At 43.7% G+C, this 520,710-nt stretch overlaps 45 protein-coding genes across 48 annotated transcripts; 24 read left to right on the top strand and 21 right to left on the bottom strand.

Moving 5' to 3' along the window:
- The first annotated feature begins 11,496 nt into the window (after positions 1-11,496).
- Positions 11,497-13,037, top strand: LOC126564880 (odorant receptor 43a-like). Its single transcript, XM_050222002.1, has 6 exons — positions 11,497-11,784; positions 11,845-12,362; positions 12,435-12,534; positions 12,595-12,684; positions 12,755-12,907; positions 12,987-13,037. The coding sequence occupies exons 1-6, from the start codon at positions 11,497-11,499 to the stop codon at positions 13,035-13,037; spliced, it is 1,200 nt and encodes a 399-aa protein (XP_050077959.1).
- Positions 13,038-23,144: 10,107 nt separating this feature from the next.
- LOC126564306 (wee1-like protein kinase) lies at positions 23,145-25,235 on the top strand. The gene is made up of 3 exons (XM_050221308.1): positions 23,145-24,763; positions 24,837-24,982; positions 25,075-25,235. The coding sequence occupies exons 1-3, from the start codon at positions 23,145-23,147 to the stop codon at positions 25,233-25,235; spliced, it is 1,926 nt and encodes a 641-aa protein (XP_050077265.1).
- Positions 25,236-27,585: 2,350 nt separating this feature from the next.
- Positions 27,586-31,177, bottom strand: LOC126564096 (cilia- and flagella-associated protein 251-like). The gene is made up of 14 exons (XM_050221025.1): positions 31,100-31,177; positions 30,879-31,034; positions 30,526-30,811; positions 29,918-30,466; positions 29,658-29,865; positions 29,455-29,594; positions 29,242-29,393; positions 29,037-29,171; positions 28,725-28,964; positions 28,453-28,661; positions 28,222-28,381; positions 28,090-28,164; positions 27,865-28,027; positions 27,586-27,797 (listed from the first exon to the last, which is right to left on the bottom strand). Exons 1-14 carry the CDS (start codon positions 31,175-31,177, stop codon positions 27,586-27,588), a joined length of 2,763 nt encoding a protein of 920 aa, XP_050076982.1.
- Positions 31,178-32,923: 1,746 nt separating this feature from the next.
- On the top strand, positions 32,924-34,756 carry LOC126564361 (uncharacterized). Its single transcript, XM_050221384.1, has one exon. It carries the CDS (start codon positions 32,924-32,926, stop codon positions 34,754-34,756), a length of 1,833 nt encoding a protein of 610 aa, XP_050077341.1.
- Positions 34,757-50,478: 15,722 nt separating this feature from the next.
- LOC126564124 (uncharacterized) lies at positions 50,479-57,503 on the bottom strand. The gene is made up of 3 exons (XM_050221061.1): positions 57,431-57,503; positions 52,993-53,121; positions 50,479-52,823 (listed from the first exon to the last, which is right to left on the bottom strand). The coding sequence occupies exons 2-3, from the start codon at positions 53,087-53,089 to the stop codon at positions 50,500-50,502; spliced, it is 2,421 nt and encodes an 806-aa protein (XP_050077018.1). The 5' UTR covers positions 53,090-53,121; positions 57,431-57,503; the 3' UTR covers positions 50,479-50,499.
- Positions 57,504-125,137: 67,634 nt separating this feature from the next.
- LOC126565249 (uncharacterized) lies at positions 125,138-126,011 on the bottom strand. The gene is made up of 2 exons (XM_050222408.1): positions 125,737-126,011; positions 125,138-125,669 (listed from the first exon to the last, which is right to left on the bottom strand). The coding sequence occupies exons 1-2, from the start codon at positions 126,009-126,011 to the stop codon at positions 125,138-125,140; spliced, it is 807 nt and encodes a 268-aa protein (XP_050078365.1).
- A 20,930-nt stretch (positions 126,012-146,941) lies between these two features.
- Positions 146,942-151,929, bottom strand: LOC126563790 (protein Gawky-like). The gene is made up of 7 exons (XM_050220530.1): positions 149,795-151,929; positions 149,325-149,723; positions 148,590-149,260; positions 148,379-148,520; positions 147,770-148,306; positions 147,326-147,701; positions 146,942-147,107 (listed from the first exon to the last, which is right to left on the bottom strand). The coding sequence occupies exons 1-7, from the start codon at positions 151,874-151,876 to the stop codon at positions 146,968-146,970; spliced, it is 4,347 nt and encodes a 1,448-aa protein (XP_050076487.1). The 5' UTR covers positions 151,877-151,929; the 3' UTR covers positions 146,942-146,967.
- Positions 151,930-166,267: 14,338 nt separating this feature from the next.
- LOC126563781 (protein Gawky-like) lies at positions 166,268-172,084 on the top strand. The gene is made up of 7 exons (XM_050220515.1): positions 166,268-169,312; positions 169,384-169,785; positions 169,924-170,540; positions 170,609-170,774; positions 170,843-171,337; positions 171,502-171,817; positions 171,894-172,084. The coding sequence occupies exons 1-7, from the start codon at positions 166,268-166,270 to the stop codon at positions 172,064-172,066; spliced, it is 5,214 nt and encodes a 1,737-aa protein (XP_050076472.1). The 3' UTR covers positions 172,067-172,084.
- A 990-nt stretch (positions 172,085-173,074) lies between these two features.
- On the bottom strand, positions 173,075-175,012 carry LOC126564624 (zinc finger protein 28-like). The gene is made up of 3 exons (XM_050221705.1): positions 174,896-175,012; positions 174,693-174,826; positions 173,075-174,296 (listed from the first exon to the last, which is right to left on the bottom strand). The coding sequence occupies exons 1-3, from the start codon at positions 175,010-175,012 to the stop codon at positions 173,075-173,077; spliced, it is 1,473 nt and encodes a 490-aa protein (XP_050077662.1).
- A 324-nt stretch (positions 175,013-175,336) lies between these two features.
- Positions 175,337-176,578, top strand: LOC126564941 (STE20-related kinase adapter protein alpha). Its single transcript, XM_050222068.1, has 3 exons — positions 175,337-176,187; positions 176,273-176,403; positions 176,486-176,578. The coding sequence occupies exons 1-3, from the start codon at positions 175,343-175,345 to the stop codon at positions 176,569-176,571; spliced, it is 1,062 nt and encodes a 353-aa protein (XP_050078025.1). The 5' UTR covers positions 175,337-175,342; the 3' UTR covers positions 176,572-176,578.
- Positions 176,579-177,691: 1,113 nt separating this feature from the next.
- LOC126565558 (myosin-2 essential light chain) lies at positions 177,692-184,868 on the bottom strand. Of its 2 annotated transcripts, XM_050222748.1 has the most exons (4): positions 184,712-184,868; positions 184,578-184,605; positions 177,855-178,183; positions 177,692-177,776 (listed from the first exon to the last, which is right to left on the bottom strand). In XM_050222748.1, the coding sequence occupies exons 1-4, from the start codon at positions 184,712-184,714 to the stop codon at positions 177,693-177,695; spliced, it is 444 nt and encodes a 147-aa protein (XP_050078705.1). In that variant the 5' UTR covers positions 184,715-184,868; the 3' UTR covers position 177,692. The 2 variants fall into 2 exon arrangements, with proteins under 2 accessions (XP_050078705.1, XP_050078704.1); XM_050222747.1 differs by lacking the exons at positions 184,578-184,605; positions 184,712-184,868 and adding an exon at positions 179,213-179,298.
- Positions 177,830-284,574, top strand: LOC126563791 (kinesin-like protein KIF21B). Of its 2 annotated transcripts, none has more exons than XM_050220532.1 (14): positions 177,830-177,839; positions 255,838-255,954; positions 271,961-272,099; positions 273,865-273,948; positions 274,024-274,260; positions 274,331-274,799; positions 274,885-275,087; positions 275,154-277,123; positions 277,943-278,437; positions 279,574-279,717; positions 280,757-280,901; positions 280,973-281,262; positions 281,332-281,973; positions 284,087-284,574. In XM_050220532.1, the coding sequence occupies exons 2-14, from the start codon at positions 255,911-255,913 to the stop codon at positions 284,157-284,159; spliced, it is 4,935 nt and encodes a 1,644-aa protein (XP_050076489.1). In that variant the 5' UTR covers positions 177,830-177,839; positions 255,838-255,910; the 3' UTR covers positions 284,160-284,574. The 2 variants fall into 2 exon arrangements, with proteins under 2 accessions (XP_050076489.1, XP_050076488.1); XM_050220531.1 differs by lacking the exon at positions 284,087-284,574 and adding an exon at positions 282,241-282,400.
- LOC126564676 (F-box/LRR-repeat protein 20) lies at positions 188,310-194,740 on the top strand. Its single transcript, XM_050221762.1, has 10 exons — positions 188,310-188,427; positions 192,511-192,618; positions 192,729-192,812; positions 192,901-193,173; positions 193,254-193,356; positions 193,659-193,744; positions 193,819-194,010; positions 194,090-194,191; positions 194,270-194,482; positions 194,556-194,740. The coding sequence occupies exons 1-10, from the start codon at positions 188,335-188,337 to the stop codon at positions 194,661-194,663; spliced, it is 1,362 nt and encodes a 453-aa protein (XP_050077719.1). The 5' UTR covers positions 188,310-188,334; the 3' UTR covers positions 194,664-194,740.
- LOC126564260 (DDB1- and CUL4-associated factor 11) lies at positions 198,526-201,526 on the bottom strand. Its single transcript, XM_050221258.1, has 8 exons — positions 201,298-201,526; positions 201,126-201,213; positions 200,244-200,697; positions 199,883-200,166; positions 199,576-199,810; positions 199,276-199,431; positions 199,093-199,199; positions 198,526-199,010 (listed from the first exon to the last, which is right to left on the bottom strand). The coding sequence occupies exons 1-8, from the start codon at positions 201,489-201,491 to the stop codon at positions 198,531-198,533; spliced, it is 1,998 nt and encodes a 665-aa protein (XP_050077215.1). The 5' UTR covers positions 201,492-201,526; the 3' UTR covers positions 198,526-198,530.
- LOC126563783 (protein Gawky-like) lies at positions 216,145-222,085 on the bottom strand. The gene is made up of 7 exons (XM_050220516.1): positions 219,005-222,085; positions 218,270-218,680; positions 217,632-218,194; positions 217,417-217,552; positions 216,813-217,319; positions 216,410-216,746; positions 216,145-216,324 (listed from the first exon to the last, which is right to left on the bottom strand). The coding sequence occupies exons 1-7, from the start codon at positions 222,068-222,070 to the stop codon at positions 216,170-216,172; spliced, it is 5,175 nt and encodes a 1,724-aa protein (XP_050076473.1). The 5' UTR covers positions 222,071-222,085; the 3' UTR covers positions 216,145-216,169.
- LOC126563765 (DNA-directed RNA polymerase II subunit RPB1) lies at positions 231,294-237,393 on the bottom strand. Its single transcript, XM_050220491.1, has 2 exons — positions 235,060-237,393; positions 231,294-234,611 (listed from the first exon to the last, which is right to left on the bottom strand). Exons 1-2 carry the CDS (start codon positions 237,373-237,375, stop codon positions 231,294-231,296), a joined length of 5,634 nt encoding a protein of 1,877 aa, XP_050076448.1. The 5' UTR covers positions 237,376-237,393.
- On the top strand, positions 238,262-239,794 carry LOC126564665 (uncharacterized protein C19orf47). The gene is made up of 3 exons (XM_050221752.1): positions 238,262-238,302; positions 238,381-238,710; positions 238,767-239,794. The coding sequence occupies exons 1-3, from the start codon at positions 238,284-238,286 to the stop codon at positions 239,792-239,794; spliced, it is 1,377 nt and encodes a 458-aa protein (XP_050077709.1). The 5' UTR covers positions 238,262-238,283.
- Positions 240,203-241,028, top strand: LOC126565329 (peroxisomal membrane protein 11A). The gene is made up of 3 exons (XM_050222500.1): positions 240,203-240,262; positions 240,324-240,436; positions 240,496-241,028. Exons 1-3 carry the CDS (start codon positions 240,207-240,209, stop codon positions 241,017-241,019), a joined length of 693 nt encoding a protein of 230 aa, XP_050078457.1. The 5' UTR covers positions 240,203-240,206; the 3' UTR covers positions 241,020-241,028.
- On the top strand, positions 241,434-242,239 carry LOC126565321 (ankyrin repeat domain-containing protein 49). Its single transcript, XM_050222488.1, has 2 exons — positions 241,434-241,645; positions 241,713-242,239. The coding sequence occupies exons 1-2, from the start codon at positions 241,453-241,455 to the stop codon at positions 242,222-242,224; spliced, it is 705 nt and encodes a 234-aa protein (XP_050078445.1). The 5' UTR covers positions 241,434-241,452; the 3' UTR covers positions 242,225-242,239.
- LOC126564494 (probable aminopeptidase NPEPL1) lies at positions 243,074-244,683 on the bottom strand. Its single transcript, XM_050221556.1, has one exon. It carries the CDS (start codon positions 244,657-244,659, stop codon positions 243,079-243,081), a length of 1,581 nt encoding a protein of 526 aa, XP_050077513.1. The 5' UTR covers positions 244,660-244,683; the 3' UTR covers positions 243,074-243,078.
- LOC126564716 (enolase) lies at positions 279,372-391,344 on the top strand. The gene is made up of 3 exons (XM_050221810.1): positions 279,372-279,377; positions 389,892-390,165; positions 390,308-391,344. The coding sequence occupies exons 2-3, from the start codon at positions 389,899-389,901 to the stop codon at positions 391,340-391,342; spliced, it is 1,302 nt and encodes a 433-aa protein (XP_050077767.1). The 5' UTR covers positions 279,372-279,377; positions 389,892-389,898; the 3' UTR covers positions 391,343-391,344.
- Positions 285,898-288,149, top strand: LOC126564215 (uncharacterized). Its single transcript, XM_050221195.1, has 2 exons — positions 285,898-286,471; positions 286,568-288,149. The coding sequence occupies exons 1-2, from the start codon at positions 285,945-285,947 to the stop codon at positions 288,147-288,149; spliced, it is 2,109 nt and encodes a 702-aa protein (XP_050077152.1). The 5' UTR covers positions 285,898-285,944.
- On the bottom strand, positions 288,725-289,920 carry LOC126565995 (ATP-sensitive inward rectifier potassium channel 8-like). Its single transcript, XM_050223195.1, has 2 exons — positions 289,762-289,920; positions 288,725-289,672 (listed from the first exon to the last, which is right to left on the bottom strand). The coding sequence occupies exons 1-2, from the start codon at positions 289,918-289,920 to the stop codon at positions 288,725-288,727; spliced, it is 1,107 nt and encodes a 368-aa protein (XP_050079152.1).
- On the bottom strand, positions 290,499-292,714 carry LOC126565994 (ATP-sensitive inward rectifier potassium channel 11-like). Its single transcript, XM_050223194.1, has 6 exons — positions 292,693-292,714; positions 292,411-292,629; positions 292,099-292,226; positions 291,826-292,025; positions 290,791-291,747; positions 290,499-290,723 (listed from the first exon to the last, which is right to left on the bottom strand). The coding sequence occupies exons 1-6, from the start codon at positions 292,701-292,703 to the stop codon at positions 290,499-290,501; spliced, it is 1,740 nt and encodes a 579-aa protein (XP_050079151.1). The 5' UTR covers positions 292,704-292,714.
- Positions 294,467-299,443, top strand: LOC126565799 (uncharacterized). Its single transcript, XM_050223009.1, has 8 exons — positions 294,467-294,714; positions 294,788-295,524; positions 295,608-295,866; positions 296,342-296,844; positions 296,992-297,861; positions 298,178-298,277; positions 298,493-298,642; positions 298,719-299,443. The coding sequence occupies exons 1-8, from the start codon at positions 294,489-294,491 to the stop codon at positions 299,441-299,443; spliced, it is 3,570 nt and encodes a 1,189-aa protein (XP_050078966.1). The 5' UTR covers positions 294,467-294,488.
- Positions 309,511-333,645, top strand: LOC126565629 (U8-agatoxin-Ao1a-like). Its single transcript, XM_050222825.1, has 4 exons — positions 309,511-309,673; positions 325,803-325,881; positions 328,315-328,501; positions 333,633-333,645. Exons 1-3 carry the CDS (start codon positions 309,544-309,546, stop codon positions 328,475-328,477), a joined length of 372 nt encoding a protein of 123 aa, XP_050078782.1. The 5' UTR covers positions 309,511-309,543; the 3' UTR covers positions 328,478-328,501; positions 333,633-333,645.
- Positions 337,153-338,032, bottom strand: LOC126565162 (achaete-scute complex protein T8-like). The gene has a single exon (XM_050222310.1). The coding sequence runs from the start codon at positions 338,030-338,032 to the stop codon at positions 337,163-337,165; it is 870 nt and encodes a 289-aa protein (XP_050078267.1). The 3' UTR covers positions 337,153-337,162.
- LOC126563862 (meiosis regulator and mRNA stability factor 1) lies at positions 345,502-350,462 on the top strand. Its single transcript, XM_050220641.1, has 10 exons — positions 345,502-345,700; positions 345,793-346,539; positions 346,615-347,290; positions 347,526-348,241; positions 348,309-348,749; positions 348,881-349,034; positions 349,100-349,213; positions 349,276-350,078; positions 350,194-350,280; positions 350,349-350,462. The coding sequence occupies exons 1-10, from the start codon at positions 345,542-345,544 to the stop codon at positions 350,460-350,462; spliced, it is 4,011 nt and encodes a 1,336-aa protein (XP_050076598.1). The 5' UTR covers positions 345,502-345,541.
- LOC126565993 (uncharacterized) lies at positions 355,896-357,273 on the bottom strand. Its single transcript, XM_050223193.1, has 2 exons — positions 356,103-357,273; positions 355,896-355,903 (listed from the first exon to the last, which is right to left on the bottom strand). The coding sequence occupies exons 1-2, from the start codon at positions 357,271-357,273 to the stop codon at positions 355,896-355,898; spliced, it is 1,179 nt and encodes a 392-aa protein (XP_050079150.1).
- On the bottom strand, positions 367,875-368,818 carry LOC126565089 (T-cell acute lymphocytic leukemia protein 1 homolog). The gene has a single exon (XM_050222228.1). It carries the CDS (start codon positions 368,814-368,816, stop codon positions 367,875-367,877), a length of 942 nt encoding a protein of 313 aa, XP_050078185.1. The 5' UTR covers positions 368,817-368,818.
- On the top strand, positions 377,481-379,945 carry LOC126564117 (probable ATP-dependent RNA helicase DDX23). The gene has a single exon (XM_050221051.1). The coding sequence runs from the start codon at positions 377,481-377,483 to the stop codon at positions 379,941-379,943; it is 2,463 nt and encodes an 820-aa protein (XP_050077008.1). The 3' UTR covers positions 379,944-379,945.
- On the top strand, positions 380,871-387,415 carry LOC126563845 (structural maintenance of chromosomes protein 4). Its single transcript, XM_050220620.1, has 4 exons — positions 380,871-382,897; positions 383,080-384,157; positions 386,262-386,861; positions 386,939-387,415. Exons 1-4 carry the CDS (start codon positions 380,871-380,873, stop codon positions 387,413-387,415), a joined length of 4,182 nt encoding a protein of 1,393 aa, XP_050076577.1.
- On the bottom strand, positions 385,197-385,843 carry LOC126565560 (plasminogen receptor (KT)). Its single transcript, XM_050222751.1, has 3 exons — positions 385,735-385,843; positions 385,401-385,641; positions 385,197-385,330 (listed from the first exon to the last, which is right to left on the bottom strand). Exons 1-3 carry the CDS (start codon positions 385,816-385,818, stop codon positions 385,197-385,199), a joined length of 459 nt encoding a protein of 152 aa, XP_050078708.1. The 5' UTR covers positions 385,819-385,843.
- Positions 391,345-392,422: 1,078 nt separating the features above from the next.
- On the top strand, positions 392,423-393,708 carry LOC126564875 (uncharacterized). Its single transcript, XM_050221997.1, has 3 exons — positions 392,423-392,593; positions 392,668-393,462; positions 393,536-393,708. Exons 1-3 carry the CDS (start codon positions 392,434-392,436, stop codon positions 393,706-393,708), a joined length of 1,128 nt encoding a protein of 375 aa, XP_050077954.1. The 5' UTR covers positions 392,423-392,433.
- Positions 393,709-394,376: 668 nt separating this feature from the next.
- LOC126565991 (insulin-like growth factor-binding protein complex acid labile subunit) lies at positions 394,377-395,647 on the bottom strand. Its single transcript, XM_050223192.1, has 2 exons — positions 395,641-395,647; positions 394,377-395,383 (listed from the first exon to the last, which is right to left on the bottom strand). The coding sequence occupies exons 1-2, from the start codon at positions 395,645-395,647 to the stop codon at positions 394,377-394,379; spliced, it is 1,014 nt and encodes a 337-aa protein (XP_050079149.1).
- A 216-nt stretch (positions 395,648-395,863) lies between these two features.
- On the bottom strand, positions 395,864-397,043 carry LOC126564900 (leucine-rich repeat and death domain-containing protein 1-like). The gene is made up of 2 exons (XM_050222025.1): positions 397,012-397,043; positions 395,864-396,950 (listed from the first exon to the last, which is right to left on the bottom strand). Exons 1-2 carry the CDS (start codon positions 397,041-397,043, stop codon positions 395,864-395,866), a joined length of 1,119 nt encoding a protein of 372 aa, XP_050077982.1.
- A 280-nt stretch (positions 397,044-397,323) lies between these two features.
- Positions 397,324-398,513, bottom strand: LOC126565990 (leucine-rich repeats and immunoglobulin-like domains protein 3; the record flags this gene model as incomplete). Its single annotated transcript, XM_050223191.1, has 2 exons — positions 397,324-398,389; positions 398,449-398,513. Coding segments are annotated over 2 exons (1,131 nt in total), but the record flags the coding sequence as incomplete, so codon positions are not given.
- A 1,107-nt stretch (positions 398,514-399,620) lies between these two features.
- On the top strand, positions 399,621-400,207 carry LOC126565532 (uncharacterized). Its single transcript, XM_050222718.1, has 2 exons — positions 399,621-399,665; positions 399,749-400,207. Exons 1-2 carry the CDS (start codon positions 399,621-399,623, stop codon positions 400,205-400,207), a joined length of 504 nt encoding a protein of 167 aa, XP_050078675.1.
- A 12,074-nt stretch (positions 400,208-412,281) lies between these two features.
- Positions 412,282-417,309, top strand: LOC126564513 (uncharacterized). The gene is made up of 5 exons (XM_050221579.1): positions 412,282-412,368; positions 415,023-415,166; positions 415,267-415,362; positions 415,447-415,547; positions 416,154-417,309. The coding sequence occupies exons 1-5, from the start codon at positions 412,306-412,308 to the stop codon at positions 417,301-417,303; spliced, it is 1,554 nt and encodes a 517-aa protein (XP_050077536.1). The 5' UTR covers positions 412,282-412,305; the 3' UTR covers positions 417,304-417,309.
- A 450-nt stretch (positions 417,310-417,759) lies between these two features.
- On the bottom strand, positions 417,760-420,886 carry LOC126564619 (PRKCA-binding protein). 2 transcript variants are annotated; one of them, XM_050221698.1, is made up of 4 exons: positions 420,791-420,886; positions 419,187-419,298; positions 418,759-419,120; positions 417,760-418,694 (listed from the first exon to the last, which is right to left on the bottom strand). In XM_050221698.1, the coding sequence occupies exons 1-4, from the start codon at positions 420,835-420,837 to the stop codon at positions 417,779-417,781; spliced, it is 1,437 nt and encodes a 478-aa protein (XP_050077655.1). In that variant the 5' UTR covers positions 420,838-420,886; the 3' UTR covers positions 417,760-417,778. The 2 variants fall into 2 exon arrangements, with proteins under 2 accessions (XP_050077655.1, XP_050077656.1); XM_050221699.1 differs by lacking the exon at positions 420,791-420,886 and adding an exon at positions 419,690-420,008.
- A 1,515-nt stretch (positions 420,887-422,401) lies between these two features.
- On the top strand, positions 422,402-426,923 carry LOC126563895 (WASH complex subunit 2; the record flags this gene model as incomplete). The annotated part of the gene is made up of 3 exons (XM_050220685.1): positions 422,402-422,530; positions 422,595-426,675; positions 426,748-426,923. Coding segments are annotated over 3 exons (4,386 nt in total), but the record flags the coding sequence as incomplete, so codon positions are not given.
- Positions 426,924-428,167: 1,244 nt separating this feature from the next.
- On the bottom strand, positions 428,168-429,877 carry LOC126564666 (tubulin gamma-1 chain). The gene is made up of 3 exons (XM_050221753.1): positions 429,642-429,877; positions 429,354-429,556; positions 428,168-429,289 (listed from the first exon to the last, which is right to left on the bottom strand). Exons 1-3 carry the CDS (start codon positions 429,688-429,690, stop codon positions 428,168-428,170), a joined length of 1,374 nt encoding a protein of 457 aa, XP_050077710.1. The 5' UTR covers positions 429,691-429,877.
- A 1,170-nt stretch (positions 429,878-431,047) lies between these two features.
- Positions 431,048-435,101, top strand: LOC126563899 (uncharacterized). The gene is given in 5 exon segments (XM_050220688.1): positions 431,048-433,675; positions 433,753-434,041; positions 434,119-434,446; positions 434,518-434,672; positions 434,736-435,101. Coding segments are annotated over 5 exon segments (3,741 nt in total). The 5' UTR covers positions 431,048-431,070; the 3' UTR covers positions 435,100-435,101.
- Positions 435,102-436,853: 1,752 nt separating this feature from the next.
- Positions 436,854-442,736, top strand: LOC126564280 (sodium-coupled monocarboxylate transporter 1-like). The gene is made up of 8 exons (XM_050221282.1): positions 436,854-436,908; positions 439,916-440,467; positions 440,535-440,586; positions 440,665-440,732; positions 440,814-440,968; positions 441,417-441,557; positions 441,628-442,606; positions 442,680-442,736. Exons 2-8 carry the CDS (start codon positions 439,916-439,918, stop codon positions 442,695-442,697), a joined length of 1,965 nt encoding a protein of 654 aa, XP_050077239.1. The 5' UTR covers positions 436,854-436,908; the 3' UTR covers positions 442,698-442,736.
- Positions 442,737-449,962: 7,226 nt separating this feature from the next.
- Positions 449,963-452,321, top strand: LOC126564319 (sodium-coupled monocarboxylate transporter 1-like). The gene is made up of 6 exons (XM_050221321.1): positions 449,963-450,494; positions 450,554-450,605; positions 450,677-450,744; positions 450,818-450,972; positions 451,158-451,298; positions 451,361-452,321. The coding sequence occupies exons 1-6, from the start codon at positions 449,976-449,978 to the stop codon at positions 452,319-452,321; spliced, it is 1,896 nt and encodes a 631-aa protein (XP_050077278.1). The 5' UTR covers positions 449,963-449,975.
- Positions 452,322-520,710: the final 68,389 nt, after the last annotated feature.

The raw sequence follows: 520,710 nt of genomic DNA, 5'->3' as shown, positions 1-520,710 counted from the left end.
AACCGGACTGATACAGCCGAACCGAACCTAGGCCCTTTTTTCTTCCGAGCTTCAAGCAAAGAGGAGACCAGTTTGTATTGATGCACGGGAACGGACGGCTGAAAATAGTTGCACCTGACATGCGCCACAACCGTCAAATGTAGCGCGGCTGCGTCCCAGCCACCGTTTTCCCGAGCTGTCAAAATGTACGTCCACGCAGGAGTGTGATGGTTTTGGAAAACGCCGGGAAAACAGATACCAAAACAAACCCGGCACTGCCTTCCCATTCGCGCCACCCGGTACGCTCCAGTTGCCTGGAAGCTGTCGACCGGGCGCGTCCATCCACGCGCAATCAGCTGGAAATGAAGAAAGCGGATTTTCCTCCGTGTTTTTTTTTTTCTTATTGCTACATTTTCTTTCCTTTCTGGGCCACGGATCATCGGGCTGCGGTGTGGGTAATTTTACGCTACCTGTCAAGCTGTGTTTTTCATAAACAATTTACCAGTTTTGCCTGGCCGACTGGCAACTACTGAAGTATAAAGAGAAATATTTCTTTCCGGAATTGTATTGGCAATAGCAAGTGGGATGTTACCGTCTTATTGGTTGTTGGTGGTGTCTGTTGCTGAGCTTCTGTACGAAATGAAAAGGAAAAGTGTTTGCCACACGTGTATTACCATCCAACGTATCACATTCTTAATTTGCATGGCAAGACGGATGCTTCTGTTTGGATCAGAAATTAATTTAAACAAATAAACACGTGCTGTTTATAGCTATTTTTGTTTATTTACTCATTGAAAAACTTCTGCTTTCATACGTCATTCTGTTATAATGTTTTGTTCTCTTGTTTTCTTTCTTTATAATGTTTTTAACCACCAGACGAATAAAAATATGTTCCTATATCTTTAGTATTTATTTTTGTTTTCATATGTTTTATGTTTATTTTCCCTGTTTTAAATTAAATTAAATTAAATTATTGTAATTAAGTGAATATAAATTTATCAAATTAATTCAACATATCAAATTGAATTTATTTGTTAAACTTTCTACATTTGAACTAAAATAACAAACCCTTGAATAGTTCTTTTACACTCAATGGAACTCAATACAATTAGCACCCCTATTCTGAGCACTCAGCCCGACTGTAGCTCAGTTTGCTCGAAGGGGAATTCTTTTTCTCCAACATTTATCCTCCTTCGACCGGAGTGGTATGCCAAATTCTCTCGCAACATGCTCCCTAAATCCAACCACCACAAGTCATCCACAGGACACAATTTTGCCCATTCTCTTTCTTTCTCACCGATAGTGGAATTTACTCAAAAGTAGGACAGAAATAATTTTACTACCGCTGCTACTACTGCTACTATCACTACAACTATCACATTTTTACTACCAACCGCTATATACCCAAGGAATTGCCTATTGGTTGCTTTAGACCAAGCGAACTTTGCAATTTCTTTTTCCCATCGTATCACTTCCATTACGGTCATCAAAACGGGAAATAAAACTAAAAGCTAGAGGAACAAAACTTGCTGGCCGTTTGCCGAATAATGCTTGAAGAGTTTGAAGCAGGCCACCCACCAAAAGTCCGGCAAAGAGCCGGTTAGGATATAGATACGAGCATAAGTAGGTGCCACTACCGCCATTGGTAATGCACCATTGTACACGGTCGATGGCACATGTATGCTGCAGTTGGGTTGTCACCTCTATGGCAGGCAGAGAAGAGCGAAACACAAAGCGGAAGGGAAATCCGATGGCAAGATTCATTGAATTGCAGATATGCATAAAAAGCTATAAATTTTTGCTCTAAGCATGACTCTAAGTCTACCGAGGTCGGTCTGGTCATTTTTTGGGGGAGTGTCAATTTCAGCCACACGCACCAGCAAAAATATTTTCTAATATTTTCTTTAAGATCCTAACATGGAATAAACAGCTACAGCAAATAGTTTAGAAACCTTGAGTTATATGTGTTCCTATAGAAAGAATGCGTTTTTTCTTGGCTCCACACTTCATCCTTCCATGGCGTAACTTTTCAACAATGACCACCGGCTTTCTGGCGCTATTCCGCTATTTCGGTCAGCTGACCTTCCAGCTTCGATGTACGCAAAGCTTAGATGCCTCACCGACCTCGTATGAGAAGGGTAGGAAATTAAAAGCTGCTTCTTAGTCCTAAACCCTCTTCGGGGATGACATCCGTTTCCATGGTGGCCATGGCCAGGATGACACGTAGCCATGCCCAGCCCCAATGCGGCATTCCGTCAGAACTCGCGATGAAAGACTTCCCGTTCCAACCCTGTTTTTTTTTTTCGATGACCCAAATTTAAAGTCAAATAAAAGCCGAGCGAAAAGCTTTTACTACCCATTACCCGGTGACCACAGTCAGTTCCGGTTTCTACTCCAAACTCAATTAAACGATGCATTGTGCATCGTCCAATTCGAACTGTTTAGGGTTCAACGGGATGGATTTGCGTTCCTTCCGATTAACGCAGGAGACCACGCACGAGCACGCTGACATGTACGGTCTGCTGGTGGGTTGTGTCCGTGTCTGATCACACACACGCACACGGTCTGAATAAAGCAACTTCACCGTGGTCACCGTGTCGCGTGCTTGGTTGTTGAAGCTGAGGTTTTCCAACCGAAACGTGACGTTCACCACGATTCGCGTCGCCCAAAACACACTCCGCCCGAGATTAGTCTGAGCATGGGGACGCGGAAACCTCAATATTTGGTTGCGAGGTAGTTTCAAACAAACTGTCAACTTTACCTGCCATTCGCTGGCAGGTTTTGTGTTCGTGGGGATCACACCGTGGCCATGGCTTGTCAAAGAAAGCTCCATACACCCAGGCTGCTGTATCGACGTTTTTGAGAAACTCGTTCGCACGTGGATTAACCAGTGGCCAAACACTGCTGTTTTAGGAGCAAAGTTTCAGGGAAAAGGGTGGGAAATTATCTTCCTGACAGCTTTCCGGTGCACCATAATTATAAATTTATTGAACTACCGTACTACGAGCGGAAAACTTTTAGCAACTGCACGCTTTTTAAAATTTTAGAGCAGATTTTTGTGCTTCATTAAATCGATTTTACATTATAAAGCCTGAATGCATGCAATTTGAGTGTTACGTACTGTTTTAAGCTCCCAAAAATGCATACTTTTAAGCATCAAACCAGTCTCTTTACTGTTTTAAACTGCTTTGTTGCCGTTTTTGTTTATCAAACTACACATTTGGTGTACATTTTTGCAGCAACTCGCATCGTCTGTATCATCGTTAATTTAAATCCAATTCCATTCCTTCGTAGAGTTGTATCTTCGTCCGAACTCATCAGCAACATTCCAAAATCTGTTTGCTCTTTCGATGATGGCTGTAAGTCATCACGATAGCCGTACCTGTGCGAGCGTTTGAACCTACCCTTCGCCATTCCGGCGGTCGGTGTGTCATCAATGCTGAAGCATAAGTCCGTACCGAGGGCCGGAGTAATATCATTGCAACCACCATACCAATGCCAAAAGTAACGTTTCCATCTCTAGACCCAGACATCAGACACAGTAACTATCTCTACGGGAATCGCTTTCATCCTTCCGGCGTCAAACTTGTCCCACTCTCTTTCTTGCCCTTCTCATGATCCGCAGTAGTAATGCATTTTGTGCATGTCCGGCTCGATTTTGTCCGAACATTTCACTTCCGAGGACATCACCTGTCAGAGCAGAGGCGCAGATGGTGAAGCGCAGCGGACCGTAAGTACAATTTACTGCCAGAACCAAGAACCAACTATCGATTATTGGACAGAGTTACTGCGATAGTAACCGGTCTTTCAGAAAAAAAAAACTGATCCACCACGACAAAAGCTGGTGGGGAAGAAGTGAAAAAAGAAACCGGGAAACTCCATACCGTTTTACTTCACCCGATGACATTCACAGCAGATGGTCGTGATAATTTGCATTCAGAAAAGCAATTCGTTCAATTATTTAATTGCCATCGATTTTTTGGCATTTCAGCTCCATCATACCGCTGCTATTTACTGCCGGATTTACAGCTTCATGCCGTCTTGCGTCCATCAGTGGGTTTGGGATGCAGCCTTTTTTTGAACCAGCAAAACCAAAAGAAGAAAGATTAAATATACATGGCGCATCGGATAAAAAAAAAGGCTCCACCCCACTCAAAACGTAAACATTTTCGAGTGCATAATAACATTACTTATTCACCACGTCGATTGGTTCTTCATAATATGGTTTCATCCTTTCGAATGAAATGGTTTCATCGAACTTTATGCACTCATTACGCTCCGAATCGGCGATCTATTCCTAGCGATAATGAATTACATTTTTATCGTTCTTTTGCAAAGAACACATCGGGATACATGTCATCGAATAAAGCGGTTTTTAATGAAGACTTTTTTGAACTAAATTATTTTTAGTATGGTAAAATGATTTAATATTTGGTCTTCTGCAGCCGTTCCAGAAAGAATGTAACACAACCTCCAGAAAACAAGCTCCATCTACATCACAATCAACACATTCTTCTAAGCATTAGAGTACATCTACGGCATTCGAGGAACTAAGGCTGTGTGTTTGATTTTTACCCCATATCGATTACTCGATACTCGATGTACATGTTCTGTCCTCTGTACACACACACACCATCTGTTCCGACTTGTATCGTGATTCTTTAATTTCCCACTCCAAACCGGTACGATCTTTTCAACGAATTCCGCTTGTTAACCACAGCTTTACCCTGGGTTTCCACCACTTCCCCCGCCCCTTCTTGACACTACACACCATTTCTAATTATGAAATATGCAAATAAACAAAAGGCATATTAAATTTCCAGCCAGAGAGTGAATCTTATTTATTCATCGACGCTGCTGCTGTAAAAGGAATGTGTGAGAGCATCACACCGCACCATGCGCCTCCATCGCGCAAGGGCGATCGCGAATAACGCTGCTGCACACCGCATCAAACATGTACACACCGGTGTTGTCCGTTGTCGACATTGAATCGGAAATCGGTGGACGCCAGGACGCGACTTCTCAACTCACTGCACTCGACACGTCTACTTTGTGCCCTTTTTAGTTCAGAATATTTGTTTCAGCCTACACAGACACACTTACGAACGCCACACACACACACACACACAAGGGAAAAACGATGATAAATTATTTATCGTACATTCCTTTTACGGACCCGACCGACTGGGCCAGTGGAAAAGCCTTGGTTTGGAAACAGAAACTGGAGAAAGACGGATTGTGCCACACAGTTGGTGTAGCCGTTCAACAGATTCATGTGTAAATTGATTCAAGGAAAGGTGGCGTACAAGGGTTTGAAATTAGAAACACTAACAGTTTATGGAAAATCTATAAAAAGCATATTTTAACATAACCCCATTTCTCCTTCAGCCTTCATTCCTCCTTTTCCTGAGCTTAATTATGTACTATAGACACAAATTTACTTATTTCAAGGCATTATTTTACGCATAACTTTTCATTCAGGCATGTCGATTTATTTGTCTAATTATTTATCCACCGTTTTATTGATTCACTTGATATTTTGTCTAGTAATTATATTTTATTTGATTTGGTTATGAATACTTTTTTGCTATAATTTTTCTATTGCATTGCCTTCTATCAAGTTCTTTTTTGTCTCTATAACTTGTATCTTGAAGAGTTTTTAGTATCATATTTCAGGCTTCTTTGACTCGATATTTCTTCCCTTGTCGACGTTGTATGTCACTTATTTTGATCTTTCTTTACTTATTGTTTTTGTTAATTGAAGGCTATTTCTATTTATTTCTTTCAGAAATCAGTCTCCAAAGGCATTAAAAATTTTGAATTTCTTACTCTTGTCTTCTGCACGTTTAACAGCTTAAAAAATCCACAACCCCACACCAACGCAATAAAGACTGTGAAGAACATTGTAAATCAACCGTCTACACATCCAATTAATCTCATTAAAAAATCTCACACGATAGCCAACAGAAGCAAAATAATTCAAAAAAAAACCTACAGAACATGCCACTTATTGCAGACTACAGACTAGACTATGTCATCGACTACCAGAAAAGAAAAAAGATCACACCGGGGACGAGTAAATGAATAAAGTTTGCATATTTCTTGTTCGTTAAATTGTTCCGACACACATACCCACCCACCCACACCCAGGATCCCAACACTCATCCAAAAAATGCCAGAATCCGGAGTTGTAATATGGGTGTCTGATGTGTAAATGTGCGAGGCCCCAGGGTGTCCGTTCGCAACCCATTTGTATCCGTTGTGCACACACGCACGCAGAAGTGCCATTTATCAGTCGCGACATTGTTTCGCTAGGACCCAACCCGAAGGAAGAGACCCCAGAAGAGACCGGCGCGATTGTCCTTCACGCAGCTCACAATCGGCAAAGATTAGCATTACAACATGCAAAACTTTGACACTGAAAGAGAGAGTGAGAGAGAGAGAGAGGGTGAGAGAGGCGGAATTGCAGGGGAGAAAAAGGGAATGAATCTATTTCACCCCCAACTCGTTCACTTTTCGCCTGACAGCCCCTTTCGAATCTGGTCAAAAGAGACTCCCGCTAGTCGTCTGCCTGCCGGCAAACGGCAAAGTTGAGTCATTTTCATCCCCAAAACCAGCAGTCCCACACACTTCACGTCACCGAATGTCCTATGCCGTTGGCCGCTGTTACTACTACTACGCTTTACCAAGTAAGTAGTAAAAGGGAGCGTAAAGCGAGAAAAAAAGTTCCGCTTTTCCGTGAAAAGCATCGCTGGTGTGTGCTGGCGCCCTCCGACGATGACGAGATCTTCGGAGGACAATTGCAGGCGAGTAGCATATTGAAATTGAATAAACAGTTTGCCCACTTTTGTTCACCTCACTTGACTACGCTCTAAAGCTGAAGCACACCGGGGCGGAGTTGATGCCAAATTTATGCCCTTCCAGGAAGCGATGGCTGTTGAAAATTTTCACAAAAAGGGCTTCATTTTCTTTTTCGCGTTATTAAATATCACTTTTCCTGGAAAGAAGATCACCGAAAGTGAATTCCTAAGAAATTCTTCCACACAAAACCGGCCCTGAAACAATGGTTCGATGAACTGATTAGGAAAAACTGCTGACGTTGCACACGGATGCCTTGCTGCTCATCAACATCGTCGTCATTATCAGCGCCATCACCATCATTATCGTCCGTCGTCGTCGTCGTCGTCGTCGTGTTGTTGTCAAGGAGGACACACCCGGCAAACGTTAATGGTGAAGCGTTTAATCTCTCCAAGCTCTCAGACCTATCAGAAGCCTACGATCGTTTGTTTTCCGCTTCCATCATCCACACGGTGATGGCACGTGTCACAGGGAATGTCCAATCGAAGGGTGCCAACTCATCTACATTCATATTGAGGACAGAGAGAGAAAGAAGCCTTCCGCCATGGGTCAGGCGACAAGGATGGAGGAAGCGTGAGAACTCCTCGAAAGCAAGAACACACGGAACCGCGGATAAAGACGACCGGACAATTCGAGCCATTCGGAGGTTTTCCTTGGAAATAAGATGCTACAAACCATCATCCTCCACTCCCATCGAACGCCTGTGTGTGTGCGTCCGTCTGTGTACGAAGGCCCGTAGTGCGTACCGCGAACCTTACCGAGAATACTCCGGCCAGCGAGAATTGTGCTGATCTTAAAAGGCGACACCAAGTCTGCCTACATTAGCCATATTATTGTATTATTCTTTATGTAACGCAACCATGCCCCACCTTCTCTCCATGTCCCCTCTCATCGCCTCGCCTACTCTCGAGACCATTGCGTAGCGAAAGTATTGCGTTCTCTTCGCCCTCCCTTCCCGAACCGGACGAAAGTGCTGACTGACTCTTGCAAGTCTTCCTAGTCCTAGTTCAGACGGAGCGAAAGTTTCCGCGCTCCGATCTTAATACAAAACCCATCCCCTACCGACCGACCGACCGACCGTCCTCGGATCGGCTCGACCTCGAACGGAATCTAAAATGCGCAACGAAATACGGAGCACCGAGCAGCGATATCATTAAGCACGAAAGGGCTTTGATTAGCCGTGAAGGCAGAGGCGACTTGCGGTGGAAACGTTGATGGTGGTGAGTGAGCCGGATGATGGAGGCAATATACCGAAACAGAGAAGTGTCGCCAATGACTTGAAGCTTTTCCCATTTCGTCCACAAAACGATGCTGACGGGAATGGGGAGGAAACGATGGGGGGAGGAGGGGATATAGTCGTTGGTTAACTTTCATCGTTTTCATCGGCGAAAAACGAAATAGACACGGGATTTACACAAATGAACAGTCCGAAATCGAAGGCTGTCGGTTGTATGCGTTTCAAACGAAGCTTCGATGAGGTTGAAATGATTCCATTGTAAACAGCGTCTGCCGAACGAAAGGTCTGTAGGTAGGTAATGTACTAGAGGGAAAAAGAGATGTGGTTTAAACATTGTTAAGCTTTTGATTCTTTTTTTTTTTGCCGTGAATGAAAATATTTGGAGTATAATTTTGACTTCTAGATTGTTTTTCCTCGAAAGAATTTATCTGTAAATATCTGAAGAGATAATTAGGTTCTACACTATATTGAATAGGAAATGCTTCCCAAAAGTCATTGAAATCATCTCCGGTGAGTACATAACATTCGTGGAGTTTTATAGTAGTTGGATAAACTGGCAGACATTTTGATGAATACCGAATAGGGCTCAGAAATCGGCTAGAGAGATATTTTGATGTATAAATCCATCAAGCTGCCAACAGAACGGTCACTCTCCGTTGGGTGAAAGAGGCGAAAATCGCCGAAATAAAAAGTCAACTGTGTGCCTAACATGACACAGAGCAAAGATACCAACGGTTCAGCTGTCAAGCTCACAATTTTCCAACGAATCTGAAGAAAGCTCTCGGATGCATCCAGTAGCGGATCAAACCTTCTAGAGATCTTAAGTAAAATTTAAGTTGAAGACTCCTAACTCAGCGAATCTGCTGACTGAGCAAGATTCGGAAGCCAAGGGAATACTTTAGATGAATTTATATACTCTATATTAAAGCTTATAACATGATCTGGACTACTTTCATTGACTTACTTTTAATCGACGCTGGATAGTCAGTCCTGCCTCGACTACCACAAAGCACATACCGTCATCGGAAATCACATTTAATCTCATCCGGGAAATGCTCTGGAAATTCAGATGAAGCCATCCTGAGATGATTTTTTGAAAACTCTCATTGATGTCAATCCCGATAAATTAAAGTCTTTACATCAAATTTGTTTACCGAAATCAGCACTGTTTAAATAACCGCAAATTATGCAAACACCTTCAATAAATCATTGAGACCGGTGGATTAGTCCTACCCCAAACAAAAAAGCCCAACTGATCTCTCTATCATAACTGGATGTTGTAAAAAAAACCTCCCCTCAGCGGTAAAGGCAACAGTTCACCTCAAAAAGAAAGGGGTCCATAACTCGTGTGGAGGTTAAATCACGCATCATCCACAAACACGTCACGTGCAGCAGAGCCGGAAAAGGAAGGGTGCAAAACACGCTGGTGTGAATTGTCTTCACGTGCAGTCAAACAACACCGAAACCCCTCGCAAACCAGGCCTCGACTGCAAAAACCAGTCCCATACGCCTCCCAGGAGGAGGGAGTACTGAGGCCTCATATTTTCTGGCCCGTAAAAATGTTTACGATCCTGACTCGTTTAATTGAATGTAAAATCTCTTAATAATATGTTTCGCGCTCACAAGCTCGTGTGCCTCGTGTGCCAAGGCCGGCCTGGTGGGTTTCAAATGGGGGAAAAAAACATGAAGTCTTAGGATCATCCAGTGTAACACACACACACACACAAAACTGGTTCTCTTACCCGCTTCGATTCGGGTTTGGTAATTGAATTATTTTTGCCATTTGCTTTTCACCGTGCGCCAACCTTCCAGTGCTTCGCCATTTGTTTGCAGCTTCGTAAGATCAAACAGCATCGCGATCGGTCGTAAATCTTTATAGCCTTAAAATCGCACCGCCATCGAAATCGCCCCGATTTCGATATCTTGGGGTTGGGAAAAGTAACAATCAATCGTGGTCGTGGTTGAGCCAAACAACAACGAAATAAGGGAATCTCTGACTTGCAATGCAACGATAGCAAATTAAAACAACACCAACTTAAAATGAATCCCTCCCCCCCCCCCCCCCCCTGTGTTCTGCACGGACGATTCCCTTAAAAGCCATTAATTTGCACCGCACCGAGAGGCCCAGCCATCCATCCATCCATCCATCCTTCGACCCGAGGCGAACAAAAAGGGGTAGAAAAAGGCATTTGTTTCACTGGTGAAAAACACTTATTCTACCAGAAAAAAAAGAACGGGCAGCTCGGGTTGGGTTGTAATTCAATTCCCAAGATTCCATTCCCGTTCTGGTAATGTCTATGGTTAAAAGTGAATTTATAAACTATAAATAACATCACAATTAAGCGCACAAAATATACCATTTTCCCATAACGGATCGGAAAACCAGAAGAGGAAGCCCTGGCCAGATGAGAACGACGAGCGCAACCATGATGCACCACAACCGTCCCAGCCATTCTGCCATTCGTCCAACCAACTCATCCAGGGCGTTAGTTACAGCCGATGATAAACGATCTACACGGTGAGTTCGTAATCGTGAAAATGCCATGAAAAATTGATTTCGATGTAAAACTCTTCTCCCCCAAGCGAACCGTTGCATCATTGCAAACGGTGCCCGGTGCCGGCCGGATGCTTTTTGTGCAACGAACACTGTGAAGCAATAATTGAAGCCGGTTTCGGGCAAAAAACCGGAGCTTTGCTGGGATATGCTTCTAAATGTAGTCAATTTTTCCACGATTCAAATTTGCATAACCTGCCGATCGGCAACCCGTGATCGTGATCATCAATTTTTGGAAGCATAACTAAGTGCTTCATTTAGCGGTATGTCGCGATCGTGATTGGCGATGCATCTTGTTCTTATCCTCTTGATTAGAATACGTACATAACATTTAGATCTCGAAGATAGCCTTAAAGTGCAGTGATTTCTCATAAAAATTGAAGCCTTGTTTGAAAGTAGTTCCATAAATCATATGTCCCCAGCAGAGTCCCTTCAATTATGAAGCTAGCTGCAGGCCATCAGTCACGAATGTATGAATATGAAGTGTTGGAATATTTTTTGAGAGCTTTGTTATCAGCACTGTATGAACCAATTGACAGAGCTAGAAGATTCTAGTTTGAGCTTTAGATAACTTTTGCCATTTTCAAGAAACTTGCCGGTAACGAAACAGCCAATCTAGACTAGAATTTCAAAGGAATTCATTGCAATTTCTATTCTCGCACATCGTGCATTATTTTACAGGTGTGTTATTCATTGCTTCAGTACAAAGCTTTGAAGCGTAGCAGCTGGAATCCCTTATGGAAGATTCATAATTAATTGCCATTTAATTATGAATCCTTTTCCCTTCTACAAACACAATTTCTGTTAAAATACCAACGCACTATCCATCTATCGTGTCAGTCTCATTAAATCCTTTCACCACACAGCAATGAAAATCTGGGAACGATATCTCAAGCGCCAGAGAGCTCTGTTCCGTTTAAGGTATCAATCACCGAAGCAACTCTTTGACAGTGCATGCGAACTGTTGATCAAGTGCTTTGCTGTGTGTGGAGGCGAACGGATGAAACCGGGATACACGCGACGCAATCCTAGGTTAATCTTTCTCGTCACCGATTTGATCCTGTACCTGTTTGTGAACCTCTACTCGATAGCGATCGTTTGGGGTTCGCTGATGGATGTGGTGTTTTGCTTCGTAACTTTGGGAATCGCCATTCAGGTGAGATGACTCTGCTTCACATCAAACCTCCTAATGTAGCTTGTCATCTTCAAATTATAGGGCCTCGCAAAGATTGAAGCGTTCACCTGTCCAGAGCTAAACGATCTTCACCTATACAATGTGGGTCGCTTTCAGCTGCCACCTCGCTTTCCGGAAGTGGAAGAAGCACTGTTTCACACAGCGGCGATGTGTAAGGTGTTTATTCGGATCCTAGCTGTGGCGTTTTCAATTGTTGCCATCGCCATCTATTCGTACGCCATCTTGATGCCCCTGGTGGAAGGGAAATTGTCGCTTGCCTTTGGATTCTATCTGCCCTTTATAGACTATCGGACACCGATCGGCTTTGCGATAAATTGGGTGTATCAGTTCATACAGGTTTCGGAGGGATGTATCGGACTGATGGCGTGTGATACTTGTTTGTTGTTTTTGATCGTAAATGCAACGGGCCAGATGGATCTTATCATCATCTATTTGCGACGGCTAACGGAGCTGATCGACAGTAATAATGCTGGTCAGAATGATGAGAAAATTGCTGATCTGATTGGAGACATCGTGGTGAAGCATTTGGAACACACGAAGTAATTTTAAGTGGAAACTTCAAAGATTATGAGATTTTTCTTTAAACTTCAATCCTCTTCTCCATTACGTAGATATGTCACAGACATGGACAAACTTTTGAAGAAACAGTTCTTCATTAACTTCAGTTGCATAATCTTCGAGCTTGTGGCATCGCTTGCGATCGTCGTTCGGGTATGGCTTTATTGAGTTGAGTTATATTTTTACCATCTAAAACATTCATTTATTCACCAGTTTCCATGGTATCCCGGGATGGCCATTGCTTTAATTTGCACCATACAGCTCTTCGTCAACTGCTCCCTGGGGACGTATCTTTCATCGAAGGTGAGTTCATTATTTTATTTATGCTTACTTTTATAATATCTGATTGAATTGCTTCATCCCCTTTCTCCAGAATGATAAACTAGTGGAAGAGATTTACAACGTGAACTGGTACGGTCTTTCAACAAAGCACCAGAAAACTCTGCAACAAGTACTGCTCACCTCGCAACATCCTGTTGTACTCTCGGACGGCTTTGCAGCCATTGATCTATACAATTTTGTGGAGGTTTAATGACATTAGTCCAAGCCCTTTTGTATTGAAAGTATTAATGATTAATTATGATTTCGTATATTTCTTCTTACAGATTTATAAGAAAATTTATTCCTACTTGATGGTTTTGCAGAACATGTCATAATTTAATTGACTCTTATTGTTATTTGTGACTGCTTTTGGCAACTTATTAGCAAACTGCTTTAAGTCGTACCAAATCTTAATATTAATTAAATTTCAAATTACGCAAATGATACACTTGAGGCAATTTATCAATTGTCTCTAACACTAAACTCAGCGCTAACGAGCAAGGCCAATCCCACGCCATTCAGCACAGTTAAACTGCTCTGAAAATAAAGAAAAAAAGCGAGAGCATGAAACAATAAGCATAACCAAACGGTTCACATGAATCATGCCACACCGAAAGCTGCATTTCCAACTCCAACAGCCACGACCCTTTTGTGCATCCAGGAAACAGGAGAAGAAACAGGAGGAAACACAATAAACAAACTTTAAAAACGAACAGCCGGAAAACACCAAAAGAAATCGCATCGCAAACGCCCCCCAGCAGAACTTTGCTCAACCCCGAGGGGGAATGTGAAATCATAATCTCGCTCCGGACGATTCTCAACGACCTGCGGGATCGGGATCGGCTGTTGGGCTTCACCCTGGGGAACGTGCTTCGGTCGATCCCGCCGTGGACCGATATGGGTTCACAATCAACAGTTTCCATCGTGCAACACTATGGGCATGATTATATGCTTAAAGTATTAGTTCATAATAAATTCGGCGAGCATAAATCGCGACCCCGAATTGAGGTTCCCGGTAACAGCCGTAGCAGCAGGAAATGAAGTGGGCGGCGGGAGTATAGGGTTGACCCACAAGTTGGCCCCTGCAATTAACATCAATGAATGGGAAATCATAATTTCGCCATTTTTCGCCACGCCACGCGTCACATTTCGCGCTTCGCTTCGCATTTTGCACCGCGTTTCGGTGTGGTGTCCCATTGTCGGAGATTAAAATTCGAGCTCAACTTTGCACAGCCTTTTTGACGAACGCGCTTTTCCGCCACAAAAAAAAATCCACACACACACACTTCCCTCGTTCCATTGTGGTTCCGGCATTTTCCTCGACGGGATGACGATAAATTAGCCATCTGCTGGCAGCGGAAAACGCGAACGCCGCCGAAAACGATTCGCGCGACTAATAATTATCCTATCCAGCTAAATCAAAAGCTGTTATCGCGCCGCTGTTCAAACGCGTGTGCGTCCCCCACCGATGAGCAGTTCAAAATTGGAAAATAATTTATGAATTAGACCACCCACCCCGCTAGACACCCCGCTTCAGCTGGATGTGATGCAGCGATGCATCCGATCACGATGTCCGCAGCTCGTGTGCTTCCGATTTTCTATGCATATCCACCGACAGTGGTGCTTTTATCCGGGAGGTGGTTCACATTAAACGGATGGTTTGTGAGGCTGATCCTGCTTGCTTTTTGCTTTAAAGTGGAATTCCCTATTCACGCTGAAAAGTGCTGACAACATGTATCTAAAACGCGAAGCACTGAAATAATATTGATAGTTAGGACCGTTCTGACTTTAAGTGATTGATTTTGCATCAAAGAAATAATTAATTTTGAAGACATTAATATCACGTCAGCTCGCTACATTTAAGGAAATGTATGATCTTACAGAAATACATGAGAAAGTATGAGTAATAACAAAGAGACAGAAAAAAATACAAATAGAAGTTAAAGTTGAAGAATAAAATGGATGTTATTTTACATAAAAGAAACTAGAATTTTTCAATTCAAACTTTGACAAAAAAATTTCTCAAACTAGTTCACCACAGACAAATTTACACATCAGCACCCTCTCAGCCCCGGAAACGATTTCACCAGGACGATTCTTCTCGGATAATAAATCGGTGCATAGAATGCACCATCCGGCACGGCCAAAACAAGAACACACGTACACACCCAGCGCGAAGACATAAAGTCAATCCACTGCCAACAGATATCAACCGCATCTCGGCAACGGTGGCCGGTGGTATTGTTGTTATCGGTGAGAACGACACTCGTGAGAATAATGAAGCAATTTTATGCAACAAACCATGGCGACACTCTGCCATCGTCCGCTTTGTGGTCAGATGGATCGTCCCACGACTACGTTGAACAACTGGTGTTGATGGTGACGCCGGGTCGGTATCAACTTCAACCCGGCAAACGGCACGGCTTCTATACTGTGCCGTCATGTGCCACCGATGAACACGAAGCCGAGGGTGACGACGAATCAACGAGCCCCGGGCGATTGTGCTTTGTGGTTATCCTTGGCTAGAACCGACGATCCCCAGGAAATCGTTAAGGAAAACCGCGACACTACGATTGCTTCTTGCGTGGTGGAAAAAGCCCGAAAATAGCTCTCAAGGTTAGTGTTTTGAAGGTTGCATTGTGGACCTTTTTTTGCGGAAATAGTTTGCTAGAATAGTTGTCCTGGAATCGCGCAAACCTTCACAATGAAGCTGAAATGATGGCGAGAAGCCGCGCTTCTTGGGCACTTCTTTTCCAACCAAACTTCCCTAATTAAATCAGCTCACCGATGACCCAATTCCCCAAACACCCAGGGATTAGTAAATTGACTTGCTTTTTGTTTACTGTCTGATCTGTTCGTCCTTACTTTCGGGCCATACGTTTTTGGGGAACGAAAGTGGGGGATCCATTACGTGGTTTTACGTGGAACATGGTGGAATCGCCATCAAAACTGCCTCACAGCATCACCAGAAAGTACGCGTGAACGGGGAAACTTTGCCATTTACTTTATTGATTATTTAGTGTCCATAAAACCGGAAGCGTCGCAGTTTTGCCAGTTGGATGATGCGGTGCCTCCCGCCCCGTAGTTAATCGCCGTCCTGATTCAAGAAGGACAATTTCTCGGGCGTGATAACATGACCGTGAGCTGGGCAATCGATCGTTCGCGTAAGACGTGGTTGATGGTCACACACTTAAACGGCCGATATCGACGCGTACATTGCACCATCAAGCTGCTTTATGATCGCCAAAAACTTTGGCCGAAAAAAGGGGTCCCACCAGCAAAGTGTTGGATGTAACTTTAATTTACTTTGGCCCGATTGGCGTGGTCGATATAATGGTTTTGTTTTGGGACAGTAAAACAGTTACCACTACCACGATCGGACGGGGATGGAATGGGTGCAAGAGAGATGTTTTACGATCGCCGGAAAAGTGATGGTCAGAATTTCTGCTTTTGAAGGGGACGTGGAAATGTGAGTAAACGGCTGTTTAATATCATTAGAGAGAGATTTAATCCGATGCTTTATATTGACACGTAGGCACATCGGAAGGTAGAGGTATAGGATGAGGAATTTATTTTGTGGTGGCTTACACGCACCACCACGAGGTCGGTCTAGCTTGGTCGTTGAAGGTAAATTTAAATTGGCAAAATCAGAATGAATTGAAAATTCTTCATACAAAGACTTTGAAAACACCCTGGATTTAAATTCTGGGGAGCCATGTAACAGACGACACCGACTGACACCAAAGTAAAGATAAATAAAATGATTAAAAGTTATATCGCAATCACACACAAAACCGAGCTATCGCTGTAATTCAATATCACAAGCAATTGATCAGCAATTTACGACACCGAGCAAATGGCGATCCCACCAAAAGACTGTTTACGTGTCCATGCACACCCATTAACCCGAAGCACCCTTACTTTGGGGAGAGACAGAACGCAGAAGAAGACCTCGTAATTGATGGCCGTTTGGTGAATTGTTGGCCATTTCAAGTCGCGCTTTTCTTTGTGTAAAATAGCAAACGAGCGACAGCGTGTAACGTCTCCGTCTGTGCAGTTTTCCGACATGTGGTGCGTTGCAGTGCGCAGAACTTCAGCCCGGTTGAGTAGTTACAATTTTAATGGTTTGTTTTGTTTCCATTTGGCCACCCCGCATGAAAACCGAACCCGAAAAATCGATACCCGATCACAGCGCAAAACATCTAATATGCGCCAGTGTGGCGTTAATATTAACGAACGCCGCAAAACTAGACGACCGACAAACTTCAAGTGTCACGACACTGGTCCATCGGTCCATCGCCACACCAGTGTGCCGTCAAACGAATTGCTTCTGTCTGGCCGTCTGGCAAACTGGCGTGTGTCTCGCCGGTAGTGCCGGTAGTGCTACGAGATGATAAGATAGACAGGGGGACAACCGCTACGACGGGATCGGACGATCAGGGGCTGCTGCTGCGGTCTCATAAATCGACGAGCATGAGCAGGGAATTAAATACGCTACGCGTTCCTTACGCATCGCTCGTATCACGTATCTTGCGTCTGGTGAGTTTTGATCAAATATTAGAGACGGTATTATGCATTTGAATTGCACAGCTCCTTGCTTTTGTCCAGGAAACGATTGATATTGCACTGTGATGCGTCATGCTGGAAATTCTTCTCCAATTCTTCGAAATTTGGAGATGATATTAACTGAACTGGGGTCCCCAAAACGGTGTACTACCATGACACACAAATGCTCGGCTTGGGAAATTCCACAGCTTTCGTACACTCGGCTCACTCAATTCCAGGAAGTGCAAGCTCGCTTTCCCCAGTAACATCAGTAACAGCAGTGTTACTGACAGCAGAGCCATCTCATGGCAGTGGGGATTGAAATTCTATCCTTTCCGGTAAAGCGAAAAAATGGACACTTGCCAAAAAGCCAACACAACTCGAAGGGACTCGTGTTGCGAATGGTGTTGTTTTATTTTCATTCCTTTTAATAGGGAACCTAGCTAGTCACCAGTCTCATTTTCCCTTGTCAGTAACTTTTCATAGCCGAGTATGGGAGCAGCAATAACAAAAACACAAAAAGTCAGGAATCCAAGAATTCCTCTATCTAGGACACTACTGCATTGTCCGGGCTGGATTCTTCCGGGGACGGGGTTTCCCCGAAAAAAAACCCCCCGCCAAGTAATCCTTTCGGGACGAACGGGAGGTTTTCTATAATTGAAACGCAACACCCTGGCAACAATTAATAGTTCGTCGAGCGCACTACTGACTATACCCTGTGCCGGTGTCATCAATCCGAGTGTCCGGATGTGGGAAAGTTTCTTGAGCGGGTTTTCCCGCAACAACAAAAAAAAAAAACATACTAAATCACTTAATGGAAATTGTGGGAAATTTGAGACGGGTTAATAGAGAGCTAGAAAGGATAGAGCAAATGCTTTGGCAAAGGATGAAAAGGTTCTTTAAGAAGAACAGATTTTGCCTTAAGGACAATAAAGTATTGCCACTGTTTTAGGTTTAAGTTCTTGGCCATAAATTACGAAAAGACTTCGATCTAATCTTCTACACACCTGCTATTGCTGTGTCCTTGGAATAACGCTTGCCAAAGGACCAAAAATGCACCAGACGCAAGGTTCTCTCTCGGTTCTGTTGGAGTAAACTTCAAACACCCCAGGAACGCATCCGGTGCATCGACACAAGCTGAAGGTGAATTACTTTAGCTGCCCATAAATAAGTCCATAATTTATCTCCCATTTGTGAAGCCCGAAAGCAGACCCGGGCCAATCTTCAATACTCCAAATAATACGATCGAACAGGCCGGAACATGTGATGTCGACACCACCTCAACCACCATCAGCCCCGGTGTGGAAGGCGATGTCTCTGTGGTCCTTTTTACCTTCTTCGGTCCCAATGGGGTGGTAAAGCGTTCCTGAGCAAATCTGTTTCGGAAGATGGATTTGCTTCGTGTTTAATTAATTATCCCGACCGTCTGGATCTCTGTGTTCGAGAGCATCGCAAACCCCAAAACAGGGAGGGCGACACAGTACGACATCGATATACATTTGGCATGTTAACAAACGACACTTACACAACTCTCCAGGTTCCAAGGGGTTGCTCGTCCTCTACCTGCTACTACCTTTCGGCCGATTATTCGGCTCACCTTCTGTTGAAATATTCATCCATTTCCCATGTTTTCTGCAGGTAAATAAAGGACCAGCCAGCCAACCCAAAAAAGGGTCTTCTTCTTGATTCTCCTTCGAATTGAGTCAAACTGGACAACAGCTTCTTCGTCTAATCCTTCGACTCGCTTGGGTCGGTTCCTTATGCAATTCTCTAGGCCTCCCTGCAACTCGCTCGCGTGTCGCGTTGGAGTGCGCGAACAATTAATCATTTTCCTTTAGCATCGTTTATAGGCCCATCTTTGTGGGTCCATAATTGTCTGCGTGCCTATGTGTGTGTGTGTGTGTGTGTTGCTCTTGTAATAATGGTAATTTGCGCGAAACATTTATCATTCTTCGGCCAAAAACTGCTTCTCTTTTCCTTTCCCAATTGTTAGAGAGCAAGGAATGCAAATATGGCAAAAAGAGCGAAACAAAACGACGAGTAGCGAACACGGTCGACAGTTCTTGTGTGCAATGCTTTCCCAACCCAAGTGTTATCTTTATCCCTTTTCGCGTTTTGTATTGTGTGCAAGGGTGCAAGGGACGGAAGCAAGGGTTCGATGGAACGAAAAAAAAGGGCAAAACCACTTTGTAGTCCCTATACATTCATGACCAGTTGTCGAGCGGGGTTTCGTTCCACGAGCCTCCAATCAATCTTTTCATCTCTGTTTCTGTTGCGTCCCAGTTTTTCTTTTCGTTTTCCCTTCGCATCCTTCGCAAAAAAAAAGGATGTCGAAAGGAACCGAGAGTACCAGAGCCACATACCGGCACTAGGCAGAGCGACGCAAACCCAAATTGTCATCGCCCATTAAGTGTCCAACAGTGCGCGCGTCCATGCGATTATCTTATGAGGTCGATGGTGAGTTATTGGTTTTTTGGTGCGAAAACAGTGTTAAAGGGAGTTAGGAGTTGAGAAGGGAGGGGAAAAGGAAGCAAGATTGAAATATGGTGAAAATTAGGTTGCATATTTCCCTAAGATATCAGTAAACCTCTTGGGAAAAGGTTTCGTTCCGAGGTTAAGCGGTTATGAATTTATCCGAAACTGGTTGGTCGTTGTCCATATGTTTAGCTATGATTTTGAGCGATGCTTTCCTCTTGTGCCAATTTTAATACACTATCGATGTTCAGTTAGTTGAAAAGTGATAGAACTTTTGTAATAAAGCTGTACAGAGGAGCTTTAGAGAAACAGCTTCAAAAAAACATTTTAAAAATAAATGAAAACAAAACACAAATGAAACGATGGATAAGAGAAAGAATAGATATTGTATTTTGTAATTAATAGAAAATGTAAATTGTAAAGAAAGGGAAAAAAAGAAATAGCACCTAATACTTCAAAATATAGACATCATATAAAAAGGAAAGGAAAGAAAAATTAAAAAGGAAACAAAAAATAAATCAGGAAAGCAAAAAGAAATTTTACAGATTATTTATTCAACTCCTGCGAAAAACTGAAAGATTGCACAAAAGGTAAAAATAAATTGGTAAAAATTACGTTTTAGTAAAAGTACGTTTAAGAAACAATAAGTGAAATGGAAAATCTTCGCCTGAGGCTGTAACGCCATTAAAAATTAACTAAGATTATAGGAGCATTTTGATACTTTTACAACAAATGTAAAGATTTTGTGATTACTCTATAAAAAGATTGAAATAATAAGAGAGGAATGGAAAGAATCGTCAAAATGAAGAAAGAACCTATAAAATAATTATGCTTTCAAGGTTTTGAAAAGTTACCTTCAATAAATTGTAATTCTAATCCGTTCAGTTGAGCCTTTATACAGCTTCTTCATTTCGTCCTCAACAACACCAGCTCCAGTTTGAATTGCATTCAAACGAAATACTAGCATCCTCCTATGCTCCGATGGCAGAAGAAGACGCAAGACACAGTACAAACTCCACCTTTCGCCACCAAAAACCGTCAAGATCAATATCAATTGCAAACGGTAGCGCAAAGTAGTTTGCCGTGTTCCAGTTCCAGTTTCCACGCTTCAACAGGCACTCCCAAACCTAACGTCCTTCCAGGCGCTCCCAAACCGAACGTCAACCAATCGTCCGGCAAGGATTCTCACTCTCACAGACACACTATTAGCTCCACCGCAGTGGCATTATGGTCGGGAGAAGGGAAAGTGGGAGAGCGGTTTATACAATTCCCACCAAGAAACAAGCCCCCATCCGTACTGGGAGGTGGAGGAGACAATCTTCTAAGTTCACCGAATGCATCGGCGGGCCCTTTCGTTGCTTCGTCCGACAGTCGAGCACGCCAGACAGGCACGATGATAAATAATATACCGCGCGCGCCTTTTTTTCCTTTTTTGGCAAATAGTCCCAGACGAAAAGAGATAAAATATTATAGAAATAGAACTAATGTGGCGCCGCGGTTCTTGTCTGTTTTGTACGAACACGGTTTTATCATCGTACTACTACTACTGCTACTACTACTACTACTACTTGTACTATGATTTGCTAGTGTACACTACACTACCTTTACTACTGGTACTGATGGCTGCTGATGCTGCCTACAGGATGGCCGTAGATTTCGGGACTCTGTTCTCTGTTGCAGTTGCATTCTGTGATTTGCATTTTGCGAGAATTTCGTTTCATTTTTACAGATTATTGACGATGGATCCTCATTTTACTTACCCATAAATGGTTTAATTCTCTAAGATCATGTTTTCATTCAAAATCTCAAACTAGCAAATAATCCTCCTATCAAACGATTCCTTCCGTAGGTGGACTTTTGCACCGTTGCCAATCGGTGTCATCTGCATCGCCTCCCAACGCCACCCGCCCCATCATACGAATGCGAATTTTCATTCGAATGTGACCGTATGGTAGATTTATGAACAACTTTTCCCATCCTCGCCGCCGGGTTCCGTGTTGCTTCCCGAACGATTGTGCCACGGGCCGAGGACGAGATAATCAGGAAACGTTGGAAACTTTATGCGCTTTTGATGTGTTGTTTGTCTGCACGCGCTCCAAACCGTTGATTGCGGTTTTACCTTTGAAGGCCACACGGTACCGCGTGTCTTTGTTGCCAGTGGATCACCGATATGTGCCAACGAGATGTGTTATTGCGATGCCTTTTTTGTGTGGAAGTTCTTGTTTTGCTCTTGGCACACGCACGCATCTTTGGTGCTCAAGGTCGTGGCAATATTGGCAAAGATTTGCATATCTGTAGAGCTTGTAGATATTTGGGGTACTTTTTTGTTTATCTTTATCTGCTTGTTTCATCAATCAAAAAAGCCAGATTTTAAATGATTTGAGGGTTGGAAATTATGCTAAAATTTGTTGTGTACAAAATTATTTCAATTTATTGAATTATTTTACAACCATTTAATGTGGAAATTTCAAATCTTCGCAAAATTTTAAATTTGCTTGACAAAAATTAACATCCGAAAACTTTCTTGCCGCACCGGAAACAAATTTTCGCCTTACGAACAAGCGAAATCAGGATAGTGATGGTATTTCATTTAAATATGCTGCAGGAAACTGTGCGGAAAGTTAAAGCGTTTGCTGCTTATTTGTGTATTTATTAAAACAATTCAGCTCACTAAAAATAATATACAATAATTCCTATAATTATCCATCATATATGAGAGTAAAAAAACCCTCTCGACAACCTTAACTCATGCTACACGACGCTAACACAAATAGTTTAATTTCAAAGAAAACTCTATCTCATTTCTCTAACAATCCGAACGAATCATGAAAATATGATGGCATTGCTATCAAATAACGTAACATAAATTGTTTTTATTCAAACAAAAACCGTTAAATCTACCGCTTTTCAAATTTGGTATTTGGGAACACTTCGTTCCACGCCGGAGCGGATTCGAATCGTTCCGTTATGCTCCATCCCTTAACACACCTCTATAAACGTACCATTTTCCTTACCCTTGTTCAAAAATACAAACGGCTTTTCATTAGTTGCTTGTATTTTGTGCATTGTTTGTTGATTCATACCATTTGTTCTATTGTAAGTGTTATAAAACCTATCCCGAAACCAAGTGCCATCCAGTTGTTACGTTATTAAGCAACGCAAAAGCCTGAAAAGAAAGGATTTTCAACGTAAACCATCCCGTGGCGTCGTGTACCTGCCTTCCAGCTGCTGGTGTTTTGGTGGCGACGGCGTTAACGACGCGTCATCTGCTATGTTTTGTCCCTGCGCAGGAATTCGCATCGCAGTTGTTGAGAATACGTTTTAGGAGAGAGTGAACGATTACGGATTCGGATTTTAGCACCCCGTTTGTGTGTGTCCCGTGTAAAGGGGAAGTGACAAAACCGGTATATTTGCGTTTCCCAATGGAAATCCACACGGAGAGCAGCGGCATCGAATCGTCGCCGGATATGAACATCAGTGCGGAACTTAGCAACCCGTCACCTCACCGTTCGGCAACCGTCATGCCAAGGAAGCTTTCGTTCTCGGGCAATTCGCCGGAACGCAATCCAGTGGATCCGGCGGCTCAAAAGCAACCGTCCCTATCACCACCGTATCGGAAGGTGCAAGCCCTCCGTCTGTTCGATACACCCGCAACACCAAAAACCATTCTACAAAAATCAACCAACACAATGTTCCGGCGGCAAGTGTTTGGCCCGGGAACGACCCTGTTTCCCGGGGCAAATAAGCCCAGCGCCGATGGGGACGTGCTGGCAAAACCGATGGACGGTGGGATGCCAATTTTCGTCACCGACAAACCGAAACCGATTCCGCTTCACCGACGTTACGACGTGGGGCTACCGCCGGCCAATGTGAATCCCTTCACACCGCCTGCTATGTTTATGCGAACGAAGAAACGCACCCGGCAGGAGGGCTCCGAAAGTGCCAAAGCTTGCATCGATGACGGGAGCAAGCACAAAAGCCACTTCCCGGCCATGTTTCCCATCAGTCGGCTTCCCAACAAGAGTCGGCTCCCGTTTGGCGGTCCGGTGACGCCGTTTGCATTGAGGCAGGCGAACGATTCCACCACAAACCATACGCTTAAGCTGTTCAATATGGTCGAGGATGAAAGTGGCGAGTTCCGGCAGGCACCGAAGCGGCTCGCCCTGCAAGACTCGAACATCTCCCGGTACAAGAAGGAGTTTATCGAGCTGGCACTGCTCGGTACGGGCGAATTCGGGCAAGTGTTTCAGTGTCTTAACCGGTTGGATGGATGTGTCTACGCGATCAAGAAGAGCATCCGGCCGGTCGCCGGGAGTTCGTTCGAGAAAACGGCCCTGAACGAAGTTTACGCGCACGCCGTGCTTGGAAAGCACGAGAATGTGGTCCGATACTATTCGGCCTGGGCCGAGAACGATCATATGCTGATCCAGAACGAGTTTTGTAACGGAGGCAGTCTGCAGACGGTATTGCAGGAGCGCTGTCTGAATGAATCGGAACTCCGCACGTTATTGTTGCACATTGCCGAAGGTCTTAAGTATATCCATTCGAACGATTTAGTTCACATGGATTTGAAGGCAGGCAACATTTTCCTGTCCAAAACTCCACTTCGTTCCGGATCGGCAATGCATGGCGTTTCCGCTGGCCAGGTTGTAGCCGAATGTCCTGACGACGGCTTTGAAGATGTGTACGATGATCTGGAGAACGAGTATTTGGTGACGTACAAAATCGGTGACCTAGGACACGTCACTTCCATCAACGATCCGCAGGTGGAGGAAGGCGATTGTCGCTATCTACCGAACGAGATACTGCAGGAAGATTATAATAATCTTCCGAAAGGGGACATCTTTTCGCTTGGCATCACACTGTACGAGGCGGCCGGTGGTGGTCCACTGCCGAAGAATGGTACCGGATGGCATCAGCTGCGGAGTGGTCAGTTTCCCGATCTGCCAAACATTGGGAAGGATTTCAACGATCTCATCAAGCAGATGATGCACCCAAACCCGGAGAAGCGTCCATCGTCTACAACGATCTTTAATCATCCGTAAGAGCACTAAAGCTTCAGCTTCTTTTCAGGGTTGCCAGTAATTAATGTCGTATTTACTTTATATCAACAGGGTACTATCTCCGGTTGATTCAAAAACCAAAGCTCAACTTTGTCTAGAGCTGAGCCTGGAGCGGCAGAAGAACGAAGTCCTGATGAGGAAGATCAAGGAACAGGCGAAACTGCTCAAGTCAATCGAACAACATTCCCTCACACCAGGTGCGAAACCCAAATCAATGTTAAATAACTCCAAACGCTTGTTCAATGATTCGAAATAAAAACTAATCAACAAACGACACTTTCATCTTCAGCTGCCACATCGGCCGTGCGTAAGACGCGTTCCTCAGCAACTTCCCGTGAAGCGGCCACCTCCGACCGTAAGCTACGTTCCTATTCGCACAAGAAGCGTACCACCAACCTTATCTCGAAGCGAAGAGGCATACGGGACAGCAGCAAATCGAAGGATTATTAGGATCCATCAGTCGAAGCCCGGAATGCTTGTGTGTCCTGCTATGTGTTTTTTTTTTTACATTCTAGTGCCTGTAGGAAAATTGTTCCTCACAAAGATATCCCAATGGTAATCCTTTTTGAACTCAACGCGTCCAGAGGGGCACAAGTCCAGAAGTAAAACGAGATAGAAGCAGCTCTAATTCCCGAATTGTGATCGAAATCAACACCACTTACCTTTTTTATGGCATATTCGCTTTTACTTTCCTTGTTTTTTTGCTCATTTTTAGAATAATTAATTTTTAATTCGTTTTTCTCCCTTTTTGTCTTGCGTTTAAAAAAACTAAATTTTTAATTTTCTTTTTGTGTAAAATTTCATTTTAAAATTTTGCTTTTTGTTTCGGCTTTCTATTGGCTTCTTTATTTTACTTTTGGCACCGACCTTGTCTCGTGTTTTGTTCATTACTCGTTTAAAATTTGTTTCGTTCCTCATTGGCCAGGTAATCTAACTACGATCGTGTGGCTTTTTAAAGCAAAGTGTTCCGATTATGTTTTTAAAAATTCACATCATGTTACAGCTCTACAATACTGTTGTAATGTTTAGGCAGTTAGGCAGAGAAGAAAATACGCTCATGATAGTGAAGCAGATCGAAAATGCGTTAGAATAAGAAGTGTTTAGAAGGAAGCGAATCGTTTTATACTGAATTTATACAACATTCTCGATATCTGTATTCGAATTTTATCCGAGGACAAAACAAGGCAAATTTAGCAGGAAAATAATGAATATAACTAATGAGAATAGGGACCGCGAGCGAGCGGATACCAAAAACCAAATGCAGAAAATGTAGCTCAAGTGTGTACAGAAGAAATTGTAAAGAAGATTTGTAAGCATGAACAGCAGAAGAAGAAAACTCAGTTGATCAGGAAACGAACAATATGTGATGATAAATCCGGACGTGATGAAGAAAATCAACGAACGAACAGACCGAAGTGTTGTTTGATGCGTGTAGCCTTATCGAATTTGGGAGAAAGGATGAGAATGGAGCTGTGTACGTAGTGTGAGAAGATGATATGGGAAGGCTTATAGACGCCTTTTCCACAACGAAACAAAACAAAAGCGAAACGAAAGGCTGTAAACTTGCCGTTGTTGTTGTTGATGTTGAACAAGAAACTCTAGGAACAAGAAAAAAAGAACCAATTGCATCGATCATATAGCAGATCCTTATTTGTGAGAGCCGTTGTTTAATTAAGAAGTGATAGATTGGTACCGGAAGCGTATAAAACGTAGTACGTAAGTGAACTTTATTGCGTTCCAGAACGTTGAGGATTACTGTTTTTCATATACCTCTATATACACACACCTACACGGATAGAATGTCCTGATATGCATCGAAAGCGAAGCGAAACAAGTCATAAGAAATTGTCCCCTGTTTGTGAACCAGGTGGACCAAAACAGGAGCGGCACAATAGATGCGTCGATGGAGGGAAAAAAACACCAAAATTCACCCAACAAACCCGTTTAAAGATCAGTGAAAATAATCAAGTTTAAAGTATGTGAAAATGAAAAGAATATTTGTGATTTTACTAAGTAAGCTAAATCCGGCCAGTTTTGACGCGATACGATCCACTTTTTCTTCCCCGAATCGATCCGGAGACGTATAAGGCGTATGGCCGCCGAGTTCGGAGCGGTTCGGGTAACAATAGGGATTGTTGTGCGCACCTGAAACATCAGTCCAACACAGCCGAGAAATATTCACGCTAGATATAATAGGAGCTAGATTATAGAGAGCTTTAAGGATGGAGAACCGTATAGGGTAGGAAGATGGCAACTAATAATCATGATATAGTCACCAACCCGAAAATAACTTCGCACAACTTCCATCCTTATAGGAGGACACTTAGAGAGCTGTAGGAAAAAGATCCAAGGTTTGCCATTTCATTCCAAAGCATCATCATTACAGACGACAGTGCACGGCAACGTTTCCTGATATCTGCTGAATGATGATATTTCATTAACGCCCGAGTGCCACTAGTTCTTCCTTGCTTTCCGTTTATAGCTGATGAGATCCAATATTTGCAAAATGATCCATCGATCGTAAGAAGATCGTTATCCTTATCTAACTTCTCCGCCCCGCGATACTCAACATTAATTTTTCTTCCTAGGAGCTCTGCTAGAACGTGCGCTATAGTTTAGGGGGTTTCCTTGTTGTAATATGTAGAGGATATGTTTAGCGAGCAAAGAAGAGCAAACAAATGTATACTGTATTAATTTTTCACACCTGTAATCGAATAAAGGATAATAAAACTGATACAAAACGAAATATTAGATGGCAGCAAACACTTACAGACATTGTTACATCCAAAACAAAAGGGATTCAGCAGAGCTTGTCAGCGAACTCGTCGATGCTGATACAGTTGGTGCAGTCTTCAGCAGTTCCACACTCTGGTACCGCATCATCATCCTGATTATCGGTTTCGAAAGCGGACGGGAAGAGAATTCTACAGTACGCTTCCGTTGTCTTCGGATCCATCGGCTCGCCCATACTAGCTAGAAGTGTAATGAGCCGTACCAGATCTACTTTCTCACCTGCGAAATCAAGATGAAGAATGTTACGAAGAAACCTTACATTAAGCTTCAAACAAGCTCTTCTAACCGGATGATGTAGTGGCCCCGATATACGTGACAGCTGTCCTAATATCCTCCGTGTTCGGTGGTCCACCGGTGGCGGTACGATGGTTCAGGAAAAGCTTCAACACCTCCTCAAACGTAAGAAAGTATGTTCCGGTAAGTTCCATCTCTTTGCGAAGGTTTTGTTCCTTGAGAAATAAACAGTTATATTTTTCTTGTGTCAGATCGACCCGAATCCAAATATCCTTACCTCGTACTCAGTCATGTGGAATCCAATGCTACGCATGTAGTTCGGTACGTCCTGGATGTTCATCGCATCGCGGAGCTATTAAGGGAAGCGCAGACATTAGGATTAAAAAGGCTAGATGAAACCTAAGCTCACCGTAAGTTCCGCATCGCCATCACTATTCTTTGGGGATATTTGATTGTAGAAGAACAGGCTCAGTATCTCACGGACATAGCACCCTTTCTTACCACCCGGAAGAAGCGTACAGAAAGGATCTAGGCCCGTTCCTGCATGCCTTATATTATCCAACAAAGGACTTGAATGTAAAAAGAAGAAATCGATTTAGAAGAAGATGAGCAACAGAATCTCTGGGCTAGCCTCAAATACCTAGTATTAATCTTCCACATGCTAACTGCATGATCGCCTTCCCCAAACGTAAAGGCACTCCGTACTGTCCAGGCAACTTGCAATCCTTTCAGCCGCTTTGGGTGTCCTCGAACAGCAAGATATTTGAACGGGTTCCCATCGATCGGAAGATGATGCAGATAGATGTTACTGTTGGTGATGAACAGGAAATAATCCTCTCCAGGAAGATGCTAAAGTAGTACATACAAATCTTTAGTGTCGTATATTTGAATAGTTTAAGGTTCCCTTCATACCCGGAGAAAGCGTGCTGGACCATCATGAAAAGGAGCTAAGAACGTTTGCAGTATCTCCAAGGTTCTGGCATGGAATATTTTGAACTTAAGCTGATCATTTGCTACCAAAATCTGGTTCCCGCCTGGTAGGATTAAAAGTGCTGTTGGAAATGCGGACTGCTCAATCCGTTTCCTGTTCACAATCGACAGGGCCTCTAGCTGTACCATCTCATCGGCATTAATCGTGTACTGTACCATATACTAAAAGTTGGAGTAAGAATTATGTGGAGATGTGGAAAAGCTAAACTCAGAGCTAAAAATTACTCTACTTACTCGATCCTCGCCGATGGAGATAAAGTCAGCCGCACCAAGGAACGCTAAATCTACTAATCTATGGCTTACGCATCGCCCTACTGACTGCCAATCATCCTTCACACGAGCGACAAGAGTGATCGTATTGCTTTCATCCTTATAAAGGAAAAGAAAATGGCACAAAGTTAACAGAATATTAGGCAATGATCACCGCGCAACCTCTTACCACACAAACGATATGCTTGCTGTCTTCCGAAAACAAAACCGACCGTAGCTTTTCGCTGGTAAACTGTAAAGGACCGCTACCAGCGAGGATCATCAAGTTCGGTTCCACCATCCAAAGGAATCCATTCTCGGCACCACCGGCCAAAAATGTTCCTGCAATTAGATTTTTTTTAAAGATGAATCCCCAAACGCATTGTACTGAGCTAATACTGACCACATGGTGAATAGGATAGAGTGGTGATGCGTCCCCGCCGAGTTCGCTGTATCGGTACGTCGAGCGCTAATCTCTTCGATTTCGTCTGAAAATCGTACACCACAAAGCGGCCATTTCCATCGCAGGTGCATAGCTCAGATCTGAAACAAGGGAAGGAACTTTGGAAGAATTTGTCGATCGTGTGAATAGTTGATTAAGAATACCTCGCAGAATGCACAGCAAAAGCCGTAATGATGCTCGGAGACTGTAGAAACAGTTCCTTGATTTTGTTATACACAATGTCGATGTCGTAGATCTTGCCCGACTTGGTAGCTGATACGAATCCGCGCACGATCACCGGTCGTGCCTCAAAGGAGACGTCCTTCGGAGCGATGTCCTCTATGTTTAATTCTACCTTCTTCTCGGTTGGTTCTAAAAGACCCACAAATTGAATTCTAGAATATTTTATCCCTCAAAGACTTACCCTCTTTTGATGGTTGATCATCTTCTTCGTCCGGATCTGATGCCGACTTCCATTGGTGTGATTTTACCAGCTCAAACGATAAAGTTCGAATCGGTTCCAGATCTTCTTGCTTGACCCAGTACAAAATTTTCATCGAGTTGTCGTAGAACCGTATCTCCCCATCATCATCACCGGTAACGATTTTCTCATCACACGACCGCACCACGTTGATTGAAGCGTACTTCAGGTGAAGATACTTGAGAAACTCTTTCCGCAAAACGCTTCCATCGGCTCCGTCAGAAAGCTTGCGATCATTGCTCCAGAGCACGGCCATACCCGCTCCAGTAACGGATACGGCTCGATCCGTATGCTCCACAAACACGGTATCGTTGTAATCTTGGAAACCATGCCTCTTTGGGACCTGAATGGTTAGTTTCTGCTCCTTACTGTCCCATGCACCGAATGCTACTCCACTCTCTAGTGTTACGACAAACTGATTGCGACAGCCACGATCCGGACAGAAATGAATGTTTTTGATGCGTCCTAGCCGTGTTGGGAGTGTGATGGTACCTGTAATATAGAACCAAGCAAGGTAGTACAATTCTTCAGCGATGCAGAAATAGTCATACCATCCGGGAAATCGTTTCCAACCGTCCAAGACCACAGCTTCAGTTGACTTCCCTGCTCGGTAGGTATTCCACCACCTGCTAGCAAAAACTTCCCATCACGGCTCAACGAAATGGCCCCAATTTCACCTTTCGACTTGAAAGGCTCAAATATGGTCCTTATAGCAATCGGAGGTAGATTGTTGTCTCCTCCAACTTGTCGGTCCCAAACGTTGATGGCGTACGAACAGTCGGAACTCACAACAAAACGTCCAGTTTCCTCACATCCGATCATGTTGACGACATTTTTCTACTCATAAAATGGGACCGAGATATAGAAAAGGAATTGAAAGCATAAGGAACACCTATTGACTTACGTGTCCAACAACTGGCATAATTTTTTCCCGTTCTCCATCGTAGCAGTAGAACAGAAGCGTGTTTCCTGATGCAAGCACAAGCTCCTTCCGGTCACGGGTTGTACTAACGTTAAGCAAAGGAACGCGGGGATTGAACCCAGACAGCCAGGTTATGTGCTAAAGTCGTGACGAATCGAAATCAGTACACGTTTTACGATTCCCAATTCAAAATTTTTGCTTACCAAAGGATGACAACGATGGTGAATGTTGTCTCCCGATTCGATATCCTCTTTCGGACTATATTCTACGAGTTCTCCCATTTTTGGTAAATTGCAAGAAGAAGTTTTCCGATGTTCCAAGTCGGAAAACTATAAACAAGGAAGCAACCTACATTCGGTTGCTATGATATCCATTCAAGTACTTGATTGTATTTGTCGACTCTTTTTAGTGTTGTCAGGGTAACTAGGAAAGCGTCGTAATAATGGCGCTTTCGCTCGTCTTATTGGCAATTTCTTAACTAGCTTCTCTATTAACTAAACCCAGCCATCTGAAGCATAAGAATAACTTAAAATATTTATTCTCACACCATTCTTCCTCATCGAAGCCTTTCTCGTAATGTTCACGGTCCATCAATAATCATACCGCGTTCGAACGCTGACCTCTGCCTCCAGTATTCGCAAAACGTTTCGGTTAATCAATTTCCGGTCAGTGACTCACGCGGACCGCGACACGATCCGAAAGGGGCGACGTGCGATCGATCGTTCGTGTTCAGCTGTTTCGCGCCGTGGCGACCCTGAAGAAGTGCGTAAAACTCTGACGATTGTGTTTCGTAACGATCGCGACCAGCTGTCCGCGACAATGCGTCGCCTTGCTCATCATCATCCGGACCATCATCTTCTGTATGGCGGTGATAATGTTTGCCGTATGACAGACACTCACGGTACAGGTCTACGGCTCTAGGCTTTTCTTCAGTTAGACAGATTTGTCCGTTTCCCCTTCCGATGGAAGGATTTTAGCATTAACGCGATGAATAAATGATCTCGCGTGACTGGCATTGACCTGAGCAGCTTTCGAGAAATATTTACATCGCGAGCCAAGAGGCAAGAGATTTACATATGACCGTATTGGTAATCGATTTGGGTTGGGTAGAACGACACGAGAGCAAAGATCTCGAGGGGTTATATGATGGCGATCGATCGGTATTTACTTATACAATTTGATTCTTTAAAAGATGCGCTTTCTATCTCAGCTGTTAGGGATGTCTAACAACGACTTTGAAGGCGGAATTGTCCAGTGTCATTATCATGCCATTTTAAACTAAATATACTTCCCGATACTGATACTGATATTAAGAGCAACCAAACCGTAAAACTTCACTACATCCCATCCATCTCATCTTGTTGTCATTTGCACAGCAGTGCGCCTGGTCTGAAATAGCCACAACGGTCGCAAAAGGTTACGCCAGGCCTTGCTAAAACAGTTGCACAACAAATTTGTCGCCTCGTGAAAAGCTGGAACAAACCGGAAAAACCTCGTCAAAACCCCAACCGACCAGTGTGCATTGGACTCGTACGCTCGGGTGGAAAAGTTTTCCACTCACCTGGCACAGTAACGTGACGACGAGCTGATGACGTAGATATTCCTGTGCAGTTCGCCAGCAAAGTTCGGAAGTACACAAGCGCATACAATGGACCCGTTCGCTTTTCGTAATGGCTGAATGTGGTGGAAAGCCCGAAAGGAACATGTGCCACTTGGCGCGGAACGTGACAGCGATAGGACGTCCTTAGCACAAGTGCGGCGCAGGTACCAGGTGTGCACAGTTTACGGGCTCTTTAGTGAGGAGATTTGTTTTGTTCAAATTTTCCCCGAGAGCGCGTCAGTATGGGGAAGTGTCCGTTGTAGGTTTTCTTCTGGTTGAGAGATTTTTTTAAGGCGTTTCATGTGTTAATTATCGTACCAAAATTAACCTGCGTCAGAATCCATGCAAAACGCAGCAACTAGATCTCAGCTAGCCATGGAAAAAAATCAAAGCTGCTGTCAAAGTCTTCCAAAAACCCTGTTGAATGATGTCGTCCAAAGGACATCACTGCTCCCTTCCGGCGGTTCTCCGATTGGGCGATTCTCTAACACATCTGCCCCCAATCCTTCCCGGCACAACGATTGCCGGCCGGTTTCTTCGCTACATCCGAACGCTCCTGCTCATCTCACCGGATCATCCTGAAACACATCTCTACTATCGCAGTCGATCGAAGATAGCGGCCGAAAATGCGAGACTCGTCCGGGACCTGCCACCCTTCATCGTGCACCCGTTCAGCAGCTTTCGCAAGTGCTGGGAAATGCTGATGTACTTCGTGTTGACACTGCACCTCATAACGCTTGCATTCGCGTTCGCATTCGCACCACATCTTCCGTACAAAATCCTGTGGAGGATGCAATTCTTCGACTGTGTGCTGTGTGCGATGCTTGGGATGGAGTTTGCCCTCAAGCTGATCACTGGATACGTTAGCCAGGGTGAAGTGGTACTGGAACCAAGTCGGATTGTACGTTACCGATTACGGTGGTGGAATGTGGTCAATCGGATGCTGCTGTTCGTACCGTACGTGCTACTGTTGGACGAGTTGGTGCGAGCCTTTTATCAGGACGCGGAGGCCGCATACCTATGCCTGGTAATCTACCTGTATCTGCTTTGCATCTGGCGCTTCCGATCCATCAACTGGTACTTCGGAACCGTTGCACGAAGTTTGTTTTGTTTGTCCGAAAAGCACATTCGTTACCTGGAACCGATTATGGACACGCTATATGTGCTGCACTGGACTTCCTGTCTGCTGTACATTGTGCCGATGTTGACACTGTCCCTTCTCGGTAACAATGAGTTCGAAGCTAGCTTCCTGGTGGATGTGCTCTGGAGCCATGATCAGCATCGAGACTCTGCGCTGTACCCAATAACTCACCGGGACCGTTTACCTCCAATCAGCGACGTTCGAGGATACATCCAGGAACGTCTACCAAAAAATTCCATTTGTGGAGATTTCTTGAACGCACGGGTAGCGGATGTCGAGCACAATGTGTCCGTGATCTACCGATATCTTCGAGCCGTGATGATCACGCTCAAGATAAGTTTACAGGGAGGCCACTCACTCTCCGTCACGCATCACTTCCTGCACGAATGGACCCAATCGCTTCTACTTCTCGGTGGTTGGATCTGGTCCACCTACATCCTACTTCTGCTTATCCGAACCATCATAACAGCGGACGCTAGCGAAACCCAGTACGATGAGATACTGAACGAAATCGATGCTTTCTGTCGCAGGATGCGTCTCGGGAACACTTTCAACCGGAAGATGAGTCGCCATTTCGCTTGCCACTATCGCATGCACTACTTCGACGTACGTCCAATTCGGATGCAAGCCTCAGACAATCTGCGTCGCACGGTACTGATGGAGATAGCATTTCAACCGTTCCTAGTCCGAAGTGATGTGTTCCGAGATCTTCCAGCGTATGTACTGCAGGACATTGCTGATGAGCTGAAGTTTGCGATATATCTGGAGCAGGACGCAATCATTACGGCAGGTAGTTCGGCGGAAACGATGTACTTTCTTGCGATCGGTACCGCTGCGGTGTATACGCCCGATGGAGTAGAGTTGGGTCATCTGATCGATGGTGCCAACTTTGGAGCGATCGCACTCTTTCGCGCAGATGCTCAGCGTACGGTGAGTGTGGTAGCATTGGAGGTTTGTGAAGTTTATCGGTTGGAAAGGGAACGCTTCCAGAAGCTGATCAAACCACACAGTTACCTTTTGGGACATGTGGTAAAGCAGGCAGAGAAGCGAATTGCGGAAAGGAATCTTTCGATTAATGAGTGTCCCGACGACCAGTATTACGATACCTTTTTTTACTGAGCTGTTAGGTGAGATCAGTGAGTTGAACAATAAAGAGATACAAAATAGAGGTATTAGTTCTACACCAAAAAAATGTTTTTGATGTTTAAAGTAGGCAGAATTAAGGATCAAGATAGTCTTCAGAAAGATTCTTCAGTTTGCAGCTGCTCAGGTGAATATATCGTTAAATTGGTATGCATTTACATAGTCCTTCCATTTAATCCCCCTATTTATAAACATCATTTAATTATTTTACTTCATCCTCTAAATTCTAGCTTCTTGTCTACAAACGCTCCATTACTGTCGATCGTTCAACTCATCAGTTTCTATGTTCACCGTCCAACGTCCGCTAGCGTGAATCTTACGCAACATTCACACGCCAAAACTGGACCGAAACCGTACAAACGCCACGGTAAGCCCCATCCAAGCTAAAAAAGCCGATCGTATTTCCGCATTTTGAATTGTAGATTGTGACGAAGCGAGCAACCTGCCCACCGGTGACTGGCGCTGAAGCCAACGACCGATGGTGATGTGTCCTTCGAAAGAAAAAAAGCACCAACACGCTTGTATCCTTGACCGAAGCCGATTCAACCGATTCCATTAAGTCATCACCATTCCCACACATGCTTGTACACATGAGTCTTAGGGGGTTTGCTAATTAACAATTCCATCATACGAGGTGGTTTGCGGGGTGCTTACAACGGTACGCCGACACAGGCTCCAACCGATTTGTTTGACAACTTCAGCGTACACAGAGGACACTGTCGTAATGCTCGGATGGTTGGTGGATGGTTTGTGGGACGGCGAAAGGAAGGCGAAAGGTTTTCTCACTGTTTGACATATTGTCGGCATTGGTCGGCATCGGTACGATGCAAAAGTCACGTTTTCCGGTGGTATGTCGAGCGATTACGGAAAACACCGCCATCCGAGAAAAACGGTGACATTTCTATTTGGTTCGCTTTGTTTTCCCCCCCCCCCGGCTGTTGTTGAGTTTGTGAGGGTTTGGAGAAGTTTTCCCGCTTCATCAATGTGTCACCGCGGTGCAACCGGCAACAGAAGGGTGCTCAACGTGATTTGGCGAGAGCGAACTTTTTGCCATGTTTTTTTCTCCTTAATGTCCTTTTTAAGGTTTCCATCCTACCTCTGGAACTGTGTGTTCATAGTTCCATTTTTTGTTCCGCAAAAAAATATGTTTTAATAAGAAATGTTAAGATAATTTTGAGTAGAGACGCACTGTAACGTACTGAAGAAGGGAAATTGATGATTGCATAATTTCAATCCTCCAGACTGACACTTCAATCGATCACATCAATAGCTCTGTCTGTGGGGCTTGTGCTTATTTGCAGCATGCCTGACACTCCGATAACGTCCGGACGACCTTCAACGATGGCAGGGCCTTAGATAGCTGTGGAATTTGTGAATGGTATTTTGAATGACCGCTCAGGCAAGTGGTATGCGATAATGAGAGATGATGCAACACACCGAATACTTGAATTTAATATTTCTCTTTTTAAGTTTCTACGCAAGAAAAATCAATACTCTTATGCTACGCTCCGGATGGCCTAGATTATCCAGTTTTTCCTTCGCTCAATTGCATGCCACTAACCCCATTTGCAATTTCCTTCCTGCTATGCACGTTATGCCACCAGTGCATCGCTTGCTTCGTGGCACACTGAGACCGCTGGTTACCGGTTGCAGATACATCCGTGTCCGTGTATCGGTCATGGGTTCAATTTCACTGCCCCATTCTCATGGGTAATGGTCGATTCGCGTCCTCTCTTTTCGACTGTCCTGCCAACAATCCTTTCGACGCCATCAACCACGGTCATGGCCGCCGCCGCCACCGGTGGTTGTTGTTGCTGTTGCAAAACCGGTTGTGGCCGAGAAATTGTGCTGACCGGACCGTGTGCGACACCATGATTACGGTTATGATGATGATGATAATAGCAACAATCGCCCGGTGCTGATGATGTTGGCGGTGCCCCAACAAACATGGTGACGGAAAACCTCCTGTTCGTACCATGAAGATGGCCATGACCTTCACACATTTGTGTGCACGAATGTGTCACCCGAGTGTGTGGCGTGTTTGATGGATGATTACATGTTCCGAGCGTGGGGAAAATGGAAAATTAGAACCCTTGCAACTCTTGCTCCTGGTAGCTGCTGCATACATTACATTCCAAAGAAAAGCGCAAGTAACGTAATAGCGTTACTTGTTGACAGTACCGTTGCCTTGGAGCACAGTACAGGTCCGTTGAGTTAAAACGACTCATCTGATTGCCTTCACCCTGACGTCTTGCATACCGACCGGAACATCTCCCATAGCGGAGAGAGGTTAAGAAATTCTTCGTATAAGAAGTTGACTGTTTACTTCCAGAGTTCCCCAGAGCTCCACAAACACACGCTGCGTATGTTTGATGTTTATCTAACAAAGTGCAACCCTTGCAAAACAAACCGTTACACTCAAGATGACCATCGTGTCCATACCACCTGTTGCAATTTCACGGAGGTCTCGACGTGGACGAGGACACAACGTTCAAGGGTTGTTTCGCTTTCGCAAGAATTACAGCGTAAATTGAACGATAGCTTCAACCTAATTCTTCTAGCAGAAAAGCCTCCGATCAGGCATATTACGATTGCTAACGCTTCAAATAATGCTTGTCAACTTCAATTTCGCAAACAATACTCAGCAATGTTGCGCAATATTCTTCAAAGAAGAAAACAACACTAGCAACTGCAGAGAAAGAGTGCAAATGTATGCAAGTATGCGCAATCGTTTATCGGTCATTAGCGTGCCCACTGCGTCACCGACGTTCGATTTTTCAATATTAAATAACAATTATCATCCCAAGCTACCGACGGACCACCTCGTGCTGTCGATAACGTAGCCGTGCCAGCCAACAGATAAGCCACCCGGTCGGTCCATCCATTAGTATTTGCTGCAGTAAGCCTTCCCGGTAGTTTTCCGTCCGTTCCCGTTGTTGCCCGGAAAGAAGCATTCTTCAATCCTTCGCTGCCACCAACCAGGGTGACAAGGGCGACAGCAAAACAGTGAGCAAAGCGAGGCAAATGCGAAGAAAAAATAAAACAATCATATTATGCAATAAGCACACATCGACTGATTAAATATACACCGCGTTACAGGGCATGGGGCAGTTTGAGGTTGGGTTGGATTTTTGTTTACATCGTACTTCCCGGTCGTGTACCCGTTCATAGTTGTAGTGTTGTGAGCTTGTGTTGTGACCGATTAAGCTGGTGCGATTGTGGCCAAAGATCAAGCATGTTGCCACGTGAGGATTGATGTGGAATTTGTTTTTGTCTATTGTAAAGTTTCCGTTGTTTGCAAAGTTGCTTTCAGACCGGCGAGATTATAGTTACGAGTTTGATTGGGTTAGAAACATCATTTAAATTAATACAATTACTAAATAAAACAGATTATTTATAGTTAACCAACGTGACAGACAGACATTGAGTACCTATGACTTCACCTCACCTGTTGAAAGATAACCGATTGTCATCATATTCTTATAGAATTCATACTCTTGAATATTGGCTCGAGGTTTATTGGAAAGCTGATTTGATTCTTTTGGAACAAAAAATAGTTTTTTTTAATAGAAAGCGTATAATTTACTGGTCAATTTAGAAAAGGTCTTTCGGAGATCTCACACGCACATGATTGTTGCTGAAGAGCTCATCAACTCTATTTAACTTAATGCAATTTTTATCGTAAATTAATATTCTGTTTTAATATTCTGTTCATAAGTTAATCAACAATCTCTCAGAAGAAAAAAAGAGACGAATGAATTAAAGTCTCTATAAACTCTGCCAAGTACAGGGTTTGAGTGATTCAAAATTAGAGCTCAATAAAATGAGTTCCCTTGCCGAAAGCTTATCTCAGTCATTAAGGAAGTCTTCGAGGATTTTTGAGACATGAAGTTCTATTTGTCTATTATACTTAGCAAATTTGAATAATTATGGTTCACAAAAAAAAATTTAATTCTAGAAGCATCCTATTTGGACATTCAAGATCAAAAGTTTATTTTCCCCTTTTTCTAAAAATCTTTCCAAAGCTAAGAAAATAGAACGCTAAATTTTATAGCCTTGTAAAAATAAAATGTTATCCCTTAAGCATGTTTTTATTAGCACAAGTCACCGACATCTGATGGCTTACGTCAACGTACTGATCTGTTTCTAACCCCAAAAAGGAGGAAGTTTCGGTCCGATTGATACCTCCAAAATGGAAACCAGTCAAGGACATCCAAGTTAGTGGGCGATTTTTATGTGATTCCACTAACAAATTGTTCGTTTAAAATTAGAGCTTGTGTATGTGTTTAATCCACATATTTTACATGTAAACTTTATTTGAATTAAATCTCTACATAAATGTTTGACACGATTTGTTCCAGTATTAATTTATCAGATTCGGTTTTATATCTCCTATGATAACCTTCCCAGATATGATTAATGGCAAACAAGCGAACTCATTCTATCGACCATCTGTGCAGTGAACTTTTTTTTTGCTGATAAATGCAATTTTCCTTCTCCTACTTTTTTTTTGCATCCTCCCCTGCTACATAATTTCCCATTTTACAATTTATCGCTTTGTACAACGCTTGCTAACTCTTATTATCGCACATTGGCTCGGATATTACACCGACCTCTCCCCCGCCCTCCTCGGCGATATAATACTAACCCCCCCTTTTTCGCGTTTTCCATTCGATCGAGCTATGCCATTTTCCTGTTTCTTCCCTCTTCTTCTCTCTCTCTCTCTATCTCTTTCCCTCCCTTGTTGATTCACATGCAACGAGAGAAAGTCAACAGTCAGCCATAATCGAGTACACAGGGTAAACGATGTCACGGTGGTTGAGTAAAAGGCTCCCCTTTTCTCTCTCCAACCACCAACAGAAGGATGGTTGATGGAGAAGCAGGGTAGTTTACTTCACAACCCTTCACACGGTCGCTCCCACGCCCCACGTGCATATCTTGGATCCGCCACGAGGAAAGTAGATCATTCCCGTCCCAAAGCGCGGGTTCAAGTTTCGGACGGTCGGACGGTCGGTCGGTTGGCTTCGTTTGCATGAATAAAATATATCTCGCGCACGACGCACGGTGTTCTACTTTCCCTCCCCAACATCCCCAAAAGGTGCAGAAGGGAAGCGGGAAAAGGGTGTAAATCGGATTTTTTTTTACTCATTGTTTGTTGCTGTACTTGGTGTATTTGTCTCCACTCCTATTGGCTTCTTCAATCCCTCATCGATGTGATATAAAATTTCATTAAATATTTAGGCCATTGCGAAGCGTATTTTCTCTCTCTCTCTCTCTCTCTCTCTCTCTTTGTCCCTTTATTTTCTCACCCTCTTCAACAGCCATTTTAGTTTTATTTAAGTGCTGCATTTTTTATTTTGTAACGACATTGTTGCATATCGAACTGCACCCAATTTAATTGGCTCTTGTATGTGAATGTTGCAGCCACGTTTGTTTGGTAATGCATCGAACTGTTTCAAAAGAAATAGTTTCACAGCATTAAAGAACCCTAAAATTAATTAATCCTATCGATTGGTGATATTAACAAGAATTATTTACGATCCTACTCAAACTCGCTTATCTTTGCCCTTTTAAAAACTCATCCCTGCTCATCCCATCAAGCTGATGCAATTAACCATCGCCCAAGCCACACATAAAGCGCCAACATCACCCACTATCATGCCCACCGGCATCTTCGCAGTGCAAACCCATCTTATCTTGCGATGTGCCGCGCGATCGAAACAGTTCGAAGCCGTACGCAACCATTCGTAACGTTGACAGCCACTACCGCAATCGGATGGAAGGGGTTTGCCATTGAAACAAATGTCAGTGGCCACCGCGGTCGAGTTCGAGGCTACTAAGTGCGAGTTCAAAACACGGAACAGGCAACACATACCATCCGTGGAGTGGGGATGTAGTAAAAACAGTCCGCCCGGCCGGTTTTTCAACGATCAGCGGGCGTCACGATCGAAACACTTTTAGCTTTGAGTGTAAAGCAGAAGGTGTTGGAGGAAGGATGAATGGAAGGGAGCGTTCAAAAGCACACCGAATTGTCCTACTCTTTGCGAGCAACACGTGGCTGAGTGGCTTTTTGAGTGGTCGCCGAAACGAACGAGTGCCGATCGTGAGTTCAAGTTCAAAGCGTAAAGTTGGATCTCACGTGGTAAGCTTTTCTCACAGCTCACACATCATAGTGTATTACATTCACATAGCTTAATTTGGTTTTAAACAGCTTCAAACATGTTAAACATTATTGAGCTGAACGTACTCCTTAGAGAATGGTATACTAAGTCTACTTCAAATAATCACTCAACAAACCAATTTATGTTTATAGCACTTATTTTAATTCCCCAACCGTTCCACAACGCGGCTTGACATTTATCCGGCGCTCAATGCAAGTCTGCAATGATCATAAAAATCATAAAATTAAATAGCCCGCTGATGACTGCTGGTGCTGGTGATTAACATTTATCCCGAGGTGTGTCATTTGCATCCGCTCCTTGAGTTGATAATCATACACGCTCCTCTTTCTTTCCTGCTCATTCTGCCCAACCTAAAAATGCTTCATTTCTGGGTTGGAATTTTTGCCGATAGTGTTCAGCATCGATAATCATACGTCTGTCGCGATTGGTGATTTTAATTTGCCCTCGTTGAAACGATAACTCGTCAATCTCTAGTGTAAAAACTGGAACCGAGAGCATTATTGATATAAATTATGCTCTTATGCACCGGGAGACTAGGTTTAAGTAGTGCTCTGCACGGTGTAGTATTCCTTGATACTGGATTTGTGAGTTAAAGGAAGGAATTATCAAAAAAAAGGTGAGATCTCTTCTCTAAAATTGGAGTTTATAGTTTCAGAACTTGAGATGAGATTAAGCAGCAATGTCTGACTTATTGGCCTTTGTTTTAATTACTAAATTTCGGTTCAAGACCAATACGTGGCATGTATCAATAGTAAATAAGTGTAATTCTTCCTTTAAAAGCCTTGAACCTTATGGATATCTCTGGAGTCTAGCTTATGATAACGGATTAGCACATTGACACTTTCCACGAGGCATTTTGATAGAGATCATTTGATCTAGACGAATCCCTTTGAACAAAAAACTTTAGAGAACGTTCATTGGACCAAGCTAGGAGGATCCTTGGAGCAGAACCCATAGACAACCATTTGAACGCGATCTATAATCGTAAAATACATCACATCCTATGAAACAGTATATAAGGGTCCTTAACGTCGTAAGTAACTTGGTATGAGGTTCAGGTTCATAATATTTTCTTCCCATTTTGCGGATGATTTGAACACCAAAAAAAACCTAATTTAATACACAGAAAACTTAGCTTAGAACCTCATGACACAACACCGAATTGTCTTTATTTAAACCCACCTTTCACCGTCGATGTCGGCCGCAAAGATGTGCTCGTACGTTGCAATTCGACCGACCGGATTGCACATTCTAACGGTACAATCGCGTCATTCATTTGCCACACGAAAATGCAACGCCACACGACAACAGACAAGATTAATTAGCCACCAAAATGCTGCAATACCGCCCTAGTTGTGTATTAACGCTCCATTCGTTAGCGTTTTCCTCATAAGCTTCTGCAGCACACACACACACACAACGGGGAAACTCTTTGCCATCCAGAGGAAAGACAGCGAAAGGGCAAATCGCGTGTCAGCAAAGTGGAAAAAAAGAATCGCCCGAACGACTGTGCCACAGTTTTGCACACAGGGTCTGTGCCATCACCGCGTACCAAGGTCTGGGTTGGGCAAAAGGAACTACACGGGGCCCAGGCAATCACTCCCGCTCCGCTCAACTGCGGCTTAACCTAGAAATCCGGACGACACAAACAACCCCACTGCTGCTAACCTTTCTCCACCCCCGTCCATTCTCCATTTCCACGGTCGAGTGCCTTCCCATGTCGGGGTGGTGCCATGGTCTCTGGCGCAGCTTTTTGAGGTCAACTTTTCTTTTCTCTCGCCCTCGGTTCCCTAATGCCCTCAATACGGCCCTCCGTGTGTATGTGTGTATACTTGACTTTTTTTTTTGTTTGCTGTTGCATCCACGCGTTGGTACCGGTGGAGTATGGGGACAGCATAATGACCGGCACACCAAACAGCGCAGCATAATGGAGAGCTCGACGAGACGACTATCGACGCGTTGCCATCTATCGCTCGCGTACTGCTGCATCGGCACATCGGTTGACTGGTTTTCTCTTCCGATGCACGACACAGTCAACCCTCGGGACGCGCACCGTGAATGGGGTCTCTGTGTTTTGTTGCTGTTGTTGTTGTGCCCGATGAGCATGATGCTACCCTGAATAGCAGCCTCCCAAACCAGCTGCCTACTGTGGGTCTGTACGCTAGCATAAACGACACAGACAGACGAGAATCCACTTTCCTGATCTCAGGGGCCAACGGATGGAACCTTTATGATTCACGAACAGTAACAGCAACAGCAGAAGCAGGCTGACAGGAAGTTGTGCATGCAGTAGTTGGAGCGCTGTGTACTCATTTGCTGGTTTATTTAAGTTTTTCTGTTATAATAGTATATATTCTTGACTTCAACTGAGTTTTTAGGATAGTCTTTAGGAAAAAAACAGCTAAGATCAGCGAAGAATAAAAAGGGATTTAAGTCGATTTAAGACGATACAATTCTGAATAGTCATATTTAGTGTCGTCTGTGATCGAGAGTTTTCCGAGGGAGATGAATACTACAAGTTCTTTGGACTACAATTTCTTGCGTCCTTAACTCAGTCAATCAGTCTCCCTTGAAAGAGAGAGAGAGAGAGAGAGAGAGAGAGAGAGAGAGAGTCTAGCACTTCCAAAAGACTTGCTTATCCGAAGGAATTTCAATTCTCAGCTAAGCAAATAGAGCCTTTTAAAGTTAATTGCTCCCTATTTACTTTCCTTTATCATCAACGATCGTCAGAAATCTCAATAATAACGCCTTTTCTTCTTAAATTGCCCTCAGTACAAAATATTACATCATGGCACACTTTCCCCTGTAGCTCGGAACGGACGAATCCGGGAAGGTGCGCACGATCACAGGCGCGCAGGCAGCGAAGCCCCCAATTCGAGAGCTCACTTTTCTTCCCGCTTAATCCTGGTTTGGCGTTTGTTTGGCTTTTGCCATTTCATAATTCGCTGCGCACCAACGCTACATTGTGGCGCATAATTAAGCCTTGTACTGCTCAGCCTAAGCGCACGTCATGGTCCGCCCTCCGTCGGCTTTTGTTGGCCGGATCATCTTTCCCTTCCGAAACGAACGTGCCTAACGAACCGCGAAGCAACGCGCGAATCTGCGTCATTGCGTATGAAAGCCGAATGAGGTTTTTAAAAGAAAAAAAAAAGAACTCGCTTACAATAGCAAAACTCGTGCAAAAAGCTGGTGAAGGAAGATAACAAAACACATTTGCTATAAACAGAGCAAAGCAGCAAAAGAATGAAAGAAAGTCACAAATGGTGCAGCAATAACGACAAAAAAAAAAAAACAGGCGAAAGAGAGAAAGAAAGTACAACATAAAAAACGACGGACAAAATGCTGGTGACTGGAGAAAGAACGAGTGAAAGAAGAAAGTATGTAGGTCAAACTTGCCACCCTTACTGTTCCTTTTTATAATTCCTCTATGCTCGTTTGCCTCGCTGTGTGCTGTAAAGAAAGCCACAACAAACATGGAGTAGTGAGAGAGAAAAAAGCGTTTGCAGTACGTGAAAGGCCAACCGTACCAATACAAAAGGGGGGCTATGGGGAGTTGGGAGGAAACAATAACAACAGCAACATCACATCATTCAAGCAGTGGTGGAAAACACTCGCCAAAGCAGATGATAAAATAGGTGAACAGCGAATGGAACAGAAGATGAGAACATCGGAAAAAATGCCCTCACAAAATGGCCAACCGAACAAACCTACATCGGAACGAGCCGAGTTTTCATCTCTCGCCTCCCCCCCCCCCCCCTTGACATTGGATGGAAAATCGTCCAATTTCACAATGGTGAAAGTATTATGGTGCATTGCGTAGCATGTGCGCACTTTCGCACGGATCGGGCCCGCTTTTGCCAGCTTTCCCAATTACCCGAGTGCCGATTACGTTGTCGTGGAGTCGATTTTCTTTTTCCCCTGTAGGGGGTATGGTCGCGGAAAATGTCTATCGTTATCGATTATCAAGTTGGAAAAGTGTTTGCTTATTATTTGACTGACGTATAATTGTTAAAGGTGAAAAACAAAGTTCTGTCATTAGCTTTGGAGTATTGAAGAGGTAAAGAAGGAAAGTAGAAAAGTGAGTGTTAAACTACAAAGAAAAAGTAAAATGTATGAAAATATATGGAAATCAAACAAGAACAAGCTTAAAAATTGAAAAAAAACTGACTAAAACCCAAGAACAAAAGTTGGCAAAAAGTATCGCAAAGTGAGATAAAAAATTTAAAATATGAAAAATCATTTAAACATTCAACTACAATAGTGCATATGACAAAAAAAATACAATTAATGAGGAAAATTGCATAAGCCATCAAACTACAACGTACTCAAGCTATAAAACCACTATAAAACAAGCTTCTTATAAAAATAAAAATAAAAAATTTAGATAAAAAATTTAAAATATGAAAAATCATTTAAACATTCAACTACAATAGTGCATATGACAAAAAAAATACAATTAATGAGGAAAATTGCATAAGCCATCAAACTACAACGTACTCAAGCTATAAAACCACTATAAAACAAGCTTCTTGTTGCCTTTCTTCCAAAGGATCACGCGCTTTCACGTGTAACACGATCGATCGATTATTTTGTAATTGTTATCACAGGTTTCTCTCATTATTACTTCACCAAAACTCCACACCCATCCCCCGGAGAGGGCTTGTTGGTGGATAAATACTTATTATTTCATCCAAAACGAACGGCAAGAAAAACTCGCATGGGAGAAAAGTAACACCTTCCACGGAGCTTAGTGAACGATCGTGATTAGTGAAGCGCAAAAAAAGGCCGTGCAATTTCTCCGGGCCGTTGAGGACTCCCCCAGCACGGGTGGGTTTTCCATCCATGCCTGCTCCCCCGTGTTTAGATCGAGAAAAGAAAGCACTACCACTACTATTACTACAACAACTGCTACACTATCATACTAACAGCTTCTTCTGCACAGTGAGGCACAGTTTGGATTCGAGCCACAGCTTAATGCTTGTCGTTCACTTAACCTAAATTTCCCTCCGCTTTCTAGTTTCTCTCACGAAAACGCATACACACCGGTGAAGGCTTTCTTTACCAAAGATCGTATGATCTTGCTGTGTGATAGTCGCTTTGACATTTGAACGGGTTAGACCGGGAAGTAAAGAAATAGCTGAGATAGAGAACCAATCAGGAATCAAAACTGTAATGCTGTACAGTAGAATCTTTACATAAAGATAACTTTTACAGTCAGGCTCAGGTCTTGTTGAACCTTACGCTACCGACTGCTCCATTCAACCAGAAAGACACGGTGCATCAAGACTTCCAACGGACAAGTGCCGATCCGAGAGAAGATCCTTAGCTTATTTACATACCATAATTTCCCCCGTAATAATCTTGTACACCCAAGCGAATGAACAAATTGTAATAAAACAAATTTATCGCCCACTATGCCATCACTCCATCGGGCAAATATTTCTCTCACAAAAGCGAAATGGTCCATCCCACCCGTAGCGGTCAACCACACACACCCGTACCCGTCCGTGTATCGGTAGCATAAGCATTAAACTGCCACAGGGAGGGAGAAAATGGGTCAACGGCACCGGACAAGGTCTTTGCCGATTCGCCAATCGTCCCTTCGCTTGTTTGTCGCTATTTTATGTTGCTCTCCCTTCAACGTTGCGGTGCTCCTAGTGGGGGCTTACGCCATCGCTTTCCGGTTGAGTGATTCGTGATGTGTGTGGGGATCGTTCCTGTTTGGGGTTGTATTCTGTTGCAGGGGTGTTTTTGCGTTGGCCCTGCTAAATTATAGCAACTTTAGGTTGTTGGTGTTGAGGCACCCTTGCCACCCTAGTGCTGCTGTGCTGCTTTGGGTGTGTTTAATGGTCTTTATTAACCCACTTTTGCAGAGTGACTAGTACAGGTACAAGTGAGGTTCATTACTCGCTAAAAGATTCAAAGATATTTCCTTCTACTGTTTGACACTTGGACTCGAAAGAGTCTATTCTACAATTTTATGGATAAAAGAAAGCCCGTATCACGCCGCACGCCTCTTTTTGCTCGCTTCTCAACAAACGTGTCCGCTACCACAGGAGGCATACTGCAAGGTGAAAAAGAAAGCGTTCGCTAAGCAAGATTCCCCGTGCCCCACAGCCTCTTATCGACGTCAGCGGACGGAGCTGTGTAAGTGGCCCGCCAAAGGAACGCACACGTTTTGCTCGATTGTAAGCAGCTCAAAGACGACACGCGCATCACCTTTCGTGCAATGTGACTGCGGCTAAGACGATGACGGTGCAACGTGATCGTGCCACCGTGGTTACAGATACGTACGATTGGCTTCATCCTTTGTAAAGCAAAACCTGCTAAAGGTGTTTTCATGTGCAATTTCTCAACTTCAAATTCAGCGTAGATAAGAGCAAACATTAGACGGTTTTGTTATATTTAGGAAACGTGAGTGTATTTCATACGTAAATTTGATACAAATTGTACAGTAAACATTCGCAATGTAAGAAGTACTGGTACGCCAACCAGTACTATATTATAGTAGCTTCTCTTCTTCCTCTCTATCTCTCCATTTTCTCCAACCTTCTCCTTCCGGTAGGTGTAAATGTGTAGTCAAAAAGAATTAAATGAACTCTACGAGCACTTCTGCTGCTACTGATCACGTTTAGTAATTTTTTAGTCACCGTTTTCCCCCATTTCTAACCTTTCTGTAGCTGTAGCTGTAGATGATTTGTTCGAAAGCTTTTATTTCGTCTTTTTGTGATTCTGTTTTGTATTCGTCCTTCGGTTTTCGGGAGAGTAGCTCACTCAGCTTGAGAAAAAGAGTCTTCAAAATGACCAGGAATTATTCCTTCTTTTTGGCGTTGTTTTTTACAAACAAACCGATTTTTGTGTAACGAAAATCACCCACCAGGTACAGTCAATGAATGGTGGAAAAATGCACATGAGAAAACTACTTTTTTGGACACTTTCAAAAGAAAGTAATAACATTTTTTTAACAACTAAATTATCAAAAAAAGGAAGAAACGAACGAAAGGCTCACAAATTGATTCCCAAACAACACAATCTACACAATTTCATTATGTTCAGTTCTCATTCAAATCGATTTCTTTACTATTTCAACTCCCCAGCTTCGTTGCTCAAGTTTTTCTCTACCAGATTTTTTAAATCTTATATTCTCGTTTTGATTGTTTTGTTATTTTTTATCATCATTCTTTTTATTGATTGGGCTTTTCCGGTTTTTGTATAAAAATAAAATAAATAAAAAAAAGAACAATTCTTCTCGTAGTCTTCACCTGCATTTGGAAGAGGGTACAATATAATATGAAGATACATGCTAAAACATAAACAAAACGCTTTGCATTGTCGTTTCCTTTCCTTGTTTATAATAAGCTCTTACGCATACATATATGTATATAAAAAACTGCACATAACCTAGCAAAAAAAGGGATAAACTTACTGCAAGAGTAATAGTCGCACGTACTAGCTTTAACTGTACCAGTTAACTCAAAGGACATAATATACTTGCGTTCACGTGGTGAAACTTTGTTTTCCAATAGAAAAAAAACATATTAATCAAATTAATAGCTGTTTTATATGTAGTGTAGTCATAATCTTATTACAGCGAAGCCCCTTCTCGAACGGGTACGCTACACAGTATACAAAACATTCTAGAAACAAGTAGAGGAAAACAAAACCTAGCAAATAGTAAATGTAAAAACCAAACAGTAGTACGATAACACTACACATACATTATATCACCGAGCAGTTGGTAAAAGAAAGTTCGAAAAAAAAAGAAATAAAAGATAGGAAAAAAAAGTGTCATTGGGAGTAATTATTATAATAATGCTTAAACGTAGTAAATAATAAAAGCACATAAAATACAAACAACACCGCAGAAAACGGTACGATTCAACCAAAAAACGGTGAACCCAACGCTCTTTCCATTGCTCTCTCCCTCTCTCTCTCTCTCTCTCTCTCTCTCTCTCTCTCTCTCTCTCCCTTTTCAAATACCTTGGCGGATGTACTTTTTTTAAATCTTACTCTTTATGTTTGTGTACTTGTTTTCTTTTTTTTATATATAAGTGTTTTTGTATGTGTGTGTGTGTGTTTTTTTTTATAAGTGTGTAAAAATATAGTTCCAAACCTACGATATCACATTTCCGAAAAAGTTTGCTCCTTCGGGTTCAGTTTTTTCTTCTTTACTTTGTTTTCTCCTTTCTTTTTTTCGTTCCCTTTTCTATTTCTGTTTGAGTTTTTCTTACTATTTTAATAGAATTAAAAGTTTTTTTCCATGTTTGATAAGTGTTCTTAAACTTGTATCTTTAAATCTCATCCAGTTTTTCTTTATACAGTTAATAGCTACGTACTCCACTTTTACGATAGGATCATCTTCTTTGAAGACAACAAAAACAAAAGAACATCGTCGTATCTCTGCTTGATTGTTTGTGTATGTGTGTGTATGTGTGTGTGTTTTTCCCTTGTAGAACCATTTCAATCAGCATATCTTTTGCACTTATATCTTACTTGGACTTGAGTGTTTTGTTTATGTTTTGTTGCACACATACTACACTCCTAATCCTTTCTGTAATACGCTATTATTTAAAATACACTTCATATTTCCTTGTTTGATATATATAATTTGTTTTCTCTCTTTATCTCTCTATTTATACAGCGTTTTCTTATAGCTTACCATGGATATAAATATGATTGATGTAGTTCGGTTTTCACATTTACAGTTCTGCTTTATAGTGTTATACACCCTGTGTATGTGTGTGTGTTTTCCTCCCTCTTTTTTCCTCTTCTGTACAACAAACCGCTGTGTCCTCTGTTTTTCTTCCACCTGTAAATCCACTGCTTTTGATTTTGATTCCCATTTCCCATCCACTTTGCCTACGTACTACTTCCAAATAAATACATCCACAAGCAGCGTACACGCAACCGCAACAACAGCAATGATGCGTAAAGTCTCGCATTCTCACATCACTGGTAGCTCCCAAAAGTGGCCCCTTCTCGTGCCAATGAAGCCTGCGGAGCATCGAGAAAAGGAGAAGAAGCGAATCGGTGCCGGACTCAGACTCACAGGCACACACGAAGCACGCTTTCTCCTCGAATCTCCACGGGGCAAAACCGCGGTTAGCTGCTTTTCTTCGCCTTTCTCTTTGGTCCGATGGGGAGGGGGGCACGCGTGTACAGATTGTCGTAACTTTCTCCATCCACGATACCGATCCACGGCCCGAGAAATTCCAACCGATCAACTAACCCACTAACATAAATGGCGGCTTCTTGCTTGCTTGCTTGCTTTTGGTCGGGTTTTCTCCACTTCATGCGCTGCCTGTGCGAGCTAACATCTCGTCACATCTGAAGATAGGAATGTCTTGCGGAGTTGCCTTGAGTGGATGGTTAGTTTAGGACCGACAACTTTGCTACGTTGTCACGCTACCTATACAGGAACTAGATCACACCCGCATCGACGACACATGGCTCCCCTTGCTTCAGTCCGCGTCATCGGTGGAGCCGTCGTCTTCGGGGTCGTCGCATCGTTCGCCCCAACTGTGGCGACGATGCTCGCTACTGAGCTGCCGCCGTTACGCCGAACCCACTTCCCGTCGTGTTCGAGATCATCATGTTCTTGATGGTGGCCACCTCGGACTCGAGCCGTGCCAGCTTCGACTGAAGGTGAATGTTTTCCTCCGCCTTTTTGCTGATCACAACCGACGCCGGGATGGAGGTGATCTTGCCGGCGGCTGCCGCAGCCACTGCTGCAGCGGCCGCTGCCATTGCCGCCGTACTCACGATCGCTCCACCGGATGATGCGCTACCACTGGAAGCGCTGGCAGACGGTGGCGAACCGGGTAGCGGTACCATCATCTTCTGTTCCGCCTTTGTAGGCCACTCGTTGGTGGAGATGCCCGAGTCACGCTCGTCCGATGAACCGTCACCATCGTCCCAGGCCGGCGAACTCGACCGATGACCGATCGGTTCCTGTTTGATGTTTTGCAGCGCTAGCAGAGCGGTTGCCGCATCCTTATCACCCAGGTGTGACTTGTGGCGCAGTTTCACCGGCAGACTGTTCGCATGTTCGTGCATTTCCCGTTCGCGTTCTGGTTCTTCCTCGCCTCCCGATGTGCTACCGGCACTGGCGGTCGAGGAAGCCGTTTGTGGTGGGCTTGAGTCGTACGGGGATGGTGCACGTCGGCTCAGATTGAGTACGTTCGCGGTCAGCAGTGCGCTCGTGATTTCAGTTCGCGGCGGTGACGCATACAGTGCACCTGCTCCACTAGCGTAGGCCGCCACCGCGGCAGCAGCAGCCGTCAGCGGATATCCACTTGCGGGAAGGGCAGAGCTCGCGTACGGAGAGCTTGCCCCCACGACAAAGTGTGGCGGATGGGCATGATGTGCGGGTATGTGGTGCGGGTGGTGGTGATGCGGATGGTGGGGCGGGTAGGGATGCGAGTGGGCATGTGCCGCAATCGGAACATGTGCTGGTGGCGATCCTGCCGGACTCGTACTCGAGATGATCGTCGGCGGTGACGTGGATGAGATCGGGGCGGAAGATGAGGTTGTGGTGGTGGTGGTGGGTGAACCGAAACGCGGTGCGGCTGACGGTGTCAACGTTGGAGATGGGGAACGCTCATCCCGATCCAGGTCACCGTTCGACACCAACACTCGCTGATGGAGATGGTGAGGATGTTGCTGCTGCTGTTGCTGTTGCTGCTGCTGCTGCTGCTGGTGGAGATGCAGCTGGTGTGGATGTGGTTGATGCTGAGGCTGATGGTGGTGTTGAGGGTGGTGATGGTGGGAAGGATGATGGTGATCGATCACCGACTCCCGGATCACTTCCCGCGAATGATGGCTGTAGTGGTGATGGTGCTGGGACGAAGAAGCCAACTGATGATGGTGCTGCTGCTGTTGCTGTGCCAACTGTTGCTGCAGATTGTGATGATCGTCCAGGTTACGTTCGATCAGCTCCAGTCGGATCTGGGAAGGGCTGCGACTGTTGCCACCTTCCAGCACCGACAACTTGCCACCGCCCTCCGTGCCTCGCTCGTACTCGATGATCGCACCGTTCCGGTAGATGGCATGGACCGGTGACAGATAGGCTGGTCCTCCGTTCGTGTGCTGGATAGCACCAACCGAAGATACCGTGGGCGATGAACCGGAAGCAGCAGGCGGTGGAGATTCCACGTTCGGATTCGGATGGATTACTGGTGCCTGCTGGGAGGAAGGAATCGACGGAGATGTCGTCGTTGTAGGGCCGCCATTCTGTACCACCGCCAACAGCGTCTGCTGAAGATGCGGCGTTCCATTGCTTGCCGGAGGACTGTGCGGCGATGAGGCACGTCCGTGTGATTGCGAGGGAGAGGTAGCCTGAGGTTGACGCGAGGGGCTGCGCGAAAGGGGGAATCCGATTGTGGAACCAGCCGGCGAAACCGACCGTCCCTGACCATTCGCCAGCTTGACGCGCTTGGTCGAGCTGAGCACTTGCTCGTTCGTGGGCAACGTGGCCATAATCTGATCGACGCTGACCAAATTCTCACCGCAGATGTTGTACTTGCTCTTGATCGCGTCCAGCTGCGCCTTCAGCACGTGGTTCTCTTTCGTCAGCTCGACGACACGCTGCTCCAGCACCATGTCGTTGAAGCGGCGCTTTTCGCGCGATCGCTTTGCCGCCTCGTTGTTGCGTCGCCGCCGGTCCCAGTAGCTGTCGTCCTTCTTGTTGTCCGGGATGAATTCGCGCTGCTTGCGCTGGGAGAACAGCTCCTTGCGCTTCAGATGGGCCGCCAGCTCGTAGCCGTTCTGCGGAAACTCAGACTCCGAGGAGGTGTGCGGGCTGGCACGGCCCGAGCTGTTGCTGTTGCTGCTGTTGTTGCTCATCAGTAAGGCACTGTGGGCTGCAGAGAGTGGAGGAAGGGAGAGAGAGAAAGGAACAAAACCAATCAGTCCCACAGCCACAAGGAAAACGGGAGTTGAAAATTAAGATTCAGAACACAGGACGAAGGGTGCTCCTTGTGTACTTAAACTTTTATTTGTTTAAAATAAGTAAAATGGCGGTACACTCACCAGGCATATTGGAATTGGAGTTGTGATTTTGGCCGGGTATTTCACCGTTCAGCGGCGAACCGTTCTGCTGGCGTGTTACAAAGTCCGCCACCATCATAATAATTTCGCTCGAACCTAGTTTTGGTGCATCTGCAAGAAAAACAAAAATAGACAACAACCATTAGTGATCGTAGTACAGCAAGATGGAAGGGAAGTACTTTGACAGCTCAATCAGAGATGAATATTTAATCAATTGACAGCTGTCAACTGGGATACGAATAATCGAATCAATAAAATATTTGCAACTCTGCTTACTCATGATCCGAGATGGAAGGGAGAGAAAGAGAGAAAAAAGACGATAAAGAATAAATCAACATTCCTTAACTAACCGCACTGACACGCAGTTTAGCTGTAAAAGCAAGCAAACAATAAACAACCTGCACACTTCACCGAGAGTCGGAGCGCACGTGAACGAAACATGTGACAACGTGCTTGTTACTGTGCTCGGGAATGTGAAGCAACAACACGATCACGCAACGCGCCCGTCATCAAGCCGCACTGTGTGGCTTCAGAGTTCCCCAGGGCCACGTGCGTTCGTAAGTCCAGAGTTCGTAACCCGCAAACTCGCACTGAGACTGTTATTGATTGCAATCGCCAATCTATTCGCCTCGTGAGCGATATTTAATGAACAGTGGTACGAGTTTTGGTAGCTCCTGGAATGGATATCCGGACATTCTGCATGCTATTGATGCGGATGCATTAGATGCACCAGAAGACGAATACGACCAAACTGATTCTTATCACCTGCTCTTACGCAACCGATGTCTCCCACGCGTAAAAACAATCGTACGATTATCAGGAACGCGCGTTCCTAAGCACAACAGGAAATGACGCAACATGGCGTTGTGACACGCCATACCTTCGAGGTGATGGCGTGCGGCGCACGTCAACGTCCTTCCAGGAGAGGGGCTCGCACAAACACGATTCATGAATCAAAATGTTATCAGCGCGTGAGGGTGACTCCCTATATCTTTGCCCGTTGACTAGATGGGGCATGGCTTCAGCATGGCTAGGGGTAGTATTGGTCGACTAACATGAGACACGCGGTTACTTCTGGTTGGGATTTTTGGGAGTGTGTTTTTTTATATTCTGTGTGTTTATCAGTAACATCATCACTATCGGCAAGGTTATTTTTACCAATTCTGCGTTTTTATTGCTGCGTCGAAAGCGAGAGAGACAGGGGGTGAAGAAGATAGTGTGAAGAAGGGCGAGAAGAATTCCCGCCACACGAAAGTAGTACGCAGATTGTGGACTCATATTTGCGTCGCTGATCATCAGAGCTTGTTGATCCAGACTGATGCATAATATGCGTCGCAATCTGGTTGTTTTGCTGTTGATTTGCTAGTCACAGGTTGCATAACCTATTGCTGTTCGCAAAGGGATTTCCGTGTTACCTTTTTCCAGGATATCGTCATTTGTTTCCCAATGATTGTTATGAGTGACTCATCCCATATTCTTAGTAGATACAGAAGCTTGTCGCGCATTAGCCTCAGTGAATCATACACAGAACGGTCGTGATAACAATAACTTGATATGGAACGATAAGGCCTGCCAGGACCAGAACGAATCGTTATACAACCTTACCTCATATTAGAACGAATGATGAAATCTTCGAACTCCTTTTACAGAGCAGCTCCATACAAGCAGCACGATCACCTAAATTACACAGGTATCTCACGTCCTGCTTTGCTCCGGGGCATGCTCCCAAAACGTTCTTTCCCAAACGTCAAAATTACGTCATTCGTAAATCGCGGCCTACTATTATACTACCAAACCGCCATTATCACGTGTGCGTGCGAGCGAGATGCTGCGCCATACTGCGGGTCAGGAATTATTTACCGTTTTCTCTCCGTTCACAACTCTCTCTCTCTCGCTCTCGCCCTTCCTGTTCTCATCGTCAACCTCAATCAAAGTGATGCTGCGCTTTACATCCCCCACCCCACCCAAAACATGCAAGCACAAGCACAAGTTCATCGCGCGTTCATCGTGATTAAATACATTCAAAATTTTAGAGCGTTTCACCGATCACTCGTGTGATCCGCGGTAGAGAAGAGGTGTTGATGTTATTTTATTTTTTTAAATTTATTTTCTCTCTGTTTTCCTTTCTGCTTGTTCTCTCTCTCTCTATCTAGCTCTCTCATACAAACACCCCTTCCTAGGTGGCGCTTGTTTTGGTTGGCATTGGTACGAGGTAAACCACCTTTAGCGTTCAAAAACACATGGAGGGGGAGGATTTTCTGTTCTCCCCGACACGAAGAGGGTTGGGGGGTTAGAATAATGATGGGGCGGGGAGTAGGAAGAGGATATGCCTGCTCGATCGATTCGCGCAAATGGCGTCGCTGACCGACCTTGATCGCGAGCGCGCGCGTGTCGTTTTGGAGCGTTTGCGACGTAGTAGGTAAAGGTGCTAAGCGGCACAGAGCGTGTGAGAGAGAAACCGAGGTCCAAAAAACAAACATCCTCTGAAAAATCAAAGCAGTAGAACAAGACATCGGTCGGTCAACAAAAAATTAACACCCTGGAACAGTGTGTGGCGTTTCAGTTTGGTAATTTTCTTCGCATTGTTAATCCCCCGGAGCCTCTAGACCACGCAATTTCTCCCTTCAATCCCTTCTCACTAGGAAGGGTTTAAGTGCAAGAGCACCAAACACGTCCGGACATGTTTCTAACAAAGCACCCCTAAACCTCGTCTGGTGGTCTTTTATACCACACAACCAAAACCTTCGCGAAAAATGTTTCGTCAGCAAAAATAATGAATCGCAAACAGACACACAAAAGTACACCAAAAAGGGATGATGAAATCGGTTGAAAATTGCTAACCCCCACTTAGCGCCAAACAAAAAGGGAAGATTGGTGGATGGGCCCCGTATCAAGGAATATCGCCATAAGTGAATATTTCACCTTGTTTTGCAATCTTGGCAAGCGAAAGCAAGAATTGTTGCCCTCCGCCCGTAAGGTGGAAAAACAGAATCGGCACGCTGTTGTCCCGGTAATCATCTAAGCCCGGTGTTATTCGCGTCCCATTTGGGGAACGTTCTACAATAAAGCCCCCACGAATCGACACGCTCTCGAAGTACATTGACCGGCCGATGAAGCACGGGAACCCGACCGATGACGTCAGATCCGCGATACATATGACTCTCTGTGAGTGAGTAACGCCCGAGAACTCTCTTTCCAATGTGGGGTGGGTGGGGGGAGGAGGTCGCTTCTACTTCTAGTTCTTCTCGCCCAAAGCACCCTGGGAAAGTGGTGCTTTATATTTCATCATCCCCAAACACACACATTCACACATGCACCCTATCGAAAGGCACAGGGGATGATCTAATAGTATGGCGTCAAATCGCCGTCCACACACATACCAAACAAAACGACACGAAAAGAAGGTCAGCCGCGAAGCACAGATGGGGAGCAAGGACGTGACCGACGTCGTGGTTCTAAATAAACCAACGCACGGCGTATGAGAGTGATACGGTCGAACGAGGTCAGAGTTCACGCCATGACGGTTTAGCGCGGGTTAAATGTGCGTCGTAAACAAAAAATAAAAGCAAGAATCTGTCAACTCATCGATCGGCCAACGGCCTCACTTTTGGGGGTGGGAGGGGGGGAGGAATATTGATAAGGCCAACCCACCCACTCACCCACACACACACACACCTGGCCACGATGATACGGTCGCTGCGATGTGTTGCGTTGGGGATAATAATAATCAACAGAATTTGGAACTACTAGATTTCTAGAACATTCGCCGGGCTTATGTCAGAAACCAGTTGGAGAGGAAATTTAAATTTTCCGTTAAACAAAACAACCCCCATACAAGGTGACATATGTGTTGCATCAAACTGCCTCACAACGAGCACACTAGATTAGTAAAGGCAGGGGTTGCCGTTCAACAACAGCAAAACACGGCCTTATCGTTCACAACCGTACGAAACACCGCCAAATTCCCGCGTTGAACGCGGGATCAATAAACGCATATACGCTACCAACCGTCTGCCATCGCTAGAACGCGTCGAATGCAAACAAACAAACACAAAAAAGGGCCACACAACGCACAACAGTACACAGTTAGAGCTGTTGTAATTCGACCTTCGGTTTTGTTGCGTGTCCCAATTTTTGTGGGTTCCGCGATAACGGAACACAGCGCGCGCGTTTTTGCTGCTTTGATTAGGTAATTCGATTTGTTTGTATTCACAGAGGGGAGGGGAAAAAGCGTCTCCAACTTTTAAGTATTTTCAAAGAAAAACTTCTAATTTTAAGGATAAAAATAGAAGACCCGCAGGTTGTAAATCATTTCCACACAACAAAGCACCGGACGTTAATAACCTCCTCCTGGATTTTGTATTTTCGTTTATCGTTTTTATGTACTTTTTAGTAGATAATCAACGGTAGGATAACTCACTCTTTTCGTCGAAGCGATGAACAGCAGCACTTCCGTTCGGTGCTGATAAAACTGGTCGGTTTTCGGTTGTTACTGCAGCCAATTGTTTCACCTTTGCCTGATTCACTTTTTGTTTGTTTTTACTTTTGCAATGCAACGTAAAATGCACTTGATTTTCTCACACGATTTAGGACACCTTCCGTTTTAGTTTCCTTCTTTTTTGTTTTGTGTTTTCGTAGATGCACTTTTCCGTAATTCCACAAAAAATACACACTTGCCTTTCTTGCTTTGGTTCGAAGGGCTCTTTTTTCTCCTTTTTACTAAATTCTTCACAACAAAAACTGCTTTCTTTCTCTTTCTCTCTCAAGATGGATTTTCACATTAATGCACGTTTCTTCATACACTTTTGCTCTGCCTTTTGCTTGCTTCTTTTGGTGCAATACTTTTATTGATTATTTCTTCACCAACCACACTTTCCACGGCACTTCCACCACTCGCCAAGTGTTGTTAATAAATGCGAACGATTGAAGGGGTGCTCTACTTTTACCACCTTCCAAGGGTGCTTTAATGCACGCCGCTTTTCATCCGCTGCTGCAACACACTTAAACACAGCACACTGGCACACGCAAACGATGCACTCACCGTGCAGTTCTGGATGCACTTGTTCGCTGCTGCAGACACGCGGCAACACACTTCTGGCACTTTTTTGTGCTCACGCGCGTCCCACGGTCACGGTCGGTTATGTTTGGTATGAACCTTCCGGTGCGGCCAAGGTCTAGACGAGCCCGTTTGCCGTATGCCCAACACTAGACTCTTCACGCTTCCTCTTTTGTTCCAGTAAATGTACTGCTCCACTTCTACTATTCACTCAAACACACATCAAGCTGGATCCCAAAACTGCTTCAAAAATACACTCCAATAAAATACGAAAAAGAGGCTTTTGTTTTCCCTCACTAATCACTCACTCAGCACACAAAATGCTCACTATCCTTCTTCTGCATGTATTACACTGTTTGAATTATTTGTTTCACACGGTGGACGCGAGCGCGAATAAAAATCACGCTATGTTTCCGTACTATTTCCCTTTTGCACACTCCGAGGTGTTTGGTTTTTTGAAACAGCGGCGGACCGTGTAATATTCCGGTGTCCGCGAGCGCGAGGTTTCGCGTCTGTTGCGGTTGCGAGTTTTCAAAAGAATGTTGCGTTTGAAGGAACAGACAGCACCTCGAAGCCGCGACCCAGTGCACGCGCTGCCGGTTCAGCATCGGGCGGCCGCCGGTGGTGAGTGTCGGTGCACGAACTCGCCAACTGTTGGGGTTGGCAGCAGCTTGCTAGCTGATGGAGTCACCTTTTACAGTACGTGCCTTTGTTGATAAAATATATATTAAAAAACGTTTGCAAAATAAGTGCTGCTATTTTTGTAACATTTTTACCACCCCTTATGTGCAAAAAATATTTTTTTTTATATACTTCGAACGAGTTTTACCTCAAATTAAACTCAGCAGAAATGTTAAAAATTATTGTCGATATGTTTCATTTTTAAATCTCTAATTTTTTCTCCATTTCAATCATATTACATCTTCAAAATTACTTTTTTCTCACTCTTCAACAAGCATCTCAACAAGCTGTGACGGACGACCAACCCTGCAAACAGCTTCGGGCACTCAAATCGTCTGGTTCGGGAAAAGGCACTCACCGATATTACATTGCAACGCCACCATTTGTTTATTTACAGATTGTTAGCAATCAATTCTTTCTCGCTTTTTCTACTTTGTTTGTCCAAGAAAGCATCATATTTAACGCGATTTTGCTTTACTTGTAATTGCTAACCGGTTACACTGCTGTCTTAAAATCGTAATTCCATCCCTCAAGATCTCAACACACTGCAGACGATGAGTTACCTTTTACCCCCTGTAAATGGAGCACTCTTTCTCACCCTCTGTTTGGCTTTGTCTCTTCCGCTGCACGCTATTTTCTTCTTGCCAACCCCTTATTCTACTGCGACTCGCGACGAGAAATTATGCCAGGTCAGTGATGGAAGATGGTAGTATGTGTGTCTGTGTGTGTGTGTGTGTGCAGAAGAGAGATAGCAAGCAGATGGTAAGGAGCAGGATGGGACGAAGAATGGCGTCTGCGAGAGAAACGGCGCGTTACCTTTTTGTGTTTATTTTCTCTGTGCAGTCCACCAGAAGGGACACGTAATAGTGTGTGCAACTTGGTGTGTGTCTGTGTGTCTGTGGGGGGGGGGGGGGGGGGGGAACGGAGGTCCACACCGAAAGGGACGATCTCGGCCAGACGGACGGATGGGTTCTCTTTGTTTTCAAACCCTCACACTCCCAGGGTCTTTACACCTCTGACCGCTTCTTCTGCCCGTTCGTGTGCCATACCGGAACGAAGGTTTCGCTTTCTTTATCGTTAGCTGCTGCTGCCGCCGCCGTGGTCGGAACCAAGAACTCGTCGTCGAAGTGAAGTTTTCTTATTCCTTGCTGCCTCCATGCCCTGACACGGACAACAAAGAACTCTGACTGCATCGTGCGAGGTTGGGTTAATATCGGTTGAAGGTGTTGGTTGGGGGCACAAGAGTGGTGAGTAAGCACTCTCGTTAGCACATTTCGCAGACGATACATTGCACTTACCAGAACGGTGTTATGTATTTTTTGCGGTGTGAGGCACTAAGTAAAGTAATGGGAAAATGAGAGGAAAAAAACTTGCAAAATCCTGCTACAAAGAAGGCATCGAAAAAATGGTGAACATTTCACTCGATGACTCACTCCGGTGCGCCTGAGTCCATCACAGTTTTGCATCACAAAATCCACGTGACACAGCTTCATTTTCCTCTGATTGTTAAATAAACATTGCCCTTTTCGGTCGACAGGACATTCCATTGCCATGCAACACTGGATCCGAAATGGTAATTCAATGAACGTTGCATCATCCCTCCCTTCCGCGGCAGGGATTCAATTTCCCTTCCGCGGCACAACCGTAACCTGCTGCTCCAGATAATCAAACGCACACGATGGACTGCAACGTGACACCCGAGCCGCTTTACACACTCATTAGCGCAATAATTGTGCTCCGAGGCTTGTACGTATGGCCGTGCACACTTCGGATGCTATTTCTGTACGCACTTCCGTTCGTCCTCCATACTGTGTCAGCCCGGTCGGCTCAGTCGGCCCGGTCGGGCTGATTAAAAGAAAGCCTTACACCGCACATTATCAGCGGGCGCGCGTAGGTGAAGGCTTCGTGTCATGGTGATGTGTCCCGGAAGGAAAGGAAATCAGCATGGATGCAGTGGATTGAATCGGTTCGTTTCTTTTGCCATTTCAGGAATTCGCCCCGCTCAACATTAATGCTGGAGGGTTACGGTTTTCTCCTTAATATATTAACTGAAAAAATCCTTGAACTTGACTCACAAGCACCAATGTAATCCCAATGTTTGCTGATAGCTGATAAGCTTTGTAGAAATAATTAAATACAAACGGAAAGCCTTAAAGTAAGATTATCATGATACCAAGAACAATTCAAATTTTATCTCGCTTGCACAATTTTTCAGCTAGACAAAGATTGCGTCAGTAAAAGTCCAAAAAACATCGTAGCATATTATAATAATAATTTTTTTCTGTCTTGTTCTTCCTTCATATTTGTCTGGCAGCACCATGCAGTGTGTAGCATTACTGTAAAACTAATTGTATTATTTTAAATCCAAGGAAAACCTCAAAAAGCATGGAACAGTGTTGGGGCGGTGCTCCTAAAAAATAGAGAAATAGAAGAAAAGAATAATTTTCAAACATGTACGAATGTTAAAAGAGTATTTCCATGCTTTTGTCATAATATTTTAGAAATCTTCTTTTTTCTTTTTTTCCGTCATCCTAAATTAAGTAAATAATTTTGGAATTCTTCTTCTTCGTCTGTTCTCCTTAGCTTACGACCTTCTTTGATCACGCCAGCCAGTCCTCACTACGGGGGGACGGTCCTATCGTTTGAAGGCCGGCGCCGTTGTCGCCTTACACCACCAGTCAGCCCCAATATTTTGGAATTATATATTTAAAAACGCAAGTGATCTTGTAATTGATGTGATGCGATGTTCTTCGATATAATTTTGAAGACGGTTAATATTAAGAAAAGAGCTACATAAAAACAAAACTTTGATTCATTTCCAAACACACCCAAGCGATCGTATAATTATGCCACCCACTGCGTTTGTTTTACCACTAGAACGCCACTTTCCGATGTAACTTACTGCTCTCGGTGTTTTTCCTTGCCAACATAAAATCTATTTCTTGCATCACCGACAAAAAACACACACACTTACAGAGAAACGAACAACCGTACACTCCAGCTAAGAGTTCTATTTTCAGCAAACTCTGCAGTACCGCACGCAGTGCAACACCGCAAATCGTATGCACGTGTTGCAGTGTTGCACAGCGCATACGTCTAATTCTATTGCTAATGTGAATTGTTACTGGTTTCCCCCCCGGTTGCTTGCGAGCGCATTCTTCAAGGAAGCCACTACTGGTGCAGAACCTAAACCCGCCATTGCCATTTCGCTGACAACGTTGCCCAATCTTACGCCAGTGGTGAGTGTATACGAAGGGAATAACAGTAATTCCAATCACGCGCACCTATCCTATCATTACTTTTTATCGAATTATCGTTCAAAAAACACGAAAAATCCTGTCTCAACACGCTTCTGGACCACTTATCTAATATAAACGCCATGCGTCTTATCATACACTAGACTTTAAACCCATTTTTTATTGCACAATATGTGAGCTATGGTGATCACATCAGTCGGCAATAATGTCAAATTGTGTGTTTAATTCGTCATTCAGTTGGAGTTCCTAAACCTTCAACGATCGCTGAGCGCTTCTTTATGTGACTCAAGTAAAGAACAAATTAGCATTACAAGAATTGATTAAGCTGTTCGCTCACGATGTTCTCGGCATGAGTGAGCGCGATTTCTAGCTTTGATCGAATTTTTCGGCAACAAATTATTTACCCTTGTAGCCTCGTCCGGGAATGAATCATGATTCATTCGCAAGTCAATTGATTTTTCAACCCCTGTGCCCCCCATGCATTAGAGACATTTGGATTGCGCTCGGAACCGTGATGAGTCAAGGGATTTTTTTACTTCAACAGACCAACCAGAAAACGAAATGGTTTTACCGAACGTTTTACCGAAGCATATGAATTTGGTTTGATAAAAATAGGTCAACGCCTTCCTGTGCAATGATTATTACTCTGTTTCGGTACTCGTGCGTGCGTGTGTGTGGGGTTGGTTAGTTTGATTACTTCTTAGTAAGAGGGTACGTAATAAAGCAGAAAATTAAACCCAAGAAGTGACCCGAGATTAAGTCTGTTTGTGCCAAACCGAACCGAAAAAAGATTGGACGCACAGCAAATAAAAAAGCGCGTAGGTTCTTGAGTGGAATGTACGAAAAAAGAAACAAACATATGAGCAATCAAACAAATTACCCAACTGGCACACTTTCAAGCAAACAAAATTAACGTTTAAAAAAACAGCTTTCAAAGATTGCGCAGTTAGAACAAGAAAAAAACACGCAAAATACTTGACACTTATGCAACACAACAAACAAATCCGGTAACCTTGACAAGAAAAAAATCCTCTGCGAGTTGGAAACATTAGCCGAAAAACAAACAAACAACGATCATCCTTGATTAGGCCCAAAACACAAACACACACAGATCACGAGCTGAAATTGATTCTCAAGGAAAACCAAACGGAGTGGCGCATGATCGTTCCTGGAATGAAGGCGCTGTTGCGTTTTTGCAAATTGAGCATCTTCATCCTGCACCAAGTGCAGTCCATTCGATCGCTTGCACGTGTGTGTGTGTGTGTGTTTGGATGGTGCAACTAACGGCAGTGACACTTGATGCGCCCCTCGTATGCACCTGAGCAGAGTCTCTCCGTACTTCGGCTCCATGTGATCGGTCGTTGGGTTTCTCGTAAACACTTGGAATCGCGGGACAGGGAGGGGGAAGCGGGAGGGGGGGGGATTGTTCGTAAGGGAGAGGATGACACGTGTGGACCACAGGAAAAGGTGATCGTAGACCGATCGCACCGAGAAATTGGTCGTATTTCGCAAAAAAAAACGGAATGAAAAAGTGTCTTCTTGCTACAAAAAAGAGGTACAGTGTAAGGTACAAGTTTTGCCACTCTCAAATTTTGAATAGATTTTATCAATAAAGGAATGAAAGAAGTACTCTCGTTGAACAAAAAAATCACCTAAAATACAAAATTATTAAAACAAAACCAACATCGGAAATAAGAAAATTAAACAATAGAAAATCGAGTTAAAATGAGTTTTGAACTCATAAAAACAAGAGAAAAACAAAAATCAATCAGTCAACCATTTGTAAAAATACAAAAGAAATGAAATTAAATGAATAAAATAAATGAAATAAATAGATTATTCAAGTAAGGAAAGTAATAGAAAACAAACAGCAAAAAAAGTAAAAAAAATTACTTAACAACGAATCCATGAACTATTTTTGTAATTGCAAAAGAACAAAATTCAACGAAAGAAAATAAATGAAATAAAAAAACACGTAAAAAGCAAAGATAATAAGAGAAAATGAACATTAAAATTAAATAGCTATCTGAGAATAAAATTACTTAAGAAACTGTGCTAAGAAAGAACTGTTAACTTAAGAAAAAAAAAACAGGAAATGAACTGAAAAAAACATTCAGCAATACGATCAGGTAAATTTCTTTGTTGCTAATCTTCTTTGCCGCACTGTTCTACTACGGCACCCCGGTAGAATGTTTTGCTGATTCCAATCGGCCACGAGTGCACGCGTTCGATGCAAATGTCCCATCCTAGACCGCTAGCTCGCTTCCTTACTCCCTCTCACCAACCTCCCCAACCTCTCGACTTCACCCATCCACGTGCTCGCATTTCCCACGAGATATGACTCAATAACGTGAGCGCGAGCATCCGGCCATCGCCCATCGCCCGTCGACTAGTACTATGTACGAGACCCCGGTTAGGTAATCTTCATAAACGCCACATGACCGCCACCCCTACCCTGCTTACCCACCGGGCATAGAATGACCGGCAATGTGCAGAACAGTGCTCGTGGCCTATTTTATTACATTCGCGTCATCGGAAAATCGGTGGCGTTTGGTACGAAAACGTGCCCCCTTCTCTCTCTATTTCTCTGTGTGCATGTGTGCGTGTGTGTGGTTGCATTCGGAATAAGAAATAAAATCGAACACCAACAATGTAACGGCGGCTACTGCGTGCCACTTTAGAAGTTTAAAACAAAACAAAGCACCGACGAAAAAAGCGGCACAAAACCCGATCGAAACTAAAGTGGTGCACAGGCGTTTCCTACATCGCAAATCGGAATTGCGGTTTGCAAAGTTGATTTTTTATTTTTTTGTTCGTTTATTTCCATACGTGGGCAGTCTTAAGAAATTAAACCCCGGCAAAAAGTGAGCAAAAGTTGGCTCCGTGATGGGTTGTGAGTGAGGTAACGGGCCGGACAATGGTTTGTGGCTGCGATTTAGGTTAGTAAAACAAGTTCCTCGGTTCTAGTGGAATGATGAAACGAATTCTCTTATTCTTATTACAACAAACACTTTGGAAAGGCGAATTATAACTATAAAATATGAGTTACACATTAGGAAAGCAAATTGGCGAGCCAAGACCACCAGAAAGCAGGTTGCGAACTTAAAGGGAAACAAACAGTATTAAGTAAGCAACAAAAAAAAAAGCTCCCGACCCTCCAGACAAACCGATAAACAAACTTGATTATTTAAATAACATCGAGCACCATTTATTACACCATTTGTCCGAACGGAGGCGGCCCCAAAAAAAGCGCTCTGCTAAATAGGGTGCCGACGATAAATTGCAACGATCTTACCAATTCTCATTGCCGGCAGGTAGGTGAGGATGGGTCTATAAGTATAACAAACGAACAGAAAACAAAAAATCACAATACATACAGACCCACACGAACAGTCCAAAATTACCAAATGGGCACACACCCTGGCGCAAACACACACACACACGCACAGCCAAAATAATGAAATATGTTAATTGAGCAAGAATTTTCGGACCCAAACACCGTTCTTTGGCACAGTTTTGTTCGTTCTGTTTGCCTTCTTCGATTGCTCAGAAGTGGCTCAGCCACAGGTTGAGGAGCACCGCTAGAACAGGTTAAGGACTTAAAAGCTTGGCAGGCTTGGGAGAACTAATAGAGGGGCGGTTCTTTTTTTTTGTACGAGTGAGTGTGAGACGAGCCATTAATGTTACGTAATTCACGCCGGGCTGATGTAATTCAGATGGAACTAGACGGTTGGCAAAGGGGTGACGATAAGGGCAAGAGCATAGCCATATGGACGACGACGAACGTGGAACACATTATCAAAAAGCTTCAAGGATCGATTGCGAAGAACTTTTGTGGGCTGACCTCATTCAAGATACAAGATGCAACAACGGTGGCGACACTGTTCGACTGTATTGTTTGTTATCGAGAGAGAGAGAGAGAGAGAGAGAGAGAGAGAGAGAGAGAGAGAGAGAGAGAGAGAGAGGTGGTGCGGAAATACAATTGGCGCAATGTGTTTTGATTTTGATGGTTTCGCAACTAAGAAAGTGTAACAGTTCTTGAGGGCCGCAATCGGAATCGGAGTGACCTCTTTGTTATAGCCGAAGGCCTTGCAATGTTCTTCTTCCGTGCGTTGTAAAAATGGTTCTGTTTTCGTTTATGTTCTTGTGTTGTTATTTTGCGTAATATGATTAGCGTGTGCCAAAATAAGAGCGAGGTGATAAAATTATCACATCGTTGCGAACACGAACAGTTGATCGGCCCCAGGGCTTGCTGTTGTTGAGTTATTTTTGAAGGTAAAAAAACCCTTCTCTTGATAGTCAGATTTTTACTGTGCTTTACTAATACTAAAGCTTCGCTGAATGTTACAATCGAAGTGTCAAAAATGGAGCTTTTGATAGCCCAGAAGTTGACAGCATTTTTGGCGCGAAAGGAATCTGATCAATTCCTTTCAATGATTGTTCAATCAATTACGTGACTGGTAAACCACAAGAGTAATGGGACTTTCCACAATCCTTTTCAAAATCTCAGCACGGCCTACAGGAACCTTTCATTGTACAAGCTCTCATGAAGACGCTCATATCAATGTTATATGCTGAAGAATCTAATCAATCCCCCTGAATGAATTCCCAATCGCAAAAGTGTTGGGACTTTCCACGCTCTCTTTCAATGGGGTGTAAAAAGGCGGTGACGACAACAGCAAGTACCCACTGCCGGAAGAAACCTCTTCGCTAAGGTTACGTTCGTCTGTGTATGTGTGACGTAACCCTGCGCTTTCTGACGGAACTGATATGGACCATACACAACTAGCACCACATCAGCAACAAGAAGTAATCGGCGCAAAAAAAAAAACCGGGGGATTTCTTCTACCCTTTCCCGCGAGACTGATAATCTGCCATCATTCGTAAAAGTATTCTTACTACGCGCGTACAGGAACGGGAACATGACCCGGTCCTCGGAACTGAAGCTGAAGAATGCTGCCACTTGAGTATGGGAAGTCAGGAGAGCGAAAATTGAGACGTAATCAGTGCAGCGTTCGTTCTGTACACTGCCAGTGCCAGTGCGTCATCGAAGAAATAGGCCACCGATGAGGCCTCGAGCAAGAAGCGAATCATGTGGGGACCGTTACGATCACCGGGTGGAGGCTAGCGGATGATAAGGATGATTACCTAACCGATCAGATTAGATGCGTTGTTGTTTTGACCGGATTTTAGAAACCACAGAGAGTAGACCATGAGCATGAGGTGGTTGTCTTACACGTGTTCTTCGGCTCTAGCCTTCATTGTTCCAATTCCGATCTTAAGGAGAATTATCTCTTTTTTATCTTCTTCTAATCTACTCTCGTTATGATGCATCAATCAAGACCATCACCCTCACATCACCAATTTTCCAAGAACTCCCCTGTTTGGCTTGACTAGCTCTTTCCAGGGGCGCGCATCGGTCTGACGCTTCCTGAACGTTCCCAGGCGCAGGCTAATTGAAGCAAGTGTATCGCGAGCAATATGGCGGCGAGATACTAATTGCCGGCGCATTGACCGATTCCTCGAACTCGTCGTCGAGCTCGTCTGCTTCCTTCACGCAACGCCAAAGTCGGACGGCGAATATTATTGAGCGAATATAAATGTCTGGCACTAAACTCATCCTCCTCCCACTAGTACACGACGCCATACGGTGTCATTCCCGGAACGCTCGGTAAGCAACGGTTCTCTTTGTTCTCCTGGGGGGTTAGTTTATGCTCTTCTTCTCCCTGCATGGCTGCGATGGACTAGAGTACACACAACCATTCTCAACCCCGTTTAAAGGAAAGACAACGAGACTTTCCTGACGGTTTCGTGGTTCGATCGTCGATTGAATAACATCATTAATAATCGCCGACGTGCACTAAACGTGCACGGGATGTATAGTGTCTACGGGGCTACGGATGCAGCCGAGTTCAAGATCCTCGCTCTAGGGCACGGCCAGCAAGCCTCGACGAGTCGACGAAAGCCAATTGTCAACCGGGTGCTGGGTGAAGGATGGAGTTGGAGGCTTATCTGCCTGTTCCTTCCGTCTGCTTGATGCAATCGTGCGTTATGATTTCATGGCGATGGGAAGATGATAGTGTGTAGATTCCTCGTATTTCGATGTTTTTTTTTCAGTTTTTATTGCTGCCACAATGTTGCATACAGCAATAGTAATTTAAAATACAAAAAGATTTCTCATTGCATCATAATTACGAATTCGGTAATTTAAGGACAAGTGTAAGCACATGAAAAATGGAACCACCTCATCATTCTCAAGGAAGCGAGATAAAGGTTTGCCGAGTCCTTCCCGGTTTTGTCACTTTGCATCTAGCGTGTGTGTGCACGATGGTCGAGCACCACGGTCAAGCGCTTTATCAGTGTTTATGTCTAGCCTTTCTCAGGGTAATTCATTTTATAGCTCCAGTCCAGCATCGTTAGCTGTCCTTTAGCAAATAACTCTGTTGAATAACATTTTATTGCCCGATTTGCACTGCTTCTTTCCTTTCTAGCTCGAGAGCCAACCAACTGAGAATAATAATACCGTTGGCACTTTATTCAGCCGGCCTCTTCATCATGCATGACACAGACTTCCGGCAGGACGTAAAAATGCACGATCACGAAGAGTTCTGTCACAGGCAGACTAAATTAGCAATCGAACAAAGAGTTGGATCCCCATCCGCTAGGTAGAAATGTGTTTGTTATTATAAGAAGCAACTTCATGCACTGCACTAGTCCCTTCGTTTGCTATACATTACTATTGGATTCCATCTTGTCTTGCGACACGATGACGCGTTATTTAATCGCGATCGAATGGTGACGATCGAAGTGTATGCAACGAAGGACACTGTGGGGCAGTTTCAGATGAAATAGATTCACCATCAACAGCGATGATGCTTACCAGATGTATCCCGTCCCGATATATATATATTGGCCACAGAGAGATCAATGAAGGTGATGAGGTCATATTGTGTTCTATTTTCCTGATGCAGCAGAGCACATGCACTGGGCTTATTTGTGCAAAGGGGTGAATATTTATGGCAATGGATTCTCCTTCTATCTCTTGATGATACAGTCATGCAGGTGGATTCCATGGAGGCGCCAGGTACTGTTCTAAATTCAAATGGTTAATTTTTAGAAAATATTTATCCCACTCTTTTCAATCATTTTATACATATTAATTATGTATTGACTGTTGACTGAGTTTCACCAAACATATACCAACAGAAAGAGCTTTAATCACTTCAGAAAGTGTCACAAAATTCCCATGTCGAAAAAGTATAACAATTTGACCTTCTTTTTTGGGTTCGAAACTATTCACTGTTCACCATCCAACTGTGACCTTTAGCTATGAATGCTGGATGCTCCACCGCCAACTACCAACCCCCCTCTAGATAAACAACCATTTCACCACCTTTTTAATTGTTTGGGCCTTTCTTCTGTTCTCATTCTTCCTAACCCTAAGCTGGTGTGTGTGTGTTTTTTTTTTCTCAACTTTCACCTGCCCGACTTTATGCGTTCGAACGAACGGTGTCAAGCCTGTGACCGCGCGAATGCAACGTTGGCCCGTTTTACTATTAGGAAACCCCTGGCTCGTCATCTCCGCCCCGGCCCCAGAGGGCAATTGTAGTTGTTTGCTTTTACAGTGCGTTCCGATGGGATTTGGACGAGGCTGGACGGGGCGAGAACCATCCCCGAAAGCAGCAGCAGCAGCAACAAAAAAAGGCAACTCTCTTGGCTTTCGCGACTTTCCGCGCAATGCCGAATACGGTTGGGATGAGATTTACCTACTTTCACCTACATCGTCGTGCGTTCGTGCGTCATCATCGACCGGGTGGCTCGAAGGGGAACCGTGATGAGTGGTAGTAGAATCACATCGATAGAGAAATTTTGGGCTGTGGGTTTTTTCTTTGCTTTGAATTGCTTTCGAGATGGCTAAAAGCATGCTCAGCGGTTCTTGTAATACAAAAATCCAACAGGACTTTTTTGCTTATTAACTGCTTTTTTCTAGCGCCGCATAAGTAGTTTATGGGATGACTGATCCATTCATGATATTATTGATTGCCTTTTTTATGGTTTTGTATGTCAACAGGATGTCTTTGCATTACGTCATTACATCCTTTACATATTCGACATTTTTTTACTTAATTTTTGTGTCTACTTTTAATAACTTTAAGATTGGTCAAATCTGTCCCATGATGATGCAATTTACTTCGCTACTTATAAGTTTCCTTGTCCAAACTTAAGTACAATCTTTCTTCACCACCTTTAACAGTAGTCGTCCAGAATTTCTACATCCCTCCCCCTTGAGGACTCCCCTATTTGGAGTATAAATTTAGCCCCAGGAAGAACAAAAACGCTTCAACTTTCGCCAAGTCACGTTGCCAGCAAATGCACCCGGGCACGTAATATTTTGTAGTATATTTTCAGTCCCAGGCCCTCCGAGTCCGAAGGCTGGCTGAAAATAGCCGTCCCGAACTTTGGAGCTTGGCTTGCCCGCTGGGATGCAGCTGAAAGCAGTCAACCCGTGTCGCGAAATGGGCTAACCACCCGCAGTGGTTAGCGGGCGACAAAATTGGCATAAGCGTGGCAGTACACGAGACGTGTGGTGTGGCCACGTGCTCATCCATGTAATAGTTTACAAGAAGGGAGGTGGGAACAACAAAAAAAAAACCCCACCTACTACATCCAGCGAGAGATGAGTGAGGATTTCATCCGGTGCTAAATAAAGATTAGCTTGCTCCTTCTCTAAAATGCCAACACAGGAGCAAGCACAGCAGCAGCAAGAAGCTCGCTAAAAGCCATAATCGAACTCGAGGGTAAGTTAATTATGTCATAACCTATATATTTGCCCATACCTTCTACTTTCACTATCCCACTTTTCTGCTGGTTAAAACACGTTCTACGAGCACACTCGTCATTCGTCGAATCATAAAAGCGCTCTGCCACCGTTTGATGAGCATTAGAAATTCCCGTTGTGTGTGTGTGTGTGTGTGGAATCCAACACTTCGGTCTTCGATCTGTGAAAGCTTAGAGCTAGGCAAACAAACGACCCTCATCACCGAATCCCGAGGGAACGCTCGAGCTTTCGATCACGCAACCCATGGGACGAAACCGGTATAGAACGCGGCTCACACACCCGAGCCCGGAAGAAGCCTAGCTGGAAGAGCAACCGACTGCTCTTCCAATCAATCCGGTGGAAAGTGTAACGTGATCGCGATTGCAGAGGCGGCGTGAGTTGACCTACTAAATCCGATCGTTGGCGTGCGTGTGTGACTTCGGTTGCGATGAGATTCGATTTCGAACGCACCGAGAAAGCAAGAGATACAGAGAGAAAGAGAGACTGATGATCGTGTGTTATAAAATTTCGATCCACATCGCTCCCCCCTATAGGGGGGGCCTACAATATCTAGCTGCCCGAGCATGAATTCTTGTAGCTCTTTGGGTCTTTATTTTTCGGGTGGATTTTCCTTTCCTTTTGTGGATGTGAAAGTGAAGCATAAATTATGTGAAAGCTATCGTTGGCATCTCCTTGATGATTTGCATATTTTTATGATAAGATACACTTTCGAAGGAAGAATATTATCGATAACAGGGCGTAAGAAGAATGTTGCCTATCTTTCGGTTGGCGCACTAACCGAAATAATTTAGTATTCAAATATTGAAATATATTTAAATATTTAAACTCTTAGGCAATTTTACAATATAAAAATTTGAAACACATCGTGCATAATCGTAACAGAAAAGCAGAAATAAAGCAAATTAACTCAACTCAAAACAAAAAACAAACGACTACAGGAAATAGGTTAACCACTTCTCACAGGAATCTCCCGCAGTATTGGTCGGCTATTCGTTACTCTTTCCGTTTCATCACCTTCGCTTGCATCTAATCGCACACCTGCTCACCGTGTGATGCTGGGCTGGGAAAATACAAAACTTCATCCCATGGAGAGTGAAGTGAAAACTCCCAGTGAGCGCAACAGTCGATGACGGATAAATGGAACACGAGCGTGATGCAAAGAAGACAGAAACAAACATAACCGAGATCTTATGGGTCGGTGGGCTGTATAAGGGGATGTATTGAATTGATGGACGACTGTACTTAACCTGGTTTGATTCACTTTTAAGCAACAAAAAGATGAGCTAAGCAAGGAAGTGCATGTAAGTGTAAGAAAATAAGATATTAATAATAGAAGCTCTTAGAATTAGAAAATAAATAAAACATGTTAGAATAACATAAGAAAGAAATGGAAATAAAGAAACAAAATATGAGTAAAATGAAAATAATTCATTTTCTAAGCTTGATTAATATGAAACTTATAAGCATTAAAAGAGAACATTTTCTAGAAGATCGGAAGCAAACAAAGTATTTACCAAAGGATAAGAGATCACAAAAGATAGGAATCAATTTGAGAAATTGGATTCTCAACTAAATATTGAGAAAAGCTTTACAAAAATTCAACAAAAAGCCACATGATAATAAAAAAGCAATAAAACAAGGATAATTTACAGTAAAACTTCTAAATACTTATAGAAAAAATGATTGAAAAATAAATAAAAAATAGAAGGGCGACTCGGTGGTATAGGAGACATTGGCGCCGGTCTTCACACAGTTGGACCGTGGTTCAAATCCTATCTACACCGTCACCTCGTACCGAGGACTGAATAACCTCACTATGTGGTATTCATTAGTTAAAGCAATACGGCCAGGCCGTGCTTACGAAAAAGAAACTTTAAACAAGACAAGATAAAAGGTTCAGAAATTTCTGGTATAACAAAAAGAAAATGAAAAATAAACCTTTTTGCCACGCATCAAGCAACATTTTTCCCTTACCCTCTCGTCAGTGGCATAATTTATGATCACACACACACCGGCACCTGAACTCGTACCCCCATAAAAGGGCACCCTGACGCTGCGCAGATAATTGTATCCTTGCGTTGGATGCTCCGTGTTACCCCGGTTTTCCCTCCATCACCACCAGGACAACAGCAAACAGGAAGCAATTAATCCGTTGACAGGTTTCGTAATGATCGCCGCTTCTCACTCAGGGAAAAACGCCGACCGAGAGAACATGGCCGAGGATGACATGAATACCGGCGACCTAAAATATCGAAACCGATCGTGTACCAAAGGGAAAATGATTGGAAAGTCGATGCGATTTTGGAAATGCGGTCAGTGTGCGGCCTGGCGGTGTTTTCCTTTCACTAGCTTCTTCACTTTTTTTCACCCACTTCCCACCATTTTCATTTTCTCGCACTTCTCGTGCGCGCGTGCGGGGTGATCTGATTCAGGAAGTAGTGGCCCCGTAGCCGTAGTGCTGCAACTGGATTTCATTATTATTCAACACACTGTGTGCACCCGGAGCTGCGTGTGTGTGTGTGTGTGTGTGTAGTTCATGCGGTGAAGTAAATCGGAAGATCTCCACTTTCGGATCCAAAACGGAGGGTGCTAACGCTCATAAAGGTGAAGAGCGAGAGCGTGTTCTACTTTCCACGGCTCACTCATCCAACCACCTCCCATTGGGCGTACCGGTGACCCACCCACAGGTGAGTTTACTGCGTTCGTACGTGCGTGCGTTCATCTGTGTCTGAGTGTGTGTGCACTTTCCATTTTATGCTACTTTCACCGGTCAAAAAAACAACAACAAAGCGAAAATCAGACGAAGCAACATCAAAACTCTGCATTTATGTTGGGAATAAGAGTATGTTGTTAGCAACTGACCAATATAAAACACAATGGTAGAAGAAATAGTCCATTCTGCTTCACAATCGGATCACAATGAATTTTCCTTAACAAACTTTCATGACTTCTAGATTACCTAGTTGCCGTGAATGGTAAAATTTTCCCGTTGAGATTCGATCCTCGGCCTTTTTGAGAACAACACCGATCACTGAGGCATCATTCCAAGGGAAAATTACAAACGCCTTCGGGTAAATTTGAGTATTTAAAGCTACTATTTCCTTGTGAAGAAACTTCCGGTTTACATTTAGAGCTAATCATTTTTAATTATCTTTTTAAACTAAAAAGGGCAAGAACTAACACGAAAACAACAAACGAGGTAATAAAATCAATTTCGATAACCATTTCCTTAACAGTTTAGGTCAATATTTAAATGAGATAACTATTAGAAAAGCACTATTTAACTAAGCAAACAATCAATGAGGTTGGTGACATTCCATTCCGCCCCAAAAGGGAAGGGGTCGCCCACCATCTCACCCGTCATTTGGTACAATTAATAAATGCATTTTAACTGCAAGCATCCATCCAACCCAACCGCACGACACCAAAGCCCGACACAGGACCTTCGCAACAGGAAATAAATCACCGTGCCTTTCGGGTTCTTGCTTCAAACACACACACACACACACGTGCGCTGTGGCCAAATGTAAATAAATCCAGTTCACGATACCCGTTCTGGCGCAATCACTCGTTATTGTTACCCAGTTTGTTTTTTGATTTCGAATGCAAGTGCATTGAAGGCTGTTGCTGCTTACTAGGTCCGGCTAAGTATCGCAACCAGCCTAGTCTAGAGGCCTTAGAAGTCCTCGGTGAGCATGTCAAATTGTGTTTAATTGCACGGTTTCGGGGCATACGGTGACACGTGTGGTGGTAGGCGGAGGTGTCGGTTCGGGTCACGCCAGCTGCGGGAGGAAGGAAACCGGTCCACAAGGAATGAGGATTGGGAGCCACTCTGTAAACTGCCGCTGCGACATGCTAATTGTGGCCGTAACTTTCTTCCTCCTGACCTCGTTCGTTCTGGGCGTTAGCTTGGGCAGCCTGGTGGGTGTCGATACGAAGTGCTGGCTACCTACTAGCTACCACCGCCCCATGGGAGAGTGTCTTGAAGCCAAAGCGACAGCAAAAAAAAAAGGCTAAAACGTGATGAAGATAAAGCTCCAAGTGCAAGTGGCTGCTGGCTACTATTGTGGGTCGTTTATCACGGTTTTTGCGCTAAAATGTGCACGATTCTGATTCCGTGTGCCCATAAGCCACAAATCAACTCTATTCGCTCACTGTTCTAGAGCACGATAAGCCTCGATTTTCTTCGAGCAACAGTTGCAATTGCTAAGGTCGATTTGTCGATATCACTGCGACATGGAAAAGCTTTATTTACTGTTCTTAATTTGGAGCTACCTGGTGTTTGCTCGAGTTGATAATATTTACATTAAAAAACAATTATTAGCAAGAGACTTGATAGTGCAGCTATGTTACTATAATTTGTTAAAAAACACGATACCATAGTAAGCGAGCTATGAAGCTATGAAATAATAGCAACATTTCCATTCACTTATGACACAAATCGCTTCAGCATTTCCGGAGGGCATTGGCCCACCAGTTTAAGCACCTCCATAATCGTGCGGGGTGTTCTACCGACCATAAAATATATCACAAAATAAAAACGGATCATGGCGAATTCAACTCCACCCCGTGACACGGATAGTTGGGCCGGCGCAGATACTTCAGAATCCGGCAGTGGAATAGCAGACCCGGTGCTAAGTGGTGCACACACACACACACACAAAAAGCAACAAAACCTACTCTACTCAAGCCACATTTGTGCCGTACTAAGGAAATAAACTTTTGCCGCACCGTTCAAGGTCCACACCGAGTGCCGGACGTTCTTTTAATTGTTGTTGCAAAATAAATGCAAACCCCATTTACCGACACGTAAATGCGTTGTCGTGTGGCCTGGGTAGGTGTTGTGGGTAGGTGTGGTGCCAGTTTTCTTTTATTCCTTACAGTTCTGCAGTGTGCATGCTTACTGAGGGGTTTGGAGTTTGGACACCTAGAAACCTTTACGATACCACACCCTGGAGTTGGACCAGATTGACCAGTTTCGGTATCGTGGTTAGGAACAAACAGATGAAAAAGGGTGAGATAAGTCGGTGTGGGAATAGTGTGGTGAGTGGTATGCAAATGCACAATGGACCTTTTTTTAAGAGCTCAATCAAAAGCTCATATGAGGCATAAGGTTAACAAATTAGCTCTGATCGAATACAGGACATGGGAGGAGTTGAAGTTCTAGGTTTAGTGATAAGATGATGAACGATTCATCTTAGTGATAGTCTACTGCTCTGATATAGGCACTCTTAACTCATTTTTTCCAGTAAATTCTATTCTCGAGGAAGCACGTTTTAGAGTTGGGCTCAGCAATATGCAGTGATCAGTGAACAAATCTTTAAGAGTCGCCACCACACTTGACAGGATAATCTACTACTCTGAAGTCACTTGTTACACTCCTCGCTGTATGACCACATACCCTGTAAGCCGTAACGATGAAGTAACGGCCATCACAATCGTACACGCCAACTTGGTCCGCTTTACGTTATGCCTCGCCAAAATATCCGGTACGGTGGTTGTAATTTTTATGTTCCTTCCTTTGTTTTGGATTATCCCCACAGATGTCCCTCTCCCTCTCTCTTTCTCTCTCTCTCTCTATCTCTTCTTTACATTATTATCCCAGCGAGTAAGAAAAAAAACTTTCCATTCAACATCACCAAAAACCGTCATCGCGGCGAAGGAAGGAAATGTACAAACCGGCACAAAACATTTAGCCCAGCGAAAGCACATTGACTTTTCACTCGAAAACTGCTCGCGCAAACAATCTTGCACCAGCAATCCTCTTCAACCTAGTTCCTTCCTTCCCCTAATGAAGAGGTGAGTTCACACATAGTCTCGTCCGTCTCACTTGTCGACCTCGTGATCGCGGCCACTCGCGGTCAACGACGTCTGTAGGTCGGCCGTCCCGCCTTTCCACCCGGGAGAAAAGCTTCACTGAATCCCTCTCCCTCTGAGGAGAAGATGTCGCACGGCAGGCAAAACAAAAGCAAAACACAATTCACACACACACGCTGCCTAGGAAGCACCAACAAAACGACGTCAGCAACGCATGGCTATGTGCCGAGGAGAAAGTGTCCATCCGAGTGACCGATTGTGGACCGCCGAGTTCCGGTCCTGCCCAGTTCTTCTGTTGAAAATCGTCGAAAAAGTGCAAATGAGTTGGGCAAGTGAAAGGGCACTAACCTCTCTTGGGCGGCACACGTGACGTAGGACGATTTTACTTTTTTTTTTATTTTTGGGTGGGACGTGCTTACAGCATCGAACTCTTTCCTGCTTTGAGCCGAGGAGGTAACAGGCAGTAGTAGAAAGTGACTCACAGTTACCGTGAAACGTATCATAATAGCTTATCATAATGATGAATAATAATCAGCGGTGACAAACTTTGGGTAAATAATTTTGTTTTCTTTCAATATTACAAATAAATAAATAAATAAATAAGTAAATGATAAAAAGTTTTATGGTAGAACTTTCACAACTAAGCAGATCCTTCTCATGAGGATCATGTTTTACATCTGGTGGGACCACTCTAAGATCTTGTACTATGTGCTGCTTTCAATACCTCTCCTGCTGACGAGCACCTTCTTGGTGGGGCATGAGTCCGGCATCCTCATCACCTTCGCCACACGCCTTGCTCGCACACACCTGGAAAAGCTTGGTCCTTAGCACCCGCCGTTCGAAAATGGCAAGTGCATTGGCGTCCTCCGTCAGCATACTCCAAGACTCGTACCCGTAGAGGACTACCGGACGCATCTGTTGTTGGATGCACTTCCGAAGTTACGATCGTACCAAGGTAGCAGAACTCCTCTACCACCTCGAGATCGTCACCGTCAACTGATACTCTGCTTCCGAGTCGGACTCTCTCACGGTTTGAGCTTCAAAAATGCTTATCCTTTCCAACCAAAGAGACCTACTTCTACCAAAATGGTTCCACTTTATACCTTGCCAATAAATATGTTGATGATAATAGACATTAGTGAGCATAAAAATCACCGCAAGCAAACAATCCTGTAACGCAACCCTCCCGTCTAATGTGTTTCCAATCTTACCATTAGAATTATGATCGCCCAACCAATTGCTACGCTTCAAAACCAACCGATCATGACCCACAAACTCCCTCATAATCGCTCGCTAAGCTTTATCGCACATTCCGGTTCCTTATGCCTTATTGCAGAGTTGTGCAAAAAAAAAAGGCTTTCCCTACGCCCCGGTAACGCCCCCTGTGGGCAAACCAAACCTCACACAGGGATAACATTCCTCTTCTAGGCGGACATTTTGTGCATTCCGTACCATGGTCGCCAAGTGCAAGTTCAAGTAGTCCCGCCAGACAACAACAACGAAATCACATTTGCAAATCTTGATCGATCACGATCGCGTTTACGGGCGCGGGTTCCTATTTTCCTACGGCTCGTGCCTATTTGCTTCAGCCTCCAAAACAGGATCCCGGTTGGTTGGCTTTAGAAGGACTGTGAAGGGCTGTATGGAAAGTGGAGGAAAAAAAGGTGCAAAAAGCCACCTACTCTCCTATTACGACCAAGGTTCAGAATTTGATGGATGTGATTGTTGGTTTTACATTCTTTCACTGGCCGGATAATGTACCCAAGGACCATGGTCGAAAGGTAGTGCAGGCAACAACAGCAACAACAAAAAAAACCCCATTTAAATAATGTTTTCTTATTCAGCCAAGCTGGTCCTCGTAATTAAATAACCATTTACAGTGCATCGTCGTCAAGTTTCTCGTCTGGGTGTGCTAGAATACATAATACTTTCACAACCACGTTCGGGGTGAAACTCACCTCCCCCGGGGGAAACGCCTGTTGACACAGCACAGCAAGAGGCGTGCCGGCATCACGGTAATCACACCCTCCCGGCAAACGGCATGCGGTAGCATCATCTCTTTGTGCAACCAGTTATCGCGTAGTACGCACAATGTGAGCGCGCGCGAGAAATCCTCAAACCCCAAACCCAAACAGGAAGGGAAATCCGTGCGGCCGACATCCGGACATTGGGCCAACGAACTAAACAAACCTTTTTTTTTTTTTTTTTGGAGCGACCGTCAAACTTTCCACCCTGGCCACTCAGTGGGACTTGGCAAGTAAGCGTGTGGAAGGCACAGGAATGAACCCCGAACGAAAGGGTGAGTGCATTGATCGGCCGAAGTTGCGATGCCTGGGGACACACGAATTTTTGCCAACCGGTGTGTGTGTGTGTGTGTTTTCGGGACGCTTTCTCCATGTTTCCAGCCCGTCACTCGGTTCCGGTCATCGATCGCTGTTTGACAACGGCGACAACGAACGATCGAATGCGATCGATTGCGATCATGGCTGTGACTTTTCAATTATGCATAATATCACTAGCGCGGAAGAGGAGAGCGAGGAAAGGAGAGCTAGAGTGGTCGTTGAGGGGAAGGAGCAGCTGCAGAGAAATCCGGATGAACGAGGATGTAATACCGAGAGGTGAACGCACTTGACTGAGTTTTCGGGTGATCCGGCATCGGGAGGAGAGCTTTCGGTGAAACTTTTCACACTTCCTTGTTGCTATTTGTTTACAATTTGTCACTCATATTATTGTCTAGTTATTTAATTGGAAATATTTTTTTGGAAAGGATTGAATTTATTGTTCATTGAACGATATAATTTTTACTGATTTTTACTATTTATTAGTTAATGGATTTGCTCTCCGTTTTTGTATAAATTCATTCTTTCTTTTTGTTTTTTTTTTATAATTACTGGTTCTGTATTTCATCTTGATTGTTTACTAATTTAGTTATAGATTTTCTCTGTATTTATTTCGCATTTCTATTCTTTTTTCAGTTATCTTTGATTCTTTGAACCATTTTATCCAGTTTGCCTGTTATCCTATCCTTTTTAGCATATTTTTATTCTAATTATAATAATGGACAAATTTAGTTTTGATTGTTATTGAAAAGTTTTTCGCTCTGATTTTACTGAGAAAAAAATCCGATTATGACACACACACTATCAATAAAATGAATGATTGAGATAGTTTATTCGAGCACGATAGCTCATTCCTTCACGAGTGGCACGACTTTCGAAAATGAGCTGCACATTAACCTCCCAAAAAGTTAAGGGGTGGGACCGATTGGCAAACCGATTAACTTTCTGAGTCACTCGGTTAGGGTAGTAGCTACACATACACACACGTCTCACGAAGCTTTCTGCTAGCAGTCGGCGACCGGGATTTACCTTGACATCGGCCACGGACACACGGGGTGCGAGTGTGTGACTTTTGGGTGATTGACTGCTGTGCACTCTCCTGCTGGAATGTCATTTAAAAAGGAAGGGGTTGAGTGTGCGAGCAAACTACACAGGATCTCAGATGAGAAAGTTTTCTCAGGCGCGGGCTTGTTTACTACGCGGTTTACGCGATTTTGTCCATTGCTTTATGCTTATTTTTCATCAAGTGATGGTGCTTTTTTGTGCTAAAAGAGAGCTTTGTCTTGCTGAATGAACATACAATTTATCAATGAAAACAAGTTGTACAACGACATAATCGGAGCTAATCTGATGCTTATTCCATTGCATCGAGGCTGTTGTGTTCCGTTGAGATAAGGCTCTTTGATTTATCTGCCTCAAAGAGGCGCAACACGAATTATACCATTCTACAAATAGAAGTTCCAAATACACTCCCATAGAACCCGGGTGTCGTAACGTAGAGAATGCAGAAGAATCCGAAAGGCGGAAGCCGTTACTTCACGTTGTCCAACGGTTCAACTCCAATTCCCTGATGACGAAATTCACTGCCGACTTGCGAGCTAGAACAGTGAGTGCACCAGCAGTGCGAGTGCGATCTGATTACGAGATCATCCACGCAGCACTAGATGTGAGCAGCACGGTGTGAGAACGATCGTGTACACAGCGTGAGGCGATCGCTTCTCATCTGCTCCGGAACTGAAACGATTCCAACGGTTATCTTGCCACTGCCGATGTCGTCACACACTGCTCCGATGCCGATAAACAACTTCGTAACGCAATCATTTCCCTCTTCCTCCCCCCTCCGATCGCCTCATGCCCGTCACTCTGTGCGGCGAGAACTAGTGTTTATTGTTGACCTTCTAGGCACTTAGTGACAGCAGCAGTCGTCAGCAGCTAGTGTTTGTGTGATCTAAGAACACATCCTCGCGCGGCAATCCAGCGTAACACACAAAACGTCAGAGGTTTCGTAACCGTTCCGACCAGACAGCCCGGTAAACAGAGCCCTTTAAAGCTCAGTTTCCTCGGTTGGCCGTGAAGAACTTTATCTCACCCGTTTGGCTATGTCTTATCGTTTTTAGACGACACTAGTTTTATACTGTTGACAATTTATTTCCATTGAAGTAGTGCAGGTGACAATCTTTGAAGTTTTTGAAAGCTTGGCAATTAGTTTAAACAGTTACAAACTTCTTCCTCTATTCTTTCTTTCCCTCCGTTTCTCTCGATCTACTCCGTTTCGGAAAAGGGAAAGAACTTTCTCTTTTTATTGTATTAATCGTGAGTGGAATCTATTCCACAACACACTGAAGATCGATTAGTGAAGAGTTTAGTATGCATTAGCTGAAGCAGCCGCAACATTAACAAAGCAAACAAAAACAGTTCCTCCTGTGCCAGCCTGTGTGCTAGCATAGGTATAGAAATTTTTGGTGAATGGGATTTAGAAAGCGGTCGAACGGTCCGTTTTCCTTCGTGTTTAAGGAAAGAAAGCTTGCCATTTTGCCTTTCTTGTGTGATACGTGATAGATGGAAGTGGTATGAATGTGCAGTGTGCAAAATATTTGCATAAAAATTGTATTAATTTTAATTAAAGAATGTCCTATCGCGTCTTTTAACGCACAACTAGCGATAGTTATGATAGCAAACTTATAGCAAGCTTGTCCTTACTGTTATGACTCTTTTTTTAAAGATTTTAATAGCTTGTTTATTGAAAGATTCCAATCAACAAGAACAAATTCCTATCACCAACCAGTCACGGATGTTTCGTGTTTTTATCATCCCAAAAGCGAAGCAGAGTGAATCCATGAATCGTAGCGTCGCGATCGTGACCTTAATTCGTTCATTGACCACGGCGGCTGGACGCTAAAGTTCCGCGAAGGTCGAACGAACGCGACGACGCGCTTACTGAATCACATTATAACCCATCTACCAGAAGGAAGGAGAACCAGATTTTAACTTGATGGCGATCAACGGCCGGCCGCCGCCTTAACCTATTGCCCTCCGCGGTGAGTAGCATCTTCCTCGTACAGGTCTTATGTAAGTAGTGGGCGATTGGATGCTTTATCTCGCCCACCCCGGGATCTCAAACCCCGGAAGCAAATTGTGACAAAATTTCTGACACAACAGGTTGTGTGTGGTCGATAGCCGATCCGAGGCACGTTCTGCGCGTTAACCTTTTATGGGCAGTGCGATCGGGCGGTCGCACTACGCTGAAAGCTGAGCCCAAGAACGTGTCACGTTGGAGGCGCCTTCTGGTTGTTGTTGTGTTTTTGTGTCCAGGTGGCCACGTGAGCATCGTGAGCGCAGGTTTTGCCGAACGGAATACATTTGCACCGTAAACAGTTGAAGCAGTGGCGAGCGTATTATCTCAGGTGAGTCGGGTTTTGGGAACGTGAGGTTGAGTGTTGTGTATTCACTTGCTGATCAGTTTGTCTTTTATTCATTTATGTTCTATTCCAGAGGTCTATAAACTCTTCATAGTAGGTTACGAGCATCTATTCAAGTCCTACATCTCTTCAAATTGTAACAACAGCTATCCATCATCTTGATTAGTTGTTTATCTTCAATAGATTTATATCCCACTACGAGTGTGATGTAACTCTGAAAATAAACGGCTATAAACACTTAGGGCCCATTACTCCAAAAAACGTTGATAAAGCACACGTTTAGCGACACTCCATTAGTGGCTATTCCTCTGTGATAGTTGCTACTTGCCAGAAGTCATTGATAGGGGTTTTTTTTTGCCCGATACAACACAACACAATCAACCTGGCCGTACCCGGCGGTCATGGACGGGCACGAGCAGGCAGGTCTCCTCAATGGCCAAAGGGATGATTCAATTATCAGTGAGCGACACGTGTGTGGGCCCAACGCACGCTTTTTGCGCAATCAGCAACAACATCGCGGGTCCCAGCGCTCCCGCGTCGCGCAAAACGGCTCGGAAACGGTATCGAAACACGCGGCCACAATGTAGTTGCCCCGTGATGGCGCGAACTCACCGCGAATTGCATAACAATCGCTCACTCGCTCGCTCGCTCACATCACTTGCGCTTCCTTCCTTTCGATTACCTCACGTTCGGTTTGGTTTGGCTGATGCTGACGGCACTGGAAGGCACCGAGAATGTGCTTAGATCGGAGACTATCCGATAGCTTCTTAGAACCGTCACTGCAGTCGCGTTTTTCGCCCGTACGTCGGTAACGGGGGCTAGTGTGTGAAACGCTCTTTTGCGCAACTTTACTCCCGATCTGTCGGTGAATATGGGTGGACCGCGCGCGTGTGGCATGTGCAAAAGATTAGAGACAGGCTGGCAGGGGGCGAAAAATGGGGCGCTTTTTTCCCACGTGGTACGGCCACGTGATACACAAAACCAGCGGCACCCGGAGGCCTGAAACCTAGGAATGAGGGATCGAATTGACGCGTCAAAACGCGTACGATGCGGGGACTGAACGGCGGTGGACACGCTACGATGGGTGATGGAATATTTTTCCGACGCTTCGCGTGGCCACCCGATCATAAACATACACACGGGAAGGGAAGGAAGAGAGCGACAGAGTGTGAGAGAGAGAGAGAGAGAAGAAAATAGTGAAGCGGGGAAACTTGTAGCTCGTGCCGGTCATTAGTCGCACAAAAGGACGTGTCCGAATGGCATTACATTCTCGCGGTATCTCCCTCAAAAAGGGTTCTAATCACTACTTTACTGCACGCTTAAGAAGGATGATCTGGTACTTAGTGGATGTTACAGCTACGTTTATTTTATGCACAATTTGTCGCATAATATTTGTTGAAGCTCTTTTTTGATTGGTAATGGCATTTAATTTTTCATAAGGATTTTTATTCACTTAATTTAGTACGTCTTTGAATAGTGATTTATTATTGAGTTTCTTTTTACTTCTGTTTGATATATTAAGGGTTTTTAAACAAAATGAACAGTTTTGTTTGTTGTTTGTTATTCTCTTATATGCCAATTTATTGATCTTTTATTTATTTTCATTCTACCAATAGCCTTTTCTTATTATCATTCTTAGGGTTCTTATTACATTTATTTTAAAGTTCTTCTTCTCTATTTATAAATCTATATTTATTTTTAGGATGCTTTATATCTCTTCCGGATTCTAACAACCATTACGTTTAAACGCACAATTTGCTACATTCTAGCTTCTGGAAACCTCCCTCTATAACGACTTTATTTTACATATTTCGCAACATGCTCATCCCAAGAACACAGGATATGGCGCACGTTTCGCATTGAACGTTTTTAACCTCATTCTTTATGCAATCGGCTCGTTCGGGATTAGCTGTGCGCAGAGTTTCCTGCCCCAAAAGCGTCGTTGCGAAGCGACTGTCGTCATAGCAGCAGAAGACGCACGCTTCGAATTTGAATATTGTATCAAACCGATTCTTTAACGATATTCTTGTGCCTGGTTGCTCAACATCTTCCCTCTGGTTCGATCGTAATCGGACAAACCAAGCGAGTGCGTATCGATAAAACACTTTTTTTTCACGGTTCCAGAAGGAAATGGACGAACAAATTTGCAAACACACGCACAGACACGTAACACACGACGGAACTAGCGTCATTGTGTAATTCGATGAAGCAACAACCGTCCAAGGCAAGGCGGTACTGCACAGCGTTCAGAAACACAGAACTCGTGCGCCGCGAGTAGCATCGGGTATCGCCACGTGACAAGGAACGTGAGGCCTATGTCATATGCTTCAAGCTAGCCGAAACAACAAGTCCTTCGCTGGTTGGCCATGTACGGGTGTTTCTTTTTTCCGTGATATTGATCATTGGTTTATTGATGGAAAGTAATCAATTTACATAATTGTTGCTAATATTAAATTTTACGAGTTTCTAGCAAATTTAACACCTCCGTTTGACTAAAAACACACTCCTCGAGGGTTCAATGCAATCAATCACACCTTATTATTCGTCGCCCAAACCCAGCCTAAACCCGGGTCAATCGAGTAGGATTATTCATCGTTCAACATCATCCCATTATTTGGTACATTGCGATGCAATTGTTCGCCTGCCACGGATAGCTTCTTCACGTGTCACCCCATCGCTCAGTCTAGCGGTGCAGTGGCATCGAATGTATGCCGCCCGTGATGCACCCTGACGCGATCAGCTTTCCGTCACGTTTCAAAGACGGCTAGAAGCGAACGGCAAAACGTGCCGAATCGTAGTTGAACTGTGTGGCAAGCTGGTTGCGATGAGGTTCCCACTCCGGGGTGGATACGATTACGGAAGTTGCTATCGGTGTCGAAAATGGCGTAGCAGTTTGACAGCACTCAAACAATAATCGAGCCGAAATTGTAAACAACGAGATATCGAAAAGGAAACCAATACTATTATCTCAGCTTCCTCATCAACCATGGGCAACATCCGTTTCCTCGTGATGCGTCCTCGTGATCTGCGTCTACACACGGTGCGAGGAGTTGCACGAAACCGTTCATGTTCCGTTGTGTAATCTGCATATCTCTCATCATCGATCTCTCTCTCTCGCTCAGGCCCGGAGACGCACATCCGGCGTACACGCGTTAGTTAATCTAATCAAATCAGCCCACTCTACGTTACGGTGGCGGGAACTAGTGTGCTAAAGTATGTGGATGTGTATCGGGGCTGCAGGATCACGTTTTCCGACGGCCGACGGATGGATGCCATCACCTTGCCCGGCCGCGTGCAACCGATGCAAACGAGGAAAAGAATGACGCCCATTCAGGTAGGTAAAAGGGAATTGAAAATTAGGTTGCGTTGAATTGGGAGGCAGCGGCGTTTTTGAAAAATTGAAGATCATGTCAAGGAGTGCCGGTTGGGTCTTCCATACATGAAGTTTTGAGTAGATTAGGCTAGAGGTTAAATCAACTTAGTAATGCAAAAAAGGTAGGTCACGACCTCGCGAAGTTATGAAGCCCTGTTGTTGTTTCGTAAATTGACGTAAATTGTTGTAGACCTTTTGGAGGACCTTTTTTCATCTAACTCACAATCCCAATTGGGAACTGATAGCTTAAACTCCATCAGAACGGTCTCATTTGCGCTTTTTCAGTAGCAAATTCGACCCACACAATTACTCATTACGAATCCTTGAAAATCTAAACCCCCTAATTTATATTTTTCATGACCTATCAATACTTAAACCTGCGGTAGGAGTTTCCTATCAATAAAACGTGGTACATTCTGTCCATATGGTCGTAACACGTGCTCATCGCTCATTATTACGCATTAAAACGGCGCAAAAACACACGCGCGCTTCTCGCTCTCTCTCTCCCTCTCTTACACATCATCCTTCTTAGTTCGCGTTACCACGAGCAACCTAATGCTTTGCAACATGTCCTAAAGGTACTTCAAAGTAGTGACAATTACTACACGCTTTCCATTGCACCGTACCACAACAATCTTCAGGCCGAAACACGTGGCGAGCGTAAATAGTATTTACTATCATCACCCACACACGCCCATCGGTCCGGGTAAGTTCGTAATTAAAACTACGCGACAATATCATCCAACCCCGTTCACTTTCACCCTTGGGCTCGGTCGGTAGGTTGGTGGCGTACTGACGGCTTACAACTGTGCCGTTCCTACTGAAGCCGCACGTAAAATTTGTTGTAACGTGACGCGAGGTCCAATTGATACTACACGGTGTAATGCGATTGTGTAGACTGGCATGTGTTCTGACTTTGGAGTAGCTTCAAACAAAACAACCTGTGACTCAATTCGCGATTCTGCTGCAATGATTACAATACAGAGGAACATTTCTTTTGGAGCTTATTTATTTGTACTTGTGTGGAAATCTAGTTCAAGAAACCAACTTGATTGCCAGCTGACCTATCAGCTACGGCCCCTGCTCCTAACTACGTCAAACTGCAACATTGCATCGTACGAAAAAACCCTTTCTACACTGCAGCACGTTGCACGCCCTCCACCGAAACAAAGTCAGCTCGTCGAAGGCACCGTCATGAGGCATGAGGCCAACTAATCAACACACCACACGCGCCTTATCGTTCATTGACGCGAAACCGCACAAAGCTTGCGTAACTGGGCGATAAGATACGGTCCCGCACAAATAGATGCACCGCATGCACGTTGTACAAACGGACGCCCCTGCTTGCAGCGACCTGCATCCAGATGAACCTCCCACCAAAAATAGTAGCAATTTCGGTGCAACAAACAAAACGTCCCTAGACAACGGTACAGCAAAACAGGCCGATAAGAACACGGATAAGATGTGTTCGGGTGTGGCGGTGAAAACAGCATGATGCAATCATCCCCCAAAATACACCCGTTCAGTACATTGTAAAGGACATTGTAGCAGGCTGTGAACAGACGTTCCAGGAAAATGCTCTACACTCGGCTACCAAGGTTTCGCTAATGATTTCGCTCTGACAGCAGTTTTCTCTCTTCCGGCTCCTTCATCATCATCGCCATCATTATCGTCGTCGAAACACCTGGTGTGCGTTGTTGTCTGCCATGTGTTAACGATTGGAGACGGACGACGGTGAGCGAGAGAAGGAGAGCAAAAAAAAAAGGTGTTCTAAAATGAATGATCCATACCATACCGGCAAAGGCCCAGACACACCATCTAAGCTGGGGAACTGTTAAAACGTGTTTCAGACGGACACGAGACGAATGATCCTTAGTTAGGTTCCCCCTCAAGGATGCCGAGCCGGGTTTGAAGTTTGAAGAGGACACAGATACGCCGTCCTTCGTCACGTTTACTGAAGCTTCATTTATTCAGCAGAAATGTGTTTAAATTTCTACCTCCACAGTTCATCCTTCGTGATCTTAAAATGAAGACGAGCAACCCCCGAAAACACGCTCAAAATAGTTGTCCATTTACCTTACATGAGGAAAATCAACAATTACGATGATGTAATATTTTGCACTAAACATAATAATGCCTTCCTATCACGCCATTAACCCTAAAGCAACTCCAATTCTTCCTTCAGAATCCCTTCTCTAATATTCGCATTCGCCCCATTCTTTGTCACGCTACACCATAAAAGGGTAAGGTAAACGTGTTGTCCCAAAATCTGTCTGGCCATATCCTGAACCAACACGTAGATGAACATCTTTGTGCGACTTGTTTTTCCCCCCGTTCAACAACAAAAATTGCGATCAAATTACAATCGTATTCCGACAAAGCGACACCGATGACGCATCGAACGAAGCGTGCTCACGTACACCAGCTCCTGGTGTCCTCTTTGTCTCTCTGTTTTTGTGTGTGTGTGATTGAGCTGAGACCAAATATCCTTCCGCTAATGTCTGTCTGGCTGGCAAGGTTTCTTCTACCAAAACCTCTAAACACACACATACACACAGTTGTACAAAGAAGGGAGCAAGATTGTTATGTCTAGATTTCTCGGAAGCAACAGTCTGAAAATGGCGAAACGAATACGAAATCTAACCATGATTGACAAACTAACATCGTAAGACGCAGTGCTTTTAGGAGCATTTAATTCCGAATGCACACACACACAGGGCGGTAACGATCAAAACGGATCACCGTTGCATCGGTTTCGATTAGTTTCGAGCGGCAGCGTCATCCAGCCGCCAGCCAACAAAGCCGCGAGGGGGCCTTGAACTTTCTGTCGCACAAATTATCGTCTCCGTCTTGCTTCTTCTGCTAAGAATACTCCCCCGAGTTCTTTCAGATCGAGATGGTTTTTTGCCGTTCATGAGCTCCTTCTCTCTCTCTCTCTCTCTCTCTCTCTCTCTCTCTCTCTCGCTCTGGCTGTTTTACTGCACCGGTTTGGGCACTCTAATTCTTTTGGTCGCGTCACGTAATTTCTTATTCTTCCCGAGCGAGTCGTCGATGCGAGACAGATCAATTCTATGTATGCGCGTGCAGCTGCAGTTATACTGCAGACATACCTCTTTATGACGCTGTTTTTGGTAGTTTTTGGAATAAAATAAAAAATGTTATTTCTCCTGAAACATTGTTGCTTTTTTTAAAAAACTACCTTTCACTAAAAATTAAAAAAAACAACCGTTTTTTAGCTTAAAAGACATCTACCTTAGGTGGTAAAAATCACAAATACCTTTGTTGAGCTGGGATGTAGAACGTAATACACACTTTTTGTGACCTCACTCAACCATCATACCCTTCCTAACTCATCCTTTCTCAAATGTAGATCTGTCTGGCGAATTCTCATACACACAACACCCTTGTTCTTTTCGAGTTTAATCGTTTCCGTTTCACATTGTGTCTCTCTTGCATCTAGACAAGCGTTTTCAAATGAGTATCCACGTAAGGTTTCTTGTGATCAATTATAATCCAAGTCGAAAAGTACACTAAATACTAAACACAGCATACTAAACACGTGACTAACTGGATGGAGGTGCCTGGTGTTTAGTAAAAATTCATAATATTATAAGAAAATATTTTAAAAAATAATACCAATTGCTTACCAAAAACAAATTAAGTTGTCATGATGCGCAAAAACTCACAGCAAACTGATGCTAAGGTTTATTTCTTCCCTTCTAAAGCGATATGAAATGCAAAAGCCATTAAATCAGCTCCGGATCATTAAAACAGAACCCTAAAACCAAAAACGACCAAACACGCCGCGTCTGTTTATTGTTCCTTGTCTGACTGCACTTGTGTATGTGTGTGTGCGTGTCCTCTATCCACGTTTTTTTGTCTCGTTTCACTCCATTTCGGCGCAATTACGGCACAACAACCCGAAATCAAATCTCCCGACCAACAAACTCACTCACATCGCGATCGGTCGACCGTCTGCTCCGCTCTTCACTCGGTTCATGGAGGGCATGGTATGGGCATCCGAAAAAAGGCATGCCGCGCCTTTACGGCCCACCCCCAAACCTCCGCCGGCTACGTCACAAAAATGGTTCGGAGTTCGGCTTCCCGCACACCAAAAATCCAAAACGAAACGAGACAAACAAAAAAATACCCCTTTTCTGCCAGCCAAAGGTCAAGGAACGCTCGACAGCTAGTGTGCATGCAGGAATGCGAACACTCACCAATACACCAATGCATTTGCCAGCGGGGTACCGAAATCTGCACACCACCGTATCGTCCTTTGCCGTTTGCGTTCAAAAGCGTTTGGGGTTGTATTTTTACGGTTCCGCGTTACATAATCGGCAAACGGCTGTCTGGCGTCTAGAAGGGGGACGCCCCTTTGTACGTGAAACTTTCAACCCGAGGGACGGGTGCGTACATCGAGAAAAAAGGAATAATCCTTGAGGAAGCGACGGGAGTGCCCTTCGAACGATGAGGCAAAAATTTTGGGACAAGAAAGAAACGGCAGTGTGCCATGGACAAACGGGATGAGAACGTGCGAGCGAGACGGTGAGTGTCTGAGAATGACATTTTATGGGGTGAAGAACAAAAAAATGGCGCGCCAAATTTTGTGGTTCCCGCCATGCATGGACTTGAGAATACTACGGCTGGAGGCCAAATGACCGACAAAGGAAGGGATCGTTTAGGTGTCTAAAGCCTGTAAGGTGACAAAGGTGCGTTTTGCGTGAGAGTTGGATGGAGGAAGGTTAACATTATTTTGGGATGGATAACCCCTAGTTGTGGTGTCGTATTACATTTCAGCGGTTTTTTATTTGGGAGCTTAAGTTTGGAGTCGCTTAAGTTGACGTTTTACAGCATTCGTTTGGAGGTTTTAAAGTGTTTTCCAAGTTATAGAACAATTGCCCATGTTATTAACATAATTATTTCTGATAAAAGGTATGAAAATGGTTTCTAAAGTCGAAAGTCCTGCTGTTCAAAATTCCATCCAATTATTTTTCTAATTCACCTGTCTCCAATGCTCCGATTCAGCATCAAAAACGACAACTAAATCGAGCGTATAAAACAGCATCACCACGCGTTTTTTTTGCGTCTGACCGGCGTTATGCGCATCATCTAGCTGAACGTGACTCTCTCTTTCTCTCTCTTTCTCTCTCTTTCTCTCTCTCACGCTGCTAAAAACATCCAACATGAACATGCCAAACTGCTCGTCGGCTTGCAGTATTTTGCATATCGAACACCCAGCACACACACACACACACACACATAACGCAGTGCGCACCCGTATCGTCAAGGTCAATCCGGTCCGATCACTGAACTCTTCCGTCGGCCGTCCGATGCGCTCCATCCACACGAACCGTATGCAACCGCATCGTTCTTGCCGCGTGAGAACTCATTCTATACGCGCGTGTGTGGTCACTCACTCACTCTCACTCACCGCTGCAAAATACTGCATTTACTCGCTCTCTCCCTCTCTTTCTCACCCTTGCGAGTGCGAGTAGTGAAGAACGGACTGGCGCGCACTGTTTGCGCTTCCTGCCAGGAAACCTTCGCCGTTCGTTCAATGTTGGCATTTCCTTCTTTCAAACTTTAATGCTCTCACTTTCTGCTTTCTGTGTGGCTTCTTCCGTTCCGCCGAATGCAAGCAACATTGGCGCTTTGGCCAATCGCTTATTTTTGTGTACGTTTTGCTGGTCTTCTTCCATTCTGTCTGGGTTCTGGGGACTTCTCCTTCCTTTACCCTCGCAACGATGCATTTGTAGCGTACGTTTCGCTAAAAGCAGAAGGGGGAAACTCACCAGACAGACAGACTAGCGGGGGTGGCGGGAGATGAAGGAGAGGGAAGGAAGGGTCGAGGGCGGACTCCACAGAGGAGGGTGCCTCTTAGTTCGCATCCCGCGTCGAAAACGATGAAAAGGGGTTGGCAAAAACCAAAATCGAAAAAAAAGGAAAGCGGCAAACACGAACGTTAAGGCACGGTTCGTCGCTTGCTTGGACCAGTGATGAAGTGATGCAAAATCACAGTGTCTGTGTGTATGTGTGAGAGTGTAAATCTGGAGCGGCTGTGTGGTGTCGTGTGATTGCAATAATTCAACGCATGCTTGGATAATGCGCGTTTGGGATGAGTTTGCACGACACTTTATTTACACTTGCTATAATGCGTTACAAAGAACGGGGCGCCTCCATCGAGCGAAGCGCTCGAAGCGATCTTTATGAGTATTGTAGGAAAATTCTTCTGTTTATATTTGTTTATTCATATTCAGATGTTAAAACACAACAAAGCAATCCGTTACGGATTATTGAAACTAAAAAAAGCAACTTTATTAACGTGCAACCACAGCCATAAACACGTGTCCCGCAGTTTTTTATTCGCTCCCAGTTCTTTTTTTTCTTCTAATCGTCTCATGAAGTTGTATGGGGTAGTCTTTTTTTTTTGTAAATAAAAATAACTCATGTACCGTTTTTTGTTATATGGATGCCCGCATCGAACAGAGCTGGTTTCTCGTTTGATCAATGACACAATTTTTTACCCTAAACTTCTCTATCCTAAGCTTCTAAAAAAATAGGGGTTTCTGCAGGAAACTAGCCAACCCTTCATCTGCTTCTTCTCGCTTCTGTTTTAATGTTCGTTTACTGTCTGGAAGGAAATCTAATCCTACATCCAACAAAACAGGAAAACCCGAAGCACCGGAGAACGACCGATGATCATCAGCTTAATCTCGCCTCGCTAACCGTAACAGCTCGGATTCTCGGGTCTCTCGCAGACTGTCTGGATATTCTAGACAGTCTTCACACCCTTTTCTATCTTGCTCTTTCCCATTCCCATTCGCTCATCTTTACGGGCTGGAGCGACTTTTTGGAAAACTGGCGATTTTTGGCGAACCATTAATTATGCTGCGCTGAAATGCGCTCGGTCATTTCGGTTCGCTTTGCCACTCTTCACCGAATTTGACGCGGTGGTCTCGTTTCTTCTTTTACCAGGGTACCGGTTTGCTTCGTATGGCTCACCCCAGACATCATGGGCAATAAAATTTTAGCCATTTCTTGATCTTCAACCCTCTTCGCCCGTATTCATTCATTTCTTTGTTTGGTGCATCGTGATGACCTTAGAATGGAATGTTCCCCGTGTGCGGCGTATGTGAGACGCCTTAGGTTTTCTTTCTTATGTCATCTTGAACTGTTGAAGTGCACAAGTTCTCGCGAAACAGGAAAGAATAAAAACTCAAGCCAGCTTAAAGAAGGATGGATTGGCTTTAGATTCTAATTGGGTGCAGTCTGCTTTATTTCTGCGTTTTTATGTGGAATGCATCTTAGAAGAGATGATCGTAAATCAATCCACCAAAACGGGGCTAACTGTGTGTGGAAAGCCTTTTCGTTGGAATCGTAACATAAAAACAAGGCTTTTAAAAAAATGTATTTAAGAACTATATTTCAAACCAATCATCAAACGCAGTCTTATACCAGACAGCCCAACGTGTCCTTCGTACGGGGGGGGGGGGGGGGCGGGAGGGGGGGTTCGGTGTGAATGTTTGCCTCTCCTACTTCTTTGCTTGCTCCTCTTCGTCTAACAATCTTCCGTCTAGACGACGGGAATCGTCGTCGGGCACGAATGAACGAACCAAACCCCTTTCTATTCGTTCCCGCGTAGCGCGTTTTGCGTACCATACCCGACGTTGCCCTGTCTGACAGGTGAACCTTGCTGTGTGTGTGTGCTTGTTGCGGCTAAGAAATCGAGACGGTGAAAATATCCCCCTTTTATTCCAGAAGGAAAGCGACGAAGCAAAGTCCGCGTCTGCCTGTGAAGACTGCCATCTAGACGGGGTTTTGTGCTCGTTTGCGAATCCGCGGAATGTGACCAAGGATGAACTCACACACCGTAGACTCCAAGGACATGCAGACGACTGTGCAAAGGGATGGTCGTATCCTGCTCGCAACCCAACAGGGCTAACAGGGCGACTTTGTCTACGACGCATATTTTTATTTTCCCTGTGTCCTTGTATGAACAAAGGCTGAACTCTTTTTCTTGCCGTTGCCGTCTGGGATGAGGAGTTATCTTCGACCGAGAGCGCGCACACACAGCCCTTTCCCGATGACGAGAGGATGAATTTCGTAACAAGGATTATCGGATTAGGGTTCCTATTCCTCGTCTCTAGGTCAGGGTAAATGAATAAGCAAAAGAAGAGTGTAGTATTTTCCAAAAAATATCAAGGAAAACAATTTAGTAATCATATCAAATTATCTAAAATACTTCGTAAAATGCCGCAAAAACATACAGAAAAAAAGGGAAAAAATAAAGATCATGCTAAAGTACTATTCATTTAGAATTTCTTAGCTCTATCTTATTTATAGTAAACCCCCCTATTGGTGCTATATGGAATTTTTTGACACCTATGAGTAGGTGCACTCTTCCCGCTTTTGGAGGCATTCTGGGCATGATCGTGGTTGTTTCAGTTATTATAAACGATGGAGTTGCAACGTTGACAATTAATTGTGCACACCCCATTTAGAAAATTCAACTGGCTCCGGGAGAAAAAAGGAGGCCCCCAAAAAACGCATTTTCTACTTTTGCATATATTTGGAAACGGTTTCGGAAACGTCAAAGCATCACTAAAAAGGTACATCAAAATCACCTTTCAGGAACAGTGGAACGTCAGTTGCTTAAATACATTCATGCATAAAAGAACAATTTAAAAAAAAACCTTTCGTTTGTTGTACAAATTATATATCTACGTTAAAAATCTCTCGTTTTACAGCTGTGTGATGAGTAACCGAATTCTAAATCAATGACACTTTATCACACCGTAAACAACCCTCCCAGAACAGCATGAACCGCAAAACGGGCCCCATAAAGGCATATTATGAAACGCTATTATGCAACGCAGAATCAAGCGAAGCACATTATGTCCAGGGAAGCGGACACCACGGTACGTACGCCGTGGCGTATAATTGAAGAAAATTATCTCTTGTACTTTCCGTTTTCCTTTTTGCTTTCCATTTTCGCATTCCTTGCGTGTAACCCATTTTCCCGTAGTTCTGTTCCCGTCGCTGTTGTTTTGCTGTGCCACAGAAACACGTTAGAACTAAAACGCTTTTCATTGCAGCAGTAACCAGCTGTCTCGTGTGTTTTGTGTGGACATCATCGATGATCGAATATGCTTATGATGGCGATGGACGCTTGCAGGCGGCACGATTGGGGTCTCGAATGTAGTTGAAAGGGAAGAACAGAACAGAAACAGGAAAACGAGAGCAAAAGTGTGGAAAATTACTGTCTAGAACACGCTTCTAGGGAGGGTAGGGATCCGTCTCCGTCTACAGTGAGTTCTAGAAAAAGTTAAATATAAACTATTAATAATCATTAAACGGTGAATGTTTTATGTAACTTAAATGCATAAAAGTATAAAATTTACCTCTAACTGACTATTTAATTAATAATTTTAAATTTTTCGTAACACATCGTAACACACGTTACGCACTGTAGCTTCATCGAGTTGCACAAAAACACACGCTTCACAAGATGCACCACTCCAATGACTCCAATGACTTTGTTCTTTCGCTGCAACCACGTCCGGTCACTGCATTCTGGAGTGTTTGAACGCCTTCCCCGCCCGGTTCTTTGGCCTTGAGAGCAATATGCCGGGTGCAACGTGCAGACAAGTGCTGCCGCTCCGAGTTGCATACTCTCTTCGGGAGCGATTGATCTTATGCGTATGCGTATCCTGGGGCCACTCACCGAGGCTCAATATGTCACCGGTTTGGTGTACACTCACTGGCGGAAGGGTTTTAGTGGACGCAGTGTCGAACCGGAGAAGGAAGACCACCGCCAACCGTAAGCTACTTGAGCAGGAGCTCAACGAGCCTCTCGAACGAGATCGTGATGTGATACATCGCGCAAGAATGTACATAACAGTTGAGGCTATGTTTTGCCGTGGCCGCGCATTTAGCTTGCATGGGCTTTCGTTTGATTGATGTGTTTTTTAGAAGATTTTTAAAACTATGGAAGTAATGTCTAGTAGAAATATTTAATTAATTATGGATGAAAAACTCTTTATAGTCTTTCAGCTATTAAATTAACTAACGATCTACTAACTTAACTATTAAATTATAAGGGATTGGCAATCATTAATTCTCTCTTCTCTTGTGAAGAAATTATCTGAATACGACCCTTCCTCATGCAATCCTAAAAATAGAAAAATTAATGGACACAAACGAGAGGATGAAGATCTTCGCTATCAACCGAACAGAAAAGGATCAAGACCCCCGCTACCGTCAGGACTAGGAGCATGGAAACACCCACACACACCCCGGGATAAGGTGCCCTCGCACGATAAGACCATCGCTACGAACACGACTTTGGCTTTGGATGATGGAATATTAAGCAACGGAACAACCGAGTACACCCAGGATATGGTGGCTTTTCACGGCTCGGAGAAGGAAATGTCTTCCAGCTTAGATGAAAGGAGTATCTTACTTTTAAGTAATATGGCCTGGCTGTCCTAGAAACTCTTTTAAAAAATCTCTAATTAAAATAAAATTAACCTATTTATTTGAATCACACAATCAAATGCACCTAAGCATAATAAATAATTGCTGTTCATTTCCCTGTACACTTTGCTTGGTAAAACATTTCAATCAAGCCCTCAAGAAGAAGGAATTATTTATTCTCCTTTACCGCTTGCTTTTATAGCACCGATCGTACACCGAACACCGTACCAATAAATAAATGCCAATAAAATGCGTTGCATTAACAATAAACGCTCGGTACGGGATGGACACGCATCCCTTCCCGAGGCCAAGGATGAAGTGCAAACAGCCGCCACCACTAACCGTTTCACAGGGTGCATTTATTACTTGCCATTAGTACTGGACCCAGGATACGGATCCAACCTACGGCGAGGCGAGTCCACCGTGACCGTGTCGCTGAAGAGCTGATATTAATAGATTTCGCTTGAAGCCACCGAGAAAGTAATCTACTCCCACGGTTCCCAATAATGGGATGCATCCATTTTGTGGAATTTCAATGGTGCGGAGTACACATGTAACCGGCATGACACGAACGAACAGACAGTCATAGAAGTCCTTGTCCGAGGGTAAAACCTCTGTTCTTATGCTTCTCGCACACCCCGTGCCCCGTTGATGAATTCTCGTACAAAATAAGGCAAAATAAAAGTAGTAACAATCGGTACAGCGTGCTCCGTACGCAACATAAATCTTGCCGCAATGCAATTGATTTACATTTACCAACTGACACACGCAAACCGGGCGCGAGTGCATTAACTTGAGCAACAACAAACTTGTACAGCAAGTGGTAAGGGACCGATAAGATCGTAGATTATCACACGATGGGCACACAATTTATTTGAAGCAATCACACACCAACGTATTGTACGATTTAATTAATTTATTGAAATAAATTAAACACTTTATGTCTTTTATTCGCTCCCAACTTATAGTCGGAAGATTGAACCCCAACTAATAAGGATAAGAAATGAACAGTTTTACAATTTTATGACTACGATTGCTCCAAGTCCAGCTAGCTAGAAGCAAGCCCTATTGCTGTACACCTCACTGTACCTTGAAGACCGCAACTGTCCCCGGCTTCTTGAGCTTCCCCGTCGTGCTTGCACTGATTATGCTGAACCTGATAAATGCTTACTGCGTGCGATCCCCGGTGGTGCGACTACTTCCAAACCCCTTACTTCGCACCATCGCACCAAGTACCACATTGGCCAGATTTAATAGCAATCATTCATTCCCGGAAGAGTTTCGCTTTCAATGGGTGACCGGGAACTGAGAAAAAAAAAAGATCGGGAGCCAATCATCTGTAAAACTAGCTTCTTTTGCTTGCATACGAACCAGGAAACGGTGGCTACACCCTGCCAGATCATTCCAGAACGTAACAGAAAGCATTACAGTTGGGGAATACTTCTTTTATGCTTTTTTCGCTTTGCTATTTGCCGTACTTAATTAAAGCAAACGTGACAAGCGACGTCCATTTGTGTTTGTGTGTGGAATCGTCCGGCTTTACTGGCTGGATCATTTCAATGAACTTCTTTTCGTATCGGAAGAACCTTGAAGGTCGCTTTGTGGCGCCTTTATGCTGAGGTTGCGCCCACGCTACGATCTTCTGTCTGCAGATAGACTCTGGAACTGTTCTAGATGATTTCAAAGAACTTTTCAACACATGAAAGTTACTAAATTACTAAAAACTTTATTTTATAGCAAAATTGGAAAATGTTTCATTTAAGGAATGCCCATTTGATGATAATTTCATCCCAAAAAAAGGAGAGATCGAGAGAGATATCTCCACTACTGCACCGGCTGCAGCAGCTGCAACGAAGCGAGGTAGGCCAACGCTGAGCCGCTTCGTGAGATGACACATCGCAGCACCGAGCGCCTTGCCGTGCGTCCTTCAATCGGGCTGCCGGCTTCTTATGGCATATTATTAATATTACGTGTAGAGATGGCGGGGTGGCCCGCATTGTACAAGACGCGCAACAGCCAAGCCGAACACCGAACACACCGGCCCGTCCCCGGCTACGCGTTTGCGCGCGCGCGCGTACACATAATCTTACGCCGGCGACAACGCATCGTGAAATACATAACAGTTCATGGTCGTTCGTTTTAGTTTACGGCTGGAACCAGTATAGTTGTAGCGTTGCGTTTATCTGTATGTATGTGTGTGGCGGAAGAGCAAAAAGGAGCGGAAATGCTTGGTGAGCATCGACAAACAGAAGGCCCTCGTGGAGAGAAGTCCCCAACAGAGTAAAGCCTCCAATAAGTTAAGACCTCAAAAGGAAGATCGTGAATGACTTGACTAGACTTATTTAAGTAATTCTAACTAGCTGCTTTATTTTGTGCACATGATTTATGCTTTTGTTTGCCGCAAGACGAATTACGCAGTTTTAGCCGACCATTGACGCTTCCAATAACCTCACTCAGCGCCCTCATCTGCGTCATTCATCCACGGTAGAATCCATTCAAACTCTTCTCAACGGCTTTTTGGAAGCTTGGAATATAATAACCAAGATGGAGGGAACAAAAATCACCACACCATTCTTAGCAGACGTAATGTGATATTGCCGGCAGATATCGGCAGGCATCAGGCGTCATCAGTTGCCTTGCTTGATCGTGGTTCGGTCATAAAATTCGCTTCACACGGCTTCACCTCGTGAGAAGAGAAGCGGTAATATCGTTACGACAACAGCAGCAACAACAAAAAAAGCCAAGCTACACATTCCTTAAACGGTGGAGCCTACCAAAGGATGACTACCATTAAATTAGGCAGCTATTACTCAATCCTGCCGGCACGTTCAAAACTCCACACGGGTGATCGAACTCGATCGAGGTTTTTTTTCTTGTCTAATGATGATATGATCATGAAGAGGCTTGAAACGTCAGGGCTTGGAATCGTTTAGGCATGGAATTGTGCAAGTTAAGGAGGATATCCCGATTCTCACAGGAAGTGGATGATGTGTGCGGTTGTGAAGTTCTTACTGGCTTCCGGTTAAGATTTTAAAATCTAGTCAAGTTTTGGACCTACTCTTGGGGTGATGAAAAGTACTTGAGTTCTTTGATATACTATTTAATCGTCACCAAGTGATTCGTGATCGCTGTTAAGATGTATGAGATGCACATTGAAGCTAATTTTGATATTATGTTCATTGGTAGTTAAAATTATTAAAATATTTAGAAAATGTTCTCCATTTTTTTAACGCTTTTCAAACCCAGCTCAATCTCCAAGGTCACTCTGTCTTTCTTTTTTTCGCAATTTCTATAAACATTCCACATTTTTTCCGCCGTTCCTCGCAATTCTTATTCGCGCGCGTAAGAATTCAGCTTCAAAACAAGACCATTCCTGTTTCTTCCAGTTTTGTGTGGACTTCTATTTCACCAACAGACCCCCCCTTCCAAATTCCACAACACAAAACCATACACACGCGATGACTAGAAACCTGAACTGGAACTAGCATTAGAATCACGGTATGACAGGAGAAGAAGGAGTATGGAAAGATGAGAAGAGCAAAAAACACGCTTCACACGCTTAGCGCGCTCTACGATTACGCAATCGCGCTAGACGCACGACAGATAGTTTCCGCGCAACGGTTTCCTGCGCGAACCACACGTGCCCTTTGCGCTTTGATTGCGCTAGAATTTCCTCCCCTCTCTTGTTTTTTGCTGCCCGAGAATGGAGCACCGCTACCACTGCTTCTCCGCGCCATCGCTGCACTGCCAAACGTCAACTTGACATAGATCGAAAACTAGTTTTCGATGTACAGACCCACGGTGGGCGAGAAACGGTGAGGCGCCACTGTCGCTGTAGGGATTGGCCAACGACACTTCCGCATGGCACAAAGGCGAGCTTCGAGCGCGAATGGAATGGCCGATCGGTTTGGTTTTGTTTCCTTAATTGAGTAATTGTCGGGGGGCGATTGCGATTTTTTTCTTTCTTCTCTCCATATTCCCATGACAGCGAATGTGTGACGGCACGATTGGAGGTAAGGAGAGCATAAATGAAAGCGAAACAAGTAGGCTTCGGCTATTTTAACGGATAACCTGTGGAGACTTGTGGCTACCAGATGAAGCTTCCCATATCTTCCAGGTTGTATTGATCATTTGTTCCTTTTTTACTTCAATACTTTAATTTATATTTGTGTTATGCAAATAAAAAAGGCATTTTCTATCCCATACCTTCTTCCGTCACGCCCAAGTGTTTGCAAATGGGTTTTCGTTCATGGCTTCGTGCGGTTGTCAAGTGTTTGACCGTCGCAACGGCGTTAACTGAGTAGGTAATAAATGGAACCATTTTTACATCTGCACTTTTCTACATCTATTCCAGATCTCACACGTCTCTCAGGCGAGCCGAGCCGAGCCATGCGATCAGTCTGCACAGGGAACGACCTATCAAGAAGTCCTTGAAACTGGAACCAATGTGAAACTGATAAGTTCTTGCGATTTCCAACCCTTATTGGTTTACGTAGTGTTATTTTTATTATTACTGTTTAATGCTTTTTTTAATCAAGTATTGCTGACTTCCTTTCTTTACTACATAATTCTACTTTGGTTATTATTTTTATACATTCTTGTATTTCTTTCATATTTTTGTTGTATCAGTTTTTTCTTTTTGAGTTTAATTTTGTCTCATGTTTAATTACATTTTATTTTCTAAATATTGTTAATAATATTTTGCTTTGTTTGTTTTTTTTTAGCATCATTCTACAAACTTATCATTTTACACATTTCAAACCATTGTGAAGCACGGCTTGCATCGTAAGAGGCTACCATATGCACCGGATCATTCACAATTCTACATCGACGACTGCATGTCTGTCTGTCTGTCTATCTGTCGGGCGCAACACAGTTGGTGCCCGGGCACACAACTTCACTCCAACTGCGTGTTGGCCTTCAACCGCAACGCTAAAGTTCGCAACGGAACTACACTTCTTCTGGAGCACGCACACCCGATCCATGCTTTATGCTAAATAATCGCCGGCAAAGAGAATGAGAACGATAAAGAAGGTTCTACCATACGATCTGTAGACGACTTACAGCTAACCTTTTTTTTTAATAATTTATAAATATTACTACATTCATACAATGTAGTCTTATTTATGAGCTATTTGTCACTCTGTGCCATCTCTAAGAGGGAATATTAAATATTAATTAGTGTAACGGTCAATTCGAATGATGTAACCCGTTTGGTTGTGACATTTCCAATAGTTCTAAACTGCTATTTGCGTCATGCCGCAAACGACAGCTATGCAAATTGAATGGGCCAGTTTAACGAGGCCTAGTGCTCATCCATTGTCCATCTCTACCATCACATGTTACTCCCTGAAGATCGCGATTTCTATGTGAATCATCACAATTTTCTCACCGTTTGACTTCTTTTCCGATATGCTGCGTCCAGCGCCAATACTGCAAGTCATAATTCCAGGAAATGCTTTACAAATGATTCATACCAGTCAGTGGAGTCCTATCCGCTTGCCGCGGTGGTCCGGAAATGCCAGTAAACAAAAGCCATTACTTAACTGGATTGGAGGCTGGCACAAAAAATGGGAATGCATTTTTGAACTCATTTTTTTATAATTTAATTCAGTCGGTTCCTTCAGAGGCTTACATTCTTTGTGAGGTGAGTCATTCCAAGTGGAGTCACCTTCGATGTCAATATTTTTTGTTAGGTTTTCACAAAACGCATGATGAAACATGCTTACAGAACGGCGCTAGAATGATGAAATAGTGGATTGTCGATTAAGCATTCAATATTTATTTTTAAAAAAATTATATTTGTTGCAAAACTTTTTATCACCCTTCTTCATGAAATATTCTTCCACAAAAGATAACAATTTTATGATTTACGTGCCTGTTTTATCAGCTCTTTACCTCGTTAAAAAAGATCTACCATTTACCCTTTGAAAATTGAGTGCATCGACTTCCACCAGTTCCGTTGCAAGCGAATTACGTTCGCCCAAATTACATCCACCTCACATCATGTGTGCTTCTTCTGTCTGCTTTATCTGCTTCTAATCAGCAGTAAAAGGGCATCACCAGCAGCTGCCAGCTATTATTTCCACTGTTGTGAGTGTATCATTTTCCACGAAATCAATCACAAACCCCCGAATTATGCACCCGGAGGCGAACGAAGCAGCAGCATCGGGTCCTGGGTCTGGTTCTAATCACGTCCCGACATTCAACGCATACCGCCTTTCATGCAAAAGGAAAGTTTGTTGACCTCCGCTGAGGCATCCCTTTTAGACCAGCAAACCAGCAAGAAAAGGAAGTATCAGGACAAGAAGAACAACAACCAAAATTTGTTGTACCAAAAGCAATCGACCACGACCACGAAAGCGCACGAATCAGGACAGGAAGATGCGATGGCATCACTTCCAACACCAAGACCGCCACCATCATCATCATTGGATGGGGTCAACGAATAAAAAGCGAACCAAGTCGCTGACAATCGCGACTTTGGCGCGTAATCTGCTGCGCTTCCGACGCCACGCGACGCTGCGCTTTTTTCCCGCTTCTTGAGGCCTACTTGGATGTGCGTGTGTGAGTGTGTGTGTGGTTGTAGTGTGTTGTTGTTATTGCACACCGATTCCCCCCCTCCCCCAAAAAAAAACACTACCATACGGGATGATCATCCCATCATTTTCTGTGCAGCCGAGTGAATGCAGCTGCTGCTGCGGCGTCATTCTAACCGCACGCGCGGTTCAAACATCTTTCCTCCGTACAAAAAAAAACTCTACACCCAGCAGAAGAACAGGTCGGTCGGCTTTATTTTGGCAAATGTTTCACAACGTGATGTGAGCGATTTCATAATCAGGGTACTAACCTTCCCATCCGTTTTTGTTGTCCGCACTTCCCACTACGGCCGAAAATGATTCAAGAGCTTAAATTGGATCGGCCACTGCTGTTTGTTTGCGGTCCGCTTTTTAAAGTGGATGTTTTTTTTTGGTTTTTGCTCTTGGGGCTGTACTTTGGTTGTTTTTGTTTTTTGCTTTTTCATCGCTCTCTGTATTGACCAAAAGTGCATTGCACTACACCGCACAAAACACACACACATACCGATGAGAAATCCTGCCTCAAAAACCGGAAGATGCAATGACAAACGAATGAGTTCCAAAGGTTCTCTGCTGAGTTACAGCTGCTCCCAGGATGGATCTCATGCTTTCGCGGTGGTGTGTCCTTGGGGTAATTCGGCGAATTTTTTTTAGGGTACGACGTACGTTGTTGGCGCGCAATAATAGTTGCGCGCAAGCCATTGCACCCACAATGTTGGTGCACGTGCAGTTTTGGGTGGAAAAGGTCAGACCATGAAAGGACTCATCAGAAACAGACCCTAGTTTACGAGGAAAAATGATTCAAAGGTATTTTGGATCGTTATGGGTAATGAAAAATCAACTCATCACCATCATCGTTTTCGCGGAAATCATGGCAATGCCAGAGGAATTTCCAATTAGATTTTTTCTTATTAGAATTAGCGACTGTTGTGTGAAACTATTTTTAGATTGTTCATTCTTTCAATGGTTGCATGGACTGCATACTTTTGTTTATTCCTGATTATTCGAGGTCATTGAAAATTGTTTAATTTGTCTTTCTTCAACAATTATTTTACGCTCTCCATTTTACTTTATTTATAAATCAATATAACATGTTCATTTGTTGATTTTCTCTTAACAGAATTTTACAAAATTAAATTCGTTTTGCTAGCTTTTATGCCTTAATTATGGTTTTTATTACCTTCTAACTTTGTTTGATAATTTTACTATTATTTTTGTACAGATACATTTATTATGCAACTATTTTTCACACTTTATCAAAGTTTCATTTTTCTCCTTGTCTTTTATAAACTCTTTTTGCTTGTTAGCAATTTTCTGTTCCTTTTTCTCTTTATTCGTTCACCGTATTTTGGAAATAATTTTTTTTTATTGTGTTTTGCTTTCATTCGCACGCATTCTTCCCTTTTTCTAAATGCAAGCTACCAACGCTACGACGCTTAGAACGTTCAAGCAAGGCGCAAACGAGGCGAACGGCAGCAGAAAGAAACCCCACCAATAACCATGTGCAGCTGCATATTACCGGGCATCATTCCTGCAACTAGTGAGAGAGCGAGAGACTCTTACCGTGGGGAGCAGTGGGAGGAATTTTGGAAGCCGGGATGATGCATTTCGAGCGTCATTTTGTTGTTTTGCCGTTGCGACATTCGATACCCTATTGGGAGCAGGCGGGTGTTCGAACGGAACGCACACGCAAAAGGAGGGAATGCACCAAAAAGCCGATAGAAGAACACACGAACATGGAAGTGAGACAGATTTGGCAGCAGCAGCAGCAGCAGCAACAGTGCCGTGCCGCCGTCTTGGATGCATTTTTGCCAATCGGGAAGAAGCCGCAGGCAAACAAAAAAGGTCATTGAACGCATCGAGATCGGTTGTGTGAGTGACTGTGTGTGTGTGTAAGAGTGATCGTGGAGAATGATTTGAAGTTTTATAGACACTGTTTATGCTCTTATTTCATTGCCCTTTTTGCCTTCGGCACCGTTTTGAGACGCAATTTGTGTGTGCGGTTGATATATTTGAAACTGAAAATAGCACTGAAACAGTTTTGTAAACAATGTTTAAAAAAAACATCATATCACTTTGAATTGCGCTTAAAATAAGGACACACATGTGTGCATGGCTAATAATCGCTTAACGTGCCTCGTGCCAAGTGTGTGAAGCCATCGCAAACAACGAAAAAAAATCTACATTACGCAATCGGAGTTCGTTGTCGCCGTTTTGGACACTTCCGGTACTGTGAGAGCCGCAAGTGGCGCGATCATACAATGAAGCACGCCTGCGATTACGTGGTATGAGATTCAGAAATCAAAAACGTGAATTATTGTATTGTATTATCAACTTTGATTTTCTTCCCATTCATTTTTTGTTGTTGTTTTACATCTCTTCCCTTTTTTGTTAGCATGTTCTCCATTTTCTACCCACACGTTACAACAATTTACACAACTTAGTTAAAAAAAATGTCCACTTATCTCCGTCCAAAGCTTCTTTATTAATTATGCAAACAAAGTCATCATACAAAGTCACACTTATCGTACCATTCACATGCAAAGGTTGTGCTTTTGGGGTGAAAATTCTCGCACATTCGCTGCCTTACCTGCCCCTTTTGGCGCTCTGCCCCTAATCTTATCCTCACCCTTCCCCACCCGTAAGTGATAACAACAGCGCTCCTCAAAGAAGCCCTCGCATTCTTCCCGCACCCGGAGTGAAAATTGTTTATGGTCGCTTTGGGTTGATTTTGGTTATCTTGTTTTGCTTTGCTGCATTTGTGTTTGTTGGTTTCACTCTTCTTTTCTACGTTCGAGTTTGTGGTTCACGCTTCTAGGCCGGATGACGCCTCGACAGCCCAAAATGCTCAGCTGATTCCCTCCCAACTCAATGACACCTTTTTTTTAGCTCCTTTAAATGCTTCCGAAAATTGGTTACACATTTACGTGGAGATGACGCTATTTCGTTATCACTTCTACTAGTATCTGTATATGTGTGTGTTTGTGCGTGTTTTTGGGGAGGCAAAATGTTTCTTTTTTTATATAATTGCTTTGCCTTGTTTTTCTTCTGATGTAGTAATCAAGAAAGAAGGAATGCCCCCATATTTTATATTTATTTATTTTTTACGACACTTTTTATTGAGCTCGAGCGACATGCCATGAGTGTCGACTGGTTTGAACTTTACTCATCACACCACACGTGACAGACCGTTCCGTTCCGTAACCTAGCAACGAAGTGTCAAAAGTGTCATATTTTAAATTCCCTCTGAACCATGCCTTGTAATGCTTAATTAATATTTTTTTTTTTTCAATTTCATCTTCTACCTTGGCTCGATTTTTAAAGAAAAACATCTTCCACCTCCGGTGTACGTACATACATGCGCGTAACACGCGTAAGCGATGTGTTGTTTCACTGTCCGCAACGAAGAACAGACATGACTGTTTTCGTCATTCAAGCTCGAGCTATATCGGATGCGATAATAGCAAAAATATGAAGTTCCTTTAGCGTCTTGTTATCTAGCTGTGTACCGGAGAGCCGGGGGCAAGGGAAAAAGGAAAACGAAAACAACCCCCGAGATTGGGATTTTCGGCCAACAAAACAAAACACCGTCCACCACCAGGAATCGGTCTTCCCTGGTGTCGCATTTGGCTTCGCGCCATTACGATTCAATCGTACACAGGTTTGGGGCGGTTTTTGGGTCGTTGACCGCCCTAGACAGGGTGGCGATTATGGTGTTTTTTTTTTTTGGCAGGAGGTTGCATGATATTGTAATTGCATCGGTTTGTGTGTGTGTTTCTTTGTAGGGGGATACATTGATAGCGAACTGTAACAACATCATCTTCAAGAGCCCGTAGGACGTGACCAGCAGCAGTTGCTCGTTTACAAATGCACGAAGAAAGATGTTTTATGGGTTCAACGATACGGAACTGGTCTGTGCTAGTTAAAGGTGAAAAGCAACAACATTACATCGTGTTTACAAGCGGTTGATTTTAAAAGAGGTTAAGGAGCTCATAGATCATACAAAATAATGAGACTTTCTTGGAGAAAAAAAATATTATAGCTAGGGAGTTTAAAAGATTTTTTTAAATAATTACAACACTAATAATTAACGAAACATTTTAATAAAAAGCGAAAAAAATACTTTGTCGAGGACGTAAGAGAGAAAGAAAATAAACAAACACCTTCATCAAAACAAAACATCAGATAATGAACTGTTTTTGCTCTCGGGGCGTTCCTTCTTCATTTATTTTAAGTAGATGTGATGTGTAATTAATGCTCTCCTCCTCCCTATCTTTCCTTCTATCTTTCTCGCCTTTTTTCTCTCGCTTTACCACACCTTATTGATCTTTAGTTTTCGTGGAAAGTGGAGAAAGGCAGTCCAATTTTCGATGCGAACCGATGCAGAAAACTAGCTCGGATCGGGTCTTACAGCTCCCAACGAATGGAGAAGCTAAAACGTGCCAAAGCATTGTGAAAATGGAACCGCAAACGCAACATATGATGATCACAGCGATCGCCATTTCCTTTCCATCTGCTCGATCAAGTCAATTTTGCGCGATGTGATAAAACAAAAATCGCAATCACATTCGGAAAGGGAAGCATAGACGGGAAGGAAATGGAAGGTGGCAATTGGGGGAGAAGAAGAAAAAAACTTTCTCCAAAAAAAAAACGACAACAACTAACCACCCGATCCAAAAATATACCCCAAACACGGAATGCTCGTACATACCGCGCATCACAGCGACGATCTCGCTCTCGATCGGTACGGAACCGGCGGTTGAGCCGTGAAAATGCCAGCCCGTTTGCCATTGAAAGATCGCACGATTTTCGCGGTCGCATGAAGCAGGTCGCCACAGAGTGGAGAGCGGGAGTTGGGGAAGAGTTTTTCCGGTCGGTTCCGATGCCGCATCCGAAAATCTGGGTCACCAGTCAGCACCAGCGCACCGGGCCAGAGAAAACTTGCTCAACGTGTTTCATGCATCAGCTTGGGGGAGAATGGTGGTGAGGGGGGGGGTCTCGAAGGTGAAGGATAAAAAGAAAGTTACGATTGAAAAATGCTTCTACCGCTTCAGCAGGCCAAACCAACAGTGTCGAGCGTCGCCTACCGGGCTGCGCTCGGTTGTGTGTCAAAAGTAAATGTTGCTTTTGCTTTTCGCCTCTTCTCAACCCTCGCAGGAAGTGGGGAAATGGAGTGATAGTAAGGTTGGGAAATGATATCTTCTTCTTCTTCTGCTCTTACCACTTATGCTAGCGAGGTGATTGCGGCAAACTATCGCTAGCGAGTGTCTTAGAAGGCGAATGGTAACCAAAACGGCGAGAGAAAAAGAGTTACGCCGACACGAAGAGCAAGATGAAGTCAAATCAAGGGAATGAGTGTTAAGGCCGCGAGAGAAAGCGCTTTGCATTTTCGAAAGGCATCCAACAATCCGTACCTTTGCAATGCATCAATGTGTGCCTTTTCTATTTCAACCATTTTTCAATCGCTAGAAAATATAACACGAATAAGACTATTTTGGCGGATTGTTTGAGTATTTTTCTGTTTGTTTTTCTTCTTTTCTGCGTTTTGTTAGCATGTGTGTTGGTTGTTTTTATATTTTCTCATCCCACTATAGTGCTTAGATATTTTTATCTGAATTTATATAAGCTTTTAAAAAAATTAAAAAATGTCTCCAGTGAAATGAACAGTATAAATTGTTCATTTCATCCCCATAAAAAGTACCACATATCTTAGCAGTAACTGAATGTTTCAACCAAAACACCCAATAGACCTACGCCTAGACGCTTCGCTCGAGTACCCCTAGACAGATGGGTTTCGCTGCATGATTTATGGCCGTAGAAGAGCACCGTTCGCTATGTTCCTTTAAGTGGGATGTTCTATTTTCTGCTCTACATAATGGTGTCAAATGGCCTGCCGGACTGCACTTTTACTGACCTTGTTTTGTGACACATTACGACCGTAGTAAATTCACTATCCGCGCCCGCCGAGTCGTCCGAGGGATTAACCTTTTTCGCATTGATTTGCATTGATTTGTTGCGCTATTGATATAACAAACCGGATAAGGGAAAGAGTCATAGAAGAGTGGATACGAAAAAAAGCATAAACACACACACACACACACACACACACACACACACACACACACACACACACACACACACACACACACACACACACACACACACACCAGTACGAGTGGTAGAAACGAGGCCAAACCAAACGGCCACCATTTACCGTCCAAACCACGGGCAAAAGGTTTTCGTGATCGTTCCGCCCGTGGAACCGGTTCTTGATTATCAACCAGCCGCCGACCGGGCATGCGGCTATGCTATACACCAACACCGGGCCTTCCACATATTTAGAACACTTTCACTCACGACTCCACACTCCATGCAGAAAACAAGGGAGCGGGCGGGGAGGGAAACTGAATGGCTTTTTCGAGGTCACAGCGCGGAAGAAAGAGGTTGGCGAATGGCGGGTGGTATGGTAAGCGATCCATGCGACCGTGAAAACGCGTTTTCCGGCAGTTTCCACAAGCTAGCGTAGATATGGTGAGCGCAGATGCAGTCTGTGGGGTATTAGGTCGGGATTGGATAAAGGTCATAGGTGTTTCCATGCTCCAAAGTAGATACAAATTGAATAGCAGGCAGCACGCGGGTGAGTAAAGGTGAGATATTTTATTTATGGAAGTAACAGAAGTAGAAAATCATGGAAAACGAGGTACAAACAGTCGAAGCGAAGGAAAAGAGTACGAAAAAGGAATAATAAGTAAATAAACCTAACCTTTAGCTCATTATCAACTGAAAGAAATTAAGTAAACAGTAAAAAGAATATTAATAGTATGTAAGTTGATTGATTTATGTTTTTAAACTGGTTTAAGAAAGAAGGTATTAGAATAAAATAAGGATAAAAATCAATAACAACGATAAGAAAAAAAAATATGTTTTTAACCAATAAATTTTTGAGACAAAGTATTGTAGGAAAATTTGAGAGCACTAAAATATTTAAAAAGGAAAAAAATGAGATAAACAAAATTATTCAAACCATCCCAAAGGATTTATAATTCAAAATATATAATGCAGTAAAACAAATACATAAAATAAAAATATTCGAAACAATGTAGATCAAAACAACACAAGCTAAAATAAAAATTAAGAAACTATGTTTGATCCATTTCCCAGCAATAAAACCATAAAAAAAACAAACCCATAACACGTGCACAAACTTTCTTCTTTAACAAAACTTATGGGCACTGCTCGCACCTATTAATAAATAAAATCCAAACCAAACAGCAAAACAACAAAACTCCAAATGCAGAGCAGAGCCAATTGCTTCTTCCAAACAAAACAAAACAAAAAAATGATACGAAAAGGAAACCTTTACAAACAACAATCACGCAGCATAACTACGATGCGATTCATGCGCTTTATCAGTGAACAGTGAAAAACAAAACAAACCCAAAGAAAGAAAAGAAAGAAGCAGATCCAAAACAACTGACGCTGCACACTTTCGCTTCACTTTCATAACAAATTACAAATTATTACACAAATGAGCCACCCAACACTTGGGTTCGGAGCTCTTCTTTCTTCTCCACGCTCTCTCCCTCACTGTACACGATGTTTTCGATGGTTGTTGCGCGAATGCACCACCCCAAATGGGGGAGGTAGGTGGTGGGTTTCACCTCGGCCTTTCTTCGCCAGGCGTTCTGTTCACAAAACTTTCGATTCGGCAGCGTATAGGGACGGCCTGAATGCTCCCATTTTATCACGTCCCAGCATAATGGTCGATGGTTGAGGGAGAGCACAAGAGCATTGGGGATGGCCATGGGAAAGTGGTTTGGTTGGGTTTGTTAAAAAAAACATTAAACACTAACCTTGTTTAGGATCGTCATTTGATGAGATTATTATATTAAAATCATATGAGAAATCATCAGGAAAAAACGCATCATTCTGCTTCTGCGACATATCTTATCGAAAAACACTCACCAAAAGCGCCAAGTTTAAAAATAAAACCATCTTCAACATATCTTTCCCCACACACAGAACAATCCAGCTCAACTTGGTGCTCCTAACATCGAAACCAATCAACTTTCATCTTCCATTGCAATAAGGGTTCAACCCCTTACACCATCCGAGGGTCCGCTTCCGCCCGTATAATCGTTTCTGGTTCACTGGTGCCTTAGAAAGCTTCCACAGCTTTTCCTGCCTGCCAGCCTGCCTGCTGTAATCATCGGCACGATCATCATCGTTTACGGATGCGGTTTCCCAATTAAATGCTGCAAGCCGGAATGGCCATTCATTTTCGTATCTTCCCCCACAAAACCAAACCGTACGATGTCGACTGAGGAGCGACCGGTGGTAGAATTTTCACCATTCGCTTTCTCCCTTGCCATGGTGGCAACACACAGAGGAAAAAAATGGGACCAAAAAAAAATTATCCCATCATCGTGCCACAGCCACCGAGGCGCATATGAAGTAATCTCGCAGGTGATGGTAATAATGTTACACTTCGTAGCATCCTGGCCCGGATTCACAGCGAGCGTGCACCGTGAACGGTGTTGTTCATCAAGCAAAGAAAGGAGAAATTTCCATCGCGCTTTTCCCATTGCAGCACTTTTTTCGCCTTTTTGCTTTCCTCGCTGCATGGCACAGATTGCTCAACTGGCGTTAACAGTGCTTGACGAGACTTACGCGACTTTACAAGAGGAAGTTATTGAAATTCTTAGTAGTCAGTTTCAATAAAAAAATTAAGCATTTTGCGTCTTTTTCTCAACTCGAACGTACTTAGAAATAATACTTTCCGAATGGAAGAATAACGTCCGAGCTGTGCATCACTGTGTCACTTCCAGCTTTTGCATCGAAAGCCTTCAGCTACGAAGCTATCAAGGTGAGGGCTTCTCTAGTCATCGGCCACTTTCTTCCATCACAACCAACATAACAACTAGCCAACTGCCACTGCATGCACTGGGGAAGCCACTTTCCCCTTCCCAAGCGAAACGATTCAACGCTCCCCGTTCCAACGCATTACAGCAACAAACCGTCATTACAGCAGCAACAACAGCTTTCTCCACTGCATGCCGGGCATCAGAAAAACACAAAACACGAAAGGCGACCTAAAAAGCGTGGCGCACGGTTGAGCAGCAGCTCAACCGGTGACGGGTTCGGTCGCCGGTTCAACTTCACCTTCGATGCGGCTGGAAAAGGGCACAAAGTCACTAGGTCAAGACTTTCACGGTGGTGACGTGCCAGCGAGCTGCCAGTTCATATGCGCAGGGAAAATTGTTGCAATTGTTTGGCCAAAACAAAGGTGTCTGTGTGTGTATGTTGAGTTTTGTTTGTTTTTGCTCCACTTATTAGGAAGGATTATACCTGATGGAGGCGCCCAGTCGTTTGAAGGATTTTTTTGTTTGTGAGCTGTGAAAAATTTTCCAAGCTACTAGATCCTCACAATGTTTACCTTTTAATGTCAAAATAAAAAACCAATTTCCCGTCCAAATAGACATTTTTTAACGAGCGTTACAACGTAATTTCTTCTTGATTTCGTAATACAAAATAATGAAATCTACAACAAAATTATCCCATGAGTAATGTTATTCACAACCCGGTCCTTCACAACCTTCATCACTTACTAACAGCGTAATTCGTGTGACTGTATGTATCTATGTATATGTAGGACGATCTCAATTATTTTGCGCGATCTTACTCCTCTCCAACCCGATCCTACACACGATCTAGTTCTAGTTCATTCGGCTTGTATTGGTTACTGTTTCATTCAACAAAAATTGCTCAATGTCGTGACAAAACGCATCAACACAACACCTCACATCGGTAGTGGTGAACAGTCAAACAGTTTTCTTTCGTTTTTGCCTAAATTTAACACACCCCATGTGCTATACCCAAACCCAAAAATAGCCAATGACTGGCATAATCCATCCGAGCGCGCCCGGCATGTACAGGCGGTATTTACTTTCTCATTAAGGGTGGTAACATTCGTTCCTTCGTTTTCGCCCAGAAAGCAGTAGCTACACCTACAACACGATCAACCTCATTACGTGATGGCGAATGAATGAAGAAAGAAATTTACAACCAGCAGCAACAACAACGGTGACAGCTGACCGTAACAACAAGCTCGTTGGCCTTGTCTTTTTGTGTTCGCGTTCTGTACCGGACATACTGTAGCTTGACTTCCGTTCGGGGCACGTGGCGTAGACAAAGTTCGACGAGGGAAAGACAAAAAAGAGTAGAAAAACAAAGTTCAATGCGCTCTTACATTTTATTTTTATTTTGAAGTGTGTAACATGAAACGATCACGCTTGAAAATAATTAAACTGTAAAGATATAATAATTTTAAATAATATTAAAATTTTGAAACATTGAAATTATGCAAAAAAGAAAACTCCTAATCGAAACAAAACTCAGAAAACTAAAATATGTAAAAGAATCCATTAAAAAGATATAAAAGTAAAATACCAAACTGAAACATTAGGCCAAAACAAATAAGAATAAAGCAAAAAAACAACGAAAGAAAGTCAAGTACTTTATGTCGCATCAGGAGAACCTTATTTGCAAGAGATCGCGATCGGCGGATGATTGTGATTTAGTAGTGCCCAGCGGGGAGGTTGCCTTGAGTGGTGTGTACCTTGCAACACGGCAACTGTCACCGGTACACCATATCGGGAAGGGCATAAGAGCGAGCGAGTGGCGCGGTGACATTCGCGGGCAAGGACAACAGTGACGGAATGCTGAATGTACCGTTATTTCCATCTTGGGCGCTAGCTTACCGCTGTGTGTGTGTGTGTGAATGTGCGGCTCTGTGTAACCCTTACCTCGGGCCGGCTGATGATAAACAAGCACTGTGTAGACACTCGGCTTTGATGCGGACGCGAACTATCCACACTTCCCACTAACCTAGCCGTGCTGAGCTAGTTACCTTGCGCGTCTAATGAGCACGGCTGGGTACACAGTGGCGCGGACTGTCACTGCTTTAGGAGAGTATAGTTTACACGCTGAATGAAAACAACAGTTTTACCCAGTCCACTCAACACCCTCGTCTCGTGCCTTGGACTTGAGTTGACTCGGAAAGGGGGGACAAAACTCGCCCTCGTAGACCCATTTTTCGAGATTAGCCCATTGGCACCGTTACAGCACACCGACGGCGTGTTGCTGTCGTCGTAAACAATCCAATCACCATCATCATTACCGTCGTCATCACCTCGCCAAGCCGTGGTAGTTGGATGATGTCGCAGTTGTCGAACTGGGTAAACGAGATGGTGCCACTCTCGGCGCTGCCTCGAAGATCGCTCTAGCTAAATTGGGATGCTATTGTTTTGTGAAGCATATCTGCTAAAGATGTGCTTTTAAAAATTATCTAATAATCGAAGACTAATGAGAATTTAAATTTAGAACTCACTGTAAGGGAGAAATAAATTCTTCCTTCGCCGATTTCTGTGACAGGTGATCTACATCGTCTGTCACGCACTGTCACACCCGACTGTCAAATTCTCAATCCGCATCTCCATCTTTCCAACGCACGCCATCCATGGCACACTAAGAGCGAGTAACGCGTAACGTAATTGCGTTACTCCCATTTGCTTCCCACTCACTCGTAACTCACTGCGACTACTCAAGGCTAGGCGGAAATGCATTAGACGATTGCAGACAGCAGTGTTTTGTACCCTCTACTGCACTTCCCCTCGAGCAAACAAAGCGAACGAGAGCAAACCTTGGCCCCGGGAATTGGCTAGAAGGGACATTTCTTCACCATCCACAGCCCTTCGACGCTCATTGTCGCGTACTTTGATACTACGATGTGTCACGATGACGCATGCACTATTATACGCTTGTTAATTGTAGCATTGTAGCGCGGTGCAACCGGGGAGTGATTAAACGGGCTCACCGTTAGAAGGCCCCCGGTGGCGTAACTTGATCGAGGTAGTGGGACAAGAACGTGAGCCACTCTCACTATTAGATAATCTAGTAGGCGAGGGAGCTTTAATTTCTGTCGTGTTTCCTTATTTAAATTGAAAAAACAGTTGTGGAGATTCGCAATGTCTCCAATAAGTCTCTCGAGAAAGACCTCTCTTCAAAGGATGAGTTTTTAGTACAAATTTTAGTATTTATAAAGTTAACTTTCCTAATTAACCTCTCCCAAGGTGCTGAGCCCTCAATGTCTCCAAAAAGCATCGACTTTAGTTCCCGACTACCCAAATACTCACACGAAATCTGTCAATTAGCATCCGTCGAAAATAAATCATTACCGTGGCCTAGATTCGTGTACCGCAATTGGTGCTTACATAAATGGTTTATTCACGACGACAACGACATCAACGGGTGAGACATCCACATCATTCCTTATCCTTGAGAATGTAGATTTTAAATCTACTACACCGCCTCTTGCTTTCTTCTTCCTGTATCCCCTTTCTATCCCTCTCTCTCTCTCTCCCTCTAAACACCCAATAGCGCGAACGAAACGCAGTAATCCATGTGCGCAATTGCGCAATCCACTAAAGGTAGAAGGCCGTAGGAAGCGCGATCACCGCCCATCAACACCGCTAGCCCGCGACACGAAAGTGAAGCGTTCTAGTTTACGGATGCCGGGCCCCTACCTTATAGCCGCGAATTGGCTATCGTTCGCTTCACTTTTCCCGCCACTTTTAACTTCCTCAAACGGTCGACGCTGCCAACGAGCCAAGTCCCTCAGATCTCCTCAGATTCTTCACCCTTTGCTTGCCCGCTCGTGTTTCTGTTTGGGTTCTTTTTTACTCTTCGATGTCCATCGCGGTACTATCGCGCTTCCGTTCGCGCTTATGTAACTTTGCACGCGCGCTCACGCTTGCTTATGTGTTGCGTTGCGTGTTGCGGAAGACGATAGGCGCAACGTTCTTCGGCTGATGCGCCTCACTTAAGTCGTGCTCTATTCTTTCTAGCCTTACCAAGCGAAGCAGAGGGAAGAGGAGACAGAGAGTGAGTGCGGTGTGGTAGAATTAAAATTAGTTCAATATCAAGCGTGCGTACGTGCGTGATTTTGAAATGTTTGCTCGATTTGTGGCCGCGCGAAACCCGACGCGCCCAAGCAGCAGGCGAGGGAAAAAAAGCATGGCAAGGCCACCTGGTGACCTGTTTTGGCCGACTTCTTTGCGGAGTGTTTATGGGGAGGTTTTTTTTCGGTTGTTTGAACACCGGGAGGGTCAAATATTTGCGCAAGAAAGCATTCTTTTTGGTGCTGGAGATAGAACTGTATGGGGAAGAAATATCGCGAGAGAGAGAGAGAGAGAGATATATAGAGCGAGAGAGAGAGAGATAGAGAAAGAGAGAGAGAAATAGGAAATGTTAGAACTGTTCGAGACAAAAATGTATTTTTTATTTAGTTTTCTTTACAACTATTCTTGCAATCGATTGATCTGCGAGCGATCCTAGGCATCGGAAACTAAACTTGGTGTAATACAAGAGTTGTTCTTCTACGAATCAAAAATTTCAACCTATAAGGCCCTAAGAGTACTGCCAAAAAAGCCTCGCCTAAAGCGATCTCTTATTAGTGACTAAATGTCCTTTTTCAAGGCCTTGAGGCTCGTACACTTGACCTCTTCCAAGAGACCTCGTCCTACAGTCCTTGTCCAAGAGTACCTCATCCATCCCAACTCATCTGCAAAACTTCTGTAATCAGAGGCTTTCATGTCTAAGGAGCCGAGGTGCATTTTTCCTTATGAATATCCCTAGGGATTCGAAATGCTCGAGCAAAGGATGGTAAAGAAACGACCTGGAATCAAACGTCCTTTTTCACTGTTGCAATAATCGTCCCTCAATCGCTCTAAATATGAACGAACTCAATCATAGTTTTGATTATGTTTTATTACTTCCAAACCAGAAAATCTCCACCATAACCCCTAACGACAACCCATTAATCTGCCTTCGATTCTTTTCCTGCCATCACTCCAGCTATTCTCAGAATAAAAATGAGATAATTCTTACAAATCACCCAATCCCAATCCGAGCAATAATTCACGACCCAGTGTTTCGTATCAGCTGACCACATACACGACTGGCAGCGGCAAGGCCAAGTATCGCTTCGGCCAACGATTATGACACAGCAGAAAACCATCGCTCCCGTCTCGTGCCATGTTGCGGGGTTCGTTTGTTTGGTTAATTAATTGGTTGAAAATTAAGTGGAAAAGAAATGAAATCCAACCAAAAAAAAGAAAACAAAAACCTTCCCAAAATCCATACAAATAAACACAGCGAAATGTGTGCTCTCGTGTGCGCGCGATTTCACAATTCATCGTGTGCTAGCACGCGCGATCGTCCCGAAATTGCTTACATAATACCGTGTGTCGTTTGCCGCGGCAGAACCTCGATCGTTCTTATGCCGAGCCAAGCCCACCCAGTTTCGGTCCTCAACTCTGCTGTAGCAATTTTGCCCAATGTAGAAAGCGGCACGATCGTGATCGAGGAGGGGAAGAATGAAGGAGAAGAACTCTGCCTATTTTTAGCTTTAGTTGAGTTCGTTTTTGTGGTAGATTTAGAAATTACACAGCAAGAAATTGCCACCCCAGCATTCGCTTCCCCATATACTGGCCCGATCTTGGGTGATTATTTTTATTCGGCAACACGTAGTAGAGATGTAAAATAGTGGCCTGGCCAGTCGGCTATTGCCGCAAGACGCAATACGAATTTTCCTTCGCCGTTTCTTTGCGCCTCGCCTCTCATCATGTGTCCTTGTGTTTGGTGCAAGGATTTCCTTGTAGGGATGCAACTAATGGGATGCGATATGGAGCTGGCGGGGTTGAATTATAACAATCAAAATAGGAATTCTAAGAAATTTCTCCCTGGCTTTGTTCCTGGCTTTCCATAGGTGCATGTGCCTTGCTGCGAGACGGATGAGTTATTCGTCGTTGTCGTTCTGGTTCCACCCATGATTAATATAAAACAGTTTCGCCTCCATTACACCATCCGGTCTGCACAAAAAAACGCCTTAAACAAAGAACATTAAAATTGGCTTTCACAACAACAACAAAAAACAGACACGGAAACGACACACTCACCCTAGCCGAATGCATTCCACCAATCGTTGCATCTGGCCTGTTGTGCATCAAATGGCTGTTGTGAGGTCTGTCTGACCCAGAATGAAAGCAAGGTAATGATTGTAGTATAAACCCATACACACGAATACCCAGTGCTCTTGTAAATTCGAACAAAAAACTGCATTTTTCACCCTTACCCGAACAAAGAATGAAAGTAAAACACAGACATGGAGTAATAAGTGCATTATAAGTAATAAAGCAGGCAGAAAAAAAACACTGAGAACGATTCGAATTTAGGTCAGGATCCCTTGTCCCACAGTTTCCCATTCTTCACTGCAACATGGGCACACGCACACAGACGAAACGAAACTTGCTGCAATTGTGGTAAATAAAATTACAATTTGGAAGTTGTGTGGAGAGAACAGTGTATCGATAACAGCAAAATGACAGTTCAAAGCAGAATGGGAGAAAAAAGCGGTCAAGGGAAAGCAGGAGGAAGAGCATAATGCAATTGGATGCACTTTCCACGCTCGTTGTGCGTGTGTAATTTAAAAGTGCATGACGCAACGTCTCCTCAGAGAAGAAGACGATCGGGAAAAGACTTCCTCAACCGCAATGTAAATCAACATATATAAGGGGTCATCAACGTTGTATTACTTTTGTAATGCGAATATATAAAATTCGTCATGAGAAAGTGTTGATCCTCTTATGTTAAAAAAGAGTGGATAATTTTTAAAAGATAGGATTATAATAGCTCGCTCCATTCGATATTTGATCCCATTACCTTGCGAGAAGGTAATCCGTAACTTAGCAACACCACTATTTAACAAGTCCGAACACGATTTGCTAAATCTTGACCTGCTTCTTGCAACTCAAGAGTAATCCACGATTGCGGCGCCCACACACTGTTACCGTTTTGGAGCTGAGGTGACATCATCCACACAATTCGTCCACTTTTCACGTCCAAGAAGATGCGCAAATACTTTTACGTTCTTACCAACAAACCCTACTGGCACTGCCCCCTTGAGTGTGTGCCAGTTTTTTTGGGCCAGTTTCGGTGTGGAGAACTGCCCATCAACGGCAGACGGCATCAGTTAGCAGACGGTGCAGCCATTTACGGTAGAATGCACACACACCCGCTGCCGTGCGACGGATTGCAGTTGCAGAACAAAAAGCCGAAACCGAGAGAAAATAGAGAATGTCTGGGCCTGGTTGGTGTTGTTCGTGTCTGACCGTTACGATTGACCTACATTTTGCCGGGCCCGAAACGCCATTACCGGTACCTACCGGTGCGCTCTTATCGTTCTGCTACATCAACTTTGGGGTGCTTTTTTTATTCAATTTTTCTCGCAAAAGTGACCTGGATTCTGTGCTTATTTAAATGTATTTATTTAATGATTCTAATTCTTAATAATTGTAAATGATCCGCCTGGAGGGAATAAAATAATAAGCCACATTCTTGGAGCATTGCATAATCGTTCCTTCTTATTTAAAACCCTCGCCCCTCTTTTAACGATACCGTTACAAGCGCACAATTTATTCAATTCTTACCTCCTCGCGGATGTGATGAGATGACTCTCTCTCTCTCGTCATCTTGCGTGTTAAATAATGTTGGAGGCCATCAGCACCACAACAATCACCACATTCCGGATGATCACATCGCCGTACGAAAGGGTGTGCTTCATGCTTTATCTTCTCGCGAGAATCGCAGCAGGGAAACGCCGTCAAGCCTTCAAAAGTCAAACGTTTAAACATCAGCTCATCAATCTATCACCCGGTTCCCGGTGATCACGAACTCCTTATGCGGTTAGGTTTCTCTTTTTTTTTTTTTGTTGCTCGTTGTTGTGAGTTTATTTACCTTTGCTCTGGGGATGTTCGATCCTGGTTCGATTGACCCCGAAAAACCGGTTGACGGTATTCCGATCAATCTTCGCCTGCGATTGTCTTACCCGCACATGATCGAGGTGAGAGCTTTGGTGAGATGAACTTTACGGTTTCTACCTTTAAATTCACATCAGTTGACACCGAAAAAAAAACGCTACACAAAGACACGCAGCATCCCCATTTTTTGTGCACCTGTCATGGCCACGGTCACGGAAATGGATGGGTTGGTATTGTAAGTGCACGAACGACAACCGGCCCCCTGAAACACAAAAGCGTTGCGGATGGGAAAGAGCGAAAAAATGTCATACAGCTAAAGAACGATTCATATGCAGAACGGAACATGCTAAGTGCGCCAGCCGTATCCATCTGTTTTTCTTTTTGGGAATACATCACACGAAGCGTGACGCATGCCAAAGGGGAAGTGACATTTGTACAAAAGTGGGTCAATGGAGAATGTTTGTGTGTGTGAGTCTGTTTTGTTTGCTTTTTTGTGGTCAAATTTGTCTCACCAAAGTGTTTGCTTTTTTTTTCTTCATAAGATCTACCAGAGAAAGAAGACAAATGTCATCCAGAGTTGTAAGTGTCATCATTCATCATCACGGGTTTACTTGGATCAGAATGAATGCGTGAACACTGCTGCTGGGGGTGAAATTTACATCACACATTACTTGGATCATGTGCGTGAGCTTCGATCTAGGAATCTTTAAAACCATTTCCCTCTATTTCGCAATGATCTCTCACACACGATGATCGATGATCAAGGAAATGGCTTGAAAAGCAAAACAACCAGGTTTACCGCACGCTTCACCAGATGAAAGCCGATCCGTGTGTGGCGTGGGTTACTCTCCACGACCGTCGGAAACGTCGAAAAATGTGGGACAGCAGCAGCAAAATGTGGGACAACGTGGACGCAAACCCACACTCGCACTCCATTTCCACTTTGCACCACTTCAAGCTCGGCACCCCTGGCGGGATGCATGTACACAATCCCCCGGGAAATATCTCCCGCGGCCGATGATGACGATGATTTTGTTTTTGTTGGTTCCTTACTTTTCTTTTCCGCTTTCAATTCGTTCGTTCCAGGTGAGAAACTAAACGAGCTTTCTCCTTTCTTTGTGCAGCCTCGATCGTTGGCTGAGTGCCGCGAGAGTGAGTGAGTCGTGACCGAAATTGAACCGAAAAATGAGCTGCAACGAATCTAGCGAAACGGAACACGACGCTCGTAGATGCAGAACAAATAGACGGTAAAGAATAGAGAAGTGAGCAGGAAAACAAATCGCTTTAATCGTTTAAATACAACACACAAAGCGATGAAGGAATCGGCACCAAACCAAAGTAGAACAAACAACGAACGGATTGTAACGAGCTGTGAAACGAAAAGAGGTAAAAAGGCAAATAAATCTAAGCGAAAAGCCAGTGTTTAAAAGCATAAGAGAAGAGAAAAGATAGCAAAGTGAAAGAGGAAAGCAGCAGTAAAAATTATCTACCGGGATGGTTCGGATAATTAACAAGTGTAACGTAAAAATCGAATCAACACATATTGCAGTTGCGCAATTCGCAACGGTTCCCTGTGCACGTAATGATATAATGGATTGTTTGGTGCGTCAGTTGAGGGTAACGTATAATTTAAGCGCTCCTGTGAGTGTGTAATGAAACAGAACTCACATAATTGTATTGAAAAATATGCTCGTAGGCTGCATGCTAAGGCAGCTTTGGCAGCGCATGCAGCTAAAGAAGGCAATTAATTATGATTAAGAATTAGCAGAACTGGGTTACAATTTGTTCTAGATTATAAAGCAATAAGCCAAGAGGAAGGCATAATTTAGTCTACTTTTATCTGAACGTTCTATTTTCCTTCCCTATTCCCACTTCTTGCTATGGTAAAACGCTCTTCTATGCCACCCTGTCCTCGTTGGCCATGACTTTGACTCCCGGTGTCGGCGGCGAAACTCTGACATAACGCCGAGAGGATCGAGAGCGCCGGAGCACAAGCGCTTTCACTTCTCCCGTTCGTGCCTTCGGTGCCATCGGTGGGGCTTTGTTGGGCTTCAATATCAATGCCTAGACATTGGCCACCATCAGGGCCGCCGTACTGTTCAACTTCAAGCCCGAGCGGGAGTAGGTTTTGAATGAAGGAAAAATCGCGTGGGACGATACTGAATTGCGGTCAGTTGGGTGAGAGTTTAAGCTGACAGTTTGTAAAAGGTTGTTTAGGTCGGAAGGGTTGTATAATAATGATTCTTTACAATGTATTTTATTTGTGTTTAGTAGGAGCGTTCTATCGGAGAAAGTTTTTTTTTTCGGATATGCTCTTTCTTCCTTCACAGTTATACCTTTCCTTTCTCTCTGGCCACCTCTGGAAAGCTTTGTGTGATTTGATGTGGCGGCGTGCTTTACTCCACTAATCCCCACCGTGTGTCGCAAACACTGCCAACTCTGCGGAGTTGCGAATACCATTTTCCCCGTCCCAGAGAATTGGTTCTCCTCGCCACGAAAGTCACCGGGAATTGGGTCAAGTGTGTGCCGGTTTGAATAATTCAATGCTTCGCTACTTTCAATGCCGGTCTCGCTTCCTATCTCTTAGCGCCGCTTGAACTGTTTAATGATGTGGAGCTCGGTAGAGGTGAAGAAAGAACGAGGGTAGGGGGTGAAATGCCAATCGAGGAAATTACTTTCATCTGTTGTTACGAGTGTGTTGCGGCAACACAAATTTTGTGAACGATTGGGTGCACGAATGTTGTAAGCTTAAGTATGGGAAAAAAATATCAACTAATGTAGTAATCGATTAAACGAATTAGTAATCTAGTGTTAAACGAAGCTAGTACTAAATACTAGGAAAAGTCGATTTTCAATCTAGAAACGGGAACACTTCCTCTTTGATTAATAGCGTTAATTGATAAAACATATAAATAACATTATAGGAGCGCAACCACGCCTTACTTTTTATCAATATGCAACCCATTCTCGAGGGTTTGCTTTGTTCCATTCCGTTTGTTCTACTTATCCCTCCCATTTATCTGATAACGAATCCTTGCAGGAAATGCAACATCACGACAAGGCCCAGACATTTGCTGCAACCAAACCACGGCCTCCACCACCGCCACCGATTGTCGAAAGCCAATGAGAACAAACCAAACCAATACTGGGTGCACCGCCAACACTGACCTCATTTTCCCTGCAAATAACGCAAATATGCATGCCAAATCGTGTCCCTTCATGTGTGTTTTATTCTGCTCCCTGACACATTTCATCAAGGTTTTGGGGCGAGATTTTCCCGCGAGGTAGATAACAGTGTTATGTTATAAATCTACCACTAAAAAAAGAATCATTGAAATTCTTGATCTTCCCCAAAGACTTCTTTGTGTGCTGACATAAGGGAATGGGTACAGGAACTCGGAACGACAAGTGAAACCGACCTGCTGTAATCGATACCGCAAGCAAACAACGATTTCGATGCAGATGATGTAAATGTGGCAACGATGTACGGGTGGCCAACAATGGTTGGAAGATGACTTCGAAGTCTGGGAACCCCCCCCCCCCTCCCCTCCTCTGTCCATAATGGTAGTGACCTCGATAATTTTTTCTCCTCCCCAAAGGTATTGAAACAGCTCAAGCAAAATAAAACAAAACCACTGTCCCGGGCGCACTGTTTTTGGGCCTTTTTTGAGCAGTGTTGGAGGTCCCCCTTTCCGAAGTGCAACGGATGCATGTGGCCTGGCAACTGACGTGATGAGATAAGCGATCAAGTAAACATCGACCTTTCTTGCATTTCTGTGTGTGTGTGTGTGTTTTTGAGTTTGTGAGAGGGAGAATACAAGAAAAGAAGAAAAAAGCGATGCATCACCCCCCAAAATACTCACAAAGGAACAGGAACGGGTACGGTTGTCGAGCGTTTTTTTTTTTTTTGGGGATCTTTTGCAACTGCTGCACCGTAAAAGTAGGTCTGCAAAAGTAAACACCCAAAAAAGTGTGTGGAATTTTCCATGACGGGGTGCATTTCGTTTTTTTTTTTGCGGAGAGAGGGGGGGGGGAGGAATTGTTGCACTTTTTATTCTACTCTACTCACTAGCGCATACAGATATAAATTTTACACTTTTGTCACTCTGATCAGGAAAAGATAGCAAATTTGAACCGTTTTAACGAGAAGAGATTGATCCTAGGGGTGAAAAAGAGGGTGGTAAACTTCACCCATTCCTTCCCTTCAAACAAAAATGGTATAAGACAGCGTCATCGTCTTATTGCACCCAGATAGGCGAATGCAATTTTTGTTGGTTACCGATGATGACAGGTGATGTCAAGTTCGATGAACTTCCAACACGGGAGCGAGATAGCGCGAGCGGGCGATGTATGTATGTGGGGCAAACACAATCATCGAGTGCACCAGACCATACAGGTCTAGGGAAAATCCCGAATTTCGCAATTTTTGGAACCGTGTGTTTGTGTGTTGGTGGGTTTTGGATGATAATGGCAAGATGTCTGAGGGACAAAGAAGGCAAGAGGAGACGATTTACGACAATGACCGATAAACAAAGTGGAGAGCACGGTGCATTCTTTAGCTGGTGCTATCGAAACCAGACAAACATTTGACAAGAGGAGTTCGATCGCGTTTCGTCGCGATTTGATGCATTCTTTGTGCTAATTATTCAACTATACTGACCTTGGTTGAGTAAGATGAGCAACATCCATCTTGCAACATCCGCATGACAAGGCCTCACGTTGGGAACCAAACAAACAAAGCCAAGTACTCTTGGCTTACGGTCTCCTCCTTATTTGCTGTATCCTTTCCCCATTCTAGATTTCGATATTTCCAACGCAAAAAGGGCAACCCGGGAGCAGACGCAGAATTAGGTCACCGTCTGTTACGGCCATGCCGGTCATCGGTCTCTTGTGGTGGCGTCCGGCCGCGACACCATTTATTCAATCGTTGTGGGTTCGCTTTCGATGCTGGCTGGCGTAATCATACCGTGTGAGGTGAACATTTGGTGTCCGGTTTGTGCGTTCTCTCACTCTTTGTGTGCGAGGGAAGCCGTGAGAGAAGAGTTCTCCCCTGCCCTTGTGTTTTTGCGACGCAACATCATAATGCTCCCGTTCCCACCGGGCTCGGAGAATTGTGGTTGTGGAATTACTCTGATTGAATGCAACTGAATCAAAACTATTTCTTTCCTTAATTCAATTTACTCGATGATAAACTACTAAACAATTGCCTAGTAGCCATTGACAATCGCCATTACTTGGCGTTACGCGCTGTCAAATCGTTTGACAGATGGATGACCCATCCATTGTTTCTTGATTTTAATGTTCTTCTCTTTCCTTCCCGGCTCTTAACACGTCAAGAATGTAAATAAAAGGAAAACTGCCGATTTTTTTCCTGCTTACAAATAACAACTCTGTCACACCGCTGACCGCTTATCAGTACATGCTGCCCCTATCGTCAAAGTATCCCTGGTTTTGCTTCCCACCCGTCATCCCATCATCTCCCGTGAACCCTCGCACGTTACCTCCACCCTTCGGCTTCATGGCTGCGTGAGGGTTTTGGAACCGATTGGCACGGCCTTCGTTCGCTCCGTTCCGGCCCATTTCACGCTCGTACTGATGCCCGTTCGTTGGAGGCCGTTTCGAACGACCCGGCGGACCATCTGCTCCGTTCGCCATATAGCGCTGGTCCTTTCCGTCAACGGGCCCACTGTTAAAGTCGGACAGATCCTCCTCATCCAGCTCGTCCATATCGAAGATGTTGGCTACCTCTAGCTCCAGCGCCGAGTCCTCTACGCTGGCCTGACTGCGGGGTGGTTTGTGGGGTGGTGTGGGCTTCATCGGTTTTTCTACACCCCGTTTCCCACCCATATATCCCATGCCGACCTCGACATCGTTCCGGTAGGGTCCTGACGCTTGATGTCGATTTCCGTTAATGTTTCGCCCGTTGTGCATGTAATCGTTACGGCTGGAATGATAGATTGTGAGAAATTATTTAAAGAAGCTTTGATTGGGGGAAAGGATCGCATCATTACGCTTTCGTTTGATCGGCTTTGGACCCCATTCCATGGCCAAACACATCCATCGGGTAGCCATGTTGAGCTGCTGAGGTGTGATCCATTCGCCTTCGATCGCGTCTATCACCGTCAATCATTCCGTTCGAATGTGATGCATCGGTTAGCTTGTAGTCTTCGAGTAATGTCCGAGTTTTCTTCACATACACGGCGAGCATAACGGTCAGCACTAGTAGCAACGCGGTCAACCCTCCAAACACGGCAATCATCACGTATATCTGATTCTGTAGCTCCATTATCCAATGCTCTGTCTCTGACACTTTGACACTCCAAACTCATCCTTTAACTTCTGAAGTTCGTACCATGTCCCTACGCACCATTAAATCACCATTTTTACGATCATTTTAACTGCTATTACACAGCAAAACAGTACTGCGTCGTACTGGTGTAAGGAACGGAAATCAAATTCTACCGAAAATGTGCGATTTCACCATCTCTCGGCCACACCAATGGGCGATATTTTCTTATCAAAGTTACTGTCAAAAAATTCGACCAATTTTTGTTTCTCGCTTTTCACTGAAAAGATAGTCATCGGAGCACATTGTTCGTACAATGCACACCTCTAATGGAGATCAAACGATACGGTTCCTCCTCCATGGCATAACTATTTCAAGGTGATATACTCATGGGAATGGGCATTCGTTTCTCAAGAGCAGGTTGTTGATGTTTCACGTTGAAGAATTACTGCCACTGAGTATTATTACAGTAATGGGAGTGTAGTGTCTGTAATCGAAATATAATTCTACTCATTTAACATATTCCATGCGTCAGCTACATGTAGTTACATGTAGTTCCATTGACCTTTTGAAACAGCCAGACACCGACAGAACAAAGCTTTCATGCTGCGCAGGTCTGTAATGGCTTCATGTCTCATCCTACACGTCCCACAACCATTACCCCGACACCGAGACAGAGAGAGAGAGAGAGAGAGAGAGAGAGAGAGAGAAAGACCAAAAAAAGTAAACTCCCGTCTATCTTATTGCTGTTATTTTTACCAATCTTCCCTCATTTTTGTTTATTTTCTACCGTTTCTATCAATCTAGGTCGGAGCAGCAGCAGCAGCAGCAGCAGCAGTTCTTTGTTCTAACGCACCAGACAAACTCGCGCGGAGGTTACGATTTATTTATCACTTTTTTCGTACAATTCCCCCATACAACGGTTGATGTTGCTGTTAGCCAACGCTCAAGTTACATGCAGCCCCAGGTTTCAGTCGCGACCTACCTCACACACGCGCGCGGGCCCAAAACCATATTCACTGAGATGGTGTCCAATTGCGTCAAATGCGGTGTTGTGCGCGTTGCGAAATGACCCATTTTTTCCACCAGCGCGCACGCGGTGCCGAGGAATGGGAAATTAAATTGGGAGGAACACACAAACATTCATCCCCATACTGCGGCGCAGTGCAAATAATTCGTCGACAGGAGATAAGCGCGTCTGGCAATGCATTTCCGTCCGTGGGGTGAGCTTGAAAGACAAAGAAAGTTATTCACAATCGGCAAACCCCGGTGGATGGAGGTCGATGGGCGCATGTGATGTTTGTCAAATGGTTTCGTCGTGACAAAGTAGAGTAAATGGGTGCAGCTAAGCCGAATTACGTATTATGTAAAAATGGTAGTTTGCTGTTGAAATTCAATACAATTAATCAGTCATAAAGAGCGCTCGTTATAAAGAAGGAGCTTTTTGGAGCAGATAAGAACTTGATTTGGATAGAATGAAACAAACCATTGACGGCCTTGTTAGGATTATGGATTCAAATGATTTTGTGCTTTATTTTTAAAAGCTTTAACGTATTGCAATCGTTTGAATTATTCTTCACTGAAGGTTAAATGGATGAAATCCAAATTGCTAAACCTCTCTTCACGGGTATTCTTATTTTGTGCTAACATGTGCCGCACGTGGCTTCTTGCAGTTGGCGGGAAAAATTCAAACGAAACCGTTACAAATACCTAGTACTGGTGTAACCGTTACTGGTTCAAAAAAATACCGCTAAAATACCCCACAAGGTGAAGCGTTACTAAGCGTTACACGTCACAGCTTGCTGCTTTCGTAGTCGTGACAAAGTAGAGTAAATGGGTGCAGCTAAGCCGAATTACGTATTATGTAAAAATGGTAGTTTGCTGTTGAAATTCAATACAATTAATCAGTCATAAAGAGCGCTCGTTATAAAGAAGGAGCTTTTTGGAGCAGATAAGAACTTGATTTGGATAGAATGAAACAAACCATTGACGGCCTTGTTAGGATTATGGATTCAAATGATTTTGTGCTTTATTTTTAAAAGCTTTAACGTATTGCAATCGTTTGAATTATTCTTCACTGAAGGTTAAATGGATGAAATCCAAATTGCTAAACCTCTCTTCACGGGTATTCTTATTTTGTGCTAACATGTGCCGCACGTGGCTTCTTGCAGTTGGCGGGAAAAATTCAAACGAAACCGTTACAAATACCTAGTACTGGTGTAACCGTTACTGGTTCAAAAAAATACCGCTAAAATACCCCACAAGGTGAAGCGTTACTAAGCGTTACACGTCACAGCTTGCTGCTTTCGACGTAGTGATGGGCACGTTCAAATTGACGGTTATTATTTGTGCATAACAAGTTAAGATTTTTTGTAGCAAAGCAACTAGATTAGCCTTGTTATTGATTGTAATAATTATCGGGAGGGTCTTGAAAAATTATTGTGAGATAAACACTAGTTTTTAGGGTTTTGGATCCAACGGGATACCCGCTTTTTGTTACGTCAAACGGCCTCCCATCGAATAACCCGCCTGGAAAAGAGACGAAACCCGGTGCCTTCATTGACCCCAGAGGACTGGAGCGCCGTCGCGAACCTGCAAACTGAGGTTCCATGTTGACTTACCTGTTTGTACCAGTTGGAGGACTAGCGAGAGTCGCTAGTACTTCGATGTTCTTGGGAGCGATCTGTATGTTACTGGAACTTTACAACAAATCGATGGAGAGCCAAAATCCCAGGAGCAGCAGCAAAGGATGTTGATACTTCAAAGACGACAATTCCGATGACCAATGTGAAGGACCTGTTCATAATATCTGTGATTCACAGCACGCTTAAAGCAATTTTAGAGTTAATTTTAGAGAGATCCCTAACTCCCACCTTCACCTCCTCACCATCCTTTTTAGTGAAGTAAAATCATCCCCTCTAACACTCACCGCTGTTGGTTTAATATGCTTTATTTGTCAATCAACGAGTACAATTACGGTTACATTGATATTTTTGCTTGTTTTTTGCTCACAACTATTCACTAGTTTCATTTGTTGTAGGTTTTTGTTTTCTTCCTCCCTCTCTCACGTTCTTCGTCTCTTTTCTCACCACTCTTATCAGTTTAATAATTTAAATGTTTTGCTGCCCATTGCATCTCCTACAGGGGAAGGGCTATCCACAGTCACACAACACACACAACACTCGTGCTTTACAGTGCTTTCCTGTTCTGGCTTTAGTTTGTCTTTTGCTTCCATACGCTTGCTGCACGTGGAACCTTCTTTTGTGTTTCTTTTCTTTGTTTTGTTTTGAGTAAAGTGGATCGGTGGCGAAGGTACTACAGCAATTGTATTTTATTGGATTGCATTCTGTAGTTATGTGTGTGTGTTGTTGGTTTTTTGTTATGCTAAACGCTTACTTCTTTTGTAATTGTAACTCTATTTCAAATACACATCACATGACTATTTCACTATTTTATTTTACTATCCCCAATAATCCAAGCCCATATTATCCCACCAATGCTGCTACTGCTTTCTGCTTCCACTTATGCGTTAAACATATGCCCCCTGTGCTATTCATTGCTCGTATTTACTTTTATACTTGTGTCGCTTCTTTTCCTCTTCGATCGTTCTTGCACCGATGCTTCTTGGATTTGGTTAACTAATCACGTGCTTTCCTCTTCTAATCCATTTCGCTGTTTTTCTCTCCTTCTTCTCTCCTTCTTGCACCAGTAACTGTACCATAGAAATGCATTTCTTAACTGTTGCACAAACCCTTTTTCTGAACACACACACACATTCCATCGCTTTACATATTTAGTTACGTTGTGTGGGTGTGTGCGTGTGTATTTTGTTTTTAATATGATAATATTTTCCCTTGTAAATGAGTATCACTCATATGTTATACTATGCCTCAGTAATACAGTCCCGCACCAACTTCAATGGCAAGAGGAAACAAAAAAAATGGAAACAAACACCATAAGAAACCACCGCGGCGGCATCTTATTTTCCGCTACTTTACTTATCGACTCAATACATTAAAGCGTTTTTCATATTACTCAGAGTTTTGTGTGGTTGTTGGTTTGTTTCGTGTCTTTCTCTTCTCTTCTCCTCTGCTCTGCTCTATTGCTGCCCGCTTCATCTTTTAACTAGTTGTGTAATTTTCTTCTGCTTCTTCTCTTCTTCTTTTTTTACTTATTCCTCTTAAACACACCTCCGTTTCCGTTTTCACTTAAAATACAATCACGCGACAACATTGTGTTCAGTTTAAAGTTTTTTTTTTCGCATTGTCAGTCACTGCGCTACACTGGTTCTCTCCTCTATCCATCCAGTTAGGTTTTCGTATATATGTTTTTGTTTGTTTGTTTGTTTTATTTGTGTGTTGGGGTTTCATCTCTTATTACCTTCATCATCAACTACCGATCGATCCGATTATTTATTGTAAAATAAGAAAAAAATATATATTCATTCATTTATTTGTATTGTTCGATCTATTTAGCGTGCCTTAGTGTCTAAGCAGTTTGAGTCTGCATGTAATGTCTGTTTTTGCTGACGGTTGTATGTGTTTGTTTTGTTGGTTTTTGCTTACATTATTATGTTTTGTTTTGTGGTTTGTTTTGTGATCTGCGTTGTTGCTCTGTTACTGCTGCTCCCTTATCCATTATTATCGCGTTCGTATCGAACCTCTTTACTTACTGCTATACCACACTTAATTATTACCACGTATTAAACATTAGCCGTAATATAAGATGTATGTTACTCCCACGTCCACTTTCTTTTTTGCTAGTTAGTTATTGTTTGTAGTATTATTATTTTTACTAAAATTATCTCATTTTTGATTGGTCACATTTATCGCATTGTTTTTTTTTTTGTTTGTTTGTTTGTTTGTTTGAAAGATTTGCTGTAGAAGTTAGAATACATACATCTAGTTATATATTTAGGTTTTTTGTGTTGTGTTTTTCTTTCTTCTCTTTTTGTTACTGTTGTTGGAGATTTTTTTTCTCCGGGTGTCACATTCATTCGCTTTGTTTGCTGCCAACCGATCTTTTCCTCAATCTTGTTCTGTATTTTTTTTCTCATTTTCTTTTGTCACTTACCTATCTTGAAAATGCTAATGTCGTTATCATATGTTTGTTTTTCAACCTTTTAATTACTTTTCTGTTTTTGCTTTGTTTCTTCTGATTGATTTGTTCTATTAAAAAAACATTTTGCACGTTTCTTTTTCTTCCCTTCCTTCTCTCAGGTTACTTCTTCTATAAACTTGTTTGCTTCTTGAACTGCTTGTGCATTGACTTCAAATTCGACACAGATTTTCCTGCTTTTCCAAGGGGATGAAGAGATGAAAAGATCCTTTTCGTTACTATCATCAGTACGAGAAAGGGGAAGCATATATATCTGCTTAGTAGTTTTCTTTATGGATAAGTGATGACATTGTAAGTATGGCGGCGATGATGCATTCGTTGCTGGTCCGCGTTAACGCGTTGGATTGGATCGTTATCCGCTCGTCGTTTTTGTTGAATCTACTTTTGTTTGTGTTCGTGTATGTTTGTATATAGATAGAGATAGATTTATAGGATGTATGTTTTGTGAATTGTGTATAATGATGCCATTACATTTAGTCAGGAAATATACAAAAATAGATTCGAAAGATAATGACAGTACTTTGCTAAAGGTAAGTGTTGTTTACAGCGAGAAGTTGTTGCGAAAAAACGGACATCAACTGTCCGCGAAGAGCGAAAAAGTGATACAGATATAGTGGTGTAAATGGTGAGAGAATTTTTCTCAACCCTTTCTTTTCTTTTATCAACTATGGTTTACGAGTTTAGTAGTTCACACATTTAGAGATAAAGTTCATGTATATGTATTACTCTTACGTACGTAACGGTCGGTGTTGAAGTAGACCAGAAATATTATAACTTGTCGCCTGTAATCGCATGGATTTGGAAACGACTCGACGCACGAAACTGTCGATAGAATTATTTTGACAAGAAAAAACATGGAATAACCAACATAAACACTAACATAAGCCGAAGAGCGATCGTACAATCTGCAGTGCAATAAAAAAATAACCTAAGCGATTAGGGCAAAACAGCCTGCGGAGACCAAGAATATGCAAAGTCAGGCGTGCCGTTAAGACCAAAAAAAGGACGCGCCTCGATCGCATTAACGCAGGGCAATAACAATAGGATCACCCAAGAAATAAGCAGTTTGAAAATATTTCGTAAAAAATGTTCTATCGCTTTCGTATATTCCATTTCATTCTAACATGAACCACATCGAACGTCTTGTTAGTATATAAGCAACACAATTTTGTTACTAAAATCAGTATTAATCTGGAACTCAAAACGGGAAAGGGATCTCGACTTTTTTTCTTTTTGAACAGATTATTACTCGTCTGGGTTTCCTACCTCATATCTGAACGTTACTGGAATGAGGGTACTGAGGCGAACCTTGCGGGAAGTTCTATGTAAATCTCATTTCTCTAACACCTCTTCTTGGTAGGAAATCTACTTTATTCTGCTACCGTTTTGAACGAAGGAATAAGCAGGCCAAAGCCTTCCCGTGGTCTGGCCTGGTTTTCATCGCTAACAATAACTATATATAGTATATATGTTATGTTGTGTTGCTTTTTGTTCTTTTTTTAAATATATGATTCACAATTATTTATCACTTGCGTCGTTTTGTCTGCCTTTTTATTGATGTATTTTGCTTTCTCTCCCTCTCGCTCTATTCTTTTTAGGAATTTGTTCCAACAAACAGGAAGGCTGAAATACACTTATTACGTAGGTATCATCATTTAGTATATATATTTTTTCATCATTTTCTTCTCCATTTTCCATTCAATTTGTTTGTTTGGGTTTTTGTAAAATCTTGTTTGTTGGTTACACTTTTGCTCTTTTGTCTTAAGCACTCGTGTTTCGTTTTGTTTCTCCTTTCTCTCTCGCTTATATATTAGATTGGCTTGTTTTGTTGAGTTTTGTTTGTATGTAACACACTGTCACAATATCTATTAGCTTCGTGCCTGTTTCCGTAACCTTCTACGAGCTTTATCTTATAAAAAAGTACGACGACACATCGATTTGATTGATCCAACAGTTTTTTTTTTTCTTTGAGGAAAAGGTGGTGGGCGCAAAGTTTGTTTTGTTTTTTTGTTTATTGATGCTTTTACACAACACAAAGAGAAGAGCAAAAACTATCCATTTATGACACCTAAACCTGTTTCACATTCACACTCCTATTACTAAGACGGGGGAGGTTTCGGCTAAACATCGAGCAAATTTTTTTCTTTTGGTTTTTCTTTTGTGATACAGACATTAGAGCAGAACTTCACAGTATAACACACATCGAAATATTTTCACGTACAATTATTTTTAACTTCATCTTTTTTGGGTACATTTTTAACCTTTTTTTCGTTTTTTTTCTGTCTTCTTTTTTTCTTTTTGTTTTGTTCTGCACTACATATAAACACACCGGACAGATAAAGTCATGTTATTGGTAGGAGGATTGAAGGTAAGATCAAGTCTTTGTATTATTAAAGCTGAAGCTGAAACACTGAATCCGATCCGATCGCCCTCTGTGCTTCTACACTAACCACCCTCTCCAACCTGCACAGAGATGTAAGAGAAGCTATCGAATGGGGGGAAAAAAATGCACAACTCTCTTTGTGAGGTGCTGCTGCAAACACGAGCCTAACCTCAACTAATGTCACCTGTATTTATGGGCAATTCATTTATCATTTTTCTTTTCGAAATGCTTTCGCTGAGAGTAGCTTTAAACCAAAATCCATTACAGGTGGAAAATACCAACAAAAATCACCTCAAAATTTGTGTGTTTGTTTTTGTGGGTAATAATTTGACAAATTTTGACTAGGTTATTACATCAACTATGTAATAAAGCATTTTTCTGTTCCACATTTGCTCAATCCCGACACATCTTCTCGCTTCCTATTGCTTTTGTTTGGTTTAGTCTTCTTTATCCGTCGCGCATCCGCATCGGAGAGAAAGAGGGAAAGGTGAGAGGTATGAGTTTGATTATCGAACTGTGATTGTGATTTTAGTAGCGACTAGGATAAGTAAGGGGAAACAGATCGCGGCAGAAATGGGCGAACATCATTTTGGGAGAGATCGTTGTGTAGACTCACTGTTTGGCACATCTTAACTTGAAGCAAATGTTTGAGAGAAATTAACTGAATCCACTAGTGAGTTTTGTGCTTCGGTTTTAGTTTGTGAGTGCCGCACATCCACAGTTTATAAATTATTTTATGCTTTTTCACACTTTCACTATTTGCTTCCCATGTTTAGTTGTTTGTTTTAAAATTCGAACACACAAACCACACACACACACACATGATTATGTGAGGGATGAGTGAGGATGTATGTGAGCACATTGAACGCACCCATCTGGATGCACATTTATTTATGTAAAGTTTAGAATCTCTTATTGTATTGTTTTGTTTGACAGTTTCTATTTGTTTGTTTCACTTTTATATAGTTTTTCTCCTCATTAACTTACTTTCTTTTAGTTTTGATGTTTTGGTTATGTTTTCTGGCTTCTCCCTCTCCCTCTCTTTCTCGCTCTTCGCGCAAAACAAGGAACATTTTCACTTATGCTTATGTGCAACTTCACACTCATTTCTATTTATGATTTTTTTTCATTTATTCTCGCAAGTAAAGGACATTCAACCACCAAGGAGCCGGGTGGGCCGGGTTAACGTGGTGGGCCTGCCCCGTGTAAGACCACACCAATGCCACCGTTCGGCCAAAAAACTTCTAATTATCTAAGATTTATTTAATAAGTTGTTTGTTTTTCATGTTTTAGTGCTGTTTCTCTCCACGGTGAGCGGTCAAAGCCCAGATATGCTAAGGCTTCCTTGGGCATGTAGTCGACGCGTCATTATTGAAGGCAAATCAAAAACTCATAACCCTCAAAAAAAGCTCTTCCACGCACAACACTTCAAATTCCTATTTCTAGTATATGCATGTGCTTTAGAGAGAGAGAGAGAGAGAGAGAAAGCTTCCTTATATTGCGGAAACAATACATCTTACCCATTTATATAAACAAAATGTCACAAGTATCGAACCCCACCGTTTCGTAGTCCGCGTGTGTTTTTATTTTTGTATTTTGAATGCTTAATCTTAATTTTGTTTCTCTTCTAAATTGGTTGGAAGCTTCACTGTGGGGGTAAGCTTTTGCACATCAAATCTTATAAGAGTATGCACACACACACACACACACACACACACACACACACACTTACTCTCTGTGTCTCTTGCTCTCTCTTTTTGCTTCTACAACACTGTTTGATATTAATTTATCTATCATTTAGTTCTTCACTTTGTTTTACCGCACACCCAAAATTATTGATTTTTTGCGGAAAGCAGACGAGAAAAACGTTATAAACTTAATAGGACACACTACACTTTCTACACTTTCTTTCATAGTTCACAACGTTCGCAAAGAATGAGTAGAGAGATATTACCCTGATAAAACAATACGAACCTTAGGACTTAGGACCCAAATTATTCCAGGTTAGTAATCGATGATATCTAATACTTCTCCAATTATCCGTTCATTCGAAGTATCTTTTTCTCTTTGTCGTATTTTCCTCATCATTGTCTTAACGAGCACGTTCTACTACACTTTGTTATGGATGGCTTTTTCATCAGATATTTATTGTTTTCCCTATAGCACACTATTGCACCATCAACCACCGTTTATTCTCTTTTTTAATATGCTGCGTTTTGGTTTGTTTAAGTGGTTTTTTTTTTGCATTTATACATGATTCAAATCAGTCTCATATCACTTCCAGACGCAATCACGGTACACAAAAAGTTTCGTTGAACAAAGTAAATGGTAGAACGATCTTATTTAGCATTGAAACAAAGTTTTGTGTCTAATAAACATACTGGTGCTAGCTTTTTAGGACGACGAACATAAAACATCTACTTATCACACTTTTGCGGGATGTGATTACAGTATGGAATGTAAAATAATTGCACTTTTCGAAAAGCAGAACAAAACAACAACGTCGAAATCGACAACTTACATAAATATATCTTAATCCGGAATTTATGTTTAAATAAAAATTAAAGAATAATGTTCCTGGCATATGATAAATTATAACAACTTTTAACGAATCCGTTACACATTTACTCCAATTGTCAGTTTGGACGATTACACCTTAAACTCTAGCCACTTTCCTTACTGTTTTGCTATCTTTAGTTTCTCCTCTTTTGTGTGTGTTTACTTTTATCGTGCGCCTCCATTAAACTGATAAAAACGATTCACTCCTCCTCCCTCTCTCTTTCTCTCTTTTCTAATCGGTTTGGTAATATAAAGGCTCCTAGCAGCAAAAGTACAACGCATTTGCCTGAACCGTTCTGAGACAATCCGCGCCTCAGTTTTAAAACATCTCTACTACCCCTTCTTCTCTTTTTCATTACTTTTTTCTTCAACATTTTTCTTACAGAAAATACTCTTTTTAGAGTGCACAATTGTATTTTGCTTTCATTTTTTTGTTATTATTTAATTGTAGGTGGTATTCGTCGTTTTTTGTCGCACAAGAAGTTTCATTGCCCGTTTTTGCTGTTTATTTTATTTCTGGCTTTCGGCAAACAGATGACTTGACTTCGCTACAAACCATGGTTTGAACTAATGAGGGTCATCTTGCTTGTTTTTTCTTTTGTTTTACGTTTCCAGATTCCATCCATTTTGTGACTTACAGTATTAGTATTAGCTTTGTGCCACAGCCAAATCCCGAGAAAGTCTCTCCTCTCATTGGTTTTTGGTTGTTGATCCACATAGGTTTGTTATTTGCATTAACAGTTGCTGTTGCGCATTATTCTGTTACATCTAAAGTGATTCTTTTCCCCCCTTTTTTGCGGAGTAAATGTGTTATGAAGTATTGTGTGTTTGTTTGTCAAGTTCAGTACCGTTTGCGTGTTGCGTGTTTTCGTTTGCAATACATTTAATTGATCCGCTGTTAGATTGCAGTTACTTTTTTGCTTGTCTTGTATTAAACCCTGTTGTTTTGCGTTTTGGCATTTTTTCACGCAACAAATCGTCCCCTAAATTCCATTCCAAAACGCATAATTTATTTTTATTTTTTCTTCATATTTAGTATAAGTTTTCTCATCGTGTGTGTATGTGTTTGATAGCCTCATTACACATGACTGTGCTTGTCCTTTTGCTTCATCATCCTTATCTACTTGCACCACCATTATGGGCCAAGTATCAGGCTGTTTGTTAATCTTTTTATTCATTTTTGTTTTGGTACGTATTCATTCACTTAACTACTGCATAAATGTTTCGCATATTGTTTTATTTCCTTTCAAGGGCTGAAAAAAGAGAGAAAAAATACTCATACTAAGACTTTACTTATACTAAGCATTTCTTTAATCATTTATGCATTTTGCTTACATGTTTACTGTGTATGTGTATATATATATAGTTGAATCCATTTTTCTTTTGTTTAATCCGTTCAAGTAAATAATTGTTTCTTAATCAGAGATGTTTCTTTTCTTACCACACTCTTCATCTCATGATGTGGTTCATGCATCCAATTAAACTTACTCACAGTTAAAAGCGAATCACTAAACGCTATGGGTTTTCTGTTTATCAAATTTAATCTTACTCCAGCGATGTAATTCTTAGTGTTTCGTAACTTCCATCCGATTTTCTGTATTAGCACCTCTTGTGTTAGCAGCATCAATCACCTTAGCAGCACTTTTATGTTCTATGTTTAGGCATGATAACTGCTCAGGATATACGCCTTCCAAGACGCTCGGTACGATCGGTTTTCATTTCGGTTTGCGACGTCTGCATACCATTTCGAGCAAATGGGTCACTCACAGGTACTTAAAAACTTGTTACATTCGATACGTTTGTGAAGCGTCAATTTCCAGGTTTTTTTCTTTTCTGTGACACTCACCGTCCAAAGATCGATCGACACGCTCGCTTAATGCCTGTTGCTCCTTGTTCGAGGGAAGGGATACACTAATTTACTAGCCAACAACCAACCAACAACATCCTACATCGAGAAACCCACACCGTGGTGATGGATTAAGTACATTGGTGGCACAGATGAGAATAGGATGTCGATAAAGCGCAGTTTTCCGTTGTTGGCAGTCCGGCATCTTCTGTCATTGTTTTGTTTTTGCATTTTTTATCTTGTCCGTGATGCTTTTATGTTCGGTCACATATAACATGGTGGGGTTTCTTACTTGTCTTATCCGAATGAGTTTGGAGTTCTTGAATCTCGATTCAGCGTGTGTTTGTTTTTGTTTGTCGTTAAATGTTCGCTTTGTACTGTAAGAAAATAGGTTTTGTCACACACGTGTCGTATACACACTGTAGTTATGCTTTGCTTTGCTCGACTCGGATGATAATTCAAGTACAATCATCTTCACATCTTCAGACAAGAAGCACCATCATCTCCAACCACTTACTAGCTTCATTCATGTGTACGCCCCTGTACTGACCGTTGTTATTGGCACGCGACATTTTCCTAAGCACAGTGGAGCGACGCTTCGTGCACAACCACAAACCGGGGCCCCAATTATACAAACTGAGCCCCGAATTTAATCGATTCCGAAACCGAAATATTATGTTATCATGCTCGTAGCGCTGTCTTCGATTGATTGATTTGCTTGACGATGATATGTATCTGATGTAGATTAATGATCATCGCCCGCAGAATTTTGGCTCGACCTGGCGCGCCACTATTCGAAAGTTTTAGTTTCTTTTGTTTTTTTTTTCACTTGAGTTCTTTGGCTTCGCGGGTGAATTGTAGCGGGAGTGGCCGCATTGAGTTTGTTCACTGCTCTACAATACATCAAGGAACATAAATCACATTCAAGATGGCTGTATCCGTTAGAATTTTTGTTTTCTGTTTGTTCTATGCTCATTGCTGTTTTGCTGCTTTGTCCACTTATTGAACAATTTGATTGAACGGGCCTTCCACTTTTTACTACCACCATTTCCCTCCACGCGCACACACGTAATTAGATATTGTTGGAAAATTTGATAAAATACCAAAATAAATCATTCGCTTAGCGAATTTATACGAGAACAAAACGGAAAGTACGGCAAGGAAGTTAAGTATTTATACTATGCAATATGTTTGTCTTTGATTGGCTGTACGTTTTCGCAGAGTATTCCACAACATCTGACGCTTCTTATAGTAAGTAAGAATTGTATTATTTTTATCGTTTGAATATAATACCACAGTGAATAGATCGCATTTTCACTCGGAGCAATCACCGATTGTGATTCTAATTTTAAATTTTGTTTTCCTCATTACTTTGCCTAAAACATTAAATGCAAACATTTGACACTAATAAAAAGATTCTATCCGCCTAACACTCTACAGGTCTTTTTTTTTTGGGTTAACACTGTAAGCTCTCGTGGAATTTGCTCCAAATTTTCTGTAACCCTCCCAGCACCTACGAAGGTACGTAAGAAGAATTTCATTTGATTTTGGTTTGATGTTTTAGTACTACAAATTCTTAACCGATGCGGCGACAGCTGATTTCTTTCGTCGCATGCATGATAAATCGTTTGATGAATGGGGTCGTACAAGCTTCGTCCAAGTGGCAGTTTTTAAGGCACTGTCTTATCTTGTTATTTAAACACATCTTCTTTAAGAGAAATATTTCCGCTTTTTTTCTTTTGTTTTCTTCCAATTTTGTTCATTTCCAAAACAGATAGAAATCACGCGTCGTACTACATTAGTTCAGTACTGATTACGTGTTTTTTTTTGATTACGTTTTTAACTTTACTAATACAACTCAGCTATGGATTTTACGAGTGGTTCGTTTTTCTAATGACTCCCAAAATGCGAACCGAACTTAAAATGCTACGCTACTTAAAATACTAAACAATCCCATTAGAATGATGAGGCAGAGAGTTGGCCAAACAATAGCGAACCGTACAGGATTTTCCTTCTTTATTTTTGGAAGACAGTAATCACTATCATCCTACTCATTTTTGTTTTCTCTTTAAAGAGCTTAAGGTTAAATAAACTGATACTATTACGCCTGCCCTGGTCCTTAGACAGATCACATAATTAACCCGTAAAATGTGTATTCTGAACGTACAACATTCGAAACATCGTTCGTCCCAATACAAACTTAGCACTTGATTAATTCCTTTCTATTCGACTGGATGGATGTATCGAAGGTTTCCGGAACCCAAAAAAATTAAAACACAATCATTTGGTACAGAAATCATCTCTACTAGAACACGTAAATTCGTTACAAAATGCTCCAAAAAATAAAGCAAGCCTGATATTAAAAATGTAAGAAAAACTTTCGTTTTAGAGGGTCGAGTCTCTGTGTGCAAAAGATTCAACAAATATGTCAGGTTCAAAGAGACGACGACGATTATTTCATTATCACGTAAAATGCTTCCACCTTTAATCTCCACACTAGCATGGTCCTATACACATCTTGGTTTTTGATTATCGCTTGACTGATTTGTTTGTTTATTTGTTTGTTTGTTTGTTTGTTTGGTAAGTACATTAAGAAGGCGAACATTTTCACAGAGCGCATCAGTGTGACACTAATGCCGAAAGATTCAGTTTTATAAACCGCCGTTACATCAATCGGAGAGAAAGGGTCTCTGCGGCTAACACACATACACACACATACAGTACATTTTACACTGGAAGGTTACACTGATATGAGAAGCTACACTGTTCAATCTAAGCGTTTGGGCACATATAGACACATAGAGAATGGAGAATTTTACCACCTAGTGTAGAACAGCACTACGTACACTAACGATCGCTGGATTTTATGTTTTTTTAATTATCCCAAACTATGGCATTTTATGCGTATGCTTGTTGTTTATTTTTAAATACAGAATCCATTCTTTTCCTTCTTTGAAAAAAAAACTAAATGAATGCTAAATTCCTGTTCTCGATTTCTACTCCTAATATTAGAAGAGTTAATTAAATGGACTGAATATGTTTGTTGTATGTATACAAAGGTTTAAATGAACTAATTGAAAAGCCTGAAATTCTAAGAACGTGTGTGCGCGTCGTCTCATCCTTACACACACATCAAGCACAGTCTGTTGTGGAATTCATCCCTTCTGAAGAATGTTACCCGGAAACGTTCTCCTAAAATGTGTTCCAGTTCCATTTAGCTACCTCTTTTGAGCCTCTCTTATATTGCAGCAAGTTGTTAAGATTCGTCGTATTGGTTCACATGCTATTCATTTGTCACATGTCACATTATTTGTGGTCATTTCATCAAGTGATTAGTGCTAATTAATTGTTTCCTTTTGGCAACAATACATGTTTACCTCGTTAGTGATTTTGGTCATTTTACATCTTCCGGAATTACCATTTCCTTCTTAGGCCTTTATTATGCCGGCTTAGCTGCATATGAAACAGACAATCAGACGATACAACTTCTATCCTTTGTTTTGTTCCTTTCCTCTCTTGCAATCCTTTTTTTTTTTCTTCCTCACCGTTTTCATCTTTATTACTTTTCTTGTATGTATTTTCCTTCATGTTTTTTTTATGTTCATTTTTTTTGGAGTTTATGGCATGTCACATTTCGATATAACTTATTTAAGATTATTCGTTCACTTGCTCCATGTTCAATGTGTTGATAAATGGTTATTTATATATCTTATACATCTAATTGCGCAAATATTTTCTTAAATTACGATGGGCAGATTGTTTGTTTTATGTCCAGTATCGGCGTACCCTCGTACAATATCTCGTTAAAATACATTCATGGTTAATTTTTTGCAAATTGCTAAACATGATCACACACTTCCTTCATACAATCGGCGGCATATAATGTGTATTGGATTAAAGATTACTTTCGTTTATATTATGTAGCTATGTAGAAGTTTCTTGTTGAATTAAATTCTCTCTCCTTTGTTAGCATCGAACGCCTTACAAGTGATGCTCTCCCCTATCTCTTTAAGCATTATTTTCTTTGATGATGTTTTGTTATAAATCTCGCATCCTCCCATTCTTTCGTCTGTGACCGCTCACAAGTCACAATTGTTTCGTCTTATTTGTTATTTGTTATCTCGGAAAGAGCACCTTTAGCATTGATTACTTTCAATATCATCCTTATTCTTGATTTTTTTTTATTTGTTTCAAGTGCATCAGGGTTGGATTTGCTCGTTCAAAAGCCATACCATGTTCTTCCTCGCTATATTCCTTTTATTCACCCTTAAAGGCAAATGGTCTATATAACACAGCGCTATCCCAAGTAGGGTTATTATTCTCTTTTTTTTTGTCTACAAGATGTAGGGAAATGACACACTTCACAATTAGGGAATAAAGATGTACAGGACAAAAGTATAATCATCATAATTTGCATCCCGCCAACCAATATAGGCTGAGATAACTATTTTTTTTTGGGCAAAACAAGGAACACAAAACGATTAGTTTGTCTAGCTGTTTTTTGCTTTTTCTGTTGCTTTTATATTTTTTATCATGATGAACACCTAAAAACGAGTAGATCAAAAATTTGGCTTTGTTTATCATCGGGTTTTGCCTCGTATTCATCACGAAGACATTCTGCTTACCACAGTGTGACTAGAATGGACGATCGCTCATCATGTCGTTGTTGCAAAATAATCCACTTAAAATGATAACACTGTCGCGTTTATTCTCCCTTGCTGAAGCACTAGGTTGCTGAGTAGGGATGTGGCCAAAACCATTCACTAACGAAACATTGGATCAAGTACAGTATAGAGTCAATCATTTAATATCGCCCAGTCGCTTCTCAAATATAGTAGCGTTGTACGGGATAGTGTCGTTAGCCTGACCGTGCTTCAATTTCCTACAAATATTACCTTATAGCCAATCATAGCCAACACCCACATCGTTTGCTTGTTGTTAGTCAGAATTCTGCAGTTTTAAATATATTGTCATAATTCTGTGTTATTTGCCATGCTCCTTGCTATTTTATTACCTGTTTATTTTGCTTTTATATACTCGACCACGCACATGGGTACCTCCTTTTTTGCGCGTTTACGTGATTGTTGTTAATCATATGAGTATTTCTATAGTTGTGTGTGTTTTTTGTCTCTCGTCTTTTCACATTTATACTAGATTCATTTATATATATATGATATAAGTATTACAGTTTCACTTTTCCTATACTATTTGCTACTTATGTTGCACAATGTCTCACAAATGTTAAAAATTTCCACTAACTTTCCACGACAGGAAGAAGAAGCATGGATTAAATTCATGTCATTTCCTTGTATCGGTGTCAAGTTTTTTTTCTCATGCGCGCGTCAATCGCAACACGAGACGCACAAATTATTGCTATGTATATATTTGTATGCCTAAATCATTAATAATGATGTTATATAAATAGAATCTGTACTGTCTTTCTCTACGAACCGCAGGTTAGTTCGTGTACTTAAATACTAAAATATATTTGTTTCTTTATGACCGTCCATTTTCGATCTAAGTGTGATGTCCATTTACTGTTCTCTTCTGGTTTCTTATGATGTCTATATAAAATTTCACTGGATTCTCTCCGGCACAACATTTCTCAAACATTCATACACACACAGACACACTCACACATACATTTTGATATCGTTTCATTTTATGTTTTGTGCGCCACGAAGTAGTTAGTTTTCAATCAAATACTTCACAGTAGCATCACACATTAAAGAGTTTTTTGTGGTGCTTTGTTGCCATATTCTATGTCACAATACAAATTGCCAAATCGGTTTTGTACACATTCTTCCCATATGAGAGACATGCGAATACATTGGTGTTCCCATATTGATAGAGATGCAGAGCGTTCATGGTTTGGAAACATACTATTAAGCTTCAATAGTAAATTTAGTCTCGTTCGCGACGCTAATGAAGACAGCAACCTTCCATCAATCAACACACGAATATGGGTCGTAACTGTAATGCAGAAACAGCATAGAGACGCAACGGAAAAAAGTAATTTTACTTCCTTTTTGTTGACAAATTCTCACCGAAAAGGTAAACACGAAAGACACACATAATGCAAATATCTTGTACGTTTTTCTTTGCATTTCCAATTTGCCACGATTTTTAAAGTAAATACCATTTTTCTTCTATGACGTGTGTCTGCATTACTGCATTTTCATATTGTTATTCCAGTGTGTTTGGTTTGTAACCAAATATTTTAATTTAGTTATCACATGTTTGGCCAATATCCTTTTTACTTCCTCTGATTAGCAGATAGCATTTGGAACAAACAATAAAAATACACACACACATACTTACTAACAAGCACAAGTCGTTCGACGGATCGACTTAAACCTATGCACACTCATCCTATCTCTTAAGTTGTGGTTTTGTTTTCTATTAATATTTTTAAAAACACCCTTTTAAGCAGTAGAAAGTTTAAGCAGTTCAAAAACCAAGGAAAAAACTCTCTCTCTCTGCTCGGCGATTCCTCGATTACTTCCTAACACGAAATATTGCTTTAGATTACTTACGCACACGATATAGCGGTGGTGAGGATAGGTGAATTGAGTTGTGCATGTGGCTTGCAATAATCTTCACCCGCCCCTGTGCGTTTTACACTAAAGGTAGCATTCCTTTGGAAAACATTATAAAGGAAAGTGATGTTCTCTTTGGGAAACAATAATGCATAGTGTGTGCGTCTGGAACGATGATGATGTGTGGTTGTGTGCGTTTTACAATATCTTAATCACATACAAACAGGGGGGGATGGATATACAAAATAAAATATTATCTTATTTAAAGCGTTACTTACAGTCATGCAACAAAATTCGCATTAAGCACTACAGTAGGAATGTGGTAAAAAGTATTTGAAAACAATGTAGCCATTTTAACAACTGTCCGTTTGTGTTTGTCAAACATTATTAAGGTAAAGAGTTTAGGAACTCAAGTGAGAATAATAGCTAGTGTAGTTTTAAATAATCCATACGATTTTCTACCCGAAAACGTTGCTCAAAAACTCAAAAAGGCAACAGTTGGAGATTATGTTACGGTTTAGGATCGATTCGTAAGTCACATAACACTCAAACAAAATGTATTCAAATCTACGGTGACACTCGGTTGTAAGTTTTTGGTGCTGGATTTGGGCGAATGGTTGTACGAAAAAAAAGCGGTTCTAAAAATAAAACCTAGATCTGTGGTGCAGTCTGTATAAACGTTTATCCTTTCTCTACTTTGCATTTGCATTTGCTTTCGTAAGCCTGGTTTAGAAAATCACAACCTTGCTGACGCCGAAGCACACTCTCTCTCTCTCTCTCCCTCATCGCACATACACACAATATCTGATATATTTCCAAAGTGTCCCAAAAACCCTCCCACAAATCTGTATCTTATAGTCGAACAGGAACAAAATACGAACAAATACGGACGTATCAATAATGGCTTTACATTCGTTATAGAATGAAAAATTTAGAATACATTTATCTGGAAATCTGATTCATTTGATGCATTTGGCTCTGTTTGGCCATCTGCTTTTTAGTTGTTCTATTTTTGTTTTGTTAGTACGGAAGCCCTCCCTTTAATCATGAGATCACTTGTCTCCGGTGTATGTTTCAGTGTTTCTGATTGTGTCTCGACCACCATATGCACAACTAGAGAGAAAAAAGGAGTGAGAGATAGGTGCTTAAAATTTCTTCATAATGGTATAGATTTGTTCCCTGTTTTCACTACTATCCTCACTACCGTAGTAAATGCACATAATGTTTGAGAGAGAGAGGGTTCTCGTTTTGCTTTACTAAACAAACATAAGCGTTTTCGTATATCAAATCTTCTCACTAGCTAGGTAGGTAGCAATAGTTTAAACAACAATTAATTTAACATCCATCACCCATAAGGCTCCCTGCTTGGTCGAGCATAAAATTATCTAAATAATGCAACTAATTAAAACAGAATAACAAATAAATAGTGTTGGACAAAAATTGAAAAAAAACGGGAATCTTCTCAGTACAATACATCTTAAGTTTTGCTCCTGGTCTGGAAATGTAGCAAGGATTTGTAATCATTTCGTCCTACTGTTTTAGTGACATCTGCTGTTTCCTCCGCTTTATACTAACAGGTTCATGTGTTGTGTTGTCTTACATAGTATACGGTCATTATCATATGTATTTATATGTACCTGAAACGCACGGTATTCGTATTCGTTACTACTTAGGTAGGTTGTTTAGCATTTTTTGAAACGATCATTTTTGCAGATCGTTTGTGGTTTGTGGTTCAGATCAATCATGATGCAGTTGTACTGCACACCGCATGTGCGATCAATTCAAAAGGAATTTGCTTGTATCGAATATATATACGCTTGTAGTTAGAATGCTCTACAGAGCTGCACTTCGTGATAGGTTATTTTCTTCCTTCCAACACAATTTTTGCCTTTTTCTGTATGGATGCGTCTGTGCGCGCTGCTGTGCGTTCCTATACATATCAAAGCATTTCGTAAAAAAGCCGTTGAGTGAAAATTAAAAATTAATCAACAAAACCATTTGTACCTTTTCCTGTTTTTGTTTGTTACCGGGATGTAACACACTTATCTCGATCAATTTGTTTTTGTAAGCGTTTTGATTATGATGCATTGCGGCACAAACCAGTGGAAGTAATGTTCTATACGTTTACGACACATTTTCCCTACACATACACATGTTTTTTACGAGGATTGTTTAATGTACAATCACTCGTTTCTTTCTTTGAATGGCGCATCTACAACGCATCACAATACTTTTACGTTTACAAAGTTAAAAGTAAACTCCATCCGATGAACTCCACACGAGCAGGATATATCCATTATATGGGATGATGCGCATTTCGCTTTACAATTGTGGTTTTTTTTGCATAAAACTCTTTGCTTTAAAAACTTACCACTACTAACGTCCGGTGCTGCAGGTAACGCATACACACATGCACATAAAGACATGTGATTGACGTATGACGACTGGTAAGCATGGTTACGTCTCTCAAACGTTGCTCGCCTATTGCTGGTGTTGCAAGATGGTCACAGTTCAGTTAAGCTCGCCAACGAGTAAATTCTCCGGAAGGAATGAGTTCAAGTTCGATGGTGTGCCCCGTTCAGTTGGACCATCTAACGGGGTCCATAGATTACCGCCACCGGTAGAAGAAGACCATGACGGGCCCCAGGTATCTGTGAATGTAACAGCCACTTGTTAATATTGCACCGATTGGTCGTATTGGTCGTAATTTAAATGAAATAAAAATGATAGTTTAAATTGATTAGACAATTCAATATAAATCTCCCATTTTCTGAATTTCGAGTCTTGGTCCCAGCCCAGCGTCACTACCGCCTTAATCGTACATCTCAAATCTCGAATTTATCTTATTCATTAAATCTCAACAACTTACCAGTGACACGTCCAGTGATGGGACCGTTTGAGCGCCATGTTTGTGCCATATTTGAATTGCCAATACCACCCGTAACACTGCCCGTGCTGTTGTTTTGACCTCCAGTGCTACCGCCACTACCACCTCCACCTACACTTCCTCCATTCTGTCCCGGGAGTCCCAAGTGCTGTAGAATCGTCTGCACCTCGCTGTCGGTGGGTGATTCGGCACAGATCGTTGTATTTCCTAGCACACAATTATTCAGTGCCAGCTGAGCTTTGTTCGCTTCCTCGCGGGTTAAGTATTTACAGAGCGCAATGCCGTGGTTCAGATAAAGATGGAAGTTTTGCAGCGGACCATGTTGCATGCAAAGTGTGCGCAAGGTTGATCCATCGATCTGAAATATTAAGGTTGTTATTTATTTAATTTTGTTCATCTGGAAACCGTCCACCCTGCCTCACTTACCTGGGCGGTTAGATTCTTCAACAACAACCACGTCGAATACCAGGTTCCAGCTGCTCCACCACCACCCGACCAATTGCCACCCTGTCCGTGACCCGTTCTTTGGATCCATCCGTTACTTCCCGGACCACCGCCTGCTCCAGCACCACCTGTTGCCTTTCCAGAGGATAGCCCTGGAGGTGGGCCACGTGGCGTTTTGGTCGCACTGTTTGCCGTAGGCCCTCCAGATCCACTAAGTCCACCACCCCAAACATCAGAACCAGCGCCGGTGACGCCACTATCCGACCAGGTGTTCTTAGACGGACCTCCGAGCTTACTCATACCACCACCAGCACCGGACGACGATGAGTAATTGTTGCTGCTCGCGTTGAAGCTCCAAGTCGATGACGAAAGACTAATCGAGTCCGTCGGGGATGGTTTGTTGCTTGATGCAAATAGTTCCGAATCCTTCGCCGAACCGACCGAAATCGACGCGATAGGACTGCGAGCAATACTACCGGGAGTGATGGTTGGATCTTCCTCAATCTTCATCTGAGTGCCCTGGAAAATCCGTTCAATAAGCGCAACATTAAACATCGATTCGCGGAATATTCGATTAAAAATCTTCCTTACCTTCCACGGCTTTCCGGGTTCGAATTCCGGTACCAAATCGGAGAATGAATCTTGATTCGAGGGCCAATCCTTGCCGGTCAGATCGGACGATGCATTATCTGGCCAGCCATCCGTCATGCCAGCGCGTCCCGATGACCAGGTACTAGGATCAAACATAAAATATGAAGATCTCTTCGCTTGAATACTATCTCCGAAACCAAAGCACACTTACCCGTCACTTTGCAATCCACCCAGTCCACCCATTCCACCGGAGCCTCCGTTACCATTACCACCGAGTCCAACCGATTTGGCCGTCGATCCAGGAGCGCGCGAAAAATCAGTCAATTCGTGATTGTTATCCTTATCCATCATCGATGGTAACTTCCACTGATTCAAGCGTGACTGCTGACTGGTTGGGCCGGCTCCACCTGTTCCAGCACCACTTCCACCACCGCTTACCGGTGGTCCGGACAGATAAGGACCATTGTGCTCTTTGCCCAGCGTCATTTCCGACAGACTGTTCTGCAGTGCGCTTAGCTCGTTAGGATCATTGCGATGAAAATTGCCACCGAGATGACCACCGCCCAGATGGGACGATGGATTGCCAAGGGAGGAATGCTGATGATGTTGTTGCTGGTGTTGCTGATGCTGCTGTTGTTGTTGCTGCTGATGTTGCTGATGCTGGTGTTGTTGGTGTGGATGTTGCTGCTGTTGTTGCTGCTGTTGCTGCTGCTGCTGTTGCTGCTGTTGCTGCTGCTGCTGTTGCTTAACGTATAGCGTCTGCTGGGTAGCTATTTGATTCTGCAAACTGGCTATCTGCTGCTTAATCTTGGAGATCATCGCTATTTGATTATTGGAACCGGCGCCTCCACGCTGCAGATTGCTCTGGGTAACTTGTAATTGCTGGAAACGAAAGATGCAGGGTATGAAAATAAAACCTCCCTTTCCAAAACTCACTACAATTTACCTTAATGCTACTCAGCAACTGATTCAACAGCAGAAACGTTTGTGGAGCCAGCGGTTGGTTGAGAATCTGTGGATTCAGGTACCCGGTCTGTACCGCCATCTGAATCTGTTGAACGAGCGAGCGTAGTTGTGTGGTCGGTTGGACTGAGTTCTGTCCACCACCAGAACCACCACCTCCACCAGCGCCTCCACCAACTGCATTATTTCCAGCTCCTCCACCTTGATTGAATGGAGTCATGGAGCCTCCCTGCCCTCCCAAACCACCCATGGGCGGAGGAGCCTGATTTAGGTAGCTACCAAGAGACTTGGAGGAAAGACCATGCAAACCGGACAGATTTGGATTTCCACCTGTTCCGCCCATGCCACCAGCTCCACTGCCAGGCATGCCATTCTGATTACCCTGTGGGACGAGTAAGTATAGTGGGATCTTTAGAACATCGGAAACATATCGTCAGACTTACGCTAACTTACCTGTTGAAAATGCAAAGAATGCCCATTTCCACCTGCTCCGCCATTGCCAGCTCCTCCTGCACCGCTTCCCAAGTAACGATTGCCAAAAACTGGCTCAAATCCACCACTACCACTACCAATATTGCCACCTCCTGCGCCTCCACCAAGCTGCGCGTGTGCGTCATCTCTTCTCCAGTCTCCTCCTGATGGAGCGTTACCCATACCGGCTACATTCGGTAGAGACCCGTTTCGTTGCAGCAAATCGACAGCTTCCTCAAGCACCATATTGGCGGCTCGTAGTGCGAATTCGACGTCTTCCTTCTTGTAGCCCATCTCGCACAAAATCCGATATTGCTTGCTGCTTCGAATAATTTCCAATGGTCCATGAGGAGGTTTATTGGCCATTTTACCCCCTCCAATACCAGGACCACCAACATTCCAGTCATTGCCCATCAAATCAGCACTCGAAGAAGCATCTGGCCACACGCCTCCACCACCAGCTGCACCCAGAGGTTTTTTGTTCGCATTCCAAGACTGATTTCCCGCACCCGGCATTCCTGCACCGGGAGCGGCAGTCCCTGGACCATCCATCCATGAAGCACTTCCACCCAGTGGTCCGCTAGCTCCGATAGCCGATTTATCGTCCCAATTGTTTCCACCGGATGATCCACCAATTGTAGGATCATCCCAAGAACCGTTTCGAGAGCCGCCAGCGCCTCCTCCTCCTCCTCCTCCATGTCCACCCATCCACATGTTACTGTTATCAGTTTTCAGAGGGTTACCACCAGGCCCGCCGGAACCAACCATCCTCGGACCACCCAACCCTCCAGGACCACCGGATGAACCTACACCACCACCAATAGGGCCAGCATTCAATCCGCTCAACGGACCGTTGCGTCCACCGCGTCCAACTATTTGACTATCGGGAACACCAGAATTAGATCTACCACCGGGACCTCCAGGAGGTCCTCCAGCTGCCCACAGAGCCGTGCCATCATCAAGATTAGGATTGCGACGCACCGCCGGCGGAGAGTTATCATCCCAGCCACCGGAAACCGTCTTCGTTGGAGCCATGCTGGATTGAACTCCACCACCACCAACCGGTCCTCCACCAGCTCCTACACCTCCACCACCACCCAGCGGCCACTGACTGTTACCAGCACCCACAGCTGACGATGCCGAGGACATAGCGCCCGGAGGTGGCATTTTGCCCAAAGGATAATGCTCCAGCATGCCCGATGTAGATCCACTTAGACGTCCAGAGATTCCCCGAGGATCACCACGGAATTCACGGTTCTGGTCCATACCACCTGCACCCGGAGGACGCATGCTTCGAATATCCACGTTCGGTAATCCATCGAGCTGAGAAGCAAGATGTGGTGGAACACCGGGGTTCGGGCCAGTTGCACCAACTGCACCAGCACCGACACTTCCACGTGTTTCACCCCAACTTCCGTTTCCGCCTCCTGCCGCTCCAATACCAACAGCAGCAGCACTGCTCCAATCATTGTCACTCTTCTTCGGTGGAGCAATTCCAGCACTGCCAGGAAGACCTGTTGCCGCTTGCCACATACCATTACCACCGCCAACAGAACCTCCAGCACCTCCACCAACTCCTCCTGCACCTACGTTTGCTCCCTGCTGCCATCCGCCACCAGCTCCCACTTGTCCTCCGACAAGTCCAGCAGGATTTCCGCCAACCACTGGCGGTGGTCCACCAGCTCCAGCAAGAGCACTAGCAACAATACCACCGCCTCCAGGTGCACCGGGAGTTCCAGTCCAAACATTGCTAGCCTCGCCGCTACTCTCATCATCAACTCCCCAAGTTCCACCGTGATGACTCTGCGGTCCCCAGGGAGTTTTCTGAGAAGGTGCCTGCACTGGAGGTTGTCCACCGTTGCGAAGATTTGTTTCCCACAGTTCGGTACCATTATTGACGGTAGCCTTTAGCGAAGGATCGGGTTTCGTGCTTGGTTCTGGGGATATCGGCACATCCCACTGTGTGTCCTGATTGACATGCTGACAGCCCCAACCATCTTGGGCGAACAGCGCCTCACGCATCGAGTTGAGATGTTCCAGCTTTGCGGACGATGTTGAGGCCATGCCACTGCCTGCCGTACCTCCTCCAACACCGCTACCCGTAGCTAAAGCCGCAGCCGCTACACTACCACCACCAGCTCCACCTTGAGCAGCTCCCGTTGCCGATTGTGGATTTAAGCCGCCTGGTTGAGCTAGAGGAGCAGCGTTTGAGCCAGAATTTTGCTGATTTGAAACTGGTATCTGTTGCTGCTGTTGCTGACCAACCATAGCTTGGGAAGAGGACTGCTGTTTATTTGGATTGACAACCACCTGGCTCCATCCGCCGGCACCACTCTGCCCGCTGCTACCATTTCCTCCAACAACCATTGATGATCCACCACCATTGTTCGATTTTCCAAGCATCTCCTGTCTCGGTCCTCCACTACCAGGTGGTCCAACCGATGACGGCATACTTGCTTGGCCACTGTTCCATGACTGTTGCTGTTGACCTGCTTGCTGAGAACTACCCACCGGTGTCGCACTCCAACCCGACACACCTGCACCTACTGCACTAGAGCTGACACTGGGCGGTGAACCCCAGGCGCCTCCGTTTAGTGAGCTTTCACCACCACCACACAGCCGACCCGAACCGACCATCTTTCCTTCGGCTTCTAGCGTTCGCACTCGTTCTGTCAGACGCAACAGTTCTTCGTATGATGTGTACTGCTGATCGATCGATCGATTGTTCATTTTCTTTTCCAACTGATATAGCTTATGTTCTACGGTTTGGTCCGTATTGATCATTTTATGTGCCACGCGTGTATGTTTCGAACAATTGTTTTGTGCCAAATGTATATCTTTTCTTCCTTACACAATCGTTATTAGCCCGTTTTGCGATTGCAACGAAAACGATGATTGCACTTTTTCTCCTGCGACTCCTGCGAGTTTTGCACGTGCGGTACAAATATGTTTAAAATTAATGCTAACACGTGAACGTATTAGTCAGGTAATCAAGAAAATCACATCTCACTAGTAACGGAGTAATGTTTTGTTCGTGAACGGCCACCACCACTCGTTGTCCTTCGTGTTCTGTTTTGGCCGTTGAACGACGACGACTTCGTATGGCTTTCGTAGCAATTTGGGGTTTGGTTATTCCTTTTACTCTAAAATTCTCTCCAGCTTTGACTACCTTAGATGCTGCAATATTAAGCTAATCAGTAATAATCGATGCTGTAGTGATGGTGATCTTGTTCAGCAATATTAAGGGTTCCTTGTGCCGAACGCTGCCATTAACAACCGAACGTAAAAAGCTATCATGTCAGACTTCTTTTCTGTTCTGCTGAGTAATTTCTTGTTGCTGCTGCTCGTCGTCGTTTATTGGTCCAGTCCACGTGGCTCAGTGTAGCAGCAACCGAACTCGTCCTCTTTTTCTTCTCTAAAACCCGTAAACCTGTTGTACAGGACAATCTCCCTTCTTTGTGCTTGGATTCTTGATCCCGCTTTGGGGTGAAATACTGTGTTGTGGAATTGCGGAATGTTTTGTAGAGATTCTACAGGGAAACTATTAGTAGTGGCACAACCACGCCACACTGATCTTCAAACACTTTGTAGCGGTGTTTGAGTAGTTAGGGAGGATGGATATGTCTAGGACGTTATGTCTTGTCGTTACGTGAAATCACACTTTTCACACAATCACAACAAGAACTTTTAAACACGTGTCTTACGTTTACGAAAACAGCCTTGCTCTCTATATATATATATATTCTTTTTTTTTTTTTGTTCGGTGGAGTAAACACGATTCTGTTTCTTGCTTTCAAATCAATCAATCAAGATCACACACTATTCTTCCATTTACACCGTTTTGAATCAACTTTGCCGATAGATCACTTCTATCACACTCTTATCGGCTTACCGGCGTAAGATAACTTGAAACACGAATTTACATTAAAGCTGAGTTTCTTCTCTCGCATTCTCTCAATTGCACCACGGTACATCACTTCAGTAAATAAAGCATATATGTGTTTTTTTTGCTGCGGTAGTCACAATATTGCTCGGATAGTACAGAAACACGAACACGGACACAGAGACACGAACAAATGAACCGATTCTACTGGAGAGTTTTGTTTATCGTCGCGAGGATCATCACATAAGGAGGACCGCAAACACGCAAACGGTTCACTCTTGCACTAAAAGGACTACGTACACACCACTGGTTGATTGTAACGGCGAGAATATGGTATGCACTATGCACTACCAACACTCGCCACATGGAAGATTTCACCAAACGAAATAAATTACGTTTCACTCTTCAAGAGTTTTTACTTTTCCCTATTATTGTACTTGCGATGGTTGTTCGTCGGTATAGTAATTATTATCTAGCGTTGGTTGTTGGTGTTTCCTTGCTCACGTGAATGCCACCGTCACCGGAAACACGGATGCACGGGGTGCGATATTCCTACGTCCTTTTAGTAGGATGATGCAGCTTCACACACGATGACTACGATAGGTTGGCAGGTACGACGGCGGTGACGATCAACACACTGGGGGATCCCGTTTGATCGATCGCCCCATTCTCTTCCAACAGTTACGTTAAAACATAAAATCCAACTTAATCTTAAATATTTTTTTTTCCTTTTGTTGGCAGGGGGATGAAGCACCTTTACACCCTGCCAGAAAAAAGTAGAGGAAAGATTTTGTAAGTGATTTGAACGTTTTTTAAAAACATTGGTGCAATCATTCGTTATCGTTACCACTTATCGGACGGAGTTTTTAACGCCCATAGGCACACCACGTACACGTCGGTCCCAAAACAAAAACAACGGTCCTGTCCAAACATGGGAAGGTAATCCCAGAGAAAGAGAGAGAGAGAGCGTGGGATATATCACAGATTTTCGCTTGTCCTAAAAGTGTATGAAATGGTGGATCCTAGAACGTGGAATGGCAGATACCACCAACAGCAGCAGCAGCAGCAGCAGCAGTCGCAAAATCTTTACGTTTGCTCAAAATCATTTACATGCCATATACGCCGCCACCTAAACATCCCAGTTAGGGGGGGGGGGGGGACATATATCGTTTTCGTTTCGTCTGGTTTCGTAAGTCGGTGGTGTGTTGTTTTTAGTTTTATTTGTTTTAGCACCTAAAAAGAGAAGAACATGGGCAATCATCAGCATTAGACAGCTATTGTCGATTAAAATGGGAAGATAGATATATTATTTAAATTGCACCGCAAAGCTTATCAGACTGATCACAACGGCTTATTTCATCTCCCAGAAATCACACTATGCCAATCATAGTCAAGACAATTTGGCCCCTCCCCCGTTCATTCAACCCATCCCTAATGAATGAACCTATTTTAAGTCACAAATTATTCATTTTTCTCACAGCCAAACTGCCGGTTAAGCTTGCTCGTGTCTTCTCCCAATGTTTCTTCAACGCAGGCAATTGTCAGTTCTGAATGAGCTTTAGGTACCGTGGGATCGCACTGGCAGCAACATCAGGCGCAATAAACAGTTTCTTCCGATGCCGTTGTGTTTTATTAATTCATTCATCTCTTTCTCCGGTCCAGCCGTTTCGAAGTTTAGATGTCTCATTCCCATAGAATGATGGGACCACGGGTTGAAGGCCAACTACGAATTCATTGCTCCGGTCGAAATTATTATACACAAAACTCCTACGAATCTTTCGCTGTGGCAACTGGGAAAAGTCGGTGTGGCATAGACCGACATACGGGACGGACAGATACCGTTAGATGATCGCAATACCCTTACCCAACATCTGCTTCCTCATTCTTCAGCACACCATGTATTATGAAGTTTTGTTGATGTTGTGCTGCCAAAGAACAGAGCTTCTACGCAGCTTATTCCATACCAACTCTACTTTACGAGCCCAAAAATCAAAACAAACTTCAAACCAAAAACATTTACTCCACCACAACTCGTACCCTTGCTCGATCCACAGTCTGCACGCGATCCATTAATATTCAGTAGGAATTTTAATGCCAAGCAAATATTAGCATGGAACGACGCAATTTATTCTTCTGCTCCATCCATGTTCTCTTCACAATTGAGCGCAAATTTTTACATCACCCGATTGGTTTAAGGTCAGAAAAGAATGTCTACGATCACCGGGTAAGTCGCCCGATACATGTGATTCGCCCGCTTTTCTATGACCTCTTAAGGTGTTTTTGTTTTTTGTCAAAGTCACAGGGTTCTTCAAACTCTGGACTACATAGCTATAATATTTAAAGTTGTAGTTTAAAGTTTCAAGTTTTTTTCTTGCAATCTTATTCTATAATCCGGTTAGAATTTAATGAGAAATATTTAAGATTCAATCAACATCCACAGGTGTCCCTGACGACCCTGGAACTTAGATAAGTCAGGAGATCCCTGGTGTAGTATATAGCAAGCATGATCTCTGTTTAATGACGCCTCAATTAAATTGAACAATAAAACTATTTCTTCAATGCCGAATCGTACATCGACAAACACATGACAGAGTCAGAATTAAGGTAGGGCCCTGCCACAATAGCAAAGCGTAACTTTCAAAGCTCGCCTTCAATCTGCTTGCCTGTAAAGACATTAGAGAGAGAGAGCCTTCAAAAAACTGCGTCTTAACGGTTAAAAAGTAAACACCAATATACCAATACACTATTAACAAAGCTTTTCTGATCATTTGCTCCCTCCCCACACGATCGCGACACAAAAGCGAGCCACAAAATAGTTTCGCGGCACAACCATTACCAACAGCGAATGGATCAGTTCAGGCCGACCCAATGTTCGCCGATCGTTGTTTGCCGGTGTTTTGTGCCAATGCGTTGCTGTGTTAGTGTAATACGCTCTACGCCAATCCTACCAAAGCCACACAACAAAGCAAAAGGGCAGTAAAAACAAACGGTTTCGGTTCAATAAACTATTACGCAAAGCCTTGCCCCGGTTCCCTTCTCCCACCCAAACCTTCCGTCCCATCCGTCATCATCGTCGTGTTCTTCGTGCCAGCATACAACATCAAATCAAATGGCATAAGCTCTTAAAAAGGCTGCAAAAGCAAGGTTGCACACGGCACGAGTGCATTGGCCCCTCGAGCAGATTGAGATTTGGCTTTTGGAGGGTTTTGTGCATTAGAAGGGTGAGAAATGGAATACGGTTCACGGTTTGGAGTATTTTTACGATGTTTAACACGGAATTTTCAACCAGGCGGCGGAGTTGGCAACATCAAGCTCTGCTGGTGGTCACACATTCACCTATCAGCCCTCGCTCGGTGGGTCATAACAGTAACGCGTTGTTGTTTAACGCGGCGCGCTACAACCGAACCGACTCAGGGCCGGCAGCGATCATTGATCTATCGGGGGCTTTTTCTGTGTCAGCTAGCGATCGGATCTATTCTTCGAGAAAAGCGCAGCAAACGCACCGTTACTAATGGACGATCGGATCATATTTGGATAAATGCTGTCTAATGGGATGTTTTAGGTCTTAAACTAAGAGCTCAAACATTTAAAGCAATGCGCAGTTCCAGATTTAAATCTCCTCATGGTAGACAAATATTTTAGGATTATTTTAAACATTTAATCAATTGTTTAGTGATCTGGAAAACGCTCTCACTGTACAGCCTACATGCGAAAATGCAAAATTATTTACTAACTTTACCCTCAATCTAAGAACAATAAAAATATTCATCATCCAAATCCATCTGAATGTAACCAAAATATTCCAAAAAATCTTTATTGCTATTCCAATTCGTCCCCATTTTTCATCACCCGCAAAGCTTTGAAATGCGCACGCGAAAGCTTCCAACACGTAATAGAAACTGCGCGATCGCGCAGATCGCAAATACAAACAATCGTGCCCTCGCTCGCACACATACACACACAGAGACGAATGCCACAAAAACGGTGGAGAATCATGGTGGGTTTTTACTGCTGCTGCTGCTGCTGCTGCATTGCATTCCGTACCACTTTGAATGAGGCCATTGCGAGCATGATTCGCGTTCCACGGAAAACATGACGATGAGAGGTAGTTGAACCTGGTTGGCCTACGGTAGAGCGAGAGAGCATTGAAGTCGAGGAAAGGAGAGAGAGAGAGAGAGAGAGAGAGAGAGAGAGAAAGAGACGGCGTACTACAAGTATGATTGTTGGATATACATTTAATATTACATAAGACAATCTAGAGCAGTTTTTGGTTGGTATAGTCAGAAAACTGACCTCAAAAAAGCAATGAAACTGAACTATTAGTATTCAAGAATTTTAAGTACTTTGACAAGTTTAAGGAATAAGATCAAAAAAATAAAAAAAGTATAGAACTAAGTAAGAAAAGCTAGAGAATGAAACAAATTTTAAACAAACCTAATACCGCACGCTAGAAAGAAGATCATTGGAATAGAACAATCTTAAACTCTTTTTTTTTTTGTTCTTTGTGCCCATTCTCACAAGCGCGAAGAAAATATACACTCTTTTAATTATAATGAGCTATTTCTGTCGGACAAATTGAATGAAAAACCTACGTCATGCCTTCGTGATCATGCGTCTGTCTTTCAATAACACGGCCTGGCACGATCATCATCACGTGTAGTGTTGCAGTAAAGCGGAAAGCGGATTCCCCATAGAGCTCGCACGGGAATGTTTGCTTGGTGAGTTTTGTGAGCGCTGCCAGCCGGAACAGCTAAGATTGTGTTTTAGTTTTCGAGTCTACGGAGGGGGTTAGGCCAAGGTAAGACTATACAAATGAACAGACTATTTCAATACATTTTGTTCCACTATTTTGTTCGTTTTTGTTTACATTTTTATTTATAATTTCAAAAAACAAATTAACTATTGCTGATTTTAAACTGGCTTGTTATGGTAAAAAAATTCCAGCTTGCGCATGTTAATCATTCAATTCTTTCTTTCTCGCTCTTTCTCGCCCTGGTGAACCCATTTCACCGTGGCAAACTGTTCGCGACAAGCAAACACCTGCCGGAACGTGCACCATACCATTACATTCCTGCAATTTAACTGCACCAAGTAGTGTCAGCTTACACACATACGTTTGTTTTTGCTGCTGCATACCGTACTCTAGCTATTAATTACAATTTTATAAATGTAACGTGTTACGACTGATACACTCTGTTTATGTACTTTACTGTCTTGCAGTTTGCACAGTATGGAATAAGCTAGTCTGTGAAATTGAGTTGAATACAAGTAGCTAAGGGTACCTGTCATCTGCCATTTTAAGTCAGAAGGAGCTGTTTCTGGGCGTATTTGGCTGTTACAAAATCTTTCCCCCCTGGAAAACAACTACAACATTGCGTAGAGGGCAATTCCCGACCATTGAAAACTCTTAGAGGGCGTAGAGACTTTATTGTTCCGCAGATTGATCGTTAGCGTTTGAGCATTCATAAAAAAAAGTCGATGAAGTTCGTGGATTACATTGGCATTATTATTCAATTATCCAGAGTAGTACACAATCACTCAGAACTAACATAAGGCATCGTTTGCTTCAGAACCATTTCAAATCGTGCTCTGGCCAATAAAGAGATTTCCAAGATCTCGAGAGAACTAAACAGATGTAAACTTTTTTTTATGACAATTATGACGAAGAATTTGTCTAGCTAGCCTTCCTTAAGGCCTCGTTTCATTCCGCAAGGATGGACTTCTTTCTGCAAGAAAGGGCTTTCACCCTCACAACCATATGGCATCGCAATTGCGTGTCTGTCAGTAACAAATGTGATTAAATTACTATGGACTATTGATACTGTTTTACTAATTCAAGGTCAGCTTGGAGCCGATGATGCAGCCATGTAGCACAAGTATTTCACAACAGGCCAGTCTCACACACATACAGCACATCAGTCCATACTAAAACAAACGTAAATGATGCTGAAACATGTCCATACATGTCCGCTTTCCTTTATTTTCATCCAATAAAAATAAATCTCCTATTTGTAATGGCTTTTTCTTTCTCAGTAACGAAGCACCAACAATCTTCAACAGCAACTCTGCTGCAAACCATTTTGTCCGCGTCCTTTGATACTTTGACATTTATCCAATATTTCTGTGCAAATTTTTGCCCTTTCGCTTCCGGTGCTCTTAATCGAAGGCTTCGGATTCTGCAGCAAATGGTATGCACGAAACCCGGAGACACGAATGGAGACGCCTGGTCCCGGACACCAGGAGCACAAGGATAAATATAGAAGCGAACTCACCCCAACTCACCCTTCGTCGGCTTTCCACCGTTTCGAAGAGGATTTACGTTTTCGTCCATTCGTTTTACAGAACCCTCTTGCATCCCTGGTTTTTCTCCTCGCCGCACAGAATGGAGCAGAGGCAGTAACAGGAAATGTGAACTGGTAACTGCGCATGCCTACGATTATCATTATCCTTCAAGCTTGCAGGTTCGCGTACGAGACATAAAAGTTTTTTGTCTCTATCGCCCCAGTAGTCCCATTTCCCTGTGCGCGGTGGAACCGAATGGAAAATCTGCACAACAACCATTGCCAGATTTACGAAAATGTAAAGCCCATCGGACGTAGCCGTGTTGGATGTAAAGAATCATCCCGAACAAGAGACAAGGACACCAGCATGCTAGAGCTCTTTTTCTCTTTCTCTCTCTCTCTCTCTCTCTCTCTCTCTCTCTCTCTCTCTCTCTCTCTCTCTCTCTCTCTCTATTATTATCCGTCTCATTCATTACATCCTTTGTAACACACATTCCAAAGCACAGTAAAACACCAACAAAAAAGCTCTCGCTCTATCTCACCTTGCTGACGTCAGCAGCAGCGTCCCTACAACCCCAGAATAGCTGTCTTTTATGGTGTAACGGTGCGGTTTTTCATACTGCACTTATGATGCTGTTGTGCGAATGCAGTTGTCATACGCGGCTTTATTTTGCCAATAACGAGAGAATCGAAAGCAATCGAATATGATTGGCAAACATTTTGTGACGGTAATTGGGTTTGGGGCTACCGGATAGCAATTACTCGGAACACTAATTGGTTGCCTGTGGCAGCAGCAGCAGCCAAAGTCAAGGACAAATGCCACTGACATATGGAAAATATACGTATTTGGCATACATAACGATGAAAAGCTTGTTGACAAATGATAAAGTAGAAAGCATACAGCATAATATCGAGAACATAAAGAAAAATTGCGTCATTGCCAATCATCGAGTGCACCGCTGCACATAAACGAGTGCATCACATAGGAAGTAATAGCGAAGAAGATGTTGATGCATTGTCAACACGCCAGAAGACGGGAAATAAAGCTAAAATGGGTATAATTACTTTGTGCAAGCGAGTCAAATTGTAAAACGAAGCAACGGGGAATCATCGGTGACGCTTACCGTGAAGTCAATGCACAAGCCCACTAATTAGTTATTGTGCAATTCCGTAGGAAATTACACCTATTACTACAATTCCGTCACGATGATTGCAAAAAGAATGCTAATGAAAGTAATGAAAAGCTTTGACTAATATATATATATATAATGTTTTTCTTTCACCGGTTTGCATACAGTTGCTCCGAGTACACATGAGATATCTTGATTTATTTTACTGAATTTGATGTCTGAAGATTTGAAGACAAATTTTATTTATTTTATTCAGCTTTTCATCGGCTCAAGGCGGAAATATAAAAACTTATTTGTCATGGATGGATGGATCACGACCTAAGTAGTCATAGAAAAACAGCCGAGTCGTTTGTCACCCATCCTGTCCCTTCTGGTAATTCAATCTGATGCAAGTGTCCCATTTTAGGTGGGTGCCACTGTAGAAAGCTTCCGGTCAAAAGATCAGCCAGCTCATCCACCCGAATTAATCTTTTTCGCTCAAAAATGATCTAGTAGCACTTTTTCCTCCCTACTGTTGACTAGCGATGATCGTGTAGACGTAGAAAAAAATGATAGAATAAGGTTTTTGGTGGTCGACGATCATGCAGCAGTAACAACTCCAGGGGGGAGCTTTCTTTTCTACCCTGTAACCTTATTGCTCTGGCCATGTTTATGCTGCTCGCAACAGTAATCACAGCATAACAAATACCCAACACGCAAAAGGACGCATATGATGATAGGAAAAACATCCCTGGCCAATATATATAAAAAAAATCTGCTCCCCTTCTGTCCCTGTGTATGCGTGTTTATGTGTATGTGTGCGTGCGTGTATATATACAGCACAGCACTTGAATTGGCAACCCCAAGGTCGAAATTTGGTCGTTTGCCGCTTAGTAAACTCACCCCCTCCCCCCCCGAACGGGTGACCATTATCACCCTCAATCACACACAAGCATACAAATAATACACACTTACTTATCACACTGTTGCTGCATTGCGCTGATTTGCGTTAGTCGTATTGTAGTTATGTTTTTTTTTTACTTCATGTAGGTATTCCTCCTCTGGAACAATTATTAAATTGGCCCAGGCAAATGGTTGCTTCGATGGCGATTCCGTTGAAGCGTTTTCTTCGCTGACTAGAGCACGACGATGATGGTGATGATGGGGTCAGTGGAGTCTGCAGCAAGCTCGCCCAGGAACATCACGGTATCGAGGGGGCACATACATATGGATGTGTGTGTGTGTGTGTGTGTATGTGTGTTTCTAAGAAAAATTGTGCTTTTTCTCAAGTTTCTTCTTCGCTTCGCTTGCCTGCCTTTTCTACTATTGCACACTTTCACGTATCACTACCACAGCACCGCACTGCACTACTAAAAACTGCACACGACTTTTCCTTTGGAATGTGAAAAAACGGCACACTGGGATGGGTGGATATTTCCATCCGCGGACCAGGCGCGACACGGTCAGCTTTTTGTACACGTCCCCACTTGTCTCGCGCGACTCGCGGACTCCTTTATTAATAGTAAAACTTTTTCACTCAAAATGTTTCCGTTTTTATTATTATGCTGATGATTACTATGATTGGCACAAATAGTAGTAGTCAGACAGATACACGCACAACACAACACTCCAACACCAGCCACACAATGCAGCGCATTTTTCCCGTTTTTTTTCAGCGCACATAGCAGCACTTCTTCTTCGACTAACGATGGCCACCACCAGGCCAGGGCGCATTCACGCAGAGCCGCGAGCTTTCTCGTGGAGCAGCAGCCACACTCTAGGGCCTAGCCTCGCAGCGCACGATTTTGTGCACGATGACTATTTTTTCGTTGCTTTTGCTTCTCCGTGGATGGGAATTGACGAAAACTTGAACGCCAATCATTACGAGCAGCGCCTACTACCCACTACTACACACACACCACTTATGCGCGCGTACGCATACCGTTACGTTCTCCACCAAAAATCCAAAGGGGGTGGCAAACGGGCGGCCCGTTTTTCACAATACCTTTTTTTTTTGCTCGCTTCTTCTCGCCTCTCTTCCTCCACCCTGCTACTGCCGTGTGGGGCAGGACGCGTATGCTGCTGCTTGCGACCCAACCTAGGTGCCACTCTCACTGCTGCAGCTGCACACCGAAGCTGCAAGGAACTTGTTCTATTGTAGCAGCGGCCACAATTCCGGTTTCGGCGCCCTGTTCTGGTACGGCGATAAATACTTTATAAATCATTTCATTTCACCGCGATGCCCTGGAACGACGACGACACAACGACGTCCGCCACACATACCATTTGCTACACTTTTGGCGTATTCCACCACACGTACACAACAGCACTAGCCTGCCCAGCAGCAGAATTGTAAAACTCTAGCTGCTGTCAAACTTCGGGCTCGCTTCGGCCGAAACGTCGGCAGTCGCGGTGCAAGCAAGTTCGGTGCTTGTAAACATTTTTCAAGCAAGCCGCTAGAGAGCTTCAGCGCTGCACGCACACACAACACGCACGCATCGCGCACAGTGCCCATAGATGTAGCTGTAGAACATATTTCGCCTCTGTGGGAAAAAGGGCAGCCACTCATCGGTTTGAAGAAGGTAGAGTTATGTTGCTGGTTATTTTCATCGTTTAATAGGGTATTATGGTGCTTTAAAGTGTGTCCTAAACCTGTTGGAAGTTACGGTGTGTGAAATTAAATCGTTATTCAGTAGCGCAAACGCGTGCAAAAGTGTTTATTTGGTGAAGAATCGCACTCGCCAACTGATATCTAATATGGCGGCCGCGGAACCTAATGCTATATGCACTTTGGAATGGGGCTGCAGTTTCTGCAGTGGGGGAGAGACTACTTAGTGCAAACGTACAAGCTGTAATGTTGATGTGCACTAGGGATCCACACACGGCCAGTCCGCTAGTAGCACGGGTTGGGAATGTATCGTGAGCCTAGAAGCTGTGGCGCTGTGGGGTACGACGGACTTGGCTTCAGGGAGTGGCAAAACGGGCAAACGGCGACCCGCTTATGCTGCTGCTGCTATTGCAAACATCATCAGCGCAATCAGCAGACGGAGCGAACATTTGAGTATGTGTTATTGTTTTTGAAGAAAAATTGTCCGATAGAACAGTGAAGCAATTCAGTTACCATGTGCCACAATGGGACTAAGTGTAGTGTGAAAAACTGAAGAAATTTTTCATGATTGTTTTAATTAACATTTTGGGGAGTGTGTTGTGAAAAAAGGGGCAATACCGTCACAAAGTTTTCAGAGCTGTAATTTTTATTGCTAACTATGTATAAATGTATCTGTGAGTGTAGAGATATAAATAATTTTTGATTTAATTAATGTTAAAAGTAAGCTTTTTCCAATTCCTAATCAAGGCGATTTTATGCGTGTTCGGTGAGAATTGTACAAGTGGTTTTTTGACGTGGTCACATAGAGACGACGGTCCCTCTTACTCTTCCACATAAGCTAACACACGCACGCATTCACACACACAATCACCGAAGGGGGTTGGTATGTTGAAAAATAAGCAGCGAAAAGTTATGTTGGCCCAAGTGGAAAGAAAAAAAACAACAACGCATCAATAAGCGACACACGAAAGAGCAGACAAAACAAACATTACCACCCGCTCGCAGGCCGAAAACACACACACACACACACACACACACACACACACACACACACACACACACACACACACACAGAGAGAGAGACTCTCACCGTAACAAAACAAAGAAATCAAATCTCGATCTTTTCCCGTGTGTGTTATGTTCGTTGGGAGAGCCGTTCTGGATGAAAAGGATATGCTGCGATGTTGTAATGTTGATAGCTGTGTTATGCAAAGAGAAAAGAAAGAGAGAAAGAGACCCCTACCTAGCATCGCGATCACACAGAGAGAGAGAGAGAATCAATTGTCAGAGAGAACAGATCTAATACTTCTCTTGAGCAGCATAGCGCGTGAAGAAAACATAAAATTCTTCACACAGCAGCAACTTGCTGTATGTTGTTGCCGTGGTACAAATGTTATCATATCGTCACGCGCAGAACAAATACAGTATCAAACATAACAATACGAGTGGTCACTCTTTAAACCACCGCTGGAGCATATTTTTTCGAAGGTCAAAGAAAATCTAATATTTATAGGGAACCAAAGGTCAGTTTAGAAAATAGCGAGTCATTCGAGCTTCTAAGCGCTTGTGTCCGACAGATTCTTGGAAGTCAGTCAGAACAATCAGACACCGAATTTCTCGATCCTAATCTCATTTGAAAAAAAACACCATTTGAAATATGGAAAAAATCGCACATTTTTCAATTCTTCGGAGGGTCACTCCGATGTACAAATTCTTCAACGGTTTTCATAATTTTTTAACATTTTGGTTTTCTCAATCGTCCTCTCATTTATTTACTGCTCATTGTCCGATATTAATAACCGATTTATGTGTCTATCTTTCCAGAATAAGTACTCCTTCCAAACAACAGTTCTCGAAAGTCAGTACGTACGGTGATACTAAAAACAAACGACGACGAAAGCCGTCCGTTGCTGATTTGTTAGTGTTTAGTGTTTGTGCTCGGCAGAATCGTGCTCTCACTTCGTGCGGAATGATTCAACCCGCCTAGCGCAAGATCTGTGATAAATTTTAGGTTAAGCTTCAAACAACAAGTCCAGTCCAGCAATCCAATTTGTCGATTTCTATATCTCTGGCATCCATTCCAAAAATTTGAGCAGGAAAAAAGCTGGACATTTCCGTCCACCGCGAAAGGTATAACATGCGATATTAATCCTCCGTAAATTATTAAATATATGTTTTACTTTTCTCTCTCTCACTCTCTCTCTCTTTCACTCACTCTCTCTTTCTCACCTTAGAGCCTGGTGCTCCGTCCTCGCAGCAGAAAGCAGCAAGTGAAACCAAAAAATAGGCTTCCTTTGATCCCTTTGCATAAAAAAGGAAGCATTTCAATACGTATCAACCTACAGTACCGCGAACCTTCTCCTTCATTCATTAAACCTTCTGGCGTGCCATCGCACAAGATGCTTGTGGACAACAGTGTAGCGCATCAGAACGACGAAAAGATGATGGCGATGAAGATAGAGGCGGAAAACTGAAGCGAAAGGTGCAATCGTGCATAGAACGTCTCGTTACATTAATCTCGCATTACACACATTAAGCCAGTGGTATTATCTCGACACCGGTCGGTTATCGGAGATGGATGATATTAAAGGAGTGGATCAACTCCACAGTATGAAGGAAGAGCCGGATTTGTTGCAGGAGTTTATCACCACCATATCGTCTGCAGCTCAACAGGAAGAGGTGGCATTTAACGAAAAGAATGATGGACGTTCCATCGTATCAGACCAGCTCGTCGCAATTAGTCCCAAAGCCATCGTTATGATTTCAACAGCATCAATTGAGATGAACGGGGACAATCAGATGGTATCCATCTGTCGAACCGGTCCGGATAGCGAACCATCGAATGTGACCTCTCGCCCTACTAGCCATACCGACGACGAAGAACAGCAGCCGACCCATATTGATTCTGTGACATTGAAATGTGATTTAAATGATTACCTGATTAACCTTATTAACGTTAGATGTAGTTTAGCAGAGTTGACGAGCGCCACTCGGCCATCACCAAACGATATCATGCCGGCAGGACGTTCGCCTACCGGTGGTACGTCAACTTACACATACTTTGATGAGCTGGTGCGCTGTGTCGAGCGTGAACACCGTCTGTTACTGAGCGGCTTATCCTCCAAAATGCCCCGATTGCGGTTGTGTGGTGGTGGAGAAGATTCCATCAATAATGGCACTAGCGCTTGGGGTACACCGCCAGGCGCCACCAACGGTACGCTCAATGCTTGGGGTGTGTTACCCAATCAGCAGCAACAGCAGCAACCACAGCAGCCACTACAACAGCCATTAGCACCGTCCGCTTGGGGAACCGTTAGCAATAATAGCAGCCCAGGCAGTAACAACAACAACAACAACAACAACACCGGCTCTGGCATCAGTTCCAATGCAGCAAATGGTAACGGAAACGCGACGCGAGCTGGAGATTCCAGCAAATCCCAATCGACTTCCGGACTATCGAACGCCTGGAATGCCACCGTAAATCATGGACGGCCGGGTGGTGGAGGGAATGTAGCGGCGAACGTTGCAAACAACAACGGCAATCATCATCATCACGGCCAAAACAACAATCAGCAGCTTCAGCAGCAGCAGGCAGCTAATATGGGCAATAATAATGGACCGGCAGGGAATGGGACCGCAACGAAGCAGCTCGAGGTGCTCAACACGATGCGTGACGCACTGTTCGCTCAGGATGGTTGGGGCTGTCAGCATGTCAATCAGGACACAAACTGGGAGGTACCGGGTTCACCGGAACCGCAGGGGGGTGGTGGTGCTTCCAGTGCGGGTTCTGGTGGTGCTGGTAAGCCGGACGGAGCAGGCAACGGCGGAGGGGCACACGGAACTGCCGGACCGAACGGAAGTTGGAAGGCACAAAACATGAACAACGGGACCGAGCTTTGGGAAACAAATTTGCGCAGCGGTGGTGGCCCGCACCTCCAACAGCAACAAGCTCAACAACATCTGGCACAAGCAAAGACCACCACACCGTGGGTTCCAGCGAACAATCTCGGCGGGACCTGGATGGAAGATGATGATGGTAGTGCTAGTGCTGGAGGTGGTGGTGGTGGTGTTGCTGGAATACCGGAACCATCCGCTAGTGTATGGAATGGCAGTGCGGCTGCAATCGTTGCCGGTGCGGTGCCACTGGTCGGAACGGGTGCTGGTCCAACGGGTGCTGGGGCCTGGGGTGCTCTTAACAATAGTAACGTTGTAACGGCTCCACAAGCTGCAACTGGGGTGACGACAACGGTTGGAGGGGGTGGTATGTGGCCGCCAGGGACGGGTTCTAATGCATCCGCCATTACAACGGCGGCCGCTGGCATACCAACGACGGCGAACAACTCACAGCTGGCGGTCATCACTGGTGTGAAGAAAGATCTGAACGAGTGGGGAACCGGTGTTGGGCCAGTTGGGTCCAGTGCGGTGGTACAGCCGGGTGGTCCTAGTATAATTCCAGCTGGCAGCGGTGGTGGTAGCTGGGATGGACGACATCCGGGAGGAAACGGTGGCGCTGGAGGCACTGTCGTCGGTGCTGTAAACGGACAATCGGCCGGTGGTTTCAACATAAACGCAGATTCGGTACTGCGTGGCGATCCACGGGGCATTTCCGGTCGGCTAAATGGAGCTGCAGCAGCGGCGGCGGCTGGTGGTAGTATGTGGGGTGTTGGAACCGTTTCGGATCAGCGAACGGGAGCCGGACAGCAACAGTGGGGAAACGGGAATGGTGGTGGATCGAATAAGCTTCCCCCGACTTCCAACTGGGATGATGGAAGACCGTCCTCGCTCGATGATGCGACCGGTGGAGTACTCTGGGGACAGGGTAACGTGGTTGGGTCCCTCTCCCGTCAAAATTCGACCGGATGGAAGGATGTGGCAGATGTAATGATGCGTCCCGGTGGAGGAGCTGGTGGTGGTGGTCCGATGCAACGCAATCCGGTGCAAGGTTCCGGACCGTTCGGACCTGTGCCCATACCATCCGGTGCGGCCGGGAGTGGTGGTGTACGATCACTCGGCAAAGACGTTCGAGTGGATTGGGGCAGACAGCAGATGCAAGGCATCGGACGCAACGGGTCCTGGGACGATCAACCACCCGGTTGGGGTGACGAGAAAACGGGTGGCGCTCCGTGGAATATGGATCTCGCATCGAATGCTGGTATGGCTGGTGTCGGTGGTGCTGGTGGCGGATGGAACAAAACGCCGACCACACCAAAGTCGGCCGGTCTTGGATGGCCGGATCCGGGTGAGCTGGGAGGAGGTGCCACAGATTGGGGGCTTGAAGGTGGTGGACCGAAGCCTTCCGTCGGTGTTGGACCGAACAAATCACCGTTGGAATTTGTACGCGCGAGCAAAGAGTACCGACTACTGTGTGAGATGGGCCACAAAAAGGAGGAGGTAGAGTTTGCCCTGCGCACGACCAACATGAACATTGACGATGCAATGGAAGTGTTGCGGCATGGGGCTGCCGCGCTGGCGGCCAGCGGATTAACCGGCGGAGGATGGCGTCGCACACTGTCCGAGGATCATACGGGAGCCGCCGGGCTGGGGATGGGTTTTGATGGAGCGTACTCGGGACGAATTGCGCCGCTCAATCATGCTACCAGTGGATTGTCCTACTCACAGGTAGGGGTCACTATATCAGCGGAGAGTACGTGTTGAATACAATGTTTTACTAAATATTCTTCCTTTTTTAGAACAATCAAAATATGCTTCACAACATCCCTGGTGGTGGTCCGGTGGGTGGCCTTGGTCTCGACAGTACCGGACCGACCAATCTGGTGGCGCTCAACAATCTGAAATATCTGTCGCAAGGCGGTGGCGCACCGGGCGTCGGTTCCGGTCATCCATCGTTCAATCACAACACACTGCTACCCCCTGGTGGTCGGGGGCCGAACCAACAAGCTCATCAACAGCAGCAGCAGCTGGCAGCGGCAGCAGCCATCGCCGCAGCACCACCCACCAGCCAGCAGCTTCGTGTGCTAGTGCAACAAATTCAGCTGGCCGTCCAGAACGGTTTCCTAAATCATCAGATCCTCAACCAGGCGCTTGCACCGCAAACGTTTGTCCTGTTGAACCAGTTGCTCTCTCACATTAAGGTAAGATGGCGTCTGAACCCTATGATCAATGACCGTCAACCTGACGTAGGTGGCCCGGGGCCCGGGTAGGCGGTCGTAGAACACAGTATATTTTTTTTGGTTCTAAACCACCACGGTTAAACTGTCTGTGTCTTCCAGCAAATGCAACTGACGCAGAGCAATCTGGCCCGAAGTGGTTCAACCAGCGGTGTTAGTGCCGTCCAGTTGTCGTTAGCCATCAACAAGCATAAAGCGCAAATCACACAACTTCAGCAGCAAATAGCTGCCCAGCAGAGCATTTTTATGAAGCAACAGCAGCAGCAACAAGGACATCAGGGATCGATGGGTCCACCGCCACCACTAATGCAATCCAATCCAAATGCCGGCCTCGGACTGGAGTTTATGCGCCAGCAGCAGCAACAGCAACAACAACAAGATCTCATGGCACTACAGAGCAACTTCGGCGAGATGACGCTCGGCAAGGAATCAATCATAACGTCCACCGGAAGCGTTTTCCCGCCATCGGTCGTTCCGCTACAGCAACACGCCGTCGTTTCGGCAGCCCCTGGCAATAATGTGATTGTCAGTGGTGGCAGCACTAGTCAGCAGTCTCGCTTAAATCAGTGGAAGCTTCCATCGCTCGACAAGGACCCGACCGCTAGCAAAGATGATCTCACCGATTTTTCACGCGCTCCCGGCCCATCGACGGCAAAGTCCGCGTTAACCACTACCACTACCAACACTAATCTAAGCTCTCTAGGTCTCGTGCAAGATGGGTACGTATTGGGGCACGAGTTCGAGAATACAGTCGACAATTTAATTAACGGTGTGGGGATATTTGCAGAACCTGGACAACAACCGGTCGTACAAGCCTGGCAGATGGCGGCTGGCCGGAGCAAACGGGTGATACCGACAGCAAAGACTGGACAACCGCCAACAACACCTCTTCGCAGGATAGTTCCGCTTTCACCGATCTAGTACCTGAGTTTGAACCGGGAAAACCGTGGAAGGTGAGAAGATCACGCGGTTTGGTGGAAGGACTGCTAGTAACGCTTCCTTACCATTTCCTTAAACACAGGGAACACAGCTTAAGATTGAAGACGATCCTAGTATTACGCCGGGTAGTGTGGCACGCTCACCACTCTCCATTGCGACCGCCAAAGACTCGGAGCTGTTTAGCGGTGTTACCGAGAAGACGTCCCCCATCGCAGCCGCCGACGCCGGCGGTTTGAATCTAACATCTTCCGCCTGGAGCTTCAACACCGCTTCGCTAACCTCGGCAGCCAGCGGCGGCAACAAACCGTTACCCGGTAAATCCGTTTGGTCGGATAGTTCATCATCCGGTAGTGGTGCGACTGTAACCAGCTCCGCTGCCGTTGACGTTTGGTGCACGCCGATTGCGAAACCTTCCGCTACACGAGGCCCACCACCGGGATTGGGTGGTGCGGCGGCTAACAAGAATGGAAGCGTTGGACCTACGCAAGCTCAGCGGGGTGGAAATGGTGGTGGTGGTGGTTGGGCCACTGGTGGTGGTGGTACATCGTGGCTTTTGCTGAAAAATCTTACTTCCCAGGTATTCTTCTACGTGAAGGGAAATTTCGGGCGGGCAGTGAATGAAAATGCTGATCCCTCTCTCTCTCTCTCTCTATCTTTCTCTCTCTCTCTCTATCTTTCTCTCTCTCTATCTTTTTCTCTCTCTCTCTCTCTCTCTCTCTCTCTTTCAATGCCTTTCCCCAGATCGATGCATCGACACTACGCACGCTCTGCATGCAGCACGGTCCGATACTAAACTTCCACTCGTATCCGGCCCATGGGCTAGCCCTCTGCCGGTACGCAACCCGGGAGGAAGCGGTCAAAGCTCAACAGGCGCTCAATAATTGTACGTTAGGCACGAGCACGATCGCTGCCGAATGTCCGGGCAGTGAGTCGGAAGTGCAAACGTATCTGCAACAGCTGGGCGGTACAACAACGACCAATGTCAATGCGGTCAGTAACAGTGCTGCGAGCCTAACGTCACCATCATGGCGACAGGATCGTCCTCCGGGTAGCTCAGGTACGTATTACTACGCTTTTTGCACATTTACATTTTTGTAATGTTTGCGTCGTTTTTTCTTTCCCTACCCCCAAAGCGGGTGACGCATGGGGCGCTGGATGGGCGATTGGTGGTGGTTCCGGTAGCAGTGGTACCGGCCAAACGGTAGCTAATCTCTGGGCACCGCTCGATGCCGGTGCAGACAACGGTACACCAACCAGCTTGAATTCGTTCCTACCGGACAGTTTGCTTGGATCGGAGCTGAACTAATAAGCCGGATGTCAGCTAGCTTTTCGCCCGTTTTTTGTGGCTTTGGACACCAAACCTTTGGCGAAGGGCTTCTTCAGCTTTTAAAAGTCCACTCAAGATTAGAAACCTTAGAACGGCGGGTGCAGTGATTTTGTTTGTTTTCTTTTCCCTCTTTTTATTGCGTTTTTCTTCGCCCCCCAAAAGTATTGAATGTGTTATTTATTTTTACGAAATACTTTAAAAGTACATTTTATACCGTATTGTGTAAGAATATAAAACTAAGCTGTTTTTCCGTTGTTTTTAGCTTTTTTCCTGAGCTATCTTTTTCTTATAAAAACAAACAATGTTGTCCTCGTCCGCGTAGTTCAAATACACCTAAACCATCCAAAACAAACTGTCTGGCTGGCTTTACGATACGAAATACCGTCGTCGTCATCACCATTTGTCGATTGAAAAGCGTTCCCACAGACAAAAGGGGAAATATTTATTAATTTTAATATACACAACCTTCGCGAAAGCGCAGCAAAAAAAAAACAAAAACGATGATCACGATCCACACGACGTGCGGATCAAACCGGAATAATATGGAAACACACGCATTAGATTTACTATATTATGAAAGGTATATACATAAATGTTATTGAATTATTTTTGAAATTATTTAGATATAAATGGAGAGATAAATAAATGAAACCATTACATGATCTAGCGAACGTGACCGAGATCAAGTGTCTGTTGGCTTTGTTATTTTATTTTATTTTATTTTTTTCACTTGTAGAGCATTTGTGTCTCTGAGACTACATTCGCCTGTTTACTGTGTACGAAAAGTAGTTTATAATAATACAAAACTTTTGCGGATGTGGCGATTCCAATCTTAGGCCTCACACCTCATATACTCCGTTCCATATTACGATCCTCTCTTTAGACCCTAGTTCCTTCCTAATCCGTTTTAGTGCAGCTTTGTTCTTAATATTAAGTTAGAATTAAGATTGCATGTTGAGTCACCAGGCAAACATTCATGAAATTATTCTAACTATTACTTGCCTTACTACACGTTGTTATGTGCCGCTGGTACAACCGATTACGGGTAAACTTTCTCGCACATACACAAACAAACGGATACACGCCGGTGTGTGTCATCTCGTGCCGCTTCCGGTCGCTCGTATACATGAACCGTTTCGCACAGTATCGACAGGCGAACGATTTCTCCTTCGTGTGCACCTTCAAATGTTCCTTGAGTTGGGACTGATTTTTGCACTTCTTCTCACAATGCGGACAGGCCGCATAGTACGCATCGGTGTGAATACGCTGATGCATCCGGAGGTTCGATTTTCGATGGAACCTTAGCCCACAAACGTTGCAAACCTCCTGCTTCTCCCTGTGCAGCAACGAATGGGTGGAAAGATTTTGTTCGTTCTTAAACCTTGCACCACACTCCTCACAAACGTACCTCCGCTCCGTACTGTGCACCGGTTCGTGAGCCGCCAGCCGAGAACGTGTCGGAAAGGAGGCATCGCACGTGCTGCAGCTGTAATTGCGCGGTTTGTAAGGAGCGTTCTGGTGCGTGTAAAGGCTCGCTTTGCAGCGGAACAGTTTGAAGCACAGTTCGCACCGTACCGGTCGCTTAGGATCGTGTACCGTTTTCCTTATCAAATGTCTCTCGACGGTGTGTTGAAGCAGTGATTTGATCGTTGGGAAGGATGCATAACAGTCGCAACATTTTTTCTCCGGTGCGTTAAATAAGCATGGGTAAGCTTTGGGCCGTCCTTTGCTCGCTGGATTAAGTAAACGTCCTTTCAACTGCCAAAGCAATCCATGTGTGGCAAGTTCTTTGGCGCTGGGAAATGCTTGATCGCAGTTGCTGCAGAAGTGACATTTATGTGGATCATTTTCCTGCTCGGAATCTAGTAGGCGGTGCTGCAAACGAATGTGCCTTTTCAGTTCTTGTTTGTAATGGAACGTCAACGAGCAGTCGCCATGACAACAGTAGTAGCACGAATCGCCTTCAGAAGACTGGTTGTTCAACGGAGGTAAATTTTTACTATCTTCCTGAACGTCGTCTTCCTCGTGGTAGTCATCGGATTCATGATCAGTATTTTCCTGGATTTTGTCCTCATCAAGGTACTCCTCGACAAGGTAAATATCATCTGGTGAAGCAAGAGGCGTTGAACTTTCCCAGAACGACTGGAGCGGCTGTCTATTCTGGTCTGATTGGGTTAAGAATTCCACCACCAAATGTTGTGTCGGTTTGCTGCAAAGATGGAATAACGAGCAGCGGAAACTGGAGCTCACTTAAATATGTTTTTTTTTGTGTTTTTGTGTTCATGGTCATTTTACACTCATTTTTAATTTATCAATCAATGGTTCTTTTGCCCCGAAAGTTATTTTTAAATTTCATTTTTTTACATTATTTAGTTCTTTAGCAGACTTCAACTTTTTCAAATAATAATGGTAAAAGTGAGAAAAATTTACTGTTAGTAATGATATTTGGTATACCATATCTGGTCACAGGTACGAACAACTCTGCTTACTCACTAGGTCGCCTAAATGAAACTTTCCCTTTTTTTACTATAAAAATACTAGGAGGCTTACTTGCCCCAACTTCCGCGCTAGTCTTATTTCTATTTGCGGCATTTTTCTTACTTACTCATTCACAAGAGATTTCTGTGCCTGTAGCGTGCGTTCCGAGTGTCGGCATTTCTTAACAAACAAGAAGGCAGATTCAGCATCATCACAGCATTTTACGCATATGTGGGACGGTAGATCGTCATCTTCCGTCAGCTAAAAAACAAGACAAACGAGTGAGTTCTAAGTAGCACTCAGCTGGTTCGCATGTTTCTATTACCATACCTTTATACCAGCGCAGGTTTCTATTACGTCTGCAAGCGTTGTTGCATCACTGCTGGCACCGAACAGAAAAGTACAACTGTCGGTGAATTCCAAACAAATACGACACTTTAAGCTCATAATGAAATTAGTTTACATATTAATTACAGACGGAAGAAAGGAAAATTTGCCGCATTTACCGCCGCAGCTTACGATAAATTGTGTTTGTTTACATCGGAAACTGTCAGCGCTGACGTCGGATTTGTTTGTCAACAACTCTGTCGAAACGTCAAAAGCGTGCTGTGGGTCCTACATAATCAAAGCAACCAATCTCAGAGGCTGGTGAGAGTTTTCTGGTGCCCTGAAAGTACTTAAAGTTTTATTACTCTACCGATTTTGTGAAGTTCTTGCTAAAAAACTGATTAACACCAACCCAGAACCCCGCTACCCAGTCCGATCAATGAACCCAACATGTTCGACAACAACATCAACAATTACGTGCTGAAGGTGGAGCTGGCGAAATGTTTCGACAATCGCGGTACGGTATATTTGGCCCAGCACCGGCCCACCAAGAAGCATGTTGCGATGAAAAAATTCCTCGTAGAAGATCTCAAGAACGACATCAGCTTCGTGATGGATGAGGCAAAGCAACTGCGAGAGTTCGATCATCCTAACATACTGAGCTACCACACGATGTTCGTAAACTATCTCGATCTGTACTTTGTCCTGCCGCTGATGTGTTACGGTTCGTGTAAGGACACGATGAGCAACTACTTCGAAACTGGCTTCCCCGAACCGATCCTCGTCTGCATTCTGCGCGACATCCTGCAAGGGCTGGTGTATCTACACTGGAAAGGTTACATCCATCGTTCGCTACGAGCGAGCCATGTCTTCCTGAACGAAACGCGTGCTGTGATTGGTGGCTTTCGCGTCTGCACCAGCATTCTTGGTGAGGGAAAACGCATACGCACCCTGCACGATCTGCCACCCCATTCGGTGAAATCGTTGAACTGGCTTGCGCCGGAAGTACTGGCACAGAATCTTATCGGTTATACAGAGAAATCAGACGTGTACAGTTTGGCGATGACGGCGTACGAGATGGCAAATGGTGCCGAACCGTATTACAACATCACGGCCACCCTCATACTGGCGGAAAAGCTGAAGGGAGGCGTCTATTTGCCGATGCTGTTGGATGCAACGACCGTACCAAACGAGGACGGACCCTCGAATGAGCCGATCACACCGTTACGGCAGATTTACGTTTCCCGACAGTTTTCCGATGCTTTGCACAACTTTGCCGAAAGGTGCTCGGAACGGTAAGGTTTTTACTGATTTCTGAAGAGGACTGGGTTAGTTGAGCACTAATTCATACATACATTACCTTTTTTCCCCCTCCAATAGAGATCCGAAGAACCGGCCCAGTGCATCCGCCTTATTGTCACACCCGGTGTTCAAGCTGGTCGCAAATACCAACATTAAGGAACAATTTGCCCAGCACTGCATACAGAAGGTGGACTTTGACTCAATTCAAGGTAAGCCTGCTGCCTTGTAAGACTTGCTTTGATGCAAAGATTTCTTACTAATATTTGACCTTTCTACTCTTCGGTAACGCAGATTCAGACATCAATCTGCAGGACAGCTTTTCACAGATGCGCGTCGAAACCGGTAGCTCCTTCGAGTGGGACTTTGACGATTCGTAACGGTGGGAATGGACTAGTAGCGGACGACAGATTATATTCCATCGGTTTATGGAAGGATCGGAAGATTTAGACAACTAAGAAAAAACCATAACTGATTCCTATATATCATAACATGAGAGATAGAAGAGTTACAGAAAAAATAAAGAGATTGATAGATAGATAAAGAAAAAGAGAGAGAGAGAGAGAGAGAGAGAGAGAGAGAGAGAGAAAGATAGGGACAGAGCAAAATAAAATCCGTTTACGCCGTTGTTTTCAGTTATAAAAATTGTTTCCACCTGCTCGCGGTATTCATCGGTGGAATCTAGTTCCGTAAGCCCGTTAAGAGACCGTTAAGACTTAACATTATTTATATGTGTTTTACTGGCTTTACTTGAAACTTACCCGTTTGCAAAAATCAAAACACAAAGCCACAGATGATAATAAATGACAGAAAATGTAAAAAAAACAGAAACAATGAAAAAAAAGATCCTTTAAAGGACTCCTTAAACTGGAGCATATTTATTGATTAAAGAGAAGTACCTAGTGCATGATCAAACACACAAACAGTTCTTAAATTCGAACACACACAAAAAACGGTTAAACTTATTCATCGGCGAACGAAAGGAAAGATGGGCCTTAATACTTTGCGGCAATACCACCGTACCCGGTCTAATCCTGCACTAGATTCTTCCCTTACTGTCATCCTTCACTATATACTAGAGCTTTCTTCTTTTAGTAGCAATCCCATCCATTCGCCGGGGCAAATTTCGAAACAAAACGAGTTCCATGTGGGTGGTTGTTATGGTTACCGTTAGTGGAAAAACAAAAACTATTGTTCGTTTTCTCAAAATGTCTCGTCCACGCTGCAACCAGAATACAGGCCCCCATTTTTAGTAGTTAAAGAAGCAACCAAATGCATGTGTTCTGTGCTCTAAACGCAAACGATTCGTCATGGACAGCAGACACAACACCATCGGAACGAACGATTGCAGGAATGGAAACATAAGTAGCTTAAGTAAACGATACTCTCCTTCCGTAAGTCTATCTCTGATTAGTATTAGGGTGCATGTTTCTGTGTGTGGGCTTTTTGGTGTGTTTCCAGCTAGAGCTGGATCACCACCCACTACCACTACCAACCGATCCTAACCGCTCATCACCATCCGGACGAACTCTTCGTAGTTGACATTTCCTTGCGAATCCTCCTGGTTTTGGAGCAGCTGTTCTACCTGCAAAACATGACGAAAAAGACAAATCTCGTTACCCTACACAGTTCTCTTTAATCGTCAGCAGTTTCCATTTGTTACCTCATCATCACCCAACTTCTCGCCGAGCGTCGTCAGCAGATGGCGCAGCTCAGCAGACGAAATGAAACCACTCGCGTCCTTGTCAAAGTGACGCAAACCCTCAATAAAGTCATCGGCCGTTTCGGCCGTACGCTGCTTCGAGATGGCCTGATAGATGGGCAGGAACACTTCGAACGATACGCGCTCGTCCGGTTTCAGCTGCATCGTGAACTTCTTTACATCCGACTCGGTCGGGTTTTGGCCGAGCGCTCGCAAACATTCGCCGATCTGCTGTTGCTGGATCTTGCCATCGCCACGGTTATCGAACAGGTTGAACGCCTCCTGGAATTCTGTAGCAGGGCGGTGGATATACAACGAGAAATAAATATTACTATCAATATGCATTTATGCATCGCGTAACACCCAGTTGATTAAACAATTCGAACATTCGATGTACCCTTACATGGCAGTTGCCTCATTTACTCTCTCTTTCTCTCTGTTTCTCTCTCTCTCTCTCTCTCTCTCTCTGTTTCTCTCTCTCTCTCTCTGTATTCCCACACCCACAAAGCTTCATTATCAATGCGCGGAACAGTTTAATTAACAGACAATTTCCCCTTTTCCGGTGGCCTAACGAATAGATACTTGCAATAGCGCAATACCACTTAAACTACCTCCTCCGGATGTACGGGGAGAGGAAGCAAACTTTTGTGAGAAATTAGAAAGGTTTGAACCTTTCAGTGCTGAATGTTTCTTATTGTAACAACAAATTCACGTTTAGCAGCGCACTTTACCATTAATTTCTATAATGAATTCCTATATTTTTATTGAGTGTATCTAAGAAAAGGGTCTTAATCCATAATTTTCCATAATAGTACCTCTCAGATGTAAGCCATCAATCTAATATAAAGCGTATTGCATACGGTGGCTCTATATTCTAGCAATCTATCCTAAAAATTCATCGTCTTTTGTATTAAAGACATTTTTTTCTACCCCAATTGATACCTTTGATTGGGAGCAACTAAGAAGCAAAACAATCGAAGAGCAGCTCTATTCCTAGGCGAAAATTTAGAGACCATAAGGAACTGATCATTGGTCGATAAACCTTTCGAGTCCTACAAGATCTTCTCCGTTCTGGAGTATAGCAAATACTTTGAATTCGTGTCAGGTTCCGACCGATCTATAGTTTGTAAACTTGAGTGATTCTTAAGCCTAAGGATTGACAGCGGAATCTCCAAACGCTCCTCAGTACCATCAAGACATTATCCTGTGGCCAAAACCAAGTGATCCTTTATGTTGCTTTAGGCCCCTTTTACATGTACTCCAGATCACCTCATCCGCATGAACTCTACTCAAACAATGCAATGATGCGCAAATCCTACCTTCCACGGATGTGAAGTTGTTTTTCTTCGGTGGATCGTACATGTACATGGTTGGGAAAATCTGTACTTTATCGGTGTTTGCTTGAAGGAAAAATTCACGCTATTTGTACACACGTAGAAGCGCTCTGTCACAAAGTAAAAGTACCACAACACAGCAAAAAACTTTTCCTTTTTGGACACCGCGAACCCAGTAGCAGAAAACTGAAGTGGAACTCTTTGCTCCTCCAGGAGGTTGCACACAACACACAACACAATTTCACGGTCACGCTGCTTTTGTTCGACTAGCGGACTAGTTGCGGTTACGTTTGCAAGGTGTCACACGCGTTGCTATTGTTTGCTTTATGCACTTTCATCAAACAACACACCACGGTGCCAAAACGGCAAACCTTTTCACAACGATCAAGTAAAGTGCGTTGCGTATACTTTTGGCTTTTCCTTCAAGCGATCTTCACACCTTTGACGCACTTTTATCACCCCCTTTTTCTGTCTCCCACCCTCAGTTGTCACTAGATCAAAAACTGGATGAAACTTTGACAACACGGCACACTGTGCTACTATGAACGATCGTCGTCGACGATCAGCTGGATTAAATTTCAAGATGTGAACCGTGTGGACGACGACGCGTGTGTCGACGATCGGATAGTATGTTGACAACTGGCGGTGGCGGCAACGATCCAAAAGATACCAGGCCCACCGAGTCTGCTGAATGCCGTGCAACTTTACTACACTCCCCCCTCTGCTGCTTTTACTACTACGGCAGCAGCAACAGCAGCCAAGCATTCCGTCCATAACCATATCGGGTATAAACTTTGGTGCAAGGAGAGAAGGGATGCTGCTGCTACACAGCCCCATTCACCCTGATTCGATGATTCGTGCCCGTGCGATCGGAACGTGAACTTCACTACTATCACTGTGAAGTGAAGGAAGTGAAGCGTGAGGCACGTGGAGTTCGAAAGGGTGCCTTCTTGCTATTCACAGAGACACGAACCTGAATAGCAATGGTGGTGGTGGTGATGTGGGCAAAACACAGCGGCTACGGCTGCACTGGGGGATGGTGGTGTGTTGCAAATGTGCTGCAACTGGATACACTCCTCCCTTTCCATCCAAAGGCAAAAAGAAGGCCACGCGTTCGGATGAATTGCTGCGAAAAAAAAGCAACAGCACCCAGCATCCAAAGCCTTGAGTGGTACGACATCTACGACAGCTCAGGCCGTAGATCGACAATCGACGACCGATAAGATAAGACGAGTAAGTGTGTCATCTTATAGTCTATTATCTCGTGAATTGTATGCGAAGGGATGATAGCGTATTAAACCGATTCTTCCTGATAGAACTCTCCCTAGGAAAAGAAATAATTAAGAACAGACATCAAGACTAGTGAGTGTTCTTGTAACATCATCTAGCGATAAAAATCTTTCTTCGCGGATTGAATTGTATATTTTACCGACCATCTCTAGTCACTTCCGAATATCGAGCTGTCAATTAACACCACATTAAACATATCATTATTGTTAAGCTATAATTTCTATCTTTTCTTGTGCCTTTGTGCCAATATGCAAGTGGAAGAGGCCAAAAACCAAGATGATAGTACTCTCCAAGGGAAAAGGTTCGGCGACTCAAAATTAAGCTGTATAAAATTGGCAAAAGATTCGCTTAAAATCGGCAAACACGTCGAAGAAGTAAAAAGCCTGCCTGGCACACAAGCTCCTTTCCCTTTAGCTCTACCAACCTATCTGGAGGACCGGACCTTCGGAAATAAGTCACCAAATTGTTTTGTCTATAAAAGGTGTTCGCACACACACACACACACACACACACACACACACACACACACACACACACACACACACACACACACACACACACACACACACACACACACACACACACACACACACACACACACACACACACACACACACACACACACACACACACACACACACACACACACACACACACACACACACACACACACACACACACACACACACACACACACACACACACACACACACACACACACACACGCATGGGGTCACACAATTCTACATTTACAAAGCCCAAAATGAGGGAAGAAACCAGTCGGTTTTTACCAAATACAACTTCGCGACTTTACGCGACCGATACGCGTACGTGTGTGTGTTTTTGCTAGTAAAAAACTGCACACATGTGGACAAGAGGGAGGGAAGTGGATGTGATGATGGAAGGGCGAGTCCTCGGAGGGCTGACCAAACGAAGGCAACAGACACGCATCCACACAGCCGCAACAGCCACAACACCATTTATGGAAGAAAATTGAATAATCTTTTATGTTGTTCGGCTGAGATCTCCCCTCCCGGCGTCCATTCCGTTACCCAACCTTCCCCCCCCCCCCCCCCCCCCGCGAACACGCACGATCACTGCGTTGATCTTTTAATGTGTCAGAGAAGCACTGATTCACATACGACAGAAAACAAAACAACAACCAAAAAAAACCTACCCTGAGTCTTTTCGATTTCTCTCAAATGGTTAGTGTCCGATTAAAAAATGTGCTGTGGGGGGATCTATGAAACTGGGTGTTGAGTACTTTCTTAAATACATACTTCAAAAATAAGAAAAGGAATTGTTCAAAAAAGCAAATGGTTCTAAAATATAATATATCCGTATGAGATCGTTTCTTATCAAACTGCATCCATATTGAACTTGATTTGAATATATACTGCATCTATATTGAACCTGGCTTGGCATTAAACAAGCCATTCCATCTGTTGGTAGAATCGAAATTCTGCAAAAAAAATGATGAAATTCTTCCTTTGAAATGATGCTTGCTATCGAGTGTCATCCTTTCTGTGCCCATGCGGACAAGTCAAAAAGGGTTTTACGGGATAGGTCAACCAAACAAAAGGATTGCAAAAAAATCTGTCATTTTCTTCAGTTCTGTGGACAGAGTTTATTTCCCAAATTCCACGCATTCTTGCATTCAGATGGATATTCAATCCTGCATAGGGAGGATCACTCTGGAAAATATTTTATATAGACCCAAACAATGGCATATATAATCCATTGGCGAGCTCTATGTTCTAAAGTACACATTCCATCCGAATTCTTGATCCCCTCCTGTCGATATGACCCATATGCATTAGCTTGATTTGCTTACGGTATAATCTACCTAGCAAGATTTATGAATAACCAGTCATAATTAACCATTTTTTACTCCCATATACAGATACATCCACTACGCCGACAAATTGCCTAATCCACAAAGTTTAGCTTGAAGAAACGCATCTCAACACGTGTTGGGTTTACCTCGTCCATGATAAATCGCTATATAATTGTTCACCTTCCGGGCGATAGGACCAAAAATATCGTGATCAATCGGAATAAAATTATCGACGATCGAAGGGAACGGATAGACAAGAATCACACAAGCAGCAGCAAGGAAAAGCGACAAATAGCAATACCCACCCGGATGGCTATCTTCCCATCATGTTGATCATGCGTAATCCTCGCCCAAAAAGACAATAATAAAATATTTTCGCTCTTATTGTAACTTAATTCATGGGACAACATGTTACCATCATCATCATCGTCATCACCTCCCTCCATTCATTAGCACGGGACAAGTTTCAGTGAAGCCTATGGGGCACAGAGGTGCAAGAAAGAACAACTTAACTTAGGTTTCTTTTTTGCGAGGTCATACTCCACCACGGCAACTTGTTTTCCTTTTAAGGAACGCGTCGCAAATGCGAGTTGACCTCGTTTCTTCTCGTTGCAAATGCAGAAAGCAACAAAAACGATCGAGCCTACGGAACAGAACACCGACCGACCGGGTACTATTATAACCAGCAATTGTACGCGGTAGTATGTGTGAGAACTGTAGCTCGCTTTTGTGTGACCAAACCGCGCCTTAATATCGCGATCGTTGGGTAAACATAAGCTTTAAAAAAACCCGGAGATAGCTTGCCGAACCGATTTTTTTTTTTTGTGGGAAAATGACTGACAAACATTGTCCAGTAATGACAATCAACTGACCAGTTTATGACTTACAAACAATACGAAACTCTTCTAGTTAGAATTTTTCATCCAATGAAGCAGTTTGCATGGTCGTTTGTATACATATGGGCTTGCCTGTAGCCATGTGGCTGCTAGTGGCGTTATCTATTCGACCAAACAAAACCTGTTGTTGATTCACCGAATCCAAGGTGTCCTGATAACGATGCACATTTGTAGAAAGCTCGCGAAAAAAGGCAAATTTTTGAATATTTCTCAAACGATTTTATGATTCATACATCCAGTACTGATGTTTTCCATAATGAAATTGATATCTTCATGATTACTGATCGTCGAAAGCTCTGCCATTCTGCTTCTGATCCGTAAATTCAATCAATCAAGCGGAACTTGGTCACGCTCAAACGATAAAACCAGCCATCTATTTAACTCGAATTACTACATCATTTTAGATTAATTAATTTGTATGAAAAAGGTCAAATTTTGAGCAAATAATTGCCACCATGACACTATAACCAACTTATTATCAGTATGTACAAAAGTGATACATCTGATGCATCAGACTGATAAGCTATCAGCCATTGCAGGTAAACTAATCGAACCGTGTGGTTGCGTACCGTAAACTTCAACTGTTGCTTTCGTTTTCTTTTTCGTTGCTGCTGGCTGTTTAGAAATTAAATTTACTTTTTTTTTGTTGACCCTTTGAAGAATATGCTCACCGGATGGCATAATGAACCTAAAATTAGTTCAAACAATTCAACAGAAGTAGAAGAGGTGGTTGTTATGATTTGATGGTGATAACATAGCTATAAACAGCAATACGGCCTGGTCGTCCTTTATGAATAAAAAAAACATAAATAGATCATAATTTCACAGCGTGAGTCACCTAACGTGGCCCTAGCTGTGTTACTGGTACGTTTTGGCTACACATCTGTCCGGAAGTGGGAATGCTTTTCGCACATCTCGGACCCATAAAACTGTCTTCATTTGCCGAACCGAAGACGTTAAAAACTAACACACGACGGTACTTATCACATTCGCTACGGATGCACAACCATTCACGGCGTTTGAAAAATTCGTGATTTGTCATCGGTTAGCGACTTAGCTCCCCTCTTGATTTCCTTTCTTGCAGCCAAACCGTTCCGATCCCATTGCTATCTTCCGTGAACGAGAAGAAAGACTCGCCTACATGACAAGTCGGAGGGTCCCCGATCATCATGACGTCACTCTTGTGGAATTCCAGTAACGAACAGGAACTAGATGGAAAGTGGAGCTTTGCAAGCATTTGCTACCTCACCGTGCAATCGATTTACCTCTATCTTACTTCCCAACTACGATACAACGCCTTTAACTACAGAGCATTTCATTAACTTACCAGCCAATTGATCTTCGGTCAGATTAGTCTGTGTGCGGAAACAAGCGTTAACAAAGGAAGGAAAGCAAAACATCAGTATGGTCAACGACTCATTTGCACGATTTGCTGGACAACGATCGCCAAAAGGCACTTACCATTTTGATGCTTGAGGTGTGTAGTAACTATCGAACTGAAATGCGAAGGAATGCAAAGCACAACCAATCTAGAATTTTAATAAATTCCAGCAACACTCGCGGAATGAATATCGAATGCGAAGAAGTACTGGACACAGTCTGACAGCTCATCCTCCGCTGCTCCAACGAGGGTAACGCTTGATAACGCCTGCTAACGCTTCTGTTGACATTCCTCGCGCGTAAGGTGTATATGGAGCTTTTGAAAATGAAAAAAAGAATAGCCATTTTCTTCCTTTTTCGCTTTTTTACTGCTTAACATGTTAACAAAATGATGACATAAAATATTTGATGCGAAATATCATTCCAGCAGCTAATATTTACCCATGAATCTTTTTCTTCCGCACTCTTCCCAATGTTTGTTTTCTACATGCACCTTGACATGTTTTGAGTTGACTGCAGCCCCGCCGTACCTGTCAGTTGCAAATGTTTCGAAGAAAAAAAAACGAATTTTCCAATTTGTGGAATTGTCACCACCGACAACAAGGAGAGAAAATTTTGTTTGGCGAAAAAAGGGCAACCCTGATACCCGTTTGCCGTAATTGTGGACCGTGAGTGAGTGTGGAAACGCATCCTGCAAGTGCAGTGCACGAAGCCGTATACGGTACCTGCATGCATTCTTGCTTGTTCGCAAATTAGTTTCCTCTCGGATTCGACTGCTGAAATCGTACATTTCCTTCGCCCAACCATTGCGTAGCATTTCAAGAAGCAAAATCTTGATCCCTCGAGTGTGCTGGCAGCAATACTGTTGGGGCACACAGATGTGAAGGGATTTGTGGGAGTGCGTCTTGCTGTGGAATGTACGGGTATGGTCAGTGAGTGATCTAGTCTCGGTGATGTGTGGTTACATAAAATGTCGTGATATTGTGCGATCGGGGTAAAAACAAGAGCCAAAATGGGAAATTACCTTCAAAATGCCTAAATCTGGGGAACCAACCCTTGTGCGTGTGTGCGTGTGTGTTTGTTTTGTAAAGAAAGAACTCCCCAGCTCTCTGGGGGTGTTTGAGCGAGAGCGAGAGAGAGCAGGTTAAAAGAAGAACATCTAAAACATGCAGTGCACAAAGTTTTATCCAATTAGTGTAACTTTGTGGAAATGAGTGTGTATATAGCTTTAGGCAGGAGGTGAAAATCAATAACCATACACCCACCACCCTCTATTGATGGCCAGCGGGGTAGTGCGGGTTTTTTTTGTACGTTCTGAAAAACACAAATCCCCATCAATCATCACTACGCTGCTGCATACGGCGCAGGGCATCGTCGTCGCTGTTGTCAAAAGGTTAAAGTAAATAAAAGAGCTCTGTTGTGTGTACGTCAAGGCACAGGGCCAAGGGGTAGGTTTGCGTGTTGACGGAAGCGGGCGGCACCGATCCTCCGACCAATACGAAACGGTTTTCCGGGTGTCAAACACACTAGCCCGAAACAGCTGATTGATAATAATAATAATAATATGGCAGCATCAGAGAAGGTTGCTGATTTTAGTGTTGCTGTTGCATCCGGAGTCTGCTACCGAAAGCAGGAAGGTGGTTGCTATGATTTTAATGAACAGAATTCCTAGCACAGCAATTGTGTACTCTAAAGCACAATATAAAATTCTCAAAGGGAACAAAATTTAAAAAAAATAGTCCGAGTAATTAGTACAGAGAAATCCATGAACCAAGAAATTGGGGATATCGCCCATTAGTACGAGCAATATCGACTCAATTTCAAAGCAGTCAAGAATTGCATTCGTAAAAGTGGGATTCGTTTATTTATTCTATGGAATAGTTTATTTCACTCGTTCGATGATCAGTATTCTTTTAGAAATACTAGTATTTACAAAGAGTTAGATAAAAAATATTCCTCCTTTTGGCTTAACGACTTCTGAGGTCATGCTGGGCATCTAATGGCTTACGAGACTTATAGCATGTAGTTGATTTTCGGTCTTGTCTTGTGAAGATTGGCATTGCTATGCTCTCGGCTAACGGACCACCATCAGATCAAAAACATCAGCTTGAAATAGTGAATTTTTACTCCAGGAAAACCTCCCTAGAATCCAAAGTAATCGAAGCTCTTCTAATCCCGAACAGCTTCGATTACCGAAAAAAGCGTGTGAGCGAAGATGTCTCGCCGACAACAACAAGTTTCAATAGAACGCACACAACATCGTATTAAATGACAGAACAACAACAACGCAACAACAACAGCAAAACAACAATTCCACAACAGGGCAATCTTACAGTAGCATAAGGAATGAGACAGCAAAAGAAATCGTCGCCATATTGAATGAAGAATTCCAATGGTCAGCTACGCTCGAAAAAGGGGTTGATTAAAGGGGGTTGGTGGTGGTAGCATACTGATGAATGTGTATATGTGTGTGTGTGTGGAATAGATAGTGTGTTTCTTTCCACTGTGTGTGCGTATATTTCTTCTTATTTTGTTGCTAATCGCGAAACATCGCCAATGAACACGGACCGGCCTACTGCTCTGGTCTGATCTGGTCTATCTCTTGTGGATCAGAACACATACGCATCACACAGTGGCAGTGCTTGTTGCATCGGTGTGGTGCATCTATTTCGGCCAGTCTAGTGGCAGTCATCCTGGGCAGCTCAACCTTGGGGCTTTCCCCATTCGTCCGTGTGTTTGGGAATGTGTGCCGTGCCTTGTCTGCCAGTGTTCCTGCGGATATTAGAAAGGAAAAGCGAATGTTTTGGTTCCGTCTGGTGTTAATGCAATGTGTTGTTTTATTATTTTCTAGCGAATATTGAATTCGCAGCAGGACTGCTCGGTCAAGTTCTAAAGGTGTCCCCAAAAGTATTTGCTAGTGAAGAAGTGTGCCTATCTAGTGTTCATCGCCATCGCCAGCAAGAAGGAAGGGATACAAGAGTGAAGGTGTATGTGTGTGTACTTGTAGCGCTCGTGCATCATCCGTTCGAACCCGCGCGCCAGACAAACAAAGGAAAGTGCTCCCGAAGTGTCGATACCATAGAGGCATTCCTTCCGGCCAACCCTCCCAAAAGCCACTGCCCAACTTGACGCCTCCCCGGGGCGCATTGGAATCGCTCGTGTGCGTTCTCAATTATACTGGAACACCCTCCCGCTTTATTCACCACCCATCCCAACCCCAAGTAGGGCGTTAGAGCGCGCGGTGTACGTTCGTTCGCCTTTGCAACAGTGGGTTTGAATCTCCATCATCGCACACATATGCTCTCCTAGTGGAGTCTCCCTTATTTCCGTGTCGGTCGGTTCACCGTTTCCCTTGAACCCTACTGGCCTGATCGCGAGTAGTCGTCGGTTGTTCGTGTGTTGGTTGGTTGGATGGTTGGTGTTGCCTCTCGCTGTGTGGTGACGTTGGTTGCGCCTCTTTGTTGCGACCGAGGGCAAGTCGTTTCTAGTGCGTAGTTCCTTCGCTCGTCGGTGGTCTGTGTCCTACTGTAAAGGGAAACCTGCAGAATATTAGTGTTTAGATTGCGTGTCTGTCATCGGGGGAAAGGAGAAAGGCATCGTTGCTGTGGTGAAAGGGGCGGCGCACAAGGCTAACTAAGCAACAAACAACGACATTCCAGCCTGCAGCGGAACTGCGGAAGTTGAGATTCCACCAAACACGGACGATGACGGCGCGGAACGGGGAAAGGGAGAAAGGCTCCGGTAAGGAGCCGAACGACAAGCTGAACCACAGTCAGCTGGTTCGCAACCGATTCGAGGTAAGTGTTCAGAGCACTGGAGATGACTTTGAGACTTGATGATGATGATGATGATGTTATTTTGTAGGAGGTGCTAATGCGAAAACACTTTGCTCCAATTCTAAGAAGAACCCGAGACGTACACGCGCTTTTCACGTGCAGAAACAAACACCCACACACACTTCCGGTTGGTGTCTTTGGGTGCTATTGAAAAAAAAAATGTGTATCCGTGTCCGCTGACTTCTCGCGCAGTGCTGGTCCATTACGTTCCATTACATGGGATTAGAAAGAGAAAACGAATTAATAAGAGCAATTCAACTTCGTGGATACTTCATTTTGAGCATGAGGAACCAATTGTCTCAGATTCTTCATCCGTAATTTGTTTGAAGTCTGTATCATGCAGAGGTTTAAAGAAAATGAAAATCTAACGATGGAAATCTGCCTTTATTATGGCTTTGAATCACCTTCGTGGTTTAACGACCTTCTAGGCCATCTACTGGTTTACTGGACTACGTGATAATACCACGTAGTTGGATAATCAGTCCTCTCTACGGAATACTCTGCCGTGTGAAGACTTCACGCCAAACATTACAGGATCGTGAAATAGTCTTTCTACGAGTTCTCAGTGATCCATTGATAAAGAAACTTAGGGTCGAAACAATATTAATTCTTATCTGGACAAAGCTATCGAATTTGCGTTTTGCTTTCTAGAAGCATTTTTTAGGCTTTAATTGCATTCATATACATTTGAAACTGCAACGATTTTCATGACTCAGCACTGATACCATGCAAAAGAAATTTCACATATTTCGTATAGTAAAAATCAGCTGAAAATGTAGGTCATTCCTTTTTGTCCAATTCTCTTTTTTGGTACACAAAAATGCGTAAACATGATAAACCTTACCTCCCTTGTAAACCTGTTTTTGTTATGAAAAGTTGTCTCATAGAAAGAGAAAGTAAGATAAGCGCATATACCCCATCTAGCACTGAATGTTGCCGAAAAGAGGATGGAAGAATTAATATTTCACTCCCCCCTCCCTCTAGACACTGCATCCCATAATACGCTGGAAGATGTTCACCATCCGTCACTGCAACTGCAACACTGGAGCTCATTTTGGTGTCTGGAGCAAAAGAAATGTAGGACGATGGTGGTTAGTGCGCAGTTTCGTAAAGTAAACAAATCTTGCCCCCGACGATGGATGCACTCGTCGGTGTGCTGCAGATAACGCACGATGCCAGTGACTCCCTGGCGTTTGCCATGCTGTTTGGGGAAGATGTAAGGTTGGAAAGGCAGATGAATTCAGGTCAGGTCGGATTCCAGTTAAACCCAACGATAGATGTAGACAGCGGTTTACGGCAATTTTTATAGCAAGAAAATCCTTGTTACTTACTTTAACAAAGTTCTAAAAAGTGCAAAGAAAAAGTCATATTTACTTGCTGCAAAAAAGCATGTTGTTTCTTTCCTTCAGTATTGTTTGCTCTTCTGAGACGTGAAACATGCGCCTTACAAAGTGAGTGTTTGCTTTCTTCACCTTCAGTTCTTTCAGCTTTCTTCAGCTATCCGTTGTCACTTGCGATGAACAATGGTTCCTTCCAGACGCTTATATCCTTCTCAAAAGATCTTAATTGCCCAGTGTCGCACTAATCGCATTATTATGGTTGTTCAAATGGTGGTAATAAATAGTATTGTACTGCCGTTATTTGTGCTCTGATTGCTACGTTGCGCTATTTTAAAGCATCAAGCTCAAAAAAACCCACGCTTTTATCCCTAATGACTGTTGCATTTCCGAACGCGCCCTATAGGAAGTAGATTCGTCCGCAATAGTGTCGGGCGTTGTCATTGCAATCTAAATGACGCTCTATGGATCGTCCAATCGAGACGAACCAGAAAAAGCAGAGAAAAAAATCCCCACTCGTCTGGAACTGTCTGTCGTCTGGAACTCCCATTGAAAGGTTCCCTTTCTCGCCTCACCCTTTTCAATGCGTTGCACGATACGCGACGCACTGTTCCGATGTTTTTGTTTGCAAAGAGTTGTCTGGGCTGGCTCATGCATTTGAAGGATGATGGTAATAGGTCCAGATAGCGTACTGCTGCTGCACCACCGACGTGTACGTCTACATCGAAGGTATCCTCTACCCGCGAGTTGTCCTAAATCCAGCTTCGTTTCGTCTTCGGCGGGACTCGTGTCCTTTTCGTCAGATCAACATATGACGTGGCAACTCGCTCGCCAACCAAGTTTAGTTGGAGGAGGAAAACGGATTCCCCCGGTCCTTTTACAATGCACCTTCGGGGTGCACCAGATCGGATGTTCGTCGGTTCGGTTCTTTGTGTATAAAACGTACACCACTTCGCCAGCTTGCTTATCGTCCTGCGTGGTCCTACCCTTCCCCCAAAACCGGATCTTCAGACCCCTCTCCGTTTCCATTTTACGAAGCAGCTCATTCAGAAAACGTACGAATCGCCTTTTTGCAGTATTCCTGCCAGCATACCAGCAACTTCTTCTCGGTGTGTGGTAAAAGGACGCTCCTGTATTAGGTTTCTCTGGGCCGTCTGCGTAGGGCTGACTGGCTGCTGCTGCTACTGCTCTCATTTCTTCTTAGTCGCTCTTAGTCTAGGTTTTGGGTTCTATCGAACCTTTTTCCACCGTTTGCATTATTAAAGTAGTTTGTGTTGTCTCGACAGCTCAGAGCACACACATCCATCCGCTTGGACTAAACAGGAACGAAAAATCTTCGACCGCGTCTACTTTTGTGTGCTTCCTCGTCAGACAAAGAAGATCGCCTCTAGAGCAGAAAATCCTTGTAGAGCAGTTTTACGGATTAGTTTACCCGTGCTTTGTTAGTGGCGTTGGCGTGCGGTGTATTTTCCAAACGATCGTGAACGAGTGTTTTAGAAAATTAAAGTTACTTACACTCAGGGAATAATTGGATAATCCACCAAAAACGAATTCACTTCAGGGAGAAGGCGCAAGTAAAGGAAGTCTGTGCTGTGCCTTCGCTTTGTACCGCTGCCAGGGAAACTGTGTACTATCCATCGAACGTCGTGATCTTTATAAAAAAATCTAGTATCCGTCGAAGAAATAGTGATCCGCAAACAAGATGCATCGATATCAGCCAAGCCATTATCCACATCACCATCACTACCATCATCACCATCATCACCATGGAAACGGGACTCGTGGGACGCAGCAGCAGCTGCAGTACTACCAGCAACAGCCACAGTATCACCAGTACCAGGAACAGTACCAAAACCAGCGTAGTTACGAAGTCTACAGTCGACGTGTGCCGCAGCAGGTGTGCAACGCAGGAAAAGCTTCAATTTTTCCTTACATTCTCTTCCGAATTTCCGAACGAAGTTCGAACTCTATTTATTATTAATATTAAGTTAAACCATGCTGTACATTCGTAGCAGGAGACGGTTGCTGTCATTTGTAAGTTCTCTCTTTGTCATCGACAGTCCTCCACGGCGACTAACCTCAATATCCGTCGGGTCGTGAATGTTACCCAGCGGGACTGACCTGGGGCAACACTTTGCCACACGCTACATCCAAAATTTTAACACCCGTCTTCTTGTTCTTCGGCGGGTGTGGGAGAGGGGGGAGGGGGGGGGGCACATGCTCTCAATTCCCAGTTTGGTTGGTTAGTTCGTGACCGTGCGCGATAGTCGGTTTGGTCCTCTGTTCCCATGCCCGTTGCAGCCATATAAACCTTGACCTCCGGTAACGTTCCATTACTTGACCCGATTTAAGAGGTGGCCTCTAAAGGTTAGGGAATGGAAATTGTACTTTTCGTTGAGGGAAAACGGTTCACTGCGCTGCCGTAGCCTGGAGCTGGTAGCGTGGTTTGCATATTTACATTCCTGTGTAAAAAGGCCAACCGATTACTAGCTGCGTCTACGAGAAGGGGTTTAAATTTGTAAACGTTGCCACGGAATGCGATTAACATGCGGGAATGGTTTAGAAATGGGGTAGAAAAAATGGAATCATATTAACGGCTCGATTTGATGTGGCGTTCCAAAATCTGTACCTTTAATATATTAGGACGTTTGTTGCTATAATAATTACAGTAATTCCTTCTATTGTTATGGTTTTCTTATCCCTACAGAAATCATGCATAATCCCGGATGATGAAATCTCACGAAAACTACCAAAGGAAATTTTACTTCGCATTTTATCATACCTTGACGTTACTTCACTATGCCGCTGTGGACAGGTGAGTACATCTTTTTACAGAGTTTAGCACCAAGTCACCTCCTGAAGGGATTGTAGTGCCATTAAAGAAGAAATACGGCCTTTTTTGTACAATAAAACCTTCTTTTTCAGGTTTCCCGGTATTGGAACATGCTTGCACTGGACGGTTCTAATTGGCAGAAGATCGATCTTTTCGATTTTCAACGTGATATTGAGGTAGTATATTGAGGAGTACCTTACCTCAAGTAGCAAGTCCCTATCAGTGTTTACTTTTAATACGTTCCTCTTTGTTGAATTCACACAGGGTCCTGTGATCGAAAACATTTCCCAGCGGTGTGGCGGCTTTCTCAAGTATCTACGGCTGCGCGGATGCCAATCGGTCGGCAGCCACTCGATTCGTACCCTCGCCAACTACTGCCATAACATCGAACATCTCGATCTGTCCGAGTGCAAAAAGATCAGCGACGTTGCCATACAGCAGCTCAGCAAGAACTGCGCCAAGCTGACCGCCATCAATCTGGAATCGTGCTCACAGATATCCGACAGCAGCCTTAAGGCACTCTCCGACGGGTGTCCGGTAGGTAGTGGTAGTAGCAGTAGTACCCGTAAAACGAAAATGTGACGCGTGTGTGCTCTTTCGTATTGTTATCGTCGTAGAATTTGACCGAAATCAATGTGTCCTGGTGCAATCTAATCACGGAGAATGGAGTGGAAGCGCTTGCGAGAGGATGCAATAAGATTAAAAAGTTTAGCAGTAAAGGTAAGCCAAGAGGGTTAAGAATTTGGGCCAAATTGGTGTACCAGTACCATAATGTACCATAATTAAGTTAATCTCATGCTTAAACCAAACACATACGAACATGGGAATGCAATGTTATTGCCCTTCTGGCCCTGCTGCGCCGCGCGATTTGTCAACAACTATTGTTTGCACATACAAACACGTACCTTCGCGTACAATGCATGCTTGCATGGTGCAACTGTTTGTGCTTAATGTCGCGTTTCTGTTTATCTTTCTCCTCCCGTTCCGCGGATGCAATTTCTCTATCGTCGTCGGTACTGCAGGATGCAAACAGGTGAACGATAGGGCCGTTATCTCGCTCGCTATCTACTGTCCAGGGATAGAAGTTTTAAATCTACATAGTTGTGATGTGAGTAGTGTTCGGCCGGAAATATTTTCTTAAGTTCGAATTAATTTAAACATATTTTTGTCTTGTCCAAACAGAGCATAACGGATGCCTCGATATCGAAGATTGCGGAAAAGTGCTGCAACCTGAAGCAACTGTGCGTGTCGAAGTGTACCGAGCTTACCGATCAGTCGCTCACTGCCCTAGCGATGAATAATCAGTATCTCAACACGCTCGAGGTGGCCGGTTGCGCACAATTCACCGACAGTGGCTTCATCGCTCTGGCAAAGGTTAGCTAGAACTCGGGTTTTGTTTTATGATTTTACTTTCTCACTCACATTCGGCGTATGTCCTTTTGCTTTATTGTAGAACTGCAAATATCTGGAGCGTATGGATCTGGAAGAATGTAGTCTGATCACGGACGCCACACTGCAAAATTTGGCGTTAGGATGTCCTAGTCTAGAGAAATTGGTAAGGAGGGACCAGAGATGTTTTCAAATTCGCAATTCAATCTGCTAACGTATTCCTGTGTTTTAATATTCACTGAAGACCTTATCGCACTGCGAGCTAATAACGGACGAAGGTATCCGACAGCTGGCCGGTGGTGGTTGTGCGGCCGAAAGCCTCTCCGTCCTAGAGCTAGACAACTGTCCACTGATCACTGACGCTACGCTAGAGCATCTAATATCCTGTCACAATCTACAGCGGATAGAGCTGTACGACTGCCAACTCATCTCGCGGAACGCTATCCGTCGTTTAAGGGTAACGTCATGGCTCTCGATCTCCTCGATTAGAATGTTTAATAATTTTTTTTTCTTCTCGACTACCCTCACAGAATCACCTTCCAAACATAAAGGTGCACGCTTACTTTGCACCGGTCACACCGCCACCAACAATCAACGGTCCGCGCCCGAGGTACTGCCGTTGTTGCGAGATTCTCTGAGATCAGGCGATTGGCTTAGCCAGAAAAGTGCTCTGTAGGAGTAGAGACGACTGATATTTATACTTGTAACCGTAAAAAAAACTCCCTTTAGCATACAAACACATACAAACGATACACACGAACACGCTCATCGACAAGCGCGATCATCTCATCAGGCTCATCAAACAGAATATGGGCACCCCCTTTAATCGGGCAGCTGATTGACTAAGGCTCTAAACGTTGGCTTGCAGGGCCTGGGACTGAACAAAGAAAAAAACTGATACAAACATGGAGCAAAAGGGGGAGCACATGCGAGGTTTTAAGATTGTGCTGCAGCTTGCTTTACCGCCGGGTGGGTAGGAACACATATTACTATTAAGAGGAAGCAAAACTGCTGAGATGACCCAACGATGGTGGGCCGCAAACTAGCTTAATGAATGTTTTCTCGTAATTAGTAGCCTTTGCGGTGTGTGGGTAGCATTACATACGGGGAATAACAGTTGACAGGAAGGGAAATACGTATGAATGCCAAAATACACACTCAGAATACCACACCAAATAGTGTACCACTAACCAGCTTAGAAAGGAATACCAAAAAAACAGACACAAAATGTTGAGGAGTGGTAGCCCTGTCACATGTGTTCAACAGCATCAACAAGCGCCAGTTGAGTTTCAGTAGGTTTGAAAAAGGAACATTATCAAAACCACAAGGAATAAGCTCAGAACGAAAGTTTCACTTGTAAAAAAGTCAAGTCATTCCCGTATCCCCCGCCCTCTCTAGAGTGTTGATGTGTTAGTGCTTTACTTAAAGGAAACCGAAAACAGAAACAAGGAAACTCAAACACACATTTTATGGAATTAGCGAAAGGCATCATCTTATCAAAAAAAAAAAAACAAACAATGATAAAGAGCTAAAGAAGTGTTCTGCGCGCGTGTGTGTGTGTGTGTGTATTCGAAAAAAAAACAAAACAAAATAAGCCATTAATCTTAGGGTAAATCATGTGAGAAAATCACGTACTGCTAATAATGCTCACATTTAGGATGAGGAAGTCACACACTGTCAAAGAGTTTTGGGCACTACACTACGCGGTTGTAGCACATAAGCTTTTGTACTCGGTGTTTGTAGGAAAGAGGAAGGATCGGCATGAAAGGCGTGATAGAGTGAGAGTGAGAGTGAGAGAGAGAGAGAGAGAGAAAGAGAAAGAGATGTTAGTTGAGAGAGCAACAAAAATCATATTTTTCATACTGAATAGAGCAACGGATGTGAGGGGAACACGGTAAAATGAGTGAAGGATACGACGAGGAGCACATATCTTGATGTTGGGAATGCATTTGTTGTGCTGTTTGAAATGATTATAATCTATCCTTCATGCAATTGTAAAATGCAAACGTTGCATCGTTTCCTTTGTAATAATGCTGTAATACATTCAGTCCTACTAATATACCCGGTCAACCGTATCGCTCGCCTAAACCAAAGTCCTAGGAAAGGTATTACGGGTTGGATCGTCCGGTGCCATTTTCGTGATACATGTCGGAACACATCTTCCTACTTAATGTAAAAAGGCTTATGTGAGGGCTAGAACTATAAAGTACTAAAGCTTCTGCATCATAGAAGTTATTCGTGTACGCCAGAATTCCCCCTTCTGAGTCTTCAATTACATTTAGAGCTCAAGGTTTTGGGACGCACAAAATCTACCGTTCTACATCAGCAGCTCGACTCACTCTGCTTAGCAGGGCAGACTGCGATGAAACAATAGCTCTCGATCGAAGCAACTTTCCCGAATAATCGAAAACGTTACCAAGCGTTACGATCGATCAGCTTAAAAAACGCACTTACATTTGCATCTCGGCCAATCATGTCCTTCACTCTTTTACATGTGTGCGCGATCGCGCGTGTGTGTGTAGCGAATGGAAGGGTGAAGCGTGTTTTGTGTACGTGTTTAGTATGCTTGAGCTTTATGGAATGTGATTTAAGTAGGTAAGAGGAAGAGAGGAAGACGACAACTTTCGGGTTTGCAGGATCAGTTGTTTTTCTAATGCCTGCGGCTGGTTCGCAGACAGCGGTAGAATGCGAAATGTATCCAAAAACAAAACGATAGTATGACCGAACTGAGCAGCACATGAAACACGGAAAGGGTAGCGGTTTAAATTTGATTGTGATCTTTACATGAACATCTTTTATACATTATACATAACATAACGAACATGGATGAAAAGAAGTAAACAGAATATACAGTAATCGGACTAAGAAACGAAACGGAACTGCTTAAAGAAAGGAACACTATATTTCTACCCATATACACACACACATCCACAAAGGTGGACGGTTATGAGCAGAATATTAGTCTTTATTTTGTTCGGATTGCATTTTTTTGTTTGTGTAATATTGACTAAATTTAGTTAAAATCGATGCCTGTGGTGTACGTGTCACGCGTGTGTGTATTTTTGTGTGTTATCAATCACACGATCAAGGGTTGCAATTCCTCCCGTACCATTATAAACGTACATTGTTTGTTTGTTTTATTCACATGGAAATTTTCATTAAAGGCAAACTATTTATGCAAATACGAATATAACTTTAAGTTAACTATTTTCCACTATTTCGTGCGCTGTTTTTGTTAGCCTAGCAGTGTGATGCCGCCGGAGAAAAGAGTGTCGTAGCGTGTGGACGTGTGTTTGTATGTGATGATCAGTCAGTTTTGAGTAAAAAACTTATTCGTATGTTTTTGCAACTAGGCGGGAAAAGTAACAAGCATAAATTACACTCACACACGGTGTCATTACATTACATTTATACCAACATTAGGCTCTCATATACATATATATATACATACATACGTCACATCCATTATTCTACCACATTATAATACTAAGAATAATCTACGTCATAATCGTCGTGAATATGAAATTGAAGAGGAGGTGAAACAGGAATGCCGCCTGTTGAAGAGAAGTAAAGAGAGAGAGAGAGAGAGAGAGAGAGAGAGAGAGAGAGAGAGAGAGAGAGAGCGCGAATGATAGAAATGTGTTTGTAAGACAGTAAAACTAGGCTATAATAAAGCAAAACACATGAATGAAAAGTAAGAAAAAAAACATACGCAATTTATTGCTTTATATGGAGTGTTGTTTACGATTATTTTAACTTCTTTATTCGATCTTTACTGAAATATTGTTTTCACGGTTTGTTATTTCTTGCGTTTGCCGTGATTTTTAAACATTTTGAATAATAGTTGAATACAAAATCAGTCCATCGAATATACATATACATATATAACATTACATAAAAATCTACAGAAAATAGCAGTAGTAGTAGTAGAACGGTGAAGGTGTGTGTGTGTGTGTGTGTGTTTTTTTTTGTTTTCCCTGCTCTGTGGTCTGGCAGCTTGGAATAAAAAGGAGTGTTACGTTTTATTCTTTATTTATTTTACTCTAATAATGATGTGTTCGTTAAATCTGTAAAACAAATCCCTTACACTAAAATGAAAGCAAAAAACTGGTTTTTCATCACTGCAAACGGGGAGAGAAAGTCCTAAATTCTTCCTAAAAATTGGAAACATCTGTGTAGTAGTTTTGTATTATTGAATGTAAAAAAAACAGTTGTTCAAAAAAACCTTACTTTACACTTCATCTAATTCCTACTACTTCCTTTCCTGTTTTCTATAGACCATTTCATTTATCACAAAATGGTGCAATTGAAAAGAAAAAAAACGAAAACTTAATTTACCACACGTTTCCCCTCCTTCCACGCTAGTCTATATTTATATTCTGTGATTTAAATAATTCCATTTTCCTGATCCAGGGGGCATCGGGGTTTTTTCCGTTGAAACAACCCCTAAACAAACAAATCCTGTGCAGCGCTGTGTTTCGATGTAGTGGTTGATTGTTGCGCTTTCACGGGTTGTCGCGGAGCCGTCTACGTAGCGAGCGGAAAGACGACTCGAACGAGCGCAAGGAGCGTAAGGTGCGCGAAGCAGGAAAGTTCCCATTTCGACTGATACGTCCCGAGCTGGAACTGCGTACACTGTTGCTGCTGCTGCTGCTGCTACTGCTAGCGCTGCTGCTGCTGTTGCTGGAGACACTGGCGCTGCTACTACTGCTAATGGTGCTGAGTCGGCCGCTGGCTGTAGCACGCCCCCCATCGTGACTGTATCGTTCTGCCAAACGGCGCGATCGTCTTACCGGTGGACTTCGTACAATTCCATCGATCCTATCGACAAACTCCTCCTCGTCGTCCTCATCAGCATCGGAAGCCGTTTCGGCGGAACGGTTCGCATTCGATAGACGCCGTGACTTGAGCTGATGCAACCGTTCCCGTTGTTCCTGCTTCTCGATTGAGCTGCAATGTGTGTGCCGATGCACGGTTCCATCCCACTGGAAAAAAGGATAACCAAAAAAGGGTTAAAGATAAAAGAGGCGGAATGGGCAGAGCACGTGAGGGGTGCTCCCTACATACCGAACAAGTCATGACTTCCGTTCTGTGTGGATGCCAATCCACATCACGCACAATATCGTGATGTCCCTCGATCGCCTCCACAATCGAACCGGTCAATACGTCGTAAACTGGAAAGAACGAGGAGGAGGAACATTATTGCAGAGGCAATTTCGTCCAGCTTCATGGTAAATAGACGCTTCTTACTTATTAAACGTCCAGTGCCGCAACCGGTGTAGATGTACCGCTGGCCGGTGGTGCTTGCCGGCGAAAATTTCGCGCGTATTAAGCTCTTCTGTACCTTGTGGCCGCGGTACGTCATTATGCTGGTGTCTCCCCTCAGTGATTTTGTGATGTTGAAGACTTTGTTGTTATGGAAATGGGGAACAAATGTCAAAATAAATTAAATGCACCGTGAAAATGTCAAAGGCACACAGCCGCGCGCCTATTGAGAAAGTGAAATCACTTTCAAAAAAGTATATGCGTATTTATACACCGGCTACTCACAGCGTTTTGGCACATCGTCCCATCGGTAATCCCAATGGTTTAACACCTGCTCGCGTCTAATATTGGACGGGGACATCTTGCGCAGATCCCACAGCTTGATACTCTGATCCTTCGAGTTCGATATGATGTACCGACCATCGTTGCGCGAGTCGATGTACGTTATACCATCGTAATGGCCAATCAGCCGTCCGACCGCTTCCGGGTTCGATTCGTTCATACAGCGACGATCCCACAGCTAGAAGAAACGATTGGAAAAAAACGCTGATACTTCTGTATGTCTCTGAAACATTCCATTCGAAACTATTACCTTGATAACGCTATCATCACTGCCGCTGAAGAATATGTTCGACAGCTCATCGACGAATCCGACCGTATTAACATCCGTTTCCTCCCGTGCAACGGGCGCCATCAGAGTGCGCCGATTCGCTGCCAAATCGTACGCGTACAGACTGCCATCGTTAGCACCGCACAGGATGTGTTTGCCACAGCTTGAATAGCACACGGTAAACACTCCCAGCTTCCGGTTGTTCGAGCACAGATACAGCGAATGTATGCTATCAGACATTCCACGCTCTAGTCTGGAAATAAACACTACCATCAGGGGAGAAAATTAGCATCATGCACGTCCGATCCCAGCAATTCATATGGCCTCTTCTTGGTCTACTAACATGCATCAGCCCAGGTACTGTAGACGAACGAGCTGCCATCGGGACTGAAATCGATGTCCAGAATTGACCAAGCCACGTGCTTCGTCTCCAGCGTGCTCTTCAGCTTGTACTGACAGCGGGATGAATCGTACACCCGGACCAGTGCATCCTGGCCCGCCGTCACGAACTGGTCCCCATTGCTCGTGAATCGTCCGCAGAATACCTTCGAATCGCACGAGCTGATCGTTTCGGTGCAACTGTTCGGCCGGAAATGGTTTATTATCTTACACTTGTCGCTCTGCATGAACGGTCCCTTGCGCTTTCCGAGCCCCTGTTGCCGATCGGCCACCATGCTCATGAGCGAAAACGGTGCCGTGGACTTTTCATGACCGCCACCACCACCGCCATCCTCTCCCACGCCAACCGTATCGCTTTGGCCGCATGCGATCTGTGTCGAGTGATAGATATCGTTGCGCTGTGAGGATAAAAACAGAAATAAAAGAAATGCTTTTTTGTGTTTGTGACTATAACAGTCCTTTGGATTCCATTTTGTTTATTTTGTGTAACACAGCTGACTGAACAAAAAACTTACTTTAAAACTCAGGACTAAATCTCAGAAGTAGGAACGGACAATGATAAAGGGAGAAAGCGCGGGAATACAAGGTTAGGGATCAGCATAGGATCAAACTTGAGCCCGGAATGCGACAAAGAAGGAATTGAAATCAAACAGATTGTGGCCAATTACATTAAAAAGACGAAAACATTCATAGAGAGGATCCTTAGGATATAGGAGGATGCGACGGGACACTTTCACCGATGACACCCTTTAACACCCCCAGAAGCATTTCGCAACATTTATAGGCGAGGACGACAAATAGGACGAGGAGAAAGAGACATACTCACCATCAATTTCTGCAGGTTCGGTTTCTTCCTTATCACCGGAAGCGGATGATGCGTGTAGCTTTCATAGTTCAGCACCATTATTTCGCCACTGAAAACGGAACCATACTCTCATAACTTAAGCGCTCTTTGTTTGGCGGGACACGTCAAAGCCGTACGGCCAGGGAACACTTACCTACGTATGAGATGGCGCAAAATCGATGCAAATTCGCTACGTGATCCGGGCGTATCGTCTTCGTCGTCCTGCATACCATTGAACAGACGATCGCGTGCTACTTCAAAATGGTCAGAATCGTCACCACCATCATCACCGTGTTCGAGGTTGTTCATGCTCTCCAGAATACGATTCCGCAGGACGATGTTGCCCATAAAAACGGCAAGAATGGAATTACGCCGTCTCCAGCCTTTTTTACTTGCCGCCCCTTGTACTTCTCACCTTTCTAGTTGCACGGGGGGGGAAGGGAAGGATAGGGGGAGTGTTTTGACTGACCAAAGTTAGATTCCTGCAAAAAGGGGTAAGCGCTGGTTGAGCAATATGAGGCAATTGGCGGGATGACACAACAGGAAAGTGATTTCGTACTTGGCCCTTGTTGTTGGTGTCACTCTACACCGCTGCTGGCTGTGGCTGCTGTGTTGTGACTTGTTAAAACAAGTTCGGAGCTTTTGATTGTTACCTGTCTCGCTCTCGCTGCCGACGTTCTGCAAAGGTTGTAATATACTTGTACTTTGTTGATGCTTAATCCATCCAAAAATCTTTTCCTCTTCGACTGGTTCTGCTTACCGCTTGTGGTTCACTTCGGTTGTGCCGTATCAATTTCACGTAAGTTTTTCACGGGAAAGAATCTGTATGCATTTCTCTCTTGGACGTCTTCTTCCTTTGTTTTTGCACACCCTCTGCGTTCGCCTAGCGGATCAGCCAGTCGGGAGGAATATTGTTTCCGTTCATGCAAATGCAACGTTTCGTTTCGCTTTATGCGTCTTTTGAATGCATTCAGCAACACGCAGTAACTTTGGCCAGTAGCTGCTATTGGCAAGAGAATTAAGGGGTATGAAATAGCACGGAAACTAATATCCCGATCTCGGGGAATATACTGTCGAAGCTTTGACGCAGTATAAATCATGCGAGCTCTCGACAGCACCCAATCAACGGCTGCCTGACGTTAGACGTCAGTCACAATTCAGCACACTGCTGAATTCAATGTCGTTTGACGTCCATAGCTTGTGAATGTTTACGCTAGATAGCGCTGTTTACATAGCGGATTGAAAACGAACCCTTTTTTGGTTATAAAATCACCTTTTTATTGAGAACGGAATTTTTGAGGGCCAATGTTCAACAACACCATAGATTACTCAGTGTCTTACCCTTGGTACGATACCTTTGACGATAAAATTTCTTGATTAATGAGACGAGTTGCGTTGGACGAACAGATCTTACTAGATATGGTTCGGACGGCAAGGCCTGCTGAAGAATTTTAACGAATAGAGACTCTTTACACGATGAAGTTGTTGAGCTGACGAGATTGTTTTGCAGGCGAGATGCATTGGAAGCCAAGACCCATTCGACGACAAAATTCAAAGGACACCAATAACGAACAAAGAAAAAAACCAACCATGTGTGCACTATTTTGACCACTATATTGAACATTAAGAACCTTATAAATGTAACTCTTCCTCTATCAGAGTCGGGTATGCAGAAAAAGTCTTACTTTTGCTATCAATAATCATTATTACTGTTTTTTTTGTTTGTTTTTGTTTTGTTGTAGTTGATGTTGTGGTTTACTCTTCACATTTCTCTTAACGACAATTTGCTTCTACTGCTTGCGCTTCCGCGTGCTTCGTTTGTAGCGTGTGTGTAGTACACGCTTTTAGTAGCCTTTCTGTTGATGTTTTCTTTCTCTCCTGTTACTTGTTTTTTCCGTCCATTGCCTTGGTTACACACAGCGTGTACCATAAATATACGAAAACTTTTTATCTGTTCACCTTGCGTTTGCTCGTGTTCGTAGTAGTACAGTTGCAGTTTAGTGTTTCACTAATCCGCTTCTTATATTTCTCACTTTTGATCCACAAATTTCTTCTTCTGTGTTACTTATTCCTCACTTCCTTTTACCGGATTTCATTTCTTCTCCGACCGGCCTTGCCTGGTTCACCAATATAACACCTAAGCACGTAAATTCCCTCTGGCCACGCGTTTTGTTAATGTTTAGATTATGATTCTTTGTGTGAGTGTGTGTGTGTGTGTGTGTGTGAGAGTGGGGGAGGTGGTGTGGGTGGGAGATGGCGGGAATTTCTGTGTGTATGTGTGCGTGCTTCATTGTTGTTTTAAAGTTTTTCTCACTTTGTCGCTTGTTTTATTATCCCCTTTATTTTGTTTTTTCTTCTTTTTTTTTGTGTTTCTTTACTACATTGTTTTTTTTACGTTTTTTTGTCTATAAGGTATGATTAATTTGGCATTTCAGTCTCTTCAATGTGAAATTTGTATGCGCATTTGAAGTTCGTGTTTTTTGTTTTTGTTTTCCTTTTCCCTTTTCCGTTTTTCATTTTCTTTTTTGCTTTTCTTTATCCTGTCTGGCTTTTTTGTTTTTTTTCTTCTACGATTCTTTTTCTAGCGTTTTCCATTAATTTTCCATTCACTTACAAATTTTCTATACGGTTTACAGAGCACCGGTTCGCCTTTCCTGTTCCTGTTTACTAGTGTGCGAAAGTCGGTGTGCATAAGACACACACACACACATACGAACACACTTTTACTACGCACTAATTTCATCTGGTTTTGTTTTGTTTTTTTCGCTAAACAAGCCTCTCTCTTGTAACATTCTTTCTACCGTTTCCTTAGGTTCCCGGTAGTCCACTTTTCGTTCTCCTTACTTCCCAGTGTGTATATTATGTAAAAACATGATTCCTCTCAGCTAAATATGCACCATTAGTTGTATGTTTGTTTTTTTGTTTTGTTTTGTTTTTGAGTGGGTGTTGTTGTTGTTTGATAATACGGCGATCTCTATGTGTATTTCGCTTTGGGGGTTTCTCCGTCTCTCTTTTTTTTGTAAAGGGTTTTCTGGTTTCTTTGTTTGGTTTTCTATTTTTTTGTTCTTATTATTTGTTTGTTGGTTTTGTTGATTTTATTTGCGTATTAATTTTCTCACTACCATTTTTTATTATTATTTTGTTTGAGTTAAGAAAAACTACCGGACAAAAACAAATAGAACAACAAAAAGGCAGAACAGGCAGGAGGTAAATCCGTACACCCTCTTTGTTTTCGTTCCCATCGTCCCTCTTGTACGCGTGGGGGACGATGTGCAGCACACGCAAGAATTGCAGAAAGTTATAGATTTTATCCTTCTTCCTACTGCCTTCTTCTGCTTTACAAATCTTGCTTGTGCACTCTACACGCATCGTCTTACACAGCTAATGATTTTTGTTTTACACCAGTATTACATGTTACACTATATCTTTACTCAGTTTTTTAAGTTTCATTGCTTAGATCGATTAGCGTTTATTAATCACTGTTTCGTTATCATATTATCATTATTGTATTGTTCCATCTGGTTTTGGTTGCTGCATTTGTTTTTTTTTTCTGCTTTTCATCTCACTCTCTCTCTCTCTCTCTCTCTCTCTATTTCTGTAGGTGAGTTTTAGTAGAGTGTTTGTTTGCTTGAGTATCCATGAAGAAAAAGTGTTTGTGTGTGTACGCTACTCGGTTCCTTTTTTTCATTTGCTAAGAAAAAAAATATATGTTTTGTATGTGTATATATTGCCTTCAAAATGTTGCTGTTTTCTTCTTCGTTCCCTCTTAAGGGTCGCTATTTCCTTATTGTTTTGTTGTGCAGCACACTCTTGGGCAGTTTGAGCGAATCACACACAGCACCTGAACTTTCTCGCACCGAAAAGGTTGCTTCATCATATGGGCCACAGCAGACTGATAAAGTCGGATTTATCTACCGAACGAACCCCTCCTTTGCACAATAGTTTCGCAATTGAATTTATCGTTTCGTTCTCTCGTGTCGGTTACTAATCTACTAACCTAACGCAGGAGCAGTAGTAATGCACTAACGGAAACATACACCGTAATATAATAAACATAATGGCACCTTTTTCGCATTGACTTACGCATCCACACATACACACACAAGAAGCGATATTTGAAGGATGATCAATCACAAATCGCAATAGAGTTGAAGTTAAAGCCTGATATTTAGTAGTGGCCGCCATTTTTCACCAGTCTCTATTTCAACATGAAACAAAAAACAACACAAGTATACCCTCGAATTGTCAACTGTCATTTTAAGTCAACGGTTCATTTGAAAAACGAGTTTATCCAATGCCTACTCAAGATCCAGGCGACTGCCATTCAACGCTAATTGGTAGAATTCGGCAGTGCCATGACAGGCGGAAGTGTGAGATCTGATGCTCTTGTTTCTTTTCTGCTCTTATTTGACGGACACAGTTCAATTACAGTTCTTTTACTCTATGAGCCTGATTAATTTGATATTCTGTTCCAACGCATGTAAAAACAGAAAAATATGAACAAAACCGCACCAAAAACGCACAGTTTATCGGTTGCTGCATGTTTTTTTTCCTTTTTTTGTTGTGATTTTGGAGTTTGATAAGACACATGCTTGCTCTTCATGCTTAACAATAGTATTCGTGATTTGATTGATTTTTTTTGCAATTTTTGTTTTGTTTCATTTTTTCCTTTTTGTGTTTGCTTGCTACCTTAAAGATGGAATATTTTTACAAAGATATGATGTATAAATAAATTCTTCCCGTTTTTGTTGTTGTTGTTGTTTTGTTTTGTTGCTACTTCTAAAATTGCTTTCCTTTATTCCGTGAAGATAAACACAACATACCATATAAAATACAGTGTATATATGTATGTGTGCGTGTGCGTGATACGCTTAATTATTACAACAAAAAATGAAACAAAAAATGAAACAAAAAAGACAATCAAACAACTAACAAAAGGAAATTTCTCCACTCCAGCAATAGATTGGTTTATCTAATGGAGAAATAGAAAATAAATATACAAAGTTATGCGTAAACTCGCGTGTTTGTTTGTTCTTTACCACATTGTTGCCATTTGTTTTGCGGTAAAATAAAATTATTTCACTCTTGTTTGCGTTTGTTGCCATTGTTCTTTGTAGTGTTGCTTGCTTAGTTTAACGTTTGTTTTCTTTTTCATTCTCCTTTTTTTAACTTTGTTTCTTTTTTCTCTATCAGAAAATCTTTCCTACTTTCATTGAAGGTGGATGTTTTTTTGTTTTTCTAGGAACGGAACGTAATTTGACAAAATACGAAGCACGTATAGTAAATGTATAGTAAATAATCATCACCAACCCTTCCAAGAAAAGGTCACGCGAGCGGAAGGAATTTGTGAGTAACATTGCGTGTATGTGTATGTGTGTGTTTGGTGGTTGAGCTTCAGCACTAAAAAGATAAATAAATTAAAGCTTATTGCTATTATTAGAGGTTGCACATTCGTTCAAGTACATACGGTTTTCCTCTCTTCCTTCGTAAAGTAGTAGCATTTCAGAATAAAATTGCGCGCTCACGTGTTGGTGTATGTGTGTTTGTTAACACACCACCGCTGCTACAAACGAAAACTGAATCTGGTTTCTGTTAACAGCTGTTTAAATACTTAAAATAAGGTCTTCTAAAGCACTTAAGATAAGTGAATCACCGTGTTCCACTTTGTCAACAACAATTACAACGAAAAGCTAATCACAATCAACGATTTTATTGTTGCTTGTATGGTGCGTTACCAATGTGTCTTGTGTCCTGATGTGTAAGCTCTTCCTCGTAAGCACCGTTACGCTAAAAGGTTAAAGATTCATAAAGTGCTACACGGAAAGCAAAGACTTATACTGTTGTACGCTAGTGTAAAAACTAATTGCATTGCATTATTTCGGTTACCCAGGTTTTTGTGCTTTCGTACGTCTGTATGCGAACACAAGGGAAGCAAGGTGCTAGATGTATGCTTTTATCTGAGAGTGTTGTTCTGTTTTCGATTTCGGATTAAGCGTCAGATGTTTTTTGTTTGCTTGTTTTGATTTTAAATTCTCCTAAGACCTAAGTCTAAGTATACTTCTGCATATTGACTATGTTGTTTCCCTTTCCTTTTTTTATCGTTCTTACACTATTCTTTTGTTTTGTTCTTCTCATACTTTGCTTTTATATTTTCCTTGTAAGATTTTCCTGTGCGTGTCGTGGTGTGTTGTTAGACAAATAGATAGATAAAGGCGATGAAACATAATCATAAAAATAATTTTGACAGCCTTTGAGTATCATGAAGCATTTGCTGGGTTTTGCTTTCTTCTGCTCGCTTCTACTTTACTACAGAACGTAAGTATACCTTTTTACTCTTGCGACTGGATGTTTTGGTTTTGGAATGTGTTTCACTAGTACTTGGTTGTTTGTTACGTTGCGCGTAAGTAAAGGCGAAAGAATTAACGAAATAACGCTAATAAGACATAAACGTATAATAAATGAGCAAGTGTCGGTGTGTAGTACAACATCCAGCAGAGAGATGCGAATTTCTGAGGGCACAATCTTTGTTTGCCAATGTATCATCTGGTTTGAAACCTAATCGTGGTTGTTTTAGTTTTCCTTCTTACCAATTTCTTAGTTTCCCTTTGTTGTGTTTACTTTCTTTTTGACAACTTTTTATCACATGCATGATCGTTGACTGTTTGTTGTTATACCATCGCTCGATCGTTCCGCGTAGCCTTTGATTAGTAAACATTGCCTAAGAGAGAGAGAGAGCATGTGTGTGCCGTGTGCGTAACTGTGTTTTGGGACATAATTTACTAATCATACCTGAATGTATCCTGCCGCTGTGTCCTGTCTATTAGAACCTTTCTTTACATCCTCACAAACTTTTCCACAGAAAACTTAAAAAAAGAAACACGAATTCTATAATAGCCTTTCCTGTTTGTACACTAGAGCTGAGCTGTGCGTGTGACTCTTTCTATTTGTGACAACTGTCTGGTAAAAAAAACAGAAAAAAAAAACAAAAATGTCAACTACACCACTTGTCATCCTCTTTTGTCATGGCATGCTGCCATGCAACGTAATAGCTACACATAAGGTAAGATATATTGCACTAGTAGAATCATCCGCATCACATACACTTGAGATATACTGAGTTATACTGAGATGGGTTCAGGGTACATCGTAAGTAGAAAAATGGTAATCGTTCGAACTGTGGGTACGCACCCGAAAATCCCGGACACCCAACGCACACGCACACACGCACAAAGGTTAAAAGGAAGCTGCTAAAAATTGTCCTATCTAAGACCGTCCGGCTACACGAAGGAAAACGCGTGTCAACAATGTTTTTTCACTAAAATGAATAAGAACCAGCGAACCAACCCAAAAATCGAATCTTTTCTTCTCTAGTTTTATATTATTCTTACAGTTAGTATAATGGCTTCATCGATGGACGAATAAAATATGTCTTGCTTCTTAATAATCTTTTTTTTTTTTGATAAAAAGGAAAATAAATGATGCTTGTAAGACGACACACACCCACAAAACAAACTGTTTGGAAGACGGAGGAGTCAGAAGAATCTCCTTGATTGGCTACCACAGTTAAGGAAAGCAGAAGAAACACAGCTTAACAGGTGCGTACGTACACAGAGACACAATTAAATCGAATTGGGGAACACAAATTTCGGTGGCTTACAAAAGTTTCTCTCTGGAAGCCTGACATAATCAGCTTCTTCATAAAAAAAAGTTCAACGGAGAAAGAGAGAGATAGCTATTTTAATTTTTGCTCATATTTTAGGTTAGGGAGCCTAAGTTAGGGTTTTTAATTTCTTCTAAAATAATACAGAACATACAAAAGAGTGATGGTGTTGTGTTGCACACACAATTGAGCATAGAGTTGAATTTTACAACATTTAAAGAGCACCATCATTTTTGTTCCTGGCCCTCCTATACTTCCTTGCTTTCCATCCTAGATCCTTCTGCTTCTTACCTGGCTAATGTCTAAACTGCACTCTGATTCGACTGTCTGTTGTCCCACCACCACCACCAAACAAAAAACCTCCCGAGGTAAATTGTATTTAGTTATACAGCTCTCACAGTTTTATATTTCATTATCATCTTCACAATCGGGACGTTTTATTTATCATTCAAAAACATATGTGTGTCTGCATGTGTGTGTGCGTGTGCTTGTGTGATTTTTTCTCTCTTTTTCTGTAAGGAAAATAGTATATCACAAATTTATCCTGCTTAGATAAAGTTTCCACATACCATTGCAATAATTATTTCCCTCTTACTCTGAACTGGGCACTTTGGGAGTTTTGGTTTTGACTTGACATAAACACACGTGCATACACACACACATACACACGCACACACAAGCCCCAGTGACTCGGGGTAAGGATGATGACGTTTGGGAGGGGGAGGTTTGCCGTTCTATGGACGCTAAAAGGGATTTTCGCTTACAATGGCGCTTCTTTCGCATATACACCTAATTAAACTCTCCCCTGCTTGATTGGTAGTGGCCGATGCGCTTACATGCGATATCTCTTAACGGCTAGTTTACGATCATATCTATTACTGCTACTACACTACAGTTTCTACACTAAGTGAGGGTGATACATAGGGACGATACTTTTGAGTACGGATTGTGCATGTTTACCATTATATGTTATGTTATACAATATTGCCTGGCGTTTTGTAGGACTACCCCGCAAACTGGAATATCGATCGTGCCTCTCTTTGTGCCCTTTTTGAAACATTGCCCAAACGCTCGATTCGATTCTCATTTCGCTTCCCCGCACACTTTACCTTATTTTCACTGGTTTCAATACACAATCCAACCTGGCTTCCTCACGAGTCCGCGAGTAAACATATCTTTTTTTTAGGAGTACTAGATCATAGATTCACATTTTCCTTCGCTGTGTTTTTTGTTGCTGTTGTTTGTGTGGTTTTTTCTTTATCTTAATTTTGTACTTATACTGGAGCATTCCGGAGTGTATCTGGCGGAGTGTGTATGACATGAAAGCTGTTCTGACTTTAATATAGGCATCATCGTAATAGCATTATACCTTCTTAAAAATCTAGTGGCCCGAAGGACTTTTAAACCAACGTTGGTTGCGCGCTATAGAATGTGCAACACAACACGCGTTATCAAAGTAATCCGGAAATTCTTCTTTCTTTATGGAATTATGCTCTTCTTGCGCGCGCACGTGTGTGTGTGTGTAGCTGTTGGTATGAGTATATATGTATGTGTCTTTGTTCTTGTGCCTTCTGATTCGCGAAATGGTGCCGAAAATCAGAAAAGGATTGGCGCTACGACAACCAAAACTAACAAAAAAGAAAAAAAGACTCGGCCTAACCTAACGTTACCTAACTAACTCTTCGGCGTCCAGACGAATGGCCTCGCATAATGGTTGCTGTTGTTTTTTTTTTGTTTTATACAACAAAATACTTATATAAAGATCGATTGGTCTTAAGCAACGACTAAAACTACAAAAAATTGCACTCTTTTTGCTCCACCAAAACGCAATGAAACAATATTAACAACGAAATGGCATTACAAAATGTTGTGCTCTGTGTGTGTGTGTGTGGTTGTTTTCTTGTCGAAAGAATCAAATGCTAATTGTAATATACTTAATTAGGCACTTCGTACATTGCTTTGCCGGCTGTGTTTGAGACAAAAGAGACTCCCGGTTTTACAAGTGAAATCTTGCCACCCTTATATCATAATCTTTCCATTATCTTTTCCACGGCTTCCCCCACTGTCTTGGTGGCGGTCGTACTTTGGTTGAGATTTTTTGTTTTGTTTATCGTTTGCTTTTAATTCTAGCCACACATACACACACACAGATGCTCACATCATAATTATTGCATTTTGTATGGCTTTAGCAAACAATCATATACACAGACACGTACTAGACAAAGAAAAACGAGCAAACGCGGAATGCAAATACAAAAAATAATATATATGTGGTGTTTTGTTTTTAAATAATTTATAATCATTCATCATGAATCAACATCGATCATACATTCTAAGGCGCAGAGTCTTATTCCAGCACATGATTTGCAAAGTGATGTTGAAAATGAAGGAAAAATTGCCTGAGGATTGGGTTTCATTCGGTATAACTATCGGAAAAAAGGACGACGAGATTGATCCGATGAAGTTGTTGATAGTTTTAAGGACGATGTAAGGCCCCCATCAGTGCCCGGACTTCCCGATAGAACTGTCCTTTATCTAGCCGACAATTTTATGTACTATGTCTTCGTTTCACCGGCTCCTCAACACTCCTAATTCGGAGTATAAGAGTTTCCTAGCTTCTAAAATGTTGGAAGCTGTAGGATCCGGCTCAGCTCCGGTCTATATGTTCAAAAACTATTCAAACCTGGCCAATTATTCACTCGTCATGAATCAGCCGCTCCTATATAAAACGTAAGAGGGCACTTACTTAAATAAAAACGGCTCGTTATACACACACACACACACACACGCAGCACAGTACGTGCTCGCAGTACTGAACTATTTAGGTTCGTTACTTGGTTTTCCTGTTTTCAGTCTAAACAACAATAGTGCGTTGTTTCATTTAAGTTGCGTGCACGCACGCATGCACGCACGCACGCACGCACGCACACACACACGCGCACGCACGGACACACGCTCACACACACACACACACACACACACACACACACACACACACAATACGCAACAGAAGAGCATGCACACATACAATTCGATCATAAGAACACCACCCCTTTGGGAGGGGAAAAAGGCTTAAAAGCTTAAACGCATGTTACTAACTGACCTTTTTTTCTCTTTTCCTGACTGATAATTTTTGGAGGTGTGATTGGAGATAATACAGTGTTTTCTTTTTTTTTCTTTTGGCCATTGCACAATCGTCCACATGTTTTTAAACAATGTGTGAATTGTCTTCAACAATGCGGACGTTCGCGTTATGTACTGACAAAGAAAAAAACCTCAATTCACATTATTAGCACCTCTCTCCAATGCGATAGCGAGACAACATAAGGCTTTTGACTTGAATAAACATACGCACGCACATATAGATACATACATACATACATACATACGCAGCACGGTATCACATCATCACTGCTCTCGGACATGTTCAGTTGCTATTGGATACGCACACACATGCACACTTCTCATTTAGGAACAGAAATTTGGTTTTAAGATCCTTTTTAGCAACTCTCCCTCTCTCCCTCTCTCTCTCTCTCTCTCTCTCTCTCTCTCTCTCTCTCTCTCTCTCTCTGTTTTTTCTGGTAATGGACGACTACATACGCACACACGCACACATTAATGGCTTTTCGAAAGTTATCAATCAAGCGTTTCGAGTTTGTGTTATTGTTATTGGTTTCCTCACGTTATCTGTCCATATTCGTCCAAACAAAATCTGCATTCGTTGCACAAAATTCCTTGCTTTTGAATTGATAAATTAAAAACAAAACATAAACGAAACAATGCCTCCTCCCTATGGCCTAGAATCAAACAAGTTTGTGACTTTTCGTAAGTGAATAAACAGGAAATCATCATCGATACATATGGTTTTCGTTAAAAATCTAGAGATTTGTGACTTTTGTTTTCATTTCGTTATTCGTTTTTTTTTTGTCTAATAAATTCCAATTTGTTTTCCCTTTTTCTTTTAAACACTAATTGCTCGTATGTCTTTCCCTTTTCTTTTTCTCTGGCCTATTTGGTTTTTGTTTAGTTTTGTGTTTTCTTTTGATTTTGCTTATCATAAGTGCCTCCCTTTTCCTTTTTTTTGTTCTTCTTTGTGTGTGTGTATTTTTTCGTTTTTGTTTTTTTTTGTCTTCAATGACGATAGGCATATGTGTCTATTATTCTCTCTTCTTCGATTCTTTAGTATGCTCGTCTTTTCGAATTCCTTACTACACACTAACTGCCACTCCGTGTATTCACACCTTCTTATGCATTAATTTTTTGTTTTTGTTTTTCTAATTATTAATTCGTTCATTTTCCCCGCTTCGCTCCTGTAGGTCTTTTTTTTAAATCTCACAGTGTTATCTCAGAATAAAAACAAAAACAGAACAGTCAAAGGGGCCTTAGCAAAAACCGAGCAGTGTAAATATTAAACATAAAAGTTAAAAGGTAAAACAATATAGAGAACCTTCTGGTGGACGCGTGTACGCGAGAGGTACCGGGAGGCGCGAGCAGCGGATTCATGCTCTCTCGTTCTAAGTCTATTGAAAAAAAAAGCTTGAAGCATGAGCGTGTGTTACCTCCTCCCGGCTACATTTAAGCTACTGGCTTTAGCTGTCATTTGGTTAGGACCGTTGATCTTACTTTAATAAGAAATAAAAACAAACAACAACAAGCAAACAAACACACACATACACCCACGTACGCACAAGGGGATGCGCATGTAGGAGACACCACCGTCGCGTAATATGGCGCGCGAACGCTGCGAAATTACAACGCATGAAATAAGAAGGTGATTGAGTAGATTCCTCTCATTCCTCACTATCTTATGTTTCTTCTTGACTATGTTTTTTGTGTTTGTAAATCTGTTTCTTTTTTTGTTTTGTTTTTGATTTTATCATTTTCCTGGTTTTTTGTTTTGCAATTTTTTTCTTAATTTTGTGTTTTTTGTTTGTTTCTTAATCATTATATTACGTGGTACGCTCCTTAGACACTATTCTTATGCTTATGCACGATTACGACGCGTATGTGATTTACGACACCTCACATTACATCGCGGTGTCGCGGGGTTTCAGTGTATTGTTTTACTTAGCACTACGATCTATCAACTAATACTACTGCAACTACTTAATTAATTTGCTTTTGTTTGGCTGAGTGTGTGTGGTGTGTATGCATTGTCTGTGTTTGCTTTTGTCTTCCTTCATCATCATCATCATCATCATCATCACAAAACAGCCAACTTGCTACAAGCGTCATAAAAAGGAAATGTTTCTTTTTTGTGTTGTTGTTGTTTCTCTTTTGATATATCCATACTTAATGTATACGTAGATATATGTATACATTATACGTTATTATTGTTCTTACTTCTATCTATGTTTAGGTGTATTTCATATTCCACAGCTCTTGCATTCGCGCTTTCTTCCTTCCACTAATAACTAGTTTTAGAGCTTGCTCGTTTCTCATCCTGCTACCTCCTGCCACTGGCTAAGACAGGATAGAATAAAAACAAAAAAACTCGGAAGTGGTTTCATCCACAATTAAAAAAAAAGAAGGAAGAAAGTGGATGGAGATAATTTACGTTAAATAAAAACGAAACATGGAGAAAAATCGCACCTTAAGGACAAAATGCTAAATATTCTCCTTCCTACTTCTTCTTCTTGTATATAAATCGAGTACTCAATAACTTATCGACCATAATAACATTATAAGCTTTCGATTTCAGTTTGTAGCACACTTCCGTTTGTTAGTTATTAGATTATTACTTTTCACCCAAAACACTCACCACTCAACACACACGCGCGCAAGCCTATGCATCTACAAAGGAAAAGCAGTATGTTTCAACGCATGCGCGCGTGTGTGTGTGCGTTGTGTCTATAACACCCTGTTTTTTCACTCACTACTACATACACTCTCTCACACACACACACAATATCCTACTACTTATTAAACACCATCGGTTGAGATTTTCTCGTCGATGAGGCGGGGAAGGAAGGAAATGTTTTCTCATCCAGGGAGAGAAACTGGGGTGGGGAAGAGTTTTTCATTTTTTGTATCATTCGTTAAACAAAAATCAACAAAATAACAGGTTTTTCTTCTTCTTCTGCTTGCAAACTAGAACTAGATTTTTCTCTTTGACTTGAAATGTATCTTGCGGAGGCCCGAGATAGATATAGCAGCATTCCTTAGGGACTCTCTACACACGTCTCGTTTCGTTTTTTTTTGTGTTTTCCCCCATCATCACAAGAAGATCCTTTGTTTTCTTGTTGTATTATCATTTATGTTGTTTCTCGCTTTTCATTCTTGTTCAAAATGTCTTGTTTGTTTGTTTGACGTGTTTTACTTCCTCGAGCCTATTATTAATTATTCAATCCTTATGCTTCTTCGTACTCATCATCATCTTTGCGCTTTGCTCACACTTCATTCTTCTTCAAATATATATAATATATTATTTAAATTGTATAAGATTACATTGATTTAAAAAAATGATAAAAACATTCACAACACCTTAATACTACGCCAGACGCGAAACCGCTGACTTTCAAAAGACACTTTTTAGGTTTCTTTTTTTTTTGCTTTTTGTTTTGCCCTCCTGCCACATCTCATCAAATCATTACCCTCGTTGGGTTTACCTTTTTTTTGTATGCCAGTGGAGTATTACCTGCCGTAGAAGGCTTGCATTTAGGTTTGCTTCACAGCACTGCACTGCAGCTACCACCAACTCTCGCACGCCTCTCTTTTTCTCTCTTTCGCATAATATTGTACACGGAATTACGAAAGTGCGTGTTTGTTGAATTTTCAGCGGCAGCTTCTTTTAAAACTATTTAAATTCTGCAAGAGAAAATAGGGATTGGGAGAAAAAGAATTACGCATGTGTTGGGTGAAACAAAAATCGAACTGCTGTATGGACAAAGTAACTAATTGAACTGTAATGGAGGATGGAGGTAGAGCAGATCATAAAACAGACATTCAAATGTATACAGTAATGCACGATCTTAAGATTGGAGATCTTAAGAAAAAATCATTTATAAATAACGAATTAAGCTTACCTTAACTATCTTTTTACTGTACAATTATTACGATTTGTTTGTTTGTTTTTTTGGGATGTGTCATCTGCCTTCTTCCAATGTGAACAGGAAACAGTGAGCGGACAATCGAAAGAGCTCTGAGCTCTGTGCTGCGCCGCGGCGTCCTGTATCATCTTCACAATTAGTAGTATATATCACCTATTTAGAGCGTATGGAGAGTTAGAACTTCCTTCTTCGGACTTCAGTCGGAGGTCGGAGTAGCAGTGATGGTTTTCGAGCAGCAAGGTTTTACACTTGTTTAGTTAGTTGCGTTCAGTAGCAGCAGCAGCAGCAGCAGCGATGGTGCTGTTGTTTCGCAATCATCAGTTCAGTTCCGTGCCGAGCAAACTCTCCGGCAGTAGTGCACTCAGATTTACACCGGAGGCTGGTGTGCCTCGGTCACCAGGACCACCGTCCAGTGTGTTCCACAGGTTCGAGCTAGCGTTACCCGTGCTCCAAGAATTCGAGCTCCACGTGTCTGGAGATGGGAAGAAAGGAATCAGTTTTTTTTTTTCGAAATTAACCGTTAATTATCCACTTTCTCATTCTCTTAGTTCTCTTACCCTGAACGACCGAGTTTGACCGACCAATCATCGGTTGCGATTGAGCTGCTGCACTAAGCCGCCAGTTTTGACCACCACCACTCGTCAGCCCCCCGTTCGTCATACCGTTGCTAGGGCCGACGAGGTGTGGTAGCATGTACTGAATCTCACTTTCGTTGGGAATTTCCGCACAGATCGTTGTGTTGCCTAGCTGACAGTTGTTCAGTGCCAGCTGTGCCTTTTGCGCTTCCTCACGCGAACCGTACTTGCACAACGCAATGCCATGGTTCAGGTATAGATGGAAGCTTAGTACGGGACCGTGCTGCTGACACAACGTACGCAACGTAGAACCCTCAATCTGGCAGAAAACAGAAAAAATATTATAAGAAAATGCTTTCTTCATTCGCCTTTTCTTTTCACTTACTTGTGCGGTAAGATTTTTGAGCATAATCCACGTGGACGTGGGCCACGCGTTGGCAGACGGAGCACCACTGTTCCACGTATTACTGCCAGCACCGGCCTGGCTGCTGCTCGGCGTATTCCAACCGTTCGTATCCATCTTGCCGACGCCCGGTTTGCCGATGCCACCCATCATCCCTGCTGTGCTGCGTCCCCCTTTGCCACCGTTTCCACCACCGAGCGGTGTTTCCCATAGATCCGCTGGTGGCATGGTCGGTGTGGTCGGATCTTGCCACGGGTTCTTTTGCACCTTTGCACCACCATAATTGCCACCCTGTACGCCACCGCCAACACCACCACTAGGAACGCCGTAGCTCCAACCAGTTTCCGTTGGCGAGGATTTGCTGTTGCTAACGCCAGAACCACCACCGAACAGATTCGACTCCTTGGCTGCGGCGATCGAAAGTGGATTGCGGGCAACGCTACCCGGTGTGATTGTTGGATCGTCCTCAATTCGCGTAGCTTGTGTACCCTAGCACCGAGGAAAAGAGATCACGGAAAACAGTTCAATAACACAGTTGATTAACAAAAAAAAAAAAGCCCTAAAGAATGCGCATCCGCGACATTACCTTCCACGGTTTACCGGGTTCGAATTCTGGAACGAGATCACTGAATGCATCATTACCGCCCGTCCAATCCTTGTTGTCCTGGGAGCTCGAGTCCGGCCAACCATCACCCAGATTGCTACGCCCGTTCGACCAAGTACTGAAGATAAATCCAAAGGAAAACGAATCCGATTACTAAAACACCGTGAAGGCACAAAATCATAATTATCCATAATTACCCATCATCAATGCCCGATCCCGATGGGCCCGACTTGGAGCTTGCACCCGGTGCACGAACAAAATCGGTCAGATCCGATCCATCCTTGTCAAGGCCGGCCGAGGTGGCACTGTTAGTTGGCAGCTTCCATTGCTGCAACCGCGACTGCTGACTAGAGCTACCGGTAGATGGGAATGGTACGCCACCACCTTCCTTCAGCGCCATGTCTGCAAAACTTCCCGGCAGACCGGCTAGATCGGACGGTGCGCGGAACAGATCGTTGGCCGGATGACCGCTGCCACCAGCTGCTGCTAGTGCCGCCACGTTCACGTTGGCCGCATTCAGACTGCCCGGATGAGGCGGTTGCTGCTGCTGATGTTGTTGCTGTTGATGCTGTTGCTGCTGCTGCTGTTGTTGCTGCTGCTGTTGCTGCTGTTGCTTCAGATAGTTGGCCTGCTGCATGTTGATTTGATTCTGCAGGCTGGTTATCTGTGATTTAAGTTTGCTAATGGCTATAGACATTTGTACGCCGTTCACACCACCACCACCGGTGCGACTCAGATTGTTTTGCATAGCGTTCAATTGCTAGTGAGATTCGGGATAAAGAATAAAAAAAGGAGTGTAAGTCGAGTACCACTATCGCATCTCTGCCGTGCCTACCTTTATATGGGTCAGCAACTGGTTCAGAAGCATCAGCGTCTGAGGCGCCAACGGTTGGTTAAGAATCTGATTCTCCAGGTACCCGTTCTGGACGGCTAGCTGTATTTGCTGCACCAGCAGACGCAGCTGATGGTTCGAGATTTGTTGCGATTGTGCATTCGGTTGATTTAGCCCACCACCTCCGAGTGCTCCGCCCGGCTGTTGCTGCTGCTGCTGCTGCTGGCCACCAAACACTCCGGCACCTGCGCCCGGTGGACCACCCCCTCCTCCGACCGGTCCTCCACCGTTACCACCAGCTCCTCCATGACCGGCGCCGCCACCAAACTTTATACTATTAAAGGAACCACCACCGCCGGCCCCTGATCCATTGCCGCCGCCGAAAACGCCGCCACCAAGGTTGTTCTGATTGTTCTGTAAATTAACCATCAAACAAGAAATATATATTACGGTTATGTACAACACAACATACACAACAGCGCAAAGAATCCAAGGACGAGTGGAAATTGTAAGGTGAAAAACATGTCCGGTGAACGGTGATTTTGAGGGTTTTTTTTTTTAATGGCAAATTTTTCTTCGAAGCTGCGACATCGAGAGAGTCGTTTCGCTTAAATCATAGTAATAGTTTTTTGCGAAAAAATCGTTCTAAAAAGAAAGGAAGCTGTCCTGAAAAATCTGCGTACTTCTAAAAGCAAAATAAAAGAAGAAAACTACATCAGAACAACACTGAACGCTTACCTGCTGGAACGCCATCGGACCAATACCGGCTGCAGCTGCCGCAAAGCGCCCACTAACTCCACCGCCACCGACAAACTGGTCACCGGCTCCGAATCCACCATGGCCGTCCGGTCGTCGGGACCAATCCGAGCCACCACCGCCGCCGCCACTGCTACGATGCAGTAATTCGAGCGACTCCTCCACGTTCATGTTCGTGAGTCGCAGGACGCTCTCGACGTCTTCCTTCTTGAAGCCCATATCGCACAGCTGCCGGTACGGTTTACTGCAGCGTATAATCTCAAGCGCGTTCATCTTGTTACCGTTCGGGGGCAGTTTGCTTTGCGGTGGCATTCCCCAGTCCGAGTTGCCCATATCCATACCGCCCGGGCCTCCGCTAGCACCTCCCGGAGCACCATCGTTCCAGCCGCCTCCACCCGCGGAGGACATTTTGCTCTTGTTGTTCCAATTGTTACCATCGTTCCACAGAGAGTTACCTCCCATCGGTGGTTTATCGTCTCCCCAGTTGCTTCCGCCTGCTCCGGACGATACGTCATCTGCGCCCCAGTTACCGGCCCCTCCACGTGGTCCGGCACCGAGTGCTGCAGCCGGGTTCTGTCCCCACAGGCTGTCCGGTTTCATGGGTCCGCCTGGACCGACTCCACGTCCAACCAGTCCACCATTACCAGGCAGATTACCGCCTCCACCGACCATCGCGTTTCGGTGCATAAGGTTGCGACCCATGCCACCATCCGCACCCGGCGGTCCCAGCCCACCACCACTATTATCCTTCCAGCCGGATACGTTCCCGGAATTCTGTCTATTGAGTGCGTTCTGACCCCACAGAGCAGTTCCATCGTCCATGTTGTTACGGCGCACTACTGGCGGACCGCCACCACCCGCATTCGGATCGTCCCATCCAGAGCCGGCCACCAGCTTAGCACCTCCACCAACTCCACCACCGGTAACGCCATTGTTAACCGCACCAAGCGGATTGTTCGAAGGCCACTGATTACCTCCGCCTTGTGCTCCAACACCACCAGCACCAGTCGGTGTTCCCGGTGTAGTGGCCGTCGGTGGCATCTTCTGCTGCATGCTCGACATCTGATGCTCCCAGAGCCCAACGTTTCCATTCAATCGACCTGAAATGCCACGCGGATCGCCCCGGATCTCACGGTTGCTGTCCATTGCGCTGGCAATGCGAATGTTGCGCATATCGAGCCCGGTCGGATCGAGACCTCCAGCTCCAGCAGCAATCGGATTGCCGCCAACACGACCATCCGCCGCACTACCCCCACCAGCACCCGCTCCCCAAGCACCGCTTCCACCTGCTCCTGCTCCCGCTCCAATGCCTGCACCCCACTCGTTGTCCTTCTTCAGACCGGCGGCTACATTTGGTGCCATTGCACCAACACCACCGGGCGCACCACCACCTCCACCGGTTCCACTCCACATACCACCAGCTCCACCCGCTCCGACTCCAGCTCCCGCTCCAACGCCTCCCGCGTTCCACGGTGGTGGTTGCTGTGCTTGGGGCGGTTGTCCTGTTAGTTGCGACTGTTGTGCACTGCCTGGCGGTTGATCACGCATACCACCAACACCTCCCGGTGGAGCAACACCCGTTCCTCCGCCCATTGATCCATTCCATCCAGAGGCCGGTTCGTTCGCTTCATCATCCTCGCCCCAGGTTCCACCGTAATTGTTTGCCGGTCCCCAGGGTGTCTTCTGAACCGGTGGTTGTTGCTGGGGCAACTGTCCACCGTTGCGAAGATTTGCCTCCCACAGCTCCGTGCCCGTGTTTGTCTTCCACATCGGAATGCCCGCCATTGGGCCACTGGTGGCGCTGTTTGGGTCCGTTTTACCACCCGGTTCCGGCGATGCCGGTACGTCCCACTGTGTGTCTTGGTCCACGTTCTCCGATCCCCAACCATCCTGGGCGAACAGAGACTCGCGAAGAGAGTTCAAATGTTCAAGCTGATTTTTGGCAGCGCTCGACTGTACCACGCCCGCCGCTCCACTGGCTGAGCCGGATGCAGCTCCTGCAGCACCTGCTGCTGCCTCCGGTTGACCTGGCTGTCCCGGAGCTTGTTGTTGCTGTTGTGCTGCACCTGAAACGGCTTGCTGAGCAACAGCTCCTTGCTGATCTTGAGCCAACGCTCCACCAGCTCCGACTCCACCGTTACCCGCTGCTGCTTGGGCACCGCCTTGAGAAGCGGATGCGACTTGTGCGTTTCCTCCTGGTCCATTCCAAGGACCTCCGGCCGCCCCACTGCCTCCACTGCCGTTACCGGCTCCTTCAGGTGCAACACCTGCTGCATTATTCGGATTTACAGACGGAGCGGAGGCGCTGCTTTTCGATGCTTGTCCAGCTCCATTCTGCTGTCCTGTACCACCCCACGCACCGGTACCGGATGGTCCACCAGCTTGCTGTTGTGCGGATCCTCCAGCAACACCACCAACCGATGCACCCGATTGTTGCGCCGAGCCACCACCACCGATCGGACCCCACGTACTGCCAGCCGGATTGTTCGTAGCAGCGGGCGTACCCCAGGCACTTGTGCCGTTGTTGATGGAATCTTCTCCGCCACCTCGTAAACTCAACCGGATGCTGCGGTACGGTGCCTGCTTGCGGATGGTCGATTCGAGCTGCGTTAAACGTAGCAAGTCTTCAAACATTACGTAGCTGCTGTCGCTGCTGCTACTGCATCTGGTGCTCCGATAAATTTCGTCCTTGTTGATCCTGCTCGCTTCCTGCTTCTGTTCTGATTCCACCTTTCCCGCTACATTATCATTATTATTATCGCTTGTGGAACTCTTAATTGCTATAATTTGGTCATCCTCATCACCCAGCAACTGTTGCTGTGCTTTTTCCTTCGCTGGCATCATCGACGACATCGTCCTCTCGATCTTCTCTGGCTTCGTATCTTCCTCTTCTCTAATTACGCTAAGTTTAGTTTTCTTTACAGCTATCAGGTAATGAGATAAATCACATTTCATATTCACAGTGTCATTTTCGTTACTCTGCATCGCTTTCTCGATCTTCTGCTGCTGCTGCTGATGGTGATGTTGATCACCAACCATCTTCTGCATGAACACGGGATGCTGCTGCTGATACGTTGTTGATGGAGACCGCGATAATGATTAACTTCCAATGATGATGATACTGCACAGAGGGTATATATTCAAGCTGTCGCCCGCTTCCGATGATGATAGTAGCGTGTGCAACGTTATTCGGTGTGTTGTACTTCGGCGCTGCTTTGTGATGAGTGACGTCACTCGACCGCTTGTGTTTAATAAATACCACAATGAATTCGACTCGTGTCGTCCACGCAGAAACCACCGAGAGATGGATAAAACGGTTGTTTGAACGGTTTTAGTCTAGTGGTGGCTGGTTTCACGTGGTTTTGTGCGTCCGCTAAGGAACACTGGCACATAATAAAGGAAATTAATATCACCGGTTTTCTCTCTCTCTCTCTCTCTCTCTCTCTCTCTCTCTCTCTCTCTCTATCTCTCCTTCGTTTCTCACCCGTGCGCCGCGTCTTCTTCGGAGAGTTGAATGTTTCTTCTTCGTTTTTTTGTCGTTTGGCGGCGTTGGAGAGATGAGCAAAGATTTTTCCCCTTTTAACCAAGCGTTTTGAAGGGGACTGTGACCACAAGTATGGCGCTTTCCCACAACACACAACACTACTGCTTTGCTTGGTTTAACGACGATCAAAACACAGTTTAGCTACGTTAAGAGAGGATGATGTCGATGCAACAATCCCTGATTGTGTGTGATTTCAGACTCATAGATCGATTGTGTAGTTGTAGTAATAATGGATATTAGTAGTTTGGTTGCAGTTCCTTTCCATGTGACGTATTCTGTTATCGAGTCGCAAACTGCTACACGTTCCTGCCGCACTAGAGGCTCTGCTTGACTGCTACAATAGTATCCTTCTTTGCATCACGTTAGATAACACGACACAGTAGTGGTTGTAGTAATAGTAGTAGTAGTTAAAGTCAATTATTGGTGCTACTGGTTTTGAGTTTTTAACATCGAGCAATAATTGGTTGTTGTCCTTTTTAAGTAAATTCATAAAAGCGTATTCAGACTTGTTGGTGAAGTAGTGTTGAGTTAATGGCAACACACAGCAACAATTATTATTATTATGCTACGGTCTCTTCTCGACTATATATGTTTGCTGCTGGGTGGTTGGTTTTGTTGGTTGGTTGGTTGGTTGTTTTTTTTTTTTTTTTTGTTGGTAGTAGAAGATATTAGAAGGTAATAATAGTAATATGTATATATATAGTTTGCGGTAGTGTGGTACTAGTAATAAGATCAATTGCAGTGCGTCTGACACGGCCTGCTTAAGCGTTTTGTTTTTCTTCTCTTCCACCGCGAGTGTTTCAACAAACAACCGACAAGAAACTTGGCAAATACTGCTAGGAATCGTTAATCTATTGGAGTTTTTGGTTGACTTTATAACGCTTCTTGCCGCTTGTGTGGTAGTGGTGCCAACAAATCTGGGCAAGGCGCGGTTGGTTTTGGGATGTGCTGCTGCTAATCCTCCTCCTATTGCTTGGGACAAGCTGGATAATGTAATTCGTATTTTTCGCTCTTACTTCTTATCCAAAGAAGCAACACAACACCCGAGGGATTTCACCTTCTACTCCAAAGAATGCAATCTTGTTCCTCGATCGATTTTACACACATTAACACTCTGTTGTACTTGATCCAACGCACTCGGAACACACACACACGTGAGTGTCTGGTGCTTAAGAAGAGCAGGATTTTGGGGGATTGCTTTTTTAAACGACGTATCACTTGTTCAATCCTACTTGCTAATGGATCTGTGGAGCAATCAAAAAATTGAAATGTTTAGCTTTAGCATAATTGACAGCTTTGGCACAGACACACCTGCACACACATGCTTCTTCTTGTATTTACTTACGTCAGATTCTTTAAAGTTGTGTTTGTAGTCCATTTATCGTTTTTATTGTTGAACTTAACAGCGTATCGTGGTTTTACTGAATATATGGAAAAAGTAGAACAAGAGAACAGGATGATCAAAATGTTATTTATGAATCTATTATAAATATTTTTTTTTAAATCTACTGACACTAATCATGTGTTATTTTTTTTTTTCATTCTTGTGAAGTTATGAATTGGATCACTTGTTTGTTTGCATGGCTTATGAGACCTTCATCCCTAAGGTTTCCTAGCGTATTCAATACACGGTCAAACTAAGCTGCACAGAGCAAACCACGACGACCTTAGAACCACAACAGCAAGCAGAAAGATAAATAGTTGTAACGAGAAATCGAAAAATGCTTCCCATATTCCTTCCTAGTCACTCTTGTCCAACATCAGCTTATCTCAAAAATCCATACCATGAAATCCAAAATATCAAATCTTATTAACGCCATACTCTTGCGCTAATCTAATCTAAAGAAGCATACACACACCAGGCTTGCGATAGATTTGGTTTTAGGAGAAGGTCTCGTTTCAGCGTTGCAAAATTTCTACCGCGGCAATGTGTAGAACATTGCAATACAATACATTGTCTCCTGCATAAACAACATTCTTGAATTATCTTATCTGGTATGTTGAACAGCAACCAATTTAATTTTCATCCCAATCAGAAACCGATTGTTCAATTACACACGATGGCTTCCATAGCCTACTACCAAATCCATGAAATCGTTCTGTAACGTTAACGTTTTTGTAAGAAATTTCTTCTGCTTGTGCAGAAATCAAATTAATGTACATACTGACGACGATCGTAAACTCTCCCGAAAGGGAAAGATAACGTAGCGTGTGGTTTCCTGATTGTGAATGTTGTGTAGTAGGATCTTCGCCTTATCAGTCAGATACTGAGATACAGCCCGCCGTCTGCAGCTACACTCTGAAATCTCTGTCCCCCCCCCCCCTCTCTCTCTCTCTCTCTCTCTCTCTCTCTCTCTCTCTCTCTCCATCCCTCCCTCCCTCCCTCTCCTTCTCGTTCTGCCTCAGTTGCAAACCTCACCAATGGTTTCGCTATCTTTTCAGAGAAAAATGGCTGTGTCCGCCACACAGTTGCTGTGTTATTTCAGGAGGCGACAAATTTCAACAACAGCAGCTTCAATTCTTCTATTGTGTCGTGCTATAATATTATTTATGTTTGGTTTTCTTAACACGCTTTTAACTACGCATTTGGAATTACCTAAAAATGTAACCAGAAAAAGCTCAATCATACAATTGTGTTTGACAAACTAGTAACCAAAACTTACCTTTCAAAAAGATGATGATTATGATGAATGATAGGTTGGTGATGCTGCTCTGCTCTCCTGCTAGCGGATGGCGTTAAAAGTGTTTGTGCTGGTGGCTTGTTTGGCTCTCGCCGTCAAATCGCGCTGTGCTGGTAATCACACTTTCGAGCTCACCACACATTCGAGACTGAGACCTTCGATTTATCGACAAACACACTACAGGATTCTGCTTGGCTATCTTCGTCCTAGTAGTAGTCGTAGTAGTAGTAGTAGATCGTTCGCTAAATTTCCGGATATTCTCTATTCTAGTCGGTGGTTTTTTGTATGTACTTTTGCTATGAGAGTGACACACACACAATTTAGAGCTGTTTTTTACGACGAATGTGTGAGTGTGTGTTAGAATTATGAGCTTTCGTAAGCACTACCCCAAAGATATATTGTCAAGATCACGAACGAATATGTTGTGCTGCGCGAATCGTACTTTCGCTACAAGAAAAGCTAGCGCGGCTTCCGGCGTGCTACTACCAACACAGCGCTACTATACTACTAGCAGTTTTGTATTATTCGATCTTTGCGTTTCAATTTCACTCGGAATTTGCAGTATGATGTTTTCCTTTCATAAAGGAACCGTTGATGTGCTTTTGGTGTTTTTTTCCTTCTGCTAGATCTCTTACTGTTGTTTGCTTGTTTTGTTTGTGACGCCTTCACCTTCACGTTTGTCACAGTCCCAAAGAGATACGACACTTTTTTTTGATACGCTGTGTACTATAATCCTAGGAGTAAGTTGCTTAATTTTATTCCAACAAAATTTGGTTCTGAGTACGAGTTGTAATTTATAGGTAGGATCGATGATTTGGTTGATTTGTTTTGTTTGCTTTCTCTCTTTTTCGTTACTTTTAAGCTGCGATGAACATGATTTAGTTATTTGTCTTCAGTTAAACGCACTTGTGATTTGTTTTTTTTTTTCTTGTTTTGCTTGTTTTAGTGTGTGTGGTTTTGTTTTAGATGTATAAGAATTCGCGCAATTTGTATCGACGAGATTGTATTCCTTTCCGTGTGATCTACAATAAAATTGTGCGTATTTTTCAATTTTTTTTATCAGAAGACGGAAACCCGGATTTCACCACACTTCTCCTCTCCCTCTCTTTCTTTCTCTCTCACACACACACACACATACACAATAAACACAGTGCAGAGTTTAGTTCACTTGCATTTGCACTTGAGAATGTTTTGTCCACTTTTCACTACCTGTTGCTACTTGCACAACACACGATATAACGAGGACTAGGTAAATGATAAAGGTTTTCACTTATTTATCACGGATCACGATTCAATAAAATCCATCACAAGTACACACGGGTTAGCGTGGTGCGCGCGATGGTTGGAATTTGCCGTCCTGCTAATCGTGTTTGGCTGTCGTCCCCCACCGGCACTTGATGAGAAATGACAAACGGGAACACGGCACCACCAAGAAACACACGATACGCGGCCGGACCGATCGAGAAACGTCGCCTTCTTCGATGCTGTTACTACTACTTCTACTGCTGCTGCTGCTGTTGCTATAGGAGGTATTATTCTATTCTGCGTGGTTCATTGCTTTGCACTGCACTCGCTCCTGGTGCGTACTGCTCGCCGCGCAACGGGCTTAATTTCTTTGCGCGTCGAATAAATCGCGCTGCAATTATGCAACGCCGCGGCGCTTTGCCTGACAGCTGAGTGTCCGTGTGCTATTTGCTGCTGCTCTAGCGATTGCTTCAATGTATGCGTGTTCTCGTGCACCGTTGCAAGTGCAGCTTATACGTCTGTGTGTGTTTAGGACGGGGATTATTCACAGCTCACTGCTTGCAGTAGTAGTCGGAGTGGTTGGAGACAATTTTTCTTCCTCTTTTTCAAATATCTCCCCGAGTAGTCACAATTTATACTCCTGAAAAGAATAAGTAAAAAGGGATATTTTAGTTTGTTTTGCATGAGATGAGAAAACTTATTAAAACAAGAGAATATATTGCGATGTTTACATGGTCGCAATACGACTACAATGGTGAAATTCACAAAATAAATCACACACACATACACACACACACACACGATAGAAAATTACAATGTGCAATGTGTACTACTGAGCTAGCGCAAACAACTTTTCACTTTTCAGTGGTTATTGGTATAAAAGATTTAATTGCACTTTGACTTCTTATGCAGTATTTTATCGAGAAACGACAATCTTTATCAAACTCCAGAATCATCATGAAACAACCTTCTTTTGGAATTTACGGTTCTGGAACGTTTTAAAACGTTATCAAGCTTCACACTTCCTGGTTTCTTCATTGCCAAGTTTTGCCAGTTATACTGGAACGTTCTCGTTTTGTAATGCAGCATTTAATTAGAATTTTCTTTTTGCTTTGCCGCTGCGAAAAGTCCGTGCAGCAGTCAGAAAAATCAACAACATTGCTTTTTGGGTGACCCTTCGAAAGATTTTTTTCACTCTCTGATCTCTCTCTCTCTCTCTTTCTTTTTTCTTCTCTCTTGACTTATCGCGTTCTCGCTCTTTCTTGCTTTACAATAGTTCGATAGCCCGAGGGCGCGCACCACTATTTGAGGATTTTAAACGACGTCGACGATCGCCGTTTTCGCCGTTCTTAGTGCTGCTCTTCGTTTTCCGCGTTCTCACCGCGTATTTCATCACATTTCCTTACTCGCTCTACCACACACATCGCAGTGTTGTCCTTCGTCGATACAGCCTATCGGGTGATATCGAAGAAGACGACACACGGCCCACAACCGGATTCACGTCAAACAGGGGTGGATGAAGGTTTTTCTTCTCTTACTTTACTTTACTTTTTGGTCAGAAACAGAACAGTATACGGCGTGTGTGTCTATGAGATGCATCATCATCATCAATATCATCATCACCAGTCGCCGTATTGAAATTTCTATTTTGGGGACACTTTGCACGGTGTTCGAGCGGTGCGAGCAAGAGCGCCATGACTCACAAAAACGGGACAGAAACAGCCAGATTGTCAAAATCGCGTTCACTACACCATCCCCCCCCCCCTCCCCACAAACCCCACCAGCATAGTAAAGGGGAGTGGGGTGGAATGCTGCAGCAAGGGATAGGAGATGATCCCGTGCGTACAAATCTGGCCGTGTGCCCAACTGCAAGACGCGGTATGCAAGAAGCTGACGGATTCGGGGAGATTTGGATGGAATCCCCAATTTACTAGCAATGGTTCGATACTCGAAACTGGATTGAACCAAGTAAGCACAGTATTTGAAGGGTATTGCGCCCGTTTGGGGGGAGGTGGTTGGGTGGTTGGGCGAGTTGCGGTCTGCGTTCTCTGTTGACGACGAGACGAGAAGAACAAAACTGATCACGCGGTTGAACCAACATATTTGGCACCTTCTTCAGACTCGCATTCCACCTGCCTTGCCTTCTGTTTTTACCAAACTTGCTTTCATCAACCAGCTACCAACACAGCCGCCATACGCTCTCTCTCTACAAGAAAACTATGCGGATCGAAAAATCAGCACACTAGATGGAACTGCTAGCAGCCACTTACCACACACATACACACAGGCACGTTTGCTGTTTTTGTTGTTGGTTTTCTAGTAGCAAATTTCGTTGAAGAAAAAGAAGTGTGTTGTGTACGAAGTCTGGACGAGGAATCTTGGCCGGAATGTGTGTTGTGACCTCAACAAATGCAATCACAGTCGACACGTTTTCCTTTGCTCTCAGTTCTGTGTCGCACTCCTTCCGACTTCCCGCAGGCCACTGATCTGTCACTTCTATAGTACTGTCCGAAAACGGGCAACCCCAAAGCGGGCGGAAGTAGCTTAAAAGACGGTCTTCTCCACGGCGGAAGAAGTTAGTGTGGCACCTAGAATTTGCTCGACAACGTCGACGACCAGCCCCTGATCACACATACAACAAGACACGTTCTCTTCTTGCTCTTCTTCTCAGAGCGCACACACGCACGGGGGGAGTGCGGAGCAAATTTTGCGCTGCTGTTTTTCGAGCTTCTTTTTACGAGTCTTCTTGTGCTGCTGCTTCTTCTTTTTCTTTTTGCGTTTTTTTCGCCCCACACCGTCACCCCACCTGATTATTGCGCTTCTGGCGCTGGTGCTACTGCTGCTGCTGCTGACCCGCGACCACACCACCGATTGCTTCTTCTTTTCCCTACTTGCCTAGCAGGCGATCGTCACACACACACACACACTCCACATCATTCACAAACCGCGCAGCACACCATCGTCGCTGTCTCTCTGCCTCTCTCTCTCTCTCTCTCAACCGCTCTCTACATCCCCACATACACATACACACACTAACTATCCGTCGTCCACAGAACACACCGTGTAAAAGACCGTAGGCCACCCCGAGAAAGGTACGATTCGGATTTGTGTATGACTGTGTGCGTGTATGTTGGTAACAGCCTGGGTCGCACTGTATCTTGCCTCAGGAGGAAAACTATACCTTTTTTTGCTGCCAGCGTTTACGCACTGGTCTCCAACGCGGATACGCTAAATAACACCTTACGCTTACGCACAATCAGTCACTGTATCACTTGCGAATAACTTTCGCCCGATTAGACTACTATTTATCGTCGATTTTTGAGAAGGAAAAATACTTCACATATACTGTAGCCATTTCTCGACGATTGGCCATTTGCAAATATCGTTCTGACCGTTTCTCGCACCCGTTCGCTTGCGTGCGGTCCGTTTATGACGGCAAGTTGAGTTCGCAACCTCACACACATGCAATCTATCTGGGCTGAGCAGCAAACTTTGCCCAAATTTAAATTGTAATTGCTTTTATTTATTTATTTATAAACAATTTCTGTATTAAAGGTTTAAAATTACACTAGTCTTAACATTTTAACGAAAAAAAAAAACATATCAACTGAAAGCGGGAAAGAGGGGCAAGATAATTACTGGGTTACATTCAAGGAGGAACAAATGCGGGAACGATACTGTATCTTCTACTACTGATATATACCTACCTACTTTATAAATTTACTTTTAATAATAAGGAGCTACTACAACATTAATATTGAAATTGGGTTTTATTTATTGTTTTTGCTAGGACGCGTGTTGCTTTGTTGAATAATTCCATGGAACGAATGATTGTGCAACAATCGTAAGATGTTTAATGTTTTAAAATAAATAAATTCAATTCATGATCAGGTGCTACTAGCGGTCTTGTTATGCTTACTATCCAGCGAACGTAAACCGTTAAACTTGTTTCTGCTTGGGCTAATCATTCATCCCGATCTATTTGTGGCAGTAACAGTCTCTCTATCCATCGAAAGGTTTTTCGTTGCTGATTGCCCTTCCAACATTTCAACCATTTGGCCATACACTGACTGTTTTTGTGTGATATCATCGTGTATAGCTCATATAGCTAGTCGTCCTTCCGTTACGATTGAAAAATCTCCCATCCATCGTCATTCGATCTTGTAAATCGCTGGCACACGAATAGGCGTGTTTGATATTTTAGACTTTTTATTGAAATAAAGTTTGCTGGGGCATATATTCCAGTACTCCAACAACATAATCATTTACATATGATTCTTCATCAATCTACCACCAGAATCGCTTCTGCAGAGACCGCCACACACCGTTGCCGTTTCTTATTCCGGTCCATATCCTACCTTCATCTTACCAGAGCCACCTTACTTCACATCATCGGTCTCATCTCTTGCATTGGTTCTGCCGTAATACGTTCTTGCAACAAACACCAAACAATACCCAGTGTTCATTACCACTATAAGTTCATTAAATAATAATTATTGTTATTGAAATAAACATAAAATCCTTTTTTCAGAGTAAAGTACTCTCCCTTGCTTTCTCTTTCTCTCTTTTTTTCTAAGAAGATATGAAATGACTTGAAGATCTTGTTGGAAGATTCCATAGACCTTAGAGTTTCCTGATGGTTGCTCACATCACGATGGACACCGTTGTCAGCACAAGAAAGGATGTAGAATGTATTAACGTATTTTCAACGTTACGTCGCGTTCTATAACAATGCCAAAAGAAAAGCATTTGGTTAAACCCTGAGGTTAATGTTAAGCCTCTTTTCCTACCATACCTACTTTTAGTCTTCGTTGCTATCATCGTACGAGGGACTGGTCGGTGAGTAGGTAGGGCTGGCCGGACTCGACGGACTGTATCCCTGTGGCGTTGGTGAGTAGGCCGGCGATGAGGGTGAGTACGTTGGCGAGCTAGACGTGTATACCGGGCTCGTCGGTGAGTACTTCGGGCTGCTGGGTGAGTACGAGGACATGTTGGGTGAATACGGTGCCGGCGTTTGTGAATAAGAGGATGATCCGATGCTGTAGTGGTTGCTGCTACTGCCCGGTGAGTGCTGTGGCGATGAGGGCGAATAGCTGGGCGATGTGGGCGAATAGTTCGGGCTAGTTTGTGCGTACTGTGGGCTGGCCGGTGTGTAGTGTGGACTGCCAATATACGAAGGAGAGGTCGGCGAATAACTCGGCGAAGTTGGGGAATATTTCGGTGATGAAGGAGAATAGCTGGGCGAGGCGGAAGAGTAGTGCGGAGAGGAGGGCGAATAGTTCGGACTCGAGGGAGAGTATGATGGTGTAACGGGTGTGAAGTTGGGCGAGGTTGGCGAATAGGACGGGCTAGTCGGAGAGTACGAAGGACTTGTTGGGGAGTATGAAGGACTTGACGGTGAATAGGACGGGCTGGTTGGAGAAAAGACGGGCGAAGAAGGCGAATAGCTGGGAGAGGTTGGTGAGTACGAGGGACTGGTAGGAGAATAACCCGGGCTGGCAAAGTTGGACGTGCTCGTTGGATGCATCGGCGACATTGGGGAATAGCTGGGCGATGTCGGCGAATAGTTCTGTGTGGCCGAGTGAATGTTGGGACTGCTCGGTGAGTAGTTGGAGCTTCCCGGCGAATATTGCGGGCTTGGTGGTGAATAGCAGGGACTGGTCGGAGAGTACGATGGAGATGCTCCGCCGGGTGAGTTTGGTGCATAACTTGAACTGCTCGGTGAGTACGATGGTGACATCGAGGGGGACGATGGTGGATACGGTGACATCGAAGGTCCAGGTGAGCTAGGCGATCCACGGATCGGAGACCAGGACGATGGTGACATTCCGGAAGCATCTGATTGTGCCGATGGTGAAAAGCTAGGACCACCGGGTGTCATACCACTAGCTGGACCGGATGGCGACCATCCTCCGTACCCTGGCGTAGCCGATTGTTGCCACGGAGTCATGCTAGGTGTCGCTGCCGAACCGAAGAACATTCCCGTTCCACCAAGGATGGACGTGTGCGGAATTTCCATACCAAGCTTACACTTCTCCGCATCCAGCAGCAAATCGAAACAACCCGTGCCCATCCGAGGCAACTGTCCGAGGATAATGTTCTCCGACACGCCACGCATCGGATCCACCTCTGCGTGGGCCGCTGCATCGTTCAACACATCGACCGTTTCCTCGAACGAACATCTCATCAGTGCACCCGTATCCTGTCGATTGATACCGTGACGGGTGATGGCCATCAGATGACCCTTCGCTGTCATGACGTCACAAAGCAGCGCCAAATGTCGATAGTTTACGTACAGACCGTAAAACTGCAGCACGTTGTTCATTTCCTTCTCGACCGACTTTCGCACCGCCTCAATGCCAAGTACGGAGAAAATCTCACAGATGTCGTTACTGTACGTACGCACCGGATCGACGTCACGCTCACTCAAAACCTTCATCATGGAGGTTCCGTCCGTTTCCAGCAACCATTCACCGATCGGCTTAAATTCACCCTCGGGTGTAATGACGATACGTTTCTTTGCATCCGTCTGTGGCAAATGCATGTACACCTTGCCGATCGCTTCGATACCCTGCAGCGTCATGTCCGACAGCATGTTCGCCTCGATACATCGCAGGAACATGTCGTCCTCCATCTTGTCCATGTTTTCCTCCTCGCTTTCCTGGAACTTGTTGTCCTCGTTCATGATACGGATGCGCAGTACCAGCTTGTCAGCGTTGTCGTCGTTGAAAATGCAGTTCAAATCGTCCCCAAAGCCGGCATTGATCTTTTCCGCAATCTGTTCCATGGTTAGCTTTTTATCCGTCATACGCTTACGGTCCAGCTCGATACGGAGCAGCCACGGGGAGATACGAGTCGGATCGAAATCCGGCATCTCGTAGTACACGTTCACAAACTCCTGATCTTCCGCGATCACCGTTCGCTGTGGATCGGGATCGTAGTAGATCGCCGTGTTGGCCGTTACCTTACGCAGTGTGGTGTGTTCCAACCGACACAGGACATTCTTCGCCTTTTCTGCATCACGAGCCGCACCACCGGTCAGGAATACGGTTAGGGACGGTGCTTTGGGACGTTTGGAGATGTTGATAATTTCCTTCAGACGTGGCACACCGAGTGTTACGTTTTTGGATGACACACCAGCAAAGTGGAACGTGTTCAGTGTCATCTGTGTGGCCGGTTCTCCGAGCGATTGTGCCGCCAACGCACCAACCATCTCTCCCGGGTTCACTTGCGCCTGTTGGAAGCGAGTTTCAATTTCACCAATCAACCACTCAAACGCTTCGTTGTTTAGCCGGAACTCTTCCGCCACGTATTTGGTGCACAGCGTCGAGCGGACAAGACACTGGAACAGCAGGGTGGCGTTCTCGTTCGCTTGCTTCGAAAGACGATCCGTTCCGGCCACAATCACACAGCGCTGCAGTAGATCTCGCACGCCCTGGATTACCTTCAGAGGGGACAAATCCGTTGGCAGTCGCTTGTTGATGTGGAAAATCTTCTGCACGTTCCATATCATACGCTGCAGATTGCAGGGCAGTACAACCTTCGAGTCACCGTTCGGGAAGATCTGTCGCAGCGCCTCGCGATCCCGTAGTAGCTGCTCATACTCTGCCTCAATCTCCTGTATGACGGAGGACGATTCCGTGAGCTCCTTTATAACGTCCTCGTTAAAGATCCGGCGCAGTGTTCGCTCATTCGTCGGATCGAATCGATATCGCTTCTCGAACACTTTGTTCGAAAGCTTAATTGTGGGCAAATTCTGGAACTCTACCGTTTCCCCGCACAATCCGTCCTCGCCGTAACGCAGCTGAATCAGCTGCCCGACAGAATTACGCACCGTTCCGTCGTAGTTTACCATCACCGACTCCATAGCCTTTATCAAACGACGCTGGATGTAACCGGTTTCGGCCGTTTTGACAGCGGTATCGATCAGACCTTCACGACCACCCATAGCGTGGAAGTAGAATTCGGTCGGTGTCAAACCAGCAAGATACGAATTTTCTACGAAACCACGCGATTCGGGACCGTAATCGTCCTTGATGAAGTGCGGTAGGGTGCGTTTACGGAAGCCGAACGGAATGCGCTTACCTTCGACGTTCTGCTGTCCCACACAAGCAATAACCTATGGCGAGAAAAGAAAGGAAGACGGATTGAAAATTAGTACCAAAAATCTAAGAGAGCATTTTGCATGTAGTTCAAATGTGGTACTATATTCTAATGACAATTAAATTAACTTTCTTTTTTTCTTTTGATTTAGATACGTCATCACTCTACTCTTTGCCGCTTTCAAGTTGTTATTATTCAAAGATGAATCATGTTTTTAGTTTTTTTTTTGAATTCATAGCTAGAAAACTGCTTCGAGCTGAGGAAGCATATTTTATTTAATAGAAAGTAGGAGAGTTAACTAAACGTTCATCAAAATATTGTAATGATATTTGATAATAAGCTACCAAAGTTGCTGGCAATCCGTGACAGGATTACCGGAAGTTGCGATAGCTGCTAGCTCTCGGCTGAAGGTGAGAGATTATAATAAAATGTAATAAACCCTTATGCTGACCCCCGTAACTTACCTGAGAAATGTTAATGTTGGAACCTTTCGAACCGGAAACGACCATAGCCTTCAGATTGTTGTACTCGGTAAGCGATTTCTTGGCCGAACCACCGGTTTTGTCACGAGCATCGTTCAGGATACGATTTACCTGATTTTCGAACGTCTGACGCAACGTATTACCCGGCGTCGGTTCTAGCTCCATATTGTGCGCCTTCTGTATCACGCCTATCACATCCTCCTTAGCTTTCTTAATTGCGCGCTGAATTTCGGCGTACGTCTGCGGATCGGCAATTGTGTCCCCGATACCGATACTGTGACCCTCCAGCAGCAACCAATTGTTTACGACCGTCTGAATGTTACCGTAAAACCGGCCAGCTATTTCGTGTCCCAGCTCCAAGAATACAATATGTAGCAACGAGCCAGCCGACGTACCGAGTGTCTTTTTGCACAGGATTCCCATTATCAGATCACCGTGCTCGACCATTACCTTCGTGTCACCGGGCGATATCCATTTGTACGGACCATCGTCCTCCTCGTCCGGATGGGTGGAATGCGTCCGGATCATGTTCACGTTGCCCGGAATGATGAGCGTAAAGATCTGTTTACCCGTCCAGAGGGGTTTTGGCTTTAGAATGCAGGGTTGTGGCATCTTGCCGTCCCAAGTTGGCAAGAACATGAGCAAATTCATCATCTGTTCCTTCTCGATGAATACGTCACGTTTGGTCATTTTACGCACGGCCGTCAGCGTATCCTGCACAATACCCATGACGGGCTTGTTAGCCTGCGGTGTAATGATCTGCCGGGGTGTGATGTGAATGTTCTCGATTTCGGCACGCGTTTCCATCGACTGTGGTACGTGCAGATTCATTTCATCCCCATCGAAATCGGCATTGTACGGTGAGGTACAGCTAAGATTCATCCGGAACGTTGACCACGGCAGTACCTTCACACGGTGCCCCATCATACTCATCTTGTGCAGTGTGGGCTGACGGTTGAAAATGACCAGATCATCGTCACGCAGATGGCGCTCGACCTTGTATCCGCACTGTAGATGCAGATCGGACGATTTCGGATGGAACCGTAAATCGATACGTTCCCCATTGTCGCGCACAATGTACTTCGCGCCCGGATACTGGGAATTGCCTCTGCGTACCAGCTCCTGCATCCGATCGATGTTGAACGGCGTTACCAGCTCGGGGAAGGTCATGTTCTGGGCGACCGATCGTGGCACACCGACCTGATCGATGCGCAGATTCGGATCGGGTGTAATGACGGTACGGGCCGAAAAATCAACACGCTTGCCCATCAAGTTACCACGGATACGACCTTCCTTACCCTTCAACCGGGCCTTGATTGCTTTCAGCGGTTTACCACTTTTCTGCATCGCTTTCGGCATACCGGGCATATCGTTGTCCACTAGTGTTGCGACGTGGAACTGAAGCATCTTAATGTTTTCCGCAATGACATGGGCCGCCGCACCGGTTGCTTCGTTCTTCTTCAGCTCATTGTTGGCCTTGATAATGTCGGACAGTTTGTGTGTTAAATCGTCCTGATTTTTGGTGGCACCGAACATGACCACGGCCGGTCGTACGGCAAGCGGTGGAACCGGCAGTACCGTAATGATCATCCAATCCGGCCGGGCAAACTTTGGATCCATGCCGAGCACGAAACATTCTTCGTCGGTGATGTGCTTCAAGATTTCGTACACCCGTTCAGCCGATACTTGGATCTTCTTCTCCTGATTCTCATCGTTCACATCCTTCCACTCGGCCATCAGATCCAGCCCGGTACGTCGGATGGAAGGCTGATAGTGACCGCACCCACCATGTCCCTGCTTTTTCGCACCTTCCGGCGTTGGTTCCTTCGACATGTCCATATCCTCACCACCTTCGCAAATTTTCTTCCCCTTGCACAGATCGTACACGTAGGCGAGTCGCTTGCGGGGCTGTCCTTTGGATTTCAGCACAATTTCCTTGATTTTTGGATTTTGTGGTGAAACCAGCATTTTGGAACAGTAAAAACATACGCAGCGTAAAATTTTGATCGTCTTCGTGATGAACCCAATGTGAAACACCGGTTTCGCCAAATCGATGTGCCCGAAATGGCCCGGACATTCGGTCATATTACCCGCACACGTCTGGCAGCGGGATGTACGCTCGATCACGCCCTGCCGGGGGTCCATCAGACCGCACAACTTCGGCCGACCACCTTCCATCGTTTCCGCGTACTGTATGCCTCCCTCCGTTACTGACATTCGACGGATCTCATCCGGCGACAGGATGCCAAACTGGACACGCTTTACCGTGCGCAATGGCGCCTTCGAATCTCCACTCATCTTGATGTCGTTTAATGTTGATCCGGGTTCACTTATTTATGGGCGTTTGTGTACGGCTCCCAAAAGGGAAACTATCGCCGATGACTAAGGTCAGTACTGGGAAAAACGAAAAAGTTCAACAAAACTGTCTCTTGTGTGTTTTCTTGTTCTTCTTACCAGCACAGCAACAACGGACGGACACCCAGGGTCAGTGGAAAAGAGACTCCTCACACACAGAATGCACCGTGTTTCGCGAGCTGCCTTTAGCACTACTCCGTGCCCGGAGCGTTCCGGGAGTTGTTGTCAGTTGTTTTATCGCGATTGGAACGGTTTTCAACTCGGTGGAAAAGGAAAAAAATTCACCAAGAAAGACAAGCTGCTGTCCGTGATGAAATACACGCGTCCATTTGATGTGAAATTGCGCCGCGCACTCACGCACACACGCAGCAAATACTTCCGCTCTAACGCACGCACACCATACAACTGACAGCTTTCGATGCAAGCGCAACGCACAGTGGTCGTTCATCCTTCATCGGTTAATAGTTTGAGTTTGAGACGCGTTTGTTTTTGTAGTTTCGTATTTATAAACCAATTAGGTGGCAAAATTATATAACTATCTCATTTAACAGTTCATCAGTAGTATTATATAAACAAAAATAGAAATAAAGATGCAAACCAGCACCAACTGACAGGTGCCGATTGCTTTTCTCCCTTCTCCCAACCTTCGCCAAACACCATTCTTCACAAGCACTTTGACAGTTGACATTTTTCCAAGCCGAAAAAAATATTTTTGGACAGAATTGGGCGAAAAACTTCGATTCTTGTACTTTGGGCTGGAATTGTGCGTTCCTGTATTGAAGGCGCAAGCACAAGTGGACAGAAAAAGTCCGCAAATTGACCGAGAAAAGATATTGAACCGAGTGACTAAAATGCCCACACCAACGGCAGGTTGGTGTTTGTGCACGCCAGGCCAGTTTGTTTGTGTCGAGTTGCTGTGTCTAACTTTGCGTGTTATGCCTTTTCCAGCAATATGGGTAAAGTTCTTTACGAATGCAAACATTCCCTCGCCGGCGGCCGCTACGTACGCGCACGTATTTGTCGAAAATCGTATCCAGATGGACATGCTGATGGACCTGAACAAGGAGTACTTGCGCGAGATGGGCATCACGACGATGGGCGACATCATAGCGATCCTGCGCCACGCTAAGAAAGTACACGAACAGAGCGCTAGAGACAGGGTGTTGTCCGTGCCGGATGGAGCGGATGGTAGTGGTCTGCCGGTGGCAACGATATCCGCAACACAGAGTACCAGCTCGGTTAGCAATGGGAAAAAAACGGAAAAGAGTGGAGTGACGAGTAAGTGAACCGAATCCTTCACAGTGTGCCCTTGTATCATGCTCAATTCGTTTCAGGAACTGTATCATCAGCCATAACAGCGAAGAGTGAACCGAAACCACGACGCGTACTGCCGGAACATGAAGGAAAGTATAAAATCACTCTCCCCTCCGGCAACACTCCTCGAAGCAAAGAAATCCTCGAGAAAAAGGCACAGGAAACCAAACCAACCAGCAGCGTGGTTAGTGTGTCTTCCGCCCCGAAGCAGGGCACCAAGCGGGGAAGCATTTTTGACCGACTGAACTCCAGCGACAGCGAACCACCGAGCAAACTAAGCCCGAAAACACAAACAGTCCAGCTGATATCTTCCTCCATATCGAGTTCCATCTTTTCCCGGCTCGGTGATCGGCAAGCCAACGACAACGGATGCACGTCGTTCCCGACCATACGCAGCGCAGCATCAAACGTGTTGAAAACAACCAACATCACCAACGGCAGTTCCTCCGTGCTAGCAAAAATCCCTCCCGTACAGCAGAAGGTGATTCTGGTTAAAAAGATGCCAGCTAAAGCGGCCCTGCCGACCTCCTCGGAAGACGAGGATATGTCTGAGTATCCAGCAGCATTTGGTGGAAGTGGTTGTATAAAGTCAGTTTCGTTTTCCGAGGAGGACGAAGTACTTGAAATTGCTCCGAGAAAGTCACACAAACCACTAACTGTCCCCGGTTCGTCTGGCGGTCGGTTGAAGTTTAACGAACAGGAAATCTCCATCAAGCAACGCCTGGGAGGTGGTAGAATGGGAAGCAGTTCTGCTGCCACTGCCTTCCACGGTACGAAGAAGGTGGTGCACATGAAACCACAGCCGAAGATATCCCCTGTGCGGAGTGGGCTGAAATCCGATTCGATTGGAGGGTCACGTAATAAACAGCCGATTAAAGCACGGCTCAGTTTGGGCTCGCCGATGGCCTCAAGCACCAAGCCGATTGTGAAACGGATGGAAAGATTCAGTCTCGATTCGAAGATAACGAAAGTTCGACGCAGTGCACCGGTGGCCAGTAGTAGTAATAGTGGCACAGTGTTCGATCGACTAGGGTACAGCCGTAAGTGAGAGTGTATGGTCGCATTATTTTAATTTCTCACAAATAAATAAATCCACAATTAATACATGACAAATCGGTCTTGGACGGATCGATTGTACGGAATGTTTCGAATTTCATTCACGGTGGAACTGTTTGAACTTTTCTACTTCGATGTGTAAATGCAAACCACCAACTGTCAGCTGTTCAGCTCGCTCTTCTGTGCCTGTGTATATTGTTGTTATCTACGTTATCGGTAAACACCGTAATTACTTTATTGCCAGAAGATTGTGAATTTGCCTTCTTCATTCCACTCGTCTTGCGATGAACTTTGTAACATCGTGTTAATAGTTGGAAAGTTCTATGGTTTCTTCTATAGTTAACGCTTTGTTAGTGTTATTTGCGTCGTTGATACAGCTGTAGGGCAGATAGACAGCGATAGAGATGGATACCGTTATCAAGTTAAACACCCAAACGGCTGGAAAGGACAAAATTGCAAGGTAATAAGATGCGATATAGATTCATGTGATAAGAAATTTAAATTCTTTGTTTTTTTTTTAGATTTTGCCAGTACTCCTGCCGTGCTGTATGGGCCAGCAAAACTGGACCAGATGCTGTCGAAACGATTGCATTGTTGAAACACATTGAAAGCACTTTAAGCTCATTCCGCAAATGTACGTACGAAATCACTTAAAATCCAAACCTCCGGCTAACTTTTGCTTCCTTTATTTAGTGCTACGCTTTGGAAAAGGCTTCGAAGTGTTATATAGCGCAACTGGGAGCGCTGCCCAATTCAATCAAACTGTAGCAGGTCTAAAAACGAACGAACTATACGGCTATATGTTCATTAAGCTTGGAAAAATTGCATCGGGATTGTTTCTACTGGCCGACCATGTCGTATGGCTATCACGGGCTGGCATTAACAAAAGCATCAATACAACCAAATGGGTCGATCGATCGAATCGCTTCTGGTTGATATCGATCCTGCTCAATCTTTGCCGGGACATGCAGGAACTGTACCGACAGTTTGTGTACTACAGCCGATCGAACGTGCGAAATCTGCAGCGGACAATGTATGCATTTTATCGTGAAAACAAACCGCTGCTTGTCGATACGCTGAAGAACGCTTGTGACGTGTTTATTCCTCTGAACGCGCTCGGAATAGTGCCGGTGTCGAACAAAACGATCGGAATGCTCGGAGCTTTTTCTTCCATTATGGGACTGTTACCGTTACTGTATCCGAGATTAAAATTTTAGCGATAAGATGTGCTCGGAAAAGCGTGCACAATTGCGTTGTTACGTTTTCTGATGCGGTGTGGATGTGGAGGTGAACAGTGTTTTTGCAGCTATACATATACATATTTACTCAGGCGTGGGACAATTTTGTAAAACTATATTTTCCAACAATGAATACAAAGTATGATAACTATGTGCTTAAGCGTATAAATATTATTTAAAACTCTTCAAATGAACAAAAATTGAAAGAAAAATCGATTAAACGTCCGTTGTAAAGGCTATTTTCCCGTGCGAGCTTTGTTTACATTCTTGTGCCGGTGAAAGTACGCAGCCTCTTCCTGACATTTAGGCTGCGGTCTGGCACATATTAGCATCAAAACAAACCAAATCAAATGAAATTCTCCGTAACAATAAGGTGTGTTGAAATTAGAACAGGTTCCTTTCCACAATTAAAATGTCCAACAAAACATTAAACGATTGGGATACGATTGCAAAAACATTAACCAAGGATGATGTGGCTGAAGAGGACGAAGAACTGGATACACTCGAAGCACTGGAGGCAAAGATGAGTAAAGTGCCTCGTGGGATGTTTGTAAGCGGATGGGACGATGCGGACGATTTCATCGAGGAAGACAAAGATCCCAAAGGTAGCCTCGCATCTAAAATGCTCTGCGTGAAAAAGTGTAATACTAACTCAAGGTATATTTGCTGTAGCTACCATTGAGCGGCACGTACTGTGGGCTGCCGGAGAGAATAAGCTGGAAAGTGTGGAAAGCATCGTAAATCGTCAATCGAACGTTGTGCATGCGATCGATAGTGATGGTTACACACCGCTACATAAGGCTTGCTACAATAACAATCGCGCGATGGCTCTGCTACTATTACGATACGGTGCCAATCCGAATGCCCGCACCGGCATGGGATGGACACCGTTGCATTCGGCCTGCAAGTGGAATAATGCACCGTGCGCCGCCCTAATGCTGCAACATGGAGCTGATGTGAATGCGCCTTCGGATGGTGATCAGACACCGCTACACATTGCCGTTACGGTGTCGAGTTGCCGATCAACATTGCTGACGCTACTGATGAACGCACGGTGTGATCCGACACGTAGGAACAATTCGGATGAAACCGCTGAACAGATAGCGAAACGAAGCGGCGATTCTTTTCCCATGTTTGCGATGGCTCACTCTGCCTTTACGGTCGAAACTGGGGTGATCGATTAATAGAGAAGGGCGAGATAATTTTGACATACAATGGTAACGCAAATGACTGAAAAATAACGGTGCGCTATCGCGGACAGATGTTAATTCCTCCAATCAATATACCTTTATCGCTCGGTATTGAAAGCACGGCTTGGCATACCATTAACCTTTGTTTCAATGACCAAAAATACATCCTTCCTTAACCACCTATCCGGCTGGGTCATATGGGTATGGGTGTTTGCATTGTCCCGGATGAGAAAGCTAATAACTTTTGATCTGCTCATAGTATTTGCATGAAACATTCAGGAAAGATGAAGCCATTTGATACTAACAAAAATAAACTAAGAATTTCAAAAATTCTATTATTTACTTTTCGCTTCCAAAGCAGTAAAAAGCTTACATCTTTACGGCTGATTAAAAAAAATAAATAAGCTTTACAACACAAAGATTGCCAATTTTCAAAGAAAAACTCCACGGCGTGCGTCTGTCCTATCAAAAGATATTGGAATTAAAGTGCAAAATATACCCGTGCATGTGGTCATTGAAATACAGATTATGTGATGTGATAATAATTATTTTACAAAAATAAATCATATTACGATGAACCGGGAATGGGAGTAGTCGATATTATTGAAATTTCTAATTCATTTTATTTAATAGAAAAAAGGCAAAAATGCATCCTCAAAGGTGTGACAGAAAATGCATGATTGAGGAAAAAAAATCCGTTAATAAAGAAAGATCATTCATCAGTTCAGTTTCCTGCAGGTTTCGTCGTCGCTGTCGTCGTTTTCCCCGTATCAACAATGGAGCCTGTGATGCGAAAGCTTTTGCTCAGATGCTCAACCAAATCAACCAAGCGGCCGATCGGCGTTAGCCTAATCTAGGCACGCTTTTTTGAGCGGCGGTTCCGTCCCATTGCCGGACGCTTTATTTCGTAGTACCGTCGGTTGGTTCGCAATGTCCCGTAGGATTGCGGCTTTGCTATGCTCCCCAAACAGGCCAGCCAACAGTGCCACACCGTACCCGGTCGCACGCTCTCCGTTGTGTACCGGAGCGGCCATATCGATGTGCATCCACGAGCCACCATATTCGAAGCCAAGATGCGCACCAATAAACAGTCCGGCACAGCTAACCTGTGCATTGCCACGATCCATGACCGAGTTTTTCATGTCGGCAACGGCCGAATTGAACTCGTTGAAGTGCAACTCGGGACAGTAAGGTACCGGGGCCAGCATATCTCCCGTGCGACGTCCAATTTCCAGTGCCTTGTCTTCCCAGTCGTCACTGTTGGTGAGAATTGCGCCGTGGTACTTGCCCGTCGCGATACCTTGTGCACCGGTAAGCGTGGCCATATCGAGAATAATGTTCGCCTTAAGATCACGGTCCGCATACACAACACCGTCGGCCAGCACGAGTCGTCCCTCGGCGTCGGTGTTGTTTATTTCAACCGTACAGCCGGAATACAACCGATGGATATCATCTGGCCGGGTTGCCAGCGGTCCTACGGAGTTTTCCGCCAAACAGAATACCGCATGCAGGTTCTGCTTGAAGCCACTCTTAACAGCAGTGTAGAATCCGCCCAAAATGGCCGCCGCACCACCACAGTCCCGTTTCATGCCCGGCATTGCCGTCTTGCCCTTGATGCTCAGGCCCCCCGTATCGAACACAATGCCCTTACCCACCCAGGCCACCGTTTCAGTTGCACCCTTCGGCTCGTAGGATAGTACTGCCAGGGCTGGCGGATCAAGTGCCGCCTTACCGACGCCGTAGATTCCACCAAAACCCTTCTCCTGCAGCTCTTCCCCTCGGATGATCTTCGACTTCAGTCCCAGCTCCAGGGCGATTGCTTCCACCTCGGACAGGAAACCGGACACATTCATCTCATTGCACGGCGCATCAACGATACGGGCCGTTAGCCGAATGCCCACCGTCACGTTGGCAAGCACCAGCACATCTTCCTCGGTGATTTCCGCCTCGGTCGGACTATCTCCACCGACCAGCACAAACTCGATGTGAACCGTTGGCGGTGGTTCCACGTTAGCGCCCTTAGTTGTTTTTCTGCTGTACAGCGGGAAGGCACGGGCCACGGCACAGGCCGACGCCAGCAAATCTTGCTTCTCGCACACAATCACAATCGATTCACTGCCGCCGGTTGTATTCGACTGAATCAGCTTCGTAATCGAGTGTGCTCTCGAGGCGGTATTATGCCGGGACGCTTTCAGCGGCAACACAGCAACACGGGCCAAATCAAGGTACAGTGAGCACGTATCGGTAGGGGCGGGTTGCAAACACGAGACGGCCTTCGCGTACGTTTCCCGTTCAACGCGCGGTTCCAGCTTCGGGGCGATCCGCTCGAACGGTAGCTCCGTGAGATGGCGCAGCTGGCCAATGATCAGCACCGGTACGGTGTGCGGATCGGTCGTTTGGAGCGTCCGGTGAAACTTGAGCAGACTCATCGTGACCACACTTTACTACACACTCTGCGAATGGCCACGGTGGGGCCAGAGTGCGAGTGCAAAAATGCGTATAATCCGGGATTTAAGTGGCTCGGTGAATTGTTATCTAGTGGGGACACTTGAACCGAGAAGATGAGCGAGAATAAAAAAGGGGTATAAAACAGCAAAAGAAAATAACTGCCCTTTTTTGCTATGCTTCTATATATGACTGTCAAAAGTTCCGGCTGTCAAACATTCTCACGGGAGTTGGGTGCGTACGTTCGGCAAAACATAAATAGGATGCGTATTATGGTGACGGTCGATAGCAGAAAAACACACAGAAATTACAAAGAAGGATTTCATATTTTAATGAATAATTGTACAATAAAAATTATTTGTATATTTGATAAATATTTTAAAGTGTCCATTTCGCTTAGAAAATCAAAATTAACTTTACAAGCAAACAACTCAACGACTGTCGATCTGACAGTGACTCCGCCATTATGGCAGTGCTGGTCCAACCTTCCCAACACGCACACACCGCTTCGACCCGTTTTCGCTTGTGTTTCAACGCATCGGTGCCCAAAACAAAAGCGACCGCGAAAGTGTGTAGATGTTGGTCGCGTTCGTGCGTGCTTTTTGTTTCTTCGGTCGCTTCTCCCATTCTCATCGTTTTTGAAACGCGGTGCATTTTCTATTGTTATCGAAGTGAGCTTATTATGTGTTTTGCTTCTGCGTTTTTTGTTTTGTTCATTGCAAGCACAGCCGGGTGGGTTCTCCCTTCCCATTCGCATCAGCTGCTTGTCTAGAATAAGTGGGTATTCGGTTGGTGTTCAAAAAATGTTTGTGATAGCTCTATTATTTCGGCCGATAGTTTTCCACACGAAAAGTACCAGCAATTTTACAAAAAGCGTGTGAAAAGTGTGAATTTGAAGTGAAATTTGAGGTTGTGTGAGGTGTAAAGATGGAAGAATATTAGTGAAATTACTTGTTTGCAAATTACCTAACGGAAGTTCAAGCGAAAGCGTGCAACGCAGTATACGGCGTAAAAATCAATAACAGCGTAGGGGTCGAGCTGAACCGAACAGAAAGCCACCGAAAAAAGCTTGGAAAAAGGAAAACCCGAGTTTGCGTTATGTTTTCGTGCGAAGCGAATTTGTATAGAAAAGGCATAGTTTTCGTAGGTTATCTACCTTACGTGGTGTGACCTTCGGGTTAAGAGGTACACCCTCAACTAATGAGTTGGGCAGTTTTTCTAATGCATCTAAAACGAACGAAAGGCCCTTTTTTGTTTGGCCTTTTTTGTCCGTCCGTCCGGAAGGGATTCTTGTTCACGCCACAAGAGCCCAGCAAATGCAAATCGTTCCGTGAGTTCTTTGTAGCATGTGTTGTTGTAGCTGCTGCCGCTGCTAGATTTTTCGGTCCATTTCGGCACCACAAAAAAATTAAAACTTGTTTGCAAAGCTGCGAGGTGCGTAGCGCGAAGAGTGTGGTGGTAATGCATTTCTGCAATTCTGTTTATCGTAAAGCTCCTCGTGCATCCAACAGCACTGCAGCGCTGCATTTCTGGATGCTGAACGATTGGATGAAACAGGTTTTTGATGGATAGGTGATTGAGGGCCTAACAACTTACTTGACTAACTGAATGTCCGTTTAGTTTCTTGTTTGTTCTTTTTTCGGTGTGTTTTTGGTAGAACTCCAGCAGAATACACTTGCCAAAGAATAGGGCGTAAGCTTCTATATTTCCTTTACGATTTTCACACAGTCGGTTTAATCGGACACAAGAGCTCTAATGTTCAGCCTAACTGTTTTCTGTGCTAACTTGATCGATGCAGAAGCCAGAACCGGTATTCGCAAAGAAAAACAAAAAGAGAAGAAATGTACAGGAAAATGTTAAAAGCAAATGTATGTTGTCCAGTGAGATAAATTCAACCAGAATTACAAGTTCCATTTACGCCTAGACGAAGGTATTAAGGTGTTTGCAAGGTGTTACTGGTTTGAAGTTTGTCTACCATTTATACGAAAAGTCTGTGCCTAATTTCGGAATCCCGTTTCGTCCAATTCAAGTAACATGGATACGTGTTTTTTTCTGTGATTGCGATTTTCTAGTGAAACATTGCTTTTTGGAGAAGAAAAAAAAGAAAAATTCATCAATTTCAGTGTTTGTTTGTTCACGTGTGAGGGAAAATCGTGAGCTTTTGCACCACAAAAAGAAGCAAAAACCCTCACTCCGTTCGGAAAACGTATGTTCAAAATTGAAGGAAATTCGGTGAACCGAACCGGAAGTGGAAACGACCGTGCAGCAGAAGCCCTGTTCCAAAGCCAAGTAAGTTAGTTGATGCCGGTTCGAAATGGAAATGATGGTGGGCAGTTGTGATGGGTGGGTGGGGGGTTTATTGGAGTTGTTTTGTCCCGCCTCTGCGGAACCTCCAGTGAACCGTGGGTCTCGTAGTGGATTGTCGTCTTGAATGGGCCTTCCTCCGCACATATTCATCCGCACGGTTCACATATGGCAGACGGTGTGCATGTAGTTGTTTCGTTTGCGTGTGTTTGTAAAAAGGGGACCGTGCAAAATCTTCCATGACAACCAAACGATCCGGGGAGTTTTGTAATGCGTTGTGTGTAGCAAATTACATCGATTCGCGAGGTTGGTTGAACGACGGAAATTTGTGTAAAGTTACTTGTTATCCATTTGATGTAGAATGTTTTTTTATAAAGAGAATTCCTTTATCAATCAAACTTTGTAACGTAATCCGAGAGCATAAATTGTTGTAGGAAAGGAACCAAAATTGAAATTAATCATTTTTTCGGTGGGTTTTGCTAACGATTTTGTCTAGAAGGCTAGGCTTGTACGTGCTAGCATCACAAGTTAAGTTTTGACACCTTTATTGATCATTGATAACCACTGCGGCTGCCCACTTGCAGACTGACCCGGTTAATTTATCCCGAATGTGACAAAACGAATCCGTAAACCTTATGTTCCTTTACCGTGTGTGGGCTGTCGTCTCGTTCGATTTTGGAATCAACATCGGACATTCGGACACGATGTGTCTCTACCCCTCAAAAACTCGGAATGTGTTGTGAAAGATCTTCCGAACCAGATCACATCCACTGCCGTCCGTCGGAAGCGAGAGTTGACCCTGGGCCTCGTACTGACTGCTCAGAGGGGTTAGCTTTGGTCCGCCATTACATAAACGACAAACGGTGCCTACCGGTGCCTATATGTATTTCATTGAGTAGATTCGCTTGTAGATTTTGCGGGGGTTGATTCATGTTCAATCCCCCGGAAGGCCACGGCATCATAAAAATTGTTTTCGCCCTACGTTGAGACATGGTAGGGTGCATTTAGAACACTCTGGCGAACCCTCGAGAAAATGGCTGTGCTTGTGCAGGAAGAGATGTCTGCAACAAATGCGAAATATCCCTGGTTTTGGGCGAATACTTTCATTCCTAATTCCTAGGAGGGGTGTGAGTGTAAGTTATGCTTTTGGGAGGGATATGTTTTCAAGGACATACCCTTGGCATCAGCGAAGTAGGCTAAACCAATGACAAACAAATATTCTAACGGTGCCAAAACAAATCTTGTTTCGGCCCCTCTAACTGCACACAGAAATGTTGTGGAAAAGGCATCGTTCCTTGACTGTTTATTTTAATTTGGTTTTGTATCCTTTAAACCGTGTTTTGCCGCTCTCAAAACTGGTGACCCTGGTGGTTTAGTGGTGCAGCTGTCAGTTGCTAACATAAAGGAGCTGGAATCAAATCGCATCTGGACCCGCTCGTCCTTTACGTCACAATTAAGAAATACAAGAAAAAAGACGATTTTTCTTCAATCCAATATGTGTTACTACTATTAACTAGTGCAAAAGAACAAAAAGTTTTGCTTGTTTGTGGGAGGAGATGTGTAAAAATCTATTTTTTCAAAACTCATTCCTCAATGTGATAAGTTTTGGGATTTGGTGGAACGAAATAAAAAAAAAAAGTTCAATATCAATACCACCACAGGCCTCCCTGAAACTCAAATTATCGGCAAAATCATGCTGACAGGAAACCGGTTCTAGCGGATGTGTTACGACGGGGTGGTTTGGGTGCGAGTTTTTGTTGTTGTTTTCTTTTGTCTTATTAGTATTTTCATCACCCCGGCATCTCATATTGATTGGAACGTTTTATCGCGATATTTTTGTTCATCGCGAACAACCGGTTGTTTGTGGCTTTAAAAAAGTTATTTGAATTGTTTTTTTTTTTTAAATAAAATACATTTTTTCGTAGCTCTCTATTGCCCTCTACTGCAATGTTTTATTTGAAGGTTAAGCAATTTGGCTGAGTAACAAAAATCAGGAAACGATTTTTTTCAAAACGTTTGTCTTTTTTGTAGTATGAATCAATTAATATTGGATGCATATCCACCCCTTCAGGGCAAAAAAAGAGCTCCCAAAACCATGGCCAACAAATGCGTTTACACGGCTCGTCGTCTCTCCAATCGTGGATTTTGTACGGATCGTTGCATTTTCAAATGTTGCTTCAAAGTTGGCTCCCCTCACCAAAGCTGTTCGGCCACTGTTTAGATTCAGTTTCAAATTTCCTTTTCCTTTCGGCCCCCAAAAAACGCTTGGTAAAAGCGGACGCTGTTGTATGCGTATTGTCGATACAGCCGTTTCATGTGCGGCAAAAGCTTCGCGAAATTTCCTTGCAGCGCGAAAAGAGCTGGCCCCTCGCTTTGGGGCCACGGCCGGCTGTTGGATTTTGCTGGAAAAGCGCATTGCTTTGCTGCTGAACAAAAAAAAAAAAATGCCGTTAATGCCAATGGTGGGAAAGCTGGTGAGCGTGAGCGAGGGTAGTCTTAAGGCCGGGCTACATTGATCGTACTCGCAAGCGTAATTTTTATATTCACTAGCGCATCTGGCGGCGACCAGCGCAAGCTAGATGTGGGTATAATTTAAGTGCCAAAATTATTCATGCTTGGTGTCTCATCAATTTTCGACCAGGCTGTCTGTATGCCGTTTGACATGTTGATCAAAATCAATAAATTGCTACAGGTCAGGACGCCGAGTACTGCGGGGCAAATCGTCATTTCATGATCCTGGAATGAAAAAGAAAATTCAGTTAAATACTTCCCTTTTTTAATTTAAATTAAAACAACAGAAAGGTCGACAATCGCGTGATAATTCGGTCATGCTAGCCGTCACACCGGAACCACAGTGATAATAATAACACGTGCTATTTTTATATTAAATGTATACAAATAGGCCGGTAAATTTTGCTTACAATTTTATAAAAAAAAAAGTTCTACCAAGCAATATGACAAAGCCGTTCCTCATGAATAAAAAAACTCGCTCTATACTAAAAACCGCTACAATACCAAAACGAACAACCAGTTTCACACACTCTGCAATGTAGTTTAAATGATGAAATAGATGGACAAACCCTACAACAAATTATTTAAGCACTTGTGAAACCTACAAACACTACATTTTTCAATAAAATGTTCAGCTCAATTGCGGCCCCGAGCCGAGCCGGCGATTCACAGACAACAGTTCACACACACACACACACAATTTTCGTTAAAAACAGTTGTACTTACTATTTTTTCATTGCGTCCACTGCTTCCTGCTTGTTCCATGGCTAGAAATACAATATGTATGTTAAATTACCACATATTTTCAAAAAAACATACACGACAAAATATCGAACATACTCACCGAGCTGTTTGTTTACTGGTTTGTGATCAAAATTATAGGCTCCTCGACCCAAAACGCTTTTTGACAGATAAATTATACCAGCCTCTAGCTTCGACCCGCCGCCGCTAGATGGCGTATGCGTTCACAAAAATTACACTCAGGAGTACGATCAATGTAGCCCGGCCTTTAGTCTCTATGATCTGCTTTCGACCACCGTTAAAAAATGGGGGAGCTTGATTTCTTTAGCAATTTTTCTTTCTGTAATTTGATTTTGCTTCATCCATTCATTCGCATCTTCCTTTTTGTGCCATATTTTAGACACACATGTTAACACCTTCTTGTTTAATTCACTTCATCGGGAGTTCTTCTTCTGCTGGAGTAAATTAATTTTTAATCAGTTTATAGCTTCTCCTACAAATGGGAGGTAGTTAATACTTTCCTGTTGTGTTTGCCGAAGCTTCTTAAGCTATCCCAAAAACAACATCATCCAGTTCAAAACAACGGAATAGGTCCCAAGAAGCGGTCACGTTTTTAATTTTATCTAAACCAGCCGAAGCCTCCATTTGGAGCTCACGCTTTGAACCTTCGCCGAGTTTTGAGTCCATCTAGAGAGTTCTGCTTAAACAGCGACGAATCAAATTTACTCGGTGCATTACTCGTACTGCTGTTTGGACACTATCGCCCATTTCCGCCCATGGAAAAGCGATGAGGAGGGGAAGTGTGGCGGGAGAAATCTTGTGGTGGGTGGTTGGCGTGTTGCTCTGCCGAGAAAACTGAAACTGAGACTGCATGCGTGCCACCGTACAGACAACGAACCAAACCAGTTCATAGCAGTAGGGAAAAGTAGGTTTTTCGACGGACGGAAATGGTGCAGAAGTGGTGCAAAAATAATGCAGCAGGCGCGAACTAGTTTCCGCGTGCAAACTAATCAGGATCAGGTTGGTGTCCTATTTTATTTTAAATTGCAATGCTTTGCTTCAACTATATTTTTGTCTAATTTATTAAAGATTGTTGCTCTTGGTACGATATGACAATTTATTGAATTATTTTTTCCTAATAAAAAATCCTTTTTATCGATTGGAATTTGTCGGCTTAGAGACTACTCCAGGCGCCTGCACGCAATAAGCCATCAACCATCAACATATGATGGATTGTGACGGATGGAGTCCACTTTTAATGATGTTTTAATGGAGATGGTTCATAGATTATTAGTCATGCATTAACCAAACACAGACTCTCTTTCGATGTACGTCAAATTACAATAGAAAACCCAATGAAGTAAATTTAGTTTTGTTCCGATAGTCAATTAATAAACTATCATTCATTTAGAATTCGGTCACTCATCACAGGCTGTAAAACGAGAAAATTCTAACATCAAACGAAAGGTTTTTTAAATTTTTCTTTTATTGCAAAATTCAAGAAAAATATATTTGTTAAGCTCATAAGCTGCCGCACAACTGGTTTATCCCACTTCAGTAGCTGTTTTTTCCCAACAGTATGCATGTTGGGCAGTTGGCAAATCGGGCCATAGCTTAATTGGGTCTTTATGAGCTTTAATGTCGTGTTTTTTGCCCACAGCTGCAGATGGCTTGCCATACCATGAGTTTGCGGGCAAATTTGTCCGCAGAAAACGAACTTATTGGCCAGAATCCTGCCTCAAATCTATTTTTTGTTCGTTTTGTCATCCATAAGAACGCAACCCGCGTACCTCATTACAACCTCAGTTTGGAGCACGTGGTTTGTGGAAAGACGATTTTAATGTAGCTTTCTAGTGATGCTTTGACGTTTCCGAAACCGTTTCAAAACATATTCAAAAGTAGAAGACGCGTTTCTGACAAATTTCCTATTTTTCTCACGGACTAAGTTGAATTTTCTAAGTGGAGTGTGAACAATGAATTGTCTACGTTGCAACTTCATCGTTAATAATGACTGAAACAAGCACGATCATGCCCAAAACCACTCCATAAAAGGGAAGAGTGCTCGAATACCTACTCATAGGTGTCGAAAAATTGTGAGTGACCGAAATCTAAATGAATAGTACTTTAGTTTTGTCCCGATAATATCTTTTCTTGAAAAATAGTTTCAATATTTATCAAATGACGGCAGATATCGCGCTCTGGAGTTGGATTTGTTTTTCGATCTTGGTTTCAGAATAATTGGAATACATAAATTATTCTATCGTTTACTGTTCGGAGGGTCCACGAAGTGCATATTCTAAGTTCGAGGACCTAGCTGTAAAGTCACCGACCAATCTTCACCTGTTCACTGGGCTAAACATCAGTTTATCGTCTGTTTTGATTCTAAGCTGGCTCCAAATAAGTTCATAACGCTTTAAAACTCATCGTCTTCGTATGCACTATCTTCAGGCTTGTTTATGTAATGCACGTTACGTATTAATACTATATACGCTTCTTATGAACTTTTATGACAACATACTTAAAATCAACGAAACCAAAATAAATGAAAAAAATGCATTATGTTTATTAGTAAGGCGTCAAGAAAGTGTAGAGCCACCCTGCGAGGCGACATTCAGATGCAGAATAAAAATTACATCATCGTAATGATATGGGGTTATGTTTTATCGAGCGTATCTGTGTTGTTAGTTGCTTGGGGAACCTGCTGAAGCTTTCACACCACGGGAGGTGTTGAAGTTATGAGTGTACAAAAACTTAATGAATGAAACGTGCCAGTTTAGCTTTTCATTCATTAAAAATGTATACTTGAATGATCTAACTGTTTAGATGAAAGAGAATAGATTTTGTAGAAATACTGAAAATTACTTTACTTTCACACACTTTTTTCTCTTCCGCCGGAGTGTGTATTATCACCACATTTACACAGCATTGCAGCAATCAATCAGAGAGTTTGGATGAGATTTGGATCAAAACGGCGTTCAACATCAACAGCTGTTGATTGCTTCCACTTCCCTTTTTCTTTCCTTCATTGGCTCGTCTATGCACGGTGTGTACCTTAAAATAAACTATAAACACACACACCCGTTTGCCAAGATGAAGGGCCACAGTGAAAACTTTGAGGTTTTTCTTTTCTTCCAAGATGTGTCTCGCTTTTTGGAAACGAGTCGCGTGTGACAAACGAGAGATTGCTCTAAATTTGATGGCCGGGCGTGAGTGTTTAGACACACATTAGGCAGTTTAGTTTGTGGTTGCGTCTTGTGTGTTAGGAAATCCGCGTGGAAAGTTCGTTCAACTCTTGCTTCCTGATGTGCCTGCGCAAACGCTCCCCCTGGACACGTGAAAATCTAATTTAAAAATATGTGTACAGGCCGCTAATGTTGCCGTTGCACTGGTGGCGATTTTGACACAAAAGATAATTAGCGAGCGATGAGTTGAACTCTATCGACTATCGCTTTCGCTATTGACAAATTAATTCTTGTCGTTGTATTCATCAAGTACTGAGCTGGTCAGATAAACTTATCCAAAGTTTTGTTAAACATATTTTTAAACTTATATATGGAGCTTTATATCATCCACCGATTCAAATAAGGGAACCTAGACCATCGCTTTCTACGGTCCATTACGCAGGAGTTTATCGCATCGATTAGTATTAAAGCACTTTACAACCATCGGTTGAAGCCATTAGCGAGAATCACATCATTTGTGTCGAAAAAAGGGAACAAAAGGCAGGGGAGCAAGCGGCACATGCTTTTCGGTTCATATCTAGTTTGATAGGTTTATCATAGGGAATATGGGCAGATTAGGCCGTCAGTTAGCTACATATTGTTTCCCGAAACTGAAACGAACTGAGCGCTGTGTGTCACACTGTTCGTTTTTTGAGGGTTGTTCTGTTTGCTGTTCTGGTAGTCAGACGATCATCAGATATTTATTTTTACATCTTTCTTTGCTGGTTGGTTTATTTATGAGATTTTGTTTGAGGTTTCTTGTGTCTGTTATAAACATCCAAGAATAAGATCGATCATGCGTTCATCAAGTGATTAAAACAATGAGCAAATTTTTCTACACAAAGCATAGAATTTAGAAAATGTTTTTCTAAAGTCAATTTAAAATTTCACATTATCAACAACCTCTCATCCCCCTAAAAAACACAATGGGAGGTTTGGTTCAAATTCTTCGCGTTCGCTCCGTTTCCCATCGGAGTACCAGTCAGTCCACTCCACATAAAACCAACGAAGAGTTCGTCATGCGTAGACAACGTGGGCCACATCGGCCACGTGCAATTAACAATCCCAAGGGGGAGCCTACCAAAACCCCAAAAAAAAAGTCACTTATTTTTTCCTAATTTACGGCGTCGATAAAATTGTTTTATTTTGTATGTTTTAATGCTGCTTATGACATGGCTTCTTCCTCGAATGTGGTGAAGAAAAGCTATTGTTGAATGGTGTTACCGGTATATTAACATTTTTATCATGCTCTCTTATACTTACGGTGAAACAGAAGAGAATCGTTTCATTTTTATGGACGTCAAAGTCATGCATTTTAGTACAATATTATCTCCACACGCCACAGTTCAAAAAGAGTTCGAAAGGTTGTGTTGAGAAGATTGTCACAAAGCAAAATACATTTTTCGTCGATCACGACATTTGGGAATGTGTGGGAATGCTCAAAGGTACTCTTTCCCTTATCCTGTCTGAAGAGTGCACAAGCTCCATTTAAAGAGTGTTTTGAACAGAGTTATTTTAGAAAAGTAAAACAAAAACGCTTTTGGGGACTGTGGAAAGCAAGATATTACGTGTTAGACAGCCAAACTGCTTGGTTGGAAACGGTGTCACCCATTGTCACCTTTCGCTGCCCCATCGGAAGTAAAAATACATAGCAGTAATTTATGACGCAGTGTCTAATTCGCTCTACGCCCTTCCAACGTCGCCGTCACCGTCGAACCCGGTCAGCACCTTCCTCACTATCAGCGTGGTTTGATCTTCGTGGTTCAAGCAGTAGCTTGAATGTTGGTTTGTTCTTCATACTGTAGCTATCCGCTCGCGAAGAGTTTAAACGTCCGACACTCGTTACACCACAAGTTCCACACCTGAGAGAATATCAGAAGTACTTGCTGCTGCTCGTTATGCTTCTTTCTTTTCGGGTGTGTCGCTGTAAATATTCATGAGCCGGTGGGAGATTGTATTGCTTCCTTCCTCAGCCCGGTCATCGTTAGTTGACGTTTAGAATTTTGAACACTTGCTCTTCAAACGCAGGGGTGGATTGGATACATACAGCCTGTTGATGATAATTATACCGTTCTGGTGCTTTTCCTTTTTCCATTGATTTCTAATATGTATTTTGTTTTCTTTTTTCAGACGTTTGTGACAACTTTTCCGTAAGGTGTCAGTCAGCCTCAACTCACAACACTCACAATCCTGCCAGAGAAAAACCCGGAAAAGAGAAAAAGAACGGAGCTTTGTAAAGTAATATAAATCGCCTCTTACAAAGTATACAGTGCCAGTACAGTTCTTCCTTCAACGCAGCAAAACCAAGCAATATCATAGAAAAAAGGGAAACACTGCAACTACCTCGGCCGATACAGCAGTGTTTGTGGCGTGCATGGGCAGCAGCAAAGATTAGAGAGTTCAGTTAGAATCAAATTTCTGGTCCTACCATTTTAGGAAGTTACACAAAAACGGCAACATGCCAGACGAAGACAAGGAATCCTCTGTACGGGTGGCCGTCAGGTGAGCATCATTTAATACTTACTATCTACTCACACTTCCAATGCCTCCAATACTTTACATTTCTTGGATCCTTGCAGATAGTTCTCTATAGAATATTTGTAGTTCTAGTACTCCTCTGAGGTATAGACTCCGTCAGAACTGACTATTTCCTTTTTCGTTCCTACCTTCGGGACAGGTGGATGCTCAGAAGGAAACCGATTGAATGAGCTGTCCAAAGATCTCACTATTATAAAGAAAATCCAGCCTTTAAAGACTTTTTAACATAGCTCAGCACTTTAATGCATCTACAATGGTTTATCTACTAAGCAAAAGCACAATGGTGTGATATGTTGTTCAATAATTAAGACAATGCTATAACGACTCTAGGATCAAAGCGATCAAACCAGCAAAAGGACTCAAATAAACGGGTCTTTATTTACTGTACGACTGGTAGCTCTGTATCAACAGTGTTGCTGCTAAAGTTTATTGATTTAGGTAGCTGCAAGTCATAGCCATTTGGCGTTTTTTAATGTCTCTGCTTTTGGAGCTGTGTCATCATCGTCAAACATTCCCATTCCCGGGAAGGGGCATACGTATATTTGTCTTGTCCTCCGGTAGGGGTTGTCTTTTTATATCGTCGTAGCGGTAGCATCGAACGCGTAGCAGTGAAAATGGCTGTCCATTTTCATTGCCACTTCCGGGAAGGGATGAAACCAACCCTACCGACACGAACTCACTCCCCGTAATGTTCTGTCCGTGTGTGTGTGTGTGTACAAGGGTGATGTTCGTGTTGTATGACGATCACGACTTGATGATGATGTTGATAAAAATGATGTGATGTTTCGTTTGGTTCGTTTCTTTCGGATGCAATTCAAAGTGCAACATCGTGTGGTGGTGTAGCGGCTCGACGTCTGGTCATATTCGCGTTTGCACTTACAAATGTTAAATTATGTTTCAATTGAGTGATTCGAAGGCAAGCTACTAGCCCGCATTCACTTTGGGCTTCGAGCTGATTACTACGCTTTGGTGAAGGTGAATGTTTGTCCGTTTCAAGTGGATAATGTGGTTTATATTAGTTTGCAATACCATTCACCAGAAATGCCTCAAGTTTGCAACAAAATGTGAAACAAAATTTCTACATGAACTCTCATTACTTATTGGCATTTTATATGTGTTTTAGAACCGAACATTCTCTTTTACTTTTACCATTCACTTATCTAACAGTGCATAGTGCTTCTTCTTGTACAGTTTTACATGTTCAAGGTCGGCTTCAGTGAGGGCACGGATCGTCTATATTACGCTACCGAATTTACGAGTTGTTTACTTTTCAATTTTCCTTGACCGTTGAATAGACGGGGGCGAACGTGTGATGTTTGCTAAGCTTATTTTCATACTACTGATCAAGCTAAACTAATCGCTTGTCGTCTCTATATTCTCAAATTACAAGATCAAATAGACTCTTCCATTTTGATGGTCAAATTGTGACCTTTTGAATGTCCAATATAAAGTTGAAGGATTCCTATTTTTGAAGAAAATGGGGCTAAAAATATATTAACTATAAGAGTGGTTCTCTTCAATTTTAGTCTTATCAAACTATCTACTAATGTCTCGACGTATATCGCACACGAACGTCGGTCAATTGCCTGAAACTGCGTCGTGATTAACCGGCGAGACAGAGCAGTGTATCGTGATCAGTATCATCGTCCGATAAACTGATAGCCCTAACCTAACCAACTAAGGTCACATGGCCTCCACCTCTTTGAGCCGTTTGTCCGTCTGACTCATCGCAGTTTATTCTTCCTTCCACAAGTGGAGGTTTGGAAGGGTTGTTTTTGTTGGCACCCTCCGAAAATAGGGAATCTTATCTTGTAACCTTGCCGATAGTTCGATTCAAATTATGGACCTGCGTGGAGCGTGTGCGTGTGAGGTAACTGGCGTTTCTTTCACAAGAAAACTGGCAAGATTTCACGCCCCATGGTCATATCCACACATCGTCAATCACATTCGCGCGCGGTTCCGTGCGTCGAAATATGGATGAATGGAAAATGACACGTAAGCAGAAGGGGGGGGGGGGGGGGGGGTGGTCAGGAGTGTTGGACCGGACGATTACCTCATGTGTCTACGGGTACCCCAAATGCCGGAACGTGTGCTGCGCGTGAGCGTTTCGCACTACGCAAATCGATCGACCGTACCACCGGCTTTTCGCTTTCGATCGATGATCGTTCCTAATTCACCGAGTATTATTCGTCGATCTTTACTTTTTGGGATAGCCGACGGTTGTAACCATAAATGTAGATTTAGTGAGACCGAAAGACCGAATACGAAAAAGGCCCCGGACGATGTACATCCGCTGATGGAGTTGTTGATTCTTCCGTCCAAGTTCTATCGTTGGTCGCTGCTGCTGATGTGTATGATGGGGTTGTTGCTCGTTTGTTGCCTCTCGTGTTTGTAACGGATGCCGTTTTTTTTTTTGGAGGCAAGCGGTGAAACATTTGTGCAAATATTGGGTCAGTTTTGTTTTTCGGAGCAGCTTCACTCAGGTGTTCAGGAACTGAACAGCAGTGGATCATCATGCCATTTCCTCCTTGGCATAGCTTTGAGTGATGGTTTTTTAGGATTGTTTGTTTTATTTTGGGATGATTTAAAGCGCTGTTTGTATTGGATCGTTCCCCCTTGGCTTTCTTGACAGGCAAAGATAAATGAAGTTCGTGGCATTAGAATTAGGTTCTTGTGGCAGTAGTATAGTGATCGTTTTTGTTAAGTGATGTTGTCAAATGAGCAATCAACTCACTTTCTTCTCTGGAATACGTTTCCCAGTTTCTCCACTAAGGTTAGTTGCAATGAAGAACGTAGCATTTGATGGTGAGTGAACAAGCGGGTCATCGAATGTATCTAGTCCAACGCCAACGTGAATGGAACCTCGGTGAGTCTCGGTCTCGTGCACTAGACACGGGACGACGAGTGAAAAATAGGACTAGCAAATAGGAAAAAAGGAGATTGTCCATCGCACCGCCAGGCGGCTCCTAAAATTAGGCGTCAATCTTGCGTAACCTCCGCCAACTTAACGCAATTACGAGCGATGGGTCCGTTCCGTGCAATGATGACCGCTTTTTGCAAGTACAGTGCGCTTGTAAAGTCCGTTATTCATGTTACCGTACGCCAAGGGCCGTATTGTGCGTTTGTCACAAGCCAGACAACTCGTGGGAGTGTTATAGAAAAATTCTTTTCGTATTCTTGCTGAGCTTTTACTTTATCGGACATGACAACTAGTGGATAGGCTTCTGACGTTTGAAATGAGCGTTGTAAGTGGACAATTTAATGCTCGAGAGTGTCTGTTTTGCTATCGCTTGTCCTAAACATGGGAAGCAGTCGATTGTGGAGACAGTTAGATCCGTCACATTATACGGAACATAAGAAAGTGGAAAGCACAAAGCACTTCTTGAAAGAAAATCGATTCGATAAGTCTTCACCGAGAGCGGTTGGAAAGAGATAGCAATAAAAAGAGTGGATTGATTAGGGGACCGTTTTCCGAATAGATTTTGGTGACATTTCCACCACTTTTTCTAATACACATCGCTAAAGCAGCTCAGCACGCACCCGGTGAAAGTACTTTCACTGATTTTTTCTTACAGCTGCAGAGGCAGTTTTCACCCAACGCAGTGTGTTTCGACTGTGTAGGGCCGACGGTTGGTTTGATAAAAGATTGAATTGCCGGTAGCCGAGACGATTGTATCGAATTTCGATTCCGCTTGGTTTGTGAGCGTAAAGAAACCTTTCCTCAGCTGTTGAAGTGCTCTTGCTCTTGGTGAGGGTATTTTATTGGAGTTTTAATGAATAGAATACCGCATTGGGTGTCGGAATTTTCTTACCATTGCGCCAGCCAGCGGTACCATTAAAACTTCAGTGCTGGTTGGTGGCACCTTGAAACGGTGGAGAGCATCGATAACTGCTTTAATCTTATCGATTTTTAACGATTTATTGAGAAATCTGATTTAGCTTTACAAGGTCTTGTAAGGTTGGACGCAACGTTTCATTAGTGCTTCGTAATTTACTGGATTGTTGGCGTTGGACACACCGGTGAAGCAATCCAAGGACCACATGCTAATGAAGCCTAACACTCGGTGCAATGTTCGGCACGTAATTTGATCTGTGGTCGATTAGCAATTTCTCGGCTTGCGAAACGTTTAGCTACCAATATCCGTGTCTTCCTGTTGGTAGGCATTTTTGCGGTCGTCTGCGGCGGTCTCCTCCTGAATTACAAATCAAACGGTTGCGGTTTCCTTTGATATCAGCCAGTAGTTGATAGGGCGGCATATTTGTCACCTCAATAGAGAAAGGGATGCGTTGCGGTTTGTGGGGTTTGAGGTTTAGAGTTCTCAGTTATCGTTCGATACGTACCTCGCTTGTTTGTTTAATCGTTGAGGTTTGTAGTGCAGCTAAACAGCACTATAGTACGATACTGGTTTCGATGTTCAATGCCAAATTGTTCGTTATAATAAATTGCCCTGTGTTGATGTGTGTCTCTCAGCGCAACCATCATGGTATAGTGTTAAGGTCAAACTCTCAAAAAATGGATCATAGAACAGATCTTTTCGGCAGCACCTGTTGAGTTGCGTACAAGCGGCTTAGCATTGTGCTGTATTGGCAATAAATTTCCACAGGCTGGCAGTTGGTCGTTGGATGGGGTGGCATGGAATTTGAATTTGAATGGCTTCCTAATATCCGGATATTGTTAGTTACCACCACCGCTCAAATGTCAACAATGCAATGAAATATAAAATCACAATAATGTGGTTTACCCTCTCTCTCTTTTCATTAATCTATCTGCCATCTGTACTTCGAACCCTTCTGTCGACCTATAAAATGGCGTATACAGGTTAAGGCACCGCCATATTACAGCACTTAGCTGACACGAGGTCGTCAGACCTTGTGGAGGGCTAGAATTTCAAGTGCAAACAGCATGCCTGCCGTCTGCCGCCTGGCGCTCATCAGATCAAACCCGAGAGCGCACGAGTAAGCGCGTGTGTGATTGAATCATGTGGGAACTTTAAAATAAGCGTCAGCGTGTACGTTCCGAATCCCGCCTTTTTCGGCCATGCCACCCTTCTTGACCGTGTCTCCCAGCTCCGTCTCCGGTTGCGGGTGATGTGTCGGGATTAAAATAGACCATTATTTACGCGTATGCGAAGAGACGTCCCGGCGAGTTGCGCACACATAAAAGCGACCTTCCTTGTGGTTTTTGGGGTGACCTCTTCTTTTTTTTTTATTCAGAATTCAGTAAGAGGTGTTGTGCTGAAGTAATCGCTCAATCACAACAAGGTGGAGGTGCAAAGTTTGTTTGGTGATGTTTGAGTTTGCGTCACTTAGGGCTAGCGAGCATACGAGCGGCAAACTAATAGACTTGACACGTCCATATAGTAGCAAAGTGGGAATATGTCGAAGATGTCACCGGAGGTATTTAAATAGCTCTATGTTTGCTGTACTACCTGTGCTTCTTTGGCGAACACTCAAGGATTTTACCTTACCAAGTTGAGCTGGCGTCCATTCGAAGCTAATTACGAGCGCCCTGGACATCTCATGAGACCCGCGTGTACACCTCCATTCTCTTTTTCGACTAGGACCACCCATTGGACGGCATTCGGATTTCGTTTGGATCTTGGTTATTCGTTCATTTATAGCTAAATTGCAAGTAAAAAACTGCCCAGTTCCCTCGTCCACATGTAAGAGAGCTGTATTTGTTTGGCGTTTGAAACAAACGCGCTTGAAAGTTGGTCGCGCAGTAGCGTGCGAGTGACAATTGATTCTTTAAATATTGTCCTCCGGTTCGTTTCTCGTTATTTTTCCTCCCTCAAAAAACAACCACTTTAAACAAGCCGTTTGTTTCGTCTCGGTACTTGAGCTAAGGTCGGCGAAAAACTTTGTCGAACCGAGGCACAGCGGGCGACATAATAGTGCATGACACTTTGAAGCCCAACCAAAGGAAGGGAAAGCACACCCGTGTCAGTATGCGTAGAGGCATGTTTCTTGGCGTGCGCATAAACAGTGAGTCTGTTGTACGTGTCCAAGAGGAGGCTGAGCTTAGGCGTAATGTTTGCGTGTGGCAATGATGCTTGGTAAATATAGGATTGGCCCATGCTGCTCGGTGCGTTGCGCGTCGGAGGCGGTACGAGAACATTACCACCGTGCTGTTTCGTAACTCTGCCGAAAAGCGGCCACTTTGTTGTGGTACCGTGACTGTAACCACATCGTACACCACACTGCATGAGCTTTATTTGTCACTTTACTCCGACCCAAGACGGTCAAACAGATAGAGAGGGGGCCAGCGCTGATCGCTGTATAAATATTTGACCTTAAAGGTTAATTGATTGTTGAAAGGATTTGTTGTAGTTCTTAGAGAGATAAAAAAAAACTTAGTGTTTTATGATAAATATGCTCTAAAGAGTGTAAATATGAGTCAGATGAGATCATACAAAAGCTTTTATAAGAGAGGCAAATCCAATTTTGCACCTATGTTCCGGACAAAACGAACCAAAAATGGAGATAAATGTCTTCAAATATTTTTCTCCCCATCATCGGAAGTCGCGATTGAAGGGCGGACAGCTTGTGGTGGTATTAATTAAACGCCCCGTTTTTGGTACCGCCGCGTTCGAACGGCAGGCTCTCGCATCCTTGATCGTCGATCGCAAGGTAATGGTTGAGGTGAGTGAGCTTTTACGATCTTTGATGTGAGCTGCACAGGTCGACCCGGATTTTTATGCAGAGTGCAAAACATTTTTTGGAGCATTATGTTACGACTTCCCTTCGGAGCATTGCCCTTAACTCGAGCAACACACTTTCACATGGCATGACGTCGTCAGGTACCGACGTAATAGTGTGTTTTTTTTTATTGCTTGTTGTTCTACTTATTCACTTTCCTCACGGAAAACTTATGTTCGTACGTATAATGGCGGTTGATCGATCGCGTGTTTATGCCCTTGCGAGGGCTACTTGAACAAATGCAAAGCGGCCATTAATTTCTCTCTAAAGCCGGCGCTGTATGGAAAGCAGAGGGAAGGCTTGAGTTGTGTGTGAAGTGAAAACTGCACGTCGATCGCTAGGCCGTGAAAGGGAAGCGGAAAATCGATCAAGAACAGGAAATGGCCGTATTTTTCCGGCACGCCCGAGAAAGGCGATAGTTGGGGCGTTTCTGGTGCACGATGCACCGGTAGAAGAAGGAAATCATCCTCCGCGTGAACCAGATTTGAATAATTGAACAGTGGAAAGAGAGGTCTCTAATGTGTGCATGCAAATTGTAGACACACACACACTCACACTTGCAAGTGCACTGCACACGATTAAGTGGAATTAAGGTGCATTAATAGATTAAGGGAAGGCGGGTTTTTGCATGCGATGATGATCGGCGGGTGGCGTATGATTTGTTTCCCTTCACGCAACCATTAAATGCTTAATAGCCGTTTTGTCGACCGGTTCTCGTTGAAGTGCAGTGCAGTTGGGGTGTACAAAAGAAGGGGGAAAAAATTCTGCTAAGGTACTTAACACTTGTAAAGCTCTTGGAAGTGTCAGATTTAATCTTGAATGTTATAAATTAGACACTGTCTGTCGTGTCGATATCAAAGCCAATAGAGAGAACAGCTGCATATGGCAATCTCTAGTGAATATTTATTTGTAAACTCAATGTTCCGTATTTATCGTAAATTGAATTTGTGTCTGTACAAAATCATCTTGGGTAAACCAAAATGATCAATGAGGTTGAGGGTTAATTTGTATGATCTTTAAGGTTAACTCACTACATTTCTCCCTCCATCAATAATTCCTGCCACGAACCAACCGTCTGGATGTCTGTATCCACGGGCACGGACCAACAGCGTAGTTTAAGTCGGCTTATGTCAATAAAATGAAATGAACCCGCGGTCCAATGCGGCATCGTTTGTGTGTCAACCGGTTCGATAAATTAAGCGCGACATGAAGCGAATTTGTTAGATACCCTTCCGATCTTGTAACGGTGCAGGGTGGTTAATGGAAGGAAAACGTACACTTATCATGTTAATGTTGTACCCCACTCCGGTCTGGGGTCAGCTATTGATTAAGCAGAAAAACGCCGAACGAACAAAATGACCAGTTTTTTGGATAAAAACGCTATCTTAATTTAAAAAGAGGGATAATTGATTAGCGGCGAGTGATTTTTTTTTTTTTTTTTTTTTTATTCATCAGGGACGGCCAGGCCGTATTGCTAGCGGCGAGTGATTAAATTACGCACATTTTATCTAGACGAGCGATAATGTGTATGAGTGTGGCTCATAGCTCACCCACCAACCCACCAGCTTCCGGACATTGATTTTTATAAGTCTTCGGCTGACTTACGCGAACCAAGTTATGTTCGTTAGCGTTGTTGTGATTTAATCTATCTTGTTTTAAGTTAATTGGAAAGGAATACAATGTCTTTGATTTGGTTAATGCTGTAATTAGCAATATTTGATTAAAAATTCAATTAGCGGCTGTTTGCGCCGGTTAAAATTCAGTGAAGGGGGAATATAAATAACTCAGCTGAAACAAACGACTGCTGCATAATACAACTTCCCTTTTGAGATGGTTTTGGACAATTCTTGTTTGTCTTTTTAATCTAAACAAACGGGAAATTACTTCAGCTTAATTTTACTCGTGAGATTTGTAGTTTACATGAGGCAGCTGATGTACGACTCTTTGTTGTGAGCTTCGTGCCATCTTCGGTGCCCGTCATGTCATCATCATTACAGTCGAAACTTCTCCACTGATGAAGTGAAGTGCACGCAACCGACGCCAATTTCGCTTCCCAACCAACCAACCATTAGTTCGCGCAAATCAAAACACAAAGCTGATGGACGAGTGCATTTCTCTCTTGCGATGCCCCTCTGTTGGTTGCATCTTTTATGCGCGGCTTGTCTATAACACGACGAGACCCGCACGCAATTCAATCGATCCAATTAGCTATTATGGATGCCACCGATGCCGATCGAACCCCCCACCCCACCTCGCGTACGTAATCGGCAAAGAAATAGTGGCACGTGCGCAAATTCGAGAGGAGTCAGTTGGCCCACAAAATGCCCCAGAAGTGTGGTGCTCTTGTGTGGTTCAGAAAATGTGCGACTGATGGTAGACAGTTTTTGGCAGCGAGCCGAGCATCGATTTTTTCGCCCACATATCGCACTGTGTCTTGTGCGAGAAGTCAAGTGTAGCCACCACATGAAGAATGTTGTTGAAACCGTAGGTGGGTGAGCAGTAGTACTTGATGTGATTCCAGCACACACAACACAGCTCAACTCGGTGCAGTTGCAGTGGGATTGTGTATTGATTAGCATATGGACAAGCTGGCGAGTGAAGCAAGGCTTTTTTAAGCTGAATTTGGGTTCAAACTACTCGATGCAGGTGCTGCAGGCGATGTAGTTCGATTGTTGGAAATAAGAGGTCAAATATAATCGACCTTAAACGAAGGCGAAACCGTACTTTCGAGAGATGCTCCTTTCCCAGTAATGCTTGTGCTTGCTTCCATTTACGTACCGGGGAGTTGCACTATCCTCTTGACATTTTACCTTTAAAAAATAAGTATATCCTTGTCTATTTAAGAGGGAACCATTTTGGCTTGTTTGATGAAGTTTTTCAATAGAACGATCAACAAACTAGGTCATTTAACACATACAAATTCCTTTTAACCTTTAGCAAATTCTTGCTAGGACGGAGACAAGATTTGAACCACAGCTATCCGGTGTAGTAGATAGACTATCTGACAGTCACACTATTGCAACGACCCTGTATGATCATCGTTCGTTCCGTTGCCACTGCGTCAGAATCATAAACCCAGAATGATGGACAGAATCCATAAAAAGACAAGCTCTAAAATAGTTAGCTTTTTAAGCCCAAAAAGTGTCAGACATTTTAAAAAGTAAGACATCAGTTATGTCGTTAAAAAACTGGCTAAATGTGTCCAAGTTTCATTGCGCAATATATTCTGCTCACGTTACTCTTTGTGAGCAGGTTTCACGGTCCACGGTCATCATCTCGGATGCGATCAAACAGTGCCATCTGTTGGATCGGTCGATAAAGCGAACGAAGCGCAATAAAACTGATCATTGGTGGCGGTGGATTGTGTGTCGTGGGCGTATTACGGCGACGGTGACATACACCAAAGCGCCGAAGCAAGAAGGAAGCGCCACATCGTTCTACTGGGTGACGGTCGGTCGTTGGCGTCTTCTTCGGTGGCGCATCCAAGCACCACTTACCCTTTTGTCGTTTGTTTACTACTGGGGATCGATCTCCACCTTCCACGTTTAATGCTCAGCTGTTTGTTGGAAGCGAACGAACGGGGGATCCATTTGTGGATGAAGCAAAAACAGAAGACGAGCGCATACTAGCCGAGCGTGCCTTGATCGGTATCAACCATGTGCTTGGTCGAAGTTTGCGCCTCGCCCGTCCGTCAGTGGGTGCCCGGTGCATATGGTCTGGTCAAGGACGACTGGTTTTTGTACGACGTGAAACGACGACGACTAGTGGCGCTCGCTGGCTGGCTGGTTGGGTTGCGTAAAGTTCTCTGCTCCGTAAAACCGTACGTGCAAGATGGTTTCATTCATGCGCGCGCCACCAGTGTCTACATATTTTGGGCTGTAGGTTGCTGGGAATTGGTTTATTCGCATCCCTTTGGCTATGCTGTTTTCGTTTCGTTTCGTCGCCGTGGCCTGACGTGAAGGTGAGTGACACTCGCTTTGTTATGAATGGGAGATTGCCGTGGAAGCACCTACGCACGGATTTGTCCTGTCGTGATTAACCTGGTTTCCTTCTTGTTTGGTTAGGCTCTTCTACTTGCTGCTAGCGTCGCTTAATAAACACGACTTAAACATTACTTTGAATTCTTCTTCTTGCCCGGAGACTTGCTTCGCAATATTCCTATTTCAAGTACTCATTAACTAGTGCTTGGGAATGCCTCTTTGAAACGACTCCAAGATTAAGAGAATCAAACTTTTTATGCGATGTAATCACCAATTTTCTCCCCTGTATTTGCACGATAAAAACGTTTCCACGACGTTCACGGATGGCAATTAGTTTGCGAAAAGAGATGTATGTCTGTCTGCGACGTGAGAATTTGGATGGCCCGGCGCACTCCATCCCCCTCTGAATTATATGATAACCCATCATCAGTGCTGATTGCTAACACAAGATTGGGATGTATTTATCTTTTGGTGGATGCGTTTCGTTGAATTGGAAAACTTCCTCCCCCGAACCCAGATCATCGCGTGCGTTTTCCGTGCGATAGTTCACACCGAGGTCAACAACCTGCTAGAGAAACGGGGAGGGAGAGAGATAGAGAGACGGAGGGAGACTAGAGGATGAACTGAAGTTAGGGTTAGGTTTTCGAGCTCACCTCATACAGCTGTAAGCTTTTGATAAGTTTTGCTGTTGCTGATGTGGGATCTCGGAGGAAAATGAAGTCTTCCGTGGGCCTCCCGCTCGCTGTGGATTAAATTATGTTGCATGGCCAATTAAAGCCACCTGCATTTGGGGTGGCCGATCTGGGTGGGAGTGACGGTTACACGATCTAGATTTAAGGGAGCTGCATAAGCATTCCGCTTTCTTTGGGGGAATGCTGGGACCGTTGGCTTTTGTGCATCAGTTAAAAAAGTACGTTTTTTTCAGGTATTTAATCTTCTCATATCTTACATATCTTTCTCCCCGGTAAATGTCTTCTTTAAGCATGCGAAAAGGTGATTTTCGAACGTTCTCCTGCCTTCGTTGCCCCTGTTGCTAAGTTTCGAAATCCGGAAAGAAAGTCTTGAGGGAGGAAAACATAATCCGCGCAGCACGAAAACGCTTATTAACCGCATCCTAAAGCACAATCAAATTCATACCCATATAAACATACACTCCGATAGGAATTGGTGTCAGAGAGTACCGAGAGGTGGTACTTATGTGTGTGCATTCGCCTGACGATGCATAATTCATCGGTACAAATTTCCATGTTTGACACGCCGATTGTGGGAGCAGTTTTATTTTCTATTTTCGCTTCTACATCGGTTGGCATTTTTTCTCTCATGAGGGTTATCGATTCGCATGGGTAATTGGTGCGGAAAAGGTGAAACTTGGTGGCGACGCGAGAATAATTTATGCACCTTGGGAAGAGAGAGAGAGAAAAAAAATATGCAAATATTAAAACTGCTTGTCTGCTGCTGCCTGTTGGGTGGCTGGAATGTGAATGCCTGAGGGTGTAGGACACAAATGTCCAAGCTGTGTGCAGTTGGATGCGGAATTGGATGTGTAGATTTGCTAGAAATTTTCCGTTAAAGAAACTTTGAAGTTGGGGCAGGACAACTTTCCATTTTTGGAAGTTTAACTGTTCTAGCAAATATCCTACATGAAGCTGTCAGGGGAAGTTGAATGGTACCGTTTCACGGAAAAGAAAATAAACGCTACGCATAAAACCGCATGTGCCTGCATAAGAATATATTTATATTTTTCGTCGTTGATGCAACGTACGCGCAACCTTGACATTGGACATGCACTGTGACAACTCGGCGTCGGGGCAACCAGCGCCGCAATGAAAACAGCAAACGTGCACGGAATTCACGAACTAGTCAAGTGTCATGTTAACAGTGACGTCAGCAACGAAGAGGACAAAATATACCACTTCAAGAGAATAATTAAAGGAAATACGATCCCAAAAGGGATTGACCAAGACTGACTGGTTATGAATAAATGCAAAAAAGTACAACAAATAACATGAAGAGTCAATTAAAGCCGGTGCGCTTTACGATCCAGGTTCTCTGTATGGTGTATCTCTCCATTGATAAACAAATATAAAAATCACGTATGTGACGAGTTGATCTATCAGATAGATTTTGTGTTTGTAAGCGTACTGATAAAAAAACTTATCTATTGTCCAAGATACAGGTATTATGGGCTGTTTTCCAAATTTGCTAGACCACGTTTGATAGTACACGATAAGATCCAAAGGCTACCGGAAATTGTTCATGGCGAAATGGAAGTCCACGCATCCGTGACATCAAGTCCCGCCATTGATTTGCCCTGAAGTTGCCAATAAATCCGGCTATGATTTGCTGTTGTTGTACCTAACCTTTCCCGTTCTTGTGATTAGTATGAAGCCCTAGCACGCCTAGCTGTGGACTATGAATCACGCACGCGGATATCTTTTTCTTTCGCTGGCCCTTTTTTTGTTACATGTGAATGTGAAATAATCCTCACCTGTGTGTTCGCTTCCCACGACCGGTAACCGATAGGTGGTTGTGAATGGTGATGGTGCAGTGGCGGACGCGTATCACGGAGGAGTCATCATTTGCTTGATTGCATATCGCCTAGATCCATCCCTATAGCATTCGTCACACATGCATTATGCGTTCGTTGCACCAAGAGTTGGTCTCACAAATCTGGTTTGTGAGAGCGTTTCTTTTCTGGCGATAACGAAACATGTATCAATTGAATTCACAATGTTATTACAGTACATTGTGTGGCTATTGTGATATAATCTTTTTTCATTATTGCCTCTATAATATGCTCTATTTCTTCTCCGTCCTCTGAAAATCCCTATATTGTCGCAAAATTTAATGTATGTTGAACAAAGCTGCGAAACAAAACAGTTCACGTTGTACGCTAATTGAAGGAATGATGTCATTTACTATCGTACGTTACTATTCGCCGCCAACGACCTAAGCTAATGGAGAATAATTGCCATTATGCAGAGAGACCCTTTACCAGATTCGGAACTTCGACGGGGGAACTGTTCGCTTCCTGTGTGCAATTCCCAAAAAGGCACTGCTGCTGCATTCGGTTAAACCGAACGGTTTATGTGTGCGAGACTCTTTTTGCTGCAAAGTCGTCTGCGGCGCTATTACACCCGCTAAGGAAGCGCGTTGCAGTTTGCATAGAAAGGGAGCAAGAATGCAAAATAGCATCGCAGGATATGAAGTAGTTTTGTGCATGCAAACTCTCTACCGTCGTCGTTTGGGAATGGGAAAAGATAGCAAAGCACTTGAAAGGCATAGAGACGTCCTGGCCGGCGTGCCTACTGTCTCAAACTGCTTTGCTTTGTATGCCTTGGACGGGTGGACACGACGCCGCGCCGCACGTTTGCACATGGTGTGAAGATGTTTCCGAGTTTTCATTGTAGTAAAATGTCAAGAAAAGGCCATAACACTCCACTTAACTTCCTCACATTTCCTGTATGATATTTCGGTATCGTGTTCGAAACTTTGTCTTCACGTGAACCGAGCGGGCTCACTTGTTACTTGATATCGCAGCGAACTGCTGCACAAACTGCCTCAAGCCTGGCTGATATGGGAAGGATTAGGATGAATGGGGGAAGGAGGGTTAGTAGGGTTGTGATTATGGCAAATTTAGATGCTTCCACGTGTGTGTCTGGAAGGTAAACTTAATCAGCAAAAGGCGAGGTTCGAGGCTGGTTGCGGTTTGAATTTCTTTTTTTGAAAATACCACTCTCGAACGTGTGTTTCACGGTAAATGGGTGTCATGCCTTTATGAATCCCATTTTTGGCCTCATACATCCTGCGTTTCAGGTTACGGTTGTGGTTTTTTTTTATGCCTGACGATTGGGGGGAGAAGTGCAATTTCTTGGAAGCATAGCAATTATCTGACGCGCCTGTTGGAGCTGCTGGCGTTAGAAGAATGCATATTTCACGGTGGATTGAATTCGGTATGCCACGTTCGGTTGTCGTTCATTTTTGGATGCTGTTTTCCTTACTGTTCTTTCCCATTATTCCTCGGTCTAAAATATCGCGAAAGTACGAAAGGAAGAAAATTGATGCTCACGTTTACGACCAATCACACGTACGCGGCATTACTTATGAGTGGCTCGTCGTGATTGTGTTTCCTGATGAGGTTTTAATAGTTTTACGTTGAATTCCGCTCCGTTCAACTCCAAGACTGATGATGAGTTGGAACAACAAGTGGAGGTCTTTTTAATATTGCAAATCATACAGAGTCTTGAAGATAAATAACAGTTTGCCCAACATTCGCTTTTGTAAGTGTCGATGATAGAAGGGCGTCTACAACCTACGATAAAACAGTAGCTCTTATAATCTCTACACACTTGTAAGAAGCGAGAAAAAATCTTCCACCCAATAAAAAGCACTGTTTCCTGTACTGCCAAAACAGCAATTCTGAAGTACCTCACCACTTCTACTACTTTTCCTATAGCAACACCGTGTGACCAGGCAACAACTAGCCCGGTTGACAATCCGACTTTTGGAGTGTTGCTGCGGGCGTTTCCTTTGGCAACGGGAATACTGGCTGAGAACCGGACTGCCGAAGCCGTTTTAATCTTCCGGTATGTCTGCTTCCGTATGCCACCAGCAGCCACGCTTTATGCGGGACCCACAATGTAGCGATTGTGAGGGAGAAGGGACAAAGACTGACTAGTTTTATGCCGACTTTATATGCAATTTTGCTGGGCGAAGAAGGTGTAGTAAAAGGAGGTGTAGTCGTGGGGTTGATATTGCTACTTAGGCCGCAATGCTAAGCGCGAGGGTTTGATGTGTGAGGTCTAGTGGATTTTCCCCATTTATGAATTGCGCACAAAGAAACATGGACAGAAAAGGAGGAAGTGGTGACCATCCCGTTGCAATGACTTTGACCGCTAATTCAATTAATTTGCATATACGTGCAGAAACGTTACGCCAATCAACGAGGCGGGAGGTGTAATGAGAGGTGTACAACAACCGTACCACCATAACAACCAGCTGTTACACGCGAGGCTTAGCAGTGAGTTGCACTTTCATGTACTTTGAACTTTCTTCTTGCATGCTAAGCCTCACAGTGAACATAAGCCGTGGCATGGAAATTGCAAAATTAACCGTTAATCAGTTGGCAAACATTGGTACCGAACGTTTTCACATGCCATTACGAAATCCTGTAACGCTTACAATCCAATCCTCCCACTTTTCCTGCTTCCCAATTCCGCACCTTTCCCCAACCGCAGCTCGAACTAAAAATGCTTTACTAATGTTTTCCTCCCTTTTGGACATCGTTTCAGAATTCGTCCACAGATACCGCGTGAGCTAATCGATATGTGCCGGGTGTGCACGCAAGTCACGCCTGGCGAGCCGCAGGTTCTGCTCGGATCCGATAAGGCCTTTACCTTCGACTATGTGTTCGATATGAGTACGACGCAGGTAAGTGTTGTTAATGTACGCGCGGCACGCGGCAAGATACACGAGAAATCCCTAGATAGAGGGTCAGAGACAGAACGTTTTTGTCCATGAACGCGGCCGTTATGGATGCGTGTGTGTCGCGGGGGCTGGTGGTTGCTGTCCTGTGTTTTGCGTAGGACGCTGGTTGTACCATGGTCAAGTTAAAAACGCCTGTTGCAGTAGCAGAAGTAGCAGTTGACCTTCTTACTAAAAACCTCAGCGAGGAGAAATCAGCTGAGCGCTGTTAGTTGCGTTGTATCTGATAGTAGAACGATTTGTTATGCACAAGTCACCTGCCGCAGCTAATCGATTATCGTTCGACAACAAAACATTGCATTGGATGTTGAATGTTGCTATCGTTTGTAGGGCATGACCGATGTGATGTTCAATGATAAATGATAAGAGTGCATTACCCAGGCCCTAGTCTAGCTGTTCGATAGATAGCTTTTTAAACATGTTGTCCTAAACACTCTCGTCTTTTCGCTGTTGTTGGCCATTTTGTGACTCTGGTTTGTAACTCTTTATTCGTTGTTGTCTGCTCGTTGTAGTAAGACATCAAACGACGGCTTATTTTCTCTGTAAAGAAACCATTCTTTAGCGCATTGTTTTTGTGGGACAAATGGGCGCGAATGCTGCTGCAGGCGGGAAAGAGGTGTTCCATTCACATTGTGCAAGCTTCAGCAAGTAGAAGGAAGGAAGCTGTAGCTGATGCTCGTGCAGTGTTTTGCACAGTGCAGGAAATGCATGAGGATTGATGAGAGGCCCTTTTGAGCAGTCTTACTGAATGTACGAACGAAAAGAAAGCAATCCAGAATAAATCACAAAAAAGCAATACTCTGAGTGAATGATGTATATGGTCCCTGAGAACCAAGTTAGAACCATATGATGGATGTACTGTCAAGGTATATATGTACGAACTCCACACGACATTTCAGCAGGTTTTCGCTAGAGATACGCTAACAATAGAGAAGATGAGATGGGTTAGAACATTCGAGATACTGGACCAAAGCGGTAGTTTCTGTTAGCCCAGCATGGTCTCATCATAAACCAACACAACCAACAACGGATGTGGCCCCGATGAGCCGATGAGCGTTTGTCGGCTCTGAAACATTGTTGATGCATTTATGAAAATAAAGTAACAAACCTTCGCAGTATGAGGCATGGCTGTGGAAGTAACCAGGATTTGTTTATTTCCGGCAACTGTGCAGGGGCCACCCTGGGGTCCGGGTGCTGCTCGCGGGTGTACCGTATTTTGTACATTACCAAATTGTGAACGCGGTGTAACACGACACGAGAGTTCCGTGTCGGTCGGACGACCTCCCAGGTTCCATGTTGGGAGAAGAACCACACGGTTGACGGTAACAACTATAACAGCGACAACGAATGGGATGTATTTTTCTGTGTAATACCGTACGTGATTTGTTACCACACTGTCACTGTCCCATACAATATGCAAAGCAAATGATTACAAAATGCTCTCTTTTACGGTACGACAACAAACCCTTTGCTTTACTGGGGTGAGCTTCGCACATTACTTTTACTTATTTGCCATGAAATGGCAAGATTCGTGTGATGTGTTCTCAGATTTGTCGAGATGTTGGCGGGTACAACCGAGGCTGAACGTTTATGTAGGTCATGCAAGAATCAGTTATTGTTAATGTCAGAATAGGGTACGATGAGTTGAAATATTGCTTTTTAAGTTGATTTGAGTAAGTTGGATTCATACACATATTCTCTCCCTTTAAAGGTATCAGTGTACAATAACTGTATCGAAAAATTGGTGGACGGAGCTCTACAAGGTTACAATGCTACAGTCTTAGCGTATGGACAGGTAAGCTAAGAAGTTCCACGTTTTATGAATATAATTAATCCAAGTTTATACTCTTTTTTGCTAATCTAATAACAGACCGGATCTGGCAAAACGTACACGATGGGTACCGGGTTTGAACGGGCCCTGCCAGAAGCACAGGAAGGCATCATACCACGGGCAGTGCGACATCTGTTCGAAGGTATTGCGCAGCTACAGCAAAACCCGTACGACGAGAACGGGACGTACCTTGGGACGGTGACGTTCAGCGTGGCCGCACAGTTTATGGAGCTTTACAATGAGGAAATAATAGATTTGCTCGACCCTTACAATAAAGTAAGCTTGCAACCCGAGTTGAGCATATTGTTTGAAGCATACATTTGGCAAATCTTTCCTCCCTTCGCAGGGTGCACGTGTGTTTAAAATCTTCGAAGATGCAACCGGTGGCATTTCTGTAGCGGGTGCCACCATCAAACCATTGGCAGGGCCACAGGAAGCGCTCAACTGTTTGCAACAGGGCGCCCTGGCCCGTACCACAGCTTCAACGCAGATGAATGAACAGTCCTCGAGAAGCCATGCACTGTTCACCATTCTTATTCGAAGGCAGCGGGTCATGACGGCGGAGCAGTGCGGCAATGCGGATGGAGACACGGAAACGCTTACCTCGAAGTTTCATTTCGTCGATCTGGCTGGTTCGGAACGGCTGAAGCGGACGGGTGCGACAGGCGAACGGGCTCGCGAAGGAATCTCCATCAACTGTGGACTGCTGGCGCTGGGCAACGTTATATCGGCGCTAGGTGATAAAACAAAGAAGGTGTCCCATGTACCGTACCGGGACTCGAAATTGACACGGTTGTTGCAGGATTCGCTCGGAGGTTTGTTTGTTGACTTTGTTTTCATCTTTGCGAAGTTAGGCGCATTTAAACATCCATCAATTCTTTTCGTATGTTTTTTTTGCAGGTAACAGTCAAACGATAATGATTGCATGCGTTTCGCCTAGTGATAGAGACTTTATGGAGACGCTCAACACGCTGAAGTACGCCAATCGAGCACGAAACATTAAAAACAAAGTACAAATTAATCAAGATCAGAGCTCGCGCACCATATCTTTACTGCGGCGCGAAATTGCCAATCTGCAGCTTGAGATTCTCGAATACAAACAGGTAGGATGGTTTTCGAAGGCTAGTGTAAGAATGATTGACTAAAATTCGTCTTCTAAATCTCTACAGGGCAAGCGTAGTATCGATGCTGACGGTAATATAGCGATATCGGATGTCTCCCTTGAGAATGAGATGCTCTCACAAGACAACAAGCGGCTACAGCAGCGTGTAAAGGCAATGCAAGAGACAATAAATGCACTAACGGAGAAAAACGCCGCACTGCAGGCTCAGCAGACGATTTCCTCACTGAATGGCAAGTTGTCTTCTGCCGCTGGAGACGGTGCTGACCCGTCGGCAAACGCTTCTAGTCTGAACTCCATGGCCGGTGATAATGAGTCGGCGATGCAGGAATTGATTGTTGGCTACATAAGTGAGATCGAAAAGTTGAAGGCAAAATTAATCGAATCGGAACAAATGTTCCAACAGTTTAAAAAGGCCAAGAACTCACAGTCGAAACTAGGCATAAAACCGTATCCGTTTATCGAGGATAATCCGGAAACGATGATCAATCTCCTAAAGCACGAGATGGAGAAGGAGCGGGAAACACTCATGTCTCGCTCGTTACCGGGTCTGGAGAATGAATCGAGCAGTCTGGAGCAAAATTCGGACAGCGATTCCGATACCGAATCCGATGATAAGGCAGAAGTGTTGCGCGCGGAAATGTTTGACGTAACTTCGGATATTGAGCTGAAAGCGCGGCTTATTGAACAGCTGGAAGAATCTCAGCAACGAATGCAAGTTATGCGCCAACAGTACGAAAAGCAATTCAATCTGATGAAGGAAAAGATTTCCAACACCGAACGGGAGCGGGATGAAGTGTTGGCTACCATCGGTTCCGGAGGGCTGGGTGCTGTGAACAATAAGGGACAAAGTTCCACCAATGAGACCGCTATCAAACGCGTTAAGGAAGATTACGAACGGAAGTTGAACGAGATGCGCCGTCAGTTGAATCAATTCCAGGCGACGAATAAAGAGCATCTTCGATTGCAGCGTAATATGCAGGTGCAGGACGCAAAGATTAAAACACTGCGGGGTGAGCTGGCCGAGCTGAAGCAGGCAAAAACACGACTGATGAAGAAAATACAGGAAGAGAGCAACAGGCACAAAGAAATGGAAAGCAAGAAGACGCGCGAAATAGCGCAGCTACGGAAAGAAACACGGAAGCACAAGAATATGATAAAATCCTTGCAGGCACAGGGTGCGGCCAAGGATCAGGTACTGAAGCGAAAGACTGAGGAGGTTTTCAATTTACGAAAATCACAACGCGGCGTAATGAGCTTAAAGGCAGCCGGTCGTGTCCAGAATGCTGCTTCCGTCAGTAGTAGGCTGCAAAGCACTAAACGGTACAAGACGCGCTGGGAAGAATTGCAACGTACGATAATGCGGGCGGCCCGCTCTCGGCAGGCAATATTGGAGCTGGAAATCGAGCTGGATCGTGTGATGCAGGAGCGAGATATGGTTAGTAAGGATTTGCTAAATTTGCGACACCGAACAAAGGATAATGCCGAGTCAACGTTGCACGATCTCGTATCGGAGGAGGACACGTTGATTGCAAATATGAACTATTTGCACGACACTATAGGCGAGCTGCAAAAGTCCATCATCCAGATCGAGGACGGAAAGGATCTGAATTCGGAGCATGCACTGCTACATACGCTTATGGATAACATTGGAACCGTCGAAGAGGCCAAGTTCATGCTGCAGCGAGTATGTAGCGTTACGATCGGGCACGTGTGTGAGGCTGGTGTAGCACAGTCCAGGTTGCGGGAAAGAGATGCGTTGCTTTCGGAGTTGCAACGTGACACAAGCGTACAGGAGCAGCTGTTGCAATACATTTTGACCCGAGCACCGGCCACGTCGATGTCGGAGACTAGCTTCAGCTCGGCACAGTCGGCCAACTCGTACGCTATTCAATCGCAATCAAATTTGCTGGAAAATGGTGAACCACAACCGTCCTCATCGACGTCACAGTATCGCCTACCGCACGTCGTCGATTCTACGACACGAAGTCCTTCGCCGAGCAATAGCAACACGAATCTGTAAGTATATTGTATGTAAAGTTGTCGTGCAAGCGAGTGGGCCCCATTTGGACCTTTCCAGCATCAGTAGCGCTCATAACACCGGCGGCAAGCTTTTTAGAGGTCTTGGAATGGTGTACTGAATGTGTGTCGAGTTGTGTGTATGTGGTGCCAGTGTGTTAGATATTTTGCAAAACCACTTTAGCTTTCCATACGATAATCCTATAGTGTTACTAGCTTTATTGGCGAGTGATTCTGTATATTGTTTCTTCTTGAAGTTATTTTTTCTTGTTTATTCAGACATTTTTAAACGAAGAGAATTAGGCATTTGTTTTATCAGGATATCATACCGTTTTTGCTATTTTATTTTCACAGTTGTCGAAGATATTCGCAAACGATTCGAAACATTGGCTATGAAGTTGTCCGGTATAGGTCTCAGCCTGATGTAGCTGAAGATTCATACGGCGAATCACTTTAATTTGATGCTTTATCCTTTTAGAAGAATTTACGAAGTTTTGTTCATGGGTCTACTACGCAAAAATGTTTTCTGTTGGGTTTTACATTTAGAAAGTTCTACTTTTTAGTCTATCTGTTTTGTTCAACTTGGTATTTTTATGATAAGCTTCTTTGATTTTAGTTACTTGTTTATTTTTTTCGTTTGTTGTGTTTCTATTTGTATATTTTTCTTTTCTTTCCGGGTTCTTCAATCCTCGCTTTTCTCTCCTGCTCCAAATGCATTGTTCCTGTCCACCCTCCCTTTCCATTATTTTTTATCCATTGCTCTCATATACCTCCGACTTGGTCCTTCAAAATATGCATTTGGGATTGAATGAAAAATAGCGACTCTTTCGTCACCTACAGGAACTCCTCGAAACAAAGACGAAACCCGGCCGTGGTGCCCTCGGTGGCTACCATTCAGGATTTGCTGTACGGCAGCAGCTCCAGCTACTTCGGCCCGGCCGCTGGTGATGGTGCTGCCGCTGGCATACCGGATAAGAATTCCAATGCCATCGCCGGCAGCATCGGTGCCGGGTCCGGTGCCAGTAGCAATGGGGTGAGCGGTGGCGGCAGCAAGCTTGAGAAAGTGGGTATTTGTATTTATCTCGAGGATTCCGCAGATGCCGATGACACGAAGCATCACCCGCCCTCTCTGCAGGACCGGCACGTTGGGTCGGACGCTATGACCCGCTCGTACACGATACTGGACGGGGCGATGGATCCGGTCGCGGCAGCTAATGCCGGACTGCCAATTGCACCACCGCCACCAGTGGCTCCCGTTCCCGCCCGTACATTTGTACCGCTTTCGCGTGTTCCAAGTGCGCCCGGTTCGCTTAAGTAAGTAGTCGCGGAATGGAGAAAAAAAACTGCTCTCTTTGATTTGGTTTGTGCATTACTTTAACCTTGTTTGTATGATTGTTACTGCGTGTGGTTTGTGTTGTGCGTGGATAAAAAATAGGGATATTCATCGTCAGAATTGCTACTTGAAAAGTAGAATGAAATCGGAACTGAGAGGTTATTCTGTAGCGGTGAGTGGCGTTGTGATGATTAACCCGAATGCTTGCTTCCTTACCGCATGCATATGCGTGAGAAAGAAGTCGTGCCAGTTATTTCCTTTCTGACACGATCGGAAGTCGCTATTATGTATCTTTTTACTTTGTTTTAGAAAAATTGCGCTCCGTCTGTTGGCCACCATCGATATGTTGTATCGTCTTCTACCAATACAAGCCTTGCTAGAGCTTAAGCGGCTAATAGAAACCAGCTTGATGGCCACCGTCGGCGAACAGTTGCTACCTCCGGCAGTCCATGCACTGCTGGAGGACAGAAGTAACATGAACGTCTCTGCAACTACCTTACACTTCCGGGAGTATAATATGGCGGCCACCAAAAGAGAAAATCGATTGTCTACTACTAAACTTACTTGAAGCAACTTTCTGGTGCAGCTTTTCTATATTCTAACCTTTTTATGGTAATTTGTTTCGTTTGCTTGATTTTGCTCTCGCTTCCATTGAAAATTGCGTTTAATATTAGCGTGATCAGTCGGGCCCGATGGATTTGGAATTGTTTGTTCTTTTATTTTTTCCATTTGATTGCAGAAAGTTGTCTCTCAGGTCGGGATTGCACACAAAGCTATAAGATAGAAGGAGAGGTATCCTGTTTGTAGACTTGTGTAGAAATGTAGATAGCACTAGAAGTAATCTGCTACTGGGGGTATTGAATGTGATCACACGCACTGCCACTTTTGAATAAACTAGTTGTATTTGAAAAAAGAAAAGCATTTATTTTTGGAAGCAAAGGTACAAACAAACGTTTTCTGTACACGCTCTACACAACATTGCTTATCCACCAACAGTACGCACAACGCCAGTAGATATTCAAGCAAGGCAGAGATCATACATTTAGATGCGCATATTGTCCATGTTCACACTACTTTAATCATGCAACTCGTCACACACACACAAACCGTCTTGCAGAGGTCTACAGCCACACCAAGGATTGTCGCGGCAGAACAGTACGGCGTCACCGCTTCTTGCCAGAAAATCGTTTGAAGCCAGCGGTGCTCCACCATCGCCAAGAATTAGCAGAAGGACCTTCACCAGCAAAATGTCGCCCGGAATGTGAGTATAAATTTCTACAATGATTCCTTCCACATAAATGATTCTGATGTTCAGTAAGTGTAGTATTTTCTTGGACCGTTTCGTTTAGAGGGTAATTTGTTATAAGAAGCAAAAGGCAAAACTCAGAGGATGTGTTTGATAGCATTGTATAATGATAGAGTCTATATACTTTCCCACTTGTTGCCCTTTCAGCGGATTGATAAGTGACCATCAGTTTAAAAACTCGGCTGTGTACTACTACGGCAAACGATGAACGAACGCGAAGCTTTCTCGTGATGCGGTCAAAAAAATGCTCAAAACCAAGTTAAACATGATCGATCCATCGATCATCACTCATCGGTCACAACTAATATTGTGAAACGAGTTTTTGTTTTGTAGTATAATGTATCTCATCAGAAGTGTATGCGCAGAAAATGCGCTTGAAACACGCCAATTTTGCTAACAAGACATCTTAAGATGTGTTTTTTTCATTAAAAAAATTTAAATTAAATGCTTAATGAAATTTTGTTGACAATTTAATGTAATTTAGGTTTAGAATCTACACGGAAGTCAATAAAAAAAAACAGCTCAATGTAGTCGTTTTTTGATAATACTAATGTACGAGATTGCTTCGTGGATTGTTCACAACTGTTTGAAATGATCGTGTTAACGCTTAGCTTTTTGTATTGGCATGATTGTAAAATGATCGCGCTTTCAAGAGTTTAATTATTTCGTTAAAAGTTGTACATCTTTCTAAAAAAAAATTGCTATAACCATAAATTAATCATCGCTAAACTTGTTTCATTCTTTTTCACCATCTGCTTCATCATTGCCGTCGTGTGGTGTATGCCCCAAAACTAACCACAAATCGATGCCTAAACACACTGGCCGATTTGACCGTCCTGCAACGATCACTGAAACTACAAATTGGCGTGCATTTGTTACTTGTGTGTGTGTGTGTGCGTTCGTGTTGCTTGCTTAACAATTCACACCAAACTGCTTAACAAACTTATAAATGCACCTGATGCACAAAACACTGCGATCCGATCGGGAACTGCAGCGAGGACACAAACGACGTACCGACCTCACCACCAGTATACCGGCGTGGGGTCTCCCGTGAGGACAATGGAGACGTATTTTCACGCCTCGGAGCGGGAACGCAGGATCCACAGCCAGGAGGAAACATCAAGGAACTTAATGGAAGGGTAAGTTAAAAATGGCCTCATATTCCTTACTATATTGGGAGATATATAATTAAAACCGTTTCCCTTTCTAGTATAAGGCTGGATCTCCGCTTATCTGCACGCATGTCGTCGAAGGACACTCGAACTCGGTCCTATCGATCAAGGTGAGCAACCAGATGCTCTTCACGGCGGCTGCCGATCGTACGGTAAAGGTTTGGGATTTGCGAACAAATTCTACGCCCCACTGTCTCACCGGTCACCTCGGTCCAGTAGCAGCTGTGGAGTACGATCGCGTGAACAATCTACTCTTCTCCGCGTCGGGAGCGTTTGTGAAGGTTTGGGACCTTCGAAGCAGTAACATTCGTCCAATTATTACGCTATGGTAAGGCTGGAATGTTTTAATTTTTATTGAGGAAATTAGTTATTTAATATTTGTCATTCTCTTTTTCAGTTCCTCCGGTACAACGCTACCTGCCAGCGCGAATCTGTCCGATCTAGTGCCGGGTGAATGTTCCATCACTGCCCTAACGATGGGAGCATCTGGCAAACTTTACACGGCCGCTTCCGACAAGGTTCGATTCTGGGATCTTCGTCAATTCTCTTGCCTCGGACGATTGTCCGGTGGACATCAAGCTGCCGTTATGTGTCTGACTGCATGGGAGGGTCCGAACAGTACCGATCTGGTGGCAACCGGATCGAAGGACCATTACGTGAAGGTGTTTGAGGTGAATTCGAGTGGAGGTGTGGTGCAGCCACTGCTAAACTTAGAACCACCACACTATGATGGCGTGCAGGCGCTGGCCGTCGCGAACGATGCGATCGGTGTCGATGCGGAACTATTTTCCGGGAGTCGTGATTCCGGGATCAAAAGGTGGGATCTGCGCAATGGAGAGCTTAAGCAGTCGCTCAACAACGCCCACAAAGGTTGGGTGTCCGGGATGGCGATCTACGGTGATATACTGCTGTCTAGCTGCCGCGGTGGCGTTGTGCGCCTGTGGAATATTAAAACTTGTGACAGTTTGGCCGAAATGAAAACGGAACAGTCGATCAACGATATCGTTACGAGCGACAACCGTGTCTTTACTGCTTCCAAGTGAGTATTCACTTAATTTTGATGTACTTTTTATGTTTGATTTGGTTCCAAGAAAAAGAATGTTTTGTTTAATTTTTGAAAACTATTTTGTTAATTCATATTAAGCGGTGTGTGGCGTTTGACGATGGGTTGGTTTTACGGTTCTCTTTCTTTTTCCTTTCTCTTTTTCTCTTCCCCTATTCTCTCTTGTTCTCGTTTGCTTCTTGTTTCTCGGCTATTCTACAAATGTAATGCATTTATTATACACACACACACATCCATACATAGTTCTGGTGAGGTACGGATCTGGCGATTTGTAACTACCGATTGGGATTCGCTGAATGCATCTTCCTCTTCATCCGGTGCAGGATCAGGTGCTGCTTGTGGTACTGTTAATGGTGCTGCTGGTGGTGGTATTGGTGGTGTTGGTACTAAGGCCAAGCGTTAGCAGTGCTAATATAGCAAACAGTCCATACATGTCGATTCAATGCAACAAATCTCAATAATGCGTAATGCCTAACATTTAAAGCTTTTTAACAATAATATCCCTCAGCATTATGGACCCTATTAACTGTCGTATCTGTAGTGCTGGTTCTAGCTACTTATGTGATAGTTCTTGCCGTTAGTGAGCGTTAGTTAATTACTGCAATTAATGTAGGAAAACAAAAAGGTGAATAGAAGAGAAAGAATGCAACTTGCACTGGACAAGCTTATCATTAAACAATGCCAGGGATATAGAGAAGACTAATAAGCAAGAGACTGTGTGTTTGTGTTAAATTGTCTTCTGTGAAAGCCAACTCATTGACCAAGAAAGAAAGGTACATAATCGCTATTTCGTAGAAGGATTTAAGATTGAATTTAAGAGGATTCGCATGTGAGCTGTGTAGCATGATGCCATAATATTATCCAAATATAGCGGCCGTTTCCTGAACTGTATGGATTATTCACTTAAAAATTGCTTCATTAACGGTTAAAATAATCAACACAGTTTTAACATGCAATAAGGAGACTAATTTTAGATAGAAATATGACGAAGAAGATAGGAAGAAATGGACAATGATACGAACAGCAAAGTCTGAGAGATTGAAGAGGAAAGGCTCAACCATCTATCCAGGTGGATTGATTACATGTTTCTAGGACCATTCGCGGGTTCATTCGATGTTTGGTGCTGTTTTCGATCGGATCGGATTGCTGATAGTTAAGCGTAGAAGCCGGATGCTTGTACTGTATGTCGAAATTTCCCAAGCTAAAACTCTGTACGCGCACTTTAAACTGATGATACAAAAATTCGCATTTCTATTTTTCAACCTGGAAGGATGTGGGCAAAATTATTCATCTGGCTGATGGTACTGGTGTGGACGTTACAGTTGGTAGTATTCTTCTTCTGCCCCATTAGCTGCAAGTCAACAGCGTAGTGTAGGGTTAAAGATATGGGGATTGGTTGAGGCAACATCCTACAACATTCCGTTTCAGTTTGTATCACAGAGACAAGCGGAGGGCGCGACCCATGTGTGGTCGCTACTGTGTGGCTCTGCTGCTGCTTGTGATCTCTCCAACTTGCGAAGAAAGTCGATCGATTTGTAAGTTTTGTTTATTTCGGTTTTTGAAAGTTGTTCCCATACTGTGCTGTGATTGTTTTTGCTCGTTGTTATCACCCGTATCGTTAACAGCTTTTATGTTTATTTTGTTCTTTTCTCCATTGTGCTTGCTACTTTTTTTTCTTCGTAAATTCATATTAGGCAGATTTTTGGATTCAAGTTTTTAAAAATTTACAAAATATTTTCTAAATATGTTCCATTGCTTCCTTGAAATAAATTTAAATCCCGATATTTATTATTTATACTATATTAACAAACATAGCGTAATTGTTTCTCTCCTTTACCTCCTAACGCCTGTGGTCACAGTCGTTGTACGCTAAATGTATAATCTTGCTATGTTATATTTCTCCTTTCCTTCATACACAAAACAATTTTTCAACACTTTCCTGTTCTCGCCGTAATTGATCGTCACTCATTCTACACCGCTTTTCTGCTCGATGTACCCATTTATTTATTCATCGCCGTTTTGTTGCGCCTTGCATTGTGACAAATTTAAATTGAAATCTAATCTTTTTTTGCTCTACTTTTACTTACAGCGACGGAAAGGTTCGCCTTTGGCGGGTATCGTCCTCTATTCGACGGCTAGGGCCAAACGAAAGCAGTATATGACGCCAACAACGCACGGAAGCGATGCCCGAATCGAATGGTCGGGTGATGTTTAACAGACAGAGCAGTGTTCGACAGAATCTTATGACTCAATCGGTGGAAAACTCCCGACCCTTTGGGGGCGTTGACGTGAGAGCATCCTTACCAATGACACGTAGTAGCTACAATTATTCAACCTCCTCGTCCTCGTCCGCATCAGTCGCACCCATGACACGCGCTTCCGTGCCTCCCCTAGCTACAGGTAGACCATTAGTGCCCAACAGCACCGCAACTGGGCTGGCAACAACGATGTCAAACTCGTTGCGAAACAGTAAGCTATATCGCAGCCTCAACCACAACTATCTCAGTATTCTGAATCGCACAAATCGCAGATAGTTGTTCCTACTGGTGGGGGCTGTTTGGATGGATAGGTTATTCACATCAGTCGCTAGATGCCGAACTTCGTTTTACTATTCGTTCGTACAATTTGCTTTCTACTTCATGCACCGTACATTAGTAACGTTAAGAGTGTATAGGGCCTTTGTTGGAAGCCAAATTGCTGCTCCGAATTTATCAAAAACATGACATTTAATTGGTTTAGATAGATTATGTTTTTTTTCCTTATCCGGAAAGATATACTGCTTCCGTTTGTAGTTAGGATTTCGTATTAATCGAATTGCACATCTCACACGTGGCAACATTAACAACGGCCTTTATTCTATCGGATCATTATTATGTTCATTTGTCCCAAATACAGATAAAGTTTAATATTGGTTGTGATTTTAGTTTATAGGAGAGAATCGATTAACGGTTTTCATTCATTAGACTCCACCCTTAACTATTATTACTATTTAACACCTAATCTAGCCAAGAGACCGTTTTCTTCAAACATTACATATGTACATTACATGTGTACCTTTCATTATAACATTGAAACAGGTATTCGAATTGAAGAGGCAGTGATAGATTCGTTTCAATGACAGCCTTCATGCTTAATTTACCAGTATTCTCTCGGAAACGTTTAAAGATCGTAGTATTGTACCTTTAGTTTTTCTTTCCACCTCAAATCAGTATTTCGTTGTACTTTGGAAGAAAGCAAAACATTAGTATAACCGTAAACGGTAAAGACATTCCATTAGATGTATATGTGTTGCGTTATTTCGGTTTCGGATTCTATCAGCAGCTCATATCAGTTTGATCATTTGATTATGGGAAACATGCCGTGAATGGATGGATGACAAAGTGGTTTACAAAAGAATACAGGTACATTACAGGAGTTAGAAAAGTTTGTAGATGGAGTGTGTGATGTGTAACAATATTTAGGATCGTCTGAATGAATGTTATGTAATTTTGGTCGTTGTTGAGTGGTATACGGGCAGGAAAACGGTGTGCAAAACTCGACCAGCACACAGGACGTACAGATAAATGCTACTTAGGAACGTTCGAAATGAATAAATAAAAGAAAATATCTTACTAATTTTGAAATACAAAGTCTGTTTATTTCGAAAAGAGATAAATTTGAAAGAAATCTGTGAAATTGGTTGATGTGTTTTGTCGAAAGGATGCTCAACAGCCAATTTAAACACATCGCCATTTGACATTTGTTTTGCCCATTGCCACCCGGGTTGCCAAACTGTCAGCTGTCATCGATCCAAACATTCAAATGTACGCGGCTTTTTGTGCGTGGGAATTCGTCCCCAGAGCGTTTGTTTGGGTTCGCCCGTTGCGAGGGGTGATTCAGTAAAACAGTGTACGAGTTCTTTCGTTTATTATTTGTTATTGATATTAGAGAGACAAAGCAGTGTCAACATGTTGGAAATTATATCGTGCGCAAAGGATACCCAGCTGCACAACTTCCCAAGGCTAGAGCAGCTAGCAAGCAGTGCCCATATTGGCAACAATGGTTCTCATTGCCATTTTTTCGGATCCTCAAAGTTGTTCGTACGCTCGAATAAAGATTGGGGTATCGAGCTGCTACGCCTTAAGTCGTCGGCGGATCAGTTGGATACGGGCGGTAAAATAGGAAACGCCGGCAGTCGCACGATCACGAACGTGAAAAAGATCGCGATCGACAATCTTTACTGTGTGGCGTGTCCGAAGACGGCTGGCAAGGAGGAGATAGCAATCGGGCTGACGACCGGTACGGTTCGGTTCATGAACTACAAGAAGGCCAACTTTACCAAGCGGTTCGATAATGATAGGATCACGATCGGTGTAACGTTTATGGACTTTAATGCTACGGACGATTTTTTGGCGACCGTGTACGAAAATGGGCTAGTGAATGTGTACGGGCTGAAGACAAGTTCGAAGCTGCATACATTAGCATTCGACAAGAAGTAAGTTTAGCGAAGGTTCTAAACAATCCTTGGTAACCATAAAAAAACCTATCCCGTGTGGTGTAAAATAACGTGAATACTTCTTTTTATGTACAGCACCGTGAAAGCACGGTTCCATCCAACGAAGCGCTTCTCCCTGGCTATAGCATCCTACAAGGGTGCTGTCCTATTGTACGACACGCAAGCGAAGAAAACCCTTTTCTCACAAACCGCTGTCCATGCTGCACCGTGTCGCGACATAGCGATGATAGAAACGAATCCCGATTATCTATTTTCAGTAGGCTACGACAATGTGATTAATATTTTTGACACGAGAAGAAAGGAAACAGCGTCCCAAATTCATTCGAATTATCCCTTCGAATCGCTGGCGATTGCAGAGGACGGTATTCACCTGGCCGTGGGCAATCTGAAAGGTTACGTGTACGGGTACGATCTTCGCCATCTGAAAGATCCGCTCAACATGCAGAAGATTCATCAGAGCTGTGTAAACAGCTTGGCATTTGTACCGCAAGCACGGGAAGGCTCAAACCGACGAAGCATGATCGAGCTGGATGAATCGAAGAAGGCGACGAAAAGTGTGCGTATCAGTGAAGGTGGTCAGCTGAACCGGCTCGATCCACAGACGGAACAGCACGATAGTTTCATCGGAGAGATCGATTTCTTTCTACAGCGCCGTGATGCACCAATCGATTGTGTGTCCCGGTTGAGTACATCTTCCCGGTTGAGCACCGAATCGCGTAACAGCATGCAGATGGGTGGCAACAATCTGAGAGGATTTCTTGATGAACTTTCCGATTGCAATGTCGAATTGGAAACGGACGACTCGCAGACGGAATCGCAAAAAGTGATCGATACGACGCCGGGCGTGGATGATAGTTTTGTGAACGTGAACCGTTTGCTTAAGCGCATTAAATCGGACGGTTCGCGATGCACCAACACGAGCAGTGAGCGAATGATTCGCAAAGGTCTTCCCGGTTTGGTCGATAATTTGGAAAACATTCGCGAGGAAGGCTCGGAACATGGGGACGAAGGTGCGAGTGAAGATATTCCGATTTCCGAGAGTCCGTACATTGGTACCACCGGGAACAGCAATAGTACGCCAAGGGTGCTAGTTGAAAGTCAGCAAGAGAACACAGTCGCTGTTCCGTTGGTTAGTGAACCTAAAAGAAGCATTACGAGCGAGACAGAACTGATCGTCGAAAACAGTACTATCGGAAACAAGGAGAATCGATCCCGCCCTTCGGTGGTAAGCATCAAGCAGGAACCGCAGATTGTAACGGTGGAATCATCGCCACAGATCTCCGCGCCGGTAAGTACGGTGGATAGACGAAAAGATTCGGCAGCATTCGTTAACCCTTGTGAGGGATCATCCACATCCGTTCGGGAGGACATTGCCGAACTGCGCCGCACAATGATGGAACAGTTTGAACAGTGCACGTTGCGACAGATAGATGCTGAGCAGGCCATGAGAAGTAATTTGTGGATGTGTATGTTTAATTTGTGGCGTGAAACGCAAAGCAAGCTAGAATCGCTTGAGCAGTACGTGAGCACCGGATTGGGGCTGTTGCTGCCGAGAGATGAGTTTGCGCAACAGTTTCTTAGTATGCGTGCGGAAAATGAGGCGTTGAAGGCACGGTTAAAGCAATTGGAGGAGACGGGCGTTACCAAGCAGACGTAGAGCAACTAGTGGAAGGTAAAATTCAACTTATAAAAGTCCATTAATTATAAACGCGATTGTATTATATTAAATATTTGTGTAACAAAATTATTGCATCATCACAAGGAATTGTAGGTGAAATGTAGGGTATTACATATGGAAGGAAGTTATCATGTGTTTCCATGTAAAAATCTCTGTAATACAAGCTCTTTGTTTTAAAATTTAAAATCGATCTTATCTCCATAGGTTTCTATACTCCATAGGTTTTAGGTCGGCTACAGAGACCGCCTATAAAATAAGACCACCTGAACTTTTGGACAAAAACAAAGATGATATAGATAGTTCAGCTGCTAACGATCATTCTACCAAAAATTGGTAAAACTATACCTAGTAGAATTTCCTAGAAGGAAGAATTGCACTACAGAATGCTGTGCTTACGAGGAAACTTTGTAGTCCAGATGGCTTGAATATAAATTGAGGCCACTCAGATAGGAGGTGTACTTGTCTCGAAACAAATGAAAAAAGCAACAACAAAAAAGAATGGCCATCTTAGCTAGTTTGAACATAAATGTGTAGTATTTAATCGCTATGCAATATTATTGAACTGTTGGTTCTGGAAGCTTTTCGTCCTTCAAAACCCGGTCCTGTAATCGTTTCTTCAAAATATCTAACTGACGTGCACTGCACAGCGGCGTATCGACCGGCTCTATATCGTGCATACGTTCGTTCACCGCCACATACGACTGCTTTCGTGTATCGTACTCCACCATGTTACGGAACCGGTGGCCCCAACAAATCTCACCCGGTACGTACGATGTGCGCGCCTGATTAATCTGTCCAGTCGTCATCGTACCACCCGTAATCGTTACCACAATTTCCAACTTTCGCCTGAGCAGTTCCTCTGCCGACAGATCGTACAGCGGACTATTGCGATCGATTACATGGCAAGCGGTAACTGGCCACAGCAACACTAATCGTCCATCATTCTCAAGCTTCAGATATGATTCGTGTTTTTCGACTAACTCCCCTTCAGCGGTGCGTCTTGATTCGAGCATAACGGCCGTTACCTTAGTCTCGATCGCATGCTGCCACTTGCGATCGCAGATGCGAAACACAAAGCAAAGCTTCCCATCTCGCTGACAGATCACGGCTCGTCTACTAAACTTCATCTCCGATATTTTCTGCGGCGGACGGACCAACTTTGCGTACACCACACCAAGGATCGCACCGTCGATCAGCAAACCGACGATCAGTTGTATCGTAAGCAAACCGAACGATTCCGGGCATTCCTCGGTTGGGACTTTCTCACCGTATCCGGTCGATATTTGTGTTTCCATGCTGAAGAGCAGGAATCCGGGAAATGTGGTTGCACCTTGCACGCATGGCATTACGCCGTCTCCCATCCGCTCGCCGGTGGTTGGATTATGCTCCAGAAGATCACCGTGAGCGTACGATAGAATGTACCACAGACCGGCAAACAGTACCCAACTTCCGACGTAGCTGGATACGAACACGAACAATACGTAGCGCCATTTTTCTTCCACCTGCACACGAGAGCAAGAGAAGGTGAGGTGGTGATTAGATGATCACGCGACCAAGAACTCCGTGCTGTTTCGATCCCAGCTCCGCTTACCAGTGTTGTTACCCAGTCTTTGACGAAACGTATCGATTTTTGAGGCAGATTGCAGGACCGTACATTTCGCTCACCGATTTTATTCACCACACGTTTGTTGAGCATAAGCTCATCCTCGGGATCACACTTTTCAAAACTTTCCGCTTCGTTGGAATCCATTTCGAGGAGTACTGTTCTTCTCTCAACGATCGTACGCACCGATATGCGTCGTGTCCCGTGTTCGAGATGCCAGCTTCCAGTCGTGCACGATGTTAGACAACGTCTTTGTGATAACTTATGATAAGAGATACCGTCTGGTCTAGGTAAGATATTATGGCATACACGGGAAGGAATCTTAGCTTGATGGATTAATTTAAGTAGACCGGTGCGAATGGGTAGGCAGGCGGTTAAGAATTAAGCCAATTGCAAACAGGCGCAAACTAGTTGGGTGAGCAGAGATGGAAGCGCAGGAGGAGCATCGTGATGAATCCCCTTGTTGTGTACGATTGTATCTAATCTGCTCATGTTGTTGCACATCGTGCGGAGCGGATTTTGGATTGGGCAGAAGGTCAACAAGATAGACTTATTTGTGTAGGAAGCGCCTGTTTGGTTAATGGAGAATTTATTCGTACATCTATTCTTTTAGCGTTTGCATTAAAAGAAATAGACTAAGACTTTGGAATTCACCTAGTATCAATGTGATTGGATGTGATGATACAAAAGACGATGGACAATTTGGCGGATCGTGCGAAAACAGTTTATTGCCGATCTTTTGATTCCACACCCGCCTCTTCAAGCTGTTCCATCGCAGTGCTATCATCGATAGCAAAGGCGACAGCTTGACTTTCCTTTAGCGAGCCTTGATATGATTTTCCACCCTCATCCACACTGTGTGCATCTTCTTCCGCTTCCGAGTACACGTCGTGGAAACGCACGAAGGAACTGGGATTGCTTCGTAGTCTGCTTTTGAAGCGAAAAGAAGCCTGCCAACGAATAGAATTATATGTTTTTGAGACTCGTTGGGCATATCCTTAACGTTAACTCTCTTACCCCAAGCCTGCTATCATCGTCCGCCATAGGGTACTCTTCACTTCGATGATGCTGATCGTTGTGTAGCTCATCGATCACTTCCTCCAGCTGCCGAGCACTGCAGAGCGGTGTGTCCACCTCATCCAGCAGATCGAGCTGCTCGTTCATGGCAACATAACTCTCACGCTGTGGATCGTACTCGATGATGTTTTGAAACCGGTGTCCCCATAAAATTTCCACCGGCAGGTACGAGGTGCGAGCCTGCGTACCCTGACCAGTCGTCATCGTACTGCCGGTCATTGTGATCACAATTTCGAACCTACGGTCAAGCAGATCGGCCGCCGATATATCGTACAGTGGGCTATACCGATCGATCACGTGACACACGGTGATGGGCCACAGTGGTAGTATCCGGCCGTTGTTCTGTAGCTCTAGACGTGTTTCGTATCGTTCGATCACGTTCGTACCGTGATGGCGTCGCGGTTCAAGCATGGTGGCCGTTACCTTTGTCCCTATAACGTGCTGGTGCTTGGGATCACACACCCGAAAAACAAAGCACAGCTTTCCATCGCGCATACAGATAACGGCACGCTTGCTGAACTTCATCTCGTACGATCGTTTTGGCAGACGTATCATTTTCGCGTACACAACACCTACCATCGCTCCGCCGATCACCAGTCCGAAGATGATCTGTACCAACAGCAGAAAGAACGCTTCCGGACACTCTTCCGTGGGGACGATTACGCCATACCCGGTGGACACTTGCGTTTCGACACTGAACAGCAGAAAGCCGGTAAAGCTGGCCGTTCCCTCGACGCACGGTTTGTTACCATCACCGAGCCGTTTGCCGGTGGTGGGATCCTTCAGCAAGTCCCCATGTGCGTACGCGATCAGATACCACAGGATGGCGAAAAAAATCCAACTGGCCACGAAGCTCAACACAAACAGCATCAACGTGTAGCGCCATTGTTCGTCCACCTTAAAAGGAAATAGATTGAACGGTTGGAAACGGTTGCACTCTGCTACGGTTCCTCAATGGAACCACGTGCATCCTACCAACGTGGTAGCAAGGTCGCGCACGAATCGAAGCGATCGTTGCGGAAGATGGGCCAGATGCACGTTTCCTTCGCCCTTCTTGTTAATCACACGCCGGGCTTTAATGGTTCGTGTTCCCTGATGCTGAGGATCACGACGCATCCGCAAACTTAGCAGACTGCGTGCACTTCGAATCGTAATGGGAAATTTCGGTTCTGCATTTTGGGGAACAGAGGAATAAAAAGACTTAATTTTCAGCCGTTATACATCGAACGAGACACCAGCAAAAGTCACCTGTTCCCGCATTGAGCATTGAGGCAGGTGGATCCGAATTGCTGAAGGCATCTTCAGCTCCAATGTCGTTAATAATGTGACGCTGTTTATGTTCAATTTCCGACTCAGAACTCGTGTCGTCTTCTATCCTGTTGGTGTGGTAGACCAAACAAACGTCTTATGTTCGTTATGTTGTAATGTAACTGATAAGAAGCATTCACGATTGATTATGGTGAAGGAAATGTTTGAAAACAGATACACTTCCCCTCCCCCTCCCACCACTCTTCCCACTCGAAACAATTGGTTCATGTATGCGTCATCTGGTGCACATACCATAGTCTATTCCTATCGAAGGCTGGCCGTCGAATGTGATAAGGACTGCCGGGCGCGGACCAGGAATAGCGCTCGTTATCGTAGTCCATAATCTTGATCGGTCGCGAGAAACGATATTCGATATGTTGCTGTTGCTGGTGCTGCTGGTGCTGTTGTTCCTGCCCTTTTAGCCAATGCTTTCGCGCCGAGTAGGGACTTCCGTTGAGTGAATTCAAACTGCTGCGGTGATACGGAAACGTTAAAATTGTAAAGCTAAAAATTATTGAAAAACTTTATATTTACTCGAGGCTCATTTTAAATCCGCTGTGTACCGCACACAAATTATGGTTTAGTATGTATACTAAATTCGAGTCAGACTGGCCAAGAGAGCTAACTACTACCGTGCGCGACCAGTTCACTTTTCGATATGTGTTTGTCGACTGTAAAAAAGGTGGCGAGCGAAAAGTGATTCTACCTCTCTCTTAACCTGCCACATTATTTTCGATAAGATAGGAGAAGATTCGTCTTTTGTTTTGCTGTGATTCAGAGAGAAAAAAAAAACGACTGCGAATTCGGGGGGGTCGTATAAGCGATAAAAAATAGCTTAGAAGGGATTGTTTATCATGTGATACTTGAAAAGAAAGCAATAAATAATAGCATTCCTGGGCAGAAGATGAAACGAGCAAGCTGTCAATGAAGTTACTTCGTCTGTGGTAGATTTAGTATCCATGTTTTGGTATTAGTAACGTCAATGGCGCTCGTAGTAGCTTAAGAAACATCAGAACGGAAGCTTTTCTAGATTAGAGCTGGTTTTTAATCATAATTGAAATGCTTTTCTATGAACATTGCAGGAGCATGTTTTGCAAAGAATGTCCACGATCGAAAAAAAAAAATCGAAAATTAAAATATACAAAAACTAAACAAAAGTGGCGTGTTCGATCCTATTTGTCATTTTTGTTTGAAATTTCAAACTGACAGCTGATTGGGCGATCACAGTGAGGAATGTAAATAGCACGTAGAAAATGTATACATTGTTGCCACCAAAAGAAGCACATATTAACGATCGCGTATACAGTTTGAAAACAAAATGCATGCTTGAATTGGTACTGAATTTCATTGTAAACAAAGGAAAATTGCAGAAAAGTAGTAGTGCAATAAAAAGTCGATCGTATTTCGACCAGCAACAAACCACTGTGCTGTTAAACGTCAATATTCTTGCGTTAACGACCGTGCTTGTGTGTGTGCATGGTTGTGCGTACCTCGTAAACACACGGAGAAAAAGAAGCTAACACCATTTTGACAGATCGCCTATATTTTGCGAGAAAAGTTGATTTTCTTCTACGCACGGAAACGCGAGTGCTCCGAAATAGGTGTAGTGTGGTTTCTAGAATATAAAGTAAACCCCCCATTTGCCAAACGTGCATTTGGTGCAATTTGGTTGCAAAATCGAAGCTGTAGGTCGTAGGTGGTTGTTGCGTTTCTGGCTGCATTTAGGCGGTTCCCGGTCGTTGAAAGATTGTGGCGGTACAGTTGTTGCCCTCCCGGGCGTTGTTGCGTTGCAATTGTGTTATTCTGGCAGAAGGCTGTGTACCGTAGTACAAGCAATCAACATTCTACTAATCGTGAAAAAGGTTTGAAGCTGGACAACTGCAAGTAGTGAAAAGCGAAACGTGTGTGTGCTGAGCAAGGAGCAGCACTAGCAGCGTGGTGTATCAAAAGTGTTGTGTTTACGTCGTGTGTCAATTGTTCAAACAACAGATTTGTGGTGCTGAATTGAAGGAAAAACAATTCCCTTTTCAGGGTACCAACACACACCCTACAGGAAGCGTGCAAGCCACCTGATAAAAGTGCGATTTTTGTAATGTAGATCAATTTAAGGGCGCTGTGCTGGTGAGGCCTAGTGGCAGCCGATCCTTTTGTGTTTGTGATCGAAAACACAGCGAGTGACGAACGAATTGGCACACGCGGTAAAACTCGCAAAAGGATATGCAATTATGCCTTTAGTCAGGGAATACATTGTGCTGGGTAGACCGAGCGTGTGACTAAAAGTGTCTGTGTATTGTATGTACTAGCAGAAAGCAGCAACAGCGAAACCTAGAATGTCAACAAAAACAGCTACAACCACCACAACGGTGTCCGGACGAGGGAGTAGCGCCAGCAGCAGCAGCAGCAGCAGTGGGGAGTTCGATGTGACCTCCTTCGAGAAACGGCTGCGGGACCTGAAGGATACGCAGGACAGCATCCAGCAATTGTCGAGCTGGTGTCTATCGAAACGGGCACACCACAAAAAGATAGTGAGCAGCTGGCTGAACGTACTGAAGCAAGGTAGGCCTTGAGAAGTGCATTCCTTCGTGATTACTGCGTGTTTGTTAACCAATTTGTTTGCTTCCATTTGCAGTAAAAATCGAAAGTCGACTAACGCTGTTTCATCTGGCCAACGATGTGATACAGAACAGCAAGCGCAAACACTACGAGTACGTCGATAGTTGGGGCACCTACTTGCAGAAAGCGACCACGCTGGTACGCGACGAGAAGGTGAAGCATAAAATATTGCGTATCTTTAAAATATGGGAAGAGCGGGAAATCTACAACGAAGAATTTTTGGCCGACCTGAACGGGTTGCTGAGCGTCACGACTCCTTCAGCTAAGAAATTACAGCAGCAGCAGCAACAGCAACAGCAACAGCAACAGCAACAACAGCAGCAACTGCAAAATGCATCCAGCTCGAACCACTCGGGAGCAACACTCGCTACCGGTCCGACGAAGCTTGCCGAGACGAAATCAGTTGTTAGTGCGACTAGCGCCCAGGTGGACGTGGACGATTATCAAGCCTCGCAGCTGGTGACGGTGGTTCGCGAATGTGTCAAACATCAGAGCGAAACGGATCATGCGTTCAAGGGACTGAACAAGAAGCCACACGTCGATGTGGAAGCGGTAATGAACTCGATCAAGGGCAAGGACCGCAAGAAGGTGGAAGAGATCGAGCTCGAGATCGACGAACATTTGGCACAGTACGAGAACGTGGTGGAGGTGTTGAGGACGGAGCAAAGATCGCGCCAGGAACTGCTTACCTTATTGCAGCAAGCGAGTCTATTCTATGAGCATCAGCGGACGGAGGTGAAGGTGGTGGTAAATGTGAGTACTGATGGATATTTATCTGTCCAAACACACAAAAACTCACGCTATAATGAATGCGTTTGTTTTTGGGTATGTTGTAGGCTTATCGAAACTTTGGCAATCGGCTCAAGAGCATGAAGAAGAGGCTGGACGAGTTGACGGTAAGCTTACCGAGCCCAATCCCATCGCCGGACATTAATGCTCCATCTCCGGTGCCCTCGGATGGAGATAACATTCTGCCGAACGAGGACAACTACTTCCAGATGATACAGCATCAGGGAAGCTACATGAGTGGGGGCAATGTGTCCTTCGACATCAATGACTTTACCCGTAGTGACTCTCCGATGGTCATAAACAGAGGTAGGTATGAGCGGTGGTTGGTTGTTATGCGCATGTGTATGTGTAGATTAGCATTCGCAATTAGACTTAGCATTTGGAATTCTTTCACATAGTGGAAAGCTTTTTTTAAATTTAGTGCGAAGATATCCTCCCGCTTAGCATATTAGTTTCGAGATAGGGACCGCCTTCTGCCTTGTTATAACGGCTCCTAAAATAGTTTGGAAAAGAATTAAACCCCAGTAGAGAGTGAGTAAGAGTGAAACAATTCCTTAAAAAGAATAGTTATTCTCATTACTAGTCACAACACGAATGAGCACAAAAAAAGAAACTTGCACATAAAAACAAACGGCCTATCATCGTTTGCTGGTTTGCTCATATTGTCTCGTGTTCTTTCATGTGTTTCTGTATTCCCATACTTTTTTTCCTTCTTCTATCTATCTACTAATCAATCCGCGGCTTTGTCTGGATTTGCAAATGGCGAACCGTGTGAAAACAGTACAACCGATACAAGTGATACATTCGCGTAAGGAACAAACCGAAGGGGTGAACGATTTCCTGAAGACTTTTTTCCCCGATCCATCAGGTTACCATGGGCCACCGGGGAGCGGGTCGGTGGGTGGTGGAGTCGTGCCATCATCATCCTCTCAGGCACCACCACCCGGCATCGTACCTCACCCGTACGGCGGTAGTGCGGGTGGTGGGGGTGGTGGAGGAGGTGGCGGCTTTGTTAATCCTTGGGCTTCTTCGACCCCCCGAGGCCCTCAGTCGGGTAGAGGAAATAATGGTGGATACGGTGGGAACGGAAGCAGGCCTCCACCGTACGGTGGTCAACAGATGTTGCAGGACTATGGAACACAGCAACAATCGCAGGGTGTTGGACGGAATTCTGGACCGATAACGCAGCCACTGCAACCACCACCGATGCCGCCCATCAATCTGGATGCATCGGACGAGTACAATTCGACGTGGAACATGTCTATGGGGTGGGACGGAACGCATGTAAGTAGATAGCAAAGGGATTTCTATTGAATACCAAAGCCAGCATTCTAAAGGTTAAACAATTTCAATTTTTAAGGAAGAAAAAGATCCATACAACGTACTTCTGCAACTAATCACGTATATTTTCGTTTTCCCTTTAAATCGTAGGATTCGTCCGGTTTTCAAAGCTTAGATGCTCCAGTCTCTCCGTCCCATTATGATCGCAAATGCATGAATAATAGCGGAATGCTGCTAGATTATGGCGATGGAAGCAGTGGTGATGGTGGCCTGATGCAAGACGTTGACCAACGGCAGATGTCCGGCAATATGTCGATGGCTCCGTTCGTGAAGGAAAAGGGTCGCCTAGCGGATGTCGACCATCGGAATCTAATCTCACTCACTGGATCACCCGGCGGTCCACCACAGCTTAAGGACGTACACGATCTGGATGCGTTGGACGATAGTTCATCCTCCAACAGTATGTCCGTCGGATCGTCGAATGTACGTGGTGGCATGCATAGGAGAAAGACGGCAGCTCCACAACCTGTACCTGCTCCAAGCGTGCCATCGAAAGAATCGGGTGGCGGTAGCAGAGGTTCGATATGGTCGGCCCATGGAAACGCTTTTTCCGCGCCCTCGAACGATATCGATCTAAGGCTGTCCGCCGGGCAAGGGACGGCCAATTCCGCACTCACGGTAGTCCCAACGACGGCGAGCACCACGTCGATTGGGTCCGAGCCCACTCGGAATGCTAGCGGAGACACGGAAGCGAATGATCTCGATCTTGATATGAGGATACAGTCGCTGGAAAAAGCGATTGCGGCACAGATTGCGAGCAGCGCAGTACCGCAGCTTTCAATGGAAAGGCTGGGCAATACGAACGAAGGTGATGTGGGTGATGGCCAGCAGCAGGACGAGGGTGAAAACGACGAGAGCATACAATCGGCCGACAGTGCAGCGGTTATGAGCGGTGAGAGTGAATTAAATTTACCTTCACTGCAGACGCCCGTTTCGCTGATCGAAATTGACAGCTTTTTGGTAAGTGGTTGTTGGGAACTGTTGCTATTAGTGCATGAGTAACGTCATGAGCACATGACACACACTCGACGTCGTCCATTGTTATAATGACTAGAGAGACTGGACATATAGAAAAACATCAATTTTTGGTTAAAAACTGTCCCGGAAACGATAAAGGAACGGTCCCGTTAAATACGGTACTTCAGGTCAGTCTATCCATTGTGAACTGGCCTCTGTCAATGTGAAAATCAATCTGCTATTTTTCCTGTGTTTTAATAGCATATACTCCCAGCTAAATAGAATTGGTAAAAATATATTTCATTGTACTCCACTCTAGCAAAACTTTGAGCGGGAAAACTTTGAGGATTTCACCAGACCACCGGCATTATTGATGAGCAACCAGTCAGAAGCGTCTCAGTCACCACCAGCTACCTCAGGTAAGTCTTGCCTTTAAGCGTACTTTAATACGCTTAACATTTGAACATTTGCATTGAAAAGAGAGGGAATGCGGGAGACACAGTTTGCGCTTCATTATTAGCGTGATTTGTGTATCTTTGGAAGGAAGAAATGATGGGGTTATGATTTGTTAGGCGCGTCATTTGGAGAGAGATCGTTGCGTGTAAGGGTTTTTTTTTAATTTTACCTTCTACAGAGCATCCCGCGGTGGTGGAAGAAGTGAAGCGAAATCCTTCCGACAACACCGAAAGCGTGGACATGGACCTATCGGACGAGGAGAGCGATATGCTGCATCACCAAACGCATCACGTGGGAGACAAAAGTGCATCGCCACAACAAGTCTCCGGTAGGTAGAAATAGGGTCACAGGCTTGAGTTTTTTTTATTATTAATTTCCTTTCTACTTTTATCATGTATTTGTAGCCTCCTATCATCATCATGGCGCCGACGAGAATAGCAGCGACGCACCAGCGAATGACGATTCGGCAGCGATCAGGAACAACCAGGACACCGAAAGCCCGCTAATGCGACTACCGGTGGTGAATAGTACCGGTAGCAACAACGGTATTGGTGGCAGTAATGGTGCTAATAATCAGGCAGGATCACTCCAACGGCCTCCATTATTACCGGATCCGTCGTTTCCGCCCGGTCCCAAGTGGGATTTACCTCCGCCAAACCTGATGAGTTTGAATCCGATGATGAACGCGGTGATACCGCCGCCACCAACGCTTGGTGCGCTCGTGAACAAACTGACCCAACCACCACCCCTCGGAACTGGGCAGATTTGGGCCGATCAATCACCACCCAACGGGCAACAGGGTGACGTGGTGTCCAATCGGTTTGGCACACCGAACCGACCTCCACCTCCACTGCCGTTCGGTTCCGGGAATGGTGGCAACTACCGTGGAACGCCTCGTGGTGGACGTGGCCATAATCGTTCGCCGTACTTTCGGGGCGGCGGATCAGGTGGTGGTATGCGCACGAATATGGTCCCGGGCGGGTTAATGATGCCCGGTGTTGGTGGTGGTCCATTCGCGGGACAGATCGTGAGCGGTACCGGTGGGTCACCGGGAATGCGAGGTGGTGGATATCATCGTGGCGGTGGAAACAAGTTCCGGGGTGGTGGTAACAATCGTACCGGCTGGTAATGTGGAACGCGCAAGAGTGTGAACTGAATTGTCCTAGAGTAATGCTAGATAAGTATAAAACACAGCTTTTCGCATGTAGGAGAGAGTGTCCAAGTTGAATCGAAGCGTTAGGAAAAACAAGGTTAAATTGGGACATCATAAAAAGCGATCGATTGTAAGTGCTAACAAAGGCGTGAACGTAGGTTAGAATTAAGCACGACAGAGGCGATCATCGTAAACGATTACTATTGTACATATGTGGTAGTGTGTATGAGTTGTGTAAAATATAGCAACCCCAAAAAGAAATCCCAAATCAGGCAGGAAACCGACCAGCAGGGAATAAGAATCTATCAAGGCGATAAACCGGAATAGTGCGAAACGGGACACTCCGGACAGCTTTCCTCCGGCAAAGGAAAGGACTTGGGAAAGGGTGGAGAAGCGGAGTGGAGTGGTTTGGCTGAATGTGTGTGTGTGTGAGTTGCAGTTGTAATGATCGTTACGTTGCATTTCCAATCGATTTGCACTATACTATTTCTTGACATTACAATCAACATTATATCTTTGCGTTGCAATTGCACGTATTGTTGTGCAACAATGGATAAGTAGTTTGGTAGAATATGAACATAACGTGTCTAAGGGAAAACCTTTTCCCAGTATGTTTGAACATACGTAGAACTTATCTACAAAGCATTATAAATTAATCCCCAAATGTTTAGCCGCATGTTTCGGCGCAATGCACTCGAATTTTGGTTTGAAAATCGGACCGAGATTGGGTAGTAAATATATTCGACTTAGAAGTGAAAGAAAATAATCCACGACAAGGAAAGGGCATTGCTGTGTAATTCGTGTACGTGTGTCTGTGAGGGCGTAGGATTAGGACAACAGTCTCCACAAGTATAATGATTTTATTTTGAAATCGTTCTTTTCCCCCACTATCCCATATTCGCCCGCGCGAGCTCTATAAGACCCCATAGGTAGATGTTTTTACGAAACAGTGTTTGAAAGATAAAAAATAAATTGAAATGTGTTTCTTTCCATTCATTCATGAACCTGTGGCCGGTGGCTCCGACTTTCGACGATGATGATGGCTTGTGGTCGCTTTGAATGTGGTACGTTGAAGGAACAAGAATATTTTTTGGTTTTAACTGTTTTAAATCAGATGTCAGCTTATGTTTGGACTTCTGTTTGTTTCATTTAACTGTGATATTTTTTTTTTTATTTTTGGTGTACCAATTTTGTTGTTTCATTCTTATTGTTCGTCTGGTATTAGAACCGATTGGTTTAATTTATTACAAGAGCGGTTTAATTACCAGGTATTTGTTCCTTTTGGTTCTTTTTTAATTGAGTTGGATGTTTCGATTTGTATTTTAGTAGTTCGTTAATGGATAATCGTATCTTTGGGTACGGCAATTTGGTTTGATGTTTAAAGTGCAAACTGAACGGTTAAAATTTTTTATTAAACATAGAAGGAATTTTGAACGTCAATTTTTGTTAAATGACAATTCATATGGTCCATTATTCTTATTAAGACATGCGAATAAATCCATCTTTGAATTATTGGATGCTCTGGTCCAGTGCAATCTGTAGATCATTTTGAATTACGAGCTTTCCATATGTAACAACATATGTCCAACAAATACATCCCATTCACACGATGAGCCCATCCATAGCGTTTGTTCCTTGTTTGTTGCTGCATAATAGTTACGAGATTCGTTTCTCAACCCGTCCAATAAAATTCAAATACAAAACATACACACACAGAGAAACAAATCCAATAACACACAAAGCATCTCCACCTTCCCCAAATGCTGGGTGGGCCTCAGCAATCCATCTTTTAAAATGATTAATTCTTTTCTGTCATGCTGCCAATGGGGAATGGTGTCTGTCTTATCCCTAAATTCCATCCCATAAGGTCTATGCATGGTCCCATAAGGTCTTTAGGTAGGTGTTAGCTAGGAGTGTTTTATGAGCGTAAAAACAGGAACTATAATGTACAAAAAGTGTTTAAAAAAGAGCAGGTAAATAGGCATAAACCTTATAGTACACACATAGTGACACATAGTAGTGTGCGGTCAGGGAAATTAGCTTTAGACGATCCGTTAATCAACGTGTATGTGTTTTTTTTGTGCGGGTTTTGTTTTGTAAGATATAAAATAGTATGTAAAAGCGCTGTGTACAGGAACGTCATCGTGGTCCTACAAAGAGGATGAAGAAATTAGAGAGAAATTATGATCTCGAACACAGGGTACTGAGGTATGCAGATGCAGACAGATGCAGAGAGGAAACTCTGCTGTTCAAGCAACATGCAGCATCGCAATTACGTCGTCTGCCGCAAATAATGGACGAAGTGTCGAAACAATACACAAGAAACCAGTTTGGAAATCGTTGGCCATTCCCTTTTCCTTGGCGATGTTGTAAGTATATCCGAAACTAGCTGCTCTTTACTTTCAGATATTATCGAGAAGATCACTTAACATAAGCGACCCAGTATGAGCGGAGGACTAAGCTCTACGGTTAAACGGAAGATTGGGTGTTATCCTACCTTCATCAATACTAAAGTGACAAGCTCAATGCCCAATTCAATAGCTCCTGGTCTTCTTTGTAAACTGGTGAAACGCTCCGTTTCCAGGATCGTTTACTGCTCGCATGCGTGATGTCTTAACTGCTGTGGATAAACATCGCTCCTATGATTTATGGTAAGTAACCTAATCAACAAAGAATCCCAACCATAGATGGCCGCACTAAATGCTACAACAACCAGCACATGATTTAATTGTTTTTCAAACTAAAAAAACTTTGTGTGAGGGTCAGACACTGTCTTGTCCTATTCGTGTGAGACATCGTAAAGAGTATGGTACTTGTTATGGTGAATATTTTGCCTTCGTGAGCCAACCTGTATTTATCGTGGCTCTCATTGATGAGTGCCTGCATCCCGTGAGATGCCGTTAGGTTCGGACTCATGATGTGATCGCCGAAGGATCTCTCTCTCTCTCTCCGGCGCGCCTCCAAGTAGGATAGTAATAAACGTTTTAATGTGTTAACTTATTTGCGTGCATTCGTCCACTTCTTTTATAACAGTGACGACAGACCTTAACACTACTGTTTGTTTGACGCATTTGTAGACTTCTCATAGGTTCCTGGAGGAAAAGTCCGTAGTATCTTTTTTATTTTTAACGACTTCTCTGTAACGTCGTCGTCTTTAGCATTGTGTTATATGAGCGTTCGGCTTTAACATGCAAGGTTCAGGGTTAACAAACTGATTTTCAGAGTTCGAAATCACTGGAACACTCATCCAGATACGATAACTGTCTTATCCTCTGAGCTTAATGCGCCTCCTGTTAATGCAAAAGGCAGCGAATACAAGCTTTGTATTCGTACAGGGACATTCTATAGAAAAAAATGTTTAAAGGAGGCTGACGAGCACATATACATCTCGAAAAAGCCGTCGTTCCCCCTTTGGGAAGAATTCCTTTTGCATAGGACATACGGGTCAGGGGGACGCTTTATTATCTTCCGTAGCATGATTTCATGTATTGTCTCCTGAGAAGAAGACAGATAATATATTTGCTCGCGAAAACGCGAACGATGAGACGACGATGACGCGAAGGAGGAATATAATTGGAAACATAATACAGTGATTGACACGCTAATGATTGGTTCAAGGTCCGGAGCGGGGTTTTTTGGGTGTGAAGAAGATATTGCCTTGATGCTAACAGACCACCGCACAGTATGACGTAGCGAAGGGAATTCGGAACCGGTGATCGGTGTTTTGTTCCATTCCCGGCAGTCGAAAATGATGACCGAATACATTGCGCTTCCTAACGCGTGTAACCCGATACGGTCGCCGCGTACGAGGCCCCAGACATTAGGATCGGGCGATGTTATTCGTGACCTGAAGAACCCGGTCGAGTGAGAGCGAGAGGGTAAGGAGGGAGGATCTATTGTGTTAGTGTATGTCCTTATGATGGCAGTGCTCGCTGTGTGCTTTGAAGTTGATGAACGATAACTCATGAAGCAATTATTTAATAACTCTCCCTCCCCAAAATGGATCCTTGTAAGTGGTGACAAAACATCACGAGGTCCTAAGAGTAGATTGGCCGGTCTGGCTATATGTTCGCTTTATTAGCGTAATGTTTGGTGATGTGTAAGGATTAGTAAGAGAATTCGTCTAGGTGAAGGTAAGTCAAAGTTAAGAAATCGTTTTCTTATTTAAAATCTTATCATCGTGTCCTGTCCGCGTATTCATTATAGCTTCCTCTTACATGTTTCATGCTTTTTCCACGCTTTAGAACCAGTTCGTTATTCATCGTTGCGTTGGCCATGTTTGCCATCGGGCAGCACGTTGATAAGGACCAGAACGCGCGACCGTGACCATGCGTGTTTTAATGAGCTTGGAATTATTTATGAACTCTCTATCTCTCTCTTCTTCTGCGTGCTGGTGGTTCTTCTGGTGGTGTGTCAAGCGAATGTCCACAGTGTCGTGACCCGTGGTGTACGAGATTTACGAGTCTATCAAACAGAACAGAAACGCGAACAGGACGCGTGTAAGTTAATGCACCCACGAGCTAGTAGTTGAGCTTGGGAAATTGGAAAGCTGTCCATGAATGAAATTAATGTTTACTATTAGCTGACGGAGTGTATTTCCCAGGCCAGGCGTTCAGGTGGAAATAAACTTGCTTGATGTATTTGAAATTAAATGTAAACATTAGGATTAAGACTTTTTTTTTTAAATTAGCTGAAGGCCGCTGAATGATGATATTTTTCAGTTATGGTCATGCGTGACATCTCGGGGTCGGGTTGTGGTGTTTAAAAAAATCCATGTACGGGAATGCTGGTGGCGGAATTTTCTGGGAATTTTTGGGATCCCCTTCGGAGCACGGCGACAACTCACTAATTTTTGGTCCGTTCGGGGCGTGCACCATATCGTTGGATGCGTCTTTGGATTGCGCATCTTTATGTGGAACATCCCATCCTGACCCTTCTATCCCTCTCGCCTAGTTATTGCGGTAAAACTTACGACTCTAATTTCGTTTCATAACTGGTCTGGTGTGGAGGGAGAGGTATCTAAAATTTTAAGACCAAATGGGCTCCTCTAGCCCAAGAGGCATCCCTGGTGGCCGCCGATAGGTTAATGCGCCATGGCTCCCAGATACTTTTACTCAAAGAATTCTTCGCATTAGAGCAGTTAGGTAATTCTCTCATAGGATACAGTCGAAGCCTCCCTACTGTCCTAAAACAAAAAAAAAAAAGACAGGACCTTAGGGCTTTAAAATATTTCGTTTGCCACACGTTTTCAAGAAGAGCTAGTCATCGCGGAGATGTCGTTAGAGCATAAGTGTCGATCAAATCGCCCTGATCGCAACTGTTTGCTCATAGACCCTTTAATCTATGTGGTGAGAATCAATCAGTGGCGTGGAAGCTGTCTTGCCATGATTCCGCGTTCAGCTCAATCTGTTTTTGCTTTCCCAATTCACCTCCTCTATGAGGAAAATCAATTATTGGGCTTCCGCCAATTTCTGCACCACGTGTGACTGGAATGCTTAATTGTTGATCTTTTTTATGGTATGAACGAGAGACACCCAGTGCAAATGGTAATGCAATTGATAAACGAGCATCGATAAACGGCACGATAATTAACCGTGGCACCTGGTTTAATGGGGCCAACATAATGCTCAGCCAAATTTCCCTTGTGAAAGTGTGTGTGTGAGTGGTGGATTGTTTTATTTTACTTTGTTTTGTCTGCCGCCACTGTTTCATGGAAATTGTCACCCATTTGCTGAGTATAAGATTAATGTTCTGTTCCTGGCAATTCCGCTACTGGTTTGGGCATGGGGATTACAGTTTTTCCTTTCATTTTATTGCTTTCTCTTCCTCATTTTGGATTTTGTTTGTATAGTTTTATTATTAGATTAATTGTGTTTCGTAAATGATGTTTTTTTTTTGTGCTACTTTCAACAATTTTTCCATTTTTTCCCAACTCATACTACATGCTTGCTGCTTCATGTCAAATCTCTCACCGTTCTCACCCTTGCAAACAGGTGATAACAAATAATTTAATATCAGTATCCAAGGCACAAACCCCTTGTCAGTCGTACGAAGACATCCGGAGACCAGCGAGAGAGGATTATCCGGAACAAATATAGATTCGAATGTCACTCCGGCTGACACGTTTCACCTGCATTCCCACGCGTGCTGTGTATTGCTTCGGAGCTTAGTGGAGACTATTTGTATTACAGAACTAAGGTAACACTGCTGCCTGGCCCCGATAGTAAAGGTTTGCAATTGTCCTTTTATTTGAAAATGCCATTTTCCATCCTGAATCGTTCCATCCTGTAGCAACATCAGCAGGAGCACCACAAGCAGCAGCAAATGTTGCATCTCTTGTGGTGTAAGTTTTCTTATCCTTTTGCTTTTGTTTTTAATGGCGCTTTGTTTCATTATTTTTATAGCTTTTCATCTCTGGCTGGTGGTTTATTGCAATCTACGTCCTGTTGTTTCAGTCAGTTTCACCACCATGGCCCACTAGGTCATGGGCGATTAGGTTGCGCTATGGAGCGCTTCACAGCGGTTTCCGGTTGACACTTTTCTTGCTTGCTTCTGTAGCAAATTTCAACCACTAATCGAAGGACCACACCTCTTACCCTGCTGGGCAAAACTTCAACAAGTGCATCGTGCGATAGGTTACAGAAAAAAGAAAAGAAAATATCAAACAAAACAGTAGGAGTCTCATGGCGGACAGTTCCGTTTTAACCAGCTGGAATGGTAAGCTCTCTGTTTTTCCTCTTTTTTGTTTCGCCAATCTTCCCATTTGTGATCGGTGGTGGCTTTGGCTTTCATCTTGAAAAATGTCACAAAAAGTAACACACCAACACGGGTGTGAGAGAAAGAGGAATTCAGCCGACGGTGATGACGGCTACATGGAAAGCTGTAACTCAGCACGCGATCTCTTGGTTACACCGTCTAAAAAGCGCGTAAAGCGTTTTGCACCGACGGTTGGACACAACAGCACGTGATCTTGGTGCATAAATGTGCCCGTAAAACGGGAAGGAGAAACCGACCTCCGGGGTGAGAGAGGACATAGTATAAATAGCTTAATTATTTTTGCAGAAAAAAAAACACACACACACACGGCGTTCGGGGACCACCCCGAGGTTTCAATTAGTCATTAGCTGGTGGGTCTTTAAGTAGCCCGCTTTACCATTCATTCAACTGAAATTCAAACCGCATGGAAGCGCGTGTGTTGACGATATGATGATGACTGTGTCAATGGAAGATTATTTTCTACCAAACCAATCGTTTCCTGGTGAGTGCGCAATTTAGTGGACAACAATGCAAGAGTACTTTTCCCTTAAGGACAGTAGATTAACGACACTGAAGCAAGGGCTTTATATGGATTAGGGCAAGGTATAGATTTCTCTATCGATAATTGTAAGCATTAGAGTAGCTCGAGAAGTCTACAAATAACTAGAGACGGCTTCATTTTGTATAAGAGATACAACAAGAAGACATTTTAAAGCCGAACAACTGGTTTCCTCTGTAACGATAAGCAATTTATCTCTGAGACACTTTTCAGACGCCTAGAAATGACAAACTCTATGAGCTATCGGACGACTTCATAGACAAATGTTAGGCAAACCTCTCGGAAATGTTCTTTTAGGCTGTCTAGGGCTAGTATGAAGGTTTTAGGAATGAAGATTTCTTAACAATAATTGATCCCCGCACTAATTTGGGTTGTAGTTGTGTTCTTGAAATTCTTGAAAGCTCTGCAGAACTTTTCGATGGAGTGGATCGATTTGTGGTAGTGTTATAGCAATTGTTCTCAAGGCATTTCGTCATCTCTTCGCCAATTGCATATTGTAATGTAAGAATTCTTCTCTTAAACCCCGAAATTAAGACAAACAAGCTTCCCAGAATTTCAGATATAACTCAAAATGCCAAAAAGATACAAAAAAAAAAGAACGTCACCTAGTGGTTGCACTCAACAAACTGCTTCATGAACCACCAGTGTACACTCAATATTTGCTTCGTACTCGTATGCGTATCATTATAACGCTTTTCGCGCAAAACAGAACAGCAGGAAAGAAAGGAAATAGAAAACGACAAGTGTGACATTCGAAACTACTTGAAACTGCTTGTCCCTTGCTTGTCTGCTGTTACTTTTCTGCCGTTTACCAGCTGGTAGCCGGAGATGATGATGACGCTATCATCCTCTCATGTGTATAACATGATTAAAAATTATGACTAATGTTGAAACTTTTTTTCCGGGCACCGTCACATCCTGTGGAGGCCTTCTTCAAGTTGTTTGGTGACGTAGTTTAAAAATAAAAAAAAACAACCCCATCGGAAGTATGCAAACTCTGCTTCAAAACGAGTTTCAAATAGGTAATGCCTATTTTTGTCTCCCCAAGAAGAAACCGATATAAGCCAAGGGGGTTTGTATGCCAAGCTCATTTGGATGGATGGATAAAGTTTTGCATATTTTATCAACTATTGCACCGTACCAAATGAGGTACAAAAGCGATATAACTACGACATTTGTAAACGAACATGGTGAAGAAGAAAAACAAAATCTTCAACATATGGATGTTAGCTGGAACTATTTCACCCGATATGATTCATTTACGAGGTTAAACGTATCGCTTTATTAACAAAAGTGGTAAAAAAAAACAACAGTCACATAAAGCGACTAGAGCTCGAGATTTAATGTGCATTTTGGGGGTAGTTTCTGTGGGTAGTGGTGGTGGCCCTTTAATAGTGAGGAGGCAACTACGAGAGGTGTATAGGAAGCAACATGTATATTGCAAGTAAAAGGCATCAGCTTACTACCCTTACCAGGCTTGGTACAATGCGCGAAGGGACTTGAAGTAAATGTCCCGAACGACGATGATACTTTATCGCTAAAGTCCAGCCAACGTACCCCGTCCTAGCTTCATCCGTTCATCCGAAGAGTCCTAGCTGCACGTACCAAATAGTGGGAAGATACTAGAAATAGGCGACAACAGCGGCGGCATCAGATGGCGCTCGCGACTGATAAGGCAAGTGGGGTTTTTATGTGCACCGTATGGAACACCGTTTTGTGTAAGGTATCGGGTGTTTGGAGTTTTTTAAACTTGGGTACATTAAACTAATTTATTCGCTTTTTTCTTCTCTCTAGAACCAAAACAATTTGTTAATCAATTACAGCGATCATTTCTGGAGTTTGTTGAGAGAATCCGACAGAATCGAAACGGACACGGGAAGGCTGACGCTGGTAGACAGCCTAGTTGTGGTGTACACCGATAAACATCGTGGTACGGTGTGAAAAGCAACGCACACACACGATACGGTGCGTCGTTATCTCGGCGTTAAAGTTCGGTTCGGTATTCGGCTAGACTTCGGCTACTATAGTGACGACGGTTTAAGTGTGGAAGATTACCAGACACGGAGCACGACTGGTGTGTCATCCTGAAGGGATGACTGACGAAAGAGAAAGTGGCGGGTGTACTATCCAGAGAGAGAGAGAGTGTGCCAAAAACCTTTAGACCAAAGTGAGACGGCTAGAGATAGATGCCGCCCTGTTGACACGATAGGGTAGGCTATATATAAGAACGTCGCTACGCTGATGGTGTCCGATCATTTCGCTCTCGGAAACGGTAGCTTTCGGAAGTGTACGTCGCTGCTGCTGGCTGGCATTAAAACCCGAAACGGTGGTTCCGCGGCAAAAGACGTGCTGCTTTTAGCGGCAGCAGAACAAACAGAGAGCGCATTCGGTTTGAAATTAACACCTGTTACTGCACCTGAATACGGCGGCAGTTTAAAATTGGATCACGTGTGTGTGTGTGTCTGACCCCATCTAGAGTGGTTTCGTGAAGTTTAAATTAACGGAAAAAAGCTAAACGGTCCTGTGTGCCCGGGCGGATTTGGAAGGATAGAAACAACATCATAGTGAGCGTTGCATCGTCGAAACGTCAAACGGTGGACGAGCAACGGTGGAAATAATTTGTTGTGAAGGAACAGTGCGTGTGCGTGTGTGTGTTACAGATTGATCGTTCCGTTGAAGAAAGCAAAGGGCCTGTGGCGCAGCTGGGTCCAATTTTTGCAACCCAAAAGTCCACCATTACATTGCAGTGGACGACACCAAGATGAATAAGTGTACGGTGGGAAGACTGTTGATCTGCTTACTGATTGCGTTCATTGCGGGTGCGCACGGTGCCAGCAACTATCTGTACGAGTCCGAGGAGCGGTACCCGGTGCCCTCGAATCTACTGGAAGGTAAGTGATCCTCAACGTGTATACGCGAAAGCAGCAAATACGCCAGTAGGCGCCAAGAGCTCATTTATCTTGAAAAACGGCTGTCTGACGGGGAGGTACACATGTGCTGAGAGGTGCGCGCTAACGGTTTTCGCCACCATATGGTTGGCATTTGATGAGCACAAGAACGTACCAAAAAAGGGGAACACCCGTCAGAAGAAGTCTTGGGGGATCGGGAACTCCTGTGCCTTGTTGCAACACACCTGTTGTAGGTGCTTGATGAGTGATGGTATTCATGTGACGCTCGTTGTGTGTGAGTGTATGTGTTGCTGTGAGTGTGTCCCACTTTTAGCAGCAAACTGTTGAATGCCTTGAAGGCATATCGTGCCAAAGCAAACACCGAAAATACGTGCCCCAACACGACAGGAAATTCTAATAAATGGGAGTGGCTGGGGAAGGTGTGGAAAAGGATGAAAAGAGTGGAGACAATAATTTCCGGCTGGTTTTTTTCACTTTTTCTGTATTGGCCTCGGAATTTTTTGTATTAGTTTGGAGTAGGGTGCTAGAAATTGGTTTTTCTTTTTTAACTGTTAAAAATTTCAAAGGAAAAATGCAACAGGTTTCCCCAGTACTAAAAATACATTTTTATTGATTATTATTGGATCAATTTAATTTAATTGAAAACATTCAATTGACACCCTTCAGCACTGATTATGCTGCAAATTCCGTCTCACTGAACATACTTGTAGGCGATTTAAACGCCCCACTGCTCCAAAGTGCATGTGTTTGTCGAGTATTATCATTCACGCGGCAAGATATAAGCAGCACACTACCAACTATCAACGATACCGTAAGCTGTATGATTCCACTTACAAGCTTAATGATTTTCAAAACCCCGTTATCGTGCGACAACCTATGTCAGTGTCGACACCATCATTCACGCTCGATGAAATCTGATGGAGGCGCCTGGTCACCGACGGGCTAATGGAGGCGCCTGGTCGCTGGGTGGTGCGCTTGGGATGGAAATGGTCGGAATGTGGTCTGGGAAGCCCTAGTCCGATTGAACCACGAGCATAATGCGCTGGTTGGAATTTTATGAATGGCTTTAATGTTGTGGAAGGTGTACCACGGTGTAGCCTTCACATCGGCCACTACGTTTCCAATGGAATTTCTGATGCTGCTGCTAACGATGAGCATGAATTCCAATGCTGTATCCGTGCTGGGGTAGGGTATCTTTCACGTAAATATTTATCCTTTCACACAGAAACACATGGAAGGCGCGAAGAGTGCACGTTAAAATAACCGGAACGTCTGCCAAGAAAGTGCCACGGTTATGGTTCCGCACATGTTGGTGTTTGCATTTTAAAGTGTTAAAGTGACAAGTGGATGCTGTTGAAGTTCCCTAAAAGAAAATAGCACCGGGGGAGTTCGGTATGCGGGTCAGGGAACAGAATTTAAGTGCACAGAGGCAAACTTTGGATAGAAACGTGTTATGAATGTTTAAAAGACAGTCAGTCAGTGGATAATAAAATAGGAGCTTTTTTCTATAGAATTTGAATGTTAAATTGACATTTCCTAGCTTGAACCGCACTTTACTAATTCGATCCGTTTGCCGACACGTTTCTTTAATTTCAGTTGCAATTTTTAGACACAAATAAAGGCTCTGTTCCTCATCCTTTACTCGTCCCACACTTACTTAGCTGGCGTTTGTGGAAAGTTTTCCCTAACTGGTACACCACAATGTGCAGTGTGTCTTGATTAGTGACAGGTTCTATTTTGAAACAGCTCCATCAAAGTTGTGAACAATTGTGGCTGTGGGAAGTTTGAATGAATTATTTGGTGTGGCGTGGCGTTAGGAGAAAGGGAATGGAAAAGACGGGGAGGTAACCACCCCAAAACTTCCGCTCTGTATCATTCCGAATCGGTGTTTCAGTATATCGTCACCTTTCCGAAACATTCATTTATCGATTATATTAACTGTGACGAATCAGAGAGAAGGACTAGAGGACAAGCAAAAAAAAAAGGAGTCTGAAACATTGATGTAGAATTTATTGTCGTTTGGTGTGAATCTAGATGGGAAAAGTTTCATCATGGAATCCACGCTGTCGCTTCCCTGTCCCTATTTTCAAGAAGATGTTTTACCCTTCCTGTGGAACAAGCAGATAGCAAGCCACTCTCGTCTTGCCCGATCGCCCAAAAGCGGGCGAAAACAATCGGATAATGTCTCAAGTCAATGTTTGACTTGTCAGCAGCACAACGCATGGGTGAAAGTTATAATGCGAACAAATTGCATGAATTCGGAAGCGCGTGTTTATACAGCTTCCTGGCAAAGCAAAGGTTAAACGAGTCAAGACAAACAGAGCGCTCGCCATTCGATTGGCGCCAAATATCCTGAAGCATTGTAAATAGAATCCGTAGTAGTAAAAGGATTTGCAATCAAAGGGATGAATGTTGTCCCAGTTTGTACGGATGTTTCCGATATGCAGGTTGGGAGATTGCAGCTAAAGATTTTTTGTTGATGAAGATGATTCTGAATTGTTGTTCTTTTCTTGTAGTAAAAAGAGACATTCTCAAAAGACGTGGTGATTAATCATTGATTCATTAATCGTTGACAGCATGTCTGTTCGTTGCTCACAGCGATCTGTTGCTGACTCATCTTAGACTTACGCGTGTGTATGAGTTTGGTGACTTCGTAGGCGATTCATCTGTGTCGTCGTGCTTCATCCAGAAACCCAAAGCTCATTGTTTCTTAATTGAGTTTTTTGTCCTTTTTCGAAGATGCCGTGGACAGCACGTCCTTACCACTGACCACGGTGTTAATTAAGGTTGTGTCCGAAGTAGTATTAGCAGTAGCAGGATGGCCCTAACTTTCAATGAAAGCCTGTGCCTATATTGATATAGGGAGCATTCAATTCGTACACACCTTCGTCAAAAAACTTCACCAAAAGTTTGGCCAAAGTTCTACCAAATAAAACCCAACTGTCCCAAAATCAAACAAACAAATATAGAGAGCTCCAAAGTGTGTTAAACAAAAGTTTCAATGAGAAAAGATTTGTTGCTCCAACTCGTCCGTCACGATCGTCATCTGGAACTGAAATGCACACCGGCGCACGGTTTCGTTTAACCACGCAAAAACGCTTTCATCGCCTTAAAACGGTTGTCGAACAAGGGAGCAACCACTTCATCACGATGAACGGGCACCACAAAAATGCCAATGACATCCTGCTGGAGATGTTAGAGTTTATCCGAAAAATGTCGGATTGTTGTGTAGACGTCTTTCGGAGGGTGCGCTGAAGGAAAATGGGAAAACAATTTGTAAAATCCAATCCCGCAAAAGAGGTTACTGAACGATGCGGAATTCAGAATCTGCTTCGTATTGGGTCGGTTGCTTGATAAGTGTGTGTTCAGTGGAAGATGAATATTTCTAATTTTGAATTTGAAGGATATTTTTATTCACGTAAATGTAAGTTAAGTACTTCTCTGAAGGTACTGTACTGTTGCCATCACCTAAAAATGTAATAATTCATAATTGTCTTTAGGGAAATTCTTGCATGAAACTGGGACTCGTGTTCTGGGGCCTTAGTCAGTTAATAAAATCCTTTTCTGGGGATGGTTTGTATACATGTTCAGCGTACTGCTGAGAACTGTTTGCCATTGACATACAAAACGATCTACTGAAATCAACCGGCGGCACATCATTCATGAACAAAGTTCTTTACCTCGTTTTACCACATTTGACTGTGCCATCGTCATTACTTTCTCTCGGAAAGGATGTATCCAAATGCGTTATGGTCATGTGTCGTACATATGTGTGGAAATTTCAAACGACATTGAATGATTACACCATTTTTCATATCTTTTCCACTTTTCACGAGATTACCCATCGGGGAAAAGCTTGCTGTAAGCCCGGTGTGTTCGAGGCAACGTTTGACCTGCATTCAGTCGTACAGTTTGACTTTTAAGAACCATTCTACCATTAGAGAGGGAAGGAGAGAGAGAGAGAGAGAGAAAGAAAAAAAAATGGCAACATCTTTATTGCTTGCTGGGCATAAAACAAACAAAACAAAGGAAAAAGCTACCGGGAAAATAGGACGACGGGACGTGCACGAAATTGCTTCGGACAGCAATTGAACGATTATGAATTATCGTGTTCTCGTGGCTCGTGGAGAACTTCATTCAGCACTTTTTCGGGACAGGGTATTGTTTCGCGAACCGTTTTTCACGAGTCAGTGATTCGTCATAGAGGAAAAACTTAAAGAAAGGAGAGTAGCAATAAGAAAAAAGAGTGAATTAAATGTTGGCGGAAGGAAGTTGCCAAATGGCAAACGGGCAAAGTTGCTCCGAAGAAGATGGGGACACTCATTTTTCGGGCTGAGTTGTGTTGGCGTAGTTGAGCTTCGTCATCGTTTTGTCATTTTGGATCATCGAAAGCTGAATCTGCCGCCGTGACGGACACATGGCTGTAAGTCACAAAATGAATTTCGAGAACAAGCTTGACATTGTGTGTCTTATTTTTTTCCTCGCTAGTGACATCTATTAACAAAGTGAAAACGAAAAGGCTCTCTGATCAAGAGCTGTATTCGGGGGTGCTTTAATGGTTCAAAACATGCTGCAATGTAGGAGAAAGCGCCGGTAAAGAGGAAGCGCCTTAATAGCTGCTTTACGTACCTTGCCCGATACGATAATATTGTTGACCAAAATCATTGAATTCTGAGAAGGCCTCTCGAGGAAAAAGCACATCCACTACACCATCGTCCTGTTTTGATTGAGATAAGGGGAAGCGTTTTTCTAACAACTCCCGTCGGTTCAAGGCAGCTGGTGTCTCTCTCCCTTTTTATTTTTCGCCTCAAACTCGGATTCGGAAGGGAAGTGAGCGCAACACGGCAACACAGGGTTGACACTAAGTTGACGTAAATCTGGCCCCGAAGCAACTGATGGACAGCTCGAAGTGATCGATTGAACTTCCGGTGCTTTGATGAACCAATTTCTGCATCCGCGTGTACTTACGACCGCAAACCGTACCTTGGCGCGTTTACAGCTCATGATTGACGGTTCGTTTAAGAGTTGCGAAGGCGGCAGGTCGTCCAGTTAACAGATTTGTGGAATAAAGGGCAGCAAATTACTTGGAGCATTGGGTAGATTGATTAAACTATAATGATTTCCGGAACGGTTTTACTTTGTGTTGATGTAGAGGGATTTGATGCTTGAAAATGGGTTGGGAAATACCTTTTTCTGGGTTGATAAAATTTTGTGTAAATACGTTATAAAGTTAGTGGAAAAGCATCTACATAAATACGGTGATTTGGGAGCCTTTCTTTATCGGTTATTTTAATTCGCCATTCCATACATCAGGGATCAGTGATCCGGAAAAGTCCTTGTTAACGAGAGCTTATCAAAACTTATGGACGAAGGATTATCGATTTGGAAAATAAAAACCCATTTTAGAACTCTTCAAAACCTGCTCATTTAGGATGCAAGCGAATTATTTTTTTTATTGAACCTTGGTCAATGCCGAGTGTCACGTGTCAACGATAAAATAATTGGCATCGTTTGCTATAAAGCAGCACCAACACATTGAAAGGGGATTCCTTTTCACGGTGCACTGATAAGACTTCCCGGTGGTCGTTCATGTTATTATTGTGGGGGTTTTTTTAAGAAATTGGAAACCATTTAAACGCCTCTCTTGTTGTGTTTATAGCGTACGGTTTAGCCTATCGGCCTCATAACAATTAATCAATATTTAGCGTCATTACTGGAGCATTACGAATGCATCAAAGGTTATGCTGTAAATTATTGGAAACGAGACTTCACGGAAACAATTCCAACAACTTCGTGGAAAGTTGGTGTGAAGAATCAATTTACACCCAAAATAAGAAAGAAAAAAGGTTCACAAACAACAATCACTCATTAGTATTCCGTCCACCGTTTTCTTCCAATAAATCAATTTCGCTTTCGCTCTACACAGGGGAGCTTGAAATGTATTTTCTGCGAAACAGGACTTTCGACGAGTAAACGAGCAATACAAAAAAAAGCACACACAAAAACATGCCCAGCAGGAGGATACTGGGGCGAATAATGTGCAAATGAATATTTTCTTCCAACAGCTTTCCCACGTGGTGAGAAAGAATGGAAAGCGTGACCTTTTTTTTTTCTACGAAACAAAGTCAAATTTTGTTCAAGGAGCGTTTGAGAAGGAGAGAGTGTAGGAGGAGAAATAAATTTGAAAAATGACCAGCATTCAGCAGACAAGCGACGAGCTCAGTTTTTGGCATAATGACGAATTTATTGGTCAGCAAACCAAACAAACACACCGATGCTTTCCGATGCCAAGGCAACGGGGGTATCAACCAAAGATGGAACACCGGAGAAATAGATTAACTTTCAAGCTTTCTTTTGGTCATGTGGGTCGATCTGACCCCCCCCCCCCCCCTGCTCTCTCTCTCTCTCTCTCTCTCTCTCTCTCTCTTCTGGGTATATAATGGGCGAATAGATTGAATATTTCGGGATACCGCTTAACCTGTGGGGAAGTTAAGAGGATCGCTTGAAGTATTTGGAAAGGAACGTTTGTTTGGCTGAGCTTTTTTCAAGCAGCTCTTGTTACTTTTATCTGTTTATCTGCTCTGGCTAAGTGGATATAGGAAGCTTACGAATAATCTTATTTTGATTCATTAGTAGGTATGAACTGTTTTCTGTTCTGAATTGAAATATTAAACGGATTTACCGTTGCGCCTTTAGGTAAGCAAAACACAATGCTCTAAGGATGAATTAGTAGCTAGTGATGGATGAAATAATTTTATCTTAGTAAAAGTGCCGATTTCAGTTACTATTATTTATAAATATTCTGACTTGTTTGCTGTCCAGAGAGCATATAGCAGTGAAGTTGTTATCATCCTGTTAGGAGTCTCGTGTCTGTTTTATTGGTTACAAGCTATCATTCTAATTTTAGCACAACCACCAACCCGTTCGCTAAAACCATCCATGTACGCCATTAGTCTTCTAGAGTGATTTATCTATAAATATGAATGAATGACATCTCTCTCCACACCGGCTTGTCTCCTTCCTAAATCATTTCAAATTTATCTATTTCCATCCATTCCCCACACATAGACACGTCCTGGTATGGGAAGAGTCATCGAAATGGATATTTCATGTCGCGAAATCACAATACATTGTTTTCCTGTCCCGTGTCGTCTAGCTTTCCAGCTTTTCTCTCATCACGAAACTTTTCTACTGCGCGTGGGAAAGCTATGAGCTGTCCTCCCAATCTCGCATTCACGCTGACTATGGAACATTTTAGTCCCTCCAAATTGGATGCCTGTGTTAGAATAGGTCTATGCATTTAGTTCATTATTACCGTACGTTAGGACGCACATCAAAGCCACCCATCGACTAACGACAGAAATAATGAGTTTAGCATCATTGCCACCTGGCACACCGGGAGTCGTTTATCACCGCCATTGCTTGTTATCGTGGAAAGGGTTATGGAAAAAAATGCGTGCCATGAGTAACGTTACACGAGTTCCGCACGAGCTGGTTGGATGTGAAATTTGCAAAATTGCATATTTCTTCTCTGCACAGGACCTTAGCGGTGAGGTAGGTTTATCCGGTGAATTCCCGATGAAGAAGTAGCATTGCATCAAAAACCCGGAAGCTCGACAAACTAGCGAGCCAACACTTCTGAAGAAGCCACTTATCTAGGACACAACACCGATAACTACAGAGCAGCTCGTCCTGCCAACGGTCGAGCAGTTCCTTCGTTTTCTTTGTCGCCCCGTTTTACTCGTTTCTTCCAGTGAGGGTGGCGGATGAAAAGCAGATAAACCATTTTCCAACTTCCGGTGTGCACTGTTGCGTGTGCTGTTAACATGCGCTGGCTGTGTGGCGGCTATTGTGCGTTCCAGAGCAGCAAGGCGCAAAGGAGTGCACGACTTTTGTGATTAAATTTATCATTTGTCTGCCAAAAGCAAGCGAAGGTTGGTCGGGACAAGGACCAGGTTTCTGTATGTGGGTGAGATAAAGGAGGGCAATTTTTATGCAGAATTATGACTTAACTAAGAAAAAAATAGTTTTTTACAATCGCAACACAAGCTTTTAGCGAAATACGCCGTAAAGTCTGCATTTCGCATGGCACAATGAACTCTCTCATGAAGCTTCATAACTGAGTGATGAATGATAATGTTCGTACCATCCTGTAAGCACTTTTTCAGGGATATTTTCTTCTACATCCTTGTTGGGAAATAAGTTTCTATTATCGTTGCAGCCTCCTAGCATTTATGAACACGAATTTAATAATTTCTCTCTTTAAAGCTTCCTAAAACGAACCAACAATTAAAGCATCGGGAACAACCAAACTCCGTCATGCGGTACGATCAAGCACCACCAGCATCCTCCCTCTGCGAGTTGGTATAAGCGGAAAGATAAATAACACTTGACGACCGGTGCTTTTGCAACTTCTGCTCACACGCTACACGAACCCAGGGCACGGCCAGCGTTCATGTGTAAAGTTATCCGAGGCGAGCTTTCACCCAAGTCCGCTAGGCTTTAGGAGTTAAAGCAGTAGCTTCTTGTTTGTGTAATCGAGTTTGCAGCAGCTGCCCGTAAATTAGCCCACCGTGGCCTCAATCGAGCGTAAAAATGGTTGACAAGTGCATGGCACACACACACACACACACGCACACCGGATGTTGTGGAACGGAATATTGGCCATCATCATTTGTCTCGTTCGGTAAACAATTTACCATGCACGGGAATAAGCTCCGTAAGGCACCCGTTGCACAAATAGACACTTTTGCAATTGCCTTTTTCCGTATTTATTTCCGGTGCAAGAGACGTCACCGCTATTGCTATTTAAACTATGTCAACTATGGCCGCATTTGTTTGGTTGGTCGTCGGTAGCCAGCAGAGAGTCAAACAGGGCGGGCGCAGTATTGTTTTGCAAACACAAATAAAAATGGAATGAAACCCATTTTCCTCGCATAACGATCGTCCTTCCAGGCGACGATTTTCCGTCGAAAGGGAAATTACTGAGTGTCACAGGCCGTCAGTTTATGGTCCAAACGTAAAGTAAGTACGTAGACAGCTTGCTGTGTGTTTGAATTCACCTGTGAGTCTAGGAAAAACATAATTTAAACTTTTCTGGCTTCCAGTTGCCTCTTTTCCGCGGACAGCAAGGGAACACATGGTGCTGATTGTGTTGCAGTTACAGAAAAGCTGACTGTGTTGATGTTGACAGTTTGACGCTAAATTAATTTTAATTGAGGAATTGGGGGAAAATATATTTAAAATTTATATATTTTTCACTGAATGTGAGTGTGGCCGAAAAACCGATGCGATGAATAATGTATAAGCTTTTCTATGCAAATAAGCTTTACCCTCGGTCGGTTAGCTCTCGATTGTTGCTGTTAATAATAATTCCCAAGAAACCGTAAAGTGACCTTTCCGGGTGGACGCATGTGGCACGTCTGTTTGGTTGAGATTACGCTAGATTTTCCTTCCTTTTCCGGTGGATTAAACTAGTGGAATGATAGCTAAAGCTCCGTGTCCTTGAATAAGTGTCTATTTTAATGGAAAGGTTTATATTTAGAACACCTCGTCGTTGTCTACATTTTCTCCGGTTGTTTTGGATGCATCGCAGGCTGGCAAAAATGGGTTAAAACACATTCCAGAACGTCATTCTGTGCCTTTTCTCAGTGCTAAAGAAGTGAGAAAGTGTGTTTTTTTCGGAGATATAAATAGCAACTGTTGACGATCGAAAGGGCAATTATTTTGTTTACTTCAAACCCTTCGTTCGTACTATCATTTTCGAACGAAAAAGTCTCGAATAAAATTGTCAATCAATCACCAGAATCCTAGTCTTAAGTAGAGCTGATTATAAAGGCAGATATCAAAAGTGATAGTAGAATTAGCGATGTTTTGTATTGCTGATAAGATTTATCGGACAAAAAGAAATGTAAATGTCGATCAAAAATGGGAAACGAAATATTAGCTGCTTGGAGTAATGAAGGCTCTTAATTGGTTCATGCTTTATAAAAATGCTCTCTCGACCCGGCTCGTAAATTTATAATTTCGGATAGTTTTACCCTAAAATTCGAGGTCCATAATAGTTGATACTCGTGCTATCTGTCTTTGGATTCTCCAACCAAGCAGGAGAATCCAAAGACAGATATGGAATCATTCATCATCAGGACTCGACGATTTTGGTATGCTAAAAACAACAGTGATTGCTAAAGAAATTATTTAAAATTTAGAATAACGTTCACAACACCACAACTGCATAAAAATAAGTGAAAAAAAGCTAAATACGGAAAGCTTTTCTGGAATGGTTTTTTAAATTTAAAAATGGTACCATATGGTGACCTAATATGCAATGATTGCAAAAGCTAAAGTAATTGCATTACATCGCTATCCTAGCTTTTTATCTCAATAACGAAGCCTCATCCCGATGCATCCACTATGACGACGACTACAGGTTACTGCACAAATATTTATGATACCTTTGAGACCCACAGAGCCCAGCAACAAAAAAAAACAACAAGGAACGCACAGCCCTACTACCCTGTCCTCTGCAACACTACATCACAACGCGTCGAGGGTTGTAATATATTCATCGCACTTCACGTTCACGCTCCTCACCCGCAGCGTGAGAAATGGCTGCATAAATTATAATGAAACGTTACACCCGACGCTCGGGGCTAGTTTATGATACGTAAATAAATAGTTACAAAAGAAAATAGTTGCTGTGCATGGTGGTGTTCTCCATTTCACACGGCTACAGGAAACCCAGCACCAGGACAACCTAATAACAACAAAGACGCGAGAAAGGCTTACACTGTTACTACGTTTCGTCTTTTATTTCCCGACCGATATCGGAGCGTGTTGTTTAATTACGTATGCATCCCGAGCAAGGCGTTGGTGTTGATGACGATGGGTAATTCGATTTGTCTCAACACAGGCATCAGCAAGAAACGCTTGGGTGAATGAAGAAAATGGGAAACTTCTTCTACTGATCCGATATGCGATACTGCAGGCAGGAAATGCTTCGAGGAGCTTTTCTCCAAATAAAGGAGGTTCAAGGATTGCATTTTCTCTACAAAGATGCCGGGATGCCGCCATGCCTGGACTCTTCAGGGTTTGTTAAAGTTATTATAAGTTTCGATTTAAGCTACAAACAAGTGCTCAGCTTTTTTTCTAACAAGGAGTTTGATTGAGTTACCACCCAACGGAAACCCATCCTTTGGGTTTCCTCCGGCATACGTCGTGACTGGAAAATCGATCACTCGTTTTCCACCTCGAGAAAGGCCTGTTCGAATTGGATTGCTTTCCGATCGTGCCTTGGACGAATGCTGTCACACCTGCCATTCACGGTTGCTTTGCTTGAGCCCAGAGATGGAGGTAATTTGGACAATCGACTCCGGGGACTGGACTGGGCTGGAAAGAGCTGGTGGTTATTGAACTTAGAAGAAAGGAAAAGTGTTTGATGTTGGGTGAGAAAATGGACCTAGAGACGGTGGAGGACTATTTCCGTTGAAACGTGATAATGTTTGCTAGTGTCTACGCTATTGTCACTGTTTGCTTCTTGAGTGTGTTTACCAAAGCTGTGTTAAGTGCTTTTATGTCTTTCCTTGTTGCATATTTTTTTAAAAGAAGCTTTTCTATTTTTTGTGGGAGTCCAAAAAGAATTCAGATTGCTCTTACTGTATTGTCAGAAAGAACCTATTTATCATACAAACACGAGCTTACAAGTGCTGAAAATGAACAGTCTTTAGGGACTTAGGGAGGTAACGAAATCAGAATACATCACACATCAACTCACCTATTGAGAATCCAGCATAACACATTGTCACACTTGGATAATTCAGGATAATCTGGAAGAAAGGTGGTTAACTAGAAAAAAGTCTGGGATGAACAAAACGGTTGCACTCGTTTACGGATCAGTGATTAGTGACAATGGTTGGTGACACAGACCTATCATGGTGCATATTTTCGACGAGCTTACGAATTTCCTGTGAGTATCCTCATGCAATAAAAAAAAAGATTTGAGCCCTTGCCAGCCAAGGATGGATGAAGAAATAAAACCTTTAAAAGGGCACCGAGATTTGTTGAACCTTTTCTGCACAAATTCCCCCGGAACAGAGGAGATTTGTTATTAAAGGGTCCGCACTGTATCTTTTTCACGCAGTCATGCATCCATAGAGCGTTTGTCCGGTGGAAGTTGAATGAGATTTATAACATTGTTAAACAGTATTAACCTTAAAGTCTACATTTGTTACGTTCTAATCAAGTTAACATCTTTGCAAGCTCCACCGTGCAAGTCACGTGGAGCAATGTTTAAATCGCCTCTTGGACGCCATATTGGATCATGGTGACACACACACACTCGAACACACATCTCGTCTCGTCCCCGTCCAAAGATGGCGTGCCGGAAAGATGGCTGGAATGTTCTCAATTAATGGTTGCCATTGCGGATCCTTTGTATTAAGCCCTCGGGTTCGCTACCAAGGTTCCATCCATCCCTTGGGTTGTTATGGACTGCACAATAAATGGAGCTTCGTGCTAAAGAAACCACCAGAACCAGATGGCGTCTCCGCTGGACGACGGGAACACTCATTGTGCTTGACTCGCCTGGTCTTTACCCAGCCTGGCCAGGTCCAGGAAGTTCGAGTAAATTGAAATTGCACTCTGAATCAACAGCAACCCACAGAGGAGGAGGTGTTCTATTGTAGGTATCGCACGGAGTAGCTGCCTGTTGTGTGTTCGTTTTTGGCGAAGGAAAGAAAGCCGGAAAGCACCGGTGAAGCTAGGTCAGTAATGGTTTGATTGCAGCCATCCTAAGACTGCAGTTATGAGTTAATATTTGTAAGGAGCACAGGCAGCTTTGAGGCGGTAGTGGTGTGGGAATTTCGGTCTAATTGAACCATTTTGCATTACTTGCAGCTAAATCCTTTAATTCTTTAGCTAACGATGGAAGAAGCGGGACGAAAAGAAGAAGATTGAGATTAATTCTATTTTTGATAGGAATGCCTTGTGTAACTTCCTTTTAAAATGCACAGGTATCGCTTTCAATTTTCTAATTATTTTCTGTCCTTAATTCTTCACCAAATAAAATATGCCTTTTCTCGTGTCCCAGCAAGTTTTGCAAACGTAGCATAAGCAGATGTCAAATGAAATTACGCTAAAAATGTGATTATCTCGCTGTCAGCCATCATTTACGATGCATGTTCTGTTGAAAAAATCCAACCATAAACATCCGACCTCTAGGAAAAAAAACCCCTCCTGAAAAAAACACATAACTTGGCTGGGCCAATTTTCCCATTACACCGAATAAAGCGCCAGGGGTAGAAGCAAGGGCAAATAAAATGTGCGAATATTTTGCTTCACGCCGCTAACGCCAAAGTACGCCCTCCAAAAGATGATGTAAAAATATAAAAATGGATCATCATCATCATCGTTGCCGTTTGTGTGGGCAAGATGAAGACACCAAAGAAGCTATTTCTTCGATAACTCCCATATCCTGGACTGGGGAAAAACAGATCGTGCCAAGTAAAGTGGAAATCGAGAGCAAACGACTTCTCGCGTACTGTCCGAAAGTGCTTTTCAAGTAGCGTCACGCAAGTGGGAAGCGTAGACTCCATCGTTAAATCAACAAGCATTATGATTATGCTGGCGTTGACGAAATCAAGCTTTTCTCTTTGATGTGCTTGCATGCCACGTGTGAGCATGCAGTACGCTGGACGTAGCATCCGGATAGTAGATAGTAGCTAATGTTGTGATAGTTTTTCCTTACTGCATTATTCGCCACGCCACGTATAGAGTTTCATTTATTTCTGCTGAACTTTTTCCATTGATTGACTAACTCTTGCTTGTAAGACGCTGTAGCAGATACACAGTTCTGTGTGTGTGTGATAGTATAAAGTAAGGATAAAAAGGCCTGTTGTAACCACAAAAGGCTTAACGTCGTGCGAATGGGGACGGATGACATTTATGGCGAGCAAGAAAAGAAGGAAGCTTTTGGAGTGCACAAAATGAGGTTAACTTTTATGTCTTCTGTGGGACTTTTTGATGCAGATCGTGCGTTGCTTAAGGGTCTTTTTGATGAGCCTTTTTTTTCAAAAGGAATGATAATTCTTCATCATATTTTTGTTATAAAACTTTTTAACCTTGAGTAGGAGAAAAATTGGCTTCGACATGTGGGAATGGCAGTCGCTTGTGCTTAACAATAGCTTTGTGCTGTCGGAAGGAAAAATTCAGAATATAAGAAATCTAGACAAGCGTTTCTTTAAACAAGAAGGGAAAAAAAGAAACAGGTCTTACCTTTCCAGCAATCAACGTTTCTTTTTAAACGCTATTCTCGCAACAAAAGGATCCGTTTTTTCATAAGCATCGTTTACTGACACGGTTATAATTACAAGGGCTACAACGTTTGTTTTTCTTTAAACGTCGGACGAGCTTTTTGTTTGTTTTACATTCTTATTACTCATCCTACCGATGAGCTTCCCATTCATAGATACATCGAGCAGCAGCAACCAGAAAATAAGCTACTACCTCCAGGGCCAAAAAACTGAGTTTTGCCAGACAATTCTTCGCAATTGATATAAATCTCCCATTATGATGGCAACAAAAGGCCTGCCTGCGAAAGGGCCCGATTGCTATCCTTCATCCCGCTTGTGGGCGATTGCTGGAATTGGAAACCTGTTGGCTGGATTGGGAACAACGACGTGTCTTTCTTGCAACACCTTCTCGCACTCATTACACGACACTCATGGCGGTGATGGTAAATTGATATCCATGTCTCACGAGTGTGTGGAAGGGTTTTCCCAGAAAATGGTGGCTAGAGCATAGAGAAATCGTAAGAACTGATTAGTTTCGGGTGTGCAAAATTGTGTATTAAAAAGAAGCGTTTAGATAAGACTACTCATCCGTACACGTATCAATCAGCTGTGGAAGCACGTTAGCCCACGTGGACATGTGTGTCCTCAGCTCCAACGACTAACGATGGCGTCCGATTTCGATAAACTTACCATAAAACAAACACAAAACCAATATGTATCAATGTGTTCCCTTTCTCGACGTCATCGGGTGTTGTTGGCAACGTGTTGTAACACATGGCTAACGATTTATCTTCCGTTGTTCTCCATTTTTTCTATTTCATTTCCCAATACCCGCCCAGTGCTCAGTACCAACTTAATGCTCAATTACATCGCACTTTTCGTACGGCGGTTGCAACGGGTACTTCCGACAGCTGGGTAACGTTGTTGACTCTGGTTTTCTCTCTTATCGATAAGCCAGTGAAAAGCGAACCTGTTCCTGTGTGGTGTGACGGTGAAAAATACACCCAATAAATACAATCAATCCATGTGACTAAACACTCACTCGGTTCGGTTCTGTGGCCAGACGTTCACGCCCGACGCCTACGGGATCGATTAAAAAGCAAGGCAGAGCAAAAGAGCAAACGTCTAAACGCTCGCTTCCTCTATCCTGGAAGGTGGATGGTCCTCGTTGATGGCGACTCGTGATTCCGAAATGGATCAATAATATGTGTGGGTGTGGTTGATGCTCTCCGGGAGTATGGTGGGCCGACAGGGTTACGATCATGTGCGCTTAAGTGGATGTTAACTTGGTTCGCTACAAATTTATGCTGTATCCATCTGACCGACCAAGCTGATGTCTAGGATAAGAGAGTGAGCAGGTGGTAGTAGGTTAGAGTTTGTCAGGATGCGTCCATATTAAAAGGACAAAAAATTGGAAAGGAGGAAACTCTTCCCATCATCCAATACGGTTGGGACGTTTTGTAGTAATTTCCGGGCATATGGAATGTGTTGGACGGGTTTGCCTTTTTTATTCCTTTTTCCCTAGTCGTCGTCGTGTTTTGGGGAAAATTTAATGGAACAGCTCAAAACCTCCCATGTTCCATGCAAAGCTCCTTGCTGTACAAGCTGCTAGAGGGGGGGGGGGGATGATGTGATTTGAGGGGTGAATAATTGACGGCCGATAATTGAAGGCTGCCATATAATGGAAGCCGACAAAGTTATGGTCTTTGGTCGGTTTAGTCAATTGAGTTTAGCTTAGAGCTTTCGTGTGTACTATAAAATTATCTTTAGCAGAACTTTAAACAGTGATTAATGTATTTTTTTGATTTTATATCTATTTCCAGATGATGCCGAGGAGAACGATCGAGCAAGTCTTACAGACGATGGACTGTTAGAAAACTATCTACAAGGAGGAGCCTCAAAGTTAGTTTACAACATCATTTGACTGCAAACAACATTGAAGAAACTAAATTCCATCCTCTTGTTTTTTTTTTTTTGGAAACCAAATCTTCCAAACATAATCTCTCATAAAAAGTTAACCCAATTTACCATAAATCGATTTCACCTCCCGAAAAAATCCGTTGAGGCTTGCAGGGAAAAGTTTTTCAATTTACCTACCCACGCACAGCCCACCTACCACTTCGAAGCTTTTCTTTTTTGTTCTCCCTCTCTCATGAATGATCGATTAGAAGTGATATGAAAATCAAATAACTTTCAAGTGGATTCCCAACCGCAATCGGAATGGCTTATAGTAGTTGTTGTTTTTTTTTGTTCACATCGGCCATATTTTTCAATTACTCTCGGTCAGCAACTGTTGCTATTTTTACAACCCCGGACGCACCATATGCGTGGGGAAGATGTGTGTAATAAACAATTTGTCATAAAAAATAAATCACACCAAGCAGAGGAACATTTGTATCGCCGCCGCGTTTGAAAAAAATCGGGTTTGATGGGTGTGAAAATTCTTTCAACCCCTCTTTTTCCAGAGCATTCACAATCAATCCGGGAACGTGATGAAAATTCCATCTCATCAACAATGTATGTTGAATGGAAGGGAACAAAAAAAGCATGTGTTTTATGGTGCAAGCATAGCGCGCGGGAAATGTGAAAGAATGTCGTGGGAAAAAAGTCGAAAGCAAATTTCGAAATGGGGACAATAACATAACACAAAAAAACCAAACAACAACATCAGGCAAGAAGTGATGGAGAGTGTGGATTTTTGTGTAAGGCAAAATGAAAGTAAAAACAGCTTCAACTTCAATTCCAGCTTGACCGTGAGAAAGCAAACCACCAACGACAATCTGCAAGGATCAAGGACGTTTTTTTTCTCCTCTAAACTTCTTATCAAGAGAGATAGAGAGAGAGAGAGAGAGAGAGAGAGAGAGAGAGAGAGAGAGAGAGAGAGAGAGCGTATTATTATTACTTCCCCCCTCGTAGTAGTGACAGTGAAAGCTCCAACAAATGTCAAGAAAGTGTTTTTTTTGCTTCATTCCATTTTCTACTTATCCCCTAAAACCCCGGAGGCCATTTTATCTACTCTGATTTCACAACCAACGCCTTATCTGCCGTTGTGCGGTAAATACCGAAATTCCTCCCAGTTCCATATAGCGATTAGAGGGTGACACATCGGTATGTTAGTAAGCTGTGAAAAACAGATACTCACACACACACACACCTACACAGACAATCACAGAAAAACAGTTTGCCCGTGTTGTTGCATTATTCGACCGAGCTTTTGAGCTTTTCCTTTTTGACAGTTTACTTTGCTGGCAGTGTTGTGAGGTGGGGGTGAAAAAAGCAAAACTGCTGAGTTGTATGTCAGCACACATGGTCACACAAGTGGAAGGAAAAAATAAAAGGAAAAAGCATTTGTGTGGGATGATGAAAATTGATTGGAAGTGACACACATTTCGACACGCGGTGCTTATCGTGCTCGGGCGCTTTTGTCTGTTGTTGTAATTCTTCTTTACTTAAAAAAAGCCATACGGGCAACAAGAGTTTTATTTACACAAAACTTGGCCCGCAAAAACAATTTAACCTTGTGGATTAACGATGGTCTTATTATTGTGCTGTTTTACATCACTTTTGCACAGGCCCCTTTTTGCCTTCCCTTTCGAAGGTCACTACCGAGCGTGATAAGCGGATAAGATGAGGCTTTTGTCTTTAATGTTGGTTCGGTAATGAAAAAGAAGTCACGTTTCGACGTCAGAATTAGGCGGTTTTTTTTTTGTGCTGTTGCAAAATCACTACCCATATCGTGGAGACACCGGATATGATATGAGCTATCAGCGATTGAGTGATTAATGGCCGTGAGTGGGGAGTTTGGGGTTTTTTTAAGGCGCGGATAATTAACGCAATAGTTAGTTAGCTACACCTAATTAACTGTACAGATTTACTGCTTTGAGTTGTTTGCAAAGTATCGTGTTGACATGATCATGAAAATGATAAACTGACAAAGGCACAAGTAAGTAGTCGTCGACTGCTTCGTAAGTCGTTAAAAAGCTCACTGTTGACCTCAATGGTTCAGCTCAATTTGGACCTAATATACCTCAGCAATGTCCATATGGACAGCCTAGGCTTTCTGATGTTATTCTCATGACGTAATCAGCTTGTAGTCAGCTCAGCTCCAATCAACTCCACGGGAGCCTCGCCATTCGTTTCTCAGTAATAAAGTTTGTCGTTGAGATAGTTCCACCATTGTCTTTTGCATCAAGGAGGTTCCCAGCTGCGTATAACATAAATTCCACAGTTTTTTTTTTGTTTAAATGCTTGCGCTCCTGACGTTTAAGTGTCAGTATTTGATTATTCGACTAACTCAGTTTCTGCATGCTACTTTTCTCTAACTAACATTTGCAGACGATCATCCCTGATCCAGGTGTATCGAAGGGGATGCATCCCACGAGGCGGTAACTGTGACCATCGGTCTAACGACTGCTGCCACAACAGCTCCTGCCGGTGCAATCTTTGGGGCTCCAACTGTCGCTGTCAACGCATGGGCCTATTCCAGAAATGGGGATGAGCGCTGAACGAGTTGGATCACTAAACTTCCCAACGAATCCTTCCCGATTACTTCCATTTTGTTTTCATCTCATTTGAACCTTCTGTATGAGTCTTGTTAGACTTAAAAATTAGAGATTAACTTAACACTTTATTTAACTGGAGTTATAATTTGAGCTTTACAATACATAATTTAGTTTCCCAATTAGTTCCTCTATAAAAACACCAACAGTTTTATATGTTAGTTTGTGTTGGTCCTTACGAAAAACACAAACCATGATATACGGCAACCGGAACCATTGCAAATCGATTCACCGGACAAGAAGCGTTAAACTATCACGGAACGGAACAACGGAACAACGGAATATCTGATCACGAACACGGAACCTAAACTAATTTTACTGATGATGCATTGTACGTAACGCGCAACGTTTATTGCAAACACAAATTACTTCCTAGCTGCTCTGATGGTGAATTAAGGATTTTGATATAAAGAAGCAAAAGCACATTTATATATATACAGCTATATACATACACACCTATATATATATATATATATATATATATACAGATATATAAATACACGTACATGAAGTATATACTTATATAAAACAAACCTAACGCATACACATTGCACGAGCACAGCTCCAACGTTGTGTGTGTGTGTGCGTGCGTGTGGGGGACAGGGTTTGACGCACGTCGAAGTGGCTCCTTTGGACCTGTGACAGTAACTCGACAGGTGTTCCCTTCCACGGTTAGTCCTGCAATGCTGCTAATATCCGTACGAAGAAGTGTCATTGGTTCAACTGGTTCAAGAACAAAAATCTTAAGACAAGAAGACATAAACGCTTTGATCCTTCGTTGTCTGTCCTCTCCACGAAAATTCCGTACATCCAGGCAGACCCATTTGACTGACTGGTGGTGTGACTGGTGACTGGCGAGATCGGGGGCGGATGACGAGACGACTGCACTGCTACTGCATTAGGGTGTAATTGGAGAGGGGTGACAAAATCTTTAAAAACCACCGCACAAAGCTACAGATACATTCCCTTTGATAAGCATTAATGAAGATAAATATAAAGAAAAAAAAAACTGGAAAAACAAAACGAAAAAAAGTACTTAAGCTGTAAGCTTCTCGATGTGTGTGCGTGTGTGTTAAAAATGCGACCAGAATGCGTAAATTTGGTGGTAAATTACATGAACAATAACAGTACATACATACAATTAGTGAGGTAATTTCCTTCTTCATTTAAATAAATTCCTTTTTTTTTGTTTGGCTTTTTGGAGGGATAAGATGAGTAATAAAAATTCCTTTTCAAAATTATTTTTATTTTCTTTTGTGCCTCAAATTCTAACTTTATTCAATTTTTTTTCTAACTACATCTTTTTTTCCTTAAGATTCTCGAATTTTTTATGTAAATTAAAACACCACCAACTACATTGATTCAAAAACTATTTTTTGAGGTAACGAAGAAAAAAAAGGAAAAAATTTTAACAAAAACTAAGTGGTAGATTAAAAATCATAAGTGTAAAGATCAATTGCAAAAAAAGAATTCTGTCCATAGATGGAAAGAGAAAGAGGAAAAGAGACGAGAAAACATGCACAATGCAAATATGCACTGGTTGAAGCAGTATTCGGACACATAAAACTAGCACATTGGATGGAATATTGTAGAAGCAGCTACATGCTGTAAAACAGTTGAAACAAAAAGGTAGCAAACACTAGAACAAACAACAGAGAAGATAATTAACTGTTATACTACTACACACTCACATACTTAATCATTTTATCCAGACAAAGCAACAATATGAAATAACTGCATAGAAATGACCTAATGTGAACCTGTTCCTGTGAGCGTCATGGTGCCCAGCCACACATTACCACACACGCAGCAAAATCGCCTCCCCAACAGGTTAGGAACACAGGTTCAGGTGACAGCGCAATTATGTTTGAGCAGTTCCGAAAAACTCCAACCTAATTACCTTTTGCAAAAACAGATTAGCACAGTCTATTCTCGAGCAGTTTCGAGTGTATGAGTGTCACTTTGTAGTAGCTCATGGTAGCGCCCATAGTAACAGCTCGAATGCCCATTTTGACAGCTAAATCGAGCGCGAACGAAACCACGAAAAAGACTCTCCATCAGGGTGATGTTTCGTCTGTGTTAGTATGGCAAATGATCATGTTCCGACAATGGGAAAGGAACCAGTTCCGTTCGATGTCTATTCCTGTGACGCTTCCAGTGCACCACTCACCATCATCCGGTGCATCAGCGATGGCGAGCGATGGACCGTTTCCCAGCCTTTCAAACAAACGATAGTAAAATTCATCGCTCATCACCGTTTGGATGAACGTCGCGGATAGAACGTTGTGCGGACCAGTACTGTTCCAACTACTTACCGGGTGGCAAGATCCTGCCTTCGGCTGACAGTTGCACGATACTACCCTTTTCCGTGAGAGTCTTTTTAAAAATCGTAGTATATTCATGCAGCACGTAACATTTCTATAGTGTCGTACATATGTTTTTGCAAAAACAAATTGTAATTATCCCCATCCCCATCCCCAATCATCCTTCCTTCCATCCTTCCCGTCTCCCAACCGGGCCTAGTGTCGTTTGGAGTCGTTTCCATGTGTAATTGAAACGTGACCACCAATTGTGACCACCAAATAAGAACCGCTGAAACATTAATAAGATAAAGAAGCTTCAAAACAACAAAGACTCTACCGTGACAGGTGTTGTATTCGAGTGTACTGATGAGTGCAGAAGATGATGCGTGTATTTCATTTCCACCCTTGTGTTTGTTGCGTTTTTCCCGTATACTTTCGGTCCTGCTTTTTTGAATACCCGTTCCATCGCGCACGTGGCTGCCGTCGTGTGGTGTGGAACGAAAGAACAAAAAATTGTGTAGGGAAAGATGACGAAGAAAAGTGGAACGTTGAAGATAATAAAACAAACCAAAATACAACAGAATGATGAGAAAGGAAAAGGATAACAAGTGGCTGAGAAGTTGGGCGAATACATGTGGGTGAGAAAGAAAGCTTCGGCGACGAAGAAAGGATGAACAAATAAAACAATATACAAACAAACCAATGCAAAGTTAATCACACTGTTAGACACTGTTGCAAAGCTCATAAATCATAAACTCTTTAATTTTCCCTTCATTTTTCTTTTTTGGTTTCATTTTTGTACGCTTCTAATACAGGACAACAAGCGTTTGCGTCGGTTGACCCAAAGAGTAGATATATGTATGTGTTCGAAAGAAATTCTTCCTCTTCCTGTGTTTGTGTCTTATGGCTAGAAAAGCGTAAATGGTAAGATAATTAAGCTTTAAGTTAATTTTAAACATCCGACAGCTTATGCTTTACATCGCAATAAGATTGTACGCTTTCCAAAGAATATTTTATTCTCTTTTAACACACTCAATTTGTGTTTGACTGCTGGTGAGCATTTCTGTTACTGCTCTAAGTGCTTCTCGGTGCACTTTTCATTGCTGTTTAAAGTTTTTGCTCAGAAAAAGTGGGAAAACTTTTGTTACACCATTAGATAATGGGTAATGGATCTTCAGAATAAGAGAGAGAGAGAGAGCGCGAACAAAGAGTTTGTTGGATAAGCCGAATTAGGGAAAGTGTCGACCAACACTTCAACCATGATCTTTCGTACTAAAGAGCTTTTCGGAGTAAAGGGGAAAAGTTTGCTCAGAAGATAAAACCAGCTGTTTATGCATTGTAAATCTGTTATGTTAGTAGTAAAGTTGTTACAATAAATATTAAACATTGTAGTTTTAATGTGTAAAATTAACTAAACAAGGCCAAGAAAGTCCGGTATCAATATCACGTGTGATATATTTTGAAAGATTATCGCTTAACGTACGCAGCCTGATTGGTAGATGCAGCCAAACGGGGAAGTGTGTGCGTACGTGTTGCATACATTTAGGCGCGGTTAAAAAGAAAACGCAATGGAGACGAATGGTATTCCACTTACATATTACCAAAAGCGAATCAAATTTCGTTTTTGAGGATATACAAAAGAGGAATACAATAATTGAGTTCTGTAAATGCAACTTTTTCCTTAAAAAAAGCTTCCCTATTTGTACGGAAAAAACTCTATAATTAAATAATTCCTAGAAGCCTATCTTCATTTGCCTAAATTGAGCACTTGATTCGATATTTGTGAATTAAATTTATCAATCATCAAACCGATCGAAGGAAGCATCGAAAAACAATCTCCATAGGAATCGGGCACTCGCTCTGGAGTACCGTAGCACCGTTTTTTTTCCTCCGTAGAGTGTGGTTTTTTGGTTTTTGCATTCCCATCCGCCCATCAATCGTGATGGGCCAATCAACGGCGAATGATGCCAGGGGGGAGTTCGGAGGATAACTGGCTAGCTGCGGCTCCAGCAGTTGTTTACGTGCCGCGCAAACCGGTACGCGTCAAAGCGCGTCAAATTTTGCACTAACGCTTGCGGGGTTGATTGGTTGGAATCGGATTTCATTTTCCGCGGTACCACGAAAACAGGAAGAGCATTGATATATATTACGTTGCTGTGCGTTGGGGGTGAAAATTCAGAGGAAACTTTGTTGTTAATGTGATTAATATTCAACACGTGACTTTGTAGCACTGTCACATGCTCCCGGAGGAAGTTTATGGATATTGATGGAAAGATGTTGTGGGTGTAGGATGTTGGGAAAATGTTATCGATCTTCACACTTATTTAACTCTTTCATAAATTAACCGAATTTTGTTTTGGCAAATGAAACATTCTTACTAACAGAGAATCTAACATAACATTGATGCGGTCACATGTTTTGAGAAGATTCCACAATTCCTGGCTACTTGTTCCCTTTTCCAGGAAATCAAATAAAGCAATGCTTTCACCCAACATGTTGCGGGACATATGTTTGAGGTTAGCAACCGCACCACATACATTTACTTATTGTTTTCAATTCCCCTTGTCTCGCATGCTCCTCTCTTCGCTTTTCCCACCCCAGAACTGATCGAATTCCTTTTTTCCAATTCCGGAAAAGATGTATTACAAAATTTGCTTGAAGCTTTAATTGCCTTCCATCTCCATCTCTCCACCCAATCACAACTACAGGAAGGATCAAACCAATTTCTCCTTGTGCCAAATGTTAGTTAAAGGCAAAAAGTTGCATAACATTTCCACCGTACGAGTACATTGCTCCTTACCCACAGCATAAATCCCACATAAATAATTTCATCCGCCAGAATTGTTAGCTATTGTGCAGTGTGGTACGTTTAATTTGTGTTCTTTTGTTAGCGAGACAAAAAGAATTTCGGAAGCACACACAGAACGATCAGGCAAAAAAAGAAAGAAGAAAACAGTGTGTGGTTTTGTATGAAGATAATTTGTTTCTAACACAATAGAGGGGATTGCAACAAAACGAATTTGCATAACGATGCTAAGTTTTTATTTTGCTTTTATTTTATTTTCTCTCTCTCTCTCTCTCTCTCTCTCTCTCTCTCGTAAAATTAAGTGCAATTAACTATTGTTGTGATCATCCTGTTTCTAACATGTATTCTACCAAGGAAATTATATCATTTGCGTTACGTGGGTATTTGGGAGGATTTTTTTATCCGAATTTCGCACTTTGGGAGAATATGATGGGAATTTGAAACTGTTATTTAGGATGCAGCAAAGTAGTTCAATGAACTTTAGCGTTTGTGGTAGAGAGATAAATTATGTAAAGGCATTTAAATGATTCTAATTCCGACTCGAAACAGTTGTAGAGGTTATCTTGGTTCTTAGAAACGAAAGAGTTCCTCAGGAATCAAATTCTTTGCTTTACCCCGGGCATACTCGGTGTAGAAGGACACTTAATTTATAGAAAAAATGTGATTTCTGACTTTTCCGACCACCAGTTGGAGATTACGAGGACCCGTTGTCTTGTCTCCTCATTCGCTGATGGTCTCCTTCTCGGTTACATCGATGTTCTAGCTTTCCTCCTGTAATCTCCATTGGATATCCCAACATTGCACACTGGCGAGATTTTCAGGTTTGTGTTATCTAGATCTTTAATTCCTCACCTCACATTCAATTCCTATGCTTTTTCCTAATCGAATATCCGTACTTTAAGATTAGATTCCAATCCTAGAATATCTAAGGTAGTATATACAATTCCAGTATATACAAAGCTAACATGAATAAGCTTCGATCATCATCAGAACATCATGAAAGCGAACGATTTGATCAGTTTGTTTTATTCCAATCACAAAGAGCACCTTTGCATTGTGGTTATCACTAAAAATAACCAACACGACGGGCGTGTTGATGGTAGTGTGTGACGTCAACAAGTCAACGTCTGCTTTCCGACGTTGACATTGATAATACGCTCTCCTGTCAAACGATCTCCGATGGAAATTGATATGTAATCTAGTACTCATTGACTGCACCCGGTTTACTTTTCTTCGTCACGCAGCACATGTTTCCTAGCCCATCCACCACAGCATGTGTAAAAGCTCGTCCCATCGCTCTCGATCATATCCTTTTGACAAAGTACACAATTCTAACGGAGTAGGCGTTGGTTTTGAGAAGAAACTTGCTTGTCATACCGCGTGTTCGGATATGTTTGCTATGATTTCTTCAGTGAAAGCGTACATACACCGGTTTTAAAACTACGAGTGGGTGGTCGGTAGGAGCTATTGTAACATCACGCAAAAATGACGAAGGAAGTCACTGACATTCTGGGGTTCCAACAACTGGTCCGAAGTCGTAGTCGCGATCTGAACGGACGCATCTGGAGCAAGGAAAACGTGAAGAGCATCACAAACAAATCTTCGCAATAAGTCCTGTGCGAGAGACGGTTCGAGTGGAGCAGCTTCTCTGACAAGCGCGAACAAGCAGCCCCAATCGGATGGTGCGGTGTTTGTATTAGCGAAGAAAAGTCCTCGGAAAAGCCGATAGAGAAATATTGATTCTTTGCAATGCGTCGCGTCGTACCGGAAGGTATGGTATGTTGAAATAGTTCACGTAATCTGCCATAACAACAGCAATCCGATTGGTGAAACGGAATCATAACACACACACACACACACACACACACACACACACACACACACACACAGATTGGCGCGTTATGGTGCTTGACTTTTCGTGCAACATTTTTTTACCGGTCGGAGTTGTGATGATAATCTTTTGTATGAGAAAAGATAACAAAGGCCCTTAAGAAATATTGCTTTCTTCCGCATTAAGCCCTACGGGCCATTCAAAAGATTTATCAATTTGGTTAATATTGAGTTCAAAATGGTACTACAGAAGTTGATAAGGGTGTTAAGATAATTGAAATTTAAGGCTCAACCTCTTCAAATTTCAAGCCAAACCACTCCTAAAGTTCTCATCACCAATAGCCTGTAAGTAGCCAGCAAGTAGCCTTATTTTCCCGAAAATATCTACAAATCTGCCAACTCGCACCCCCCTTCCACCGTAGTAATCCTTTCAAACTCTCCCCTTTTGCTTTGTTTGCCCAAATACATCTCAAGCATTTGTAACATTCCGAACCAAAACCTCGTCTGGACTCGTCCGCAGCAGGAGAAGAAATTGCTCAATCTTGCTTCCCAAGACACGCGGTTCAGTTCAAACAACTCTTCTACTGAGTTGCAAGTGTTATTGAAATTCCTCACATTTCCTTCAACCGTCAGCGGGCCCGTTCCATGGAATGACGCGGCTAAAAACAGAACACCCTCGACCACATCCAGCAGTGGACAACGGCGCAAAGCGGAACAACAAAACACCCGAACTAACTTCCGCTCCGGTGGGCGATGGTACTTCCGAAAAAAAAGAAGCATTCCATGGGAACTGCACGGAACCATACCGCTACAGTCGAGCGACTGTATGGGACGATATCGAAGGGTCAATTATAATGGCTGCAGGGCAACAGCAGAGCCAGTACGCTTTAAGCGAATTTTTTAAAAACTCATACCGCCACACCAACGATATATAGAACTGGACACAAACAAACGTCAGAATCAATATCCGGAACTAGCTCGCGGTGTATGTGTGTGCGCGCGTTGGACGTGCTGAACGAGGCCAATTCCATTCAGGCACTGAAATTGGCTGGAATGTGGATATCGATCGTGAGGTGCGAGTTTTGTTACTTATCTTCCGGATATGAGCTGATTGAATGCTACAGCTCGTATCCAGTGGGAACGACCACATCGTACGCGTACGGATGTGGGAGCTTTTTCAATTAACAGTACTGAATCCCTAAAGTCGGTTAGCTAATTTCGAGTGCAAGGGCCTCCACGTCGTAATGGTTGGAGAGGTAGAGAAATTAATATTTGCGACATGATTCATGGTTAGGGTGTGATTTTTTGGGACGGCATACATCAGCTCGAAGCATTCATATATTCAAAATTTAAATGACATTTAACTAAAAAATTTTTAAAATACTCAGAGAGTCCTTGTTACTGACGAACTTGCTTTATTTTTATTATTATCAGATTCAAACAGTACACACTCATGCTTTTTTATAATATGTAATACAATATAGCTGAATTCCCCAGAGGAAACCATAAAGATAAACGAACGCTTAGGACTAGAGCACTCCCCCCTGCCATCTTGTACTGTTTTGCGTACTCACTTCACGATCACTAAAAACTGGAACGTATTTCCGTGAAGTTAAGTAATATCACTTGTACTTTTAAACACTTCTTAAGCAACATCAATCTGCTCTACTCGAAACAACCGACAGTTACGCATATCCAATGTCCATGAATCGATCGTCCAAAGATTCTTCGTCTCTCAACAGTATCTCGTTCGCATTACTATCGTTCCGGTGGCCATTTTCACTGCTACTGTTATTGTTCGTATCGTTAACACCCGAGTCGAGACTATCGAAGAGACTGTATGTTGTCGCATCGGCGCCACGTTCCAGCAGATCACTCAGCGCATTGATGTACGTTTGTGCCATTTGAAGTGTTTCAAACTTGGACAGCTTATGATCCGGTCCGAGTGAGGGTACGATTTCCCGCAGCCGATCAAACGCTACATTCAGGCTGTTCATACGCTTCCGTTCGCGAGCATTCGCAGCCAGCCGTCGCTTTTTAAGTACAGTTGGACTTGGCGGAGTACAATCCTTCTTGCGATCCTTGCCAACCATCGATGAGATGGATTTGCGTGATTTATACAGCCGTCGTGAATTTGTATTGCAGCTAACGGGGGGAGATGTTGGTGTGGAGCAAGAGTTGGCCTCCTTTCCACAATTTGGCACTGGCGTTGAGTAGAGAGAGGTGGGCAAATTTTGTTTGGAGAAGTCCGCCGTTTCCACTGTTGCGTTGTGAAGGGCTGCACCGGAACCAAAGATTTGAAGATCAGACGAGTTTATTTGCACAAACGATTCGCCATCGAACATAACATCTGCGAAGGACAGTCCAAAGTTGGTGTGGCTTAGATCTGGGCCAGACGCCGTAGGACTTGTTCCGGGTGACGATGCGCTGTAGCTGCTTCGACACAGCGATGTATCTGGCGTTGGATAATGATGGGCCAGATACGTAGCACCGGTAGTCGCATCGATCGTGTTGTACGAGCTCAACCTATCAATACCAAGCGTGTAGTGCTCCATCTTGGCAGTTCAGTTATTTAATCCGCTGCTGCTCCACAGAACACTTCTACACGCACTTCAGAATGCCTTGATCTGCACAGAACGGCCGACACGAGAGAACTGCGTCGGTATGTTGACCCGACGGGAACAACAGTGCGAGGATCGTCCCTGCGGAAGGATCGCTTCTCTATCATGACCCCTCATGTATTGCTGAAAGGGGGTTATTTTTTAAACTTTGCACCCCTCTAGGAAGCCGGAACTGTTTGGACTTGTAGGACACGCACATGTTCAATTTAACCACAAAGCGAACAGCAGATAAAGAGAGAGAGAATGAGAGGGAGAGCACGCGATCAGAATCCCTTCCTGGAAAGGTAATGTGTGCAAGCGGAAGAACATTATTCCTCGCACGTGTCGAAAAGTGGACACTAAAAGAAGAAAGGATACAAACAAAAAAAGGGACGAAGAGCAGTAAAGATGAGCCAAAATCGAGCAAGGAAGATCGGAAGCTAAATAAATACTTTAACGAAACGAATTACTTAACCCGTGGAATTAATTTATAGGATCCTAGATTTAAGGACATAATCGTGAGCATTTATCAGTCACATTTATGCTGAAGTAAAATCAGTATCTACTACTCTTTATCAACATCAAAGTCTGTACCAAAGGCATTAACATTCCGGCAACGAAATTCGTACCACGCCGTAGAGCGTTTCCCATCATAAACGGATTATTATCCAGTACTGGCTCGGTAGATCACGGGCCAGTTTTCCATTGCTTCCTGTTTTTTTTTGCTCCCCTTAATTGGTTTATCCATTCGCTCATTAATGAACCGTAACGTGCGGCACAACATTTCCGCACGGCCGATTTGCAGCGCCACACCGATTTTAATCTCGGACATTAACTTTCAGATGTCCTTCGAGGGATGAATGGGGCGAGAGACAGGGAGATGTTTGGTCGTGAGACCTTTGTCAGCTGCCACAGGGAGCCAGAAACTTTTCCCGAAGAAGGTAGTGTGAAGGCTGAAGATGTAGCAAAGACACGTCTGCCGGAGACATTCAACAGATAATCGCATTATGTTTGTGTTGCTCAGGAAAGACGTTCGTCTTTTTGGAGATCGATTCGATTCATTCTGTGGAGCGAGGGCCAACTTTCTTGTGGGTGCGAAAGTACGCGACACAACAACAATCTAAACGGTGGACATTTTTTTTTCTCCGTCCTCTATTACCACGAACACCACGGTGTAAGGGAATGCGATGATAGAGCATTGGACAGATTGAACGGTGAGCATAATCCGGCCGGCTTAGGTGCTGATTTCCGTTTCGATCGAATATTGACAACCGGAGAAGAAATGTGGGAAAATTAATACGCGAATGGGACAACAATCGTTTATCGATGACATGGCACTCCCTGTGATTGAATGTCCTTGTTTTTTCGTCCCGAGCGTAGAACTGTTTCTTCTGTGTCTGTGGTGGTGAGGCGAGATTGTTGTGCAAGGACTTCCATTATCTCTGGAAGGAAATGAAGTGTGGCTTGGAATAAAGTCAAATATCTGATGGAGATTCTAGAGGAGGTTAAGTGTAGGACAAAAGAAGGACAATTTCTTTAAAAAATTGAAGCAAGTCTTCCACTCTCTCCTTCGAGTTTCTATCTGACTCCACGATCAACATACAAATATACAACACAAAGCCCTTTCCATGCTTCACGGCGTTGGTCGCTTGGTCAGTTCGCACACCTCCACCAGTACCTCTACTTGTGCAACTTCACAGTCGCCCGTAAGGCTTCAAAGTCTTGCAACATCTGTCTTGAGATCCCTTGTTTTCTACAATGTTCTTCCCCTTTGGCCACATTCACTTACGATAGGGAGAGACAGACGAGAAAACCAAAATTACGCTACATTCTTCCGCGTTGACTAACAGTGAGCACGTGTCGGGTTGAAAAAGGACGAACGCCAGGAGCAAGCAGTTGAATAGTTTTGGAAGCGCGTGCCGTTAGACAGTAGGTGTTAACTACCATTTTGAGAGTATTTCGAAAGGGAAAGAAAAGCCAGAAAAAAGGAATTGTGTTTCCTCTTGAATGTGAAGTTGTTTCATAAAAAAATCTGTAAATAATTAGACTGAACCACCTTTGAAAAGCACGCAAAAGATGCCTTTCCGTTACTTTTATCTTTGTTTTACAATAATTTATGCAAACTCACCTTTGTTTTTAGTTATCAATTTTTTTTCAACATTTACATCCTGTTGTGGCTCTTTTTATTAAAGAGATCATTTACCCTCGTCGTCAACCGTACGCCCATTATCGGGAAAAGGACATCAAATTGACAACGAACTCATTAACTGTTTAGGTGGTCTTGGTTCTTTTTTATTCCCTCGGTTGATTAGCCCTACGTGACTAGACAGATTTTCACCTACATTTTCGCTTATGGAATGTCGAGGACCCGCTGGCTTGGTACAACCATAAAACCCTCTCGCCTGAACCCGTAAAACACTTTACGGTTCTGCCGCATTGTTGGTCCACTCCAGGGGAGGGAAAACGAACTTTTGAACAACATCGACAACGTCCACGTCCAATTGATTAGCCACCATCACCCCACCCCACCAAGGATTAGCTATCGTATTACGAATGTTATTAGCTTGTTTACATTCGATACGGTAATTCGTTCGATCGGCAAAAGGGGATTCGATGAGGTTGTGTTTTCCTCATTGTTGTTTTCTCCATTTGTGTGACGGTATGTGTGGCTTCCTGTGGTCACATCACCATCTGCACAAGCTCGTGCGGGGATCATAAATTTTCAATTTTTATGACGGCAAATTCAATTATCGACGACAGTTTTACAATCAATCAATACAATCAACCCGCTCAATGCAGTTCCGATTCCGTGGACGTCGTCCGCTGTGTCGTCCTGCGCCAATGGGTACGGGATTGATGACAGGTAATGAACCATATCAAACAGACGGTGGTGTATTGGAACAGGATTCACCCATGCGCACGTGTGCCCGTTGGACAGTTGGCTGAGTAGCGTACCGTTTTGTTACCGAGCCCTATGATTTTGGTCCCTAACTGACTCGTCCATCCGACCGACCTACATAAGAGGGAGAAGACACACAGTTGTTAATTTTTTTACCGAGGGATCACGATCGGTACAGCGATCGATCTAAAGTCGAGCTTGTGCGTGTGCTGACCAACTGTTGTCCTTCTGACGTGCTAGGGTCATAATTAGAGCCTCCCTAGCACCGCGGTGCATGTATCGCTCCAGTAAGCGAGCGAGGCGCATAGTGCACCATCAACCATAACGATCGTGATCCTGCGGCAGGGATGTACCGGGACGGAAGCCATCCTTATTAGGGCGTCCCTTTCGCTTCGTTGAGTCCTATTTTTTTCACGAGGGAGAATAATGCTTTTAAAACAGATCTCAAGATTTTATAACGAAAGGGAAAATGTATCCATCCGTGTAGGGAATGTTTGTGGCGTTTGATGAAGAAGATGTAGGAGTCCTTTGAAGAAGATGGGCTCCTTTAATGGTGTTTAAATTAAAGGAAAAGCTAAGATACGGCAGCTGCTGCTGTGGCGTATTTGTTGGGTGCGATATTTGGACAATTGAATATTCATGACTGTGGGTTGTGCATTTGTAGGTTATGGTCCGATGAGCCTAACGTTTATTGGAGTAGAGATGCCTTTTCCGTTATCTGATAAGTATATGAATGTAGAGACGGTGTTGTATAGGAAAGTGAAAAGATGTTTAGTGAAAATACTTCCAAAATCTTCTCCGTTCTTGTTAGGAATGGAAATATTCTTGGATTAACGAATAAAATTCAACAAAAAGGAAAAACAGAGGAAATCTTCGAATAGTTTTAAATAACATTTTTGCTCACTTAAGTATAAAACAGTTTCGATTCGAGACAAAGTACAAACACATCCCGACAGACGGGGTCACCATTGTGAAATTGATTTGCTGTAGAACCAAACGCCAAACCTCTTTTAAATATCTGAAAAACGCTTTTCGTACGACATCGTTATCGGTGCGCCACCCGCGCACTAAGACCGATGATGATGCAAATTGAATTCCAATCCGATTACACCATCGAGTGATTTCACCTTCCAGCTTCCAGCAAAATAACGAAAAATACGATCACTTGAAGAGAGTTGCTTGTATAGCTGTCAAGTGCGATTTTTACCAGTCGATTTCGTTGTACCCAAGGAATGCTGGTTGTCCTGCTCGCCCACTACATCCGGTCAGTCCTGACAGTTGACGATCAGCGTGCAACTCTTGCCACAGCTCGTCCTCGAAATCGAAATTCATGAATAATGGAACGATTTTTCAACCGCAAAATGCTACACCAACGTTTGCTGGCTGCCGGTTTGGGAATCATTCTGTCGGCGAAGGCGAAAAGTTGTGCAAGGATTATCTATTTGCAGTCACTCATCTTACATTCCAATAAGTTTCACACTGGGCGTATCATTTATTTATTGTCTGAAATAGTTCGCGGAAGAAAAAGCTCAATTCGTGTCCCGATAATGGACGAAAGGTGTAGGAGTATTTGAACGTTCTTAATTGATGCTATTTAAAAAAGGGATTAATTTCCGTTGGACAGCTTTCGAGTGCAAGATTTGCAAAGCGAAATTCTTACAACCAACAGCACCAAAGTGGTATTATTGCAGGAGGAAAATGTAGGAAACGGTTATTTCCTGAATGAATCGACATTAACCAGATCGAATTGCTCGATAAACACGATTCCAAATTGATCTCTTTGCATGAGGGCAAGGACATGTAGGAGCCCATCGTCCCCTGTTTGCGAATCAGCAGACCAGAACCGGACACGGAAGAGAGAGAGAGAGAGAGAGAGAGAGAGAGAGAGAGAGAGAGAGAGAGAGAGAGTGACTGATACTGACGGGTACTGACTGCAGTTTTTATTTTGTTCTACGCTTCGACCACGTTCTACCGTCGACGCGTGCCACCGTTTTTAAGGGTCAATTCTTCAGGATTCATTTTATTTGGTTAGTAAGGGGGAAAGGATGACTTCGGTTTGATGTTTAGCGAAGCGTAAAATTTATGATCCTCAAAGAAGCAAGGGTGGAGCGTTCGGATGAATCGTGAGCACACAACGAATTCTTTGATCCAAGCGCTTTCAGCTTTTTTGAGGATTTTTATGTTTAGTATGATCGATACCCTTTCTACCTGTTTTTTTCCATTGCTGGTACATTACGGATACGTTTACGAAAACGCACCGGAGGGATATCACACCAACGGGATATTAAAATTATCATTCGATCAATACACTCTTTCCCGGTGGTAAGATTGGCGGCCTGTTTTGAACTCAATCCACATGCCCGCGAAATGCGGTTGCATGGGAAACAAATATTGGTAGATGAACCATTCCGGCGGACATCTTTCTCCTGCAGCAAAGGAGCAAAGCCGGCCTAGCTACACAGCTTCATCAAGCCGAATGTTTTCACCGCTCGGTTCGATTAAGATCTCAGTGAGCACCAATAGATTTTGATTAATTCATCACTGTGAGAGCGAAAACCACATCGATGGAAGCACCGGGAAGCAAAGCCAATAAAACGATAAACGAGACGATAAGCGCCCGCAAGCCCCCAAAAATCCGTAAGTCACCTCGAGGCCGCCTTTGCCGACATTGTGTTTCGGGAGGTTTTTCTTTTAAATATTCGGTGTGTATGTAAAGCTGACCACCTTGGTGGAGTGATGACTTCGCTGCCCGGTAATTCACGCAAACATGATGCCGGAATATATTGACGAGATGAAGCCTATGGGCAATCGATCGTCCATCGATAAGGAACCCGTTGGGTGCACACACGCATACCGGGGGGTTTCGACTTACGAAGATCAAAGGCGTAAAGACGCGCGTATTATGTGGCGTTAAATTGTTGATAGTTCCGACGAGATTATCACCCCCTAATGAACCGATGAACAATTGGAAACATCGGAGCTAATAGGCACCGCACACCTATTGTGCTGATGTAGGTAGGAAATGAGAAGAAGCCCTCCGTAAAAAAAGGTTTTATTACAACCTTACGACGACTTGTTTTGCGCACAAACGAGCCCAGCAAGCCCATTTTCGTTGACAAGAGAGGCGGGAACATAGCGCGATCAATAGGAGATCTTTTTGACAACTTTATTGCACGTTTCGATCGACCTTGGATCACAACAAAGCGGCTGCAATGTTCCTGCTCGTCTAGAAGAAAGTACTTTGAGCAAGGAGTTTAGGTCAGCAACAGCAACGGAAGTGGGTCAGCAATTTCCAATCTTTTTAGTTCGCCGTTGACCTATGAAAGTTTTTCATGATCGCAAGGCAGTCCGTATGGAGAGAGGAGGAACAGTTTCTGATGGGATTTGATACCTGTTTCTTCGTGTTCGCAACTGGATGCGATGTCTAAAATAAACGAAACTCGCTCGTTTTTTTTTTGTAACAATAAACATAACTACATCGTGATAAAGGCGGAATGGCATTCGATGGGATTTGTCATCTATCCTAGCATGATAGAATGTAGCTCGACTTCTAATAAATTATCGAAAACCTAAATTCTCTTTATAAGAAAAAATCCCTTTCTGGGCCAGATCTGGATGAGATTCGAACCCATAACTATGGTGTAAACGACTACCGCTTGCTATCTCTGTGCCAGCAGACTGACAGCAGTAGCTTCAATTTGCAATATTGCATCGAGCATACTAAAATAGCCGCACCTGTTAAGTTTGACATTCACACGCTCTCGTTTGTGTTGGTTCGAACGATCACCCAATCGCGACACTGTCCTGCTGCAGATCATCCGCCAGGAGGACATTGCTTCGTTGGCATTCACGGGAGCAACGCGGCGCTTGCTTGAGTAGTTGAACTATTTTTAAGGCTTTTCATTTTTAAATGTTGTATCAACGCTAATATAAGTTGCCGCCCTCGACTCGTATCCATTGTGCCCTTTTGTTCCGTGTAGAATTGTCACGTTGTATTGTGATCGAGGATTGTATAGTGCGTCTCTGCGTCGTCAAGCCGTGTGTGTGTGTGTGTTTGCAAGGAGTTCTGTACGCTTTTAACTCGTCCGCTTATCAAGTGCGGCAATTTTAGATTGTTCTTTATAGTTATGAAGTCATTTTAATCGTGTTCCGTACTGTTAAACTACCCGCGTTCGTTAGTCGCGCCGTCAGTATCAAAAACCAAAGCGATTAAAGGTTTTTTTTCCCGCCAGTAGTCTATCGAGACTTAGGTGCGTGTAGTGATCGTAGCTGTGTGTTGGTGCGCTTGTACGGATCAAGCGTATTTAGTCTAAAGGAAACCCGTATTTAGTCAACTAGAATAATATAGAAAGATCCGGATAAACGGTTCTTTAGAGAAAGAAGCGCTTGAGAGCTCCGATTTAGTAACTATTTGATTTTCGTTCTGGGTAAGTTTGCCTTAAAAGTGGGCCTGTTGAAGCACACTGAATGCTTCCAAAATGGTGTCTCATTCAACGCATTTTTCGTCCATTGTAGAAAGCCGCATCTTCCTTGATCGTCTTCCTCGATCGCTTCCTTTTCTGACCATGCATAAGAGTAACGCCAACACGTACTACGATAGGCAATCCTTCCCGGATCTGGTGGCAAACTTGGCGGTGGAAAATACCAAGATGTACAATATGCGGCATTCGTACAGCAACGGTCAGGGTGGAGGGTATAATATGAAGTATTATAATTATTATCAGGTTCGTACACCCATTAGCAGCCTCCATTTTACAACAGTCCCAATGTAAGCGCATCCGGCTTAACTGCTTTCCCAATTTATTCTAACATGAAGCAATCCACACCCTATGTGCCGCAAATGTACGGCAACTGCTTTCCGAAGCAGCGCTACGCCCCGTATCCAAATCATCAATTCGGTGGAAATATCAACATGGGTCCTAGCAACTACACAGTAGGAACAAATCATAGTAACCTGCCACAGCCGCTGCTGGCTCCACATTCACAGCAACAGTCGCAGCATCCATCGTTACCATTTCAATCAGCAAGCACCAGCGCCAGTAGCAGCAACACCAGCAGTAGCGTCTGTCAACTGCCGGTTAATAAGTCATTGAACTCTTCGCTCAACAGTAGCAGCTATTCCGACTCGGGTAAGAATTCCACGTTCTTCAGCAGCAACCAGAGTGGATGCAGTAGTCCGCACCAGAGCAACTACTCCACCGACAGTGGTAGCATGGCAAGCAGCACAAGCAACAGTAGCCTCGGAACGTGTTCCGGATCGTCAGGTTTGTCGGTATCACCGATCGCAGCGCAAGATCAAGCAGGACCACCACCACCACCAACGCCTTCCGTGCAGCCACTGCTGCCCTCAATAGTATTGCCGGGGGGAGGGGGTCCAGGATCGGGGATCGAACCACCCGACCAGAAGGAGATGGTGGTGCTGCAAATTAGCAACCTGGATTCGACTATCGAAGAGCATAAAATGCACCAATTTTTAATGTGTCAGCTAAAACCCATTACGCCGGTTATTTCGCTGACGATTGAGAGTCCTTCGCTGGCGAAGGTGAAAGTTCCCACGGCACAGGTTCGTTCGTGGTGGACTTGGCTTCTCTCTCCAGATCAGATAATTTATATTTTTTGTTAATCTGCTTCCTTACAGTGTGCCAAGCAAGTAGTTGCTAATCTGCATCGAAAGAAGATCGGTCACAAGCGTATGGTCGTGTCGTACATTAAGGATCCCTCCTCGGCCGAATGCTCAGCACTCCGGTGCCAGGTGGCCGGCTTGCTTAAGGATGTCCCCTTCTGCAGTCTACCCATTAATCGTTTCCGAGAGCTGTTTCAATCACGCTTCAAATCGTCGATAAGCGTACTGGATCTTTACCGTATGCCGGATGTGTGCACAATTACGCTTGACAAGAACGAAGAGAAGCATATCTCCCTGCAACCGGCAATGATCGACTCGTTGAAGAGCAGCTCACTGGTGGAGACGTCGCACCATAGCGTACCGTACTGTATGCAGCATTTTAAGCAGGAGAAAGATAAAGGCTGGGCAGAGCAGGAGATTGAACCGCTGCCGAACGTTATGATGTCGATCAATCAGCTACAGGCGATCGTGTATTCTTTGTTAAAGTCACACAAAAATGATATACCTGTTGCAAGCATTCTGTACTGCATCGAGCACGAGATGCGGGTAAAGATACTCCCGGATGATAATGGGGTGCCGTTGGAACATTTGCTGTGCTGCATCCGAGGTGTCCAAATAGCGAACAACCGCTACGGAATAAAGGTACTTTCGTGGATGGAGCACGAACAAAACTCGACCAAGGATAACGATGGTAAGTTAATTAGGATACATAGTGGCCGCCAATAATATAAAACCACTTTCATGTCCACTTTGTAAAAAGCTGATTTCGATACTTATACTAGGTATAATTTTACTTAATTTTCGTAAAATGATCATTAGCAACTGAACTATCTATAGCACCTTTTTTGTTAAAAAAAAAACCATCCATGATTGTGCAAACGTACTAAGAGAGTTTGCTAATGTCTTACTACATTTTGTTCCCACAGATGCTTGGTCCGTCAATTTGCGCTACATGCCTAAGAGTCCTTGCAACGAATTTCTGCAGCAAATTTCTCGCGAAGTAGTCGAGCTGATTAAGATGTCGCCGAAATCGACCATGAAATTTACCCGCTTTATACCTGCCTATCATAATCATTTTGGGAAACAGTGTCGCGTTGCAGATTACGGTTACACGCGACTAATCGAACTGTTCGAAGCACTATCGCCTGTTGTACAAGTGATGGGAGATGGCGAAAATCGTCACATAACACTAACCCACCGCACCCAGATCCGTCGGTTCACAAACGATCTGCTCAAGATTTTGCGTAACCGGACAAATAAATCGATTCTTTTGTCACAGCTGTCAATGGTATTTGCGCATGTACAGAATCGCCCATTCGATGTTACCGATTACGGTGTGTGCAATATTTTCGACATGGTGGATGGGCTTATGTACAGTAATGCCATCACAACAAAATTGCTAAGCGATAGCGATGTGATGATTTCGATCGTGAAGCGCAAACAAACACTCACCGAGCTGGACAAGACGAGCGTTTTTGCTGGCGAAGTAGTGGAGCTGTTCCGGAAGGCACCTCAGTTTTCGATCCTGTTCAAGAAGTTTGTCCGGTCGTACCATTACCACTTTGGATATCAATGTCGGTTAAGTGATTATGGACTGTTGAAGCTGGCGGATCTGCTCGAAGCCATCACTGGAATTGTGGAGGTAAGGTTCATTAAAGTAAACATAACATTTCCAGTCAGTCAACATACAGCTCATTTTCCTCCCTCAGATGGAACAAACCAATGATGAGGATCGCAAGATCTATCTCAACTATCAGGTAGCACTTCGAATCTTTGCCGAGCAGGTGCAGGAAATAATCAAGGCATACACCGGAAAACTGTGCTCCGTCGTACGACTGAGCACTATTCTGCACATCCACAAGAACCAGTACGGATATCAACTGCAGCCAAGCTGTCTGGGATTTAGCAACATGTACGATGCGATAAAGGCTCTACCGTACACGGAAGTATTCGAATCAGGCGGCGAGTACATGGTGATCTCACATTTAGAAGATCCTGCGTTCCGGATGCACACGTACGCAGTCTGTATGGTGTTGATGGAGTTTCGTAAAGCTCATGTGTCGTTGTCGGAACTTATGCGAAGTTATCACTTGCGGTTTAACGAGTTCCTGAACGAGAAAAACATTTGCAGTATGAAGCATGCGTTGACGGTAAGAGGACACATTAGCATTCCATGTTCGGAGTGCCGGTGCTTGTGTATGCGTTGCATTGATGCAACGATTACCGTCATTAAATGTCTATCCGCTCTTTTAATTTGTTGTTTTGTTTACAATGACGGCAGATCGAAATGGATAAGGGCTTACATTCCGTAACGTTGACGGCGTTGATGAAGTTTGTCATGCGAATGGTACAAGTGGTCAAACAACGCACATCGATCAGTGTGTATGACCTGAAGCTGGCAATGAATGTATCGCTGGGAACGTGCTTCGAATTCGGTTAGTAGAGCGCATGGCGCGACATGATTAATAATTTTCTTATGCATGGCTCATTTCCACTTCAGGATATCCTAATCTGGTAACGGTGCTGAATGCATTTTCCGATGTGTTTGTGGCGGTCGGCAATTGTTCTGTTATTAGTGATAAAAGTGACATAGAACTTAATCGCGACTGTATTTGTAAGTAAATTAGATCACTAGAGCTTTAGAGAACTACTATTAACATTACTTTACTGTTGCAGTATCCAAGGCATGGTATGGCTCTCAAGATAGTTCGTCCCTAAAGGGTCCTACATCGCAGGTGAATTTGGGACAAACTGGCAATCTTGCAGCCAACGATAGCAGCCGATTTCAATGTGCTCCGGCTCCTGCCGGAGGAGGAGGATGTTATTCTAAAGATGTCTCGGCACCATTCCGGAACACATCCAATCCTCAGTATCACCGCCAATCTCTCGGGTCGGAACACGCTACGCCTCTGTTTAAATGTTTGCAGCAACCTCAGGGTCCACAGCCATTGCAAGCAACATCCCAAGCGTCTTCCAATACGTACTTCCCGAACAATCGCGTTCAGAATGTACTGATGCCCAATAACTATGGTCCCCGCAATAACGGCTCTAACGCTTCAACGTTGTTTCCTCCAATGGCTCAAGGACCTTCAATTGAACCACAAAAGTCTGATGGATTCGGTGTTCCTGTGGATAAGGAAAATATTCGACCAGCGCAAAATCGTTTTGTTGGAGTCCAGGATTTAATGAGCTCAACAAACTACGGTAATCAGTTTCGTTCAAACTTTCCTCAAGATCAGTTGTCATCGGACGTTTTCCAGTTTGGCTGTCAGCCTAAATCCGTAATGGGAAGTAAAGGGCTGTTGGAGCATTCAACGGGTCAGTTGCTGCTATCGAATCGGCCCTCTCAGCAGCAGAAGTCTGTTGTTGGTTGGAGGAATGACGGAAACATAAAGGAATCATTTGACTACTGGAACACCGTTAAGGATGTGGTATCTGCCTGCTGGGAACCACCGAAACCGGATACACCAACGGAATTGGTGGGTTTGAGTATGATTTCCTTATTGATGAATTTATTCAATTGTATTTATTTTTTCTGACAATATGCACGGAGCCGTCATAATAAGCTAAATAATTATTTATTATTTTCTGCAGAATCTTCCCTTCTGGCTGGATCCTATCTGGAGCGATTCTTTACAAGGTCTGGACCGCAATACTTTGTTTTCTGATTCCCCTGAAATTGTACGTATGTTGTGCTTGTAATGTTCAACCAAACTTGTTTGATCATTACAACATTTTTATCATTACAGCTTAACATTCCTATACCGGAGCTGAAAACAATTAACAATCTACCGCCCCTTAACACGCCGCTGGAGATGCTCTCCGAACAATTATCGAAATTTCCTTTTGATCTAGATAAATAACGGGCTAGTGGCCCTTGTCTCCTCACAGGGTCAGTCAATTGAGAGGTTAAACCCTTCAAGGGATGCAAGACATATCCTTGTCCCAAAGATTGATCGACTGGTAACTGCCTTGGTCCAGAAGGATCATGCTACTGGCTCGAAAGCTTTCGCTTGAAACGATAATTTTTTTCCGTAAGAGAAGGATATTTAAGGTGAAATTGTTCGTGGAAGCCCGACGGAATGGATAACAAGCCTCTCAGAAAGGTGATTCCTGAGATTAGGAGGCTCTTTAATGGTAGCGCAGCTAGCGTTTAAGCATCAAAAAGTACCTTTTTCCTGCCCGTCAAAAAACCAGTTAGAATTTAAGTCTAAAAATTGATTGTAACGTTTTAATTTATACCTAAACATATTTAGATAGCAGAGCAGAGACTGTGTGCCAATTAAGCGAACTTTACCGGAATGCTGAATGGTGGTTTGTAGATTTGTGACTATTCAAAGAATAAGGCCGCGGATGAAGGATACGAAGTGAGATGGGAAGATTAAGACATTGTTTAAAAAAATAGTATTACTCAGTTGGATGAAAATCTTGCTTTCCGGTTCGCTTTTCTGGTCAAAAGCGAACATTGTTACAATGCCGGAGAGCGAAGATGAACTACTAGAGCGAAATATGTCATTAATGGCGCAACAGCAAGCTCAAACAAGCAAGCAAACCAAGAATAGACAGTTTGAATCATTCGCTACAGAAAAAAAAAAAACAGTGAGAACAGCATCCAGATCCCCCGAGTTCCCGTGTTGTGTTGAATCAGTTGAAGCCGCTTTCGTTTGGGGGAATGTAGTTTTAGTTTTGTGTGTAAAGAATTTTAACCGTCGCAATTAATAATTTATTCTACTGCTATCGTGGTGTTGCATGATAATGATTTTAAAATTTTAGTCTTTTCATGCGTAGTAGTAATTTTATTTATTCGCAAAAAAATTCTCGCAATTGCGCCATTATTTGTTTAAGAGTGAAATTCATCCGTTAAATGATTGATTGCATGTATAATTGTTATGTTTAAGGCGAAAATGTCGCACCGTTACATCGTGTTCAAAAACAATCGGTTGTCATTATAGACTAAGTAATGAAAGTGTTGCCCGGGAATTCTAACTTTATCTAATTTTAAGTGTCATTGTTGTTGAAATACTAAATGATATGTTATGTTTTTTTTTTTGTAAACTTTCTTTTGATAGTCTATGTGTCCATCAATAAGCTTTGAATTTACCGAAACGGGCGACTCAATCGAAATCTGGTAGGGGTACCAATCTTTCACACGACAGAACACGCATCAATTCCCAACTAGATCAACCGGCTACATAGTAGAAATTTGAGCGGGTAAAGAAAAAGATGCAAGATTTTTTAAACTTTTATCCACAATGATAAATCTTTTTAAATTAGTGTTCATTGTTATTGTTATTATCTCATAACTACCAACAACTTCACTGAAACGCTAGTTCAAAACAGAAGCAGATTTATTTTCGCTGAATGACCGCTCCATTAAAGGAGCTGAATGCGTTTTTCTGCCTTTCATCTCAACACTAAACCGTTAACTGTCGTTTCTAATTATGCTTATTGGTTTTTCTTCGGCTTTGGACTCGATGCGACATCATAAATTATCAGTTAGTACACCTTCGCCATGTCTCATTTCGTCATTCCGAGCGCGAAAATGTGTGATGGAACGACGAAAGACACAGGAGTAGAAAACGCTCACTTCATGATTTAACTTCTCAATCGTGTCAGCGTGCACCCAAGGGTGCGGTATGTCCACCGCATCCCAAGGGATGTCCGAATATGTGACTGACCCGATCGATCTGTCATTTTCGAGTCAGCCTACACCACTGTCCTCAGCCATCAAGAATGCGCCGAAGACGCGCTGGGTGCTAGAGTGTACCATAGTAAAAAATCACACTCTTCTCGGCCACGGACGATACCAGCCAGACGCCAACCAATCGGGGAACCCATTCCCTTTATTGCCGTACAAGGAAACACAAACCGCGCGCAGCCAACAAGTAAGACGACCATCGTCATCATCATCGAGCCGAAGGTTAATTAAAAATCAAAATTATTTAAATTGCGTTCTTATGAGTTATTAATTTCATTCCTTTTCCGTGTTTGGGGACACAGCTCCTACGTTCCGGGACATCAGCTTCACCATAGAACGCCCAGCCCAGCGCACTCTGGTAATCGGCGCGCGTTGATCGAGATCCTCGTCGACGGTCATCGAAGCGCACGTTATGGTCACGAACGGATCAAGTTATTTCATCATTTTTCACCGTCTCCACGTCTGTCTGCCGATGCATCGACATGAATGGGAAGGTAAGTGTGTGAGATAGAGAGAGATTTAGAGAGAAGCAACAAGTAAAAATGCATTCGAAGCATTCCATCTCATTCCAAGCGGTTTGCCGTTATGAATTTATTAACTTGTGGTGAAGCTTTTTGTCTTTTTGGTGATCGGCGTTGCAGCCTGCAAGGCATGATGATTTGAGTCAGAATTCGTCCACAAAAACAGGTCGATAAATAGGGTGCATTATGGATTTGAGATAGAAATTATGCACGACTGTGTTTTTGCTATGTTTTACAGTGAAGTATTAAATTTTTACGTTAGTTTAACTGCTAGGACTCCATTATCTTAAAATATTGCAAAAAACGTCATTGGCAAACACGTCTACATGCCAACGTTCGACATTCGTTTGCATATGCATTCAAGACCAATATCCCACAGCGAAAGCGGCCAAAGGCGGACCCCCGTACACTATCGATTATGGATGGAAATGGAAACATAAATATTCCACCAGGCAGCCACCCGTCTCCCCGGCTAGCCTGGATAGTCCCGTTTGTTCCCCTATCAAATGGAGGTACAATTCTTTGAACGCACACAAGCACTCCGGAGCGAAAAAAAAAAATTGTTCGATGCGGTATAATCCCTCGAGCGAATTAATGCTACCACAATCTGCAATCTCGGGATCAACCGTAAACATAAAACTACACACACATACGCTGATTCTCTCTAGAATTAATATTTGACGAACTAATGGCATGGAATGGGTAAATACATAATAATGCGATGCGTCCATTCCTACTATTGCTGCTTCTTCTCCTTCTCATGTCAACAGGGATATCGGGCTCGGAATCCTGCTTTCGATTCCTTATCAATATGCACCCGCATGCAAGTGCTTTATAGACTGCAGTATAGGACCCTCCAAAGCGGCGTTGTATTCCTATTCAAACTATTCTGAAGATAAAAAAGTGATTGGATAAGACGTTGGAACGAAGAGAGAAGAGAGAGAGAAAAGAGAGAGAGAGAGAGAGAGAGAGAGAGAGAGAGAGAGAGAGATTATCCTCATAAGCGTCCATACCGCACCGATTGTCCTACAAAGTTTTGCATTTGTACGCACCGTTTAGGGCAACTAATTTTGGCCTGTTTTACATCAACGCACGAATGGGTTTTCCAGGAACTCTCCTTCCCTTCCTATACACACAACGCTGCAGGAAAAATGCCGATTCTGGAAGAATTATTTTGCAGCCTCGAAAAGTCCGAAATTGAGGCCACCCGAAAGACCTGATATCCCTTCCAATTGGTGGGTGCTCTTGGACAAAATCCGTTTATTTTCTTCATCCTCGTGGTCTGCTGCTTCTGGCAGCACCAGCCAGTTAATCCGTTACACCGATCCGTCATTGGGATTGGGAATCCAATAACAGGACAACCGTAAAGGTCGGACCAACGTCCTACCGTGGCCGACGCTGCCTTTCACATTCAATTTTTCAATCCGAGTGGATAGTGCTCGATTTCAGATTGATGAGTTTATGTGATTTATTAGATGCATATTTCCATTTTGCTGCCGCTGCTGCTTTCGCATCACTAGCAGCAGTAATAGTTTAGCCATTTTTTTTTTTGTTCACCGAACTAGTTCCCCGTAACGATATTTGTCAGTTAAAAGGATTCCGATGTGGATGATGCGATAGGAGACTGGAGGCTGAAAGTGCTATGACTTGTGTGAGTGGGAGAAATAAGAAGGTACAGACTATCATTCCATTTGCATTTGCATAAACCCAAGTATCTCCCACTAGACACGACTGTTGGGGAAGACTCAGGAGCGTTTTATTGGAAAATTCTATCCCTGGTCGTCCCTTCCTGCAACATCGTTTCAGATGCACTGTTGGTGACGATTTGGGAATCTTTTATTAGTTTATTTATGTATGAGGTTTTTCTTTACGGTACGGTCAAGTGCATTAGTAATGTTTCAATATTACTTTTAGTTGTGGAATAGATGGATGAAATGTCCCGCCCTATGCCCACATTCCAAAATGCCTAACAGTCATACAAACTTAAAATTATCAATTTTGTTTCCTTTTTGTCTAGAAAAGTAAATCCATTCCATTCCCCAGACACAGAATCAATTATGTAAAGAGCTATCCTTTAATTAGGAAACGTTTACCAAGCTTCCCGAACACGTGATCTTTAGCCTGAGTTGCGTTAGCCTATCTTATTGCTAGATTATTGCTAAATGTGTATCAGCGCTCGTCGTTTTTTGATGAAGCAAAAGTTGCCTTCACAAGATTTAATTTACGCACCCGGCAAGGGGAAGCCTTAGAGGATTTCTGGGAATTAAACACACCTCACCGTAATTAGGTAATGAACAGGCGTAGGTAGGCGTGCTGTACCAGAAACCGATCGGGATGGTTATCGGGCGTCGAACATCTTGTTGACTCCCGTCTACCAACCGTATGGTGAAACGAGGGAATACTGGAATAGCGTAGAGCAAATGTCAGCAAGGACGGATTGACACCATCGCTTGGCTGACTGATGGCCCATTTTTCCCGGTTTATCTTTCGTTTGGTCCCTTCTTGGTGATTTCATTTCATTCTCCGCTTTCTTAGCGCCTGTCAGCGCCTGCAGTTCGTGTGTCGTCATATGTCTTGATCTGGTCTGGCTGTTCGCCTTGTCGTGCAGAGTGAAGTGTGATGAAAGTGAAAGAAAAAAGAGCTTAAAAGTGTGGTATAAATAGTTTAAACAGCAACATACACTAAGCTCGTAAATTAGCCTACTGGTTACAAGGTAAGCAATTGACCGATACCGATCAGGTGTGAAGATAAGCCAAAAAGCTCATTCCAACCTTTTGCGCCTTTTTGTGGGTTTTTGATGAGAACTTATGGGCTCAGCTCCTCCAGCGACCTGATCCGCCTGTCGAAGGGATCGGACGATAGGAAAGCAATTTAGATAGCAGAAATACTAGGAGGAAGAACACGTCATTCGGGCCGACCGATAATATGCAAGAAGATCGTCAAACGGCCAACTTTACGCCAAGACATCGAAGATAATGTTTTAAGATGATGGCGTGATGGCTTACGGGTTGGTAACATCTGGACAGTTGGTGATGACCGGCTGCTGATTCGGTGATTGTTTACGGAAGCTTTACGGCTCAATTAGCTGCAAAACAGAACAAAGAATGGCACGTGAGCAAAAGCTGTTATGACAACAAGAAACGGTAATGGTGAATTAAGATGAAGTTTATTGAGACCTCAATCAAATTGCACACAATACATCTTTATTTACCATCTCCCTGTAACTATTGCTTGTGTTCTTTTCGACTTCACAAACAATCGGTGTCTGCGTCTGCGTGGCCAACAAGTCCTGAGGTATTTCTGCAAGACAAAAACCGAAACCTCCACCAAAAACACCGCCAGTGCTATCGTATATCCGATCCCCAGTATAGTCCACGCCATCTCCAGATCGCTGAAGCTAATAATATCATTCTCGACGAATTCCATCTTCTGCTCAAACAAACGCTGGCGATCTTGCTCCGTCTGCCAATAGTTCATAAGGCCGCTCTCGAAAATTCGCGACAGATATACCTTAAAGCGTGGGTACGGCAGGAAAGCCCTTGAAAACGTATAAGAAGCTGGCATCGAAAGGACCTTCTCGCGCACAATATGCACTCGGGGACGAAAGTTGTACCCGTACTGATCGTACCGGGCATTAATCCATCGCACATAGATATCCCATGCGGCGGGACACTGCATCAGTGTGCCGTAGTCCTGTTCCCCGTCGAAAGAAAACCAGTAATCGGTCATATTGCGGACACGTTCTTTAAACATCGGTCGAAAACTAGCGACGGTAGCTGTTGCTCCACCTACATAGAGCAAAATATCGGTCTGAAGAAATTCGTCCACCGTTTTCGGGTCGGGTGGATAACGACAGGAGCTTATCAGTGACACCAGCTTCGCTTGGTATGCTTCGGAGAGAATAAAAAACATCACCAGACTAGCAAACAGGACAGTTCGCTCCGTTCGTGACACGCTGGGAGCGTTCAAATCCACACCGAAGATGAGTGTGGCCAATAGACCGTTTTTAAAGTACCGGTGCGCGACAAAGGAACCGACAAATAGCGCAACAATCAACGCAATCCATGCAGATGTCAGCAGCGGGGTTTGAAGATGTTTCAAAAGCTCGTACTTTTTCGTTTTCGGAATCACCAGACAAACTCCATTCATTTCCGGCAGAATGTGCGAAATCGAATACAAGTCCGCGCGAAAGTTTCTGTCGATGAAGATGTCTATCTTACCGTCGTCCAGCTGATTGTTGAACCATTCCAGCAGCTCAAGACTAGGATCGGCGTAAAAAGTGTCAAAATGCCAACGCATCTTCATGTGATCCAGAATCGTTTGGATCACCTTCCAATCATATCGAGGTGGTTTTCTATGTTTGCCCATCGGTGCTCCTGAATGCACTCTATAATCACGCACCTGAACCACCGGGTGCTGGGGTGCGCTAAACCGATCGACAAAGATCTCTCGCATGGGTAGATCGTGTGGTACAATCACCAGCTTGTGCTCGTAATCCATGGTAACCAGTATTGGTGCTTGCATTTCTACTACAGCTGGTGAAATGATAACGAAATTGATGGTCGAGAAATAAATGTATATCAGCATGGAGAGTTTAGAGACCAAATAGCGAATATCGGATAGGATTAGCACGATGTAGATGTTGCGATTGTTTACTGCAAAGTAATTTGGTCGGTAGTCAAGAAATACGTTTACCAGCAAGTTCTGTAAACAGAGAATCGAATTACTTTTTGTATTACATCAGCATTAGGCTATGCTGCACACTTACCATGATCAAATCAAAATCATCGACACCGAATACTATCAGCTGCCTGCTGTGTACATATGAAGTTTGTGCGTCCTTAAACATCGGCAGCATTAGTGTGTTACAGCGCGATGCTAGATCATCAATCACGTCCGCAAAAAAGGACTGATTCGTTCCCAGAAAGGTGTACGTTTCAATTGGAATCGATCTTGATTCCAGCAGGATACGCTCAAGAAACGAAACTATTTGTCGCAACTTGTAGTCATCTTTCGCTGGTTGAGTCCTTGATGGAGCGACGCTGCTCAGGATGAGGATATACAGTGATAGATAGAGTGCTCCTAACAACGCTCTGTGTAGCATGGTTGGTTTGATGTGGTAGCTGGATGAAATACAACTGAGCACGATACCAACACTCTGTCGTGTTTGGTGCTCTACATGCAGGAGTAGTAATTAACGCAGGCAAATAAGAAAAGATGGCTATTGAGGAAAAAAATGCATTGCCATTGCTCATGATACATGATTGCTCTCTAGGGACAAACGGTTTCATAAGCTGTCCTTTACTGTTTATTGGTTGGATGTTGTTGCAGTTATTAAAATCGTAATTGCTAAAGACGTACTAATGCTCATCAAGAGCTACTACCGTCTAATAACTACAACAAATTTTTCATGACGCGAAACCTGTTCAAACGTGAATTTTATGGCGTTCTAAACTCACATCTAAACTCACTCTAAACACATTTTCATAACGTTGTTCATTTTACCGGTTTATTATATGGCGAATTCTAAACACTCAAACTTAAAATTGTGTGGGGCTTGAGCAGGCGTGGAAAGGCTCGGGAGGGGACTCTGACGGTTTCTGACAGGCTCGGACTGTCAGTGTATTCAATGTACTTCAGCTCATGTTCAGTGTTTCATATTCTTCTGCTGATAAAAAAGATAATGTTATTTTCAGTTGCTCAATGAGGCCGATTCCTCCACCACCCGCCGAGTTATTCTACGAAAAAGGGGGTTTCTGCGGAAAATCGGTGATAACTCGCTCATTTTTTGTCCGATCAAGAGGTGAAGCATAGCGCTGAATGCGTCCTCGGGGGCTAAGAGGGTGCTTAAATTTCCACCAGAGGAAAATTTGTTAGGGGTGGAAGGGATGAAAGGGATTCTCTAGCTGGCGAGCCCCCCCTGACTGGCCGGCGAGACCCCTGGCGATCGCCAGCTCTACCCATAGGTTAATCCGCCACTAACAGCACAGCGAACTGCTACTTTGCCCTTCACTATTGAACCGAAGTATGCGTTAAGTCACTTTCTTGCATTAAGTCACTTGTCTATTATTACATTACTAAGTTATGAAAATTCAACCACGCGCACTTACCACCAGCGCTACTCACAATCAGTGACGTGCAGCATATAAAAACAACGATCAACAAACCCTTTTTTTACCTGATGCCGCCGTCCACTGGCAACGATGAGAGATGATGAGCCGCTGAGCTTGAGAAATTAATTATCCAAACTGAAACCGCTCTGCGCTGCACTAATATTCTCTACGCCCGATCAAGCTACAGGTCCCCCGCGGATTGCTTACTGCGGAGAAATTTTTCGGTCAATTTAGTTCGCGCGCCGTATAGAAGCGAACCGTTTGAATCGATGACGACGATTTATGGGAACACTGAAACTCGAGAAGAGCGATGTGGTTTCGATTGGTCGTGACTGGGTGTCCCGTGTGTCCCACGATGATCATCGGTGTGCCAAGCCGAGGAGGAAAAAACGATTATCGAGCAAATCGTCCGGAAGTGATCTCGTTCTCATCGCTGGGATCCGATGGGAACCGATGATGGAGCGATGCGATACAAAGAACGCGAACATCAGAATTCTTTGGTGTCTGCGTACACCGGAAGAAGCGGATAAACGGGTGGATTGAGCAAGATGATGTGATGTGTTTGTCATGAAAATATGTGGATGATCGATTTATTACATGGGTGTGTATTGTTTCCCCCGCGTAAATCATAACGCAGCAATTAATTATTGGTAGAATTTTGGGGACTTTTCTAACGTTTCTTGTTAGTAAAAGCTTCTCTAGAGCTTCCAATGGAACTGATTAGTCCTATGGAATGAAGAAGAAAAAAGTCAACACCGGTACAACAACGTGAAGGCTGAGCAATGCCGTGGCATCTAAAGACACCGCGTAGAATTGCAGCATCGGGCGTAAACCGTTGGCACAAAGCGTCCGAAATGCCTTCCGGCCGTTGCGTTAAACCCGTACCGAGCGATGAAGATAATTAATAAATACGCCCGATCGGAGTCGCGTTTTTTGCCCCTTTCCTTTCATTTACACTCGTCCTCGTTCACGGTGAAGAGTTTTACAATTTTTCAGTCTCAATTATGGGCTATTACTGGGCTCGCGAGCAAATCGGCCAGTTACATAAGTAGCCGATCGGTATCGGAAAAATGTGAATCCCGGCGGAAGTTCTGGAGCACAACAAGTAAAGAAAAAAATGTATCGAAGTTCTTCGATTCTTCACCAATATACACTCTATACAATCTATGAGACACAGAAATGTCATTATTGCTTATTAAATTGTTCACCATGCGTACCCGGAGCCATGCCCCGGAGGAGTTCTAGGGAGTTCGAGTTGTGTGATAGATCCATGATTGTGGAGGTTAATCGAATTTACCAACAATTCACCTTGGAGACCAGTGGTTGATCTAATTGGCGATCGATTGAGATAGAGATCTTGGTACTCGAACGGCCAGGGTTCCACGGTGAAGTAGCAAAAGCGCCACAACTCCTAGCTATGTGACTCGTTTCCGATTGATACGGCGATTCGCAGGAAGAATGACCTCTCCGTGTTGGACGACGACGGCCCTGCGTGAAAGCGAAACTCAAGCGCAAGTGTGATTAAACGGGAGACCTGTCGATAATCGCCGATAATTAGCCGACCGAGCGGTTCTGTCAGTGCCGCAGCATAGTTATTTTGATTTTTCGAGAATTCGATCATTCGAACTCGCCGGTGGAGAAGGTTCAATTCTTGAGGCAAAAGGATTATTTAAACGCAACGGACAACATGGCTGGGCGGAATGGTGGAATGAAATAACTTGCTTCTTGTACTGATTTTCTTTAGGCATCTCTCGAGCAAGATGTAATACATCGAAGCTTGCAGGGCTGTTTGTAGTTGTTGTTTTAACAGTACTGCAAATTTGGGAAACAACTACCCCTAATGACTGCTGTTTACTACACATCTTCCTCAGTAAAACAAGGATGGATCACGTGCTCACTCCCCAAAGGCTACGAACTTGTGCCGCCTCAAAATGACAGAACGTTTGCTGCCCATAATCAAATTGACACGCAATTGTTTTCCAACAAGAGCCGGCGTCTTCACCCCACGGGCACATGTCTCGTGCTGGTGAAAGGATACCTTGTTAGGCTTCATTTACAGCTTAACACCTCGGAGGCAGAAGAATAAACGGTGTCGGTGATCGGTGATTACATCCTCGTCGGCGAAACGAGTTCCTCCTCCGTGTTGAAATGCGGCGTATCTGCTAAAGCGGCTCATTTTCGCACGCGACACGTTCTGCCTTTGGCTATTGGGTGTGTGTTGTGTGTCCTTTGTACAGTAGATCTCACAGGATAGAATTTTTGTTATAATGGGTTTTTCTGGATTCAATAATCGAGGTTTATTTGATGTCATTTAACGCTGATAGCTAGTTATCATTGTATCCATGATCCCGAAGGATCCTCACTACGTGATGTAAGGATCAAGCGAGATACTACGTGAAGATCTATTCTTCCCGACACAAAATCGCGTTGGAATGTTCTTCCGGGAAAAAACCGAAACATACCACCTTACAGCTCATCTTTCGCCGATCTTCCGTCATAAGATCGGGATATACTTTGTAGCAGTGCCGTTACGGTTTCGTTCAAAGCGGCAGCACTAAGAAAAACGGAACCAAATTGATGAGACCAAAGACGAGATGTAAACGAAACAAAAACAAAAAAAAAACACCATCCTATCCTTACTATTCCTGCGATGAACCCATAGCCAACCACCATGGCGAATGGATAAATCGTGGCGCGACGTTACCATCCTAAAGTCCCGTAACTATCCATCCGCGGCGTCGTCTTTGCGGTTGATCGTGTCGGGCCAGAAAAAAAAGCGCGTTCTTTACGGACCTCCCGAAAACCATTTACACCGCCAGAAGAGCAGACCGCGTACAGGTAATTGTTCATCACTAAACCGTACACTGAAAAAAAAAAAGAAGAAACGAAGATCATAATTTGAATTTAATTAATAAGCGTAAACAATCCCTTCTTCCAATGGGAGGAGGTTGGCGGTGGATATGTAGATGACTGTGGCGCGTAAGCTCAGTCCGCCCCATTATGGTTTATGGCCACGGCGCTGTGGAGCGCAAACACACAGGTCACCACCGTCGTCAATGGGTCGGTCTCGCTGGAAGCCGTGGGACAGTGCCGCGGCACTTGACTCAACCGCACTCATCATCAGCGGCATCCACCTTTGTCGACTTTCTCGACACAATTTTGCTACCGTTTTTACCTCCCTTTGATCGGCGATGGTGCAAGAACGATTAGTGAGACCGTCCTAATCTGAAGACCAACCGCAGCTTCTTGTTCTTGGCGCACTAATTACACGTTCAGTTAGAGGAGTATAGCACCCTGCTCTTCGGGCGATTCCTCCGACCAGACCGAGTACGTCTAGTTGCGGGTCTGGAATATTCGGCGTTGGAATTTCCTGTGGATTAGTCTTATCGATCGCTAATTGATATCTTTCGCAGTGCTTCGCCAACCACCGGTAGAAGGTAATGGCTGGGAACCTTTCCCGAGAACCGGGATGACCTCGAGGTCCCGAATCTGCTCACGAGAGCGGGTGGAGATGTTTATGATAAATTGTAACACCCGAGCCGTGGGAACTGTTTTGAGCCGTGTGGGATAGACTGTGCGCTTGATTGCTCGAGTGGCCGATCGGCCGGCCTTGCCTTCAACACAGGCGTTGGTGTAGGCTGGCTACCTGTTGAAATGTGTGCCCTGCCCGTTACCTACCAAAAATGTTGATCCTTCTCTTTACCTTTTGCCTGTCTGTTCGCACCGAATACGCACGGAGTTTAGTGTGGCCACTTTCCTGTGGGTCAAGAGCATTGTGTGCCACCCTCCCTGATTAGGGGCGTTATTTTTATTAAATTGTTAACATTATCTGCGCCCCGTTACGGATCCGTGTAGGGACTTGATTTTTGAGTGCTTCGAGGGAGGATTTGCTCGCTAATCTCGGTGTTTGTCGAGGGTGCGTGGGTTTTAGAGTTAATCCGGACGTCCGTACTTCAAAATGAACCAATAATGTAATCAGGAAAACGAGGCTTACAAAGCTTTCCAATGTATTGTAATTAGTTACAAGGTATCTTTAGACTTTTGTTGCGAAATTGCACGTTAGTCTTTTTGTACGAAATTATAAGCATTTAATTTCACATTTGCAATTATTCCCACACTGCTCAACAACTATCCGCGAGCCATTTAATGACATTAAACAGTGCTAGAATATTAATTTCGCACCGACCTCAACGAGAAGAGGATGCGCAGCAAATGGGCCAATAATGTTTGTGTCTTCATCCTCATCCGCAAAAAAGACCTCTTTTGGCACGAATTCCATCAACCTTTTCCCGGGTGTTCTGCATTCGCCAATTCCGTGCGTTACCGGGTTATTAGAGACGATTGTTTGCATAATAATCGGGAGCTACTGAGGGCCAATCAAGTCGCCCTTTTTCTGCCGTAGCGGCTATTTAGACAAAGTAAAAACTGGGAAAAACCTCTAATTCAAAAAGGTGTGCCTCTAAGATGTAGCATTAAGCTCTGTTACGCGAAGTAGCTTTTGGATGGTGTGCTTGATGGCAGCAAAAATATGTGAAATAAATACCAAAACGAAATGAAAGCGAGAACTGGAGTAATGAGCCGGGCTGCCGGGTGAAGTCTGCGAAGATCCATGATTAACAACGATCGTGCTCGTAAGTGCGGATGCTTGCGAATGTGTGGACTTTTTTTATTCACTGAAGAACGGTCATAACTTTAGTGCAGTTGCGAGTTGCCTTCTTAGGCCTGTTCTGGCATTACGCAGCATTTCTTGTTGCGGTTCGTTGCAGGCGTAAGTGCGAAGGTTAGGTGATCTCCGCAAATCAATGCAGCACTGAGCCGTTGTTCAGGAAGGATCTACGCACCACTGATCTTTTGGTTAAGATGAGGGAGATCAGTTCCGGAAGCAAAAACAAGAACCGGATGTTCATAGGACAAAGTCCACAAACAAGGAAATGAGACCTTTTTTTGGGGGGAATTCTTGATATGGCTGATCGGGATGATTATGTTTCTGATGTTAAAATAGAGTAAAACACTTTCGCAAATGGTCTTTAAAAGTGAGAGTTGATCTGAGAGTGTTGCAAAATGGAATGAAATCACTTTGGCTTGTTGGCGCCTCGCTTCGAATCCATTTCCTCTTTTCGCAACTCAAATCCACGCAAACATTCTTCTTTCATGCGCCTTCAATTTTGCTCGAGCTTCCGAAATCTCTCTATGGGCTCCAGCTATCGAACAATTCACGCGCGCGCCACAGGGTGCATAAGGTTGCGGTAGGAAATTATGCAATTTTTTCGAACCCAAAAATCCATTCTCATTTCATCCGCTTCGCACTGTTCTTTACCCCGGTCTAGCTCTTTTTTTTTTTTTTGTTGCCCGCTTTTGACCACTTCCACTACCGGAACATTATCTGCCGCGAAACGGAAGCCGAACCTTGCAGCTTTCGGATGCGGAATGTGCCGACCAGTTCTTAGAACTATCAGTGTAATTTGAATAGTTTTACCATTGTGCCGTGAGGGAGCGAGAGATAGAGCAGCCAGTGTAATGGTCGCCCAGTTTGTTCACCTTCCGACCACCGGCAGGAGGGCATTTCGAATTCGGAAGAAGGATGAGAGGCGCTTTTCCATACGACGGACGTGGAAAAGTCGTTGAACTGGTTGGGTATGAGGGAGGGGTTTGATCGGATAATTTACTTTGCTACCTTTTTAACATTTCAATGAACTATAACTGTGTTGATGTTTGTTATTCTTTAATGCCGTATTTAATCATCCAGAGCAGTTTGTTGATGCCTCGTTGCGTAGCGTTGCGTGATTAGGATAGCGAAGCGAATCTATCACTCTTGGTAGCAAGCCTTTGGCAGTTGGGAGAAGTTTTAATTGAAAAACAGTGAGTAAATATCAGACACGACTGTCCAGAGTTGAGTTTGGGCAGTTTGGTTTTGCTGCTACAGATAAGTCTTTGCTAAGAATCCAATAAATTTGCCACATTTCACACAATCTTCCAATCGCTGGCGCCACATCCCAATCTCAACAAACACTGAGTACCGAGCTGTCCTATTTCGATATTCGATATTCTATTCCCTTCAAGAACAAGTACACATGTTTTTGTTTTGTGTTCCAGGAAAATAACATACTTCTTTACCCGATAAGGACGAACGCATGCCCCTCTCCGAGGCTATCATAATCAACGGCTTTTCTTACAATTGAACACGTAGAGCCCGATATAGGGAAGCCGGGCAAATTAGGCGAAAATTTACGACTGTCATAAACACCGATCCCCGGATCCTGGGAGGGTGTTTGACAGAAGAGCTTGACCTTCAGACGCCGTCCATCTTTACGGGTCAGCTATCCGTCATTCATCGACCAGAGTACAACAGAATGACCCTTGGCCGGTACAATACCCGTTATCGTTCCGGTTATCGCCCCGGAGGGTGGTAAATTACGACACCGAGCCTGGACGACCAGGTTCCGTTCGTGGGTCAGGTAGCCCAGCTACCGCCAGATCGGAACAATCCGGCCAAGATTGAACTTTGCAAACAGCTCTCGGGTGCAGTTCCCACACAAAAGGTCGACGGAAGCCATTGAGCAATTTGGTTTGAACCATCGTCCTTGCAGTGTGGCGTTTTCCAACAGTTTAATGGCTTCATGAGGTGTTTCTTTTTTCTTGACGAAGGATGAAAACCCAGTGGCTTGGCGCCGTGCCGTAAAATTTATGAACTGTTGGACGCTTTTGTTTGGTCTAGCCGACACCTCATAAATTGAGAGTAAACAGTAAACATTTCAATTTCTTTCGAATATGGTCTCGTTTGGACATTCACGGCCCAATCCATAAAGCACATTAGAAAAGGAGATTTTTTAATACAAGAAACGTGTTAAACAAAACCCTTTAATGAAGTAGAAATCAAGTGGTGTGCTGTACACAAGATTACTTCCAGAGTAAGATGTTGGATACCTTTGCCAACGACGATGTTTAACGATCACCCACCGAATCTAATCAATTGATCTAGTAGTATGCTTCCTGAAGCCATAATCTTCCGGCTTCACGACAAGACGAAACCCCAGCATCACCATCATCATCATCAAGAGGCAGGTGAACTCCAGTGGTGACGATAGCGCACTCTTCTGGATCCTGCGTGCGTAAGGTACCTTAAATTCGAAAATCATTGTAATCAGACAAAACGTGCTCACAAACGGTTGGACCGAAGACGAAGTGTGAAGAAGGTAATAATGATAGACGAAGAAAAGCGGGTGCTACCATCAAGAAGATGATGCCAATCTGCGGGACGGATCTGCAACAATCAGACGCTAAAGTGTTGTGTGGAAGAGGATATGAGATGGTGCACAGAGTTGGGTGTTAGGGTAAGTCTATTTTCCATTCTCAGACTATATTACTCTTGAACCCCTCAGATTTATACAAAATATTGACAATCGATCACATCTAAACCGCACATTACTATAGCCCACCCCACCACACCGTATTCTGAAGAGAGCTTTCAATCTATGAAGGTCGGACAATAAGATAATTCTTACCCCTACACTATGCGAGCATTCTGTACAACAAGAAAAAAGGAAACTAACCGGAGCAAACCCATTTTCCACAAGTCATCACAACCCCACCGTCAACGGCTCCAGACGAACGCTGGCGACGACGGCGACGATGACGACGAGGCTATCGGCCCTTGCACAAGCTAGATCATCCTCCGCAAAACCATCGGCGATCACCTTGTATACCACCTTCAAGTTGAAGCGTGATCTACAAAACCCGTCCTAATAGTTCACCTCGGCAAATTGCCCAATAATTCTTAGGCCTCACCGCGCTGACGGGCACAGCGGGCATGTTTTCCTTTCGCTAATCAGCCTCAGTCGTTCGATCGTTACGATCGCGCGCGCGCAGACGCGTTGGAAGTTTTGGGCGTATAATTTAATTACCACACATAAAAAAAAACACCTTTGACTGGTGCGTAATTCGGGTCCACATTTCTCCGTCTAGAGCGTCCAGTGCGGTAAGGAATGGAAGCTGTGAAAACGAAGGAGGATCGAGTAATTGATCAGACCCAATTTTTCTGGAGCCAAGTCCCAGACCGCGTGACCGTCACCTTCGTGTAAGCGAATGTCCTTCCCGTCGGTGGTCGCTTCCAAACAGGTCCAAGAGCTGCTGTGGAATGGTCTTTTTTTCGTTCTTTCTTTCAAAAAAAAACGTCACGAGAGACAATATGAACTCGCACAAATTAGTTATCACACGATCGAACGAACAATCGTTTAGCATTTATCGTTTACTTTCCAGAGCATATTTCTTTATTTCCCTGCGGAACATTTTTTGGACGAGGAGGCCGCCACCCCCTTCTGACTTCTCTGTCTGTTATCCGTTCATTCCGTTTTCGATTTCACACCTTAATTTCGAGCAATTGCGCACGATTATCGAAGTATTTCTTCCCCGCGGTTGTGCCACAATGACGGTACGGTTTTCTTGGACGTCTTCTGAATGTACGATAAAGATTCCTGTGCTCCGCTAGCGCTCCTCTCCAGAAGATCCACAATCGAGAGTGACCTACTGCAAATACGCGGGTCACACATTAAATGCTTAAGTATACACATTTAGTCTTGCCTCTCTCTATCTCATTCGCTTTCTCCTAATTTGTTTCTTTTCGTTCCTAATGAGTACGGCGCCTAGCAGTTTGTGAAAACCTTGAAATTTGAGATGACCTGCTAAGTGTGCCTCATATAGCAAATTATATTTAATCTATTCAGAATGTCTTGCTTTGTGACATCGTGCACAGTTAAGCTCTACTAATTCTACGTTGCTCTTGGTATGTTAGCTTTTTCACTGAAAATTGTTCAATTTTTATCTCCGATTATTAGCAGTATAGCAATACAATAGTATTCAATATTTACAGTAGATATTACCTTCTGTATGACTCTTCCAAAGCACCTATAAACTATTGTACATTATGTTACAAAATCAAACTCAGTGTCAGTCTCGTGAAAGCAGCTCATTCAATGCCGCAATGTACGTCTGTGCCATCTGGAGCGTCTCGAACTTCGACAGCTTTCGATCGTTCCCCAGCGAAGGCACCACATCCCTCAGCCGATCGAACGCATCATTTAAACTGTTCATTCTTCGTCGCTCCCGTGCATTTGCGGCTAGGCGGCGTTTTTTGACAATTTCCGGTTGCACTACCACGACCGAATGCCCGCTCGACTGGGATGGAGTAGGAGATACGGAGCTGCTGGAACTGTGTGCTGGGCTGGATCGATTTCTGGCCATCGGTACCGCGTAGGGATTGTAGTAACTACCAGCGAGCGGAAGTTGTTGAGTGACAGCAGCAGCAGGTCGTTTGGCAGCAATTGTTGCGGCTACAGGCCTCAGTACAACTTGCGTTTCGAGCGACTGTGTGCCTTCCTCTCGCTTCTGGTACCCATTCAGTAATGCAGATCGATCGGAGGAAGGATTCGATTCGATCGTACTATAGCGAGGAACTGTTGGACAGGCGGTTTTGAAGTTATTGCTGGTGTAGTTGTAGTACGACTCGCAGGATATGTGTTGATTAGTGGTACTGCTGGTGGGAGTATTGTTACTATGGGTGTTTTGTACTCCCGATCCAGATCCTGTTCCACTGCAATACCCGTAATTGGTGTACGGGCTGGATGGACTGTACTCAGCCGGACTGGTATTGTTGTAGTACGATTCGGGACTCGAAACCGGCCCCGGGCTGTGATAACCTTCTGACGATCCACTATCAGTTCCATAGCCATAGCAAAGTCCGGTTCCGCCCATGCCCATAGTGGACATACTGGCGTTGTAATGCGCGTAGGACGAAGTATCCATCAGTCCACCTGCACCAGATCCCATCATCCCTCCGCCACCGTACATTGCGGTATGGTGGTACTGCTGCTGAACATACGCCGAACTCATTTTGCTTTCTGATCGCACGCACGCACGCACAAACAAATGCCACTACGGAATGTAAGAATTCCTCACCAAATTTTCACGTTTTGTTTAAACAGTTCTGTGTCCTAGGATCACTAGCGTGGCTCTCTAAAGGTCACTTGTAGCTTAAGCACAATAACGCACGCACAGTTCGATTTCATTCACCCTTATCAAGTATCATTAGCGTTGCACTTGCAAAATTCGAATCAAATCACCAACAACACCACGAAATAGTTCCGCAGCATCTCACAACTGTACGAGATGTCCGATTTCGACCAGGTTTCGTAATCGAATGATCGAGCAGAACTACACTAACCTCTGCATGGACCTGACGCGCTTGTGATCCAGAGAAGACGAACCCACAACACCGGTATGCCTTCGTGCTCTCTCCGAAGGCCTCCGCCAGCGACAACGGATGCTTGAGCAGGCCCTAAAGGTAGCTCGCATCGGGCGTCAGGTGGATCTCGCGTGCCTGGAACGCCGAATCGAAAGATCAAAACAAAGCAAAACGCAGCGGGATATGCTTGACTAGACGTGCGATTGGTCGGTTCGTCCGATCAGAAAAAACTAGCCGACTGCTGTCGATTGCAAGCTCGCTATCCCGTTCCATCGTTCAACCTGCGTAAGTCTACCGATCGCGCTCGGAGGTGCGTACGATGGGTTTCTCCTCGTTTATCGGAAGTTTCTTTTGCGTTCAACTTCCCGGTAAGATCAACCTCGGAAGAAGAAGACCAAACGAGGCAAACGAAACACTGATCACTTTGACCGTGAACAACACACCGTAGGGAATTCCGTTTTTCTACTTGCTTAGGAAGGCTCGATCGCTCCGAGGTTGATCCTCATCGACTAAGGTGCACAGGTTATATAATAGAATCAAAAAATCCTTTCAAAAATCCTTAACCACGACAATGACAATATTGATTCGGATCACTGCAGAAAAGGATCACGTCACGAAGAGGGAAAGTTGATCCTTTCCTACCAGGACTTACCATATGAAGTTTCCTTCGATCGGTGATCGTTTTAAGTTTGGAAATGAATCCTTTTTACTTGAAGCGTTTTTTCTGCAAGATTAAACTGTAATCTGGCGCTGCTGGCTAGGTAATAAGCCGGAATTATATAATCTGTTCGAACAGAATATTTAATAATTTTCATCAATCGATGTGATAATAACCTTTATAAGATCTACAATATATGTTTATTTAAAGTTGCTTGATTTATTTAACAAAATATAATGAATGTGATTCAAATTTCCCTTCGCATTCAATGTGCAAAAATCAGTTCCCACAACACTACACCTGTTATGGAAAACCGTTTTATCCTGCATTTGGCACCACCTATACACCAGATGGCACATCAAATTCCACAAAAAGCCAGCCTTTTCCTAATGCTCAGAGCAAACACATTCAAAATTGATCTAAATCGCTCCTGGGTAAGTGCTCTCCAGCTTTGTGTGAAGTGATTTCTGCTTAAGGACTTTAACAGTACACGCGAAGGCCAATGCCACATCGGTCCAGTTTGCTGCCGCTAATTCGCTGGCACTGGGCATTCGATCGAAATGAAAGCATCAAGCCATTTATCGGCAATCAAATTATTTATTTCGGATGAAAAACAATTGAACGTAGCGCCACATGATCCTCTTCTCACCTCGTCTGAAGTTAGGATTTGGACGCTTTCGGAGCGTTGCTCACGGTTTGAATGATGATTTGAAGGTCCGAAATTGATTTAAATGTGTCTGCCGAAGAATAGCCCACAGTCGACGCCGGTCGAGACACTGATTTGATTAGTCTTGATTGCTTTACAATTAACGAGAGATTACTGCCGAGAGCCCAGGCCAGACTGTTGCACGGCGACTAACACGGACGCCAGCCAGATGTGGAACAAATGAACATTGCAATACGTTTACACTACACTGGGATGACTGCAGTAAGTTAGATAGTGAATAGAGAATTCTTATACCTCAAATTCAACCCTTGTAGCCGTTTAATCGTGTAGCCCTGGGCAAGCAAACATAAAGACATCCGCTAAACCAGGCTTCCAGGCATTAAACAACGGCACAGCTTAATTAATTCTTTCTCACTCCCATACGCACGCTCGCTTCGCATGACTGCATCCCGCCGCATTGGCATTTGTTTACGAACAATCATACTAATTTCACACCCTTAAATCCCTGCCACAGAAGGAGAGCTACAACAACAACCAACAAAAAAAAAACACGCAAACCAACCAACCAGTCCGCACCACCCACCAAGCGTGAAACTGCACAAACAATGCTTGTCCCTGTGGAAAGGGCTGTTCGTCCAGAGATGCGCGCAGGACAGGAGCCAACCGCCGCGATAGGTGGCCAACATCCTGGATGATTTAATATAACAATTTGCGCGCTTCCGTTCGGTTGTCCTTTGCCGGCATCCTTACCCTGTGCAAGGACGCGCACAGTTGTTAGCTAACGTGCCATGAAATGAAGCATGCTTTGTTGCAAATTACCACGCTTGGCATGGGTTCCCTGGTAGGTGGGTTTTTCTCGAGCCTGTTGTTTGTGGCAATATTGTGCTCTGGTGTTTGGCCTAGGTAAAACCTGATCCGAATGCACTCACGAAGCGTCACAATGTCTTGTGCATTACCGGGGGCTGGTGAGTCAGCGAAACTTTTGGTTTCAATTTCTCTGTAACCTCTGCGAACTCTGTGGAATCGGGTGCTTCATTTGATTGTGTGTTTCGTTTGTTAACAGTCTAGAATTAGACGTTGTATTTATAATATATGTATGTGTGCCCCTGTTTGAGCTTAATTTGATTCTAGCTTTAATTGAGCTTTTTTTTTATAGACATCCAGACATGGAAAAGAGTGGAGAAATTTGGTTAACTTTAGATTGGTTTTGAATTGTTTTCAAAATTTTGGAGAATAGTTGGATGAGGTCCAAACAATCTGGTGGGTTAAGACTCGCTCTTTTTCAGAAAGGAAGTCTTCTTTGGGGAATCCTTTTCCAGGAGATTTCCTTCCTAAAAAACGTCATTCCTGGATTATTAAGGATCTTTTCAAGAGAATAAAAAGCATCTACATTTATTTGCAGCGAGTTGATGTCCAGAGATGTCGCTATAAGTTCCCTAAAAACTTGAAACTCCAATGACACTATGAGCATGTTCATTTGAAGCTCCAAACACTAGAAACAAACCTCAAAAGCACCATCCTAATAATAGCAAGCCCTAATCCTAATAAAACCTTTTACTCTGTCACGTATCGTTTGCTCGATCCACAGCCCAATTTATCGATAAACCGTAACCACATTAATCATAAAAGAGCAAAAAGGGCAAAAAAGGTTCGCTCGTAAAATGTAACCTAATACCTGGGTCAGGATTGGAAACGACAACAAGTTACAACCACACGAGCAAACTGCGTTCATTTGCGTTGATTGAGTGCAATTTTGAGGACACGTTAAACAGTGATTTAACACGTGCACATAAAAATTTTTCCTTAAATACTCAAAACCCTCAGATTGTTATTTGGTTAGCGTAAAAAGAGGGAAAACAGGCTAACAATTAGGACAACATTGTGGCCTAAAGTAAACGAAGGAATGGTTGTTTAAAATGTCGCTTTCTTTTGATCTCGCCAGACAAGCATAGCAGCAAATCCAGTCGTCTAACTTTTGACAGTCAAATGACCCTTTCACATGCTGAGCCCACATAAAAACCGTTGGACTACGTTCTTAAATGGTTTTGCGAGATTTTGTTTTTATCATATTTCTGGGATAAAAACAAATCCTCCCGTTTTGGCCGTTACTGATAAAGCTCATCGATATCGAAAAGGAAAACCCCCGCAAAAAAGCGGTAGACGAGGTTCTTTTTTGTGATTTAGTTGACTCGTCTTTTTTTTTTTTGTGGCTTTCACATCTCTTCCCAAACCCAGACAACCCCCGGCGAAGTGGTAAAAAAAAGCTGGTGGCTTGCATTTTCAGTGGCAAGATTATGATGATGCCTTTACCTCCATCGAAATTGTTTTTTGTTGCTCTTCCCGCGCTTGGTCTTGGGTAGACGAGTGCTGTGCCCCCACGGAGGGTGATGAGATAAAATCTGATAATCGGCGGGAGCGTTTTTAAAGTGATCCTGGCGCAAAGTAAAGCACCTCTATCAATGGTCCAATCGAGCGTGTAATATTCCGGTGCGCTACAGAAGCTTCCGGATCGGGTTTCCAGACAAAGGAGCATCGATGAAATTATTATCATTATACTAGAGGCTCGGTAACACTACCGTTAGCGGGATTTTAATACGAGTGGTGAGTGCAGTTCCCTAAAGCTCACTGTTAGAACACAAAGTAAGCAAGTGATATTTGATCGTATCGCACGATCGTGTAATGGTGTCGCAGTTAGCAGTCAATCCTATGAAATCAACATTGGAAAGTCCATCAGGATGATTACTTGTGTACGTAGGAACTGGGCAGATCTTGAGTTCGATCCAAGCAAAACCGGATCCCTAGCAACAAGAAATAATTAGCTAATTCGCTCTAACCAGTAAGGCGATGTCTGCTCATTACTCTACTAAAGCTCTGATAACTGGCCTTTTCAAAAAGTTTGCCAACTGTCCATCACCTTTCCCTGTTACAACGAAAGCAAAGTTATTAATCTCGTCAAAATGGTACGGACCATTCCTAACTTCCCTTGGACTTTTGATGTATCAAGCCAATCCCATAACGAATTGCGCCCAGTCTCCCAAAATCATCCCAAATGTTGGGAATTTAATTTCGACCATCGCTCGGAAAGTTCCACCTCTTCTACTGACGCTTCCCACCCGCTTTTTCCCCCGTTGGCATTATCCCACAAGCATCCTTGAGAACAATAGACGGCGCACTGTCTGCCCCGGATTTGAGGTGGCACAGAAAGTATCAATATCCTCGCAGTATCGGGCGCAGTACAACAAAGGTGGCGCTAACCCGGCCCAAATTACAGGCTTTTAAGGGGCCCCGAAAGGACGAAATGGCATACCGTGTGTTTGTGTGTGTGTGTGAACCGTAAGGTGATCCTTTCGTTCCGTACCGAACAGTTAGCCAGACCGTGCCAGCAGAGTGGGCGTACACCACTTCCCAACCTTTAGCCGACAGTGAGAGAACCTCGATTAGCTCGTTCAAGCTTGAGGAAGGCAAAAGTGACACAGTGAGGATTCGGCTCTCGTTGTGTCTCGTGTAGGATGCGAGATTTCTCATTTACTTTCAAACAAAGACAACAGCGAACAAAAAATACTTCTTCAAAACTAAAATCTTCAAAACATTTTAGCAAACGATGCCGCATTGTTCTGTGTGTCAAATGACGCGGCCAAAGGATGACATAACCCAAAAAAGCTCACCGGTACGATCGCTCCCGTTCCTGACTCCTGGCATACAAAACATTGTGTCCCATCACTCATCTCGTATTTGATTTCCCAAAGCAACAAAGAAGAAACCGATCCGGCCCACTATTAGCACCTTTCGCTTTGATCCCGGTTGCGCTGGGCCGGGAGAGACCCCGATTCCCGATTCAATTATTCATTGTTTTGTTTTGGTTTTTGGTGGGTGCGCTCGGGGTTTTGCTCTCGCTTCGTCCGCTTCACTTCTCTTCTCGCTCTGAGGTTGAGAAAAATGCTGCCAATTTATAACTATTTCACTTTTCCGGTCCGGCATCAAACGGACGAACCCGGTTTTTTTTAAAGGCTATCATTATAATTTCGCGCGTCAGCTTTGGGGCGCTAAAGAGGAGTTGATCATGTTCCTCCCGGTGCTCTAATCGATTCGGTGTTTCTTTGTTTGGCGAAACAAGCTGACTGACTGACCAGCTTATTTGCCAATTGACTGATGACTTGGACAGTTGCGAGAATGGATTGGAACTGACCTGGGCAGGTAGTTTGTGCTTGCTGCCAGATGGGATTTTTGCGCCTCATTTCGCGCCAGATCCGATGGCGCCTGGTAAAACAAAAGCCACCAAGTCTACGGCTAATGATGCCTCTGTCCTAACCTAGCTAGACTGTGCGGCAGAAGGTTGGCTTTAGTGTTCACACGATTTATTTTTCCCCCTAAAGTGTTACTACATCACAATTTGCCAATAATTCTTGGTTGTCTTCCGAGTGTACCGATACTGCTCAACTTTTAGGTTAAAACGGTTAATACAATGTGGCGGAAATAGAAAACCGCTTAACCGTTTGCCCTTTCCACCTTTGTTTCCTAGGTGAACAAAAAAAACAAAAATCGGACACTACCACCGTTTCGAAATTACCACAAGAATCCGGAAGAGGCTCTTCATTTTTTCCTACCCAAAAGGGGTAAAAGCCGTGTAACCGTGTACGTAGAGTACCTACACCGGACTAGCTGGAAAAGATCGATCGTTGCACACGCTCACGCGAGTTGGGGCGAGAAGATTATAGTCTTCCGAATTATTACCGACGTGAGAGCATATTTACAAGTCAACTATTGCTTGGCGCTCACCGTTCGCTTCTTGGCTCTTCACGCAACTTCGCGTGGCCCTTGGTCAGCCGCTGATGGTTGATGGGGTGGCTGCGTAAATCGATTTTACAGCCACCCATTAACCCTTGACATGTATGGCGCATTCCTCGAACCGTGATACGATCTTCTCACAAGTTACTGATGGTTGATAATTTAATTTTTTAGAAAATCTGTAGTTTAGGACAGTCTGTAGAAATAAGATGAGACAGTAGAGTACAAATAAAATTCTCACCCACCAAACTCCGATGTGAAGGGTTACAACTCCAATCAATCGGGCGCGCCCCGATCGTTTGTAATCTTGACGCGATCTTTTCCACCTCGTTCTCAAGAAAGTGTAGATATCTTCCCGACACCCTGGAGGTCTTTCCCGAAGCGCAAAACTTGCCACTTTCTTCACTGAGGGTATCTTAACACATCCAATCCATTTTGCTTCTCCCAGCCCTCCTCTTCCACACACGTTTTGAGGCGTTCCGACCGGTGAGAGAGAAAGAACAGGAGCTAGTTTTCGGAACTGATGATGCCCTCCGAGGCAAAACCTGGGGTGTGTTTGGTTCACTTTATTTCCGGCTTAACGTGAGGCATCATCCCCTTCGGGCGTGCGCGTTCTCCTGATTGATGCAACAGCGCGGGCTCTGACCCCGCCGTTTTTGCCGTTTTTCCTTGGCGTTTCTTTTCCGCTGAATTTTTCCCCAAAAATGTTGTTCTTCCTTTACCGTCATTGTAAAGCGTTCCATTCCTCCTTCCTTGGAAGGTGAGTGTACTTCAGAAGTGCTATAGCGTATCGATCGCAGCTCGATTGCGTCGGGAAAATTAAGCACTTCAGCCTTTTCCGATTGGAATTCGGAAGAAGTCATCGGAGTCCAGGCTCCAGGGGCCTCCGAGCTTCAGATTGCAATCACGCAGCTCAACAGCTCTACCTCTCGACCCGATACCCGATTAATGGATGATGGATTAATTTCGTCGACGGGTTCAGGCAAGATCTCTCTCCTGGCGAGAGGCTTCCGATGTTCCGAATCGAGCGGTAGAGGAGGGCATTTCTGTGAGCGAAAACGGAAGCAAACAACCACTTTCGCGCCCTTAGGAACTAATCGGACCCGGGAGCGAGGGTTGGGCGTTAAGGTTTTGACCGGGCAGACCTCTCGCATGATGCCGGTGCTCGTGTTTATTAGAGGCGCTGTGAGCTTCTCGATTTATTCTAACGGTGTGCAATTATGTCATTAACCGGAAATTTGAACCTTCCTGGCCACAATCGTACAGTGAACGGGGGGAGAGCCGCTTGTTTTGGAAACCATTAGCTGATACATTATCGATGCACAAACACACACAGAGAGAAAGGGAGAGAAGGAGAGATAGATTTTGTGCGAACAGGTATAATTAAATGTACGTTCAATGACCAATTCGTCCGCCTGATTAGGTTGCTCGAGTTCATATCATGAACAGTTATGTCCAGCAAATGTGCCCTGGAACGCAATATTTATGTGGCAGATTTAAGCTATCTGGTTTAGAGCATTGAAGTTCGTGTGTTTGTTGTAATTTAAAATTGGTGAAAGTTAGAAATAAGCCCTTAATGAACTTAGGAAGTCATTTTATACCTTATTGACCTTATTCTCTATTTTCTAAATGCAATAGGTGTGAAGAAGTCTTCAGTGTTACTACAACCTGCCGTATTTCTGCCGGTCGTATTCCTGCAAATGGTCTTGGTCTTATGTTAAAATTTTCCTTTAATAAATTTATCGCTAGTTGGATACGTAGTCCTGTGTATGAAGGGAATTTTTTACTCTAAATTTCCCGACTGCTACAAACAGACTTACAGGACTATTTTTTTCAATTTGATGCTTTGAAAAAATTTGTTTTTTTTTAAATATTAAACTACACTAGACTTTTCCGCTTAAAAACGGCCGTTTTGAAAACAATGTTATCGAATATGCTTATGATTTCAAATTTCGATGACGTTTCTGAAGGGCGCTCTGGAATAGAGCGCTCCTGTCAAAGCCGGAAAAGGTGATTGTTTACAACAAACAACAAACGCCAGCTGCACCTCTAGCGCAAGGTATTTGTTTTCTTCAATTGTACATTAAAATCACTCTTTATATTTTTATAATTGAATAATTGATCACTTATCAACGAGGATACTACATTTCTCATTCACAGGTAGTTTGCGAACGATCCTAGAACGTCTACACACACAAGAAGATGGTGAATGAAAAGCGGCGTTCCCGCTCCCGGGAACGCGATACCCGACCAGACCGTGACCGCGAAAGGGAACGTGACCGGGACCGGGAGCGTGAACGTGAAAGAGACCGTGACCAACGCGAACGAGACCGTGAGCGCGATCGTGAGTGGGATCGCAGGCGTGAACGTGATCGAGATCGACATCGTGAACCACCGCAACGGGATCGCCCTGGTGACCGGGAACGGGCCGAACGTGAGCGGGACCGTGAACGGGAACGGGACCGTGACCGAGACCGTACGGATGAAAAGGACAAACCACGGAAAGACAAGCTGGATGAGGAGCAAGAGGAAGAACAGAAAAAGGCGGACTTGAAAGCGGAAGTTAAGGCCGAACTCGCCAAGAAAGAGCCACTCTCGCTGGAGGAGTTGCTGGCGAAAAAAAAAGCGGAAGAGGCCGCTCGTAGCAAGCCCGTGTTCATAACAAAAGAACAGCGTGCAGCGGAAGCGCTCAAGCGTCGACAGGAAGAGGTGGCCGCTATGAAAGCAGCCGCTGCTGCAAATGTGCCCAAGTTTGGTGATGTTCCCGTCACAACGTTGTTGAACCGGGAAAAGCGTGACCCGCTGGATAAGTACGATCGCCGCGAGCGGGAACGAAAGGCCATCAACGACGAGCGGGACAAGGATCCGAAGGATGCTGACAAAAGGCGATCCGGAGCGGCAGGAACGGAACCGGAACCGGTCGTAAAAGATAAGGAAAAGGAGCAGGAGGCGATCCGGGAGCGGTATTTGGGTATTGTGAAGAAAAAGCGACGCGTGCGCCGTTTGAATGATCGTAAGTTTGTGTTTGATTGGGATGCTGGGGAGGACACATCGATCGATTACAACAATTTGTACAAGGAGCGACATCACGTGCAGTTTTACGGCCGTGGACACGTGGCCGGTATCGATATAAAGGAACAGAAGCGCAAGCAGAGCAAATTTTACGGCGATCTGCTGGAGAAGCGCCGTACGGAGGCGGAAAAGGAACAGGAAAAGGTGCGGCTGAAGAAGGTGAAGAAGAAGGAGGACAAACAGAAGTGGGACGATCGGCACTGGTCCGAGAAGGATGTGGACGAGATGACCGAGCGTGATTGGCGTATATTTCGGGAAGATTACAACATCACGATCAAGGGCGGTAAGATTCCGAACCCGATCCGCACGTGGAAGGAATCCGGCTTCCCGAAGGAAATTTTGGAAATTATCGATAAGGTTGGATACAAGGATCCGACTCCGATTCAACGGCAGGCCATCCCAATCGGATTGCAAAATCGGGACATTATCGGTATTGCGGAGACAGGTTCGGGTAAAACGCTTGCCTTCCTTATTCCGCTGCTGACCTGGATCCAGTCGCTGCCCAAGATCGATCGACTGGAAACGGCCGATCAGGGTCCGTATGCTATCATTTTGGCGCCAACGCGTGAGCTTGCTCAACAGATTGAGGAGGAAACGCAAAAGTTCGGTACTCCGCTCGGCATTCGTACGGTCGTCGTTGTTGGTGGTTTGTCCCGTGAAGAGCAAGGATTCCGGCTACGGCTGGGATGTGAGATTGTAATTGCCACCCCGGGTCGGTTGATTGATGTGCTGGAAAATCGATACCTTGTGCTGAACCAGTGTACGTACATCGTAATGGACGAAGCTGATCGTATGATTGACATGGGCTTCGAACCGGACGTACAGAAGATCCTGGAGTACATGCCAGTGTCGAATTTGAAGCCGGACACGGAGGAAGCAGAGGATGCGTCGAAGTTGATGGAAAACTTTAACACAAAGAAGAAGTACCGACAAACGGTGATGTTTACCGCTACCATGCCACCGGCCGTGGAACGACTCGCACGCACCTATCTGCGTCGACCCGCCACCGTCTACATCGGCTCGATCGGTAAACCGACGGAGCGCACGGAACAGATCATACACATCATGGGCGAGAACGATAAGCGCAAGAAGCTGATGGAAATTCTATCGCGTGGCGTCGAACCACCGTGCATTATTTTCGTCAACCAGAAGAAGGGTGCGGACGTGTTGGCAAAGGGACTGGAAAAGTTGGGCTACAACGCATGTACGCTGCACGGTGGCAAGGGACAGGAGCAGCGTGAGTATGCGCTCGCTTCGCTCAAGAATGGTTCGAAGGACATACTGGTCGCGACGGACGTGGCTGGTCGTGGTATCGATATTAAGGATGTATCGCTCGTCATTAACTACGATATGGCGAAAACGATCGAGGACTACACGCATCGTATTGGTCGTACGGGTCGTGCCGGTAAGACGGGTTGTGCGATTTCGTTCTGCACGAAGGACGATAGTCATCTGTTCTACGATCTGAAGCAGATGCTTATGTCCAGTCCAGTGTCGGTATGCCCGCCAGAATTGATGAACCATCCCGACGCACAACACAAACCGGGTACGGTAGTGACAAAGAAGCGAAGGGAGGAGAAAATATTTGCATAAAAACTTGCGAGTGGGGTGGAATGTAATAAATCCAATATCAATAAATAAACTATGTCTGGCTACCGAAATATTTAATCGATCGATTGATCATATCCTATCTATGGACATATCTTTTCGATTATACAAATGATCTCCAGCTGATTGCGGTTTCTATTATAGAAAGAAAAAATTATCTGTTTTAAGATTTGCAACAGCAGGACAGCATGCAAACCAGGAGGCTGGTGTCGAAAACCTAAAACCGGTCAGATTTCCTTCCAAAATACAAAAAAAATTATAAGCCAAATTCTCTCCGTCAAATTCAGCTTATAAGTCAAATTCACTTCGATCATGGCGAAATTCGGTAGGAACCGACTCAACCAGTTTTTGATTTTCTGATACCAGGGGAGCATCCAAATCAGGAGATAACATGAATTACCACTCCTACTGGTACTAAAACTTGCTGGGAGCTGTCGGGTTTGTGTCTAGGGAAACGATACCATTATTCCTGTTTCGCCCTTTGAACGATTTCGCCACATTAACAGCGGCTCCTAATGCTTTATTATAAAGAGTATATGTCTAAGTAATTGCAGTGCAGGTGCAGTCTATTTTATTATTTTTTTTCACACCACTAAAAACTGTAATTGGATGGAAATCCGAAATAAAAGCTACAATCTGCCAGCAACAATCAAACAACCGTTGCTTGCATTCGTCATTTGACATCATTTCAAACCGTGCTGTCAGTTGACGGCCATGTTGCCAGTTGAACAATTTCAAACGCTACCAAACGTCATTTATTGCAAACGGCACCAAACACAAACATAAGCTGGCTGAAAAGTCCATAGAATCAGAACGCGCGCGTTCTTTGGAGTTTTGTTTGAAAAGCGATAAAAAACGCAGAAGACTTGTGGAAAAATAGTGTATTTGTGTGTTTTTGTGGTTCAAAAAAGCATGAGTAAAGCATCGAAACGTCGGTCTGGAGGAGGCGATGCAGCACCAAAACAGCAACTTCAATCCGCCCCGGAACCGATGGACGCCGCCGATGTTGTTGATGAGGATGCGTTGATGTCGGAAGACGAGGAGGGAGGAACGCGCATCGGTGGCATCTATATTCCACCACCGGTGCCACCATACTGCTCAACCGAATGCAAAGGGCCACGGTTAATTATTGAATGCATCTCGAACTACAACTTCAAAAGCTATGCCGGACACGTAATGCTCGGACCGTTTCATCAGCGGTTTTCGGCCATTATCGGACCGAACGGGAGCGGTAAGAGCAATGTGATCGATTCGATGCTGTTTGTTTTCGGATACCGAGCACAGAAGATCCGCTCGAAGAAGCTTTCTGTTCTGCTGCACAATTCTTCGAAGCATCCGAACACGAACAGCTGCACGGTTGGGGTGCATTTCAAGCAGATTGTCGATCGAGAGGACGGATCGTTCGATGAGGTGCCGAACAGCTCGTTTGTAGTTGCCAGAACGGCATTCCGCGACAACAGTTCGTACTACACGATCGATAATAAACGGGTCCATTTTAAGGAAGTATCCAAATTGCTCAAACAGCACGGCATCGATCTGGACCACAATCGGTTTCTCATCCTGCAGGGTGAGGTAGAATCGATTGCAATGATGAAATCGAAGGCCCAGACGGAGAACGATTGTGGACTGTTGGAGTACCTGGAGGACATAGTCGGTACGACTCGGTACAAGCAACCGTTGCTGAACATTAACGAACGGGTCGATTCGCTGAACGAGGAGCGCACGGAAAAGCACAATCGCTGTAAGTTGGCCGAGCGCGAAATGAAGGATCTAGAGAAGCCGATGACGGAAGCGGTAGAATATTTGAAGCTGGAAAATACACTAACCCGCACCCGGAACCAGCAGATACAGAAGTACATCAGCGAGCAGCAGCGTAAAATCGGTGAATTCGCCGTTGAACGTGATCAAGCCGCCGGAATTCTGGCCAAACACGACGAAACGTACGAAGCGATCAAGGCCGAGCGGGTGGAGAAGGAAAAGCTCGTAAAGGAAGAAATTAAGCAGTACGATGAACTGGTCAGCAAGAAGGAGGCGAAGGAAACGACCCTCAAGAACTCGCTCGATGAATTTGCCAAGGTGCAAGCGAACATGCGTGCCACAAACGAACGGCGCAAGAAAACGATGGAACAGATCGGGAATGAAAAGGTTCGGCTACAAGAGCTGCTTGCCGTACCGGAGAAAAATCAAAAAGAAATCGAAGAATCACAGCAACGCATTGAATCACTCGCCAAGCAAAAAACCGAAGTGGAAACCAAACTGACCGCCAATCTGGCCACTCTAAAGGACGAAACGAAGGTGCTGCTCGAGGAGAAGGAAAAACTTCAGACGGAACTGATCGATCTGAAGCGAGCAGTAGACGAAAGCAAATCGGCCCTCTCGATCGCAGAATCGGAACTCAAAATCTGCAAACACGACGAAGTAACCGAAACCCGCAAGCTCGAATCATTGCGCTGTGCATACGAAGAAACCGAAAAAGATCTCGAAGAGAAGCAGTCCCGTCTAGCGATGCTGGAGCAAGCCGTACCAGCGACACGTACCGAGCTTGAAACGGCCAAACAACGGCTACAGACAAATGGGGACGAGGAGAGAGAGTTAAGGCAGGAACTGCGATCGGTGCAGAGCAAGCTGCAGGAATCGATGTCAGCCATGCAATCGAACCGTTCACAGGGAAAGGTGCTCGATGCACTGATGCGCCAGAAGAACGAGGGTCGCATTCCCGGAATTCTTGGACGGTTGGGCAATTTGGGTGGCATTGATGCACGGTACGATGTCGCGATATCGACGTGCTGCGGAACGCTCGATCACATTGTGGTGGAAACGGTCGATACGGCCAAAACTTGTATCGAGTTTTTGAAGCAACACGACATTGGGCGAGCGTCGTTCATTGCACTCGAGAAGATTCAACAGTACGAGCGGAATTGTCACACCAGAATACAGACGTAAGTTGGAAGTATATTACGGGGCGGTCTCTACGGACGGTTTTTTTTTTCGTCGTATACAAGGTTTCGATGTTATTCAAATCGACATCAAACATTCCCCTAAATGATTCTAATATTCCATTGTATGGATCGATGCGATTCTGTAACTCTTTAATTTATCTTAAATATATATTTTTTTCTAGCCCCGAAAACGTACCCCGCTTGTTCGATTTGATACGCGTGGAAGACCAACGTGTGCTGCCAGCGTTCTACTTTGCCCTACGCGATACGTTGGTAGCGGACAATCTCGATCAGGGTCAACGGATTGCGTACGGCAGGCAGCGGTTCCGTGTGGTTACGCTCGCTGGTGACGTGATCGAAACGTCCGGCACCATGTCCGGTGGTGGGCGATCACAGCAGCGTGGCCGCATGGGCACTTCGGTGCAGACGAAAACATCGGCCAGCGAACCGGCCGGCGCATCTGCCCGCGAAATCGAGCAAATGCAGATCCGAGCGCAAGAAATCCAGTCCCAAATTAACTACCTGCAGGAACAGCAGGGTGAGCTGGAATCAAACATCCAAAAGCTAACGGCCAAGCTCAAGCAGCAAGAGATGGAACTGAAGCGTATGCGTATGGATGTGGCCAGCTTGACGCAGCAGATGCCTCGTCTAAAGGAGCAACTCGATTCGCAAGCCGAGCGTGTCGCTCGGACTCATTCCGATCCGGAAAAGGTGCGCGCGCTCGAGGCAAAGGTAGCGGAGTGTAAGAAAGTGCATGAAAGTTCCACCGGTAAGGCGGACAAGCTGCAGGCGGAGGTCGATCGGTACACCGCACAGATCAATGAAATCACCAACAGTAAGGTGAAGGTGCTGCAGACGAAAATCGGCACACTGTCCAAGCAGATCGACAAACTGTCGGCCAACATCTCGAAGCTAACGGTGGACATTAAAACGTCCGAGCGGAATGTGAAAAAAACGCAAGATAAAATTAAAAGCATGGAAGCGGAGGTTGAGGCAGCCCAGCACGCGATCCGGAAGGGTAACGATGAGCGGACGCAGCTCGAGTTAGAGGCTACCGAGCTGCGGGAGGAGCTGGAGAATCTGAATGAAGCGATCGAAAAGGCACACGACGGCTCGTCCAGCATTAAGAAGGAGATTGGTGCATTGCAGAAGCGGGAAGCGGAGGGCAAAATGAAGCGGCTCGAGTTTGAGCAGATATTGCAAACGATCGAGACGAAACTGCAGGAAACCAAGGACACGTTGCCGCACTGGAAGGATAAGGTGAGTGCTTTTATTTATTTGTTTATTTTATCTACCCACCTGCTAAGTACTGTTGAAAGCCAATAGAGCCCTAAGACAGGGGTCGTTCGAGCTGTAGTAAGTAATGGCGGGATGCGATATACAGAAGATTCTATCGCGAAGGCGACGGCACATGGGGCATAAAATTAGGTGGCTGATAGGAGAGAAGAAACGTCAAGTTCATTTAACATTAGCACGGATATGGAAATGTCTTTCTTTAATTGGCTCGGGCCCAATAGGCGACAACGGAGAGCCGGAAGATAAAAAAAGGTTTATTCGAACGAATTTGTGCGAATTTTTGTTACACTTTATTTGTCATTTACGTGCTACCGAATGCAGCAAATTGCACGTTATACGCATATTTAACAGGACTGATGAATCCTTTTTTAAAAACGATCACACACACTCACACTCACGTACAAGACACAATTCCAATACCCGCCATCGTCGTATCTTGAATAATAAACAGTATTATTGGATGTAAATTTTAGTTATTGCACGCCGCTTGAAACCGTGTACGACGATAACAATGGTACCCCTTTTAGACCGCTCACCACAATACTTCGAAGGGTTGAAGTGAGAAGGATTAAATGCACTTTTTTATTATTGTTATCGTTGCCGGTTTGGAGAATAATTAAAGTTTGTGTATCTTTTTTCTTAACTCCATTTAGTAAAAGGACGATCATATCGTTATGGTTGAGTAGAAATCGGTTGACTATCATAATAAGACATCAAGAGAAGGGAGGAGAAGAAGGAGCAGCAGCAGGATAGTGCAAGAGGGCTGATTTTATCTAACAAGAAACCTGAAATCAGCTATTCGTTTCAATATGTGCGAAAGGAAGATGTTGCTACAAAAATTGCACGTTGCATTGCTTCACTAGGTTCACTCCGGAATATGTGCATGCGTGTGCCTCAGTGCTTGTTGTTAACTGTTGGGATACAAACTAACGAGACCGCTAGAAACCCGACACTCTGCTCTGTCCTTCTCTGCTAATACTGAAGAGTTTCATCACCGAGGCCTTTAAAGCTGATGTGGATGAAGCCGAATCTTATCATCAATATCGAGCCGTGCTGAATCGATTTCGGAAACCGTCGGTAGTCCGCTTGGCCACTCGAGGAGCTCCGGCTCATTGTGCATAATCATTTCCGCTTCGGCTAGAGGCGTGATTACGTAAAATAGAGTTGTTTTAGCTTGTTATTGGTTGGACAAGAGCGACCACATTACCTTGTATTCGATGGATCTTTGTCCCGTACGCGAGATCAGCATAGTAAGCGACCACAAACGAAAGTGGCACGATCGGTGCAAGCGTTCCGGGACGCTTTGTGAGGCGGAACCTTCCGATTAGTCCGACGGTGGAAACGGCATAGAATGAGGCGAGCCAGTAGAAGAGTTCCCGTGCCCGTGAGATCTGCATCGCCGTTTCGCGCTCCTTCATCTGGAAGTGCATCTGTATCCAGCGCTCCATCTTGCCGTGCGGATTAAATAACAAATTCACATCTCAACGATTTAATCCCACAAGCAAACGACACGTACCGTGTTTGTGTGTGTATATGGTTACCTTTATTTTGTTCATCTCGGAAATGTATTCCTGATTTTTCTTGACCACTTCCATCCCGGTCGGGTGTGAAAAGAAGCTTCCCATTGCTTATGCTTTTGTGTGTGCCTTAATGCGTCCCAGTAATGCGTAAATCAAAGCACGTGGAAAGTATCACGTTTCGTTTTTTTCGCGGATAGAAGGTAAACAGCTCAGAATCTTTCTCGCCGTTTCGGTGCGTTGTTCGGTCGTAAGAATCGAAGAAACTGTCAACCGGTGAAAACATTGGCCTCATTTCTGGCGCATGCGATGTACACGGTTCGGGAGTAGCATCCAAAGGCCGCGTAACGTTCGTTTTGTGTTTAGAAATTTGGCTTTTCTTTAACGGACATTGGCATAAGTCTTTGAGAGGAATTTTCCGATTCTGGTAAGTTTTCTAAAATTGCCTTCCCTTCGGATGTTGGTCCCGCACGCGATGTTCGCGATCTTCTCAGATAACGCTTGCCGCTAGTCTTCATAAAACGCATCTTATCTTTTCCCTTTTTTCACAGCTAAAACCTCTCAAACTGCACGAAATCCCGGGCTCACCTGCACCAGAACCGCTGAAGGAGTACACCGAGGAAGAGCTGGCCGGCTACAAACTCCCCGACCTCCAGTACCAGATCTCCATCCTGGAGGAAAAGCTCAACACCAACAAACCCAACCTTTCGGTGATCGATGAGTTCCTGAAGAAGCAGGAAGTCTACCTGCAGCGTGTGGCCGTCCTGGAAGAGATCACCGCCAAACGCAATGAGATGCGCCAACTGTACGACGATGTGCGCAAGAAACGTTTTACCGAGTTTATGCGAGGATTTCACATCATCACGAAGAAGCTGAAGGAAATGTACCAGATGATAACGCTCGGTGGTGATGCCGAACTGGAGCTGGTCGACTCGATGGATCCCTTCAACGAGGGCATTGTGTTCAGTGTGCGTCCACCGAAAAAATCTTGGAAGATGATTTCAAATCTTTCGGGCGGTGAAAAGACACTTTCGTCGCTGGCGCTGGTATTTGCACTGCATTATTACAAACCCTCGCCACTGTACGTGATGGACGAGATTGATGCTGCGCTAGACTTTAAGAACGTGTCGATTGTAGCGCACTACATCAAGGTATGGGTTTGAAGCTTTTTCTCTCTTAGACAACCAGTGAAAACTATTTTTTTCTTGCATTTCTTTCTTTGTTACAGGAACGGACAAAGAATGCCCAGTTCATTATCATTTCGTTGCGCTCCAATATGTTCGAACTCTCTGACTATCTGGTCGGTATCTACAAAGTGAGCGACTGTACCAACTCCGTCACGATCGAGAACGATCCGCAACACACCGGTTCGCACATGGCAGCTTCACAGCAGCAGCAGCAGCAGCAAACCCAAACACAGCAATTTGGCTTTGGCCATCATGAGGACACAGCTCTGCAGGACAAAACAAAGCTGGACACATTGGCAGAGGATAAAAATGAAACAGTCGTATCATCGTCGGCAACATCACCACCGCAAGCGGACAAAGACATTGCGAACGAGTCCCGCGCGGGGGAGCCGCAGTTGATGGAAACGAGTGAAGAAGTAGAATCCAGCATGGTCGGGCAAACCGAAACACAACCGATGGAAGTCGAAGAAGAAAAGGAAGCGGAAGGAGAAAAGGGAGATGAAGAAGAAAGTGGATAATTCTGATTTTATAAAAGTGGGCGATTTTTATTTAGCATTACTTTTTTAAATGAGATAATTCTTACTTTCCATTTTACAAGCGTGTGCATACAGAATAAACATCATAAGTTGGTTAGTTTTTTCTATATCTAGCCTTGTTGCTTAACTATAATTAAAATTAAATCAAGTTTATTTCGCACCGCCGCGTTCCTCCCAAAGATCAATGTACCACCTGCGAACTCCGCGTTGTGGCGTAACTATTTTAAACGCTATTCGGTAAGAGCGTTGATTTAGTGCGCCTTTTTTTTGTGACCTCTTCCGAGATCGAGCTGCCGATCTGCCGAATTGAAAGTGAAGAATCGACTCGTGTGGCACGCGGCTGTTGGCATTTTCACCGTACAAACGATTCCGTTTGCCAAAAGCGTGATCCGCACGCCGCGATCGTATTGCTAGTTGCTTAATAAGGTGAAGTTTAGGAAGAGGAAACGGCAGCCCCTAGGTCAAGATCCTCGATCCTTGGTCGGTTGCTGTGAGCAGAATTTGAATTGATGCATTTTTACTATTTGAGAGACAATGGAGGATACAAAGACAAGCTGATCATGTCATGAGAGTCGTCACTGGACGATCCAGTTCGACCAGGCCAAATTGAAATGACTGAACTCTCTAGGCTATTAGTGGTCCGAAAAAGAAGAATCGAATTTTGATGCATTTCTGCAAAGTACCCCTAAGTTAGGATCGTCCATCAAATTTCTCTCCGCTCTCAGAAGCAAAATAATGATTTAATGAGAGAACATCTCAAGGTCAAAGTAGGAAGCGTACAGGTACTACAATTGCGTATGCTGTTGACAGACATATCGCACATCGGCGTTTTTAACTAATCTGTGAGGATAATTTTAGGCGGCTTATATTAAGGTAACGTCTGCGATACTAAAAATCTCTTCTAAAATTTAAAACATATCTCCACGTTACCTAGTCGGCCGTTGTTTGAGGAGCTTAGCAAGGCGTACGGTTCTGTCAAATTGCTCTGTCAAATTGTGCAACCCGGTCCGCACGGTTGCTGTTTCTCACGCCTGCGCGTACGACAATCGTTCAATTCCTGATAATTTTCATCAACTTGGTAGAGGCCAGCGTTATTGGCTCATTCCACATCAAACGGTGCAGTGAAAACGGTCGGCTCGGTGTCTCTTGTGCTCCAACTTTCATCCATCTTTGTCCACAAAGTAAAGCGAAAAGTAAGTGTGGGACGAAATATTCCAATCGATTTTTATCGTAAAGCCCGGTGTGTTGGTAAAACTGTGTATAAACGAAGGAGTCGTAACTTTGTACTCGGTTTTTTGATAACTTTCTCCATTAAGTTACCGATAAGGATCGGTAGATCGTTTTGGCCGGCATGTACAAGTGTGGTGAAAGTGAAAAAAGCTACCCTATTGCACAATAATTGCATTTTCAAGAGCGTATTGTGTGCGAATGTGCCTGTGTGACGATTGCGCTCGTGTGTGGTGTATGCTGATTGAGGCGGTGCATCCGGCAATCTAGATTACGATTGTTTTAGTCCGTGGAACGAACATTTATTTAACCTTGAGCTTATCAGGCAAAGGTCACCTTTCGTTTTTCACGATCCTTCTCAAACCCAACACACCGGTGATGGTTGTATTGGAAAAGAGGAAAAGCTTAACCGCTCTAAAAAAAGCTTAAAACTCTACCAGAAAAAAATCTCTTTATAACTTTAATTTTTTAACTAGATTCACTAACAGCTAGTTATGTGAAATACTTGAAATTAGAAAGATATTTGATAAAATTTTGTAAGGAAAACTGATTTTCCTGCGTTGGTGAATTTTTCACCCGGCATAGGTATCGTATGACCTTTAGAATCGGTTAGAGGTCAATGGAGACGCGCCTAACAAACTCCCCCTTCTCCCACTCTCCCCTTCCAATGTCCTACATTCGTGTGTAATTATGGTTGACAAAATGTGATGCAAAATTAAGCTATGTTTGTGATATGCTTAAATGATGTAATTTTATATCTTTTTTGAGTCGAATGAGCTCAGAATGCTCTAAAATTACACTCTTGTCAATCAAATAGCAATGCCATCTTTGATGTACATAGTATCAGGTGTTTAACCGATATGATTGTCACTAGGGAACGCAACCAGCAAAACACACGGTTGTTTTTTTTCTGGTCTCTTTACTAGGGCCGTGTGTTTTTCTTTTTCGGGGTTCAACCTGATAACCTCCGGAAGTATTAGCGTCCACGTAAATAACAACATACAAAACCATCGCGCCCAATAGCTCCGCGCAACGAACGAGCATGATCCGAGGAATTATGTAAGAGCCAGGACTCCTGTGTGTATGTGTTTTATTGACGATTGTTTGTAGATTTTAATCGATTCCAAAAATACATGGGAGCAAGAGGGACATAAATACATGGAATTATCGCAACATTGCTACATGAATCCGTTTTTTTCCTTTTTTTTTGGTTTTCTCCCCTAACATCCAGATCCAAGATGCCGTTCAAGAGTATTAAGGCCCGTCAGATCTTCGACTCGCGCGGTAACCCCACCGTCGAGGTTGACCTGGTGACCGATCTCGGTCTGTTCCGGGCTGCCGTCCCGTCCGGAGCATCCACCGGTGTCCACGAGGCACTGGAGCTGCGCGACAACGAGAAGGCGAACTGGCACGGCAAGGGTGTCCTGAAGGCGGTGGAGAACATCAACAAGACCATCGCACCGGCCGTGTTGGCTTCCAACCTTTGCGTTACGCAGCAGAAGGAGGTAGGTTGTAGTTCGGCGATCACGGAAGAAGAGACATTTATTTTTAGCACCGAAAGCGATTGAGAACATTATGCAACGAGACCACCGGTACCGTTGGATTAATCTCACGGTTGTCTTTGCCCTGTCTTTATTGTCCACTTAGCTTGATGAGCTGATGCTGAAGCTTGACGGAACCGAAAACAAGTCGAAGCTCGGTGCCAACGCTATTCTGGGCGTTTCGCTGGCCATCTGCAAGGCCGGTGCCGCCAAGAAGGGTGTCCCGCTGTACAAACACATTGCCGATCTGGCCGGCAATGCTAACATCATCCTGCCGGTGCCGGCATTCAACGTCATCAACGGTGGTAGCCATGCTGGCAACAAGCTGGCCATGCAGGAGTTCATGATCCTGCCAACCGGTGCGTCGTCCTTTACCGAGGCAATGAAGATCGGTAGCGAGGTGTACCACCATTTGAAGAACGTGATCAAGGCCAAGTTCGGGCTGGATGCGACCGCCGTCGGTGATGAGGGTGGCTTCGCGCCCAACATCCTAGAGAACAAGGAAGCGCTGAACCTGATCCAGGACGCCATCGCTAAGGCTGGCTACACCGGTAAGGTTGAAATCGGTATGGATGTCGCTGCGTCCGAGTTCCACAAGGAGGGCAAGTACGATCTGGACTTCAAGAACCCGAAATCGGACCCGAGCGCATGGTTGGCTCCGGACGCGCTGGAGCAGCTGTACCAGGGCTTCATCAAGGACTTCCCGATTGTCAGTATTGAGGATCCCTTCGATCAAGATCATTGGGATGCGTGGAGCAAGATCACTGCCAACACGACGATCCAGATCGTCGGTGACGATTTGACCGTTACCAACCCGAAGCGTATTGCTACCGCCGTCGAGAAGAAGGCCTGTAACTGTTTGCTGCTGAAGGTGAACCAGATCGGTTCGGTGACGGAATCGATCAATGCGCATCTGCTGGCAAAGAAGAACGGTTGGGGTACGATGGTTTCGCATCGTTCCGGCGAAACCGAGGACACGTTCATTGCCGATCTGGTGGTGGGTTTGAGCACCGGCCAGATCAAGACTGGTGCACCATGCCGATCGGAGCGTTTGGCTAAGTACAACCAAATCCTGCGCATCGAGGAGGAGCTCGGTGCCGGAGCGAAGTACGCCGGTAAGAGCTTCCGTCATCCGCAGTAAGCGTTCCACCACTCGTTGTAGGCGAACATGATCAAGATCCCCACTACACTGGGTAGGCTCTGAGCGCCCACAGCCAGCACCTCATGCAAAACCCCTAACCTCGATATATTTATCGTCATGAAGCTCTAATTGCGCCTCAAGCAGCATAAATTGTAAGGCTTAAACTTATTGAATGTTATAATTGTTAAATGAAAGTGTGACAAAGCCACGACGGTTGTCAATGCATTACTGAAAGTACATGATCCATTCGATAATACACGGAAACCATGGTAGGAATAATTTGATGATGTTTTGATAACTCGCGCATTATCCGAAAATAGATTACCCTTTATTTCAACGACCACCTTCCGAAGTCGTAGATGACCAGAGTTGTTATTTGAATATTAGCAATCCTTGTGATGTAAAACTAATTTATTTTGTTCGAGTTAGCAGTTTCACGACAAATAAACTAATCTGTCTTCTGTTTCATTTTCGTACAAATATGACGAGCAGATCAAAATTAATTAGCTTTCTTATCCGGGAAAATGTAAACTCCCATTCAAAATGTATGACCTACACGGGTAGGTGTTTATAGAAGTAAAGGTGTACATTTGGTCATTGAACCAAAGATTAAATTAGGTGCTTCAGGGTGAATGCATTGAGATAGGAGCGTAGGAATGGTATCTATAATCTGGGAGTATAATTTTCTTTCTACAAAGCGTTGCTATGTCATCCATGCGATCGCCTGTGCACTTTTTGGTATCATACGTACGCAGCCAAAACATTCAACTGTCAAGTTAAGCACAAGAGGACAACGAAAAATCTGTTTGTACACAAAACACAAGTCCAGCAAAAAAGTCGGTGGCCGTGCACTGTAAGCGCAATTACACCCTTTTTTATACGCCCTTTGAACTTATAAACAATAATAGCCCGTATTGGCCACTTTTTCCTCCTTTGTTTGTGAAGCGCACTGATGCCGCAGAAAAGGACAATGTTGCCGCAACGCATCGTTTGCTGACTAGGGTTACGAAACCGCTGGATGTAAGCTATTCTTGGTGCGTGGAAGAAAAACAATCTCGTGTTCTCGAAACGCCCTCTGCATCCACCACACGATGGCAAAGAATTGGCTTGCTAGGACGAAAAAAAAGTTCCTCCGGCTTCATCCGGCGTGGCGCGTGTACGTAATACTGCTCGGACTGCTGGTACTCTACAACGAGGTGCTTATTTACGTGTTGCAAAAGTTGAAATGGTCTAATATTTACTGTAAAGAAGGTACGTGGCAAGGGATAGGGGCATGACAAGAAGAATTAAGCAACTAATACAATAATCTCGTTTCCTCTCGACAGCTGGCTGTGTAAAGATTCTGCTCGTAGCGGATCCACAAATTCTAGGCAAAACGTACGACACACATTTCTATGCCGGACTGGCAAACTACGATTCTGATCGCTATCTTGCCTGGTACTACGAGCAAGCGGTCGAACATGTGCAACCGGACGTAATCATTTTTCTCGGCGATCTGATGGACGAAGGTACCGATTCGACGGAAATCCATTTCGAGGAGTACTACACCCGTTTCGGAGCGATCTTCCCAACTCATCCGACAGCGAAGGTAATCTACATTCCGGGCGATAACGATATCGGCGGTGATGGGAGACAACCGTTGAATCCGATTGCAAAGCGACGCTTTCGTCAGTATTTTTCCGAGCGGCCGGCTTGGGTGATTAACGATAATCTGACGATCTACAACATCAACCGGATTACGCTCGAGATGACGTTGAACGATCCGCGCATGGTCGATAGTACCGGGACGGATGTTTCCGAACGTTATTTGCGTATATTTGTCAGCCATATACCGGTGCTGGATGTGCCGTCTAGCTTTACCTACACGGCAATACATAATCTGAAGCCGAATGTGATCTTTTCGGCCCATTTGCACGTTTCGCAGTTTGCCCGTATACATCGGAGTCGGTTGAAAACGGTGCAGTATAGGCCGCTGAGTCAGGACAAGCGGACGGCGTATAAGGTGCATTCGTTCGATCTGAGCTACCACCAGGATACGCAGGAGTTACTGGAAATAATCGTCCCTACGTGTTCGTATCGGATGAGTGTTCCGGACATTGGATATGGATATGCAGCGATCGGTAAGATTTGGAATGGGATTTCGATCAAGGACAATTAGAAAAAAAAAGTTTTTCCCTTTCTCAATACTCACAGATGGTACCACGCTGAAGTACACCGTGCTCTGGACGACGAGACGCTTCTATCAACTGATCTCGTACGTAGTGATACTGGCCGTTCCGGTGGTGTTGGGCTTGTTGTATGTTTTCTACAAATTCTTACGAGAACACTGCAACTGTCGGTCAAGGTATGAACGATTGCCGAAGTAACGCCAACGGTAGATAACTGTGGCATGCGATAATTGCGGCAAATGTACTTGTGCAATCCTGGAGACAGTGGCGAATAAATGAAGACTGCGATAAAGCAATGTTTTCTAGAAAAAAAAAAACATGGAAGCATTATTTACTTTTTATAAAAATTCATTATAACTAGTCAAGGCCCGGTAGAACCTATCTTTGTGCCCGCAAACTCCGGTGTGCATTGCTAGAACATTAATTAATTTAAACCAGTATTGATTTTTAACTGTGATCTTCTTCTTCTTCTTGTCTTTACGACCTCTAAGGTCATACCGGCCATCGAATGGCTTACTAGACTGCCGATTTCACGTAGTTGGATAGTCAGTCCTCACTACGGGGGGATGGTCCAGAGTCGTAACAATTGTTACTGAGTTCTAATGAACGCTTTTACAGGTGTTGCAAACATCACAGACACACTGGAGCATCCACTTTATTTTGGTAATTTGAAAATAATATCCATTAATGCATAATACAATAATTGTATAATTTTGTAATTTGTTATGAAGAATTTGCCTGCAGCAAAAACTCTTAGTGTTTCTGTTCATATTAATTATATCCACTGATAAGCCTTGAGTTACATGTCCCAGAACGCTTGGTGATCTGGTTCGTAAAATATCTAGAATCATAAGTGTCCTAGAAATCTAAGTGACTATTATTAGTTGTTTTTTAAGCTTATTGTCGTTACGCGCCCAGGAACTCTGATCATTAGTCGCTTGGAACTCAATGTCCAGCGGGCAAAAGGGAAATTCTGTTACATGTCTACAATCTATTTTGTTTCTGCTCAACATCAGTCGCTCTAGACGTTTGGGATGTTTGTCCTCTCGGAAGACAATAAAAGAAATTTGATTTGCTGACACATCCAAAGACACCAAACCGTCCATACCTCCAAATACGTCCATGTTTACGTTCCTAAGCTTATTGTTGCTGAAGTTCAGGTAGTTGACGAAGGGTAGATGATGCATACAGTTCGGTATCCGCGTAAGTTCGTTCGAATTGAGATATAGTACTTGGAGACTTGGGATCGTTTGCCATTGACAAAAGTCGAGCGTTTTAAAGCGATTGTTGGAAAGCATTAATTTATAAAGATGAGCGCTAGAGAATCGTCCAACCAGCAATTCTATGGCGTTGTGTGAGAGATTAACGTAGTTAAACCAACCGAGAGGCGCAAGTAGCTCGAGGTTTAAGATTCTGAGCTTATTATGACTTACGTTTAGCTGGAAGAGGTTTCGCTTGTGTCCACTGTTTATAGTGCTCGTGATCGTGTGAATATTGTTGTATGTAAGATCTAGCGAATCTAACGAATGACACCACTGTATTAAATCTAGATTAAGATGCTGAATGTGGGAATGTAGCAGTTGCAAGGTGATTAAATTCTTCAAGCCCTTAAGCGATGGTGGTACCTGTCCCAGGCTACTGTACATGATCATCAACTCCGTAATGGCGTCGTTTGGCTGGAAGTGTATCCAGTGAAGCCTTGTTTTTCTCACCTCAAGCTTTTTAATGGTGAAACTGCTGGGCACAATAATTTGAAGCAATGCACGCGAGTCTAAGATTTGTACACTCTGTACAGAGTTTAACTCAAAACAGTTGAAAATCGACTGATCGATTGATGAGGTTTCGAAGTGGCGAAATTGCACAAACACTACACCTGTCGGTAGTTTTGCATGGAACGAAGTCAGGTTGGTATTCACAGGATTGAGATGCTCGATGAGGCAATGTTTCGTGGCGTTTCCGTCACAAACTATAGAGTAACCAACCACCGAGGCAGCGAATATGGTCAGGTGATATAAGCAAACTGCTGGGATCAGTTTTGTTAAGCATTTTACCGATAGGATGATTAATTGACGCATTTTTTGAGCACCAAACAAAGTCACTTAATATCTGCTCTGATACCGAAACACTTACTGATCATACTAGCATCAAATTTTGCTACAATCGACAACAAAGCCTTGAGTACATTTGGCGACACGATTAAACGACGCAATACTCTGATGATTGGCAGCACACAAGGCAGCATTACACAAACCAACGTGTTCAAAAAGAGCTATCGGGGGACCGTTGTATATTTGTTTTTAATTAAATTATATTTTTTCCATCATCAAAAAAGCATTTACTCAGCCACAGCCAACTATGTGTAAACTTTTACGGACGCTAGTGATACGTTCGTCAAATTCATGAATTGCAGTGGATTATGTTTGAGATAAATTTCCTTCAGACTGGGCGGCACTGACTGCCGATTGTTGCAGGTAACCGTTGCAATAGCGTTATTACTGAAAAACAACTGCTCTAGCTCCTTTAGCATCGCAAACGCTTCCATCGCAACCCGGGTCAGCTTGTTTTGATTGAAGTTAAGAAATTTTACCTTTGGCCACCGTCCCAAACATTTCGGAATTTGCTGCAAATTGTTGCTGTGGAATGAAAACGACACTATCTGCACCAACGTGCTCCATCCGCACAGTTCGATCGTTAGCAGATTGTTCCTGGACAGGATCACTGTTTTGATGTTTCTGTTGTTAAACTGTCCAACAACGGTTTCGATTAAGTTGTCTTCCAGATCGATTGTCTCCAGTGCCCGCATGCTTGCAAACACAGTCATGTTTACGACTTTGATCTTGTTGCTGCCTAACGTGAGCTTTTCCAACACTGGACTACACCGGGGATTCAGAGCACCTTTAAATTCTAGTGAACCGATAAGATTGTTATTCAGCGTAACTGTTTTCAGCTGCGTGAAGTTACAAAACTGTTCTAAATTAATCGTTTCGATTGGCGAGAGGGAAAGCTTGAAGAAGGATAGATTTGGAAGATTAGATAGCGTTGGTGGTATCATTGTTAGGGTACTTTGAAAGATTGTCAGTATGGAAAGGGGGCAGTTCCTTTCGAACCGGATCCGGCCGAGTAAGGAGAGCGATAGGGTAATCTTTTCGATGGATATGTTTCTTGGTACGATCACTATATGCACCTTGCTCGAATCACTGAACGATAGTTTGCTTACGGTGGGAGGTATGTGGCTGAGCAGCGCACCGTTCACGATCGGCAGAATAAGATTTTTAAATTCAATCGTGTCCGTCCTGTTTGGCACGTGGTTAAACAGGAACGTTCCTTCCAACGCGGGACTGTAGTTTGTAACAGTGCAGGTGTAATTCTTTACATTCTCCTTACAGCGAAACTGAAACGCCGCACTGCCATGCAATGCGACGATAGTGGCGAGGAGCAAGCTGTAAGACGAGGGCTAGAGTTAGTATTGGCCTTAGGGGTGGTAGTAGCTCCTTCAACAACCTTCTCCGTACGTGAAAGGACACGCTACTCATGGTGTGACGTGAACTGCGAATCTTTGCCATCACAACTGACTATCCCATGGGCTTTTAGTGTAATAATATACTTATTGTGTATACACAAGAGATTTCCGTGACAATTGATTATTAGAATTCATTGTTCCATTGTTGAATCGTATATTACTTCCTGCTGTACGCTATACAAAACATTCAGATAATGGCTTGTTGGTGGTAACATACATACATGTTTGGGAGATGTTTTTCCTATAACACCAAAATAGAAGTACACTGATCCTCGCGCCAATACGAAGCCATTCTAAGTATGCATTCTCAACTTTTGCGCCAACGTTTGTGAGATGTTCAAATGCTCCATACAATTGTGCCGCATGTCTATATCGACCAGTCGTGGTGGCAGCGAATGCTCATGCACCATAAACGACACGATCGGATTCAGGGACAGTCGTATGTAGTGCAACTGTTTCAGTTGCTTAAAATCGTCGATCGAAATGTTCGACAGTTGATTATGCTCGAGAGTGATAACCTCTATGTTGGGCAACCGTTCCAAACACGTCGGCACGTGGATGAGTTTGTTTCGATTTACGCGAAGAGTTGTTATGTATGGCATTGGGTGTGAGTTGCACAGATCTAATGCCGACAGCATGTTATAGTCGAGCTGTAGTTCACCTGTTAGGTTGTTTTGGAACCCTCCCGAAATTGTCTCAATCATATTATCCGACAGTTTGAGCATTTCCAGCCGGCCAAACGGTGCAAATACGTCTGGGGAAAGTGTCGTAAGTCGATTGTTTGCTAGCGAGATTTCTATCAACTTTGAATCACATTCATGGACATGGTGTTGTGGATTGGTGATGTAGTGTATCCTGTTGTAGTTAAGATCGATCGTCGCAAGACTTCGAAGGTTACAAATTAGACTTAAGTTGAGCTCTTCCATTGGAGTATGATTAATTTTGATGTAAGATACATTTTTCAAGTTCACCAACGTAGGTGGTAACTGATGGAGTGGAGCTTTTTCTATACACAGCAGCACGAGTAGACCATTTTCCTCGAAACTTATCGCTTCGAGTCCGGTTCGGATGATGAACAACTGCTCGACTGTACTGTTGCTCGGTACAACGATGTTTCTCATAACAGCAGATTCAGTCATAAACACGTGCTTGATCGTTGGTGATAAATTGCTGAGAATGTTGTGATCGACAGTCTTGGCCATAAGCTGCGAGAAAATCAGTATATGCACGTGCTCCGGTATGTGGTTCAGGACAAACGTTCCTTCATATTCGGGAAACAGATTGTTCAAGGTGCATTGCGCACTGTTCCGGTTGAGGCAGATAAAATGAAATGCTGCAATAGTGGTAGCGAACGAGAAGCTAGAACGAGTAACGAACGTTAACTTTGTGTTTGTAACATTGTATACAGCAAATAACACCTCAAGTAGTAACACACCGAACCGATAGTCATTTGGAGCGATTTGTTGGCGGTCTTGTTTCCTCGACGAAAGTTCAATTACTGATAGGAAATAGTAGCACTATCGTTACAGTATCATCATGCCAAAAAAGAAGGTATAATAGTTAAATTAAAATACGTGACATGTGTGCTTTCACAGCTGATTATTATAACAAACGTGGCTCATTATTTGGTGAGCAATGCGTAGCTGCGTTACGCTACTCTTCGTACGCGCATTGCTCTATCTAGCACGCAAAAATGGTTTAGTTTTGATTGAAATCACTATTAACTATCCAACAGTAAATCCATACAGACAGACACGATCATTGAGTCACAACTGATAGATGAATTAGGCCGACTATTAGGGGAATGGTCGTAAGGGCCCTATCATTGGTTGTCAATCTACGTGCGATTCTTTTAGCATCTAGTAAAAGGGCTTAACCTGTTATCAACATATTTGATGTTATCGATTCACTAACAAGCAGGTGAATGAACTTGGTTAGTGAAATCTTGAATAATGTACGAAAAACCGCGCGTGATACCCAAAGTTCATGTACCACCAGGAGGAACCCTTCGTGTACGAGATTGAAGACGTACAACGCATTTCCTGTATCTGAATCAGTTTCATTTATTACAAACAAGCGTCAAAGTGTTTTGCAAAGAATGGCGTCTAGTCGGTTCTCCGGTGCTTCACCGGACAGGGAACCAAAAGTCTGGAGTAATTGAATAGAGCAACATCTGAATAAACATAGTTGAGGATTTCGTTAAAGTTGTGGCTAATTTGGCATCCATTTCCTACGACGTTCGTTCAAAATGGAAATCTTCCTAACACTAATCTATCACGTGTCCCCGCTCTCCCTCCATTAGTGAGGTTTTACGACACAGACATTCCCTATTGAAGAAAGAAAAACATTCTAACCGTTCTTGTCTCGGTGTTGTACGTCATATCAGCTACTAGTAAGTAGGACAATTTTCCCGATCGCGAAGCACCCGAAAAAGATGCGCCAAACAATTCATCGATTGTTCGAACTTTCGTGTTATCGTTTCGCTTCACGACTATATAAGACGCTTTGCAAAACATGAACATTTATCATACTTCATCTGCAAGTCGTTCAGCTCTTCATACAGGATCCTTATCAACAGCTTGTCTCAAAGATGAAAGCCGTGTACGTTCTTGCTATTGCTCTGAGCCTTGCTGTGGTAAGTTTTTGTCTGACCCTTCCGCTAATGGTCAGTATGGTGTCCTTACGCTAGCACTAACCAAACCGTCCAATCCCTTTCAGGCCACCCAGGCAGCACCTCAGTTCCTGTTGGGCACGCTCACCACCCTGTCGCAGACGATCACCAACTTGGTGACGCAAATCACGACCCTTCTGAACAATGTGCTCGTCTCGGCCGGATCAACCACCCAGTCCGTGCTGTCGTCGGTCGTTTCGAACGCACTGTCCACGCTGTTCGGATTGGCCAACTCCACCATCTCGCTGCTGGCCGTGCCACAGAGTGCACTGAGCACGGTTAACACTCTGCTGACCAATGCGCTCAATCAAATTGCAACGGTCGTTGCCGGTGCCGGAACAACGCTAACCACTCTGGTGCCAGCCCTCGGCAATGTGCAAACCATTCTGTCCACGCTCGTTGCCAACCTGAGTGCGCTCAATCTGACGGCCCTGGCGCCACTCCAGTCGACGCTGACCCAGCTGGCGACCACACTCGGCAACGCTGTGACTCAAATTTCGGGTTAAGTGAAACGATACGACTCTGGGATGCTTATGATCATGGAACAGCGGTGTTCCGAATAAATGAATATGCAAAAATCTAAAAACCAAGGAATGCTAGTGTTTGAATCACTCACACGGGGGGATGTATTGTGATTGCATACTTTCGGGCTGATAGGGGTGAAAAGTGAGCGCTAAGCGTGGTTGAAATGTTTCGGCACTATGGTTATTGGGTGAGCAAAATGCGCCTTTCGAAATAAGTTTTTGGGTTTGTTGAAATCGCTTTTATTGTTGCGTTATTATTGTTAAAAAATGTGTAATATTTTTTTTACATTCTAATCCTCTTTTAAAGAGATATTTTTATTGAATACTAGCCGATTATATTAAAGCCTAGCGGTCAACGAAACTCGTGGGCACGATCTTTGATACAAGGCACGATCGATCGCTCGTTCGTTCGTTCGTCCGATCTCCACATGGTTCGTCGCCTAGCGAAGCCACGATCAGTTGCAGTCTCTCCGTCGTGCCGTTTGGTCGCTATAGTGGTGCGCGTTCCACACTGCCAGACGTTCACTGCCATTGTGGGGTGCAAGTTTTGCAATCGAAACGAAACCGAACGACACCAAATTTGAAGTGGTCTTAGTAGGCTTAGAAGTCAATCACTATATGCGCCGGGTGCGTGAGTATCGATGAATTTTAAACGACATTCTCATTGTCGATGCAGCTGATTGTGCATTATGTGGTGATCGTGCCAACATTCCACGTGTGTGCCTGTGTGTAGGTGTAGTGTAGCACAAACAACAGTCCATGTGTTCATGTGTGTGGAGGCTGTCGTTGGGAGAGTTGGTGTAATTCTTCTGCAACTCCACCGATTCATTGTACCGATGTGAGCTGCATAGTGCAATAAATTCCGCTCGAGGGTGGTGTACACGTGTGTGTGCTTGTTAAATCGTTCATAGAAAGCCAATTGTAAACAGTGCGGGTTCAGATATAGCTTCTTCACTGTTCGAAAGAAACACGAGTGTCATCCATCCAGCCTAAACCCAAAGCGTAAGATCTCGTCGAACAGATCAACAAATTTAAATACTCCAAGGGTACGCTCGGTAGCATCCAGCAGCAGAAGGTGAGTGAGACTGTTGAGGATCGCTTATCAGATCAGATTAAATCTTGATGCCAGTAGTGTGCTAGAAGCTTTACAGCTTCTTCTTCATATGTGTCTCCAAATATCCAAAAACAAATCTCTTCTCCCTTGTATCCCCTATTTCGATCCCGGTTGGATTGCCGTTGCTTACCGGTTGTTCCCTAAAATCAGTTGACTCGCCCGACACGCGGTATGAATATGAAATGAAGCGTAAAGGTGTCAGGCTGCTCGGTTGGTCGGTGTCAGTGGCGTGTTTCGATCGATGGGTTTCGCCTTTCTCACCTTATTTGTGGTGTGTAGGGTGTGGCGATCGCTGCTCACTGCTGAAGCTACGGTATTACCGCGTTCTAGAGCCTACATGATCGTCGCAAAGAACGGGAAGAATTGTAGACGTCGATCGGTCGCGAAATTCATCATTCATCAGTGGAGAGTTCAGGAGATGTGCTAATTCGTATGACATCATCGCAGAGCATCGTTTTGTGTGCGATCGCGACACATGAGCGCTATAAAGTTCGAACAGAAACATTCATATAAGGGAAGTTATGGATAATGATGCAGTTAGACACTAGGTCTCATCAATTATTCATACTCGCCCAAGTTTGCCGTTAAGCAATGAAGACGTTTTAGCGGTATGGAAAACATTACTCATGGTTTTACGTACTACCACGCACTCCAACTCCAATGATTGTTGCTCCGATCTGACATGCTACCAACTCGATCGCTTCAGATTATATGCAACAAACGTTTTTCTTTCCCTTCATGCATGGATCAATTTCGCTCGGCTGCTGAAGAATGTTTACCACCTTTAATCACAGCTTCTCCGGCACCGTTCCTGCATGTCTCTATGCTCGTGTAATCGTGTCCGTTCTGCATGAGAACACAGCTTCCAGCACAGGGCTACAATATTTCGCCTTCCCTTCACATCTTACCACGTCTTTCGTGGCGCACAAAACATCAAACGCCGTGGAGGTCCGTTAGCAAAGTTCGCATAAAAGTGGTGGCTGGAAGAATAAATCGCTCGGCGTTAAGGTATTTCTTACCGCACAGCGTACAACGCCATTAGCCGTCTCTGGCTGGCGATGTTTTGTGCTGGCACACTCATTAGGGAGTCATTGGACGAGATGTTACGATTGTTCGAGAGCTGTATTGGAAGTACTCAATTTCTCAAGCAGTACCTCCTCGCCGTGGATCGAGAGCCTTGGACGATCATCTCCAAAACTTTGTCTCTATGATGGATTTACCTAAACGCCTCCGCCCTGATGAGAGAGATCCCGTACAGTATTGGTGGAGATTATAGGCGGCCCATTTTTGCGGAAGCGAAGATACCGTTGTCGTTTCCGCGCCAAATGCATCCTTGACATTTGTTCGACTCGAGTGCTATTTACACCAAGACACAATGAACTGGAACGGTCTGTGTGTTTGTGTGTCTGACTGTGTGAAGAGTGAGTGAATGAAGAGACATGAATTTTAACACTAGTTTTTTGGTTCCGGTGCCGTTTTTAGCTGACTGAAGAGTCGGCGAACGACTCGTTGACATGTTCAATGTCATCCGATGGGCTTTTCAGCGCTTTGTGTGATATATTTTCCGGTTTTTGATGCACAACGATGAGAAAATTCTTGAAAATCGTGTTTGTTTTGCTGGAGTTTAATTATTTCTTTCAAATCAAGATAGTAGTAACAAACCCCCCTCAATGCTTACTTTCAATTTGTCACTACAAGACCAGTCCAACAAGTCTAAGAACAGACCCTCACCCTCCCTGAGCTTCGGGTGGAATTTGTGGAATTTTAAAACGGCTTACGCAATGGTCACAAATGTCCCGCCGAGCCGAGAACTGTTAATTTGAACGACTTCCCTCACGCTCACTGTCTTTGAAGCTTGGCTTTGGTGAGCTTGATAGGGTCCTCCGGAGTGGTGGAGCTATAGTGTCGCTGTTCAATGTCAACCAGATTAGCATAAGCAATCGGGCGTGGAACCATTGAGGGCTGTGATTTTTTGAAAAACGATCGTTCGCCACGGTCCCGAACCGTGAAGCGATGCGAAGCAATTTTCTTGGGGCACTATTTTTGAAGGTGGTCCACCAACACCCGGTAACTTGATCGTGCACAGCCACCCGCAATCGAAGCCCACCGGCACATACGCACGTGTCTTGGGGCAAATCTCAAACCTCTCGGTCCATCGGTTTGCCTGTTGTGTGAGGTAACACGGTAAACATATTGAAGCAGATTACACTCACACAGTGTGTACACAAAGCCATTTCGCTACTGTTTTGTACACAAACAAACAGCGCACATACACGGCGGGTTATCTCGCGCCAACGAGCGCCCATGAAGAGAGGCTCGAAACGGGCACAAATGGCAGACAGCTTCCAACGTGGGGGAGGCCTGAAGTTAACGAGCAAATAGCAGACAGGCAGAGGGAGGCTTCGTGAGGTTTATTTGCGGAACTTTGCGGATGACTCATCGGATGGTGAGCGAACGACATTACGGCTTTTGTTGTGGCTGTACTTTGCTTGAGTGAAGCCGCTTGCACGGAAAAAGATCATCAACTCCGATCTTTTACGATTATGGTGGGGATTTCTTGTGTGAGTAGTTGAGCTCGCGGATGACGTAAAACTCAAGAATGCATTAAACTCCGATAGTCTAGTTGAAAATGTTTTTCTTTATTCTTTTAATTGCCTTAATATGTTTGTAGTGTTGATTTACTTGGAAGAAAACATCTTGGTTAAATTAGTAGTATTTTACTATAATAGTAGATGTGTTTAGATATAATTAACTTGCTATAAAATGGAGCTTTAAACGCTATAAAAAATATTGTGTGTACGATCGTCTGAAGTGCTTTGATTTGTTTTCGCACAACAAATTCCATGGAAAAGTCACACGATTTACCAACGACATAAAACTGGTGCCTCGATTCGGACAGTCGCCCATTTTAGTGTGCCACAACGGACTGATTACACGATATATAGCTGACCATACGATCGCTGTGGAATGCAATCACAGCTGGATAGAGATTGTCCGAATCGATTAAAACTTCATTCAGCCCGCTGGCTCGATTTATAGCGCACCGAAAGTGCAGACAGCTCGTGTGGACAGACTCGTTTCACGCCCGAAAACTGGACCAATCATCCAACGACTATCCGGTGCAGGGAAAATTGAATTGAACCTCCCAAATAAAAAGTGGAGCATTTCGGTTTGTTTGCGGTTTGCTTGCTACCCTGCCGAAAAATATTCAGATCGAGTTTGGAAGGTGCTCAACACACAAGACAAGCCAATCGGTTAATTCCGGTACCGACGTACCAGGGTCGGATCGATGGATAAAAAAGTAGCACTTTCCCGAGCGCCATTTCCATCGCGCTGATCGCGTGCTCGTTTGAGCGAGGGTTTTATTGCCGCGCGCATGCCATTGATCGATCGGTAACAATCGTGAAGCAATTGCAGTTTGGGCACGCCGCTGGCCCCACACCTTTCAGTATGGTATGGCACGTGTTTTACCGTGCGTAAGAAATCCCGCTCGGAACCGGATTGCCAGCAGATCACGAAGTCAGCCGAAAACGAGCGCTAGCCGACTGTTGGGCGAAGCGAAAGGGAAAGTAGCAAAACGCCCACCCGTTCCGTGCATAAGGATCTTACCGGAATTTCCGTTCGGGTTGATGCGATTCGATTCAATTTTGGGTATGGCACGGTTACGGTGCAACTGATCGGGTAAATTGGAGAAACGGATGTGGGGGTCGAGAAAAAAATGCTGCGAATAGGGCAGACAAACGGATGGGACAATTTAAACGCCTAATCCAATCTGCAGATCGTGTCCAGAGTGGAACCAAATCAGCAATTCTTCATACAATGAGCGATCGGTTTGCTTGAATGGGTGAATTGTTTTATTGAGTCCGGGAACGATTGCAATATAAATGCATTAAACAGGAGTTTTCTTAGAGAAAGTAACATACTTACCAGCAAATAGATGATGTTGTATGGTGGATGAGGTATACTACAGTCTCATTTGTTTCTCGTTTGAAGCAGAGAGAGTAGTTGATTTTCTCAATATTAGTTTTGTTCCGTTCTAATCGTAAAGTGCGATCCAATCTCTTCTGAAATTAAATTCAGGCCTTAAACATCAGTTCAACCTCTAACATCTCTATCTCGCTTCAATATTCAATATTATAGCACTTGATGTTTGTTTGCCATACTTTATCAGTTCCAATTTTCATGGTTCATGTTGGGTGATCTTGAATTTTGCAACAAAAAAAAAAAAGAATAGCTACAGTACCGTTGGTGTTCCAAGCACCCCAAAACAAGCACATACCGATGACCCATAAGATTGGCCAGAGCTCCATCGCGAATCGTTTTGCTCCTGCATTCTCCACACTCTTCCGGATGTTCCCAAACCCCCCCATGAACATACACGCTCAAACCAAGCTCAGCTGATAGTGTGCGAAATTCGGTGTCAAGCAGCATAATCATTCCGTATGGCCCATTGCTCGATAGTCGGTTACAGTTACTTCACACGCATTATAAAATCGAAGAAAACACGGCACGAGACCGAGACTGGCCCCCTTTTTTTTGAAGACGAGACAGCCATGTAGTGTGAGTGGTTGTATGCTTGCGTTAAAAAATCAATTTTTTACAAATCCCCAACAACGAAACTCCCGGCGCGTGATTGGTATTTTTGGAGGGCTTCATCTACGAGGGTTTGTTCGGTAGACTTCCCGTTGATTTGCTTGCCTGTGTGTTTGAGTGTCTGCAGAAGGTGTCGTGTGTGCTTCCGTTCGGTTGGCGCTTTCGTAATGCTTTTTCGATAGCAGCAGGCAAAACGAACGACTGTTGCATATTGATAGAGACGTGTTGAATTTTGTCTTGGAATCGGCATGCCGGGCATTGCTTTTATAGGGTGTCAAACAACAGTTACAGTCTTCAGATGGAAGGGAGATACATTCGCAGTGCTTTGAAAACATATTTGAAACCTTTTTTTTTTACGAATAACGCAAGTACAGTACCTACTTCATACACTGGTGACTGCACGATCGTGGACAAAAAACTCAAAGCGACGAACCCCCTGCAGCAAAAGCAAAATCCCTCCAGTAGGGAAACAATGTTTAAATCGATCTGTCTGCAATCGCAGCAGGATCGTTTTCAATCCCTACTTTACATTTCCATCCATTCCGGGGACGGCTCGTCCTACTGACCCATTATTGGGTGAACAAGATCATTCGAAACAAGATCCAAAAATTACCCATAATTTCAAATCTCAGTATTTCCAGGAAGAGGTTGCTTTTTGTTTTCATTTCGTTCGTCTGTCTGCCGATAGCTGGGTCACGATAGCTGATTAATCGTCTACTCCTCTCTCACTCCCTTTCCACCTCACACACACGCACATACAGACACACCACGTGAGTTCTAGGTCCGTTCCACCAGTGGACGTGTACCAGTGTTGTTGTGTCATCGTGTTGCGTATCGACGGATCGTTTCCGGTGCCGTCCACCCAAGTTTCGACACAATCTTCCGATCCGTGGTTTTGATTAATTTCGTACGTGATTATCGCTTTTCCACAGCTGGTACTAGAACCGGAGCTATGGTTAATTATGATTTCACGCATTTCACGTGAAATCTTACGATGCTGCTAATGCGTGCAACGATTTCGCTTTTGTTTAGCGCCCATCATCTGGGAGCAGGAGGTGCTATTATTATGCTCGGGTGCGGTTTAGTTCAACGGCCCATTATGCTTGGTTTCGCTCCTCACCCTGTACAGATGATACCGTCTTTCGTCATTAGTATACGCATCTTCCCCAACCTGGGTGGAGAGTTTGATCGAAAGTTTCTTGAACTTTCCCTGCTTTTTCACTGCTGCTTGGAAGTTAATTTTTTATACATACTCTTGTTTTAAATTGATCGAGATTTGTCCGTACCAAAGTGACAAAAACACGAGCACAAACAAAGCTGCCGCTGACAAGGGCGTCTGCCAAGGAAAAAAAGTGATTCGACTTTGTGGTGAAACGCGCTATGCAAGAGCCCGCCACATGCTCATGCATGGCTTGCCACTGTTGGCTGATCATAATTAAGCCGGCATATCATTAGAGATTTGGTTTGTTTTGTTTTGTTGCACTTACCTCAGTTTCGGACCTCTCTGCTACAACATCTACAACGCTAGTAAGTTGATTTCTTTTCCCAATGCAGATTACCGGTTTTATTAACCGGCAGTGTGTGCCGTTGTAGTTCGATGCGGCTCATTAGGAAGTTCAGCTTTTGAGTCGTGCGCATGCGATATGCTTTTGTCATGCATATCTCACTAATCATACGATCAGCAATCCTGCGAAGGGAAAGTGAACAAAAATCGTACCGGAATAGTGTTAACTGAGAGACGAAGAAGAGAAGCTTAGTAGATAGATTAAGCTGTTTAAGCTCAACAAAACAATGATTTAAATTTTTAATTCCAACCTTTTCCAACGTTCTTCAGAATATTTTGCCTTTTTAAAGAGCTCGATTACTTCACCAAACCATTCTAGAATAACAAAGCAAAAAAACTTCATATTTATTCATCCCAAAATAAACCCGCACATTGTGTGCAAACTGACCGCTTAAAGCTCGCCGACCCGGGCGGATGAGCACTCCTTCATTCATCTCATTGATGCAACCGCGCACGAAGAAGATGCTCAGTGAAACAAATACTCCACAGCTGTTGCACCATCACCTTTACCCACGCCTTTAACCTTCACATCTTCAACGGCATCAGAGGTGGGCTCATGTCATCCCCGGCGTTTTTCGGTGTCTATTTCAATTCTTCTTACCTACCAAAAAACCCACCCCATCGTTTCGTTTTCGGGCGGAGGATCCACCCACCGTTGTGCGAAATAAAACGAAAGGTCTATTCTGACGGAGTTGAATTTGAAACAGCGCTCTAATCGCAACACGGTGCGATTCGGAAAATCGACCACCGAAGACAAAGAAACTGTTGCTGTTGTGCTCCAAAAAAAGAAGAAGAAGAAAAAACGATCTACTCCATACGAAAAGGTTGCCGATTGCAAAAGATCGCCTGGACAATTGTTTCCCACACTTGGTGAAATACTGGAAAACAAGCAACAAGAAACAAGAGCTATCTCAGGTGTGGAAAAATATAAAACTAGACGACAATCAAATTGTTTTTCCTTGTGCATATTGTACTAAAAGTTGGGGTTGTTTTTGTGGTTGGAAAGATAACCACTACTAACGATGTTGTCGCACCCCATTAATGTGGCTTGACCTCGTGTATGCGTTTTTGCTTGCAATAATTTTCCCAAATTCATTCATCCCACCGTGCTGCAGAGTGTTTCGAAAGATTGTTTAATTTGCAAACCCGGGCAAGGCAAAACAGAGACTGTGAATCGGTGTGCTTGTGTTTTAGTGTTTGTTTTCTGCGCGAGACATGTACGGTTATTTCTGCACGATGGTCTTCATACGTAGTAGAGTTGTTAATTTGCTCTCGTTTCATTTTCTGTCAACTACAGTTAACAGTATGGCAACATTATCTCCGCCTGCATGGGCTTGCTTCAACTTCGATGGCTTAATGAACGGTGACAGTAGTCGACAGGCGGCAAATGGAATGGATGGAAAAGTTTTCACTGGTGCTGCATTAAACAAATCCATCCCTCGACGGGGCGAAAGTGTGTTGTATGTGTGTGTGTAATTGGGTGGAAAATGAAATGTTGCATCGATAGAATCGTTGGTTGTTTTGGGTTCAAGCTAAGCTAATTTTCTTTGAGCTGAAAAATACTCTAGAAACGAGCTTAAGCTTTGCTGTGAAACATTCTTTGAAACAGTTGAATCGCACACACATAAAAACATGTGGAGGTCGATTCACATTTAATTAGCTTGTACAATTAACATGCATTAAAGCTGCAAACAAAGGCAGGCTTCAAAATGATTAAATTATTCTCATGCAGTGAACCATAATGTGACTAATGCAATACACCGAAAGAGCACTTGAAGGTTTTAGCTATTAATAAGCCGTACAAGTTAAGAACAATCTACTTGGTTGCTGGTCGGGTTGAATAAAGAAACCCTTGCCGTGACCAGGAAATTCCTCCAAATGTGTGTTTTTGTTTTACGAGTTTCAATTCAGTATCTTAGCCGATCGATGTCTAAAATGCTTGGCAAAATACATATTCGAGCAGGGATTTGAGGTTTTATGTGCAGCGCACATTCTAGTTTCTATTAATAATATTGGTGCCTTAACTGGGATATTCGAATAATGGTTATGTTAATCTATGAAATGTATAATTGTCAAGACAAGTTTATATCCTTTTTTTATACTAGAGTAATGCTTTCAGGTGGGTTTTGGGCAGCTCATCGGAGGCTTCTGAGTCTAATTCGTTGCACTACAGCTCGTAAGGTTTGTCATTGTAGCGGCTCCTTCCACAAAATCCACGTTTCAGAGGCGTGTGTGCCTCGTCCCGTGGCTCGTGCTACCTCGTCCGTTGCGACAGATGTTTGTGGTTAAAATATAACAAAAAAGAAACTATTAAAAGGTAGATTTTGCCTGCGTATGTTAACAAATAGTAACAGAGAATTTGTGCGATTGCATCAAGCAGCACACAAACCGTTTGAAAAATGCACCGAATTGCTCCACCATACACATCAATAATACCGCACAGCTAAACAATACCATGCCACCGTCCACCAAAGATGCTTTGGAAAGTCAGGCGATACCTTCGCGATGCATCTGCAAATGTGCAAACTGCAATGCGCTGCACATTGTTTTGCACCGTTGCAAACGCACATTTTCGCACACCAGACAAAACGGCTAAAGAGATGAGTGAACTCCGGAGTGAACTCTTGCGGTGGGTTCCCGTCATTATAAAGACTGCAAGGAGTGTTGTACTCATAGAACGATTAGATGATGGGTAGTGAACGCAACTAGACAAAGCAAACAAACACGACTATTGTGCAAAAATAATCATTAGAAAATTGACTGTAACGATATTACAACATACGAGCCCTTCACATGTGAATCATTGATCTACTGATGGATGGGAAAGCGCAAACTGCACTGCACTTATTTATTGTTTATTTTCTATTTATTGTGTTGCGTTGATGCAGCTTGGTGCTATTTCTCCGAAACGTTCACAGGTGGTAAATAATATTGCTTTGAGGTTGATAATTTTGTCTGCATTAACCACCCAGTTTTGCCTGGCCGTCCCTTATGAATAAAAAAAAAACCACCCAGTTTTGGTGATCGGTCATTGCTACCGCTCCTCTAATGGGAACTCCAATGGGAATAAAGTTTCGCATCCAGTGTGCTTATCTATATCTTCGTGGAAAGTGATTTCTGGCGTTCCACAATCAATGGGTTGCAGAATGTAATTGTTTCTCACCAAACAGGCGTGGCACTTGATAGAGAAAAGACTGTCGTGAGGCTTTTTGCTTTTTACGCAACTCGATCCATTTCGATACGTTATATCTTTGTTGCTCGTATTATGATGGCACAAAAAAAGCTTCATTTGAAGGGTTTGGCTTTGTTTTTACTTTGCTCTGATGTCTATCTGCCAGGTGGAAAACCATTAGCAGCGAGATGCATCTCGCGAGCAGATTGTTCAGCAGCCAATCGGTTGTGATCGCGATAAGAAGAAAGCCCAGGACGGATGGCTAAAACTTCGAAGCAAAAGAGTTATTAAAAAAGATGAAGTCATCATCATCAGCAGTTGTGATGGGAAAGTGCGTCCCCGATTGTCGAAGAATGGGGACAAAATTTATGCGGTTCCTCTTTGATTTTGGAATTGAATGTACGCGTTCGCTCGACTACTTTCCTTTTCAATTGGTCGAGTTTGGTATCTCAAGCTGGCAATAAAGGTGGCAGTTTTGCATAAAAATGTACAGTTTAGACTGAGACCAATACACAGAAATGCTTTCGCTTGCAGCTAATAATAATCGGTGTTAAATAATGCATCAAATAGCAGCTCTTTTTGTTGAAAAAGCGGTTAATAATTTGTAAATTTGCATAATCATAATTCCGTTGTATTGTAAAACTATTAAACAGGTTTCCCGCGTTTGAACCATTTAATTGGACACAATAAAAGATGAGTCTTGACATCTACCACAAAAGAAGACAATGAGTCGTCTTACGATGGTGACAAACCGGAGAGAATATAGCAACAGCCCGATTACCCAACGGTGCCGTTGATGGGGGACTTTCGATTTCGCGAGGCTGAATCTGCGTAACGCCCGAAAAAACCAAACCGGATATTACCACCAAGTGTGTGTTATCAGTGGCCGAGGCCCGACCCCACGAGACATGGAGCTCATGCAAGAGCGAAACGAGTTTTCCCGGTTTTTGTATGATCACCGCGATCATAGCTCCGTTCGTTCGAAGTCTCTTTCCCAGTGACGAACTTCTTGAACGAATGGTGGACCTTAACACCTTCTGGATCGTTATGCGGAAGGATGAAACCTGAAAGCAAAACTGAAACTAAAAATAAAGCAACGACGACGTGCAGACTTTGGCGGGAGGGGAGGGAGTTTTTGTGGCGATAATCCTTAATTTATTTCTGCTGTTTTATATTTCTTTGGCTTGGGTGTGTGTTTTTTCGTTTAATTTGCGATTTCCTGTTATTCTACGCTTTAAGCACGATCGTTTCGCAGACAGAGATTCTTTCATTTAGCACATTTTTAATTTGCTTTTTTTTGTTGCTGTTTCTGTTTACACTCTTTTCACAGATCGTAATTTGGATTTCTGCAGCTGGACTGGCGCTGGAGCTTTGCTGTGTTGGACATCACTCCGCTTTTCTTTTCTGCGCTCAATTACGCCAAAATGATTCACGATCGATTGGTGGTGATCGGTGATCGGGAAGGGTAGGGTGTAGAACACCGGTGCTTATTTTGAACAACGAATACTTACATCCAGCGTCCACATTGAGTGATTGACGTGGGGTCAGTAATTCGAGTGATATTTAAATGTCAAACCAGCCGTTAAACTAACCCGAAAACCTGAAAGATCGCCGAGCGTCGAACGGAGACTGCAACGATGGGATACTTTTCCAAACGAAACATATTTATCTACTGCTGTATATCGGCATGTTTATCATTGGTAAGTGTTCACTTTGGTTAATTGGTTAATTTGTTGAAATGTTTTTTAGTTCTTTTATTTTTTGAAACCCTTTTTTGAAGTGAGTATCGATCGTAACCTCGACCAAATAAAGTCCGTTTAGTGGATCATTTATGTAGACTTTAAAATCAAACAAAAATTATGTTTTCCCAGGTGATGGATGCGTTTCGATTTATCTTATCACATCACTTTGCATTAATCGCAATCCATTTGCAATTTAAAAACGTAATTTCTATCTTCACCTCTATCTGCTCAGTGAGTAGTCGAGCGTTTGAGCGGTAAATCATTGTGAGTTAATGGAGGGGCGCAAAACGCATGACGACGGCATCGGACCTGCTCACAGGCACCTCCCCAATTAAGTCGTCATCGTCCGGCCATCGGTCACGCGCGGTTCACTGACCGCGGACGCCACAATAACAAAGCCAACAACCACCCACTCGGCATAAGCATTTTGCGTGTTTCGAACGTTAGCTGAAAGCTCCCGCAAGACGCTTGGTAGCACCAAGTGACCCGGTTCGTACGGTTTCGGTGTTGAAGAAGGGAACGAAAGAAAGGTTCTTGTTCTTAAGAAAGGTGTTTTTTTATGCTTGAGTTCCTGTGAGGAACAGACGTACTTGTTATGCGTGTTTGTTAACGGCCCTATTGTTTTGTGGTTCTGTGGCAGAGAAAGGTGATCACTTCCTACGCCTTTCTGCTTTTAGAGGAAGGCGTCAGGAAGCCAAGTAAGCATTTATTTTAATTGACGATTTAATTTTACATATTCAAAAAATTTACTTTAGAAATGTACCGTCTAACGTAGCGGCAAAACCTCATCAAACCTAGTCTCACTAGTCTCATAACGATGATTCACTGAACCCGATGTAAAGCCCGTCAAAAAGTTTCACTTCTGACCGAAATGCTCGCAACCCACGAGTACCGAAAAAAAAAATGCCCGCATCTTCACCAAAACACCCGCTCGACGACGCACTACATGTGCGAATGTGGCCCCCTTTTCGTTCGCGATGTACGCAACAACAAGCACGCGCGCTTCTTGGGAAGCTCCTCTTAATTGTTCGCCCGAGCCCTGACCAGCTGGGCATATGACCTTAATAGGCGGCCAAGGTCCGTGTGTGGTTGTGCACTGCGGGTATCATCCCCTCCGTCTGAACCCTGGCGTCTGAAGCGAGGGCAGGGCAAATGGAAAAATGAAGTTTCCGGCGAGCAGATAAGCGGGACAAATTATTAAAAGAAGCAACACGTTCGACGGTCGAATTGTATGTTACAGTTCGCTGCTATTCCGGTCACCGGGTTTTCCGACTGCGGCCACCATCCCCCGGGGGGTGTCATTTTTCTTTCTGGATCCTGTATATCAAGCTCCCTGCTGATAAGAGTTTCTAGCTGTATGAGAAATGTACGAAAGGGTTAAAATAAATTGGATCAGTTTGCTATAAAATTATTATAGCAAACGTATTTAGAAGTTCATACCCTTCAAGACAGCAAATGGACACCATAGTTGAAATACCGATCCAATTAGCAAGTTTTATCTGCATGCTGATTTTCCTGCTGATGTTGATCTTGATCAGGGAAATTCGTTTAACCGTCGGATGGATCTAATTCATTATCATTTTCCTGTTCGAAAACCGATCAACCGACCGAGCTCTTTTCTTCCGAATACCGTGAGTAAACGACTATCATTAGAGTCGTTAAACCCCAGAAATTACTCAGGAACGCAATTTTGTGCAATTTCCCTAATAATGACGTTTTGCCACCGCCGACAGATAGGACAGCGTGAAGAGCAGAAGCTATGAATTAATTAGATATCTCTACTTCTGCTGCTCTAACAGAAGTGCCTAATGAGTAGTATTAAATTTGGCATGACGCAGAAATTTCCCTTTACTCAGATTAAAAAGAGGCTGTTTTGAAAGCTCCCTTGACCCTCGTTTAATGATACTAGCTATAGGTATGTTGGCTACCAGACAGACAACTAAAGGAAAAACTCCTTCACCCCATTTCCATCGCAAAATTTTCCCTTTTTCATGAACTCTTGTACCGTCGTCGTACGTACGTACGTAGTATGTGGTGAAAACGGTGGTGTAAACCGTAAACACACTTGCCATTAGCACGCTCCCTCAAGTTCAAACTCATTCGGCGAGTAATTTAGCGCGATCGCGAGGCACCTCAAGTTCGCCAGCGTTTGAGGTCAGCACCGCTGTTGGTCTCGAGCGGCAGACTGAAAGTAAAATCGAACCGGGGTTGGTTTGCAACATTACGCACGTTGTTGCTACACGCCCCAAATGCCTACCTCATTGGATCAAGGGTTTTGGCGTCGACGCAACGCGGTAACCGTTTTTGGGAAGGGCATTTCAGTTCGAATAAGTTCCAGCAAAAAGCTTCAAAACAAAGCACGCACTAAAACACATTGGTCGGTGTGTGTATTAATATCGCCATTTCCACTGAAGTCTACGTGTGTACTACACAATGCAGAATGGAGACTAGACTGCTAGTTCCTTTCGCTTTCCGGATACACAGTCTCCCGCCCCTTAGGGTTTTTCTGTCGTTGCAAATATCGTTGCCAATCGAACGGAAATGATCATTTCCCCTTGCGCCAGATCACTGTTTTGACATGTTTTACCTTTTTTTTCTTTCCTTGCCCGCAGCTTACTTATTTGGTGGCGTTCTCTTGCGAAATCTCCTGGATATTGGAGGCCCGCGGTGACCTGCCCATACCGGCCTATTTGCTGTGCGCCCAGTTCTTCATACTCTTCATCTCGTCCGCGATCTTGATCCATGGCCTATCGACAGTAAGTGAAACGGGCAACGCGAGCAACCATATATGATCTGCAAAGGCGTTATGTGACTCCTTCACTAAATCAGAACTCTTTTGCGCTATCTTCCGCTCAGGGCATTTCGTGGGGTCTGCTCAGCTGGTCGATTATAATCGGTGTGCTGTCGGTTCCGGAACTGGCACTAGTCATGTACATGACCATACAATATTGGGTAAGCATTGGGCCGCTCTCTCTACCGCACTCCGTGTGCCCCTAGACTCTTTTCACTCTTTCTCCTTCCATCTACCATCGACAGGGTCTACAATCGGCGCACGGGCTAACGGAATTAATTGGATATTTAATACGTTTAATAGTCAACTGCTTAGCACTGTTGTGCGTTATTCCGACAGCATTAAGGTAAGCTGCACGTTGCTCGATCGTTAGTTAGGAAGGCATAGCAAATAAAAAAGCGATGAACCTGATATGAAACAACGTATGCTTGCTAATCGCTTAATAGTCCATCAGCATGCGTAAAGAAGCATTAGAGAGAAAGAAAATCATTCAAAACTTCCTAAATTATTTCAGCAAAAGCAGCTGTTTCCTATTTTACTCCTCTCTTTCCCCGGTGTCGAGCGCCGTTATCTATGCGCATAACATAATGGTGGACCCTTTTCAGCTACTTTCTCTCTAGATTTTGGATGATTTGATTGTTTTTTTTGGCGCGAATCGAAATTATTTAATCATTACATTACCTATAGATGGTTTAACGGTTGGTAAGTGTGTGCGTTTTTAGGAGTTTATTTTAATGAATAAATAAGTTTTATTCGATCAACGTTATTAATTTTTTAAAGAGGTGTTACATTAAATACTACTTACACAACACACGTGATCGTAATTTCATCAAGATGTTAAGTGATCGCGCGCTTTAATAGGTACAAATCAATTAAACCATCTATCATCAGCAGATCATGCTAATGCAAGATCATCTTTCATCACTCTTTCCCTTTCGGTTTCCCTTTACAGATGGCGACAGGAGAAGAAAGTGTTATCCCAGCTCGAATCACTTGCCTCACGACTGCAGCTGACAACACCGACACCGACAACTCCCTTCAACGCTACCACCGGCATGAACTCACTGCGTGCGAGCAAGCGTAGCACTCAAGGCGCTCCGAACGGTTCCAGCCGACGACCCTCGACCGGCTTCGACAATCCGGGATACGTTCCGCACGAAAGCAACTCGCTCGACATTGTCCAGCAGTATACGGCCTACAACAACCTGTACGGATCGCAGAGCGAATTCAATGCCAGCATCTTCGGGCTGCCACCGGCGATGCCTACCGGACCGCCGCCAATGGTGCCAGAGTGCAAGAAAACGCAGTCACTGCTTGATCTGCGCTTCATCTTTCCACCAAAGTTTCTCTCGACGCACACCACGATCAGTGAGAAGAAATCCAAAGACTCCTCACCGGCTGCCGACGAGCCGGACACTGTGCTGCAAAATAATCTGAAGAATCAAATCCACAACAAGTTGCACGATGTGCCTGAGAATGGCACACTGCGACAGGCACGCGAAAAGGATACGAATGCCTCGATCGAACACACGGGTACCGTAGCGACACTGGCGAACGGCGATGGACCGATTTCGTCCACGAACGATCCCATCTACTACACGATCGAGTCAACCAAAAACAACAAAATTTTGGGCCGGAATTGTGTGTCGCTCGAGAATTTGGGCAACATTACGTTCTCGGAATCGCCACTGCCAGTTAAGAAGCACGATCTACCGTACTACCGCTACGGACACAATCTACTGAAAAACTATGCCATGAATCCGTGGAATGTTCTCGCCTACAATCCGGCCTACAGTGCGTACCCACCGGCCTACTATCACTATCACATGATAAACCCGTACCATCTGTATCAGTTGCATCAGCAGCAACACGGTAATTACCACGGTGGGGCTGGAAGTCCGATCCCTCCCGGGGGATACTTTGCGGGACCTCCTCATGCTGGTGGACTTCACGGTGGACCTGCCAGCTACGGGAAGAGTCACTCACAGCTGGCCAGCTACGGGTATGGCAACAATCTCTACCTAAACGGTGCCACCGACAGTCGGCAGTCGCTCGGCAATGAGTCGGACGATTTTCGAAAGTATCGTGATGTGGCCCTATAGTAGCAGCAGTACCTGGGCTTAACCTATGTAGCCAGTCATACTAATGGGGATCGAGCAATAGTAGCAAAGTGTAGTATGTATTGGAAATACTCAGATGCAATAGTTGTATAGGGATAGTAACGATACGAACACAAAGGAAAACTGCGAACACTTCGACTGAGTTACCTCAAGTATAAGTATAAAGAACAGGGTAGGATTAGTAGGATTTAATGATCGATAAACACGCTCACTTCCACTACTCTGCAGCAGTCCAGGAGCGTGTGTACTACGGTAGCTAGTACAGGTGGGATACAACACCCTGTTGTTTAAAAAAGAATGTTATTTATTGTACGTTTAGTGTAAGTAAAGCTCAAAATTCTGAGAAAACGAAAACAAAAATCAAGCGTTTGATTACTATTCACTTCACAGTTTTATTCTTTCTCAAAGGATTTTGAAGCAAAAGCTTTCCACAAACTGCTTTTCCATTTAATTTAAATTACTTGTACAAATCCGGAACGAGCAGATCATCCATCAGATTGTGACTGATCGGTTTGCTTCCGACGGAAAGATCGATGCCCGCAAGTCCTAGCTCGTTCAACAGATCGTTCTCCGATGCTACCGTCGAAGTGCCTTTGCTGAGGTCAATTTCCTCAAATCCTCCCAACAATTGTCCACCGCTCTCGGTTCCATTCGAGTCTCCCACTTCACTCGTTTGGCCCGTTTTGGACGGTTCCAGCTGCTCGATCGCTTCTTCCGCCTGTGGTACCTCATCGTCCGTGTACTCTTCCGCTTGAAACTTGATCGCCGACTTGTACTGAAACGCACTCGCCTTAAGGTCCACTTCGATGGGGAACAGGTTTGGAATGCTTTCCAATCGCTCGACGGTTTCCGATGCAAGGGTAGCTAGTCCTTCGATGAACTTACGCAGCTGACTAGCAAGGTCTCGAGCATGCTTACACTCGAGCAGTTCAATCTTCTCCAGCACATCGCTACGTAGTTTGGCGAACTTTAAGCGAGCATCCTGCCGACAGCGTAGAATGAGGCGGTACTCATAGTTTCCAGTCTCTACACGGTATAATGGTTCCTGGATCGCGGCATACCCATGCTCTTCATCGTCCATCTCTTTGATCTTAAGACAGTAGGACAGATAGCTGAACTTTGCGTCTGCGTAGCGTTTCACTGTGAGCTTAGTGTCCGGGATGGCTTTATGAAGGTACGTTCCCATGTCCGCAAGTATGGGTTTTAGTGATTTAATCATCTTGATGCCGTCTTTTTCCATATTTCGATGGAGCTCACCGAAAATGCGAAACGCTTCCGATGCACGGGGCTGCGGTTCTCGGACACTTATCGAGGCAAACATGTTACCGAACGCTTGGTACGTCTGTAGCACATCGAAATGTGCCTTGAGCATCCTGAAACAGAAAGTACGTTAAATTTAAATGATTTTTTAATGTATATGAATTTAGATGATCTCACCTTCGAGCATGCTCCACCAGCCCCTTGTACATGGTTTCCGTTCGCTCCAGTTCCTGCAAACGTTTGACCAGAGAGTCATTGCAAAGAATAGCCCTGGAAAGACCCAGCGTGTCTGCTGTACTGCTGGACATCCTTTCCACCAAACGGTGCTTCATCTTCTTCAGCACAATATCGAGAGTTTCTCCTTGCGTCGGATCGGCGTGGAGCTTGTTGTAGTGTATCATCACCTCCTCTGTGGCCGACTGTATCATTTTGGCCACTTCCACCTTCGTTTTGCCCTTAACCGAGGCGCCATTTACACCGAGAAGCTCATCGCCGCTCTGAAGCGTTCCTTCGCGGGCTGCAGGCGTTCCATCGAAAACCTTTTATAGAAATGAACGACTCATAACGAGGCAAAAGGTACTTCCATACCGTGTCAGGCAACATACCTGAACAATGTACAAACATGGACACAGTGGGGCGCCTCCACCGATGCTGATGCCGATCAAGTTGCTGGTATCCTTCTTGATGACAACCGTACCAGAACTGACCGTCATTCCCCTAGTTTATGCAAAGTAAATGATTGGCTCGGTTAACACAGATTTGTAATTGTGAGTTGAACCTCAACATGTGGTGTCTAGAGAAAAAATATTGCAAAATAAACGATAAAGCTCAAGCTACACACAAAGATCAAGCACATTTTACAAAAATAATCTTAAACGACAACTTCCATAATTTCCAAGGACCAAGCTACAACTTGAAAACATTTCTATTTGCAACTCCCTGCGCCAAATCGTATCCTGTAATATGCTACAAACTACACCCATAAGTTCTCCATTTTCCCAATCCCATTTCCAGCTCCCCATTTGCAGAAGGATATTACCCAAGCGCACAGGCACACACATAAACACACGCAAGTACAGCCACAAGCCAATACGTCACACACACTTACAGGCGCTCCATCTCCTGGCGCTGGCAGAGCATTATGATCTTGTTATCATCAACGCAACCGTCCGCGTAAAGCACCGGATCCGGCAGATCATCATTCGACACAAATGCAATCTCATCCGGTCGCTTCCCAAGGGATTCCTTCTCCACCTTTGTGTCCTTATTTTCAACCGCATGCTTTTTCGATTCGTTGCATCGTTCCGCATTGCTTCTCTGTCTCGAACCGGGCGAACCAATGGAGATAAGTGCCGTATCGTCTTGGTCATCGCGACTTTGGTCCTCATCGACTATGACCGTTTTTGCTGGACGGATTGGATTGCTAATGGCGGTGCTGGACAACGATTCATTCGCAACGTCACATTACAGCAGCAGAGAGGCAAGTAAGGGAAGTTAACCAAAGACTCGAATTATCATCCAAAACTCCTCCTTGATATAAGCGTCATTGGAAGGAACTTTGTGAGGCTTCTCTAGGCTCTTTGAATGGCGAGCATGCCTGTACTACTCACTTGTCCTCTTCGTGGTCAAACATTAAAAGTGATGTCGTTTCTTCACACCACGGTTCATTATCCTTGCCTCTGGACTCCATTGCTTATAGGGAAACCGATTCTTTAATCCTCACAAAACCGTCCTCACTATAGGCACACACTTTAAAGCCAGCAAACACTTTAACGAGTGAAACATTGAGAAGTGGCCGTAGGATCAATGAAAAACACTTACACCAGTAAAGAAGAAGTACGAAAAGGAAAAAAGACATGAAATGCACACAACAATACAAACATTACAAACATAGAAAGATAAGGAAGGAGCATGCGTAAAATCGCGCCATCGATACAACTTTCGGTCCCAGCTTCGTATGCAAACAAAGTGAAACATATGTTTTTGGTCGCTCCTCAATCGGGTTTGCCAAAAAGTATTGTACGAGGGTTCGAAATTTTCGATCGTTACTTTGTCGAATTTCGCACGAACAAGACACAGATACTGCTTTTGTTGGCTTGCATTAAAAAACTCACGAACAGAAAAGAATAACATTAATATTAACGTAACAACAAAAATCTGCATCCAAAATTAAGACTGGCGAGAGAGAAGATGCCGTTGATTGGCTTACATTTTGTCCTCCTCGTAGAAGTAGTCATAGTCGCAGTCCTGTAACATGTTGGAAACGAGTTTGTGGCTTAGTAACGTGCACTAGATTATGTTTGGCGTACAGATATCGCTGCACGAACTAAACAGCTACAAGAACTTGTTGGAATCGATCGATGTCGGTGACACAACACGCACATGTACGGTAAAGGGACATGCGCAACAAATTTGAATCACGCATGAAGCGGTGCATGCATGACAACACGTGGTGTATGCTGCTCATTGCTTCGAAGTAAAATTGGGGTAAAATTAACTACCCAAAAGTGTAGTTTATGCTGCTAATGATACAAATAATGCTCATCGAAGATTTTGGTAATTAATTTTCTATTTCTGTTACAATTTTTCAATAAACGATAAGTGTAAGTGCTTTTGGGACGATAAGTTTCAAATTGTTTGCATTGGACATCCCAAACAGGCAGCATAAACACGCTCACCTACACAATCGCCTCCACAGTTTGACAGCAGTTATATGGTGGCAATATGCAACGAAAACACAAAACAGTGCAGTAAAAAAAACAACAAAAAATAATTGTATTTTTAGAAGAAACATTAAGTGTTGATGGTTATTGCAATACGCTAGAGATATTATAATTGTTTTATTTAAAATATCCTTTCTCGTTGTTCGCGTACAACGTGATATACCCATCATCGAAGTAGTGGATGCGTTGATCTGTAGAACACGGAGATAAACCGTAATCATCATCAGACGGGCAGACACGACGGAAGGCAACCTTTCAACTGCTGCCGAAATGGTTCTCTGATAGCAACATTGAAGTACCATAAAGTCCATCCGCGATCGCGTTTACGCCGCGCATATTTCGAGCAAAATTATCGGATTGTCCGTGGCAGAGCCCGTCGACGAGTGGATCCAACCAAGATGGTACGGTATATGTTTACAAAGGGAAATGGAAATTAAGGGCGTTTTTTCTGTGTGCTTGTTTGTTATTGCTTCCAATGGCGGTGTTTCCTAATTGTGATAAGAAACATTGTCCGCTCGTTCCCACCTGATCGTCATCCGTACACAGCATCCGGTGTGATTCATGTGTAAACACAGCACCAAATCGTAGGAAGCCTTGTACTGATATGTTACTTCATTCCCCGACTACTACGTTCGCGCAAACGGGTGTAAACAGTTCCCCGTTAACTCATTCAATCATTATCATTTAGAAATGGGTGTGCGCGTCATACCTACCACAACACCAACACCCAATCGAGCTAATCATGAAAGTGATTTCGGCCTTATGTGGTGCTGGTGATGGTGGTGGTGGCAACTATATTTACTGAACCTCCGGACACTCGATTGGCTCTAGCTGTAGTCCATTTGTTTCCTGGACCGTGGAGGAAATTTTATTAATCATTTTCTTCTTTCTGTTTGCACTTGGTGCCTTTCCGGTTGCGGAAGCGCGTTGATTTACGATATGATTTTGGTGCTCAAATTTGCCTCCTGAGCCCGGTGCAGGGGTAGAGGGAAGCCGCGGGACATGGAAAGTTTCCCCCGGTTGGTTTTTTAGTGGCGATCAAAAATGCATTTTAATTAAAACCCCAATTCGATTCGATTCGGGTGGTTTTGGTGCGCAGATTCGTGATAACGTTTTCATTTCTATTGCAGGCACAACTCACGCCGGAAGAATTTCGCAAGCGTAGACCGAACTGGTCACTTGAAACGGACGGCCAACTGTTGCAGTACATGGTTTCGATCGCGAAGGTAACATCCGTCGAAGGCGTTCAGTGTGATCGGTGTAATGCAGTGATCGATTTGCCATTTTCAGAATGTCGAAAGTTTAGCTGCCCAAACGAGAGACAACTTGAACGATTTGATGCTGACAGTGAAACAGTCGGAATTGAAACTAGCAAACGCAACGAATCAGTTCTCGGCCGTCGAGCAAGTGAAGTTTGTCGAAAACCGAGTCGAGGAAGACGATGAAAGTTTCTACGGTTTGCGACGACGCCGTCAGCAGATAGATGAACCGCGGCCGGACACGACACCGGATCCGGGTGACGAACGCACACTAGACGATTTGATCCAGCTAGCGGTAGAACGATCGGCCGAAGGGATGTATCGGACGTACGAAAAATATCCTTTACCATATTCGGACTCGAGTGATGACGAATATGCATCGTCTGTTAAGGGAACGGTAATGCATCTTCCTCCGTCCTTTGATCGACCGTTGCCGCACGTTATTGGATCGCACGAGTGGCAAACCAGTTGGCACGTGGGACTGGACCAGTGCGAAAACGAGTACGATTCCGAGCAAAAGGAAGAATACTCCGAATCGCCGAGTGAAACGGACGATGGTGGAATGTTTCCATCGCAGCCGAACAGCAAACAGCACACACCATCGGAATCGGAAAGCTCCATCTGGGGTGTGGAAGGTCGAAAACGGGCCCCATCACTCGATCCCAGCATTACGGGAGACGATGGATCGTCCATCTATTCGTTCGCTAGTTCGTCTAAGGTATTACCTGTGCGTGGGTTACCGGTGGACATTAGTGCACGGTTAAAACCACCGAGTCTGTTCCCGGAAGAGCCGCCCGAAGAGGAAGCTGGACGGCGAAAGGGTGGTGACTTTGGGTTGTTTGATAATTCACCGGACGAGGATGAACCAGCGATGCCGACGCCAACGCCACAACCACGTCAAACAGTGCCAGCAAATGACACAAAGCAGTCATTCTTTAAAGGGAACGCTCAACAGCCGGCCCGAAAGATAGTTAATCTGTTCGACGATGAACCACCTGAACCGGTGTCAGACGCGTCAGTGGTACCGGAGCAGAGAAAAACGATCAATCTGTTCATCGAAAGTGAGGAAGACGAGGACGTAGTACGGGAAAACAATGTGCGCAACAATAATCCTGCTTCGATGGCGGTAAAAAATCGTACCGGATCTGCCGGTGTAACGAATCCCAAGCAAATGACAAAGCTGGTCGATGAACTGAATAACAATTTTCGGAAGCAACAGCAAGAACAGATCGTGCCAGCAGCTCGTCCCCCGTTGGTGGTTAATAATAACAATAAGCAACGTCCAGCAACGGTGACGAATCTGTTCGACGACGAACCACCAGTAGATGAGTTTGATCAGCTGTTTCAGGCGGCAAATCCTTCCGCTAAGTCAACGACCGTTCACTCATCCCTGCCACCTAGCAAGGAGAAAATGGTCATCAATCTATTCGCCGAAGACGACGAGGACGATTACGGTGGGATTGTTGTGGGAAGCAATGAAACAAAATCACACAAATCTCCACTACAAGGAACTGCACAGAACAGTCCCGCCCATGGGCTGCCACTCCCAAAACCCGCCGAACGGCCAAAACCCTCGTTTAAGAAGAAATCCATCTTTGATGATTCAGAGTCCGAGGAGGATAATGCGAATGAGGCTGCGTTGTTTGGAAGTTCCGCTAAACTGACGGTCCCAATCGTACCAACAATACCAAAAGCTGTACCAAAAGTGAAAAAGTCAATTTTCAGCGATAGTTCCGAGGCGGAGGATGATGATGATGATGAGGCACTGTTTGGTAAATCGTCCAGTATTTTGAAGAGTAAGCTAGATGCATTGAAAAGGAACGGTCCGGCGGGTGGGAAGAATGGCAATGTGACGCCTGGTAAAAGTACGGACGATGATGTGTTAAAACCGCCGGTGGCATCGGCGTTGGCGTTGGATAAGGATAAGAAAACGGTTCCGAAGGTGTCTTTGTTTGACGATGAACCACCGTCGGACGATGAAGATGCACTGTTTGGGCAAAATGCAACTGCAAACCGCGTACAGGACACACAGAAGGGAAAAGTTTCATTGTTCGAACCGCATTCAACGTTAAACGATCAGCCTAGTGATAGTGATGCAAGAAAGCAATCATTGGAACCTGTAAAATATCAGACTGTCGTGAAAGAAGCTCCAAGCAGCATCCGTAGTATGATAATGAAAAAATCCATCTTCAATTCGGATTCGGAAAGCGACGAGGAGGATTCGATTTTTGAGACGGTACCTAAAGCTGCGGGAAATGGACCTCTTTCAACGAATAAACCTGAAACTAATGTAGCATTAGAAGGTGTATGGAACGTTGAAGAGGACACTAAAACAACCGGCAAGCAACAATCAGTGATGACTGATGCTAGTAGCAGTTATGCTCAAAATGCTTCACAATCTATTATTTCAATAGAAAAAGAAGGGGCCAGTCCAGTTCTAACCTCATCTGAACCAACTGTTGATAGTGCAATTGCTTCTAAAAACTTCCTGTTGGAAGAATCCAAGTCTGAGCACGAAGGTGACAAGGAACCTCAACGATGTGATGAATTGGAAAACTCTGGACCAACTTTAGAAAGCGTAAAAAGAGTCAGTGAAGAAAATGCATCGAATGAACTAATTGTTGACAAACCCCCGCTAGACGTGGAGAAGCCTGAAGCTCCAGAATCAGATTTAGAAGATAAACCACTCCCGGATAAACCTGTCCCGGGAATGATGATGATAGCTAACGATATAGACTATTATCTTCACATGAACGAGACAACTTCTCAAGCTGAATTAACACCAACAACACCATTGGTGGAACCGCCGGCAATAACGCCTCCTGCAGTCTCCAAGTCTGAACCAAAAAGTGCCTTAAATTTCAGTCCAATCGGTCTCTTTGATGACGTTCCACCGCCGGATGATGGTGACGAGACGGACGATACAACGACACGCAATGATCTGCAACGTGACCTGCTGAATGCGGTCGAATCGGGTGAGCCGACGTTGCCACCGATCGAGGACGAACCGTCTCCTTACTCGACCGAAACACAATCCTTAAACTTCATACCGACTGGGCAGGCGGGCAACATTCGGTCACGGTATCTTTTCGACGATGAACCACCACCGGATGAAGCGGATAATAGTAGAGCTGGCTCAAAGGGGTTGTTTGATAATCCAGCTCCTGTGTCGTTACCTCCGGTGGTTGAAGATATAAGACCGGATTCTGTCAAACCCAATCGCCCGAAGATTAATAAATTGAATACCAAAATTGCCATCAATGTTGCAGCACTATTGCCTGGTGCGAGAAGAACAACTGGAGTAACTAATACTTCATCACCGGAGAAGGTTCCTACTAGTGTCTTGAGCGTTGTGAAGTCATCCCAATCGGGGGATGTTCCAAGTAGTGAAAAATTGACTGGCCTAAACAAGGGTAGAGCAAGAATTCCTACCAAACGGAAACCTCCTTCTAGACAAAATCTTCGCGCTGGCACGGTGAGTTCTTCGTTGCAAAGCTCCACTAGCTCCAAATCGATAGAAGACGATGATCGTATTGTGGTTGGATCGGAAGGAAAGATCGAACACGTTGAAGCTAGCCTATCACCTGTGGGCTTTGATCCTCCCCAGAATCGTCCCGAGGATCTGCCCTTCGATCGACTGAGCGCGAGTGTTCGAAATCCAACGAAGCGATTAGCTACGCTACCGGATGGTAATGAAGGTGCTAACAAACCGTTGCCAATTGTTCCGGAACGCAAGACGGCGGTGAAATCCTTGACCAAATCGATTTTTGACGATAGCGATAGTAATGATGAGGATGATGATGATCTTTTCAAACAACTCCCAACGGCGAAAGGTGTTGTTGCCGTGAAGAAACCAGCTGCTCCAGTGCAGGATACTTCAACGAAGCAGCATCAGCAGTCACAGAAAAGCGTGATAACTAGAAGTATTTTCGGTTCGAACGATGAGGACGATGATGATGCTGATGATGATGATGGTGGAGAAAATGATCTTTTCGGAGCAGTGAAGAAATCGTCCATTGTTGGTAAACTAACCGGTGCAAAGACGGAGAAGAAAGGCCTATTTGACGATGACGATGGTGACAGTGATGATGATCTGTTTGGAAGTAAAAGCAGTAAGTATTCTGGCCTGCTTGGACTGATTCAATGAATTGTTTACTAATCGGGTTTATTATTTTCCTCACTAGAAACTGTCGCAAAAGCTCAAAGCCATCTCCAGCAGCAGCAGCAGCAGCAGCAGCAGCAGGAGGATAAAAAGAAACAGGCCAACAGATCACTTCCCCCTACAATAACCAAACCGGTAACGACCACCATTCGAACCGGCGGTGATGATCCTTTGGCCGATTTGTTAGCCGATTCGTAAGCCGGGTATTATTAGGTTTGTAGAAGCAATTCGCAACACAGACAAACAAAACGAACAAAACGGTTTTGGAAGGGAGTTGTTTGGTGGTGGTCAATATTGTTGCAATCTGCTCCACCATCTCCACCGTTGCCGGTTATATTGTTATCTAGTCAGATAAAGCAAAAAAAAAAAAGAGCTGTTTAGGTGGAAGATATATGTTGGTTTGGCCCATGTTCCGAGAGCACCGTTTTCCTTATATTAATTAAAGTTGCATTATTAGTTGCTGTCTTTCTCACTCACTCAGAGTATGTTAATCTACATTCCATCGTTTTGTTGCTTAGCTTTGGAAAATATGGAACTCGCACCTTCATCCATCGGAATACATATCGTATTGTGTGAAACGTGGTAGAGTTTTGTGTTGAGAGGATATTATAGGAATTTATTAGAAAAAAGCTTTCTTGCAAACATATATTCCATTGCGCCACGTGTTATTTAGATTTGTATTCGTTTTGTTATCTCATCCTGCAATCCCTCAAACCATCCACACATCGATGTGAAAGTGTAATTGATTTCTTTGAATCCTTTTTCGTTTTGTCTCGATTTATACAACTGCACAGAATAGGTGCACGAGAAGAAGATGTCAACCAAATTTTATTGTTAACAAATGATTGTGAAAGAAGCAAGAAAGCGTGTAGAAAATGGAACAGACCGAGTAAGTAGAATAAATAAATTATCCATCTACGGTGAACGTCAATAAAATAAGACCACCAGTTATTGTACATCAGGTAAGATGAGATTGTGAAGCCAATTTTCGACGAACTGAGGTTGTTGGGGTGGATAAATTTTCAAGCTTATTACAGGTTTCTTTATTATTACACAATCGATTAATGAACTTTGTGGTCAAAAAGCAAGGTTGCTATAGATAGTTCAGTTGCTAATGATTATTCTACCAAATTAAAGAAAATCGAAATACGGAAGTTAGTTAAGGTTGTGTGTGATACCAATCAAGTGATTTTATTGGCACAAATACTTAAGTATGTTACTCAACAAACTGCCTCCCTCCTTTCGCCTCATTCCTCTAAAATCTGTAGATTCATCTTTCTCCTCTTTAATTAGAGAGCCCTGTTTCCATTCGCTAAAGGTTTCCTAGCTAAACGATCCCTATCTCCAAGCTACTTAATACCTTTTCCTCTCTCCAGTAACGATATAATTAAAAACATTGAGTTAATTAGCGTGAGTGATCCTTCATGCACCACTGCTCCTCATTATGGATTTGTTCCTCCCATGGCACGGCTTGCATGCCAGCTAAGATAGTTCTCCTTGGTGGCCACCTCGTACTCCTGCACGAGCGCATCCACAACATCGCGGGCTTCGTCCATTTCGCTTAGATCGTCCTTAAATTTGTCCTCCTTCTTGAACTGATCCAAGAACGCGCCTCGTTTGCGCAGCTTGTCGTACTGTCCGAGGGCTCGTTCGAACAGGGAACAGATGCTGGTATGGTTGGCCAACATCAACCCAGTCACCCGGTGACTGCTCTGCACGTACGGACTGCTGCGTGACAGTGCCACCTGAATGCTGGCCGGACCCCAGGGTATGAATTGGGCCAGCTTACGCTCGCGAATGCGCTGAATCGATTGATGCACCTGGGATGGATTGACCTCCCCCTGGATGATGTTGAGAATCGATATGTACCGATGGTGGTTGGTTTTATCGGGCCCGGTAGAAACCATCATGTTTTTGGGCTGCAGCAACCGTCGCATGACATCCAGCACGGTAGTTTTCTGTACTGATTGTGTGTCCGATTCAGTCGTGAGCGGTGTGTAGCCGGTCATGAGGAAGTGCAGCTGGGAAGTTGGAATTAGCGGCGCAATCAGCTCGATCAGGTTGTTGTTCATGTAGGAAGGATAGCGCAGTGTGGTCGTACTGACGGACATGATGGTCGACACGAGTGTGTTGATTTGGGCGAAGCTAGGATTCTCCAGATGCAACCAATCGGTCGCGATCCGGTTCAGGGCGGTATTGTCCAGCACCACCACACAATCCGCACAGCTGGTAAGCCGACGTAGCGTTAGCAGACTGTTGTAGGGTTGCACCACCACATCACTGATCTCGTCCTGGTTCGGAAACACACTGTACGTCTGGATGAGCTTCTTGGGAAAATGGTCCGACAATCGTTCCATGATGTACGAACCCATCCCGGATCCGGTACCACCGGCAATCGAGTGGCAGAGCACGAACCCTTCCAAACTATCGCTTCCGTCCGCTTCTCGGTCGATAATGTCAAACACTTCCTCGTGCAGTTTCTCGCCCTGACTAAACCCGGACGCCCAGTTGTTACCGGCACCGCCACCATCCTTCGACAGGTATACGTTTTCCGGATTGTACAGCTAATGAAACAACGACAACTCTTATTAACCATCGGGTGGAGCATTCTACCTATCCCAAACATACCTTTGCATACGGTGAAGACATAATCGAATGAATTACACGCGGTTCCAGATCGAGTAGTACCGCCCGCGGAATGTAATGGTCATCATCCGCTTGGTAAAAAAACACATCCTTCCGATCGATGCCATCGCTAGCGAACTCGCGCAACATTCCCGACGGCGATATACCATGCTCGAGACAAAGCCGCTTCCAGAATTCGAAACCAACTGCAACAGAGACAACCAAAAGCAAACATTAGTACCCATCCAACTGTTTCCTTTCGGTTCGGTCGGTTTACCGGTGTGTACTTACTCTGATTTCCACACTGGCCCAGCTGGAGCGTAATGATACCTCTTGGCATCTTTGGGATATGTTTCCGCGGTTCGACGGCTCTTACAATAAGCCCAATAATTGGAAATGGTTCGTTCGTCACAACAGATGCACACGAAACAAATGCAACAAACCGCTATCGTACAGCGAAACACAAAAACAAGCTAAAATGCGCTCAATTTTCTGCACTGAGTTTGGTTTGTATATGGAGCTTTCAAATAATATCGTTTGTGGACTTATCGTTTTTGACCTTGCACCATAGCTGCTGCGCTAGAATGGAAACATTGCATGAAATTAACCTCTTTTCATGACATATTTTGGAGTTTGATTTTAAATTTGGTTTTATATTAGTTTCTTACTTTTTGCGGTTCAAGTTATACGTTTGAAAGAGCTCAAAGATGTAGAAATATAACGAAATAACGAACAACAATGACGTTTGGCAGCTATTTATCGTTTTGTTCGCTTGACGTTAACTGTCATGATGCAACCCTGATACGAGGAAATGGCCAACTGCAGACGGTTGACCTGTTTTATTCAATTAGTGTAATATTTCGTAATTTGCTTTCATATTTTCTTGAAGAAAACAACTTCTTTATCAATGAAACGGTGTGCGTAATTTATCAGTATGGAGTTATATAATTTAAAAAAAATCAAAACGATTTTCCAAAGTCCCGATAAATTCGGTTATGATGGCACGAATCTAAAATCGGTTCGAATTGAAACCCATCGTGCTCGCGTGCACACTCCCACAGTTATGGTGGAAAAAGTAAGGTAGTCAAACTGGTGTGTAGAAGCTTTTTCCGACCACTCTTTCCCACTTTGTGATTTCGTTTATTTTTGGTAACTACGTGATATGATGAATCGTGCTGTGTGAATAAAAGTCTGTTTGCGCTTAGCATTTGGCGGCGAAAATTGTAGGAAACCCAAAGAGCGTTTGATAAGAGGCTCTCTATCGTGAAGCGCAGGAGAAGGAGCCAACTAAAAGCAACGCAAAGACCGTATATCAATGAAAAATCCTTATCCGTACCGCAACGTCCCGGAACCGAAGCATTTTCCTGACCGCAGTTAATGGACGAGCAAAGCAAGGCACGGGGAAATAAATTTTGCCTTTTCGATTACCACTAACAGACCGGTCTGGGGAGTAGCATTTTGCGTGGTACCGAAAAGAACCAATAAGTGTGTTGTGTGTCGCGTTGTGAATGCGTATGTCGGGGCATCCGACGATTGTGTACGATAGTGACTGAATATTGCAGCAATATGTAAGTGCTGCCCGTTTTGAACGCTGTGCCATGTTTTCATTACGTAGAATTTGTGAAAAAACTGTAAGTTTAGTGTGAAAAAAGAAAAAGAGATTGTTCCCGGGTGTCCTGTGAGTGTTAGAAAGAAAAATAGACTACCAGCAGCAGCGTCCATGCATTCGATCAATTTGGAAAACTACGTCGGGGAAGAAGGATTAGCAAATTCGACGAGAAGCAGCAATGCTGTCTCCCTGGTGGATTGTATCGCCGAGCAGGATGAGGTGGTGGTAGAGGTGGACGGCGATTCCCGGGAAGACAATATAGCTGAGACGGACGAAAATGATAACAGCAGCAAGAGCAGCCAACACCGAATGCTACAAACGAAATCAACAGCGTGCGACCGAATGTTCCACAGCACGTCGCCCGGTGCATCGTCATCGGTAAAACAGCAAGCCATGAAGCTGGACACGACGCCGACTGGCAGCCCTCAGAGCAGTAACATTATATTTCATCGCAAGTACAAGAAGATGCCCTCGCGGGTAGTGTCCCGGACGAACAGCCTCGAGAATGGTACGAGAAGCATGTCACCGGCACTGCGTCCCGTCGTCTGTGTGGAGGATATTCGATGGCGTATTGGTTTGCCGAATCGCCATGGAAAGGAGACCCTGCCAACGGAAAGATGTAAGTTGTATGAAAAGGCAATAAAATAGAGAAGAAGAATTGGTTGTTTGATGTTAATTCGATTCCATGTTATTTTAGCAATCATCAGACGCTCGTTTCATAAGGAAAGCCTTATGGCTTACGGTATTGCCAAAATTCGGCTCGAGCAGGAAGCCTCCCGTTCAGATGACGGTGCTGTTGGTGTTAAGGATGGGATCAGAAAACGTGTTGCTTATTCCACCGATAAAAGGGATCGCCTTGTAACATCGACAGCGTTTGTTTCGGAAGGGCAAGCAGCTCCAAGCGAAACACCAGCAACAGGCGATGATATGGAGATTTGTGAAGAACCGGCCGAAAATCTTCTTGGGCCAGGGATTTCCACGTACGATGCGGATGACGCGGTCGAAGGAAGCTCGATGGCCAACTCGTACGGTGATGATGATAGTTCCGATTGGTCAAAGCATTTCTCCACCCGGCACAGTTTGGCACATCGAATGTCAGCCGACGGTCAACCGACGGCACTGAGCGATTTTGACCTGATGTTACAAAAGATCAACCAAAGCGTACCGCCTATGACGCACCTGGATCGGATCGATCAGTGGCATGTGACGGCGGAAGATCTGCTACATTCGATACCCACCAAGGCGCAGATCGAAACCAGCTCCTCGTGGTCTTGTGCCAAGCGTCCTTACTATTACGATGATGACGACGGTTCAAGCGATGACGATTCGGATACGTTGGAAGATACCGCTGGAGCAGCAGCATTGGAAGGTGGTCCTTCCACCAGTACGGGACTGACGAGAAGCGTTAAAAAGAGACGTCCGATTGACGAGGTGTTGGTGGCACCGCTAGATTCACCAAACACCACCATCGCTAGACCAATGTCGACGACGCTTCTGCTCGGGACGGACGACGACAGTAAAGGTTTGGATTTTCGGAAAAGTCAAGTTAATCCGGAAATCGATAAGCCCAACAAGGTGCTCGAAAAAACGATCCCAGTTAAAATTTTGATGCGTAAAAATTACCACAAACTACCAACACGGTACCGGGCGTGTACGGAAAATGAACCGCCCGATGGTGCACGGGCGGAAGACTCGGATCCATCCTTGCCGTGCTCGGATGGTGGTGGAAGGTACAAGTCCAATCCGTACGCATATCTGCTTAGTCGCGATGAGGAAGAACGGGAAAAGTTTTTACAGTATCTTCGCATTAGTCCAGTGTTTCGCACGAACAAGGAACAGGTGACGACGGTTGGGACGAGAAGTGGTGGACCGGTGGAGAAATGTGGAACTGTTGCTGCCGGCGTTGTTGGTTCGATCGAAGCACACTCAACCATGAGCCCACCAACGACCCAAGCGGCACATTCGTCGAAACCAAAGACGAAATCTCGACCGAAAGTGAAACAAAACAAACGGAAACCACCAACAACGTCAAAGCATAGAACCCATCCGACGATTATTGCCAGCAGAGGTTTGCGAGGTGTTCGTCGGCTCGTGCTCAGCAGTTCACTGCGAAGCGGTAAAGTAATACGGTACAGAAATGGGACAGTGGACAGTCGGCCACTTGCTAAAACGAGAAGCAGGCCGATAAGAAAGAAGGTTTCGACCGAGATATCCATCGTAAAGACTCCATCGCGAGGAAAAGACTTGGAAAGTTCGGAAAAAGATCATCCGGAGGAAGATTTGGATCAGAAGCAGATTGATTCCTCAGTGCTACCTTCGACCTCCTCGTCCACGTCCTCAATGGCAAAGAAGGGTAAAAGTACAGCGCACCGGCATCGTTGCTCGGTTGACAGTGCGGTCAGCAGCTCTACCAGCGCGGAAATGCACGAACAGCAGCAGCAGCAGGTTGGTAATCGATCGAAAGAGTGTCAAACGATCGAAAGTATTCCTCCGGAACAGGGGCCAGCTCCGGTTGCGATTGTCAATGAAGGGAAGCGTATGCGGAACCCTCTCAATCGTGCGGACGGTGAGGTGTTGCATCTGTTCTTGCTAGACGAACAGCTCGTTGTTGTGCAGAAGGAACTGGTAAGCTTCTGGCGCTACTCGAGATTGAGCGTGTTTCTCGGCGTAAAGCAGGAATGGCAACGGCGAGCGCAAATTCGACGCTGGAATCGTGGTACGTAGTTAAATCGTACCTTCAGTTCTGGTATTTGGGGTAGAATTTATTAAAGTTTCTTCTTCCTTTCTTCGCAGATACCGAGGTGGATGTGCAGAACGCGCATCGGATCATATTTAAAAAGCAAGATCCCATCTATCTGGAACCGAGGGCAAGAAATTTAAGTCAAGACAAGTCTCGCATCTGTCCACTAGCGTCGATTTACGTGAATGCGTACTTTCTCGACACTATGCCGATTGTAAAGGCGGAAAATATTAATGATGGGAACGTACCAATCGCTGCCGGTGTGGAGGAAGAGGAGAATGGTTCGGATGACTGCGAAGAGATGGTGCGGTTGAAATCGTTTCAGCTGGATACAATCAAAAGGTATTTTTCTGGGGTTGTACTAGGATAATGTTTCCTGCACAAATTCTGTACCGCTTTTTCTGTCTTCTTGCTACTAGCTCATTGAATGATATTCGATTTGTGCCATTACCGAACACGCGCGATTTTCTCATCTGTTGGCACGAGCACGTATCCGAACTGGAGTCACGCACCGGTCTCTGTAAGTACAGTCTAACGGCGGATCTGCAGACGCTGGCCTGCATACGTGACTTTATGAACGTGAAGCAGAAACTCACGACACTGAAGTGCATCAACGATAAGAAGTTGATCGGGATGGGACAAACGACGGTACATATTTGGTGTTACGAGAGTGGATTCATTCTTCACACGGTCGACATGAAGATGGAGCTAGGAATAAACGTGTTTTGCTTCCTACACATTGAAGGGGTAAGTCTTTTCGTGCGTGTAAGTGTCTCAGGTGTAGAATCAATATTGATTTATCTGTATTGTTTCGATAGAACAACGACAACACGCTCTTGATGTTGCAAATGCATCATCCGGATGATCCCACGACGAGCCATAACCGTCGGTTGATGAAAGTGATTGCTCTCAACCTGTACAAAGCGACGTGGTATATTGTGCACAGCTACGAAATTGCCCTTGCTTCGAAGAGGTACGTACAGAATATTTGTGTAGTAAATGAAGCAAAAAATGAGTTTTTTTCTCTCTTTTTCAGTATTACCAGTGAGAGCCAACAGTGGGCACTGGACGTAAGCAATGCCGGCTATCGCCACTGTTTAACGTTTGACAGTGGTGAACTGTTAACGGTCAGCTTAAACGATCCAACCGTTTGCTGGACGAACCATCAGCGGTTGGAGAAGGATTTGCAGCGGGCGGATAATGGTTCGCTACACATTTACAGCCGGCTGCGCAGTAACGACAGTAGTAGTGGTGGTGGTAATGGCGATCTGTACCGTCCGCGCGAACGTATTCTAAATGCTGGCCACTGGAACGGTGGACGTGATTTGGTATTTTTGAGCGATCAATTCTTGACCGTTAAGACGATCGATGAGTATATGGTGGAAGAAGGTAAAAGATAGAGAGGCTATTTGAGGGTCCTCCCGGTCGGTTGGTACAGCACACAAAAATAACCTGTCTGTCGGTGGCTTTAATGCTTGAATTTAAAGTAAATTAATTTGAATTATTTGAAATGCTTTGTATTAGTTTTGTTCATTAACTTGATGTGAAAGACTCGTGTTTTTTTGTTATTCAATTACTGTCTGAGCGACCGACCCCTTGTTGTTGTCAATTTCCCTTCTTTGGAACCCATACACGATCAGATCGAGATCGAGAAGATCGTTGTGGGAAAATGTGAACTTATGTTTCTGTTGCAGCTGAAATATATACACGTACATTTTAGCCCCAGATCAGAATGCTGCATTCTGTATAATTAGAGAATTTAAACCTTACATAAAGCAACGATCTATGGAATCCTTTTTGGGAAGAATTGTAGAACAATGTTCAAAATATTATTTATTATGCTCGTTCCTTTCAATCATTTGTTCTTCTAATCGATGGTTCGGTTATGTTTCCGATTGCGGATCCGCCGATGTTTGTAAGCCGTAGGGCATAATGTGCAAAAAAAGGCCGTATGTGATCTGCTAACAATTATGCGCCGAAGGGATACTGTACATAATCGTGGTTGTACCGCAAATGTTTAACAAACGATGCGATACAAAAATGGAGACACATGCTTTAGCAAACGGGAGAAAATTAATATATTATTAATATAGAATGCTAAAATTTAACCACTGAACTGAAGTGCTCTATGCGGGGAACAGGAAACTGAGTCATAAAAGGGTGATACCAAGCCACCTCAAGATCTCGCTTACTAATTAGAGCGCTGATTGCCCGCGTTCCGGTGAATGTTTTTTTTTTCTTGCATGAGACGATTACAATAAATAATATATGTATATATATTAATTGAATTGAATATTGTGTGTAATGGAGTGTTTGCTTGGGGATAACTATACATGTTTGGATGAGAAAGAAATAAAACGGGGATGAGAATTTATGGCTATGTTTTAGTAAAAACTGTCCACCAGAAAGAGAAAAGCCAGCGATAACGAAAGGACTTCTGTATCAGTCCAAATCCGCAGGAATGAAATGAGCAGCAGTTTGGTAAACGAAAAACATTTACTGTCCAGTAGTGATGGGCACTACGGAGCGCTTCCACGGCCCAATGATTTCGGAGACGGCTCCGATTTCAACCTGCTCCGAAGCTCCGAACCCCCCTCTATGATAGTTACTTCTGGAGCCGGTTCCCTCATCGGGAGCCGATATTCACATCATTATTGCACACAAATGAAACCTAAAATTACCATCACAGCTCGAGCAACTGCTTTGATAATTACCGTTTCGCAATGGCTCAAATTTGAATTGTACCGGTTCACTGAACGAACTGGAAATAATTTCATAGCACAGCTGCTTTTGTTTCGTATAATTGAACATTTTAAAGATAAATAACCAACCATTACAAATTGTGTTTGATACCGAAATTCATCCTTATCACACGGTTGCAACAGCACTGTAGGTGATTTATGAAATTTATCACTCCGCTTGTCCCATAGTGTCATCATAGTGTCATGGCTTCGCTAGTGTCAAAACATCTGTTGTTTGTTGTTGTTTTGGTTACAAACTTTTCCAAAATTTGTCGTGAACGTTCTGTTTCGCTGTAATTATGAGTATTTGTAGCGAAAATCATTAAATTCAGTGTCTGTTTTTGGAGATTTAAATAAGGATAACGATCAATCTGACGATCGGAACATCTTGGCAACGGGTGCCTAGTGCGCGTACAATACGTTCGGGAGCGCTCCTTCGGTTCCAGCCAATGGTGCCACATAGCAGCGGTATGTTTTGAGGGATTGCAATTTTCCGAGGGGTGAATGTGTTTAATGTTAGGCTTATTCAATGAAACTGGTGCACAAAATAGGGCTCCGTAAGTAAATGTGTTGCCCTGCTAAAGAAGCTGCCCATCGTTTGCTATCCAAAGCTTTGTGCTACGTTGCATAATGCATCTTTCCCCGTGCGTGGCGCAAAAATGAAAAGCGGTACGCGGCATCGGCGAGCAAACGCATCACCACTACCAGCGAGCACGTGTCGAAGAGGTCGTTCGAGCATACGCGCGCACGATCGATGCCCGCAACGCTATTGCTGATTGTACTGCCGAGCCAGTCAGTCGGTCAGTCGGTCCGTTTAAGCGCGCTCTAGCTAACAGTGAGACACCGGCATCGTCGAACCGAATCGAACGTGCAAAGCGTGCGGTAAAGGTCGCGGGTTTTGATTATCGCGCTCAAGGTGGTGTACTTTCGAGCGGTCGGAAACTGTGCGTTATCGGAACCCGGAAAAGGGGTTCGAGTTCAGCCGTGTACCGTCCTTGGGGAAGTTGCAACTGGTGCATGTTTATGAAAGGTAGCAAAAATAGTTTATTAATTCGATTAGTGGCAGGGACGTCCCGTTCCATGTGCCCTTCCACGTGCTTGTAGTCGTTTGGCCAGTGAAAGTTAAAACGGGGATTTGGTGCGATTTGGAAGCTTAAATGTAAACGTCATCAGGAGGGCGGTCCAGGCAGGTGTGTTGCTTCGATATCCAAATGTCGATTGCAACAAAAAGAGCATAGAGCGATGATGTGTCGCCTCCTTTGATGGTTTTGTCGTTATCTAGGCGTCCGAGGGTTTGCGCTTGTACTGCTGGATCGCTATTACATTTGGGCGTGATGTTTATATATTTTATCTTCTAATCCCACACCTCGCACGAAGCGCATTCAAGCGTGGTATGATGGGTGCGCTGATGAATGTTTTATCCACCCACCCAGTGCGTCACACCGAGGAGGACTTAGCTCGAACGGTGTAATAAATTAGCGGCAACCTACGACAGTCGAGTCGGTGCAAGTGCAAAAGGGGGAATTCATACATTCACGTACGGAGAATACAATCAAATTGCCGTTCTTACATTGTGCCTAAATAGTACTTTGAGTGCAAGATCACCCAGTGATTAGTGATCGAACTCTAAAGCTCATCGAAAACAATTGCATCGTTCCGTTCCCTCGAAGAACCTCCCCGCACAGAGAGTGCATTCACTATAAATACACACGATTTTAGTGCAGCAATGCACAACACAAAAAAGGGCTCTCAATGGGTGATCAACATACGGACAATCGCCCGACTTGTGCAGTAGAAAACGTAAATTGGTACACGTACACAGCTAGACAAACTGCTGAAGAAACAAATATTGAAACCGCGACAACCTTCACTTCGGCTTACGATTGACCCCGTGACGATATCAATGCATGCGTAACCGAAGAAACTAGCGACTACTTCTTCTTGATCGCTGCGTTCGACCGTGCTCGAATACAGGGCAATAGAGCCACCGCTTGCGAGCGACCTTAAAGGACCAAACCGTGAGGTCGCAAATGAGAGAGAGAGAGGTTAAAGAAGAGTCGCCCAGTTTATTTACCGCTTGTGGTGGCCATCCAAAACAACTTGTCGCTTGTGGTGATAATGATGAGATGATGTAGGTTGTCCAAGTGCAAAGTAAACACATTCCTTTTTACGAGACGACGCGCGCGAATCGATCGTCGATCGAACACATCACGCGAATTAAACGCGCGTCACACAATAAGAAACGCGCACGCTAATAGAAACGCACACGCGCCTCCCGAGGTATAGTGGTCAAAGTCCACTTGTGAACAAGCCCGCTCCACTGCACACAAACGGAGAAACAGCATGCCCTCGAGACCCGATTCCAGCGGCTCCAGTGCGTGGTCCAGTGTGTGGCTAGATTGACTACTGGACCTCAGTCTTTATATTTGTCGGAAATAACCGGTTAAGGAAGGAGAATTATGTAAATTAACCCTGTTTTTAAAAATAGAATAGTGCATTATTTGCGAATTCGCTGATAGGACTCTTCTAGAAACGGGTAATATGAGTAACAAGCCTCGCTGGCAACATCCGGAGAGGGTTGGAGTAAAACAAACACATCCATTGAAAGCGTTAATTTAACAACACGAATCATTCGAAGCCTCCTTCAACGTGGGGTAAACAGAATCGAGAGTTCCAACAACTGCCAACACAAGGGTTTTCTCTGTGGTATGGCACACGTAATTAGACACCCAGGTTTTGTAATAATTGTTTCGCTAATTGGTGTCTCGTCTCGGGTGGGCGAGGCAAAGTAAATGCCCGATACGATTTACGTCAGTAGAACTGTTAAAGTATGCGCCTGGCTCGGCACTCTTCCCAAGTCTCTTCAAGTCTTGTAAAGTTCATCTCACTCACCGGTCTTACTGTCGCTTTGATTGCTTCCGGAAGCCACCGATGGGTGCAATTCGTCTAGTCATGCCACCTCCAACAGTCCGGGAGGTGGCAATGATGATACTTTATCGCAAGGCGCTATTTGAACACATACAAACAGTGGCTTTTTTGGTGCTTTTTTTATAGCACGTTTTTACATCGTTCCAGTGGGCCCGTTATCGCGTGTCTACGACACTCGGGTCCAAAGGTTTCAAGAATACGACACCCATTTCTCAAAATGTACGGTCTGAGCGCGAGTTCACCGTAATATGTACGGTACAGAGGGAATTAAACCATTTACGCCTTCGATTGTCATCCTAAAGGATGATAACATTGATATCTGATAAGCGAAAACTGTGAAGGAAGCGGCCTTTATTTATCATGTCTTAGTAGATTCACATGAGTAACAGACAGTTAGTCATCGATTGACATCGATCGGCGGGTTTTTACCGTAAGTCTCTTCTGCAAAGGACCTCGCCTTCAACAGGATCTCGTTTAGATCAATTTGGATAAGATCCTCGGTCTAAGATTCAAAATTTATATTCTTTTCTATCCTTCCCATTTTCAGATGGCGTCCGGGAGAAGCACACTGGCGGAAAGCCTTCGGGAGCTGTACCAGTTCAGTGTCGTTGATTACTGTATGTTCGGGGCGATGCTAATACTTTCGGCCGCCTGTGGAATCTACTTTGGTTTCTTCAAACGAAACAAAGGTGGTGATGTGGAAACGCCAGAAAGTAGTAGTAGCGACGATGAGAGCGCCCATCGGACTGTAGCGACAAATACTGGCAGTGGAAGTCGTACCAAGACTACGTTTGGATCATCGACTATGGATGAGTATTTGCTTGGCTCGCGGAAGTTGAAAGCATTCCCTGTAGCGATGAGCCTCGTGGCAGGATATATATCCGGTGTGACGATACTAGGAACACCGGCCGAGATCTACAATTTCGGGACACAATATTGGCTAATTGTGATACCGATTCTGCTGATGGGATACGCCGTTTGTACCGTCTATCTGCCGGTGTTTTGCTCGTTGAAGCTGAATTCGTCGTACGAATATCTGGAATTACGATTCAACTCGTACGTCCGATCGATAGCATCAGTAATGTTTGTTATTGATGAGGTAGGATATTAAAATCTTAAATTTTAATGCACGAATGAATATTTATCTGATGCGCTACCGCCCACAGCTTCTTTTCCTCCCGATGATCATCTATGTGCCAGCACTAGCGTTCAATCAAGGTGAGATGATTTTTCAAATCGCAAATCAATCTACGGGAAGTCCCCAAACTACACACTAATTCCTTGTCTCGTTTACAGTAACGGGCTTCAATCTGTACGTGATTGGTGCGATCGTGTGTGTCGTCTGTATATTTTACACCCTACTGGTAAGTCATATCGTAGGTTCGTAATTGTATGATAATGAAGTTTAATTGTTTTTTCTCTTGTTTTCACCGCAATTCTTCCAGGGAGGTATCAAAGCGGTCGTATTTACCGATGCATGGCAGGTGGTGGTGATGTTCATCTCCGTAGTTGTGGTCGTCATAATCGGTACGATTGCGATCGGTGGACCAGACGTCATATGGGACCGGTCGGTGGAAGGTGGACGGATAGATTTCTTCAAGTAAGATGCTGCTTGTATCAGTCTTATCTTGTAATATTGGCCTTGTAAAAATGATGGTGGATAGTGTCCCTTATTGGCGACTCTTATGTGGAACAGTTTAGTTGCTCTCGCATACCTTCCTTCGCCAAGTCTATGTGAGGAAAGATTAAGAGCGACTTTTGGGGTTATATTACCGTACCAAAACGATACGATAAGATAGGCTAATTTGCGAATACGCTTCCTGCAACAAACAGTACTTATCGATGTTTATTGTGGCATGCTGTGAGCGTTCGCGAAACAGTCACAGTGTAAAGTCCAGGATGAAGAATTTTACGTTCGACTGGCACTTTAGCGCTAGATTTATGACGAAAGGATTTATTTGTAAAGATTTCTATGTTAGAAAAGTCCCTCGATTAGGTCGTACGATCAATCATATTCAGTAATTAAACTCGCTTGCTCTCTCCCCCAGCTTCAATCCCTCGATGTACGAGCGGCAAACGTTTTGGGCCGTTTTGATTGGTGGCTTCTTCTACTGGACTTCGTTCAACTCGGTCAACCAGACGATGGTACAGCGCTACATGTCCCTACCGAATCTGAAGAAGGCAAAGTTGTAAGTAGTCCTATCTCTTATCTGGTTTGCTGGGTGTAATTATTTATATCGAGGCCTTCTCTTTACACAGATCCATTGCAATGTTTACCGTTGGAATGGGCGTGTTTGTGTCGGTATGCTGCTATGCCGGTTTGTTGCTGTACGGAAAATATTTCGAATGCGATCCAGCGACGGTTGGACTTGTAACGACGGACGATCAACTGTTTCCTCACTATGTGATGGAATCGGTTGGGAAACTAAAAGGCATTCCGGGATTGTTTATAGCCGGTGTGTTCGGAGCCGCCCTTAGTTCACTTTCCGTTGTACTGAACTCTACCTCTGCGGTCCTGCTGGAAGACATTTTGAAGGGACTTTTCCGGGTAAATCCAACTCCATTTGTGGCGAACGTATTCGTGCGCGGTAGTGTAGTGGTACTCGGACTAGCCGCTATGGGATGTTTGTTCATCATAGAGAAGCTGGGCGGTATACTGAGTGTGGCCACTTCCCTGTCTGCGATTGCAGCCGGTACAACGTGTGGGATATTTACGCTTGGAATGTTGATTCCGTGGAGCAATACGAAGGGTGCACTTTTCGGGGGTGTATCGGGTGCATTGCTGTCCGGTTGGGTTTCGCTTGGCAGTCAGTTTGCCAGTGCAGCTGGAGAGATCGTACCACACAAGCTGCCCGTTTCAGTGGACGGATGCATTGAGGATCTGATCACAAACGTCACAATGGTGAATCCTATCTATCCGGATGAGAGTGGAGTTTTTCCTTTGTACCGGCTTTCGTACCACTGGATCACACCGATCGGTGTAATGACAGTACTGATCGTGGGGACAGCCGTCTCGTTCATCACAGGTCCTCGAGATCTGCGTCACATCGATCCGGAACTCATCTCACCCGTCATACATCGGTTCCTGCCACAGGAATCGTTCGGCAACTTTGGAACTGCGAGCAAGAACTCGGCGGCGGGACCTGTGATTTTTAGCGAAGAAATGCAACCTCACACAAACGTGTCGACTGCTACGGGGAGTGTCCCGTACGGCTCGACGGTGGAACGGAATGGAGAGGTTAGTGTGAAGTTTTTTTTTATATTTCAATACAGGAATGTATTTTTATAAATTATTTTCTCTTCTATTCTAGGTACTGAAATCTCGATGATGAAGCGGTAACTCACAATCAAGAATAAACACATATCCGCTCGGGAATTTTCCTAGCCCGCAAAAGAGGTCCGGGACACCCGCGTGCAGCTATCGTGCCAAATTTGGTCGCCAAAATGGATCTGATCCTGACGATTACGCATAAAAGCCGAGAGTATTGAAGAAGCGCAAAGACAAATTTACTAGGGTTGTATGACGTTGATGGGCGTTTAATGCCTTCCAAACCCCCATTCCAGGAGTAGCTTGCCTTAGGCTCTAGCAAGACTGGCTGTACAAAAAACAAAAGCTATCAAAATGTCTGCCTGGGACATCCTTTACAGTGAGTGGTGTTTAAGGATTTTTTGTGGCTGGGGCACACTAGAACTGTTTAGGTAATTTTGTCAAACAATCGTCAAGAGATTGTTTGATGTACGTATTTTGAGTTTATTTTTGTGTTTTATTATTTGTAAGATTTACGTGATTTTGTAAGCGTAATGTGCACCAGCGTATTATACCACGAACCTACACAATCAAATCGCTCTTCCTACCTTACTCCCACCATATCGTTACACGATCTGTGATAGAACTTGGTGCAAAAAGTGAAAAAGAAAAGCACTGCGTGTGTGTTTGTGGGTTGAGTACCGGAATTTTGTTACTGTTGTTAGTTATTGATTGATTGCCATTGAGGTAGTTTCAGAGGCTGAAGTCGTCTAAGTGGTAAAACAATGTGCTTAGTGGAAACTTATTGATGTTGAGTGCTTAAGGGCAGTTGTGAAGGGTGTATGTCATGAGTGAATAAAATAAAATATAATAGATATTTATAAATACCATTGCTTTAATTATTTTGCATAAAAAAATACGAAAGAAAATAATGTAGTGTGTTGCGCTATGTGTAATAAAAATATTAATTTTCCCGCCAAAAGCATGTCGTTGCCTAGCAACGTGAAACGAACATGAACGCCCCGATGAAAAAGCTATCAAACTTATCCTCCCTCTGTAAAAGTGCACAACATGCATAAGCTTCTTACAGGAAGCTTCGTAGTCATGTGCTTGTGATGGAAAGCTTTCCAATGCATCTCTCTTTGGTCCTGTGTTTCTCTCACAGCTGCAGTTCGCTGTTCTCAGTTGTAGTTCCACAACACCTCATCAAACAGGTTGATGAAGAATCAAACAGGTCCACGCGTTTGATAAGGATGCATCTTGTGATGCTGGTCTCAGGGTGTACATTAGTCAAGGAGTGATATGTGGGGCAGATATGTGTTTTAGAGGGGTTAAAAGTAAGAAAAAGCTTGAATAGACGTGATTTTTAAGTCCTTATCTGTAGTCCTGTAGTTAAATGTTGGAAGTTTACATCGAGTTCCAGAAACTCCCGAAAGTGAAAGGGTAATTAACTGCGATTGCGCGTATCTTTAATTTCATAATGTTGCGTCGGTGTGAGACCAACTAAACGGGAGTGTGGTGTGTGGAGCGAACGCCGATGTGTTAAAAGCAGTTTGATGAGATCTGGTAGTACAAATTAGCATCTAAACGAAGAGAATTGTTAAACTAGAAACACTAGAAAACACCACTCACTAATATCAGATCAGTAGAGTGCCGCGAATTTGTATAGTTTATTACCGTGACAACGTGGCTCCGCGTAAGGAATCGCGCGTACCGGCATGTTAATTTGAATAAATAAAGCGCGCGACTCTTGATGCACCACCCACCCACCGTCACCCCAGTAATCAGCATTGTTAGCTCACCAACACAGTGGCAGGTTTCCCAAGAGAGAGAGAGCGAGAGACAAACGCGTGAGGCGCCAAAAATTGTCTCACGCGCTGCATAGACCGCAGTTGGGAAAGTGCGTTTCCTTTAATGTGAGTTGTGCTGTGCCGTAAATAGGAGCGTTTTTGGGCCGTGGAGCGTCGGGGATATGAAATTGAAGGTGCCGCGAAGAAAACTATTATTTTGTGCTCGTTTGTTGAAGGATTGGCGGATAGTGCAAGGTAAGCTGATCTCCAACGATCGTTTTCTCTCACTCTACGGAGGCATACGGTTGCGTTGAGAAGTGTTAAATATAGAAGTTGCTTTTAATGATACGTGACTCCTGCTTAAAGTAATTAAGCCGAAGGAAACCGAGAGAATGAGAGACCTTGCTACACATAATTGTATCATGATAATACTATTCATGGATATTTATCTCCAATATTTAGATGAACTCTGACAGAAGCACCCTGCTCGACAGTCTTCGCGAACTGTACCAGTTCGGTGTGGTCGACTACAGCATGTTCGCTGCGATGCTCATCCTATCGGCCGCCTGTGGAATCTACTTCGGATTCTTTAAGCGTGCTAAAGGTAGTACCTCTACTACACCGGAAAGCAGCGATGTCGATCCAGCAACAACAGTTGAACCAGCCGAGAATAACACCACCAACAGTCCATTTAGTTCGTCAATGATCGACGAATATCTGCTGGGGTCACGCAAATTGAAAGCATTCCCGGTGGCAATGAGTCTTGTTGCTGGGTACATATCTGGAGTGACCATACTTGGAACGCCGGCCGAGATCTACAACTTCGGCACACAATATTGGCTGATCGTGGTACCGATCTTGTTGACGGGCGTCGCTGTGTGCACAGTGTATTTGCCTGTGTTCTGTTCGTTGAAGATGAATTCTTCGTACGAATATCTGGAGCTGCGCTTTAACCGACATGTCCGTTCGATCACTTCCGTGATATTTGTGATCGATCAGGTAAGCCTTTATCAGAAATATTTTCTCTTGGTTCAGAATTCTCATCTACTTTTCATCACTATTTAAAGATGCTGTTCCTGCCGATGATCATCTACGTTCCTGCGCTAGCTTTTAATCAAGGTGAGTTGAAAACAATTTCAGGATCACACTTTGGGAACTAATCATCTGCTTTCTTACAGTTACTGGGATTAATTTGTACATTATTGGTGCCATCGTCTCCGTCGTCTGCATATTCTACACCCTGCTGGTAAATATCTCAAAGAAGAAATTAGTGCACCAATTTTGATCAATTTCTCATCCATTTTCTTCTACTAGGGTGGCATCAAAGCGGTCGTATTCACGGATGCCTGGCAGGTGGTAGTGATGTTCATCTCTGTAGTCGTAGTGGTCATTATTGGTACGATCGGGATCGGTGGATTGGATGTTATCTGGGACCGCTCGATGAAAGGTGGACGAATAGACTTCTTCAAGTAAGACACTCTTCTTACATTACAGATTACAGATGGGAACAGAGATAGCTAATCGTGCTGAACTTCCTTTACGTCGCGCGTGGATATAAGTAGGCAATTCAAGTTTATTGGAGCGTTGTAAAGGCGAGATGATAACAGCTTAGCAGCTTCCATGACGGATAGTAGTCAATTTAGCATTTTTGGGTTGATTTTAGGCAACAAAAATAGAGTTGCCTTAGGTTGGAAGTTGACCCCGGGTTATGGTTTTGATTGGTTCAAATGTGTGTGTTGATCGATTTCATCGATCAGTAGAAACATGTACAGAGAAATGCCCTAATTGATATGGGAAGAATCATCAATCAAACAAGTCGATTAATTCACTCCTTTGTCGCTTCCTAAACGAGATACTAAAGATCAACCATCACCGAAAGCGATAGCAGCAAACAATAGGTCGCTTCTTAGTTTGTGGGTGTGAGCCAGAGGTTACAAATGTTGTGCAATACAAAACTACAATATCGCCTCCACCCTTGCAGCCTGAACCCCTCCATGTACGAGCGGCAAACGTTCTGGGCCGTCCTGATTGGTGGCTTCTTCTACTGGACTTCATTCAACTCCGTCAACCAAACGATGGTCCAGCGCTATATGTCACTTCCGAACTTGAAGACCGCTCGACTGTAAGTCCCGACTATCTGAGAGCTTTATCGTGATAATGATAATATGATTGTCTCTTGTTTCTTCGTAGCTCTATTGCAATGTTTACCATCGCGATCGGTGTGTTTGTGTCCGTTTGCTGCTTTGCTGGGTTGTTGCTGTACGGAAAGTATTACGACTGTGATCCGGCCTCGGTGGGACTGGTGACGACAAACGATCAGCTCTTTCCTCACTATGTGATGGAATCGGTTGGCCATTTGAGGGGCATGCCAGGACTTTTTATTGCTGGTGTGTTCGGAGCGGCCCTTAGCTCCATGTCGGTTATCTTGAACTCGGTTTCAGCGGTCCTACTGGAGGACATTCTGAGGGGGATGTTCCGTGTGAATCCTAGCTCGGCAGTAGCAAACATCTTCGTTCGTTGTTGTGTGGTTATACTGGGGCTCACTGCTCTAGGGTGTTTGTTTATCATCGATAAGCTAGATGGAATATTGATTGTATCGGCAACTCTAGCGGCCATTGCGAATGGTACGACGGGTGGTATCTTCAGCCTGGGGATGTTGGTTCCATGGAGCAACACAAAGGGAGCCTTGTTTGGTGGGATATCTGGAGCACTCCTATCCGGTTGGATCTCACTCGGAAGTCAGTTTGCAAGTGGTGCGGGTAAGATTGTCGCCCACAAGCTTCCCGTCTCTGTACAGGGATGTATCGAGGATCTGGTCGCAAATGTCACCATGGTGAAACCTGTTTATCCGGATGAGAGTGGAGTTTTTCCTTTGTACCGGCTTTCGTACCACTGGATCACACCGATCGGTGTACTGACAGTACTGATCGTGGGCACAGCCGTCTCGTTCATCACAGGACCTCGAGATCTGCGTCACATCGATCCGGAACTCATCTCACCCGTCATACATCGGTTCCTACCCGTAGAATCTTTCAGCTATTATGGTACGGCAAACAAAAACTCTACGATTTTTAGTGAAGAGATGCAAGCTCAAACGAATGCACCTGTTGCGAGTAATAACGAGCGTGTGCAAGTAGGTACAGGAAGCAAAATAGTTACAAAATAGTGAGATATTATAGAGCAATATTTAAGGGATTTCGAGCAGTAGAAACTTATCGAGCTTAGTACAAAAACTTTCGTAGTTATATACACATTTATTACCTAGAAATAGCTACAAATGAATGAAACTTTCCTGCACAAACACAAAACAAGTTGTGATTCAATGATGTGATCGAAAAATGAAAAATAAAACCTGAAATAAGTGTTCCACAATTAGTGGTTTATTTTTGTCTGGCACAGCAACGATGTCTCAAGCGAATAACTTGTCCCATAAGGGCTTGAAGTTGACAATATAATTGGACAAGACATTTTTGGCTAAAAAGGGTGTTCCCTTTTCCTTGTACAACGCGGTGTACTGCCAAGCAGAAACTAGTGATATTGAGCAGTATATTTTGGTTTACATCTTAATCTGTGTGACCAATACAGCCTTGGAACGAGGAAGTGAGATGGAGTAGGGTTTCTGATATATTGAAATGAACAATTACCAAAGCATCTGCATACTGCTGCTCATCATCTTGTCGTTTCTATCTCTCCAACAGTGATGATAAGATACAAGTCGCTCCGCAAGCCGGTGCCCGACATCGAATTGTTTAATATTACACCACCGACGAACAGCGCTAGAAGACGAGACGGGCCTATCCACTAGTTCCTCGCACCATACAGCTGCAACATTCCGCGGGTCAAGTGCCAAAAGACAAAATAAACTTGTTGCACTCAGCACATTTCGAGCAGCCTGTATTTGTTTTGGTTTTCTTGGCCAAAATAATAATAAAAAAAGAGTAAGTAAGTAAGAACCTGACTCCCTTCACGCACCAACATATGGGTAGGGACTCGCACCATTACCACCACCGCACCGAACAGCCAAAGATAGGAAGCAGGAGAAAAAAAGACCCACCAACCATCCACGAATCGGATCGCCGACTGGTGACGGGGATTGACGCGTGTGATCACACCGACTTTGGATGGCCTGTGGTGCCAAATGTTCGTTTCCCTTTTCAGTGCTAATTGTACCGCGGAACCGGTAGGATCGTGCAGTTGGCAAATCGAGTTTGGAGGTGGAAAATCTTTCACAGTGTAGTGCAACGGAAAGGAAAGGTAATAGAGGGGGGTGTATTTAACTTTTCAAATTAATGCAAGTGCACGTGCTGCACAAGGAACGGTGCAGCAAGGAAAAAACACGAGAAAAGTACGTTCATTGATTGTAGCTACTGTTTCAAGGGCCAACAAGTAAAAAATGTTTGTAAATATAGCCTGCCAAGTGAAGGGGTGTTGCGTGGTTTTGGAAAGAAGTTAAGACGGGTGTGAAAAATAATATAAACGTTCTACTAGAACGCCGCTTGTGTGATGGATGGTGGATTGACTGATGGACAAGTGTATTGGGGGTTCGTGTACATGTGCAACGTTCCCGTGTTCCCGGAGTCTGTCAGAAAGCAGAAAAAATCAGTGAAAACGGACGATAAATTTAGAAAATGGGACTTAGTTTTAAATATGTGACCCACTAACAACGGTACGGATAGATGCGCATGACTTGTAGTTAATGCGAGTACGGTGGTGCTCAAAAACACATGAGCTAAACAATAACTGACAGTTTAAATCCAGTGGCACTTGGTAATGATCGTGGGAAGGGATCGCAGAGCGTTCGTGACTTTCGATCCTTTTCTGACTAACTTTCTTAGGGTCAGTAAGAGCTATGGATGTCTCCCTTTGGTTCTGAGTCTCGAAATTATTTCACAACATGGAATAATTGGTGGCGAAATTGATTTATTATTCGGCGATCGAACGATCGCGATCGTGTGGTTGTCGAGCGTATTTATTGATCTATTTTAGGTGTATTTTCAAAATGATTCTGTAAAGTTGAGCTAAAAAGTGTTCTTGCAAGCGATCTTAACATAACTTCTCAACATCTCCCTAAAAGGATCGAGACACACCAGGTATAGCTTTAGGAGTCTTTCAATTTAAACAACAAATCAACCATGCCATCACACGAAAGCCCTAAATGTTGGACGCATGATATGTTGCTCATTTCCATATAAGGTGGATACGGTATGGCGTGCTAAGAGCGACACGGCAATTTAGATGTGGATTTGGCAAGATAGAATCGTCGGCAGATGTGTGATTCAAAGACACTTGATTTTAGAGCGAAAAAACTGCCAACAACTGGGTTTAAGTGAACTGGTTTCGCATACTGGGCGGTACGGTTGAGGAAGAGATCAATTTGAGATGTTAATTTATGGTTATTGAAGACAACCTTTTTCACGATGCTGGGTCAGTGGCAGATGGTCCAATTCTGTGAGGGTTAAATGCTATCAAGGTTCTTAAAATAGTTGCAAACATTTCGATCAAACAGGTTTTGTGGGTGCGTTCTCCATTCTCCAATTAAACTGTGCTCTCCATATTTTTTCTTAATTTAGATGTCTGCACCCAGAAGCCCAATGTCGGACAGCATCCGAGAGATGTATCAGTTCGGTGTGGTCGACTATTGTATGTTTGGCGGTATGCTAATCCTGTCGGCCGCCTGCGGAATCTATTTTGGATTCTTCAAACGCTTCAAAGGCAACAGCAGCATACCTAAGACGGAAGAAGAACAGGACCATTTACCGGCAGGAAAGCCCACGAATACGTTCGGATCAGCTACGATCGATGAGTATCTGCTCGGGTCACGGAAGTTGAAAGCGTTCCCGGTTGCAATGAGCTTGTGTGCGGGTTATATTTCCGGAGTGACAATACTTGGAACGCCGGCCGAGATCTACAACTTCGGGACACAATATTGGCTGATCGTGGTACCGATCTTACTGATGGGTGTGGCGGTTTGCAGCGTGTATCTGCCGGTGTTTTGCTCTCTAAAGTTAAACTCTTCGTACGAATATCTGGAGCTGCGATTTAATCCGTACGTGCGATCGATGGCTTCGGTGATGTTTGTCATTAATCAGGTATGATTTGGTGTTACGAGGTGTGATAATTATATTGAGTTTTGGTACGTCGTTTTCAGATGCTTTTTCTACCGATGGTGATTTACGTTCCTGCGCTAGCTTTTAATCAAGGTGAGTTGAACAGGATTAACGAAAACTGAAGAAAGGCTAGTTATATTGTAAACTTTCCATTCTTATTATAGTAACTGGTTTTAATTTGTACGTAATTGGAGCGATCGTATGTGTTGTCTGCATATTTTACACACTTTTGGTAAGAAATTTCATGCCAGAGTTAATCAGTCCGAAGTGAGTGTCATTCTCTCTTAATTTTCCAATCATTTCAGGGAGGCATCAAGGCGGTCGTATTCACCGATGCATGGCAGGTGGTGGTGATGTTCATCTCCGTAGTTGTGGTCGTAGTCATCGGTACGATTGCTCTCGGTGGTCTGGACGTTATCTGGGATCGTTCGGTGAAAGGTGGACGGATAGATTTCTTCAAGTAAGCCTTGCATTGATTGATGATCGCTATTTGAATTGAGAAGGGTGTCAAAAGTGTTGGAGAAGGTTCATCCAATCTCTACTTGCCACCTGTTCTTTCTAGAGGATGTTAGGCCGCATGTGCTTTGATAAGATGATAAAACAAATCGTTTCGTCAGGCTACAATGCGTCATTTTTATTTCACAGCTTCACTCCTTCCATGTACGAACGACAAACGTTCTGGGCAGTTCTTATTGGCGGATTCTTCTACTGGACCTCGTACAATGCCGTCAATCAAACGATGGTCCAGCGTTACATGTCGCTGCCGAACTTGAAGACAGCCAAGAAGTACGTAAACTTTCATTTTAAAGTTTGGGTTTGATTACAATATATCTTATTACTATCTTCAGTTCCATCTACATGTTCGTCATTGGAACGGCCATCTTCATCTCGGTTTGCTGCTACACCGGACTACTACTGTACGGCGAGTACTTCGACTGTGATCCTGCCTCGGTAGGGCTGGTAAAAACGAGCGATCAGCTCTTTCCTCACTACGTGATGGAATCGGTAGGACATCTTAGCGGCATGCCGGGACTGTTCATTGCCGGTGTGTTTGGAGCAGCATTAAGTTCCCTATCGGTAATTCTCAACACTACCTCAGGGGTGTTGCTGGAGGACATACTAAAAGGTCTGTTCCGGATTACGCCAAGCTCGTTTGTAGCTAATTTAGTCGTTCGAGGTAGTGTGGTGGTGCTCGGGCTTGCAGCTATGGGCTGTTTGTTCATCGTGGACAAACTGGATGGAATTCTGATCGTATCTGCAACACTGGCTGCGATTGGTAACGGAACTACGGGTGGTTTATTCACCCTTGGAATGTTGGTCCCATGGAGCAACACAAAGGGCGCCTTGTTTGGTGGGATAGCTGGTGCACTTCTATCTGGTTGGATCTCACTCGGAAGTCAATTTGCAAGCGCTGCAGGTGAGGTTGTCCCACACAAGTTAGCGGTCTCGGTGGACGGATGTATGGCGGAACTCATCACTAACGCCACGAACGTAAATCCTATTTATCCTGATGAGAGTGGTGTGTTCCCATTGTATCGGTTATCGTACCACTGGATCACTCCGATCGGCGTAACGACAGTGGTGATCGTTGGATCGATCGTGTCGTTCTTCACAGGAGCTCGAGATCTACGTAAAATCGATCCAGAACTTATCTCACCCGTTGTTCACCGATTTTTACCTCGCGAATGCTTCAGCTACTATGGCACAGCGAACAAGAACCCACAGTCTTTCAGTGAAGAGATGCAAACTCAAACAATAATCCCAGTTGATGGTAATACTAACGAGCGAAATGAACGTGCAAGAAATTGATCATGATAAAAGAACAACTATCGAGGCAATACTATTCCTATCGCCAGCAGTATTCGTAGAAACGTGTAATATCCTCCAAGAAAACAATAGATTATTTCCTATCTGTGAGGTATCCCTGCCAATCAAGAATATTACTGAATGATCCTACCCTACGTCATTGCCACTACAACACATTACAATGTCTGTGATAGAACATATAACCGTCGGTTTGGAAGCGTTTTAAATGGCATTTACGATTCACTTCATGCTGCTATAGGTGGTATGTGATGAAGTAAATATTACACATTTTGTTAAACGTTATCATATAGTATCATTTGAGATATAAAACAATTTTAACTCTCCCTCTACATGTTCGGATTATTCTTTGTTAATGAGAAATTGGGTGGACAAAGCCCTCAGCACTAATTGGGTGCACTGGTCAACAGCATCATCGATATGGCAGTCTAAAAGCGACCTTTCGGAGATTCATAAGATTTCCCTTAAGTTTGTTTACAGTTTTTACAGGAATTTTAAAGCTTTAAAAGGCCGATCTACATGCCGATAATTTTAGTTTTTTACATCGAAGATCTGATGAAGATCGTTCTAAGATCATCCATCGATACAATTATTAGGAGAGCGTCCATGGTAATGTGGCATTGAATATGAAACGGATGTTGAACGTGGTTAGAGCCGCCAAATAGTATATGGCAGGACGTAAATCACCCCAAATTAAATAGTGATCGATGTGATTTGAAATTGATCCACAGGATAGCTCAAGCATGGAATTTTTTTGCTCTGTTCTATTCCATGAGTGTACGTTAGAGCAGGTGATTGGCACTTCACCGCCGCGAGAGCAAGAGCTATAACAACTGTTTCAGTCGCACCGATAAGCTGTGATGAGTTGAGTCGATACACAAAGCGGACGCAATTGTATAGTACAAGTACATTGTACTCCGCTTCGTAGATGGCAAATCGGCGATCGTCGGGAATCGTGAGGCTTAGTGTTTGACATATTAGTTACTTACTCTGTGCCGCTCGTGTATTTCGGACTCGAGGATATCGAGTCCGAGTGTTTTCATTTGTGTAACGATGTGGTGAGAATCGGTGTTGTGAGTGTTAATAGATAATGGAATGATGGACCTTTAAGGACACGGAAGTCATTGTTGTGCCTGATTCAAGATTGTGTTGAAAACAATAGTGTTGTGTTTTGTTCCGGTGCGGGCACTGTGGCAAACGGTAGGTAAGTAACCACAATCCTTTAACGCAGTGGGAATGGTTTAAGCAGTGTGCGTGAATCATGCGTTGAATTTAAGCGAGAGAGAAATTTCTCTCTCAACTATTGCTGCATTGCCGCAGTCAAGCCAACAGAAGAGATTTGACAGATTTTCTTATGCCATAAAATGGCTACGAATTGGAAACCAAGTACCTAACGGATGTCCATGGTTAAACTTGCATGATGTATAGTGAAGATCCGATATTGCATTCCTGAGATGGAGAGCTTTCAAGAAGCGTTACTATCATCTGTGATATCCTCTTGGATTTTCTCACACGACGGAAGAACTGTTTTATTACTACTAAAAACCTTTTCTAACTATCTTGCTTCCAAGACAAATTGTTTGGAATTGAATAACCTAATATTCTCCCCGTGATTTCCAAATAATGAGTGAAATATACTTTATGAAGTAGCATATTTAATGAAAAAAATTTCGCCCAAAATTGTAAAGCAAGCAAATTTGGGATGGGTGCTGTGTCAAATTTTCAACCGGAAGAAGCCCCACAAACCACGATGCTCCACAGCTGCCAAGCACAAAGACTGCTGAAGGCAGGAAATGAGAGTTATGCAACGCTGGTTTGTTGCGATTTTCCGTTACCAGGAACTAAACTCCACCAAAAGTCAGGTTCATGGCAGGTTGTTTATATGACGAAGTTGGTAAAAAAAAAACTACCATGGAAAACTAACCCCTTCTGGGGTTTCTGGGGAGGGAAAAAGCAGTTGTTAGCATATAATGAAATAAAACTTTCGTCATCTCGGGTCCCGTTTCACGACCGTTGCAAAGGACGATGTGTTCTGGCGTGTCGCATCCGGCTTCCAGGTTCTTGAGGTGTTGGCGTATGCTGTATAGTTTCAGGCACAAATGGGGAGGACCCCAGCGAGGGAAAACATTGCACATTTTGCAGGGAGTGAGAGCAGGTTTTGGAGCTTTTTCCAGCGCCGGTGATAATTCATCCTTTGTAGTGGCGCTATTATTGCTTAAGGCACCAGGAGTAAAATGTTGCTCCACTTGGTGGTTTGGCTAGTTTGACCACTTGTTTTCAGAAGGGTGTTATTGGATCGAGTTGGTGTACTGTGTGTGTGCGTGGCTAAAATGCCATTAATTTATGAGCTTCTGTTGATGGTGGAGCTGCAATTGTTTTACATTTTTGCATACTTGTTTCGTGATTGTATTCATTGTGTAACTTTTAGCTTTTGGTGGTATCGGATTTATGCATCTGAATAGAAAAGTTTTACTTTCTACTCCTGTCTTCAGAAAAGTTTATACAGCGCAAACCATTCCCAGGATGATTTGGCATATTTTCTATTCCATTTAATCCCAGTGAAAATGCTCCTACTCATATTCACTGCATGACTAATTACTGCACTCCGGAATGTCAATGTTGACCTGACCTGGAATGAAAGAGGCTCGGCTTCTGAAGTAATATAGAATGGTGCCCTTTTCAAACACCGAACCCAGGGATTTTATTACGAACAGAGTAAATTGTTCGGAATCCGTACAATAACGTATGAGTGCCTGCAGTGGCCACTCTTGGAAATAGGTGGTATTCTTTTCGGCACCACTCGAACGCTGATCGTCGCCTCGCATGACTTTGCAACAGACCAAAAACAGCGGAAGAAAAGGACCGAAAGTGGGAATAAAATGTATACAATTTATTTCATCATAATGATATGCAAATATGTGCTCAAAATCTCATTCACTTCACCTGCGCGCAAATCGTGTGCGCGGTAACTGGATGAGGTCGCGCTCGGTTGCCCGCCTTTCATCCGGAAAATTTCACCCACATGTCCAGGGCACTTTTTTCCGGGTCCGGGTTCACGCTGGTGGTGCTTTATTAGAATGTGAGTCGACCGAAAAGGTTAAAAAAAGCAAATAAAATAAAATAAAACCGCCATGGATAACAGCGCAATGGCGGTGGTGGGTTCAGCAAAAGGTTAAATATTTAATTAAACGGCTACATGTGTGCGTCGTGTTTTGGAATGGCGGGCATTTTACTCGATTTATCTTTGACCGTTTTCCCTTCCCATTCAGCGTGTTCCGGTGGGATGTATGATCTTTCTCCGGGGGGTTTTCGCCAAGGTATTCGCATGAAAGGATCATCAGTACTGAACGATACATGCCAAGACTGACCGTTGTTCTGAAGGGTGTGCGTTTGTATTTTTGGACATAGCTATTGGCCGACCCCTTAAAAGTGAACTTTCTCTTGACGCAGATTTTTGTTTAAAAACCACTTCCTGCAAACCTGATAGGACTGCATTCTGTACGGGGTGTTTTCACGGGTGCAGAAAAATCCGTATCCTTGGGTTGGGGAATAAAATAAAATTTATACACAAAATTATTTACACTAACCATTATCCGGTTTCGTTTGAACTTTGTTGTTGAGATGCGTAAATTAAATGAAAAAAGGGGTTTGCCACGCAGAGGGCAAGAAGGAGTGTATGATTTTTGGAGAAATAGCAGAGAGAAGAGAGAATATACAAATTAAACATGAAAGGTTTAGCAGGATGGTTGAAGTGAGGGACAATTTAAAGCACGTGTGTTTTCCTTCCGAATTTTGTTTTGATTTCTATATGATGAAGGTTAATTGAAGAATATTTTCTCATACTCTTATAATCACTTCTCATTTGGTTCACTAATTTTTTGTGTATTTGTTTTTATTTAAATCCTTTGCAAGTTACTCCAATCTTACATTTCATTACATATTCTTAAGTAACCTTGTTACGTTTTACTTATTTCCTTATCATCATCTTGTTTTTTCTTATAGTTTTCTTTCTATTTTATCTGCCTATTTTTACATACACTCCAACACAAACTCTTCATCTAACTACAGTCTCATTGGAATTTCAAAGCACTATTTAGCTTCTTCCTAATTTCACTTCAAAAAAACGCAGTAAAAATCACTCGTCTTGCATCACTCGCTGGCTGGTTTGAATCGTTTCGCTAATGAAAGCCGTTTCCACCGAATTTGTTTTGTAAAGGAATTAAGTAAAGCATTCCACCTCTCGCACGTACACATTTAGTTCGGTTTGGTGTGCTGTTTTGCAACGAAATTTTTGGGCCGAGAAAAGTCCCGGCTGGCGGTGGTTTTATAGCGATAAGATTTATAATCGGATGGAATCGAGAGTGAAGTGAAGAAATGTAAAAGCGAAGAATGGAGTATTCTATTGAATGAAGCTAGTTTTTGGCTGAATGGAAAGCAAGTAGGATTCATTTAAAATGTGAAATACATTTTCGACAACCAGAGGAAAACGTTGTTAATCGCTGAAGAAAGGAATTATTTCGAACAAGTCAGGGTTAGAGCTTGAAGATGAATGGAAAACTAATACGGAAAGGAAATGTGTTTTAATATTGTCTATTTATTGTGCTGCGAAAGAAAACTCCTCCTCCTTATCATTACAAGGTAACTTATCAATCCACAAAACGCACCAAAATCTACATTTCTGCTTCGTCGAGCAACCAGATGGGAGTCAGTCGTTTATATGGAATCGCGCGTGCGAGAATAAATAATTTAAAACTAGAAAAATCAAAATCACGAACACCACCAAACCGCACCGGAACACATCCGGTCCGGAAGCATCGTAAGCATCCTTGTTTGTTCAGCAGAAGCAGCATTTGATCCTCATTAAGACTATCTGTTCCACTGCCAGCTGCAAAAGTCCTTTTTACTGGCATAACAGAATACCCACTCTCTTCGTACACTTGATATAGTGTGTGTCTATGCAAATAAGTTTTGGGGTTGCCTTTGAAAAGCGGTTCTTGTTACGCTAACCATCTCCCCTGCCAACCCACATAGGGGAAGCACTGAAAGGCGCGATTTAGTTCAAGCATCATCAGCACGTGTGTGCTGTGCTCGAAAAAACACATCATTAATGTTTATTTAGTTTCGGTAAAAATCACTCTATCAAATTTTCACCTGATGCCGCTTTTGGGGGCCATGCCGAAGCGAACGATGTGTTCCGCCGGATGTGTTCCGAAACAGAAGCAAAAAAATCAGTTTCCTGCGGTTGTTGTGAAGCTTTACGTTTTCTGTCGGATATAAATCCTGTCAAATGTTGGTGGCAGTTGTGGGATGAGCGTTTTTCCCAGTAGATTGGGGTTTCCGTTGCACCCTAGCGATAGGTGAGGACGCACTATCAGCTAACCGGGAATGATGAAGAAGTGGAAAAAACCTACCTTGCGGAGCGAAAACTATCCTTCGAGCTGATGAGAAGAACAAATACTTACGCTGCTCTGACTCGGTTTCGTTTTAAATCCACTTAACTATTCACTCGTATACGCAAACACAAATACAAGCAAAAGATTCAAATTCACAGCTTGCTTTGAAGGCAAAAATGCACTATCAAAGCCCTCTCACCGAAACGAATGGGAATGCTTTCGACAGTGTCGTTTGAAATTTTCACGTGAAGTGCTTTATCACGAACGGTTGGGCGGATTCGAATGGAGATTCCCAGTCTCGCTGTCACTGTGTTTGCTATCGTCTTTTGAGTTGTTGTGGGGCGACCGTTTTAAATGAAAAATCAAGTAGATATAGCTAGCAAAACGATCGTTTCCTTTTGCCTGTTGATGGTAATGGGGCACGCATTGCCGTTAACGTTTTGGTGAATCGTACAAATATTGATGTTGCGATTGCGTTGCAGCGTTTAAAAACCTTTCATGAAGTAAAGCGAGAATAAATGAAGCAAACAGTACACTGCACATAATTTTGTAAGCAAATTTTTAAATGTTTCTTTTAGAATTTGAGAATTTGGTCCAAAAAATCGTTCTCAAGTCAGTTGAACCAAAGCTCGAACGGAGCTTGGGCAAAATGCATACATTTAGGCGCATACAATAAAAGGCATAAAGGTGTTCACGTGTATCATGTTTTGCCATCCTTGAGAGACATTTGAGCAAAGCAATCAAAGAATTCTGAACAAACTTAAATCAAATAGCCATTCCACCTCCAGAAAAATTTAGATCATGGCATCACTAAGACCGCATGTGTGCAAATATTTTGAACTTGGACTTGTTCAAAATATTTGTTTGTTTGTTGATTAGAAAAATTAATCCTTGCGGTTAATTTTTGTTCAATGTTCAAATGTTAATGTTCAAATTCAATGTTCTTAATGTTCAAATGTTAATGTTCAATTCAATGTTCTTAATGTTCAAAAGCTAGATCGTATCAAAGGTAGAACGTGGTAAATCTTCTGCCTGTATGGCGCAATGAAAGGATCTTCTGGTTTACGCAACAAGAATAGTTTTACTGAGACCTCTTGTGATGCTGGGGTGTTGCTTGTTCAATATACATTTTTTTTGCATCCTAAATTTTGAACTTGAGGTAAATTGAAAGGAAGATATAGAAGGTTGGAATGGCGGTGTCACAACGGCCTTCACACGGCAGAACCAAACAGAGTTCAAATTCCATCCGGACTATTCACCCGTAGTGAGGATTGACTATCAAACTACGTGGTATCAGCAAGTCTAGTGAGCGATTATATTGTCAGCATGACCTAGAAGGGTCATTAATCCAGCGGTATTTTCCAATTATTAACGATGAAACAAAATTTATCTTGAACTGAACAAAAAAAAATTATAATCAAAGCCTTCTGAAAACGGGTTGGGCAAAAAAAAGCAACAACGCATATATTTTCCAAATATTTTACCAAATTTTCACACACAACATAGACAATAACGGCAGGAAAGTAAAAAAAGGCTTCATTTTCATTCCTTTGAAATGAAAACATTTCCAAAAATGTGTTTTGACTCTCTGGTAAAATAAGGTGAAACGCGCCAAAATTCCACAACCGCGTACCGGGAAAGGATTCCTTTTTAAATTTTATTTTTTCCTCACGCAGAACAATTTCGCCAATGTGTGTGTGTGTGTGTGTGTGCCTCGTGCGGTTTGTGAAACCGATCCATATAAATATACCACGCGTGGCGAAGAAAAATTTCCATTTTTGTTATTTAACAATTGAAACAATAAAACGATCGGAGGGGAAAAGCAAACAAATACAAAAATAGTAGTAAGAAAAAGTCCACACTCGCTTCTTTTGCATTGGAAAATACCTCTTAGCTGGGGGGAGGGTGTGTGCTCGGGTTGTGGTTTGAAAAGAATTTTAGCGCTCAGTATATTTTGTAAGCGTTTGGTGCTAAATAATTCCCATTATGTTATTTACACCGGACAGCTCGTGCTGGGTGATGTTTACTTGAAAAAAATGGAGGGTAAAAAATGCTACCACGAAGAGCTCATTGTGGTTCATGTATGTTTCTTTTGCTGGTCGTGAAAATGTGAAAATAAAAATTCCATCCCGTAGTTTGCTTCTTCGAATAACTGCCATTGTGGGTTAAATTGGAGCTTGGAAAAATGGTGTTCCGTGGAGTTCAAATATTTGACTTGCTTTTGTTTTCGTTCACCGGGAAGTAAACGTGTGGTTAGCGATGAAATTTACATAAATACACATAGAAGTTCTAAAATATTCCTTACGCTACGAACGAGCCAATCCATAATTATTTTAAAAAAGCAAATCTTAACTAAATCGATGTCCCCTGGGACGGGAAAAATGAACAAAACATTGTAAAAGAAGAAGCAAAAGTACAAACAATATATTTATAATGAGTACTGAAGTGACATCTGTATCAATTTTTAAACAGGCATTCGACCACAAACCATCGTTTGATCTTACGAAACACGAGAACTGACCTTAACCTCCTGTTCAAAGGCATATTTCATTTTATTGCTATCACAAAGATGGATTCAATTTCTTTTTAACACGACAAGTTCAAGTGGGCGCTTCAAAGGAAATTACATCTCTGATTCGATTTTATTCGTTCTCCCTCCTCAAGATAATTGATACACTTTTGATGCGATTGAGAGGAATCTATTTGATGGACGTTGAAAATAAATACGTCTGTCGTCCGGACGTCCGGGGATTTTGTGTTTTTCCTTCGCAGAAATTGAAACCCTGCGGTAGGTAGTTGCGGAACAGGAAAAAAAAGCATTGCTCTTGGTAAGCGGTACATGATCGCATTAAAACTCGCATCGCATTGATGTTGTTTTGGACGGAGGACTCGTCATATTGCCCAAAATGGTTCGCTATGAAATGTCACTAGATAGTGTTGTTTTGTTTGCTTTTGGCGGTGGAAAAGCGTTCTATAATCATCTTATCGATGACGATAACATCCTCGCACTCATCCCAACCAAAAAGGAGACCCCTCTAGTACTCATAATTTCACTGGTTGGACGACGGATGACAATTGACGATTGGTGCTGTGATGTTTTGAATTCAAGCGCGTTCAAATAGAACGAACGAACAAATACACATTTTCGAGGGAAATTTTCGGGTGAAAGATACATGGTGTATGGAAAGGGAAAAACATTTGGCCAACTGCCAACGAATGACATTTAATTGACTGGTAATGAGTGATGCTCTAAAGTGATGCCAGCTTTTGGCCGATTATCGTGTGGCACAGAACGCACGACGGAAAAGCGATGGAAAAACAACATACTTTACCAAAACATAAGCCGATGATAATCCGGTGTTTTAATCCGTTTGCAAAACCTGCCTCTCTCTACACACACACACATATGCAGAACGTGCGACGGTGAACGGTTTTATATTCAAATGAGCAAAAATGTGGACACTGTGGGAAGCTACTTACCGGATCGGACAGTCACGGACCGTTCAGCCATTATGCCTAACAGCTAGCCGTGTCCGCTACCGGATGCTGCCATTGGGAAGCACTTTAAGGGAGGAAAATCGCGGACTACACCCTGGCCACAGTGCCACTATTCATTCATTTCCCGCTTGCCCGGTTGCAGCATACATCCTGCCAATAATGCCACATTATGGAGATGCGGGTTTTTCAGCCAAATCCTAACAGCAGAACGGTGCAAAAGTCGGATTTTGACCAGTAAAATATTTAAACTCGCGAAATGGAGACGAATCGGGGAGGGAGGTTTTTAGTTTTGTGCGTTAGTCGCTGAATAATAGACGATCGAGCTGTGGTTGCGAGCTCTGGTGTGACAGATTTTCGCGTTTATAATCATCCGTAACCAGCCCAGTCCAGCAGCAGCAGCCGGCGGATGTCCGGTGACGTTTCGCGGTGTGCGTTGTTTGGAGCGTTTTTTGGCGTTTTTGTCTTCTAGCCGCGACGGGTTCTCTTCGTATATTGACACCTCGATCGGTGCGACACCTCGCACGAGATATCTCCGGATGTGACGTGGGGGTGAACAGTTGAGGTAAATGAGTCAATTATGAGGCCCAATGTTAATGTGAAACGCAAACCTCGTCTGTAGAAATGAAGGATAGTTTTGTTTATGTCAGCCGATGGTACTTTAATTGACATGAGAAGAACTGCTGTTTAATTTGAGTGAATAATAAGTAAAGGGCTAGTCATGTGAGAAGACTTGGTTCGTTGCAGATTGATAATGACTTTAGTACAATCCGTGGGGCGGATCCGGTCAATAAGCGCCTCCAAAGCGAGGTTCAAATCCCATCCGAACCGTCCCTCCGTAGTGAGGAATGACTACCCAACTACGTAATACCGGCAAGACTAGTAAGTCATTCGACAGCTGGCGTGACCTTAGAGGTCGTCTGAAAAATTGATAAATATTATAACTCCATGAAATTAAAATGTAAAGAAAATTAAATGGAAATGAAAGAGGAAAGGGAGGAAAGAAAAGTTTAATAAAGAGAAAATGTGTATCGAATGAGGATTGAAAAGAGAAGATTTTGGAATAATTATAATTAATAGCTAATATTTTAAGCTTATCTCGAGCAACACGGCCGAACCGATCAGCGTGGAAAGCACATGTTTCATGTTTTTTCGATGTTTAAACAATACAACACAAAATTAAATTTGCCAATGGTCATACACACGCATAGAAAAGAGCAAATTCATGTTACACTGATTTTTCTTTATTAAAATAACATTGTGCCGATCGAAATTCAGCACATTGGCAATGGCTAATTTCCCGACCACATGTTGTACGCTCATGATCTTCGGGTGTGTTCCAAGTGCAGGGGATGAGTTGTGGAAAATTGTACCACAAACTCGCACACTGCAGTGAGCGCTGTAGTGAGATAAAATTTTAAAATCAAATTCTGAACAAAGAACGACTGACGAATAAAATGGTGCCACACAACACCGGACAAAAAGGAAAAAAATGCTAAAAAATCGAAACCCCGCATTGAGCGTGATTTGGAGCGAATTTAGCAAGCAAATCAGGTATCTGGCGTCATCCCGCTCCTTCCTTACAGCTGCTATCCCACGCCCCAGAAAGGACAGGTGACGTGTTGCCGATTGAATAAATCATATTAATGGATTTTCGAGTTAGGACTGCATGTATGCATATACGTGGGACATACGATCAAACACAAATCACAGTCCTGCCAGGGAAGTGGGGATAAAACGGGAAGATAGTTTCCCAGGTTTTCGGTTTCGAACCGTTGGTCAGCTGCGAATGCTGGTGACTGGCAGGTCGCGATTCGGTCCGTTATCCGCGGTGCCATTTTCTATTACGCTCACGCGCCCTTGTGGTTGGCAGTGGTGGGCGAGAGGGGTAGAAGGAACGATATGGAGATGGGGTAAAATGAGAAAGCGCAACACGATACCACGCGCGGGCGATGTATGGAAAATCTGGCCTGACAGTGATGGTGATAAAAGTGCAGTTTGAATAAAATATCAATCTTCGTCTGTTGCATTCAGGGCAAAAGAAAAATCTCTCGGGGTCTAGGGTTCGTCCGTAGGGGTGCAGCGCTTTAAAAGGAAAGTTTCTTTTAGGATGTCTAGCTAAATAATCTCTGAACAGTTGTTGAATGATTTGTTAAATAACGTAACCTCTAGTCCAAGTTGAACTTTCAGAAACTCCAATTTTTAATACAGTTTAGAGGAGTAACCCTGCACAGGAGCTTAAATCCTTCCAAAGGTAGATCCCGCTGCACTTTTATTAAAACCTGGTTTGGCAATTTTTTCCACATCATTTCCCGAACTCATGTCACCATGTTCTGGGACACCGTTTTCGATGCATTCGAATGCATCGCTCAGGCCAGTTGCACTCTTCGTCCATTCCCAGTCACATCAGTCACACAAGAAACGGATCGGGGGACACATTTTTTGTGGTGCATGTGTGTACGTGTTACCTTTCCTAGTCACAAGGGCAATTTGCAACCGTTTCGAATCTGGCCAAATTGAGCCTCCAGAAGTCCTTGTCTGGTCTGCAAGCGGGCCGCGTTCTAATCGTTTTGACACAGGAATAGTTGATCGAGTACGAGAAATTAGAGAGAAAAAATGGTCTCTTCCGATGCACAAAGAGAGTTCGAAGGGTTTTTGCATATTTTTTACTTCATTTACTTTTGAAGGCAAACAAAAAAAATCGTTGCATTTGGTGCATACAAAACGGGAACCGGTAGTTAGTGGCCCCAACAAAACGCGTCCTATTCATTTGCAAGCTTCCAGGCTAACGGATCCTACTGTCCGTGCCGACGTTGCATATGTGTTTGCATTGGCAAACCGATGTTAGTTAAGGGACAGAAATTCGCCATTAAATATTTGAATAGTTCACCCCAGGAACACACGGGAGTGCTGAGAGTGCACAGAAAAATGCATTTTCCTCCGGTTGCACGGTGTGCTTCTGTGTGTCTCGTTTTAATGCGTCGTCGTCCAGATTCTTGCCGCGACAAAGGACAACGAATTCCACACAAAGGTCCGGGGAAAAAAATCTGTCCTTCAGTCGGAATTAGAGTTAGACGTGAGCCGTTTTAGTGGCGCAGTTTTGCAGTTGTGCACCAGAGGGATAAAAATAGCCAAGCAAATGCATTTTTTGGTTTGGAGAAAATGGTTTTTTGTGGCTCGGCAACTGCAGGAAGAAAGCTAACGGGAGTTGGTTAGTTTCGTTCATACAAACTGCACAAAGATTTCATCATCGGCAAAAAGTGCATCCCGCATTTACGGATCCACAAGGAATGCAGTTTGGTTCATCCGCAGACTGTAGTGTAAATATTTCATGAGGTGAAAATGTGTTAGTTCCGGTACAGCTAAGGTTGGAACGAACTGGAAGCGAATTTTTGTTTAAAGACAACGTCTGATATTTGTACATATTTAGATTTATTTTCAGGACTTTAAATATAGTCTCAGAAAGAATAATGTTCATAGAAAACGATGCTTCTCTCTTAAAAAAATATGTCTCCACATCCCGAAATTGATGCTGCCTTCTCGGGACGTTAATTTCATTTACACTTTACCCTTTTAGTTAGTGTCGCTGAGTGAGTCTTTTTTCTTCCTTTGCCTAGGATTATCCCTGGGCATTTTTTTTGTGTGTGGCCATAATATTCTTCTACGTCTTCTTTGCATGCGGGTGGTCAGCACTGGCAGCACGATGATGATGAGGATGCGTTTTGCATTCGCATCCCTAGCGCCAAATGGTGGTTTGCCTGTGTGGTAAATATGTTTTTAAGCGCTGTCATCCGCAAAAGAGCGACCAAACGGGGGGCCCAGAATGCCATGCCAACGGGACAGACCATAGTCGGGCCCACAGCATAAAAAAATCCCAGACTCCGAACCACAGGAAGACAGCTCTAACCGGTCGAGTTTATATCGTTATGTGGTCAGTTTTTCAGCGTTTTTCAGCGAGCTGATGACGTGATGTTGTTGCCTGCCGGCTGGCAAACTTTCGCATTCGGCGTACGTACCAAGCGCACCGTGTGAGTCGGTATGATTGTTTTAAATGGTTGTAAACAGGACCACGATGAACGATGGTTGTGGCCAGCGATGGTTTGAAGCGCTAAGCGCATTAACTCTTTTCTGTGCGCCTCGCTTTCAAATGGGAAGCGCGCGCGAAATGCAGCTGCGTTTGGAGGAAAATGAGGGAAAATAAATTCTAGTGCAATCGCTTCGTGAATCTCGGCAACGCGGCAAAAGAGAAAACTTCGCAATAAGCTTATGGGGTGCAATTTTAAACTCCTGCTGCTCATGGTGTGGAGCTGACAAACCATTCAGTTCGCAATGAACCAACCCAATGGTTGGCATTATGCAACGCACAAAAGTAGTGAAGCGGTTTTTGAGTAGCTGAGACCAGCATAATTGGACCGGGTAGAGAAGGAGAGGGAGCCCTTAATTACTTTACAACAAATAGATTTCGCGATAGAGCGGTCCATTTATGGAGGGAAGAAATTATTAGGATTTAATTGAGAGAAATCAAAGCAATTTCAGCATGCTAGTATGTTAGGAAAAAGCTATAAAAAAAGATCCTTTTCCCATTTCATTCTTTTCATCATTACATATTGTAGTTTTTATCTTAAGTATTATCTCAACTATCTTGGAATATCTAGTACAATCGTTATCAATTGACTAAAAATACCACAAAGTCTACCATAACTTATTTTGAATACATTTTACTAAGAGTATTGCAGATTGCCTACATTTAGGAGTAATGCTGTTGCTTTCAGTATAGTGCGAATTGCCATCCTTTTTGTCACACAATAACACATCCAAAAACGAAGCCAAAATTCCTTGCTTGGTCTCTTTACCATTTGTATGCTTTTATTAAGAATTAAGAAAAGTTTTACTAAAATAGTTTAGCTGTTTTAGTTTAATATTTATTAAGATAAAACCAGGACAACCGTCTGCAATAATTCAAAAGCGATTCCGTTTTTGCTCGTTAAATTGAATCGACGATAAATTGAATTGAATGGCACCCTTCTGTTTATGTTTCTGCAAAGCATACATTCTTGGTGGCCTTATATCCTCAACTGCATCCTGTCCTTTACGGTGCTTGTTTGGTTGCAGATGGCATAAAGCTTGTTTTTCACCCTTACTCTAGCTTTGGTCGGAAAACTCACAGAACACCGTCCGCCTGTCCCTAATCGCCTGTCAATTTCCCATCTTCCAGAAAGATGATTTTGTTGCATTTCTTTAAGATGTTTGTCCTTGCTGTTGCTCTTTGCTGTTGTGGAAGGAATGGGAATCGTTCGGCTCGCATCAATCATGCAACGACGCTACTACGAAGCAACTATGGAAGCATGAGTGATACTACTTGTTGGAAAATCGTCGCGTGAAGACGACGAGGACTTTCCCATAGTTGGCAACTGGCTAGATAAGCGGAACACTACCAGAAAGGAAGTATGACGAATGGGTGGGGTTGTAAGAAAAAAAAAAAAAAAACAGAATTGGAAACGTTGTCCAGGGACCGTGGTCCAACTGTCCATTTTATACTCGTTGACTCGTCGACGGCGCACGGATATTTCGGTGGATAAATTATGCAGCACCACAGCACAGCATGTCAAAAAGCATGTCAGGAACCACACATATACACACCCAAACGTATGACGTGATCAAAGTCGTTCGCCTTAACATGACAACCTTTTTTTTACGTGAGCGCCTTTTCTTGATGCCAAGGAAAAGTGGCCGGGAAAAAGAATCCAAGGTTTTCCTCGTGTTTCCGTGGCAGCAGCCAACAGTTCTTACGAAAGACTCAAACATACTCACAAACCACGAAACCACCGGCCCTCAGTTTTCCATCCGGCACTCATTGTGTGGCACAGTGTAGTTTAGCTATTTTATCGGTTCCGTTCCAGCTCAACAGGATGTTGTGGTTGGGGTGGCTTGTTCTTCTCCTCATTCGGTACAGTGAAAATGAGGAAAAAATTAACACGTAAAACAGGGAAAAAAGAGGGAAGTGCTCCAGGGAAGACAGAATCCGTTTGGGATCATTTATTATTCACCGGGAACATTATCTTCCCTTGCACCGAATGATGGACGTTTTCCATGGATTCGCACACGGATGAGGATACGTCACAATCATTGCTCGGAGGTAAAATAAAATGTTAAATGTGTAAATTTAAAATACAAAACAGACACATTACACGACCACGACAAGCTGTAGGTGGCTTATGACATTTTGTGACGGTCAGGTCTCGGGCTGGGCTGGGGAAATGGAATAATGTTTTTTCTTTCCCTTTTGCTACTTCTCACATGGGAATTGATGCTTCGGTTGTTCTGATGGATTGTTCGAAGCAGATATCTCAAAAAAAAAAACAAGATGGTGTGACAACGACTGCGTGTGTGCTGTGTCGGACGCTTGAGGTGTCTTTCCGGCTCAAATTTATGTCTAACAAATTTGAATAATCTGTAAGAATACAGGCAACGTGTCCGGGTACACTACGAGGCATTCAATGAACAGCCAGGCTTCGGTGGTGGTACCAGCCAAGTTTTATTGAACTGTGAATTTTTTAAATTTTCTTTTTACTGTTTTTGGGATTATTTATTTAACGGAATTTCTTGTGACACATGCAGTATTATAATTTTAAATGAAACGACTGGAAATTGTGACCAAGAGTTGTCTCACTCGATGTGGAAAATTAATCCAAAAGAGTTTTCCTTTTCGTTTGGTGGTCGTACAGTTCTTGCCGTAGTTAAAATAATTCCCAAAAGCGATGAATTTTATTTTCCAAGCTGCGTGACACGAAATCCAACCAAAATGAAGCTTTGTTTCGTATTGTTTTGCTTCGAGCTTACACTTTATTATTTCGGAACGGATAAATTGTTAAGCCCTTTACTTGCTTTTCCTCTTCGTTTATCGACAGAACCAGAGTGAGAGAGAACTGGTTAACTGATCCTTCCCACTGCGTACAGAGCTTAACGGGCTGCGATTATTTGGCGGGTTTTCCACTTGCTTTTTTTCCTCACAAAATATTATCGCATCGAGTGAGAAGCTTGATCGAAGTTTTGGTTTTTACTTTACTAAAAAAAATCCCATCCCAACCGTTCTCCGATAATCAAGTTTGGCGGCGGCGTTTGGGAAAAATCCGCTTTTGATGTGGTTTGAAGGGCTTTGGGATTTATGGTGTGTTCTGTGTTTATGCTTCCTCGTCTTCGAGCAGCCGCTCCGTTGTGCGTTCTTGGTGGCATATTTTCTTTGGTCGTTGATCGTTATATAAAACTCTCGGTTTTGGTGGTGCAGCTGGCCAGTGCTCGCTTTTGCTGCAAGTATCGGGTTTTATTTGTGGTAATCCAGGGTTTTTGGTTTTACTCCGAAAACTGGCGGACGCAAGAAAATAAAGCTTGATTTAATAAACAGAAAAGTGGTTTTGTGACTAAATACCACAGTGAAGCGGCAAGAATCTGGCATTTTTCCTCCTTTTTTCCCATGCTGTTCCACCGTTTATCCGAAAGCTGGCCGTGAGGGATTTTCGCCTTTTGCCGAAAAACATGGTCTATTAAAATTTGAGGGAAAATTCACGGGGAAAAAAGTAACCCACCCGTACGTCAAATTCCAATCGCGTGCTTGAGCAAAACAGGACCAGTGTGGCCAGTTTCGTGTTGCGTGAAAAACCGCGGATCGTGGTGCAAAATTCCTTCACAGCTTGGTGTCACAGCTGTGCAGGCGTTAGGTTTCATTGTGAAGGGGATAACGAAGCCTTTGCTTGGCATTTTTTTTTCCAGCGGGGGGAAAAGTTTCGCAACATTGTAGCTTTATTTAAAATAGGTGGACGATGTGACGGAATTTACGAGATTATGCTGTTCGAAGAGACAGGGCAAAGTATTTAACGATGATCTGGCCGTGGTTCTGGGAGTAGAGTTTTGTGAATTTTGGAAAATATTTAAGTCGAGCAGACTGTTGAAAGGAATAACCCAAACATTATTATAATGTTTTGTGAAATATAAAGATTATGTATATTTTCAATAAAATTAATGATAATTTTCTCATTGCGATCATTTCGACTAATGCCGAGTGCTGAAGTTCTTATTTAGAAAATTATTAAGTTGGTTTTGTTCCCTCTAGATTGTTAACATATTTCAATCGTTTCTTGTATTCTTCTCTTTTTATTTTTTAAAGTGATTTAATATTTTTAAATGGATTTTTTTTATTCTGATATGGTTATATTTTTTCATTAGACTTAATTTGGCCTTCACAGTTTTTTCATCATTCGTTTTGCACATTTTACCGTATTTCGTTTGTAACTTTATTTCTACTGGGTTGTTTTAAAGTTTTTATAAAATTTTCAGGGTTTGTCTCTTATTTTTCCACACTTTGATTTTATATTTCTACTCTTATTAGTTTCAATTCATGACTTGTGCTGCTGGTGTTTTTATGCTTAATCATGTCTCTAGCCTCGGCGCTGTGTACAATAATTTCATTAGCTCAGCTGAATGTTTTATAAATTATCCGTAATGCATTATAATGGAGTTCATTGTGTCCTCATAATTAATCAACAGTAATTATCTAATATTAACATATTGCAATATTTGCACAGATTGAAGGGAAACAGTTCTCCGTTTAAGTTCTCTGTCTTGCTTCTTTATTTGATTTGGTTCATAGCTAACCTTCACAATCGCACAGCAATTAACCCTGCTGCACTGCTAATGATCATCTCTCTTTTCCTTTCTTTAATTTTACCGGTGATAACGATCGTGAAGTTTGATTTCACACATAAAGTGAATAATGGTGCAGTTTTTTTGTTCTTGTTTTCCCCATTTAGAGTGCTTGTTTGATTGCAACGGCTCTTCCTATTTTTTCCATTCTATTTGCTCTTCTTTTCTGTGATAGAATCAACCCATGTGCATTGAGTTTTACAGCTCAGGTTTTATTTTACAGCCTTTTTTTTTTGCTCAAATGAATCACCGACGCGAACCGCGCTGTGTTGGATATCATTTTCCACCGATTTCGCTATGCACATTGCACTGATGCTGATAATGGAGATTTTTGGTTCACCTTTTGTGCAACATAAGATCTTCGTGTGGAACGATTTTCATTTCCCCGAGACAGTGAGGAAGACAGACGCGGCACGTTTTTTGCTCGACTCGACTCTTTTATTATATGTTAATCAGTTTAGCCACAAGCTAATAAGCTTCACATTGCATACATTATACGCTCACTCTTCCTGTGTGCCAGCTGTAATGCAGTGTTTTTGTCTTGTTGTTATGCTCCTTTTATCCACCTTTCCACTGGACAGGTATAACATTACTTGGCGATGGTAAATGTTCTTGCGTGAAGGGCCTCCCATACCCACTCACACACACGCACACACACTCTCGACGCTAATTTTCCTTACGAAGGGCGTTCATATGGGTATGATGTTGCACCAATCCCACCAGCACCAGCCAACCAGCCACCAGAAGGGTTATGTTATCTTTCGGGTACATCTTTCATTTCTCGCCAACAAAAATGCCATCGCAGGCCGGGTTTTGCAGTTGCGTTTCGTTGCGATACCGGTTGCCCGGTGTTGTCTTTCGAAGCCGCGGGCCATTTTTCGGATGTGAGCCAGGTTGTTATACCTGGTCCGATTTGTTCGTGGTTGGCCAATTCTCCCGCTTCCACATCCGGCCATCTCTGAGCAGAGAGATGAGGGTAGTGTTGGGGCAGGACGACGGTCGAGGTGGGGAGGAGTAATAATATTTTGCAACACATATATTACAAGCATGTTGCGGCACGTACCTCATTGTTGGTTGCGAAAGCCTTCGGGGTAGACACACCTTGAAAAGGGAGGGTAGTTGTGGAGTTGTAGTCTCTTTATGGGGAGGAAATTTATTAAATTACGTTAGAGAATATAATTATAATAATGTCCTTTAAGGAGCAAAATTATTCAGATTATTTTCATGGAGATTTTTGGAGGTTATTTATCAATCTAGATTGTTAAGAAACTATTTAGAAACAATTGCAAAAATATACTCTATTTTATAGCAAAACAAGATCTCCTTCTGACCGAAGAACTGGACTTCGTTTAAGCTGGACTTCTGCTGGACCCCATCCCCAAAAGGGTCATCCCGGGCACTTGATATCTTGATGACCATCATCAGCTTCCTGCCGAGGATGAAGATTTATGTTTCCTCGAGTTCCCCGAGACGCGATGGGTGTGACAGTCACGCTAGTAGTCCGTTCGAAAAAAAAGGTTTCCCAAACACACGGAGTACATGACTTTACATTAGTAGTGTCCGCAACAAAGGTTTGCTGGAAACAACAGTCATTCTGGGCTAAACGTGAACAAAAAGAAACCTACACGTGTAGGAATTGTATGTAAAATGTGCAAAAATGAAGTAAAATTTGGTTGAAAATATTTCACCGAAACCATCGGACAATGCACCATCGAGGAATAGCAGAAAATAATCCGTCTCAAGTAGTGTCCAGGACTCCCGAGATCTCCCCGGACTCCAGTTCGTTTGGTTGGTTGGTTGGTCATTGTAAAATCTGTACCCCATTATGGTTTGGAACGTATTATTGTTTCGCTGTGCATGGACGCGAAGCAAATCCTTCTTCGCTCGGACATGTGGTAAGGTGGACAGGTTGTCCGAATGGTTCAACATGCTCGAATCCTGACTAGTGCTTTTTTGCAACCCATAGCAACCGTAAGACCTGGGGAGAAAAAAACGACTCCACCGCTGTCTGATATGGGTGTGTGCTCGCTCGTATGAGAGTATTGGGTTTTCCAACTCCGCTTCACTGGTAAGCATAGGAGAAGGTTTCGCCGTACCACCTAGCGAGAGGGCACTGGGGATATAATTCTTTTTTTTCCACCTCCTAAGTGCCTCAATTGTGCGAAGCATTATGAACATAAATCCTTCCATAATCGGCACTGGACTGGATTTGCTTTGTATTTTTATTTTTTCAAGTGCTTGCTGCTGGGCACTCGCAAACGGTTTAATTCCCATCCAGTTCCATGTTGGTTTTTAACAAACGCCAGCAGAATATCACACTCCATCTGCAACCAAAGAACGAACTCGGGGTTTTTTTTTGTGTTTACCGCACGTGTGCATCGAAACATGTCCATCTGATTTTCATTTAATCGCACTCCAGGTTGTACGGATCCATTCGGGACGTTGGAGCAATCGTCATGGGGGAGGGTGGCCAACTAATGGAGGTCACCCTTTGGTCGTTAAAATCTGCGATAAAAGCTCCCCGGTATCCGACGGGTTAATGTGTGAAAATGGTAATAACAAACAGCAATCGCTCAGCCAGTGGCAGACAGCGTAGTAAAGATACGGTTTGCTGAACAAAAAGCTGTGCGATAGTGGAAGTTTGTGGAAAATGGGAGCGTTTAGATCGCTGCGGAAGATAGATTGGGATGCGTAACTGACTTTGATTGGAGTGTTTTAGGGCCGAGGCGAACAGAAGTAAAGCAATGAAAAGGGTTTTATTGTTTTCTCGTACTAAAAAGCCCTTGGATGGGTATCACATTACATCGCAAACGGACAAATAAGCATAATGTTTGTTTATTAGTAAGGTAGGATAGGGTAGGGTTGGTCTACTTAAGTCAAGATTGTTGATTCAGCCACAGCTTGGGTGATGATAGAATTCCATCCATAAATTAGTCTAATTTGCAAGATCAGCCGACTTAAATTGATTTCGTTTAATGTGAGTAGTTTTAAGTTTAGGAAGCTTTTTATATGAGTAAAGTAGCAATAAGCAAAGAAGAAACAAAAAAACAAAAACATAAAAGAGGAGCATAATTAGATGAGTAATAAAAAAAGCTCAGAACACAAGAAAATTAAAGAGCTTCATAATTATAAAGGAAACATAAAGAGAACCAGCAAATAAAGAGTAAAATAAATAAAAACAATCCCAATCCCACAATGCTTTGCTTTCTGCACAATCCCTTTTCTTTTCCTTTCCTGCTCTAATCTTTTGATAGAATATTTTTGTATGTGTATAAATTCTTAAAGATTTTATGAATTTTTCCAATTAGTGATAGCTAGTCTTAGTTATTTTCAAGTTATTTGTCATATAAGTCAAATGATACAAAATTGAAGATAAAAAGTAATTAATTCCTACAAAAAAACTGTATTTAGTTTGTACTTCTTTTCCTGGAATTTAAGTCTTTTCCTGGTACATTTTTCTGAGGACTTTCCTCTTCAAAGATACGCTATCTTGATGACCAACGATCGTTGCTTCTGTAATTTTCTCGATGAGACAATTCTCTGTAATTGATTACTGGAGGAAAGGCGAAAGCAAAGAGAAAAACAAAAGAACTGGGCGGTAACATTTTCTCTAGGCAAGTTATCGCATGTGAATTTTGCCCTTCAAAAATTGTTTCTTTTCTTGTGGTTTAGGATTCGCGTCGACCATTTGAACATTCAAACCGTTCCATTTGCTCACTCAACTTCGGTATGCCGCAAACATATATACACGTTCGTGTTTGTCTGCTGAAACAGCAATCCCCATATCGTTTCAGCTAAGAAAGTGCGTATGCAAGGTGTGCCGGAGCTATATGCAAATTCTGTCTCACATCAGCTGTGCGGCGAGCTTTTCTCCGCCGAGTTCGAAGAGCTTAACTTATGAGACAGTTTGAAACGCCCCTCACTTGTTGCATGTATCGTCTTTTTTGGAAGAAGGATGAAGCAGAATGAGACAGAGAAAGTGTTCCTCTCATCATCTCCCCATATCGGTGTGCTGCATGCAGGAGCGATGAAAGCTTAGCGTGATATGATAAAATATATACCACGTGCGATCGCATATGCGTGCTTCACAAGAAAGAGAGAAAGCAATCGGGATATGTAGCGAGAAGGAGCGTTGAAGTTGAAAACAAAACCAGAACAAAAAAAGCGTAACAATGCTCCACCCACTGGCCCAAAAGGGGAGGGCTTTTGAATGATGTGAAGAACGTTTTTGCTTCTTAAAATTTGCTACGGGTTGTTGCAAATGAGTTAAGCGTAAAGCTGAAGATTTTTTTTGGAAAATTTCTAGCAGTTCTCAATGCTTCGAGTTTTTTAAAGTATGTAGAAAAAAAAGCTCAATTATCAAATGCAGCATTCCGAATGACAACTTCATACTTGAAAAGCACGTGGAAACTTGTTGCTGACTTGGAGGTCTTTTTTTTTTAAACCTATTTTCATTTTCTTGTCCACATGCGCACACCGAATGCTCCCCAGCTTTGGTGGGGAGCTATGAGAGTTGTACCAGTCGTCTCACTCGCGCTCAGCAGCTGAGCTTAACAAGCAAACAAAAAAACAGCCCCAAAAAGCTCTGCGCAAGTCCCCCACCATCCAGAAGCATATAAAAGCTGCTGCTACTTGCATCGTTTCGTGGGGAAGCATTATGTACTTGCGTTTGTTGAAGCTTCGTGTGCTTTGCGGTGGTTTGTTTTGATTCCCCACGAACTGAGCTGAGCGAAGCCGTTGCGTGTGTCGTCGCGCTCGGGTACGGTAGTGATGTTTCGGAGTTCGTTCCGGAAGCTTGTGCGACAGACAGCCGGACATGTGCTCTACTGCTGCGTTGTTTCAAACGCGTAGGCTTTTCACCTATCCGCGAGCGTGAAAGGCAGAGTTAATGAAGCACGGCACACAGGAACGGCGAGTAGCTAATTCATCAACATGATTTATCGCTTCCGCTTTACGGAGGCTTTTCAAGTCGCGAAGATTTGATGACATCGACGAGAGGGATTGGTTATGATTGTACACAGATTGTATTTGATTCATTCATTATCAAAGCAGGTGTTTGGGGGAGGGAGCATTTGGGATGAGTAAGGAATCAGGTTAATATATCAAGACACGTGGACAGGTGCTTCGGTAGGTTTGAAGCGTTGAATTGGAATTTTGCGCTTAATGAGCTTACTAGAATCACATTATAAGCTCCTGATTGTTGTAGGAACTTCAGCTTAGAAGAAAGTTGAATCAACATTACTATACACAATATCATATGTCTACCTCAAGGCTTTTATAGATAAACGTACGTAATCCATAAGCCTTGATCTGGTTATGGGAAAATGTTGTGAACTGTATCAATTTAGAGTTCTGTTTTGTGTCCATTGATTCTATAGATGTAGATGAAATAGATGAAGTTCAGAGGTAAAGTGATAGCACCACCGGTTGAAAACCTGGAAGAGTCTGATCCGCAGAGACGTTCCCGCGTACGCAGGACTCTCTAAACAATCACGGATAATTACGGAAACGGACTTTCAGACTCAGAAAAATGAATTGATTTTCAATTAGAATTTCCTTTTTTCAAATTTTCTAACGAACCTTACGGTTATTCAATAATTCAACAATAATTCCTAGTTAATATTTGATCAGTATTTTATCTTTACTCTTCTACAAACTTCATAAAATTGAAAGCAGTGTAAAGTACTTGATTTGTTCATTCACGCCCCTAGGGCACCACACGGTGTCATACAAACCTTGTAAGTTGTCATGTTCATCCATCACGAACCATTGCTTACCGGGCTTCAGCACGTACCAAGAAACCATGGAAGAAGCAAAAAAAAAAAAATATCATAATAAAAACCACCAAGAAGAATATAAATTCTCCTACCACCACACAACAGCACCACTCGCAGTGGTGGTGGCAAAAATTATGGCATAAATCGCCAACATGCACTCCTTCCGAAGACTCGCCCCATCCACGGGCAATGTTCAGCACAGTTATGCTTTCTTTAATGTATTTATGCATTATTTTTTAGGTTCCGGACATTCGGGTAGGCCTGTTTCTTCTGCACCTTTCGGTGGAAAAGGTACGTATTTCGGTGCTAATGAGGCCGTACCGGTTGGAACCGGTCCAGGGCCGGTGGTGTTGTTGCTTGCTAAAGCCGGTGGCGCGCGCTGACACGATTTATGAGCCCAGGTGATTAACCGACGCGCGATGTTGTCCAGGGGCAGCCGTTTGCGACTTTTGCGAATCGGATGCCCTGGAAGGCGGTCGAAACTTTCGTCCAGGTTAATGAGTGGAAATGTGTCAGTAGCGCGAGACCGGTTGTATGGTTAAGGAGTAGTTTTTTTTTGTATTCAACGTCTTTAACATAAATTTCGTTACGCCTTTGTAGGTGCTGAAAGACTCGAATGTCTTTGTGGAGTTGTGTGAGGGCATGGGCAAACAAAAAATGAACTAAAGAAGTTTGTCAGTAAAAAGTTGAGTTAGAATAATTTTTTTCCTTACAAAATGGAATTGATTTAAACTACATTTTGCCTCACATTATCAAGAGCAAGTTTGTTGCGTTTCATGCATCATCATCTGCTGTTACCGATAAACCTTCCCGCATATCCGTATGCAACACCGGAGCCTCGAAAAGCCTCCGCCAATGAACCGGCGCTGACTGAAGTTGCAATATCGCACACAACCATCGTCACCGTCGTAATGATCCAAATAGGGTAATCAACCGCAATTGTCCACCACCGTTATGAATGTATGCGTCACCTTTGCACCGTATGCTGTCGTTGCATTGCTGTGTGCATTCGTTACCGGGCCCTCCGTTTGTGCTTCCCGAGTTACAGCAACGAGTTACAGGGAGCCATGATGTGCATCTAGCCTTCACAGCTCAGCCCAGCCGCTGTCGCTATCGAATAGTTATGCTGATTATTAACAGTCGACCGAGTTCCCCGCATTGCCGCCCCCTACCATCCCATCACCTCCCTCTCCCGACTTAGACAAAACGGTGTACATTTTCTCGTGATAAAATCAATCCTACCGCAGCACCGCACGACAAACTCTGCAAACGAAGGCAATTACGGTGCTAGATCCCGCAGGTGTTATGCGCCGGGACGCATTCAAAACGTTCGTGTGCGTCGTCGGGTGTCTTGGGTGTGGATGTGGCGTCTAATTGAATTTGATCAAATGCAGCAAATATAGATTTCCCAGGCGGCTTTGCCTTCGTGTTGCGTAAGACGGCACGCGATTAATTAAGGCGTACGTTTCTGGTTTTGCGGAAAGAACTCCGTCCACGTGGCTGGCTGGCTGACTAGCGCGTCTTTACAGGATGTTAATTTTCATACCCTTAGTATGACGTGTGGCATCACATCGTGGCCTAGTCTTGAAGGTCTTGCATGGTGCAAAAATGGTGGCCAAATATTGACGCAGAAGCGTAGTGCCGCATGTCGGAAAGTTGTCGCTAAGATAAATATGAACTGTCATCGGGCTTTGATGTGCCAGCGACTACTGGCCAAAAACTCCATCGAGAGCGGTTGGTGTACTGATGTTTACGCTAGTGATTACCGGCACGAAGGATTAGATTTTCTTCCAAGTGATTTGTTTTTTCTTTTAGCAGCCAAAATCTTGACTTTTTTCATTCGGCTGATGGTGAACCGTCACCAGCTGAAGCTAATTTTGTCATCTGAAGACGCTTTCGGGGTGATCCGAAGAGAGTGTGAGTGACATTATTGGTACACTTGTGCCACGGCCTTCCTCGGTTCCTACACAAGTGTGCGTAGTTGGTACTAGCTCGTGGAGATTTTTTTCTCTCTCTCCAATTTCCGTTATATCACAGGCCTAACTTTTACACCGTGTGACTAGTACAGGGTATGACAGGACTAGCTGCTTGACGCTCTCCACTTGGCACTCCGGTTGTTGGTTGGGACAAGTTTAGAAGAGCAAAAATTTAATTAAAACGAATTCGTCAAGCGGGCCTACTCTCATTACGAAACCTGCCGGTTAAAAGCTTTCCACCGAAAACCCGGGGCTTGTTAGATGAAGTGAACGGCTCGTGTCCTTGTGTACCATGTCAACCATCCAACCAAATACACACACACACACAAGCTAGCTACATACACAGCATCGCCCATTGCTCGGAACAGTGTTGCGCCCTCGAGGGGACACGGAGAAAGGACATCAACGCCGATGCGACAGAAGGATTACACTTCAACATTGTTGCTGTCCCGGGGTTGCCCACCTAACACCTCCCTACCAGGCCTTGAACGAGGGAAGGATTGTTGAAAAAGTTGTTCATTGGCGAAGTATTTTTTAATTTGCTACTGCCGAGGCGGAGTCGAGCCCTACGCCCACACCAGATGCTTCTTAATTAGGATCTGTTCTTGTGTTTTCCCTCGTGCTTGAAGTGTTTTGATGGAGCGTTATGCCTTTCTTTTCGGGGGAAATAGAAAGAACAAGGGAAAGCAAGTGAGATGAACAAATCACATTACATTTCGTATTGGATAAAATAAAAAAAATCATTCAGGTTGATGTTGTGTTGGCCGAAAGCAACAATGGTAGAAATATTGTGAAAATACTAATTATTAACATGTCCTAATTGAAAGGGTAGAGCTTCAGTTGTTTGTTGATAGATGGCGCTGAATTTCAGTTCTCTTCTCTTCTCTTAACGGTAGTTCTCTTAACGGCTTATTGACGGTTTCAAAATGACTTATGCAAGGAACTAGGTTGATTTTTATCCGAAATAACAATTAAGACAAATTGTGATTTTCTCACGCTTCGTAAACAGTATCACAATAAAGCTTTAAAGGAACTAAAAAGGGGTATGAAAGAAGAAGAGAACTTTGCATTTTAGCGTGAGTCTCAAGCGAGTTTGCAACATTATAATTTCGATATAACAACACCTCGAATCCTTTCATCAGAAACAAAGAAAGATTTTTTTTCCTTCATCCATGTGTCGATTTTGGGTAGATTCCAAAGCCTTGACAAACGTTCAATGCTGTCAAGGTCGTCTCAGCAAGTGACTCATGTCGATTGTTTTTGTTGCTCTTCGTTTGGCCCTGCTGTAACAAAGTTGTCAAACAATCAAGGGAAAGGAAGTCTGCATGGCTGTGCAGTATTTTCGACTTTTTTCCACTTTTTTTTTGTTCTCCTTCCGAGTCGTCGTGCTATCATGAAATCTGCCTTTCAAAAGTGCCACCGACGAAGACGACAACGACGACGACGGAGAACAAACAACAAACGATACAATTAACAGGTCGATGGAGCCGGATGGAGCGCGCGGAGCAGTAAACGGTTCTGTTAGACTGTATCCGGCCAACCGCGTTCCGCGAGATGCTTGCCCGACTGTCGATTGTTGGACAAATTATCGAACAGAAAAGATCCTCTCTTCGTGTTGTTATTTTTGCTGCCGGTTGGTTTTAGCCGGCAACTTGCAACGGTAGAAAGGGACTGTCCTTATTATGAGGGGACACTGGTGTACAGGCGAAACAAGGTTACGAAATCTGATGAACGATGCTGACATAACCGAGACATAACCGAACGCTCACTTCCTTCCTTTAGCTGGTTATTGTCGTTGTTGTTGTTTTTGTCACCGATATCTCAATACCCACCCAAACCCAAAGTTTCACCCTAACCTCACTTTTTGGGGATGATGATTCTGGTGGTCGGAGCGATTGCTTAAGCAAATGAAAAAAGTGTACGCCAATTTGTCCTGCTGGACGGAGAAAACAGCGTTGATAATCCACCGTGTAAGATTGGAGCCTATTGGCGTATTTTTTTGTGCCTGTCCCTTTTTGTTTCTACAAACGTCTCTTAAAAACAACGTCGCCGACCAGGCGCCTCCTTTAGCGTGCAGGAGAAGCATGTCCAGGATAAGCCAACGGAGAGTGACTGAAATTGACGAGTAAAAAGGGGTTAAATTAAATTTTGTTTTCTGCTTATTAAATTTTCTCCTGCTCAGATGCAGAGTTGGGTGGTTGTGTTTAGGAAGCAAGGGAGTTTCATACAATTTTGGTCGCCATGAAAGACTGAATCCCTTCATGGGAAAAAGTGTGGATTCTGCATGAAAAACTTAAGAACAAAAGCTTGCTTATAGCTCAATTATTTAATCCTAAAAAAGGAGTTCTTAAATAAATTAGTGTAAAGTGGCCATCTTTTCACATACTCCAGAGTTGTTGGTACGTACTCAACGTGTTTTTATGATAACGTGCGACGTGCAATTATATCGTGCGATAGTTTGACGAGCGATCTAAATCAAGAATTCAGTTCTAACCCTGAAAACCCCATAAAAAGGAAACTCGGAGCCTGTTTGCTCACCTAATGAGAATCCGTGCTGAATCCGTGCTGTTTACAATAGTCCATCTCCGCCCCTTGTTGACCTCAAAAAGGGCAGAAGGGGGGCAAAGGTCACACAATTTTGGGTGCAATTTGAAAACAATTATTCGACCACCGGGTGAACTAAGGGTAGGTGTGTGTGTGTGTGTGTGGCCGGGATCACCAATCGCGCGGTTGAGGTTGAGATGTAATGGCATTTGCGGTATGTTAGTAATTGAACCGCATGATCGTCACCACACCCATACCAGACCTCCTGTACTTCCCGAAATTCGCGTGTGTGTGAGCCACATCGGGACATTGGGGAAAAGTATTTGCGTTTGCGTTGGGTGTGAGATTCACTAACAATTTATCCACCAGCTTCCTAATAGCTTTGAGCGGGCCAGAAACGTGACCGTGGGCTGGACAACTGGAAAATGTAGCATCAAACAGCTGCAAAGGACACGGGGGAAAAAATACGTATTACCACACGTATTGGTTGAGTTTGCGTAAGTGCAGAAATGTAGCTATCATTTGGCAACCATTACGCGACGTGACACGCCACGAGGTTTGGTCAGCGGATTGTTTAGTGGTGGAAAAAGGTTGCCGAGCAGATGAAAAGCTATTTTGCACGAGCGATTGATTCCGGTTGACATTCGGGGTTGGCCCTATGTAACTGACACCCGAAAGCTGGCCGGATGCAACGTGTGCTTGCGTGTGCGTCGAGTTGCCATGGGAAAATTTAATGCACCAGCATTCGGCAGCAATTCGAAACGTAGGCAGAAGGATAGTTTTTCGATTTCGAAATAAAATATGGAAAATATAGCAAAATGTTATAAAACAGGATAATAAAAACAAGGTTTCATAAAATGGCACGTGGTTTTTAGGTATCAGTCGGTAGGACAAAATAGCCTTTTTATCTGCTATTTGGTCAACAGAAAATATGATACCTTGAGCGCTCTGGACCAGGAAGCAGAAAGCAGCAAAACAAAACCACGCTATGGGTCGTTGATATTCCATTTCATTTGCCCCGGGAATCGATTTCTGGACGGCTCAGAACGTTGATCATTAGTCACAGTCGCAGCGTGTCCATCGCACGATGATTCCTGCATATATATATATATATATGTGTATATAAGGCAAAAGTCCATTCAAAATGGCGATATGAAAAACGAAAAAGCAGAGCAAACGATTGCGCATATGTGTATTTTTCTAATTCGGTCATTAGATGGAAAAAAGAATAAATGCCCCATTTCATGATGGTTCCCTCATGTGCACTCAATGCAACCCGTTTTAGTTTAATGTACAAGAGGGCAGCTTAGTATTGCTCAAATTGTGTGGAAATGGTTGGTTGGTTGGGGAAATTTGGACAATCGCTTTTTGAACAGTGATTCCCGCCCGTAAAAGGTGGTCTTTTGATGCATTTACGAAAGGGAGGCGTGGAGGGCGATGGTGAGTCAATATTGAACAGCATCTAGTCCCACACGCACCCCGATGCAAAATGTGCATCGATGAATAATTTAGTTTCATTCCGCTAATTAATAAATGTGAAATTAATTTATACATGCGGGCATAATAAATAAGTTTTTCGGGCGAGGAACCCCCCTCCAAACGCACTCCCATTCATGCGACTGGTTTTTTTTATTTACCGGTGTGTTTGCACCATATCAGCTAGTTGCTACGGTCACCAGGACCAATTCCCAGCCGTGAAGGGTGTTCCGATGGAGTTGAAGCGTAGGGCGAAGCGAGAGAAAAATGAACCGATGGTTTCCGGATATTTAAATTCGACAATCTAACTCACTCCATTCGCGTGTGCGCTAGCAACTTCCGTATCCTAAAGGGTGTGGGAGGATGAAAAAGGACACAAGCAACACCCCCTTTACTCTGTTCGACACGAACCAGTTGTGTTCTGAAGTGCTTGAGAACGATTCGAGCGTGACGAATCGAGTCATTTTAATTGCTTAATTGGAACTGAGGTTTACCCCTCCTCACCCCTGCAGATTCATGCCACCCGGGGGAAGGCGAGGGGTGTATCACCCCCGTTTTGCGATACTGATTCCGTTATGTTCTATTTCCCAGTGCCTGTCCAACAAAACAGGAAACGAAACAAAAAACAACAGCACATAAACAAAAGCTTCTCCGATTTGGGTGTAAATTATCGATTTCGGTGTTTCGGTGTGGCAGAAGGAACAACATTTTGCTCTATTGTTTTGTTTCGCCGCAATACAGAGCCACAACAATGGATCGTTCATACATTAGTTTTTCTTTTTATTTGTCCCACTTCTAGGTAAATAAAATATTTACAATATTTTATTACTAAAGTACGAGCGATAAGGAACGATCGTAAATCTGTTGTCTATTGGAATAAATTTAATAACGTTCCTAATACAGTTTTTGGCCAGCATTTTGCTGCTCCTGATTGCCGAGACAACGGAGAGCCAGATTGTTGAAATTTTTCTCTTCCTAAAAGCAGAAAATAGGTAATTGAGCAAGCATGAAATACAATAAAGCATCGCCAGCCCCACCAGGGAGAGGATAATTTTTATTACCAATGTGTACAGTATATCTTAAAAAATTCATACACAATAACTCTTTTGTTCAGCGGGTTCTGGTGACGGATACGAATACCGGCGAACCGCAATATTACACAAATTGAATTGAAAAACATGGATTTTATGCGCTATTATTTTAAACCGGCTCGGCGCTCGTTGCATGGATCACTATTCCTAGTGTCTTTTTTTTCTACTGAAGCAGGAACATTTTCCGAACCCGAAAAGGAAACTTTACACACATGCTTCGCACGGTACTGTTTTAAAATCCTTCCCACCCTGTGCACTGTGTTGCCGTAAACGATAATATTGAAGTTAACATGATTTAGCAATGTCTACGTACGGATGGCTGACTCGATTCGTGCTCGATGGATGGATGGATCGATCGGTAATTGAAATATGAATATTTAACCTGTCGACAAATATGGGCGAATTTTTCTCGCGTATACTACATGACATGTATGTGTATGTGTGTTTGTGTGGGAAGGCACATATACGGCGTAATGGGTACCTCTGAAAATGGACCGAAAACCGAGATGAGAGTTGGAATAGTTTCGGATTGTTTTTGGGAGCTTTTAATTGAATTTAAATAAGGTTGCTGTTTGAAACAATGTGAAAAATATTTTCCATTTGCGGTGGGTGGACTTGCATGCATTCGTAATGAGGTATTGTAGAAGGGAATGGGAGGCCACATCGGTTAATAATTCTTTTGTCCGTCATAATCAATTTAAAACGGAAAGGCTGTGTAAGCTGCGACGGATCGGTTGTCAATCAATGTGCAATGAATCTCTTGTGTGTGTGTGTGCGGTATGGATGGGTTTTTCCAAGCTAGCTTGTTGATAAACGGGAAATTTCTTCAAAGCTTTCCCTTCCCATCACTCGTCGCGTGTCAATTGAAAATTGGGAAAAAAAGATTGATTGTACACTTGTCGGCAAAAGAAACATCTCATTAAATTCATTCACTCATCTCGCCATGATTATGATGTACGTAATTATCCTGGGCAACCCATGTAGCTTGCAGTACAATCGGTGGTCGATAAATGTTGCCCTTTTGCGTCCGTTTAAACCGCACCTCAAACATGTTAGCAGCGCGCCGTCTGCTAATGATTGCTCGTCTGCCGTAACGCTTTCCACGAACGCTCGTTACCGTGTCCGTATGCTAACTCATCGTGCACAGGGACGATCGACGGAAAACCGAGCAATCATCGAGTTTGGCATTGATAGGAGCATAATTAATCTTTCCCCTTGGCAGGGCGGTGGTTTTAAAAATTCCCAGTTCCTCTCGCAACCTTCCGAATCGAACCTTTCGAGCTGGGGGTCGTTTTACCCACATGTTGACCGAAAACGGCCGCTAATTGTTTGCTCATCCTCGCGGCATTCCAAGACGATGAGCCGCAACAAACTGTCCATCACAGATGCTCGCGTCACGTGGCGAGCAGAATCTTCCTTTTTTCTAAAACCCTTGTATGACGCGCCCGGTGGAACACGGGACCGTACCCCATTGCGTCAGCACATTTGCACATTTGTCGTCGCGTTACAGAAAACTGTACCGGGAAATCGACCGGAACCGGAGACGATTAGATTCTGCGCTCCGCTATAAGTGGGCCAATATTCCGCCAGATGAGAGGCAAAACCGGGGGCCAAAACCGGAGGCTCAAAATTAATTCTACAAGCTTGACTCTCGGCCCGGCTGTTCATGATGATGCTGCATTATGGCGGGTGGGTTTTGGGTTGAGAATGTCTGCAAAATTACACCACAATCATGACGCACATCGGGCTGATAATGGTGATGAGCCATCGGGGGAAAAAAAGGTTTCACTGAAACGTCTGTTGTGTGTAGGTGAACTGGAAGGTTCGTCACAAAGCGCCAGGACTAATTAAGTTTCAATATTGTTAAAAGGCAGTGTAGGTGCTTTGTAGGGTTTGAATATGTTTCAGTTATGTGCATGGCTTTCGGTATTGATTACCTATGGCGACATATGCAATCGATGGGCATGAATTGCGCCCTATGCTCACTGCTCTCATCTTGAGGCACAACTTGCAAACTACAGAAAGCCTTCTTAAGTTCTCCAAGACACCTAAAAACCCTAGTCCAAATCTAAGACTCGATTTTGAGTATGTGGCAAGTTGGAAACGGGAAAATTTTAAAATATGCACGCCTTTGCCTGCAAGTTACGATACTTGTTTCCAAAAAATGCTTATAGTGCCCTCGATACGATATAAATTATCACTCCTCTCTTACTTTTCTCACAGAAGTTTTCTATCAAAAGCAATCGTAACCCACCCTCCATTCACACGCTCACATGATTAGGAAAAAAAAAGATCACAAACAAAAGAAACATTTCTGGAGGCAACAACGTGTTCAAGCTTCCCGTTACTAACCTTCCCCCAGAAGCAGTGATTTCGGTCGTTACCGTCGGCATTTCAGCCCAAGCAAAAGCGTCTAGCGAATAAATACAGTAATAAAATGCAACCCATTTAAAATATGTTCTGATTTTTTGGGGCTCCGGATGGGTGGAGTTGGAGCAGAAGTGTTCCCACTTTTCTTTTCTGTGTGGTCTGTGTAAAATTCGATGAAAATTTATGCTTTTCCGGGGCTTAGAAGTGGCACACTGGTACGTTTTGTTTCGTTTCGTTCGCTGCCCTTAACATCATCCAACATTGTACTTGGGGATGAGATGTGGGGGAAAGACTCTGGCTGGTATCCTGTTTCGGGGGGAAAATGCTGAAAAGCGTTTTTGAGGAATGAAAATTGTTTCCTTCCATACTCAATCGGGTGCTAATAAATGAAACGATTCATGTGTGGCACTCGGAACCGAGACCAGAAAATGTTTGAAACTAAATTTATGGCTAATAAGTATGCATAAAATTTCCATTTTGCAGCCATTGTGGGGATGAGAAAGCCCTCTCATTGGAAGCATTGTTCTAATTTGAACGAAGGCTTTGGAAAGAAATTTATACCAACACGAGTACATTGCAGCAATTCACTGTTGTATCATAAAGAATTATTAGCATTACAATTTCTTCGCAGTGTCAAAAGAGATCTTTGAGGGAAATTTTAGGCACTGCTCTGTTGATACGTCTCCAAGAAGTCCATCGTTTTGGTCACCAAAATTTAAACAATTGATGAAAGGAGTGTGTGAGATTTTTCCAATAACAGCAGGCGACATGACATCAGTACCATCTCGTACAAATTCCCCAGGATCGCCTAGGAAAGGTGACTCCGAGTCTAATGTTAGCTCGTCCGGCTGATGGGAAAAGCATGCCAGCACATTCCTTAAGCTTGTGTTCTCCTCCAGCAACAGCATCTACCATGGGAACCGGGGACCCAGGCACACACATATCCAACGCAAACCGTTTAACATGAACCCTTTCTATGCTGATCCTGGACAATATCCGACTCCTTCCCGAGTGGAAAGTAAGCGAGCAAGAAGAGTTTAGTGATAAAATCTTTAATAGCATTAGATGTTTTATGCTTAATTTACTCCAGACGACCGCTCGAAGGGATTGGGACTGTGGGACGACGCACTCTTCAAAGGACTGCAATTTTTGGGTGGATTGGGCAGATGTGTATATGCGTGTGGTTTTGGTAAATTGTTGGAGTTTTTTGCCCCAGGGTTAGACGGAAGCTAGTCAACATTGTTCATGGTTCGTTAAGCTTCCAGGCGGCTAAACGTTCCCATGTTGATGGTGCGGGTACGGGGTTCGGCTGGCACTGATGAAATGTTGTCAAATCATCCCATCAACAATGCACCGTGATTTGGAAAGGATGGTTTTTCGTTGGTAATGGCTAAGAACCAGGCTTTTAGGTTGATATGGATTACTTAGAATGACGTATGGCAGAGGCGCCATCCATGGGCAAATTTCGTCAAAGTAGTTCAATCAGTATTTGAAAAATTAAAATGCATTGTTTCTTACTCTTCTTAAAATTTCAACTCATTTCAAACTTATTTCGGCATCCCTCCTGACAGTCTTTGGGAATATCAAACCCAGCACGTGTCCCAATCGATAAGATGTAATGTTTTATTAAAACACAGTACCTTCTTGATTGAAAGTTTTCGGGCTAACACGAGAGTATTCATTACACCATCAATCACTACAGGCAACCCTCTACACAATAGGGAGTTTTCAGCCCGTGCTTGCTTCAGCTTTACTGTTCCCCTACCCCATTCCTTAGTCCGCTCCCACCGGCGGGTAATTCTCGACCAAATTTGAACAGTGGCAACATACTGCACCACATCCACCACACTGTCAGTCGCACGCTGGGCGGACTGGTGGGCGCTCTATCGGCACTTTCGGAAAATCAATCAACCCACCATTAGTGACACCTGTGAGGCCCTCGTGGGACGACCGTTGCACGGGGGAGAGTGTTGAGTCTCACTTTCTTGCACATGGCAACAGGACGTGTATTCGATGGACAAGTTTTCTTCTAGTGCCACCAATGGGAGAACTTGTTGCCCCGAAAACTTAGCTAATCATCATCATCGTCATCAGGATGGGGATAAACCCCATCCCAAACATCCACAGACATGGATCCTTATAGTGATGGGAGGGAGGCAAAGGCTTTCGGGTCGCAAAATGGCGCGGGGCCACTTTTGAATAATTTATGATCCACCTCAACACCACAGCACTTCGGTGAGGTACGTGATTGTGTTTAGGTTCGATTTGCAGTGCTAGAAGCGAAGTTCTGTTGAGGTGTGTCTGCGTGTATCACGTGTCTTTACGTGGCATGCAAGAAAATGATAGTTTGATTGCATTCAGGTGCTAATTACCTTTTGATGCGAAGCGAGTTTTCCAATTCCGATCCAACCGAGTGCGGCATGGAATCCATGCACATATTTTCCTCTGTTGTTGTGTTCGGGAGAATCCATTTTTTCGATCTGTAGAAGTCTTTTAAACGATACACGAGCACACCTTTCTCTAGCAACCCGGCCCAGAAAACCATTTGGACAATGACCGTTCGGTTTGGGGCCGAACCTGAAGAAGAAGGCTCATTTAAATTTTCTAATCGAAAACTAATATTTTCTTAGGTCGTAGGCCTCACGCACACACACACACATGGTGGGTGATAAAAATTGGCCAATGTAGTAGCTGATGCAGTCCGTCAGGAAATTGGCAACCTTCTTCAGTAGTCAGGCTCCAGGTCCCCCAGGTCGGTGAAGGTATTTTTAATTTTTTCTACCGCACGGACTGTACAGTTTCTAAGCCTCGTCTCTTCTCAAAATCTGCCGGATGCTAGAAATCAAGCCTTTTTACCATCTGTTTCCGACCATCGAACGGGTCAGATTGAGGAATTTTGTCCCGGCATTGTATGGAAACCGTACGGAAACAACTACATCCAACCGTTTACCGGACATCGGACACATCAAAGATTCTATTGCTGAATGTGAAGAATGCTACATCATTGCCGTATACGTACACCGAGGGATCATCCAGACAACGCAAAAAGGATACACCGTTCTCCATCTTCTTGAGCCGAAAAATTACACCTACGTGCCGGGGCCACACATCGCCCATCGTACGGACGGAAGTGGTCAGATATTTTTGGTCTCGGTATCTCGGGTCTATGGGTGATATTATAAAATATTTTGCGAAACCAAAAATAACAATAACACACCGAGGGAAAACATGCGAAAAGGGTTCCTTTGGAAGCTAGCCGGAGCGAAGGGTCGAGATGACCAGAGGGTTGAAAAAAGACACTTGGACGAAAGGGCATACGCATACGCATTTGCCAGGTTTCGGTTATATCGGTGGGAGAGTGTGCAAGTGTCGTGTACACTCGCTTGGTAGGAATTGAATTATTTCCTTCCGTTCCATGCTCGAAAGAGGGTGTACTTTTTGGGTTTATGAATTCTTCTAAAAAAAAAAAATTCAAGACAAAGGGTTAAAAAGAATGAAAACGAGTGAACGCTCTAATTACTTTATTAAAAGCCATTAATTATTCGAATGGATAAGGCTACGGTCGAGGACTCTCCACGAGGACCGAAAGGATACGATAAATTAAGTAGACTTAGTGAAAATTGGTTAGCCCTAATGGTCCATATGTTGTAACATGCGTAAACATGGTTAATTGCATTCGAAAGAGACAACACTGGTGTTATTTATATTCTGGAATCAATTAATTTGGCTTTCTGTTTGATGGAAAGTTATAAGTTATAAGCTTTAGTTATTCAGAATATCTTGAAAAATTGAACGATTTTTAACGAAACCTCAATTTTCATTTTTGGATAACTAGTTGATGCTTCTACACTCTTCTACGCCAGTTCCAACGGTCAGACTCACTCAATATTGAAAACTTAGACCACAATTCCTCGAAAAAGGTAAAACCTGCTGTCCGGTCGATTGAGGATGTATTGTTTTCTTTTAATTTAGACGAAACAATCGCACCACCAACGTTCGGCAGCACCTTCTCAAAGTAGAGTGAAATCTCAAGCCAATGCAGAAGAAGTGGAAGGTACGAAAAAAGAAGCCTCAAACAACACAGGGACTAAAAAAGACAACGGCAAGCTGCACATTCTCCACGTATCCGGTTTATCGCTGAAGCATCGGACGAAAACACATAATAATAAGCCGTTCGGGCGGTGTGTGTTTGTGTTTTGCGTGAAGGTAGTATTCTTTTGTGGAAGCAAGTGTGTCCTGTGTTCGGGAGGTGGGTCTTCACTGTCACCAGAGAAACGGACATTCGAAATCCTGCCCCTGTACCGTTGTCGTATCCTTGGACGCGCAAAGACCTGAAGCGTTCGTCTGTTCGTGCCGGACCAGTGAGATTTGAAAACTGGAGCGGTCAATGGTGATGGGCACACACGACAGTGGGGGTGTGTGCTTGGGAGAAGGAACGGAAAAAATATGTCCGTTTTAATAGCCTCCAGCCTATCTATCGTTGGCGACAGATCCACGCGTGCATGTGTGGAGAAAAGACACTTCCTGAGTAGGTTCAAACTGTGGACATTGTCCTGTTAAAAGTGTTGTGCTGGGACGAATGGGACTCGAAATCGGTATCCCCAGGCAACGTGTTTCTGATACCAGGTACCGGAATACGATACATTGGATACGTTCCGAAAGGGAGTCCGTGATAAGCTTCGGAGAACTCACATGAGGAATCCCCCACTTGGTGGACGTTGAAGGTGCACTGTTTTGTGAGCTGCTTTCTGTATGAAGACTATTAGGTGAGTTCATTTTTTACCGTGAATGCGTATGTTGCGATGTCTTCCGAAACGAGTGCAGGGGCCTTTGAGCGATCGTCTAACGCCCTTAAAAGCGGTAATGATAGATGTGGTCCCGATTTAGACATTGGTTGAAATGCATCACTGTGGCAGATATTCAAATTAGCCTAGAAGAGAGCCATTAGAAGTGATTGGATCTTGGATGGGAATGCGAGATTGAAGTCGCTATCACGGGGTAATTAACCGACATGTAGTGCAGCAAAAATACTGCAGACGAAAGTAAGCGACACCACAATTTTAACTGGAACATTGTTTTCCCTCAGCTTGGCTAATCAAGATTCATCCACCTTTAAACTTAATTCATTCAGCAAAACAGCCGATGAGGAAGACGAGCCAGTCGTAAAACGGTGTGTCGATAACGGGGTCTCTCACATCAGTTCTTGCGAGTTTTACGCTAAAAAAACCCATTACAGTGTTTTCACGCTCGCTAAACACCACCGGACATGTCTTGGGTCTTGATGATCGCCCACAGAGGCCTAATGAAGATGTATGGATTGCAGATGGTGGTCGCTTTCTTTGACTTAGAATATATTTAGATAGCGCCTTTTTCCCTCGAGTGTCTTCGTATTAGTCTTTACAATCCGATATCGTTCCGGTACGCTGATAGTTGCTTATTCTTTGTGGTCCATACTTGTGGCCGTATCTGAATCGTTTATCAGACATTTTCAGCCTTCTTCAACCTTATTGGGACGCTGAGCATCAAACAACTCAACTTGAAGTACGCTTTTCGCTGTACCAAAGTTTGGAGTTTCGATTTGAAGTACGTAAACTTCACCAACGTGGAGTTGGGGTTATGGTTAAAAGTCGGCTCAAAGGTTTGCGTCATTCCGTATTGCAAGGTGGGTTAAATGTTTATTAATGAGCCGAAAATTAATTATTGATGAATTCGACGCGAAAACACGAGCAGGAGAAGAGGAGCGTGCGAGAGGAAATACACACTTTTTCATCAATCGTTCAAGCGCGTGTTTAATGTACTGCACGCTCTCGTTAAGCATCTCGAGCTTACGGAAGAGTTTGACTTGCATTGAAGTTAAGCTATTTTGCACGCCCAAACGAAACACACAGAAGAAAAAAAAATGGTAAAAACCTCATAACTGCAAAAGCCGAGAAATAAAGTTGGCGAGTTAATAAATTATTAGCGGTGCCCGTTTGGGCCGGATGGTTCATTTACGCCCGTACGCTGCATGTATTATTATTCACCTTCTTTACGTTTAACCTGGGCAAAAGAATGGAGTAACTTTGTATGGTTTCTGGTCGCGGTTCGATTATTATTAAACTCGCGCGGCCGGTTCGATCCGTCGGTAGGATTTTTCGCGATTCCGCGGAATGGTTTTTCCTGTAATAAAATTTTAATTATACACCCAGCCGCTAAGACTAGTTTTCCGGCATCGAGGAGTTGCGTTAGCTTAAAGTTGGAAGGCTAGTAAGCCGAGTGGAAAATTGATCTGCCAACAAGTGCGGAACCGGGCGATCGAGCTGGTAAACAATTTGACGCTAGAATAAATAACCTGCGCGAGCTTGTGAAGCAACGGTAGTTGGACAAAATTACTAAATTATCCACCACAGTTTGGGGGGTTACATTATTCTTTTTATCTTGAAACGAATGTAAGAGAGAGAGAGAGAGAGAGAGAGAGAGAGAGAGAGAGAGAGAGAGAGAGAGAGAGAGAGGGAAGATAGGAGCATGTTTTCTGTCCGAAAAACAATTATATTTATGGGGTGCGCTTCAAAGGTGGTTTTATTTCTGTTTTCTCAAATATCAAATATAAAATGATTAATACCCAGAGCCACATCTCATTATTGGTGCAATCCCTTAAGGCGCCAACAAGCAACAGGCTCGGCTGCGTTTATTTTCCATGCCTTTTTTTATTTAGCTTTATTCGGAAATCCAATTTTTCTTCCCAATTTCATTTATTTGCCTTATAAACACCTTTCGGCCGGCCATTGTATCGTTTCGGAAGGGTTTTTATTTATGATAAAAAAGGGGCATTTTTCCGTTCCGAGTGCAAAACCGTTTGGTGTTTCGCTTCCGTCAAATAAATGAAATCATTATCCTACTTGCTACCACCCTCGTCGGGCTTTCACCTACCGCACTTCGGATCCACCCACCGGGGTCGATCGGAAAGGTCAACTCGCTCCCTCTAAATGGGGAACGTGCAGAAAGAAATCCTTCCGGTAGCAAATAATCCCGTGCCGTCAGATCCGGTAGCGGTAATTTTGTTTTAATTGCAGCTCACACACACACACACATACACACGGACACTGACGCGGACACTGGGCCACGTACACATACCAACCATTTTCGTCCGTGACCGGATGCGAGACCGAAAGTAGCGGACAAAGGATTCGCAAGGTGTGTTCGCGGAGGGGAAATATTAAATTCTCATAAACATGTGAAATTTAATTTAATTACGATAAATTATTGAAATTAAAATTAATTAAAAATGAATGCAACCCAGGCATGGGGTTTTTCGTGCGAGCAGGTTACCCAGCGTTGGCGGAAAAGGCCATTTTGGACGTAGCGGCAAGCGGATGTCGGATGAATTATACGTCACAAAACGTGCGTCGTTGGGGAAGCGCGCGAGAACTCTTACGCGAGGCATAAATACATTTTCCAATAGTGGGCAATTATTTGCAATATAATATGCCCCGTCATTCAGTATTCCCATTTTTAATGCCAATCGTTCCTCCCGAAAACTCGCTGAGGGGTTTCCCGCTTGGCACGGATAAATGGCGAAAGAATTCCGATTTCGATTCCGGCACGGTAGGAAGTATTTTTTGAAACGGGAGTTGTTTTTTTTTTTCATCTCGCACAACATAAATGAGCTGTCATTTCGTGTGCCATTTTGTCGGTTGTTTGAATGCCTTTTATGGCCTGCCTCTTGGCATCCTTCTCGCCCTTGCCCGTGTGTGGCGTTTTGGGTGAAATTATGAGTTGCAACAGGCCTGCACTCGACACATTGAGTTGATTCTTTCATCGAGGCTTCTCATTAATATATTCAATCAGCTTTCAAAGTCGAGAGCTACGGTGCGTTGATTAATCGCACGAGTTATTGGGTTGGGTTGGAACAATTTTTGTGGTGCAATGGCTGGATGGTAGTGAAAGTATTCAGGCGTGGAAATAGTTTTATTTTCCACGGTTGAACTATGCTTTCATTGGTTGGAATTATTCGTCAAAATGTGGGATGACTGTTAACATCCAGGGGTTTCAAGATGTAGTAGGCAACTTCGAACTCCAAACTACTTTCGAGTGAGTGAAATTTTTTTAAAAGTTCTACAGAACAATTCGGATTCTAACTGAAAAAGTTCCACAGTGTTTAGAAAAAAATCCAGCCACAGGTCAACGGGGATTACAAAGCATGAGTTCTTAAACAAAACCCCTGGTAGTCCTTTGCTATTTCGGTTGAGAGGATAAAGAGATGAGAAGAGAGATAGAGAAGGAGAACATGAGAAAGTTATCTTTATCCAGGTTGAAGGTTTAAAGCTACAGAGGTCTGCAAATTAGATTTAAACACAGGCTCCAAAAAATTATAGGTAGGACTGGACTTTGTCGCGATTTCTTTATTATTTCATAGTTGAAGTGGGCAAGCTGAAGGTTGAGCTGGACAGCAACAGTTCAGTCTTGTCCTGTCCTGTAGCCTGAAACGAATGTCAGGAAATGCTTAAAACAGAATCCAGAAAATCTTCGAAAAAAGGCTTAAATAAGTATATTGAGCGATGTCCTTTAAATATTCCTGCAACAAGTATACAATCAACTACTCGAAATCTGAACATTTATTTGTCATAAAGTGACTTAGATTTCAAGTATTCTATCCTGAAAGCAAAGTCCACATTGCTCCAACCCAGTACATAAAAAGATCCTTTAACCGCAACGATGCAGCAAAACCGAAGCTCCCAATTTCGATCGGGACGGTTACAAAACAAGGACACTCACCCTGGCACACGGACGTTCATTAGCAGTGGACCTATGGCAATGTGACGCTCTAGGGATGCCGTAACGTAAAACCCGGCCGTCACCCTTCCAGGACGAACGTTAAAAGCATCTACGAGGTTTGTGGTTTTTCGTCCACGGGCAAGATGCCCAGTAAATGATATTTTCCACCCAACTCCGTAAGAACAAAAGCCATCCCATCCGCTAGCGAGGTGGGTTGGGTGAAGTGAAGAGACTCATCTTTCCTCTCATCAGCGAAATTCACGCGAATATGAACCTGGACCCGGTTTTCTTCCCAACGAACTGTAGGCTCGTGACCGATGAGAAATTCGCCTCCAAACACCCAACATCATCAGGACACTTGCCAGCTAGTTGTTGGTGGAGATTGGTATAACGAACGATGATGCATTTTTATATCGTTCCCCAGTTTCCCGTGTCTCCCGGAGAAAGGGGTTCGTGTGTCACCGGAACCCGGTCATCGACCATTGTGCTTCCATTCCGGGCGAAGGTTTGCCTAGCCTATGCATCATCGGCTACAACCACCACCACCCGTTATTACACGTCTACAAGTTCTGGTAGAGCTTCCGGAAGCTTTCACCTCTTTTTTGTTGTTGGTTCCACCCACGACCACGACAACCCACCGTGTACCGGCGTGGGAAACAACGCTGTGACAGACTCCGTTGTTATCTGGGCAAGTCTGAATGCTTTGCATGTTGGCTGTTTTAAAACAAAGATGATGACAGTGATTTATGATTTTAATTGTTCTATTATAATTAAATTAAATTAAATTAGTTAGACCGGTTTGGCAAAACGGGACGTTTGCAAGGGTTTCGCATCTGTGGGTGGTATTCATCGCTGTGGAATTTATCTCGTGGAAAGGAGTCACGTAGCAGGCTCGCGCTCCTTGCCGGTGTCTGTCGGTGTGTTTTTATTTTCTGCTTTGCACGAGCGTATTACTTCCACCGCGAGCTTCTGCTTCACAACGAGATTTAGTGGTGTATTTTCCAAACCTCAAACTGGTATTATTCGTCATCGTCGTCCACTGTGGAGGTGTTGAGTGGACCACAGTCAGAGACAAACATTCCGCCAGCAGACAGCGTGCAGCTGGCTTGCTGTTGGCTTTCGCGGACGGATTCGCGCGTCGCCATTATCTTCATCCCGAAGCAATATTTTATGAAAAATAAGCTGCTTATGTTCTGCCACCGATGTTGTTTTCCGTCCGACCGTCCCTTTTGACTAGCTCACAGCGTCTCCAGCCCTAGCTTGCGTTCGTGTGACTGCGAGAGTGTACGGCTGCTGGGCTGGGTCTGGGCTTTTTTGTAGCAAAACTGGTCGCAGGGAAACTTTTGTAATTAACAGCGATAAGGATTTTTAATGAGAATCTCAGCGCAATCGTGCTCAGCACGATGCGACCGGTCGGTTGGGTGTGTTAGAAAGCTGCATAAGGTGAAAAAGTTTCGTAAGCCGTCTCGTACCTTTGTGACTTTTGTTGTCGAACAAATTAAAGCATTCTTGACGCGCCACGGAGTAATTATCCGCAAAAAGGGTGGAAGCTGTTTTTTTCCAGTTAAATAAAAATCAGTCATAATTACCTTTTCAATGAAAAATGGCTTACTGATTGAAAAAAGACAGTAAAACAGGCAATTTAAATTAATAACATAACAATACAATACAAACGAGTTAAATCGTTTTGCAATAAAAAAATCATACTTTAATTATCGATTATCGTTCACAATCGAGCTTAATAAGGCTTTAAATGGGTCCTTAATTAACGACACCATCGTGCGTTACCACGGAGGAAAAAAAAATCCATCGATGAGATGTGCGTATGTGCATGTGCTGCGCTTAGGATGCATAGGTGCAGTAAAAAAAAAGGATCATAGTGTTGCAAACATGGCACAAATTTGATGTGAACCATTACGTTTTTTTTTTTGTGTTTGTCCTTTCCTTTTGCCCGTCCCATCAAGTGGTACGAATATCGCTGTTTGTTTAATGTTACCATAAAGGGGTCGTCCTGGGTGGAGGAGGGGATCTTGTGGGCGCGTTGTGTCAGGTATTAATTTCATCAATAACGCATCATCACCCACCCGATCAACCCCACAACTCGATCGGAAATGCAGATTTTTATGCACGAACAAACAGCAAATGCAGAACAGATCAAAGCACTGTACGGCACTCTGGGTGCACTGATTGATGGAAAAAGGGTAATTAAATTTACGGATTTTTCTTTCACCGTTGCCGTATTTTTCTACATCACTTTAAACACGTGTGGCTGTTTATTTTTTCGCTATCAAATCCCGTGTATGTACATGTATGTACATATTTTAGCTCGAAAGCTGAGGGCGCAAGTTTTGTTGTTTGTGCAGGAGCGATGTGGAGTGATATTTTTATTACTTCAAGCTAAAATTTTTGCTTTTGCTTGTTTCTTTCATTTAACTATGCATTTTGTGATCATTTTGAGCATTGAATGTGTTATGTTTCATGTAGCCAGATGATCGGGCATGACACTTTTCACCTAGGGGTATCTATCCTTTGGGGCACTACGAATTATAAATCAGGAGGTGGGAAAATATAAATATGGAAACACAAACCAGAATATTTAATTTTATTTTAATATTTTTTCTCTTTCATTCCATATTTTTAATGACTTTCAGAATGAAGTCTTTTTTTTATCGATATTAGTCACCTGTCAACCATTTAATTGTAGTGACTATTATTGCTGAAAACTTGGAACGTAAGGGTAGAGTAAATATTATAGTTCAGTTTTTCATTTTGCTTTGTTTCTGAAAAATAAACCGTTCAAAGTAAACATGGTGCTTGCCGTAACATAAATTTAATTTTAAAATGACTTTAGTAAAAAAATAAAAAAGCAGAGGAAAGTAGTAGAAAGATTTAAATTGATCGTCTTGAAATTGATACTTTTTAAGTTCCAGCTAACAAATTACTCCCTAATGAATATAAAAGCATCCCCTTCAGTAATTCCCCGTAACTTCCGGCACCGTTTTTCTCAACTCAATCTCATCCCACGAAAAATCAAGACTCCAACCTCTCGCCTTCCTAAAAAAAAACTCACAATACTCGGCATCAAATCCATCATAGTTAACCGTCAATCAGGTCTCGCCGCTCGGCACACTCGGCAAAACTAATTTTCACTCGGCGTGTAAAACTTTCCCATTGGCGGGACTCCCGATCTAATCGAACCATCTCGAACCAGAGAGGTGAAAGGATTGATGTTAGCTCCCGTCCTGCTCTTTCAAGGGGGCTTCCTCTTACCTCTCTGGGGGGTTACTCATTCATACATACATGTAGGCTTGCAGTGGAAAAGCTTTTCCATGTCCTTCAGTCAACCGCCAATCAATCACAGGCAAACGGCGCCATCAACGGACCTCAAGCAAGGACAGAGAAGACCAGTCCGGGCATCGGGCCTATAGCTTTTGGGCTAGTTGTTCCATAAATTATGCATACACCCACACAAACACACTCACATAGTTCCCTGCATTGATGGGCTTGCAACTCGCATACGCCATGCGGGTTACGATTCGAACTTCGATGAGCCAAAGGTACGATTTGCTCTGCTCACATTGTGCATCGAACGAAGAAGCTGCACCGGAAAGGGACTACTGTACGTATGGTCTAAGATGCGATTGTCAGGAACTAATCCAATAAACACACTAATTAATAAGTGTTCCTTATAACATTGTTTAATTACATTTTCCCCGACGATTCGCTCCGACGAGTGTTGTTGCGAGTGAGAAACACGGTTGCATCTTCACCGGTTGTGGTTGATGACGATTGTCGGTTTAGCATTGCGCTTTGCTTCCGTACCGGTATGACCCAGCTACGGGTGGTGCCTGTTGAACTTGTTTCGTCGATTTCGTTGTTGAACTACGGCAAAGATGCTCACCGGTCGCTGCTTGAGCTTTAGCAAGCAAGCAAGCAAGCAAAGCAGGAGAAGTCATCAAGTACGGAACCGATCCGGCTCCCGGTAGGAGTCAAGTAGTCAATGCATAGTCGGCAACATCACGGGCCTTCCAATCCTGATGCTCGAGTAACAGTACAACAGCCTCACATCATCCCTTGCTGTACAGAGGCCGAGCCAGCTTTCGGTAGGAAAATTTAATTGAAATTCAATTCCAAAACTTCCCAACATCTAAAACTGTTATAATCAATCAATCAGTGCATTATTGTTTACACACACACTGCACCCCGCTCTCGGATGTGATGTACGGAAGTTGATGAAGGGAACCACAACCATCACCATACTACCGCGTAATTGCCAGCTGCCGACTAGCTGGACTGACCTGGCTTTACTGCCTCGGTTGTAATAGATTCAATAATTTCTTCACCTTCATTCGATGTACTCGGGGCTGGCATCCCCAAAACGCGCCGCGTTGCAACAAAACTGACCGTCTGCAACATGGTTGCAATGATTGCATCGGATGCACTGATTGCATGCATCCTAGCAGCATTAACAGCAGTCGGGTAGGGATGGATGGTAAGTGTTCTTTATTAGAGAAGCCTGATTTGATCAACCGACGGATGGACATACGGCCTCATCAGGATCACGTTATTATTCTGCTCATTGAGTTGTGTGCATGTGTGTGTAGAAGTTTGTAAACGGTTTGTTTTCCGATCAGGAACAAAAACTTGGGAAAAGGTACTGACCTAGACGTACGGATGAAGACAGGGATTAGGTCCAGCTCATGGAATGGAATTTTACCAAGCATCTTTTTGCAATTGAAGAGATGTATCCATTGTTTGCTTGGAAACGCCAGACCATGCTCACCATCGGTCAGTTTCTTGGCGATGATTGCGGGGCCATGTCATGTTGGGCGATTGAACGCTAAGCCCGTTGTATATGTTTCCTGTTTATTCACATCTGAGTTGCTGTTAACAGCAGCAAGAGGGATACAATTAAGGCTGCAATAAGAAACCTAGTAAAGCAAGCATGTATGGATGTGTATTTATTCATCAACAATTAAGTTCTTATTGATTTGCTTTGTAACGTATTTGTAGTGGATTTGTAGTGTAAGGATTCTCACTTGTTGTAATCATGTTTTATCATGCTATTGGGATTGGGAATAATTTCATTGGGATCTTAAAGCTCTTTTCAGGTCAGGTCTTCGTTAGACTTAAACTTAATCCTGAATGACAGCTAATTTTTGAAAAATTAAACGTATTCGATTTACCTTCAAAATATCCAAATGGAGACGCATGGTCCTTTGTAAACGATACACGTTTCTTATAATTGGGTCTAGCTATTGGGAACCCTTATGATAGCATTTAATATCATTAAACAGATAAGAAATTTCACAAAACAAACCTCTCTTACACTGTCGATTGCAACATAACATGTATCATCGATAGACTAGTCCCATATCGTTGCCTTCGGTTACGAAAGCTTAATGCACGAACCATTTGCAGGACCCTTTTTCATGTTTTAAAAATCACACAAACGCATATACACACTCACAACCCAACGTGTTTCGTCAAAAACAATCAACAAGCCAATAAACATACAATGGGCGGCACAACCATCAACAGTCATGTGTCTCTTATTATGAGGCCCTTTACAGATAAACATAAAAATAAAGGATCAATTTTTCAATTATCCCTTTTGTACGGTTGCCGAATGCCGATCTTTGGGACGATATCACATTTCCTTGCCTAAGAAGCGAGCGGGATGTGTTTTGTGTTCGAGATTGTGTGAAGTGGAAAATTGGCTGAGCAATAATGGAGAGCCGATAGACGAAACGGGCCTCCCCAATGTGTTTGTCCGCTATGTTTCGATTTGGTGGAGGGTTTTTCTTGGCTTCCGGAAAAAAAAGAAAGGACGAAACAAACTGCTCGACAACTCTCTTACAAATCTATAATAAGCTTTACGAGTTTTATATCGCTTTCCGTCCCGGGTTTGGTAATACCTTCCAGAGCAGATTCCCAGGTTGTTCGCTTTATGATTTTCAACTGTTTGTCCTTTGCTCTTTTAGGCGAGAGGAGAAAAACAAACAACGAAACAAAGGCTAAGGGAAAACGGATTGGAAAACACAACCTTGAAGCTTTAGATGGACATGTTGAACAGTGTCTTCCACTAATAGGCTCACTACTTGTTCCATCATTTGTGTCTTTGTGTGTGGTGCTTAAGGTGCTATTTTCGCAAGGACATTGGTCAACCGGGCTCTACAGGTTCCTAGCCCACAAAAAAAGAGGCCCCGATTATACTCGTAACGTGAGTAACGTAAAGTTATTGAAGATTTTGCTGCTTTTGGCTCCTTTTTCGATTATGAAGGGTTTTGGTGAAGTACCTACCATTTGGGATGGAGTGCTGAGAAGTAAATACGGGTGGGTGTAAGATGATAACAACAACGGTCAAACGGAACGCTCACCGAATAGAAATAACACTAACGAGCAACCCCTTGTTATTAAACCGTTCACCGAACACACGGCAGTAAGCCGTAGCACACAGGCACTTGAAAATGCTTCCAATACCCGAACAATTTTCCTACTATAATCTTATCAACGCACTTTAACAGCACCCGAAACAGCGGATCAAGAAATTTCGGTCTCCAATTATTTAGCTAGGGCAAGGAAAAATAAGTCCGCTTTTAATTTCGTTAATGCTATCAGGCCTATCGGTTCGTCAAAAAGCGAGTTGCTGATACCTTTTTGAACAGCCTCTTTTTTTTGTTGTTGCTTGAAGAGAAGCATCGTTTTTTGGTGTTTTTAATTTAGGTCCAAAAACAGGTCCATCCGGCCGGTAAGCCACTCGAACTCGAACCTCGAGAAGGGTTGAGAAAACTCGGCAAGAAATTGTGTTCTGTCGCGTCAGCCAGCGTTCCCGGTTGGGGAAAAAGAGTAAGTGATCCGTTTGCCATTATGTGCAATGATCGTTCGCTTGCCAGGCTTGCTACTCTGCCTCTCGATGCTCACTCGAATGTAAAACTGTACAACACAGAAGTCAAGAGGGATAATTCAAATTACCTGCTTCTCTGACATCCTGAAGTCGTCGTCGAGCATATCCTCGCTAGTGGCGCTTTTTTATGCCATCGAATTGTTATGCTTATCGACCGAGGTCTAACAGCCCGAAAAGGATACGCGCGGTAGCATTGTTTGTCGCTCACTTCAGGCAGCAAAAGCAAGGCGGAAGAAAAACGCAACCAACAAAGTCGCTTATTGTTTGCCCATTTCATCCCGCATGATGGATTTTTCGGGCACACGAAAAAAGGGATAAACATTACTCCAACTGCAACTATTGACTTGGCAAATGCTCAAGAAGCTGGGGAGTCTAGTGAGGAGTGTTTTTGTTCGTGCTCTCGGGAGAACGTTCACGGTAATCGTATCACGCAAAATGTACAACAATGGAAAATTGGTCATTTCATTGATGAGAAAGCTTGTAGCTTGTTCCGATCGGGGACAGTGAACGTTCGTTGAAGCATCTTGAAGCGTTGGTTACCGATGCTTGAGCGGGCTCCGGCTATAGAAAACGGTGAAGAGTGCCCAAACTCATCAGGGTAATTATTTAGCAATACACTTAAGAATCTCTTCTTCCGATGCTCGTGGGTAAGATGGATTGAAGGGCTAAAAATCCTTGGACGTTATTTTTACCTCGAGCGATGATAGCTATTTGGCTTTTGTGGTGAAGAGTGCTTTAGCATTGTTGTCTATTCTTACTTAACTGCTCCGTTTGTTGATGGATCTTGATGTTTGAAGACGAGAGATTAACGAAGCGTAAACTGCCACACTATCATAATAGTGGAAAATTTTTATCTATTTATTTTGTTGGAGATTCTGATTTCGTTGGCAGTCGTACGAGTTTCATAGGAACTGATTAGGGGATAGCCAAAATTAGGCAATTTCGCACGTCGTTGCGTATGGTACAAACACACTTTATTCTGATATTGCATTCATCATCAGTAATTTCTCAACAAAGTGAGCTCCATTTCCCAAAAAAGGGACTATTTTGCATGTCCACTAATTTAATTTTTTCCTTTCTGAAGACTAGTAGAGGACTAGTAGGGCTACCTCGCACTACGGATTGATCGTAATTGATAGGATCAGTGTGGTTGTATTTACGTGAAAAACGGCTCCCCACAAAACGCGTGCAGCTGTAAGCGTACCGGGATGAACCACGCATCAAAATGATGAAACCTTCGGTAAATCGCGGAATGCTGAATCACATCCCAAAGACCTGATACCACGTTGATTTACGTGGTCTGCACGTCCCACAGCCCACGCTGGCCGGTAAATATTTGAACGGATGTTTCACACCCATCCGTACCTAAAGACGGCTAATACGAGTGCTTCCTGCATCAGCAGCACCAGCACCAGCACCAGCTGGTGCAACATTTTCCTCAGCGAAAGATTAATTATTTACGTCGAATAAAGTAATCTCTTCACATCACTTACAGAATAGAATTCGCTGCTGCCGAATGGTGGAATGCTAAATCGTTCTCAGCAAGCAAGCAAGCAAGGACACACACACACATACAGATCCGGACAAGCGATCCTAATCAGCCGTCAGTCAGGACCCGGGATATGGTGTTCCCAATGTTCATCGTCCTGCATTCTCTCGTCCAAGGGTGTCCAAGCAAAGGGAAATCCATTTGAATGGGAACACAAAAACGGGAAGAAAAAAAGACTACACAGTGGAAGAGATTGCAACGATGCATCGTTGCAAGTTGCAGCGCTAAACATCGCGGGTTATGCACCGAAAACCGGGACGAATGTTATGCAATGTCCCGTCGTACGATGAATAATGATGGAAACGTGTTCTAATATGCACACACACACACACACGCCGGGACCAAGCAACCGACCGGACTGAGTGCAATCAATTTGTATGGGTGTGTGTGCTCTGTTGTGTAGGGAACCTGGGCGATGGTACAATATCGAGACGATTAGCCATGGACTGTTGCGTGAAGGCAAAGTCTGCGAAAAAACTGTACTCCTTCGCTCTGTATCGCTTTCATGGACGCGGGATGGTTGAATTGAAGGGACAGATCATTGCAATACCATGTTCTAATGCACGTGCACTTCCGGATGCACATGTTGCACCATATACAAGAGATCTGTCCTTTTGCGTTGGGGTCATCTGCCAGGGATTGTGTGATGGAAGGACAATGAATAAAATATGCTGGAAATAGAAAACGAAAATGAGGTTAAGAGTCCTGCAGGGAGGGAAGGTTAGAAATGTGACTGGAATCGGATCTCTCACCGGTGTTATCGGAAGTTTTATAGATTAAATAAGTATTACAGAATAACTACGATTTGAGAAGGACTAAAAAAGGAACGGAAGCGTCAAATGATGAAATAATAAATTTTTATGCTAGTTTAATCTTATTTGGATATAATGAACATAAATATAAATATGAGCAATCAGTCAGCAGTGATTCAAAATTCACCAGATACTCAGTCTAAAGACTTTAGTGTGATGAGATATTCTTCTAAACATGCCTTAGCCTTTAGACCTAAATTTTAATCGGCTAGTGATTGTCCTGCTCCATGGTTTAATGGTAGGAGGAAATGCTGGCTTCCCAAGTTAAATTAGGGAAATTTCCTTAAATTGGGAAATCCTCATCAACTATTCGGTAAAAGACCTCAGCAAATAAAGATACTCCTTTTTCCGTGGTTTGCTCGAAAAAAGAACAAAAGAGAACGTTTACTCTTCGTGACCTACAAGTTGAACTCTTTGATACACAATTACACCGAAAAGTCTCAACGAACCCTGACCCAACGCGAGCTGGGTCGTCGGCTCGTAGCTGCAATCAAGACTTTTGACGCTACCAGGATCCATCGTAGCATCGCCGAACGCGAACGCGAACCCGGTGGTACACATTTCTCTCAATTTCACCCATCATTGACTGAGAAGCTGTCTGACGTCCTGAAAACCACCCGCTTTCGTTTAGTTTCCCCCATTACGGTTGCGATTTGTGGGCTCCTTTAGAAACCATTTTGTGGCTAGAAGAAGCTTTCCTGCACACACACACACACAGAACAGCAGAAAGTCAATGACAGCAGCTTCAGCGGTAGTAGTAGTATTGTCGACCCACCGACATGCAGCGATCGCAACGAGAACAAATTACTGCAATTCTCCATTATTAAAATTAATTTACATCATTTGCTTAAATAAATTAATTAAATAATTGGCAGTAAAACGCGACCGCGTTGCGAGCGCGAAACCCCGTACAGGAAAAGTTGCACCTTTCGCAAAGGGTTTTTGCTATTGTGTGAGCCACTTTTCCCAGCAATAAAGGGCGTTCTTTTGTAACGGTGCTGCTGCTGCTACCAATGCCAGTGGTACGAGCGTACAGCGGCGAAGAAAAGTTAAGCGCAGTTTTCTTTGACAATTTTCCGCGACGACATTTGAAACGGGTTTGGCTAAATTGAGTGAAATTAAAATATGTTCCTCGTTGGAAGAAACGGGGGAAAGACGTGTGATACTTTCAGTCTTGGCGTTTGCGAACGGGTCGATATAATAATGCTCGTGGAAAATGAATCAAAACGTTCAACAGGAACGAACGAAACGAACCAATTTAATCACGATTCACACGATCTTACCTTCACTGCAAGCGCGTGTGGTTTCAGCAAACGACAATGACGTTTTCCGTAGTGTGAGTGAGTATGTTTTTCTAGACTTTTTTTTATTGCTTTTGCCAACCGATTGTGAAACAAAATTGGAAGAAAATGAATTTTCTACATCGTTGCGGTATAACGCACAAAACCACCACGCGAAGGAAAATCAAATTTAAAATGGTTCCTTTCGAACGTTTTTTTTTTGGTTGCAGGACAGGAGTACCGAAGAACTGCATGAGCGTGAGCAAAACCGAGGTTTGTGGTTGGAAGGATGAAGTTTCAGTTGAAATATGCAAACATGAATAATTGTTAAGAAAGAGAACAAATCACCCGTGCGCCCGAACCACTAATGAAACGTAAATATTTCTTCATAAAGGTAGGAACCTCGGGCATAGGAAGAAGTTGATGAACAAGCTTGCAGGTTGAGCTCAACACCAGTTGCATTGGTACGATCGTATTCGATACGAATTAAAATTCAATCGCTTGAATTATCGTACGCGAAAAGAATGCCGCTTTCGGGGCAATCAAATTTAGAGCGATTGAAATGTTTGTGCAGACGGTAGATCCATGTTATTGTTTAATTGTGTTTAATCAAGATCTCGCGACAATTCCTACCAGGAGTGAACTTGTGCTACGAATAAATCTGTGAAACAATCCCCTCTCAGGGGATAAAAAAGACAAATGCTGTCTTAAAAAGAAACACACACGAATCTAGCTCCCAAAAATTCACCGATCGCTTAGGCTCCTGTTTTTTACCCGTTGTGGCGCAGGGATAGAGTTTCACTGTTGTTTCACGCGGGAGAGAAAAAAAACATTTGTCCAGCAAAATAGTGGATTGATTTTCGTTTCCGTAAATACACGGTTCTGCCGTTTTTTGTTGGTTTTTGTTCAGCGAAATGTCTAGTGGAGCTCGAGTGGACGTTTGTTGTTTAGCGGATTGATGGTTGATAGTGTTGTGGATGAAATTTGTTTGCAACGCTCTCGAAAAAGTCGTCAACTGACTCACCAAGGAAGGAACATCCGTCTGGTGTGTGTGTGTAGTTTAGTGATGCCAAAATAGGAGAGCCCAGGATTAGAACGGGATAGGTTCGTTTGACAAGGTAGGAATATTTTGGAACAGCGTAAGTTCTATTCTTTTCTCTGTGTTATTTTTCATTTTTTTCATCTTATTTCTAGTCTTTTTAGTTGATAATTTATTTTTTCTGATTTCTATCTTAATTTTTTTATTTCCTTACTTTTTTGTCTTATCTATTATAGCAGAAAGAAAATTTGTTTAATCATCTTCAAAGAAATTTTCATAAAACTTTATGAGTTTACCATTTAAAATCACCATAGCAAGATTGTTTATCCTATGCGTTACGCATTTTTCAATCACTTCCAGCCGAGTTTCAGTGGGCTGAGGCGACATAGCATGGGAAAATACTCGCTATAAACATAGTAAAAAGTAAAACAAAGACATACCTGATGACTACGCAACCGAAGCAGTGAAAACAACACCAGCAAATGGATACATTTTCCACGGTACGGTGCCGTGGTCGCAAAGGTGGCTGGCAAGGCGGATGCCATGTGTATGGTATTCAATTTTCGAATTTTCGCATCCGGTTCGAATTTTTCACCGGATGCACAACGGTGAACCTGTCGCTTTTCCCTCACTCGCTTTTGGGTTTTTGGGTATTTTAAATTCCCGGTGCGGTTGTGATGTCGTACCGTACCAGCTGCAGACAGGGAAAGCGACCGGTGGAGGGACACAATTCCAAACATTTTTCACTCGGACCTCGGGTCTCGGGTTTCGAATGACCAACGTTTTCGGTGCGTGTCCTGCGGTAGATGATGTATGGTGGGAGCCCTGCGTGGCAAAAGAATTCAGCGATCAAATGGGCCCCTTTCAGTTTTCCCCCAACACATGCGTGTGCCCACCAGCGGGCCTGGGGATAAAAGCTGAGGACACAATTTCTTTGCTTGCTAGTCGGGCAATCGGTGCGAGAAATATGAACATGTTTACCACGTCTCCCAGCTTCGTCCGGAGTGACGTCCCAACTTTGGCGGAAAAAAAGGGAACCGAAAAGAAGCGTTTGCTCTTATTTGCTCGAAAGTTAGTCTCCCTTGATTTGATTTTCGAGTGGGTATATATCCGGCGAACTTGAACTGAAGCGACGGACGGACCGACGATGTGGATGAATCCGAAGCGCACCACAAAAGATCCTGCTAAATATGGCTCTTTCCGGGGAGGGATTTCATGGTACGTAATGTATTTCTGGGGTTCCTTTTTCGCTGCCTGTCCAACTCTTTGTGACGGTTGTGTTTTTATGTCTCCTTTTTTTCCACAGAATTCTCGGATTTCTTCTTTCTTGCCTTTTGTCTACTGCTCGGTTGGTCGTGGTTTTTTCAGTTTTATTTGGCTAGTGGACGGTGACGGTTGTATAAACAGATCCGTTCCCTCTTGGGTTCGGTTGAGGAAAAACACTGAGCTGATGGCTGAGATTTTCCGCCGCCCCGTTAGGTGGGATAACTGCAAATGTCCAACAAGGTGTGATGTGAATGCATCAGTTAACTTGAAATGTTTGTCAATATGATGGAACGTTCAGGTACTCAGTTTCAGCACCGGACAATCGGCTGCATTTTCACATCGCAGTAAGGCTGGTCAGGCTGGTCATTGGAGGCACTGGTGGGGCAGCTGGTGTAATTTGATTTTCCATTTTTCTGCACCACGCCATTTCGTCCTCGATGGTGGCCCTTGTACTTGGGACTCCGCACCGTACGAACACCATCAACAGCACAACTCAACTTCTCAGCCTTCTCAGTGACAGAGTTGGGGACATTTTTCTTTTGACACACCACCGGGTCGGCCCCGGCGGGAAGGCTCAAAGATCAAACGGATCCATCCGTTCGTTTCGACAACGGCTCAACTTGCCCTTGCCTCTTGACAGTGGCCGGATGGTACCGAGAGGTCGGGCCTAAACTAAAAGCAATTAACCCTATTGGCTTTTTTCGTGCCGCTGCCGTTACAGGGCGGCAGCGTTCGAGTGGGACACGGGATTGATGTTGCCTAAGGATGCAGTAATCGTTTAATGGACATCCCTTTTGGGAGCTTTCAAGAGCGTTCAATCCTTTCTGCCGTAGGCGAGTTCTTTTGGACCGCTTGCAGCTTGAGAAGGGAAGCATAGGGGATTTGCCCGTAAAAGGTTAGGAATCCACAGACATCATGTGTTTGACAGTACGCTGACGATACCTTTCGGTGGTTGTGGCGTTTGAAGGAATATATTCTAACCCTTTGCAAGAGTATTAATGCGAAGGTGAAGAGTTGGAGATGTGTTTTGAAGTTGGGATGCCTTTCATTAATCAATTTATCTAACGCTTCACGCTCTGGAACTAGAAACATGGCTTTGACTATGAATGGGAGCTCATAAAAATTCCATCTACACTTTATGGATTATATTTTGTATGAACTTAAAATGATTGATAGACGATAAAGAGTGTTTAAGCTTCAATATTTATGTGGTCCCTGGGACAAAGAGGCTTTTTCGCGAAACAAGGTGGCCACGTGCTCTACGCAATGTTGAACTCACATGAGTCACATACAAACTTTCATTCTGGAAAAAAACTTCTCCAAAGGGCAAGTGTTACGTAATGCTCTCATTATCTCGCCCTTCCCATGATGCATTGCAACGCCACGTGACTTTTCCGACAAGCTGCAACTGCGGAAAAAATGCACCGTGATCACCACATCAAACAAAGTTGATACTAATGGCCACAGAAACCACCACCGTCGGCATCACTCTGGCTAGCAGCATGAACACCACCAACAACACCACTCACATCACGAATGGAAACAAAAATCAGCAAGCGAAAAACGTCCCATGTTCAATGCTGCCCAACTGCCCGTACTAATGAACCAGCGAAAGTGCGACATTTTTGTGGTCAATCGTTGATATGAATGTACACCGAACGGGTGGTCGGTTTTGAGGGTGGCAGTGGCCATTGCCTGGTAGTGGTTAAACTTAACTGGTTTTTAATTTGCAATCAAAGGGTGCAATTGTGCAGTGGTGCAGTTTTGCAAACCGGGATGGGTTTGGTCAAAACCCCGATCCAATGTTCATGCGGAACCGTGCTAAAAGCGTCCCGTGGTTTATGGCTCTATGGGGTCCGTGCAATGTGCGAGATAGCTTTCAATAATCACAATTATGCTTTATGAAAAGTACGAATGAAAAGGGGTCAAAAAGGGACTTTAGAGGATTTTTGTTCCTAGGCCAAATCAAAGAAAATGAACTCATGATTAGGAGGAATTATATTCGCAGTAGAATGCTAACAATAAGAGCTAGCTTGAGTTAGTGTCCCCTATCGAATGGTGAGTTCTTAAAAGGATATCCCAATGTATCAAACCAAACTCCCAAAATTTGGCATTTCTAACCGTAGCTAAACTCTTCAATTAGCTCCTAAACAGAAACAAAATGAAGCAACATTTAAAAGCTTCAAATCTCACACTCTATCAGCTCCGATCATCATCCTCGCATACTCTCACATCGCCGCACGGCATCATGCAGTTGCGCTTTGGCAGAGTGTTTGATTAATGAAGCTAATCCTGCCAGGTAAGACTCCACCTTTGAGCCACCACCATCCACCGTACCGTATGAAAGTTGTGTATGCAATTCCTCGACCAGCGTACCAGAGTTAGTGGGAATCCAACTACCCCTAGGAGAATACGGCACTAGTAGTACTGCTACCCATCCCGTATCGGACTAGGATCGCCGACTTTGGAAATGGGAACATCAGACTCCTTGCCTGGTTTCTGGTTCGGGAAAACCCGACACGACCGAATGGACGTACGGACGAACTTTCCCACTTCTAATTTACATTCCATTGAACAACAAGTTAATTAACTCGCAAACCTCACCAAATCCTCCCCGCCAAGCCCTCCTTTCTCTTCCTCCCGGGGTGCAAGGGTTTCAAATTTCCTTCCTTCGAAGGTTTTCCGCGATCGTTTTGGAGCTCGCTCGCTGCTCGGTTGTTTGGTTGGTTCTACAGCATGTGTAGAAGCGTGCCCGATGCACAACGACGTACGGGTTGGAAAGATGACGTACAAAGATGGAGCAGTGCGTTCCAGTCATCCAAGAGTGGGATGAGTTCCCTGTTTTGAGGGTCGCGCCGTTTTGGGTTTTGTCGAAAATTCATCCCTGCGACTCGGTAACGTTACTGCATTGTAACAAGCATGGAGGGAGGCCTTCAAAATACACATACACATTCACAATGTACGTGTGTTGTTGTATGTGTATCGATACGTGAGTGATTGAGGGCATAACTTTTACCAAAACTCATCCCCTCCCCCATGTTCCCGTTCGTGCGCATCGTTCGTATGATGCAGCTATCCGGGGCATGCGGGGTTAGGAAATGTGTTTTCCGCAAAGCACTCGTACCATCGTTCCATCATCTCACGTCACATCGGTGGTGCGCTGGCACGCGTTCGCAGTTGGGGTTGAAAAGAAAAAACGGAACCGGGAAAGGATTTTTACGCCACGGTAAAATGGTTCGTTTGCGTTTACGCTGTTGAAAAATGAGTTTGCGCCTAATTAGGTTTTGTAAAGTGTTAGGCGGAGGAAAATTCCAACCATTTGCCAAGACATGTAGAACATTTTCCAGCGGCCCAGTCCCTCGAAGGAAACTGTTGGGGATGGGACGTATAATGGGACGTGTACGCGAGGCTCGAAAGGTATGCTTCCATTGCGAAACATAAAATTTCAATTTGTAAATTTGAACTTTGCGGTACTGTAGTACCGCAAAGTAAATGAGTCATGATGGTGGCTTTCGGAGAAAGGATGAAGGATGTCGTAAGTTTCGTTCTTATTTTCCTTAGAATTTCGATCGAAGAGATTCGTTAGGGAACGAAACATATTTTATCGTTAATTGATGTAGTAATAATGTCGTTCAAAGAAATTATCCCAAAAGATCTTTTTATTTAAATTTTGTACAAACTTTATGAATGTAATTAAAAAGGCAAACGTTTCACACATGTCTCCAGAGTCTCTTTCATCTCATCTCGTTTGTTTTCTTGCCTTCATTAGCCGAATGCGTGAAGACGTTTTCAATCATGAGTCCTTTAGCTTCGGGTTTGAATTTTTCCATCACGTACATGGTATGAAATGTCCTTGTTTCCTCGCCCTCCTTCACTAATCACGCACCGCATGTGTGTTTGTGCCGAAATCGGAAAACTGTAATTTATTTTTAATTAGGTATTCGGCTTTAATTAATAATAAATTAATTAGCTTGAAAGTAACTTTTTCCCTGCATGCGAAGCATCAGTACGATGAGGCGTTTTTTGTTCTTCAGTGGCATGTCTTGTCTACTCCTTCTGCTTGCAAGTAAATATTTTGTAGAAATTTCAGCAGAAAAGTGGTTTGTGCTTGAGAGAGCAACAATGCGAATACACTTTTTCTCGTCGTCTAAGGGGTTGGAACCGACAGGATGCACAGGATTTCAATTGCGTCATCTTGGGAGGAAGATGTGTGTGGCGGACGGAACACGGAAGGGAGCAACAGGCAAACGCGCTAGAGGATGCTAATGATGTGAAGGAAAAGTTCGCTTTCGGTGATGCGTTGGGACCGATTTTTCGTGCCACGGGTTTTTTCCCCCTTTCTACGAGAGGGTTTCTTCACGTGAAACTGAGAGCTTCCATGTAAAACTACTATCGCTGCCGGGACGGGCCGGGACTTTGGCAGATCTCGGTGAAGTGTGCACCCCGGCCGGTGCCAGCGTTTGAATTTTTGAGATGAAGAATTATTCTGATACCGTACCGTAGTAGTGGCGGGTAGCATGGGACGTGTGTGCCAGCGCCAAGTCTCCCGGAGTCCTTACGTTAATTAAATGCGCTATGGTAACGTGATGGGTTGGAAAATACTTTTCTGAAGCACAACACGCTCGCTCATACGGCCCCCTGGTAGATAGGTACGGGAGCACCGGAGGAAACCGACCACTTGGGCGCGCACCGGTTTGTCTCGGGCCATGCGAGGACTTTCAGCAGCATGATTGCGTATTTTTCTCCAGTTCCCATTTTTTTCTCTAACAGCTTTCCATCCCTGTTCATCATCCCCCCCATCGACTCTGACTCGGCAATCCCCGGGCAAACTACTGGCAACTGGTTGTATGTAGTACCTTTGTAATGAGTGGTAAAACAAAAAAGAGTAAAAAAAAAAAAACAAGAGGCAAATGGCTCAAAGCCGTGACTCGCTCTTTTTACGGTGCTTGTCTTTTTTGTGGTATGGGCAAGGATAGGGAGGGTGAGCCGGTGGGCAGGTAATTATGTCGTATGCAACATCGGCGCCTAGGATTTTCCGGCCACTCCACGGCTCGTACGACTGGCGAAGTGCTGCTCGCTAGGGTTTTGTGTGACGGTTTTGTGTACCACAAGAGTAGGTAATAAACTTAGCAGAAATAGCATAATACCCACACGCACACTCACACACACATACATCTATACACGTCGAATGATGATCATGATTGTTTCCCTGCGCCACATGCTTTCAAAGCGACGAAGACTATTCAAATGAGCGGTATAGGGAAAAGCGGATGAAAAGCTTTTGTATGGGCTATTGCTCAGGACAAAGAGACAAACAAACAGGAGATTAGATGAGCAATTTTAATGAGTAAGAATAAATAAGTTGTTAAATCATTTGCTGATAGGAGGGCTTTGTTGCAAAACATCGTGAGCATCAAATATATTTATGCCACGATTATTAGCTATCAAAGCGACTAAAGGAGACTCAAGCTACGATTAATAGCTTAACTTATCCAGCAGATAGTGGATCTTAACTTTTGGCTAAGCAGTTTAAGATAGCAAATGAACCGGCCAGCAAATTATTCATGAGGTGCATGAACAGTTTTACAATTCATGAGCACGAAAAGCGTCAAACGAAGTTGTCACGAAGAGTGAACGAAAGATAGCCTACTAGGCGACAAGATAAGCAATAGTTGAATGTTTACTTGCTACTTAGTAAAAGGGTCATGACACTTTTCTTCTTAAGCTTTAATTAAGCTGGTGCAGTACCCAAACTGATCGCCCATTATTTGCTGCAGAAACAGTTTGCACTTTCTTCAAGTATTAGCCACAATTGTTGGGAGGGCCAAATTTCTCTAACCCAAGTGAACTTGGGGCACTTTTTATGAAGTTCCATTTTACTCCATGCTTACACTTCGCAGAGCACGATGAACCAAACCACCGCAACAGCTCGGCAAGGGTAATAAATTCGGTATGAAATAAAATTTGAATAAATTTGCAATGCGAGAGTCGTAAGATGCAGTCGTGCCAGGGCGGCCGCCCCAAAAAGGTGGGACACACATTCAACGTGCCGGCTTTGTTTCATTGTTGTCTTGCATTCGTTTAGCATTTGTTTTTTTTTTACTTCAGGTTCGTTCTTGTGACCTGTGCCTGTGCCGGTGCTTTTTTTATTTCTTTCTTTCATTCTGTCTGTGGGGCAACAGTGGCAAGACAATAAAAACCGCAGGCCACATACCGCAAAAGACTAGGCGGCCAAAGCGAAGAAAAAAAGGCCGACGCCGACGGTACCGCATCGACCGGAAGGCCGGCTGCCGGTGGGAAAAGAGGTGGTGGTGGTGAATTTTAAAAACAAAAACAAATGCACCCCATCGCCCGGTCTCATAAGTCGCGCGGAAAACGTGACCAACGGCTCACGGTTACACGCGTCCACCGCACGGCGTTCCTGATCGTGTCGTGGACCGTGTAAGAAGGAGGTTGAAAGACCCTTGGGGAAGAATCTCATTCTACGTTGCTGTGACCATCCAACCGCCAGAAGAAGTGAAACGGAAAGTTGGTGCAAAAGCAGGACGCGAAGGTGCGGAAGAAGAGCACGCCAATAACTTAACCTGAAAACGGAAACGATACACACTTCCGCATTTCCGCAGTGTGTGTTGGAGACGTTGGAAATCGTTGTCGGCAAGGTGCTGAAGAGTAGGTCAGAAATTTATTTCACTATTTCGTCACCTCTTTGTGGAAGGGAAGGAACAAGGGCAAAGGTCTGTCATTCGCAACAGTGCTTGGGTGCGATCGTTTTGGGATGGTTTGTCGAATTATTCGAATTGACGGTTAGCTTCAAAGACGAATGGATTGATGACCGTAGGATGCTCCTTAAAAAAATGACGAATGGTCTCGTCTGCCGAGAAATTTCATCCTTCAAGAGACTCGTCTTCAACAGAGCCTCATCGACCTCAGGACCTTCCATAGGGCTTTATAGATAAAAAGGCCTTGTCAACCAAGAGGAATTTTCGTTTGCTCAAGGAACTTCTTATAAAATAATAAGAGATCTTATTACCCAAAGGACTTGCCTTCCAAGGGACTTTGTTGGAATTTTGGAAAATCAAACAGACAATTATGGCGGCTTCCAAGGGGCTTTTAAAGTCTAGAATCTCTACTGATCGATATGCTTGTCTGGCAATAGTCGCAATAGTTTCTGTATAATTCTGACACAATCCCTCGACTGATGCAGTGAGTTGACTTAATCGCTCTTGTATCCGTTGTGAAGTAATACTTTAATGTTTCAATCAAGGCGAAACTGACCGAAAATGAATGCAGATGAACATTGCGGTCTCAAGCTATAAACATTGGCCGTTTAAACATTGATTAACAAGAATATTATATTCAATCCTTTCCAACTGAATATTTCTATTCCACTTCATCCAAATTGTGCCTTAGACTTCTGTCATTAATTGCTCCCTCCCCGAGTGCAACCAGAAGCTCAGAGCGGATCACATTAAATCCACCAGCTTTGGCACCGCATGCCCAGCGGTGTAAATGGTCGATCACATTTGATTGTTTATTGAATGCACCAATAAAACTAGTTTGCATCCCGCTGCTCCCAACCACGAGATTTACAGTAGCTGCTGCCATCGACCGACGGTTGCAGCTGCGCAGGGTCCTTGCGTCCTTTTTCCCACCAACAAAAGGGCCTGTAATGGGGGTCCAATACCCGTGCGTCTGAACCTGGCAGGGCACAGGCAATATTTATTGACCGCACAGCAGTCGGAAACAGTCAGCTAGCCTGCCATCCAGCCGTGGCAGAAGACGCAGCTTTAAAAAGGGGGCACATTCGCAATCGAAACATCATCGGGGGCATCGGGGGTTGTGAATTTTATTAATCTACCTCACCACGGGACATGGACCCGTGAAACCGAAGCACCGTGGTCGAGCACCGCGAAGGAAGAGGTGCAAGGTTAATTTATGTGCCATTACACAATTACGGCTGGAACGCGGATGCACCCAGCCAGTAGCGCAGCGGGTGGCCATACCGTTACGCGATTCCGGCAGCCCTCGCCTCTCACCAGGAACCGTTTAATATGCGCCACTGACGCACGTTTTTGCAGCTGCCGTCCCGAGAGTATCGGCAGTTTAGCTGGGCTCAAATGGTGTCCCAGGTTTCCTGAGCTGGTTGACCGTTTCTTTCCTTTTCCCCGGGTGTTGTGATTGCTACTTGCGAATGCAACACACGAAATCGATATGCATCGAGCATCGTGTGCATCGTTTCGGGGGTTTTTTTTCGGTTTGTTTTCGCTGACAACATGCTGTGCGTGGCTGCCAGGATGGTTGCGGGAATTGATACTTCCCTGTGCAATCCTCCGAGACATACGGTTTGTGGTCGGCAATGGCAGTGCATCCCTGTTGTGGGAAATGGGATCTGCGAAATCTGGCTTAGGGACCACAGGGATACACGAGCAGTCAGATTTTGTATTTTTAGAAGGACGCATCATTATTCAGCCAAAAGCCAGCCAGAAAAGCTAGTTGAAGCGATAATGGCGGAATACGGAGGGATCAACTAGACTAGACAACCAGATTACCACCAAACGGAACATATTTTGCTTTAAAATTGTGCACTTTGAATGCGAAACTTTAATATATTTTGCTGTAAAAAATCAATATGTGAAATTTAAGGATGGAAAGACACCTAGCACAAGATTCGGTTTTTTACTAAAAATAATCCACTGCACAAAATCTGTGTAGCATTATGATCACTCAACCAAACATTGTGAGCTTAGAAGCATTCCCCAGAAGGACTGCAAACACCAACGTGTAAGCATCACACACACATCTATCACGGACATGTTGTCTCCATCATTATCCCCATCATGCGGAACGAACAGCACCAGACACGGCCAGACGGACGCATCCCTCGATTCCAGTGGCACCTTGCTTGTTGTTAATCGTCCTGCCAACACCTATGGTGACAGAATTGGCTCAGGATGCAGTCAAACGGAATTGATCCTCGGCCCGTTTTGTCGAGCATGTGTAAGAGGACCCGCCGTAACATGTGGCGGCGCAAAAACTGGGCCGATTGCAAAAACACAAACACACAGACACCCGTTGCTGATTTAGAATGTGCTCGAAACGGTAGAACGAGGTAGATTTAAGTAGACGTATTAATGCGACGCGAGGATTTCCACATTTGAGTTCTCTCCGTCCAGCATCGAACCCTTGCGAAGAGAAAGCGTTTGATTTTGGGGGGTGGAAAAATTGGATTAACTTTCGAAAAAGCTCGATTATTTTTAGGGGGGGGGGGGTGTTGTTTGGGGTTGGTTTTCTCTTCTCGTTTCTCTTTTCGTCAACAAGTACAGTGACACAGGTTGGTTTCTGATCGGATTGGAGCTCTTTTTTCTCACGATTCTTGGTGTGAAGTGGTGGAAAATGGTAGAAGGTAGGCGATAGGTGACATCAATCGGCTCGTAATCAATCGATCGTAATTGTGACCAATCGTGTATGCGTGGTTGGGCGTGTTATAAGCAAAAAGATGGAAAAACGGCTATAACCGAACATGATTCATATTGTACTATCTTGGCTCCAGTTTTCTCCGGTATGTGACTTCTTACTATTATTTAGTTTTTCTCCCATTTCTCCTTACCCGATTTGTAGAACTTCTATCTTCTTAATTCAGTCGTTTTATAGAATTTTTCATCGATTTTTCGATTATTTTTTTACTGTTTTTACATTCTTGTCAATTGATGCATGTATTCTTTAATGTTTGGCTTTATCTTAAATTTTTATTAAATTTTTTTTACTGTATGTATTTGCTTTTTGTGTCCTATTTCGTATCAGCTTGCAATTTGTTTAAAAGTTACTTTTCATATTTTTCACATAATTGATGCCAATGTCTTTACGGGTGTATGACAATTTTTTGAAAGGAAAGGAAAAAAAATATTAAAATAAAACCGGTGTAAATCCACATCCCGGCAAGCAGTGTCTTACGCTTCCGTGCATTATTGTTTCGTACACATCAAGCGTATGAAAAATCCCAAAAACCAACCGCGTCCTCCCGAAACTATGCTAAATGTTGCCATCGCTCGCCCCAAAGACAAAACAAAACCTACAATAAAATGATCCGGTCTCCGGTCCATTAGCCATTCCGATTCAGCAATGCCCGGCCGGGAAAATCGTTCCGGCTCTCGATGCCGTCGCGTTCGAGTACTTGTGTTACATTTTTTGGAGGGTTGCAACAATTTTTTAACGCTTTTTTTGTGCTTGTCCACCCCACCCGCGGTTATGTGCGTGTGTTTTTCGATCCAAGCCCCCCAGTACATCGTGGTGACCGTTTTGCGGTGGGTCAGCATGACCGCGGGAATGGCCATCAGGATCGGGTCTCTACCGCCGTTCCCACCGTTCATTGTTTCGATTTGTTTCGGGTTACCACCGTAGCCCTCCACTTCCTTTAGAACCGTGCCCCATTTCCTCCCCCTGGTCACGGTGACGGATGGGTTTTTCATCTGCGCGCTTCATGAAAATCCGTACCTTCCTCCAGCTAGCCTGGGTTTGGGTCTTATTATTTTTTCGCCGTTGCAGCCCATTTCATCGCCCAGCGCCAAAGAATAAAATATAAAAAAACCCTATTTCGGCGTACTTTTCGCGCTCAACCATCCGTGGCTATTCGCGCAGTTGAGCTCAAAACCTCGGTTTGGCAATAGTTTGACTGTGTTTCTTTTTTTCCATTTGGCATGCTTTTTTTTTGCTCTTTGCAAAGGAATATAAAGGGAAAATTTTGGGCCATCAATGTGTCTGTGTTACTTTTTAATTCATTTGGCTTTCCGTTTCCCTTGCTCCCTGTTTCCCTCTCTCTCTCTCTCTGTCTCTCTGCTGAAGCGTTTCATTTCGATACAAATATGCAACAGCATAAAAAGTTGAATTCAATCGTAAGCTATTGTCGACGCCGGTCGTCATTCATGCAAAAAGGAAATTGTACAATCGACTAACGCCCGAAACGTTGAAGTTGTACTTGATGTTAAGTATAAGGTGAAACAGTAAGTGGCAAGTACTTTCACCACAAACAATACAATTAGAAACAAAAAAATATAAAAAAAATCTAAATTATAACACTTAAAACTTAACTTTAGTAGAACAAAAGTATCTAAAAATAACACCAAAAAATAAAAAAACAACTTAAAAAAAATACACCCCAGACAGTGGACAGCAGACCCGATGGCCGCGATTATGTTTCGCGTGTTTCCGCTTCATTCAACCCGATGCCCGAGACAGAAAGTTCCGCGGGAACCGGGATGGGGCGGATCGGTTCTTCTAGGAGACGGTGTGTGGTGACAGGTCAAAATACGGTTCGAATACCGTAACCCGAATGTGCACCCACAAACCCCCAGCAAGGGTTGGACCTGTTGGGTGGTTGGGATCGGGCGCGTTGCGAATTCCTGGACCACGCGGGGTATAAATAGCCGAATGCATAAATTGTCTCAATTTTTCCGTTCGCGTCACGTAGCAACGTTCGCGCTGAGTTTTTGGGCAGAAAATTTGAATTAAATTACCATATAATGAATACAATTACGTACCGGTTTTCGGTGTTTTCTTCGCCCGTCTTCCCTTTTGGTCGGCTGTATTGTGCATTTTTGGGTTTGGGGCCGCTGCTGGAGTAACTGCGTGCGGCTTGGCGGTTTCGACTGCATGGGTCTGTTTGATGTATTCTTTTTTAAAAGGTTTTTTATTTTTATTGCCATTTTGCCATCGGTGCCGTACGGTGTGCGGATTTAGTTCGTTGACTTTGGCGGAGCTTTGATTAAGTATTGGAAAATAGGCAGTGCACTTCATACTTATTCTAGTGCAATATGACACTAACGTTCAGTATTCCCAGATAGTTAAAGAACTGATCAATTTGGTGATCAATGATCGGAGTTTCGATGACTCTCATTTGTTCATGCCGTCACTCGCATTACACTACCTGGAAAAGTTAAATAAATGTTTACAGGAAGTATATGGCACAGTTTATGCCATAAATCGCTGTCAAATGGTAGGATTGTTAAAGAACCATTACTCGCTTCGATTCATGCAAACAAAACAGGTGTTCCTCTAAGTTTCCCAGCGTGTTTTCACATTGTTCTAAAGACATAAATTTAAACTAAAAGTGGAAAAAACAACTTAGAAATGACATCATGATTTTTCCTTTTAAACTGACAGTTTAAAAAGCAATAATATGCTCAAGAGCGAAAAAAATCCAACAAATCGCTGTCAAACGGAAGTCTGATTAGCTTCTGTTGTTAGTTGTTTCTTAATTTCCCCCCAGCTCACCGCACCAAGTCAAACAAACAAACAAACAAACTTCAGCTGTAATCGCGGGAATGGGAACGATAAAAGTTTGCTGCCAAAAAATTCGCATGCACATCGCATATGAGATAGGGCTTTAAAGTTAAAAAGCGGGGGGAGAATGAGGATTTTTTTTTATATTTTTATTGCACCACGAAACAGAAAACCAGCGCGCGAATGCATACTAACGGGGTAAAAATACTTTTGGAAAAAACATACAAAATGCACTAACGACCCAGTGAAACACAGAACCGCGCCAGCCGGAACTCGGTCGAATACTTCAACCTTTTCGTCGAATGTCATTTGAACGGTTTTAAAACCGGTCCATGTGTCAGACCGTGGCGGCCGTGATGTTGTAAAATCGTAGTAAGTAGGTGGTGGAAATTTGAATAGTGTTTTTTTTTACTTATTCCTGTTGTTTACTTGTTTTTTGTTTATTACGATTCTTGATCACCTGTCAGTTGGTGTATTCTTATGCTGTGTTCCCCAACTAATAGGGACAGCTGGCAGTGAAGGATGCAAAAATGTGTCACTGGATAAATTTTTGTTTTAAACTCTTTTTATACAGGCGAAAATGGGGTCGTCAAGTGGTACACAAATAAGAAAATAATTGCATTAAATGTCGGAAGTATGTTTGTTTTATGTTTTGGTTAATGTTTAAGTTCTTGAAGTTAAGATATTCTTCACATGAAACAATTGAAAACATTCAATTTTCTTCAAAGTACTGACGACGCCATTTTAAAGAATTTCCTTAGAAAATTTCTCCTCTTTTATTCCATAATAATCAAATGAATAATAATCCAAAATAAGAAATCCTTATTCATAATAAAGCTTTTAATACTGCAGAAGATATTGCTTTATTGAAACTTTTTTAGTCCAAAATCCCTAAAACGTTCAATGAATTCCCGAAACAAACAGCAAAAAAAAAAAAAACAAAACTATCTCCGTTCCGTACCGCCTCTAGAAATACTGTGTGCACTTGCGGATGCGTCGTACTTTATCAGCTCGCTCTTAGTGTTAGTGTGCCGCTTTTCCTGGGGAAGCTTACTTTCCATCGATTCGGAACGCTCGGTCGGGTGTCCCACCTCCACGGGAACAGTTTCTTTCGTGCGATCGCGCGCGTTTGTGTGTGTATCGAAAAAAGCACATAACAACGTTCGTGGTCCTGCTTCGTGTCATGGTTTTGTGATCGGGAATTTTCCGATTTTCCAAAACCCGGCACCACCAGTAGCGAAACAGATGATGATGATACTGCCGTCCATAGTGAGTCGAGGATGAGCTGAGATGCACCTTGTGCGGCTCGCGTAGTTGCAGCCTAGTGAGAAACATTTTCGCTCTCATTTATTACGAACGGAACTCACTCTCTTACGCTTTTTCTCTTTTCACTCCTTCCTCTCCTTTCTCACTTTCAAAACGGCTCTCGCTCGCTCTCTCACTCACCGTAGGGAGCACAATTTCATCTTCTCGTCTCACGATGCCAAAGTGACTCACACGCGTGGAGCACATGTTTTTTCCCCCACAATCAAATCAACCGAGCAATGTTGGGGCTCCGTTCGTATCGAAATTCCGGTTTTGTTGTTGAAGAACCGGGTGCCTACCGCGTGTCTACCTTCTACTTCGGGGATGCAATTGGGATGAGCCCGAAATAAATAACACACACACAGTC

This window comes from Anopheles maculipalpis, chromosome 3RL (genome assembly GCF_943734695.1).
Source record: "Anopheles maculipalpis chromosome 3RL, idAnoMacuDA_375_x, whole genome shotgun sequence".
Lineage (NCBI taxonomy): Eukaryota > Metazoa > Arthropoda > Insecta > Diptera > Culicidae > Anopheles > Anopheles maculipalpis.
The sequence above is the reverse complement of the archived record's forward strand: the minus strand, read 5'-3'. Positions and strand labels throughout refer to the sequence as shown.

Bases quoted from the DNA above. Each gene is read 5' to 3' on its own strand.
- LOC126564880 (XM_050222002.1), top strand. From the start codon at position 11,497: ATGAAAATCTGGGAACGATATCTCAAGCGCCAGAGAGCTCTGTTCCGT. The intron at 12,363-12,434 runs GTAATTTTAAGT...TCCATTACGTAG, and splicing joins AAGCATTTGGAACACACGAA to ATATGTCACAGACATGGACA. The intron at 12,685-12,754 runs GTGAGTTCATTA...CCCTTTCTCCAG, and splicing joins GGACGTATCTTTCATCGAAG to AATGATAAACTAGTGGAAGA.
- LOC126564306 (XM_050221308.1), top strand. From the start codon at position 23,145: ATGGAAATCCACACGGAGAGCAGCGGCATCGAATCGTCGCCGGATATG. The intron at 24,764-24,836 runs GTAAGAGCACTA...TTATATCAACAG, and splicing joins ACAACGATCTTTAATCATCC to GGTACTATCTCCGGTTGATT. The intron at 24,983-25,074 runs GTGCGAAACCCA...TTTCATCTTCAG, and splicing joins ACAACATTCCCTCACACCAG to CTGCCACATCGGCCGTGCGT.
- LOC126564096 (XM_050221025.1), bottom strand. From the start codon at position 31,177: ATGGGAGAACTCGTAGAATATAGTCCGAAAGAGGATATCGAATCGGGA. The intron at 29,172-29,241 runs GTAAGAGGTTGC...TTCCTTTATAAG, and splicing joins GCAAGCATATCGTTTGTGTG to GATGAAAGCAATACGATCAC. The intron at 28,965-29,036 runs GTAAGTAGAGTA...TCCAACTTTTAG, and splicing joins TCTCCATCGGCGAGGATCGA to TATATGGTACAGTACACGAT.
- LOC126564361 (XM_050221384.1), top strand. From the start codon at position 32,924: ATGTCGTCCAAAGGACATCACTGCTCCCTTCCGGCGGTTCTCCGATTG.
- LOC126564124 (XM_050221061.1), bottom strand. From the start codon at position 53,089: ATGATGGTGGCGGACTTTGTAACACGCCAGCAGAACGGTTCGCCGCTG. The intron at 52,824-52,992 runs GTGAGTGTACCG...CACTCTCTGCAG, and splicing joins CTCCAATTCCAATATGCCTG to CCCACAGTGCCTTACTGATG.
- LOC126565249 (XM_050222408.1), bottom strand. From the start codon at position 126,011: ATGGAGCTACAGAATCAGATATACGTGATGATTGCCGTGTTTGGAGGG. The intron at 125,670-125,736 runs GTAATGATGCGA...CTATCATTCCAG, and splicing joins AAAGCCGATCAAACGAAAGC to CCGTAACGATTACATGCACA.
- LOC126563790 (XM_050220530.1), bottom strand. From the start codon at position 151,876: ATGGCCTCAACATCGTCCGCAAAGCTGGAACATCTCAACTCGATGCGT. The intron at 149,724-149,794 runs GTAAGTTAGCGT...CTCGTCCCACAG, and splicing joins ATTCTTTGCATTTTCAACAG to GGTAATCAGAATGGCATGCC. The intron at 147,702-147,769 runs GTAAGTGAGGCA...TTAATATTTCAG, and splicing joins TGAAGAATCTAACCGCCCAG to ATCGATGGATCAACCTTGCG.
- LOC126563781 (XM_050220515.1), top strand. From the start codon at position 166,268: ATGGATGATATTAAAGGAGTGGATCAACTCCACAGTATGAAGGAAGAG. The intron at 169,786-169,923 runs GTAAGATGGCGT...TGTGTCTTCCAG, and splicing joins AGTTGCTCTCTCACATTAAG to CAAATGCAACTGACGCAGAG. The intron at 170,541-170,608 runs GTACGTATTGGG...GGATATTTGCAG, and splicing joins CTAGGTCTCGTGCAAGATGG to AACCTGGACAACAACCGGTC.
- LOC126564624 (XM_050221705.1), bottom strand. From the start codon at position 175,012: ATGAGCTTAAAGTGTCGTATTTGTTTGGAATTCACCGACAGTTGTACT. The intron at 174,827-174,895 runs GTATGGTAATAG...CTTGTTTTTTAG, and splicing joins AAACCTGCGCTGGTATAAAG to CTGACGGAAGATGACGATCT. The intron at 174,297-174,692 runs GTAAGTAAGAAA...CCATCTTTGCAG, and splicing joins CAGAAATCTCTTGTGAATGA to CAAACCGACACAACATTTGG.
- LOC126564941 (XM_050222068.1), top strand. From the start codon at position 175,343: ATGTTCGACAACAACATCAACAATTACGTGCTGAAGGTGGAGCTGGCG. The intron at 176,188-176,272 runs GTAAGGTTTTTA...CCCCTCCAATAG, and splicing joins GCCGAAAGGTGCTCGGAACG to AGATCCGAAGAACCGGCCCA. The intron at 176,404-176,485 runs GTAAGCCTGCTG...TCGGTAACGCAG, and splicing joins GGACTTTGACTCAATTCAAG to ATTCAGACATCAATCTGCAG.
- LOC126565558 (XM_050222747.1), bottom strand. From the start codon at position 179,261: ATGTACATGTACGATCCACCGAAGAAAAACAACTTCACATCCGTGGAA. The intron at 178,184-179,212 runs GTAGGATTTGCG...GCCCTGCTACAG, and splicing joins CAACTTCACATCCGTGGAAG to AATTCCAGGAGGCGTTCAAC. The intron at 177,777-177,854 runs GTAACAAATGGA...CATGTTTTGCAG, and splicing joins AGAAGTTGGGTGATGATGAG to GTAGAACAGCTGCTCCAAAA.
- LOC126564676 (XM_050221762.1), top strand. From the start codon at position 188,335: ATGACGGCGCGGAACGGGGAAAGGGAGAAAGGCTCCGGTAAGGAGCCG. The intron at 192,813-192,900 runs GTAGTATATTGA...GAATTCACACAG, and splicing joins ATTTTCAACGTGATATTGAG to GGTCCTGTGATCGAAAACAT. The intron at 194,483-194,555 runs GTAACGTCATGG...CTACCCTCACAG, and splicing joins ACGCTATCCGTCGTTTAAGG to AATCACCTTCCAAACATAAA.
- LOC126564260 (XM_050221258.1), bottom strand. From the start codon at position 201,491: ATGGGCAACATCGTCCTGCGGAATCGTATTCTGGAGAGCATGAACAAC. The intron at 200,698-201,125 runs GTGAGTATGTCT...TTATCCTCACAG, and splicing joins CGAACCTGCAGAAATTGATG to CGCAACGATATCTATCACTC. The intron at 199,200-199,275 runs GTAAGAAGCGTC...CGTTCTTTCCAG, and splicing joins CGGCACTGGACGTTTAATAA to TTTACGACGTATTGACCGGT.
- LOC126563783 (XM_050220516.1), bottom strand. From the start codon at position 222,070: ATGCAGAAGATGGTTGGTGATCAACATCACCATCAGCAGCAGCAGCAG. The intron at 217,553-217,631 runs GTAATTATGGAT...ATTTATCTTCAG, and splicing joins GGATCGGGCATTGATGATGG to TACTTGGTCGAACGGGCGTA. The intron at 216,747-216,812 runs GTAAGTGAAAAG...GTTTTCTGCCAG, and splicing joins TCAAAAATCTTACCGCACAA to ATTGAGGGTTCTACGTTGCG.
- LOC126563765 (XM_050220491.1), bottom strand. From the start codon at position 237,375: ATGAGTGGAGATTCGAAGGCGCCATTGCGCACGGTAAAGCGTGTCCAG. The intron at 234,612-235,059 runs GTAAGTTACGGG...TTCTCGCCATAG, and splicing joins CCAACATTAACATTTCTCAG to GTTATTGCTTGTGTGGGACA.
- LOC126564665 (XM_050221752.1), top strand. The intron at 238,711-238,766 runs GTAAGTGAACCG...AATTCGTTTCAG, and splicing joins GGAAAAGAGTGGAGTGACGA to GAACTGTATCATCAGCCATA.
- LOC126565329 (XM_050222500.1), top strand. From the start codon at position 240,207: ATGGATACCGTTATCAAGTTAAACACCCAAACGGCTGGAAAGGACAAA. The intron at 240,263-240,323 runs GTAATAAGATGC...TTTTTTTTTTAG, and splicing joins GGAAAGGACAAAATTGCAAG to ATTTTGCCAGTACTCCTGCC. The intron at 240,437-240,495 runs GTACGTACGAAA...TCCTTTATTTAG, and splicing joins TTTAAGCTCATTCCGCAAAT to TGCTACGCTTTGGAAAAGGC.
- LOC126565321 (XM_050222488.1), top strand. From the start codon at position 241,453: ATGTCCAACAAAACATTAAACGATTGGGATACGATTGCAAAAACATTA. The intron at 241,646-241,712 runs GTAGCCTCGCAT...TATTTGCTGTAG, and splicing joins GGAAGACAAAGATCCCAAAG to CTACCATTGAGCGGCACGTA.
- LOC126564494 (XM_050221556.1), bottom strand. From the start codon at position 244,659: ATGAGTCTGCTCAAGTTTCACCGGACGCTCCAAACGACCGATCCGCAC.
- LOC126563791 (XM_050220531.1), top strand. From the start codon at position 255,911: ATGCCAGACGAAGACAAGGAATCCTCTGTACGGGTGGCCGTCAG. The intron at 274,261-274,330 runs GTAAGCTTGCAA...CTCCCTTCGCAG, and splicing joins TGCTCGACCCTTACAATAAA to GGTGCACGTGTGTTTAAAAT. The intron at 274,800-274,884 runs GTTTGTTTGTTG...TTTTTTTTGCAG, and splicing joins GTTGCAGGATTCGCTCGGAG to GTAACAGTCAAACGATAATG.
- LOC126564215 (XM_050221195.1), top strand. From the start codon at position 285,945: ATGTTGGAAATTATATCGTGCGCAAAGGATACCCAGCTGCACAACTTC. The intron at 286,472-286,567 runs GTAAGTTTAGCG...TTTTATGTACAG, and splicing joins ACATTAGCATTCGACAAGAA to CACCGTGAAAGCACGGTTCC.
- LOC126565995 (XM_050223195.1), bottom strand. From the start codon at position 289,920: ATGGATTCCAACGAAGCGGAAAGTTTTGAAAAGTGTGATCCCGAGGAT. The intron at 289,673-289,761 runs GTAAGCGGAGCT...TCTCGTGTGCAG, and splicing joins AAGACTGGGTAACAACACTG to GTGGAAGAAAAATGGCGCTA.
- LOC126565994 (XM_050223194.1), bottom strand. The intron at 292,227-292,410 runs GTATGTGCACCA...CCACACCAACAG, and splicing joins TTCGATAGGAATAGACTATG to GATAGAAGACGACACGAGTT. The intron at 292,026-292,098 runs GTGACTTTTGCT...CTGTTCCCCAAA, and splicing joins AATGCTCAATGCGGGAACAG to ATGCAGAACCGAAATTTCCC.
- LOC126565799 (XM_050223009.1), top strand. From the start codon at position 294,489: ATGTCAACAAAAACAGCTACAACCACCACAACGGTGTCCGGACGAGGG. The intron at 295,525-295,607 runs GTGAGTACTGAT...GGTATGTTGTAG, and splicing joins AGGTGAAGGTGGTGGTAAAT to GCTTATCGAAACTTTGGCAA. The intron at 297,862-298,177 runs GTAAGTGGTTGT...ACTCCACTCTAG, and splicing joins TCGAAATTGACAGCTTTTTG to CAAAACTTTGAGCGGGAAAA.
- LOC126565629 (XM_050222825.1), top strand. From the start codon at position 309,544: ATGAATAAGTGTACGGTGGGAAGACTGTTGATCTGCTTACTGATTGCG. The intron at 309,674-325,802 runs GTAAGTGATCCT...ATCTATTTCCAG, and splicing joins GCCCTCGAATCTACTGGAAG to ATGATGCCGAGGAGAACGAT. The intron at 325,882-328,314 runs GTTAGTTTACAA...TAACATTTGCAG, and splicing joins CTACAAGGAGGAGCCTCAAA to ACGATCATCCCTGATCCAGG.
- LOC126565162 (XM_050222310.1), bottom strand. From the start codon at position 338,032: ATGGAGCACTACACGCTTGGTATTGATAGGTTGAGCTCGTACAACACG.
- LOC126563862 (XM_050220641.1), top strand. From the start codon at position 345,542: ATGCATAAGAGTAACGCCAACACGTACTACGATAGGCAATCCTTCCCG. The intron at 349,035-349,099 runs GTTAGTAGAGCG...TTTCCACTTCAG, and splicing joins GGGAACGTGCTTCGAATTCG to GATATCCTAATCTGGTAACG. The intron at 350,281-350,348 runs GTACGTATGTTG...TTATCATTACAG, and splicing joins TTTCTGATTCCCCTGAAATT to CTTAACATTCCTATACCGGA.
- LOC126565993 (XM_050223193.1), bottom strand. From the start codon at position 357,273: ATGCGAGAGATCTTTGTCGATCGGTTTAGCGCACCCCAGCACCCGGTG.
- LOC126565089 (XM_050222228.1), bottom strand. From the start codon at position 368,816: ATGAGTTCGGCGTATGTTCAGCAGCAGTACCACCATACCGCAATGTAC.
- LOC126564117 (XM_050221051.1), top strand. From the start codon at position 377,481: ATGGTGAATGAAAAGCGGCGTTCCCGCTCCCGGGAACGCGATACCCGA.
- LOC126563845 (XM_050220620.1), top strand. From the start codon at position 380,871: ATGAGTAAAGCATCGAAACGTCGGTCTGGAGGAGGCGATGCAGCACCA. The intron at 384,158-386,261 runs GTGAGTGCTTTT...CTTTTTTCACAG, and splicing joins TGCCGCACTGGAAGGATAAG to CTAAAACCTCTCAAACTGCA. The intron at 386,862-386,938 runs GTATGGGTTTGA...TCTTTGTTACAG, and splicing joins TTGTAGCGCACTACATCAAG to GAACGGACAAAGAATGCCCA.
- LOC126565560 (XM_050222751.1), bottom strand. From the start codon at position 385,818: ATGGGAAGCTTCTTTTCACACCCGACCGGGATGGAAGTGGTCAAGAAA. The intron at 385,642-385,734 runs GTAACCATATAC...CCGCACGGCAAG, and splicing joins CCGAGATGAACAAAATAAAG to ATGGAGCGCTGGATACAGAT. The intron at 385,331-385,400 runs GTAATGTGGTCG...TCACGCCTCTAG, and splicing joins AAAGATCCATCGAATACAAG to CCGAAGCGGAAATGATTATG.
- LOC126564716 (XM_050221810.1), top strand. From the start codon at position 389,899: ATGCCGTTCAAGAGTATTAAGGCCCGTCAGATCTTCGACTCGCGCGGT. The intron at 390,166-390,307 runs GTAGGTTGTAGT...TTGTCCACTTAG, and splicing joins GCGTTACGCAGCAGAAGGAG to CTTGATGAGCTGATGCTGAA.
- LOC126564875 (XM_050221997.1), top strand. From the start codon at position 392,434: ATGGCAAAGAATTGGCTTGCTAGGACGAAAAAAAAGTTCCTCCGGCTT. The intron at 392,594-392,667 runs GTACGTGGCAAG...TCCTCTCGACAG, and splicing joins TAATATTTACTGTAAAGAAG to CTGGCTGTGTAAAGATTCTG. The intron at 393,463-393,535 runs GTAAGATTTGGA...CAATACTCACAG, and splicing joins ATATGGATATGCAGCGATCG to ATGGTACCACGCTGAAGTAC.
- LOC126564900 (XM_050222025.1), bottom strand. From the start codon at position 397,043: ATGAGTAGCGTGTCCTTTCACGTACGGAGAAG. The intron at 396,951-397,011 runs GTTGTTGAAGGA...CTCGTCTTACAG, and splicing joins TCCTTTCACGTACGGAGAAG to CTTGCTCCTCGCCACTATCG.
- LOC126565532 (XM_050222718.1), top strand. From the start codon at position 399,621: ATGAAAGCCGTGTACGTTCTTGCTATTGCTCTGAGCCTTGCTGTG. The intron at 399,666-399,748 runs GTAAGTTTTTGT...AATCCCTTTCAG, and splicing joins TTGCTCTGAGCCTTGCTGTG to GCCACCCAGGCAGCACCTCA.
- LOC126564513 (XM_050221579.1), top strand. From the start codon at position 412,306: ATGGGATACTTTTCCAAACGAAACATATTTATCTACTGCTGTATATCG. The intron at 412,369-415,022 runs GTAAGTGTTCAC...CCTTGCCCGCAG, and splicing joins TATCGGCATGTTTATCATTG to CTTACTTATTTGGTGGCGTT. The intron at 415,548-416,153 runs GTAAGCTGCACG...TTCCCTTTACAG, and splicing joins GTTATTCCGACAGCATTAAG to ATGGCGACAGGAGAAGAAAG.
- LOC126564619 (XM_050221698.1), bottom strand. From the start codon at position 420,837: ATGTTACAGGACTGCGACTATGACTACTTCTACGAGGAGGACAAAAT. The intron at 419,299-420,790 runs GTAAGCCAATCA...TGCATAAACTAG, and splicing joins TTCTACGAGGAGGACAAAAT to GGGAATGACGGTCAGTTCTG. The intron at 418,695-418,758 runs GTGAGATCATCT...TTTCTGTTTCAG, and splicing joins CTGGTGGAGCATGCTCGAAG to GATGCTCAAGGCACATTTCG.
- LOC126564666 (XM_050221753.1), bottom strand. From the start codon at position 429,690: ATGCCAAGAGGTATCATTACGCTCCAGCTGGGCCAGTGTGGAAATCAG. The intron at 429,557-429,641 runs GTAAGTACACAC...TCTCTGTTGCAG, and splicing joins GGGCCAGTGTGGAAATCAGA to TTGGTTTCGAATTCTGGAAG. The intron at 429,290-429,353 runs GTATGTTTGGGA...TTGTTTCATTAG, and splicing joins TGTCTTCACCGTATGCAAAG to CTGTACAATCCGGAAAACGT.
- LOC126564280 (XM_050221282.1), top strand. From the start codon at position 439,916: ATGGCGTCCGGGAGAAGCACACTGGCGGAAAGCCTTCGGGAGCTGTAC. The intron at 440,587-440,664 runs GTGAGATGATTT...TCTCGTTTACAG, and splicing joins AGCACTAGCGTTCAATCAAG to TAACGGGCTTCAATCTGTAC. The intron at 440,969-441,416 runs GTAAGATGCTGC...TCTCTCCCCCAG, and splicing joins GGACGGATAGATTTCTTCAA to CTTCAATCCCTCGATGTACG.
- LOC126564319 (XM_050221321.1), top strand. From the start codon at position 449,976: ATGTCTGCACCCAGAAGCCCAATGTCGGACAGCATCCGAGAGATGTAT. The intron at 450,973-451,157 runs GTAAGCCTTGCA...TTTATTTCACAG, and splicing joins GGACGGATAGATTTCTTCAA to CTTCACTCCTTCCATGTACG. The intron at 451,299-451,360 runs GTACGTAAACTT...TACTATCTTCAG, and splicing joins AACTTGAAGACAGCCAAGAA to TTCCATCTACATGTTCGTCA.